This window comes from Dermacentor andersoni, chromosome 3 (assembly GCF_023375885.2).
Source record: "Dermacentor andersoni chromosome 3, qqDerAnde1_hic_scaffold, whole genome shotgun sequence".
Taxonomy (NCBI): Eukaryota; Metazoa; Arthropoda; class Arachnida; order Ixodida; family Ixodidae; genus Dermacentor; species Dermacentor andersoni.
Genome location: NC_092816.1, coordinates 220,333,889 through 220,828,608, shown reverse-complemented (window position 1 = coordinate 220,828,608; position 494,720 = coordinate 220,333,889). Strand labels below are relative to the sequence as shown.

General features: G+C 47.3%; 4 protein-coding genes and 1 long non-coding RNA gene across 5 annotated transcripts; 1 reads left to right on the top strand and 4 right to left on the bottom strand.

The window, feature by feature from the left end:
* Positions 1 to 47,079: 47,079 nt before the first annotated feature.
* LOC140216626 (uncharacterized) lies at positions 47,080 to 76,014 on the bottom strand. The gene is made up of 4 exons (XM_072287007.1): positions 75,189 to 76,014; positions 72,820 to 74,711; positions 62,960 to 63,175; positions 47,080 to 47,136 (listed from the first exon to the last, which is right to left on the bottom strand). Exons 1-4 carry the CDS (start codon positions 76,012 to 76,014, stop codon positions 47,080 to 47,082), a joined length of 2,991 nt encoding a protein of 996 aa, XP_072143108.1.
* Positions 76,015 to 98,951: 22,937 nt separating this feature from the next.
* Positions 98,952 to 113,976, bottom strand: LOC140216832 (uncharacterized). Its single transcript, XR_011893529.1, has 5 exons — positions 113,883 to 113,976; positions 112,072 to 112,177; positions 109,495 to 109,564; positions 100,131 to 102,137; positions 98,952 to 99,114 (listed from the first exon to the last, which is right to left on the bottom strand). It is a non-coding gene; the product is annotated as an uncharacterized lncRNA (long non-coding RNA).
* Positions 113,977 to 150,647: 36,671 nt separating this feature from the next.
* On the bottom strand, positions 150,648 to 433,438 carry LOC126524304 (TWiK family of potassium channels protein 7-like). The gene is made up of 3 exons (XM_050172645.3): positions 432,793 to 433,438; positions 189,279 to 189,583; positions 150,648 to 158,795 (listed from the first exon to the last, which is right to left on the bottom strand). The coding sequence occupies exons 1-3, from the start codon at positions 433,250 to 433,252 to the stop codon at positions 158,382 to 158,384; spliced, it is 1,179 nt and encodes a 392-aa protein (XP_050028602.2). The 5' UTR covers positions 433,253 to 433,438; the 3' UTR covers positions 150,648 to 158,381.
* LOC140216625 (piggyBac transposable element-derived protein 3-like) lies at positions 155,722 to 156,249 on the top strand. Its single transcript, XM_072287006.1, has one exon. It carries the CDS (start codon positions 155,722 to 155,724, stop codon positions 156,247 to 156,249), a length of 528 nt encoding a protein of 175 aa, XP_072143107.1.
* A 51,406-nt stretch (positions 433,439 to 484,844) lies between the features above and the next one.
* Positions 484,845 to 486,104, bottom strand: LOC140216624 (uncharacterized). The gene has a single exon (XM_072287004.1). It carries the CDS (start codon positions 486,102 to 486,104, stop codon positions 484,845 to 484,847), a length of 1,260 nt encoding a protein of 419 aa, XP_072143105.1.
* Positions 486,105 to 494,720: the final 8,616 nt, after the last annotated feature.

Below are 494,720 nucleotides of genomic sequence, written 5' to 3'. Positions count from 1 at the left end.
TCCATTATTGAGGCTAGTCAGTGCTGAAGGTATTGTTAGTTTGTAGGAGTCCTCAGACTGACAGCTCTGAAATATTTATCGCTATACTTGGTGGAACATGCTTTGCTGTGGCATATATTACTTTGCCACAAAACATTTTGTAAGCCTTGTGGGACAATTCTGTGCGGAAGATAAACCTATTTGATCATGTCTTTGTGGGTTGTGTATCTCAGAACTGGTGGTAGTCTGAGTTTATACAAACTAGACGTTATTGAGTACTCTAATTATACTGCCTGCTACTGCTATAAATTTCTGTTAGCGAAAATTGTCGCATTGTCATGAAGCAGTTATGTTCAATTTTTAGCGGCAGTCACTGCTGAAACACTCAGTACAAAACACAAAACAAGAATATGGAGCCAAAATGTAAATGTCAAGCAAAGTTATAGTCGATTCTGCATTTCACAGAACTGTTCTTTTTTTCTGTTGGTGTGCCAATACCAATTGCACATTCACAATCGTTTTAGTATTGCACTTCCGGCGAATGCGGGAAAATTCAGTGTTGAACAGCAGCCCCTGGGAAGACAGCCCAAAGTCGCTTCGACAAAAGGACTTGCCTTCAACTTTGCGTCGCTATGTTGTAGGTCACTATAGCAAGGGGCATGTTTTGCTGATTGAATATTACTCGAACCAGTTTTATTAGTTGTACTAGAGGTTTGAAAAGAGAGCCAATTGTAGAGTTCTTCATGCAGATTTCATATATGTCATTAGTATTTTTTTAGCTGCTTCTTAAGTTATGCCCTACACAATGGAAAAATACAGTAATCTTTGCAGGCACTTTCTTGTGTACTAAATTTTCACTAAAAGCAGTGTGCTGCAGCTAACTCAGCTCTTGGTAGACTGCAAAGTGCCGATATCTATTGAAACATGTGAATTTACTAGAAGTATGCAAGATTAGTAGGCAGGCAGACAGGCCTGCCTACTGATCTTGCATACATCTCATGCTATTGTGAAAAAAAAATTATTGAATATACTTCAAAAACTTTTTCTCACAATAGCATGAGAATAACCTTATCCACTTATAATCGTCCAATACTAACGAAATTTGGCATACATACTCTTCAAGACATGCAGAATGCTGATATATATGATATATATTTAAAGTGGCCTAATATTTTTTTTGCATAGTTCCAGTAATTGTGCAGGCCGCTTGGATAGGTATCACCACTTTGCAGTATACCACTAGCTAAATAAGATACAGCATGAAGCTATTTCTGAAAATTTTATACACAAGTGCCCACAAAAATATTTTGCCACTGTGTAGGACAGCAGCTACACAAAAATCAATCACAATTCAAATCCAATAAAACACTTTATGAATGACAGTATATTCAAATTTCTAGTACAAATATATATAAAGTTGTTTCGAGGAGTATTTCCCCCTAATAAGTGGGTGTCAGTGTATTCTACCAAAGGGTTAGAAAATGCCTTAAGGCATACCATGGGGAGCTTTATAAATAGCACACGCACGCATCTGCCTAAAAAGCCACACGCCCTGCTGGCATTCTTTAGTCATTTTTGCATTCTGTTGTATGTCACCATTTGCATCCCTTAACATTAAGTGCGCAAAACCAAAAATAGCCTAATACCGCATTTACTCGCATAATGATCGCACCATTAAATTTTGTCGTCAGAATTCGTTTTTTTTTACTTCCCGTGTAATGATTGCACCCCGAACTTGCCGCAGCGATATGTCATGTGCCAAGTCTAGCTAATAATGATCGCGCTTACCATCTGTTGACTGCTATGCGAACGACTTCAAGACTTCAAGCGGTCTTCACGCACCAAACATTCTTAAGCAGATGCCCCATTTCATTCCTTTGATCGCTTTCCGCACTTCTATGACAAAAAAATGTTACAACGAAACTTGCCTTTATTATGGGTAGGCTTCATAATGGTTGTGGTCAACAAAAACAACGAAAAAGGCGTCTTTCGATTCTTCTCGTCTGCACTCGTGGGCACGCAACAAATCGCGAGCGGCAATGATAGAAGCCACGTTTACACTGATACGTTAGAAGTGTACCCTATTCATTCGCCGCCGTTTGTAACGCAGCTAAGATATTCACCTACCCTTAGCGGAAACGTGCCATATTAGGATAGTGGTGAAGACAATACCGCAGTTTCCGCAGCATGCCCGCCATGTGTTCCTAGGTTACTGGCAGCTAAACGCGCCCATCTGTTTCTGTCCCCTCACATGGCTATGTTATTGCCGCAGACTTGCCGATATTATTCATTACTGATACGGAAGAAACTGTTTGAATGCACGTAATGTACTCACGAGAAGAAAAAAATCGCGTTTGGCGCGTTATGCTTGCTGTGCCGGCCACCGTTACTTTTTTTTTTGTGTCCCGCACTATACACAGCGGCAGTCGCCTATTTGTTGACCTGTTGTCCTTCCGTAGCAAATGCCCGATGAAATTCTTTTTCCTTTATGCGGGAAATTTAACCCGCGTAATGATCGCACCCCTGAATTTGAGTCAATTTTTTTAACAAAAAGTGCGATCATTATGTGAGTGGATACGGTAACACTACGAATTTTTAGCCTGTAAAAGGGTTGTATACAAATGGGGGCAGCCGACCCTAGTGTGACAATAAACAAATATTTGTTCTCACAATAATGAAACCAGTCATAAAATATCGCCATCTTCGGGGCCAGCCTCCACCAGGTGAAGCAGGAGCTTACGCAACGTTTTATTCTTTATTGCCTCAAGAATTGAACGCAGAAGGACAAAGTGAAAAAAAAAAAAACATTTCACTCTCTCCTTGCTAAAGGAGTGAAGAATACATTTCACTCTACTGGACATGTTGCGAGAATAAAACAATGCTTTGAAGAGTACATCGGCCGCTTCAGTCTTGCGATCCTCTCCCTAATTTTTAAAGTGCTGTCGCCGCGGCAGCTTGCGCAACAGTAATATTTACCGGGAAACGTATGCGAGGAAGCGCTGCGTGCTTCGCATTGAAGGTGGGCGCAGGAGCGCCTTATCATCAATTAACTGGTTCTGATGCTTGCTTTGAATTTGTTCTTTATTGAAATTAACGTATGCTGTTCTGTATGTTCTATGCGTGATTTCAAGGAATATATGCATAGTCCGCTTCGCTTTGCTGAGTGTTTGTAGCCTCTGCCTTATGGGCTAAGATCCATTGCTTTTGGGGGTGTGAGCCTTAGATGATAATAGTTTTCTGTCAACGTTACGCCACGAAGAAATCCCGGGATCCTAGCCATTGACAGCTTCGCTGCAAAAATTGCGTACGTAAATGTTGAGTGCTGAAAGTATCTACTTTGTAAGAAAAACCCGTAATGGCGACAACTGAAGAGGTTGTCTTGTTTAAGATGACTCGTCGGTGCCAGTTTCAAAACACGCACACACACACAAACAGGCGTCCGCATGCACGCACGCACGCGCGCACGCACGAACGCTGTGGCATTGCAATGCCCTCGATCTTCTAATTCGCGTTCGTTTTCTTCTTAAATAATGTAACAGTCGCAGGCAGCCCCACTGCTGGTTCACTCCGTATTTCTGGAAATTCTGATGTTAATGTTCCTTGTAGCGTATCATTTGGACAGTAAGGAGTCGACCAGCCGGCTATGCTCTGAAGAAATTAAGCTTAAGCCAGCTAGTCGGTTTCTGGGCGGCCGGTTTCTGTGACAGCCTTTTAGAGCTTTCCCTCAGGTATCTTGAGACTGTTTCCGTCACGCGTGGCAACGTTCAGCTGATTGCGCCAGAGAAGTACCACCCTTCTTCAACGGTTTCCTTAGCTATGGCAGCACAGAAACACAGCCAACTCCAAGCTGCGGAGCTTTAGCTTTTGCCTTCGCGTTTGCTTAGGCTTTTACGATTATCTCGCTAACACTGAATGGTTGTTAGCAGATGGTGCAGCTAATGTTTGAATCGAATTGGAGTATGCAGTTTCACATGCCAAAAGTACGGCTTGGTTATGAGGCACGCCATTGGGGGATTAATTTTGGCCGCCAGAGGATCTTGAACGTGCGTCTATTGCACGGGCCGCGGCCGTTTCTGCATTTCTCACCCATACAAATGTGGCAGCCGCAGCCGGGATTTGATACCGCGGCCTCGTGCTTAGCAGCGCAGCACCACAGCCGCTAAGCCGCAGCAGCGGGCGCAGGAAATGTTGATGAAGCGGTTATTTGTCTACAAAACCGTGGAACGTGATATGCATATATTCATACCTGCAAAAACAGTCAGAAAAGTCAAAATTCTCTTATTTATTTTCTGAAGAACTAAAGACGGCTATCAGATTGCAACACCGTGCACACAGAAAAGCTACGGAAGAAGGCTTTTGAAAACAAGAAAACAGCGTGAGCTCGAATTGAGGCGCTGTCGTTTTGTTTACAAATTTTATTATAACAATAATCACTACAAGCAAATCGAACGTGACGCAGCCAGCATGACGCCTAATTCAAGTTAGTCTTGGAGCTACACGCATTTTTAGTTTAGAAAAGAACACCGACGATGTATCTCTTGTTGATGGAAAGAACTTAGTTACTTCGAACACTGCTTATGCATTTGCAGAACATTTCTGATACGTGTTTGGCGTAAAAAGGGCTTCTACCTGAAGTAACCTTGCCTCTCAGTATGGTACGGTGTGCAAGCTATCACTCAACAAAGACTTCATTTGAAGTGTGTGAAGCGACTCAAACCTGCTCTTTCTCGTGGTGCTGATGGTATCCCTCCGGTACGGCTTAAGACGTATGGAAGCATATTTGTCCCTATTCTTACATGTATTTTCAATACTTACCATAGCGTAATACGTTTGCTATCGATTGAAAAGTATAGCACGGGTAGCACGCATGCATAATTCTGGTGCTAAATGTGGCGTCGCTAACTACCGGTCCACATTTATGCACTACGATGCATCTAAAAGGTTTGAAGCTAACTAAACATTGAAGCTAAATAAACATCGTTGTCATTGTCAAACTGTATTGTATTTCCTGCATGTTAATTGATGGATAGCATCGCTTTGTACCATGGCGCTCAATAACAAAGGGGTTCATTTATCACTAAGGTACTGCATTTTAGGATAAATCCGGAAAACTCCATACAACACTCGCTGGTAAAATTTTTCCCAATTCCGATTTATTAAAAGACACTAATTTTGTGGGAACGCAGCCTTTAAATATGTGACGAATGCTTTTTCCTCGTACTTGCATATGCACTTGGCCACTGACAGCCCAATGCATGACACCTAATGAAAACGCAACACGCCAAATGACAACAAGCTGGACTGTATATATAAAAAAGAGAATCAAAACAAGTTTTTTGGTAAGAAAATGTTTACTTAGCGCAAGTGAATGGGAAACAAGAGAGAGTGAAGGGATGAAGGAAAGGCAGGGAAGTTAACCAAACTTCGTGCAGTTTTCTACCCTACACGTGGGGAGGAGAATGGGGAAGCGAAAGGAAGAGATAGCGAAGACACGAGTGTTCATCGCTCTTTCACGTGCACTAAGTCAGGTGCAGCACGTATAAAGTCGGGCACTCAAGTCTGTCACTGTCAGGTACTCTAGAATAGCTGTAGCTCGGATAGTATTGCAGAATCGCCGTCAGGTACTGTAGCTCGAACAGCTTTCTGGGCTGATCAAGTGTGAGGCCAGGCCCCCAAATCCTTTGCTTCTGTAGATGGTCTATCGTACAGTCTATTCAAGGCACACTGGTTAGTCTGGCATTGTTTATCGAAGCGAGAACAGTGACACAGCGCATGCTCGACGGCCTCTTCCCACTTGCACTTCGCGCACATGTGTGAGTGCACCATTCCAACCGGATAGTTGTAGGAATTAGTGAAGCCCACTCCTACCCACAGCCGACACAGAGGTGTTGCGTCACGTCGTGAAGGGTTTGTCGGTAATTGCACTTTCAGAGATGGATCGAGGCTTTATAATCGACGGTTAGAGTTCTGAACAGTATGCCAATAACCCAACGTGATGGTACGCGCGAAATTGAGAAGCGCTCTTGCAGCGTCTACTCAGATGCAAGAAAAAAACATCAGTATACAAAAAAAGATCTCCAGCAGCCGCGCTACACTTTCTGCCATTCAGCGACGCTACACGCGCGTTTCCCTTTGTGAAAGCAGAACACGCGCAGACCTCTCGTGGATGACTGCCTGGAGTGCCCCGTTTGTAGCTGGGGCGATGACTTGTAACGCGGTGAGCTATGAGCCACATTACCTATACAAGACCTTCGACGTGGTTTTCGTTTCATGAAGCGCTGGCGGGTGCGCTTCGATAGTGGCGCTATTGTTGCCTTTTACAGCGACGCTGTTAATGCCCAGCCACTGGTATCCGTCGGTACGATACGGCACATGCCGACAGGCGAACACGTCGCGAGGAGGAAAAGGGCACGCAACCACTGGACACACGACCTGACGTGCGCCGACGCTCGCTCCTGGGAGGTGGTTTTCGATGGACACTTGAGGTTCAGAGAAGGAGAAGGGAGTAGAAAAGAAGAAGTCTAATAACCAACCGGAAGTCACGTGATTCAACGTCCACATTACGTTTGAAAGTGCGGGTGTTTTAACATAAGTATTTAAAATAAAGGAATGCGCAGTACGGATTGCCCTTAGCGTGCAGAGGCAACACGGGTGGCGAATGCAGTCATTACTGTAGATGCAATGGCTTTATCAGTTGTGTTTACATCGTGCTATAATTCTACCTCAAAAGTTTCGTGAGTGCGATTGCAAAATAAAGAGTAGGAAAGCTCGGCCTGGAGCGAGTTCATTGCAGTGCGGCCATCTCTGTAGTTTCGACAAAAAAAAGGGATTTTTATTTCAGCTTATGAGGGGAAAATGAATATACAACGGCACATATATTGCTGTTCCGCCTTTATTTCATCAATTGCACTATGAACTGTTCTGACGTCTTACTCATTCCGTTAGCAAAAGCTCAATTGTACTTCGTGGAATTAGCGCACAGTCTATGCCGATGTTGTTGCGAGCTTTCCAATTAACAGTGTGCAGAGGTCTCTCAGGCACCTTGAGAGACATCAGCACTTAACTTTATGTAATATACACGGGGCAAGTATTACAAAGTCAACACAAAATGGCATTTGACTGGAGGAGCAAGGACTCCTCATATGAGAATTCAGCGTATAATCGTCATGACAAGGGTCGAGTCAAGGGCTACACCAATACGAGACTGATCGACAGTTAGCTGCGAAGAGATTTACCTGCCGGCAAAGCGATCGCGTCGCACGCTCGGAAGGAAGCGTTCGGGAGCGATTAACCGAATAAGAGACAGGCCCGACTTTAGCGCTCTCGGCAAAGGTCAAGTCCCCTTTTGCAGTCCAGTTCTGGCGCGTTCATCCTTTTAGTGCACTCGACCCCGCATTAGGTAGGCAAATGCTACCGATAGATTCGGTCAGCTCGAACCTGCGTCACTGACATGGCTAGTTGTGCGCACGCACGCAGCATCGTTCGCCTCAGCGGGCGAACATTGCGAGGAACATGAGATTGCACGGAAATATTTATTTATATACATGCACATCAAGGAAAGAAAACGGGCTTTGGATAGGATACCTCGAGAATGTGTGCACTCTGCATGGATTTGAGGGAGAATTTGCGGTGATCAACGTATCTAATGTGTCGACACACATTGGGGCTGAAACAATAAGCACAATTAAAGGGAGGAGTCTAATACAGGTGTCACGCAGCGCACTTTCGATCGCGATCGAGCCAGGTTAGCTAAGCTAATCATGCCGTGCCGGCAGCCATATACGTCAGTCAATGTCATCTTGTATGTCACATGGAGACCACTGAACTCAGAGTATTCCCTGACAAAATCGCTTGCGGCTATATGAATTATCAGCCATAAGGTCAATTCGCCTCGAGATGCCGCTTTGTATCAAAGTCCAGACTCTCGTGTTCCAGATTTAAAGTCGCACATCGTTGGCTAGAACGACAAGCGCGTTGAGTGTGAGCTGTTCTGGTTACTATTGTGATAGCTGGAGCAAGTGGTTTGGCTGGTTTGGTTGAGTCTACAGTTCAGTCTGTCGCATATTTTATTTTATAATTGAACCGCTTCACTTTTATTATGCTTCACCGCACAACCAACTGTACTGTGGCGAAGCTAACTTTACGCAGTCATGCTTCTGAGTCTAGTGATCATCGTTAGGACTTTGTTATTCGCGCGGTCAATCATGATAATAAAGCGATAAAGTTCAACTGTTGTTTAAAACCGAATGATGCAATCTGCTTGTGTAATGGCTGCAACGGGTAAATAATGATTAAATATGTCAAACAAAATATTTAGGATCTGACAGAAACCGGCTTCTCTCGTGTCTTTCCAATGTGCAGACAAGCACTGGGGGTGACTGGGAGGCAGCTATACCTTTGCCAACAATAAAGTTGAACTATTTTGTCTGCATCCGCTAAAGCCCCGCCTAAGACAGCCTGCTCTAAACTGAGCTTGGAACAATATTCCAGTGCTGTGTATGCTCTTTTATATATAAAAAGCACGTTTGATTATTGAATGTACGCCTGCAGTAGCGATTTATTTTTACCTTTCAAGTAATAGCAGTGCACAAAATATCGATATCAGCGCTTGTGCTCGCGTCGTCGTTATGGTGGTTAGAGAGGGAGGTGTCGGCATCCGAGCGCCGGAGAGGCAGCATTTGTTCAGGACGACGGTGCAGCGATGGTGTCGGCTCCAAGATGCCGCCCGTACGCTGGCTAAGGTGCGCCTGGAGTGTTTGGTTCCGCTGTGAGGTGCTTTCGTGCTCCTCGACTTTTTGGACGTAATACGCGTATCAGAAAATAGCTTTAAAGAATAGGCGACTTTATCAATGCAGCTGGCCTAACGTACTACTAAATTTTGGTCATTTTATTGCCGTACTTTAGCTTCGCGCTCATTGCAACACCTACGAAACTCATAATTGCACCGAGCAGAGAAATCTTGCGCAAGAGGTGGTCGTTTGCGATTTGTCAGTACCGTATTTACATTTCAAGGGTCTGTTATGGGGTGCCGTATCCAGTTCTGCCTGTCGTGACATTATTAGTGCCATGAGCTACAGGCGGTTGTACTAATGATAGACGGATGGTACACGGATCAGCACATGAAACAGGCCTTTCAAGTGAACTAGGATTATTTAATTTCAAGTTTATTTAATTTTGCAATGAAAGGTAGAACTGTAGGCACCAATGGTCAAAATTGAGCATAATGAGAGCGGAAAGGCCAATGTGGCTTATAATATGAGAAACCTGCAAAGAACTAAGTTCGCCTATGTAGCACCACTCATAGATGTCATAGAAAAAAAAGAATATTTATTGTCAAGAAAATAATGCACAGAAATGTATATACATGGTTGTTAGCTCTCAAACAAACACTATGAAACGAAATGGAATGCAAATTCAATATAGAATGAAAGAATACACCCAGAAATAGTGAACAAGGTAGAATGCAAACAATAATAATTTGTCAGGTGAGAAATTTTGATCAGATATGCAGAATTTCTGGGAATACAATTTGATGTCATCAATTCCTGCTCTATATACGTATACAAAAGCTTTCTGTTCGCCTTGATGATATAAAGGCAGTAATGTTGTGCACCTCAGAGTGAGGTACTTCATTTTTTCTCGCTTACCTGGCTTGGATGCATTCTCTCCTGCTACAAGGATGTGCAACCTCGTGATGACGAAAAACCCTATCACTTGGTTGGTGATTTCAAAGCTATGTTGCACACAGCCAACCATATTGAGGCAGGCAATGACGTCCATGATGCTGTCAGCATTCAACTTGTTAAAACTGAAACAGTGCGTGAAGGCATCTTCCATCGCGGCAGCCAAGTCTTTTAGTGCCTGAAATGGTCAATTGGGCCACCTCTATCAATGTGGTTGGCAAGGCACGACTCTTCTGGAAGCAAGCGTGAGTCTTTTACCTGAAGCTACAACTGAGAGCACTCTTCGCACTGTGTTCTCATTACCATTTTCCTGGCCACCTACCCCCTAACGTAGTAGGTTATGCGAGAGTCGCTATATGATCCGAGCAGTGCGGACGTATCCACGTCGGCTCCCGCGTTCTTAACTGTTTTTGGGCGTCTTTCCAAGAAGAACCCTGAATATATATACCTCACCGGAACCGCCAAGTTTCAAGGAATCTGCCGATGCCAGAGTTTTATCGGTGGGTGGACTTTTCGACATATTCTGACGCTTTTGCTCTACGATTCCGCCGACGAGGGAGCTAGCCCTTACGGACAAAGCCTGCTCTCGGCACGGCGGTGCAGGCAGGCCTGCCTGTAGAGGCAGTCCCACGCTTGCGTTTTGCTGTCTCTGTGCGCGACTGAAGCGACGACACGTGCGTTCATCGATAGCGACGCCATGCCCGAAATCGCAACTGTGGAAGGCATGGACGTAACCCAGGAAGATCTCAACGGTGCTGGGTGGATCACCGCCATCAACAACCGTAAAAAGCAGGAGACGAACAGGCCGCCATTACGAGATGGCCAACGTGGTACCGTGAACAAGCCGGCTGGCTGCCGCACTGCCAAGGGACCGGCTAAAAGTCTGTTGTCGCAAGTAATGGCAGCTTCGCGACTTCCGAAGCTCCCGAAGGAACAGATCAAGGTTATCGTGCGCCCCAAGGGAGGCCTCGACGTATCAAAAGCCGACGTAGTACTGCTCGCTCAAGCCCTGGCCATGGCGGCGGCCCTGCCTGAGCATCAAACGAAGGAAGACACCGTGTGCCCAAACAAGGTACAAAATATTTTAATCATCTCTACTCCGCACGCCGCTAATGCAAGGGCCTATGTGAGACTAAATAAAATCCATACTAAGTACGGCGCCTACGCAGTCTCGGCGTACGTTGCCGCCCTCGAAGATACGTGCAAAGGTGTAATAAGGCACATCGACCCTTGTCACGATGAAGGCACGCTTAGAAACATGATTGTGAACGAAAGAAATCCCACGGCACTAGAAGCCAGAAGAATCAAGAACTCGCATGTAGTCGTGATTCTATTCAGAGGCATGCGTGTGCCCAACCACGTGATCTGCGGCACGGCCTTGTTGCCATGTTCTTTATACCGACGCCAAGTCGACGTTTGTCATGCTTGCGGCCGCGTAGGCCACCGTGCCGACGTTTGCATCAGCAGCGAGGAAGAGAGAAGCAAAGGCCGCGGTTGCGGAAAAGCAAAAGCGGACGACGAAGAAGGACATCAATGCACTCGCAAGTGCGAAGCGTGCGGCGGGCCCCACGTCACCGGAGAGCGAACGTGCAAAAAGCGCTATCAAAGTCCATACATCGTACGACGCCGACGCCGAAGACGCCGACAAAGAGCAAGGAAGGCACAACTGGACGAAGAATCTGACGTCACCGACGCAATTGGCGACATCTCGTTGGCTGCACCAGCCGCGCGGAGCGGTTCCATCACAGGTACCTGATCTCTATCTGGAGGGCGCTCACGCTCGAGAAGGAGAGAATCCAAACCGAGGCAAGGAGAACGCTCCTCCAGATCGAGATCCCGGTCTCGCTCCCAGTCCGCCAAGCGGGCCACGTGGGCCGACAAGGTCAAGGGAGCGACACAGCCGTCCGGGAAAAAGAACGCATCAAGCAAAAGAACGACAGGTGAGGCACAGCCAGAGCATAGGATCGATCCCCGTATCCAAGCGCTCGAAGCGGAAAATAGGGAACTTAGACGCGAGCTCGCAGAGCTTAAAGAATCCTTTAACAACATGAAAGGAAAACTCATAAACTGGCATGAGGTTAGCAACAGTAAACCAGGCCCGTTAGCCGGGCAGTCGAAGGGCAAGGCGCTCAACCCGGAACCTTTTAGCGAAACTGAGGAGGAAGAAGAGGGCGACATAACCGAGGTCAACGACACCCCGTCCGCCGCCTCGGCTTCCCTCGTCAAAAACTAGGGTAAACTGGAAAAGACCCTGAGTAGGATTATGGAAATGCTCTCCGCCATAGAGTTGAGAGTAACGCTATTAAATAGACCTGGGGCTCAGTCCAAAAGTAGACAAAAAACACATACTGAACCGCTCCCGACAGGATCAAATCGCGACGGGGGCGCCGCAGGTTTCTAAAATTTCACAGTAAACAAGATGGCTAACACAAATAACAATAGCGTTAAAATTTGGCAGTGGAACTGCGCTAGCTTCCAGAGGCTCAAGGGTCCGTTAGGTCAGCTCGCCAGATCGGTGCCAGACAAGCCACAAGTCATTTTACTGCAGGAGACGCTCGCGGAGAAGGAGATTACTCTGTCGGGGTATCGCGCAATAGCGTACAAAGGCGAACCGGGGAGTGGCATCGCCGCCTTAGTTAAAAAGAGTGTTTCCTTTGTGGAGCACACCATTCCAAAATATCGTCGCGGATAGAAGCACAACTGATCGAGCTCGTGCCCAGTAGATCGAGCAACGCGAATGTCTTTATTCTTAACGTCTACAGTTCGCCTGCAGATAAGAACAGAGACCTTAATGCACTATTCTATTCCGCAATCAGTGCAGCCAGAAACGCGCCCCTCTTAATTGCGGGGGACTTCAACGCTCCGAACACGGAATGGGGATACGGCTTTAACAGCAAGAAGGGCACAAACTTAGCCGGATGTGCAGCTGATTTTAACCTCGCGCTTGTTACAGATCCTAGGTTTCCCATTAGAAGGGGTAATTCGGTCAGTCGAGACACAACGCCAGACCTCACATTCTTCCGAAATATCGAGGGCAGGTGGGATAATCTCCAGGAGGACTTGGGTAGTGACCACTACGTTCTCGAAATCGCGGTGCAGGTCAAACCCAAACCTCCGGTCAAATACGAATACGTCGATTGGGATCTTCTCCGGAAAATTCGAGCCGAAACCGCCCCTTCAAGCGAATCCTTCAAAGAACTAATTACCAATCTTAAACAGGCCGTGAAAAACGCGACCAAAGAAATCAGCACAAAACTTGAAGTCCCCAAAATGGACTCTCGGTTACCAATCTTAAACAGGCCGTCAAAAACGCGACCAAAGAAATCAGCACAAAACTTGAAGTCCCCAAAATGGACTCTCGGTTAGCGCATCTCCTGGAAGCCAAACACGCTCTTGGAAGAGGTGGAAAATACAGAAATTAAATCGCCGTCTACGAGCAATACTAACGTCACTAAACAAGGAAATATACTGCTATTCCAAGCAACTGGCCCTGCAACAGTGGGACGAAACGTGCAACGAAACGGACGGTCGCATGAGAAGAGGTAGTAAGTGGAATCTGCTTAAAAGCCTCCTAAACTATAAACAGTCCCGGAATGCGCTAAATCTCGCCGTCGATAGGCTCATACATAAGCAGGTCACCTCGGGCCTCACAAACGATGTAACTGTTGACGACCTGGCGCAAACTTACCTACCCGTCAAGGAAGGAGATTCGCAAGGCATAAGCACGAGAGCGGCTTACACGGGGCTAGACAGGTCAGAATTAGACGAACCTTTTACGATTTCAAAAATCAGAGACGTACTCTTCAAGCTAAATGGAAGATCGGCCCCGGGGCCAGACGGGGTCACCAACAAGCTCCTCCGGAACCTGGACGACAAGGCCATCGAAATCCTAACGGCAGAGATAAACGAGGTGTGGAGCTCAGGGCAGGTCCCGTGGGAATGGCGCACGGCCAAGGTGGTGCTCATCCCCAAACCGGGGAAACCTCCGCACATAAATAACCTGCGTCCCATCTCTCTAACATCGTGCATTTTCAAAGTGGCAGAACATGCAGTACACAATCGAATCGTCGAACACGTAGAAAACCACGAACTATTTAGGCATAATCTAATAGGTTTTAGAAAGGGACTCTCCACACAGGACGCAATGCTCCTCCTGAAAAGATCTATATTCGATAACGAGACGCGGAACGTACTAGGTATCATTGCACTCGACCTCGCTAAGGCCTTTGACAAGGTGGCTCACGAACACATATTGAACGAAATTTCCCATTTCAACCTAGGGCGGAAATTCTTTAATTTCACTCTCTCGTTCCTATCGGAAAGGGAAGCGTTCCTTCGACTGGGCACGATCTCGGGCGGTCCGTACGAACTGGGCAACTGCGGAACCCCTCAGGGCTCGATCCTGTCCCCGCTACTATTTAATATCGCCATGCATAAACTCTCTGAACGGCTGGCCGCACTCCCAAAAATAGGCCACGCAATCTATGCAGACGATATCACAATCTGGTCCCCGGGGGTATCTTTGGCCGATCTAGAGCAATCTCTCCAGGCGGCCATAGATGTAACGGAAGAATTTCTTACATGCACGGGTCTCAAGCTGTCACCGACCAAATCCGAACTCCTCCTCTACAGACAGTCGAGGCAGGGCGTTAGCAACCTCGAGCCTCTGGAAACGCTGCCAGTCGAAATTACAACACGAGAAGGGCACCCCATTCCGAGAGTGAACTCCTTCAAAATTTTAGGACTTTTAATCAACGCCAAAGGCTGTAATGCAGAAGCTCTAAACAAGCTGGGCGCGCAGGCGAAAAATATACTAAGACTCATAACTAGAATCGCAAGCAAAAGGGGGGGGACTCAAGGAGGACAACCTACTCAGGGTATTCCAAGCTTTCTTCATCAGTCACATTACTTACACGGCACCGTACCTCAAATGGAGCAAAATTGAAAAGAACAAACTCGACACGCTCATCAGGTCCGGCGTCAAAAGAATACTCGGTATTCCACAATCCGCTAGCACATTAAAACTACTTGAACTCGGAATTCACAATACCATAGACGAATTAATTCAAGCACAGTTTATTGCACAGATCTCCAGGCTTTCGTCAACTAAGCCGGGAATCAAGATTCTTGATGAAGCTGGTCAACTCCCTATACAGGCACCGCTCAACCGACACCCCCTGTCTAAATTAGCCCGTGAAGGTATAAAGGTTGAGCCCGTGCCGAGGAACATCCACCCAATATATAACGAAGGTCGCAGAAGAGCGCGGGCTAGAGCCATCCTTCGACGAATCGATCCTTACGGGGCAGATGCATTCTTCGTTGACGCCGCCAAATATGGCAGCGAAGACAGGTTTGCAATCACGGTCGTTGACGCGCGCAGAACACTTATCAGCGCCGCATCAATCTACGCTAAACACGCGAACGAGGCGGAGGAAACCGCGATAGCCTTGGCTCTTCAAGCCGCAAAAGGCCCGGCGTCCATTTTCTCCGACTCGCGCACGGCGGTCAAGGCTTTCTCGTCCGCTCTAGTTTGTAAACACGCAGCCGACATCGTTAACAGATGCTTTCGTACTATTACGCGAGAAGAAACTGCAGGTCATACCATAGCATGGTTCCCGGCCCACATGGACGATGCAACTAACCGAGCGGGTTGCAACCCTAACGAACGGGCCAACTGCCTGGCGCGTGAATTCACGAACCGCGCCCGAGCTAGCGGTGCGGCTCTCCCGCAGGATTGCCCCTTCAAAGATAAACTTACAACCTTTCACGAAATTACGTCACATTACAGACACAGTAGGAGAAAATTCCCTCCCCCAGCCCGAAACTGAACAGGGCTCAGTCTGTTACTTTCAGGCTTTTGCAGACGAGATCGTACCTCACCCCAAGAACGCTTAGTTGGATAGACCCGAACTTTCCGCAATCGTGCTCCAAATGCGGTCACGCATTCTTCTCCTTCGACCACATGCTCTGGCTGTGCCAGTACAACGCGGGCTCCGACTTTCATAACAAGTCCAAGTGGGACGCCTTGCTGAAGAGCTCGGATTTCCCAAATCAACTACAGGCCGTCCAGAGGGCCCGCGACGTCGCGGAGAGTCACCATCTCCCTGTACCGTCGTGGGCGGAGCCACCAACTTGATCGGGGAGCCTTCGGTTCCCCCCAATCAAGTTCCTCAGGACACTCTAATAAAGTTCTTGTCACTGTCACTGTCACGATAACCTGGCATCGCATCACGTGCCTTTACCATCTGGTGAACTTCAATCAGGTCGCCCACATCCATGGAAGTGATCATCCAGCTTGCACTCTATATCGAGCACATTTTGCAGTAGTGTGTATCAAGAAGGCTGCTCAGAACTCCTTGTGACGAATTACCGCTGGTAGATGACCGGGCCGAGCTATAAAACCTGAAGCAGTTTACAGAAATTGAGAATTACGCTCAGGTGGGGTGGTGGGCATTGCAGCCTCACATTTCCCTTAACATACCAAATAGGTTTTTAAGTGTGTCCTGGCACAAACGTGAGGTGATCAAGTAATTGAAGCGTAATGTATCTGTGACGTAGGTCAACAGGGAGAGTGTGCTGGAGATGGTTACGCGAGGCCTTCAGCTGTTCGTTAGCTCAGAGACCCACCCTGCTTTCCAATTACTTGCTCCCACACATCAAGAAAGGCTAAAACCTTTTGATGTGTTTGGCTTTTGCACTGCCTGGTCTCAAGCCCTTCCAGCTGTAACTAGACGTCATTGCATTAACTAGGTCCCTCATCATAGAGACAAACAATGAGGTTGCCACTGTACTGCTACGACCATAGCGGGTTTCGCGCTTCATCCTTTTATATCTAAAGGCCCCTCAATACCTCGTCGCTGAAGAACCTAAACCCCAGGTTCCCTCGCGTTTTTTCAAATGCATATGGTTGGCCTTTTTTCCATTTTTCTGGCTGACCCGTATATTTACTGCATCCAGGAGCGAAGCAATGTCTCTGTTGTTTTACCACCACGTAGCGTCAGCAGAAGCAAACAAAAAACTCGCAAGTGAACCGTGAGGATCCGTCATGCACAAGCAAACAAAAGTGGGCAGACGAAGCTAACCTCACGAAGCACGCTAAAGCTAGAGCCGGCGAGAATGCTCATGCACAACCTGGCGATAGGCATGTCGGAGACGACGAGCGCGCCACCTGTCGTCATAAAAAAATACCGCACCGCCGTACGCGGCGCAGCCCAGCCGGGCTGACACCTCCCCTTCTAGCCACCATATCGTCGTATCTCTACAAGATTGATTTACAAACACATGCACGACCATGCCATATCATATCAGAACCTGTCGTGCGATTTCATTTTTGGTGGCTCAATGTTGCAGAGCCAACTATGTAAGAATTAGACGTGCAAAGTGTGATTGAAAAATTTGTACTACAAATATTGTCACGTTGTAGTGAAGGCGAAGAATGATGCATAGTCAAAAGTGGGAGTTACAAATTGAACTCTTTATTGGGCGAACTTGCGCCCAGCAAAACAAGTAAGGCTCAATCGCAGCGAAAGCGGCGAGCGACGTCGGCGATCGTCGAAAATCTTATCTGCGGGCCAAGTGCGTCGGCTTTCACAATTAGTCTTCGAAAGTTCCAGCGTATTCGCCGGTGGCCATGCGCCTTTGCGTATACAATCATTGTATACATACATTCATTGTATACAATACAATCTGATTGTATACGCCATCGCGTATACGCTCAGATTATTCAAGCTTCGTCAACAACGGATAGAAATGTCGACATCATTCGCGAAACTTCCTATACGTGCAGGCGCCCAGCATCCTGCGCCCTAGTGATAACGTTTAACATTTGGTTGCCGGTGAAATGCAGTCACCGGATGCAGATAAAGAAGTACGCGTGTAAATATAATTATACTTGTTGGTGCATGAAATAAACGTGACAAAACGGGTTCAGAGAAAATCGGCGAAAACAATTGAAACACCATGCGTGTTTGTGTAATCTTGCCCATGGAGCACCTAATTTATTTCGCTAGGTTGTTTTGAAGCATCAACACCGCATCGGGAGGCCTTCACATTGAGCGGCATTGAGTGTATTGCTACAAACTTTTCACCGCGTAAAGGCCATTTTCTATAGTAAGTGGTTGCAACATGGCAAGTCTGTCTTTCTCGACATTACTCAAATGACAGACCGTCACACCATACAAACTTGAAAATAGGAGTGTTTTAATAGATGTGTTTTGTTGCCCTTAGCCTAGTCCCACTATTGAAGCTACTATACATATATATATATATATATCTATATACATATATATATATATATATATATATATATATATATATATATATATATATATATATATATATTGTTACGGGGATGTTTAGAGTATAGAAGGTTATATTTACAATATATACAGAAAATGAGTCTGCGTAGTTAAAATTGCTGACCACCAACAACCCGCAGCAGCCAGCCGTCTCGATATCTTCTTCTCTTCGTTCATCCTTCCGTAACAGGACCCCCGGGTGGTGAAGCGTCGTCTCGGCGCCTGGTAGGCGAAGAACTGCGAGCAAAGTATGGCTTCAGCCACGAAACGTGCACGACGAAAACAGCGGCGGACTTGAGGATGGATCAAACTGCAACGGCGCGATCTCGTATTTGACGTCGTTCACTTGACGTAGGACTTCATAAGGCCCTGTGTAGCGAGAGAGAGGGTTCTGGAAGGGGCCGACCCGACGACATGGTGACAAAAGCAGCATCCAAGCACCTGGGGCGAATTGAACATCACGATGGCACCGGTCGTAACGCTCTTTCTGCAGATGCTGCGAGGCTAATAAGCGAGATGGGGTGATTTGACGTGCCGTGTGAGCGCCATCGATGATTTCGCGAGCGTACTCTGTGGCAACGCGGGGCGCAGAAAGTAGGATGACGTCAAAGGGCAATGTGGGGTCACGACTATACAACAGATAAAAGGGTGAATATCCTGCAGTGTCATGTCGGCACGAGTTATACGCGAATGTCACGTAGTCCAGCGTGGCGTCCGAGTCGCGGCGATCGTTAGAAACGTACATTGACAGCCTCTCTGTGAGTGTTCGGTAGAGACGTTCCGTAAGACCGTTGGTTTGTGGGTGGTAGGTGGCGGACAGCTTGTGCTCAGTGGCACAAGAGCGGAGGAGGTCGTCGATAACGCGAGACAAGGACGAGCTGCCGCGGTCTGTAACTGTCGAGGTGCACCTTACTCGAGCATGACGTCGTGAAGGAGAAAATCGGCGATGCCTGTTGCTCAACTAGTCGGCAACGCCTTTGTTATAGCGTAGCGTGTCGCATAATCAGTAACGACGGCGATCCGCTTATTCCCTCTAGTCGTCGTCGGAAAAGGGCCAGGCAGGTGAAGGCCTAAAGGAAAGGGCGGTTCGGAGGGTACTTCAATTCGATGGAGTCGTCCGAGAGGTGGCAGCGGAGGTTTCTTCCGGCGCTCTCACAATTAGCAAGATGCAACATAGCGATGCACAGAGCGGTAGAGACCCGGCCAGAAGAACCGGCGTCGTACGCGGTCGTATGTACGCTAAACTCCAAGTTGTTCGAGAGCGATGGATCGCAGATGACGAGGAAGGACAAGGAGCAACTCAGGGCCGTGAGGGGTCATATTGCGGCCGTAGAGGATGCCGTCGTGCAGAACGAACCGTGCTGCACGTGCCGTCGGTGTTGCCAACTCGCACTGCGGCGATGAGGGACTGTAAGGATGCGTCGCATTGTTGTTCAGCCCGCATGTCAGTGATGTCAGTCAAAGTCATCACGCAGATCACCGCATCATGCGCAACAGGATAAGGGGGGTCCACGAAGTGATGCGAGAGGCAGTCAGCGTCATTGTGCAGACGTCCAGACTTATAGTTGACAACAAATGAACATTCCTGGAGCCGCAAAGCCCAGCGACCAAGCCGCCCCGTGGGGTGCCGCAGGGAAGACAGCCAGCATAGGGCGTGATGGTCTGTAACGACGGAAAACGTGCGGCCGTACAAATATGGCCGGAACATGGCGGCAGCCTAAACTAAAGCCAAGCACTCCCGCTCGGTGATGGAGTAATTTCTCTCGGCAGGTGACTGCAGGTGGCTGGCGTAAGCTATCACGCACTCGGTACCATTCTGCTGTTGGGCGACAACAGCGCCGATGCCGTGGCCTCTTGCGTCAGTGTGGACTTCGGTCGGTGCAGATGGATCAAAGTGGTCAAGTATGGGAGGGGTGGTCAGAAACCAGATGGGGCGCACCCGTTCGTACATGGCCACCCACTCTTCAACGTTGGCGCCATTGGTCCCGCAGAAAGTTCCAGGATCCTTGACTTGCGCGAGGACAACCAAAGGTGACAGCGATGTAGCGTGCGACGGTGACGTAGGAGGCGGCAACGACGTTGATCCCGAGTGCTCACCGTCACTCATGGTGCGGACGGTTGTGCGACGTCCACTGCGAAGCTCTGTTTCCAGCTGTGGTACCCCGCACCTCTCATCAATATGTTACGGGGATGTTGGGAGTATAGAAGATTATATTTACGATATATATACAAAATGAGTCTGAGTAGTTAAGATGGCTGACCACCATCAACCCGCAGCAGCCAGCGTCTCGCGATCTTCTTCTTCCTCTCTTCGTTGATCCGTCCGTAACAATATATGTATATAAACAGGTTATTTTCATAATTTATTCTCTTGATCATAAGCGAGGAAGCATCATTGCAATAATAATCGATGAAAAGGCAGATGAGTCGTTCTTATGCAACTTCACCAGAAAAGCGGCAGTTCGGCTCACAGGCGCACATTACGAACACGATTAATTCCGAACGTCGTGTTTGAAAATCATGAGAAGCGTTTTGGTCCGGTGACGATTTCCCATTTAGGCAATAAATTTGCGTGACTAAATTCTGACAACCAGCGCTCAGCAGGAGCTCGTATCACTGTTTACGTGGGGGCTCTATTTCCCGCGTTCGCAAGGCACTCATGCACACACCAAAAGCACGCACAACACGCGTGTGGTTGGCAAGCACGATTACTGACCTTTTCAATGTTATGCTGCGTTCCAATAGTGGCCTTCAAGTTGCCCGTGCTGCGATGTTACTCCAAGGCATACATTCGGTTGCGTAGTGGAAAAGCTGAGGCACGCTGATAAGAGGCATTTCTTTGCGACGACCACCTAGCATTCCACGACAACCAGAGAGAAAGGTGCACTACAAGAAAATTGTTGGTAAACATTTTCCTGGCGAGCCACGCATGCAGCGAGTTTCCAGAGAGACACAAGACATCTTCTGGCACATTTGTGTGCGCGAAATAAGTCACATTTCATTATAACAAGCACAAAGCAACGCGATTGCACAAACTCGTCGCAGCAGCACGCACAACCAACCGGCACGTTGAAATTAGTGAACAGGATAGACGAATGAATGCCACGAGCACCTCATTTGAAAAGGGGCAGTGGGTGGCGCCGCCAATAAGTCGCATGGGGCGTGCGTAGACGTGGCGGTTGCTGCGGCCTCCGAGATGCGTGAGATGAAACATAAAATAATGTAGAGTCGCAAATGGCATAATTATGTACTTATTCGTGAGCATTGTCTGCTTGCTAAAGTGTACTCTTTCTGTATTTTCATATTATGTAAGTCTCTGTTTTATTTGTTATGAACGCATTACTACTTTTTTCCATATTGCTTTTGTTCCTTGGAAATTCCTTGAACTAATCCTGTATTTTTACTCTTAGAATGTATCCTCGCCCCTCCCCTCAGCAATGTACAATTATGTACCTTGAGGGTATCACAAATAAATAAATAAATAGATGTTAACCAGTATATTATCGTTTTTGTCGTGTTCCGCACAACACATGTGTTGTCATACAAAATTGAACATCGAACGCTCTATATTGTCCGCTATAGCTTGGCGCAGAAAGAACATGGATTAGGTATTTCTGATTTTCAATAACTTCTCCTAAATGCAGTTAGCAAAAGCATGGTCTTCGAGATTCGACTATGCTGTTCTTAGGAAGCCGTTGTCGGGCCACGATTTCAACGATTTGAGTTCACTTCCGTTGAGAGGGAATGTTTGTTTAGAAGCCCTCCGTCACGTCTTGCTCTCTTGCCTTTGATACCTGCGCCATACCTTCGTTTCAAATGATTTGGTCCAGCTGTCATGTGCAGTGTGCGATGTTTCTGTGCGCATTTTAACCGTTTCAGACGGAAAGCATCAAATCTACGAAAGTTTATCACTCTTGTTCTGCAGGTTACGCCCGTGTCGTCCGTATTTGCTTTCGTGTGAGTTTGTTGAATGTGCACGGGTTGCGGTCCTGTCGTCCGTGTCTTGTGTGTTTATCGTGCGGCCCACGAATCTCTGCAGTGTGCATGCGCCTCATGTAATGTATACCACAAATGTGCAGTGGTGCTATGATGTGTTTGCAGCCAACTGCTGCAACGAATTCCAGCGAGTAGACGCAACCGGTTACACGCAGTTTTTTTTTCTTCATTATCTTTCTGTTCTAATTGTACCTGTGATAGAAAGCACAGTGCGTTTCCACGATGTTGCATTGTGAATGTATAATTTTGTATCTTGTTTGCCTCCTTCAATGGGGCTCTTTATTCCTTGAGTATTGCACTGAGTGCTTATTTTACAAGATATTTGCAATCCAGCACTGCACATCGAGCTATAAAGCAAAATATGTTAAGCTTGTTCCAGCACGTGAATCGTACTATGATGGATCAGTACTTCAGCATGTTCTGAGTTCTGAGGGCCTTGCAGTATGTTAAAGGAAAATGTAGTTGTCTGCTTATCTGAAGTAGTGTATGTCATTTCTTCATATCATTTCTTCAAAGTACAATATTTGTATTGGTGCACTGCTGGCTTTCTGCGGTAGAAAGCACTTTCGGATAATATTGAAGAGTAGGCTTTGCAATGCTTGAACATGAAATCAGGAGTATTATATATTGTATCATGTATAGTTACTCCATACATGTAGTTATATGAACACACACAATATGATTCTTCCATTGCATGTAGTTTGTAAGCCTTGAAGCAAAAAATTATTTAAGCCTGTGATAAAAGAATATGATTCCATACACTCTCTTTACTTTGGCAGTTCGCTTTGCCACTAAATTATTGCGTATGTGGGATGTGTATACGTAATTGTCTGGACAATGGTACAGAACGCGGCATGAGCAGCTATCTGCTCACTAGAAAATAAGCTCCTATGTCACACTACAGTTAAACTGACCGATTTATTGAGCGAACATGTGTGGTTATTTCAGTTACACGTTGCCAAAGCCATGTGTAAGCACAGCGTTTGTGTTTAGTAAATATCAGTACTTTCTCCCGTTCACTTTGAAGAATTCTTATCTGGCGCTCATATAATGTTTAAAGGAGTACTGACACATAATTTTGAAGTGGATATAACACGTGAGATTGATTTATCAATTTATCGATCACACATCATCTGCGAAACATCAACGGCGAATATAGCTTAGAAAACATTTAAAAATAATGTTAAAGTACGTGCGCGCAGCCAAACACAAAACGCAGCACCTCGCGGCATCGACATCAAGGAAGGATGGTAAACAATCAAGAAAGCGCTACGTCACAAATTTTTGTTGGCTGCCATGCTTCTTGTATTTGTTCTTCTTTTCACTTCTTTCTTGTAGTGGGAAGCTCTGCGTTTCGCTGCAATTGTAAAATGAAGTAGCACTTTTTGTCTTGTCCGCCGCTCTGCCAGATTGACTGCCATTGAGTGTGCCCGATGCGAGGGTACGTGGTTATTGAGGTTCGTCTTCGCTGTCGCTGGCCGCAGTATCCGAGTCGCTGCTTTTCTTGTGACTAGAATCGAAAGTGATTCGCCATGTATAATACGGCGGCGACTCCCACCTGCACGAAATCGAGGACGACAACGATGGAGATGAGGACATCGTAAAGCACGTGCAGGCGTAGCAGATCAACGGGCAACACGAATCTCGCGCGCCAGCGTACACGTCGGAGTATACGTCAGAAGTTTTTGCGATCACGTGCCAAGCTGTGTTTACATTCCTTCTTTGGCCCACTTTGACTGGTCACTGACACTTTGACTGGTCACTGCAAACAAGAAACCAAATAATTACCCGTCGCACTCTGACGAAAATGTGGTTTCGTGCCAGGGTTATTGGGTCAGTAGCTGCTTATTCAAGCAGAAAAAAACACATTGATATTTTTTGTGTCAGTACAATTTAATGTAATATAACGTAAGCAAAAGCAAACAGTATGAAGCATGCATGTTAGGTATGAGTACCGGCTTTCAGCAAATCACTAGAAAGTGATTTTGTGAAAGCTGTAAACAGAAACTTGTACTCGGCATAACCGCTTAGTTTTTTTCGTACGTACGAAGTGTAGGATTGGTGCGCATTCATTATTCAATACACGAACTTGCCGTAAATGTGGAATTGTAGGGAAACTACGCAATGAAATTTATATGTAACTGGACACACCCTACATATATATATATATATATATATAAAGTTCAGTGTTTGACGGAAGCCCGTCTGGTCGGGATGAAACATGGTTAAAAGGTAAACAAAAACCCGGGGCACTTCGCCGACCAAATAAGGACTTAAAAGAAAAGAAGACGTTTCGGCTCCCACACGGGAGCCTTGTCACGTGTTCTAGACTATTTAAGCGAGCTGCTCGAGCACTTTTGTTTATTTTACCTGTGAACAAGGCTCCCGTGTGGGAGCCGAAACGTCTTCTTTTCTTTTAAGTCCTTATTTGGTCGGCGAAGTGCCCCGGGTTTTTGTTTACCTTTTAACTATATATATATATATATATATATATATATATATATATATATATATATATATATATATATATATATATATATATAGTGACGAGAGGAAAAGCCAGTCAGTAAGTTCTAAGCGAACGGCCGTTTACAGTTCGCTTTTGCAGCAGCTACCACGCACATTTCTTCTTCCTCGACTTCTAGCGTAACTAGTGCGTGCCATTACCCCTCCCTCCAAAAAAAAAAATAAAGTTGGGGAGATGTTAAATGCCACAAGGAGAAAATAAAAGAACTGAGAAAGACAACGGACGTGACGACAGGGGCCGCATCACAAAGTTTGTGGATGAGAGTCAGCGCGAATGATAGGGCTTCATCCTGGTAACGTGAACAATCTCAGAGGAACGTGGTCTACGGGAGTGGTGCGAAGTGTCGCCTGGAATAACTTCGTAGTTGACAGGACTTAGACGACGCAAAACTATGTAGGGGCAAAAGTATCGGCGCAATAATTTTTCTGACCAGCCTCGTTGACGTATAGGGGTCCAAACCCATACAACATCTCCCGCGTTGTATGTGACGTCTCGATGGCATATGTTGTATGGAGGAGCATCTTGACTTTGTCAGGATAGAATTCGTTGCCGCGCAAGGTGCCGCGCTGCTTCGGCACGCTTAACAAAGGCGTCTGTATCTGGTGCGGTAGGTTGAGACGAAGTTGGTAGGAGCATCACATCGAGCATAGTGCTGACGTCGCGTCCGTAGACCAGACGAAAAGGAGGAAGCCCGGTGGTTTCTTGTAGGGCAGTGTTGTACGCGAATGTCACATACGGGAGCAGTTCGTCCAAACTTTTATGATCCGTGGCAACATACATGGAAAGCATATCCGCAATCGTTTTGTAGAGACGCTCAGTTAAACCGTTAGTCTGCGGGTGATACGCAGTTGCCGTACGGTGCGTTGTTCCGCTCAGCTGCAGAATATCTCCGACCAACTGGGCAATGAAGGCCGTACGACGGTCTGTGATGACGACAGCGGGAGCACCATGTCGAAGGACGATATTTTTGATAAAGAAGTTAGCAACATCTGAAGCAGTAGCTCGCTGAACGGCTTGTGTTTCGCAGTATCGAGTGAGGTAATCGGTAGAGGCAACGATCCAGCGGTTATCAGCCGAAGACTTGGGAAATGGGCCGAGTAAACCCATCCCGACTTGTTCAAAAGGTGAACAAGGAGGTCGGACAGGCTGAAGCAGACCGGCTGGTTTCAGTGGTGGAACTTTGCGACGCTGGCAATCTCGACAACTTCTGACGTATTGCTTCACGGTGTTTGTGAGTTTTCGCCAATAGTACTTCTGCTTGATCCTCGCGAGAGTACGCGTGAAACCAAGATGCCCGGACGTTGGTTCGTCGTGGCATGCACGTAGAACGTCGTCGCGGAGAGTAGCGGGAACAACGAGCAGGAAAATGGTTGCCGTAGGGTGAAAGTTCCGCTTGTATAGGATGTCGCTACGTAGGCAGAAAGAGGACAAGTGATGCGCGAACTGTCGTGGGGGTTGTGGGCGGCTTCCTTCAAGGTATTCAATCAAGGGCTGGAGCTCGGAATCTTTGCGTTGCTGTTGAGTGAGGTTTAAAGACGGAAAAGTACAAAGAAAACCAGAATCGTCGCCAGTATCTAGTGGTGCGGGTTCGACGGGGGCGCGGGAAAGACAGTCGGCGTCAGTGTGTTTCTGGCCAGACTTATAGACGATGGTCACATCAAATTCCTGCAACCGAAGGCTCCATCTTGCGAGACGGCCTGAAGGATCGTTGAGATTCGCCAGCCAGCAGAGAGAGTGGTGGTCACTGACGACACGGTAGGGGCGTCCGTACAGGTATGGGCGGAATTTTTGGATAGCTGATAGTTGCTGAGTAGGTTTTTCACCAGCAGACAAGGTTCGGCTGGCATACGCAATAACGCGCTCAACACCAGCTTGAAACTGTGCGAGTGTCGCTCCGAGACCAACGTTACTAGCATCAGTATGCACTTCTGTGTCAGCCTCGGTGTCAAAGTGACCAAGGATCGGTGGTGTCTGTAGACGTCGCTGAAGGTCGTAAAAAGCGTCGGATTGGTGCCGGGCCCCCCACAAATGTGACGTTGTTCTTGATGAGTTGTTGCAAAGGTTCGGCAATTTCACAAAAATTGGGTACAAAACGGCGGTAATACGCACAAAGCCCTAAAAATCGGCGGACATCGTGTTTTGTCTTCGGTATCGGGAACAGAGCAACTGCCATGGCTTTGTCGGGGTCAGGGCGCACACCGGTGCTGCTGACAATATGACCTAGAAATTTGAGCTCCTCCTAACCAAAGTGACATTTTTCGGGCTTCAGGGAGAGGCCGGCGGCGCGGATAGCTTGAAGAACCGCCTCAAGCCGCTGGATGTGTTGTTCAAACGTGGTGGAAAAAACAACTACATCGTCTAAGTAGACTAAACACGAGTTCCACTTGAGGTCAGATAAAACTGTGTCCATCATGCGTTGAAATGTGGCCGGAGCGGAACACAATCCAAAAGGGAGGACCTTAAATTGATAGAGACTGTCGGGTGTTATAAACGCCGTTTTTTCCTGGTCCCGTTCGTCAACTTCAATTTGCCAGTACCCACTACGCAGATCCATTGAAGAAAAGTAAAGGGCATGTCGCAGACGATCCAAGGAGTTGTCAATTCGAGGGAGTGGGTAAACGTCTTTTTTTCGTGATCTTGTTCAGTTTGCGATAATCGACACAGAATCGTAGTGAACCGTCTTTCTTTTTAACTAATACAACAGGTGAAGCCCAGGACTTGTCGATGGTTGAATGACATCATCATCGAGCATTTGTTTAAGTTGATGACGAATAGCATCCTGTTCTCTCTGCGACACGCGATAAGCGTGTTGGCGAACAGGTTGGACGGTCGGTTCAGTGGTGATTCTGTGTGTGATTAAAGGAGTCTGTTTGACCTTCGACGTGGTGGCGAAACAGTCGCTAAATGACGATAGCAGAGTGACGAGCCTCTCCTTCTCGTTTTGGTCTAGCTGTCGGTTGACGTTGATGTGACTGGTCAAGTCCACATCGCTGGGTTCCGGAATCGAGATTGTCGTTACCGAAGCACAGGCGTTGGACTCGGCCACCGTTTCAAAGTAGGCCATGGTGGTATGCCTCGCAAAGTGCTTGTATTCGCCACTGAAGTTGGTAACTAGAATCGTGGTTTGCCTATGTTGGAGCTCTACGAGACCTCGTGCGACGCCGACTTCGCCATCCAGAAATATGGTGAGGTTACCTTCGGCGATGCCTATTCCTAGTTGGTCTTGGGGGAATTCAACGAGGACGAAGATGCTACTACGAGGCGGTAACGTCACGCAATCATCGACAACGCGTAAAGCCGCGCGGTGATGTTCATCCTCCACACTCGAATCCGATGAAACATAGTTAGAAAAAGTGACGAACAAGTCACGAAGGTTAATGATCGCCCGATATTCCTGGAGAAAATCCATGCCCAGTATAACTAGCCAAAAACACTTGGGCAGCACAAGGAAAGACGCTACGAAATTCGAAGTAGAAATTGCAATACTGGCGGTGCATCGTCCAATGGGTGACACGAGGTGTCCTCCGGCCGTAATCAGATGTGGGCCGTCCCACGCTGTCAGCACCTTGCGTAGCTGAGTGGCCAGTGAGGCACTCATAACCGAGTAGTCAGCTCCCGTATCGACAAGTGCAGTTACCGGATAACCGTGGATGGAAGCAGTAAAAGCAGCAGAAGTTCTTTTTGCAGTTTCGACTGAAGGCGTTAGCGGTACGTCGCGAGGGGATGGCGTCGGGGGAGGATATTTGACGGTTCGCATGACAGCGGCCTCACCCCCGGAGGTCGCCGTTTTCAGTTTCCCCGGCGCGGGCTTCCACCGTTGACTCCAGCGGAATCAAAGGCAGGTCGAGCACGGTTTGGTGACGCGTACCGACGAGGTGAAGGCGACCGTGACTGTCTTCGCTGTGGGGCAGGAGGAAGCCGGTTACTTTCTAAGTATTGCTCGATTTCGTGCGGGCGTTCGCCATAGCGCGGGCAACGGGCGTCCGGATGGTATCCCCGCAGACCAATCCGTCGGTACTGGCAGTCGCGATACATGTGACCGGCCTCCCCGCAGTGATAGCACAACGGATTGTTGTCGGGGGCGCGCCATACTGTAGATTTGCGCAGACCAGGATGAAAGGGTGCTTGCGGATTCGTGCGGTGGATCGGACTTGGGGAGCGTCGACAATTCCCAGCAGGCGGCTGCGAAAAACGTCCCGTCAACGGCGCGCAAGCCCGAAGAGCATCCGCGTACGAGAACGTGGGAGGTTCGGGTCGTGTTGATGGCGAGGGATGAACCACTTTGCCGATTTCTTCCCGAATGACATCCCTAGGAACCGCGGCACTGGGAGGTGCCGGCGCCGATGCATAGGACTTCTGCAGTTCTTCTCGAACAATTTGTCGCATTAGCTCGGTAAGGGACTCCCTGTCATCATTTGCAGGTATGAGCGAGCATGCAGCAGTCATGGTGGCCTGGCATTCATACTGCGAGAGCCGCTGCCGAAGCATACGTTCCATGAACGTTGCCTCACGAACGAACTGAGAGACTGTTGTAGGAGGATTGCGCACGAGGCCCGCGAAAAGCTGTTCCTTTACGCCTCGCATTAACAGACGCACCTTCTTGTCTTCTGGCATAGTGGATCGGCCCGACGGAACGATCGCGTCATGTCTTCGACGAACATGGCGACGGTTTCGTTTGGCATTTGGAACCTCGAAGACAGTGCCTGTTCGGCTCTTTCTTTCTTTTCGGGAGTGCTGAAGGCTTCGCAAAGCAGTCCGTAAAACTCCCGCCAGCTGGTAAATGAGGCTTCGTGGTTCTCGTACCGCACTCTCGCCACGTCTAAAAGGGAAAAGTAGACGTTTTTAAACTTACGGCGATCGTCGCAGTCGTTAAAGGCGGCGACCCGGTCGAAATGGTCCAACCAGTCTTCAACGTCCTCAAAGGCGTCGCTATGGAACGGGTTAGGCGTGCGAGGCGCGTTGAGAATGCATGGTACGGCAGCATTTTGGATCCCCTCGGTTTGGCTTGCGGTAGTTGTTGACATCTTCCTCACGGAGCTTGCCAGGGGACTGTATTGCGGTGTAAGACCTTGGAGGCGACGGCTGCTTCAATAGATTTCTGCCGTCCCCGAGGTACTGGCGTCGGTAGCTTCTGGTTCAGGACCCGTAGGCATACGATGGATGCGTACCCAGAACCTCCACCAGTTTGTCACGAGAGGAAAAGCCAGTCAGTCAGTTCTAAGCGAACGGCCGTTTACAGTTCGTTTTTACAGCAGCTACCACGCACACTTCTTCTTCCTCGACTTCTAGCGTAACTAGTGTGTGCCAATATATATATATATATATATATATATATTGTGACGAAGAAGATCGGCAGGCTGAAAAGTCCCGTTGCCATCGCGTCGTTCGTACCAGTTCGTTCGCTGGCTGCGACCTACCTGCTGCTGGTGTTGACTTTGTCGCTGCTGCGCTACGAGCCGAATAAACCCCCCTTACAATTGGTGGAGGTGCGGAGTACAACAGGAATTCTGGAACTTCATAATCGGACACTGCAGCCCATCTTCATTATGTCGTATGAAGGAGCACTGCCACCAGCACCCGCTGCCCCGGTGACCACCGTGGTCTACCCCGGCCCGCTGCGTCAACGCGACCCACCCTTCTTCAGCGGTACTGAAGACCATGACGTAGAAGACTGGCTCGCTGACTACGACCGGGTGAGCATCCACAACCACTGGAACGACACCAAAAACTGAATTACGTGTCGTTTTATCTGAATGGTGTCGCCAGCGTGTGGCACCACAACCACGAACGTAATCTGACGACGTGGACGGCCTTCAAGACTAACGTGACAGAGGTATTAGGGCGCCCCGCGGTTCGCAAGCTTCGCGCCGAGCAACGTTTGCGTGGCCGTGCGCAACAGTGCGGGGAGACATTTACCAGCTATAGGAAAGATATGGTCGACCTCTGTAACCGCGTCGACGTCACAATGGGTGATGCCGACAAGATCCGCCACATCTTAAAAGGCATTGAAGACGACGCCTTCCAGATGCAGTTGGCGAAAAATCCGTCGACAGTCTCTTAACTCGTCAGTCTCTGTCAAAGCTTCGACGAACTACGCAAACAACGCGAAGCCACCCGCCAGCCTGCACCTCAGGCCACTTCAATGTCGATGGTGAAAGATGTTTTTGAAGATGTTGATAGATGTTTATTCTTTTTCCAGGTTATTATGCACAAGTAACAATCACTTGTCGGACCTGTAGCCGAAGGCTAGTTGAAGGTCCGATAAGAAAATATAAATTAAATCGTAGCATAGCCGGAATAAAAGAAGAGCAAGAGTAACTGTACATACAAAGGTGTTGATTGCTGATGCACAAGTCAACTAAAAGGAAGTGAATACATCAGAGTACCAAATAACAGTGTAAGGGGCACAGTTCAAATACACGAGAATACATATCGCAATGTAAAGATGTGTACTGTGGTGTCAATTTCTTTTACGTATCCCACAAAAAAATTGCAGACGATAACGATTAGTACTGAACTGGTTGATAAAGCATACAAATGATGATATTCAATACGTACATAGCTAGAAAAACGAGAGCAATAAGACATTTCAATGCATACCAAAACAACTCAATCGCGTCATACTAATTACATAGCATAAGCAGAAAATAGTCTAAAAGTATAACTCTTGTTGCTTTGTACAGACATATAAAGAAATTGAGTATTTATTCTGTCTTTAAAAAGAAAGAAAATATTGTTTCGGGGCACTAGGGAAGTTCGAGGAATTAACGACTCCCGCTGAGAGTCCGTCCAGGTTTTGAACTGCAGCATTTGCTCTCTGTATATATTGCTGCACGGTGCGAGATTGAAATTACCTGGAGTTACATTTCTTGCATATCGCGAAGACGAGTAAAATATGGATGAGCGGAATGGGGTGGTTGAATCTAACCCTATAAACACACAGTGAAACGCTCTGCTGACCTAAATAGTCAAATGTGATATGCGATATTGGTGGAATAATGGTGTAATTCGTAATTCTTAGAATGAGACATAATTCTAATTGCGCGTTTACACGTGTACTTATTTATCTTTATCGGGCGGCCACTTCTCACCACCTAACAAATGTTTTCGCTTAGCGCAGGACGCGCCTGCACGTAAAAGAAGTTTCTGGAATGTTATCCATGGTTCCGCCTACTGTCTTTCGCCGCAACTTGTGTAATCTGACTGCATGTATGCGCGACGCGAATAGTGTAGAACTTTGTGGAAGACACGCGGGTCCAAGCGGTTACTCTGGAACATTCGACGGCTGATCTATAAAAGCCGACGCGCTTGACCCGCTGATCAGATTTTCGACGATCGCCGAGTGTGTTCGCCGCTTCCGTTGTTCTTTGAGTATAGCCTGCTTTTGAAGGCGCAAGTTCGCCTAATAAAACGCCAGTTTATATAATCACAGTTTGGCTGCCTTCACCTTCACTACTACGTGACATCTGGTGGACGTGCTTTACGTTCATGTACCGGACGCCCCCGACAAGCCGTAATTCAAGCCCGGACCGCAAAGACAACACCAACGTTGTCCCGGAACATGGAGCAAGCCGCCGGCTACAGCAGCTGCCACCGGAACACGGAATTCTACCAGAGACGACCGAGAAGATCGTCCGAGAAGATCGTCCAGAAACAACCAAGAAGACAGCCCCAATGACAGCCTCAGCGGCCCCAGTATTTCTGCAGCAGCCCAGGGAGCCACCGACGTTCCGCGGTTCCAGATTTGAGGACCCGGAAAGCTAGCTGGAGACGTATGAGGGGGTCTCTGCGTTTAACAGTTGGGACAGCGACGACAAGCTACGGCATGTGTATTTCGCATTGGAAGACACCGCCAGGACCTGGTTCGAGAATCGAGAAGCCACCTTAACGACGTGGGACCTGTTTCGAAGCGGCTTCTTGCAAACATTTACAAGCGTCGTGCGAAAAGAGCGAGCCCAAGCTCTACTGAAACCAGAGCGCAGCTGCCAAATGAAACGATCGGAATCTTCAAGGAGGGGATGGCCCGTCTTTTCCGGCACCCCGACCCGGAAATGTCGGAGGAGAAAAAAGTCCGCTTACTGATGCGCGGCGTCACGCAAGATCTTTACGCCGGACTTATTCGTAACCCACCGAAGACTGTAGCTGAGCATTCTGCAGAGGTATCGACGATCGAGAAAACTCTGGAGATGCGCACCCGGCAATATAACCGCCAGGGGCTCACGCCGCAGCACGCCATCCAAAGACTGGGTTCTGAAGACCTTCAAGAGACCATCAGGGCCATTGTGCGTGAAGAACTGCGCAAGGTCCTGCCTTCGTCGCAGCCTCAAGTGGACTCGATCGCCGACATCGTGAAAGATGAGGTTCAGCGATCACTTGGGGTTCCTGGGGTGCAACCTCAATTACCCCAGCCCCAGCCACAAGCGCTGACCTACGCCGCCGTCGCACGCCGTCAAGGCCCCCCTACGCGACCGCGCCAGGGCCCTGTAACGCCGCAATTCCGTCGTCCGCCGCCGCCAGCACGCCCACCCATCGACCAGCGCACCTACGCGAGGAAGACGGACATTTGGCGAGCTCCCTACCACCGCCCGCTCTGCTTTCACTGCGGAGAAGCCGGCCATGTGTACCGCCAATGCCCAAACCGCGACATGGGTCTGAGAGGGTTCGCCGTCAACGCGCCGCGTCCACAGCTTGGAGAGCGCCCACGTGACATCGCCGATTACCTAGCTGCCACTCAGTGAAACTCTTGACGACCGTCCGGTTCGCCGTCACCAGGCCGCTACCTGTCGCCGCAGCGCCGTCTATACACGGGCCCAGCCCGGGGCCGGTCAGTGTACCCATATCCGGAAAACTAAAAGCAGCAACCGATGGAGGTGCGGTTGCTGTTCGTCGAACTGACGAAGATCCTCCGCCGCCGGCGAAGACGCCGAAGAAACTACCTCGACGACATAATGACACGCCGCCGTCCCGACGAAGTGTGGAAGCAAATAATACGAAGACGAAAGACGACCTGACGACGTCCCAAAGCAGCCACAGGTTAACGCGACACAGCCGTCAACCGACGCAAGACCTAACTGTAACGCAAGACAAAGAACAACCGACCTCGACGTGCTTCTCGATGGCCACGCAGTCACCGCCTTAGTCGACGAAGGGGCAGATTACTCCGTCATGAGTGGAAACTTCACCGCCCAGTTGAAGAAGGTTAAGACAGCATGGGAAGACCCTCAATTTCGGACCGCTGGAGGACACCTAATTAGGCCGACTGGAATCTGCACGGCAATAATTATCGTTCATAACCGGACTTACCCTGCCACCTTCGTTATCCTCCAACAATCTTCAAGCGACGTCATTCTCGGCATGGACTTCCTAAACCAACACGGCGCAATCATCGACCTGAAGTCGAAATCGATAACGCTGTCTGAAGACCAAGCGATACTGCTGGAGAGGTCTCGTAGTCACCACACCTCGAGTGAGCTCGAAAGTCAAGTCAGCATCCCGCCTCGCTCCAGCATTGTCATTTCCGTCGGCACCAAACCACTTGCATATGTAGAAGGCGTCGTCGATTGTGACCAGCGTCTATTGCTAGACCGTGAAATTTGCGTCGCAAGAGGGATCGCTCGACTCCACGGAGGGAAAACGGAAGTGATGCTAACCAACTTCAGCCAAGAGTTCAAGCACATCAGCAAGAGCACGACAATCGCGTACATCGAGGAAATTGTGGAAACGAGCAATGCCTTTGTCCTGTCAGATTCTGCCGCATCTACCCCGCCGGCCATAGTCCCCGAAAAAGACTTCGACGTAAATCAAAGTCTCCCCATGAACAAGCAGCAAAAGCTTAGAAATCTTCTCCGACGATACCAGGATTGCTTTTCGACTTCATCGAAGATTCGACAAGCACCAGTTGCAAAGCATCGCATAATAACCGGAGAGCGCGCTCAACTTCTCCGCCAGAGCCATTACCGAGTTTGGACGCGAGAACTTGGATCTATTCGGCAACAAGTTGACGAAATGCTCCGCGACAACATCATCCAGCCGTCGTAAAGCCCGTGGGCATCTCCTGTTGTCCTGGTGAAGAAAAAGGACGGAACCCTACGTTTCTGCTTCGAATATCGTCGACTGAACAAGATCGCGAAGAAAGACGTATACACCTTTCCACGGATAGACGACGCAATGGATCGGCTCTGCAACGCTAAATACTTCTCGTCGATGGTCCTCAAGTCTGGCTACTGGTAAATAGACTTAAGTCGACGAGAGAGATCGCAAAACGACTGCTTTTATCACGCCAGACGGCCTCTACGGGTTCAAGGTCATGCCATTCGGACTGTGTTCGGCGCCTGCAACGTTCCAGCGCGTCATGGACACGGTGTTAGCAGGATTGAGGTGGCAGACCTGTCTTGTTTATTTGGATGACGTCGTTGTCTTCGCCGGAAATTTTGACGATCACTTTAGGCGGCTTGCTACAGCACTAGAGGCCATCAAATCATCAGGGCTCACCCAGAAGCCAGAAAAGTGCCGCTTTGCTTACGATGAGCTTCTGTTCCTAGGCCACGTCATCAGCAAGTCCGAAGTACGCCCCGACCCGCAGAAAACCACTGCCATCGCAAAGTTCCCGCAGCCCATCGACAAGAAGGCAGTGCGCAGTGCCTACTACATGCGCTTTGTCAAGGACTTTTCACGAATCGCTGAGCCGCCAGCGCATCTAACCAAATCTGATGTCGAGTTCAAGTGTCAAACGCCGCAGGCCAACGCATTTCAAGAACTAAAACGACGCATGCACACGTACTTGCACACTTCGACGAGGATGCCGATACCGAAATCCACACTGACGCCAGTAGCCTAAGCCTCGGTGCCGTCCTGGTTCAGCAGAAAGACGGACATGAACGGGTGATATCTTATGCTAGCCGGTCGCTGTCAAAAGCGGAAGGCAATTATTCTACGACTAAAAGGAATGCCTCGCCATCATTTGGGCTACAGCAAAATTCCGCCCTTACCTCTATGACAGGCCATTCAAAGTCGTCAGCGACCATCACGCGTTCTGTTGGCTAGCTAACTTAAAGGACCCTTCAGGGCGGCTGGCCCGGTGGAGCCTCAGACTACAAGAATATGACGTCACGGTAATATACAACTCCGGAAGACTTGTATATCACGTGCCCCCATCGATCCCCCACCGCAAGACGACGAGGACGACGACGCCTTCCTTGGAATAATAAGCGCGGAAGACTTCACTAAACAGCAGCGAGCAGACCCGGAGTTAAAAGGCCTCGTCGAGTACTTGGAAGGGAACACCAACGTTGTTCCTAGGGTATTTAAGCGCGAGTTGTCTTCGTTCACGCTACAAAACAACCTGCTCGTGAAGAAGAACTTCTCACCAGTCCGCGCCAGCTACCTTCTTGTTGTACCGTCAGCGCTGCGTCCAGAACTACTGCACGCCCTACACGACGACCCAACCGCTGGGCACCTCGGATTCTCCCGGACGCTGTCGAGGATACAGGAAAGGTATTACCGGCCGCACCTAGCCGCCGATGCCGCCCGTTACGTTAAGACATGCCGAGACAGTCAGCGACGCAAGGCACCACCGACAAGGCCAGCGGGATTACTACAGGCGATCGAACCTCCTTGCCGACCATTTCAGCAGATCAGGATGGATTTGTTGGGACTGTTTCCCACATCAACATACGGAAATAAGTAGATCGTCGTGGCGACGGACTATCTCACCCGCTTCGCTGAAACTGAAGCTCTACTGAAAGGCAGCGCAGCCGAAGTGGCGAAATTTTTCGTCGAGAACATTCTGCTGCGACATGCTGCCCCAGTAGTCCTCATCACCGACAGAGGAACAGCGTTTACAGCAGAGCTCAGGCACGCCATTCTGCAGTACAGCCATACAAGCCACAGGAGGACAACTGCCTACCATCCGCAGACGAATGGTCTCACGGATCGCCTGAACAAGATCCTTGCCGACATGCTAGCAATGCACGTCGACGTCAAGCACAAGACGTGGGACGCGGTCCTGCCGTACGTAACCTTTGCTTACAATACGGCGGTGCAAGAAACAACACAGATCACGCCGTTTAAGCTGCTTTACGGCAGGAACCCGATGACGACGCTCGACGCCATGCTGCCGCGCGGCACGCACCAAGAGAATCGTGACGTCGCGACCTATCTCCAGTGTGCCGAAGAAGTCAGACAGCTCGCCCACCTACGGATCAAGAACCAGCAGCGTACCGACAGCCGACACTACATCCTCCGACGATGCTTCGTCGGGTACCCGCCCGGCGACCGTGTTTGGGTGTGGAGCCCGATACGCCGACGAGGACTCAGCGAGAAACTATTGTGACGCTATTTCGGACCGTACAAGATCATCCGACGTATTGGCGCACTTGTCTATGAGGTCGTGCCAGACAGCATTTCGCTATCACAGCGGCGCCCCTCACCACGTGAAATAGTCCACGTAGTGCGACTCAAGCCGTACTACCGCCGTTAATGAACTTTGGGACTTCGTGTGACTCACCTTTGGACTCTGTTTCTTTTCGTTGTTTTGTTACTTTTGTTTATTAAATGTCCTTTTGTGTTTCGCTCTCTTATATTTGTAGCATCGGGACGATGCTTTTTGAAGAGGGGGGTAACGACACGTGTACTTCTTTATCTTTATCGGGTGACCGCTTCTCACCGCCTAACAAATGTTATCGCACAGCGCAGGACACGCCTGCATGTAAAAGAAGTTTCTGGAATGTTATCTATGGCTCCATGCGCTGTCTTTCCCCGCAACTTGTGTAATCTGATTGTTCGCCCAATAAAACGCCAGTTTCTATAATTTCAGTTTGGCTGCCTTCTTCACCGTCACTACTACGTGACAATATGGGTTTCTACGCGCATCCCCGCGATTCAACGCAATACCTTAAGTGACTTTCAATATAAGCAAAATACATAAGTCGTAAAGCTGAGGTGTCAAAGTGCTCGCGGGCTAGAATTAAGCCGTAGCAACCAGATGACAATCTAGAGCAGACACTGTTTATGCGATCTTCCCATTGCAGGTGCTTATCAAATTACCCCAAGGTATGTGTAAGAACTTGCCTTATCCAATGGGATACTATTTATATGTGTGTTTAAAGGTGCAGTATCTACAATATTGAAGCGTGACTGAAAAACCATATATGTTGTTTTCTTTGTGTTAATTGTTAATTTGTTAGCCAAGAACCAGTGAGAAATTCTATTCAACTCTGCATTTGCCTTATGACTATGCTCTGCAATATGATCGGCAGTTGCTATAATACATGTGTCATCTGCGTACATGAATATTTCTGCAGAGTCTACAATTTGTTGCACGTTATTTATATACCAAGAAATAAGAAGCGGACCTAATACGGAGCCTTGAGGGACTCCACTAACAATATTTTGTTTTGGAGAAGTTACGTTATTGATTTTCACGACCTGAGATCGATCGTGCATATAACTTGATAAAAAGTCATATACCTTGCCTCAAAAGCAAAAATGTTTTTAGTTTTTCCAATAAGATGGAATGGTCCACTGTGTCGAGTGCTTTCTTTAAGTCTAAAGAGATGACAGCTACTAGTTTATTTAGTTGTAAAGCCATATTTATCTTTTTCGTTAACGTGAAGACTGCAGTAGCTGTTGAGAAACGAGGTCTGAAGCTATGTTGATGATGGTAGAGCACATTGTACTTATCAAGGAATATTTTCATCCGATTTGATAAATTTTTTAAAGAACAGTATTGATTATGGTTAAAACAGAGATTGGCCTATAAGTTGAAGGGTCAGACGGATCACATTCTTTATGGATTGGAATGACTTTGGCAATTTTTAGAGAATTTTGATACATTGCTTGAGTAATAGAGAGATTGAACAACAATGTTGAGCTTGGGTGTTGCCCCGTTTGCTGCTGCTGCAGATCAAGGCGTTCGTCCGTGAAGAGGTCGCTCGTCAGCTTTCCTTGATTCCACTTAAACACGGCCAGTAAAGTACTCCGTTGCCGCCCGCTCTCCAATCTGTCATCACATCACAGCCGGCCACATTTCGCCTTCTCTCCAGCAGGCTCCGACGGGCGCTACCCTGACGTACGCCGATGTCGCGACGAGGCCTGCACCACAGACCTACGGCCTCCTTCGCCCACCTCTGCGCCCATCCGTATCCCCTCCAGTCCGGCCACTGGTGCACTATGCACGACCTCAAGACCATTGGCGCACGGAAGACAATCGTTCGATTTGTTTTTATTGTGGCCGTGCTGGACATGTGGCACGTCACTGTCGTCACTGTCGCTTGCTTACACTGAACGTCCCCAACAATGTGCGTCCATATGCGCCACGTTTCCAACAACCAACGCCGCAACTATTCGGACACCTTTTAATCTCCTGCTGCCGTAGAGACCACATTCTCCGCCGCTCGCCGTTCATCTTCTCCTCGCCGCCCCTCCCTTTCCCCTGTGCACGGACGGCAGAGCCCTCTGCGCCAGGAAACCTAAACATCGCAGTTCAGGAGGCGAGAACTGCGGTGTCAGCGAAATGTATAAGGCCTCACACTTTCCCGAAGAACGTTATTCAAGTCGCAATAGAAGGAACATTGACGCTAGCACTTGACACTGGCGCTGCACTGTCAGCGATAGATCTCCGTATTTGCCGCAAGATAGGAAAAGTGACGACGCCGCTTTCTGGACTGTCCCTTCGGACTGCCAACACGCAGCACGTCGAGCCATCCGGCGCCTGCACCGCTCGTGTAGTCATTCAGGAGGTCATTTTTGGCAGCACTGCTTCTTAAAATGAGCCCTTAGCAATTCCAATCGCAGCGAAGTATGCGTGCTCAGCTTCCTAATACTTTTCTCATGCGGGGGGGGGGGGGGGGCGCTTGCATGGAGTTTAGGGTCTCTGATTACTCTTTCGTTAACTGCATGACGGAATGTATTTATTTGTTAGTTCTATAAAGGAGGTTTATTGGGGTTCGTAGCGACCGCCGGTTCTACGACGCACCGAGCACAGACCTCGAGCTCGAGCCTCTGCTGCGCGCTTCATGCTGCCGATGCTGCTGACTGCGCGCACGTTCGTCATCTTCCTTACAATGGCCCCGCGGAAATAAAGGAGCCATCCTGGCGACTTAGTTTTCTGGAAGGACGGTAGAATTGTGATGCGGCTTGAGACGCTGAACGTGAACGACTTCGCGGTTACGACGTCGCATGTCGGACGGCGGCGTTAGCGGCTCAACCAGGTAATTAGCGGGTGATGTTCTCTCGAGAACGCGGTATGGACCGTCGTACTTCGGAAGGAGTCTTGAAGCGAGCCCAGGCGTGCGGTGCGGCACTAACAACCAGACGAGAGCGCCCGGGAGAAAAGTGGGAGTCGAGTTTTGGGCATCGTGAACGGCTTTTTGGCGGTTCTGGTCGTCCGAGGTGAATCGGTGGGCAAGCTGGCGACATTCCTTTGCTTGTCTGGCGGCTTCCGAGATCGGCAGGCATTCGGATGGGTCCGGCCGGTAGGGCAGAATGGTGTCGATAGTGTGCGAAGGATGACGGCAGTAAAGAAGGTAAAAGGATGAGAATCCGGTAGTGGCCTGAGTCGCGGTGTTGTAGGCGTAGGTGACAAACGGAAGGACTAGGTCCCAATTAGAGTGATCAGGTGAGACATACATGGCGAGCATATCACCAAGAGTTCGATTAAAGCGTTCCGTGGTACCGTTAGTCTGGGTGATAAGCAGTGCATTTACGATGAACAATAGCGCATTCAGCAAGCAGTTGTTCGATGACTTCAGATAAGAAGACGCGGCCTCTATCGCTTAAAAGTTCACGTGGACCTCCATGACGAAGGAGAAAACGGCGAAGTAGGAAATTGGCGACCTCCTGCGCTGTAGCATTTGGTAGTGCAGCAGTCTCCGAATAACGGGTTCAGTGGTCTACCGCAACGATTATCCACCTGTTGCCGGCAGGAGTCAACGGAAGTGGCCCGTAGAGATCTATGCCCACGCGATCAAAGTGTCGGGATGGGCATTGTAAAGGCTGGAGTTCACCGGTGGAGTTGTGCGGTGGCGCTTTCCGGCGTTGGCACTCATGACAAGAGCGGACGAACTTTCGAACGAAATTATACATTCCCCGCACATAATAGCGGTGTGGAAGTCTTTCGTAGGTCTTGAAGACTCCCGCATGTCCACACTGAGGATCGACGTGGAACGAGGAGCAGAGCTCTGATCGCAAGATTCTCGGAATGACGAGTAACCAGGTGTGTCCCTCTGGGGTATAGTTGCGTCGATATAGTCGCTGGTCGCGAATCGCAAAATGAGGCACTTGGCACCGAAGCGTACGTGACGCTGGAACTTTCGACGTATCCGAGAGAAGGTCGAGCAGAGATGCAGTCCAGGGATCATTACGCTGTGCAGCAGCGATAGTGTCAATGTCCAGAGAGGATAATGTGCACTCGCAGGGGGAGTCGTGACTGGCCTTGGGGGGAAACGGTGATCGGGATAGCGCGTCAGCGTCGGAATGCTTTCGCCTGGAACGGTCATCATCATCATCAGCCTGGTTATGCCCACTGCAGGGCAAAGGCCTCTCCCATACTTCTCCAACCACCCCGGTCATGTACTAATTGTGGCCATGCTGTCCCTGCAAACTTCTTAATATCATCCGCCCACCTAACTTTCTGCCGCCCTCTGCTACGCTTTCCTTGCCTTGGAATCCATTCCGTAACTCTTAATGACCATCGGTTATCTTCCCTCTTCATTACGTGTCCTGCCCATGCCCATTTCTTTTTCTTGATTTCAACTAAGATATCATTAACTCGCGTTTGTTCCCTCGCCCAATCGGCTCTTTTCTTATCCCTTAACGTTGCACCTATCATTCTTCTTTCCATAGCTCGTTGCGTCGTCCTCACTTTAAGTAGAACTCTTTTCGTAATCCTCCAGGTTTCTGCCCCGTACATGAGTACTGGTAAGACACAGCTGTTATAAACTTTTCTCTTGAGGGATAATGGCAACCTGCTGTTCATGATCTGAGAATGCCTTCCAAAAGCACCACGCCTGCCGGAATGCCTGCCGGAACGGTACACCACACGGATGTCGTATTCTTGGATTCGCAATGCCCAGCGGGCAAGGCGGTCTGATGGATCTTTGAGCGTCCACAGCCAACATAGTGCGTGGTGGTCGGTCACTACGTCAAAAGATCTGCCTTATAATTATGAAACTTGCCAAGCGCCCACACAATGGCCAAACACTCCTTTTCTGTAACGCTGTAATTGGTCTCCGCATTGGTTAATGTGCGACTCGCGTATGCGGTTACGTATTCTGGGTGGCCAGGTTGACGCTGTGCCAACACAGCGCCAAGGCCTACACCGCTTGCATCGGTATGGATTTCGGTTGGCGCTTGTGGGTCAAAATGGCGAAGAATGGGTGGCGTCGTGAGAAGACGGCGCAAGGTTGTGAAGGCGTCGTCACACTCTGGAGACCATGATGAGAGATCTCAAGCGCCACCAAGGAGCTGCGTGAGAGGCGATATAATTGACGCAAAGTTTCGAACGAGTCGCCGGAAGTAAGAGCAGAGGCCGATAAAACTGCGTAGCTCTTTCATAGTAGTTGGATTTGGGAACGCAGTAACAGCACGTAGCTTCTCGGGATCCTGGCGAATGCCCTCCTTTGACACGACATGGCCTAAAATTGTTAGCTGACGAACAGCAAATCGACACTTCTTCAAGTTAAGTTGCAACCCGGCGTTGGTCAAGCAAGTGAGTACGTGCTGGAGGCGGAGCAGGTGTGTTGGGGAAATCAGGGGCCAAAACCACAATGTCGTCAAGATAGCAAATACATATTTTCCATTTGAGGCCACGCAGAACAACATCCATCATTCTTTCCAACGCAGCAGGTGCGTTGCAAAGTCCGAAAGGCAGGACGGTGAATTCATACAAGCCGTCGAGTGTAACAAACGCAGTTTTCGGGCGATCGGCCTCCGCCATCGGAACCTGCCAGTAGCCTGACAGCAAATCCAGCGAAGGAAAGAACTCGGCTCCCTGCAAAAAGTCCAGAGCATCATCGATGCGTGATAATGGGTAGACGTCCTTCAGCATGATGTTGTTCAACCGTCGAAAGTCAACACAGAAGCGGATGGAACCGTCTTTCTTTGTGACGAGGACCACGGGAGAGGCCCATGGGCTTTGGGAAGGTTGAATGACGCCTCGACGGAGCATGTCATCGACCTGGTCTGCAATGACGCGACGTTCCGTAGCGGACACGCGATATGGTCTTTGTCGCAGGGGTGAGTGAGTGCCAGTGTCGATGTAATGCTTGACTGTCGATGCACGGTCAAGAGAGGTTTGCGCGACGTCGAAAGAAAGGCGGAAGTGCGGAAGGATTGCGACAAGTTGAGATCGCTGCGAAGGCGTCAGATCTTCGGCGATGAATGGGCTGAACACACCAGTCCATGCTGAGTCTGGTACGGAGAGGGCACTCAGTTCATGGGCGCCAGTAGAAGACACTTCGTCGAGGACGGAGACAATTCGTGTTGAATCGAACGACTCGACGTAACCAAGGCATTCGCGGCGGAGCAGTGATAACTGCGATGAAAGATTATTGTAAATGGGCATCGTGCTCACACCGGCGGCAAGGTCAAGAGCTACAAAGGGCAAAGGAAGCGCTTTTCGGGTAACAAAGTGATGAGAGGGCATGAAGAAGACCGTCCCATCGGATATGGTACTAGAGAAGACTGGTACGAATGCTGAAGAGCACGGGGGAATACAGGTGTCTTCTTTCACGACAATTTTAGCGGCAGGATGAGCATCGACTGAGGCCAGGTCACCAAAGTGGAAAAGTTCAATCTCAGCCCGAGTGCAGTTGATGATGGCATTGTGGCGTGAGAGAAAATCCCATCCTAGAATAACGGCGTGGGAGCACGATGAAATAACTATGAATTCAATCACGTACAAAACGTCCTGTATGATCACACGGGCAGTACAAGCAGCGGTAGTGCGAATGGGTTGAGCACTCGCCGTTCGGAGCGACAATCCAGACACAGACGTCGTCACTTTACGAAGCGAACGGCAAAACCTGGCATCCATAACTGAAATAGCGGCACCAGTATCGACTAAGGCGACTGTAGCGACATCTTCGATAAACACATCAATGACATTGGCAGGTAAAGAAGGAGGACTTCTGCATGTCGACACTTTGCGCAGTTCTTGCCTCAGGAACTGCGTCTTCTAGTTTCCCTCTTCGTTAGAGACGGGTCGTCGGGGCACAGGGGAAAGCGATCGATGACGTGGGGAGGGTGACCGGAGGCGTTCGAAGCGAGGACGGCGATGAGTCTGGGAGCGAGCTGGTGATGGGTCGAAGGGTTCGTAAGGCGCATTTGCATCAGGCGGCACATAGGGCGCTCGGCGATCGTCATCGAACGCCTGCGATCGGCGGCGGCAGAACGTTGCGACATGACCAGGATACCTACATGCGAAGCATATAGGGCGATTGTCCGGCGTAGGCCACGGGTTAGCGACGGCAGTGGTGGTCCGGGGGACGGGAGGGGGAGGGTGGTGCACAGGCTGCTGGAAACGACGCACGGGCACACTGCGAGGGGCCGTTGCAGCAACCGTAGCATAAGTGACTGGTGTAGTCACGACATCCTGCTGGTGAACAGCCGGCAGCGCTTCCGCGACCTCTTCATGGATCACGTTACGGATATGAGACGGCAAAGTGCTGGCAGACTCCTGAGTGACTGACACCAGAGATAGCTGTCGTGCGACTTCTTCGCGGACGAAATCCTTGATTTGCGTTATCAGGGAGGCTTGTTCTGGGCCGGTGGTAAGGCTGCAGAGTGATGCTGCATTTAGTGTGGGATGTCGCCTTGTCAGAGCTCACTGCTTACGCAATTCATCATAGCTCTGGCACAAGCTCATGACGTCGCCAACAGTGCGCGGGTCCTTGGCCAGAAGTATTTGGAACGCGTCATCGTCGATTCCCTTCATGACGTGCTTGGTCTTTTCCGCTTCCGTCATGGCAGCGTTCACGCGCCTGTACAAATCGAGAACGTCTTTTATATAGCTGGTGAATGTCTCACCCGTGTCCTGTGCGCGTGTACGCAAACGCCGCTCGGCTCGGAGTTTTCTGACGGCGGGTCGGTCAAATACTTCTGTAATCGACGTCTTGAGCGCTGACCACGTTCGGATATCCCTTTCATGATTTCTGAACCAGAGACTGGCCACGCCCACGAGGTAGAATGATACGTAAGCCAGTTTGTCCGAGTCATTCCATTTGTTATGAACGCTCACCCGTTCGTAGGACGACAGCCACTTTTGAACGTCGTTGTCGTCGGTTCCGCTGAAGATGAGAGGCTCACGCTGGCGAACGGTGCCAGCGCAAGGGACGGATGGCGATGGAAGAGTCTGCTGGTCGGCGTCCGGCATGGCAGAGGGTAGCGTCCGAGAACGGAGTTCCAGGATGGTAGAGTGGAACGCTACCCCGCACGGCTCTACCACTTATAAAGGAGGTTTGTTTGGGTTCGTAGCGAGCGCGGGTTCTACGATGCACCGAGCAGAGTCCCAGAGCTGGAGCCTCTGCTGCGCGCTTGATGCTGCCGATGCTGCTGGCTGCGCGCACGTTCGTCATCTTCCTTACAGTTCGAAAATTTTCTGCTTGAAAAGGGTCCAGTTCTCATTTACACTTCTGGAAAGATAGGTCTTTTCAAAGACCGACAGAAAGTACGTTATTTCAGTGTTGATTGCTTCGTAGTTTCCCTTACCGTAGAGCCTAATAGCTTTCTGGGAAGCTTGTTCTAATTCAGGAGAGAAGTTAAAATTGGCATGAATTATTATATGGTCGGTGATTTCCCGGAGGCCTGTAATGAAATTAAGGCTGTCTGGATGAGTGGTCAGTATGAGATCCAGAGTGTTAGCTACTTTCTCTGCGACGCGTGTCGGTTCGGATACAACTTGGGTCAAGTTAAAATTAGGGCAAACGTCAATGAAGTCATTCGGCTCTTCTTGACCAACTATGGGCTGAGGTTCATTACTCCAGTCGATATTGGGGCAATTGATGTCCCCGAATAGTAGGATGTGTGCTTTAGGGTGCTTTGAAACTAGTTTATTTAGAGCATTGTGAAGCGTGCCGTTAAAGTCGGGACTTTTGCGAGGTGGCCTATAACACACACCAATTAATAACGTCAGTGGTGAAGCGCGGCACATAATGCACAACATTTCTAAGTCTGACGCGACATTACTGGCAGAACAAGACAATTTTTCGCTGACTACAATTGTAATTCCTCCCCAGCGAGAATACTTTCAGCGCGAGAAAGATTAAAATTGGGCAGGTCGAAGAGAATTTCTCAGTCAGTGATATCGTTGTTCAACTACGTTTCGGTTAATATAAGTAGATTGCTGCCTGACGAAGTTACAAGGTTCGATACGATATCGCGTTTCGGCAGGAAGCTGCGAATGTTATTGAAGATTACTGATAGTGAAACGTTGGCACATGGCGTAAGTGGGGGATTGTGCGATGACCGGCAAGCATGAGTTGATTGTTAAGATATTTCTTTTACAGATTCTGAAAGGTCATCAAAAATGTAACATTTTGGGCCAATATGCAAAGTTTTAAATTTCACGGAAAAAGACACGGACTTCGCCCTGGCAAAAGCGAGAAGATGTTTCCGGCAGTTTCGAACGCGGCGCGAGAAGTCTTCACATACGCTGTAGTCGGTACCTTTGAATTTTGAACCTTTAGAAAGAATTTATTCTTTAGATTTAAAGGATGTAAACTTAGCGATAATTGGGCGTTTCCTGTCCTTAGAGTGTCGTCCGAGGCGATGGGCGCGTTTCATGTCGTTAGGGCTTAACTGGGTGTCCAGATGGTCAGAGCAGTGGCGAATGATTAAGTCTTCTGTAAGCGAATACGTTTCAGTGGGGTTAGTATCGGGTAAACCATAGAAAAGTAGGTTGTTTCGCCGGGAGCAATTTTCTGCGTCATCTAGAGGAGCTTCTAGCACATTAACTAAACGAGTCGTTGCAGGTGAAGTGGCTTGAATCGTCTCTAAATAACTGCGGAGTGTAGATAGACTTTCGCAGTGAGTTTCTAAGGCGCTGAGACGTGTAGTCAGATTAGTCATTTCCTGGTCTATTGATAGCAGTTGGCACTGAAGCTCTTTCACTTCATTAACCTATTCAGTCTGGCCAGCAGAGATCTTTTTTAGTTCATCAAGGAGTACGGCTAGCTTGTCGGGGCCAGGGTTGCTCTCACTGTCACCGCAAATCAGTAATAGGGACCGAACAACATGAAAGCACTCGATACAGGTAGCAAGGCAACACTGGGAGCTCGGAAGCTGCACCAAAAAGTAGTTGCTGTTTTTTTTTTTTGTGTGTGAATAGAGTCCGATGGTTACGAACCTGCATGGCGAAGACGAGTGGATTAGACAACTGTGTTGTGGCGCAGCCACCGAGCCCACAGGGTGCGGCAGACGGTCGCTGCTCATTTATCGTTGGCACGTTGAGTGTGGTTGCTGACGATGGGGCCTTCCAGTCTGCGCTGAGGGTCAAGTTGACTTGATTCGGCAGAGCGGAGAAAGGGGCATTGGGGGTTGCTGCTCAGAATGCCGCTCCGTCAGCCGCGCCGCGCAAGGGCGCACGCACTATCGCGGTCGCTCAGGGATCCCAAAAGACAGCAGGGAGCATGACGCAGATGATCAAGGACGAGTGCACCTGCATGGCGAAGACAAGTGGATTAGACAACTGTGTTGTGGCACAGCCACCGAGCCCACCAATATATACGGGCCTCTTCCATCTACTGGCGCTGGCAACAGATGTATTGTTGTTGCCGTAGATCATTTGACACGGTATGCTGAACCCGCCGCCTTGACTGCCGCATCAGCAAACGACGTCGCCTCGTTCATTCTAAACAACTTCGTTCTCCGCCACGCCCGCCTCGGGAACTGTTGAGCGATCGGGACCGCCTATTCCTCTCGGACGTCCTGCAGTCACTCCTATCTGAATGCCCAATTATTCACCGCACTACTACTGCTTATCATGCACAGATCAATGGCTTAACAGAACGATTCAACAGAACTCTTGGTGACATGCTATCAATGTATGTTGCGTATGACCATTCCAACTGGGATCTTCTACTTGCATTCGTCACTTACGCATAGAACACTGCCTCTCAAGCCGCTACTGGATTCTCACCAATCTTTCTGCTTCACGGCCACCATCCCTCCAGCACCACTGATACGGTTTTCCCGTACCGGCCGGACCCTGCTGAATACTGACCTGTTTCTGCGATCGCTCAGCATGCCGAAGAATGCTGACAACTGGCCCGTTCTTTGACGTCTGCTCAACAGTGCCGCCAAAAAGAGCGCCATGACCTCAGTCCTTCCCCTCACCCTTTCACCATCGACTCGTGTGGCTGCTGGTCCCGCCTGTTGCTGTTCCTCGCCTTTCGTCCAAGTTCCTCCCGAAGTAACACGAGCCCTATCACGTGGTTGCGCCAATATCACCAGTTGATTACGTGGTCAAACCCGTATTGCCATCTCCCCATCTGCGTCGTCGGGGGCGGCAGACTGTGCACATTGACCGGCTGAAGCAGTATTACGATCCGCTCACCTCTTCCTAGGTTGCCACGATGGCTACTCGGCAATTCCGGGGGTTATTGTGATGAAAAAGGCCGGCAGGCTGAAAAGCCCCGTTGCCATCGCGTGGCTCGTACCCAGTTCGTTCGCTGGCATGGCCCTACCTGCTGGTGCTCACTTTGTCGCTGCTGCTCTACGGCCGAATAAACCCCCTTACAATATATGTATATATATATATATATATATATATATATATATATATATATATATATATATATATATATATATATATTTAGCCAACAAACACTGACACCAAGGACAACATAGGGGAAATTACTTGTGCGTAATGAATGAAAATAAAGAGACGATAAATTAATGGAAATTAAAGTAGGTGAAAAACAATTTGCCGCAGCTGGGAACCGAACCCACAACCTTCGCATTTCGCGTGCGATTATCTACCAATTCAGCTACCGCGGCGCCGTTTCCCCATCCACTTTCTTGGGCATTTATGCGCCCTAGTAGAGCCCTGGGAGTGTTGTTGGCTTCTTATGATGTTACTAAGAAAAATCGGGCCCCTCGGTTAACCCCCTTTGTTCTCGTTTATATATAAATAACTAAATAAATAAATAAATATATATATATATATATATATATATATTGTAGTGAAGAGGAATGCCCGGTTCTGCTGCCACATCGCGAGTCGTTTGGGAGGCGCGAGCTCGAGATTGCCTGAGCTGCTCTGATTGAGACATGCTGCCTGCTGCTCTCTAATATTCATATTAGATTCATATTCATATTCGTATGATTCATATTAGATTCTGGTGGATGTGCGGCGTTTTTCCCCATCCTGGAATTCCGCACCCGAACTCTGCCATTCGTCATGCCTGTCGACCCCAGCCCGACATACCCACTGGTTAATCCAGCCATCGTATGTGCCGGTGCCCAGCGTCAGCGGGATCCTGGTATCTTCAGCGGCACCGATGAGAAAGACGTTGAAGATTGGCTGGTATCGTAAGAACACGCCAGCAACACCAACAAATGGGACGATCCCCTCAAGCTTGGCAACGCGATTTTCTATTGATCGGGCATCGCCAAGGTGTGGTTAAAAAACCACGAAGCCGATCTCCGCACGTGGGCTAGCTTCAAAACCAGCATCGCAGAAGTTTCGGCCGCCCTCGCGTGGGCACACTTCGCGCTGAACAACGCCTCCGAAGCCGATCGCAGCAAACTGGTGAAACGTTCACCAGCTACATAGAGGACATCGTCGACCTCTGCCGGCGTGTCAACCCGACGATGGCGGTGGCGGGCAAGGTACGTCACATCATAACGGGTATTTCCGGCGATGCCTTGCATATGCTGCTGTCTAAAAACCCAGGCACTGTTTCTCAGGTCACTGAGTTTTGTCAGAGTTTTGACGAGCTCTGCAGATAGCGTCTTCTCACGCGGCGCCCCCCTGCGCCCGACGAAACCCTCGCGAGCATGACCGCGGCTCCTGAGATGGACTCCCTGCATTGCCAGATAAAGGAGTTCGTCGGTGCTCAGGTCATTCGTCAGCTTTCACTGCTCTCCTCAGCCACGCCGCCACTTTCGCCTTTGTCGGCCAACCATTGCCAGGTCATCCACGAGCAAGCTTGCGCAGCTCTCCCTTCTGTCCGCGAGACTTTGCCGGTGCCGACTCGTGTTGCTTTTTCCGAGATGACTGCACCTCTCAGCTACGTCGAGGCTCTCGCGCGGCCACCACATTCCGACCTTTGCGCCATTCCCATCCGTCATACCACTGCGTCCAGCTCGTCACTTCGTTCAGCCGGGGTACCACACAGCAGTGGACAATGGTGCACTCCTGACAACCGGCCAATATGTTTTGCGTCTGGTCTACCCGATTTTGTCGTCGTCGCGCAGCATCCTACCGCCATAGCTTCGACACCGAACCATACGTTTCTCCACACCCGCAATCCTCTGGGTCTCAGAACCCTGGCCAGATGTCTTCGTACTCCGACCACCACCCTCTTGTTGAACGCCGTTCATCATCGCCTCGACGCCACTCGCTTTCGCCGATGCGTCGTCACCCTTCTACGCCGGAACGGGAAAACTAATCGTCGCAGTTTCAGAGGCAAGAATTGCGTCAGCCACGAACAGACCAAGACCTCTCCCTTCTCCGACTAATGTTATTGATGTATATGTGGACGGCGTCGCTGCACTCGCCCTCGTTGACACTACTGCCGCAGTTTCAGTTATTAGTGCCAAACTTTGCCGTTCGCTCAGAAAAGTTACGACGCCACTGTAAAACGGGGCACTTCGTGTTGCCAGCGCAGACCACATCACGCCTGCCGCTGCGTGTACTGCTCGCGTTGCGATCAACGGCCTTCTCTACATAGTCGAATATTTGGTGCTGTGTTCTTGTTTTCACGGTCTTATTTTGGGCTGCGACTTCCTTTCCGCTAATAAGGTCTTCATCGACAGTTCTCGTGCTGAAGTGGAATTTGAAACGCTGTGTTATGCCCCACTTCATGACGCTCGTGAACCGGAAGATAAAGTATATGTTGCCGAAGACATTACAATTTCACTGCACTCATCTGTCTTTGCCTCAGTGTCATGCAACATTGTTGATCATGCCAGCGCACTTCTTACACCATCTGCAATTTTCGCTCGTCGCAAATGTTCCCCGCTGCCTTTCGCTCTTTTGGACGTTCATGCCGGCGTCAGCAGACTGCTAGTCACCAACCGATTGTCCTGTCCTTTCACTTTGCTTCGTGGGAGTGCGTTGGCCATCCCCAGTGTGTGGACCCTGCTGCCATTATTGACATGCCAACCGGTTCCATCGTGACTCATAAAGTCGCCGGAGTGGCCTGTCACCCCACGCAGGAGCCGACTTCGCCCGACGTTTTACATAGCTCCATCGCCAACACGTTGACTGTTTCTCAACGCGCCCAGCTTCTACGTCCTCTTGACAAGTTCCATTCGTCTTTCGACTGCCAGCATGTTCCCTTGGGTGGCACGTCAACTGTCTGTCATCGTATCAATACGGGTACCAGTGTGCCATTGCGACAAAGACAATATCGTGTATCCGCGACAGGACAGAGCGCCGTGTTATCGACGACCAAATAGCCGACATGCTCAAGGGCGGCGTCATTCAACCTTCGGATAGCCCCTGGGCATCTCCCGTTGTTCTTGTTAAGAAGAAGGATGGATCGATTCGATTCTGTGTTGACTACCGTCATCTTAACAAAATAACTCGTAAATATGTTTACTCTCTTTCGAAAAGTGACGACACCCTTGACTATCTCCAAGGCGCAGAGTTCTTCTCTTCTATCGACTTAGGCATCGGCTATTGGCAAGTCCCCATGGCACCCTTTGACCAACCTAAAACGGCATTTGTAACACCAGATAGCCTATATGAATTTTGTTTCATGCCTTTCGGGCTTTACAACGCCCCCGCAACATTTGAGCGTATGATGGACAACCTTTTGAGTTGGTCTCAATTGGAAAACGTGCCTGTGCTACTTAGATGATGTCGTTATTTTTTCGTCCGATTTTCCCACCTTTCTTTGTAGGCTGGAAGAATTGTTACAGTGCCTAACTGACGCCCGCCTTCAGCTCAACGTGACGAAACGCCACTTTGGCGCAAGTCAGCTCACCATCCTTGGCCATGTAGTATCTAAACACGGTATTCTTCCTGACGCCGCCAAGCTCCGTGCAGTTGCTGATTTTTCTAAAGTTTCCTCCGTAAGAAAACTTCGCAGCTTCCTTGGCCTGTGTTGTTACTTGCGCCGCTTCATTGGGAATTTTGCGTCCATCTCCACTCCCTTGAATCAGCTTCTACGGAGCGATTTGAACAATTACGCCTGGTCGTCCGCTTGTGACGACGCCTTCCAAGAGTTGCGTCGTCTACTGACCTCGCCGCCTATACTGCGTCACTTCGACCAGACAGTTCCGACTGAAGTACACACCGACGCCAGCGGTGTTCGACTCGGCGATGTGCTCGCGCTGCGCAAATGTGGATTCGATGAGTACGTCATTGCATACGCAAGCCGCACCCTCACCAAAGCCGAGAAGAATTATTCCGTTACGTAGAAGGAATATTTGGCCATAATCTGGGCACTTGGTAAATTTCGACCCTACCTTTATGGCCGCCCCTTCAACGTGATTACACACCACCATGCACTTTGTTGGCTGCCCACGTTGAAGGACCCCTCAGGTCGATTAACTCGCTGGTCTTTGCGGTTGCAAGATTTCAACGTGCGCGATGTCTACAGGTCTGGCCGCAGCCACACCGATGCCGACGCGATTTCTCGTTCGCCCATGTCAACTGAAAGCGATGCCTGCCTCTCTGCCGTTGGCCTAGTACTTTCGTCCCCATAAGGCTGCGACATGGCTTTGGATCAACGCAAGGACGCCTGGATTAGTGCTCTTATACGCTTCCTTTCAAACCCGTCGACTGTTCCTTCACCTTCTCGAGCTTTGCGCCGTCAAGCATCTCACTTGGATATTCGGGATTGACTTCTCTATCGCCGGAATTACGTCTCTGACGTCTGAAAGTGGCAGCTAGTCATACCTCGACATCGTCGTGATGAAATATGTTCTGCCTTCCATTCTGCCCTGAAGTGTGCTCATGCGGGTGTCTTCGAGACGTAAACCCGGCATCGCTCCAGGTTTTATTGGCGTGGCATGTACACCTTGGTGTGCAAGTACATTCGGTCGTACCCTCAGTGCCAACGGCGCAAGGTTCCTGCTCAGCATGTCTCTGGTCCACTCCAGCCAATACCGTGTCCTGCCAGGCCCTTCGATATCACCTTCGAGGCCCTTCGATCGCACCTGTATGGACTCCTTCCGAGCACGGCTTCCGTAAACCACTGGATAGTTGTCGCCATCGACCATTTGACGCGATACGCACAAACAGCCGCTCTGCCTGCTGCCACCGCTCGTGATATAGCATCCTTCCTCCTGGAAAACTTTATTCTCTGTCACAGTGTACCTTGGGAACCTTTGAGTGAAAGAGGACGTGTCTTCCTCTGCGAAGTCGTAAGCGCACCCCTTGCTGAATGTCGCATCGTTCATCGCACCACCACTGCTTAATATCCTCAAACTAATGGTCTGACGGAAAGATTTAACCACACCCTTGGCGACATGCTCTCCAAATACGTCGCCTCTGATCGTACTGATTGGGACCTCCTTTTGCCATTCATCACGTTCGCCGACAACACTGCACCACAGGTGACCGCTAACTTCTCCCCATTCTTCCTCTTGTATGGCCGCAAACCTTCGACTACCCTCGACACCATTCTTCCGTACAGACTCGACTCATCCGAATGCACGGCCATCTCTGAAGCAGCCCGCCGCGCAGAGGAATGCCGTCAGTTCGCCCATTCCTTTACAGCCGTCGACCAATGGCCACAAAAGCCTCGACGTGACGATGATCACCCGGATTGGCAATTTCTTCCGGACTCCCTTGTGTGGGTTTGGGTTCCTGCCATCTGGGCTCTCATCCAAGCTTGTCTTCAAACATCAATGATCCTACCGTGCTGTAGCGCAGACATACACTGTGAACTATATTGTCGAGCCTGTCATGCCACCTACGGACCAACGCTGTCATGGTCGTGAAACCGTCCACGTACTACGCCTGAAGCCGTATTACGACCCCATGATTCTATGTTCACCATGAGTCGGCAGGATGGCCCCTTTTGCTATGGGGGGCGATTGTACTGAAGAGGAATGCCCGGCGCTGCAGCCACGTCGCCTCGAGATTGCCTGAACTTCTCTGGTTGAGACCCGCTGCCCTCTTGTACTGTATTCATTATATATATATATATATATATATATATATATATATATATTTAAATTATGGGGTTTTACGTGCCAAAACCACTTTCTGATTATGAGGCACGCCGTAGTGGGGGGCTCCGGAAATTTTGACCACCTGGGGTTCTTTAACGTGCAAATCTAAGTCCACGGGTATTTTCGTATTTCGCCTCCATCGCAATGCGGCCGCCGTGGCCGGAATTCGATCCCGCGACCTCGTGCTCAGCAGCCTAACACCATAGCCACTGAGCAACCATGGCGGGTATATATATATATATATATATATATATATCATTGTATTGTCACGTGGTAATGACGTTAAAGAACACAGTAGCAGTACTGTGAAAGACAAAACTAGCTTTTATTGGGCGAACCTGTGCCCACAAAACAGGCTACACTTAAAGCACAACGATAGCGGCGAACACAGTCGGCGATCGTCGAAAATCTGATCAGCGGGTCAAGCGCGTCGGCTTTTATACAGAATCGTCGAATGTTCCAGACTAATCGTTGGGACCCGCGTGCCTTTCACAAAGTTCTACACCATTCGCGTCAGGCGAATAAATCAGATAACACAAGGTTCGGCGACAACAGACTGCGGATAGAAGCATCGATAACTTTCCAGAAACTTCGGATACATGCGAGCGCGTCCCGCGCTGTGCGATAAGATTTGTTAGGCGGCGAAACGTGGTCGCCCGATAAATATAAGTACACGTGTCAGTATATAGCATTGGCCTCCAGCTACACGTACCATTTATTTGGAGGAGGTGGGCGATCCCCGTACACGTCATGGAGCTTCGCAGCGGTCGCAACGGCGACAGTGCAACTTCGGCATTTGCTGGCGGCACTTCATCTACGCAACCGTCTCCACCTGCAGCGCCGACCTACGTCGCCGTTTCCCCCCCTCAGGATCCTGGTGTTTTCAACGGAGTCGGCAGTCCTGATGTTGACGACTGGCTCCGCTTATACGAATGTGTCAGCACCAGTCACAGGTGGCATCCGGCTATTATGCTTGCGAGCGTTCTTTTCTACCTCGACGCAGCTCCACTTGCATTGTTCCAGACTCACGAAGAGGAGATCTCGAGCTGGGATCTCTTCAAAGAGAAGCTCCGCGACCTTTTTGGCAATCCCTTCGGTCGCCAAGTCAGTGCCAAGAAAGCCCTTGCCACACGTGTGCAGACGTCGACCGAGTCCTACGTGTCGTACATTCTCCACGTCTTGACCCTTTGTGCCAAGGCTGACCCGACCATGTCAGGACGATAAGGTTAATCACGTCGTCAAAGGTATTGCTGACGACGCCTTCAATTTACTGGTGTTTACGAACGTCAGCATCACGGATACGATCCTCAAGGAGTGCCGCCGTCTTGAGCATGCTAAAAGTCGCCGGGTATCCCAGCACATCACGCGGCTTCCTAACACAGCTGCTACGTCATCCTGTGACGACCTCTTCCACCAGCCGTCACGATGTGAGAACTTCACCCGCATCATTCGTCGTGAGGTCGAAGCGGCACAACAAGTGGCCCCTTCATTCCCATCACCTGATCATTCTACGCTGACAATCTCCTTAATCCAGGCCGTCGTCCGTCAAGAGTTGTCCAACGTCGGCCTGCAATCCATTCGTTCCATGGGCTCGGAACCTCTTTCTCCACGCACGTCCCCACCGCGCTCTTCTTACTCCTATTATTCGCCTACCGCCTCAATCTGTGACACACGTCGACTTGTTGTCCTCACCAGCTCTACCTGAGGGTAATTACGTGGTCGCACCGATTCCGGCAGTTATACTTACACACGGTGTTACCGTGCCGCACACTGTGCTGACAATTACTGGTAACCGCACCTGCCTTCCCCTTGTGAATTTCGCCCTAACCGCGCAAGTTCTGCCTCAGGGGATTTCATTGGCTATAATTAGCGCTTTCCAGGAGTATGAGATCGAGCCATTTACAGTGGAAGATCGTCACAGCTCCGCCCATACCGTGACCTCATCGCACGGTACTGACGTCGACATTGAGAAGATGGTTTCCGCCGACCTTACACCTGTTCAAACTGAAGCTCTTTGCCACGTTCTTGAAGGCTATCGCGACATTTTGCACTTTGACATTCGACCCTTAGGTCAAACATCCGTCGTGACCCATCGCATAAACACTGGCGATGCGAACCCTATTCACCGACGTCCATATCGTGTTTCCGCATCCGAACGAGCTGTTATCCAACAGGAAGTCGAAAAGATGCTTGTAAAGGACATTATCGAGCCTTCCTGTAGTTCCTGGGCTTCTCCAGTCGTACTTGTCAAAAAGAAGGATGGAACGTGGCGTTTTTGTGCAGATTATCGCCACCTGAACAAAATCACAAAACAGAACGTGCACCTTTGCCACGTATTGATGACGCTCTAGACTGCCTGTACGGTGACACTTATTTTTCTTCTATCGACTTACGGTCCCGCTACTGGCAGATATCCCTCGACGACATGGACCGAAAGAAGACTGCATTTGTTACCCCTGACGGCCTTTATCAGTTCAAGGTCATGCCTTTCGGTCTCTGTAACGCACCCGCCACCTTCTAACGAATGATGGACTCTTTGCTTCAGGGGTTCAAGTGGTCCACCTGTTTGTGCTATCTGGACGACGTCATCGTTTATTCGCCCACATTTGACACGCATCTAGACCGTCCTTCAGCGATTCTTGACGTGTTCCGCCGCGCCGGTCTCCAGTTGAACTCGTCAAAATGTCATTTCGCTCGCCGCCATATCACCGTCCTTGGACACCTCGTGGACGCCAGAGGCGTGCGACTTGATCCGGACAAAATTCGCGCCGTTACGAACTTTCCTGTTCCGAAGTCTACCAAGGACGTTCGTAGTGTCGTAGGGCTGTGCTCTTATTTCCGACGCTTTGTGAAGGATTTTGCGACCATCGCACGTCCCCTTACCGACCTCTTGAAGAAAGACGCCCTATTTTCTTGGGGACCTGACCATACCGCATCTTTTTCGCAGCTCACTACTCTCCTTACCACGCCTCCAATTCTGGCCCACTTTGACGCGTCTGCCTCAACGGAAGTTCGAACTGATGCCAGTGGTCACGGCATAGCAGCAGTGTTAGCACAACGCCAGCGTGGACATGATCGCGTTATAGCCTATGCCAGCCGACTTCAATCACCCGCCGAGCGCAATTCTTCAATCACAGAACGCTAGTGCCTCGCCCTTGTGTGGGCTGTTGCGAAGTTTCGTCGTACGGATGCCCCTTCTGTGCCATCACTGATCACCACGCGCTCTGCTGGCTATCCTCCCTCAAGGTCCCCACGGGACCACTCGTTCGCTGGGCGCAACGCCTGCAAGAATATACCTTCTCCGTGATATATAAGACGGGACGCTTGCACCAGGATGCCGATTATTTGTCCCGCTACACCGTCGACGAACCGGCTGATGCGGATGCCATCGCTTGCGTTTTCTCTGTGTCCCAGTTGCTTGAAATCGGCAACGAGCAACGCCGCGATCCTTCATTACGAGCCCTCATCGGCCGTCTCAAGTCAACGCCTGGCGACGCCTCTCTCCGGATGTTTCTCTTTAAGGAGGGGACAATATACCGCTGCAATCTCGATCCACACGGCCTTGACCTTCTGCTCGCAATTCCATCACACCTGCGTTCGACTGTCCTCCAACAACTTCACGACGCTCCCTTGGCTGGACACTTGGGCGTCTCGCGCACATATGACCGTGTACGCCGTCGATTCTTTTGGCCGAGTCTCGCCCGATCCGTGCGGCGCTACGTTGCCGCTTGTGAGCCCTGTAAGCGCCGGAAGAAGCCCTCCATAACTCCAACTGGATGTCTCCAGCCGATTGACATCCAACCGGAACCCTTTTTCCGTATTGGTCTAGACCTTCTTGGACCGTTTCCTCTCTCGGGTTCCGGAAATAAATGGGTCACCGTCACTACTGATTATGCTACGCGGTACGCAATCACCAGAGCCCTCCCGACAAGTTGTGCTACTGACGTTGCTGACTTTCTGCTCTATGACATCATTCTAGTGCACGGTGCTCCGCGCCAATTACTCACTGACTGTGGCCGCAGCTTTCTCTCGGCAGTCGTCGAGGACATCCTCCGCTCCTGCTCGAGAAAGCACAAGTTCAGCACGCCCTACCACCCACAGACCAACAGCCTCACGGAGCGCTTCAACCGGACCATCAGCGACATGCTAAGTACGTTGCGACCGACCACCACGACTGGGATGTTCACTTACGATATGTGACGTTCGCGTATAATTCATCGCATCACGACACCGCCTGTTATTCACCATTCTATCTCCTATATGGCCGAGAACCCGCGTTGCCCTTAGACACTTTGTTGCCCTCGGCCACACGTTCAGCCACTGAATACGCCCGCGACGCGATCGCACACGCCGATCACGCGCGCCAGCTCGTCCGCACCCATCTCGAGGCCTCGCAGGAGCATCAGAGACGCCTCTATGATTGCCACCATCGCGACGTGCACTTTACTCCGGGTTCTCTGGTGCTTCTTTGGCCACCAATTCGACGTGTGGGCTTTTCCGAAAAGCTGCTGTCGCGCTACACTGGCCCATATCGTGTGCTGCGACAAGTGACCGATGTCATGTATGAAGTCATCCCCGCCAACCTCTCAGCGTCATCGTTGGCTGCAAGTGACATCGTTCACGTGGCGAGACTAAAGCCATACCACACACCTTTCACCGCGGATGTGTATATTAAGCACCGGGACGGCGCTTCTGCTGACGGGGGTGATGCTACGGAACATTCGCCACAGTGGTGGCTGCCCCGAGGAGGAAGAAGACGACGTGAGTCCGCTTGATAACGTGTCGCCATTTTGGCCTTCCGTGACATTCCCTGTAAATAAATTGTATATATAGCATTGGGCTCCAGCTACGCGGAACAATATACACACACACATATATATAAGGGGCGTAGGTAGGGGGTGCTTATTGTGCTTCAGCTAGATATATATATATATATATATAAGGGGCGTAGGTAAGGGGTGCTTATTGTGCTGCAGCTCCCCCCCCCCCCGAAATATTTCGTGCTGTCATGCGCCGCCGACCAAAACAACCCTTGGCGACTGAAATCATGCGGGATTTTGTCTAGGATGTCCTTTTCATCTCGCAAAGACATTTAAGCACAAACATTGCGAAATCGAGCTGGATTTCACGACAAGGCCCTTGCACCGGGAGCCATAAATTGTAACGTAAGGAGCACAAACCGAGCGAAAAGTTTCAAGGGTGTTTCGATGGCGAGCGGGCTCATCCCGGCATCTCGTGGAGGCCGCGAAACCTAGGGAGCGCATGGATAATAATCCTGAAACTTTATAGGAACAAAGTTCTCATAAACATTTGTTGTGACAGTGTATTGACATTTCCAAAGTCGTATTTTTGATTTTCGATTCCGTAACTTTGTGGGTTTAATGCTGTTATAAACATTTCACGCCAAATGTGCATTGACTTTCTAAAGTTGTACACCGGACCATACTACGATACAAGCCCAATCAACAGCTGTCAGAGAAGTTCGCAAAGCACTCAGCGAATTCTGATGAGACGAAGCTTTGTGGTGGTTAACTTGTGCCGTCATGTCACAAAAAAGAATATCGACATATATATAATATACAATATAACATTTGTTACGCGAAGGACGAGTCAGTAAGACGAGCAACTATTTACAGGTTATTTACAACAGCGGTTTAAGTGCTGACCGGTTAGATTCACAGCGCCAGCCCAGTTCGTTCTTCCTCCTCTTTTCTCGAGTGATGGCGCCCCCGCGCCATGTTCAAACAATCAAATACCACACGCGTGTAGCATAATCGCCCGGCGGTAGAAGCGATGGCCCGGAGCGTATAAATGGCATCACTGGGAGGATGATACTGCTTCAGCCGTGTAACGTGCACGATATCACTGGACTGGGAAGCAGATGGGGCGACAGGGGCGATCTCGTAGGTGACGGGAGTCACGGCACGAAGCACTCGGTATGGGCCTGTGTAACGAGACAGTAGTTTTTCTGACCGGCCCACCTGACTCAACCGAGACTATTGAGCACCAAAGAACCAGGCAGGAAGTGTACATCTCGGTGTCACCGGTTTTACAAACGCCTTTGACTCTCTTGGGAATTCAGAAGGCGGTCACGGGCTATTTCTCTTGCGTGGGCACAGCGGGCGAGGCGTAAAATGCATAGTCACTGGTGGGTGCCGTGTGAACAGGGGAGTTGTGTAGAGGGGCAGTGCTGGTTCTCGGCAGAACAGAAGTAAAAATGGGGAACAACCGGCTGTGTCGTGGCGCGAGGAATTATAAGCAAATGTGACAAATGGTAGAGCGAGGTCCCACTCAGTGTGGTCTGAAGAGATATTTCGCGAGCATGTCTGTGAGAGTGCGATTGAGACGCTCCGTGACGCCATTGGTTAGCGGATTGTATTGTATCGAGCGGATCAGTCAACCACACATGATGTGTCACTTGCTGGCCAAAGTGGGCCCAGCGTTTATTCAGCACTGGTTTTATAGAAGATATGCAGAGGAGGGGGACGCCGTTTCCATATGGGGGCGTATCTTGCCAGGAACACAGCGCGCGCCACACGCAGAGCTGATAGTGATACAGATTACGATACATCCCCTTTTTAAACAAAAATATTACGTGACAACGACAGCTTTTTAGCTTTGGAAAACAGAAAGACAGAGCACTGAATAAAGTCACGGCGCTTGTTCAAAGTTCTCGTCATACATTAAGCGTCGAGGTGGTCGACGTTGTCTTGTAGCCCTTCTTGGAGCTACCGCCTGCTGCGGACGTATCAGCATAGTGCTCGCTGTGCAGTCTTGATTTTGCGCCGCATCTGGGTCGTGTTGCGTGCACCTAGGGCAGCACATTCCTGGAAATAGTCTTCGCCATCCTGGTGGGAACCGCGTAGGCGGAAAGACTCTCTAGTTGGCAATAGATGCTCGCGATTGCGTCGCAAGAGTTGGCCGTCTTCAGTCATGACTACATATGACCTTGGTTGACCAGACGACCGGAGAACCTGAGCCTTTTTTGAACCTGCGCCATATTTTATTCCGAGTGTGTCGCCATGGCTGAATGGTGCGAGTGACCTACTTGAGTAGTCTTTTTGCTGGTGTTTGTCAACCCGCTGGCTTTGTCCGACCGGAACGGCTGGGGTGTTGTTCGCAGCGGACGTCCTTCTAATATTTCGGCTGGTGCCCGGCCACATTCCAGTGGAGTTGACCTGTAGGCGACAAGACCAAGCCAAAAGTCTTGTTTAGCTTCACTCGTTTTCTTCAAGCTTCTGTTGACGACTTGCACCCCGTTTTTCGGCAAGCCCTTTGTAGCTGGGAAAATACGGGCAGGAAGTTAATCATGCAAATCCTAGACTTCTGAAAAGATTGCAAATTCTCTACTAAAAAACTGAGGTCCGTTGTCAGTACATACCTCTACAGATATGTCATATCTGGAAAGTATGGCACTTGCTGCATCCACAATAGTTTTTCTGAAGTGTCTGCGAGCTCTTGGACTTCGGGAAAATTTGATAGGGCATCGTAAATTCATAAATATGACCGACCTGCGTGGCTGAAAATGTCCATCGCCAACGCGGTACCATGGTTGGTCCGGAACCGGGCGCATAATGAAAGGCTCCTGTGGCAACTTGTATGCATACTTTTTGCATACAGGACATGCCTGTACAAACGTCTCGATATCTGTGTTCACACCTGGCCAGAAGACCAGGCGCCGTGCCTTTTCTTTGCATTTGTAAATTCCCATGTGTCCTTGATGAATTCTTGCCAGCGTATGGTGCCTCATTTTGGCCGGGATGACAATCTTACACCCTTTCAAGAGGACCCCTTTTACTTAGCTCAGTAGCAGATTTCAGCGGCCCTTCAATTGGTTCCCCGTTCCGTAGGGGCTCTAGAACAGCGCCTAGCTGTGCTTCGTTCCGTGTCTCAGAAGCCAGTTTTTTCCACGTGGTTTAACTGACGAGAGAATCGATCATACTCACTGCGTGCACTTTGACGTCGTCATCAGTGTGACCAGCTGCGCCCGTGACGGAAGCCCTTGACAGCATGTCCAGCAGCAAAAGTTGTTTTCCTGGAACATAGCGTATGGAAATGTCATAGCGTAACAGACGCAAAAAACGCTGTAATCTGGGTGGCATGTCACCGATCGCCTTTTGGGACATAGAGATCAACGGACGATAGTCTGTCTCGACGACTACCTGCCACCCATACACGAAATCGTTAAATCTTTCGCAGCCTAAAACAATGGCCACTGCTTCCTTTTCAATTTGTCAATAGCGTTGCTGCGTCTCTGTAAGCATTCGGGAGGCGTAAGCAACCGGCTTCGATGTACCGTTGTGATGCTGCAGCAGGGCAGTACCAATTTCGTTTTTTGATGCATTGCAAGATACCTTGGTTTCTTTATCAGGGTCAAACACTGATAGCAAAGGCTGCCTGCTAAGGTTGTCGCAGAGCGCTCCCCATTCTTTTTCGTGATTTGCTGACCATTAGAAAACGGTGTCTTTCTTTAGCAAGCTTCTAAGAAGCGTTGTCCTTCCCGCGAGCGCTGGCAGAAACTTTCCGAAATAGTTCACGACACCCAGCATGCGTTGAACAGCTAGCTTGTCACTCGGTGGGGGCAAGTTCAGCATGCACTCGACAAGGGACGAGCTCGGACGGATTCCCTTTTCGTTTATCACGTCACCGAGGAATTCAATTCGTTGAACGCCAAATGCACACTTTACTGGATTGAACGTTGGCCCGGCATATTCTGCCGCTTCTAGCACTGTTCTGACACGTTGGTCGCGCTCTTGCCGGGATTTGCCCCACACGAGTATGTCATGGACATACACCCTAAGGCCAGGAAGCGCGTCCAAAACTTCACATAGGCTTTGCTGGAATACTTCGGACGCTGACGATATTCGAAAGGGCAGTCGCAAAAACCGATAACGGTCGAAGGGCGTTGCGAAAGTGCATATCCTAGAAGCTGCCTCATCTAAGGGAATTTGATGAGATCCTGCGTTTTCGTCTAGCCGAGGGAATAGCTTTACGTCGGCCAGCTCGGCCTCTATGTTCTCTCGCCTCGGCATTGCGTAGTGCTCGCGCTTGAGGCACTCATTTATCTTCGTGGGGTCCATGCATACTCGCAGTTTCCCGTCCTTTCGCACGATAACAAGGGGACTCACCCAGATTGTTGGCTCGGTGACATTCACGATTATTCCGGCTTGCTCCATGCTTGCCAACTCGTGTCGAAGTGGCTCCTCTAAGGCCAGGGGTACTCGGCCTTGTCTCTGAACCATTGGCACGGCGTCCTGGCGAAACACCGTGTGGTAGACGCGTTTTACGCAGCCGGTGCCAGTGAACAGGTGACGAAAGTTGGCGACCACTTCTTCAGAGCTGTTCTGCGACACGGTGTTCACGCGTGAAATCAGTCTTAGGTTTTCACTCGCCTCAAGACCTAGGATGGCTTGGCTCCCTTTTCGTGCCACGAAAAAGCTCAGCATGGCAACGCGATCGTTTAGAACGACTTTGGCACGCATGATGGCAATGTGCTTGATTACATCTCGGCCATAGGGGCGTAAAATCGCACTTCTAGGGTACAGAGGCAATTTTGGGTTGATTTTGCTGTATATTTCATAAGGCAGCAAATTTGCTTGCGATCCGGTGTCAACATTTAAATGAACTGCCAAGTTCTTGATTAGGACTTCCACCATCCAATCATGTTTGCTTGACACGTTTCTTGCGGGTAAATCAAGTATGTCGAAATCGTTTTCGCCGCTTTGTAGCTCGCCAACTAGTGCCGTCGCTTTACACCTGGCGAAATGGTTTTGTCGCTGACATCTCCGGCATGTTCGGCCACATGCCGGGCAGCTGGGGCGTGTGTTTCACCGCAATTTCGGCTCACATAACGCGTCTGTTGTTCTCGTACTTTGCTGCTTTCGCTAGCCTTGCCGATTGGATGCACGTGGTGTTATTGGCTCCATATTTGCTGTTGAGTTGCTGCTGCTTCAGCTGCTTTAAAGGCTTGTTCTGCTTACTGCAAAGTCAAGTTGTTGTCTGCGAGGAGACTTTCACAAACCCTGTCGTCGTGCATCCCGAATACAATTTGGTCCCTCACCATGAATTCTGTGAGAGCGCCAAAGTTGCAAGCACATGCGTGATTTTCCAGGTCTTGCAGGAAATGCTCCACTGGTTCGCCAGCAGCTTGGGTTCTCCTGAATATGTACCACTCGTGCACTTCACTGGTCTGTGCAATGCAATACTCATCAAATTTTTTCATCGCCGTGGGATATAGTCGTCGTTCTTCTCGCCTTCTGCAAACGTGAAGGTGTTAAATACTTCAATAGCCTCTGCGCCGGCGAGACTTAAAAGCAGCGCTGTTTTCTTAGACTCAGGTCGAGGCTTTTGGGCAACTTCTGAAGCACTCAAGAAGATTTCAAACCTTTGTTTGAAGAGCTGCTAGTTCTTCCGCAGGTCGCTTGTTGTAGAAAGCGGATCCGGTGGCCTGAAGAAATCCATTTCGCTCTACAGCATCCTTCGTCTTCATGCGTCGTGCAGGCAGTGCATTACCGTGCTTACCACTCCTGACACCATGTATCGAGCGGATCAGTCTACGACACATCATGTGTCACTTGCTGACAAAAGTGGGCCCAACGTTTATTCAGCACTTGTTTTATGCAAGACAAGCAGAGGAGGGGGACGCCCTTCCCACATGGGAGCGTATCGTGTCACGAACACAGCGCGCGCCACACGCAGCGCTGACAGTGATGCAGAATACACTACAGCTATGATGTGGATAGCTTGTGCCTCGTGGCACAGGACTGCAGGATAGCCGCGATAACATATGATAGGAATGTCAGGTCACGGTCTGTGAGAAGTTGTTGCGGAGCTCCATGTAATAAAATCACGTCACGTAGAAGAAAATCAGCGACATCTGTGGCGCAGCTTGTAGGAACGCTCGGGTGATTGCATAGCGCGTGGCGTAATCCATGGCCACAGCGATCCACCTATTCCCAGAGGTAGAAAGATGAAATGGGCCAAGTAAGTCCAAACCAACCAAAAAGAATGGTGCCGCGGGAATGTCGAGTGGTTGAAGGCACCCAGCAGGGAGCGTCGATGGTGTCTTTCGTTGCTAGCATTTCTCATACATAGCTACGTATCTTCGAGCGGAGCGAGCAAGTCCTGGCCAAAAGAAGAGTCGGCGGATCCGGTCGTAGGTAGGTCACAAACCCAGGTGAATTGCAGTGGGGAGGTCGTGAAGTTCGTGGAGAACAGCCGAGCGAAGGTGTTTAGGGATCACAATGAGTAAAGCAGGGCCGCCTGATTGAACGTTGTGGCGGTAGAGCACGCCATCTTGAAGTCTGAATAAGTGAAGCGAACTGTCGGCAAGTGACAATTCAATGAGGTCAGTGATGATACGCAAGGACGGGTCACGGCGCCGCTCATCGGCGGCATGGAGCCGTGGAAAACCGAGAAAACACAGGCGTCGGTGTCCGCATCAGACGTAGAGGTTGCGTCTTCGACTGGATAGCCAGAGAGACAATCTGCGTCCTGGTGTTGGCGTCCCGGCTTGTAAAACAATCTGTAGCAATATTCTTGCAGTCGGAGGGCCCAACGACCAAGCCGGCCAGTAGGATCCTTGAGCGACCAAAGCCAACATAGCGCATGATGGTCTGTGAATGCTGAAAAGGGCTTGCCATATAAATATGGGCGGAACTTTGAAACAGCCCAGACGAGAGCAAGACATTCGCGCTCGGTAATTGAATAGTTGCGCTCTGCAGTTGTCAGGAGCTGGCTAGCGTAGGCTATAAAGCGGTTGTGTCCGTGTTCGCGTCGCGATAAGACGGCGCCGATCCCATAACCAATGGCATCGGTTCGGACCTCTCCAGCTGCGGACGGGTCAAAGTGGGCCAAGACCGGTGGATTGGTGAGAATCGTTATAAGGCGTAAAAATGCAGCAGCCTGAGGGGAGCCCCACGTAAAAGGCACGTATTTCTTCAGAAGTTCAGTGAGTGGTCGAGCGATTGCTGCGAAATCTTTCACGAATCGCTGGAAATAAGAACAGAGGCCCACACAACTCCGGACGTCTTTGACAGACTGAGGTACAGGAAAAGCCGTTACTGCTCGAATCGTCTCCGGGTCGGGCTGTACTCCGGAAGCATCGACGAGATGGCCAAGCACTCTAATCTTTCGATGAGATTCTATGAGCACTGTAAATTTCGATGAGTTTAATTGGAGTCCACGCTTGCGGAAGACGTCAAGAATAGCTGCGACGCGCTAAAGGCGCGTCTCAAATGTAGAAGAGAACACAAGGCCGTCATCCAAGAAACAAAGGCAAGTTGACCATTTGAAACCTTGAAGCACATAATCGAGCATCCGTTCGAACGTGGTGGAGGCATTGCATAAACCGAACGGCATAACCTTGAATTGGTAGAGGCAATCTGGAGTGACGAAAGCGGTCTTTTCTTGGTCTTGCTCATCGACGGAAATCTGCTAATAACCAGATCGAAGGTCGATGGACGAAAAGTATTTGGCACCGTGAAGATAATCAAGAGCATCCTCAATTTGTGGTAAAGGGTAAACGTCGTTATTAGTAATTTAGTTTAGGTGGCGGTAATTAACGTAGAAGCGCCACGTGCCATGTTTCTTTTTGACGAGCACGGACTCGACGAGGGCTCGACGAGGGCTCGACGAGGGCTCGACTCTGGCGAGCATCTTGTTTACTTCCTGCTGAATAACTTGCCGCTCTGCCGTGGACACGCGATACGGTCGGCGGTGAATGGGAACAGCATCACCAGTGTTTATCCGATGCTTAACAAGGGACGTCTGACCAAGCGGTCAATTGTCAGTGTCAAATATGTCGCAGTAGGAACGCAAAAGGCGATATAGGGAGGCTGCTTAGTCAGGTGCGAGGTCCGGAGCGACCATGGGAGGTAATAGGTCGACGAGGTTCAAGGCATCCTGCGGGAAATCAAGAGGATATGGAGATGCGTCAGCTGCAAAAGCAGTGACGTGGTCGTCTGTCACTGACCGGAGCGTTGCCACCGCTATGCCCTCAGGTAAAACTTGCTTCGTGAAGCCAAAATTGATAACGGCGAGAAACATCCGATTAGCGGCAAGGAATACGATGGAGCGCGGCACAGGGATGTCACGCGCCAGGAGGACATCACGAATAGCTGCGACGACATAGTCGCCATCAGGCACGGTTGCCGTTGAGGCCAATTGGACGAAGGTTAGGGTTTTTGAAGGTAAGCGAACAAACGCTGTAGTGCAGAGGGTGTTCGGTTGTTCGGGGCGAACGTCTGAAAGAAGAGGAAGCTCGAGGCACAGCGTACCGGTGGCACAGTCGATGAGGGCAGAATGCGTCGTCAGAGAGTCGAGCCCGAAGATTAGGTCATGGGGGCAACTGGTCAGCACGGTGAACACGACTGGAATTTGGTGGCCAGCAATTCCTGTGCGAGCAATGCACATACCCCTGACGGCAACAGTGGTGCCATTGGCGACGCATACGGGTCAATTGATGGCAGGCGTAAGAAATTTTTTTGAGGCAACGACATAGGTTAGCGCTCATTATGGACAGTTCGGCTGCAGTATTAATTAATGCCGTCAACGGAACACCATCTACGTCTACTTCAATTAGGTTCGTGTTAGTGAGGAGCGTCAACGCAGGATTTGGACAGGATGAACGTGACGCAGCACTACCTCCAACAGCGGCATGGCCTAGTTTTCCGTCCGGGAGGGTCTATAATTGGTCGACGACGAATAGCGGCGTAGCTGAAGGGGCGGGGAGTGAGCAGGACGACTGACATCGACGGATACGTGAGAGGAAGGAGGCATACGGCGAGGCGAGTTAGGACGCGGGTCGGTATATGGGCGAGGAGATGGGGAAAAGGAGCTTCAATACGGCGACGTCCAGGAAGCGCGGCAGTGGCGAGCGACGTGGCCAATGCGGAGGCAACTGAAGAAAATGGGTTTGTCGTCCGGAGTTCTCCACTCAGTAGGGTTGCGGTATATCTGGGAGTGGAATACAGGTTTCCGTAAGGTGTAGCAGTCGGCACCGGTCGGGCGTCAGGTCTCGAGACGGAGCAGGCAGCAGAAAAACCTAGGTTTACGAATTCTTGCCGCACAACTACCAGAATGAGAAAGATAGTTGGGGCTGGTTTGTCAATGGTGGGGTCAGGTGGGCGTGGATTGAACTGCGCAGGACTTGCAGCCTCGAGCTTCCGGCGAACAATACGTGTGACGTGCTCATTTAAGGGCGGTGAAGCGGTAAGGTCGACGCAAGACGACGTCGCAGCCGTGTTAGGGAGCCGGCAGAACTGTGGAATGACGCGGCAACATTCCGTGACAGTGACGTCGATGGTCGACACATTGCTGAAAACCAACAAGTTGAACGCGTCGTCCGCGACGCCTTTAAGTACGTGGCTGACTTTGTCATCCTCGGCCATATTTTCGTCGACTTTCCGGCAAAGAGCGAGCACGTCTTGTATGTACGAGACATACGATTCAGTTGAAGAGTGAACACGGGTAGCAAGCTCTTTTCCAGCAGCCAACTGCCGACCGGCGGGATTTCCAAAGAGGTCGCTGAGCTTCTCCTTAAAAGCATCCCAGCTAGAGATCTCGTCCATGTGCGTCCGGAACCTGAAACGAGGAGTGCTGCCCAAGAACAGGATATTCGCTAGCACAATGGTAGGGCCCCAGCGGTTGTTTCGGCTAACGCGCTCATGCAGGCTGAGCCAGTCCTCAACGTCGACATTATCTCGGCCAGAGAATATGTCAGGATCGCGGGGATTCCTAACCGTAACGTACGTTGTTGTCGGGGTCGCAGGAGTAGAAGGAGAGGAGGTGTCGTCACCGGGAGCCATGGCGGAAAGCAGAACGGTGCGGCCGCTTCGGAGCTCTGTGGCGACGACGGGGAACGTTACACCTCCACCACAATGTTACGCGATGGACGAGTCGGGAAGACGAGCAACTATTTACAGCTTCCATTTACAACAGCAGTTGCAGCACTGGCCGGTTAGATTCACAGCGCGAGCCCAGTTCGTTCTTCCTCTGTTCTCTAGTGATGACGCCCACGCGCCTCGTTCAACCAATCAAATAGTACACGCGTATAGCAATATATATATATATATATATATATATATATATTTATATATATATATATATATATATATATATATATATATATATATATATATATATATATATAAATATATATAAAGTTGGCTGTTCTGTTCTCTTTAGAAAACAGCAGCACGCTCTCTCGAAGAGATGCCAAAGGAAAGCGACTGGTCCTGACAACATCTCTTATTGTACCTTGAAAAACCTTGGCCCAACAGGCACGTTCACTCTCCTACAGGTCATCAACAAGATATGGGAGGAAGCAGATGCTTCTGTGAGTTGGAGGATCGCTAATGTAGTCCCATTGCTAAAACCTGGCAAAACGCCACTTTCTCTTGAGTCCTTCCGTCCTGTTAGTTTAACGAGCTGCGTTTCAAAGGTGATGAAAAAAATTATCGATATTAGAATGCAATGGTGGATAGAATCCAACAGTTTTCTATCAAATCAAGTGGCTGACATCAGAAAAAGTAGATGTATAATGGACTGAATCTTTGACTTGGTAACGTTTGTTGACCACGAGATTAGCTGTGCGAACATTGCTGTGGCTGTGTTTATTGATATTAAAAAGGGCTTTGACTCGGTCAGTCACTTTCATGTTCTGCTTGGACTCTCAACTCTTGGAGTGCATGGCCGAGTTCTCAAATGAATCGCTAACTTCTTGAAAGACAGAAATATATATACAAATACAAATGACGGAGAAAGCGATGCACACACCATAAACAAAGGAGTTCCGCAAAGAAGTGTATTAACTCAACGTCACTTCAATGCAGCAATAGCAGGTTTACCAGGAGTACTTCCAGCGGACAGAAACATATCTATGTATGCTGATGACATTTGCATATGGACATCGAACAAGTTTGTAGAAGGTGTCAAGCACCGGCTGCAGGAAGCTTCGAACGCAATAGGTTATTAATTAAGAGAACGGGGCATGAAGATATAATAATAATAATAATTATTATTATTATTATTATTATTATTATTATTATTACCGCATGCGCGAGCACTCTGACACATTTAAAGAACGAGCAAAAGATAGTCAGTTGTCACTGCATTGCAATGAATGCGGCTGCAAGCCATTTTTCGAAGGTGTGACCTACCTGTCAAAATACCGCGATGACCGCGCACGCCTTGTTTCCGAAGCTTTCCACATTCACGTTGGTGGCCAAGCATGTGTAAGCCTCCCTTCTATTTGTCTCCTTCCGAAGGAGATTGCCTTCCTATCGCCATAATTCCAATCCCCCTGTGCATGCCCAATTCTGTTGATTCTGTGGTTTCAGATAGCGGCGGAGCATATGTAGAATAATTAAAGGCTACGACCAACGCTCTGTGGAGGTCACTTCGCGAGTGCGACTACAAAAAACTGCTGCTGCGTGAGACTCTTTCGGGCGGCGGCGTATACAGCGGCCGCGCACGCAGGAGCCTCGAAGGAACGATTCTCACTCGTCGGGGTTCGCTTCAAGACTGGACGTTTATTTTACAAAAGACATCGCAGTGACTAGAAAGGGAAGAGAAAAGAAAATACAAAATACGAGTTGTCCGTTGGCCACACCGACGCCTTCGTCCTTCTCGGAAGCGCCGGCCATTCGCGCCCAGCAGGCGGTCCGCCGAAAACACGGGGCACGGATCAGGTTACGGGTCGAGGCGCCGGTCGGGACACCAGCCCAGCGGGGCGCCCCCTCGTCCGTTCGCCGGCTCCCTCTTGGTGCGTCGCCGGGCCCCCAACCACGGTTGCAGGAAACGCGCGACGGTCGCTACCAATTCTCAACATCCTCCCCCGCAATGAGCGCCGGCTCATTCCCGGCCGCCATTGTTAGCACAGGCAGGCACGTCACTGAGCTCGAGTGGGTACAAGGCTTGTACGGGTCGTCGCAGTTCGCTTTGGTTCGGGAGAAGGATCTTGCAAGCACGTACTCGGCCATCTCTTCCTGGAAAAGTCTCCAAAACACGACACATTTTCCACATCTGGCGTGGAGCCCGATCATCCCCGAGGAGAACTATGTCTCCCTCACCGATGCCTCTTCCTCTGCCTGGCTTTGTAACATGCGCTGAGCGAAGCTGCAGTAGGTATTCGCGTCTCCACCGTTTCCAGAATGAGTCAACAAGCCCGGCGCGTCTCCTCCATAGGCGTGTTAGTGTCTGTGCTGACGATTTGACTTCGGTGGTCTCTCGGAAGGGAGGCAAGCTCGTTAGCCTGCGACCGACTAGGAAATGTGCTGGAGTCAAGGGCATAAGCTCCCCCGCGTCCGAAGAGACGAAAGTCAACGGACGAGAATTTACGGCCGCCTCGACTTGGGTTAGAACCGTGGAGAGGCTGTCATGGTCAAGGCAGCTCCTTCCGAGCACTCTGCGAAGGGTGGCCTTCACGGTTCTCACCATTCTCTCCCAAAAGCCACCCCACCACGCCGCTCTCTCAACAATAAATTTCCAACTGATATTTTGTGCACTAAAAAAAGACTGGACCTCGCTTCCCTTTATGGCGTGGAACATCTGGTTCAGATCTTTAGATGCCCGTTTAAATGTCAATGCGTTGTCGGACAGAACCGTCTTGCAGATTCCCCTCCTTGACACAAATCTCTTAAACGCCATCAGAAATGACTTCGCCGAGAGGTCTCTAACAAGCTCGAGGTGAACGGCTCGTGTTGTCGCACAAGTAAACAAAGCAATATAAGCTTTGTGTTCGGACCCGCTATCATTGTAGAATATGGGCCCCGCAAAGTCGATACCCGTCGTCTCAAATGGCTCAGCCTGGGTCACTCTGTAGGGGGGAAGCGGGGCAGTGGGCTCTTGTGCAGCTCGGCAACTCTGCCTCTGGCACGGAAGACAGCGTCGAATGACCGATTTGATGGCCTGTCTTCCTCGAATAATCCAGTAGCGTTCTCGAAGTTGGGATAACGTGTCCCGTACTCCGGCGTGCAGTAGGCGTCTATGCTCCGAAGAAATGAGCAAGCGTGTGAACGGATGAGACGGTGATAATATTACGGGATGCCTAGCGCTTTCTTCTTCTGTGCTGTACTGAAGCCGCCCGCCAACTCTCATTATACCGTCAGCGTCCAAGAATGGTTTCAACGCTATCACTGACGATGCCCGGTCGAGCGGTCTGGCGGCACGCAGCGCGCCAACATCGTTCCCGAACATGTCTAATTGACAGGTTCTTTGCCAAAGCTTTTCCACGTCGGCTACCTCTTCAGCCGTCACCTCGCCCGTAAGTTTCGACCGGCCTCGGCAGTTTAGAATGAAACGCCTGGCCCACGCTGTTATACGGAGCACTCTCGTTAGTGAGCTATGGTCTTCCAGGTTCATTAGTGGTTCCGGTGCGCTCTCTGTGATAGTGTGAAGAATATGGACCGCTCGCTCTTCTGCCATGCAAAGCTCGCCCTCCCGGATATCTGACACCGCAATGACTCGTTCTTCCCTTTTAAGCCACTCTGGGCCTGTCCACCAGTCCTTGCGTCCGACCAGCTCCGCAGGAAAGATCCCACGGGTAAGCAAGTCCGCCGGGTTCTCCTTGCCGGGACAATGTTGCCACACAGTTGGGTCTGTTAGCGTTTGAATTTCCTGCACTCGATTGCAAACGAAGGGTTTCCACCTTTGCGCAGAACTCCTTATCCAACCGAGTGCGACAGTTGAGTCTGTCCAACAGTGCACGGAAATGCCGTCTACGTTCAGTTGCTCTGTCAGGTAGCTTGCGAGCCGTGCACCAATCAGCGCTCCCATCAGCTCTAGCCGCGGCAGTGACAGTCGCTTCAGTGGAGCGACTCTGGCCTTTGCCATTAATAGTGCTATGGTGATTTCACCCTCTTCATTTTGCGCCTTGATGTAGGCCACTGCACCGTATGCTTTCGGGCTAGCGTCACAAAATAAGTGCAGCAACAGATTTCGTTCGGGCATGTCTTAGGTTACGAGCCAATATTCTTGGGACTGATACCTGCCGAAGTTGAGGAAGCTGTTGGCACCATTTATCCCATGTCTCCTGTAAATCTGAGGGAACCCTTTCGTCCCACGCCGTACCTCGCTCCCAGAGGCTCTGGAACATGATCTTCGCCGTGATGGTAATGGCCGAGAGAAAGCCAAATGGGTCAAAAATGCGCGCCGAGGCCTGCAATACGAATCGCTTCGTGTCCTGCCGACTTGCCAAAAATCCAATCAGGGCGGTCATCTCAAAAACGAATTCGTCTGTGTCAGGCCTCCACTCTACACCGAGAATCTTTGTGGGGCCTAGCTCCGGTAGAGTTTTTTGGGCGCTTTCAGTCTCGGCAAACGATGCAATCAGTTCTGGGTAGTTTGATCGCCATTTCCTGAGGTTCATACCTGCAGCCTTGAGTATGGACTGCGATTCCCTGATTATGCGCTCTGCCTCTTCTACACTGTCGGCACCAGTAACCAAGTCGTCTACATACAGGTTGTCACTCAGGATCTTGGCGGTGCGAGGAAATTTCTCCTGTACCGTTTTGAGATGATGACTTAAGGTAGCTGCGAGGAGAAACGGGCTACAGGTAACGCCGAATGGCACCCTTGTCATGCGGTACTCTTTGATTGGAGGGAGCGCGTCGCCCTGCCCTGGTGTACTTTGATACCACAGAAAGCGGACAGCGTCGCGCGCACTCTCTTCAAGCTCGATTTGAAGGAAAGCCTTTTCTATATCGGACATTATGGCCACATTATGCACTCGGAATCGAATCAGGATGTCCGCTAGGTTTGGATTTAGATTAGGTCCTGCGAAGAGGACGTCGTTCAGTGACAGCTTTCCCGCCGCTTTGGAGGAGGCATCGAATACGACTCTCAACTTAGTTGTTTCGCTACCAGGCCGGACAACACCTCGGTGCGGCATGTAGTAAATGGGCCCCAGCGGGGACTCACCCAGTTCGTTCGCTTCCTCGGCGTGTCCAGCTTGCAGGTAGTTCCTGATTGCCTGATCGTAGTCTAGAACGGTTTCTTCATGTCGGAGCAGCTTCGCCGTTAATGAGTGAAGTCTGTGCGATGCTATGCTCTTGTTGTCTGTTAAGTCTGACGCGTTTTCTTTCCATGGGAGAGCTACTTGGTATCTACCGTTCTTCTGAGTGATGGTTTCTTCAAAGGCCCGAAGAACGCTGTCTTCTTTGGCGGTCAGCTGTGTATCGTTGACGATCCCAAGGTGCTCCAGCTCCCAGAATGACCTCAGTTGACGAGAGATTTCGTCGGGTGCTGTGGTCACACCTACCCGCATCACTCCGGTGCTCGATAGAAAGGTTGCGACGGACGATGTAGACTCAGTGCCCTGCAATGTCCATCCAAACGCAGTCTCCATGGCCACGAGCTTCTCACCAAGGCGCTTGACATTTCCTGTTGCTATATCCCAGTAGTGATCGGCCCCGATAAGCAGCTCAACTCCAACACCAGGATGGTAGCCGTCAGGCAAGGAGTCAGCAAGCTGGAGGTCTTGTTCACGAGCGATGCTAGCCGTGCAGTCGTCAGGTGGTGGGAGGAGGTCTCCGCAGATCTCGGGCACCTCTAATGCTTCGATCCGAACTCTGGTGTTGTTGCGCCAGTTTCGCAGCCAGCATTCCACGCGATGACACCTTCTTTCTTCAGACGGTCTCTCGCTTCCGAAGGCGTAGATAGCTAGCTTCTCCCCTCCTATGACGCGAAGATTGAGGCGCCGGGAAACATCCTGTCGTACAAACGTTCTCTGGCTGCCACCGTCAAGCAGCATTCTCACCAGAGCACTGTTGTGCTGGCCCTCCGCATACGCTCGTGCAGTCTGCAGAAGCACACGGGTCTTTCCCAGTGCTGGTCCCACCTGAAGCGATGATTGCACTGCTGTCTCTGCTGATGCAGCATCTCCGATTGAAGGAGGGCGTGTCGGTCTTTGATTGAGCTCGCAGACGCCAGTTGCATGTCGTCCAGAGCATTTGGCACACCTCAGCCACCTTGCAGTTCTACACTCAGCGGCACGGTGCTTCTTTTTCGCACACTTGTAACAGCGCCTCTCTCTTGACATCACCTCGTTTTTCTTGGCCATGGGCACGGGGGCGACACAGTTCGCTGGTTGATGTCCCTCTGCACCACAAAATGCGCATTGCGCTTCGCCGTCGGTTACGGTGAGAACAGATGCCGATGGGTTTTGCGGGCGAACATCCCCTTTGATTGGCGCTTTCTGTCTGATAGCGGCGTCCGGGTACCCACGGCGTAGTGCACTCTGTGCTCTCTCTCTGCTCTCAACTTCCTCTCTCATAAAATCGAGGAAACCGAGAAGCTCGTGTTGTGGCGTTTCAGGTGAGGCAGCCTTCCGTCGGAAGTACGCCAAGCAAAGCTCACTTGGGATACTTTTACGAAGGATGGTGAGAAGCAACGTGCCGTAGGTGCTCGACGACACTCCCAGCGCCTCTAGACTTCGGACTCCCGAGCGGATTTCGTCGTGGAGGCTCCTCAGCCTTTCGATGTCCCGCAGATCGTGCACTGGGCGGACGTCAAGCAAGCGCGACATGTGGTCCTCAATTATGACGTCCTCCTTCCCAAATCTCTCAATGAGGGTCTTCACTGCGATGTCGTAATTTCTATCGCTGATCGGCAACCCCTCAATGGCAGCGGCGGCTTTTCCGGTTAGATAACTGGTTAAGTATTGGAACTTCGCTATTGCAGGCAGGGTGCTGTTCTTGTGAATAGTCGATTCAAATTGGTTCCAAAATTTCTGCCACGAGCGCAGGTCCCCGCTGAATTTTCCGATTTCTAACTTCGGTAACTTGGTTGTTGCTGATAGTGGCTGGAATGTCGCAGGTGGGACGGAACCGATGTGGTATGCTTCCTGCTCTGATGCGTTGCCTGTGACTGACGGAGTTGTCGACCGGCTCTCGTTGGCTGTCTGACTCCTGAGAGCTCTCTTGATCTTTGTTTTGATAGAGCAGATCTTCTCCGTGTATGCAGCGCAAGCTTCTAATTCTGCATCTAATTCTTGAAGATCTATCTTCTTTTCGATGCTCTCGTTAACAGATTTCAACTCATCCGCTTGTTCGAGGATAAGGTCGAGGTGTTCCTCAAGCTCACCGACTTGGATGGTTGGCGATTGCAGTAGGTCGCTAGCCGCTGCGATGATTTTTTCGATTGCTTGTCGCAGGGCAGCTTGCTTCTTCTGTAGTCGTTCCATGGCGCTTTCGATGTCAGCAGGCGAAGTATTCCCGGGTTTCGGCACCAGAAAATGTAGAATAATTAAAGGCTACGACCAACGCTCTGTGGAGGTCACTTCGCGAGTGCGACTACAAAAAACTGCTGCTGCGTGAGACTCTTTCGGGCGGCGGCGTATACAGCGGCCGCGCACGCAGGAGCCTCGAAGGAACGATTCTCACTCGTCGGGGTTCGCTTCAAGACTGGACGTTTATTTTACAAAAGACATCGCAGTGACTAGAAAGGGAAGAGAAAAGAAAATACAAAATACGAGTTGTCCGTTGGCCACACCGACGCCTTCGTCCTTCTCGGAAGCGCCGGCCATTCGCGCCCAGCAGGCGGTCCGCCGAAAACACGGGGCACGGATCAGGTTGCGGGTCGAGGCGCCGGTCGGGACACCAGCCCAGCGGGGCGCCCCCTCGTCCGTTCGCCGGCTCCCTCTTGGTGCGTCGCCGGGCCCCCAACCACGGTTGCAGGAAACGCGCGACGGTCGCTACCAATTCTCAACAGCATATATATGCTGACTGAAAGCATAAAGACACTTTGGTTGTTAGTCAGCGCTGTTGTCTTTGTCCCTTCACTCGTCCTGTCGTTTAGCCCTGCTTTTATTGATCACTAAGGGTTACGGACTAGATTCCAAGGGAAGGGAAGCGTAGTAGGGGCGGCAGAAAGTTAAGTGGGCGGATAATATTAAGACGTTTCTAGGGACAACATGGCCATAATTAGTACAGGAGCGGGTAGTTGGAGAAGTATGAGAGAGGCCTTTGGCCTGCTGTGGGCGTAACCAGGCTGATGATGATGAATTCCTCATTTGATTATATACTTATCGAAGTCTACATCACGGCCATTTCTCTGTGTTTGTGACTTTGTTTACGAACTCATTGTGGTGCAACTTGCATTTGGCTTTTATACTGTTATGTTCATGGGCGTATAGGACTGTGCTGTGGATTTCTGACCGTATGAAGTGATTTGTTTTCATTTTGCTACATATTTTATATAGTTGTTTCCGCTATGAGAAAAGGAGTAGCCGTCACCATTATAAGGTGACTACGCCTCTGTCTTTTATTTTATTTTCAATAAAAAAAATATCGACATTTTTTTTTCACCTTCGCCAAAGGAACCATATCAAGACACTAAAGCTAGCATGTTATTTATTTTTCTACTTTGACCATTATTCGCGATCGCACATTCAGTCTCTTCAATTCTCTTATATTTTTTTATACTTTTTTTTTTGCTGTTCGCGCCACGCGCGGGCTGCCGGAGCCAGCCAGAACGCATGCGTTTTACTCGTTTTGCCACAACCACCGCGCGGCACACTTCGATGCGCCTTCGTTTTTCTCTGGCCGAGTGGATTTTCGCCTCGCAGAGTTTGGACGCTTTCTGGCTAGCAGAGGAGAAAAAATGAAACAATGTGTTGTCGCACGCCGCCATCAATGCGGAGACTCGACGGATTGCAACGCGTTCACTTGAGCGCAACCTCTCCGTAAAGACTTGTTTCGCCGGTCTGGGATACCCTGCAGTATGCGCATGGTTTCTGTGGGCCAAGCGTCTCCCGTTTTCTTCCACATCCCTTCGGTAGCCACATAAGGTGTACAATGTAGACATTCGATTGTAGCCAACATGCTTTCCTTCACGTTTTTTTTTATTATTTTATTACGGTGCCCCCGACCAGAAAGGGAAAAAACACACATTGTCGCGGCGCAGCGAATTGTCGCATGGTGAAAGTTCGATTGCGTTACTTCATCTTTGCGAAAAGTAATGAGCCACGGCACGGTTCATTTGCCCGATACTCTTATTATAGTATTGCGGTAGCAATTATACGGACAACACTACCGGCGCTTTCCTGACGTCGCCGTCGCCCTCATGTTCCGTATAAAGTACAAGGGCGATAACAGCGGGACCGTGCGCCGCATGCTGTATGTGGGAGTGATAGCGTAGGTGCGGCGGGGGGGGGGGGGGGGGGGGTAATGGTATGGGTGAGCCGACGATGGTGACTCAGTCTTGTGGGCGCAAGGGAGAAAAGCGAGGAGAAAGCGCGCCGCCTCCTGTCGCGCGCGATACATCGGGGGCAGTAGACGGAGGGGGTGCTGTGATCTGCGAATGTGTGTTTGCGCAGCATGTACGAGGGCGAGTCAAATGAAAGTGAGAGAACCCACCCGGCGCAATAATGCTTCGGATCATTATCTGCGAGGCATGCGCGTTGCACATAGGCATCTAATTTACAAAAGTGACATGCAAGTGTGAAGATAAATATCTTTAATGCTGTCGTACACTGGGTTGAACATGGTCGCATGACATAATGGACGCTCCAAAAGTTGAACAACGTGGAGTCGTGAGGTTTTTAACTGCTGAACATATTTCCCCAGAAGAAATTAGTCGCCGTATGGATGCCGTGTACGTTGACCATTGCGTTTCATTGGCCAATGTGAGGCGTTGGAGGAAACGGTTCAACAGACGGTAAAGTTGCAAAGACGATCCAAGACCGGACCAAAGCCACCGTGCAATCACTCCAATACATTTGCAAAGGCTGATTAGACAAGAACGGAGGATGAACATCGCTGAATTGGCAGGGTGTGTGAACATCAGTCACGGTTCGGGTCACAAAATAATTCACGAACATCTCGGTTATCGGCTCTTCTGTGCGCAATAAATGGCCAACATTTTCAGCTACCGCATGAAGACGGAGAGGTTCGGTGCTGCCTTGACTCATCTAATCCGGCATCACAATGAGGGTGATGATTTTTTGTCTACAATTGTGACCGGGGACGAATCACGGTGCCGCTACTACGAGTCTGAAGCACGTCGGCAAAGCTTACAGTGGAACCATTTTAATTCACCACCCCAAGGAAACCAAAGGCCGTCATTTCTGCCAAAAAGGTGTTTTTGCCTTCTTTTTCGATCGTCAGGGGCCATTATTGATCGAATTTGCTGAACCTGGAGAAACTATCAATCGTTTCCGATATTGCGAAACGTCGAATCAGCTGCGTATCACAATCAAGAAGAAAATACGTCGAAAATTGAGGAATGAGGTCAACTTAATCCACGACAATGTTCATCCCCACGCCGCTGATGTGGTTAATACAAAAATGCCAACGGTCTTGTGGGAACGCTGCAACATCCGCCATACAGCCCAGACCTGTCGCCTTGTGACTTCCACATTTTGGAGCAATTGAGAAAACAGCTCAAAGGAACCAGATTCGTGTCAAACGATGACGTGCTCTCACGTCATCAGTCAGATTTTTTTAAAGCAGCAACCTAAGATGTTTTATCAGACGGGAATCACGCGACTTGTTTCACGGTGGGACAAATGTCTAAATGCTTATGGAGAATACTTTTCAATAAATTACCCTGTATGTCATATGTTCCCATTGGCCCACTGTCATTTGACTCGCCCTCGTATATTTCTCAGAACTCCTGCTTTTTATATGTGCTCTATGCTGCGACTATAATTTCGGTACAATTACAATACACGACCTGTGACAGCTGCTCCTGCGCAATACATTGTAACAAAACACCGCCTCATTGAGACTTTTGCCTGGACGTTGCCTATGTACAAAATGTAAACAAGCTTCTTGAAAGACAGAGAGATGCAAATGAGAGAAAGGCCGGTAGGTTAACAAAGTTTCAATAAAATATTTGTCCTCAACTTGTTCATTTCATGGCCTTTACTTTTTTCATATCAGCGGCATGCACTGCTTTTCTGGTTTCAAACTGTTATAGTGCTAAAGTTCGTGTGATACTTTCTTATTAAATCGACAAAAAACATGTTTCATTTCATTTCATTTTTATTCCTTTAGGACCCCCTAAGGGGGTGTTACATAACGGGTGGGTTACACAGAAATAAGCAGAAACCATGTGTTAAACTATGGTGAAAGGTGATTGGTGACGCTTTCTATGAAGGTGGATGGGCAAGGGAGAGCAGCGGTGTCGCCCGGAAGCCCATTCCAGTCAGCAGCTGTAGGAGGAAAAAATGACGTAGAAAAGGTAACGGTGCGTGCACGTGGGCGCGCGAGTTGAAGAGGATGACCAGCGCGATTAGATTTGCGTGTTGGTGGAAAAATGTGTGGCGGGATACCCATCGAGCTACGAAAAAGTTTATAGAATAAAGAAAGACTGGCGATACGGCGGCGACATGAGAGAAGGGGTAAATTAGATTCCGTAAATTAGATGCATTGGCGGACAGGCCGCCAATGGAAACTGACCCTTGCAACGTTTAACACCCGAACCCTATCGAGTGAGGCAAGATTAGCAGGACTCTTCGAAGAACTATCAGATATTGTTTGGGATATTATCCGCCTTAGAGAGATTAGAAGACCTGGTGAGGCTTACACATTGCTGAATAACGGCCATGTCCTCTGCTATAGAGGTCTCCCGGATAAGAAGCAGTACGGGGTGGGATTCGTAATACATAAAGACATAGCGGGCAACATTGACGAATTTTACAGCATCAACGAGAGGGTAGCAGTAGTCGTAATCAAACTCAATAAAATGTATAGATTAAAGGTAGTACAAACGTACGCTCCAACGTCCAGTCACGACGATGAGGAAGTAGATCAGTTTTATGAAGATGTTGAATTAGCGATGAGAAAAGTACAAACGCGGTATACAGAAGTAATGGGGGACTTCAATGCAAAAGTGGGGAAAAAGCAGGCGGGTGGACAGGCAATTGGCAACTATGGTGTCGATTCTAGAAACGCTGGAGGCGAGATGCTGGTAGAATTCGCAGAAAGGAATAAGCTGAGAATAATGAACACTTTTTTCAGGAAACGTAGCAACAGAAAATGGGCCTGGAAACGCCCTACGGTGAAACAAGAAATGAAATTGATTTCATACTTTCTGCCAACCTCAGCATATTTCAGGATGTTCAAGTAATCGGTAGGGTAAAATGCAGTGATCATAGGTTAGTGAGGGCCAAGATTCACCTGAATTTAAACAGAGAAAGAGTAAAATTGGTCAAGAAATAACAGGTCAACTTAGAGGCAGTAAGGGTAAAAGCAGACAAATTTAGGCTGGTACTTGCACACAAATATGCAGCCTTGGACCAGAGATGATCATGATGACATAGAGGTAATGAATGAAACCGTAACGAGGCTGGCAGCCTGGCACCAAGGCAACTAATGGACAAGCTCTCCCAAGTAACAAAAGACGTAATAAAGAAACTACAAAGAATGAAAGTGTACAGCTCAAGAGATAAGATAGAATTCACGGAATTGTCAAGACTGATTAACAAAGCGAAAATAAGTGATATTCGACACTATAACGTGAGAAAGACTGAAGAACCTGTAAAAAATGAACTCATCCTGAAATTAGTGAGAAGGAAACTTGGCATAGGACGAAGCGAGATGTATGCGCTAAAATATAAGCAGGGTAGTATCATCAGCAACCTGGAAGAGTAAAAGCAACGGAAATTCTATGCTGACCTTTACAATATCCAGACGAATCAGGAGCGCTTTATTCAAAACAATAATGAACAGTATACAGAAACTCCTCTTATAACTAGAGATGAGGTCAGCAAGGCCTTGCAAGGCATGAAACGGGGAAAAGCAGCAGGAGAGGATGGAATAACAGTCGATTTAATCAAAGATGGAGGAGACATAATGCTAGGAAAACTGGCGGCTCTCTATACGAAGTGTCTATCGACTGCAAGGGTCCCAGAAAACTGGAAGAATGCAAACATTATACTAATCCACAAAAAGGGCGACGTTAAAGACCTAAAAAATTATAGGCCCATTAGCTTACTCCCAGTATTATATAAAATATTTACCAAAGTAATCTCCAGCAGAATAAGGACAATACTGGAATTTAGTCAACCAAGGGAGCAGGCTGGCTTCAGGAAAGGTTACTCTACAATGGATCACGTCCATGTCATTAAGAAGGTTATCGAGAAATCCGCAGAGTACAATAAACAACTGTATATGGCTTTCATAGATTAGGAAAAAGCATTTGATTCGGTAGAGATACCAGCAGTCATAAAGGCATAGCGTATTCAAGGAGTACAGAGCGCTTACGTAAATACCCTAGAAAATATCTACAGAGATTCCACAGCCACCTTAATTCTACACAAGTAGGAACATACCTATAAAGAAGGGAGTCAGACAAGGAGACACAATCTCTCCAATGCTATTCACTGCGTGCTTAGAAGAAGTATTCAAGCTATTAAACTGGGAAGGCTTAGGAGTAATGATCGACGGCGAATACCTCAACAACCTTCGGTTTGCCGATGACATTGTCCTATTCAGCAACAATGCAGACGAGTTACAACAAATGATTGAGGACCTTAACAGGGAAAGTGTAAGAGTGGGACTGAAGATTAACATGCAGAATACAAAGATGATGATAAATAACCTGGCAAGGGAACAAGATTTCAAGATCGCAGGTCAGTCTCTAGAGTCTGTGGAAGGGTACGTTTACCTAGGTCAACTAATCACAGGGAACCCTGACAATGAGAAGGAAATTAACAGAAGAATAAAAATGGGTTGGGTCGCATGGAGCAGACATCGGCAGCACCTTAATGGGAGCTTACCATTATCATTAAAAAGGAAAGTATACAATCAGTGCATTTTACCGGTGCTGACATACGGCGCAGAGACTTGGAGTCTGACAAAGAAGCTTGAGAACAAGTTAAGGACCACGCGAAGAGCGATGGAACGAAGAATGCTAGGCATAACTTTAAGAGACAGAAAGAGAGCAGTTTGGATGAGAAAGGACACGGGCATAGACGATATTGATACGTGTACTTATCTTTATCGGGCGACCACGTTTCGCCGCTTAACAAATGCAATCGCACAGCGCGGGACGCGCCTGCATGTATCCGACGTTTCTGGAAAGTTATCGATGCTTCTACCCGGCTGTCTGTTGTCGCCGAACCTTGTGTTATCTGATTTCATCGCGTAGCGCGAATGGTGTAGAACTTTGTGGAAAGCACACGGGTCCAAACGATTAGTCTGGAACATTCGACGACTGCTCTATAAAAGCCGACGCGCTTGACCCGCTGAGCAGATTTTCGACGATCGCCGAGCGTGTTCGCTGCTATCGTTGCGCTATAAGTGTAGCCTGTTTTGTGGGCACAGGTTCGCCCAATAAAAGTTAGTTTTCTTGTTCACAGTATTGCTACTGTGTTCTTTCTTCAACGTCACCACCACGTGACATCTGGTGGAGATGCTTGTGCGTTCATGTACCGAACGTAGATTCCTTGGCATGTGTGCCTACTACAGGCGCTTTGTCAAGGACTTTTCACGCATCGCCGAGCCGTTGACACGTCTAACTAAATGTAATGCTGAGTTCAAGTGGGAAACGCCGCAGGCCGACGCATTTGAAGAACTCAAACGACGCATGCAGTCGCCGCCGGTACTTGCGCACTTCGACGAGTACGCCGATACAGAAATCCATACTGACGCCAGTAGCCTAGGCCTCGGTGCCGTTCTAGTCCAGAGGAGAAACGGAGTCGAACAGGTGATAGCTTACGCTAGCCGGTCGCTGTCAAAAGCGGAAGGCAACTATTCTACAACCGAAAAGGAATGCCTCGCCATCGTTTGGGCTACAGCTAAATTTCGCCCTTATCTTTATGGCAGGCCATTCAAAGTCGTCAGTGACCATCACGCGTTGTGTTGGCTAGCGAGTATAAAGGATCCTTCAGGACGACTGGCACGGTGGAGCCTCAGACTACAAGAATACGACATCACTGTAACCTACAAGTCAGGACGAAAACACTCCGATGCCGATTGCCTATCACGCGCCCCCATTGACCCGCCGCCGCAAGATGACGAAGATGACGCCTTCCTTGGCATGATAAGCGCGGAAGACTTCGCTGAACAGCAACGGGCAGACCCGGAGCTAAAAGGCCTGGTGGAATATTTGGAAGGGCACACCGACGTTGTCCCCAGGGCATTTAAGCGCGGATTATCTTCCTTCACGCTTCAAAACAATCTCCTCGTGAAGAAGAACTTTTCACCAGTCCGCGCCAACTACCTTCTTGTTGTCCCGTCAGGACTTCGTCCAGAAGTATTGCACGCCCTACATGACGATCCGACTGCTGGACACCTCGGTTTTTCCCGGACACTATCGAGGATACAAGAAAAGTATTATTGGCCGCGCCTGACCGGCGACGTCGCCCGTTATGTCAGAACATGCCGAGACTGTCAGCGACGCAAGACACCGCCGACAAGGCCAGCCGGATTACTACAGCCAATCGAGCCTCCTTGCCGACCATTCCAGCAGATCGGGATGGACTTGCTGGGACCCTTTCCGACGTCAACAACCGGAAATAAGTGGATCGTCGTGGCGACAGACTACCTCACCCGCTTCGCTGAAACTAAAGCACTGCCGAAAGGTAGCGCAGCCGAAGTGGCGAAATTCTTTGTCGAAAACATCCTGCTTCGACATGGCGCCCCAGAAGTCCTCATCACCGACAGAGGAACGGCCTTTACAGCGGAGCTCACCCAAGCCATTCTGAAATACAGTCAGACAAGGCACAGGAGAACCACGGCCTACCACCCGCAGACGAATGGTCTTACGGAGCGGCTGAATAAGACCCTCGCCGACATGCTAGCGATGTACGTCGACGTCGAACACAAGACCTGGGATGCCGTCCTGCCGTACGTAACATTCGCTTACAACACGGCGGTGCAAGAAACAACACAGATCACGCCGTTTAAGCTGGTCTACGGCAGGAACCCGACGACGACGCTCGACGCCATGCTGCCCCACGTCACTGACGAAGAGAATGTTGACGTCGCTAGCTATCTCCAGCGAGCCGAAGAAGCCCGACAGCTCGCCCGCCTACGGATCAAGAACCAACAGAGGACCGACAGCCGACACTACAACCTCCGACGACGCTTTGTTGAGTACCAGCCCGGCGACCGTGTTTGGGTTTGGACCCCGATACGCCGACGAGGACTCAGTGAGAAACTACTCCGACGCTATTTCGGACCCTACAAGGTCATCCGACGTATTGGCGCTCTGGACTATGAGGTCGTGTCAGACGGCATTTCGCATTCACAGCGGCGCCGCGCACGATCTGAAGTGGTCCACGTGGTGCGCCTTAAACCCTTTTACGGACGCTGACGAACTTCGTCATTTTGTTCTTTTCTTTGCTACGAGTGCTTTTGTTTATTACCTTCGTTTGTTTGCAGCATCGGGTCGATGCTTTTTAAGAGGGGGGTATTGATACGTGTACTTATCTTTATCGGGCGACCACGTTTCGCCGCTTAACAAATGCAATCGCACAGCGCGGGACGCGCCTGCATGTATCCGACGTTTCTGGAAAGTTATCGATGCTTCTACCCGGCTGTCTGTTGTCGCCGAACCTTGTGTTATCTGATTTCATCGCGTAGCGCGAATGGTGTAGAACTTTGTGGAAAGCACACGGGTCCAAACGATTAGTCTGGAACATTCGACGACTGCTCTATAAAAGCCGACGCGCTTGACCCGCTGAGCAGATTTTCGACGATCGCCGAGCGTGTTCGCCGCTATCGTTGCGCTATAAGTGTAGCCTGTTTTGTGGGCACAGGTTCGCCCAATAAAAGTTAGTTTTCTTGTTCACAGTATTGCTACTGTGTTCTTTCTTCAACGTCACCACCACGTGACAATATTTCTAATAGAGATTAAGAGAAAGAAATGGGGCTGGGCAGGTCATGTAATGCGCAGACTGGATAACCGTTGGACCATTAGGGTAACAGAACGGGTACCAAGAGAAGGGAAGCGCAGTAGAGGACGGCAGAAGACTAGATGGAGTGACGAAATTAGGAAATTTGCGGGTGCTATTTGGAGTCGATTGGCGCAGGACAGGGGTAATTGGAGATCGCAGGGAGAGGCCTTCGTCCTGCAGTCGACATAAATAGGCTGATGATGATGATGATGATTCTAATTTTAGTGATGACACACTCACATCATAAGAATACGAACGATGAATAGCACGGTTTTGAAGTGACTCAAGGGCGTCTTAAATATGAGCTTGTCGCGTTTTCCAAATTGGTGAAGCATATTCCTATTTGGTTCGCACGAGAGTTTTATAAGCTAACAATTTTACGTTCTTAGGTGCGTTATGTAGACGACGTCACAAAAATCATGCGAAGTGTTTTATTTGCAGATGATATGACGTTAGTAACGTATAAAGCCCAAGAAAGGTCATGGCAGAAAGTGGCTCCCAGATACTTGAACGATTGAACTGCTCCGACAAGTGGAAAGACAAGTAGAAAGCGCCGGCGGTTGAAAGACAAGGTTTTGCATTTGTGAGGGTTAAGTTCCATTAGCCAATCGTCGCACCATTGCTTTACATAGTTAAGATCACTTTGAAAGGTTTATTGTTCAGAAGTGTTATCAACAGTGCGATAAATAACACAGTCATCGGCAAACATTCGGATATTACAGGATACATGAGTTGGTAGGTCGTTAATGTATATAAGGAATAAAACCGGGCAAAAGACGGACCCTTGCGGAACGCCCGATGTTACTGGAAGGGAAGCGGAGGCAGCATTGTTAACAAAAACAGCCAGAGAGCGGTTATTTAGAAATTCACGGATCCAATTTATGAAGTCGTGGTGAAGATTTAACTGTGAAAGTTCGAGTAGAAGGCGCTTATGGGGTACTTTACCAAAAGCTTTCGCGAAGACCAGAAAAATTGGGTCAGTCTGAAAATTGCAATCTAGGTTTTCATGTAAGTCGTGCGCAAACATGTCCAGTTGAGTATCGACCGAAAAAACACTGCGAAATCCATGCTGCGCAGGATTGGAGAAGTTATTGGAATAAAGAAAGTCCATGATATGTGTGTAAATGACATGCTTCATGATATTGCACGGGATACTGGTTAATGAAATGGGTCAGTAGGTTAGCGGTGATTCTCTGATACCTGATTTGAAGACTGGAATGACCTTTCCGTATTTCCAATCGGCAGGAAGCTGGCCCGTGGAAAGTGACTGTGAGTATCGTAAACAAAACAATGATGCACAAATGTTTCGAGTGTTCCTTAGAAATTTTCAGTTAATGTTATCGGTCCCGGCTGATGAAGATAGTCTAAGTTTGTCAATTATGACAGGAATTCCAGATGCGACAAAGAAAATTGGCGGCATAACAGTTCCGAAGACACTGGATTGTACAGGGGTTGGCATGTCGGTTTCCTTACTAAATACGGACGGAAAGGGGCTGTTAAACATTAGCACATTCAAACACGGTGGCCACTTAACCTGATTCTTTCGTAAGAGCGACAGTTTATGCGTGGTTTGGGTTTATAACCTGTCAGAAGTTTCTTGGGTTGGTAGTCAGCATTTTCGGCAAGTCAGCGTGAAAAAAAGAATACTTAGCATTGCGAATTGCCGTTAGGTATGTTTTTTCAGCTATATTTCAGCCACGCGTTTCCATTATCCCGCAGCTTGGCAGACATGTCAGCATTGATTTGAGTTCTTTCGGGCAAAATGTTTGAGCCATACCAGTACATTCTTTTAGGAGAAAATACATATTTTATTGTCTTGACACTGCGTAGCTTTCAAGAATTCGTTTGCAGACGGCAATGCAGTTATTAATAATGTATTTGAGTCGTCGACCAAGTCGATAAGGAGGCAGAGCTGCAACGTGAGCGCCCCCCCCCCCCCCCCCCGGTGAAAGAAATTGCTGGCCACACCATATATATATATATATATATATATATGTTATCATCAGCCCGGGTATGCCCACTGCAGGGCAAAGGCCTCTCCCATACTTCTCCAACTACCCCTGTCATGTACTAATTGTGGCCATGTTGTCCCTGAAAACTTCTTAATCTCATCCACCCCCCCAACATTCAGCCGCCCTCTGCTACGCTTTCCTTCCCTTGGAATCCATGCCGTAACTCTTAATGACCAGCGGTTATCTTCCCTCCTCATTACGTGTCCTGCCCATTCCCATTTCTTTTTCTTGATTTCAACTAAGATATCATTACCTCGCGTTTGTTCCCTCACCCAATCTGCTCTTTTCTTATCCCTTAACGTTACACCTATCATTCTTCTTTCCATAGCTCGTTGCGTCGTCCTCAATTTAAGTAGAACCCTTTTCGTAAGCCTCCAGGTTTCTGCCCCGTACGTGAGTACTGGTAAGACACAGCTGTTTTAAACTTTTCTCTTGAGGGATAATGGCAACCTGCTGTTCATGATCTGAAAATGCCTGCCAAACGCACCCCAGCCCATTCTTATTCTTCTGATTATTTCAGTCTCATGATCCGGATCCGCAGTCACTACCTGTCCTAAGTAGATGTATTCCCTTACCACTTCCAGTGCCTCACTACCTATTGTAAACTGCTGATCCCTTCCGAGACTGTTAAATATTACTTTAGTTTTCTGCAGATTCATTTTTAGACCCACCCTTCGGCTTTGCCTCTCTAGGTCAGTTAGCATGCATTGCAGTTGGTCCCCTGAGTTACTAAGCAAGGCAATATCATCAGTGAATCGCAAGTGACTAAGGTATTCTCCATTAACTCTTATCCCCAATTCTTCCCAATCCAGGTCTCTGAATACGTCCTGTAAACACGCTGTGAATAGCATCGGAGAGATTGTATGTCCCTGCCTGACGCCTTTCTTTATTGGGATTGTGTTGCTTTCTTTATGGAGGGCTACGGTGGCTGTGGAGCCGCTATATATATCTTTCAGTATTTTTACATACGGCTCGTCTACACCCTGATTTCGCAATGCCTCCATGACTACTGAGCTTTCGACTGAATCAAACGCTTTCTCGTAATCAGTGAAAGCTATATATAAAGGTTGGTTATATTCCGCACATTTTTCTATCACCAGATTGATAGTGTGAATATGGTTTATTGTTGAGTAGCCTTTACGGAATCCTGCCTGCTCCTTCGGATGACGGAGGTCTAAGGTGTTCCAGATTCTATTTGCAATTACCTTAGTAAATACTTTGTAGGCAACGGACAGTAAACTGATCGGTCTATAATTTTTCAAGTCTTTGGCGTCCCCTTTCTTATGGATTAGGATTACGTTAGCGTTTTTCCAAGATTCCGGTACGCTCGAAGTCATGAGGCATTGCGTATACAGGGTGGCCAGTTGCTCTAGAGCAATCTGCCCACCATCCTTCAACAACTCCCAGCTTCCTTCCCCCTTTGCATAGCTCCCAAGGCTTTCTTTACTTCTTCCGGTGTTACCTGTGGGATTTCGAATTCCTCTTGACTATTCCCTCTTCCATTATCGTCGTGGGTGCCACTGGTACTGTATAAATCTCTAAAAATCTCCTCAGCCACTTGAACTATCTCATCCATATTAGTAATGATATTGCCGGCTTTGTCTCTTAACGCATACATCTTATTCTTGCCAATTCCTAGTTTCTTGTTCACTGCTTTTAGGCTTCCTCCGTTCCTGAGAGCATGTTCAATTCTATCCATATTATACTTCCTTATGTCAGCTGTCTTACGCTTGTTGATTAACTTCGAAAGTTCTGTAAGTTCTATTTTAGCTGTAGGGTTAGAGGCTTTCATACATTGGCGTTTCTTGATCAGATCTTTCGTCTCCTGCGATAGTTTACTGGTATCCTGCCTAACGGAGTTACCACCGACTTCCATTGCACACTCCCTAATGATCCCCACAAGATTGTCGTTCATTGCTTCAACACTAAGGTCCTCTTCCTGAGTTAAAGCCAAATACCTGTTCTGTATCTTGATCTGGAATTCCTCTATTTTCCCTCTTACCGCTAACTCATTGATCGACTTCTTATGTACCCGTTGCTTCCGTTCCCTCCTCAGCTCTAGGCTAATTCGAGTTCATACCATCCTATGGTCACTGCAGCGCACCTTGCGGAGCACGTCCACATGTTGTATGATGCCAGGGTTAGCCCAGAGTATGATGTCTATTTCATTTCTAGTTTCGCCGTTCGGGCTCCTCCACGTCCACTTTCGGCTATCTCGCTTGCGGAAGAAGGTATTCATTATCCGCATATTATTCTGTTCCGCAAACTCTACTAATAACTCTCCCCTGATATTCCTAGTGCCTATGCCATATTCCCCCACTGCCTTGTCTCCAGCCTGCTTCTTGCCTACCTTGGCATTGAAGTCGCCCATCAGTATAGTGTATTTTGTTTTGACTTTACCCATCGCCGATTCCACGTCTTCATAGAAGCTTTCGACTTCCTGGTCATCATGACTGGATGTAGGGGCGTAGACCTGTACAACCTTCATTTTGTACCTCTTATTAGGTTTCACAACCAGACCTGCCACCCTCTCGTTAATGCTATAGAATTCCTGTGTGTTACCAGCTATGTTCTTATTAATCAGGAATCCGACTCCTATTTCTCGTCTCTCCGCTAAGCCGCGGTAGCACAGGACGTGCCCGCTTTCTAGCACTGTATATGCTTCTTTTGGCCTCCTAACTTCACTAAGCCCTATTATATACCATTTGCTGCCCTCTAATTCCTCCAATAGCACTGCTAGACTCGCCTCACTAGATAACGTTCTAGCGTTAAACGTTGCCAGGTTCATATTCCAATGGCGGCCTGTCCGGAGCCAGGGATTCTTAGCACCCTCTGCAGCGTCGCAGGTCTTACCGCCGCCGTGGTCAGTTGCTTCGCAGCTGCTATATATATATATATATATATATATATATATATATAGTTGCGTCCAAGCGCGTAAAAGGGGCGCGTGGATCAAGAAGAGAAGGGAAGAGGAGAGAACGAAGACTGTGGAGCGGCCATTCCTGCTGTTCGTAGCCTGCTGTTCCTGCTTTCGCACGCCTAAATAAACCCCTTTTCCCCGTGCCTGTAACAAATTCGTGGATGGTGCGTAGTACACCTCGTAACCACGGAGCCTACGCTGCTACAACTTCGCCGAAGCCGTCGACTTGCCGGAATTCCGCCGCCCTGACCTGACATGCCTGAATACGCCTGCCAGATTCCCGACGGATCTGACGCGGCTTCAAGACCAGCACCTGGTGTTCCGTGGCAATACTACTGGGTGCCACTCACTTTCGGAGGAAAAGCCCAAGATGTCGACGAGTGGCCCACGAACTACCGAAGGGTGAGCCGGTCTAACGGTTGGAAATCGACCGGACAGTTGTCAAATGTTGTGTTTTCCCTTACCGACACAGCGCTCGTCTGGTATGGGAATCACGAAAACACGCTCACTTCATGAGAACTTTTCGTCGAGGAGCTCAGAGCGTGTATTGGAGACTCTAGTGCAAAAAAGAAATGCGCTGAACAGACGCTTTCGCAAAGAGCTCAGATTCCCGGCTAGACCTGTACGACTTATATTGAAGAAGTGTTGAAACTGTGTAAAATAGTCAACTCTCAAATGTGTGAACATGACAAAGTTGGATCTTTGTTGAAAGAAGTAGCCGAAGACGTCTACAATTTTTTGATCGGCAAGGAAAGCTTGGATTCCGTGTCTGACGTCATTCGCCACTGCAGGACCTTTGAGACGCTGAAGATGCGACGGATAATACCGAAGTTTGGTCGCCTCGCTAATGTCACAACGGTGGCAAGTGTAGACCCGAGCTCGTGTGTTCACCTTCCATCAACAATACGGCAGATTGTTCGCGAAGAGTTGCTCCATCGGGAAGAGATGTACCGTTGCCCACCCGGCATCACTGGTGCGTACTTACCACACGAGATGAGAAACACGGCTGTTTCGACCGCATGGCAGCCGACGGTTAACTCAACGACCGTTGAGTATAGCTCTACCCCACAAACGAAAGGGACCATGAGCTGTCAAGGTCATGACTACGACCAACGACCCCGCTGCACGCACGCCTAGCCATGATGAATATCACCCATGAGCTGGCTATGCAGTCGACAGCAACATGCATGACTACATGGAGGAACACCGAAATTGGCGGTATCTGCCGGTGTGTTTCCAATGCAGTGTCGCGGGCCACATAGCGAGGTTTTCCAATCGTCGCCCAACAACGTGGAATGATCGATCCGGGTCTTCAGCAAGGACCACACCTCCTATGAGGACAACTCAACAGCCGTACACCACCTCTTGGTCATCCGGCGTCCCTCCCTGCAACGATTACTGGCAGAGAAGTTTTCTGGGCCGCTCGCCGGCATCTGAAAGGAGTTTGACGCCACCGACATCTTCTCGTGCACCGCGTTTACGTCAATCTCCACTGCCAGTGCACCGGTCCGCCTCGCCTTCGCGACCGGTAAATTAGATAACGCGGGCCGATGGGGGTGAGGTTGCTCGACAGGTGCTGTCGACAGAAATGTCGTCTGCAGCTGCTATGATTAAGAACAAAGTGCTTATACTTGTTGATGGTGCTTTTACAATGGCTTTAGTGGATACCGGAGCAACTGTATCCGTAATGAGTCTCGGTTTTAAACTTCGGTTGGGGCGCAAAGTTGTATTTCGGTGGGACCAGGCTGCACCGTTTCGCGGAGTGAGTGGCGCGTCGTTGCGCCCTGTTTGTCCGTGCACTGCTGAAGTATCCTTGGCTGGTGGAGTTTTCGCGACGGAATTTGTAGTTATTCCCCCATCGACGCACGAAGTGATTTTGGGCATCGACTTTGTGCGACAGTGTGGTGCGACCGTCGATTGCCGCACTGGGGAAGGTTGCGTCAATGGCCATGTTTTGTCCAGGCTCTTAGAGGAGACTTGCACTCAAGGTGAACTTTGCGTATCTGCAGATACTGTTGTGCCTCTGCCCACCTCTGTGTGCGCGCCGGTTAAGCGGTGAAGTTCCAGACAGTTTCAATGCCTCCGTAGATCCAATGCATCTAAATTGTGTGAAGAACGTTTTGTCCATCACTCTGTGGTATCCATCGGCAACGGGCGTGCTGACTAGTGGACGGACAACTGCTGGGAAGAACCCGTCCTGCTTCCAGACGGCTTGAAACTCGCCTACTTTACAGAATACGCGTCTTCGTCCGTAGCCGTACTAACAGACTCGCCGCGTGAACCGGCTGACCTTCGCCACGTCTCCGACAAAGCGCGTCTGTCTATGATAAACAAGTCGCTCAGCAAAAGGGAGCGCCATACCTTGGTGGATACACTTTCTAAGCGTCTGCCAGTGTTTGACTTTGCGCAGCCAGACAAAGCGTTCTCGATTCCCGAGTCACGAACACGCCATACTATGAATACGGGATCTGTGCGCCCGATCAGGCAAAAGCCTTATCGCGCGTCGCCTAACGAGCGCAAGATAATCGGGGAACAAGTGAGTGACATGATGAAAAATGAGATAATACAATAGTCCTCGAGTCCTCGGGCAGCTCCAGTCATGCTGGTCAGAAAGAAAGACGGTAACTGCAGATATTGCGTCGATTATCGAAGATTAAACGCCGTGACTGAAAAGGGTGTCTATCCACTGCCCCGGATTGATGATGCCATTGATTGTCTTCATTCGGCCTCTTATTTTTCTTCAGTGGACTTACGCTCAGGATATTGGCAAATCCCATTACACTCGGCAGACAAGGAGAAAACAGCCTTCATAACCCCGGATGGATTATTCGAATTCAATGTGATGTCATTTGGTTTGTGCAACGCTCTAGCAACCTTTCAAAGGTTCATGCGCGCCAATCTGCATGGGTTAAAGTGGAACATCTCTATGTGCTATCTTGACGACGTTGTTATATTCGGGCGCACATTAAATGAGCACAATACACGGCTGGATATTGTCCTCGACTGCGTCAAAAACGCTGGCCTGGTTCTGAACTCCAAGAAACGTAACTTTGGTGACCGTCAAACCATTGTGCTGGGTCATCTTGTTGACGAAGACGGTATCCTCAAGACTGATCCCCTCAAGACGGCAGCTGTTGAGGCATTCAGTGCACCGCAATCAGTGAATCAACTTCGTAGTATTCTGGGTCTTTGCTGTTACTTTCGCCGATTTATTCCTGGTTTTGCTGATATCGCTTATCCTCTGAGAAATCTGCTACATAAAGACGCACGGCCGAGTGCGATTGTGCATTTCATCAGTTGAAGTTCCTGCTAACCTCCCGACCTATCCTTCGCCACTTGAATCCTACTGCACCGACAGAAATCCACGCAGATGCTAGTGGCGTTGGTCTGGGTGCCATCTTGGTCCAACGCTGACAACCGTCAGCATGAGACTGCTTATGCAAGCCGCTCGTTAAGCAAATCTGAAAGCAATCACACGGTGATAGAGCAAGAATGCCTCGCTGTAATCTTTGCGGTTCAGCGATTTCGCTCGTACTTGTACGGACGCCCATTCCTAGTCGTCAAGGGCCACCATTCCCTGTGCTGGCTCGTGAACCTTCGCGACCCTTGTGGTCGCCTTGCGCGCTGGGTTTTGAAGTTACAGGAATATAACTTCACTATTTCCGACAAGAGTGGCCGAAAACATGCTGACGCAGACTGCCTTTCCCTTATGCCGCTTACCACAACGGACTGCGACGCAGACGATTTTAATCATCTCGTCGCTTCTGTGACATCTGGTTTTCGAGATATCGATGCGTTCAAAGCAGAACAACGGACAGACATCAAATTGGAGCCACTCTTCTCTTCTGCCCATTCAAGTGCAACAAGCAGCTACTCTGTGTACGTGACGGGCACCGGTACAAGAGGAACTACTCAAGCACAAGCTAGCATTATGGAACATCGTTCCAGCGCACAATTGAACACGGACGAGAACAGAAAGACAACACGAACGCCGGTGTTGTCTTGTGACGGGTGCATGCTTCCTCCTAGCGGTGCCGTAGCGTCTCCGGCCAGCAATCCTTCAGGCTATGCACGATGACCCTACCTCCTGTAACTTAGGCACTATGCGCGCCCTTTATCGCATTCAAGAACGCTTTTACTGGCGCCGGATGCGACATTCGGTTGAGTTGTATGTCGCCAGCTACATAGAGTGCCAACGTCGAAAACGCCCAGCCACTGCCCCATCTGGTCTCCTTCAACCAGTTCCGCCTTCCAGCTCACCCTTTCGGCAAGTTGAAATTGATCTGTTAGGCCCTTTTCCTCAGTCATCTAAAGGGAACCGCTGGATAATTGTCTGCGCCGACTATTTCACACGCTATTGCGAGACGGCGGCTATACCTTCAGCCACTGCCACCGAAGTGTCCCTCTTCTTACTTCACGTTAATGTTCTGCGACATGGATCGCCTGGTGTTATTATAAGCGGCCGGGACGTCAATTCACGGCGGATATCGTGGAAGAGCTTGTGCGTTTATGTAACTCGCAACTCAGGCACTCGACGCCGTATCATCCGCAAACGAACGGCCTCACTGAGCGCACTACTCGAACAATCACCAATATGCTTTCCATGTATGTTGCGTATGATCATAAGAATTGGGATGAAGTTCTACTGTTTATTACTTAAGACTACAACAACGCCAAACACGAGACAACCGGCTACAGCCCCTTATTTCTACCGTACTTTCGCGATTCTAAGCACCCCCCAATTCTATTCACCCCCCTCTACTTTCGCGAAAATATTGGGAAAGAAAGTTTGCATGCGAATCTAAACACCCCCCTATGTGTTATGAAGAGCGCGCAGCCAAGGCCGCCAAGCGCGCTTGCTCGCTCTGTCATAGAGCAGGAGCCGTCGGAGTGCCGAGGTGGAACGGTGTCGGCGGCGCGAGTACGCCGCACAGCCGGACTGCAGAGCCGCGCGGACTCGTGAGCGGCAGTGATAGGGACTGAGCATCCGACACAAGCGGTGGGTTTACTGTCTTCGCAGATTTTTCTTTTGGATGTTTGCAAAATAAAATGTTATTTCTCGCACCCAGTTCGTCGTGATGTCTCAGCGGAAGGAGGGAGGGGGAGTCATTCTAGATTTTTCGAATCTAAGCAACCCCCCCCCCCCCCCCCCACTTTGGGCGTCGCGATTATGTAAAAAAGGGGGTGCTTAGAATCGAGTAAATACGGTATATGCTCGGCCGCTCCGGTATACGCTCGACACTGTCCTCCCTTTCTACTACCATGACAACCCTGCGGTCGCTGATACGCTATGCCTCGCTGACGAGGCTCGGAGACTTGCGCGTCTGCGGACTTTGGCATCGCAAGAGAACTCCAAAGCCCACTACGACGCACGACTTCGGCCAGTTACATATCACCCTGGTGATCTCATTTGGCTTTGGACTCCCACAAGGAAGCGAGGTTTGTGCGAAAAGCTGCTGGCAAACTACAATGAACCATATGTTGTCATCGACAAAGTCAGCGAAGTGAACTATACTCTCGCGCGCCTCCCGAACACTGGTAGACGTTCTGCAAGGACACAAGTCGCGCGTGTCGCAAGGTTGCAATCATGCACGCCACGACAAGCTAGTTGACTTGCCCAGTGGTCTTTGTCTGCGAGGAGAGCTATGTTTCGTCCAAGCGCGTAAAAGGGACGCGTGGATGAAGAAGAGAAGGGAAGAGAAGAACGAAGACTGTGCAGCGGCCATTCCTGCTGTTCGTAGCCTGCTGTTCCTGCCCTCGCACGCCTAAATACACCCCTTTTGCCCGTGCTTGTAACAATATATATATATATACAGTATATATATATATATATATATATATATATATATATATATATATATATATATATATATATATATATATATATATATAGAGAGAGAGAGAGAGAGAGAGAGAGAGAGAGAACCTGGCGCCTGGCGGTCTTGGCTGTAGCAGCATACATCCTTTGGCAACATTTCACTTACCTGTCCGTGGGGCGCTATTTCAACGTTGCTCCAGTGCATTTAGAATTAGGGCTGCCGTATTCTACCTACCGCTCTTGGCCTCTTCGGCAGATGCAGCCACAAATTCACGAGCGCCATCGTGAATCCTGAAGAAAACTGAATGCCTGCTCACTACGACGGCCACTCTGTGCACCTTCGCGACAAGAACGGATGGAAGTGCACGCCGTAGAGACTCCTCTGCTCCAAGTCAGCAGTATTACTGCGCTGATAGACACTCGATTCAGATACCTCTCCGGTTGGCGGTGTTTGCTGCATGGAAGAGGACAGTGATGCTCCGATATTTTAAGATAGCATTAAAAAAGCAGCATTTACGGTCTTTAAGGACACGAAGAATCGCCTGACGACTGCAGGGACATGATAAATCATGGGCAGGTCACTATAAATTACCAGTTGTACAGATAAAAGTTCACCAACGATTACCATATTCTACAATGCGAAATTTCAGCGCAGCTCTATACTTGTTTTCATTTCGCCATATATTGGTTGGCGCGGACAATCTGTCGCGTGCGGCACGTTGCAATCGGAGCGAAGTGCGACGCGACTGCCTCGCTAATTGGAAATCACGACGGGCCACCTGTGGGTGACGCGTGGCGCGATTCAATGCAGCAGCCGCAGACCGACCTCCGCTCACACAGCGTGCTGTGTCCATATATGCATACAGAAAGGAATGTAACAAGAGCGGACACTCGGCGAGAAGTGGCAACAGGAAATACGTCACGCTATAGAATTAACGCCGACCGTTTGCTGCCGCGAGCATCGTAAAAAAACAATGTGAAATGAAATTAACAGAAATTGTTTTATTTTTTTTTTATTCTTTCCCGGCAAAAGTACAAATCAAATTAAATTTTGCGGCTTACTTTCGTTGTCTACCGAGAGGTGATTCGGCGATTAAGGAGCCAGATGCTTGCGTCATTCGTCAGGCACACCGCCAAAGCGAGAGAGACCGGCCGCGCTTCTGAGCGTTGGCCTGTTCGGACACCCGTCTGCCTCTTTTTCCATTTTTGGATTGAGCCTGGTTTGGTGGGTGCCAGGCGAATTCTTACATTCCTTCTGAACTTCGACATAGCGCCGCTGCACTATTGGAAAAGCAAGGTGAGAAATTGTGTTCCAAATTCTGCGACTCATTTCAAGCAATTAGGCTTATGGCACGGCACCTAGGCTAGACTTGTGACGCAGTTAACGAAAAGCAACGCGGCCGTCGTGGCGCAGTTAATTTGAATTATTGAATCGTATTGGGAGATCTTTGCGGCACTTTCTATGAGCCCCAATACTACTTTAACTTATTTCGGTGGTTTTTGGGCACGCTAGTCGCACAGGGTGCTGCGACGCTGTTTCACGTTTACTGAATCTTACTGCGACAAGTTCTGGCGCTTTCTCTGACCCCCAAAATTATTGTAACTAATTTTGTTAGTTCTTGGGGTACTTTTCAAGCGCACTGAGCGCGCCTGGCGCTGTGACGCGTTCAGCGAAAAGCAGCTGGGCCGTGGTGCGCAGTTTCGCGCTTTAATGCACTGACATGTTCCTGGCACCTTCTCTGACGCCGAACATTCTTGAAAATTATTTTCAGTATTTTTTTGTTACTTACACTGTAAACAAAAGAACACCCAGATGGGCGTTTTTTGCTTGTCCTCTAGCGCATTCCCTTTTGTACATCTTTTTGCTCCCATTGAAAGGGCGTACGATAAAACTCCCATTGACGTGGGCATTAATTGGGCACACAACGGGGGTACGTAATACGCCCACTTCACCCTCCCCCCCTATTTGACTGGGAGGTACAATGGGAGTATTGTGAAGGAATTAAAGGCATTTTAGTTTAGGTGCGGCAAGCTCGTAGCGAAATGCATGGTGGCGCGGGTCACGCGCTTACGCAGTACCAGACGGAACACCGCAGGCCGAAATGTCGAACGCCGGCGATCAAGGCTCAAGGGAACTCGGCCGTCCGTGAGCTGCCGCTCGAGCAGGCGTCGCACCTGCTCGGAGCGAACGCCGGCGTCCGACACCTTGGCCTGCGGTGTTCCGTCTGCTGCTGCATAGGCGCGGCGTACCGCCACGAAGCATTTCGCCGCGGGCTCGCCACACATGGTCCAATCGACGGCACAGGGCCACCGCTGAATCGACCAAGTCACGCGCACACGTGGTCCAATGGCGAATGAACCCGTCACCGCACGTCTTCATTTTTTTTCCCTTTCGCTGATCACAGAGCCCCTCTTTGCAAAGCTTTTATACAGTCGTCCTAGCTTATCGGCAGTGCCTCCGAGGCCAGCAAACGCCTTCGAGAGCAGTTGCTACTTGCTGAAAGGAAAAATGCACGAGACACACTGACAGTGAAGAAAATTTATTTTACACCAAATGTAAGAAATATAATACGTTCACTTCCGGGCCCAAAAGAAAGCACATTTCTGCCCCAGTAAAACAATTGTCTGGATTTTAAAAAAGAGCACTGTACATTGTAAGCATGCCAGTTGCTAGTATTCTACATGTCCTAACACAATGAAATTACTAAATGAAAGAAATGCTAAGAAATCTTATCTCCTTTCATACTGAACTGTAACTACAGAGCCATGTGTTTGAACTGTTACTTTGTACTGACACTCCACACTTTTGCACAGACTATATATTGAGCTCGCTTGACTAAAAGTAAAACTTCATTTGGCCTAGTTGGTACATAATTCTGAACTTAAAACTTACAGCGCAAACACCTAAGACGAACCGCAAAAGGCAGATACGACAGACGCTGGCGCTAACTGACAACTTCTTTATTTCTTCGTCGTCGATGCGTATATATGCCCTAGGCCACACAACTGCACAGGCGCACACATTACATTACAGAGATCTCCCAAATTATCACATATGCAAACGTAGGAACTCAAATTCAGATGGGTGCAGGGACAAAGCTATGTCACTGATGCAATTATCATTTTGCCTTTTTATGTCGTAGGCCTCTAAGGCAAGCCGCGCAAGCTCATTCATGCTTTTGCCAAGAATCGACGTCCCATCAAGTCGTGCCTCACAATTTTTGCAAGAGTTTATATGCGCAACAATGTGCACTCTTCTATCTACATTTTTGTTTACTTTTTGTGCATGTTCCCTGCGCGGTCCCTGAAACACATAAGGTCATCTATCAACTCAAGAAAATTGCTTGCAGGCATAGTGTTCCTTTGGCGTTTTCTGCACCGAACAAGCTTTTAAAGCTATGCTCCCGCACCTGCGGAGAGGGCAGAGGAGGATGCCAAATTCGGCATGATGCTTCATACGTGTTGTGCGCGGTCGGTGTGGTTTATACCATTCACTCTCATGTGGTGAGACATAGCTTGGCTAGATAGGGCATTGCGTCAATGAGCGACTCAGGGAACATGCGCAACAAGTAAACAAAAATGTAGATAGAGGAGCGCACCTTGGTGCGCATATAAACTCTTGCAACAATTGTGAGGCACAACTTGATGGGACGTCGATTCTTGGCAAGAGCAAGAATGAGCATGTGCGGTTTGCCTTAGAGGCCTACCACAAGAAAGGCAGGGCGATAATTGCATTAGTAAGATATCTTTGTCCCTGCATCCATCTGAATTTGACTTCCTACGCTTGCGTATGTGATAATTTGGCAGATCTCTGTAATGTAATCTGAGTGCCTGCACGGCAGTGTGGCCTAGGGTTTATATTGCATCGACGACGAAGAAATAAAGAAGTTGTTAGCACCAGTGTGTGTCGTATCTTCCTTTTGTGGTTCGTCTTAGGTGTTTGTACTGTAAGTTTAAGTTGCTTGACTAAGCCATTCCTAATTAACAGTGGCTGGTATAATGAGGCCGATCAGTGGTATTTTGCATGGACTAGCACACAAATATGATAAATGTCAAAGTACTAAATTAAGAAATTGGGACTCGTCACAAACGAGCTACATAATTTAGTGCTGGATTTCTGAGCAAGCTATTAATAATTATTGTATTTTACGAACCAGAACCCACCTTCTGATTATGACACATGCCATCGCGAGTACCCCCGAATTAATTTGGACAACCTAGGGTTCTTTAACATGCACCTAAGTACACGGGTGCTTTTGCATTTCGCTCCAACTGAAATGCGGTTTTGTTTAAGACTACATTTACGAAAGTTCCAAACACGATCCCCCCTATATTTTTACAGTGGGTGCTCTTTAAATGGAGCCTCAAAGTGCCAGGGAAATTGGTTCCATTTACCAGGCATTATATTTACTGAGAGACATTGCAGAGAGCCAACCAATTATCAGGATGGTGTCCTATTTAAGCGGCAGTTTCGAAGCGATTTTTGTTTATCGAGATTCCACTGTAGTCCATAATAGTGGATGAGTTGTTCTGCATGGACACATTAGCATGGCTACCATGTTTAGTTGAATATTGTGCAAGCAGCAACATTTCACTGTACCCAGTGCAATATATAAAGCCAGCAATGTAACATGTTGCAAATGCAGCCACGAACAAGTACCTTCCCTGATCATATCCAATAGCAGCATCTTTGGACGAAATTAGTCATGCTTTCTCCCGTTTAAGTGCCTTGTTTTCAGAAATCAAATCCTCCTTATCACATTGACCTCCAATTGTGTCATTCCCCGAGCTGAGGTCATTTGAGATTGCATTTAATTGCCCTTCAAATAGCATATTGGTCTTATTTAAAAAGCACATGGCATCACAGTGACCACCTAGACATAGAATTCGAGCTGCAACACAGTAGCAAACATTCTGAGGTAGAAGCCTAACTATTCTTTTGAATTTGGATGCATGCTCAAAACACTGCTATGCAATTGCAGACAGGGCTGATAGTGTAGCAACCAGGACAGATTTAACGGACATAAAGGAGCAAAATTGTGTGAGCTTCGAATTATTCTCTCTGAGGAACCATGCTGTCCAATTATAAAACGGGGATCAAAATAAAGTAATTGGATAGCAAATCTACATTTCATTAAGTAAATAAAATACTGTTCATGCTACCTTCCAGGGTGCACACTACATTCCCTTTCCTTGAATGTGAATTTGCTACCTTTCCATGGGTTACCAAATGTATAGGTGTATTGTTGGTCAAGGGTGGTGGAATGGATATAGGTCTCAGGCTAGAGGAAATATTTCGAGAAGGAGACTTGCCAGGTTGAACAACGAATGTCTCAGGCTGGAGCCATTTGGTTCTCTTGCAAAGATGTTGCCTCCAGCTTGAGACTTCCTTTGTTGGACAACTGTTGATGACTAATTTCGCCATCTTTTCATTTACCCTCGTCTTATTCAACCTATTGCTCCACGCAGGAGCTGCACTTTCTTTAAAAAATAAAGATATTAATGAGCTCAAAGGCTTTGTGCATGGCTGCATCCCCAAGTGCAAAAATTTGTTTTCAATGAATGACAGAGTTGGTACCTTTCTTGAGAATTCAATAGGAAGAACCAAAAATTAAGCTAACAGACTGGTTATGACGACAAGTAAACATGAATTGATGTGGAGTGCCATTTCTTCATTTTGCACCAGGCTTGGGGCCAGCCAGACTTCTTCCTAAAATTGAGAAAATTTTTCTAATGAAATACATATTAAGAGTATTTTCTTCATAATCTGAAAATTTAAAAACATGGTTATTTGGTTATTCATATTTAGTTGGGAACAGTGCGAAGGACACTGACGAAGTAAGGGCTTATGCAGTAATGCCACATAGTGCTGGCTGAGAACAGATTCAATTTTAGAACAGACAAACAGTTAAGTACTTTGGAATGCTTCCTAAAAGCCATAAAAAACCAAAGCAGGAAGCAGTTGTACAAAATAATGTATGTGCATGAAAAATGCATCTGATCATCTGTTCGCAGACATGTATGACATTTGCTTGTCAGTTAACAAAACATGTGTTACACTGAAACATTTCTCCTACAATTTGGCAATTCTGTGGGCTTTCATTATTGCTCGGGTCAGTTGGTTGCTGTTGTTACTGCTACTAGTGTACGGTGAAGTGTAATGTAGATGGGCAAGTGCTACTGACAACTACGAACATTGGCAAATTTTGCTGCACCAGGATAACGCATGCATTGTCCCGCTGCAGCGAAACTTTCCAGTAAACATTCACAGTTGTCTGTAGCACTTTCCCATCTGTCTCGCCTCACACTGTTCCATCTATAGCGCTTCACCATACTGTAATATGCACCACCGACACAAAATTCTGCCCTTCTGAAGTTCTTACTGCTACTTCGCACTCGTCACATTCAGGCCGCCAGGTGTACTGAGCCCAATGCATAGACTGGCAGCTCCTGTCATGGACTTATTCTGGTGTAATGGCACCACAGAAGCAAACGAAGACAAAGACATGCAGGACACAAGTGCCTAACCTCAAGTCTCGCTTTAACAAGAAAACAGACATCATATACAACACATAGTGACAGGAAGTGATGTCATTAATTCAAAAACAAATTCTTTGTGCAATGTAACTGAGAATGACTGATGCATTTGTCCTTTTCGTGCTAATCTGCCAAAGCTTAATTATCTTATGTACATCTGCTCATAATTTCTGGCTACGAGTTTTGATGAACACAGGAACGAACCAATCTATTTTGCAGTGCATCACTATGTGCGAATGAGAGTTATTCCACACAAACTTCATTAGCCGCAATCTCAAATTAATACAATGTGTGTATGCAATGCAAGCATGACTGGATGGGAATGGCTGACTGTACATAACCTCCGTTGCACAGTGCACCGCCTGCAAATTGTGCTGCACACAACAAATAATTTGTTTTCCTGGCTTGTCTTTTTTTCTCATCAGAGCAAATCTCTCATCACATGTTTCATACAGAAAAAAAATGTTTGCCCGTAGAGACCAGCTACACAATTACCCATGAAAATTACAAATGCATACGAAACAACTGCAACCACTTTTTTACTTCATCTCATTCATTATATTCCATATTCATGCCTAATTTAGTTGCGCAAATCATTGTTTTCTCAGGCCCTTATTAGGAGAGTTTTGTGCTGTAATAAAAGGCAGAAGCCAAAAAAAGGAAAAGGTTGGTTGTGGTTGAAGCACAATATGCATCTAGTGAGCTAGGCCGCAAGCGTTGTGTAGTCTGCTGCCATCATAAGGCCGTGCCTACATTGGACAGATGGGATGCTCTATTAATGCGAAATCAGGGAAATTGAGGGAGTATGAGTCATCCGTGTGAAACAATCCTCCATCACACAATGTTGAATACTGCAAAGAATGTGACTGCAGTCCTGTGTTCCACAAAACTTGCGTTGTAGCCAGGTATTATGACCTGACAACATGCAAGGTAATTGTGGCTTGCAACATTTAAAAAGAATGACGAATGTATCAGTGATCCATTAGTTGCACTGCATAAAGAATTTCTTTTAACAGATATCATCACATCATGTCTCCACCTGTGATTAAATATTGCCTGTTTCCTTATTTTAAAGCTTGAAGTGAGATCCGGTGCTTGTGTCATGTGCGTACATATCTTTGTTTACTTTTTCTGGTGTCATTACACCAGAATTTATATAACCAAATGGCCACACACTGCTTTTGTCACGTTATAGTGGTGCTTGCAAAGCCTCCCAAACAGCAGCCTATTTGGTCAAAACATGCTTTTGTAAATATGCTCTTCCAAATAGAAAAGCTATCAAGAAGGTAACAAGAATCAAGAGCATTAAGTTAAATCCACTGCAATGCTTTACTTTTTTGCCTTTATTCCTTACACCTAAGTGGATAAGAAAGAGTGTGAATGTTACAGAAATGCACTAAATAAGTTGTTGAAATTATGCAAAAATGTTAACGCAACTAAGCATAGATTTATGTGCAATAATAGACACCAGTCTCAGTTTCTTTCCTTCTGACACAAACATAGTATATCTTATTCCTTTGGCATGAAGGCAAGCATACGTAGACCAGACAAGCTTATATTTGAATGAGAGCCTTCACGATTAAGCACCACTATAATGTGACCATAAGAGTACATACACTGTAAACAGTGCAGATGACAGCCCAAATTTCATAAGTGCAACATGTTAGCGAAAGCAGCAACCATTAACCCAGAAACTAATCAAATCCCAGAAAATAACAACAGGAAAAAAAAAGAATAATGTGTCAGCGCAGCACCTGTTCTCAGAAGTTACACAAAAGTGGTATGCTTGTTAACAAACCTGAAACCACGGCACATTTGTATCTGACCACCCCCTGCCTCTTTATGTGCTTTCGTGCCTTTGACAAGGCATTACTGGATATTTATTTGCTTGTCTGTTGCAAAAACACATCAATTATTAGTCAGTGCACAGTGCACCATGCCATTTATCTATGTGGACTCACTTTGTGGCCTTAGCACTGCTCTCACCTATTCAGAACTAAGGATTGCAAAAAGACTTGTTCTACTTAAATCTACATGCCTTAATATGTGGGTTCTGCAGTTGAAATAGGGTAATTATAAGTAAAATGCATGACATGTTCTGATGAACTTTGTTTTCATAATCTAATTGTTTATTTGGGCACATAACCAGTCAGATCATTTGTACTAAAACAAGAAAACAAATTCAACACACTGGTTTATACTGGTTGGTGCTCTATTGACTTTAGTACACACATTGAACAAACGACAGGCAGTGAGGAATACCAACAACCACTAACTTCCACACGGCATTATTGGTCACATGTGCACAATATAGCTACAAAAACCCAAATGAAAGTAGACAAAGAAAAAAGTACATTTTAACAGAAAAAGAACAAGACAAAAAAACTTCTTTTGGTAGCTAAGTCACAATCAAGGTGTAAATGACAGCTATAGTTTGGCAAGCACACATGTAGTTACTTTGCTCAGTTCCTCGATATCCCTATTTCTTGTTTGACAGCAACACCAACGGGACATCTACGCATATCTATTGCACATGCCATTTTTGCTCGCTCCAAACTCCTTTCGTGGTTATTCATTTAGTGCCTGCTTCGCCTGTCCTGGCATTGCAGGGGGGGTATACATTCTGTGTAATGTAACTTACATTCAAATCAAGCACACAAAGCAGGGAGGGAATTATCTTTGAAAACTATGCAAACAATTGTAGGCTGAAAAATCTTGCAGTCCCTTTGGTCCAAGGAAAAAACAATGTGAGGCATCACCTATAAGTAAAAGGAAATTAATAAACCTTTTTAGTGTAATCTCTTTCTTGTGAGGTATGATGATAGCCTGATATGAATTTCTCTATCTCTACATGTTTGGAACAGTATATGCTTGAAATAATTTTAACTGAAGAGATTTCCCAGTCTTTTAAATCCTGCCATTGCAGCTTACCCTTACTCTCAGTAATACAAAGCCTTTTAGTATGACTTCCTATTACAAATCTAACTGCCATATTTTGAACATTTTCAAGCAGACCAGCTGACTCAATATTATGGGGATTCTAGCAAACATGTACTTATTTGATTAGTGAATGCACATAAGCAAAATACAGCTGTTCTTTGAGGTTTTCGGGAAGCCAACAAAATGTGTATGGGTGGACACACGACAGCTACTACACCGATAAGCATCGTGGCCAACCAAAATTAAGTTTATTCCTATATGGGTGGGCACGGCGGAGTGTCAGCAGACAATGGTCGGCTTTTTCTGGAGTCATATACAAAGGAACCCCAACATAGCGAATGCACTAAAATCAGCAATTTGGTTTGTTGTACTCAGATTCGACCGTTTAGTCAAATAAGTACATTTGCAAATGGATTGTTTTCCCACGGAAAGGGCCGCAGTCAGAAAACACAAATCTGAATGAGAAAAAAATTTTGAATTTGAGAGTCAGCGACCAAAGATACGGTTTCACGGTGTGTTAACGATACCTACACATAGGTAGCATGAAGCAAACCCAGCCTTGCTTTCGCATCCACCCTGTCCTCTTTGATACTGCCACACACAGTGGAACGACACTATCATGAAAAGTGCTGGCAGTGGAGGCGAATGCTTTGTCTGTCTCAAACTTCAATGCATCTCTGAAACTACAGATTATGCAACCCTGTGTACTAAACACGTGGGAAGACTGTGCACATAATACCACGCCATATCAGCACGTCTAGTCTTTCCACACGCAGCAGATCACCTCTAGAACAGGGTGTGCAGGCTGCAGATGTGCTCAGCTGCGCTCACAGCCATGGCGCTAGAAAAGAAGACGCACGGACTGCGCCCTTCTGAGGGCCCCCTTAAAAGCTCAGTTTGTCATTTTTTGTTTCTGTAATAGGCTAGTGATAAAAGTGAATTTGCTTCATGCCTATTAAGAAATGTTGTACACATGGTAGAAAAATTATGAAAGTAGAACATTTTATTACTTTTCACCCCTCTCAGTTGGAATATCGTACAAATGCATAAGCAGCCATTTTTGCCTTGTTTCATCTAAGATGTTTTTTTCATGCTGAAAGAAAGGCATGTGTTTAAAAAATAAGCTTGGTTGCAACATGTAAAGGAATTGTGTAATGTCACAAGGGTTCCTGAAATCAAAATATATGTGTGATTTCTTTGCGACTGGAACACTCAAAAGAAAAGCTACCTTTTAAACAGACTAAAACAAAGCCACAGCACTTGCACCCATACTAAGCCAGGGACTGTATCAAGCTGATATGAGAAGACTTTCAAGAAAGAATATTTCCCGGTTTGGTAAAATTCTTAAAACAATGGTTAATACCTGGCCCCACGCCTTAAATCTAGAAGGAATAAAGTTTTTAAGCTACTCTGTGTTCTTTCTTGAACCCAACAAATGTGCCTAGAAAAATGGGTCAAGTCTACATCTTGTCGCATCTGTGGCAAGGTGTGAACAAAAAACTTGCTTTAGCTGGCTGCAGTGCTCCCTGCGATGAATATTCAGGCAGAAAATTGTTACCCCAGTGTGACTGTGCACCCAAGAAAACAAAATGTGGTAGACTACATCAATGCAAACGGAAAAATCTTTAGTCCATGCTTGCTGGCAACCTGTGTCTGTATTGGCCTTTAGGAGAATTGTGGCCCCCACGTGCTGGAATATTTCCGTGGAATAGAAAACATTGTGTGATACCAGCTATCAAGTGCTACCATCAAGTAGCTACCAGCTACCAGCTATCAAAAGAGCTATAGGCAATTTTGCTGCAATAACAGTACTGTTTTTATAGCATTCGTTGTGGGGAGTGCGGGTTGCCCCTTTTGCCGGAGTTCTTGCTGAACGGCGATTTATTATCAGTTTGTTATATGTGGAACTTGAACAGCTTATATTTTTGTCTCCTCAATCCACACTTCTGCTGCACTTTTGTCAGCATCTCTACACAGGGTGTCTTGACTGAGGTCATACCAAGTAAGCACGCTACAAGCCTTGTGTGCATCGTTTTCATGACTCTTTCGATGACCAAATTTCATTTTCAGTGACTTCATCAACTAAGTATCTAGCGGCAGCTTGAACATGGGTACTCATGAGAACTCGCACCAGGCTTGGTCAAATACGTCCAGCACTGCAGCACTGAGTAGTGAACCATGCTGTAAGAGTTGGCAACTAAATTGCCACCTTGTGATTGAAACTTTTCATCCTTACAATCAAGGCTTCAATTGCCCAGCCAGCGAGCTGCAGCAAAGGTGTGAACTATAGTCATAGTCATCTGATGTCACATTCTATGTCATAGCGATGGCAGGTGATCCCTCCAGTGGTGGCCCTCAAGGCCAACAGGCATCCCTTTCTATGCACGTGCTTGTGTAGGACTGGGGAGATGGTGCCAGTTTGTTCTTCAGCATTAACACTGTTCACGCTGTATCAGGAACACATTTTCTTACTCAGTGCAATAGCCCTTGAACCTACATAATTGCCAATGAGTCCTTTGTCGACCAACCTTTCCTTTGCCATGTCATTTGCTTCTGCCTTGATGTCACAGCAACTTCAGCTATATGAAGCAATGATGGTGTTTGAGTACCCACACAGCCTTGCAGCTTTCCAACCTGAACATTCCTTCATTAAAAGCTGACATGATTTGGTCTCAGCAGACAGCTCAGAGTTAAAAAGAAGCCTTAAACTTCTTTCAAAGTCATTCTAACCTTGTCAATAATCCCGTGCCTTTTGATGTGTTATTCAGCATTGTCCAAAGCAAGTCGGCTCTTAAAAATCAAAATAACAACTTTGTGAGGCCACCTACTAGGCTACCACTGTCTCTTCAGCCAGCCTGAAGTGTCTTGCAGCCATAAAAGCTGGAGTGCACAAAAAACGACAAAGAAAAGTGTGGCAGACAAAATGCTCATGGAAATCCATATGTTTATGGACTGTTACACTGACTGAAAAAAATGGTGGCTTCCCAATACAGTCTTGATGTACGTAGCTGTTTCAGTCATGAAGAAACAGCCAGTTGCGCAGTCCTGCACAAGCACAGTGTACAGATGCCCATGGATTAAAATTTGTTGTGTGTGCATGTGGTACAGTGTACCACATTTCATGTTCCTGAGGCTGCAGTACACTGGGAAGACTGGTTGCAACTTCAATAGTAGGCCCTTAGAGTATTGCAGCCCTTTGTTCATATTTTGCTGCAGATTGTATCAAATGCGAATGCAAACTGTTTTGCAGGACACGTCAGTTCAGTTCAAGCAATTAGACAGAGTAACCCAAGAAATAGTTTAAGCCTCGAAAAGGTCTTAATACAGTTTCTAGTTTAGTACAGGTTTTCGCCTGATGTTTTGGCTTCTTCTACGGTATAATGCTGTTGCTTGCTAGGTACTGGTGGTGTGATGTGCACACTCTCTTGTGTTGCTATAACGACAACTTGTAAAAAAGATTTTCCTTCCTAACAAACATTTGGATACAGTGCCTGTGAGCTCATCTTTTAACCTGTTTTTCATTTGATCTGTGCATTTACATTGAACGTAAACTAGAAAATATCAGTACTGAGAATCACAAAAGAACACACCTATGTAACGATTCCGCCGAGATCGTTGGAGTGGTCCAGCCACAGGATGCAACGCAGGTAGAAAGGCCTCCTGAGTTAAAGCGAAATAACAATCTTGCAAGATGCGAATAAAAAAATTTATTCTGTGAGGCTTTTGGCATGTATACTAATTACCACATTTGTATGTAAAATAGTTTTGCATAATAGCTGAGCAAGGTTAACGTCTCGCCCTGTGACTGTCAGCCAATGCTACTCATGGCAATGGTGGCAAATATGGCACATCCTTTCAAATGGAACTTTTGTGGGTTACATGAATTTAAAAGAACTTAGGTTTACATAATACATAACACCTGTGGTTAGAAGGATGTCTTGCATGCAGCACCAATGCCACAAGTGGCACTGCTTAGCACTTCCAGGGCCAGACTTAGTACATTAACAATACAAATGTGCAACAAAGTGAACAGGTGGTTAGCTGCTGCTATAACTCCAAGATTGCATGCATCATGTAGATGTGAATGCAGCTCCCATCAGGAGCGAGTTGCCCTTTAGTGCACTTCACTTCTCTTCCTCTTTTGTCTTCATTGCATGTTGGTGCCATATGGTAATAATGAACAAAAATTAAGCACTTCAGTTCCCATTCTTGTTTTACTACATGCTGTAAAGTCATCTAAGTGCGCTTAATACTCTTAAGAATGTACTTTAGCCATTTTGTCAATATTTTTCGCTTGGCTTCACTACACCTTAATGTAGTGCAAATTCTAGACAATGCTTACAAAAAAACCTACTCCACACAATAACAGCTCCAATTAAGAGTACACAGTCTATGGCTTCGAGATGTGTACATACAAACTTTATACATGGTTACAATGAAAATATAAGTGGCTGTTCTAATATGCACACTTAGCATACTGCATAACAGTCACCTGGTTCCAAAATGGCTTTTTGTTATCACACATAAGACGGCCACAACCATAAATTTAATTCTGGCAGTAACTTAAGCCACGGCCAAAACCTTCATAGTGCAATCAATGAAAATTTTCGAATTTAGAGCAGTTAGACATAAACAGGGCGAGTAGTTTTAAAGTGTTAAATAATGAACTGTTATGGAATATGGCGGTAGAAGGCCATGCGCCTGAAACATAGGTACTGTTTATCATATAAGCACATTCTTATATTTTTGCTTACTTCCCTAGGGATTGCATCAAACAGTTTGCTTGTGTAAATTTTGCTACGTGGCTGTATCGTATTAGCCCTTATCTTTTCACATTTGGCTTACTGCAGCTTTATGCACATGCATAAAGCTACTACTGCTACCACTCTACTGCTACACTACTACCTACTACCTACACTACTACCTTCAGCTGAAGGCCAAGTACTATGCTGTCCAACATACATGCATTTAACAACACCAAACAGTAGACAGAGAATGAGCAACTCTTTTAAAAAGTGCAGTTATTTGGAGACACATTGATATATATCTGGAAAACAGATTTTTGCTAACATTATAACTTAATATAATTGGTACTGAGCATAATGCATCTTGCAATAAACTTGCATTTACCGGACACCACTATACACACTGCGACCTCTGCAGCTTCTCCACAATCCGGCACAATGTGCTCAAGCTGCCTGTAAACCCTGGAAGGGGTCTATGATAGTTTAAGAAGCTTAGCAAACATGAGAAGGACCTAAAATGAAGGTCAGAGAAGCAAAGCAAATTTTTAACCATTCCTCTCTATGTTGCTATGAATGTCAAGGCTTACGCAAATGATGTATTTGAACTGTATTTTTAATCGTGCAATACTAGAGAGCACATTTTTGCAATAATAATGTGACAGAGAAGAATGACAGAAACTAACTTAATGAATATTTTTCTAAACTTGCATGAGGTTTTCTTCATTATGCTGATGCACACACCTGCATACCTCTACTGTGAAGTCTTGTTTCAGTTTATTTTATTGTCACATAGTAATTTACACCATACACTTGTCCTGAAATACATCACGTTGGGCTCCTTCAGTATTTTTTTCTTACTGGAAACACACAGGCCTATACAGGGCAAGCACTCAATACATGCAAGACTGCCACGGGAATGGCCACTCGAGGTCGACTGTTAGTACAGCGCAAGAGACGAGGACTGAAGGAAGAACACAACACAGGCGCTGTCACACAGAAACATACTCAAGGCACTTTGCGAGATTCTCAGGCTTCTTTCATGCTCTAAAAACACATTATGTAGCACATATTGAGCCACAGATAGCTGTACTGGAAAATTTTCACGTTGCTCTACAATTTTATAATTGAGACTGTTTATCTAATTACATTTGAGAAGTTAATTAATTGATTAAGACTAATTAGGTAATTAGGCAAAATGCAGCAAATCCAAGTATTTCCAAGAGACAGGAAACAACATTACATAGGTTCTGTGCAGCTAGGTGGCATATTCATATTTTTAAACCTTTGCTAAAGTTACGTGGGATAACCTGCATACCTCCTATGGAACAGGTGTCACACCAATCACTCTAAGTAATGCCGCTAAACTAGCCATTGCGCTCAAAACATACAGGGTAAAAAAGCAAACTCTAGGTAAGAGCATACCAAGGCCTCTATTGCTGAAAAGGGAAACTGATGGGAGGCACCCGATCTCCGGCCATGAAGCTGCTTCATCCTCACAGTTGGCAATGAAACGACCGCAGCCGCAGTCCTGAAATAAAAATGAAAAATTTGACACTACAATGATCACACAGAACACAAAAAAGCTGGTCACAAGCTTATCTTGGAGAACATCTGCTGCTACATTAGGTTTTGTATATTCGTCAGCTTATTGTTAAACTAAGCTTGCCAATATTTTATATCTTAATGGCTTTGCTCTTTACAAACCAATACCTTTGCCCAACTCATGCACATATGCACTACTTAAGCTATGAGATGTTTACTGATCCCTTACAATGAATGGCTTCTAAGACAAATTATTTCACACGAAAGGATGCATAACTTATGAGTGTTACTGACATTGAATACCAAGGTAGTACCTTTTTTTATAGACAATGGCGGACTTGAAGCACATTTTTCTCACAGATACAGGTTACAGGTTGATCGGTCTGCCTTTTTTTTTTCACCAGCAACAGAAATTTTGTTATTAATACTCGTGCAATATAGGATGACGCTGTGATGTGTGATATGATCCTGAGTTGAAAAGCGCAACTTCTTTGTGTGAATTTGGCACCTAGAATTCAATACTAAATATCTGTACCCAATACGCAGTGGCACAGCAGCAAAGTAATTGAACATTAAACAAGTTCAGGTATCCAGAGCACAGCGCCAGCTGTTGAATAACAACATTGCACAAGCATCGACTATATAGATATAGCGTAGTAAGTGCACCGCAGGCGTAATGGCGGCCTCAGCACAGAACACAGGCATGGAGCGACGCGCCCGTATGACCTATCACCGGCAATGCTGTCGCGTAAATTGATATATCTCGTCACGGCACGGGCACAGTTTTCTGCCCGCCGAGGTGCCGCCGCCACTGGTACTCACCTGCTCCGGCCGCCGAGGTTCAAGTGACAGCGTATCCAGTAATCTGAACCCAAGCAGGACACCTGTTACCGCCAAGCAGTACGCTAACAATAAAGAGGTTCTGATACTCTGACCGGCAGCTCATGCGGCGTTCACCCGTAGTGCCGTTGGAAGCTCACCACACGCTTTTAATACCACAAACGCGCCGCCGACATTTCACGCCCGTAGATCAAAGTCGACGGGCGCAGGCTCTACATGCTACGTGCCGCAGTCGCGCACTGCCTGCACAATCAACGACGTGGGTGCGAAGAGACACAGACGATAGAAAGGAGCGTACTGGCAAATCTGCACAATGCGCGCTAAGTGGGCGACCTACTGCACACAATCGCACGAGCTAGGGGATTGGCGCCACGTACGCGCCAGCTAGCAGATACCGCGCACAAAGAAGCGCCGCCGGTTCTCGCTCAAATGATCGCTGTACAAACACTCACACACGCGTACCGCAGTAAACCCTTAACGAGCCGCCACATTTTCAGGCCGCGGTTAGGCGGCGAAGCTTAGCTCACCTCGCACTGCACGTAACTATTATGGTAGTGGCTTGCGCTTCGGGGATTATGTCGAATGCTCACATCCGCCCAATTAAAGACGCGGCAAAGTCCCTCATTATATAAAATCCTATTTTTTAAGTACACTCGCTTGACTCTGAGCACTCAAGTCGATTCGATTACGACAAAGCTCGAAGAAACACAGTGATCGTGCAAAATGGTTCTGGACGGCCAACTGTCGCGCCATGTTGTACCGAGACCTTCAATAAGTCATATCAGCGCGTCTCCTCACTTAGAACGCATGTACACTCATAGAACATGTAATAATCGTTCAAAGTCACTTACCGTGGAGTCTTGGGGGTTCAAAGCAGTGAGAAACATCAACCACGGTAGAAGAATGTGCCGTCGCTGGCAAATGGCTGCTCGATCACAGCTTTCAACGCACGCGCGCGCGCGCCGAAGGCTGGTGTTCCTCCGCGCGTAGTTCCGACTTCGGCGTCCTCTGCAGCACCAAGGCGCGGCTACTCCGAACAGAAAAACAGCGCCGACACACATTGCGCGGGATATTTCGAATCTGACTGCAGAGATAATCCTACTGAAATTGTCGCTGCGGCTGACTGCCTTGTTGGTCATGGCTGAGTTATTCTTTTCTCTGTTTGGCTCGTCTCAATTTCCCCTACGCCACCGTTATTCCTTGAAAACCCCCATTTTACAACCGCTATGCCCCATCAAATGGGGTCGGGGGTACAATAATGGTTCTAGCTTATTTTACTTCTTCTCGTGGGAGTACTCATTTTAAGCTAGGGGGGAAAAATGGCATATCAACTGTTAAAACGCCCATATGGGCTCATTTGTGTTTACAGTGTATGAGGCACCCTCGCCGCGCCTGTCGTGACGCAGCGAAAAGTAGCTCGGTCGTGGTGGCAAAGTTAGTTTGGCGCGTACTGAATCTTACTGCGACAAGTTTGTGGCAGTTATGGCCCCGCAACAATTTAAGCCTTCTTTCGGTACCCACGCTTGTCGAAAAAGCGACGAGGAACTGTCAAGAGTGATTGCTCTGGAGTGTTTTGCTTGCGCCGGCAGAACGCGCAAAAGATAACGCCAAGAAGCTCAAACGTCAGGAACTAGTAACTAGAAAATTCCGTGTTGTCAACGGCACCCACGCATTTGTCTTGAGTGCGAGTAGAAGGAATTCTGTGAGCGTCCAGCATGATCTGGTTGAGAGCCTGTGTTGTGGCCGCCTCTGTGTGTTCGTAGCGTACTGTCGCGTAGGTTCTAGCCAAGTTCTGGAAATGCGCAGTAGCCTGTGTATTCGTGCCATTATAGTGCCGGAAATAAGGCCCGGGAAGAGGGGAATGCTTGGAAACAGAATGTTGTTGTTGTATGTGCGGTATTGTTTGGGGAGGGGCGAGGATTAGTGGGGTATTTTCTGCGCCGTGTGTGTAAAGGCAAACTGTTTTTGTTTGTAATGCCCCCAATTCGCCACTTTCGCCACTTTCGCACGCTTCGCCTGTATACGCATTATTCTTGCATGTTAATACCAAATTGACACCTGCTTGACATTTAATTTTTTCAGCTGACGTCGTCTGGTGGAGCTTCCTACGAGGACTGCTGCTGCTTACTTGGTGCCACAACGTTGCGTGAATGCACAATAAGTCCGCAACGAGCACTTATATAGAATAATATAAACATTTCCTCATTTCCCAAGGCGTCCTGCATCTTTATGAAATTGCACGTGGCACATATTCGATGGAGGCTTGTAACATAGTGCGCATTCAAAAAACCCAGATGAAGCAGTGCTGGGAGACATCTCCGATGTGCTGGAAGCTCGGCGCAATACCCACTTTCAAACAGAACTGAAGAATGAGAACGAGAGTGCATGGACATAAATGCCACTTAAGCATTTGTATGCAAAGCACAAGAGTTTATTACGCTTACGTTGCTGGAACGCGACAGAGAAAAATGCGCTGAACTTAAGTTCAGAGATGAAGAAACCATGTAGTGGGTAGGCGCAATAACGAAGTTAGCTATGAAGCTAGATCAAACGGCTTACTTGGCAAGAACATGTTGTAATGCCCCCAATTCGCCACTTTCGCCACTTTCGCACGCTTCGCCTCTATACGCATTATTCTTGCATGTTAATACCTTTTGTTCGCAATCAATTTTTGTTAATAGTAAAACGATTTAGCACGAAGACCGCGCGCAGATGAGCTGTAGAAGCAAAAAAAGAAAAGCATAGCCGGCGTGGTGCGTGCCAGCTAGTATTCAAAACGTGCGCGCACAAAAGCAAAATCGGAAGTGTGGTTCAGGTAATAACGCCAACGGATTGGGCCGCTGGGCTCTATGGAAGTGTCCGCTCTTGTATTGCTTTCTCCATAATATATGGTATCTTGCGACAGCGCTCGCCGCATTCCATCGGTAGACCGACGTCGGCGCGCTCATCTGGCGCCATCTCGTAGAGGTTGTCGCAAGTCTTGCGTGGCACTACGCTCTTATCACGCTGCTGCTCCACATTCGCTTTCACCTTTCCGTGCCCATTCAGTCGGTTACGCGAGGGGACAACGCTGGCCGCAGGAACAGAGGTCTAAGAGCTGCGCTCTGAAAGAGAGAAGGAGAAATGTGCGTAAGCATAGAGATAATGAACAAGAAATTGAATGTAAACACGGGCATCCTGAAACGGAGTGCAATGGCGGCACAACAAATATCATTAGCGTGCGCTATACGGAAAGCTTTTTTTGTTCTTAACTCGGCATTATTTCCGAAACTGAATTGCGTTCAGGAAGTGAAAGCATTGAAACGGCCGTGGAAATATCTCTTAGTGCGCATTCAAAAAACCGAGATGAAGAAGTACTGGGAGACATCTCCGATATGATGGAAGCTCGGTGCAATACCCGCTTTCAAACAGAACTGAAGAATGAGAACGAGAGTGCATGGACATAAATGCCACTTAAGCATTTGTATGCAAGACACAAGAGTTTATTACGCTTACGTTGGTGGAACGCGACATAGAAAAATGCGCTGAACTTAAATTCAGAGATGAAGAAACCATGTAGTGGGTAGGCGCAATAACGAAGTTAGCTATGAAGCTAGATCAAACGGCTTACTTGGCAAGAACATGTTGGTCGGCTTATAGGTGCATTTCTGATAGTATGTTTGTGCTCAAAAAAAAAAAAAAAACGCACACGCAAGTAGATGTCCATACAGAAATCATCATAATCGTTCGGGAAGAGCGTGCGCTAAAGGCGACCTTTTTGACATGTTTCTGTTCCGGTCACAGATGAGATATCGATTAGACCCCAGTAGCACTGGTCAGAGACTGTCGCCATATTGAAATTGCTTGTGTAAGAATATCTTTTGGTTGGGGAAGTCTTCGCATACTTTAACGCATCCGACTTGCGTATGAACTTCTAGGCTTTGTGCAAGCTTCCAATTATCTCCTAGTAATTTTGGCGTAAAGGATAAAAAAAAGGAATAATGTCCTTGTTTTTTCTCTAGAGCACAAAAGTCAAAGAAAATGTGTTTTTATTTTTAATTTTAATTCATATGTTAAGGATAACGCATCCTGCCACGCCGCAAACAATACATTGAATCCCGATGACAAGAACAAAAGCTTCATTGTTAGCATTTAGAGACGTGTGCGTTTAAGGCTAGTGCACGATGCTCTTGTATCTTGAAGTTACGCGACATGTACGCTGGCGAAGGGCTGGCCAAATCACAAATATGAAATTACATTAAAGAACAGAAACTATGACGCGGTAAAAACGTTTTTCCTTATTTTTTATATCCCCAAAATACTGCAATCACCTGCGTTGGTAAATATTCAAATACACACATTAGTGATCCTTACTACAGAACGAAGTAGTGGTGCGCGAAGAAGAGAATACTTATTGCAGCATTTGAGCTTATTACTGCATACTTAAGGGTGGGCCCTTCAGATTCATGTGCCTCTCGGCGGCCAGCAGGGCACAGGTGTTGAGGTATCGGAGTAAACTACAAGGAGAGAGGATAGCAGAAAGCATAGTATACATGGTGAGAAAAATTCTGGAGTCTTGCGTGGCAGAACCGCGAAGAGGTCTGGATTTGTTTCGGCTCCCTTAAGTAGTTTACCCATCGTCTACATCTGAGTACACGAGCATTTTTGCCTTTAATAAAGGGAAAATCAGACATCCACCCATTCGTAGCGATTGCTACAAAGGAAACCCATACGGGTTCCTCGAAAGAAAAGCCTCACAATTGAAGAAAATATTATCTGTAGCAATTGCTACGAACGGGTGGTTGTCTGATTTTCCCTATATTAATTACTTCGCTCCACCTTGCGGATTTGGGCTGTCCAGAGGGCCCGTGTGACGGCAGAGGGGCTCGGCCTCTCTGTTCCGACGTAGGAGCGGCCCGCATCAGTCCCAGATTGATCCCCCAGGACCTAAATAAAGTTCTTCAGTGGATGTCTGATTTTCCCGTTATTAATTACTTCTATCCACGGGTTTCCACAGAACTACTGCGTCAAAAGCTTGCCTTCGCTTCGCTTTGTCGACAAATTCGACTTCGCCCTGCCATCTGCTAGCCACCTGGTTAGCTCAGATGGCACAGCGGCTCCCCGGAAAGGCGGTGGTCCCGGGTTCGAGCCCCGGACCAGGACGAATTCTTCTTCAACTGTGGGGCTTTTCTTTCGAGGAACGCGTATGGGGTCCCTTTGGGGTCCCTTTGTAGCAATTGCTAGGAACGGGTGGATGTCTGATTTTTCCTTAATTAATTAGTTATCTCCACCTTGCGGGTTTCCGCAGAACCACTACGTCAAATTTTTGCCTTTGGTAGTTGGTGAGAAGCAATTCATTACTAAATTGCTTGCAGAATACGGAATACATTTTTAAGTCACATAGATCCCCGTAGTTCACGCGTATTGCACTGCGGTCTGGCACGATGTCGACCTGGTAACGTGGGTCTTCACCGCAAGAATCAGGAAACTACGACAAAGCCGGGCGTAGTGATGATGACAAAAAGTAGAAAGGAAAGTATTAACTTCGTCTCGAGCGGTTCTGATTAACACGGGGGCCAATACGGCCTTACAATAGCCCGTTGCAATATTGTGGTCATCGACTTTTACCGCTTGCACGTATCTCACACATGGCAGGTCAGTCAGACGGGTGCCAAGACCACCTTAATTGCCCCTTGCGGTGTTGTGGTCACTGACGACCCCCTGAATTTTGGTTTGTCTTCTCTTCGTACGTCCCTTTGTGTCATCTCGGGGAATAAAAGGGGTGACACTGCTTAGAAGAGGGCAATTATGTCGACAGGGGACGACCGCTTGAACGCTTCTCACACTTGACAGGTAGATGTCCAAGCTTATCGTAACAGCCTTTCCTAGGACGAGGCAATACATATTTTCACGGGAACGTACCCCTGAATGTCTCTCACACGTGACAAGTCCATCATAACAGCCCGTCCACCGCCACAGGAGGTCTCGAAGGGGTTGCAGTATCCAAGCACCTCGAAGAGACCGGCAGACCTCGTGCCTCTGCTTCGTTTCGCCGATAATTCCAAGGCCTCCCTAGTGACACCTTCTGGAAATAAACCACGCCACGCCCAAGGAACAACAAACAGGAAGCACTCAAGCACAAGTATTGCCAAGCTCATATGTTCTTCACATAAAACCCGATCAGAATCATACCTGCATCCCCCGTTCGACATTTCTGAAAACTAAGAACGGCGAAAACCAGACTTCAGTGCGTATTTTAAACAGCCTAATGCCTAACTTTGTTGTGCTTCCTTTTCCAGAAAAAACAACGGCTGTCGAGAGTCTGAACCTATTGAAGCTCATTAGTAATGGCGTTAATCATAAATTCCACACGTGCAAACAAAACGCTTTCGAACAAAAGCAAAGAACGAAAAGGGGCCCTTTACAGCAAACAAGGAAGTTACGGATGCGCCTAATTCGGCATTTACTACCTTTTAATGGTCGCTCGATTGCATCGCTGTCTAAAGGCCATCAGGCCTCAGTCAAGGCAACAAAGAGCGCCAGGCATACGTTGCCCTCTGTCGTCGTCTGCCTCTTCGTGTGCCTGCGGCTTGCTTTTTCGTCCCTGAAACAGAATCCGTAAACGCGGGAAGAATTGCCAGCCTCCTTTTCTCCTCACTCTCGCAGTGCATTCTGCTGCAGTGACAGTGTGACTGGTCGGGTTTCTACACGCATATCTCTGCCCGGTTGAACCCTTCAGCTGCACCCCCATTCGCAGAGACGCGTTCTGATTTGTTGTTGGGTGACACTTTCGTTTTCTCACCCGCCACAACGAGCCCTTTGATGTGTCTGCGTGATGGCCTGTTCTCTTGTCTTACGTGCTGTGGCGTGGCGGCCTTCTCTATACTTCGCTGCGCGAAATACTTGGCTCGCTTGATTCTGCGCTGTTTAATCAATTTTGGCCATGCCAGGCGGTCGCCTAATGCGCATTTGGAGTTCCCATTTGGAGTTCCTGCCCTGCTGGACTGCCCTGGCAGTCTCCTCCCCTTTTGACGATTAAGGAAAGTCGCTCAAGTTAGGAGGTATGAGGGAGTTATTCAGCGCTTCTTTGAACCACTTGGGACTCTTTAAACTGGTCTCGCCTCCGCAAGGAACATCTTCCGGGATAGTTCTTGTTTCTATTTTCGGGACGTAATTGCTCTCTTCTTCCGTCGCGACTCCTTCTTTAACAACCTTCAGAGGTCTAAAGAGCCTTCCGAATGTGCCAAATCAGTCTCTAGTGCTTCTGCTAGCCCTTGTTGCGGTATTGTCACGGATCCGGATGCCTCCTCGCTAGCACTTCTTTCACTAATTTCACTAGCTATGTGCTGTGCTCCGTAATTGTCATCGTCACGAGGCATATTTTTGGCTTCGTTGCCGTGACTTATCTCCTCCGCCATCTCTCTGGCCTCGCAACGCGTGAGAGCTTGGACCGTATGGTCGCCAAAATTCATATTTTTTTCTTCAACATAATTTCCGAGTGATTTGAAAATAAGTAGGAGTGCGCGTTAATATCCCCACAGATTACTCTAGGCCAGGGGCAACGAATTCAAAGCTCCTTTAAAAATGCCTCCATGGAGACCTTCCTTTGTGGACTTACATACACCGACACCACACTGAGTTTTCGGTTTTCTAGGCACACTTGCACAGCTGTGACTTCCAAGGAGGTAGAACAAAGGTCTTGCACAGGTAAGGTAACGTGAGATATTTCACGCCTGATGTCTATCATTGCACTGCCATTTGCAAATGAAGGTACACTAGGATTGCCATGTCTGACGTAACCTGGGATCGCCCTTCGATTTGGAAGACCAGCCTCCGACAGTGATAGTATTGGTATAGGCATGTCTCGAAGGAAAAGACGAAATTCGCCCAGACACTGTAAAATACCGACGCAATTCCATTGCATATTTAAGGGCACTTTTGAACGGCGGAATGGATCAGGTGGGCGAGAAAGTGCCACTATGCTACTGAGGGTATGCGGAAGTAGAGCAGAGTATTACTGACTCAAGAGCCAGCACTGCTGCAAGCATATCCTTCGCTGAACTCGCAGGCATCTTCTCGACGTGTGACCGTAGTCTCGTGAAAAAAGCGCGTATCACATGTTTGCAGTTTTTCTGCTGAGTGCTTCCAAGTGGTACTTGAGGTCGTTTCACTGCGGATGCATAGGCATGCTTTTCGGACACTTTTTGGAACATGTTCTCCTGCGACGTTCACCAGCTGTGCTGGCTCAATAACTTCTTTTGACAATGGAGACGCGGAGAATTAGATGCGTAATCTGTTTCCAAACCACTTAGTTGTGGCGCATTGGGCCTCTTGTTCGATGGTGCGCTTGCATGCTTTGGACACAGTACAAGCATATTATGCCTTCGCTGCAAGGTTTTCCTTGCAGGACATCGGCCCTAGCTAGCTGGATGATCGCCGCCGAAGTTTGCACCCCTAAAATTGTCTTTACTTGCACACGTCTTAAAGTCATGAGGTCCCCCACAGAGCTTGCATCCCTGGTACCCCCGACAGTACTTAGCTACATGTCCGAAGCGTTGGCACTTAAAACAGCATGGTGGTGTCTCCACGTAGTCAACAAGCTCGTGTCTCGTAAAACCGAGGATAATCTTCTCCGGACGCTCAGAATTTAGAGCAAATGTGAGAACGAACGAGTCAGTGCGCCTTGACTTGCACTCAGATGACGAGCTTTGGATTCGGCGGATGATTCTTCTCGCACTCCCTGAGGTCTCAGGTAGGTGAGCATCTCTTCATCCGAGTACCATTTTGGGACTGCCCTAACAATGCACATGTTTTTCATTTAACTCTGTGGAACACGGGCAGATATGGCTATGCCACCGATATTCTTGGTCTCTAGAAGGACATTAGCTTGTCCTTTTGTTTCTACACCCATGAGCAATGCACCCTGCGCTGTGAAATGGCTCTTGACTGGGCTCCACCGACAATCATTCCAATCTCAGAATATAGGACAATAGGGTTCGCTTGCCTTAAATCACCGCTTTCTGATGCTGTAGTGATTAGCACAGGAATGCCCACCGTCCTGTCTTTACGATGGCGCACAATTCGGAAGCCAGCCACGTCCGTATGAAGGTCTGAAAGGTTCACCTCGTCGTGGTCACCGATGATTGTTGATTCGTACTCAGATTCCCCAGTGTCTTGTCGCTTGCAGTCGGCAGGCATGTGCAAACCAGCTGGCGTTTCTGACCCGGTGTCACCCCTTGAAAGGTCATGGTGGAGTGCTCGTCGGTGCCAACTTGGGCCCTTGCAGCACCTTGTAAGGCGACGGGTGGCGCAGCGCCTCTCGTTCTCCGGTATGGAAGGTATTTTTCCAGTCGTCCGACGTCTGGAACAGCTCGGACCAGTAAGATAACCAGAAAATAACAAGAAATGCAGGCAGAGCTACTTAGACAGACATCAGCAGCTTTGTCGTCTTCTTTCTCTTCCTCGTCTTCCTTGCTCAACCTGAGCTGAGACACGGTGCGCAGGACAGGATGGCGGACATCACGGAAAAACAAAAACCTGTTCCCCATTTTTTTAACAAACGATGCCCCAAGCCCACAACGCCGTTCTTCACTCTTCTGAACACATATGTTCGGCTGCACCTTTCCCATGTTGAGCTCCAGATAAAGACCGCAAACAGTATGTGCTGCGTAATACTTGTTGGGGGGCTAGTTGGTGTATGTTTCCAGAAGAGGCTTGTAGCGACGAAAAAAGACAACACATAGCAAGTGAGACTGGAACGGCGCGGCCTTTGCACATTTGCCCTACAACAATACAACACTTTCAAGACGTAACATAATGTAGTGATAAAACACATGTTACAAACTGTCGCTCTTGGAAAAATAGGTAGGTTTCGACCTTTCTATCTGTATACTTTTTCTTTCACTTCATTGGTTTGGCTCCTCTAATATTCGCCGCTGCTCTTGTAGCTCTCGAGGGGAACACCCAGCTACCTAGTTGGAGTTTCACCCACTTGACGTTCGCGAAGTAGTCCAGTGCAGAAACCCAGCCCTCGAACCACAGCCCCAGGGATTTGTCCCAATTTACTCTGGTAACCGTGACATCAGAGAAATGCTTTACTACAGATATTGTTTCAGTTACCCTTGGTTTGTCTGTGCGACACACTGCAATGTCATCTGCATACGCCAGAAGCTTCACTTCTGTCGCTGTCAATATATAACCACGTATTTTGCCATCTTCATTTTTTGCCACATAAATTGCTTCTATGTAGATAGCAAATAGAAGCGGACTGACGGGACAGCGTTGGCGCACTGAACGCATTATGTTAATGGGGGCCCCAGGGACTTATTAACAATTTATCTTGTTGTGCAATGCTGGTACGCTAAGGCCCCGCCCTCATTGATGATGGAACCGGCATTAACATGATTCAAGATGGCAATCAAGATAACGTGAGGGACCCAATCGAATGCTTTCTCGAGATCAAGATGAAGAACTGCAACGCCCTTCAAGGTGACGTCGCCGCGCTCGAGCACACATCGCATCGTGAGAAGGTTCGAAAAAATAAATAGGCCCTTGATTCCGCAAGTTTAATGGTGCGCCAATATTGCCTTACCCGCAATGGTTGCTCAGTGGCTGTGGTGTTGGGCGGCTGAGCACGAGATGGCGTGGTCGAATCCCGGCCACGGCCGGCGCGTTTCGATGGCGATGAAATGTGAAAACACCCGTGTACTTAGATTTACGTGCACGTTAAAAAACGCCAGGAGGTCGGAATTTCCGGAGTCCTCTACTACGGCGTGCGTCATAATCAGAAAGTGGTTTTGGCAAGTAAAACACCATAATTTAATTTTTAACCATTACTCTGATCACGCCTTGAAGTGTGGTAGTTAAAATCTTCATAAATATATTATAACCAACGTTTGTTAGTGATATTGGCCTATAGAATGAAAGGAATCTCAGTTTGTCTATTTATTCACTCTTACGCATTAGAATGGTGTGCGCTTTTCCAAAGGAAGGTGGCAAAGATTTCTCTTCGTCCGTGACAATAAATAGGTTTGCTAACAAAAGGCCCATTTCTCTTTTAAAAGCCTTATATAACCCAGCGCTGAGTCCATCACGTCCGAGCGACTTGCCGAAGTTCAAATCATCGATAGCCTTTCCGACTTCTCTCTCGGTTATGTTGCCTTCTAGTCGCGTTTTGGCATCATCACCCAATCGTTGTATGCGATGAAGAAAATCCGCCCTATAGCACAAAGAGCGACTGATAGTGCTCGAAGAAGGCGCGCCCTATGCTCTTGTCGTCCACAACAGCCACGTTCATTAAAAACTGATCGACATGGTTTCGTCGTCCATGCGCCTTCTCTAGTCCAAGCACCCTGTTAGTGGGAGTCTCCTCTGCCGCTAATGCATCTGCTCTTGCTCGCGCGATGGCACCTTGATAACGCTCCTTATCAAACAATTGAACTTTTACTTTGACGCCTCCCACATCGTCTTTGTAAGCATCGGGCTCTCTACACTCAAGCATTATGAGCTGCTAAAGCAGTCATCGCAAACCCTTCTCTTTCATTTCACTCTCAAATTTACCGCAACTCATTCTTTCCATGGCTTTAATTTTAACCTATTGTTTAAAACACCCCCACGTCACTGCTGTTGTTTACGCTGCATCGTCGCGTATTTTCATTAACCGCATCCCATACTGCCTTTACAAACGACTGATCGTTTAGTAACAATGCATTCATGTTGCATAGATCGCAATTAAATGCATGTTACCTTTTCACTACACCTACCGTACTTACTACTCCCTACTATACCTACTATACATACCAGGCACTGATCCGAAAACGACACAAGAACCGTGACATCTTGGAATCGTGTCAAAGTATATGTACATTCGATCTAATCGCGCATGGCTACTGCCCTGAAGACGTGTAAAAGTCACTTCACGCCCACCTTCCCCAGACACTCAAAAACATCAAGTTCATTTTCACTTATTGCTTTTGATAATACGACACTGCTGCTGTCACGCACACCGGCATTGTTCACTCTGTCTCCGGCATTAACACACAATTAAAGACACCTAACAAGACAACGCTCTTATCACAACGGACATACTGAGAAAGGTTCGAAGAAAAACGACACGCTCATCCACTGAATTCGGAGCATTTTTTTATAATTGGGTGCCCCGCTAAGGTGATGAGTGATCTTGTTTACTGCATTCTGCGCATGTTGTATTCGTCTATACGTGCCCACGGGCTGCCATGAATAAACCAGTTGAAAGTTACCGCCCGTGTTGTTTATGTCTTCTCTTCCGCTGTCCCCGTCTTCATTTGCGGTCAATATGATAGGCGGTAAACACCAACTAGGCCAAACTGAAGTTCTTCTGAAGCATATATCTCCCACAGATGGCCCTTCTTTCTGTGTTCCATCGTCTTTCGTGTCCTCAAACGAAGAATCACTCATCAGTTACATCGCGGCGACTACCTGCCGGGCAAGATTCATCGGCTTCTGTATCAAGCGCGGCTTGATCCCTTTGGAAGTGAGTGCACTGTTTGGGTGCGTCGTTCAGTCATGGGGTCACATCAAGCGCCTATGCAAAATTCTCCGGACAGAGTTGTGGCGGCAAGTTAGACTGCTCAACGATTGGCTTCGCATCATATGCTTTACTAAATCTACAGAATGGCATGCGGAAAAGGATCTGAAGTCTGTCAGACGTGCCTCTCATCAGTTGACCGAGTACTACTGGAATCACATGGTTGGTCATTTGCTTAGGGCATGGAACGGTGCGAGGACTAGTCAGGGACAAGGAAATAAGCCGCTCGTGCTTGGCGACGCAAGCATCCCCAGAAGACGTGACCGCCCTGCTTGCTAAAGGGCCGAAGTACAGCGTCGAGCATCAAGTTCCTGCTTATGAACTGGCTGGTCTGAACAGGCGGGTGGCGAAGAAGGCTCCACAGGATCACCATTACAGGTGCCTGTTGGAAGGTGTTGCCTATCTTAGCAGGAGTGTCTCGAAACCGGCTTCCAATCGAATAGTATCCGCCATACAAAGGATTTCAACGTTTTGTAAAGACAACGAGCTTGTACTTTTAGAGGCAGACAAAGAAGGGGGATTTGTTGTGCTCCGGAAGGGCATGTTTGGTGCTACACCCTCTGAGGCATTGAAGAATTTTCAACCTAATAGGAACTCTAAAACCAGAGTAAAAAGCAGGGTTATAAGAAAGTGCAAGTCTCTTAATCTCGATAAACTAGCTAGAGACATCAGTAGGGTATCGGTCGCCGCGGTATGTGTTTTCTTTATTTCGAAGACACATAAACCGAGCATTCCATTCAGGACAATAGTTAGCGAGCGTGGAACGTAGCAGGTTTAAGTTAGCCGCTTCATTTTAAAGAGTTTGAAAATACTTGTTATATCCGACCCCTTTGTACAAAAAGCTCTGACTAGGTTGTTGCTTTTCTAAGGGCTAACCAGGACATAGGTCCGGCTTTTTCGGGTGATGTAGAAAATCTTTTCTACTCCGTTCCTCACAAAGATGTGTTTGTTGCTGTGAGTAAATGTATTGAAGGAAATGGCACTATTCCCTTCCAGAACGCAGTTCGTATTTCGGTGGAAGATTTTTTAACGCTTTTAGAAATCTGTCTTTATAGCACTTTTATCAGTTTCGACGAACACTCCTGCTGGAGAAACGTGGAATCTGCAACGGCTCGTGCATTGCGCGGCTTTCGTGCAACATCTTTTAGCTACCCTACACAAAGCGCTTGATCAGGCGTATGGGGGGGGGGTTTCTAAACACTCGGAAAGCTTTTAGAGCAATGGATGATTTTTTAATTGTTTTTAGCGGGCACGGAAGTTTAACTTCTTGTGACAGCATTCTAGCCGTTTTTAAACAACTGGGTAAAAAGTTTTCTTTTACTCACGAACTTCCACTAGACAATTCCTTGCGTTTTTTAGACCTAAGCATTTAAGTTGCTAAAGGCCACGCGTGCTGGCAGTACTTCCCTCGAGCACAGAAGGGTTTGGTGCCATATGACTTCCCCCAGTCAAAGGTTGTTAAGCGAGGAGTAGCGATGCTCTGCTTAGAATCGGCTCTCCACAAGTTGTGTGTGCACAAGATGCAGCTTGCCTTTGACAATCAGATTTCCCGTCTTAAGACAGCAGGGTTCCCTGACTCGGTGGTAACGCCAGTGGTGGAGGCCCTCCTGCCGTAGTTAAAAGGATCTAGGAGCAAAGCAAGGGTGAGGGCGATTTCTATGGCCGTAAGACCTGAAGTGGTATCGTATATGCACAGGGTCACCCACAACCTAAGGAAGGTGGCAGGCAGGTTTGGAGTCCGCCATTTCCTTTCAGCCCCTTTTAAGCTGGCGCGGCTCTGCTCCCGCAACTCCCGTAATCCTAAAGGAAGGCAAGGCTGTTGCAGGAACCATACCAAGCCATATGAAAAATGCGATGTAGGAATTGTGTACGAAATCCCCCTGGTGTGTGGCAAGTCCTACATAGGGGAGCAGGCCGGTGCCTGAATGATCCAGCCAGGGAACACGAACAAAAGTTAACTAAAGATGAATTGGCGCACTTGCCTGCGCACTGCAATGCCTGTCACTGTGCACCTCTTTTCAAGGAGATAAGGATCCTGGGGAGCAGCCAGGGCCAGACTGCACGCGAGCTGATAGAGGCTTATCACATAAAAAAGGAAGGCCAAGACTGTGCTAGTGACACTTCCATTAGGTTGCTTCAATTGGAAATCGATTTTTTATAGTTGGTTGCCCCGCTAGGCTGATTAATGATCTTGTTTGCAGGGTTTTGCGCATGTTCTATTTGGTTATAGGTGCCCACGGGCTGCCGTGAATAAACCAGTTGAAAGTTACCACCCGTATTTTTTATTTGTTCTCTTCCACTGTCCCCGTCTTTATTTGCGGTCAATATATGATATGCACCTAACCTACCTATTGCATGGCTAACCAACGTAAATATCTAGTCGTTGAACGTGGCACCCTACTGCCGCTCTCCTCCCCGTTAACATTCGTCTCCTGGACGGCTAATACGTCTATGTCGTGGGCACTGGCCACCCATAGGACCTTACTTTGCCTACGACGAACCGCCAACCCTCTCAGGTTCAATGTGGCAATACTAAACGACGGAATTGGATCCATCTTGAAACAAGGAAAAAATGTAAGCCCGGAGCATAATGCTTACCGTTCACGACTAGCCTTCGGCTAGCCGCCTCCAGGACCGCCCGGCTTATTGTCGTCGTTGGACGTCGCCGCTTTGTCCACAGCGTTCTTTTCAGGCGGAACATTAGGCTTTGCATTGTAATCCATCCGCCTCCCATGAGGTGCCTTCGTCGGTGAACCCTCGGTGGTGCTGGTCACACCCTCGTCGCGGTGCTTTGCCTGCTTGTGAGGGCTCTTGACTCGGGCACCAAGAGTAGCGGTCCGGTTGCCGTTGTTGACGCCCCCGTCCTGCTGCATTGCCGTCGTGTCGTCGGGTGCATCTTCGCTTATGCTCTCCGTCGCCTGCAGTCGTGAGCTGTGCCGTCCCACTCATCTTCTGAGTAGCCTCAGCCACCCTGCCGCCTAGGCCCACAGTCAACATCCCACTGGTAGTCGCTGTCGACACCAGGTTTCTGGTTCCTTGGGCACCGCCCTCCGCCTCAGCCACGTCCGTCACGGGTGCTGCCGCTACGTCTCTCGCTGCTGGGCCTGTCACAGCGGCGGATAATTTTACGCAGTCCGCGTCGATGTGACCAAAACGCATGCACCGGGAACAGTGGGAAACTCTGCACTTATGGCGGAGGTGTCCTGTTCCTTGCCAGCGCAGGCACTGAACCGGTCGACCGAAAACGAAGACCAAAGCCAACTCTCCGCCGACGCGGGCCTCATGAGGAATGTCTGCCACGTTCATGCCGCCTTTCAGTTTGAGAATGACGGTCTTGGTGGTTGAGGTCTTGATTTTCATGCCTTGGACACGCCACCTCTCCTGGCTTACCTCCACCACCTTGGCGAAGGCCGCGAACGCTGTCCTGACGTCTTCGTCGGCAACGCCGTACTGAAATCGGTGAAGCCTAAGCTTCAACTGTTGATCCTGCGGGTCAACGATGACGCACCGTCATTCTTTCATTTGGTGATTCTTAACGGTCATCAGCTTTTTATTCGAAGTCGCATGGCTGAGTGTCACATTGAAAACGTTGTAGATTTGGTATACCCCGATGCACGCCACATAAGGCAGCAGGCCCGCTGGTAGAAGGGCATCTCTGAAATCTTCCACTTTGTGGGGACTCGCAAGTACATCATCAAAATGGTCTGGGCATCCTCTCACATGTCTTAGACAAACTTCTGGGATGGGTGTCTGTTGTACTGCGGGCACTGATCTATCCATGCCGCTGACGTCATCAGCGCGATCTACGTTGAGCTGCAATGGACGGGCGGGCCCAGGGCCCTGAGTCCATTTTTTTCATTGCCCTGTTTTGACATTCAAACACAACGTTTCACAAGAGCGGTGAAACATGGAACATCCACACTTCGGCGGTCACGACAGGTTCAAAATTTCTTCAGTCACCAGCCCATCCAATAACGGAATCCAGTTGGGCAGTTCTCGAAGAGCCATATAAGCACCTCTGAGGAGCACCACACTCTGAACAAAGTTTTCGCATAAAGGACGTGTATTGGCATCAGCGTGCTAGACTTGAATCCTCGTTTTCCAGAAGCTGTGCAGACCCAGGAGCATGATTACATCTAAAGGAATGCCTTCACTCACAACTTGTAGGAATCTTATGCTGTACGGGTCTAAAGGAAGTTCTTTTTAAGGGTTCTCTGAAGGACGTGCGAATGAAAGAATGGGTGCCAACAATCCAAAAAAACACGCTCTGTTTTCGGGCTTCATGCACAGGAGGCAGTCCGTTGCCTAGGCAACGAATACACCTTTTTCGTGTAGCCAAGTTTTGAGAGGTAAGGTGTTGGAATGTAAGTTAAAGAAGAAGGTTTCAACTGATGGTCTAACGGCCATCTTTTTCACATACTTTAAGGCATCCTGTCCAGGGCCTTCTCGGTATGGCAAACGGTACACTGGCAATGATATAAAGTCAGCAAGGTCCTTATAAAGCTTCCTTTTACTCACTTTGCGCGGGTAACATTCTGAACGACAACTTCCCGCATGTATCCATCACTGCACCACTCGTATTCTCACTGGAAGACACCACAAACTCTGGAAGCATTTTACACAGGTGTGCTTGCATGACAGTTCGAGGAAATGCCTCTCTCTTTTCGCGTAGAAAAAGAAATCGTGCAACAACCTCTTGCAAAAATAAATGCACAAGCCCTAACACACCAGCCTTAACAGGCAGAAACAAATTTCTCCTGCTATATCCTTCCCACCTTGATGCCCACATAAAAACGGCAAGTACGCGAGTGGTTTTCTAGATGCCGACACGGTCAGCAGAAAGCACATTCATTACATACCATATCTTGGCAACCAGGAGCACAATGCATACATAAGCACGCGAGAACATTGACAACGGCTTTCCCTGCAATGCATTGGTTTTTTCTCTCGCTTTCTCCACCTGAACGGTCCAGTGAGGAGCCGAATCACGGTATGAATCAAGGGGTACACCTAGATACTGAATTGGCAAGATCGACCTTTGCAAGTACGAAAAGTGCTGCGGTATGGCGTCCCACTCACCATGCCAAAACCGAGCACTTCTTTTCCTCTTGACTTTACACCCTGTGTGTTGACCAGAATTTTCCAACAAGGTCAGTAACTTTTTGAATACTTTCCTTGTTCGAACAAAATGAAACAGTATCATCTGAATATGCTAGTACTTTAACATGCTCTGACTGTAGCTTAAAACCCTTTATACACTCATTGTTTACGATTCGCTGGCAGAGAGATTCAAGGTAGGCCGCGAACCGTAGGGCTGACAGCAGACACCCTTGTCTTACAGAAGATTACACAGATGTTGTCAGTGAGCTCACCGTTAACCATTAAGGATTCGCATTGTGCAATTCGCATACGCCCTTCAGACGCCGTTCAAAATGACGTCGCCGACGTATGAGTGTTAAAATAATAGAAACAGGACGTAATGCGATATCCGATCAAATGTTTTGGCGAGGTGCAGTAGCGTAATTGCTAGTCGGGCGCAAGCCACGTCACAACATTCCAAAACTGTTCATACAACGTGTGAATTTGTTGCTACGCTACGGCCTTTAATGCCACATGTCTGCTAGGGTCTCACCAGACTTATTATCACACTTTGCAGCCTTCTGGCAAGTACTTTCACGTATATTTTGTAATCCACGTTGGTGGGGCTTATCGGACGATAAGACCCCACCAACAAGCGTTTATCTGGATCGTCCGACTTGAGGATCAAAACAGTATGTGAACAGGTAAATGACAGCGGTACCTGTCCACTTGAGGCATTGCGTAGTGGACAGGTACGCAATGCCTAAAGACCTCGAGCGTACCGGAATCTTGGAAGAACGCTAACATAATCCTAATCCATAAGAAAGGCGACGCCAAAGACTTGAAAAATTATAGACCGATCAGCTTACTGTCCGTTGCCTACAAAGTATTTACTAAGGTAATTGCAAATAGAATCCGGAACACCTTAGACTTCCGTCAACCAAAGGACCAGGCAGGATTCCGTAAAGGCTACTCAACAATAGATCATATTGACACTATCAATCAGGTGATAGAGAAATGTGCGGAATACAACCAACCATTATATATAGCTTTCATTGATTACGAGAAAGCGTTTGATTCAGTCGAAACCTCAGCAGTCATGGAGGCATTGCGGAATCAGGGTGTAGACGAGCCGTATGTAAAAATACTGAAAGATATCTATAGCGGCTCCACAGCCACTGTACTCCTCCATAAAGAAAGCAACAAAATCCCAATAAAGAAAGGCGTCAGGCAGGGAGATACGATCTCTCCAATGCTATTCACAGCGTGTTTACAGGAGGTATTCAGAGACCTGGATTGGGAAGAATTGGGGATAAGAGTAAATGGAGAATACCTTAGTAACTTGCGCTTCGCTGATGATATTGCCTTGCTTAGTAACTCAGGGGACCAACTGCAATGCATGCTCACTGATCTGGAGAGGCAGAGCAGAAGGGTGGGACTAAAAATGAATCTGCAGAAAACTAAAGTAATGTTTAACAGTCTCGGAAGGGAACAGCAGTTTACGATAGGTAGCGAGGCACTGGAAGTGGTAAGAGAATACATCTACTTAGGACAGGTAGTGACTGCTGATCCAGATCATGAGAGTGAAATAATCAGAAGAATAAGAATGGGCTGGGGTGCGTTTGGCAGGCATTCGCAGATCATGAACAGCAGGTTGCCATTATCCCTCAAGAGAAAAGTGTATAACAGCTGTGTCTTACCAGTACTCACGTACGGGGCAGAAACCTGGAGGCTTACGAAAAGGGTTCTACTTAAATTGAGGACGACGCAACGAGCTATGGAAAGAAAAATGATAGGTGTAACGTTAAGGGATAAGAAAAGAGCAGATTGGGTGAGGGAACAAACGCGCGTTAATGACATCTTAGTTGAAATCAAGAAAAAGAAATGGGCATGGGCAGGACATGTAATGAGGAGGGAATATAACCGATGGTCATTAAGGGTTACGGACTGGATTCCGAGGGAAGGGAAGCGTAGCAGGGGGCGACAGAAAGTTAGGTGGGCAGATGAGATTAGGAAGTTTGGAGGGTCAACATGGCCACAATTAGTACATGACCGGGGTAGTTGGAGAAGTATGGGAGAGGCCTTTGCCCTGCAGTGGGCGTAATCAGGCTGATGATGATGATGATGACCTGTCCACTCACGTATAAATCAACTAGCACTTTGAGCAGAATATTGGCGACATGGAATTTAAAAGCTTTGTAAAATGCAGCGCTCAGCCGATCAGGTCCTGGAGACTTTCCTGTCGAGAGTTCGTCTATCGCGCATTCGATTTCAGCCAAAGAAATGGGTCATTCAAGATTGATTTTACTTCATGATGAAGCTTTGGCATCAGGTGCAAAAATTATCTGTGAAAGCCTTCATTCACATCAAGTCTGTGCCCAAGCAATTCATTGCAGTGTTCCACAATCGCGTTTCTGATCGCAGTAGACACTGTAGTGACGACACCTCTATAATTAATTTGCCGTAATTACTTTTGATTCCCGTATCGCTTCTCGCCTGATAATGCTCGCTTTGTTGGCGTCTCACCCACCCAGAATTTTTCAAACCTCGCTGTTATCACTGCTGCTTTGTGCTTTTAAGTAGCAAGGCTTTCATGCTCTTGTTTTACTTCTTTTATTTCTTTCGTGTATTTTCCTAGTCGAACACTATCAATGCTAACTAAAAAATCAAGTTCTTCGCGCATTTCTTAATCTTCTTTTCCATGTCGAATTTTACTGGCCCTTTCAATCGCCATAAGCTTTACTCTCTGTTTCGTCTTCTCCCACTCGACGATATAGCTGGAGCGCTGCGCTGAAAGTAATTTTTCCAGTTCTTTCGTTGTCTCTGCTACGAAGTTTTTGTCCTGTAAAGGTTTCGCACTGAAATTTCCACAAATTCCAGTTAAAACGTGATCACCCGCCACAGCCGGCGTGCAAACGGTATCGGCGGAAACCGGTCTAGCCCATCCATCAGAGCTCGCGACGCGAGAAAATCGGTCAATCGGATGTTCCTCCCAGAGATCGGCAGGATCCCTGGAGTAGACCCATAGAGTAGAGCAAACAAAAAAGAAGCAAAAAGGAAAGAAGAACGAAAAAAAAGAAACAATAATAAATAGATATCCGTCTGTGCGGATCAAACTCACGACGCGGGTGTCGGCCCTGGACTAACGTCTTCGGGACAGTGCACGTCGGGGCGTCGTGGCACATGTCGTCGACGAACTCCAAGGATGGGTGCCTGTTTTGCGGTGGACACTGTGTTCATCCATCCATGCCGCTGACGTCGTCCCCGCTGTCCACGTCGAACTGCAACAGACACGCGAGCACAGGGCCCAGAGGCCACCCGCCACTGCCTGCTCGCACATGGTGTCGGCGCAAGCCGGTCTCGCTCATCCCTCGCAGCTCGCGCCGGGAGAAAATCGGTCAATCGGGTGTTCCTCCCAGCGATCGGCAGGATCTCTGGAGCAGAGCCAAAGAGTAAACAAAAAGAAACAAATAAATAAATAGCTGAGGAGAACAGCAAAAAAGGAACGGAAAAGAGAAAGAAAACGAATAATTAAATGGTCCGGGCGTGCTGTCACATTTCGTCGCCGAACTTCTGGGATGAGTGCCTGTTGTAAAACGGACACTGCGATCTTCCATGCATGCCGCTGAAGTCGGCACCGATGCCCGCGTCCAGCTGCAATGCATGGGCGCACATGGGGCTCCGGGTCCACGCGCCACTGCCTGCGCGCACATGGCATCGGCGCAAACCGGTCTTGCCCAACCCTCGCAGCTCGCGACGGGAGAAAATCGGTCAATCGGGTGTTCCTCCCAGCGATCGGCAGGATCTCTGGAGCTGAGCCCTTCAGTACAGCAAAAAAAAAAAAAAAAACCAACAACAAATAAATAGGACAGGAGAACAGAAGAAAAGGAAAGGTAAAGAGGAAGAAAACGAATAAAAAATGGTCTGCCTGAGGGGATCGAACTCGCGACGCTGGTAGCAGCCCTGGTCTGACGTCTTCGGGTCAGTGCATGTCGGGCGTCGTTCCACATGTCGTAAACGAACTTCTGCGATGCGTCTCTCTTATACGGCGAACCCTGTGATCATCTATCCATGCCTCTGACGCCGTCACTGCGGTCAGCGCCGAGCTGCAACGGACGGCTGGGCACAGGGCCCCTATCCACCCGCTACAACCGGCGTGGAAAAGCTATCCACGAGAACCGGTCCAGCTCAACCTTTGCCGCTCGCGACTCGAGAAAATCGGGTAATCAAGTGGTCCTCCCAGAAATGACAGGATCCCTGGAGTAGAGCCACAGAGTAGAACAAAAAAATATAACTAGGAAAGGAGAACAGAAAAATGCGAAAGGAAAAGCGAAAGAAAACGAATAAAAATATGTGGGCAGTTTGCACTAGCAGTGCAAGACTGGGTCACGGCGGAGCTAGTTCCGGCTTTTCCTAAGTATTGTTAGGTTTTGCTAAGTTTTCCGAGGTTATGCATGATTTGGCTAGGTTTACACTAAGTGCAGCTAGAATTTGCTAAGTTTTGCGGTGTTATGCAAGGCTTGGCTAGGCTCACAGCAAGCATTGCTAGGTTTTGCTGTCTTACGAGGTTATGCTTGGCTTAACTATGCTCATACTAAGTGTCGCCAAGTATTGCTAAATTTCGCCAAGTTGTTTGCGAGGTCATACACGGCCAGGCCGGCAAGCCACACTAGTCCCAGCAAATCACACGTATACAAGCCACAGTACGTGCATCACAATTTATTATGTATAGTGCTTCAGTAGCAGTCGTCATCATGGTCGATCCGGTCCTCGTCCTCGACGTCAGACCGTCGTCGTGGTTGTCATCGGTAGCGTCTGGGAAGGCTTCGCGAAGCACTTGGAAGGCAGAGCTCTTCTGTTCAGAGTTCCGCACCGTGCTCACCGTGCAGACATTAACGTCGAACTAGAGCTAGCCACAGGCGCGGCAGCTGGGCCCGAACTCTACGCCGAGAAATTCGAGCTGGAAGCGGCCATTCGAACCTCCCATAGATTTGCGGGCTTGGCGTTGGGAGTTCTCGGTGACGCGCAGGCCCGAAACCAATTCTTGGCGGCGCCGAGATACGATACACCTTTCTTTGTTCGAAAACCAAAACGAGAAATGGGAAAAGAACATTAATGAAAATTCTCAGGCACTTTAGTTCAAGGCACTTGCGCGAACTTGGTCGTAGGCCAGACGTTGAGGCGGCGACGTTGTCTGAGCGACCTCCGTGGGGCTGGTGTGGACGAGACACTTATTGGGGCACCGGGCGCAGAGGGAATAGTCGGGGCTGTACGTTCTGTGTAGCTAGGTGTCGATCCATTTCTCTGGCCCGAGTTTCCCTCGAAGTCATCGTCGTCGTCTTCCTGTACGATGCGTCGAAAGGTCTCCCGGGTCATTAGCAGGTGCTGCCGGTTGCGCCTCAACACCGTTCCGTCTTCTGTGACGACTGTATACGACCTGGGGTAACCAGCAGGCTTGAGAACCTTCGCTTTCGTGTCCCATGCACCTTTCTTGATCCGGACCGTATCTCCAGGGCGCAGGCGTGCCATTGATTCCCTAGAGTGGTCTGTATGAAGGCGTGCGATCACCTCGTGACTGGGGTTCCCTTGAACGTCGGGAATTATTGTGCGGAGCCTTCGTCGCATCAGCAGCTCAGCGGGCGATGCGCCGCACTCGAGTGGAGTGGCCCTGAAAGCGAGCCGTCCCAACCAGAAATCCGATCCGGCATTCGTGTTGTCTTTCTCTTCTCGTCCGTGTTCAATTGTGCGCTGGAACGATGTTTCATAATGCTAATCACAACGAACTAGCCCAGCTGTCCATACATAACAGAAATTTTGTTTCGCTTCAGTCGTTTTCTTGAGGATACGCTTAGTTATCTGAAAGCCTTTTTCTACCAACCCATTAGAACGTGGGTATCCTGGGCTATACGTGACATGCCTAAAATCGTACAATTGTGAAAACAACGTGAATTCACGACATGGAAATTGAGCGCCATTGTCAGAACAAACTTCTATGGAAATGCCGTGTCTAGCAAAGATCGAACTTCTTGCGTCAACCACTGTTTTGGCTGTGGTGTCATTGAGCAGTTCCACTGCGGGGAAGTTTGACAGGGCGTCGTATACGCACAGGTATGACCTCCTGCCGTATTAAAAAATGTCAGTGCTGACACGGTACCATGGTTGGTCCGGCACAGGGCGCATCAGTAGAGGCTCTCGAGGTTGGCTATATGCATACTTTTTGCAGAAAGAACCTGTCTGGACGAACGATTCTATGTCCGAGTTCATTTACGGCCAAAAAACTAACTGTCTTGCCCTGGCTTCGCTCTTGTTGATTCTCAAGTGCCCTTGGTGAATTCTTTCCAGTGTCTCTCTTTTCATGCTAGCCGGAATAACTACATTGCAATCTTCGAGCAAGACTCCTTTTACGTGTGATAACTCGCCTTCGAATAATTTCCACAGCCCCAATCGTTTCCAAGCATTTTCCAGCTTCTAAATATCGCAGCACGTTTTTAGCTGTTCGTCACGCGCTGTTTCCGCAGCCAGCCGCCTCCATGTGTTCTCACAAACAAGTGAGGAAACCGTACTCACGGCATGCACCTCTACATCGTTCCTGTCGAGGTCGCAGGCCGTTGTCTTGATTGTGGCACGGGACATGTCAGCCAGAAGGAGCTGCTCACCTGGAACAAATTTTAATTGAAGGTCATAACACAGCAATCTCAGAAAAAATCTGCAACCTCTGAGGCATGTCACCAATCGCCTTCTGGGAGATAGCGATCAAAGGGCGGTGGTCTGTTTAAGCAGTAAATTGGCGACCCTAGGCGAAATGATTAAATCTTTCTCTGCCGAAGACCACGGCCATAGCTTCTTTCTCAATTTGAGAACAACGCTGTTGTGTTTCGGTAAGCGGTCGCGATTTATAAGCCACGGACTTCCATGTGTCGTTGCGACACTGCAACAAAGCGGCTCCGATTCCCTCTCGGGATGCATCGCATGACACTTTTGTTGCTTTGGCCTGATCGAATACCGACAACATCGGCTGTGTGGTGAGATACTCACACAGTCTCTTCATTCCTTTTCGTGGTTATTGGTCCATTAAAAGACAACATCTTGTCTGATCAAGCTCCTCAGAAGAGCTGTTCTTTGAGCTAAACATGTAAGAAACTTGCCGAAATAATTGACACCTAGCATCCTTTGCACCGCGAGCTTGTCTTCTGGGGTCGGCATGTGCAGCATACAATTAATCAGCGTCTGGCTCCGCCTGATGCCTGCTTTATGGATTACATCTCCAAGAAACTCGATTTCATGGACGCCGATACTGCACTTATCAGGATTAAAGGGTATAAAGGTTAAGCCGGCGCATGTTGCTGCTAGCAGCACAGATTTGAGACGTTCATTGTGCTCTTCTACCAACGAGCCCCATACCAGAATGCCGTCTACGTATATTTTCCCGGCGAGAAGGCCTTCGAAAATTTCATTCAGCGTTTTTTGGAACACCTCAGGCGCGGCCGATATGCCGAAGGTAATAGTAAAAAGCGGTAACGACCAAATGGGGTAGAGAACGTGCCAGTCCGCGATGTCAAGTCATCGAATGGGATTTGGTGCAATCCAGAGTTAGTGTCTAAGCGGGAGAATACAGTTGCACCAGCTAACTCAGCTTCTATATCTTCTCGTCGCGGCATCATGCAGTGCTCCCTCTTTATGCATTCATTGATTTTCCTAGGGTCAATGCAGAGAAAAATTTTCCGGTTCTTTTTTATAGCAATGACCAGGGGACTCACCCAGACAGTAGACTCGGTGACCTTTGTGACGATTCCGGCATGCTCCATCCTCTCGAGTTCACCCCGTAATGGTTCTGTCAGGGTCAACGGTACGCGTAGAACTAGTTGAATGACTGGCTGGGCGTTGTCTCGAAGAACCATGTGATACACATTGTTCACGCAGCCTGTCCCAGTGAAAATGTGACGAAAGTCTTTCACGATTACTTCACAGTCGTCCTGCGATACGCTGTGGACGCGCGAGAGCAATCCAAGTCGTTCGGTTGCTTGTAGGCCTAGGATTGCGCGACCTTTGCGCACCACAAAAAATTCGAGGGGAACAGTTCGGTCACCCAGCGTCACTTCCGTTCGTACGACTCCACGATGTTTGATCGTGTCTCCACCGTACGAATGTAGCACCACGCTACTTTTCTTCATTTCAGGGCTTGGGCGCATCCTATTGTATGTTCCAACGGGCATCCATTTGACCTGAGACCCTGTATCAACTTTTAGTTCGACTGAAACGTTATTGACGTTCATTCGAACCATCCAGTCGCGTTCGCTTATGACGCCTCTTGCAAACACCTATAAGACGCTGAAGACATCTTTGTGTTCGTGAATTTCGCCGACCAGCGCGGGGGCTCTGCAGCAAATCACAAAGTGGTTTCTCCTTTGGCATTTCCTGCACGTTCGTCCGAACGCGGGACAGTCTCTAGGCTGATGCGCGCGTCCGCACTTGAAGCATTGGTACATCTTGGCTTGCGCCAGTTTTGGATTCGAGCATGCATTGCGAATAGTGTCTACTTGCTTTTGACCTCGTTCCCAAGTTTCTTGGCGGAGAGCCGATGTTTCGGCTGCCTTGCAGACATGCTCAGCCTTCTGCAATGTCCATGGTAAAGGTTGTAACAGCGCACCCAAGACAAGGACAATAGAAGGAATAAAACGACAACACAGCGCTGAATTTATTCGTTTTATCGTTTTATTCCTTCTATTGTCCTTGTTTTGGGTGCGCTGTTACAACTCTTACCACGAATCCCAGCCAACTGGCCCAACTTGCCGTTCTGCTGCAATGTCAACACACAGTCCCTGAGGAGCTTTTCTCTCACTTTGTCGTCGTTGGTTCCGCACACAATCTGGTCTCGGACCATAGAATCTTGAAGCGCGCCGAAATTACACGCCCGTGCCTGTTGCTTCACGTCCCGCAGGAAGTGTTCAAATGGCTCACCTTGGCTCTGAACTCTCTTCCGAAATATGCAGCGTTCATGTACTTCTTGGTCTGCAGCTTGAAGTAATCGTCAAATTTCTTGATGACCGTCGCTTAGTCGGCCTTGTCTTCGCCTTCTGCGAAGCTCAGCGTATTAAATATCTCGATGGCGTCCTCACCTGCGACACTGACAAACAGCAGCGCTGTCTTCGACGGCACTGATCGCTTCTTGTCATCCGGTTCTGATGCCGCAAGGAAGAGTTCGAATCTCTGCTGGAATGTCTGCCATTTCTTGCTCGCTTCCCCCGTCATGTTTAACGGACCAGGCGCTCTCAATGAATCCATTACGTAGTCACTGCAGTGCTGCCCGTCGAAGTTCAAAGCCGTGCTTGACTGCACAACCCACTTCTGACACCATGTATCCTAGCGTCTAGGAAGCCAAACATGCTGGGCCTGGGCAGGGCGGGGGGGGGGGGGGGGAGGAGAACACTGATTTATCGCACATGTGTACATATATAGGATTTAGAAAGAGGTGTGTCTTTTTATCAATAACAGGTAAGTTGTTTGCACAGCATGCACATGGTGCTTGCGTTTTGACATACGATGCGCTTGCGCGGAACACGCGTGGCGCTCGGCGCCCAAGATACAATTCCCATATGAAGTCGTGACTCCGCCCTATGCATGTGGGACGCGAAGAGATTACGTGGCTCGGTGCTCTCGCAGATGGTTGCTAGGCAACACGATGAGGCGCACAGCTGGGCTGTGTTTTCCGGTAACGCTCCACGGCGGAACGAAAGAATAAAGAGATCGGCTGTTAAAATGGTCCGTCTGTGGGGATCAAACTCGCGGCGCGGGTGTCAGTACACCTCAGGGGTCATTGTCACATGCTGTCGACGGGCTCCTGGGAAAGTGGTTTGGTGTACGACAGACACTGCGATCCGCTATCAATGCCGCTGACGTCACTGCGGTCCACGTCAAGCTGCAACGGACGGGCGGGCAGAGGGCCCCGCGTCTACCCGGCACAGCCGGCTTTATTTTTTCTTTATTGCCGATTCTTTCATAGAAAAAATACGAATGATCAAATCATCAGCCTACTTCAGCTGACCTTGAAGGGATTAATATCTTCTCAAAACAACGAACTTTATTAGAAGTGTTGTCAGCCAAAGGGAACTGTATCGTGCGCGATATGAACAACCTGAATAAATTTCTGTTCTCGAGGATTTGGTTGTTCTGAGAATACGCGACACAGCTGGCACGCAAACGTCATGGTTCAGTTTGGTTGCCGCACATTGCCAGAATAATAGCAGAACTCGGTTTTAAAGGTACACATATCTCACACACCTCCCGCTAGTGTAGGCAATTCTGACCGCGTGGTGATACAAAAGAACATTGGGATTATATAATATGTCTAAACAATAAACTCTCCTTATTTGTCCTTGTCCGGTTCTGGTGCTGTCCACCTGAGCAGCCCCAATGGAATGGCTTTGAAGTCGAAAATATTAGAAGCGTAACTATGAATGCACAAGAGTTCGAATATGACAGAAACACAGGAGAAAATAAAATTTTTCGCAATTTGTAATGAGTTGCTGCGAAGTCCTTCATTGTCGCGGCTCTTGTGTGAGCAGCGCAATTTTTCGTCCTGTATGATGTAAGTATACAGGCGCGTCACACTCAAATATTATTAAAAATTACTCGGTGCCTCTACCAAAAAGAGGACTAGTGGCGTACAAAACACGTACGCCACTAGTCCTTTCTGTTGTTAAAGACACGAAGCAATTTTCAACGTATCAACCAGGTTCACGTAAACATAGACTATAGAGCACAAGCCGAAGCGAGCTCATCTGCCTATAAAAAGACGCATCGAGCTCTTGTCATGCACTGCACACTACATGCTATTGAAGCACAGCTGACAGCTACGGCTGCTGCGTCCTTCCAGTGTGTTCTACGCATGGTTTCATTGGAGGCCTTACGACCACTCGCATGTCCACCAATGACATGCATCGAGTCATACAATCTCAATGCACTCGCACCTCTATGTGCACTGCTTCCGAAAAAATTTAAACTGCGCGAGGAAGACACGACGTAATCAGAAACATAGATGCGCACACACAGCGCAGACCGGGGCTTTCGTAGAGGAGAGAAGACTTCCGTAGAAGGCAGTCCTCAACCACGGCGCCTGCCTTATCGGACGCGTGCGAGCCGACACGTCGTGCCGTGGGACGTGGTTCCGGACGGCCAGTCTGAGGTTCGAAGCAGAACTTCGGCCCCTTTTGCAGAGTCTCTTTGATGGCGCACGGGAGCCTGACGTCCCCCGGGACCGTGACTGCACTATCCGTCATGGGTGCTCGTCGAGTGGTTGAAAAAGTAAGGTGTGCTCTTTGTCAAAGACACTCTGCTGTTTGCGCACCGTCCTAGGTAATCCTGAAGCCGTCTCGCCGCAATCCTTTCGTCACATCCCTCATGTGCAACCTTATTATAACCTCACTCTTCTTGAAGCTTCTGATTTCGTAATTTCACGCTCGGAAAAAAAAAAAAACTTTTACGCAGCACGTATTGAGCAACAGAAATCTCTAACGGGAGTTCAATTTGCTCTGCAATTTCCTCCTTGACACTTTTCATGCAAATATATAAGCTGGTAAATTGATTAATTAATTAAGACAAATTATATAAGCAGACGAATGCCAAACATAATCCCAGTTATCCTGCAGCTTTTTTCCTCTTTAGTCCCCTCCTCCCTATCTTCCATTTCAGTGTTTGTCACTTCCTTTCTGAAGAGTAGGCAGGCGTTGTGCCCCTTCCGGTGGCAGTTGAAAGCCTGACCTTCGCTTTCCCTTTCCTGTCAAATGTATACATATTTTCAAAACAATTATTATTATTATTATTATTATTATTATTATTATTCTCAGTATCTCCAAGCGACGGCAAACATTACCTTGGTTCTTTCAAGCTACGCAGCATTTATATGTTTTTCAAGTTTGGTCCAAGTGAAACATCCTCTATATGCGTTATACACATCTTTGTGCGCCATTTTTTTTCTTTTTTTTCAATACCTTAAGCAAGTTCTCATATACAAGGATGGTTATTTCATGCAGGCCAGCTCCACTGGCTCAGTTTTTATCCAATCACGATCAATGAGGATTACCTGCAAGACTGGAAAACATTGGCGAGTTCGGGGCTCACCGCCCTTTTTGCGCACTCGATTATAATAATCAAGAACTGGTTAATTGGTAGGCAATTTTCTGCGATTAAACAGCAGCCCTACCGTGTATTGTGTGAGCTATTCGTCACGGCTCCTGTGAGGAAATCGCGCACGATAGACAATAAACGCGCCACCAAGTGATCGCGCGAGAACAGAATATTGTGTATTAGTGATAGCTGCATCATGCAGTATTTCAGGCAACGACACCGCTCACAAGGCTTCTAGAGAAGCACAGAAAGGAACAAACCGTGTTAGTATACATTTATCGGAGACTGACGCGAGCCAGCACCCAAGCCAGCGAGTGCGTGATGTGAGGCTGTAGAATTTGCACACACCTGTCTTCACTCACAATCGGTTGCATACTCTCGACCCTTCTGCACGACGAAGTGTCTTCTTGACAGAACACTTGTTTCTGTGCTCTGTGAATATTTAGTGAAATCTTCGCCTTTCTAGGTGCCTCGCCTCCCCGTCTGGCGGCCATGGACGCGGAGCATGCCAGAGGCCCGCCTGCAGCCAGAAGTCATCACGGCCGTCAACCGCAAGGAAGCGAGTTGGCTCCCCCAGTGATACCGAAGACGCCAATCTGTACTCTATGTCGGAAGACGACTCATCCATGACGGCTTCATACCCGTCCGGAGTAAGAGGGCGACGAGAAAGGTCGTCAACACAGCGTCGTCAACTACTGCGAGTACGACTATGAAGTCAAGGCCTGCGCGCTGGCCACACGTCATCATCTTTATGCCGGAAGAACCGTCAAGCAACCTACGATTGCTTAACAGGTAAGCCCTATCCATTTTTCTGGAATGTGCAGTGCCGGATCAAGCTAAAGACATCAGAATAAATCTACGCAGGAATATACTCGCCATAGACGTGCACAACGCGAGTGCGCTTGGAAAAGTTCAAGAAATCAGGGAGCTAGGTGGAATCAAAGTGCGCCCCTTTATTTCGATCGACGACATATCCATAGCCGGTGTAATATACGACATTGACATTCCCAATGATGACTTACCTAGCCTCATCAAGCCGGCAAACGAGGGCACGATCATTACGCAAGTGCGCCACCTTGGGAATACGCGCTGCGTAAAAGTAAGTTTCAAGGGGGATGGTCCATCATCCCACATTAAAGTCAGACATTTCCGACATCCGGTTCGACCATGCATCCAGAAGCCGTTTCAATGCAATCAGTGCTTCAGGCTAGGAGACGTCAAGGGCGTGTGCCTCAACTCGCTGTGTCCCCGTTGCGCTGAACCTCATGCAGAAGAGACCTTCGGTGCCTCGGTTCTGAAGTGCGCCAACTGTAGCGGCCATTATGCGGCCTCGTCGAATGACTGTCCCCGCATCAAGAGGGAGCGCGCGGTTCTCAAGCAAATGGCCAGAGACATATCGGCCCACAGGGAGGCAGCCGAAGTAGTACGGCGTCGGCGTCGGCACCATCGTACGTCTTCAAAGAAGGCGCATGCGCGAAGTGATAGTACCCGCTCCACTACGGTACCACTTAGTCGCGCCGCGAAAGGGCCCACCACTTCTACGAAGGAATCAGATAAGATTCTTTCTTTAGAGGAGTGGCCTACGCTACCGAGCTGCTCCTTTGCTAAGGAACCTAAGAAAGTCGCGGCCCCACCGGAGCCTTCTCCGTCCATGGATGATGCTCTTAAAACAGATCGTCAAGTCATCTCGATGCTCCGTTCACTCATGGAGACCATCCGAGCGATTTTAGTGGACATGGGGACACCGTTGGCTCGAACCGCACTTAAAGTGCTGGACGCCTTAAGCCCAGTGCCTGAATCCCTCAACTAGACAGATGGTTACCGAAACCCCATCCTTCCGAAAAGAAGTCAAGGCAGCGTCCGTCATCCAGTGTAACGCCAGATGGCTAAAATCACGAATTTCAGATTTTCGTCAGTTTGTGTGCACCAATGGGTTTCCACTCATTGTCGTTTGTGAGCCCAACTTGTCGAAACCAATCAGACTGTCAGGGTACGAACTTATCATGTCATCAACAAATGGTGCATACAGCAAAATGATCGTTTTTGTTCGTCGTGAACTCACCTATGTTTAGCGACCAATTGCGTCCCACGACGAGATTCAATATATATGTATTACAGTTAAAAAGAGCAAACTATTGTTTACTCTCATAGGCGTGTATATATCGCCTTCCAGCAATTTCGATACTAAATTTAACGGATATCTTGAGTGTTTGTCCCGCCCCATGGGTCATCATAGGAGATTGAAATGCACACCATCCAGCATGGAGAAGTACAAGGACAAATGCAAGAGGACCAAGATTAGCAAGCTTCGCCTACAACTATGGCCTTTATCTGCTGAACGATGGTAGCCTTACCTTTCTTCGAGGCGTGACATACGGCAGCTGCCTCGACCTTGCTTTCGTCTCCAACTCTCTCGCCAGATGTGTGAAGTGGTTTCCATATATTGAGGCACATGGGAGTGATCACATTCCCACCTATCTGAACATCAAGAGCTGGTCGTCTAGATCTGGCCCAAGGAATACCATTCGGACGATTCAATGGGCCAACTTCAAATCTGATATGGAAGATGCCTGCGGCGAGGGTCTACCCTCTGGGTTCGTGCAAACAATTAAAAATACTATGCAAAACGCAACTCGCATGATGACGATCTCTTCCACGCGAAATGACTTCGACATAGAATTAGAGCGACTTCGAGCACTTCGTCACCGGGCGCAATGTCGATTTCGGCGTACAAATCAATCAATGACCTCAGGGCAGCCAGGAGGATGCAAAAGAAGATTCTGCGTCGTTTGGATAGATTAGCGTCGGAACGTTGGGCAACGTTTTGCCAGACACTCGACCCCGCAAGCCACTGCCTCACATTTGGAAAAAGTGCAAGGTCTGCGTTGCCTTCCGGAACAGCATTTTCCATTCAAGGCGCTCGCGTTTTTCCAAGGGCGCCAAGACATCGATGTCGCAGAAGACGTTTGTGCGCGGATCGAAGTGCAAGCGACTCGTCCAGACCCTCCAGCCCGAAATGACGTCCCCCATTCCCGTGATTGCCGCATGGACCTTCCTTTTCCAATGGAGGAGCTGGAGGCGGCACTAGCTCTCCGCAGGCGCTCATCATCTCCGGGTACAGATATATCATACCGAGCATTGATTGTGCTACCTCGGAGAATCCGCACGGATAGAATTGTTGAGTCTTTGCAACTCCTCATGGCAGGAGGGAAGTGTTCCTGACGAATGAAAAGTAATCCGCCTGGTGCCACTCTTGAAGCAGGGCAAATCTCCACTACAGCTGACCTCTTACCGCCCAATAGCGCTGGCCAGCTGTGTAGGAACAATAATGGAACGATTGATCCTTGGCCGCCTGGAATGGTACCTTGAACACAAAAGATTTATCCAAATTCCATGGCTGTTTTCCGACGTGACCGCTCATTGGTCGACGATGTAGTTTATCTCGTTTAATATGTCCAGCACGAAAGGTCCAGTAAGCGTTTATCTGCAGCTTTATTCTTAGTTGTGAAAGGGGCATACAATAACGTATTACGTGAGGCTATTCTCGACTCTCTTGCGACGGTTGGCCTAAGTGGTCGAGTCTTTTTGTGGATTGCAAGTTACCTATCTGCAAGGTCATTCTATGTCTTAACTGACGATGGCCCAACTACGCGACGCTATACCAGCAGGGGCGTTCCTCAAGGCGGTGCTGTCAGCCCGACGCTATTCAACCTTGCTCTTGTTGGACTTGCTGAATACTTGCCTACTACCATCAAAATTTCAATATAAGCAGACATCTGCGTCTGGACTTCGGCAGTCAGACGTCCTCAGATACGTGCGCGGCTTCAAAGAGCGGCAATTTTGACAGCGAGTTACTTGTGTGAACAAGGTCTCGAGACCTACGTTGGAGACCGCACGTGGCCTACATGAAACGGCGCCTGACAGCAACTTCCATGTTGTGTATATACTTGACAAGAAAGACGTGGCGGATGTCAGTAGACGCAATGCTTAAACTCTACAGAGGGCTCTTTCTCGGTTTCTTAAGATATGGTGTACCTGTACTGAACAATTAACACCTGCAAGACAAACATTCCTGTTCTGCAGGCAGCACAAGCTCAAGCACTCAAGAGTGCCTTGGTTTGCCCATATGCACGCCAACAGAGGCAACTATTGCGATCGCTCGGGACCATCCAATGAAAACTCACATTACAGTGGAAGCCCTGAGAACGCACATAAGATATCTTGCACGTGCCTCCCATCACCACCTTGCAACACTACCTTCAGACAGGGACCAAGCATCATACTCTAAGCCTATCGTCAAGTACAACGACAAACTTCCCTCGGGCTTCACCGGTGCATCTAAACCATCGATACCCCCTTGGTGTCTTATCAGCCCCAAAGTCCATCTCAGCGTACCAGGACTCGGGAAAAAGTGAGCTGTCGTCGCCTGTGCTGAAACAACTGTCTCTGCTTCTTCTGCACGAGAAGTATGCGGACAGTGTATATATTTATACTGATGGTTATACGGATGTTATACATCTGGTGCAGTGGTTGTCCTAGCAAGAGCTATTACCATCAGCTTTAGCACTAACCACCCAACGAAATCGACATCTGCTGAACTAGCTGCTCTTCGCGCTGCACTTCGTTTCGTCAATCGGGAGCCACCTCGACAATGGTCATTCTTCAGTGACTCAAAGGTAGCCCTACAATCGGTGCTATCACCTCTGCGTCGTGGGCTATTCGAGGAGCTCGTATTCGATATTAGATGCCTACTCCATACATCACATGAGGAAGGACACCACGTGACGTTTCAGTGGCTGCCAAGTCACTGCGGCGTCATAGAAAAGGAAGACGCCGATAATGCCGCTCGGGCACACCCTTGAAGACACACAGGACGATGCCATACCACTTTCACGGTCCGACGCAGCCAGCAGACTTCGAGTACTTGCACAGGAGATCACATTCTCTCTATAGTGGTATGGTAGCTGCCAGACCAACCGGAACAATCGTCAATACGACTTGCCCTCTTTGATGCATCTCTGTATGCCAAAGAGAGGCCACTCTGCTTTATCGCTTATGGCTAGGGGTGGCCTTCACGAGATCTTACTCATTTCGCGTTGGAATGGCCGACAACGCTCTCTGCAATGCCTGTCTTTGCGAGGAGACGCCAGAACATATTCTGTGCGACTGTCCTGTATATAATGTTCAGAGACAGTCCCTGGAGTCCGTTATAGCCCACCGTGACAATAAACCATTGTCAGTTGCAACTATGTTCACATGTCACCGAAAGAAGGTATCGCAAGTGAAGGCGACGAAGGGACTACTTCGGTTTTTGAAAGAGACGGACTTGGACAAGCGGTTGTGACAGTGATATCACATACCGCGCAAGAATGACGGACTGTGACGATGTGTGTGCTGTGTTATGTGCTATCTCTCCTCCCCATCTTTCATCGCCCCCATCCCGCTCCCACGTGTAGGGTAGCAAACTGGTTAAGCTAAATTTGTTAACCTCCCTGCCTTTCCTTCTCCACTCTTCCTTCCTTCCTTCAACCCTTCTATATACGTAAATGAACCTGTTTCCTTATCTGGTCGCGGGGTCAATGGGGGACTGCGGATTAATTTTGACCACCAGGGGACCCCCGACGCACAGGACACGGGCGTTTTTGCACTTCGCCCCTATCGAAATGCGGCCGCCTCGATTGCCTTCAGCGACCTCGTGCTTAGCAGCGCAACACCATAGCTGGTAAACCACCGCAGATTTTCCCAAAGGCAGCTGACGCATGCATGGCTGGAACGAATAACAACATTACCAAACTCGTTCTTGAGTTGAAGCTAGCGCTTTGAGATGATAGGCGCATCGTCGCATATCGCCATTTTTTTTTCTCTTGTGCGAGAGCCCACACGCTTCCTCCATCTGTCCCAGTGGAACACTAGTGAAGGGCAGCTTTGAAGGGCCGCCTGCACAATCGGCGTCATTTTCTCATTGCACTGCTTTCGGCCCAAATCGTAACGGAATAGGTAGTAACGTTTCATCACGGAAGCGTAATAAATCAGTCGTGGTGTCACAGTCGTTCTCGTACCGCCTCCACGCCGCCGTCGTCAGACTGACACTTCTAACATCCCCACAGAATTCCTCGTCCTACAAGCCCTTTTCTCACCATACAATAAAAAAAAATTGCAACCGGAAACGTATGTAAAGCTACGCGCATAATGCTTCGCATAACATTGATTCCCACAGGATGTGGCAACAGCATAATATAAGCCTGGTTTATTATACTGTGAGAAGTAGCAACTGTCAATATTGTAACTTTCGTCATAAAAAAAATCGCAGTTGCGCCCAAAGGGTGACTTTTGACTACAATAGAAAATAATACACTGCTACACAAAGCGTTGTTCAAGTTTTACAGGCCGTATACATTGCAGTAAACGCTCGATTACTAATTAGATCAACAAGCATGGTGTCAAGCGCCCACTACCGAAAATGAAAAGATATCACTGGATTACCGCGAGCACTCGCCGTCACAACGCTGGCATGATGGAGAGCACCGGTATTGGGGGGGGGGGGGAGGGGGAGCGAACAATTCTTCGTGCTGCCTCTGGCCTCGAAGCTTGATACTACTGGACCTCTAACACAAGGCGCGCTTGAAGACAGTGCGTATGAAGCTATTGCACTCGCCGCAGTTATCCTCGTGACCTCCGCGTTTGCACTGCGTGGACAGCCATGCGCAGCCACGTCCGGGCTAGGGGAGCAGACGTGTGCTCACCTAACGCGAAGAATTAAGAACACGACTGGGACTGGAAAACACGACTGGGACGCCGTGTCTGTATGTGAAACAGGTGGCAAACAGACACTGCGTCCCAGTCGTGTTTTCGGCTCCTCGAAAACAAGCTCAGCTCTGCGCCCGCATCGCGAGCCAGGGTACGAAGAGCAAATGCACCAAAAAACATGCAAATCAGTTTGTAAAGTGCTGCACCGGTGTGATATATGAAATACACTTGACCTGCGGGAAAACCTATGTGGGCCAAACGGGCAGATGCGTGAATGACCGTGCAGCTGAACATGTGAGGTCGCTGAAAGAAGGAGGTGCGCATGTTTCGCAACATTGCGCAACTTGCACTGCGTGTGACCAAGCGGCAGAACATTCGCCTCGAAAACAATGCCAGTACTGCAAGAAGTGTGAACCACGGTTCGGAGAGATAAAGATTCTTGGCAGACGCAGGGAAACAAAGGCACGTGAGGTTTTGGAAGCATTCCATATAAAGAATAGAGGAAAAACTGTGTTAGTGATACTTCCGTGACCCTCTTCAAAAGCGATATGTCCTATCTAGAACGGTTTGGCAGATGATGCATGATGGTCATTGTGCTGATGTCTGTGTTTTTCCTTATATTTGCTGATTTTTCGGTAAATAAAGATAGATGAAGTTGGCGCTGGTCCAGTGTCGTTCTCCCCACTTGTGATCGTCTTAGTTGGCGCTGTTCCTTCCTAATTCAAGCTGTAAGTTAACGCTGCGCTAAAAGTGATGATGCGAACTACTGTCATTAACTACTTCAAAAGTGCTTAAATGAGCCATTTTTGGGGAATTCATTAAGCTGTCCCTAACATAATACGGCAATGAAAATTTGCACATCTCTACTTAAGTCAATTGTGTCTGGCTATGCAAAATCCATATACCGTTTTAGCTTGGTGATGAGAGTGATTGAATACCTGTATATTAAGCATTGCACTACAGTTGATCAAAGTGTTACAGAGCAGCTGTACACAACAGAACCCAACTAAATATCGGTTAAATTTCGGTGCACTACCGCGTGCAATATAATTTTGGACACCACGCCGTGTTTGAAAAACTCGAGTTTCAGTTAGGAGGAGCATTAGATTTCAAACACGTCAAGTAGTTCAACTAAACACTTTATTTTCAAGTTTTATCGTTATGTTTGTGGCACTTGGAACTTATACAACTTTACCTCTAATACGGCATACAAACACGTCGCTAACTGACATTGAAAAGGAATGGAGAAATCTAAACGCTCCAGTGGCGCGATATAAGAACAATAAAGACAAAAGTAGGCATTAAATCAATAAAGTTACGAGCACTCATGAGTGGGATCCGTCTGTTTTATTTTACAAGATATGCTGAATGCTGTAATCTTCAGGTGGGGCTTCGACAGGATTCAACAGATGCACCATCAGTAGCCAAGAGAGTGGCTTGTACCTTTGAGGGTTTTTATTGAGTATTTTTTCTAATAGGTTTCAATAAAATGCATTATACTTCTTTAAGAATTTAACTTTATTTAGCAGCAGCTAAAATAGGTTAGCTGTAGGGATGCCAGCTTAAAACAGTGCCTTTGGATCATTGCTGCTCCCGAAAAAGATTACAAGCTGCATTGTTTCATATTCAACTTCAGCTTTTCCCGCAAGAAAAAGAAATCACGAACAGGAACTATACAAATTCGCGCGCTGCAGACGATTTTTGAGATGTCGCTCACCTATCTAAGACTTGTGGAATCATACAGACACCACGACGCCAACCTAAATAAAACAGGCACGCAAACTGGCATGCGACCTAATATGCACTGATCACACGTGTAAAAGAAAAAAAAAATACAGCACATGGTATTTTTGGCATGGCCACTATATTCGAGGAACCTAAAAATGCAACGAACTTGACGCTACTAGGACGAATAGTACAACGGAATTTGGCATTCACATCACTTTCGGCTTAAAAAAGGCCCTGTACATGCACGCGTTGCTTCTGCGGTATACAAGGAAGGTAAATGCCTATATCTGTGCCACGAGAACCGCTCTTGGAAACAGAAAGGCGGTAACAGGAAATCATATACGACGATAAAGTTGGCCAAGACGCATATATATATATATATATATATATATATATATATATATATATATATATATATATATATATATATCCCAGTTACATACGTATACCAACAAGTTTCTTTTTACAGTCACTTCAACAGCACTGAACAACAGAGTCCACCCGACAACACTGCATGCACAGTCTTTGTAGACCGAGTGGAGTGGCCGTCGCTGCAGTATCACAAGAGCGATGTCCGATGTGCGTATTCTGCTTCGTCGAACAGCACAGTGAAAAACGTACATGACCGATACGCACAAGCACTCGCGCATTAACACTTCTAAAGTCTGGCGAAGCATAGTTGAGGACGGCACGCTAGAGACACAGGAGACGTGATCTTGCGGACAGCGGTCTGGAGTCCTTCGCAGGCGGCACTTCCGCAGCTTTGCCGTGGGCGAGCTTGCATCATTACGCGATGAAGAAGGCGCGATCATCAAGAATGAGGCTGACTTCTCGCTGGACAGGCTCAGTGACACTGCAGAGCACTTCGGGGTCGCTGGAAAAGCGGCCTATGAAGCGCGCGTGTGGTGAAATACCGGTTCTGTCTTTTAGCATCTACGAAGCCTGAATTCTAATGGCGGTTGATCTTCGTGGATGGGCTTTGCTCCACAAATTAAAACCCACGCATACACGTGTCGATGAGTAGCGTTAGGTCACAAAACAATTTGCTTTCTAAAAAGAAAGGTTTTGTTTGACGCAGACAGCGCGAGTAAAGACCCAATTTAGCAAGTTCGGTCAGGTGGCGCGAACTATACTGAGTACAGGAAGCACAAGTTGCGACAATTATGTTGCGAAGGGGGTCCGGGCGATTGATAAACCCACTACCAAGTTTATTCGAAAGATAGTATATTGATCTTGAAACGGTAAAAGCATACAAAGACGAGAACGAAGAAAATGGACAGGACGAGGCGCTTACTCGCAACTGCAAGATTTTCTTGAAAGAACCGAAATATGTACACATAAACTGAGTAGGACGGCTGCGCATGCGTCAAGTATCACATACGGCCAGTATCACGTCAAGTATCAGCCAAATATCACGGGTTGTGTACATATTTGTTTCCTTTCAATAATTTTTTTCAGTTTTGAATAAGCGCCTCATTCTGTCCACTCTCTTCGTTCTCGTCATAATGTGTTTTTACAGTTGCAGGGTGCAAGTAAACAATCTCGCCCCGTTATCCTATTCTGTGATAGTATATGGATACGCGAGGGGTTGTCATTCATGCGCAGAGGACCCGCGTGCGTGTGTAGCAACAAAGGAATGTGCACACATCCAGGCGTATATCATTCGAACAAAATATGTGGTATGGGGCTGTTAACTGCCGCATGCGCATTGTGTTCGTATGATTTTGCGCAGTACTGTTGTAGAATCTGACAGAACATTATTTGGTAGTACAACAAGCTGGGCCTCTAAGGCGCTATAACGTAAAGTTATTCCATTCCAGCTTTATTCCAATATCATGAACCAATAGCCTGAATTAAAATTTACTAAAATTAAAAAAAAAAAGATTACGGGGTTCACGTGCCAAAACCACTTTCTCATTATGAGGCGCGCCGTAGCGGAGGACTCCGGAAATTTCGACCACCTGGGGTTCTTTAATGTGCACCTAAATCTAAGTACACGGGTGTTTTCGCATTTCGCCCCCATCGAAATGCGGCCGCCGTGGCCGGGATTAAAATTTGCTAGCCAACGACGCTAGGAAAGGCGCCGACCCGCAAGGTTGTGTCGAGTCTAATCGAACTTTTGTTTTTGTGCACATGAGGTAACCTTTGCTTGGTGTTAAATGGCCTACCGCGACAGGTTTTTCTTGTACAATTGGCTGTCGAGAGGCAAGGAGCGCAGAGGATAGGAGAAGGTTTGAGTGGGGTGAAGTTAGCGCAGTGAAAATATATAGCCGGATGTGGAGACAGGCGCCAGTCTCCGATTGGTCCGCTTCCCCCTGCTTAGATTGCGGTGGATCGTCGACGATTTCGAGGGCCTACAACGAGGCGTAAAAATGACGACGAAACGGATGCTCCGAAAACATTTTGGAAAGCCATTTTGTACACGTGCGTAAAAAGATTTAGAACGTTATAGTGCCAGGGAAAAACATGTGCGCAAAAGGAAACCACTTCTTGCAGCATGTCCGAGTGCACAACACGGAACGATCACTGAACAGCGACCTTCTATTCCTTTCGGTTCGAGGCAGTCTCCCGCTATTCCATTACATGCTCAGTTTTGTTCAGCATATCAATGCATCGTTGTTGCGCACACGCCCTGGTTGTTCAGTGGCTGTGGTGTTGGGCTGCTGAGCACGAGGTCGCGGGATCGAATCCCGGCCACGGCGGCCGCATTTCGATGGGGGCGAAATGCGAAAACACCCGTGTACTTAGATTTAGGTGCACGTTAAAGAACCCGAGGTGGTCGAAATTTCCCGAGCCCTCCGCTACGGCGTGCCTAATAATCAGAAAGTGGTTTTGGCATGTTAAACCCCATAATTTTTGTTATCGTTGTTGCGTAGAGGTCAGTTTGAAGTGGTTACTTTCCGCGGTTGTTCGGCGTCGCGTGGCTGGCAGGCGAACTAGACATGGCCTGAAAACATTTTTACCATTTGCGGAAGGCTGACAGTCAAAAAGGCGCAGAATCGGAAAGAAACATTTTTCTTTTGTTCCGTATTATCATACATAATCGTAGTGTCTGCGTAATCTTGAGATGGGGCGTTTTTGTGTCCTTGTGGTGAAGTATCGTGACTGACTGGCGAAGTGGGTGTTGCGCCCAAAATGTCTCACTAATCGCGGAGGGTTAACGAAGGAAATTGTACACAAGCAGATTGGAAGAGCTTTATGTAATAGCTCCTCCTAATTGACGAAAACTGGCCGTCTTTCATTTGATTTTGTGCCGTGAACGTTTTCTAAAGCCTTTAGTGCCCACTGTTGCCCAGGAGCAACAGCCTCAAAACTATTTTTCTGTCTTTAACGCGCTCTGCTGAACGATACCGCTAGCGCCATCTGTGGAATGTACCAAGACTAGCGAGCATCTTGAGCTTAAATTAAAGTAAGTACGTAGAGATGGCAGCACCACCCCTTTGTTGTTCTTTTCGTGACTGTTCTGAGAGGTGCCAGCGCAAGGACCGCACACGCGAGTAAATTTGTTCAGCTACGGCGGTATAGGACACTACTATGACAACTGTCCGACTTAGAATAGCTCATAAGACCTTGTACGACATTTATGAGGAGGCTAAACGGTGTGGCCGCAATTTGTACAACAAAGGTTTACGCGCCAAAAGTGGTGTTGCCCAGGAGCAACAACGGGCATATGCGGAGGCATGATCACATGTAGGGAGATATCGTTTCTGGCAGTTTTTGCTGTGCTGAAGGTAAAGCAAAGCAATAGCAGAGTGTTCATTCTGTCGAATAGAATAAGCGTTCCTCATAAGGTCATATTTTAAGTCTTTCATATATAGATGGCGATGTCAACAGAAAAATAGTGGCTTACTGATGAAGAAATTCAGGAGCTCATCTTTCTTCCGGACGGTGAATTGTCCGACGCCGACTTCGGCAGCGACCCGGATGACCCCGACTATGATCTGAGAAATGCTCGAAAATTGATTGATACCTGTCCACTAGAAATAGCGACCAATCATCGCGACAAAGAGCCGTGCGTAGAAAATGACGAAGGAATGTTAGGCGACAATGTTGAAGCTTTGCCGGGTGCTTCACGTGTCCACTCGGTGACTCCGCGCAAGCAAAAGAAAGAAAACGTTCGTAGACCATGGAGGAGAGAAGACCTTTCGCTTGATGACACTGACTGGAAGGGGGAGCTGCTCTCACCGCCTGACGAGGTGCTAAACCCTTATGAATACTTTTGTTCGTTTTTTGATGAAGATATGGTAGCCACACTGTGCTATCAATTAAATCTGTATTCTACCCAGGAGAAAGGCATCTGTGCGAACATCACCGAGGAGGAAATGACGAAGTATCTTTCCATATTGGTGATTTTAGGGACAGTCAGGGTACCTCATTTCCGGATGTTTTGGCAGTGCGGCACAAGATTTGCGCCTGTGGCGCATCTCATGTCGAGGAATCGCTTCGAGGCCATACATCAGTGCCTACACATGAATGACAATTTGCAGGCAGTACCACGGGACTCCGAGGGCCACGACCGCCTTTTCAAGGTGCGCCCACGTCTAGACCGACTGAAGAAGAACATGAAGGCTGTGGCCCCAGAGGAGCGGCAAAGTATTGACGAACATATTATTCCATTCAAGAGGAGGTCACCCCTAAAGCAGTACATGAAATCGAAGCCTCACAAGTTGGGTTGCAAAGTTTTCACGAGGGCAGATTCTTCTGGCATCATGCACGACTTCATCATCTATGAAGGTAAAGGCACTGCGCACGAGCATGGGTTCGGCATCTCCGGCGATATAGTCATCGATCTGGTGAAAGATCTTCCGGAGCACAAAAAGCATAAGTTATTTTTGGATACCTGGTTTACCAGCCTGCGCCTTGTGGAGGAGCTGAGGCGCAAAGGATTCCTGTGTGCTGGCACCGTCAGGGTCGACAGGACAGAGAAGTGCCCGCTGGCTGTTGATGCAGTTCTCAAGGCGCATGGAAGAGGCTCCGTGGATTTTCGCTTGGGTTAGGAGTCTAATATTGGAATCGTCAAACGGTTTGATAACAGCTCCGTCTACCTCGTGTCTAGCGACGCTGGTGTCCAACCAACCGACATATGTAACCGTTGGAACAGTAAGGAAAAGCACATCGTCGATGTTCCACGCCCTTTTGCCGTAAGGGTGTGGTGCCTTCATGGGAGGTGTTGATCTCGCTGATATGCTAATTGAGCTTTATCGCACGGACCACAAGTTCAAAACATGGTATATGCTGATATTTTTTTTTATGATTGATGCTTCAGTTGGCAATGGGTGGCTGCTGTACAAACGTCACTGTGTTCAGCTGTACATCAAAAGAAAGTTGTCCCTCCTGACCTTTCGAGCTCAAATTGCCCAGACCCTCGCAATCGTGAAGTCGAAGCCATTGAAAAGATCAGGTGCCGCCACCGAGCTTGGAATTCGCCTGCAAAACAGATGACCAATTGTCGGGTGACACCAAGGCCCACAGTGGACGTGACGTATGATGGCATGAATCACTGGCCTCAGTACGGTGAAAATAAGAACTGGTGTAAGTACTGCAAATCGGGCTACATTTTTCTACACTGTGCAGAGTGTAACATGCACCTATGTTCCCTTCCAAGCCGCAACTGCTTCAAGGCATTCCATGTGAGGTAGGACTACAGATGCCCAATGTTAACACCTCATTATGCACCCATGAATAAAGATAATTTTTAAAGGCTTTACTGGCCGCGAACTTGCGATTTCGCTGTGGCCGTGCTCCGAGGAGGCACATGACGCAACATCGCGTTCCTCGTCGTTGCTTTCGCCTCCGCTCGTTTCGCCAGCTGCGTCGCATGCCTGATAACATGTCGGAGGATTGAAAAGGAGCGCGCGTGCGCCGCAGTCACAGTTGAGGAGGCAGTATGGATGGCGACAATTCTGATAAGCAGGAGGAGGCCTGGAATCGACATGGGAACGAGATGAAGAGGAAACGGATCACCCAGGAAACAGACGAACAGCTCGCCGAACGACTGGCTAAACGCCGCAACATAGCTAGACAACCAGACTAACCTGGACTTGCAATCAAGGTTTACCAAGGCTAACCATACTATGCCTTAGCTTTCGCTACGTATAACCAGGCATAGCCGAGCTAAGCCACTGCCAATTTTTTCTGACAGCATAACTCGCATATTCTGTCCGTCCTTTATGCATGCTAAAGTTTCTCTGATACTCCATATTGAAATAATGTTTTGGGCATCAAAGGGTTAAAGACTTCCCTTTGCAAGAGGTAACATGGCCTGTCAATGTTCTTTGAAATATATACCTGCTGGCTTCATCTCATTGACTGACCAGGCAGATTACGCCTCGGTAAACTGGTTATGAGCTTCGTTTCTCTACGCTTATCAGTGCCGGTACGGCCACCAATAGCAAGAGAAAGACGACGAAGGGCACTAATTATAAAAAGCGCAGGAGGAGGAGGAATAAACTTTATTTTAAAACAGCAGATTTGAGACCAAGGCCTCTCTACCTATATGATGGCCTCGAGCCCTTGGGCCCTGGCGGCATCATCGGCCTGCTGTATTGCTTTAAGTCGGTCTTCTGGTGCACAGCTGAGCAACGCGGTCTCTCACTGCTCTCTGGTCTGGTTTCCGCTCTTACTTTATGGTGATCTGCTCCATACAGCAATGCCTTCTAGAATGAAAGCAGCAAATTATGCCGTAGATCTCAAACACCAATGCGGCGGTTTCGGTTAACGGCTCTGCTATGAATCGGGGCCGCAGTACAGGTTACGAGTTGGGGAAGAAGACGGGCGCCGCCATGCTCTTTGGTCAGTCGGCGCACGGCACCTAGAGCGACAACACTGAGGAACAACGGGAAATCGTAACAGCACGGTCGCCTGTCCCCCTTTAGTTCGTCTCAAGGAGCAGCGCTAGGACAGCCCAACCAATCGTACTTCTAATTCAAGTTCTAAACAAATCGCTTTCAGACTGACTCGAGCACGGAGTACTTTCGCAATCACGTCATTTCGCAGCGAACAGAACCAGCACAGAAACCATAGCTTGCAATCGCGCTCAAAGGGACTTATTTTTTCCAGCTAACCGATGAAGAAGGACAATGGGGCGCAACGCCCCTTTTGGCAGAAGTAGTGGACGCAGCAGCCCATCTCAGGAGAAGTCCTCGTCGTCGTCGGCGTCCTTGATGATCCCGATGCGTTTGCCACAGTTTCTCACTTTGTAAATAACTTCCTCCTGCATTAGGTTGAAGCACATAGCTATCAACGCCATGCCAACCAGGAGGTAGAGCGAGCAGATCACGAGCTTCTCCTGCGAGCCGCTGTCTGAGACGACCGTGTCACCCGGCACCAAGTCACCGAAGCCGATAGTGCTCAGCGTGACGAAGCAGAAGTAGGAGCCATCGAGAAACTCCCAGCCCTCCCAGAGCGAGAAGATGACGGCGCCTCCGGAGATGTAGCCGATCATGATCACAAAGCATAGCGTGATCGGCACCGACACTCTGGGTTTGCTGGCGCCGTCCTCGTACACCTCGTCGTCACCCGTGGCCAGGTTCTCGATACGGACCTACGGGAGAGAACAAAAATCAACACTCAATCAGCATATTTGACCACTGAGTCATTTGTTCCAGAACAAAATTACCGTCTTCATTATCACAGAGGCAATTCCATGAATTAGCTGACGGTGATAAACAAAGTATGCCGTACCGCAAGTAGGAAGCCAACCAAAACGTCCTGTAGTGTGCACTCACGTTAGCGGGAAATGCTGATTTTAACACATTCGAGCGCACACTGGAGCATCTGTGTGCGCCACATTAAGCTTTGTTGCTTAAGGGGAAACTTAAGCTCAGGGAGAAATTCATACCGCTTATTCATACTTATGCAATAAGCAGAAATCCTTAGTCGAGAACAGTTCTGGACTTATTTGAATGTAATTGGTTGCATTTGAGAGAGAAACAATTCTAGTGACTAGTGTGAGCGGAATGTTGATTTACGGTTTGGATGTTTTAACGAAAATTTCTGAACATAGGCTACATAAGAAAACTTCGGCAGCATGCTACACTCCTGTAACACGTGAAGGCCAAAGCCTGCTGCACACTTAGTGATACGCCGTCTCGCATCGTCGCAGTTAGGGTTCTTCGGCTCGTTTTCCACGCTTACTGCGGTTTCGCGCGCCTGTATAACGGGGTCAGACTCACGCTAGCGACGTTTCCCTTCCATATTACGTTGCATTTCAATGAATGTATGCGCAGTTCACATCACGTTGTGATCGCTTGTAGCCTCAGCGTTACGGGGGTATGAGCAATTGAGATTGTCACGTGGTTTTACAGAGAAGCTGTTTATGGCTAGGATTCCGTGAAATTTTCATGTGTGCAAGCAAAAACTATCATTCTCAACAATGGCTCAAGCCACTGCTCGCGCGTTCGTCGTCGTATTCTTCCACAGCTGGCTCCTTGGCGCTCCTCCGCATAACCGCGCGAAGGCGCTCATGCTGCTGCTCCTGCGTTCGTACTCTTCTTCCACAGCTGGCTCCGATGGCGCTCATCATGCCATCGTTCCCATAGTACCCCTCCCTCTACAAAGGCGCTGACGGCACAGGCCCTCTGCAAGCCGGTGCAGTGAGTTCAATCTCAAATTCTTTGCCCCAATATATCGCGAAATCAAAACACGAATGCATATAAGGAATATGCATTATAAGGAATATGCAGAACACAAATGAACTCGAATGCATAAAATTCATACCTTTCGTCACTATGACCACTAATTAAGACAATAAATGTATTCGTACCTTTGTTCTAAATTCTCTGTCACCTTCTTGTCGTGTGCTACACAGCTTCGCTGGTCTTCGAGCTTTACAGATTGGACTGGCTCACAATTTTTTTTTTTTTTTTGGTGCCACTCAACTAGACGCCGCGTTTATGTACGTTGTATGCGTGATTCCAACGAATCTGTGCACTGTACGTTTCACTTTGCTGAGTGCTTATAGCCTCTGCATTACGCGAGAGGTGAACCATTTCATTTTTTGCTTGCTTAGGAGGTATAAGTCAGTGCTGACGCGTGTCTTTTTTTTTCAGGGCAATCGGGGGTATCGGCCGCTTAAGTCTTTCAGCCTTAAGACCCGCAGTTTCCCCCGAAAGCGAAGCATTGATTGTGATAGCAAATCAGTGGGCAGCTAAACGAAGAGTAGCACTTTTATTGGCCGTATAAACTTGTAGACATACGCACACTAACTAAATTAACAAGCGTGCTGCCACGCGCGCACATGCAAATATGAACACATCTCACTCGATGGCCGCGGAAACTCGCTGTCAAAACGCTGGAGCCAGTAGAACGCCAGCAGCAGCGAGCGAATTGGCCATCATGCTACGTCTCAGATCAACGCGAACTAAGCCGCGGAAACAGACCACGAGGCGGACTTGTGACCCCGTCGCAAATGGATTTCAGCATACAGCTTCCAGGGTGGGCGGCATCCCGGGCCGCCAGGCGTAGAACGCGCTCGTTTCTCCCTCCGCCCAGAGCCTCGCGCGACGGAAGACGGCGCGTTTCCTCCCCGCTTCCCTCGCTTGCGTGCGCGAGATTGAGTCGCGATTGCCAGCTCACCCTCGCACGCATTCACCTGCACATACGGCGCGCGGCCACGATTTTATCGCCGTTGACTTCATACGAAAGCTCACGGCGACGACGACGGGAGAAATGCACCTGGAGGGTCCACATAATTGCTATCACAACAAAAAACAGAAGCCTGGTGTCTACAAGAGCACTACCATGCGCTTACGTGGTGTCTTTCTGCAGATCGCGGCCGCTGGGGTATTCATGTCGACATTATCGAATATATTTAATAACTATTTTGTGCAGTGTGGCGATTATTTTCCATTGCCTGAGTTTTCAAGATTCATGCCCCCTAGTAACCAATCTACTTTCTTTCTTGAGGCCGTTAGCGAAGAACAAGTTCGGTCTGTTTCTATGTCTTTTCAAAATAGCTGTAGTTGTGACGTTGAAGCTATGCAACTTGCACCTCTTAAACATATTACGGATCTCATCACACCGATTCTTACCCATAAATTTAACCTTTGTTTCCCAAGTGCTGTTCTTCCACAAAGAACGCAGGCGGCTAAGGTTACAGTATTGTTCAAGAAATGTGGTCCAAATGACATCAAGCATTATTGCCCCATCTCAGTGTTGCCACATTTTGAAAGGGTTTAAAAAAGTATATTCGTGATCGCCTCTCAATTTTTTTCCAGAAAATTTTCTTTCACGCCTGAGCGTGCGCAGGTATATAAATATGAAGTATGTGTTCGGAAATAAAATAGTTGTGAGTGCAGCGAGTACCGTCTTGTGTGTCTTCACTGTATCCGTGTCAGTGCGCTGCTTCACCAGCAAGGTATGATGATGAACTTCGAACCACAGCTCAATTTGGGTTTAGAAAGCATAGGTCTACAGAACTAGCCTTGATAGAACAAAAAGAGTTTATTTTATCACAGTTTTGAAGTAACATGGTTGTACTGGGCCTGTACATTGACTTCACGAAAACATTTGACTGCATTAGTCATTCCATTTTACTCAAAAAACTTGAATTGTATGGACTGCGTGGCCATTGCTGGAATCTCATAAAATGTTACCTTGGCTATCGGCGGCAGTATGTTCAAATAGGTGAGCACTGCTCCGACCTCAAACCGATTGCAAGAAACGCGCCTCAAGGCAGCACTCTAGGACCTTTTCTTTTTAATATCTATATAAATGGTCTTGTAGATACATGCGCTGAAGCCAAATGTATATTTTACGCAGTCAACGCCAGCATATTTTTTCTGCTACAGACTTTGAGCAAATCAGCTACATAGCAAACTCCGCTCTTGTAAAACTTCGGGAATGGTCTGCAGCAAATCAATTGAGGGTTAGCAACAACAAAACTGAGGCTCTGCTATTTCGACCGAAATCAAACCAGCTGAATATGAGCATAGATCTTATTTACGGTACCAGAAAAATCGAAACAGTAAGTACTATTAAAATTCTTGGGATCAGGATTTCGCAAAATATGCTATGGGATATTCATGTAGATACTGTTTGCACTAAACTATCAAGTGTCGTTGGTATTTTATCCAGATGCAGGTCGATAATACCATTCAGCGTAAAAAAGCTGACATATAATTCTCTTTTTTACTCTCACCTCTCTTACTGCTTTTTAGTATGGGGATCTACCATAGTAACTAACTTAACAAAGGTGTACATCCTACAAAAGAGATAGACTTTTTTTTATGTCCCCTACAATGCTCATAGACATATTCTGTTCATTAAATCAGATATAACGCCTGTCTGGAAATTATACAGCTATAGACTAATTGTTGCGTTTAAACGCGAATTAAAAGAAAATCGCATTGTTTTTCGCAACCTATTCAAGCTGAAAATAAAGCCCACATCCTATTTTATACATCAGTCTGAATACTGAAAGGTGGCCACTCCCCATGCTAACTATTCTATGGGTACACTATGGTATATTTTACTTAAACTTCTTAATATCTGAATAAATGTGCAATTGATTCAGGTCGTACTACAGCCCGCGAACTGCGCCACGTGATATGTTATGTCTTTGAACAATTTTATTATTGATTTCCTTGTAATGCATTAAATCGAATAAATTTTGCGTTGTCTTTTGTTAGATTCCTGTATGTTTCATGTATGCTCCTGTACTGCCTTGGAGAGGGGACCGTGCGCTCTAGTCAAGTTGTTCAGCAGCTTTTACCGACGGCCCCTCCATCGCTTTGATGGAAATAAAGCTTCTTCTTTTTCTTCTTCTTCTTCTTCTTATTATTATTATTATTATTATTATTACCGCAACCTTGTCACGCCTACCGATGCCCGGTGGAAATGGCGGGAGCCTCGCTGGATCTTTCTATCATGTCGGCTGTCACAGAAAACGTCAGCGGATAGTGGGCGTCGCTAACAGACCATCAAGTACTAAAGTGGTAGCCTCACGCCATCACAACGGGGCCCGGTGTGGACGAACTACCATGCGCTTACGTGCCGTCTTGGTGCAGGTTGGTGTTGCATATCATGCTACTCCTAAACCTAAGAAGCGCCGTTTCCTGTCGACACCGTGGCCCGTGTTTCTGGCTATTTGCTTTATTGGAAGTGTGCCTTTCACATGGTTTTGCATTATGAGCTTTGTAGTGCATCTGCTTATAATTTTGTCCGGACACGTCGAGCTAAATCATGGACCTCTGACGGAGCCTCAGGTTGCAAAGCTTATGAAAGCTGTTGATGTCATTCCTGTGATTCAAGCAAACCAGCAAGAACTTTTGAAGGAGGTTGCAGTTGTCCAGTCAAATCAAGGCCAATTCACGGAGAAACTACATTGTTTTACGACAACGCTATCCAAAGTAGAAGAGATGAAGTCCTTCAGAGGCACACAGACTGCTGTCACGACTCTTCAGTCGACTGTTGAATCTCTGACGAAACAAGTTTAATCTTTGTCAGAAAAAAACGATGAATTAGAAAACCGATCTAGGCGACGCAGCCTTGTTGTTATGGTATTAAGGATACTAAAAAAGGAAACCTGGGATGAGGCAGAAAAAAATGTTATCAAGTTCTGTAAGGATCTGCTTGGTGTGAGTTTCAGTCACAGTGATATTGAACGCGCTCACGAGATAGAGCCATACAGCGGGCAAAAGCCACGACCAACTTTAGTTGCTTTTTCGTCCTACAAAACTAAACAAGTCTTGCTTCAAGGTCGGAAGCTTAAAGAAACAAGCTACGCTATGAGTGAGGACTATTCCGCGCAGGTTCTCTTAGAAAGGAGGCTTCATTTGCCAAAAAGCAAACGCACCCCTTCAAGCTTCAGTTTAACCGTTTGAATATTGGAAACAGCACCTACATCTCTGATAACGAGGAAAAGAGGTGGTACAGTGCAATTCAAAGCAAACCCACGAAGTTGACCCTTCTGCGCATGTCAAACATAGTTTGCAGCTTCTAATTATCAAATCTAACTCTTGCTTAGGCTAGTTGGCTCATGCTTGGATGAGCAAAGGCAAGGCGCAAAAGACCATGACTGATGAAGGACACAAACGACAGTACCGGCGCCGGCAGGGCGCCGGACCTGTCGTTTGTGTCCTTCTTCAGACCTGGTCTTTTGCGCCTTGCCTTTACTCATTCTAGTTATCAAATGTAGCAGCATAAAAAATAAAACAGATGAGTTCGCGCTCGTAATTTCCCTACATTGTCCGGACATTATCATTGGCACTGAATCATGGCTGGATGACAGTTTTAAATGCTGAAGTGTTCCCAATAGGCTACATGGTTTATTGCTCGGAGAGGAACAGACACGAAGCGGGTGTATTCATACTTGTTTCGGATAACTTGCCAGGCTGGCCAATCGATCTTTCCAACATAGACTGCGAGCTCGTCATGTGTAAAGTTGCTTCACAAACTGGTAGGACACTTACATTAGCCTCGCTCTATAGGCCCCAGGAAATGACAGTGCAGCTATATCTAGCCTGTCTGAAGCACTGCCGTTAGTTTCTTTTGAAGTAGTTCTACTGGGTGGTGACTTCAACCAACCATACGTGTCCTGGGGCCGCGGTCTGCCGATCAATTTATCAAACTCATCGTTACATTCAGCATTGTTGGACCTCACAAGTACCTTCAGCCTTACTCAGTGCGACGAGTCCTCAACCAGAGTTACTGCTCTGTCATGGAAAACCCTCGATCTCCTCTTCAAAAATGAATGAATGAATGAATGAATGTGTGGTTTTTATTGGCGCAAGGGCCAGGAATGGCGAAAGAGCGCCGTGCAAGTGTTAGTGATTTCACAGTGGAGTTATGGATTCTATGAAGTTGATGTGAAGTGGCTGTAAAGGGGCCTAAAATATAGTAACTGTAAAGTGCGTAAAATGTACGTGTAATAATATTATGGCGATGACAAATGACGTGTACTATGAGCATTAAGGTGCATTTCAAAAATAATCATACAATATAAAAAATCCATGTTTCTAAAATTCACTAGAGCACCATGGCCTCGCTAGAGCCCTTGACACACAAGGGCTTGGAGGCATGTGCTATTTAAAACAACTATCACAGCGGAATCCTCTAGAAAGAGCATGCGCTACGAATTTATTGGGCTCATAACATGTAGGAGAACCTCATTTAAAAAAATTAAGGACTACTTTGGTGTTGAAAAATGGTTCTTTACCAAGAAACATAGCTGGGTGAAGAGGTATGCAATAACGATATGCAAGAGGAAAATGTTTCTTTCTTTCAGATTCGGCTTTGCCACACTCCAAGAGGACGTGCAGGACGGTTAGCTTCTCACCAAATCGACCACAGGTTGGCGGTCCATTTCCAGTAAGCAGAAAATTGTGAGTACCAAACGTGTGCCCTATTCTGAGGCGGCATAATAGGACATGTGTTCGCTGTGATTTGGTTGGGGAGGGCCAAAAACCTAACTGTGGCTTTATAACGTGCAGTTTATTGTTTATTTCTGCGTTCCACATGCATTGCCAGTGTTCTCGCAGTTTCTTGCGCAAGACAGGCTTCAGATCTGTGACAGGGACAGCAGCTGTAGGAAAAGTGCTTAGTGATGTGGCCATTTTATCAGCCAGTACATTACCCTCGATACCTCTATGGCCAGGTACCCAGCATATTACTACATGTATATGTGATAGATAAATACTGCATAAAAGGGAGTAAAGTTCAATGAAAACAGGATTTTTAAGCTTTTGTAATGAAATTAACGCTTTTACGAGACTTAGCGAGTCTGTGTATACAATTGCTCTGTCGAGTTTTAATTTCTGTATGTGTTTTACTGCAGGCAGTACTGCATAGGCTTCTGCAGTGAAGATACTTGTTTGCGGGTTCAATAAGTCAGATTTAGAAAGAGAGGGACCAACAGCAGCATAAGATACACCAGCATGTGATTCTGACGCGTCTGTGTAGAATTCGGAGCAGCTGTACTTCGATTGAAGTTCACGGAAATGCATAGCGATTTCGAGTTCAGGTGCGTGCTTTGTGACCTCTACAAAGGACACGTCACAGTCTATCGCCTGCCACTCCCAGGACGGTAATAGCTTAGCTGGAGGCATGCGGCGATGTTCGAGAACAGGGACATTCATTTCCGTGCTAAGTTCTCTTGCACGCAGTGAGAAAGGAAGTCTCATAGAGGGTTTATTATGAAAAAGTGTTTCACACGTCGTCGTTAACAGTTTTGAAACACGGATGTTCTTTATTGGAGCGCAGATTGAGAACATAGGTAAAGCTGATGTACGTTCTCAGATATTGTAGTGACCACTCGTCTGACTCTGCATATAGACTTTCCACCGGGCTTGTTCTAAATGCGCCAGTGGCCAGGCGGATACCCAGATGATGAACAGGGTCTAACGTCTTTAGCGCACTCGGTGCAGCAGAGTGATATACTACGGCACCATAATCTAATCGTGATCTAACTAGACTCCTGTAAAGATTCAACATGCACCTCCTGTCGCTAACCCATGTAGTGTGCGATAGAACTTTAAGTAAGTTCATGGTTTTTAGATATTTTTCTTTAAGACATTTTATGTGTGAAATGAAAATGAGCCTGGAGTCGAGAATAGCACCTAGAAATTTGTGCTCTTTGTTAAAGGGAACTTGTTGTCCACCCAGTTCTACACAGGGATCAGGTACCAGGCCTCTCTTTCTTGTGAACAAAACAGAAGAATTTTGGTGCGGGTTGATTTTAAATTCATTTTGGTCTGCCCACTTGGACACCTTCTTTAAGCCCTGCTGTACCTGTCTTTCCCACACCGTAAGGTTGCAGGATTTGAAACCTATCTGTATATGGTCTACGTAGACGGAATAAAAAAAGGCTGGTGGCAGTGAAGAATGAAGTGTGTTCATCTTAACGATAAAGGTAGTGCACCTGAGCACGCCTCCGTGGGGTACACTAGTTTCCTGCGTAAAAGGACGTGACAGTGCATCACCGACTTTTACACGGAAGGTACGATTGGACAAATAGCTTTCGATTATTTTCAACATATTTCCACGGATGCCCATTCCCGACAAGTCTCGCAAGATCCCGTAACGCCATGTTGTGTCATATGCCTTCTCCATATGGTGGAATATCAGGGGGAAATACTGTTTGTGTACAAATGCATCGCGGATATATCCTTCAATGCGCAGAAGATGATCGGTTGTCGACCGCCCTTGTCTGAAGCCACACTGATAGGGATCGAGCATATTGTTGAGTTCAAGGAATTGTACGAGTCTGCGATTAATCCTTTTTTCAAAAAGCTTACACAGACAATTTGTAAGAGCTATCGGACGATAACTTGCTGCCAAGGAAGGGTCTTTTCCCTGCTTCAGAACAGGAACCACAATCGCTTCTTTCCATGTAGATGGGAGGTAACCTGCAGCCCAAATAGTGTTGAAAAGTGCGAGTAGTGTAACTTCTTTGTCAGTATGTAAATTTCTGATCATGTCATACACGACTTTGTCAGGTCCCGGTGCAGTGCCTTTGCATGTGTTCAAGGCAGCGCTCAACTCGGCAATACTGAAAGGCCGGTTATAGGGTTCATTCTGTCTGGATTCTGTCTGGGTTCATTCTGTCTGGCTTACATTCTTCTATTTGTTTATATTTGAGAGAGAATTGGGAATAATGAATTGAGCTCGACACACGCTCAAAGTGCTCCCCAAGTGAATCTGCCTGGTCTTGCAGGGTATCGGCTTGTGTGTTAACCAAAGGGAGTGAACATGTTTGCCGCCCTCTTACCATATCAACCCTGTTCCAGACTTTCACCTCATCTATGTACGAGTTGATGCCCGATAAAAACTTTTGCCAACTCTCTCTTCTGGCCTGTCGGCGCGTTCTCCTGCCTTGGGACTTTACTTTCTTAAAGTTAACAAGATTCTTCGCAGTGGCCGAGGCGCGTAGCAACCCACACGCTTTGTTTTGTTTTTTACGAGCAATCCTACATTCGTCGTTGCACCACGGGACACGCCGTTTGCACGCCAAGCCATATTTATCTGATACGCATTTAGATGCGGCATCTCTTATGAAAGCTGTAAAAAACTACACTGCAGCATCAATTCCTAACGAAGACATGTCCGCCCATAAGATACTAGTAAGAATTCGAAATTGCTCCCAATCAGCTGTCTCAATCTTCCACCTAGGAGCTTGTGGTGGATATTCGTTTTCTTTAGGTGGTCTTAGCAGTATGGGGAAGTGGTCGCTCCCGTAAGGATTGTTGGTAAATTCCCATTCGGGTTCAAGTAGTATACACGGGGAAACTCGGCTGAGGTCAATTCAAGAAAATGTTCTGTTTGCGAGATAATAATAGGTGGGTGCCTTCTTATTCAGCAGACACGCATCGGAAGAAAAAAGGAACTGTTCAACGAGACGACCTCGCGCATCGATACGAGAGTCTCCCCACAAGCTGCTGTGTGCATTGAAATCGCCAAGAACAACATAAGGTTCTCGCAATTGATCTATAAAGGACTGCAATTCATGTTTGTTTAATTGGTAATTTGGGGGTATGTAAAGCGAGCAGATGGTGATGAGTTTGTTTAGGAGAACAACTCGAACCGCCACTGCTTCGAGAGACGTTTGTAGCTGCAAACGTTGACACGCTATGCTTTTATGAATAATAATGGCAACGCCGCCCGATGATGCGACAGCATCATCGCGATCTTTGCGAAACGTAACATACTGTAGGAGAAAGTTTGTGTGTTTCGATTTTAAGTGTGTTTCCTGTACACAAAGCACTTTTGGATTGTGTTTGTGGATAAGTTCTTGTACATCATCAAGGTTGCTAAGACCTCTGACATTCCATTGAATAATTTGTGTATCCATATTTAAAGCAAATTGGTGCTGTGTGTACGGAAACTGAAGTGATGCCTTAGATTACAGAGCTCTTTCGAGGCCCTGTAATAGGAGTTTTGCCCTTTCTGAAGCGTTCGAGGGAGCCTCGCCGCTCGTTAGGCGCTTGGTGCGCCTTGAGGATAGGTGTAGTGTCCATTGCCTCTTGTGAGGCGCCGGACACGTGCTCTTGCGAGCGAGAAGTTACCAGAGAGAGTCCCGCCTTGGAGGGCAAGACCCCTGCGCCCAACAGCCCGGATGTCGATGGGGCTCCCTGAAGGATTTGGCTGCGCCGGCTGTTGCCAGTGCTGGAAGGGGCCGGGGAGGTTGGGGCAGTCTCGGCTGCGCCCACCTTCGGGGTCGATGTTTCCTTCTGCTGGTTTGGCGGAGTAGCGCTAGCTGGAACCGCCGCGGGGGCAGATGGCGTAACTGCCGACTCACTGCTTGTGGGTCGGACAGCCGCCGCAGGCCGTTGTGACGCTGCCCCCTGACGCGCCACATCGGCAAAGCTGCTCTTAGGCAGGTATGACACCCGCTACGTGCCTCCTTGAAAGATGTTTTCTTTCACTTTGATTGTCACAATTTCTTTTTCTCTTTTCCAAGACGGGCAGGACCGGGAGTATGCGGCATGCTCGCCATCACAGTTTACACAATGCGGAGTGTTCTGGCAGGTTTCAGAGGAATGTTCATTGGTACTGCACTTGGCACATGTCAACCGGCCTCGACAGTTCTGTGAACTGTGGCCGAACCTTTGGGACTTAAAGCATCTAAGAGGATTGGGCACGTATGGCCTAACACAAAGTTTGATATAACCGGCCTCGATAGACTCGGGAAGGACAGTTGAGCCGAAAGTGAGTATCATGTGCTTCGTCTTGACCTCTTTACCATCTCGCCTCATCTTAATTCGTTTAACATTTATGACATTTTGTTCACTGAAGCCCTCCAAGAGTTCAGCTTCAGTGAGCTCCAGTAAGTCATCATCCGAGACAACACCGCGGGTGGTGCTCATAGTACGGTGCAGGGTTACTGTTACTTGGGTCTCCCCAAATGACACAAGTTTCGGCAGTTTCTCATATTGCTTCTGATGTTAAAGCTCCAAAAGGAGATCACCGCTTGACATTCTCGACACCTTATATCCTGTACCAAAAACTTCAGTCAACGACTTGTAAACAAGAAACGGTGAAATGGATCTCACTAGTTTGTCTGGTTTTTCTGAGTGAATTACATGAAATCGAGGAAAGTTGGGGACTTCTGGTCCGAAAAATTGAAAAACATCTTCGGTGCGCCCTCGTTTCTGAGGGCGATCAGGTAGTTTAGGGAAAGCATTTTCCATAAGTATAGTTGGGTTTTCTGCCGCGATGCCAACCACCCACCATGGAGCCCCACAGGGGGACGTGACAGAAGTTCCTGCTAGAGAAACCCTGCGGACGTCAGCCGTACATCAGTGCTATAACCAAATACAGCATAACGAAGGTCGGCCAGCCATGCAAGGTTAACCGTTGCCGCCGGGAAACTAGCAGGTAAGGAGAAGTCAAGAGAATACAGGAAAGATGAAAAAGCCGAGAGAGAAAGACGAAAAATGGAGAGGAGGACAGGGAAAGGCGACTGCCGATTTCCTCCAGGTGGGTCAACCTGGAGGTGCCGTCTACGTGAAGCAGAGGCCAAAGAGGTGTGTTGCCTCCACCGGGGTGCCTTAACGGTCGGAACACCTGGTATGGGCTCAACCCCCAGGATCCCCCTTTCCCCGGACACGGCTAAGCCGCGCACGGCTACACGCGGGAGGGTCCAACCCTCGTGTGCTCGGGTACGTGGTGTCGCAACACACCAAACGCCTGCTGACGCAGACGCCCCTGCGGGGTAAAAAATGAAGCTGATCTGATGTCTCCACCTATCTGTCTTCCTGGTATTAGCGACCACGCTGTCTTTTTAACCAGCGTTTCTAATCCACACCAAAATAGAGCTCGGCTTACTCCAAAACTGATATACTATTACGATCACGGAAACTACCAGGCAATGAACAGTGAATTAACTGATTTTATTCCAGCTTTCTCAGAGGTTTTCTCGGAAAAGATGTTAACATTGCTTAGAGCGTACTAAAGGATAAAATACTTGCACTAATTTAGGAGTACATACCATCAAAATTTCTAACTGCCAAACGTCGGAAAGATAAACAATGGATCACCCCCGAAATCCTCCAACTCCTTAGAAGAACAGGCAGTCTATTTAAGAACCTCAGAAAAGGCGAAATGCCAGTTCCTTCTCAAAAAATATTTTCTGTCCAGCAAATTTGTAAATCGAAAATCAGTGAAGCGAAGCGTCATATTTTTCAGTAGATTAGATGCAAAGATTCGAAACAATGACCAAATTATATGGAAGCTTGCCAAAAAAATCAGGAGAGAGAAAATTGGCATACAATGCATCAAGGCTGACAATGGAACGATAACAAATGCTGAATTGAAAGCCACTGCTTTGTACGACCATTTCAAGTCCGCCTATTCTGTTAATTCAAGGATTAACAATATTATTTTACCGGCATGCGCCGCAGTTCTTCAGGAAATGCCCGATATCACTTTATCAATTCATGGTATTTTTCAAATCTTTACCAGCCTAGACACAAACAAAGCGACAGGTCCTCACGGCATGTCCGATCGCGTGCAGAAAGAATATGCTAATTCTCTTAGCAACCCTCTTCTCACAATGTATATGACGTCCTTATCTGAAGGAATTGTGCCGCACGAATGGAAATTTGCTGATGTGGTTCCTGTCCATAAGAAAGAAAAAAAATAACTTGGAACAATATCGGCAAGTCTCTCTCCTAGGTGGCGCTCCGAAAATTATAGAACACATCGTATACAGGAACGTAATAAGGCACCTGAATTCGCAAAACTTTTTTTTTTACGCAGTACAGCATGGCTTTCGCGCCGGATTTTATTGTGACACATAGCTAACGGAATTTTCTTTTGACCTAACATCTGCATTGATCAAGGTACTAGCGTTGACTATTTGTTTTTAGATTTCAAAAAAGCATTTGATCAGGTACTACACGATTGTATAAGACACAAACTTCAGCATTTAAAAATTCCCGCTGACCTAATGAACTGATCTACTTCGTATACGCACTAACTTCGCAACTACTTCGTAAATCGCAGACAGATAACAGTGGTAAATAGATCTTGCTCATCAGCTGTTAATGTAACGTCCGGAGTACCGCAGGAGCCTGTTCTGGGCACGTTATTTCTGATTTTTATTAATGATATTGCTAAAAACATTCAGTCGAACCTACGATTGTACCCAGATGAAAGCTTTGTTTACCGCTCGATAAACAATCCAAGCGACTGCAAAATCCTTCGAGAGGACATTAATAAAATTTCGAACTGGTGTGCCACTTGGTGCATGACACTAAATGAATCAAAATGTAACTACGTGCGCTTTTCTAGGAAAAGAACTGACGTTTCCCATTCTTACAGGCTCAATAATTCGACAATTTCGAGCGCAACAGGGGTCAAGCACCTCGGCCTTCACTTCTCAAGCGACCTTACTTGGCAGGATCACATTGCTGAGATTGCCGCGAAACGGATTAACACACTAATGTTCTTGGCTCGAAATTTTCACCCCTGTCTTCGGGCAACCTAGGCCTATTCATGAGTACGCATGCACGATATGGGACCCTTATCAGGACAACCTTAAACACATCTTAGAGCGCGTACAAAACCGAGCGGCACGCTTTATCACTGGGATCTATCGCAGATCTGGTAGCATCACAGAAAGGAAAATACACCTAGCACTTTCTACGTTGCCGAACGCCGGCGTTGCTTGCGTCTCAAATTTTTTCATAACATCTTTTACAACAATACTAGCATTAATAAATCAAAATACATGCTTAACCCGCATTACATATCCCATCGCCGTGAACACACATTAAAAGTAAGGCCAATGAAGTCAAGAACGAACTTGTTAAAGTATTCTTTATCTGCAAAAACTATCAATGAATGGAATGCTCTGCCTGAGGACACCGTTCCTAAAACATCAAATTCAGCCTTTTTCAATTAACTGCTTGACATGCGATCAGTTTGTGTGTTTTGATGTGGTTATTCGCGTTTGCTCGCCTACTATATTTATTTATGAGAGTGAATATGTGCGTATATGCGTTTATATATTTATGCATGCCCGTGCATGTGTATGGACGTATATATGTACATATACTCCTTTTTCATTCGTTTTCCTTTTTGCTTTGAAAATAGTTATGCTGCCTGCACTGCAATATTGTCACCGTGTTTTTTGTTATATAACCATAATTACCACTGTTATACATTTGTATTATTCCCCCCTCCCCCCACTGTGATGCCCTCTGAGCGAACGTAGGACTGTATAATAACGCCTAAATTAACATTGCATCTCTTTTCACAATAAAATAGCTTCCCTTATATAACGCGGACTGCATTCTTCAATTGTGACCTTTTTTTGCAGTAATTTATTTATTAGCGCAGGAACAGTGAGCCGTAGCATTTGCCGCTCGAAGTGGACTTTACCGAAAGGTATGATCCGATGTTGTTTGGAGGAGTAGGGTATGGCATACCATATGTTTGCAGACCAAAGATATTCAACAACGCACGATTGTTATTCAATAGCGATTGCTTATACATATTGCTAGGTAATACTCGTAAAGCTTGTGAATTGGGACAACGTTAAACCGTTCATACAACTCACTGGTGTGTGAATAATAATTGACATTAGCGATATACCTGATCACTTTCTTTTGAAGTCTCTATATCTTATTAATATTGGTTGTCGTTTTGCTTCCCCATACCAAGTAACAAAAATTGACATGTGACAGAAAAAGGATGTAACAAACTGGAAGAAAGGAACACATTCTTGCAAGTATACCTACACATATTGAAACATTAGTAATTAAATTATTAACTTGAGGTTCCAATGGTACCACACAATTAAAAATACTCCTAGAGATTTAAGGGTCTCTACAATTTCAATTGCCGCGCTACCTAAATGTAATCTGTTTCCCGGAGAAACAATCTGCTTCCGCGAGTGAAGAATTACAGCTTTTGCTCTTGTTGTATTGATGACTAACGAATTTCATTCATTCCATGCATTAACCCGTTCCAACGTAGTATATATAGGTGAAGTTAAGGCATCCACATCGTTAGCGGTAAGGAAAATGCTAGTGTCGCCTGCGTACATTACGTATTTAGGTTTATCACTGATTTTGACAATGTCATTTATATATAAGTTAAAAAGCAACGGTGCTAAAATGCTACCTTGTGGAACGCCAGTTGTTATTGCCTTGATAGTAGAAAGGGAATCGTTAATTTTTTACACACTGGAAGCGGTACTTAAGGTACGACTTCAGGAGCCAAAGTGGGATGCGGCGAATGCCGTACAATTCTAGTTTTTCAATTAATGTGTAATGAGAGAGAAGATCGAAGGCCTTGGAAAATGTATGAAGACTCCACTGCACAATTCTTTGTCTTTCGAAAAATTTTAGGATTAGTTGTTTCTGAGCCAGTAAAGCAGTCTCAGTCGACCTGCCCTTCATAAAATCACATTATGATGTAGATATTGCAGCAAATTTATCACAAAAATTCATGAGTCTCTTAAAGATAATTTTTCCCAGGGCCTTTGAAAATATGGGCAACATAGAAATAGATTGATAGTCTGCGATTTCATATTTGTCCCCTTTTTTAAACAGCACTGTGACAACGGACAAGACTATTTGTTTTGGGAAACAGCCTGCCGATAAAGAAAAGTTATAAATCTGAGAGAGCACAATGTGTATTGCATGTTCGATCACAGACATCTGAATGCCGTCTCTGTCACGCGTGCTGCTGCTCTTTAGCGCAGAAAAAGCTAAAACTACTTCTTGATCGTCAAATGATTCGGAAAAGGCATTCTTCGTTTGTTTAGTCACTGCATCAGTTACAGTTGACTGCACTTTTTGCGTTGGCTGTACAACATTTATGAGAAAATGATTGGATTTTTCTGCAAGGTCTCAATTTTAAGCACGCGAGCATCTATGTTCATTTCAGTAATTCCTAGAGAATTAGGTGTGCCGTGAAGCAAAGCGCTAAGTTTCCTCCAGAGCTTTGCACTCCCATTGCAGCAGTCCGCACGAAATTGTTCACTCAAGTAATTTCATTTTTATTTCCTGATAAATGCATTAAATTTATTGCGGTAGTGTCTAAATGTTTTTAGGTCTCAAATGTTTTTTGTTTTTCAGAACTTACTAAACAGTTTTTTATCATATTTAACCATCCGTGATTTATCCATGGCTCTCGACTTTTATAGTTTTCTGAACAACTTTTTTTCAAGATGTTCAAAATAGATTTGTTTAAAGACAGCAATGAATGTTTCATAGGCTGAATCTGCGGTTTCTCAAAGATAGACTACACTCCAATCTGTTTGAGAAAGGCTTGTGTTAAATGCAGTTAAGGCAAGAGGAGTAATGTTATAGTGTTCTAGTCGGTATTTCCGGGGGTCTTTTGATAGCACCGACCGTAAAAAAATAAAGTGTCAAGTGGTCGCTAATGTCCCAGCTTGCTACAAGCTCCTCCACATTATCCTTGTTTATGTGAGCAATAAATTACCGTTGCCGAATCAGGTGTGACACGTGTGGGAGTTTCTGTTACTATCTCATAACCACTTGACTCAACTGCAGCTAGAAACGCCACTGCGACAGTAGACGACTCCAATATGTTGACGTTAAAGTCACCGCCAAGAATTAGTTTGAAGTTGCCATTTACACAATTTAATAGTTTTTTAAGACTGCCAAAGAAACTATTTACAGGTTAATCAGGTGGTCTATACACGAAAGAATAAACGGCGTTTCTTCCAACGTTGGAAGGAACCATTTCGCAAGGAATAAGAGCGCCGACAACCCTTCGATCTGACATGGCACTTGATGACGACAGCGGGATGACATCGGCTGACGATCCGGATTTCGGCGCATGTGCGATTCTCGCCAACAACCAATTGAGTGATTACCGGCTGGACGGCATCTGTCTGCTTCATAAAGCAGCTCTCTTCAGTGCATCGACGGGACGTGAAACCGGCATGGCGGCAACAGTGCACTTCAGATGTTTCTACTGCTTATGCAGGTTGGTAATAATGAATCCTCTTATTTTTTTCCGTTGTTTAGCTTGCCCGTTTCACCCCAGAAATTGTTTCACAGTGTTCTGTCGCACTCATGTACGCAACACCGTTCAAGCAAACAGTTTCGCCTGTTTCGCCGCTTCTCGTTTTATTTGCTTATTTTGATATTATGTGGCGACGTTGAACTGTACCCCGGACATTCAACAAAGGGACCTTGCAGCAGCTCTTGGCAGGCCAGAATACGATTAAGGAGAAATTAAACAGTATTTAATCTGTACAGGCTGCAAACAAGCTCGCTATAGACGAACTAGGTGGTCGTATCAAATCTTTTGAAGCAATGTTAACCAAACATGATGAAATAAAATCGTCCTTGACGGAGTGCGCCCAACAATACGAGACTCAGGGTCGAGCTTTGAGGTCTTTAACGTCAAAGGTTGACGATCTTGAGAGCCGTAGTAGAAGGGGCAATATAATTTTTCATGGCATACCCGAGGAGCAGGCCAACGAGACAAATGTCGACTCTGAGAAACAGGTCTTGGATATATGTTCTTCGAAGTTCGGAATTTCCACTGTTGAAATAGAAAGGGCTCACCGGTTAGGACGCTTTCACGCTGGGAAGAGTCGACCTATTATTGCTAAATTTGCGTCGTTTAAAGAAAAACCACGCGTGCTAAGTAACGCAAGAAAGTTCAAGGGTACTTTAATTGCTATTTCTGAAGACTTTTCGGAAGCAATGCGAAAGAAAAGAAAGATTTTATGGAACTATGCAAAGGTAGATAAACGGGACGGCGTTAAAGCTACTCTTAGGTATGATTACCTGCTTTTGAATGGGCAGAGGTTTGTTTGCGATGATGTAAGAATGCAGGTAACCTCACAGAGGTGACGATGCCAGTCTAGCCCTGTTAACCTTACTTTTCTTTTACTGAATTGTAGGAGTATAAAAAATATAAAAAGATGAATTTTGTGCACTCATAGACGCAGTAAAGCCTTCAGTCATTCTTGGCACAGAATCCTGGTTAGAACCAAACATTAGTGATCACGAGGTATTTCCAACAGGATACACCTGCTATAGAAAGGACAGAAATTGTCATGGAGGAGGTGTATTTATACTCATAGATAACAGCATTAGGTCTTCTCAGCTTCAAGTGGATGTTGGCATACGTGAAGCCATATTGTGCAAACTAGAACTTCCGAATCGTGTGATCATTACAGTATGTAGCTTTTATCGTCCTCCAAATGTATCACCAGACATTCTCCCCTGTTTTAAAGGCATTATTGATGGAGTGCATACGGATACCATGGTAATTGGGGGAGACTTCAATTTGCCGGATATTAAATGGGATACATCGAATACTATCACAGCTACTGCAATAAGCAATAGAGAAATGATGAATATGGTGAATATCTATGCACTGCACCAGCTGGTCCTCTCGCCAACGCGGGGAAACAATATTCTGGACTTGATGCTAAGGAATCGACCTGATCTTGTGCATTCAACACTCGTGATTCCTGGTAAAAGTAACCACCAGGCTGTCGTGTCGACGATGTCACTGGCCTATGTTAAAACCACAACCCATGTTAACAGAAGAGTGTACAATTATAAAAAAGCAGATCTAGATTGCATTAATCAAGCGTTAGACGCCTATTTTATTGTGTTTGAAACAGAAGCCGACTGTAGCAATGTGGAACAGTTGTGGCGCTTACTGAAGCAAGAGATACTGGAAGTACGTGAGCGGTTTGTCCTATCTTGGGTACTGACGACGCGAAGAAGCAAAAACAAACCGTGGTTTACGACAAGGTTGCGCCAACTAGCACAAAAAAGGCAGCGAATTTATCGCGCCTTTTGCAGAACATCATCAAGAGAAACAGAGGAAAAACTGAAAGAAATAAGTCCAGAAGTTAAAGAAGCAACACGCACTGCGAAAGACAGTTATTCGAAAACTATTCAGTCACAATTAAAAGATAAACCAAAACAGTTTAGGAGACACGTGAAAAAGAACGGAAAGGATGTAGTAAATATTCCCCTTCTCGTGTCCGGTTCACGATGACACTAGGCAGTTTTAGCAGAGCGTTTGCTTACGCTTCGCTCCGCACACATTTCACCCGCACCGGTGGCTGCATAGACTGCATTGATTTCGCTTATCTAACAAGCACGTCTCCCAGAGACGTCACTGGCGTCCTCTCGGCATGGCTGTAAAATGATTACGGAAGCAACTACACGCTCCCTGACGCACCGCTATATCGGATTCCTAGCGGAACGTGGTCAGCGTCCCACGTTCCACTGCCGCTATGTGTGCTGTGCGCACGCGCGTCAGTGTTCCCGGTAACGTTCTGCTGGGCGGCTGTGTGCAAATTGTTGCGTTAGGCCGGTCTAAGCGGAACGGATCGTAAACGCTCTGCTAAAACTCTCTACTGACAAAGCAGAATGCTTCAACGGCTACTTCTGTTCCGTTCGAACTAACGCTGCTCGAAACGACAAGTGGCATGAATGATGTTGTAATCAGCATGCGCGGCATCGAACCGTTGCTTCGAGGGCTCGACACTTCTAAAGCCTGTGGTGCCGATGATTTACCAAACTTCCTTTTCAAATCGTGCGCTGAACCGCTTTCTAAGTACTTGAAATTAATTTTTGACAAGTCGCTGCTCGAAGCCGAACTTCCGAATCGCGTGATCATTACATTATGTAGCTTTTATCGTCCTCCAAATGTATCACCATACATACAGGCTGCAAACAAGCTGTATAATTGGGTGAGGGAACAAACGCGAGTTAATGACATGTTAGTTGAAATCAAGAAAAAGAAATGGGCATGGGCAGGACATGTAATGTGGAGGGAAGATAACCGATGGCCATTAAGGGTTACGGACTGGATTCCAAGGGAAGGGAAGCGTAGCAGGGGGCGGCAGAAAGTTAGGTGGGCGGATGAGATTAAGAAGTTTGCAGGGACGACATGGCCACTATTAGTACATGACCGGGGTTGTTGAAGAAGTATGGGAGAGGCCTTTGCCCTGCAGTGGGCGTAACCAGGCTGATGATGATGATGATGATGCTCGAAGCCTCCCTGCCTGATGGATGGAAAACAGGTATTGTGGTCCCTGTTCATAAGTCTGGCCCTAGAAGCGACGTTTCAAACTATCGTCCAATATTATTGACATCTATCGCATGTAAAATAGTAGAGCATATTCTATTCACGAGCATTGTAGCTCATTTGAATACTAATTCTGTGATTACGTTCTTCCAACACGGATTTGATAAGGGGTTTTCTTGTATTACACAGTTGTTAGAATTCATAAATGATATTGCTCCTGCTTTGGATAAACGGCTTTCAGTATCTTCCTCGACTTCAGAAAGGCTTTCGACACGGTACCCCATTCATTGCTCATAGAAAAAATGCAAAAATATAAAATTCACCCGCAGGTTGTCCCATGGGTTAAAGAATATAATACCCTGCGCCGCACGTCGTGGTTGTAAACGGTGTTCAGTCGCGCCCGCAAGAAGTTACATCCGGTGTACCCCAGGGCACCGTCCTGGGGCCTTTACTTTTTTTATTGTATATAAATGATATTGGCGAAGGTCTTACATCGCAGCTAAGGCTGTTTGCAGATGACTGCTTGTTATATTGGGTGAGTAACAGCATGGATGATGCCAGTCTGATTCAGGAAGCCCTCAATCTAATTAGTGAATGGTGCACTAAGTGGCGCATGCAGATAAACCTAACTAAAACAGTCAACATGACATTCACTCGAAAGAAGAACTGTATAAATTTCTCTTACACCTTGAATAACAATTTAATAGCTAAAGTAACACAGTTTAAATACCTAGGTGTTTGGTACACCCCAAAATTATCATGGCAGAATCAGGTTAACTATGTAACCACTAAGGCAGGGAAAATGTTAGGTTTTCTTCGTAGGAACTTCAGAGCATTCAGCAAGTCTACACGAGAGCTGCTATACAAGACGTACGTAAGGTCCGTCCTTGAGTACGCCTGTGCAGTGTGGGACCCTCCGACGGCACGTGACATTGATAAACTTGAGAGGGTACAGAATCTAGGTGTGCGGTACGTGTCAGGTCGATACAAAGTTAATTTCAGCGTTACGAGGGCTAAGGAAGACTTTAAATGGGATACCTTGGGGGTACGACGCAGAAGGCTGCGACTGAAGCTTTTCCATTCCATATTCTACGGTACAATTGGTATAGAAAGCGACAAATATATAATAACGCCTCATTACCAATCACTACGCTTGGATCATGCGCTAAAGGTACGAGAAGTTTCATGCAAGACAGAACTGTATCAGAAAACATTTTTTTCCTAGAACTATACAAGAATGGAATAGGTTACCTGCCAGTGTCGTCAACGTCGTGTAAAATGATGTATTTTTTGCCCTGTTGAAGTGACTCAACTAGCCCGATTCTATTATCTTTAGATTGAATTGCCCATGTATAACTTACCGTGTTTTGAAAATTCTGTAACTTCTGTTGAACTTTTGTTGTTGTTTTTTCTCACGTCGGGTAAAAAAAATCTTTTGTGAAAGTTTATAACTGTTTTGTAAAGCCTCCCCCCCCCCACTGTAATGCTTTTTGGCGCCTGTGGGTACTGAATAAATAAATAAATAAATAAATAAATAAATAAATAAATAAATAAATAAATAAATAACAAATAAAAAATCACGTGATACATGAGTTAGGCATTCAATATCAGCACTGACATTCTGCCAGAAAATTCTGGTAGTATATGAGAGTCTATGCTGTTTTTTATTAGCACTGCGAGACCTTTATTCCGTTAAGAAAGAAAGTATTATAACCCACTCGCTTGTCAATCTAGTCATTTAGAGTAAACCAAGTCCCCGTAATCATGAGTAGGTCAAAAAGAAAAGCAAACGTAAAAAAAAAAACAGTTCATCTTGCTTGTGTCGTGCTGAAGGAATGGTTAGATGAAGGCAGCACAATTTGTCGCGATACCGACTTCCTACAAGATTACCAACGTCCCAAGGTGATATTGCCGTGGCGAAATAAAAACCGTACCGTAACGCGCACAGCGCCTCTAGGCGCTCTTTTCAACGTCGCATGTACCACGAATGTCCAGTACATGCGCGTTTATACCTTTCTGCGCAAGAATTCATCCATGATTCACCCACTCGAACTTCGAGTTCACCATTTTCTTTTAGGTATTGCCATACCAAAAAGTTGCTTCACAGCTGGGGTTAAATGTTCATGGATGAACACAGGCGTATTCGATGAGTGACCAAAATCCTGTGTCGAGATGCGCGTCTTCTTTGCGTTCTGAAGCACCGAATCACGCTTAGAACGGCTCCTGAATTGCACTACAATGTTTGGTATTGAACTGGCATTCTTTGCGGGTACACGGCGACAATTTTCAACATCATCTTTGGTGATAGCCAATTTAGCAGTTCGCCAATCCCGTGAAGGGTATTACCAGAGTCCTTCAATGCTTTTCTGGTCCCGAAACTCCACCCGCAGTCAGGACAGAAGCTGCCGCTAGGGTCGCTGCTGTTAGCGTGGGGGCATTCCGTGTCCGCACACACCGCATTCGGCTGAGACTCCTGTGCCGCTTCGAAGCAACTGTTTATCTTTCATCAAACAGCCAACATTCTACTACCACTCAGAAAACGCCTCGGAATTCTTATCAGCCACTAGATTTGTATTGCAGCACGAAATTATACCTCCGAAAGCGCACCCTATTTACGAAAAAAAAAAAATGATTTCATTTGCGTTCGCAAAATAAATTTAAAAAGCACGAAGCTTACTAGTGTCCGAATTTGCTAATTTGTTGTCTTTTAAACGCTCATTTCAGTCACAGATATTCTAAATCGCGTTAGGTCCCATTATGTTGCATGATATATTTCGCTAGTATACGGCGGTCACTTTTTCCTGTAACGTCTACTTTTCAAAACACATGTTCGCTTTTCTTGTAACGAGAGGCCCCCCTGTGCCCCGAAGGGGTGCACATAGGTTTTATGATATATACTTTCTCAACATTCATGTTCAAAAAAAGAACCTTCACATTGTTTACATGCATGATAACCAGATGCGAAGTCAACCCATTTACAGGAAGGAAAGAGCAGGGTCTTACGTAGTATTACAATGATAGCTCTGGAACAGGGCACGTGTACGGTGTTTGTCTGACCTATGGGGTTGGGCCTCATCAGATTGAAAACAGGGCTTTGCCGGCACATGGAGTCGGAAGCAGCGGTAACTTTGAGTTACTTTGCAAGACTTTTATTAGGGAGCCATGAGCAATAAATGAATGGGATAACTCTACGAAGCATAGAACTTCTCTAAGGTGCCAGGACTACTTTTGCCCCATCAAACCCTGATGAGAATAGTCAAGAGGGGAGGAGAATTTGTGATTACAAAAACATTTGGGCAACTACATATACGTCTTCAATTATGGAACAAAATAAACCCTGTACTATTATTTCAAAGAATTATGAAATCAATTATCAATTATAAGTAATCAAATAATCAATATCAATTATCAAAGTATTTCAAAGAATGTCTAAAGATGGCCTGTTTGTCTGGTTCCAATGGTCCATTAAACGCGAAGGCTTTTCGGGACTGGCGCAGACAGGCAAATATTGACTTAGGCTATGTGGAACGATGTGCATCGGAGATTGCCGAAGAAGAAGAAAAGGGAACTGCCAGAGGGACGCCTTCTAATACTAAGTGAAAGAACGGCACCAAGATGTAGTCAAGCCAAAATTCTGCGTGGAGCCAAGCATCGGCGTTGTCGACAGGTTAGCACTTACAATGGACATTGCCAGGAGTGTGTGCCAGGAGTGCCATTGTGTGGACGTGGTGGCCAAGCGATAGATCCAGACCTAATGTTGATAGGGCTGCTAAGTATTTGGCTGAGAACAATCTAAATGCTGTTCAAGCTGACAAGGAAGGCTTTCTGGTTGTACCAAATGATTATTTGCTTTCCTAGCGGTGAATCAGTGCTTTAGGAAATGTGATGTGAGTGTAGAAAACGTAAAAAAGGAGGCGATGAAGTTCTTGAAAAATTGTAACCAGGAAAAGCTCGCGTCACATGTATTGAACTCAAAAGTAATGATATTGTATATATTTTTTACAGCAAAAACACACAAGCAAGGAATTCCGTTTAAGCCAATCGTGTCCGAGCGACGGTATTGGCAGGCTCTGGTCGTGGGGTTCCTGCAGAAAATGTTTAATTCCTTAGAAGTACAGGATCCGTGCTTATTGAAAAACTGTGAAGGCCTTGTAAATTTTCTGGCATCAGATAGTACAATTGCAGCTGGGGATTCAGCATAGATATTTAAGATCTCTACTATTCCTTGCCGCATGGGCCCCTAATGTGCAGGGTTAAGGATTGCATAAAAAATTAGAATGACGAAGTGTCATTCCGCAACACGTGCGGGATGGCTGTTGAATCATTTCTTGAAATTCTGCACATTTTATTTAGCGAATACACACGTAGGATACTGTGACGAAAGGTATATACAGGCCAGGGGAGTGCACATCGGGTCAAAGGTAGCTCCCATCCTTAGTAGCATTTTTCTGGGAAGCATAGACTGAGGGCTGGCAAAAGATTTAAAAGGTGTAGTACTAAGATACACAGATATGTAGATGACTACTTGATTTTGGCTGTCATGTAGACAAGGATGCTTTATGGAAAAGGGTAGTAGAAGCCTTCAAAAGGAAGCTGAAGAGTCTGTCGAATTCAATAAGACGATCATATACGGATGCGGGAACCTTATAAACCATGCAGGTAAAATTTCGGGCGGGATTTTTTACTTAGGAGCGACGTAATAGCCGGTTAAAATTGCGCTGTCGCTCCGCCCCCCGTCGAGCGCCGCGCGCTGCTGCTGACGCTGACGACGCGAGCGGAGATCGGAAACCGCGGCGTAGTGACGTCAGCACTGGTGTTCCGCTCCCTCACAGTCTCCGCGACCGTGCCTGACCGCGCTTGTTTCTGCGTGCGTGCCGTCATAATCTGCCTCGCTCGAGCCTGCATTCCTTTGTTTGTGTGTATATAGAGTGGTAGTCGACGTGCGCAGCATCAATTGAAGTGGTGGGCCGATCATGCTGGCGTTCTGTGCAGCCTACGGTTTCACGAACACCAGCGGCCGCGACGATGTTCCATTAGTCCCCGCAAGACAAGAAGCTTGCAGCTAAGTGGGAGGCTGCTGTGAATCGATAGAATTTCAAGCGCTCAAGAACAACAATGCTGCGCTCTAACCACTTCCGTGACGATTACTACTGGAGTTGATCAATAATGCGTGCTTTGGGTTCTCCTAAAAAAAATAGTTAGCACGCTGAACCGAAGATGCATGTTTATCGCCCACCCTTGACGCAGATTTCATCGCCAAGCGCCGCGAATTTTCTATTCGCACGTGTGTTGTGAAACAGCATGCATGCAGCTACCATAACGCAGTGCAAGCGTAAAGTTTGCATGTGTTGGAAAGCCTGCTCACGCCAAGACGCTGCACTCCCCCTTCTCTCGCACACATAAGAAACCGACCATCTCACGTAGCCGACGGAATTCGCCGGTTACGAGTAGCGTGCGGATGGCGCGCTGATGAAGGTTCTATACTACACGTGCTACAACAGCCGTTAAACTTACCGCGTTTAAACCGTCTGTGTAGATTGCCGACAGCTTTGGGGCAGCGCACAAATGCCGACGATCTCATCCCTCCTTACGTTCCACGAAGAGGCATGCAGGAACATAACAGTACAGTTGTTTGCCCGGAAACAGACTCACTAGATCACTGAATACAGCTTTGCAAAAAATATACTCACCAAAGAACATTTCTAACACGAGGAAATGCTAGCACCCCGCTTTCGTTGGCGTCGAAAGTACTGCTTGCTACCAGCATCTTTTGCTTCTTGGAGAGGCCGGCTACGTATACATGTAGGGAGCAACGCCGAACTTCACAGAGAAACGCAAGCTCTCGAAATTTACCATTACCGTCTCACCAAACCACAGCGCCAAACCACCTTGCACCGTGCTTCATGTGTGGCGACAGCGGCCAGTCCGGACGAACACCAATGCTGACGTCACGAGGCGCCCGACCAATCACAGGCGGAAACAAGGCGCGCGAGCTGCCGGAGTCTGCTGCTGCACTTTTCGTCGAAATCAAATGTGTTTGCGGTTTCTTTCGCTCCATTTCGATGCGATATTCGAACTCGGAGGGTTGAAAACCATTACGTACAGCTCTTCACTCACTTTTTCTGGAAAACTCTTAAGCTTCCCTTTTATTCTCTGGGCAAGAACTTGACATTTACTTCGGAAGTACTGGTAGATAATAAGCTACAACTTCTTGATGCCAAGTTAGAATTTCTACGAGAACATGTGTGTTGATCATACTCGCCCCGAGCTGGAAAAGTGCTAATGAACTATGCGTCAAACTATTCCAGGCTTGTGAAGAATGGTATAGTCATTTCATGTTTCCGGTCAGCGTTGTTGAAGTCATGTTACCACACTGTAAACATTGCATTTCTTGAACGAGTTGATCGGTTGAGAAAAGCTGAGTACCCGCTTGCCGTTATGCGGGCGTCATGTGCTAGACTAATGAAAAACTTTAAACAGGGAAAATAACTATGCACAATGAATCAAAGGCAGAAAGATTTAGCTTCCAAGGTTTCAGTGATTCCGCATGTGCACGGCCTTTCACAGAGACTCAAAAGGGTGGCTGGGAGTCACCAAGTAAAAGTGGTGATTTCGGCTAAAAACAAAACAGGTAGTGTCTGTTCTAGGGTAAAAAGTAAGTTCGAAAGTAAGGATGATGCAAAGAAACAATTTAGTAATAAACATCCGAGTAAAAACCAATTTCTCGATTGCGCGAAGAACGTTGTGTATCAGATTCCTATGACGTGTGGTCATGTGTACATAAGACAGACTGCGAGATGCCTTAACACGAGACTAAGGGAACAGTTGTCTAGTCTGAAAAGGACGCCCTAGTACGGATTTGCCAGTGCATTGTCAAGAACATGCTTGCTCACCTTGTCTTATAAACACCCACATATTATTTAGGCATAGAAATCAAACCGCGAGTGAAATTATTGTGGAAGCTCACTGGATAGCAAAACTAAAGGGAAAATACATCAGTCATCCTTCTGTTTCATTGTTAGATAAAGAGAATTCGCTCCTGTCACCATATGGTCACGGCTCACTGGAGACAAGAGCGGCATTTATTCGAGAGAGTTCGGGCAAGCGCTCAGTCCGGGCTTCTTCTTCTCTAGCGCCTCGCTTGCACAGACGAGGTCGTCGTCTTTATTGTCAGCGTGGTTGGGCACAGACGGTGTCGCGTCAATATCCTTAACGCATTTTCATCTTAAGTGCTCGTTTTATGCGCTTTGCTGTTATTATTTTGAACGCGTAGCGCTTATCCGAGGCATGTTATCACAAGTGTTGTTATAAAACTCATCGATAGATCATATATGGTTGCAATTCAAAGCGCACGTCATGCATTGTATTGAAAAGTTTGTCCCACTAGAACGCAAACTTACAAGAAAGTAAAATCCATGGATTACCCGCGAGATAATTTAGGTTAAACGTAAAATTATTAGGCTGAGGGAAGCTAAGAAGTCTGGTTTAGCCAGTAATTTTACCGCTCAGATTTCCGTATTATCTAAAACATTGAAAAGCAAGATACGCGTTTCCAAAACGCACTACTATGATAAACATAGCGATAGAAAGGCTTCTCTTTCAATAGAGACAAAAGATAAGGCGGATCAATTCAATCGCTACTTCCAGTCAATTTTTACAATCGATAATGGACTAGTGCAACATTCCCCGATTATACCATCTACAAAAAAATTACTATAAACCCCAGAAATAACCGACAGTGGTATACTGTGTCTGCTATTAAATTTTGATGCCAAAAAGAGCTGTGGCCCAGACCGGATACCGGACGCTTTTCTCAAACGGTAAGCAGAAACAGTAAGTATCTACGCTTAATATTCACAAGATCTCTCCAGGATTCAAAGATTCCTTCTGAATGAAAAATCGCAAAAATAATCCCAGTGCATAAATCCGGTGACAAGACGATCCCATCAAACTACCGGCCCATTTCCTTGACGTGTACGAGCTGTAAAATAATCGAGCATATTGTCCTCAAATTCATCACAAAGTTTGTAGAAGACAATGATCTGCTACACCCCATCCAGCACGGATTTCGGAGAGGCCTATCGACCGTAACGCCACTGGTTGAGATAATGCACGACTTGGCCCAAGGCATTAACGAACACTTCCAAATTGACATAATTTTTATGTATTTTTCAAAGGCGTTTGATCGCGTTTCCCATGAAAAGCTAGTTTTCCAGCTGGTCCGCAAACTTGGGGATGGGCCAATGAATCGATGGATATCAAGCTATTTGTCCGGCCGTCAACAATTTATGCAATGAAATAAGCACGTTTCTGACGCAATAAATGTCACATCCGGTGTGCCCCAGGGATCTGTCTTGGCCCCGTCATTATTTTTGTTGTATATAAATGACCTGGCAGCCAACATTAACACAAATATTAGGCTATTCGCAGACGACTGCGTACTGTATAAAGAGGTTAAAAGCTACAGTGACGAAATTGAGCTGAACATTGCACTGAATGAAGTAGTAAGTTAGTGCGCTAACTGGCAAATGGTGATTAATTCAGACAAAACAGTTGCAATCTCAATAACAAAAAAGAAAACAAGCTTGGCATTTTCTTATGGTTTTCATAACGTCACGCTCCGAAATGTAAGCCAGTACAAATATCTTGGTGTAATAATAACTTCTGATCTCAGTTGGGCAGTTCAGGTGGAAGCTATAAGCGCGAAAGCAATGAAAAAAATGTTTTTTCTTAAGCGGACGCTGCTGCACGCTGACCGTGACACTAAGCTTTCAGCGTACACGAAACTTGTCCGACCGATTCTAGAATACGCCAATACGATTTGGTTCCCCTTCACAAGTAGCGGTATCAGCATGCTTGAAAACGTGCAGCGCAAAACGATTACATTTATTTTCAACCGCTATCGACGCCTTCATTCCCCGACAGAATTGCCGTGCAGGTTTGCCCTCACTCCAAAGTCGAGCTAAAATTCACTGCCTGAAGTTCTTATATATGCTACGGCACAACTATTTTGACATAGACCACACAACATACATCGAAACTAAACAAACAAGGCACGTACATCATACACATGATCTTCCATTCCAAGAATATTCGTGCAACAACAATACATTCTATTATTCGTTTCTCCTATATGCATTCGGGAATAGGATACTCTTGACCGACCTGTAGTCAAACAGCAAAGAATTGATGATTTCCTTGAGATGTTACATAACTCACTTAATAGGTACTCATCAGCTTGATGTCATTTATTTGTATTATCCATATGATTATTTGTTTTTTCTATTGGCATGCTTGTCAATACTCGTATTCATAGTTATTGTTGTACGTGTATTTTGTCTTCTTATTTGTACTTGTTTAGCATAACTGCCCCTGACAATTACTATCATTGCTGCTTATTTCTGTAACCCACTCCAGTAATTACCCTGTCAAAGGGTTGACAGTATGTTGAAATAAATAATACATAAACAAATATGCGCTATTTGCGTGTCCTGCTTACTAGATCGCGCAGATCTATGGGTATTTAAAGAGGTGGTTCTTCGAAAATAAAAGCAGTTGTTAGAAAGCGCTCGTCCTTGTCCTGCTCCTTCTCCTTGTCCATTTATTTTGCGCACAAGAAGTTTTTCTTGAAATGAATCTGTTACAACTAGGCCGACTCGCAGTTATGCTTCTGTACTATAAAGCATTATCCCATCCTGTGGATTTCTGAAGGAACAGCAAAGAACCAAATTCGTGTAGGTGCAGTAAGCCTGTTGCGAGGACGCGCACAGGAATAAAAGAAAGAAAAGTTGGGCGATCATGAAAGTTGCACACGAACGCTGTAGTTTTGAAACAAGTACCAAAGCTAGAAAGAAGAATCGAGAGAAAACAGAACTCGTTTTATAAACCCACTGCACCTACATATTCATATTTCTGGTGTCTACTTATTCAACGAGAATAAATAAACGTAGGGATCACCTCAGACTGAACGTGGTACAGCGTACTCGACGGTTCTGGGAAACAGTGCTTGCACAGGGAAGAAGATTCCCTGAAGAATGGGTACCTGGTCATCGCAGGCACGCAGCTTCTCCTGTCCGTCGAGCGCATTGTGCGAGACAATGTGGTGCACTCGGTAGTTCTCGGCCACCGAGTTGCGCTGCAGGTGGTTCGCTTGCAGGGGCACACGGCGCCTGCGCTGCGTGCCGCTCGGCCTGCACGTGCACAGCTTGCCGTACACGTATCGGAACGCCTTGGCTAGAATGTCGCCGATGTTGGTCAGGTAGAGCAGCATCAGAGGGATGCCGACGATGGCGTACAGGATGGTCACAATTTTTCCCCAGTTGGTGCGAGGCGCTATGTTGCCGTACCCTGCGTCGGCACAAAGTAAACACAACCGAGATGTAAGAGTGCATCCAAAGAATACAAACCAAGAAAGAAAAGGTAAGAATAACTCTTTGCTTTAGGGTGTTTTCGAAAGGCAACCTCCAAAGAGAAATCCGCGCGAATTTCATGTATGCATTCTGAGCAATTCTTAAACAAGATGTACTTCAAGACATGTCAAAACAAACTTTATCTATGCACGATTGCGACACAATACCACCAGGATGAGCCATACCATCAACTCAACACTATGTAAGTACACGGCTAAAGTAAGTCCACCGAAACATCGATTTCATATACTCTATATACGCAGGTGCTTCGAAAAGCCAAAAAGCAGAGAAATAGGTCTCGCAGAGATGATATGTGGTGGTTTGTGGTGCAAGGGCCAAGTATGGCCAAAGGGCGCTAGGCTAGTGTTAAATGAGTTCGAAATATAGTGATGAACTTCGAAAGTTAGATGTGACGTGGCTATAAAGAGGCCTTAAAAACCGTCGCTGTAAAGTGCGTAAAGTGTATTTATAATAAGATGTCGGCAATTACTAATGAAGTGCATGAGCACAAAAGGGATAATTTGGAAGGATATGATGTACTAAAGTATCTTAGCGAAGCACTACTGCTTTAACACAACCCTTCAAACACAACGGTTTGGAGGCATGTGCTATACAAAACGCTGTCACAGAAGTATGCTGTGACGAGAGGATGTGCTGTGAATTTCTTCGCGTATAAGATGCAATACAACATCACTCAAGAATCCTACAACTCCACTGGTGTCTTAAAAGGGTTGAGCACCAAGAACCGGGTGGAGAGGCATATCCCAACGCTATACCAGAGAAAAGTGTTTCCTTGCCTCAGATTCCCTTGCCTCACTTTATGTATTTGAATTCAATCAGATTTTCTTCAGTTGAGCACCAACGCAGTATTCAACACGCTTTATTCTTTTTTTTTATCTCGCGCACCTCCGCCCTCATCATTCCACCAGGGAACTCGTCTTCTAAATGAACGTCCACTTGTTCGCGGAATGCACTTTTCTGTTGCGTCAATGATAAAAGCGGTAAAATTGGCTACTGTCGCACCTATAATAATATCATCGATAAAATCTCGCGTTAAGTATGTTGATTCTTTAAAAAACTTCCAGTCAGTCGATGTCATCTTCCACCGGAGTATGTGGTGCATACGCGTCTTGCTCCACTCGATTAAGCACTATGGGGAAATGGTCATCCTAGAATAATTTTTATTACTTCTGATTCCAATTTAGGAATTAGCGAGGCAGAGCCAATTGCAAGATTAATGGATAAGTACGAATTGCGCGTGAAATTAAAATGATTCTTTAGCTGACATAGCTGATTGGTGCTCCAAATGGCAGATGCAAATAAACACACAAAAATCCGCGATCACGACTGTAACCAGAAAAACGGTATCATCAATTTTTGTTTACACCATTAACGGCACTCCACTTAACAAAGTTGAAGAACACAAATATCTAGGCGTTACATTAACCTCGGAGCTCAAATGGGACAAACATATCAGTAATATAATCTCAAAGGCGCTGCGCAAACTATTTTTCTTAAAGAGAAGCCTGGCACTCGCAACCAAGTCAACGAAGCTGCTAGCCTACACATCATTTGTAAGGCCTGTTCTCGAATACGCTAACACAGTCTGGTTTCCGCATACACAGACTAACATAAGTAAGCTAGAATCAATACAAAGGAAAGCTGTGAGGTTCATCCATAACAAATATAGACGTACAGACTCGCCAACACATCTTTTAACCCAGTCCGGTTTGCGAACGCTATCCACAAGAGCGAAACAAGCTCGCTTAAAATTCTTGTTTCAACTACTAAAAAATAACTACAGAATAGATACCTCCCGATACATTTCATTCTCCGAGGCTCGACCTACACGTAACAAGCATGCGCACACATTGACAGAATACACATGCAAAAATGACACATTTAAGTATTCTTTTTTCCCGCTCGCGATAGCAGAATGGAACCAACTTGATCCTACTATCACCAACATTGAATCATTATCCGAATTTATCTTACAAATAGAAAAAACTGTGTGAATAACAGTACCTATTATGCATGCAGGGACACCGGCACAGATTGCTTTATTCATTAGGAAATTTTAATAAACACTCTAATTTTCGACAGCTTAATCGTTTGCCATAATGATTCCCTAACACTCGTAGCTTATTTTAGTTATTTCTGTTTTATTACTTGCCCTTAGTAATATCTGTGCTATTGTTATAAAGCATCTTGCTCTTTTACATTTCTTTTTTTATTATTTACTATTCCGTTTAATCTTAACATGGTTTACTTGTATAGTACTATGTATAACTTGCACTGCTTATGTCGTTTTTTTACTTTTTGTGTAATCTATACTTTTTCCTTGCATTGTACAGCTGAATTATTGTACTGCCCAACTGCCACACTCTCGAAGGAGAGCAGCAGTATTGCAAATAAATAAATAAATAAATAAAAAATATAGGTTCGTTTTATTAACAAGGCATGCATCAGAGCTTAAAAAGAAATTTTCGACGAGTCGCCCTCTATTGGCACATTGGGAATCGCCTCAGAGAATGCTGTGGGCATTAAAATCACCTACGATTATGTAGGGTTGATAAAGCTGATCTACCAGGCTATAGAAATAGTCTTTTTTAAATTCTTGACAAGGCGGCTGATATACCTAGCAGATGGTAACTAACTTGCAGTACAATATTGCTTGTACTGCCACTGGCTCAAGAGGCACCCGTAGTTCAAAAGGGTGACATGCTGCACACTTATCAACTATGATTGATACACCACCGTGTATCAGCATCGTCACGACCTTTTTGAGATTTGGCATGTCACCGAGGAAAGCTTGAATGTGTAGACCAAGTGTGCCTCTTGAAGGCACAATTGAGCCATTGTATCTATGTAGGAGATCTCTGATATCGTCCAGCTTAAGGAGAAGTCCTCTGCGAGTTCATTTTAGTATTCGTGTTTGCATAATAAGACCACTATTTGTCCTGCGTGTTGAAGAAATGAAAATTAGCTCGCGGGGCCCTTTCCGCGTGCCATGACGTGAGGTTTGCCTTTTTTGGAGCGGTCTATAGACCGTTTCATCGGGCGAGGAGGAAAGGGCGCGCGGAGAGCCTTTCCTCCTCTCTGGCTTGGGCGATCCGGCGCGGCGCTGCTTGAAAGTATTGCTGTCGCGTGCTGCGGAACGATTTCGAGGTGTTTTAGATCTTACTTTGTGAAATTTACGCCATGTTCGTTGATATAAGGTCGTCAGGGAAGCCTTTCGGTGCATCGGTAACTACTGTAGGCAGAAATATGTCTTTGGGGCGCAAAAATGTGACACGCATAATCAGCCGCGGTGCGTGTATGTGTTGTTTACTATTTTGCTTATATCGATTTTAATTCAACAAAGAAAACCGGCGTCTCTGTATTACCAACATTAAATGGTAAATCAGCTCACTGCCTGATCGATTGGCGTAGGCAGTAAAACATAAAACATAAGAGCGCATGCTCGTGCACGGCCAACCTAAGGCAACCACGAAACATCTGAGCGGCAGGCGCTATCAAATATTTGTTATACACTGGCATCGTTCTCACGCATTTCAAGTCTAGTATGCTTGAAATTACCATATGTCTACGCTAGCCTTGCTGCATGAGGCCCATGGCGCTTCTCAACACAGCGACCACTGCGGTTGGTGAGCCAGCACGATACACATAGAAGCTGTGTGCTTTGGCATTGCCTTTTTGGCCTGTATACAGCCATAATATATGAGACGGTTCGCATAAAAAGAATGCGATGGCTATTTTTGAGCGCAAAATTTCCGTAATACGTGTGAGGGCGTCGTAGAGAACTGAACGAACACAACCGAAAAAAAAAATTCGGTTATCATCCTCTTTCTCTAAAAAGCACGAGAAAACGGGCTAACGCCGCACAATGTTTGTAAATATATACCCGCTGATGCCGTACGCTTGGACCATGCGCTATATAGAACAGAGATATCTGTAATCCAGCACCTACTACTGCTTAGGACGCTCGCGCAGTTCGTTAACGGTCGCTTTGTTGGACAAGCTTAATTCAGACTGTAAGGTATGCTGCTATTACTAGCCAAAACTATATTATTCATGGGTGGAAACCTCACCCATCCAACCAAGTAGTCACGCAATGTAACCTGCAGTGAATAGTTTGAACGCTTGTCAAACAGCACAGCTCCTTTCGTAGCAGAACAGTACCTATGCTGTTACGATCGTCGCGTATGTTTTAAGGCTCCTAAACCGCAGCTTAGAAATAGAGGATAATACTGCAATAAGGTCACATTAGTGATTGGAACATTTAGAAATGCACAATTGGTCTCCGAGGCTGATTGTACGCTCAAATATGCGAGCACACATATCGCGCTGCGTGTTCTGTACACCTCAACGCCAGCAGAAATTCCGGCCATGACGCCTTAAACCACTCCAGCACGTCTCACAGAACCGTTTACCACGTAGAAGACGCACGTCATACTAAACAGACCGCACGACCGCGAAAACAAACGCCAGAACCTACCGCCAAGCGTATACCTGCCATGCAAAAGACCGCTTTCACCCAAGCCAGTATGGCGCTGCTCATAGGCGGCGCCACTGCGTTCACAATATGGCGGCGCCTACGAAAAAACGGTCTATAGAATCGCGCCGCTCCTTAGGCGCTGGCTGAGCCGTCATGCTGGGTGTTGGGTCTGTCGCCTCTTTCAAGAGATGTGTTTGATGTTAATGCCTCGTCTCGAGGGACGAGACTCTTGAAGACACCAGCTCTGCGGGCCATGGCCCCTTTTTCCGGGACGGCACAGCAGGGCTGGCATCAGCCGACAAGGAGGCGGATGGCCTCACCGAGGGCTCACTGCGAGTGGGCCTTTAAACCACCGGAGGCTGTTTTGGTACCGCCATCTAACGCGCCTATTTGGCAAAGTCGTTCTTTGGCAGGTATAATACCCACCTGCGTGCCTTCATGAATGATATGTTCTCTTTGCCCTTGAGTGTAACGATTTCTTTCTCTTTTTTTCCATGATGAGGAAGACCGCGAGTATTCGGCTTGCTCCCTATCACAGTTCACACAGTGGAAAAAAATTTGAAAGGATTCAGAGTAGTGCTCATGAGCACTGCATTCTGCACACATCTGACGGCCTCGGCAGTTCTGTGAACTGTGGTCATATCGCTGGCATTTAAAGCATCCTAGAGCGTTTATGACATATGGTCTGACCGGAATCTTTACATACCCTGCCTCAATACTCTCGGGAAGCACACTTGAACCAAATGTAAGTATAGGATGCTTGGTCTTGATCTCCTTGCCGTCACCCCTTAGCATAATTCGTTTAACATTGATCACAATTTGCTTGCTCCAGCCTTATCATAGTTCAGCTTCTATCAGCTGCATCAGGCCGTCATCGGAAAGAACGCTGCGGGTGGTGCTCATCGTGCGCTGCAGCAATACTGTCACTGGGATGTACTCGAATGACACTAAGTTAGGCAGCTTGTCATGTTTCGGATGGCGGAGTTCTAAAAGGAGATCGCCACGAGCGATCTTCAACGCTTTAAAGTTTGCTCCACGATCTTTAGCAAGACATTTTGAAACAAGGAAAGGTGAAATCAGCCTCACCGTCTTTTCTGGTTTATCGGAATGGATAACAGGAAAACGCGGAAGGTGTTGGGCTCGGTTTCTAAATGTTTAAAGACATCCTAGGTGCGCCCGCGTTTCTGAGGGCCGTCAGAGAAGTTGGGGAAAGAAATATCCATATGTTTTTCTAGACATTTCGGCAGAAACGCCAGCCTCCTTCGATTAATCCAAACAAGGGGACGCCGCAGCACTTATAAATAACTTGTCCTGCGAATACCAACTATACGTTTCCGCTATAACTAAGTAAGTACAGCCAAGGTTGTATGTTCCACACAAGGTTAATCCTTGTTGCCGGGAAGATCGGATGTAACAAGTGAAGACAGGAAAGATTGAACCTGAGAAAGACAAGTGTTTGAGGGAGAGACAGAAAACGGCAACTGCCGATTTCCCTGCGATGGGTAAGTCCGGGGGCAAGTCCGATGGGTAAGTCTACATGAAGCCGAGGCTAAAGAGGTGTTTAGCCTTCACCGAGGGGCCTCAAGGTACAAACACTCAGCATCGACTCAAACCACAGAATCTCCTTTCCCCCGTAAACAGCTAAGCCTCGCATGGTTAGACGCGGGAAGGTCCAGCCCTAGTCTGCTGAGGTTCGTGGTGTCACAGCACGCCAAAAGCCTGCTGACACAGGGGCGTCAATGGGGAACAAGGGGGTGGGGGAAAACTACATTGCATAGATATAGATGAAATTTTCAGCAGCAGCAGCAGCCACCCACCATGGAGCCCAACAAGGGAACGATGCAAAAACTGGGAAGGACAGGTCCCGCAAGCGCCAGCTGTATGCCACTGCTAAACCAAATATGAATAACCACGGCTGGTTTTGTTACACAATGTTAACCTTTGCTGCCAGGAAAATCGGAAGTAGAATTAAATAAAGAAAAGACAGGACAGATGGTAAGTGGGAGATAAAGGTGAAGATAGGATAGGAGTGCTGGAACAGGCACTACCGATTTCCCCCGGGTGGGTCAGTCCGCGTGTACTGTCTACGTGATGCCGAGGCCAGAGGGGTGTGTTGCTCCGCCGAGGGGCCTTAAAGCCCATGTGCTCCACATCAGCTCGACCTCCAGGATCCCCTTTTCCCCGGACAGAGCTAGGCCGCGTACAGTTAGACGCTGGAGAGTCCAACCCGCGCGTGCTCGGAAACGTGGTGTCGCAACACACCAAATGCCTGCTGACAAAGACGCCCCTGCGGGGGTCACACAGAAGCTGCCAAATAAACGCGACGGTAAGCAGCACCGGAAACAGAGAAACAAAATTAACACACACAACCCTTCGTAGCGGCGTTCTTCTTGCCTCTCCTCATTTTCTCCACAGCTTACCATCACAACTCGTGAATAAACTTGACCAACGGTGCACGCTTTAGCAATGTAATAGCCACCCTGATATATGGGATGTTTAATACACCGAAACAGTTAAATATGCATCAATAATCCCAGATTGAGAGGGAAGAGTTTATATGTTAACGCAGTGATGGCTCGGGAAGGTGTGTGTATAGACAATGCAGTACATTAATACTGCAGACCGGATGTACGGAATTCACGAGTGCACACATAGTATACACTTTCAGTAAAGTTGTATGAGGCGCGGCGTTCAACGTAAGTGCTAATATTCAAGGCCTGGCTAGACATAAAGAGGCTATATGGCTACGGAACCAGCCGATCGTATCGATCTTCCGGTAGTCCGATGAGATTTCTGAGAGAAACAACTCCTGGCTATAGGCCTCAGCCGAACGTGCTTCGCGAACGATGCAACGAACGAGCAATGACAAAGAGTCCCTTGCATCGTCACTCATCTGACATCTCGTGCAGAGACTATGAGAACATTTTTGTCGAAAGAGGACGCAAGAACAGATTGCGTGAAACGCGAGAGGAGCTGGATTCACAGGAGTTGAAGACACACCGGAAATATTTCGGGGTCACCGTCCGCAGAATGGCTATGCAAAGGAAAGGGTAGGTGTGGAGGAGACCACGACTTCGCTAGGGGGGATGGCGCCTTGCGTAGGCACGAGAAATGCGCCTCCCTCCGTACCCATGTCATTGATTAATGAGCACGCTGCCGAGGCGCGCCTACGATTTATTGACGCCCCGGCGACGTGTCAAGCCTCTCCCGGACGGCGGGAGGGCTCCGGTGAAACCGGCGCCGAGCGAGCTTCCCTTGGGCATGTTGGGTGTGTGCATGCATCCCGCGTAAGTATACATGGCGTGTGCAGCACGGTAGCCGCCGCGCGCCCCGGGCGTCTTTGAACATCGCTCGGTGTGCACGGTGAGAACCTCGCTTCTCGGCCGTTCTCAGCTGGAGCTCGCCGCGCGTCGTCCATTTATGATGTGATCTTTTTCTAGCAGCGTACTTCGCCGTTCGCTTCGATTCGCTACCCCCCTTCCGCTTCGCTTCCATTCGCTCTCGTGCCGCATCGGCTCGGGAGCAGACGAAAGGAAAAGCAACCGGGAAAGAAAGCGGCCCAATTTCTCGTGCCGTTCCACCCGCAAGATTCACGCCTCCTGCTTTCTTTACGGTGCCTCCCCGGCGGTGCTTCCGTTCACCCAGCTCGCGCCTTTCCGTTGCGCGTTCTTCCGCTGTCTACGGACACTTTGCATTTGCACGCCCTCGCTGGCGTGTGCCTGCCGAGCGCGCGCTCCAAGGAGGAAAAAAAAAGAAAAAAGAAGAAACCCGCGCTGCGGTGAAGGACAGGAGCGGGTGCGTCGCGCGTTACTGCGGAGGGCTCGGACGCCGGGTTCACCCACGAAATACGAGTAGAGAAAATTGGTTTCCGCATGGTTTACAACGATTCTAAAGAGCCCTCCTCGTTTCCCTCCGGACAAGACATTTCTGTTGTCGGCAGCGAGAAGAAATCCGTAAAACACGACAAATGTGCTTCCGCGTAATGTGTTTTTTGTCCTCGCAAATATCGCGTGGAATTTGAATGTTGCGAATCTGGAGAAATAGGATTAGCGTTACAGTGCGAGTAGTGATCATCCGACTGGGTACACGCCTCGCGCTCTTTCGTCGCCACTTGCGTAACGACAAATTGTACTACACAGGAAATCCCAGCGACCACGCAGATATTTGGTGAAATTTAATTTCCTCATTTCAAAAAGCGAGCGCAACTTGTTTTTATTGCCTGCGCCCAGCGCATATAGAACGGCTGTCTCGCTCGCTCGAGGGAAGATGTAAACAAATGTGTACAAGACCTTCGCGGAGCCAACGTGAGCTTTTGACAAAACAGGATCGACATCCGCGGAAAGAACGGGGGCAAGGAAATGTCAAGACACATACCATTAGCAGTAATTGGTTGTTTAATAAATGAATACACAAATAGTAAATAGCTAATAAAAAGGAAGACCAGGAAAGGAAACCGAAAGCCGATTCCCGTAATATTTAAGGTCGTAATGTTGCCTGCAGCGAAATGCTTATCTTCAAGCCCTACGGCGACTGAAACGCATTGTGCAAAATTAATCTGACTTGGGCATTTTAGCTTGCTCATTCGGAACGCCTAGTTATGATTTCGTGTAAAAACGCCGGACATTACTTAGCTAAAAGCGCTAGGGTGCCTGTAGATGCTTGGCCGATCGGTGTGGCGAAAAAAAAAACTTATAAGAGGTAGGCAAAAAGGTAACGCATGTCATGCACCTGCAAGATTCGTCAGGATTGTGACAGCCTTTCGTTGTGATACAGCGCGGGTTTATAGATGCTGGAACACGGTCTTGCCCCTTCAGTTATTTAAGCGAGAAAGTTCGTGAAAGTTGCTGAATTACTAATTTATATATTCGAGCTTTCCTCGCAAGTCACGTCGTCAGCTTCGGACAATACCTGTACCTGCCAGAAACGATTTTTAGATATTTTTTTCAGACCGTAATAAACACCCCTATATGAGCAGAGCACCTAAGCTACAACGAAATTTGTTAGTTCTTCCTGGATGTATACTCGTGGTGCACCGTCTTTCGTCCCTTTCTAACAATTTGGGTTTCGGTGCCGCTTTGTGGGCGTGTGGCCCAACAACTGGGGCGTCTCAAAGGGTGTGACGTGAAAGAGCTGACATAACGACGGAGAAAAAAATGTCAGAACAACGTTCGGAAAAGCGCCATAGCTGGAAAAAGCAGATGCAGCAACTGCTGCGCGTAATGAAACACGCAGCGAACATACGCGGCCGTCGCATCCCCGTGGGACGCAATGGAAAACAAGGCGGCTGCGAGAATCCTCGAATCACACCAGTACCAAAACTCCGCTTCGAAGTCAGGCGTGTCCCCGTAGACCAATTTGCGGTGGTTTTACAAGCGGCCGAAAGAAGCAGCAGTAAGCCGGCCACGTCGAAATGCGGAAAAGCACGAGAAATACCGCACAAAGAGGAATTGCGGAAGGAACGACGAATAAGAAATGAACAAGCGAACGAGAGAGGAAACTCTTGCGACACGGCGCGGCAATACCAGTGTAATGACGACAAAAGAACAAAGCGCACGATAGAAAACAAACAGAATAGTATTATAGGACTGATGCCGTCTCGAAAGTGCTCGAACTCGGAAATAGGATCCCCTCGTCCTTTCAGCCCCTCACCGCCCACAGCGCCAGGAGGCAGATAGGCGAAACGTAAACCGCATAAAAAGAGGATACAAAATCAAAATTAGAAAAGGAAACTTGTCTGCTGACACCGTCGTCGTCAAGGCAAGGAATACACGTGAAGCGGCGATTTCACACCCAAAAAAAAGAAATACTTTAACAATTGTGGCTTAATTAAATTCTAAGAGGGTCACTTCAGATGTCTTTCCTCGTGCAGGACATTAACAACTGACATTTGATCCTCATTGAAAAATCAATACGTTTGTACGCCAGCAGATACAGATAAAAGTAATCTTTTTTTCAGCGGCATCAATTCTTGACTCCTGTCCCTCGCTTTGCAAGTGCTCACGAAGAAGATAGCCGGCAACGAGCACCACCAAGAGTAATGTTTACACAATAATAGCCGCGTCTATAATGCTTCTTCAACGCAGGCGGTGACTTCCGAAATTTTACTGAATGTTGCGCGGGGTTTTGCATAAACAGCAGTGGCCAACTGCACGTGACATTTCTGGCTAAACCACTCGCGCATTCAGGAAACATGTGGCACATTGGGGTGGCTGCAATTAACTCATTTTGGATACATTACTCGCCGCCGCCGATGCCAAAGAACCAACGCAGAACTGGCGGGCATGAAAAGGAGATGTCGCCTGATATCATTAGGCGGAAACACTAGACACGCACCAGGTCTTTCTCTGTGACAGTGATAGAAGGCGCCATCATTCTGTTTCTGCAGATAATATTTTGTTTATTTGGAGTCGCCGTGAAGGCGTACTTATGATTAGACGTCGCAGACGACGAACGTGATACACCTCAAACCCTGTAGCACTGACGCGAAGGTGGTTTATCCTGAACAGTCGTGGGAACACGGTGGTTTGGTTTGTTCAACAGTTCGTGCACGCGCGTATTAGGCGAATGTGTGCCAAAAGCCACAGTCACACAGACGCAGAATGAAGTAAGATACATTATGCAAAAAAGAGGTGAGGCGTGCATACAGGACACAAGAGTAGAGAAGTGGACAACACGAACGCCGTGCGTGTTCGCCTTCTCTATTGTGCGAATAGTGTGTATTGTGTGAACGCCTTCTCTACTGTCTGTGTCTTGTCTGCACGCCTTACCTCTTTTTTGCATAATGACTCCTTACCATCTAGCTCAGCTTTCTGTCGTTCTAAGGAGTAAGATACTTTTGTCTGTTAAGCGTTTGATTCTTGCAACGATTCAATGCTTCATTTCATGGGCGGTTGGTCGGCCTCTGACCGCGAAAGCTGAGAGATGGGATGCGGCACACATATATCTGTACTAACCTTGCAAATGTGGCGGTCACTGCCTTTGTTCTCTAGTAAGCTTTACATGAGAACAACAAACTCTAAGCCAACTAGGTATCCTGACTAGAACACGTACACACTTTCAAGAGCGTAATCCCTTGCGTTCTTGCATGCAAAAGGCCACAAAAGCCCTTCTGCCTTTCTTGCAGGACACTGGGTTGTATGAACGCTTGTGACAGTGGAGATTCCTCCGCGGCTGACTGTGAATGACGGACTATTATTTTTCTTTTCTCTCCTTATCTGTTCTTCCCATTTCTCCCTCCCCAAGTGTAGGGTAGCCAACTGGGCACGTCCTTGGTTAAACAGCCTACATTTCTCTCTTAGTTTCTCTCGCCCTTTGCCTTCATGCACTGCGTTTGGTGCGTCTGCCCGATCACTTCGTCACCGAGTAAAGTGGGCTAATCTCGGAGGCTGGTCGGATACTGGCGAGTGTATAATGAAAACTGCACTGATTGCGGAGACACTGTAATCAATGGTTGGCGTGGCCAACGCGGTTAAATGGCGTGGTGGAGTCAGTGCGTTATCACGCCGCTCTCTTACCACGTGTGTCCTATCTTTATCCTTGCTTTGTCCTTTAGGTGGCTCATATAAAAAGTTTTTCAACGCAACTCCAGCGGAGTTGGAAGACGTTAACGCTGCGTTTCCTAATTGGTATCGATTGCCTAAATATCTGACCGCAACGCTTCGTTGCACCAACCTGTCTGGGTTGAAACGTGGATCGAAACGCAGTGCAGAGATTATGCGGTCCGCGTGGTTCACTTGTAGTCCGAATCCCTCCAACCTTCGCCTGCAGTGCACAGAGGCCTGCGTTCGCTCAGCATGCCTGACCCCTGTTTCGAGGCTGGACGCGCCGGGATGCGTCCTGGGCGACGTTGCGGCACAACGCAGGTGGCGACGCCTGGCTGAAGCCGTCGGGGCATTTCGATATCTCAGCACAAAAAGAACAGCGTCTGCCCTTATTTCAACCCCTCCAGGAAATTGACGCCAACACAAAGAATAGTGCTGAACATTTTCCTGCTAATGTCTATCGGCAGTTCTTACTTAATGAAAATGGAATGGGAGAAAGGTTTACCCGAGGCACGTCCGGCTTGCTACCCTACGCAGAGGAAAGGTTAGGGTAAGAGAAGGGGAGACAAAGTGCACCAGTTGCACGCACACGTGAAGATGTGCACCACTATCGCAGAGACCAGTCGCTACTGCGGTTCTGACTGCGACCTCTGGGGACCACGGAGACAGGAGAACACTCCACGGCGAGCCCCCGGATAGGGGCTGAGCACCTAGCCAAAGTACATAAAGGTCAAGCACAATCTTCGCTGCCCGGAACTAATGAGATTGCCGGGGTTGAAAAATAAACGCAGAACAGGCTAATTTTAGCAGCATCGAACCCAACGACAGGCGTCCGCACAAGAGCTGCGTCAAAGGAGAGAGTGGAAAATTCACATAAAGTGTGCTAAGACGGACATTAGCCTCATGAAGAAGGAGATTAACGGCCGTAGAACATTGCGGGCGTTTAGAAAGTGTGAATGCACAACGCAGCCACCACATCTTGGACGAACAGTTTCAAAGAAACAGGATTTGCGCACCAGCGTGAACAGTAAGAAAGACCGGCGACAGCGTCGTTGTCTGGAAAAGCGGGCGCTTGCGCTTTCGATACACAAAGCCGAACAGTGCTCGTGTGAAGAACAGGGTTACGGGGTGTGAGGAACGGAAACGGTGGAAAGAAAAAAGAAGGGGTGACACTGTGTCACAATATAGGCAAAAATATGTTAAAGGAAAAGAAAGCTATTGGACAATATACCAGTTATTATTGAGCGCCACAATTACATACAACCTAACTGGTGGTGGTGTAGGACCGCCTATATTTCATATTGAAGTGTTAGCTGTCAGCCCTGCCTTCCTCTCCATTTTCTACATCACAGAATCTAGACCAGAGTGCGTGATATATAAGAGGAGCGAATTAAAACGAGGAACGGAATCCTCTAGAAAGGTGCATTCTTCAAACGACTATTGTACTTTTAAGGAACTGTAAAAACTATTTTTACATTTCTAATAATGCTAATTTGTATTTCCCGTCTTCAGAGCAATATTCACATAACACCAGCTCAAACGTAGTGTTATCGCTACCACTACAGGACACCCGTATCAAAACGACGTTACGTATTTTCTAGCACCGTATATTCTTCCGTTTTTTTCCTGATTTTCAGTGCTAGGTAACAATTAGGACTGTGATGGTCACTTTCGCAGACATTTTCAGTTATCATCACCCCTGCCAGGCGTACTCCAATCCCCGCTATTCTCTCAATAAGGGCGGACCTGGTGAACGGTAGCAGCTTCAGGCCAACACCTCTCCGCATACAAGTTTTTATCATGCTATTCGCCCTCTGTTCTTGCAAATATTCCCATCACGACGAGTATGCGTACCAGCACATGGGCATGCCCTTTCACAGGCAACATCCCATGGATCCCATCCTTAAACTTTGGAAGGGCGCACAGCCCAGTATGCACCAGCCTGACCAGCAACACCTGGCGTGGCGGGCCCGACAGGAATACAAGTCCGCACAGATCCTCTACCAGGTCTAACAAGCATGTGACGCCCCCTCGGGCATAATCTTCATTGGCCCGCCAGGATCGGTGGCCTGCCATGCTCGATAGGCAACATTGGCCACCGCACACAATAAACACCGACCAGCTCAGCTCCTCGGCGGTCAGTCATCGTTCGTTACCACCACGCTGCGGAGCCTCCGTCTAAACGAGGGTGCCTCGAGCCCTCCCTCCGTCACGAACCCGGGCGGATCGTGACACTGGCGACGACTACTCACGGTCCCACGCCACCGCGAGTGGCGAAACACCGCCCCCCGTTGCTGCCGCCATGCCGCTGTACGGAAGACTCAAGCCATTCGAGGGAGATGGGTCCGCTTGGCCAATTTACGAGGAACAAGTCCACGTGTTCTTCAGGGCAAACAACACATCCGAGGCCCAACAGCGGGACATTTTCCTGGCCAGCTGCAGGACCCGCGTCTTTAGCCTCCTGCTCGACCTTCTCAGCCAGCACGCAGCATGTCAAGACGCTGGGTGAGCTGCTAGCCATACTGCGCTCGCATTTCAACCCGGCACCGTCCACACTAATCGAGCGTTTCCGCTTCAAGCGGAGCCGCTGCAAAAGAGAGACTCTCGGGCAGTTCGTCGCTGCGCTACGAGGGTTAGCGAGTGCCTGTGCCTTCGGCGCCCAACTAGACTCGCTGCTCCGGGACCATTTCGTGTGCGGCATCAACAACCCCGTCATGGAGACCCGACTCCTGGAGGATACCAGCCCCTCGCTGGAGGACGCCGTGACGGCAGCGCTGGCAATGGAAGCTGCCGCCAAGGACGCCAGGAACATTTCCCTTGCGACTGGCTCACAGTTAGCGGAAGCGGCGGTCAACAAGATGGCGACAAAGACCAGTACCTGCGGTCACTGTGGTGGTGCCCAAGCCCCCTCAGGGTGCCATTTCTCTCAAGCACATAGCTTCACGTGAGGGAAACTAGGCACCTGCCACGAGTATGCCGAAGGAGGAGGACGAACAGCAAACAGCAGCAGCAGACTGGTTCAAGCCCATGTATCACACAAGCCCGCGGCCAGGGTAGCCGTCGCAAGGGTATGCGGCGGCGGCGTGCGGCAGTAGGTTCAAGTTCTTCCGCGGCCAGACTACACGTCGTGGCCGAGGTCTCACCAATTTTTGACATGTGGCACACAGGCCTTGTACCGCCGTACATTCTGACCGTCGAAATCTGCCGGCAACCCCTTTCTATGGAGCTGGACACAGGCGCCAGCGTGTCAGTAATGGCAGGATAACTCTTCAAGCGTGCTTTCCCCGGCGTGTCCGACGAGGCTTCGGGCGTGATGCTGCGCAGCTACTCCGGCAGCTCTCCCAGTTCCAGGGTCAAGCACAGGTCTGCGTTCGCTTTGGCGACAGGGAGGCAACCCTTCCCCTTTGGTTAATCAAGGCGTCGTCGCCGACGCTGCTGGGTCGAAACTGGATTCATGCACTGGGCATTCGTATGCCAAAGTACCAGGAAGCCAGCCTGCATGTGGTGCAAGATGTCCCCAGGCTCCTGACCGAGTTGAAGTATCTTTTCAGGCCAGGGGTGGGCACATTCGCCAGCACGACGGCTGGCATCAATGTACCTGAGGAAGCCCGGCCACGTGTTTTTAAGCCTCGCCCACTGCCGTTCGCCCTGAAGGACGGGGTCATCCATGAGCTGCAACGGTTACAGCGAGAGGACATACTGGTGCCCGTCAAGAAGTCTGAATGGGCCGCTCCCGTTGTACGAGTCCTCAAGCGAGACAGAAGTATCAGGATCTGCCGCGATTTCAAGGTTCCCATCAACCTCATCACTACCATCGAGAAGTACCCGTTGGCCCAGACTGAAGATTTCTGGTGAGTATTGTGCGGGGGACAGCAGTTCACCAAGGTCGAACTCAGAGATGCTTACCAGCAGCTGGTGCTCCAGGATGCCTCCCAGAAGTATGTCACAATATCGACAACTTTGGGGCTCTTTCAGTACATGCGCCTACCGTTTGGCGTGGCCTCAGCCCCAGCCATATTTCAGAGGGAGACGGAGAACTTCTTCAGGGGCATGTGGCACGTCGGGGTGTACTTGGATGACATTTTGGTTACTGGCAGCAAAGACGGGGACCACCTGCAGAACCTGCATAACGTCTTGGCACAACTGCAGGACGCCGGCCTCAAGCTGATGCTGGAAAAGTGCGTTTTCCTGGCCCCCACTGTGGAGTACTTGGGACATGCCATTTCCCAGGATGGCCTAGCCCCGGCTCGCCGCAATGTTGATGCTATTATCAAGGCGTGTAAGCCCCAGAACAAGAAGGAGCTCCAGAGCTACCTCGGCCTCAACTTCTACAGGAGCTTTCTGCCGAACCTGTCAGAACATCTACAGCCGAATAATCTTCTGCTTCGAGATGGTCACCAATGGGTCTGGAAGAAGAAGGACCGGGCCTTCCAGCGCACCAAGTAGCTAATCATCAAGGCTCCCCAGTGCTGGTAAACTTCGTTCCTGCCAAGCCTGTCATCCTGACCGTAGAGGCGTAGCCGCACAGCGTGGGAGCCCTCCTGGCGCAGAGGGACGAAGTTGGCCAGGAACGCCCTGTGTCGTTTGCTTCTCGTCGGCTTCATGCTGCAGAGCAACGTTACCGCCAGCTGGACAAGGAAGGCCTGGACCTCACGTTCAGAGTCGTACGCTTCAACCAGTATCTGTGGGGCCGGAAGTTCGAGGCGGTCACGGACCACAAGCCGCTATTGGGGCTGCTGAGGTCTGATAAGCCAGTTCTTGTGCAGGCATCCCCTCGAGTGGTACGCTGGGCCTTGAGGCTGGCAGCTTACAGTTAGAAGCTGGTTTACCGTCCGGGAAAGGGACTTGAGACCGGCTGATGTCCTGAGCCGCCTGCCCCGGCCAGAAGTGCCTGAAGTTGTTCCAGAAGCTGCTGAAGTGTTCATGCTGGAGCACGCATACCCGGAGTTGTTCTCCAGATCTGCGGTATCGCAAGTGACCTGCCGGGACCCATTCCTGTCTCAGGTGGTAAACTCGGTGCTCCGTGGGGAGGAATTGGGTCAGCAGGCCTATAGCCACAAGGCCGCTAAACTGAGCTTGCAGCAGGTCCGCCTACTGTGGGATTCCAGGGTGGTGATCCCACAATATCTCCGGTCCTGGGTCCTGCAGTTGCTGCGCGCGGGTCATCCTGGTGTGGAAAAGACAAAGATGGTAGCCCGGTCCCATGTTTGGTGGCCTGGCCTGGACCAGGACATCGCTCACGTGGTGCAGAGGTGCCGAATCTGCCAGGAGCTTCAGCGGGCTTCACGTCATGTTTATATCACTCCCTGGCCGTTCCGAGAGACCCTGGTCCCGCCAGCATGTGGATTTTGAGGGGCCCTGCAAGGGCCATTACTTCCTGGTGGTGTTGGATGCCTTCCTTTTCGAAGTGGGTGGAGGTTCTACGTGTCACCACTCCATCAGCAGGCGCGGCCATTGCAGCGATACGACAGGTCTGCGCCGCCCAGGGGTTGCCGGACGTCATCGTGTCCGACAATGGTCCTGCTTTCGCCAGCACAAAGTACCTGATCTGGCTGACGAAGCACGGAATCCGCTGGATGATGGTTCCGCCGTACCACCCTGCTCCAAATGGTGCAGCCGAGCGGGTGGTGCAAACCATCAAGGACAAGCTCAAGAAGAGCCAGACTGGGGATTTCCGTACGCAGATTGCCCGGATACTGTTTCGGTACTGGACCACGCCCCACGATGCCACTGGCCGTGATATCATGGGGCGCCCTTGGACGTCTTGCATCCGGACCTCCGATCCAGCACTCCTGAAGCAGCTGAAGCATAAGCTGGTTGCTGACCGAGGTTGACGTCCCGGGCCTTTGCCGGAGCTGGGAGTTCCAGTTTTCGCCAGGAACTTCCGTCCTGTCCCACCCTGGTCCGCCGGACAGGTGGTGTCTCCTGCTAGCGTCTCATCGCTGCTCGCCCACTTGCCAGACGGGGCCACCTGGCACAGACATCCCGACCATCTCAGGCCTCGCCTCGTGACCTGGCCAGAGGTCCAGCCCGCAGAACTCCTTCAGAGCTCCAGCGGCAACGCCAGTCGCTTCCAGCGGAGCACCGCCCACGTCAGAGGCGGCAAGCATTGCCAGTGGTGCGGCGCCCGGGGGGCCGGTGTCAAGACCGGCACCACTCACAAGGCCGACCACTGCGGACCCTGCGGATGGAGCGAGGCTGTCTGAGGCAGCACTCGGCGTTGCCACACCCGGCCCGTCAACACCGGTGCCCAGGCGGAGTACTCGACGGCGCAGGCCAACGGACCGTTACTCGCCTGGGTTGCAGGCACCGTCCACCCGGCTAACATGGAGGCAGAGCCTCGTACATTGAAATCGGACGTTATTTTTTTGTTTTCGACAAACAAACTGGGGGTAAGGGGGTGTAACAAGCATGCCACGCCCCCTCGGGCATAATCTTCATTGGCCCGCCAGGCTCGGTGGCCTGCCATGCTCGGTAGGCAGCATTGGGCACCGCACCCAATAAACACGGACGAGCACAGCCGCTCGGCGGTCAGTCATCTTTCGTCACCACCACGCTGCGGATCGTCCGTCTCAAGGAGGGTGCCTCGAGCCCTCCCTCATTCACGAACCCGGGCGGATTGTGACACTAGGGACCCTCCATCCCGGTGGCGTTCCTTCCTTTTTTGTTCAGTAACGTTTATTGCTCCACCTGCTCCCTTTATTGACTATGCAGGTGTCTGTGGAGATTTAGTGAGGAGAACGCTGAATATGCGTGTATGCGCAGCTCCTGAAATCCTGCATGCACGGAGTGTTAGGCAGGCGAGCGCGAGTCGGGTTGCTCGTAACTGAAATGAAGTGCAATCTGAGCTGACAGAGAGCGTTCTTTTTCGAGAAAATTGCAGTCGTGAGTTCGCAAGAATTTCACAAGCATAGAGAAAGTAAACGACTTCAGTAACGTAAAAAAAGCACCTACAAGTAAGTATTACGAGTTCCTTCGTAATGCAAAACACAAACGCGAAGCGGCAGGAGTTGCGTCAGGAAGTAACAGTCGCTGGTCATAGCGCGCCCCACGCACGAGGTTTAATCGAAATGAAATGGCGGCGACCCTTCTAAGCAGAGTTCCACGTGTTCAGGCAATGTCCATTTTGTACGAGTATCTTCGGCGATACTGCTTTCAGTTGCTCCACAACAAGTTGTACCAATACATAGAAGTTTACGTTAGCCAGCATGAGTGTTGCATCCCATCAGATATAGTCGCTGATGCGTTTGTACAAGGTGAGCCAGTCTTCCACGTCCATGTCATTTGTGCCGGTGAAAATCCTTGGGTCAAGAGGGTGCGATAGCACTAGATGTTATCAAGCCTGGGTGGATGCGGACGGCGCGGCGTCGTTTAAAGACAACGTGACGGAACGGATGTGGACATCCGGTTGTGAAGATCAGAACTACGGAGATCCAGCACAGCGTCGTAGCGAGCGTACCCAGAACCCCCACCAAATGTGACGGTGTAGGAGATCTGCACCGGTGCTTAAATAAACGTAGCACCGAGGGCTCCGAACCACACCATCGGAAAACAGTCAACCTCGTCTTCTTCTGTTCTTGCGCTGCTGTGGCACATACCATTCCGTAACAATATGCTAGCCTTTCTCAGGGAGTGCAGCGTTGGAACACCGCAATGCTCAAACTTTCTGCTCACAGCATACACGCTGTTCCATTGTAAACACGACCGCAAAAAAAGCTTTGGCTCTCGTTGCTAGACTCATTCAAAACAGTGAGAGGCAGAGCGATCAATTAGTTGACAGAGAAGAGGAAAGCATGCTGAGTGACTGTAACAGTCTACCACGCACCTGACACCTGAACACCGGTTAGCAATACGGGGAAGGAGGACAAGTGACGGAACGATGACAGAGACTGGAAGGAAGACAGAGCTCAAAGAACGCATGCGCGAACTTGCTGGTCCAAGGCTCCTATAACGGTCTATGATTGAAAGCAAACACGTGTGAAATTAATGCACGACTTAAGCAAAAAAAAATACCACTTAATCAGTAAACGATCCTTATGAATTGCTGTTCTAAACTGCCTAAACGCACCTGTGAAAAGTGGAATCAAAACAAATTCTGCTAAAGAATGATAACTCCGCTCGTCTACCAGGACCTATATATAGGAACGCGTAGGCTCACTTGAGGTTTCGGATGTGGGGTGAGTGTTGACTTGTACAGCTGGTAGATTATCGTCAGAGACAAATGACAAATGATATAGCAGGGCAAATGGAACGGTCAAACGAAGTCTTCAATGCTGCGGCCACCGAACTGCTACTAACATCGTTAAGCACGACTAAGTAACGTCCAACAAATACGCCTTTGGCTCCACAGTGTGACGCATAGTCCCCCAAGTTACACGAGGTTTTGGATTAATGGGCAATGAGACTGCCAGCAGCGTAGAGGGAGGGGATATTAGATTATCAGCGCTGTATGGCGAATCAGAATTACGTTTTTTTTTTTAATAAGGATGTATTACTTTCGTTCCTTGCTTCCATACTTTCGTTCCTTGATGTGGCATAGTTAAAACATTCTGCTAGCATGCATGATATCCGCGGTCGATCCCAAGCTGCCGCGGTTGAATCCCCGTTCTAGCGGGTGAGACTGCATGGCATATCCACTTGAAAAGAAATGTGTGGATGACACCATTTAAGAGATATCCGCCGTCAAACTTGCGGCAAAAATGCACTCTCGCTCTATTTACGTTCTTAACAAAACGTCCTTTTATCCTTTGAGGCATAAAAGTAACTGGAACGCCAATGCATTTCCCCGTAAAGTTCGGGAATTAATATCTCGGAAGTGGTGTTATCCTGAGAATTCATTCTAAGAGGATATGTCTGGCGAACTTCCTGGCTAGAATTTGTAAATTGCAATATGTGTCATAAGGTAATTTGTAAAAAAAAAAACTTATATAGTGCATTTCTGTTAATTATTCGATTAAGCATTTAATTTTTTTTTTCTGCAAGTAGTGTCCGCCTCTTCGAGTAGACCAGCTCATGGACTAGAATTGTGTTTTCTACCACAGGCAATTTCCTTTAAAAATTGAAAGTTTCGCTTAAACAGACGATATTTTATCGCTGATAGACAGCTGTTACCTGACAGGACGACGCTGGATTTTCACTGACGTTACATAGTTCTTTGATCTTGTGCTACGCATGCATCAGCTGTGAGCTCGTATGTTCCACCATTTTCGCTAATTTGTGTGTTTCTTATCGATACAGGCATAAATAGCTTTAAATATTTATCCATTAATGTGTTAAACTACCACGACATGCAATGGCTTCCAGCACACACTGACAATCTGCCATTCATAACTTAATACTCCAGCCACGCAGCTCTCAACAGCTACGCCAGTCGTACCTGTCTACAGAAGGACGCGTGGTAGATGCCTTCCCAAGTCGCAGCGTTTCCTGCTAGGCGAAGGAATCCTTTGTTTGCCTACTAAAACCACAAGTGCATAGTTTTGCAGTCCACGCCAAACGGCCAAGTATAAATTATAGGGCTCGCTTCACTTTGAGGTAACAAAAAACAAAGAAACAAACAAACGGGGTATGTTGGAATACCACACTTAAAAAGCAAAAACTTTCATTGGCATTCTCAATGCGCAGGTATGTTTAATGAACTTCGCACATAGCGCAACACCTGCGCATCTACTGCAGCTACCACGTGAAGACATTCACATCTAAAACGATTACGAAAGGAGTACACAGATGTTTGGTGACCTGTGAAGGCGAGGAAAAGGGAAACTTCCCTATGCTTAAACGCGAACGCGTCTATAACGTTTTATGCGAGGGTAGTTTGTAAACGACTGACACTGCTCGTCATTAGAATTTCGATCGCCATGTTTCCCGCTACAGCACCCTTCAAAGTTATTACGCAGTTGGATATCTTTAAAGCGTAGGCCGCGGCGTGCTCGATATGCACACAAAAGCGTAGCTCCAACCGTAAAAGCGCGTTTACACGCACGGTGCAGTTGCGAAGTGCCTCGAGCGAGCGCTGCTGCAAAATACAGCTCACAGCAACGGCAAGCTCCGGTGAGCGATATTAAAATAAATGTAGGCATCGAAAGTTCACGGACAGCGGAGGTTGTCGCACGTTTGCGCAACGAGCGGAAAAGTGCCACAAACTGTGTGACGAAACGGCGGCGCGGAACGCTGCCACGTTTCGGCCACAGCGTTGGGAGCGCAGTACTGCGCGTGTGGCTGCACGCTGAAGCAGCGGCTCGCTAAATGCATGCAGTGTGCGTAAAGAAGTGCAGCTGGCCCACGGCGACGCAGTTGACCGATGTATGTCTGCTTCGCGGTCATAACGTTTACCGAGAACTTGTCGTTCAAGACGCCAGGCATGTCAAGATTTATCCTTAAGCTGTACTCGGACGATGGGCCGTGAACATGACGCTACTTTACCCTGCGGCTACGAATAAAATTGCTCTTTCAAGGCAATGACTGAACAAAAGGAAAAAAAAACTAGGGTTTGCCTGTCTGACTGATCATTTCAAAAGCGAACAAGGCCGGAAGAACGTTACATGAGAAGTTAAGCGCGGTGACGTGCTTACTATCAGGCGGATAATTTATCGCCTGCGATGCTAACAAGATAGACGGAGTAGTAGGCGAGCTGAAACATCCCACGACGTAAAACCACCAGATACAATAGGACGGAATCGTTGCTTCCCCTATCTCAAGGATAAGCCACGTCATGGCCATTGAAGACCACCGAAAGCGAAATAACGCGCAGCTTCATGAAATGAGACACGTCTAAACAATGTCCTTCATGCATTCGTATCGATGGCAAGCCGGGTTGGCTTCCTGCGCGTGCCACTTGGTTGATTGGTAGACGCACACATTCGTGCGTAGCATTTCCTCTCTTTCTTTTCTTTTTTCTAAGCGCTCGCTCGTCTTGTCGAGGGATGTCGGCCTGCGTCGAACCGCCTACACGGTTGGCTCAGCCCGACCAGCTCGACACGATGCGTGGCAGGTGCGCTCCGCCAGGAGTCGGAAGCTGGCAGCGAGAAACGAACGATGGGAATCTGGCGGGGCTTGCGACCACCATGCACGGAAACAAGCTTACGTAATTTTTGTCGGGTACTGGCGCCTCAACCCGACTTCTTACTCCATTCGACGATTTAGAGTCCACGTAAACAAGCATGTCCGCTAGATATAGCGATCACGGAGCTGTCACGTAACGAAGGACTGGCGACTGAGTTGCCGACTCCATATGCGTGGATGCACTTCTACGTTAAAGGTATACTAAAGAGGAACAATAAACTAATATCTACTGATAAAATAGTATTGAAAAATATACTTCAGTTTTTTTCACAATAGGTCGATTATTAAAAGAGAAAATGAGCGACACAGTTCAATTCTTTGAACTTCGAGCCAGAACCGCAGGGCCAGTACGTTAATGTGACGTCAAGCATTTTAAATCATATATTTTTTTATATTTGTGAGACTTTCGTTGCGCAAAGGTTCAAGAAAATTGCCATGTTCAGAACCCCCGTGCCCGATAAACGAAACACCGGTTCAGTTCGGATTCGGCTTCAACGCACTTTGATTTCGTTCTGATTCTGTTCCAATTCGTGAGCACGTTCGCAAGACTCAACCGGTTTGCAAACCAGTTCCGTGCCGTCTATATTATCTGACCCCATGCCTAAATACTGCATAGTACTATCGACTTGTGCCCATGGCGCGTGCGAAAGTGTCATCAAAAGGAAGCGTAAGTAGACGAATGAATTATACAGATACGGAGGAATTTTTATGTACATAATAAAGACAGAGACAACGAGAAACCCCGCGTCTGCGTAAGTCTGCGTGGCTTCCACACAGGTTAGTTTGACAGCAGCGAGTCGGTTTCGTTTTGCTTCAGGTTTTTACTACAGGACTGGTGGTGAGCGAACTATGGCATGTCCCCTAACGTGTCGAAGAGAGTGTAAATGCACACTGTATCACAATACATTACAACTTGTAACTTTCAGGCTGGGGTAAAGAAAATATAGCAGCCAGCATTTGGCACCTAGCTCAATTAGGTATTGCGTTAGAAGCAGGTGAGGACATTGATGCTTCTGAACGACGAGAAGGACGGTTTTCGCTGAATCACGGGTGGATCTTTCTTACGTATCTCCGCCTGCGCATGCTCTAGCGCTGGTTTCTTCAACTTAAAGGGCGTTGTAGTCTGCCTAGCTAAGGTACCAAACATGCGTTGAACCATATGGCACATAAGAAAAGCAGATTTCGCATGCTGTTGATAGGCGCCGTTACCACTCACTGGGAAGGCGCCGGCAGTGTTATAGTAACAGTATGTCACGCAGCTAGCTGAACTACTCGAGGACATGGCCTTTCCCGCTCTCCGTCTTTTACCCAGTTTATCTAGCTTTATGAACAAGTTGACCTCACGGCCGAAATTGCAGCCTCACCAGAAATATTGATTCCACGTGGCCCCTGCAACTTTTTAACTGCATGCGTCTCTGCCAGTGCAAGCGTCTCTGCCGAGGTGGCCGTAGTTACCTAGCACATACTCAACATCATGCTGTGTGCTGTGCTCAACATCATGTGCATGCTGTGCGTCTAAAGGATGGGGTTCACATCCATGCGCCAGCAACGGTTGCTTCCGAGTAAAAGAAACAGATATAATAGGCCATGCATTTGGTAATCACGTGCGCCGGCAGCAATTGCGGAACCGGAAACACGTCATTGGCATTTTTTGGACACCGCCTCCACTGAACAAGGACTTTGGCAAAGCGCGACAAACGAACGCTAGCTTCGTGCTGGACTGACTTGACAACAGTGCGCGGTGCTTGCGCGAAAAATGAAGCTGCGTTGTAGCGACAGTTTTGCCGACGACGTGGAACCTACACTCATCGCCGTGGCGTTGTTGCCTCGGAGGGGGCTTGTTCCTGGGCAGTGTTGCCACGTTCCTTCGGAAAACCGTCAACTGAAGATGTATCGAGGGGCTGTATAACGTAAATCTATTCCAATTTGTTTTTATTCCAATCTCCTGAAGTCAAATTTGCGTAACCGCCGACGCAAGCATCGGGCGGTCACCCGCAGGGTTGTCTCAACAAACCAATCAAATGCTCCGCTTGTTCATAGGAGATCACTTTTGTTTGCTTGAAAAACGAATAATATTGCCTGCACGGAGCGGCTTGTTATATCTAATTGGCTCACAAGAGGCGAGGAGCACCCTCAAGTGGAGAGGGATTCGATGGTGCCGAGCCACTGCAGTGAACATTGATAACCGGATGAAGAGGGTGGTGACAGCGTCTGCGATTGGTCCGCTTTCTCTTACGTAGCCTGCGGTGGCTCGTCGACAATCGCGGCGGCATGCAACAGAAGCTGAAGAATGACGCTAAAACAGATCCTCAGCAAAGAAGAGTTCGCAGAACGAGGTCGTAAACGTGCCGAAAGTTCTCGAAAACGTTACAGGGCCCCGCAAAATGTTTTATTACACGCAAATAAGGCCATGCTCTCCGGAAGGGGCGAGTAGCCAGTACCGGAGCGATCGGCGGCAGTCATCTTTTATTCCTTTCGGAATGGGGCAGCCTGCGGCTATTGAGAAGAAATTCACTTTTGTTCGGCATATTAATGCATCTTTAATGCGTATACGTCACTTTGACGCGGTAAGTTTTTGCGGTTTTGTGACGTCGCGTGAGAGGCAGGTGAAGTGGATGCAGCCCGAAAACTTTTGACTGATAGCAGAGGGCTAACGGCGAAAAGGCGTCGAATACGAAATAACTATTTTTGTTATGTTCGGTCAAATTATGCATAATAAGTGTGCACGCGTCATATCAGATGGGGCGCTATCGCGGTTTTAGTGACGTCGCTTGACAGACAGGTGAAGTGGGGGTTGTCCAAAAAAGTTTTTGACCAATCGCGGTGGGCTCATTGCAGAATTGGAATAGAAAGGTTTGGAATAGTTTTACGTTATAGCGCCCCAGGCACCCACGCACGTGCCATCGGTCTCTTTTCGCTCAAAGACGGGTGCAATGTCCGCAGGATGTTGCGTAAAAGAGCGAATAACGACGAGAGACTGCACGCGGTTGTTCCTCGAGTCAGGGTACCGCGAAGCCCGGCACGGAACTGGTCGTGATTTCGGGAGCGTTGGCTGCTCTGCGACCACCCCTGCTTCTTGCGAGGCTAACGTACGAGTCTTACAGCCGTGTCAGTGGAAGACCAAGAATTATGCCTTAAGGGCAATAAAAAACAAAAATAACTACCCTTGCTACTATTACAACTAAGTAAGAGAACGCCTCCAGCTAAGACATATTAACAGTAAGCCGAGAAATATTGACGATAACAAAAGTGACGTTGTGAATTTGGATGGCGATATTTTCGGCACCTGAATGCTTTCTTACCCTGCCCCTCCATATTGGTATTGTGTACGACCTTATGTGTGACCTAATCAGCCACCGAAGCTTAGTGGCGTTGTTGCCCTCGTTTAAACCTGCAGCCGCCCGCAGTCGCGCGCGAACCACTAACGGAAATTAGCATTCTTGGAAACTGGCCTGCGCGAACGCCAAGCGCGAGTTGCTATGAAGGAGCTGCTGCGTTGTTGGAAATACCGGACTGTGTGACAAGTCCCGACAATGCACTGCGTAGAATGTATTAGTGGGACGTTGACTCTGTGTATGGGTATGTGGCTCCTTGACGGACTGTCTGACAGCACAGCCCAGCATTTTCGTTTCTTCTTTGTCTCTCATCTATGGCGCCCTCTTCCCCCTTCCCCGGTACAGGATGTAGCGAACCCATGTTATTCATACAAATTGGGATACATAGCGCAAGAATGACAAAAGGACAAGCAGAAACAAGGGACGAGCGCTAACTTTCAACAATTGATTTTTTGCAGCTGGTGAGGAGATATATACTCACTGGGACGCCACTGCAACAGACACACTAAAGGGAACGAGGAAAAGCAGTCATGTGACTACTATGCCCGAAAATTCAAGCTCTGTCTTTGATCAAAGAATAGACGGCGTGCTAGCTCCCTGGTACTCTTCTGGTTAACCTCGCTGGCTTTCCCATTATCTCTCCCTGCTGAGCACGCGGGTGCGATCCCGATCACGGCCGCCGGATTACGATGAGTGCTGAATGCGAAAACGCTCGTGTACCGTGCGTGGGATGCCCGCTAAGGAACCGCAGGTGGTGAAAACTAATCAGGAATCGCCCTACTTGGCGTGCCTCATAATCCTATTGTGGTTCCGGACGTAAAATTGCGCCAATTATATTTTCTGCATGGCGTACACGCCTAGGCTCTAACGCAGCCACGTGCAGTTGCGTCTTGCTCGAAGCCCACTCGTCGTGTTCCAGTGGAAGCGCCGAGGCATATTTCATCACCTTATCTCACAGCGCACAACGCACCGATACTGTAAATTAATAGGTGTTAAAAAGAAAGGGAAAAAATTTGAAATGTCTCTTTAACTTGTACAATATTTCTTCTATGAGGGAAGGCTATGGTTCTTAAATCGCTTGTTTCTGCTAGCGGTCAAAGACGTATCTATTTTTTTTTATTTTACCAGAACTGACACCCATACGGTAAGTGACAAATCATTCACCGTGAGCGAAGTGAGATTTGTTCGTCTCTTTAGGATCCTCAATTAACATTCGTGCGCAACTTTACCAGCCACGAAAGTATAGGCAGACGGATCTCGTATGCGCGAGCCAACTGGTCTTAGTTTCTGAATAAGATACAGGTGCAGTCATGGAGAGTCATGCCACTGGATCATTACACGCGAAACGTCCAAAAACCGAGAGGCCCAAAAGTGACCATCACCGATTCTCTTGAAAAAAAATTGGGCTAGTTGGTGATTGTGTAGATGAGGTTTCACAAATGTACCTTTCTCGAAAAAAAAGATATTGGGTGACGTAAGGCTCTTTTAATTTTCTGCGGAATAACAAAAATGTCTAGAGTTAATTTTTTTTATCAAGTGTGAAAGAGGTACACTAAAAAAATATTATTTTACAGTGTTATACAGGTGTGCGTTTTCACGTGACATCACAGGTGAACGAATGTATAAATTTTCCGCGTTTAATTGGCTCAATAAAGAAGCAAAACTTTTGCGTTTTCAGAAATGTTTTGCATAACTATCGTTAACGTTTCAGACACAATATTTTTAACGATATCTTTCCGTTGCGATAGTTTGTGCTAAAATAATTCTGGGCTATGAAATTAAGTACTTTGCCAGAAATTTATTTCCGGATTTGGAAGAAAAGTAACTTTTTTGACGACGTTCAGTCGTGAATTGGCAATAAATAAGGCCCTCTATATAAACATACACGAGATAGCTCATTACGCGCACAAGCTGTCGCACTTGTGATATGGAAATTTTAATTCGACTAAACTTTGAGGCGAGAACAAAAAAGAAACAGAAATTGAAATTGAAATGCTCGACCAATCTCACCGGTTAGCACTCCTCAGATATCTTCACTGCATAACACGTGTGCGCCGCGGGCAATTTCTCTGACACGCAAAGTCACTGCGGCTATTTCCCGAGCGAACGTGTGCTGTTTCACTTGATATGAGCATAAGTAGATCGCAAACAGCGTGCTTTCGTCAGTTCAGGAGGCAGTCTGGCAGGCGAACACGCCCCGACGCGAGAGCTTTCTCAACTGCCACATAGTGGTTAACTTAATCTTCTGTTCTACACGAAAGTAAAATAATCACACGGTCATTTTTCTTTTCTCTGCCGTTTTACACCAAAATGAAAACGGCCCGTGACCAGGCCCACGGTCACTCATACGAGTCTATAGCCTGGAAATTGAAAATGCCTTTTCCTATGCCACGGTTGGCGAGTAAGTGACGATGATTCAAGTTCTTGCATAACTCGTAATCTGCTAATACGTAACAGCTGCAAAATAATATATTAACGCCGTGCACAGCATATCCTGTCTGTTAACTATCTGGTCCTGACGACGACCTCGAAGCAGTCATGGTTTAATTGCTATACAAAAATTATTTACCGTGAAACGTAGCTGCGGTGGCATCAAACCTTCAAACAGCGTAAGCGGTACTTAACTCAGGGTGTCTACCAAGTTGACATTTCCAAATTTCCTTAACTTTCCAGGTTTTCCCTGAGTGGCATTGCGAAATTCTTTGAGTCACACAGAACATTGTTTTATGTCAAGGCGGGCTGACACCATGTCACTCGATGTTGTCACTCTCTAGTAAGCATGTTAAAAACTTTTAAAAATGACTTAATTCAGTTTTTCTGATAAGGAGTAGGGCTTATGTTATTCATTAAAAGAACAGAAAAGGGGGGGGGGGGGCTACAGTGAAATACTCAGCAAACAATATACCTTCGAAAAAAAATGGTAAAACCTAATCGCTAATCGAGTCGAGCGTTCTCAAATACGAATAAAAATGAGGTGCATACAGAAGGAAATATTTTCGAATGTGAGCTATTTCTATCAATTGATTACGAACTCTTTGGTATGACGTCCGATCTTTGTCACAAGTGAGATTCTCTCTCAACAGCAAATTAAATCACCCTCAACTTCCAGACATTCCCTCAGCCCGCGTGTTGCGTTTCACTGCTCGAAAGTTTATTTTGGTTTGAATGAGGGACACCTGCATCTCGACGTCAGCCAATACTTTTTTTATTAGGTCAAGCTCCTTTAAAGAAGTGGCAGCACGCTTCCTTTCCCGTTCATTCCTCAGTGCGTACGCCCTTTCTGTTCTCGTCCTCCTTTCGACGCACGTTCGCTTCACGAACAATTTTAACCATCCTCTTGGTCAGTTGTACAGTCACCGTACGATTTTTAGTACTCCCTAGGGGCCACGAAAGCGCCCGAAAAATCGGGCAGTTCAACAATATGAATGCATGTCTTTTACTGCCCTTAAAGGCTCAAATCGCCACAAGCACATCGGAAAAAGCTCTGAATGCCTGCCCGTACACTTATTAGGCATATCTGTGCTCGTAGTGTGACAGGAGATGGCGAGTGTACGCGTGTATAATTAAGGAATACATACGGCATGCCGTGACAATTGCCCCTTCCCGCTCTTGTTATGCTTCGCCGCAGTACTTTTGCGCATGCTTCACTACGCAACATTACAGTACTAAGGCGAAGACAACTTTCAGGAACCTGCTTATACAATGCACCGTGCTTTCCGAGCTTCGAAGCTAATAGCGAGGATCACAAAGGCGGAGTCACATTGGTGACAGTAGCGAATTCTCTCAATGAAAAACCCGGCACCAAACGGCAAGAAGCTTAACAGCGAATGTCGAAGCAACTAGGCCTAGCGCTGCTGCGCTTGTGGGTACGGCTGCAAGCGGATATGCGTAAGAGAGCGCCGTTCGAGGCGGCGGGGTAATCAAAATGGCGGCGGTGGTGGCTTTGGTTGATTAATTCCATTTCGGAGATGTGGTCACGGCAACAAATTCGGAAAATCGGACGGCGAAGGGTTCTTGCGTCCAAAATTTTAGACGTGTTTTATAAATTGAATCTATGGGGCAGGCACGTACCCAGGATTTCCTTTCGGGGTGGGGGGGGGGGGGGGGATACAAGGTAACTTATATGCAAATGAGGGGGCGGGGGTATTTTACTTGTACAAATGTGAACAACGTCCACCATTCGCCATAAAAACGCGTAAACCCACAAAACAGAATTGAAATAAGGTGGCTCGGTGGCTGTGCCACAACACGGTTGCATAATCCACTTGTCTTCGCCATGCAGGTGCACTCGCCCTCGATCATCTGCGTCATGCTCCCTGCTGTCCTTTGCGCTACCTGGGCGACCGCGATTGAGCGTGCGTCGTTGCGCGGCGCGGCTGACGGAAGGACATTGTGCGCAGCAACTTCCAACCCGCCGACTCAAGTCAACCTGACACTCAGCGCAGGCTGGGAGGCCCCATCGTCAGCAACAACACTCACCGTGCCAACTATAAAGGAGCAGCGACCATCCACCGCACCCTGTGGGCTCGGTGGCTGTGCCACAACACGGTTGCATAATCCACTTGTCTTCGCCATGCAGGTTGGTAACCATCGAACTCTATTCACAAAAAAAAACCAGCAACTACTTTTTGGTACAGCTTCCGAGCCCCCAGTGTTGCCTTGCTACCTGTATCGAGTGCTTTCATGTTGTTCGGTCCCTATTACTGATGTGCGGTGACATTGAGAGCAACCCCGGCCCCGACAAGCTAGACGTAATCCTTGGCGAACTAAAAAAGATGTCTACTGGCCAGACAGAATTGGTTAAGGAAGTGCAAGAGCTTAAGGGCCAACTGCTCTCAATGGACCAGAAAATGACTAATCTAACTACGCGTCTCCGCGCATTAGAAACTCACTGCGAAAGTCTATCTACACTCCGCAATGATCTGGAGGGGATTCAGGCCACTTCGGCTGCAACGTCTCGTTTAGTTGGTGTGCTGGAAGCTCGTCTAGATGACGCAGAGAATCACTCTCGGCGCAATAACCTACTTTTCTATAGTTTACAAGATACCAACCCCACTGAAACGTATTCGCTTACAGAAGACTTGATCATTCGCCACTGCTCGAACCACCTGGACACCCAGTTGAGCCCTAACGACATTGAACGCGCCCATCACCTCGGACGACACTCTAAGGACAGGAAACGCCCAATTATCGTTAAGTTTACATCCTTTAAAACTAAAGAATCAATTCTTTCTAAAGGTTCAAAATTCAAAGGTACCGACTACAGCGTAGGTGAATACTTTTCGCGCCGCGTTCAAAACTGCCGGACACATCTTGTCGCTTTTGCCAGGGCGAAGTCCGTGCCTTTTTCCCTGAGATTTAAAACTTTGCATGTTGGCCCCAAACGTTACGTTTTTGATGAACTTTCAGAATCTGTAAAAGAAATATCTTAACAATCAACTCATCCTTGCCGGTCATCGCGCTATCCCCCACCTACGCCATGTGCCAACGTTTCACTATCAGTAATCTTTACTAACATTCGCAGCTTCCTGCCGAAACGCGATATCGTATCGAACCTTGTGACTTCGTCAGGCAGCAATCTACTTATATTAACCGAAACGTGGCTGAACAACGATATCACTGACTCAGAAATTCTGTTTGACCTGCCCAACTTTAATCTTTTTCGCGCTGATCGCAAGTATTCTCGTGGGGGAGGAATCCTAATTGCAGTCAGCGAACAATTGTCTTGTTATGCCATTAATTTCGCGTCAGACTTAGAAATGCTGTGGATTATGTGCCGCGCCTCACCTCTGACGTTATTAATTGGTGTGTGTTATAGGCCACCTCACAAAAGTCCCGATTTCCCCGCAAGCTTCACAATGTCCTAAATAACCTAGTATCAAAGCACCCTAAAGCACACATCCTACTATTTGGGGACTTCAATTACCCCAATATCGACTGGAGTAACCAACCTCAGCCCATAGTTCGTCAAGAAGAGCCGAATGACTTCATTGACGTTTGCCTTAATTTTAACTTGACCCACGTTGTATCCGAACCGAGACGCGTCGCAGGGGCAGCAGCGAACACTCTGGATCTCATACTGACCACTCTTCCAGACAGTCTTAATTTCATTACAGGCCTCCGAGAAATCAGCGACCATAAAGTAATCCATGCCAACTTTGACTTCTCACCTGAATTAAAACAAACTTCCCAGAAAACTATTAGGCTCTACGATAAGGGAAACTACGAAGCAATCAACTCTGAAATAACGAACTTTCTGTCGGTCTTTGAAACGTCCTATCTTTCCAGAAGTGTAAACGAGAACTGGACTCTTTTCAAACATAAAGTTATCGAACTAAAAAATAAATACATTCCGTCATGCAGTTTACGAAAGAGTAATCAGAAACCCTGGTTCACAAAGACACTGAAAAGGCTCGAAAACAAGAAAAAACGCGCATTTCGTACAGCGAAACGCCACGCAAACCCCCACGCATGGGAAAAAATATTATGAAGCTGAGGACGCATACTTGGCCGAGATTGGAAGTGCTAAGCGTTCATTTTACGAAGTAGTACTACCAAAAATGATAGTTGATAACCCCAAGAAATTCTGGAAGGTGATAAACCCGAAGGAAGCGCGCGCTATCACCCTCACTAACAATGCTGGTGAAATCGTGGCTGATTCCGAGTGTGCAGACATCTTTAACACTGCATTTTCATCTGTTTTTACCGACGAATCCGAAGCACCATGTTTTACATTACCACTTATTATTACTACAGCCATGGACGCCATAACTTTGAGCAGTAGTGGACTTTCGTGCATAATAGATAAAATAAAGAATTCATCTGCTGCCGGCATAGATGACATCAATCCAAAAATTTTGAAAAATGCTAACCCAGCCTGTTCCAGTATCTTCTGTTTACTGTTTTCACAATCACTCTCCGAAGGAACCATTCTAGACGACTGGAAAGTGGGGAAGGTCGTTCCCGTGCACAAAACAGGTAATACTGATTCTCCTCTTAATTATCGGCCCATTTCATTAACAAGTATTCCCTGCAAAATCATGGAACACGTCATTTACTCCCAAATCATGCAATTCTTAGATTCCAATAACTTCTTTCATCCGTCACAGCATGGTTTTCGTAAGGGTTTTTCGTGCGAGACTCAACTAGCCATTTTTCTTCATGACATTCACGCCAACCTTGATATTAATCTACAAAGTGACGCCATCTTTTTAGACTTCGCAAAGGCGTTCGATAAAGTACCTCATCAACGCTTGCTTCTTAAACTTTCCCAGTTAAACCTACATCCAAACATCATCGCGTGGATTAACGAATTCCTCACGCATCGCTCTCAGTCTGTCTTCATTAATAACCAATCCTCTCACCCGCTCCCAGTCACCTCTGGCGTCCCGCAGGGTTCCGTCCTCGGCCCCTTGTTATTCCTCATTTACATTAACGACTTATCCCAGCGCGTATCTTGCCATATCCGCTTGTTCGCTGATGATTGCGTTATTTATCGTTCGGTAACTAACCCTTCTGACCAAGAATCCCTTCAGGCCAACCTAAACCTCGTGTTAAACTGGTGTTCGCAGTGGATGATGACACTCAACCCTAACAAATGTAAGTACATGTCTTTTCACCGCCGTCGCAACCCTTTTGTTTTTGAATATTCCGTTTCTAACTCCCCTGTTGACCTCGTCCAGTCTTACAAATACTTAGGTATCACCATTTCTGATGACTTATCTTGGCGACTGCACGTAACTAACCTAATATCATCAGCTAATAAAACATTAGGTTTCTTGAAACGTCACCTGAGGGAAGCCCCTCCACACGTGAGACTACAAGCATACATCTCACTTATCAGAACTAAACTGGAATACGCATCGCCCATCTGGAACCCTCATCAAGCATATTTAACAAATGCCATCGAAGCTGTACAAAACCGAGCTACCAGATTTATTCACTCTTCATACTCATACGACGTTAGCATATCATCTCTAAAATTACAATCAGGCTTGTGTGATCTTTCTGCTCGCCGTCGCATTGCCAGTCTTCTTCTGTATCACAAGTTCTTTTATTCGCCCCTAAGACATGAACCATACATCTGCGCACCCCCACCACGCAGATCCCATCGCATCGGTCACCCTCTTTGAGTTTTGCGTCCACGAGCCCGTACTACTACCTTCATGAACTCATTTTTTTCACGAACAGCAACTGACTGGAACGGCCTTCCCCACCATGTCGCTGCCATAACCTGTCCATCCACATTTTCGACTTCTGTGAACGCCTGCATTTTGTAAACCCCACCCCTTATGTAACACCCCGAAAGGGGTCTTTAAGGAAAATAAAGTGATGTGATGTGATGTGATGTAGTTTACAGGTACGCCAGTGCGATACACCTTTCCTTTACTTGGCATACAAGAAACTACGTCAAATGGACTAGTGCAGGAAAGAAGCGCAGGAAGAACACTTCCAAGAACAAGTAAAGAAGCCAAAGTGTAAAATAATGATTACTGTAGTAGAATACCACTTTAAAAAAAACAGCAGTTGGCAACAAAGGCACACAAACTGCGCGGAGTTGTGTTACTTCGCCCGCCAATCACAGAAGGAAACGAAATTGTCGTCATGCGGCCTTTTCAAAATGGCGTCGTACTTGATACCTCCGGAGCGTCTGCTGTTCTTGAAGAGTCTTTTCATCAGCGGAAGCAATGAGGTGTGCAACAGACATGGGCAAAATGTAAGGAGTCTGAGCATTTCGCTCTGCAAAAGTCTGCGGTGCCTTTCATTTCACTGCTCAACCCGTTTTACTCATGAAACTTCCCTGCCAACTGAAGTGAAACTTGACAATAAATAGTTGCAGCATAATATTTCGGTTAATAAAGAACTAGAAATTGGCCATTCCACTATAACAGGGGAGGCAAAAGGTATAAAAATACGCGCTAATAATATTATTTGTGTGGTTACCGCCTTATTTGGGTAACAGGAAAACTTTGAAGTACGAATTATTTGCAGCCTCGCGGAGGAACAGTGGCTGGCGGTTATGAGGGCGTGAGCGGGGCTTCATTGCAGACTTAATTTGTATCCGACTATAGCAGCGTTTATTGAATTAGCTCTGGAAGAATTATAGAGAAATATATATTTGGGGAACAATCACAGTTCTTTTGGATCCCTCGCTTACGCTCTACGAAGTGAAGTGGCACAACCGACTCGTATTGTTATTTGGGAAGTTACGTAACGATGCGTGGCCACCAGTCACATACAACCGCGCGTAGTGCAGGAAGCTGGGATTCTACACGTACTGCCCCCACTGCGGAAGGTTAGAAAGACACCGACACAAGCACAGCAGAGAAGTGGCTATGTTAGACGGCTGGAATGATAACTGTAGAAGCGTCATTCAGAACACAGGGAATTGTCCTTCACTTCCGGTGGAGTTTTCTCTACTTCCTTTTAAAATAAAACGATGTTGACCCATCAATATGTTCATAAACAACTGTTAAATTTGTTAATTTTCGCTTTTCCTTTCTGTTTGGCTGTTGCCTTGACTTTCTCCCTTAGTAGATCGCTTAACTTCTCAAATCCTTGCGACTCTTGTTTCCAGTTGCGAATTTTGCACGAAAAGAGCTGTGCAATTAGGGAAAAACCAGACGATTTAACAGGTGACAGTCATATTGCCCATGAGTTCAAGGGTTATTGCAGGGTTTGATGGTGGATGCGGTCTCGTATTATTTTATTTACCACTTTATCTAAACGGTATCACGCGTACATGGTTCCGAGGATCTGTCAGCGCCGCGGCGAGCCGTCACTCGAGCAAATAATGAAACAAAAGAAAAAGTTAAACGCAATTGGCATTTTCTCTGGTCGCAAGTCGTTCCACGTGCATACAGACTAGCTGACCACGAACGGAATCCCTTTCCTGGTCCCTGGATAAGTCTAAACAAAGAAGGTTGAACCAAAGAAGCAACAGCGATGCGCGTGACCGTCGTAAAGACGGCGACAATTGAATGCATCTCGAATTAATCGCGTGGGCACCGAATCGATGAAGAAACTGGCCTTCACATCCCAGGAGATTCCGATAACTGCCTCGATCGAAAAGGAGTGAAAAATGCACCAAAATGTTGACCGCCGAATAGCTGTCATGTTTCAACATTGATTTAGCGGCACTTTAGGAATATGTGGGAGAAATGGTGGCGTGGAAGCGGGGGGGTGGGTGGGGGTGGAGGGGGGGTTGCGTCTTAATTGAGAGGGGGGGGGGCGGGCGCCCTCGGGCCCCCTTTTGGGTACGTCCCTGCTATGGGGTACGTGGTGGTGCCGCGAAGCTGTGCGAATTATCGGGCGTCCGGAAAGCCGGTCTTTCACTGTACACTAGTACCTCCTCCAGCTGATGACACGACGCCAAAATAGATTCGTTACGACTCCTCTCTGTTACTCGAGCCAGCATTACCGCAACTTTCGTTCCCTTTCAATACAATCACAGCTAATTTTCCCTGATAGACGCACCAATTCCCTGAGATTTCCCTGGGTATTTCCAGACTATTCAAAATCCCTGAGAATTGCCGATTTTCCCGGTTGGTAGACGCCCTGCTATTTAACGGGCATAAAAAAGCATGAGCCCATATTTCATGCATCAAGAGCTAATAAGAACGGCAAAATTCATCTGTGGCCCGCACGTGTTCTGCAATGAAGACACAGCTCAGCAGTGCCTACTGGTGAGTTTGGTTGTGGACTTCACAATTGTTTTTCTGGCCTCAAACAAAGTTAGCTGAAATGAAAATTTTCTGATGCCTAGCTGATAGGTTGGTTCATAACATTACCTATTTTATGCGTTTATCTCGAGGGCCTTAATGCCTAATTTAGGTCTGAACATCATAAAAAAGTGACTTTTGGGGAAATTCACAAGTGATCTTCTAGAAAAGTACCAAATTTGATTTTCTAACATTATTTTTCGCATAAACGGAAAAATTTTGAAAACCACACAATTCCTTGCTTTTTAATTAGTCATATAAACACGGAAAATTCATAAACCTGTTGACCTATGAATTAACATGAATGATCCACGCCGGTAGAATATTCTAATAAAATTGTTTATTGTACTTGAGTTTAAAATCTTAGCTCCAACCGATATTTCCTTATTCGCGGAAGCATATAAGAGCACTACGTCACCAACAAATTTTTTTTTTCGTAGAAAGTACTTTGCTGGAACCTGATTCACACAATAGCCAACTAGCCCAATTTTTCCAAAGGAATCGGCGATCGTAACTTATAGGGTACGGGACGTTTCGTGTGGAATGATGCCGCTCAGAGCATGGTTGTACGTATAAAGTGGTAGAGCAGATACTTGGATGGGTTTCGCGTAGTGCCGTATGCTTTGGCGTCAAATCTCTCGTCAGGTGGTGACACTCTAATGTGTTCTACGTAGCGTGCTTGACTATACATGTATGATCTAACAACCGCATCGCATAATTTGACTCTTTCGTAATGCAGGAAAGCTGCACTCATTATGGGAGTAAAAATTAATGCTGTAATGATATAAACTATCCAACAATGTACTTTATTTTGTAGAATGACAGAAAAACAGGCTAGCAGAAGTCTACCGAAAGAAAGCATGAGCCATTGCACTCTGTGAAGGTGGATGACCAGCAAAGCTGTTTAGCACACGACACAAAGGTGACACAGAATTTTGAACAAAGGTACGAATTCACAAATTGTCTTGATGGGTGGTCATGGTGACGAAGAGTGCGCACGAAGATTTATTGTCTTGATCGGTGGTCATTATTTTACTCGCAACTGGAACCACATTCTTTGATAATTTCAAACCGATACACGTCCGCTGCTAGATGCTCGGTTGGGCCGGATCGGTGTGGCATCGCAAGCGATATGTCTGCAGCAAGAAACGCGTAAACCGCTATCTTTTTGGTTCCGACTGACCCGCATTAATATCACCGACAACGATCACAGAGGTAGTGTCATCGCAGCTAACCCTTGCAAAGTGAGTAGCCATGAACCCTACGGGACTATGAGCCATTTCATTTTTTGCTTCCTTAGGGGGGTATGAGCCATCGATCATGACAGTTTTCGACATGTTGTTCTGTATGCTGTATACATGATTAGAAATAAGCATTGTTCACTTCTGTTTTCTGAGTGCTTGTAGTTTCTGCATTACGGGGCTATGAGCCATTGCATTTTTGCTTGCTTATGGGAGCATGACTGCTTACCGGGGTCATTGATGATGATAGTTTTTGTTCACAGAGAACAAGAATGCAAGTAATCCTAGCCTATAGAGCTTCGCTCTAAAATACATTACAAAAATTGCCATACTTCTGTCTGTTCCTTTCTTTCCCCGAACATTTTGTCGGTTTAAACAGTTGAGCGTCAGCTGGATCATGGACGCATGAGTCGCCGTTCTGAAGCAGTCGGGCATCGAGACCGCCATGGTCTGCGTGAAGCAACAGTGCCGGTGTGCGGGGTCGGGTTATAAGTTTTCTTGAAGTCACCGTCGAAATGAGGATAACTATTACCTAGTCACCCTGTTGCGTATATGTAAATAGTTGCCTGTATGCTAATCGGATCAGGCTGCTTCTCTGCCTTGCAAGTATAAAAGGATTCCCTCGGTGTTTCTCTGTGCGTGCGCGTGACGAGAAAGCCTGCTGTACTCCGCGTTATTGACTCCTTGCGACATCAGCCTCTACGACATCAAGTTCGGGTCCAGATAGACTACAATATATGACAGGGAAGATATCGAATGAACACGCTCAACAGTCTTCACGGAAATGCTGCGGTAATTTTAAGATTTCTATCGGTAAGTTTAAGCAAAATAACTAAAAATAAATTATGAGCAATGCATTTCTCTCTTAAATTTGACATATTGATGTCTTGTTGAGGGAAACACTACGGGAGCAAAATCTCTTCTGTTAAAACTGCTAAAGAAACGGTGCGTGTAATTGGTAAAGTGACATTTTAGCGGGACACGAAGTGGCTTCTCGGAGGACGTATTTTGATTGGACTAAAACATTTTTCTATCAGCAGTGCATCAATCATGCATTACGGCCGGGTCAGTATTTAACAGCAATTTACGTGCACAAAGAATACAAATATTAATGAAAGGTAAAAAAAAAATATCGTGTCATTTTCTAAGAGCAAATGTTTCGAAATGCTCATTGGCAATAGTTCAATCAATATTGTCTCAAGAAAGAAGTACACACATATTAGGCCCTTCATATTTTACAGTCACTGTAGCTTTTCTGAATTACGCGTAGGATATATAATTTTTTCAGCGTACATGCAGAAAACTCCAAGATTCTGAATGTTGAGCTTCGTGCATTGACAATATGATCGAAAAACGGTGCGAGTGTAATGTTTGTGCAATTTACGCTGTTTACTTCCCGTTCTGAATGCATTGAGCGAATGTGCGCTAGGTAGTAATTTAAGTTAGTAGATCCTTTCTACCTTTTACAGCGGCAGTTGAGCATTCCTCCCGCGCTCAACGAACTGCTTTTTCACTGTCTCCTTAATCACTGAACATGGTCACTCAATGAAGAGAGAAAAAGATTATCAGACCAAGAAAAAATAATTCATACATCGAAATTCTCGTCATTCTGGCATCCTACTTCTACAACGCGCCTAACTAGCTCTGGGAGCGTTGTGAATGTGCATTGATTTCAGCGAATAAAAATTTTGACACCGGAACAATGAAAACAAAGCGATAATGAGGCATACGTACAGCCTGGTGCACCGCTTGGCTTGGCTTTTGCAGCTGGCGGCCAGAATGTGAGAGGCGTCGTGAAGCGAGAAGCGGCGTCGCCACCATGGTTCCTCCCAGTTTTTGTTCTAGGGCTGCCCAAGTTCCGTTAACCAAAGCCGACGTACGAGTTATGATGCTAATCTACTGGCCGGTTGTAGAGCGAGGTCACTTGTATGCTGATCTGCACGGCTTCAGGGAACAGCTCTTTCGACTTTATTCTATTTGATTTAAGAAATTAGGAAGAGAGGGAACGTTTAACTAGCGCTCACGTTAGTTAAACGCGTAGCGTATACTGAGACCAGAAAAACGTGTTGCTACACCTCTACTCATCAGCTTCAAGGCGTAATGCTCGCAGGATATTAAAATAACTAGTTCCGTAGGGAAAGACACCAAGGACAACATAGGGGAACTCACTGGTACATATTATTTGAATTAAACAAGCGATAAATTAATGGCAATAAAAGTGGATGAAAGAACAACTTACCGCAAGTGGGGAACGATCCCGCGTCTTCGCATTACGCGCGCGATGCCCTTGCCAATGAATCCTCTGGCCAATGTGAAGACGTGGGATCATTCCCCACCTGCGGTAAGTTGTTCTTTTTTCTCAACCACTTTCATTCCCATTAAATTTGTCATTCCTTTAATTCAAATAATAAGTACAAGTAATTTCCCCTACGTTCGCCTTGGTGTCTTTGTTGTTGGCTTATCATGAGATGCTTAATAAAAAATCGCGCCCCTCAGTTAACCCCCCCCTTTCTCACGCGTCTCAGATTCAGCAGCGCTCTAGGTATGACATTCGTGACGGATGCTGTTCAAGCCCGATCCTGCAAACACACACACAAAAAATTCTATTCGCATCTCTTCCCCAAGAACGCAGTTACTTATGCTCAAGTAAGAACGTAGCTAATTATACTTGTGTAATGCGTCACTTAGAGATTTCTTTTTTTTCCTGGCGTCCTTCTCAAGCGCTACCCACGAATGGTTGGTCCGCCACACCTGTGCGTGGCGGCTCAGTTCTTTTCTTTGTACGGCTACCATGCACGCCTATTTATCACACACAGTGACAAGCGCAAGGAACCCCAATCCACGCTCCACCTTTCTCATTTTTTTGTCACGAGTCCGCGAACTTTCTTTGTACACATCTACCTTTTTGGAATAGCCCACAACGATGAAGCAGAGTCACCCTTCCCTCGCCGCTTCTTTCTTCACAATCTAATGTTCTGCTGCCGAAACGCTGCCCTGCCTCGCGCGGCGACTCCCGCCCTGGCGCGGACCCACGAACGACCGCCGCTCTCGGCGTGATGGCGGCCGGCGAGCGAGCTGCACCGCCACGGACGGCGCTACAAGAGGCGCGCGCCGAGCGGCGATCTCGCTCAAGCGCGCGGGCTCCCGCGTAGATGCTCGCGCGCAGAGCGACCATTCCTGCACATTCTCTTCACATTCAGGTGGCGTGCTAACACTGCGTGTGTGAAGCTGAGCCGTGCGAGGGGAAAGGCTAGAACACACGAGCAGCGCTTTGTGATCCTCACCTTTGGACTTCTCTGTTTACTATGGAAAGACAACTGCGTCGTTTCTGGTTGCAAACGTTCCAAGTGAGCCTTTCGCTTCATATGTTATGGTGAAGCACAGAAGACCAGGAAAATCGAATCTTAATTTTCGGGAGACCTATGTTTTCGGCAGGAAGCCTGAATGACTTCGGGACAGTCTTGCACTGAACGGCTAAGAAAAGCGTGGAGCGAGGCTCTGTCCAACTGAGCGAGTGAAGAATCAGAGCGAGCGGTCACTGACATCCAATGAGGCAATGGAGCTGTTTGCCTAAAGCTTAAATCAATAATTCAATTACCGAATCAATCCTTGCTGCAATAAATATTGCCTACAAATACCGGCGCAGCAACAATGTCGCAACTCAGCAGCTAAAGCATGCCAGCACCAAGAAAAAAACACAATAAAAGAAGCACGAAGCTAGCTAATTCCTCGAGTTACGCTAAGCTACAGTTTCGTCAAGGGACTCTGTCTTCCCCAGAGCACATGACGTATCTTCCACGTCATCTCTCTGGCGATCTTGTTTTATTGAAGCTTGACGCTGTTTGAAGCCCTGGGGCCCTATAACGTAAAACTATTCCAATATATTTCTATTCCAATCTCGTGACGTCAAATTTGCGTAACCGCCAACGCAAACACCGGGCGGTCCCCCGCTGGGTTGTCAGAACAGACCAATCAAACGCTTTCCTCGTTCATAGGAGGTCACTTTAGTTTGCTTGAAAAACGAATAAGATTGCCTACACTGAGCGGCTTGTCGTATCTAATTGGCTGACAAGAGGCGACGAGAACGCTTAAGTGGAGAGGGATTCGATGGGGCCGAGCCACTGCACTGAAAGTCGATAACCGGACGAAGAGGGTGGTGCCGGCGTCTACGATTGGTCGGCTTTCCCTTACTTAGCTTGCGGTGGCTGGTCGAAAATCGCGGCGGCATGCAACGGAAGCTCAAGAATGACGTTAAACGGACCCTCAGCAAAGAAGAGTTAGCAGAATGAGGGGGTAAACGTGCCGAAAGTGCTCGAAAACGTTACACGGCCACGCAAAAAGCTTTATTATACGCAAATACACCCATGCTCTCCGGCAGGTACGAGTAGCCAGCGTCTGAGCCATCGGCGGCAGCCATCTTCTATTCCTTTCGGAACGGGGCAGCCTGCGGCTATTCCGAAGAAAATTCAGTTTTGTTCGGCATATTAATGCATCTTTATCGCGTACACGTCACTTTGACGCGGTGAGTTCTTGCGGTTTTGTGACGTCGCGTACACAGGCAGGTGAAGTGGGTGCAGCCCGAAAACTTTTTACCAATAGCCGAGGGCTAATCGCGAAAAGGTGTCGAATCAGAAATAACTGTTTTTCTTTTTTCTGTCAAATCATGCATAATCAGTGTGTACACATCATATCAGATGGGGAGGTATCGCGGTTTTCGTAACGTCGCGTGACAGACAGGTGAAGTGGGGGTGGTCGAAAAAAGTTTTTGACCAATCGTGGAGGGCTGATAGCAGAATTGGAATAGAAAAATTTGGAATAGTTTTACGTTATAGCGCCCCTGCTTTCTCCCACTTCTAACAAGTTTTGTTTCTCAATTTGTTTTCGTGACTTCACGAAACGCAGAAGCGCGGGATGAAAACACGGCGGTGGCATGCATAAGAGAGTGCTCATTCTGAAAGCTTGACCAAGACCGCATACAGGCTTCCATCGCAACACGCCGTCTCAGCGTTAGGCAACAACCGTCGCCTACCGCCACCAACGTGTGTGGAAGAAATTCCGCATTTTCTTAGTAAATCTTCCTAAGCTCCCTATCACGGCAAAGAAGCTGTCTGAGACTCCTGCGTGCACACAGCTTTAACTCTTTCGCGGCTTTTCCTTTTCTACTCCATATTCTCTTACCTCCCCTGTAGGTTATCAAACCGCATGTTTGTCTTCCTGATAATTGCTTCCTCTCTGTCTAAATAACACATTTCCTCGCGCGTGTATCAGCCTTTGCAGCACAAAGACCAGCAGTTAGCTTGCCTTGCCCACATGTTGGGATTTAGCGACGTCGTAGTCCAGCTGTTTAAGGCGGTACTGACATGAAATTGACAAGGTGTCCTGTTATATTCAATCATAGGGACATTCAAAGCGCGTTTTCGCCAGCGCCATTTGCATGGCCGTGCTGTTGCGGTATCTACGCGCAGGGGCGGCTGGAGAGTTAGGTCTCTAGACAGGCGCAACAACTTTGGCTACAAAAGCGACAAAGCGCGTAACGCAGCGCTCAACAAAGCCCTATCGGAGCAGCGCTGTGGCTGGAGCGCAGTGCTCACGCACAATGTCGTTCCTGCTGACGGAGCCGTGTGGGAGCCACAACGCGGTGCATGCACTGGTCCAAGCAAAACGGACAGTAGACGTAAATCTACATCTTCGTACACCACACAACCATTAGAAACTTTGGCCGTATTCAAGCTTCCGAGCACTCTCTTGATAATTTTTCTGCAAAGGCTGTAATTTATCTGCGCATTTACTCAATGATCGGTTGGTGTACCAATAAATACTAATTTATTCATAGTTCTCCCATGGCCGCGGGCTAAATTATGCGTCGTTCATAAAACATATTTATAACGCTCAGGCACTTGCTTAGAGAATTTACTGCTCAAGCCGAAATTATTCTACGCACTTTGCACTTCACTTACACCTCACGCATATCGTACCTCTTGTACCAACGAGAAACAAGCTCCCACGTTTAGTCGACTGAGGAGACCGGTAAAACCAACTACGAACCTGGCATGAACCATTAAACTAGCAAAAGAGAAGGGGCGTAATTATTCGCGACGCTCTTAATGAGGCCAGAAACATAAGCTTTAGGATGGATAGATGGGATAGCTAGTATTGCACTACTGCGCCCCTTCCTCGCCTGTCGTATATTGCTGTACTCCGAGTTTCGATACAGTAAAAACTTTGCCGCCAATTACGCTTAACGTATGTCAATTTTTGCTAAACTTAAACTTGCTGTGATGTTGAATATTCTAGGAACATAGGGAAACATCTGATAACAAGCGTAGGATGCTCGTGAGCACTTCCTTAATATAGTTCTTGCAAAGGCTATAATGAACTGACACTTTAAACCTATTGCCCATGCATCACGCATAAAATGCTTGCTTATACGGAGAAAATTTCAACTTCGCGGCATGTTTATTTCTTTCAGGACAGTGAGAAAGCTTGCTGAGCCATTAGAACCTTGCACGCTTGTAACGACTGCTTCAATATATTTATGCGAAGTGCACAACAGACCCGCACAGGTCAAACCTTCGGTGCACAACACTAATAAGATCTCCGCCATTCTCTGCAAATATTCACTTTCTGCGACGTTAGGTCCTCCCAGAAAAGTCGGGAAACTTTCTAAGCGTTTCATATAGCGCCTTCCACAGACAGAAAACGGCAGTTTGGCAACTTTTATTTTAGCCCCCGATTGACTTGCACATTTCCAAATTTGCCTGCATATCATCCCAATCATTCTCCACATTCCCTATAAACTCGGTGAATAATCCAGTTCTTTATAGCCACATCGATAACAGCCAGATATTTCCGAGCTGTCTTGTTCTAATGTAAAAGCTTCGTTGTAATCCTCAGAGCATCCTAAATAATTTACTATCAAAGTTTTCCTACGGCCCGCTTCGTCTTCGTTTCTGAGGAAGTGTGTATCCGGACGTCATTACAAAGAAAGTGGTCACGTGGGAACGGAGCATCTCGACGATTTGGCACTCGCTCCAGCTACTTCGGCCACACGCAATACCGATACTCATTGCGCTGCCCCCCAATGTAGCCGCGCAACAGCAGGCGACCGAGCGAACCAGAACGAGTGCCGAACCATGGCGATTTTCGGTTCCTTCGTGGCCCCCTTGTGCGTGACGACGTCACTGCACAAGTGCGCACTTGAAGACAAAACCAAAAGTGGCCGTAGGAAAGTTTCTTGTTTAGGGCGCTCTGCGGTTATCCCGTACATTTTCCGGAGTTTCGATATCCAGGACCTTCATTTAAGGCAAACACACACAGTCGAAAATGTCCCGTGAGTGTTCGCCTGAAGTGATGAAGGGCGCCAACTGTGTACACCTTCCATAGAAAAGTTCTACGCACTGGGCCAGCTTGAGCCGCCTGCAAAATCAACGCCAGTGCATAGAGGAAAAGGGCAACTGGCACTGTCGACAGGGTAGGCAATGGTGCACGGCACAGTCGAGTAATTCATTGTGTGTATCAATATAAATTTGAAACATGGGTTATTCAAATGTACTCGGAATTATACTCGTTTTCAGGATTAACAGTTACACAGAAACTTCCATGCAGCAGTTTCCGACAATAGGGACTGCTACAGAAAATAATTTCTAACGCATGCAGGAAGAGCTCATGGTCTTGCCCTTTCTGCTACGCAGGCACCATTCCCTACACATCTTGGTTGCAATCTCGAGTTTATAACGTGCCACCTAGACTGAATATTTAGAAAGTTAATTCAGTGAATGTTTTTTAGAAGGTACACAGAAAGTGCGCATTTTCGCTCGGGAAACTTGAAGCTAAACCATAAATTTCCCTGAAAATCGTAACAGCGCTTCCAGCGGCGTTTCTTTAAAAGTTGTGCTAGAACTCAAAAACAACAGACGGCGTAAATTTGAGAACAAGGACAACAAAAACGAAACAACAAAATCCACCAAGATAGAGTATAAAATGCAAAGTCTATGTAAAGGTGCTCTAATCGACAAAAGATGCGTGAAATGTGACATCAATTCGAAGCTGAAGCAAAACATAATGCCAAGGATTGCTTGAGCAACATGCTTTTCCTATATGTGCGAATGACACGGGCGAGTTGTTCGAGTCCACAGTACCTATGGGAAGAAAAAAATTAGAGGACGCTTAAACTTCGCCTTTGAGAGCGGAACGAGATAGCATCCAACGATCCCTGACTGCTTGTCACGCTTCCCGGCAAGTGCAGCGTACGTCACCGTAATGTTTACCGGGAAACCCTGGCCGCGAGAGCTATGCACGAAGGCGGGCTTTCTGGTAGAAAAGCGGCCTCTTGCGTGGGGCGCGATGGGGCTAGCGATGCGGCGGAGGCCAGCGGCATATAGAGGTATAACAAAAAATCGGGCGCGCCGCTCAGTGGCCCCCCAGGTACTCCGGTGCCGGCGCGCGCAAATGGCAGACGTCGTGCCCGGCGTATGTATGGCAGAAACGCTGGAAAAGGGGTTTTCTTGAGTTTTCGCCTACCAGAATTATCTTTTTTTGTATAGTAAAATTAAAATTCGACGCTACAATGTGTGCAGGTTGTGTGCAGGTCGTCGTTGACGATTTTTCTACGTATTTTAGATTGATAAATTCAATTCAGTAATTTTCTTGCGCCACACGCAGGGCGGCATGGGTGGTTGTCGAAAATCGTGGGTGGTTCGAAAATCTTTTTGCCAAAACGACGTCCCACGCCCGTCACCGACGCGGAACGCTGACGCTGGATTTTCAGCGATACGGGGCCCTTAACGCTGTCGCGCTAATACATGCAGATGCACGATTGTTATTATCAAAGGGGATAACATATCTCAGATCGGTGCAATATCCATCGGCAAGACAACATGCGTTACAAGTGCGCACTGGAATGTGCTTAGGCGGTGAGATGATAAATGCAAACCAACTAGCCCAACAGCTTCCTATTGTAAAGAAAGAGAGATGACAAAAGTTATGAGACAATTGCTACACCTCAGACATTCATGACTTCGAGTGAGGGCCAATGACAAGTCGCTGCATCTTAAATACAGCGCGCTCTATGAGGCAGGCACCAGGTGCCTCGCTACATCCTCTTGTGTCGGCTCGGACAGTTTCAGCGTACCGGTATTCTGGCGGTGCGTGCATTCATGCGAGGCACGTTCTGCGTTTCGAAACTCGTGGAAACGAGAAGGGGCCGAGACGATTATCTCGCACCGCGCGCTGCTCGTCATGGCACTTTGTGCATTGCGACCGAGTTTGCGACACTGCCACTCTGAGATGTCGTCAGAGCAGCCGCGTTGCTAAGTGCGTGGCTCGAAAATAAGGGGGTACAACGCCCGCGGCGCGCTCGGCTGCATGCGTGCGTGCACTCGTACAGAGTCGAGTGCGCGTTCTTCATATTAGCGAGAAGCGTCACCGACGTAAGCTTGAGACGAAGTGGACTTATGCTATGTGATAGGCGAGAAAGTCACAACAGATTTAACAGTGCGGTAGCGAGAATTAGAAAAGAAATTGTAAATACCACCGGGACACAAATCACCATTTTTCACGGAGGAAGAAGAAAGAAAGTGACAAACTCGCATCTTTCCAGCGCCGTAAGAAGTATATTCTCAGCGACAGCTACGGCTTTAAATGGGTTCGCCAGCTGGGATTTGTTTACAGAAATCTATTTATCCTAAAGCTGTTTCGTAAGAGCAGGGCAAGTCACTCATGACGTCGGACATACCATTAGCGAAGGCAGCCGGCCGATGACGAGAAACACTTACGAACAAAATACTTTGCCAATTGGACCCCGTAATTATTTGTTAAATAGAACATTTTGATATTTGTAATGTCGTTTACATGAATGCGATAACAGACATATTGCATCACGTGCAAAGGCTGGGCTACGAAGGAGAATCGAATTATTGCCCCAGAGAACGCTAGCTTGCGACGGAGTAAGCCGTCTCACTGGGTGAGGTAAACGCTCCTCTCTCTTCCCCGAGGCGTATCGCGTCGGGGAAGAGAGGCTCCCGCCGTGTGCTCTGCTCCATCCGCTGGCAACACGTCACTCGCCGTGGATGTTTTCAGACGAAGGGGGAGGCACCACTTGGAAGCGCTGTCGCGTTGTACTATACCCTGACGCGCCTAAGAATTCGATACCCTCGGACTCACGTAAAGAAACACTGCAGCTGGCTAGCCCGAGCAGGCACGACGCTGATCGTGGCTGTCCTTCAGTCACTTCTCTCTTTCTTTTTTTTTTTTTGCTATTTGGGCATTGTTGCCGCAGAGATGGCAGCATTAGAAAAAATACAAATGTGTACGTTGCGGGAAACAGAAAAGAAAGTAACGTAGATGCGGTTTCGTAATACCACCTAATTTGTCCACAGTGTCGACGGATGCAGGGCACGATAATGCCTGTGCAAAAGGCGCGAAACCACGGAAAATTGCGTCCAGATCTGTCAGTCCCTGCGTTTTATCCAACAACGCGAACAGGAGTAAAGACATCGAAAATATAGACGGCAAGCTATGCTCTGCACAATGCTAGCAATTTTCTTCGGGCATTCGATTTCGCGTGACAAGTTGCGCCATCATAGTTAGGATGTACTACATACGACGCAATGGCAGCGTTCTTTCTTTCTTCTTTTTGTTTTGATCACATTTAAGAGCACGTACCCTCGCTCACTTAATAACGTCCCAACATAGACCTGTTCAAGAGGGGGAACTTAGGGCCAGTTGGTCCGACATGTTTAAAGAGGAAAAGGACCGCCACTTCAGACGGGACGTGACGAAGGAGTGGGCAGGACGAGCGGTAACTAGCAACTAATGTTTATTACCATGAAACACATAGCAGCAACATGTCGCATCTGCGCGCAGCGTGCCTTGATTTACTGATGAACAAAATGAAACACTTAGCAGAAAGCATCCTACATGACTATGGAAAGTGGCAAGGGGCAAAAAATCAACTGTCATCGGTTAATTATTTCTCTTACTGATTATCTTAAAAAAGCGATTGACGATGGTAATTTTTCAGCGTCGATATTCGTTGATCTATCCAAGGTCTTCGAAACACTTAATCATACAATTCTTCGTGCTAAGCTTGAGGCCATCGGAATAACTTGTCCGCCTCTACTTCTAATCCGCAGTTACTTACAAGATAGAAAACAAGTCGTTAACATTTCTGGGTACTACTCTAAAGAAGCTACTACTAACACTGGTGTACCACAGGGGTCCATATTAGGTCCCCTACTTTTCCTAATTTATATTGATGATCTGCCTAGTTGCTTCTCCTCATCGAAGTGTATTCTTCACGCTGATGATACTACTATATTTAATTCTAACAATTGTATATCAACGCCAACACGTCAGCTAAACGAAGATCTCATGAAAATTTCCACATGCTGTCAACTTAACAAGCTGCAGATTAAACATAATAAGACCAATTTTGTCGTCTTTGCCTCACATCAGCGATCGCCTGAGCTCCTACAATCTATTTGCATCACCAATCACCTAATCACTGCAGTCGATCAATGCACCTATTTGGGTGTGGAATTTGATCATCTTAAATTTCACCTTCACATAGCTAATGTGAAGCAAAAAATGGCATACGGAATACGCGTTTTAATCAAAGCACGACCATATTTCTCATTTTCAACTCTCAAGTCGCTTTACTATGCTTTTGTTCATTCTCGTATTCACTATAACATTGAATCATGTGCAAACACTTATAACAGTCACCTAACTTCGTTGCAAGTAATTCAGAATCGAGCTATTCGACTAATAACATTTTTACCTCGTAGCATTAGCGCAAATCAGCTGTTACATGCACATAATATTTTGAATCTGACTGATCTTGTTAAATATAGTCTGGCCATATTTATCTTTAGGGCATTAAACAATGATATTCCATTAACCGTCATACCAAGGACATCCCTTACTAATGTAAATAATACTAGATTTGCAGAAAACATGAACTTCATTTTACCCATCGTAACTGTACTCGTGAAGAACTTCTCACCAGTCCGCGCCAACTACCTTGTTCCGTCGGCGCTGCGTCCAGAAGTACTGCATGCCCTACATGACGATCCAACCGCTGGGCACCTCGGTTTCTCCCGGACGCTATCGAGGATACCAGAAAGGTATTACTGGCCGCACCTAACCGCCGATGCCGCCCGTTACGTCAAGACATGCCGAGACTGTCAGCGACGCAAGACACCACCGACAAGGCCAGCCGGATTACTAGAGCCGATCAAGCCTCTTTACCGACCTTTTCAGCAGATCGGGATGGACTTGCTGGGACAGTTTCCGACATCAACTTCCGGAAATAAGTGGATCGTCGTGGCGACGGACTATCTCACCTGCTTCGCTAAAACTAAAGCTCTACCGAAAGGCAGCGCAGCCGAAGTGGCGAAATTTTTCGTCGAGAACATCCTGCTGCGACATGGTGCCCCAGAAGTCCTCATCACCGACAGAGGAAGGGACTTTACAGCAGAGCTCACCCAAGCCATTCAGCAATACAGCCAGACAAGTCACAGGAGGACAACTGCCTACCATCCGCAGACGAATGGTCTCACGGAGCGCCTGAACAAGACCCTCGCCGACATGCTAGAAATGTACGTCAACATCGAGCACAAGACGTGGGATGCGGTCCTGCCTTACGTAACATTCGCTTACAACACAGCGGTGCAAGAAACAACACAGATCACGCCATTTAAGCTGGTTTACGGCAGGAACCCGACGAAGACGGTCGACGCCATGCTGCCGCACGTCACTGACGACGAGAATCTTGACGTCGCTACCTATCCCCAGCACGCCGAAGAAGCTTGACAGTTGGCCCGCCTGCGGATCAAGAACAAGCAGCGTACCGACAGCCGACACTACAACCTCCGATGATGCTTCGTCAAGTACCAGCCCGGCGACCGTGTTTGGGTTCGGACCCCAATACGTCGACGACGACTCAGTGAGAAACTATTGCGACGCTATTTCGTACCCTACAAGGTCACCGAACGTGTTGGCGAACTGGACTATGAGGTCGTGCCAGACGGCATTTCGCAGTCACAGCGGGGCCGCGCACAATCTGAAGTGGTCCCCATAGTGCGCCTTAAACCCTTTTACGTAAGCTGACGAACTTCCTTATTTCGTTATGTCTTTGCTACGGGTGTGTTTGTTTATCAATTTCGTTTGTTTGCAGCATCGGGTCAAAGCTTTTTCTTTTAAGAGGGGGGTATTGACACGTGTACATGTTGACCTTTCTCGGGTGACCAGGTTTCCCCGCGTAACAAATGTTATCGCACAGCGCAGGACGCGTCTGCATGAATAGGAAGTTTCTGGAATGTTATCGACGCTTCTATCCGCTGTCTGTTGTCGTCGAATCTTGTGGTATCTGATTTCATCGCGTGACGCGAATTGTGTAGAACTTTGTGGAGGACACGCGGGTCCCAGCGATTAGTCTGGAACATTCGACGACTACTGTATAAAAGCCGACGCGCTTGACCCACTGATCAGATTTTTCCCGATCGCCAATCGTGTTCGCCGCTATCAGTTGTGCTATAAGTGTCGCCTGTTTTATGGGCACAGGTTCGCCCAATGAAAGTTAGTTTCGTCGTTCACAGTATTGCTACTGTGTTCTTCAACGTCACCACCACGTGACAATATCTAAAGATTATTTCAGCACCAAGGTTGGTAGCGTAAATCTGAGCTTGAAGCTGGCAGTCAAACCTAGCCAGGTAGAGTTCGCACAGGATACGTGCTGCACAGGAACCTATGCAGATTCCCCGTTTCTCGGTCTACAGGTTCCCTTCAAATTTTAGAAGAGTTGCGCATAGGTAGAACCTTAGGAAGTTCCAAAAGATCTTCTCTGGAAACGCCACAACTGTTTTGAATAGAGGCTACGCCAGACAAGTCAAGTAGTTCGTTGACCGCGAGAAAAAGTTCATCATGCGGAACAGAGTAGAGAGGTACTCAATGTCAATCTAGATGCTGAAATTCGCGCCTAAGTCACTTTGTTGAAACACCGCTGTCACATCTGCCGAACACGACCGTTAACGGGTCTTCGGGCGCGAGGCTGTTGAGATGCTTTATGAGGCATTTGCTGAGGATGGCCTGCCAGCTGCCTTTTTCTGTGACTATTGGTCGTAGAGGGCACAAGCCCTTATGCGTCTTAGCGGAAAAGAACATCAAGCCATCAGCCTTATTACCTTCCACTTGTCTGTGAAGGGTTTGAGATCCATCTCTTCGAGAAGGTTCAAATAGCCCGTTTCACCTTAGCTGGTTTAAAGCTGGTCTTGTTGAAGTTCTTCTTAACTGCCTGTAGAGCCTTTTCACGAAACACTTCATTTGGGAGAACGGCAAACCCGCCTTCTTTGTCGGAAAGGAGCAGCGTAAGTTCGCTCTCGCACAAGTCATCGGCAACATACCTAAGAACCATCTGCCTGTGCGATTTGCAAGGGAAATACCTCATTGCCACATCCACACCGTCTAAGTGGCAGCGCTGTCGCTCTCTTTGCCTTCTTGGTATGGTTTCATAGAGAAAAACAGCAAGATACCAAAGGGACAATGCAGACAAGACAGACTGAGTGCTAACTAGGAACAGGTGCATTTATTTTCCATTCGCAAATATATACGCCCTAGAGGAGAGAGGGTATTACATACTTCCAGTCGCGCGCGTCCTAAAACTAAAATTATAACCAGAACATGTTACCGCTCGGTGGCTAAGATAGGTGATCACTTTGTCAGTCACGGTAATCGACGGCGAGCGAGCTAACACATGAGGGCCCGTTTCAATGCATGAAGGATGGCCATAGAAATTTCGCGCGCGTGTGGGTCGGGATACATGTACAGGATGAGCGCCTGGTGAAAGGAAGGCCCGCACTTGCGAAGGCCAGGTTGCCGCACGTCTTCGACTTCAGGTCATGGGCGTGCCCTCGCGGAGGGTCATTATGGCAACCACCCGTCTTTCTTGGAATACGAGCTACAGCGTGACGTGGGGATCTCGCAGATGATTTTGGCCTTGCAGCAAACGAAGCACGTGACATGTTGCTTTTCGCAGGCCTTGTTCTCGGCGCGCATGGCGTTCGCTTGCTCCCACAGGGTACCCAGTTTGTTGGGCGCCAGGTAGAACTCTCGCTCATATTTTGTGCACATAAGATAATTTGTCCACCTGCTATGCCGAGTTTGCGTCTACGCGCATATTTCAGAATTTGTTGTGCGGTAATTACGAGGATTCGTTATTGTCCTTGTTTTTCCTTTATTTTTCACAATTGCTGTTAAGCGCAAACATATTCCACGTGGCATATTTTTTCAGACAATGCATTTTTATCATAGTTATCATATTTTGTCCGCTGAGCACGCGATCTCGTGCTCAGCCACCCAACACCATAGTCCCAAAATTTCAATTTCTGAAAAATATTTTCCTTGGTTGTTTTTTTTTTCTGTTAGTTTTCGCTCGGTTTCATTTGAATTTCGCGTATTTGCATGTTGCAATGTTGCATGTGTTATGAACGTAATACGTTTGGCTCATGCAGACGACATTTTCGTAGGAAGGTGATGTTTTTATCCATAACTGAAAATTTGTTTGCACAACCTTGCCCATGCATGCGGAGACCTGAAGTCCTGTCAGTATGCAAAGGGCAACTTTTTCTTCGTACTAGATACAATAAATCAGGGTAAAATACTAGATGCAATAAAGTAGGGTAACTAAAGGCCCACCGATACCAAAACTTGCCGCTTAACAATCACAAAAGTGCGAATGAAGGAAATGTTCGCGGAATGTTACTAAGTTCTGCAACTTTTATTCGCATGCAGGAGAGCCTGAAGCACTGAAATCTCCAGTGGTTCTCAACTATGCATGACATTCGCCAGCAGCGCCTCAACTTTAAGTTTAAACCGAGAGCGTAGCCTAAAAGTTTCCCAGAGCTCACGAAAGTTGACCCCGAGCTGATTATGAGGAACGCCGTAGTGGAGCCTGCCGAATTATTTCGACTACCTAGTGTCTAAAGTACACCTTAATCTGAGTACACGAACGTCTTCGCATATCGCCTCCCATCGAAGTGCGGCTGTCGCGACCGAAGATTGAACCCGCGGCCTCATGGTTGCCAATGAAGCGCAATGACCCCTAAGCGACCGCGGCGGGTTTCCTTCACCAGTCGCAGCTGATTTGGGCTACGCTCAATGTAATACATTAGTTTCAGTCGAGACTCAGCCTGATAAAACGCGCACGTAGTGCTATGAAGTTTCGAGCCTTTAATGAATCTATTTTCTTTAATGAATCTTTAATAATTCTATTTCGAGCCTTTAATGAATCTAAAGTTTTCGGTCATTGCCAGCATTCTTTCTCTATATTTTTTCTTATTTCCTGTAATTGACTCAAATTATCTGAAGAGAGAGCTACAGAAGAAGGAGGAAAGGCAGTGTTAACGAAAGCGCAATTTCCGGTTAGCTCCCCCCCGCTGGGGGAGCTAACCGGAGGGGAGGGGGGGGGAGGTAAACTGGCAAGTAAGAAGAGACACAGAAAGAAAGCGAGCAGAGATATACAGTCACAATAGATTACTGTCACTGCATACATTTTTACCGTACAGCACAGTAGCACTTGTAGGAGTGTGAAAATCAGTTTAGGCTACAGCCTTCTGTTCATTTCAGTTGTCTTTAAAAACTGCAACAGAGCCCTCGTCACCCCCAGTTGCGATGGCCTCTGATGGCCTCTGACAGAAATATGCAAAGTCTCATGAATCATAACCTATTTACTGTCTCACCCCCAGTGTGCAATTTAGTGGAAGATATCGGGCACGCCGTGGCAGTCAGAGCTATGCAAGAATTTATAGTTGCGCCATTCGACATCGCCTACGTTCCATATAGTTTGCTTCATTGTAAGTAAACTGCACACATATTTTCGGCCGGTTCGTTACAACCTAAAAAAATTGCTAGAGATAATTACTCTAGGGATGCATATGACAATGTGCCTTAATTAGATAAGGTACATAGTCCCTGATGAAATTGAGCGATTATGAATCTAATTTTTAAATATGGAATACATTTATTCCAAGAGCGCTAAGAATGTTTCTATGAAACATCAAGCGTACAATTGAAATCCCAGAAATAAGGTCGGTGTAGGAAAAAGTGATTTAACGCCCCCGCTTCCGAACAGTTTCTCGGTTGCTACTTTCTCTCACTATGGTGGCTTTCAGCGGATCATCTTGTTTCCGAGCAAGGTCTGCAGCCATGCAGAGAGCAAGAAGAGTGCTCTCCGTTGTGAGGAATAACAGCGATACCCACAGCACCAATCTTATCTACGACAAGGCCTCCAATCTGACTTGCGCCAGCAAGCGATCATTCTGCAAATGGACAAATAAACGTCGAATCCGCGGACAAAGTATGAACTTCCGGACGCCTATCGAGCGGCTTATCACAACGCAAAGTTAGAGTACAAACAAGCATATGCAATTGCTAAACATATTTTCTTTGGCAATACACTACCTTCTCTTTTACAGTCTAACCCTCGTAAGTTCTGGAGTATTGTTAATGTTCCGAAAAATAATAACATTGAACTTTGTAATGAACTTGGTTCAGCGATTGCAAGTGACAGCTGCTGTGAAGTCTTGGAGGACGTTTTTATAAACGCATTTTTTACTGACAACTCATGATTTAGCAATTCTAGCTGATCATGGACATCCTTGTACAGAACCTATCATTATTGATGAATTAGGGCTTTTAATTCTTATACTTCAATAAAAACATCATCACCTGGCATAGATGTAATCGCTCCTCAATTCCTGAAGCAGACTACCATTTATTGCTCATTGGTTTTTTCTCAGCTTTTTTCCCAGTCATTACCACATGCTTCAATGCAAAGCGATCGGATGGGGCGAAGGTGAGTCCTGTGCATAAACCAGGTGACTCATCTAGTCCTTCTAATTAGAGACATATCACTTTGACTAGCATCCCGTGTAAGCTTCTCGAACACGTTATCTATTCGAATCTAGTCGCATTTCTCGAACAAAATAACTTCTTTCAGAACAGTCATAATGGTTTTATGAAACACTACTCATGCGAAACTCAACTTCTCTTTAATAACTACCCATTTCCGGCATGTGACAATGGTTTCATTATCGACTGTATTTTCCTTGATTTCCAAAAGGCCTTGGACACCGCTTCTGACCGTTTGCTTTCGTGAAAACTAGGTACGCTAAATATTGACTCGAATTTATTGCAATTGATTAAATGCTTCTTATCTAACAAGAGCCAGCATATCACAAGAAGCCAACAAACACTGACGCCAGGTACAACATAGGGCAAATTACTTGTGCTTAATAAATAAAATAAAGAAACGATAAATTAATAGAAATTAAAGTGGAAACAGCTTGCCGCAGGTGGGGAACGATCCCACAAGCTTCGCATTTCGCGTGCGATGCTCTCCCAGTTGAGCCAGCATGTAACTGCTAACGGCCATACCTCGCGCAATTGTTTTGTCACATTCGGTGTACCGCAAGGCTCCGTCCTCGGACCCCTATTGTTTCTAATTTACATTAACGACCGTCGCACCTGCATTACATAAATGATCAGGCTATTTGCCGATGATTGTGCCCGCGTAATATCTAACCCGTATGATTCTTCTCAACTTCAATCTGATCTTGACAGCATTACTTCTTGGTGTTCACTCTACTCCATGATTCCGAATGTCAACAAATGCAGAATAATGAGGTTTGCCGAAGAACTGCTGACTGTGCTATCCGTGCTTATTCCATTACTAATTTTCAGTTATTTCTCAATGCTTAAAAATACCTAGGTGTCCACATAGATAACAATTTACCATAGAATACTCATATAACAACGTCATTAACAAAGCCAACGGCACCATTTGTTTATTGCGACGTAAACTTGATTTGGCTCCTCTATCCTTAAAACTGCTTTTTAAAACTTTTGTCAGGTCGAAACTCGAGTGCGCTTCTTCAACCTGGGATCCTCACTCCTTTACACTTATAAACGCACTACAAACTATGCAAAATAGTTCAGCTCGGTCCGTCGTTGCCAATTATTCTCGCACCACCAGTATTAGTTCGACAAAGATTTCTCTAGACCTTCCTAACCTTTCTATCAGAAGGAAGCAGACCCACCTGTCTTTTTCATAAAATCTTTACAAATCCTGAAACACACGTTGTTCTCGCCACTTTGATACCTTTCATCCCGCGTCGACCATAACTTCAAAGTTCAAGTGCCGTTCTGCCAGACGAACATGTAATTCTATTCCTACATGCCGAAGACATCATCTGAATGGAATTACCTCCCTGCCTCCATCGCCAGCAACCCTGAGCATGCATCATTCAAGACTGCCATTTTGAACATGTAACACCACTCTTCTCTGTAACGCCTCAATAGTTGGAGTTGGAGAAGCCTCCCAGGTTTCATCAGGTTCACGATGCAATTTTTCCCTATTCACATTGCGCTCTTGCTTAGCATGATAAAATTACGGCAATTTTACGTCGGCTTCGAAAAGGTCAAAATACAATTCAAGGAGAAACTTAGCTCTCCTGTTCAGTGGTAGGAGGCGGCTACAAATCCAAATAATTCGTTTCATGGGGCCGTTTCCTGGTACATTAGGATGTAGCGACCACATCTGATTAACATTATCGCTTTTGTACATACTTTATGTCACGACAGTTTGTTGTACTAGTGATCCCATCTGTGCTGTCATGAAAATTGCTGATTGTGAGGTACAAGCAACCCTTACAGTTTGTTGGTAGCAATGTCAACGAGACAGTCTAATCGTTAGCAAGGCACGATTAGCAATAATTTGAATATGTAAGGACATTTTCCTTTAAGAATTGCAAAGTATGAGCAAGAATGTCACTAAGATATGAGGAAACCATGCGGTGCTTCTCGTCCTCTCAGTTTTACAACTCACAAAGGGTAGGTTGCGTCAGAAGCTAGGATTTATAAAACATGGACATTCTTCATCATTCATGAATTACGGTTTCATTAAGCGCAAACCCAGTAGCCAAGAAACATTACGACGCCCTAAACCGAACCAGGATTACGTGAAACTTGAGCAAGAAAGTTCAGCTTACGGAATACATGCGTTTTCGTAGCAAGTACCACTGAGTGAAAGCTTTGACTGCATGTGCCCGCATTCAAATACGTAAAAAAGCAGGCCTTTGTTACTCTGCGAGACAGAGTAACAACAATGTGCCCTTAATTCATGCATCTCCATTTTTTTAAATATAGAAATTCTGAGAATTATCTACAAATGCATAAGCATTCTTGGCTCCGCTGCTACTTAGCTCATGCTATTGCTTCCCAAATTTCAGTTAGCCGGACCCCAGATTTCAAGTTGGCCCACCCCAACAATAGGCTTCACCATGCATTTGTTATGAAGCCTTATGCATCTCTATGCACAAGGTGCCACGCTTTCCACGTTGCGGACACGATTTCGCTAATTCTCTCTGATCAATTTTAGATTTTTTTTATATCGAATTATTCCGTATTCAGCATTATAACCATTAAATGCCTTAACTTAGTAGATACGCATTTTTGGGCAGTTACAAGGCATCACACTTGTTGCGTGACATACAGATTTTGCTTAGGTACTTGCCAACGAATGCTTACACATTCATATGAGGATTTTCAAAGCCGACGTTCCTAAGTGGCTCCCCTTTTATGTAAAGCTATACCACGTGAAGTCGTATTAGGTATTAATTAACGAGATCTCTCATTCATTAGCTAACAGTTTAGCCTGCTTCATTTCCTTAGAAACGTGTAGGCCACAAGTCGTTTTCATAGAGCCTAAGAGTGATACAAAAGGACTGTGTCACTTAACCCCAACTTCCTAATTTTTTACATTAAAGCCACTTCAGAAAAAAAAAATACGTTACAGACGTCCTCCGTCTTCCAAGGATCGAACTTTACATTGAAGTTCAAGGGGATGGCAACATAAAGATTGAGTACTTAGCACTAAATGTAAACGTAACGCTCTGTTAACAAAAAGAATGGTATAAGTAACTTCATTAGCAGAGTCATGCATAACAATGGCATTCTAAGAGGTGCACTAGCAGGATTGACGACAAGTTCTACGTGTTGCTCTGTATCACAGCTGTTCTTTAGTTTTTTTTTCTTCTTGCATGACAAGGCCCATAACTCATTAATGCACACGCATCTACTTCTAACCAATACGTCAGTTCCTTTGATAATTCAATGGATCATCTAGTATAAGAGGTCAATATCCGTCAGCGATACCACTTTGTACATATGACGACTGGCCTGACGTCACTTAAGTATTTGTGCTAAAGATGGAGAATTTTTTCAGAAGATGGAGTTTTCAGAAAAATTATGACATATATTCAATGTCTTTAAGAAGACCAAGCCATATCTCCTAACCGAAGGAGATCGAAAGCTGGCTGGTTGTTCGCGCTTCCCTTGGCTGTAAATCGAGGGTTTCTGCATCACCTTCTCTTGTCACTCTTTGTTGATTCTACATTTCCTTTAAAATTTTTCACTCACATTTCATTCCCAAACTTTCCGATCCACATTTATGCATACGCCATTTAAAACTACCCTAAAGAGCGAACATAAGTTGAGGTGTATTCTTCAATTACCTTCATAGAATACAAAAGACCACAGCCATTCTTACTACGCGAAGAGGCGTGGTTAGCCAGAAATGACGCAGAAGTGAAAGACAGGCGGCCAAAGCCGCCGTTAAGTTCCTTCATCAGGTGGCCGTGACGTCACACATTTCGACGTCGTTCGCACGGGCCAAGTTAACTTGTTATCATTGAAGATGTACTGCATGCTATTCTAAAATACCTGGAAGTTGAATTTAGCAACCTTCAAAACTTTTACTGAGCGACACAGAGTGGAAATACGAAACAAATACCTGGAAATTTATGACGGAGCAATGACCAACCGGCGATAAGGTTTAGGCGCTAAATTCAAAAAAATAAAACTTTTACATTCATTTTTCTTTTCGGATAATAAACGTGTTACTGCGAATTTGAGGGAAATGGGGCTTTCAAAGAATGCTTTATGAGTGTAAACTGGTTTCGTGCAGTTACATCCTTTCACTTCTGCAGATTACCTTTCTAAATTGCTTTCCTTCATTTTGCCGTCATACAAATGTGGGACGTGTAGATGGCTCCTTTCCCCACGCCAATACATGTTATGTCCTTCGTTTCGCTATACTTCAAAGTGTGTTTCATTGGCACGACCTGACTTTCTCGCGAGATCATTTCTATCCCCGCGTGCGCCCAGACGTGGCACGTCTCTTCCAACAGATCGGGTAGGTTTGAAGCTTTGCAAGGCACAGCTCCGATTTCAGGTAATGTGGGCGGCAAGTCCCGCTGCGGCGGCATCACGTTCCTGCCGGTGGCTCACGAGGAAATCCTGTTAAGTCAGCGTCGTTCCCTTCAGTGCAATGAAAAAGGTGCCAGGAACAGTGCCAATAAACGCAGCATCGGGAGGCCGCCGAACATCGCTGCCAGGAGGAGGAATTCGCGCGCCAAGAGAGACACAGGGACGAGATGCGCAGAACACGGGGACGCGGAGAGCAGCGCCTGTGGTGCCTACGCAGCAGCGCGGCAAGCATTACCGGCGCGACGAAGCGAGGTAATTATTACTTCGTCGGAAGCCGAGAGAGAAAACTGAAGAGGGGTGGGCAGGCAGGCGCTATCTCGTAGTCGGGCCGAGAGTAGCGGGTCCGCGCCGTAGACGAGGCAATTGTTTCCCGGAGTTTGTGTCCGGGAGCGCCGTCGGCAGGGGGTCGCCGCTAGCAGCGGCGGTCCAGGTCCCCATCGATCGGCCCCGGTCGATGGGCTCGCGAGGCGATAAGACGCGTCCGGCCGCCGTTGATCACACGTCGCCGGGCGTCCGGGAGAGAGATACGAGCCACGACTGCGCGCTCCCAGCGCGGCCGCGCACGTCGAGCCCCCGAGGGGGCACAGACGGGCTCGCACGCGCGCTTGGACTGGCGGCCGAAAAGACGCCAGCCTGCCGGGATTAGCCGAGCGCATTCTTCTTCCGGGGGTGCAGCATTATTAAGAACGACTGTCCTGCAACGATGCAGTATCGCTCCGCTAATGTTAGCTGCACTCAAGCAATACATATGTTTGAAACGGCGAACCGAGCGATTCAAGTCGTGAATGAGCATGCCTAATGGTTACCTAGAAAAAATAACTGAATCAATGCTTTTTTTTTGGGTGAGTTGGTTTATCTTCAAACATATGGGTAACAGCGCAAACAGCTGACCAAAAGAAGGGAGAACGTACACACAGTGCTTGTGTGTACGTGTCTCCCTTCTTGTGCTCGTCTGTTCGCACTGTTACCCATATGTTTCTTGAAAAAATTACCCGGAGCAATTTGGCACAAAGGCCTGTGTCTTTTAAGTAACGCCACAGCGCCTTCATAGCGGATCGCGCTGATGCTCCGTAGGCCAGTTTCCAAGGATATTGTTTTCTGTCATTGGGCGCTTGTCCAATTTCTCTGGGGTGGCTGAGATAACTGCTCTTTGCGGGTTGAAACGAGAGCACTGACAAAGAAGGTGCTCGATTGTTTCATTGCACCTGCAGAAGTCACAAAGTGGGCTGTTGGCCATTCCGATAAAAAAAAGAGTGCGCATTTGAATATGCTATTCCAAGCCACAGACGGACTAGAAGGGTGCAGTCACGTCGTGCAAGCTCGGGCAGAATACGGAGCTGTAAATTAGGGTCCAGTGTATGAAGGCGTGCACTCGGATAAATTCCATTGAAATTCGCTGCGTCATCGCTCGAAAGAAGAATGGCAACGCAGTTGACGCCGTCATGGGTAGATTGAGCAGCTGCGTGCACTCGATCGTTGTTATTTATGCCACAGTGACCAGGTAACCACTGATATATCGTGACCATCGTCAACTATGCGATGGTGGACATGAGCGACGAGTTGCTCATGTGATTCATAGCGCAGTGCTGAGAGTATACACTGTAGGGCTGCCTCGGAATCACAGAAGACTGAACATGCATGGGGTGGTTCCTCCTGAATGAAATATGTCCCGCACACAGGGCTTCCAGTTCAGCAGCTGTCGTTGATGATACATCTGACGTGTTTAGGTATTTTGACGGATCTTGTTGGTATCACAACTGCAGCAGCTGAACTTGTAGATGTGACTGAGCCATCGCTGTAAACGTGTGCGCGGCCACTGTGCACCTCATGTAAAAGTTCTAATGTGGCCTGCTTCAGGGCAAACGACGGCATCTTAGTTTTCTTCATGATTCCTGGGACGGTGAGGCGTATTTCAGGTCTGTGCAGGCACCATAAAGGTGAGGAGGTCTCGCTGCATGCGTGTAGTTCGATGGCAATGAGGTACGATTGGCAACAATTATACGACTGAAAGTTGTGTATGGCCTTTCTGCGGGTAGAGCGGCAAGATGGTGAGAAGGTAGTCGGACAACGTGCCGAATATGCGTCTTGAGAGCGTCGGTTGCCAAGTATGTCGATATTGGGCGATCTAGAGCTATGACAATCGTTGCTGCTGTAGAGGCACACCTCGGAAGACAGAGACACGTCCTGAGGGCTTGAGCTTGTAGTCCCTGGAGTACACGCAGGTTTGTTTTACAGGTGTTACCAAGCACAGGGAGGCTGTATCTTGCGAAACAGAGGAAGAAGGCGTTTTAATGTTCCAGCATTAACCGCACCGATGTGCCCAATGACTTTCCGCCGATAAACTTGAGATGTACTATTGCCATTAACCTCTTCTTGAGGTATGAGACGTGCGGCTCCGTGATAAGTCGCGGTCGATGATTACCCCTAAGAAGCGGTGTTTCCGTGCATTTGCAACTGCTTGCCCATTGACACTTACAGAGTAACGCTTCATTGCCTTCCGACTGAATGTAACAAGGCAGAATTTCCCTGAAGACAGCTCTAGGTTCTGTTTTCGCAAGTACAGCGATGTTAACGTAGCTGCCTTTTGTAGCTGTGCTCGTACTTGCAGTCGTGTTACAGCAGACGCCCAAATGCAGATGTCGTCTGCATAGATTGATACTTGAACTGCGTTGGGCAAGCATCTGACTAGGGTGAATAGCGTCGGGCTCAACACTCCGCCTTGCGGTAGTCCACGGAACGTTCGTGGCGCCATCCTCGGTTATCACGAAAAAATATCTGTCGGTCAAATAACTGCAGAGCCACTGAAAAGCGCGGCCACCGATTCCGGCTTCGATGAGAGCCTCTATAATGGCATAATGTGCTCTATTACCATCGGCGCCTTTTATGTCAAGGAATAATGCTGCAGCGAGTCGTTTCAGATGTAATGGCTAACACCACACGCAGCGCGCCCGAACACCTCGTGATCTGGCAGTGGAATTGTCGCTCTTTCAACAAGAAGGCAAGTTCACTCCAACTTTTCATCCAAAATCACCTATACCCCCCCGACGTCATCTGCCTTCAGGAGGTCGGGAACCAGCCGATCAGGCTGCGGGGTTACTACGTAATTAAACACGCGGGATCACCGAAGGTCGCGGTTTTAGTTCACAAAACGGTGACGGCCGTGGGACAACATTATCAACATCATGACATTAATCATATGCTAGTGGAAGTCCTTTCGCAGAAGAGGGGTAGACGTAGCACTTTCATCCTGAATTTGTACAGTCCACCGAGGGCTCAGAAAGACGACTTCCGCAACATCATTTACGAGAGCGTGAGAGCCGCTGGCGGCAACCAGCTGGTAGTGGTGGCAGACATGAACGCTAGACACGCGACTTGGGGCTACCAACAAGACACGCAAAAGGGGAGGTCGCTCCTCGATGCGGTTGACCAAATGGGCCTCGAATTGACAACCAACCTCCTCCAACCAACCCGAGTAGGCAATAGTGTAAGTCGAGACACGTTTCCGGACCTGTCATTTGTCAAAAACGTAAGGGAATACTCATGGGCGCACCTGGGCGAAACATTGGGCAGCGATCACTACATTCTCAGCATCTCGGTATCCACGCCGAAACTCAAGAGAACAATTGGTGAAATTAGGCTTACGGACTGGGAGGCATTCAGGCAGTACCCCCCGCCCGAAAACGGTATAACGGACATAGGGGAATGGATGCAGCACCTCCGGGACGCCCACATCCAAACCACTAAAACCATCCAGCGCACGGTCGAGACGCCCGAAGTCGACCGCAGGCTCTTACACCTGTGGGAAGCCCGTGAGGGCCTCCTCAAATGGTGGAAGCGACAGCGGTTAAACCGGAAGCTACGTCTACGAATCGAGAAAATAACAGACGAAGCCAGAAATTACGCAAACGAGCTGACGCAGCAAAATTGGGTACAGTTTTGCACCTCGCTCAAGGGTACCCTGAGTACGGCGCAGACGTGGGCCATCCTACGTTGCCTGATCGAGCCCGACAAGGCGAAATCGACAACCAGTCGGACGCTCCTAGAAATCGCTCACAAGTTCCCCGGAAACGACCAGGATCTGATTGACACCCTAAAAACCAGATACCTTCGTAGCGACCCCATACAACCCTGCCTCCTAAAATATGAAGGAGAACCAAGACCAGAACTGGACGCTCCCATCACGGAGGAAGAGGTGTATGCCGCGGCACGAGCCTCACAGCGCAACACTGCTCCCGGAGTTGACAAAATCACCAATGCCATGATTAGAAACCTGAGCCCGATGCACATCCAGGACTTCACCGAATACCTAAACGAGGAACTCTGGAGCAAGGGCCACGTACCGAACGAGTGGAAACACGCGGAAATCGTGACCATTCCCAAACCCGGCAAGAAGCCCGCGATCGACGCCCTGCGTCCCATCTCGCTGACTTCGTGCCTCGGCAAGCTGTACGAGAGGGTCATCAAAACCCGCCTCCAACATTACATAGAGGACGGTGACCTCTTTCCGCACACCATGCTTGGCTTCAGGCCGGGACTTTCTGCGCAAGATGCGTTCCTAATCCTACGGGAAGAAGTTCTTAAGAGCATCCCGAAGGGAGGAGAACATCTCCTGCTCGCACTCGACCTAAAAGGGGCCTTCGATAACATCTCTCACGAGGCCATTCTCAAGGGACTGAACGACATCAGCTGCGGGGAGCGCATCTTTAATTACGTTAAATCGTTCTTGACGGGCCGGACGGCAACCATCGGAATAGGCCAGACTCGATCGGATACGATCGACGTGCCGAACAAAGGAACACCGCAAGGGGCGATAATATCCCCGATTCTATTCAACGTCGCGATGCTAGCGCTGACCAAAGAGCTGCGGAAGATCCCCGACCTAGGTTACGCCCTGTACGCAGACGACATCACGCTCTGGGCCACCAAGGGCTCCCTAGCGCGAAAAGAGGCGACCCTTCAAGAGGCCGCGACGGCCGTGGAGAGATTTGCGGCAGCGAGCGGGATGCGTTGTGCGCCAGAAAAGTCCGAGGTGATCCGGGTGCACGGAGGAGGAATCTACAAGTCCCCCGGCCCTATCGACCTCTATCTTGAGGGCCAGAAGATCACGGAAGGCAATAAGACTAGGATTCTGGGTTTTTGGGTCCAGAGCAACCTGAAAGCCTCCCACACCATCCAAACCCTAAGGTCTGCCACCAACCAGATCTCGCGGATTATAAAACGAATTACAAGAAGCCGCAAGGGCATGCGAGAAGAGGACACGCTTCGCCTCGTCCAGGCTCTGGTGATCAGCAGAATCACGTATAGCATGCCGTATCACTATCACTCGCTAAACAAACGCGACCAAGAACAAGTCGATGTCATCAGAGGCGCGTACAAAACGGCCCTGGGTCTCCCTGTCACCACCTCAAACGAGAAGTTAGCTGCCCTCGGGATCCACAACACCTTCGCTGAGCTGTCGGACGCGGTTATGGCTTCGCAAAAGGCCAGACTACAGAACACGGCGGCGGGCAGAGCCATCCTCCACCGGACCGGAACGGCAACGGAGCTCCGTGCCCTCGATGGGCAACGATCACTCCCGCCTGAGGTCAGAGGCAAGATCAAGGCGAACCCGATACCGAAACACATGAGCCATGAACTCCATGAAGGACGACGCAAGGCTCGCGTCGACAGACAGCGCCGACAATTCAAGGGTGACCCGTACGTTACGTACGTGGACGTGGCGGCGCACCCTGTAGGGGGCCTCTTCGCGGTAGCCGCCGTCAACGGGACAGACAACTCCTTGACTCTCGCGGCCTCCGTAAGGGCAGAGACCCCAGCTGCGGCTGAAACCATAGCTGCGGCGCTGGTAATAAAGCAAGAAGACAGGATAGGCAGGGAAGTCCATGTCGTTACCGACTCGCAACAGGCCTGCCGTAACTTTACCAACGGACGAACACCGCTGCTGGCGGCTCAGATTCTAGGCCCGAGGCTGCAAGAATACCACCAAATCACGTGGACGCCGGGCCACGCGGGTCTGGAGGGGAACGAGAGGGCGAACGCCCTAGCTCGAGCGCTAATCAACCGAGCGGGGCAAGACGAATCGTCTCATCAATCCCCACCATTTACCTTCATGCCCCTGCCGTCCAATTACTGCGACCGACTCGAGATCCAGCGACTCAACCGCAGGATTTATCCTCCGCCTCACAGAAAGCTCAGCACTGAAGATGCCGTAGCTCTCCGACTTATTCAGACAAACACATTTCCTAACCTACACAAATACAGTAAAATGTTCCCACATACATATCGCGGCATCTGCCCCTGGTGCGGCGACACACGCCCTACACTCTTCCACATCTCGTGGGGGTGCGGGGGCAAACCTCAACACTTAAAGACGCCTAGCACGTCATTTGAGCGGTGGGAGGTACAGCTGACCGGCGATACCCTGGCGGGACAAGAAGCTCTCGTCCAGCAAGTACGTCGAGCAGCCATGGCCAGTGGAGTCCTGGAATGAGGACACCACCCACTCGACCTCATAGCAACCACCTCGATGGTTCGAATAAATGTTTTTTCTCTCTCTCTCTCTCAGATGTTCTTGATGTTGAACAAATGTGACCAAATCGATGACATTATGGATGAGCGCCCACGCCGGATGCCGGCCATAGAATCAGGATACACGTTGTGATTTTCCAGGTACAATTCCAGGCGCGTCAAAATCATTCTTTCCATTATTTTCCATATGTAACTGGCGAGAGAGATGGGGCGGTACAATGACAAATGTAACGGTGATTTACTAGGCTTGACAAGAGGAACCAAGCGGCTGCATTTCCATTCACGTGAAGCGAAACCGTTGAGCCAAGACTCCTTGTAATGGTTTCGCAGAATGAGTCGTGCTTTCTGCCTATGATTGGCGAGCGCCGCATAGGTAAAGCCATTCGGCCCAGGTGACGAAGAGCGACTGCAAGTCGCCTGTGCCGCTTCAAGCTCCTCCACAGAAAACATTACATCCATGCAGGAATCCCGTAGCACAGGAGTGGCACATGGTGTATGCGCGCGTTGGAGCTGCAATCTGGCAAGTCTTGAGCAAAATTCTTCAGCAATGTCAATTTCGCTGTGACCTTGGTGCAAAGCAAGCGATTTGAAATGAACACACTGTTGCTGTGATACGCGAGATCCTCGCACGGTTCTCCATATCTGAGATAATCGCTGACGTGGATCCAACGACTAACAGAAACGTTTCCATCTTTGAGATTGTAGTGCATCAATGCGGCGTTGAATCTTCTTTTACATCCGCCTTGCCTCGCTGAGATCATGGATGAATTTAGTTCTCCTGTATCTTCTGTCAGCCCGCCGGCGAATTGCTCGTAGTCGCTGCAGTTCGGCTTCAAATCCTTCACATTTCGGGAAAGGCTGACAACTACGTGTAGCCTCTTACATGGCTTTTTGAATTTCGTGTTCCAGACTTGAATGGTTCCCTTGCTGACATACTTCCTCCATGTGCGACCGAAACGCCGATCAGTCAATTCGCCGGAGGGTCGTGGAGGAGCATTTAGACTGTCCCTTGATCTTCAGCTAGGCCGGAATATGGTCGCTTCCATGTGATTCGACGTCTGGAAACCATTGCACGTTTCTTTCAAGAGGCCGAGAAACCAGGGTCAAATCTAGGCAGCTGCTGTATGCAAGCTCGCGTAAATATGTGGGACTACCATCGTCGAGGCAGTAAAGGTCGCGCTGTGTGACAAAGGATACCAGACTCCTTCCCCTCGAGTCCATCTTCAAACTGCCCCAAAGCGGATAGTGAGCATTGAAATGTCCGGTGAGAATCGTAGGGCCGGGCGTCACTGATAGCACGTCGTGTAGTAGTTTAGGGTCGAAGCCACTTGAAGGAGCAATGTAAACAGCGACGAGTGTGAACGTAAGCTTATTCGTTTTCACAATTAAACAAACTTCATTTCATTTCATTTTATTACCTTAAAGACCCCTTGCGGGGTGTTACATAAGAGGTGGGTGGTACAAAAAATACAGGAGGTTGCCCACAATGTTATTTTATAGACAGAACACTCGTTACTTCTTCCACGAAGGCAGATGAGGTGGAAATGGTAGCGATATGGTGGAGAAGGCCGTTCCAGTCTTTAGCTGTACGATGAAAGAATGATGACGAGCAGGTGACAGTGCACGCGCTAGGGCGAGCAAAATTTAGTGGGTGGCCTGTGCGCAGCAATATGCGTGAAGGAGGTAAAATGTAAGGTGCGTGGCGAAGCGAGCTGGCGTAGAATTTATGGAATAATGATAAGCTCGCGATACGGTGACGGTGCGCTAGTGTGTCCAAACCAGTCTCTACTTTTAATGATGATGCGCTGATATCGTATGAGTATGTCGAGTGAATGTATCTTACGGCGCGGTTTTGTATGGATTCTAATGCGTTGCTCAGGTAAATCTGGTGAGGATGTCATATGAATGATGCGTATTCGAGTTTTGGCCTAACCAGTGTTTTATATGCTAGTAGTTTTACCTGTTGAGGAGCATTGCGGAGGTCGCGTTTCAGAAATCCCAAGGTATTGTTAGCAGATGATATGATGTTAGTTATATGCGAGCAGCAGTTTAAATCATGCGTGATCGTAATACCTATCTATTTAATAAAGTTTACAGTGTCGACTGGGATGTCATTAATTGTGTAGAGAAAGTCATGCCGATTACGGCTGCGGGAACTTCACAGATTTACTTTTATTATTGTTTAAGGTCATTAACCAGTGATCCCACCAGGCTGTAATGTTGTTCAGGTCATTTTGGAGATAAACGCAGTCATTGCTATTAGTGATAGTTCGATAGACAACGCAATCATCAGCAAACATACGAATCTGAGAGGAAACATGAAATGGAAAATCGTTAATGTATATTAAGAGTAGGAGGGGACCTAAGACTGAACCTTGGGGTACGCCTGATGTTACGAGAAGAAATTCTCAGGTAGTATTGTTAACACTGACGGACTGTGATCGGTTACTAAGAAATTCTTTTATCCATGTTAGGACATCGGGGTGTAAGTTCAAGCAAGAAAGTTTTAATAATAAGCGTTGATGAGCTACTTTATCAAACGCCTTTGCAAAGTCAAGAAATATGATATCGGTCACAGTGTTAGTATCGAGATCTGAGTGTAGGTCATGAAGAAATGTAGCTAATTGAGCGACGGATGGAAAAAGTTATTACTGTCTAGGAAATTCATTACGTGTGAGTCAGGGGCGTAGCCAGGGGGGGGGCTTATGGGGCTTCAGCCCCCCCCCCCCGAAATTTTTTCTTGCTGTCCATGCATCGCCGACAAAAGCAACCCCCGGCGCCGGAAATCATTCTGGATTTTGTCTAGAGCGTCTTTTTCGCGCTCGAAAAGCCATTTCACCGCGAAAATTGCGAACTCGGGCTGAATTTCGTGGCAACACCCATGCACCGGGAGTCACATAACGCAAGCAGCCCCATCCGAGCACAAAGTTTCAAGGATGTTTTCATGGCGAACGGGCTCGCCGCGGCATTTCGCGGAGGCCGCGGAATCTACACTCTATCATGGAATTTACGGAGCGCGTGGATATCAATTCCGAAACTTTATGTGTATAAAGTTCTCATAAACTTTTGATGTGAAAGGTGCATTGACATTTCCAAACGTGTGCTTTAGATTTTCAATTGCGGAACTTCGTAAGTTTAATGCTCCCATAAATATTTGACGCCAAAGGTGCATTGACTTTTCCAAAGTCGCACATCGGGCCATACAACGAGACAAGCCAAATCAACACGCTATCAGACAAGGTGACAGAGTCCGCAGCGAGGCCCGATGAGACGAAGCGTTGTGGTGGTTCATTCGTGCCGTCATGTCACATAAAAAAAATATAAACATTTTTTTTTCACCTGCGCCAAAGCATCCAGTGATGACACTAAAGCCAGCCAAGGCAACCACGTTCTTATTTATTTTTTCTACTTTGACTTTTAATCGCGAGGACACATTCAGCCTCTTAAATTTTTTTTGTTCTCGCTCCCCTACCCGCGCGCTGCCAGAGCCAGCCAGAGCGCATGCGTTTTTCTCGCGTTGCCCCGACCACCGCGCGGCGCACTTCGGTGCGCGTTCGGTTTTCTCTGGCCGAGTGCATTTTCGCCTGGCAGAACTTTGGACGCTATCTAGCTAGCCGACGAGAAAAAGAAACAATGGCCACTAGCCGCCATCACTGTGGGGACTCGACGGATTGCAGCGCGTTCGCTTGAGCGCAACCTCTCCAGAAAGTCTTGTCACGCCGGTGTAGGATACCGAGCAGTATGCGCATGGTTCTTGGTGGACCAAGCGTCTCGTGTTTTCTTCGATATTCCTTTAATATCCATATTAGTTGCCCAATGTAGGCATTCGATTGTGACCAACATACCTTGCGTTTTTTTTTTTGTTCATTACGGTGCCCCCGCTCCACAAAAGGAAAAAAGAAGCGTTGTGGTAGTGCAGCGAATTGTCGCATGGTGAAAGTGGTATTTTGTTACTTCTTTTGTGAAAAGTAATGGGCCATGGGGCGCTTCAGCTGCCGGATACTCTTATTATATTATTGCGACCGCAATTATGTGGACACTCTATGCGCATTCCTGCCGTCGCCGTCGCCCTCATATTCCGCATAAAGTCCAAGTGCGATAACATCGTGACCCCGCGCCACATGCTGTATGTGCGAGTGAAAGCGTGTGGGGGGTGGGGGGGCCGACGATAGTGGCTCAATCTTGTGTGCGCAAGGGAGAAAAGTGAGGAGCAAGCGCGTCGCTTTCCGTCGCGCGCGATACATCGGGGGGAGTGGATGGAATGGGGGCAGGATCTAGGATTCTGTGAATCTGTGATTGCGCAACATGTTTATTTGCCTTGTTTGACGCATTATATACCATGACTTTTTCTTAGATACGTAGATTTATTGTAGACTTACTTATCGGTATGTTTAAATGTCTTGTTGCGAGATCTTGTGTATACGTGCAGTGAACTTCGTTTCCAGTGGCACTTTTTTGCCCTTTATCAAGCTGCATCTTCGCATTTGTATAGTCCATTGTATATTCGCAATTCTAACGTACGAAGGCGAGTCAAATTAAAGTGAGCCTACCCACCCCGCGCAATTATGGTTCTGTTCATTATCTGCAAGGCCTGCGCGTAGCACACGGGCATCTCTCATTTACAACAGTGACACGCAGGTGTGAGAATAAATGTTCTTTAATGCTCTCATACACTAGGTTGAACATGGTTGCGTGCCGTAATGGACTCTCCAAAGGTTAAGCAGCGTGGTGCCGTCAGGTTTTTGACAGCTGAAGGTGTTTCCCAAAAAGAAATTAGTCGCCGTATGGCTGCCGTGTACATGGAACATTGCATTTCATTGGCCACTGTGAAGCATTAGAGAAAACGGTTCAAAGAAGGAGATGAAAATTGCAAAGACGAGCCAAGGCCGGGCCAAAGCCATCGTGCAATCACCCCTAACAAAATTGCAAAGGTTGATGGGCTGATGAGACAAGAACGGACGATAAGCATCGATGAACTGGCAGAGTGTGTGAACATCAGTCACGGTTTGGTTCACGCCATAATTCATGACGCCATTCACGCCATTCATCGGCTCTTGTGTGCGCAATGGATGCGCAAGATTTTGAACCACCGCCAGAATAAGGAGAAGATCGGCGCTGCCTTTACTCATCTGATCCGGTATCACAATAAAGGTGACGATTTCTTGTCTGCAATTGTGATCGGAGACGAACCATGTCACTACTACGAGCCTGAAACACGACGGCAAAGCTTACAATGGAAACATTCCAATTTACCTCCCCCCAAAAAAGCAAAGGCAGTCATTTCCGCCAGAAAGGTGCTGTTGACTTTTATTTTTCGATCGTCAGGGGCCATTACTGATAGAATTTGCTAAATCTTGAGAGACTATGAATTGATTCCGAGATTGTGAAACGCCGGATCGGCTGCGTGTCGCAATCAAGAACAAACTACGTGGAAAATTGACGAATGGGGTCATCCTGTTCCACGACAATGCCCGTTCCCACGTCGCTGATGTGGTTAATACAAAACTGGTAAAGTTCAAGCGGGAAACGCTGCAGCATCCGCCACACAGCTCAGACCTGTCGCCTTTACATTTTTCACATCAGCGGCATGCACTGCTTTGCTGGCTTCGAACTGATGTAGTTCTAAAGCTCGTGTTATATATTCTGTACTTATTAAATAGACAAAATACATGGAAGCATTGACATCAGTTATGTTGGGCACAATGTTAGGCACATACGAGCTTATTCTTTTATGAAAAAATACATAGTTTACTTGTATTGACAGTGCTTAGCGTTCAACAATTCGTTTGCAGCATCTTTGGCAATGGCAATGCAGTTATTATTCGTGTATTTGATCCCTAGGCTAATTGTTTAAGAGGAAGCTTTAGGTCGGGCCCAACTCCGACGCGGCCTATACAGATACATGTAAAACGCAGAAACAATTTTCTGAGATAACTCCTGAATCGCTTTTAATGAAATTTGTTGCATTTGGGAGAGTAAGTTAAATTCTAGTGTCTGTTGGAAGCGGAATTTCCATTTAGGGCCTGAACTCTGTTTAAAATATTTTTATAAATTCCAAAGTTCGCAAAAAAAAATACGAGCACGAAGTTTACAAATTAATAGCTCTGCATCAAGAACAGATATCGCGGTTCTGTAAACGGCATCCATTACACCATTCAAAGCGGACAAATTTTAGATGTCAAATTTGTATCTTACGTGAATTGGTTATGTTATGTACAAGGATTCTGCAAAAGCCGTATTTCCATAACACTTAATTTTTTGAGTCTCATGTGTAACATATAAATTTTGCCCGCTGTAGATGTACTATTATGTGCAATTCACAGCATTGTGATATCAATTTTCATTGCTGATTTACAGAGTTGTAAACTTAATTGTTTCGTTTTCTGAAAATTTTCGATTTTTGCCGCTTTTCAATAGAATATTGACGACCAAAATAGAAAATTCGCAACAAACATCACTAGAATTTAGGTTTTTCTTCTAAATGCAACAAACCTCGTCAAATTTGGTGCAGTGGTTGCCGAGAAAAACGAATTCTCCTTCTACATGTATTTGGATAGGAGCATCCGACCTAATGTTTCCTCTTAAGGAGGAGGCCCACCTGCAACGTGAGCCCCCCCCCCCCCCCCCCCCCCCCCGAACGAAATTTCTGGCTACGCCACTGGTGTGAGTATATGACGTGTTCCATTATTTTGCAACAAATACTAGTTACGGATATTGAACGATAATTTAAGGGTGAATTACGGTTACCGTATTTGTAGACTGGAACGACTTTGCTGTTTTTTCCACATGTTAGGGAGCGTGCCTGATGATAGTTATTGGGAATACAGCAGGGTTAAATACATGGCAGAGATGCGCTTCGCGTTTTTTAAAAGCTTTGACGTGATATCGTCAACACAAACTGATGATAATTTATGATTATCAATGAGTGCGGACATTCCATCTGGTGAAAAAATAATATCCGGCATTGGAGCGATAACAGCAACAGAGAAAACAGGAAGAGGCACGTGTGGTTCGATAGTGAAAATAGATGAAAATGCATTGTTAAACAGTTTGGCACAGTCAATATCAGGTAAAATTTCACCATCTTTCGAAATTCTGACACCAGGGGATGACTGGGGATTGATAACCTGCCAAAATTTTTTGCAGTTACTGCTGAGCATGCGGGGTAGGTCTGAATGAAAAAATGAGTGCTTCTGTTGCCGGATAGCTATCAGGTAGGCGCGTTCTGATACGTAGTATTTTTCGCAAGAGCTGGGGCTTGGCCTCAGTTTAGCGGAGCGAAATAGACGTTTCTTTTTGTTCCCCAGTTTTTTTAGTGCGTTCGTGAACCATGGTTTATTGCGATTAGAGCGAAGATAGTTGGTATAAACTGCGCAACGAGGTTAGTCATCTTATTTTGAAACAGTAACCAGTTTTCTTGTATTGAGCGATTTTCAAAACCTAATTCAAATGATTGATAGAATGCAACTAGATCGTTGTTTATGGTGGTATAATTCCCTTTTTCGTACAGGTGAATTGTTTTCTGATCCGAATGACGTACTATAGGCGAAAATGGAAAACAGCGTGGATTACTTTGTGATCACTTATTTCGCGTAGGTAGCTGATGGAGGACATGCTTTCAGGATGAGTGGTTAGTATGAGGTCTAGGATGGTCTAGAGCCATGAGTTGCACGCGTTGGCTCTGCTATCATCTGGGAGAGGTTAAAATTAAGCCAAATATGTAAGAATTCTCTAGCTCTTCTCATGCTAGTAACTGTGCTAAAATAATTTGACCAATTCATGTGTGGGTAATTGAAATCCCCAAACAGCAAGACAGAAGCGTTCGGGATTTTTTTTTTAATGGTTCAAGGTGTTATTGAGATAGTGGGAGAAGTCAGGATTAGTGTTGGGAGGACGATAACAGACGCCAAGAAGTAGTAGCTGCGGATTAGCGAGAATGATAAGCCATACAACTTCTAGGTCAGTGGCCACATTGACTATGGAGCACATTGGATGTTTTTTTACTGCGATAAGAACGCCACCGCCCCGAGTACCCTGCCTATCTTTACGAAAAACATCGAAATTCGGTAGTTCACTCAGAACTTCACCGTCAGTGGCATCATTGGTAAGCCATGTTTCAGTTAGTATAAGTACGTCACTGCAAGACGAAGCTACTAGATCTGATACTTGTTCTCTCTTCGGAAGAAAGCTTCTTGTGTTAGTAAAAATAACAGAGATTGAAACAGATTCTCGGGGGGCAGACAGAGCATGCCGGGACGAATGCTGGTGACAACGCGGTAGCTATAGTTCTTTCAGTGATCGGGATGATGGATCGAAAATGTAGCGTTTTGAACCTATTAATAATGTTTTAAAGCGAAGAGAAAAAGGAACTGATTGGCTTCGTGCAAAAGCGAGCAGATGTTTTCGCGCGTTCTGTACCGGCGCAGAAAAATCCTCAACCATGCTGTACGAAGTGTTTTTAAGCTTGCGGTCATTCGACAAGATGGTTTCTTTTGTTTTAAAGAAGGAAAGTTTGGCAATGATGGGCCGGTTACGACCAGGGGTGTATCGACCAAGGCGATGCGCTCGCTCGATTTCCCTTGGCTCTAGGGAAACATTTAACTGTTCAGAACACAGCCGAATGACCAGTTCTTCTGACTGAGCAAATGATTAAGATTTGTTAGTATCAGTAATGCCATAAAAGATCATGGTATTGCGCCGAGAGCGATTATCGGCATCATCAAGGCGAGCTTCAAGGTTACAAACCAGATTAATCTTCTCAGCGGTGTCGGTTTGCACGGTTCCGAGCTGCTGCCTCAAGGGTTCATTTTGCTGGCAGTTCGCTTCAACGCTTGTTAAACGTCTATTGAGTTCGTTCAGGGCGTGATTAGTTGCCAGGAGCTGATGTTTAAGATCCTGGACTTCCGAGAGAAGTTTAGACTGCACACAAGATAATTTCTTTAGCTCCTCTAAGACTGCCGCTGTATGGGGTCCAAGATTCAGCTCAATATCGCCTGATGGCAGCAACAGGAAACGCGCAACAGCAAAGCATTCACATGCAATAGAAAAATTGGAGGACGCTTAAGCTTCGCCTTCAAGAGTGGAACGCGACAGCGTTCCCGTCGACCCACCAAGGGGTGTAAGACAATGGGCTACGGCGCAGCGACTACGCGCCCCGCATCGGACGCGGTGAGCGTCGAGCAACGCAGCGTTCGGCGCGACAACGAAATGTGCGCCTGAGCAAGCGACGCACGCCTGAGCCTTGGAAACAGCTCGTTTCTAAGGCAACACCGCGTTCACTAGAGGCGCTTTTGTACCGCTTTGAAGCATCGAACTCGTGGCTCAATGGACTTCCTCTTCAGCCACTGAGGTGAGCGGACGCGGAATGTCGGGCTCTTCGCGAGCGGCTTCAGCGACCCTTTTGGGCCGCGGTATCAGGTCAACTGAAAAACCAGGTCAGGACTACCAAATGATTTTACCGACGCTGCCAACAGGTGCGTCTGTTCTGCATACGGTGTTTTTACATGGTGACGTTAAGGCGAGGCCTTACAGAGTGGAACATTTTCGAGACGCTCTTACACGGCTGTCTCTCATGCCGGAAGTGGTTGCGCTGGGTGCATATCAAATGAACCATCTGTGGGCGGTGACTTTCAAGGACGAAGAAGGGAAAAAGAGGATTATCGCTTCAGACGCGTTTGATGTCAAGGACCACCGCTGTGTGGTCGTCGACCCGTGTGACAGAGGCGTCCGTATCAAGCTCTACTGGCTCCTTCACGGTGTACCTGACGACGACGTTCGCACTGCCTTGTCGCCTTTTGGAAAGGTGACTGAGATCACCAGGGACAGGTGGCGGGTACAAGGATGCGTTGACAAAGGGTCAACCACCCGTACTGTCACTATTAAGCTGAAAGCAGGCGTCACCGCTGAAGACTTGCCCCACCAGCTGCGAGTGGCGGAAGATGTTGCGCTCGTGCACGTCCCTGGCAGAGCTCCCCTCTGCCTCTGATGCCGTGGCATCGGGCACATACGACGCGAGAGCCGTGTACCACGCTGTGGGCTTTGTCGTCGTTTCGGCCACGACGAGACCCAGTGCGTCCGAACCTATGCCACAGTGACAGGCCCGGCATTGAAGGAAGATGTCACAGATCACTTGATGGACGTGGTCGACGCAGTGGAAGCCGCAGGCAAAGGGAAAGAGACCCAGCCCTTGGCTTTAACGCCCCTGAAGAAGGCAACGACTGCTAATGAAGACGAGTCATCGGACGGCTGGAAGGACCCATGGTATGACACGGTGGAACCAACTAACTCAACAGAGGTCGAGGTAAAAGAGGCCAAAGAAACGTGCACATCAACAGAAGTGACGACCGGCGAACAGCATGACACTGACGAAACCGTGATGGCAACGTCAAGTAGTGCACCTGCTCAGAGGCTTCACGAAGAGGCGGATGAGCAAGAGGAAAAGGATCAAGAGACTGGGAATGACGAGCCTCCTCCGAAAGCTACCCCGGGACGCCGACCGGCGTTCAAGCCCGAGCCCGGCGTTCCAGCCAAACGCCGACAAGCGTGGCGCGCCGGTGCCTGGAAAGGATTGTTTGCTTGCTTGCCGAACATCCAATGGAACAGAGTTGGTGATCCAAGCTGGCGAGAGGCTCATTAAGGTACACCCTTGCAATTGTTTAACAATAACGCGCGAGCGTCGACCACACGACGGGTCAGTGGTCTTGCAGCGGTGAGGGGCACTCCTGAAGCGAACAATGCAGCAGTACACATTCGAACTAGAGTTCGCCTTGCACGACCACACGTAAAGTTGCCAATCCCGTCGTCCCTGGGCACTACAAGGCCGCGGACACGCCTTACCGTCACGCTCGCGTGCTATTGTAAAAAAATTGCAAGGGTGTACGTACCCAGTGCATTCATTCATTCTACAGCTCGCTAAAGCGCTGGCGTGATGGGCGTTCACTGAAAAGCGCCACATGCTCAGTGCATTTGCGGTGCAGCCTGCTATGTCGGGTGGCTGTCCGTGAACGATTCCTGTGACATGGGCTCGATACCGTCCATTTATTGAACGGTAAGGTTCAGAAGAACAAATTTGAACACTACGGCAGTGGATATACGATAGACGCTCCCAAACGCAATAGCGGAACAGGAACAGCCGGCAATTTCTCTGTCGAGCTTATTTGTTTCATCCGTCGGCTGGCCGTGGTTGCTTAGTAGCTTTGGTGTTGCGCTTCTAAGCACGACGTTGCGAGATCAAATCCCGGCCACGGCGGCCGCATTGTGATGCGAGCGAAGTGCGAAAACACCCATGTACAGTCGCGATCAATATGAAGGTGATCGCTCGAGCGGCGACCGAAACTAGGAGCAGCGCCACGTTACGTCATCACCGTCAGTCAAGAGGGAAACATCAGATAGCTTCCCTCTCTCTCTTTTGCTGTTCCCTGAGCAGGTGTCCCTCCCGTCTGGCAACTCACAGCTTTTCGTCACCCTTCACGAGATAACCTGCGAATTCATTTTGATTGCCTTATAAGTTATTGCACAGAGGCGTCATTGTTAGCCAATGTATGCAGGAGGCAGGGACGCGCACACATCATTGCCATGAAACGGTAACAAACACAAAAATGTGTCGAGTTAGTCTTGGGGGTGACGGTTGCAGCCTGTACGAGCGTAAAAGGAGAAGAAGGCAGCGCAATTTTTATCTTCGCAGTTCCGAAATCGGCCGCTATGCTGCTTGGAAGGCTCGCCGGTCGCAGCTCGAGCGATCACCTTCAAATTGATCGCGACTGTACCTAGATTTAGCTGCATGGTAATGAACCCCAGGTGGTCAAAATTAATACGGTGTCCCTCACTACAGCCTGCCTCATAATGACATCGTGGATTTGCCACGTAAAATCCCTAATTTATATTTTTCATTGACGCGTTTCGGCACTGATGCCATGCCATTAAAAAAAGAAGGAATTCAAGAGCAAGCAGCGATAAAAAAAATGCTAATAGAGCAAGTCGAATGCGAGCGAGGTATTGCATTGACGCGAGGCCCAAACTGCCCAGCTGATTCTGCGCAATTCGAAGCTACGTAAGCGCACACCAGGCGGGAACTGAATTACGTTACACGGCACGAAGCCACGCGCGGAAGCAAAAGAAAAAAGAGAATACCGAAGGCGGGCACCGCACTGACAGAACGCGCCAGACGAGCGCGCGCAGGCTATTCGCGTCGCCGAGTACGAGCGACGGAAGCCAGATGGGACGAATGGCGTCAGAGCTAAAAAAGGGGAGCCGATTGCAGAACGCCAGCAGGATCGGCATCTTCAGAGGTACGGCCGTAGCGCGACAGCGAGAACTGCCTGTACCGTGCGCCACAGCTGTATCAACAAATTGTTGACCGCGTTGGAGCGACCAATGGATTCGCTGCGCCCCTCACGAATTGCGAGGGAACAGAGAATAGCTGTACTGTATGACGACGGCATCAAATGGCCTAGTCAAGAAAGTGGCGGGACACGGGTCATGCTTCCTGAACGACGCTCACGACTCGACACACTTGACTAGGAACAAGTCACCGACTGCATTTAGACGAGCTACAGCAGCTTGCAAAGAGCACGGTTTGAATGACATCATCATCAAAATGGTGACGGATTAGTCTCCACCAGAACAGAGCGATAGCTAACGATTCTGCTATTAAGACGGCTAGCGCAGTAAGTTTTCCGCTATACAAAATGAATGAAAACGAAATATATGAGGGAATGAACGCGGTTACATATCGCGTCGCAATAAGGTTATGTATATTAAGGTAACGACGGCGATTACGGTTACCGTCAGCATCCGTGGTTAATGTATGAAGTATGTGATGCTTACACGGAAACCCCGTCTCAATTGTGAGAGCTAGCCGGCAGGGTAATCTTAATATTTTTTTTTAAAGCAGCATGTAATGCCGCTGTATTTCGAATTTATAAGACGCTTTAGAAAAACGTCTTCTGAGATGAAGCGCCTTATTATGCCTCCGTGTCGTGTCCTGCAACATAACTGCAGTCGCCCGGAGTTACATTTCAGCAAGTCAACAGGTCAGCGAGAACCATGAAAAAGTTAAGCGTGTACCGAGTATGCACTATTCTGCGAGCACTATGGCCCAAATTAACAAGTTTTATCTCTGAATCTACTATATAAATACATGGAAACGGACAAATCGCGTTGTTCGAAAAATACTGCACCAATATTTATTTAGCTTGACGCTTTTCAAAGAACAAAGAAAAACACCGTTCGTAGTAAGCCCGTATTTAATGTCGGCCGTCAATGTTCTCACCACAATTATTGAAAATTGCGAACCAAAAAAAAAAAAAAACAATAACTTCAGTAGGAAGTTTGCAAATGTGTAGCTCAGCAATAAATATAAAGAATCAACATCGCAATTGTGTAGACTGCGCCTATATGGACATCTAAAGTGGACACAAAATTGACGATTACACGTCATTCCACAATATGCGAGTGCTTTGAGTAGAATTTTTCCAAAACCTTTTTGAACATTGTAAAACCGTAAATTTTAAAATTGGGCATTACTTTTGTCCGCTTCAGGGGCTCTAACAGAGATGGCATACATATCTGTATTATCTATTAAAAGAATTATAGGGTTTCGCGTGCCAACACAGTGATCTGATTATGAGGCACGCCATAGTGGAGGGGGAGGGGGGGGGGGGGGGCTCCGGATCAAATATGACCACCTGGGGTTCCTTAACACGCCCCTAAATCAAAGTACACGGGTGTTGTTGGATTTCGCCCCATCGTAATGCGACCGCTGTCACCGACATTTCATCCCGCTACGTCGTACTTAGCACCAAAACACGAAAGCCAGTAAGAAACCACGACGGGTAATATCTATTTCTATTAGGGAGCTATGAATTCGTAAGGTCGCCCAATAGTTTCTTCGAAAGTTACCGATTCTCGGCAGTCGTATATCTGAGACGCCAAATGTCAATTCTCCTTCTACATTAGGCAAATATATGCAACAAATTCTATTCAAGCAAGTTAACGGGTTGTGCAGTGGGAAATTACAGTGCGTTTCACGCTTACTTGAAGAACGCAAATGAAGTTCTCTCCACTGTAAAGCTCCCTTTCAAAAGCAGCGCTCGAACACGTTGGGGTTAAGGAACGAACAGAGGAGAAGCGTTGTCTATCAGCTGCAGGTTTATTTTTCTTTAAATCTGTGCTAAAGCGCGATAGCCTTGATACGAATCAAGAAAATTGCTTAAGGTTACAAGAACAATAAAACCATGAGCCAGGAAAAATAGATATTCTCTCTCTTAATGCACTATTATTAGAGTTCAGCTCTTACGCGCCTGTTCCTGAGTGAGCATCGGCGTGCTTCGGCGTCCGTCGGCGTCGCTTGTAACTGAGCGAACGAGCCCAGCGAAAGGTGAAAGAGCAAACGCGAAGCTCAGGGGGGGGATGAAAGCCAGCGATGGCGAAGAGAGCGCGAGGAGGAAAGCAGAGGATGGGGCTACAGTGAAAGCATGAGGCGAAAGCGTCAGAAGCGTAGTGCCGCGCAAGACGGCTTCTGCGGCGACGACCGCCAGGAGATGGCGCCACCAGAGTAGGGCGCCGTCGTCGGTTCACCTATGGGAAACCAGCGCTGGATAGGCGCGTAGAAAAGAGTGTGTTGCACGCCGCCCTGGCGACGAAACACGGCATATTCCAGCCGCTCGACCAGACGACACGTCCGCGGCCGTTTCATAGCTCGCATGTTTCCGTTTCCGCGCCGATTGAAGTGGACAGATTTCGTAAAGAAGCTAGCGCCGTCAAGTGAAGAAATGACGAAAGAAGCTTTTTAAGCTTTATATTTTTCAGAGTGTGTCGCGGCGAGCACGTGCGTTTATTTAACGGTTGCGCCGTGTGCCGTTCCCATGCTTGTAAGGCAGCCTGCCTCGCAAATCTAGTAGCTACGGCGCCAGTCTTGCTGCGCTATGGTTTCGGATGTGTTAGTTGGCCTGAAGACATTCCATACTCCTCTGGCTAGACATAGGAAATTCTGATGTTACTTCACCACAGCAGTCAATGGAGAAGAAAGCTTTATCGCATCAGCTGACTCGGGCAAGCAAAGGTTTGAGTGCTCCGCTGCTTGATCCGCGAGAACCCTGGCTATATTTAGCACTAATTACATAAATTGAGCGCATGCATCTCAGCGTCGGGTCCTCATCCGCATGCGCATTTTTAAAAACACATAGGCGTCTTAGTCGCGCGTGCGCCGGCACTATGCGCACACAACTCGTATTACAAGGCAGCTTCCCTGCCACATAATTCTTGGCAATGAATGGAGACTAGTTACCTTTCGTATCGTTCGCTTGGTGTGGTGGCATTGTAAGGAGCTTGGCGGTGGTATTGTGAAGGAAAAATGGTTGCTACATATGCCGGATGGTGCATGCTATCGCTCATTTTGTTTTCGACGAAATGCCGACTGCAGATTCTGCTCTTTGGTACTGGCTGCCACGTATGACCGTCTTCACTATCGAATAAACCAAGCACGCACGCGAAATTCGATTTAGAAACCAGCCCGACACCGCTTGACCGGGCGACAAGACGGGAACTTACTCCGCTCGCCTGACTGCTTGGATCCAACGCCGCTTCCGTTCTTGTTCGTAAGGTTTAGATGGAAAGACGCAGAAGGATACATCCTCCCTCATTCCGACGTAGTTATGACACTTGTATACGCAACAGTACCGTCGGCGTCCTAAGTTTTCCTTCGACTTTCAGCGCACGCAACGCCGCTACCAGTGGCAATTTTCGTCCGCGGGAGCGGCTGCATTGTGCACGTTCTGACCGCCAGCGTGGCGCTGAAGGCGTCGTGAAAACTCCAGCGCTGGTTCCCCGTGGCATGCGGGGAGCGCGTCGACCGATACCATATAAGGAAACAAAGCACTGCATAAGCCGAGGCCTCTCTGCGGCGGCTGCAATGAATCGCACCCACGCGTCCGCACCGCGCAGCCTCCCGCGATCTCGCGATTAGCGAGGCAGTCGCGCCACTCTTCGCTCAGTTCGCAATGAGGCGCACGAGACTGATTGTCGACGCCAGCCAATATTTTGCGAAATAAAAGCTGAAATTTCGCGTTAGGGAGTATCGTAATCGTCGATGAATTTTTTGTCTTGTTCAACTAACAGGAACACCTTTAGAAATATGTGGCGACAGATTGAAATGTAAAAGTTGTAGCAAGGCTGAATAAGGTCAACGTCGCGCTTATATGTATGAACTGCGCATGACCCACTGCGGCACTACTTTGTATATATATATATCCCGTTCATTCTTCCAATAAAGTTGTTCATTGCCTGACCCCGACTCGCCCACATGGTAGAAGCGGTTCACTATCGCTATGTCGGCCCCGTCAACACTTCTTCCTCCGCCGAAACCACTGGACCCGTCAGCAGACGCATGGCTTGGATGGAAAACATGTAAATGTGAGTTCACATTGTTTTCCACGGCTACCCAACTGAGTAATGAGCCCAAAGAAATCCAAGCAGCGAAGTTACTTGTAACAGTTGGAGAGGAGGGCAGAAAAGCTTTCAGCGCCTTCCAATTCGAAAATGAAGCGGATAGGAACAACGTCGACATTTTGCTTCAGAAATTTGAAGAATTCTAAAGACCAGTGACATATTTGACGTTTAATGAATTTCGTTTCGGATCAAGAGACCAAAAGCAAGGGGAGTGTTTCAGTGATTGGCTAACCGACCTCAGCATGTTAGCAAAGAACTCCGAGTTCGGGGACCTAGAAGACCGTTTGCTCCCTAGCCGAATCATTCTGCGACTGCAAAACAAAAGCTTGCAGGAAAGGCTTATTTCCGAGAACCCGGCATAGAGTAAGACCGCTGAAATTTGCGGGGCCCAGGAACTAGGAAAAGAGAAATTAAAAAAAAATCAGTGAAGGCGCAGAAGCAGCACGTGCTACAGTAATACAAGCAGTCACCACAGAAAGGAAACCGTGTGGTCATTGTGGCTATACCACTCACCATGGCGAAATATGCCCGTCTGAGGGAAAAACATGCAAAAAGTGCGGTGGGCGTAATCACTTTGCTCAAGCATGTAGATCGTCGGTGCGAAGACAAACCAGAGGCGTTAAAAACGCGCTGCGCGAGGTACAAGCGGAAGAAGACGATTTCTTTTTACAAGCCCCGACTGTCAGTGCAGGCAGAAGCGGCAGATCATTGGAGTGCAGTAGTTGATACTAAAGGCCGGAAGTTTACGTGCAAGCTAGACACAGGTGCTAACTGCTGCGTCATTTCAAACAAGGATGCTAAACTGCTGCCAAACAAGCCACAGCAAACCTGCCACGCCACACTGACCGCTTTTGTCGGTCATAAGACTACTGCGAGAGGAAAAATTTGGCTGCGACTGTCAGCTAACAGCAAAGTGCAAGAAGAGTCGTTTTTCGTGGTCGAAAAAAATGTGCCCGTGACTCTGAGCGGATCAGTGGCGGAAAGCCTCGGGTTTCTTTGTCGCGTGCAAAACGTTCACGTCGAAGAGTTATACCCGGCAGCACAACCTTTCGCAGAAGTTTTCAGTGGAATGGGGCAGCTGAAAGGCGTGGAGTATACAATGCAGCTAAAGCCAGGGGCCGTAGGAGTCATCGTGCCAGCCAGGAGAGTTCCAGTGGCCCTTCAAGACAAAGTCAAGAGCTTCTGCGCATGGAAGAACAAGGCGTGATAGCAAAGGTAAAGGGCCTGACGGAATGGTCCAGTTACATGATCACAGAAGAAGTAGAAGAAGAAGTTTGTTTCACCACATAAGTGCACTGATATATACAAAGCGGTAGGGATGGCAGGATAAAAGCTGCATAACGGCAGCTTGACTAGTCCCACCTCCGCATGAACAGCAGGCAGCAACATGGCAAGATATTCGTAGTATATAGTTGTGGCAGGGTCAATATATACATATTCACAGACGCATACATACACACACATTTATATATATATATATATATATATACATACACACATGCATATACGCATACATGTATGCATGAAAACCAGAAATGACAACTTAGAAATAGCAAAGAAATACTTTTCAACTGACAAACCAGAAAGTTAATTATTCACCGAAATTTTTGCAGTAATGTGCTCTTGGATATATGGCGTATGTTTACATCATTTAGACTATATTTGTTAAGTGTAGAGGGAAGACAGTAGGAGAGTGCTTGAAGGCCATAGTTAGTCCGAGTGCGCGGGACTTCCCAGTGTTCCGTATATCGATTTAGGCGAAAAGAAGGATTCCGCTGCAAGTTCGCGATGTTTATGATATGATTAGTACCCTTAATCATGTCACGTTTAAAAGAACACATAAGTTGATACTCGTAAAGGTGGTCTACACGTAAAATCTTGAAGTTCCGCAATATGTCACGCGTATGTCCATTGTAAGGTAAGTCTGAAATAGCACGTAAGGCATTCTTTTGAACTGAAACTAAAATACCTAATGATTTCTTAGTACTATTTGACCAGACCAGGTTACAATAGCGCAGGTGAGAAGCAAATAGTGCGTTATAAACCATAAGTTTCTGTGGTTTTGGTAGTAGCCTCTGGCATCTGCGCAACATACCTAACGCTTTACTAAGTTTATTTCGTAAGTAATCGGTGTGGTGGTCCCATAGCATCAATTCATGAAAGATAACACCCGATGTTTTTGCTGTAGCGGAAAGTTCTATATTTGTGTCATTGAGTGTGAGGCATTGGGTGAGATCAAAGGCGTGGACTTCGCTCTAAAGAGGACCGCTTTTGTCTTGGAGCAGCTTAACTGGAGAGAATTTTTTACAGACCAGTTATATATATTCTGAAGTATTTCATTTGCAAAATTGATGAGTTGATCCTCCTTAGTTCCTGAGAAGAATAAACTAGTATCATCTGCGTAAATAATATAGTTAATCGAAACATTAATATTAACAATGGCATTTATATAAATGATAAATAGAAGTGGTCCCAATATGCTACCTTGAGGCACACCTTGCTTAATAAGTTTAAACGAAGATAATTTTCTATTTATTGATACACATTGCTTTCTGTTGGTTATGTAACTTCTAATTAAATCTAAAACTATTCCGCGTGTACTATAACAACTCAATTTTTCTAATAGTGTTCCTGGGTAATTCTGTCAAAAGCTTTTGAGAAATCAAGGAATACTCCCAATGTTAGTTTCCTCGCCTCTATATTTTTTCAAAATTACTTCCTTTTGTTTAAGAAGAGCAGTTTCAGTCGAGCAGCCTGACCTGAAGCCATATTGACATGGTGTTAAAACAGAATACTTGTTAAAAAGGCAATCATCCTAAGGAGAATAATTTTTTCTAAACCTTTTGAAAACAGTGGAATAATTGAAATTGGTCTATAGTTACTTAAGTTTTCGCTTTCTGCGCCTTTGTACACCACTACTACCCTTGCAATTTACAGTCATCAGTCATTTACAGTCATTAAGAAAGACAAAGTGCGGATCTGCCTAGACCCCATAGCGTTGAACAAGGCGTTGTTACGGGAAAACTATCCTATGCCTACTCTCGAAGACGTTGTGCCAAAGCTTGCGGGCGCCAACGTTTTTTAACCTTAGACGCAGCATCGGGGTATTGGCAGATAAAGCTAGACGACTCAAGTTCCAAACTTTGTACAATGAGTACACCGTACGGACGCTACAGGTTCTTCCGCATGCCTTTTGGCATTGCCTCTGCTCCGGAGATATTTCAGGCAGCGATGCACCGCGTCCTAGAAGGTCTGCCAAATGTCGCAGTAGTAATGGATCATATTCTTCTCTGGGGCAAGACTAAGCAAGAGCACGACCACAATCTACACTTTCTCCTAACGCGCTGCCGTGAACAGAATCTTCGACTAAACTTGAAGAAATGCTACTTTTTGCAGCGAGAGGTGCGCTACCTGGGACCCGTGCTCAGCGCCGAAGGCCTGCGTGTGGACGCCCAACGTGTTCAAGACATTCTGGAAATGCCGACACCAAGGAACTGTAAGGAACTGCAAGTGTTTTTGGGCACTGTGAATTTTGTACAGCGCTTTATCCCAAACATGCCTGTAGTAACAGCACCACTACGAACTTTATTGCGAAAAGACACTGCATGGGTTTGGACGGAAAACAGCCAGAAAGCTTTCTTAGATTGCGTGAGGCTCTGATTCAAGCACCTGTGCTCCGCTACTTTGATCCAAGCAAACTCGTGACACTATCAATTGATGCAAGCCCGCTGGGGGTAGGCGCTGCGCTTAAACAGGAGGCGCAGCCCGTTGCCTTTTCCTCACGGACGCTCTGAGGCACAGACCAGATACGCTCAAATCGAAAAAGAAACTTTAGCTTTTGTTCATGGATGCACCAAATTTCATGACTACATATTTGGACAGCATGCAGTAACAGTTGAAACTAACCACCGCCCCTTAGTGGCGATATTCAGTACATCTTGGGTACTAGGCGCGAAAACACACACGACACAAGGAAGGTGACGGGACAGAGCGCCTCTGTCCCGTTTCCTTCCTTGTGTCGTGTGTGTTTTCGCGCCTAGTACCCAAGATGAATTGTGACCAACTCGCCCAACAAGACATCTTTTTAAGATATTCAGTAAGCCGCTATACCAGTGCCCGCTACGTCTGCAACGCATGCACCTAACTCTTCAGCGTTATCCTATCAATGTGACGTACAAGCCTGGCAAAGTGCTGTTCCTCGCCGACGCCTTATCAAGGTTTCGTAGTAAAAGATTCTTGGAAGAAAACGAGCAGTTTCAAGTCAATGTTTTTGAATGTGTTTCCGCCTCCCATCGCTCCCTGCAAGATTTACTACCAGCACCCAATGATGACGATACCCTCGTAAAGCTACGGGAGTACGCGAATACAAAGTGGCCACTTCCCAAGCAAGAAGTCCCGGAGCCACTTAGGTCGTACTGGGCGTACTGGGAGTACTGGGAGTAGATACATGCACAGGACGGCCTCGTGTTTCGAAGCAACAAGGTAATTGTACCGCAATCAAAGATACGGAAAATGATGAGTCTTCACGCGGCGCACGTGGGAGTGCATAAGATGAAGGCGAGGGCAAGGAACGTGATGTTCTGGCCCAATATTTCGAGCAACATAGAGCAGTTCTGTAAAGCTTGTAAAGTGTGCCAAAAGCATCAGCCTCGACACCCTAAAATGCCACTCCTGAATCATGATGTACCCTCACTACCATGGGAAGTTGTCGGCATGGACTTGTTCTCCTTTGAAGGCTACGAGTTCGCCCTTGTTGACGACTTCTACTCCTTCTTTGAAATTCGAGAGTTTCGTACAACTGCAAGCTCTCTTAACACGTGGTGTTCTCAAATTTTCTCGTTTAATGGCTTGCCCAGGAAGTGGTGCACTGACAATGGACCGCCTTTTAACAGCCGTGAGTTTAAGGACTTTCTCAGCACCTTGGATGTTGATCACATCACGTCAAGCCCCTATCATCCGCGTTCCAATGGCATGACGGAGAGAGCGGTTCAGGAAGCAAAAAAGCTGTTAAAGAAGTGTTCCTTTGAAATGCCTTTGTTTCTAATGACATTACTTGAATGGCGCAATACCCCACGTGATGATCTGCTCCAGTCCCCCGTGCAGAGGCTAATGGGACGACAGACTAGGACTCTTCTACTAGTACCTGCCAGCCACTTGGAACCGCGGACAATTCTACCTGCCGTGCTCCAGGGCCGCCTTAAAGAAATACGCCAACGACAGAGTACCTACTATAATCGTGGCAGCAGGAACTTCCCGCCTGTGATGCCAGGTCAGCAGGTCACAGTGTATAATACAAACCAGCGGACCTGGTCTCCCGCCGTCTTACTCCGACCAGCTGATGAACACCGCCCGACGATCGTTAAGATTGAAGACCGCCGGGAACTTGGGTGCACACGAGAGAACCTCCGCCTGGTAGACCCACGACCGGAAGCGATCCTCGTGCCCGAAGACGTATCTTCCACAGAGCCCCCTCAAGAACTACGGAGAAGCACGAGCCCTGTCGGTACCCTCAACAAGAGACACGGTAACCATATCCCAAGTTCCACTGTAAAAGGGAAGATGTAGCAAGGCTGAATAAGTGCAACGCCACACTTATATGAACTGCGCATGACCCACTGCGGCATTACTTTGTATATACATCCAGTTCATTCTTCCAATAAAATTGTTCATTGTCTGACCCCGACTCGCCCACAAAAGTTACGTTGACCAATATTACGAGTGATGCGCGGGTATAGCCCTGTTGCGACATCACTGTAACTGCAGCAGTAACAGTGCCAAGAAGCTCGACCGAAGCAGGGCCGACGTTCAAGCAGATTGATTCCACATAGGTTACTTAGAAAGTGTACATGGATGGATGGATGGATGGATGGATGGATGGATAGATAGAACTTTCTTGTACGCCATGCTTCGAAATATGTTTCCACTCACTTCACCGCACCTATGTAAAACGGGATTAAGAGTGCGGCAGTACTCACACCTGCCAGATGCGCACGCCATCATGCTTAACAATTCCAAACATTTCAGCTATTGCACGCGTGCGGTGATAACGATCCCTCACGAGTACGCGGACGCGCTGTCAAGCACCGGCACACAACCCCACTAGCGACACTGGCTCAACAAGTGGGAACGCGGCATCTTTTTGACATGTAACGTCTTTCTTTCATTTCGGTCTGCATAGGGAGTCGCTTGCTTGCAGTGCATGTAACGAAAACATGTTAAATAACTATCGCTTAAATGATGTGCAACCATCCTTCCCACGCAAGTTATTTTGGTACCGTTGTTTAATAGAAACAAACGATTACTGGATCATGTGACTGTCGCGTGCGCTGATGACCTTATTGTGGCGCCACGCATGACGCAATCGGAGCTTGTGTTTGCCTCGCGCGTCGCGTTGAGAGAGATGCGGCTCGGCAGGGCGTTTGTAGGTCTTGGGAAAGAGTCGTCGCGTTTCAGAGAGTTAACTTTGACATAGTAGGTATAATTCATCGCACTCAATACGGTGCTGACAAGAAGGCCTGCAAGTGTGCTACTTGTTGCAGAAGTTTCCAGCTTGCTCGGCTATGCCTCTGCTTGCGACACGTGGGGTTCCGAAATGGCGTGAGCAGACTCGGGCAGCAAGACCAAGATTACGCAAGCCTCTTGCCCAGCTCACAATGTGTCCACGGAGGGTGCAGGAGATTGAGGAGAGCGCAGGAGCCCCATCCATCCGCGAGTGCGGCGCGCTGGAGCGGCGCAGGGCATGTATCGGGCGCCACAAGTAGGCCGGCAATTTCTGTACCATAATGCCCAAGCACCCTCTATAAAACAAACCGGCCCACTACGCACAAGGAGCAAGGATGACTCCGAAATTACACCGTAAGACCCCACTAGCTCGAGCATACGTTAAGCATGTAAGCTTTGTAATGCATGTAAGTTATGTATTTGATTCGGTCAAATACACATGACTGCTATGACTACTACTACTACTACTACTACTATACACATGAATACTATGAGCCCTACAGCTCATAGCTACCTTCTGCTGCACGGGCAAGACATCTCACGTATCCCATTGCGGCTGCGTTCCCTCCCGGTACAGCCTACGCGATTTTCCAAAGAAACACGATATTAACTATAACGAACATAAGTGCGGCAACCCGTCTGCAAAATAGATACTTTGCCACAGGTTGAACGCAAATTGTCACCTTTCCTTAGCCCTCGTGCCTATGCGCAGTGCTTTCGATGAATCAGTTCCAATCTGCCCCACTCTCATGTTACGAGATCGTATTAGCACAGGGTCCTCGCGCTTTACCTGCGCTTTTCTATACGTTACATTCCACTGTTTGTCCATTCCTCACTTTCCCTACTCAAATGAATCTGATAACTCTTTTCTTTTTTATTGAAATGAATAATAGGAAAGGTTGGCGCCTTTTGGCAGCACCGGCTACTCCTTTTCACTTAGCACAGGAAATAAATATGCGCAAAAAGTGGAAAATAATTGCCATTTGTTGGGCGTGTTGGTAAACTGACTTAGAAAGCATATTTAACGCCAGCACATTCAGCGAACAAGGACAGAAGGGAGCGCATTGTGGTGGGGTCACAACAACACAGACGGCACCACAATGCGCATAGCGCATGCATTGTTGCGTCGTCTCCCTTCTGTCTTTGTTCGCTGGCGCTAAGTATGCTTTCCAAGGAAGAGTAATGTCACGAAATATAGCACGCAGTAGAAAACCAGATGAATAGAAACTCCTTTGTCTTCGGCGACTCCTTTCAAAGATCTGCAGCGTACGTGCCGTCAGAGCTGTCACAGAATTAAACACGCGCGGTCGTAACTCGGCGAAGTCGAAATACCCCGCTAGTTCGCAAAACGAGAGAGAGAAACCGTTCATAATGCTTTCACTTTAGCGCTCTTGCATTAATCAAGAAACAAATCGGGAAAATTACCTGCTCTTTGTTTACTTTGTAGGTCTTATTATGTTTGTGTTCAAAAAGATAATATGCCTACAGGCGTCTCTAAGTGCACCGAAGCGCACTACGGCATCAGGGCAGACAAGCTTTTGCCAAGTTGATGTGGTTCTTTGTGGAATCGGCGATTCGGGTAAAATATGGTGGCCGCGAAGAAATTGAATCTCGTGAAAAGAACGCGGGAAGAAATAAAGAACGGGTGGCAGACCACGCACACGACAGGAATGCGTCCTAATAAGCATGGAAAGGCAATTAAAGAGAATTTTCGAATATTCTACTCTTTTTTAAGGAAACCTCAGGCACGGCACCTACCTCAACACTAATTACCCTAAGCACAGCAGCCTCGTGCACCGCCCGAGCGATTTCCATGACGACGAAGAAAAGGCCATGGCGCAGAAAGTACTCGGAAATTTCTGTCGGACTTTCACGATACACGTTTTAACGCAGTATGAGAACGAATGTGCGCATATGACCAAGGCGCGAACGCCATGTGTTCCTAATCTTTGCAGATCCCCTTTAAAAGCAACGCACTGTATATCTTTGATGGCGTGGAGAGCCCTACGGGGCCCCGTGCCAGTCCCGCAGTCCATTAAGGGTTTTAAAGAGTGTAGCGCCAGCAGGGCCACATACGTATAGCAATGTTCCGTAAGGAGACTAGTGACCTGCGTGAAGGTTGAGAAAAACGTTTCAGCATTATTAGTTGAGCTCTGCATTTAGCTGCGCACTCTTATACAACAGCGTCCAGCGGCGGTGGCTATTCTGCTAAGACCAGTCTACACTGGCCCCAAAGCAACAGCGGTCCCAGAAGTGATCCGAAGGAGCGAACTCCGCTCACTGCATGACTCGCCTGGAAGTGACAAGCTGCCGGTGTTGGCTTCCGCAGATCTAGAGCTGCGTGTTCCGAGTCACGACGACAGCCTGTGTGGTGACGAAGCGCTTGCCTATTATGACAATAAGCGGCGTTAGCTCGACCAAATAGCTCTTGGAAACACTGTTGAAATCACGGGAAACTTTCCTTATTCCGCGTGCCAAGCGTAAAAAAACGCCGAAAACATCATACTCCTTGACATAGCGCTGCAAGTGTATCGGGTGTGGCTATCCCGCAAACGGCCAGATAACAAGCCAGCGTCCCTTATCCCTTCCCTTCGCTGCAGCCGCAGCTATAAAACGAAGCGCAATAAACGGCCGGGGGTTCTTTTTCCTGGCCTAGCCTACTGATGCGTCGTCACTCTGCTTGAAGCGAACGATACATGGAGTCAGAAGCGGCCCCCTCTGCCCATCAGGATCGTTCACGTGGCCAAAGCAATGGACATCGTCAAACCGCCGGGACCGCTTCTGCTGACTGGAAATGTCAGAAGAAACTGGCTTGTCTTCAAGCAGAAACTGCAACTGTTCCTGACAGCGACATCGACTGACAGCCGAAAGACGCAGCGGTAAAAGCGGCGATCCTTCTCAGCGCTGCGGCGACGAAGCACTCCACATCAACTTCAGCTTCACGGAAGGTGAGCGCAAAGATGATTACGACACGCTGCTCAAGAAGTTTGACAGTTACTTCCATGAAAAGGAAAACGAAGGCTACAAAAGGCACGTGTTTCGTATGCGTGTGCAAGGTGAGGCCGAACCATTTGAGCCTTTGCACGAACCCTGAGAACTGAAGCTAAGCTCTGTAATTTTGGCGGCCTCGAAGAATCCATGGTACGTGACGACATTGTTTTTGGAACTAATAGTACGGCACTCAGAGAAAAGATGCTCCGAAATAAGCCTCTCACATTGCAGAGAGCCGAAGTAATGTGCAGGGCGGCGGAGGTTGCCGCGCAGCAAAACGCTACATGGCGCACAGAAAGTCTGCAAGTAGACTACGCCGTAAGAAATGAGCCTGGCAAAGGAAAGCATATTCGTTGTAAGCAATGCTGTCAGCCGCACGCGCCACGACAATGCTCAGCTTGCAGGAATCAGTGCTACGCGTGCAACAGAATGAACCACTTCTCGGTATGCTGCAGAAATCGCTAAGTCAACCAAGTACAGGAAGAGCTGGAAGGTGATGAAAATTCCAAAGTTTTGGACGTCAGCACATGCGGTGTAAACAAGCAAACAGGGCTAGATTGGATGGTGCGAGGCCAGATTTCCGTACGCCAGGTCAGCTTTAAAGTTGATACAGGCTCCCAGGCAAACTCCTCCCCCTCAGCGTTTTCCAACGCATCCGTGGTACAACGTCCCTGCGTAAGAGTACAGCGGTCCTGACTGCCTACAACGGCACCGTCATCAAGCACGTCGGCATCGCCACGGCACCCCTGGTCATGGACGGAGCGAAGCACGAGACAAGCTTTTTTTTTATCGTGAAAAAAGGACAAGCAATCCTTGGCTCTAACACGTGCTTGCAATTTGGCCTCATCTGAATAGCTGTGGACGCCGTTAAACAGGACGGGCACAAATCAGCAGAGCAAACTGTCCCGCACCTTTTTCGTGGAATCGGCAGCGTGAAACGAAACTACAAGACGGCGTTGCGGCCGGATGCAGTTCCAGTGGTACAACCAGCCCGGAGTGTACCCTTTGCGCTAAGGGAACCACTACGTGAAGAGCTCAACCACATGGAGAAGGCGTCCATCATCAAAAGGGTAGACGAACCCACGGAATGGTCATTGGTCATAGTACGTAAAAATAATGGAAACTTCCGGGTGTGCATGGACCCAAGAGAAGGGAACAAACACATCATGCGTGAACGTTACCCAATGCCCGCACGTGAAGATATTGAATGTTAAGTGTCAGGGGCGCGATTTTTTTGTCGCTTTGACACGAACTCCGGCTTCCATCAAATTTCACTAGATGAAGCGACATCGCGGATATGCACGTTTGCGACTCCGTTCGCGCGAATGGCTTGGCCGAGAAAAGTGTAAAAATAGTGAAGCGCATTTTAAAAAAAATACAGAGTCTCGTGATGATTTCTGGATGGGTCTTTTATCTTATCGCGCGTCTCCATTAGAGGATGGCCAATCACCGGGAGAATCATTGCAGGGTCGCCGACTGCGCCCCACTCTGCCTGAATGCAGCAACCAAACGGAGCGCCCGGTGGTAAAACACCGCCAGACGTCCAATGGCACGCCATTGCCTCCACTGCAACAAGGAGACAGGGTACGGGTTCGCGACGGCTGCTAGTGGTCACGCAAAGCTATGGTTTCCGATAAGGTGAATCCGCTGTCGCACATAGTGAAATCAGACAACGGCCGCCTTCGAAGGCGAAATGGGCAACACCTGCTGCGAACATAACACTACCAGGTAGTCAACGACAGCGACGACGACTATGTGGACATGAGCCCCAAGGCTCACAGACCCTCAAGTCCTAGAATCACCGGCGGTCATAATCAGCCATGTGCTGCACATGCAACAAGCACTCAGCTCGCAGGATCAGGTATGGCTGCTGTAACAAACATTGCAGCAGTTTCACGCAGTTCAACCCCACCACGCACAGAGCCTACGCGGCTGTTATACGTTGCCAATTTGCGGCAAGTTTCTTAGTGCATTGTCAGATCCGATTTCTTCGCAGGTGAAAAGATGTATCGGGTGTGGCTATCACGCAAGCGGCCGGATAACAAGCCAGCGTCCCTTTTCCCTTTCCCTCGCTGCAGCCGTAGCAATAAAACGAAGCGCAATAAACGGCCGGGGGTTCTTTTTCCTGGCCTAGCCTACTGATATGTCGTGGCTCTGCTTGAAGCGAACGATACGGTAAGTAGTACTGAATTGAATGGCATGATACGCGCTAAGAGTTTTACTATCGGAAATCACGCCATTATTCCAACAGTCAAAAACTGTCTAATTAATATTACATAATGAGCCAGGGAGCTAGCACAAGAAATTAGCCCCGTGAAGGAAGGATAATAGTGACTTAACACTGCAGGTGTCGTATTATCGTGAAATGCAAATTTTTCTTTTCCTTTCTTTATGCTTTTTTTAATCTTAGCTAACATCAGCGGGGACATACTGTATAATATTGCCTCGTGGGTACTTTAATGAACGCAGAGCCCTTAGCATAATATTGTGCATGTTTCAACAGCTTCCTCTTTTTTTTTATTTTACATTACCTACCCAGCATACAGCATACATGCTGATGCCAATCGGTATGTACCGCTGGGATACAAAGAGGGCATAGAAACCTTAAATATACTTACGTATCTGTACTATAGCACTAAGGGCATATTAATATATGCGTCTCATATGCACATAGGTCGCTTCAGCATTCTTTACCCGACATGCAATAAACATCGCCTTAGTAGGTTCTGGTGGAATCGCTGGGTCGACGTCACAGTGCGGAACAACCTGATTTAGCGTTTACACCTCGGCATAATTTGAAGACGGTGCAGCACATGAACCTGAACATTTACGGTAAAGTTGTGACCTGTGTGATGCATAGAAAATTAAAGAGGCAACAGCCGGCAGAAAATGAAAACAAAGACAATTCGGCGCATCGCATGCACCGTGAACGATAACATCGTCGTGGCTGCGAGCCCTTGAGATGCACACACTGTCGCTGATGCAGATACAGCGGCTGCCAGTGACGACGCCGAGGAGCCAGCAACTGAAGATGGAAGAACCGACCTGGCCGACACCTCTGAACGCACTCCTGCAGCGGTGGACGTGGTGCTGCAGTAGTTCGCAGACATTGAAACGCATGACATCAACGCTGGCCTTCAACGCATAGCGCACGATCAGATAATACTACTACCCGCCCCAGTGGCTTGGTGGCTATGGTGTTGCGCTGCTGAGCACGAGGTAGCGGGACCAAATCCCGGCCGCGGCAGCGGCGTTTCGAATGCAAAAACGTCCGTGCATTTGGTGGTCACATTAAGGATCCCCTCGCGGACAAAACTAACCCGGAGTCCCTCACTACCACGTGCCTCGTAATCAAATCGGGGCTTTGTCACGTCAAACTCCACGATTCAATTCAGAGTACACTATTTTTTGTTGCCGACGAGGGTGTGTATGCCGACGAGGGTGGGTACCAGAGGAACTGTTCTCCAGGATAAGCCACAGGCCTGAGTTAGAAGCTACAATGGGCAGCTTCGTGTCCAAGAAACGAACAAATTGCTTAAGTGGCGCATTTGGCACGTGCGTTTTTCTAATTTTATATAGCAGCCCGTGTACAACGCACTGGCCATAAAGACATGTCCGCGCGTGATGAAAAACGCAGGCGGGGCGCGCCACCTGCGGTAAAACTTTTCTGCGGCAGTCACGTTAAAGAATGAAAATCTCGCCTTTTTTACTCGCCATGTAGGAGCGAGACATATCGCGGGCTTTTTTTCTTTGTTTTCCGACAGATCGGCACTTTGTTTACGTTCTTCGGCATTCTTTCTTAACGCGAGTCATCCCAGACGAAGTCGCTGCCCCTGTGATCATAATCATGTTCGTGTGCTCCCTTTTGTTACGGCGTCGCCATGTTCCATAGACAAGGAGAATAATACCGGTTTCACAAGACCACTTTTCATCGCTACCACGCCCGATCTGGATGGGAACGAGAGCTGACGCGAGCAGAAGACAGTGCGAAACGAGATGACCGGCTGAAACCAGACACTACTGTGAATGGACAGGCCGGGCAGGCGCACATGACACCAGTTTTCCGCGCGCACGACAAGGAACGGGTCGCGCTCTCACTGGCCTCCTTGGTTCGCTGAGCCCTGAGCCGCGAAAGATCGCTACAGTAGCGATGATCCCTCAACGAAAAAGCTTCCGCGGCGCAAGCTTTGCCGGCGCGCCGAGCGGATGTTTCCTTTGCTGTGGCCAGTCTCATATCACGGGGTTCGGATGTATGCTTCACATATTGATTTCTTTTAGCCTGCAAAGGGAATTCTTTGAAACTGATCTTGACTGTCCATAAGTCCTGCACTGGGGTGCGATTTTGTAGAAATGGCTCTTTTTATGCCAATGCCTTTTCGCGTGACGTCAGCGATTTGGGAAATGGTAGTTGCGTATGCACAACGTTTTTTGGATACTCCATTCAGAAACTTCCTTCATTGGCCGGATGTTTCTTTCGTGTTCTCTTATTCCGGGGCTGTATAGCATATTTGTTTTGTAAAACAACGCTTCAAAAAAGCGGACTTCCATGCTGAGTAAAGCAAATTCATTTTGTTACCTTACAACACAAAAGCTGCAGCAGCTTAAAGAAACGCAAACGCAACCAGGGCTATTTTCGAAGCCGTAGCCACATATCAGTCGGATGTGCATCCAATCCGTGCAGATGGGCGCACGCAAAAGGTTGGCCTGTGTTTAACCGACAGCTGACAGCCCATAGCGTGTCTGTAACGCAGCGCAACTAATTGCGGCCCACAGCGGTATACTTGCGCTTGAGAAAAATCTGCGCTGCTTGCAGGAGCCGTGAGATACAGGGGTGAGGTGAGTAAATATTGATCGTGTAGTGCTTGCATTGCCGTGTGGTTTTCGGTGCATGTACTGAAGTGTGATAATTTCTTCTTTAGGAAAGGCCAACAAGAATTATCCGTAACACCCGAGGACAAACTTTGCAACACAGTGGATCGAAAACTGTCAAAACACTCAGCACCTTTCAATAGGGCACCACCACGACAGAACAATAGCTTCGTCAAAGTGGTCGCAGCAACGGTAATACTTCCTGGGCCAGGCGCCCCTGCACTGACGGTTACGCTCCGAGAAAGAATCTGCTACAACGGTGAATGTGAGTAGAGACTTCACCTTTTTTACATTAGTTGTATAAAAAGGCAAAAATAAACCGTAGTGAGCACTTTATGCAGGCGCTTAGCTTAGGCAGAATGTTTGCCTCTAAATTTTTTACTGTGTTGCCGGCCGGCTGAAATTCCAAAGTTTAAAAAGACAAAATGGCGGCAAAAGGGCCACGGGTCTCGAAAGAGCAGGCAACTATTCTCGTGCAGTTCATCGAGCAGCACCCATACCTGGCGAGAAATTTTATAGAGTTCTAGCCACGTATGACCGCTGCTCGGAATAACGAGCTCTGGGAGGAGGTGGCGGGGGTCCTGAACGCACAGGGTCCAGCCGTAAAGACCACCAGCCGTTGGCGGAACCATTGGGCCAAGGTGGCCCATAAATCTTAAACAGAAGCGGTCAGGGCCACGAGCGAGAAGAGGCGAGCTTTGAAATGATGTTGACAGTAACGTCGTTTCACGTTGCTATTGTTGTTGTTGTTGTTGTTGTGGTGGTGGTGGTGGTGGTGGTGGTGTTTGCATGGCAACGGGAGGCGGGAAAGTCGGGGGGGGGGGGGGGGTTGGCAGGCGCGTCCTAGATGTGCTGAGGGCCGGGGGGTCCTTGTTCCCCCCCCCCTCCAGTTCTTCGCCGATAGCGAGGTGCGTACATTGTACTTAAAAAGTGTTGTCTGTGTGACCTGTGGCCTCACAAATTTTCAGCATTACATTCTAACACAACATTGCAAAATGTATTCAGCCATTTTTTTTTCGTTTTTTGTGCAAGTAACAATATAGATTATGTACTCTGAGCAGCAACTTGTGTAAATAATGCGCACTACATGCACTGCTCGCGATGTCTGAACACTACTGCGACTGCAGGACACCAGTTCGGGGGAAGCGGCAGGGCCCAGTGCTTCCCGCAGAGATGCACCAGCCACAAGCGTGTTCTTGGTGTCGGGGCCTGCTGCTGTTGCTGGGCCGAGTGGCCTTACACGTAAGGCAGTGACCTAGCTTTTGTAGTAGAATTGTTTGCAGCTGCTGTATGATCTTGCTCTGTATGATCTTGCTTGTGTTTTCTGCTGCTGCTGTCACGAGAAGGATTAAGGACTAGTCAAGTTGCTCTTTTGTAACTTTTTTCCTTATATCCTCCATAAACTTGTATATTTATGGAAATAAATTCATTCATTCATTCAAGTACTCCACTGTGCTGTTATTACCTTTCTGTCCAGAATCAGCTCTTATTTATGGAGCAGAAATGCAAGCCTACAAATGACATGATGTCGTAATAGAGATTCCTTGTGCTTCTTATAGGTTACTGTTACCAGCAACTTTCTGTGGCATCTTTTGCTCTAACTACGCGACTGCTTTGTGTATCATTACTGTAGCTATGCAGCTACAATGACATTTGAAAGTGACTGGTTAGGACAATGAAGCTGTGTGGGTCGGATAACATTGAATGAGCAGCCTTTCCTTTTGTCTTGCATGAAGAGCCACCGGCTGCCCTCCAGGGACCGCAGCCCACCCCCCAGGCGCCGCAGCCTGCCCCTCGGGAGCCGCAGGCACCCCGTAGACAGCCGAGGCAGCAGGAGCTCGAGGGTGCTGTAGTGATGGCTACTGTCGAATACGTTCGGTAGGGCCAGTCGGCGGAAGCCAGGGCTCAAGAGGAGGCCCGCTTCCGCCAACAAATGCTGGAGCAAAACTGGCAGGTATGTGTAAGGCCACAGACGTATATTTTTCTGCGTATGAAATCGATGAGTATATGACCTCTCTAAAGATTATATTAATCAGTAAACAAGCATAACGTATACATGTAGTGCTGTAGTGGCCATATCTTGTACACGTTTGCGTGATATAATATGTGTCAATATCTACGCAATTATGTGGCAAAAAGAAAGAAGTGGCGTTAAGTTCGAGGAAGCAGGTATAGCAATGTAAGACATCTTAATGGAATGGGACGGCATAAGTTTGATGAGCCCGAAAGATATTTTCAGTGTTTCAATATACAATGACAATAGTTTGCAAATGCGGATGAATTCAACACACCAATGCGTTCTTACTGAGCTTCTGTAATTAATCTAATTGCACATCTTTCCTAGCAGCACCACGAGACCCAGATGCAGTGCCTGCGGCAGCTTCGGGAGGAGGTGGTGGGGCATCTTCAAGGTATGCGCGAAGTCCAGCAGCAGCGCTTCAAATTGGAGCGGCGACCAATCAGCGCCTGCTTCAGCTGCAGCTGGCTGCACTGGTGCATGGTGGCGGCCAAGCCTCTCACCCCTCTCAGACCCCACATAACTAAAGGAAGTGAAGCAATCATAGGCAATGAATTCGTCACCATTTTTTTTAGTAACCTAACATTTGCTGTCGTAGTAATGATGATATGAAGGCCGGATATCGCTAGCTTGCAAAAAATAGCTGCTGAAGTCACCCTTTCATGCAACCGCAAGTAGCACTGCCGTTGCAGCGTGATCTTTTGCTTGACGTTGTACTTCAGCATTAGGAGCGTCCACACTATCACGCTCACCTGCACAAATGCCAGCAAGACTGGTGGTGCGGGCATTCTGACTGTGGCACTGCAAATTGAGGTTCCTAGTTGTTGTCATGTCAATTTAAGCACGAAGCCGCACTGCAAATGCTCTACAATTTAATCCTGTCTCATCAAATGGTGAATTTCGGGCCTTAATATAACGTCGAAAGGAACCTGTGCATATACACAGTGAAAAAAGAAAAAGTTATGAAAATTCCTTGCTTATGCTCTTTCATTTCATGTGTAATGTCATTTTTTTGTTTGTTTGTTGCGTATTTACCAACACACACACACACAGACACACATATATATATAATATGTTGTGACATACAGGGCTGGAATGGCTTATTGTTTTTCATTAGCAAACGTTGTGTAGTCATTTAGTGATCTTTCAGGTTGTGATACATTGCTTGTGCTGTGCAGCTTGTGTGCAATATTTATGCAGTTTCTTTTACTGAATATCAAAGTTAGATGTTATGCCTCTTTCTTTTGCAGTATCGAACTCCACGACAGCATGCTCCTTTCACATGCAGTGAAAGGAACATGTGAAAGTGAACCTATACAATTTGCTGTGATAAATATTGTTCTGTTGGTACGGGATGATTTACGCACCTACACAATGCTTCTCTGGTGCAGCTTTAAGCCGGTTGCTATTTCTGTACTTGTGCAGTGCACAACAGCTTTTTTTAAGCAATGCGTGTGGTATTCTATGACGCAGTTACCTGTGAAACTTTTAGATGCAATGACAACGTGAATCAATATTTATTGCGACGTGTCTGTGATATCTTGCATATGTCTCTACTACTGCAATACTTATGATTCCCGCACTTCTTCAATGTAGAGACTGTCGCACGTGATGTCTACATAAACAAGTGTTACTGTAAAAAAGGTCTGTATGCTGAAGGCTGAAATAAGACAGAAAGGTGCAGTTCTCCTCTAGTACTTTTATTTGAATGTCGCTACTATACTTGCAGTGCTAGCTTGCACTGTAGAAATATTACTCTGGAACATTCCAGTTACTGAGTTCTGCTATTTACAATTGAGGGCACTTTGCTGAAATCTATCAACTGTTCATGCGTGCACACACTTCACGGGAGCCATAGCGTTTGATATGTCAGATGACCAATTGGACGGCATTTTCGTCACTACAAAGGAACTTAGCGGTTGTTGTGGGACAAAATGGTTGAGGATCTAGAAGATGCGCGTGTAACAACACGCTCAATGGAGCGGAAGGTGTGACGTGCACTGTACATTTTCGCTATTGTGAGCTCCTCTGCGCGAGTAGAAAGCGAGGCAGGCGCTTATGTCCATCATGCCTAAGGGGAGACGAGAACTCTCAGCGATACGAGTAAGAATAAAAATTTCAGAACTGCAGGCTACATGTATCGCATGCAGGGCATCTAGGCGACGACAGCAGCAACAAGCAAATCATGGCAGACACTTTGAAAATGCACTTATTTTTAGCCTGCTTTCAATGTTATATGTCACCACTAAAGATACTATTTCACTTACTATAAATGCAGGTTTTACCTAACCCTTCACTACACAACTATTACATTTCTAAACATATCATGAATATTTGCATTAGGTAGACATCAACTACAACTGAGCATGGGAATTCTATCTGCGATTTCACAACATAAAATGTACAACGCAATTATTTAGCACCTGTTACGCAACTGTGTGCATGTACCTAGCGATGCTGGCGCTGCTTTTGCCGTCGCACACTCCTCAGGTAACGCATGTGCTGGGCACCGGTTGTGCCAAATATGCCAATAACAGTGTCTCGAACAGCCCGCCCTCTCAAATGATGCATTCTAGACCCCGTGTTTCGGGGCAGACCATGTGGAATGTGGTCACCGTTACCGTCGAGCTCACTGCTACTGCTGCTGCTACTGTTGTCATCGCTGTCATCGCCCTTTTCTATGTCGCCCTCAGAAAGGCGAAGGTTGTGCAACACAGCACATGCCGCGACAATTTTGGCAGCACGTTCCGGCTAGTAGAGGAGGGTGCGATGTCGCTGAAGACAGCAGAAACGGCTCTTTAAGAGCTTAATGCACCTCTCCACTACGGAACGCATGGCGGCATGCGCTGTGTTGTACTGCCCCGCGGCTGTCTGCACTGGAGGATGGCCGCGAACTGGGGTCAGGAGCCACGGCTCCAAGGGGTAGCCACTGTCACCTGCACAAAGATGGAAATAGTGCATTCAGTACTCCGCTGACGAGAGGCAAGTTGGCAACTGAGGAAAGCTACAGCATCATTCAACAAAGGTAGACTTCAGAGGTTGTGAGTCCCAAGTAAAAAGCATGAGTTGAGCATGTCCGTATTCAACACAACTGTTAACGAATTTACAAGTGCACTACTCAGTGCCTGCCACAAGCAGAAGAAATCAACACTTGTTGGTGCTATCAATGACAGTAGTAGTAGTAGTAGCACTAATGTGTGTTCATTTCTTCTGCTTCTGGCAGTCACTGGGTGCAGAAAGTACTAACACGTGTTGCTTTTGTCAGCTCCTCGCAGGCGCACAATTTGCTTGTATCTTAAAACTTCGAACATTGCCAACTCTCGACTTACTGATGTGCTTGTAATTTGGCTAAAAGTTTGGGTTCAAGCGGACACGGCGTTATCCGCTACTGAAGCGTGACTGCGCCAAAAAAATTCTCTGTCTCACCGAGGAGGTATTCCCCGGGATTCGCGATGCGCCCCGCTTGGAACCACCAGCCATGTCATCCGCCAGATGAAGGCGTCGTGGTCCGACCCCGGTCGCAGAGGGCCCACGGCCAGGTTCACGGCCAGATCTGAGGTAAAACGTAAGCAGAGAAAGTGCCCGTTCACAAGAGCAACACAACTGTCAAAAAGGATCGGCACCAGAAAACGTGAAGTTTACTTACGAACATGCAGTTGAGGGCGTAGTATCCCTTGAGGCACATGAATGCAGCCTTGCGCTCACCCTTGGGTGCGACAATAGCTATGAGGCTGCCGTCGACGCATCCGATGACGCCGGGATAGCACCGCGCCGAAGGAAATCCTCTTTCACGGCTGCCTTCTCTTCGGCAGTCTTCGGAAAATGGACCCACTTGTTGCGGGCCGCTGCGTTCACGACAGCCTCTGCCACACGTCGCGCGCGCTCGCTCACCGTCGACTGCGACACACGGATCGTCTCCTCGCTCCCAACGGACGCTTGGAAGCTCCCGGTGGCAAAGAAGCGCAGCGCACACAACACCCTCCGCTCCATCGACCGTTCCGTCGCTCGCTCCGCTGCCAGTTACCCCGCCAGTTCCTATCACAACAACCGCACCGTTTTCTTCGAGAGGCGAAAATTCCGTCGAAAATGGTCATCCGGCATGTCAAACGTGTCGTCTGGCTCTCCGTGTTCACGTGGGCGACGGCCTAGAGCCACGGCCCTAGCGATGAGCGGGGCAGGCATTTTTTTTTATTTTTGGAAACGACCCTGCCTCTGGCCGAGCCAAAAATGTGTGCCTTATGCTCCGCATAAAGCGTGCGTCAACGTCACTTTAACGTTTCTGGTTTTTGCAGGTTCCTCACGTCACGTGATTGACAGACAAAATGGGCGCGGCCCGGTCATTTTCGACCAATGGCTGCGCAGTGATGGCGGCAAAAGGCCTAAAGAAAGTAATAGAATTCTACAAAATCGCACCCCTGGTTTTGCCCGGCATGATGAAGCCACGCACAAACTCCGAGCGCTAAATTTACGTAAGTAGTCTTTCTGTTCATACTACTAAATTATTGCTAATTGATTTATTTATCGCATACTGTGAGGTAGGCAGGATCCACCAAGCTAGCTACAGAAAAAAAAACATAAAAAATATTGTATCCAGGTTACCCATTATAAAGATATGGGATACATCTTTGAGGCCATTGCACTGTGTTATCATCGTATAAAATGTATTTAAATAGGTCGGTGCTTCGGAAGTATGTTGATAGGGAATGCAGTTTTGTTAGGTTAGGTTAGGTTAGGTTAGGTTAGGTTAGGTGGGTGGATGTCTCATTTATGTAATTGGGTGATGTGAAATTCATGAATGGGGGGGACTAAGTTCTTATGTTCATATTACGTATTTCTGCAGTGGTAGTTGTTTGTTCGGGCCGCTCTTCATACACTGTGATTCAGGAACATACCGAGTGGTGCATAGCCAGTGACCCAGGTTATCTAGAAAGTCAGACAGTAGACGGCAGCAAGTTGTTTGATCGACACCCAGCTAATAAACTGCGGGGTTTAACGTTCCGAAACTGGCACAGTGGCTTATGAGTAGCGATTGAGGTTACGCCCAACCATCGACTGAAGGGAGTAATAGGTGTAGAACACTGTATTGATCAACTGCGCTTAGAAGAACAAATAATTGAACGTATTTACAATACAGCTGTCCTGCGCCCTATACTGTATGTTCTTTGCATCCTGTGACAATGCAAATGATGTTTTCGTAATTTCACCGCCTAAATATAGAATCTTGTTATGCTATTTTCAGGAAAGAATGCATACACTTGTAGTCTGCTCCACATGGGACGCCTGGTCGGGGTGCACCAGTATGCTATGACATGGCTTCACGTTATCATGCTTTAGGCGAAGAACGCAGAGGTGACGCTTAAGTAGTAAAGTGAAGTTGCCTCTCCTGGCAGCTGCTGGCTGCTGCAGCCTTGCCTACTGCATACAACTACCTGTGTACGCATCCGGATCTTGGGCCACGGGGTTTGTGCCATGTTGGCACCAATTCATTACAGAAGCTTAGTTTTTCAATCTAGCTCAAATAATTATTTCCCCCTGCCGCATCTTCAACATTCTTCAACATGCTTGTGTAAACAATCAATGCGCGTTATTTATCCCCCTCCCCCCGCATGTACAACTTATTTTATGCTCATTGCAGCGCGAAGGCTATTCGTTCTTGGAAAATGCCGTAGAATCACAATGATTTCCGACATATTGAAATCAGCGACTGTACAGCTATTGCAATAGTGAAATTGCGATCACATCTGCATCGGAGGGACACAGCCAACATCCTCTAGAGAACTTAAGACCTTCTGGCTGACCATCTCCCCTTGAGCTACGTCACGCAAAAGAGGCCAACATAGAAGTTCCGTGCAGCGTGCTGCGAAGCTACGAGCTGCGCACCTGTGTTGAAGATGAAGCGCGGAAGCTTTGCAATGCTTAACCCCGGCTATTCGGAGAAGACCGAGGGGACGACGGCGGCGACAACAATTCAATTAGTTCCAGCAGCCCTGCCACTCCTTGAATAGCTTCGGGGTTAAACAAGTCCCGGCATGAGGATAGCAATAAGGGCTTGTTCTGAACGCACATTTTTTCTAGATGTGACCAGTGCATGTAGTCTCAACACTTGTGCTGTGCTTGCGATTGTGCGCACCGCGAGTCTTCATTGCCCCGGAATGTGGAGTGCCATGCCAAGGTATGCCTAATAAGTGCTGCGTGCCCGATCGCCGGAGCAATTACATGTACAAATCGGGGCAGAAATATCATGTCTTCAAGTTTCCGCAAGCTGAACAAGCCCAGAGTGCCTGGATTAGTGGGCTACCACGTGCAGACTTCATTGTATTACCGCACTCCAGGGTAAGATGTTCAGAACTTCTTTAAATAGTTACTTTTGAAAAATACGGAAAGGTTAATTGCTCAATTACAGCAAGTGCCTTTACAGGAAGTGATGATTCCTCAGAGTTCGACGCCTGCGAGGATAGACATAAATGTTAATTTGTGTTAAGGCACCTTTTATAGTGTAGCACGAATATTTTATTGAAGAACTACTGCTGCAAGACCAATGACCAAATACTGGATGCCAATGCTAAGGCAAGGAAGAGAAAAGCTGAAACTCTGCGCAATAAGGCAGCTGTTTCCTTGTAAATAGCTGCACAATGCTTTGTATCCCATTTCTAAACTTGTTTGAGTAGTTGTAAATTAGTGGACTGCGATAATTAGTGCGTCGAAAGCGAAATTATTCGTTTAAGCATAATCAAGATTGGAATAAGTACATGTGTCCCCAATAATATGGTTCATACGCGATTGTGAAGCTAATCGAGTGCGTTACATTCATCATTGCCGTGCCATAAAACCGTAAGTACAAAAATACAGAAGGAAACATTTTTATGGATTCAATTGATTTGAAGTAATAGGTATGAAGTATGGGGTATAATAATAATAACAATAATAATAATAATTAATAATAATAATAATAATTCACAAAAAACGTACATTACAAAGCCTAAAAAGCGCGATGCTATAAAAAGCTGCTGGTATCAATACCTGCATAAGCTTTACAAAGCTGTTTTGTATCTGTGCCTGTAAATAAATCCATTGTAAGGTGTCTGCTGCTCATTCCGCACTTTCGACTGAAGAAAAAGTGTGGAGTAGTCAATGGAAGCATACTGCTGCTAGGTGAACCAAGCCACGATTCCTTCATTCAACCCGTATTCCCAAGCGCGCCGCCGGCCTCTTCTCCGTGACGTCACTCGCCGAGCACTCAGGCCTTCTTGCCTGCGGGTGTTGACACAGCCCACTCGGCATAGCAAATAATTTACCAACGGAAAGGGCAAGAGGACGCGAGACGCCGAACATCACGTCGAGCGGATGAATCTGGGATTCTTTCAGGTCCAACAGGCAGCGCAGAGACGGGTCACAGGCTCAGCGACGACCGCTAGATCTATGGAGGAAAGACGCACCCGACGTCAAGCCCCTTCACTCGCAAATTAACATAACAGCAGATTAAGCAATCAACTCAACTAGTTCAAACGAAGACCAGGTTTCCTGTGCAGTGCGCGCACCATGCATGGCAGCCGATTATTTGTTGGCTTGTCGATTACTGGCAGCTAGCACCAGGTACAGCTGGCTGACGACGGGGTGTTCGCTGTCGGTGAAATTAAGGGCCGCAAGCCGATTTTAGCATTGTGCATTGGAACGTGCAAAGGAGCGCCAAGAGCCTTGCCCCTGTATGTCCCCGCAAGGTTATGGAATTCTTCAGCCTCTGAGATTCCCGCTGTGGTCGTCAGCTATGCTCTTCCCATGCTACCAGGCGCAAACGGCTTAGGCAACTTTGCATTCGTGCACTGATTGAGAGAATAGCGCGCCCTTTTAATGGATGTAGAGGACTTATTTTCTCTGTGCAGCGTGATGGTTTGATGTATGCTGTCCGTGAAGCAAAAGAAGATTTGGGGGAAAACTGAACTTTCACAATTTGTGTATCTTGCCAGAGACAATTTTTAACGCTTTTAGATCTTTATTTCATACAGCCGCCGTGATTATGATGCAGGCATCTGTACAGGGTCAGTCATTGCCTCCATTTTTCGCGATATATTTTTATCCTCTGTTGACAATGCAATTTCAGCTAAGTTGGTGGACACGCCTGTAACATAAACGTTTAAGTATGTTGACGACAACTTAATTGTTATGAACAAAGATGTGCATTTGCATTGTACATGCCGCGGGCAGGCAAATTTTCGGCATGTTCGCCAACTCATCGGGAGAGCTCAAGTTCATGTACAAATTGCCGATTTATAACCCCACTCCGTTTCTTGATAATGATCTCCATTTTTCTGTGCATAATTTTTCTGTGATCTCCATTTTGTGTGTTTCCTGGGAATATCATCCCAGATGGAAGAAAACCATGGGACCATTGCGACCCCATGCATTAAGGAAGCAGTAAGTAAGTCGTGTAAGCACGAGTGTAAGCGAAATTTACTAAACCAGACAGCCCGATTACACAGCGCAGGTATTCTGCGTTCTGTCATCACTTCAGTATGCGAAGCCATCTTGCAGAGAGAAAAGAAATAATAAGTATGGAACCTGCCCCAACAGAAAATAATAAAGACGATACCACTGACCGTGGCGCCGTGCTTGCACAAGAGCCGCACAAGCAAAGGAAAGTTTCCAACAGGCATAATATTAATTTACTTTTGAGTGACCAGTGCAAGCGTTCCTCGGTATGTAAGCCATCAAAACGCTCAAAAGGTTGCCTCACTTAGCCAAGCATAAAACTTGTTTCACTAATTGCACGGTCAACGTTATCTATCAGATACCACTGAGGAGGAGGAAACAGAAAAGCAGAAGACTGGTAGGTTAACCAGAATAACGTCCGCTTGGCTACCCTACACCGGGCGAATGGGAAAGGGGAAAACAACGATGACAGGGACAGAAAGGAGGGAAGGAAAGAAGGAAATTAGCCGTGAATTCGGTGACGCGTGTGGTCTAATAAAAAATGCATTATTAGTCACAGACGCTCACACAAGCCCGTCGCCCTTAAAAAGCAGAAAAGCGCCTTCACCGTTTTATGGGCCGACGAGCGATGGACGCGGTGTTCCAGCACCACCTGCACGGAAAGTGGCCGATTGTCCAGTTTTTGGAAAGCGTTTGCAGGTTCTTGTCTTTTTGAGGCATATCATGGACAGTGGCAGAGCATAGAAGTGGTAAAACATGTATTGGACAAACGGTACAGTGTTTGTATGATAGAGCACGTCAGCAGTGCAGTAATTTAAAGAATGGGTATGAAATCTAACACGCTTCCTTTCTTGCTTTGTAGGAAAAAATAAATTGCATTTTGGCCTGAAAGATTATGATCTGGTTGGTTTTGCTGATGTATGTGACTGGCGTATGCATGCATACGCTGAAAAAGGTACCAAAATGGCTGGTGCACTTCACGTAAACTTGTTCATCGCTTGTACGCGTGGTACGCGTTTCTTCGTGTCATTGTTTTATTCGCGCTGTTAAGCCTAATTTCTAAATATGTGCCGATTCGCCCTCATTAAGGTGTTACCAGTGAATACTGCGCGTTAATTCTACTACTTGCAGTAAACTGTCATGCGAAGGACTCTAATGACAGCTGATACAGCCTTGATCTGCCAAACTAACAGCAGTAGCGGGTCGGCGGCACCTGGTGTCCGCAGCCATTTTTCAGTTGCAATTGGAAGTAGCCTTCATAAATTAATAATCATTACTCAGTAGAATGACTGACTGGCACATGCTTTACAATGGCTCGCGTAACATTGCGCACCTTATCTCTCTCTCCTATCTTCAATATCGACTACCTGAAACCACGTGCTGCTTCCAACCATTCGGTAAGCGCCTCTAAATAAAGGAGGTTACTAGTCGGTTTGTGAACACTGAGGCTTCGAGCGATTGTTATGCACACGTTTCGATTTACCTCGTTCACCTGAGTTGCATCTACCTCGGTGCTTAGTTTGCTCCATATATGAGCACGTGGAATCAAGGTAGCGATTCGAACGCACATCTACGAATTTTGAATTTCAACTGAATTTTTTATGAACGATGAATGTGTGGAACAACGTAGGCAAGAAGCCACATAGGGACTTTACAGGACCGGGCATACATTTATATGCCCCTGAGGCTACAGAGGCACCACTTGTCACCAACAATTTCTGTAAAGTACATTAAATACGCCAAATTCAAAGGAAGCGTAACATTAAGTAGTGGCTACCCGCCGTGGTTGCTCAGTGGCTATGGTGTTAGGCTGCTGAGCACGAGGTCGCGGGATCGAATCCCGGCCACGGCTGCCGCATTTCGATGGGGGCGAAATGCGAAAACACCCGTGTACTTAGATTCAGGTGCACGTTAAAGAACCCCAGGTGGTCGAAATTTCCGGAGTCCTCCACTACGGCGTGCCTCATAATCAGAAAGTGGTTTTGGCACGTAAAACCCCATAATTTAATTTTTTATTAAGTAGTGGCTGTACTGTAGCACAGATATTCCTATCTGCATTACTCTTTAGTGGACTAACCTATGGTACTGTTACAAAATTCATGACGGATAACTAATAAACGCGCTAATACTCGTGTGAGTTGAACAGTATGCGCAGCAGCCACGGTGCTGCACGACATCGTGAATCGCTTACCTTGGGGCTCCTTCAAACGTCCGCGATGTGATGACTGTGCACGCGTCAGATACCTATTTTGTGTCTCGCTAGATTCTATTGTCAAGAAAGCGTACTTTCCCTCGCGTTCGTCTAGCCATTTTTGGCGGCGAAACGCTTTTGGGTGTCGCCTGAGCTTTCTCTTTCACAAACGACGCACGGCGTTGAACTGTATTGCACCACCTCCAAGGAAGCATGGGCATGTCCCCGGGGCAGCATCTGCTATACGACCCCCGCACGACGACGTCGCATACCTTGCGCTTATACGGAACGCGAAATCGCCGGTCTCGACTTGCTGCTTATTCCTGTTCTCACCGACACCATTTATCCTCATATCACAATAGTTTAATGCACCACTCTTTCCTTTGCTGTATTTTGTGTTATTCATGCAGTCATTAGTGTGTTGTTTCCTTAAATTGTTCCCGCGTTCTTCTCCCCTGTTTCAATTCTTTGTCTTTCCAAGTGGCGGTACATTACTTGAGAGCCTTGCATTATCCGTGGCATATATGCGCCACAACCTGCGTTGAAAACATACTCGGTGATCTCAAATCGAGTGTTCGGTGCAAGAAAGTGTTTCTCGCTTGAAAGTTCGCACCGCACTGAATTAAAATACTAAACACAAATAAACACAGTATCGTCCTTTCTGCCAGAGACGTTTTCACGTCGCGCGGAAGTTTATTGTACGCTTATTCTAATCGATGGTCGGGCTGCACCGTTCGTCACCTTTATGGGTGATCCGACTCACTGAGCTCAGAGCGAGCTCAAGTACACAGTGAGCAGCACTTCTGGTATAGCCGACACTCAGCTACGGGTTTTGTTATGATGCTCATTTGGGTAAGGGACATTTATTGTAATTTATGGCCGTGAGAACTGATTGCTCAGTTTCAAGTTGATCAAACTTACACAAGTCCGACTTCACCTACAGTGAAACTTCTTGCATAGCAGACACTTGGCTGTTACCGCACCGCGTACTCTGTGCGAGCGATCTAGCACCGTCCTCGGCCGGTGTTCCCCAATGGCTCGTTGCGCCCTCTGCAGCGAGGAATCCCGGCGCCCTCGATGCCAGCACCACTCGGCCCGCGGAAATGTGCGGAAGCGCGCGCACTAGGGAAGAGAGATTTGCGGCTCCCACGGGCTGGCCCGCCCGGAGCCGCCTATATTGTGGCGCAAACCTCGTCAGCTGGCTTCGACCCCTCTTATTCAAGCTCGACGTTTTTGTTTCTTTGATATTCCATTCAATACTTGTGCGTTCTTGTTTAAACCGGTCTAGCTATCATGTTTGACCGATGCTGAAACTTTTTTTTTCTTCTAAGGCATAGTCCGAAGAAAAAACACTGGCAGTTCTTGCGCGCGCACCGTTATTTGCTCACCCTTCCATCTGTCTAGTATACACCCGGCTCCCATGCGCCACCGGTATTGGTTGACGGGCTCTTTTACATTAAGAAAACGATTTGTCTTCGTATACGTGAGTATTTACTGCAGATAACCGGGATAAGGGGCACTACATAAGGCGACATTGTTGAACTTCACGGAAGATGCAGGCAGAATAAAAAAAAAAACCGGCCTGTAGTGTATCATACACTACTTATAGATGCAATTACTCCTAAAAGCAATATTGACATATTGCTCCTGCGTACGTTGAGAGATTGTCACGTAATCTCGATAAGAGGCTTCCGTTATTCCTGCACGATGTTGACACAACTCTAATGCCGCGTGAAAAGCTGCGGAAACAGTGATTAACGACTTCCCCGTAGACAAAATAAACGTTCCATGCAAACAACAAACTATCGCCAGTGGTAACTGTTTGCGTAGGGCGTTTCCTTGTCACACTGTATTTTGTCATTGGTTTCCCATCCATATTCCCCCATTCTCAAGCACACGTAGCACAACAGCGTTGAAAAAGAGCGAGAAACGTTTACGATGCATTCGACAACGCTCGCGCTAGTGCGGCGCTTGTAGCCCCCCACATCCCCGCGCCAGGAAACCGCCAAGAAAACGAGCGGCGAACTATTCAGGCAGCGCCAACGATGTTGCCGGCCAGTGCAGAACGCCTGTTTTCTTGAAGAGCTTGACAAGCGAAAGACGAGCTCGACAAGAACGCGCTCGCGCGAGGCGGCCTGCGCTCGCGCGCAACAAAGAGCTGCCTTCTGTGAGCCGTGCCGCACCTGTGCCCCACTTTATGGCCGCTGCCGCCAGCTGGGGTCGGCTCGAGATTAATTTCCAGGACACGGGGCTCTTATTCATGACGCCATGGGGGGGAGCGGGCCAGACGTTCCACGCAGATCGTCCGTACTATTCGCAGCTCCTCGCGCAAGTTAATAAATGACTGCGGAGAGTGTTGTGCGAGTAACAAGCGAAAAGGCGTTGACGACACGCCGCGAAATCCGACGCCCCATTTGTCTGCTTCGCAGGGATAATATGCCGAAACGCGGCGGCCGCCGCAGGGGAGCGCGAGCAATAAAACCACGCTTATTACGTACGTGCGCAGGAAACGCGAGTGCCCTGCAGAGGAGGATTCTGTGCGAAACTGTCTTTTCTTTGTTGGCATAAAGGAGCGCGTTTCGAATGACGTTGACACGCACACTACTCGTATCGAAGGAAACAAAAACGAGCGCGTCGAGGCGCATGCGACTCTCCCGATACCGATTATATTCCTGACGTGAACACGAAGCAAACCACCAAGATTGCCGAAGAGCCTTCCGAAGAAAGAGAGACAGGAAGTGACGAAGAAGGAACTGTACTGGGGTTAACCAAGTGCCATGTCCGGTTGGCAAACCTACACCTGAGGAAAGAGAAAGGAGCAAATATCAGTAAGAAAGGAGAGATAAAGATAATCGAGGCAGCCAATGTGAACATACCCGAGAACCAACGTTCGCTCACCGTCACATGCGTTCGTATAGTTCAGTCACTTTCAAAAAGCGCCAAAGGGCCTTTGTTGCCTTTACGGAAGAAGCAGTGCAACATAACCCATTATGAAGTCGCCAAACACGGGCTTTGATGAGCGAATAGCACAAGGTGCTATTCGCTCATCACAGGCGCAAAATTTGCGCAGGGTGTTGTTGGACGCTGGGATTGCGGATGAATGAGCATTCATAAACACCGTGCACGACAACATGCGACAAAACAGGGTTGTTTCACGACGGGAGAGTCCAACTAATATAACAACTAACTAACTAACTAGCTAACTGAGTCACTGACTAACGAACTAAATAAATAAATAATACCTGGCCCACCTGTGAGGCCGAAACATAAACGTTAACAAATGAACTTGAAAAGAAATTAATGACACTGCGACGAGCATGGAAGCGAGAAATGCAGCTGCAATGTCAATGACAGACAGGCGGCAGGTATGGACAAGAAAACGAACAGGAGGGATTGATTTTTATGTTTATGTTAAGAAGTTGAGATCGGCAGGTCATATAGTATACGACCACTCGTCTAACAGGGTAGCAGTATGCGTGCCAAGACAAGGGAAAGAGTGTCGACGACGGAAGAATACTATGGGTGACTTAGTCCCATTGGGATGTATGCTAGCTTTCTTCCGAATTTGAGTGACTGATTGCCTAAAAAGGCCATCTATTCACTGTGTATTGATAAGCGTTTCCATGTTGCATGGTTTCTAGTTTGGCAAGGTCATGCCAAGACTGACCCGTTTTATAATCATCATGAGGAATTTAAGAGTAAATTGTAGCTCTGTTTGCATCGCAGTGCCTGTTCGATTGAAGACAGGTCGATTTATGCACCGGTGGAAGGAGTTCTCCCGCGGCTCGGTTCCAATCACTGCGCAGGTTTTGCAAATTGAGTAAAGCTACCAGCGTTTCTGTGACTGCACGACGCCCACACGAGGCGGTGCGCACGTGTTTCTGTCTGGTTATACTGCGTGCGTCGATTGACGGCAGGTAGCTGCCGATATATCGAGTACAGATACGCTGTCCTGTCACCTTCTTTCCTACCCTTTGAATTGTGCTCAAAGGTTTTAATTATCAGAACGCCTCATGACGTTAGCATTTCTCGTCAGGGAATGCTTTGAATGCAGAAAGCCGCTTTAAAACTGAATTTTTTGTGATCTAAGGAAGGGGCCTTCCAACAGCGGAGAATAATAATTTTAGGCTCAATAAATACGTTTTGAAAGGGTTCTCGCCTGTTCTAGGTGCGACCCCGAAACGCTACGAACCTTTCGCCCACCGACACGCTTCCTGACTGATAACGAAAGTTGCAGTATTCTATTTTATATGACTTCCGTTGCGAGCACCTTAACTCTAGAGTCATTCACTCCTTCTTTAAGAATATCCAGCGTTTCTTGATTTTTTCCGCAACCTTCGTGCTGCGAAAAATCTTACATCCACCTACACACAAGGACTCCTGCAAAGCCAAGCTAGCCCTCGAATCGCGCGTCTCTGTCTCATTCTTTCTTCTCTTGATTTCTCTGACGCTTTCAAGCTGATTTTCAAGAAAGCGGAGCAGCAAGAATCATGAGGCAGTCTTGAAACAGAAAGAAAACAGAAAGACACTTGAAAAGAGCCTGCTTTTCGACGGCCTCGCGAGAGTGAATATCAGATATCCCTTCAAAACGCGTCGATACATTCCCCGAGGGCGAAGCTAACGAGATCACTTCAGAATACGCAAGCAGCTTTCGCTGTTCACACACATTTCGCGATCCACGGATGAGCTGTACAAGGGTGCGATGCCGGTGGGTGCCGAGAAAAAAAGTGAACGGGCGGAGAAGCGCTGAGCAGCGCAGACGCACTTGGGCTTCGCCGACACTGCGGCGGCGGCTCTCTCTGTTTGGCGCCGTCAGCAAAGCTTCGTGGCAGGAAGTGCCGACAGCAGCAGACCAGCGCCATTGTAGGTCGTCCTCGGCTCAATTCACCCGACGATGTGGCGAGCCGGAGCTCATCTGGGGGCGAAAAGCGCGGAGCAGGCTTCCCTATAGACAAGGTATAAGCGCCGCCACCGTTGCGCCGGTGGGCCTATGCAGGCGCATTTTTTTTTTCAGGAAGGCTCACGGTGACGGTGCAATTACAGAAACGGCCGCTTGCTTTTACCTAATCTTCAAGGGGTTACCGCCATTCGCGACGACCGCGTGTCTAGCATTGCTTCGACACTTCGCCAATTGCTCTTTCTCAGAAGTGCCCCGTACTATACTGCAACGGGGGCGACTTAAAATCATCCTTCAAAATGAATCTCTTGGAAGCCTACGCTTCTTCAAACCTGTCTTCGCTGTTCACTTAATTGGGCTAAAACATTAAATTATGGGGTTTTACGTGCCAAAACCACTTTCCGATTATGAGGCACGCCGTAGTCGAGGACTCCGGAAATTTTGACAACCTGGGGTTCGTTAACGTGCACCTAAATCTAAGTACACGGGTGTTTTCGCATTTCACCCCACCGACCGAATTGTGCTGTCTTGTTTTCAGAAGCCAAGATGCGTGGATCATGGCCTTGCTCGTCGCTGGCACAGAAACCAACGAGGTGGTTGCTCCAGTACTTCAAGTCGGCAGTTTCTGCGAGCATTCATAGACTTGGCGCGCGCATTCAAGTTTGCGCGTAACTAATGCCTTCTCTTTCCCGTTCTCTTTTCACTCCTTTATGCAGAATAGCAAATCGGAAGTGCTTCTGGGTAGCCGCCCTTCATTTCGTTACTTCTCGATCACTGCAGCTGCGGCCACATTAATAAAGACGGGGGGGAGGGGGGGGGCGACAAAAGACAAAGTACTTGCGCGGATGTTAAGCAGGAGTGAGAGCCACTCTTTGAGCATGCGTTCAAGCTTGGCGTGAGAGAGAAATTGGCAGCGACAAATGGGTAGCAGCCCGCAAGCTTGTAGCGCAGCTCAGCAACACACGCGCTTAGGCCAGCTGCCCCACATGCCGGCGCGGAAATGACAGCGACACGATCGGGAGCGCACCCGCAGGCGTACCAGCGGGGGTGCGTCAAAAACACTCTACAACCTCAATAAATGTGCATTGAAAACCTAAAGCAGAAAGAGCCGCGGACCAGAATTCTGTTCTTACAGCGAAGCTGTATGCCTCAACCCACCAATGCATTTATCGCGTCCGTGGGCAAAAACTCAACCAATCACAGCCGCAGGTGAGCGCCGCGTGCGCCGCTGGGTTCCTTGCAGCACCACCGGATGGCGCTAACCTACGCGCGTACGTGGCGCCGGCCGTGCAGGCAAGAATAAAAAAAAAGAACCAGGAAACTCGCCTTCGCACATAGCGTTCGCAGCAAGCGCGTACCGGTAAATATTACTATTGAACAAGCTGCAGTTGCCGGGAAGCGAGAATTGAAGCATACAAACCAAGGAGTGACGTAACTACGCTTTCAAAAGTAAAAGAACGCACTTGGGAACTGATTTCATTTGTGTTCTCATAGCGCAGTGGAAGGGACACGTAAAGTTAGGTCTCTAGAAGAGCCTTCACAGCGGCTTCAGACCTTCACGCCTTCAACCGCCCTCACAGCGTAGATTGGAGTCATTTTCAAGCGAAGCTTCTATTGCCTCACTCGTGTCGACGTCGTTGTTTGCTTTACGAAAAAAAAAAGAAAAACCAGGCCGCGCGAAAATAAAAAGTGCTTGTCGGGCTGCGGATTCGCGTTACGAGAACACCACGTTGATCGATTCAGCCACTGTTCTTTTTTTTTTTTTCATTGCCCCCCCCCCCCCCTTGTTTTGGCATTCAAACACAACCTTTTATAAGAGCGATAAAACACGCAACAGCCACACTTCGGTTCCTCAGTGATACTTATAGGGCTGCTCCAGACCTGCGAGACTGGATTGCCTTATTGGATGAGCGGGTGACTCAAAAATTTTTTATTCAGCCACTTTCGGTTCATCATACGCGCCCTATAAAGCGGCGTTTTATATGCATGAAGAAGTAGACGCAGCGCAAGGCGCGAGCCAATCACAGGCGACCCCTTCCTCCGGAGGAGGAAAAGGGTTTGGTCACGTGTTCGCTCGCCTCGGGGTTCGGGGGGGGTGCCGTTTTCCACCAGTTAAGGCCCGACATTCAGATGGGGAGGTCGCGTTTTCCTTCGTTCTGCCGAAGAGCAGGCTGCGTCGAAGGAGCTGGAGCGGGCTGCGCGTCGTGCGTTCCACCGAAGAACAGGCGGCGTTTCATGAATGGCGCCGGGAACTCGCTCGAGAAAGGGCTCGTCGCCGACCTCTCCGCGAGGGAGCGCGAAGCCGAGGCGTTACGACAAGACGAGCCAAGCATCGCTTGCAGCCCTCTTGAGAGTAGTGGAAAGACGGTGATTTTTTTTTTCTTTTTACTGATAACACAACTTGATTAAACTTCTTACAGTATATAGAGATCGATCGTGATGCCCTTAAAGTAGGCGTACTGCCGTTCGCAGCATCTGCAGATAATATAGAGAAAATTTATTCCCTTGAGATTTTCGACGATTTGTTCAAGCAAATTCTTTGCTCTTATTTTGTTATAGCGCAAGCTTGACATGGACAACAGAAGACACATCTGACACACACAGCGCTACTTTAAACAACAGATTTATTTCTCGTTCTCGTCGCTATATATACACCCTCGACCCGTCATCAGCACGTGTAAAATTTTTGGAAATATAAACAAAAAATATAAACTGGGAACCACACGTAGGCAGTTTCTTGACTCACATATTCACAGACATGTACACGTTCAACGCGAACAAAGATAATTCAGCTCTTTAAAAGATAATGAAATGGATGAGCGGGTGACTTGATAATGGAAGGTTTACTGACGCATGCGTCGCCGAATGTTGATGTGTCTGGCTTCTATTATCAAGCGCGTCATTTCCCACCTGCTTCTACTCATGATGACTTTCTTTAAATCTTGGTTTGCACTTGCATCTCTGGCAATGGATGGCAAGAAAGCCGTCAGCGGCCACGTTGTTAACTTTGTTACTGTGTTCTCGTAGCCGGTCATTTATGCATCTACCTGTTTGACCGATGTAGGATCGTCTGCACCCGAGAGGAATACGGTATACCACACGGGCGATGCAATCAATGAATTTGTTTTTATGTTATTTTTCGCATGCGCTACATCGGTCAAACAGGTAGATGCATAAATGACCGGCTACGAGAACACAGTAACAAAGTTAACAACGTGGCCGCTGACGGCTTTCTTGCCATCCATTGCCAGAGATGCAAGTGCAAACCAAGATTTAAAGAAACAGTCATCATGAGTAGAAGCAGGTGCGAAATGACGCGCTTGATAATAGAAGCCAGACACATATCAACATTCGGCGACGCATGCGTCAGTAAACCTTCCATTTCATTATCTTCTAAAGAGCTGAATTATCTTTGTTCGCGGTGAATGTGTACATCTCTCTGAATATGTGAGTCAAGAAACTGCCTGCGTGTGGTTCCCAGTTTATATTTTTTGTTTATTTTTCCAAAACATTTACACGTGCTGATAACGGGTCGAGGGTGTATATATAGCGACGAGAACGAGAAATAAATCTGTTGTTGAAAGTAGCACTGTGTGTGTCAGATGTGTCTTCTCTTGTCCATGTCAAGCTTGCACTATAATAAAATAAGATATGCCGTACCAACAAGCCCCTATTGCTATCCTCATCGTCTTTGTTCTTCTCTGTAACACACTCATTCCAGCTTGATTTTCCCTAAACTGGCCAACAAGCCATAGTTCTTACGTTGTGAATTATACGTTTTACTTCAAATATGTTAGTACTCAATGTGATGTTAATGCGAGACACAAACGTAAAGAAAAAGGCCAGGGAAAACATAACTTGTCCACTAATCCTAATTTTATACTTTAATTGAGTCGGAACAAAAACGCAAGTTGCACGAGTTGGTATAAATTCACCAAATTGCTTCAATGCGAACTCCCAATTAACATTGTTACGTTAAATTACTTATAATTACGGTAATCTAGATTAACATAATTACACATAAGGTTTTCACCTGTAATACGAACTTTGGGAGTAATTTTTCAGGAAAACATTCTGTGGAATACACAGGCTGAGCTTGCTCCCTCTGAATTTCTAGTAACGTAGGGGTGTTATCGAGTTTGAGCTTTCCCTTGCTGCAAAGAATTAAACTCTCACTATATGATTCTCTCTTTTAATCTACACTAAGCTAATGTTATCTGGTATGAGGCACCAGAGATGAAAATAACTTAGAATATATAGACTAAATAAATAAGTTGTGCGTGTAATTACAGGTGCTCCAGGCGATTCACACCGTAAACCCTTTTTTGATGCCGTTAAATTAAAACTAATGCTTGAAATTTATATTTCCATTTTATTGAAGCGATATCGTATTTCTCGAAATAAATAAATATTCTATTCTGATTGAGCTGGCACATCTAACACCATACAACTGCCCATATAGCACGCAAGCCGCTGAAGCTTGGAGAATCCCTTGTTCACGTGCCAACTATGGTCGCCAAATGATCTGCTATTTTCTGCCGCTAAAACTTAACACTGTTGCACAATAAATCCATAACATGGTTATTTTCTATTAACAGGTTTTTCCCCTTCTTTTGCGTGTACAATGTACGTGTGTTTAAAATGCGCTCAATTTGAGACCCGCCAACATGTATCACATTGTATAAGACTCATGATTTCACGAGCTGCACTGTTACTGTTGCTGTGTGTTAAACGGGGTGAGAGCATTCCTCCAGCCTTAATGGCTTTTTGTGTTCACCCAATAGCATCACGGTCGAAACTGTTGTATTGCCTCCTCTGATGCTGAAATAAACTGAATTGAATTGAATAATCGGAATCAAAGGTCGCGAAAGCGTCAAAGGGCCGCTTAGGGTCGCTCAGATTTCAACTTATTTCAAGTTGTCAGAGAGCCCACTGGGGGAACTAATGTTCTAGACCTGATTTTCACTAACGCTCCTGAAACAGTCGGTACAATTTCTTGTCTAAATGGTTTTAGTGACCATAAACTGCTTCAGTTACAAATTACCGTGCCTTTAAAATTGACGGGAGTCACGGTTAAACAGATTCGCGATTATAATAAGGCTAACTATGCTAAAATGAATATACTGACCTGGATGCATTCTTTAATGAAACCTTCTTGCCGTCCTTCCAAAATCGTAACATTTATGATAACTGCGTACTTTTTAAAAACGCCATCTCCGCTTTAATTGCTAAGTACGTTCCTCTAGTCACAATAACGAATGATAAATCTAAGCGTTGGTTTAATAAATATATTCGTATTCTACGTAACAGAAAAAAACACTTATGCAAACGTGTTAAGAAATCATGCGATTCTACTTTATGGGCTGAATATAAAACGTGTTTAAGGAAGTACTGCGCTGAAGTAACCTCGGCTAACGACAAGTACTACTTCCGCGACCTAACTTCATTAATAGCTTCTGACCCTAGAAAGTTTTGGCGAACCATTGCTCCAGACAGCACTATCCATCAAATATCGCTACAAAAAGATGACTAAATCGAGCTGTTAGATCAAGAGAGCGCATATGAATTCAATAGGTTCTTTTCATCTGTGATTACTGTTGAAGATCATTCCAAAATGCCCATTATTCCTGATTATGAATTTAGATACATGAAGCCCATTGCCATCACAATTCAAGGAATCGCATGCCTCATTACTAACCTTAAGGTATCTTCCTCTGCTGGTCCCGATAACATATGTTCTAAAATCTTGAAGAATACATTGTCTATCTCTAGCAAAATATTATATCACATTTTTTCGCAATCTTTATCAACACGCCATCTTTCACTTGATTGGAATGTTGGAAAAGTAATTCCATTGTTTAAAAGTGGTAACAGAAATATGGCGGAGAACTACCGCCCTATCTCGCTCACTTGCATATGTTGCAAAATGTTTGAGTATATTATTGCGCCGATTATTTATAACCACCTCGAGCTTAATAACTTCTTTTTTAATAACCAGCATGGGTTCCGAAAATCTTTTTCGTGTGATACGCAGTTACTAGAATTCACCACTGACTTGCACTTTAACATGGATAATAACCTTCAAACTGATTGCATGTTTCTTGACTACTCAAAAGCATTTGATCGCGTTGGTCACTGCCGCCTCATCGCTAAGCTATCTGCTCTAAGACTAGACTCCCTAAAGCTATCTTGGCTTCGTAACTTTCTATCTTTTCGCAAGCCAGTTCACAGTCGTCAATAATTTTGCTTGTTCGTTTTCTGTAACACATCCGGTGTTCCGCAGGGCAGCGTGCTGGGCCCTTTGCTTTCTTTAATTTATATTAATGACCTACCTTCTAACATTTCCTCTTGCATGCGACTATTTGCTGACGACTGCATTGTATACCGCGCTATTGAAAGTCATGATGACCATTTGATCCTCCAAAAGGACCTTACCCTCGTTTATGCTTGGTGTGATAACTGGCTTATGACGTTGAACTCGAATAAGTGCAAAACAATTTTCTTTACTCGTAAACAGTCCCTTTCTAACTTCACGTATTCTATAGACAATGTTTCAATGCCCCGTGCGGTGTCACATAAGTACTTAGGCTTGCATCTTACATCCGACCTTTCATGGAAATTGCATATCACCAACATATGTGCTAAAGCGTCACAAACGCTGGGTTACTTACGTCGAAATTTGCGTCATTGCTCAGCTCATACACGCAAATTGGCATATTTAACATTTATCTGCCCACAGCTTGAATTTCGCCTCATCAAAAGTATTTAATCTCAATGCTGGAAGCCGCACAAAATAGAGCCGCTCGATTCATTTCATTTAACTATGACCGCCATTCCAGTATAAGAAAAATTAAACTAGGCATTTCACTCCAGACGTTAAGTATTCATCGTTCTGTTGCTCTTTTATGCTTAACACACAAATATATTCACAGCGTAACGCCATCCCCACTGCCACTTGAAAAACCATTACGTACATCCAGGCGCCTTCATAATCACCTCAGCATCAAACGCATATTTGGTAAAACTAAAGCTTTCGATTCCTCGGCTTTGCCACAAGTCATCGCACTTTGGAACGATCTTCCAAACGCCATTGTTTCAATCACTAACCGCGAACATTTCCGTGAGCGCTTATATACACATTTTACAAACTAAGACTGTATAATGATGCATTTTTTTGTTTTGCTTACTGTTACTTTTCTTTGTTCTTGTTCATGCTCCATCACGTATTTTATTGTATAATCCACCATCACCCAATGCTCCGACCGGAGCCTGTGATGTACCATTACATAATAGACTTGGACAACACGTCTGTACCTGTGACCTGCCATACAAATTCACTGTCGAAAAAGAACCATGGGATGCCAAGGGAATCTCTCCAGATCAGCGTACGCATTTAGGAAACATACACAAAATACTGCGTGAGCGGTCACTATAATCTTGGCTGGCGGCCCCGAAGACGTCCCAAAGCCGCTCCACGCATGCTGGCAGTTGTTCGAGCCAACAACGACATCAAGCACAGGTCGTCGATGAGCTGGGCTGTCACTCACACAACAGGGCGGTATTTTCTTACTCTTCGCCGATAATGTCGTACGCGCCGACTGCTGCCAACATCACGTGCTCCAATGTTACACATATCCAAACAACATAATGTTATGGCTCTAACATTTCAAATTTCCACAGTGATCGACGGACTGATACAGATGCACTTCTGTGTAATCAATTTGTTCATTTACTTATCATAGTGCCGCAAGAATAACAGACCTGTCCTGAAATTGTATACTGTAGAACATTCATTCTCAAGTTTTTAACGGAAGCGTATCTCCGACATCAAAAGCACTGAGAACCAGGGGCAGGCAGCCGTTTCTGAGCGCGCAGAAGTTTATATGTAAATTGACGCAGGATTTTCATGGCTACAGCTTTGAAAAGTGAGTCGCTAACAAAGATTTTGCGCAGTCTCAGTGTCAACAGGAGCTCGTTGTAAGAATGATATACGAGTTTCTAAAATACATTTAATGGCGCCTAATTTCATTTCACCGTCTAGTTTGACAAGAAACATTTTTTTTCTGTTATTTACTCGAATTAAAAAAATTTCCAATACGGTGGTAAGACGGAATGTCTTTTGGGTCTGTCAAGAACAATTAGTCAATCCCCATTGACACTACGGCGCGTATTAGTTCCCCGGCAGCCTTCACCAAAGCAACGTCAAGCACTCTAGTTCTTGTTTGATTGAATTCGATCAATTGCCTTCCTCTCAAATCTCCACCTGTTATTCAGACTATGATATTGTATGGAAATTCATCAGTAAAGTCAAGATGACACATATATTTCAGAAACTTTCAAGAACCGATGTTTTCATTTTGCACATGAAATGCCATATTTCTTTTGCATTTTCTTCTTTGCTTCAGTAGCTTATATGAACAGAGAACAGAGGCGCTGCATTATTAATGTGCGATATGTCGTCTACAGGGCTTGATATTACTGCGCTGCGAAGAAAGCAGCCGGAGGGCAACTGATTTTAGCCTTCTAATGCCCAACGTACATTGTAAGCTACGCTGAGATTGATGAAAATCCTGATTTAGGCACGTGATTCTCCACACAACAAGGTTTGTGATTTTTATCCGTTAGTAATATCCAAGAAACCAGTGAACACCTATTGGGGGACTGTGCCAATTAAGTTATATCTCAAATAAGATTTCAGTTTCCTTGTAGAAATGTACTTTTTATCACCAGAAATAACGGTGAAATTACAGTTTTGCTTGATGTGGAAGTGTACTTGGGCATTGCAGGGTTAGCTTTCTTGCGTATATGGATACAGATGGCATCAGTGTCCTGAAGCCAAGGTTTTCCCAGGGTTTTAGTGACCGTAGGGGTTGCGCGCCAGTATTTTTGCCGAATAAGCCAACCAATCAAAGCCAAGGACGCGCGCGACGTCACCGCCACTGCGTTCTTTGCACCACAACATGGCGCTCTTTTCCGAAAAGAAAGAAACCGGAAAGCTGGTTGGGAACAGGGAGACGCGAGAGGCGATCGCCGAACGAAAGAAGGCACCCGGAGAGGCAGGCAAAGAAGGCGCAGTTGCCGCAAGATGAAGTAGCAATTGAATGGGAAATTTACCGGGAGAAAAAGTCTATGGTACAAACACTGTGCAAGCAACGATAAAAGGTGAAAGTGAACGTTGGTTGTCAGAAATACGTGAGAAAGAGAAGGCCGCACCTAGAATATTTTGGCCCCACATAAAATTATTAGGCAGGAAGTCAACAACAATACAACAACATATCCTAGACGAAGATGAAAACAGACTGGAAGGAGAAGCAGCAATAAATTACATTCGAAAAGTAACAGCCGAATCTTTCCAAGGCAATGAGAGGTTGTATTTGAAGAAAAAAAGAGCATGAAAGAGACCCAAGTGAAAAAGGAGCTGATGCTGACAAATTTCAGCTGCAAGAAAGCGGAAGAGAAAATTCCTAAGCGCACTGCCACAGGGCTAGACGAGGTTCCCGTTAGGCTGATTAATGAACTAGGAACAAAAAGTAAGGAAGTTCTGGTGAAAACAGTGGAAAAAACTTTAAAAGATGGACGAATACCAGACAGTTGGCGACAAAGTAGAATAAATTTAATTTATAAAGGTAAGGGGGAGCAAGGCTGATGATGATGATGAAGGGGGAGCAAGATACAATTCACTCGTATAGACCGTTGACCATTACATCGGTAATATACAAGCTAACAATGCAGGCAATCAAATTATACTGCAAGCATGGGCAGAGAATAATGGCATTTTGGGAGAACTTCAGGATGGCTTCAGAATAGGTAGGCTTTTAGATGATAACTCATTTGTTCTTACTCAGTGTATTGAAATATCAAAAGTGGAAAGCAGAGCGCTATATGCAGCCTTTTTAGACATTACAGGAGCCTATGACAACGTAGACCACAACATTTTGTGGGATATTCTGGAAGGGGAAGGCTTAGGTAACGATTGGCTACAGCTTTTGAGAGAGATTTACCTAGAAAATACCGTTTGCGTTGAATGGGAACGGATGAGGAGCGAGGAGAAAGTTGATATCAACAAGGGACTGAGGCAAGGGTGCCCTTTATCCCCGCTGCTGTTTATGATGTACATGGTGAGGATGGAGAGGGCGCTGGAAGGAAGTAATATCGGGTTTAATCTCATACAAACAGGCAGGTACAGTAATAGAGCAGAAGCTTCCAGGTTCATTTTATGCGGAGGACATTATGTTGTTAGCTAACAAGCAAACTGAATTGCAACGTCCGGCTAATATCTGTGGACAGGAAGGCAAGAATTTAGGTTTGAAATTTAGTGTTAGAAATTCAGGTGTTATGCTATTAAATGAAAACAGTGAACAGAGAGGGGCGATACAAGGCCAGGAAATACCTTGGGTAATAGAATATAAATAATGTGGAAAGTTGGGCTAGTTGGTGATTAATCATCATACCTTGCTCGTGAAGCAGCGAACTTACACGGACACAGTGAAGACACACACGAAAAGACGAAGCAGCGAGTGTTGTCTTTTCCTGTGTGTCTTCACTGCGTCCGTGTCAGTGCGCTGCTTCACGAGCAAGGTATGAAGAATACGAACACCTTGGTATATGGATAAACGAAGGCAACAGATATTTGGAAACACAGGAAAAAAACATAACAGTGAAGGGGAAGGAAAATGCAGCCATAATGAAGCACAGAGCGTTATGGGGATACAATAGGTACGAGGTGCTCCGAGGTATGTGAAAGGTGTAACGGTTCCAGGATCTACTTTTGGAAATGAGGTTGTTTGCTTTAAATCAGGGGTACAATCATGACTCGATGTGAACCAAAGGACAGTGGGTCGCCTCGCATTCGGCGCTCACGGGAAGACTACAAATGAAGCTGTGCAGGGTTATATGGGCTAGACTAGTTTTGAAGTGAGGGAAGCTCGCAGTAAAATTGATTATGAAGAAGGACTGGGCAATATGGAAAAAATAAATGGGCTGGGAGAGTGTTGAAGTATCTGTACAGGAAAAACATTGATTCACAGTGGAGGGAAAGAACTAAGAAACTTACCGAGGAAAAGAACTAGGAAACTTACCAGCAAGTATGCGGCCTGTGGGGTGGGCAACACACCAACAAAGAAGGTCAAGCGGAAAGTCAGAGAGGCTGAATTAATCTCATTGGTGGCGGCAATGAAAAAGAAACCTGCCATGGGTAACTACTTAAGAGGAAAAAACGAAATCAGGAAAGAAACCATTTATGATAACTCAAAGGGAAGCGAGATCGGGATGCCTTAGAACACGCACCTATAAAGCGAGATATAAGAAGGAACAAGAAGCATGTGCTTGCTGCGGTAAAGCTAGGGAAACGGTGGAGCATGTTTTATTAGAATGTGAAGATGTCTGCCCAGCGGTCGATTTAGGCACCACTGGCCTCCTTGAAGACTTTGGGTGCAGCGAGAGCAGGGGAAAAGTAAACATGCCCGCAATAGGGATTAGTAAGATGTGATTGGGGGATTGGTGGAAGTAGGAAAACGACAAAAAACTGAGAAGTACAAAAGCAAAATTTGCAATAGGGGATCAGAAAATTTGGTTGTGGGAGTTCATAGTGTTTGTCTTTTTCGTCTTCTTTTCTTGCTTATCCTAGGCTGAACATTAGGCGATACAACCGCAAAAGCTTGGTGACGCAACCCACCGCACCGTTCCAAAAGGGACGCTAATATCATTCATCCATCCATCCATCCATCCATCCATCCATCCATCCATCCATCCATCCATCCATCCATCCATCCATCCATCCATCCATCCATCGATTCATCCGCGGAAGCGGCGGCGGCCGTGCAGGGGAAAGGAAGCAACCAGAAAAACGCCAGCACGTCCCACGATCCATTGCAGCTGTGTGTTTCGTTTACAAGACAATGGTATTAGCCACTCTACAATGCCTGAATAAAGCCTTCCTCTGCGGACATTCAATAAACACTAACTCACGTTTCGATTCTTTATGCATTCACACAAAGCTTTCTTGTATGAAGATTCCAAGTCATCTGATCTGCTGCTTTTTATTGTCTTGTTTATTTTTCATGGTAGGCATTTCTTTGTCGAGAAGATTGTTTGTCCCAATAAACTCTGGTACGCTTTTTTTTTCTTCTTTTTTTTCACGCTATCTGTGCAGTTCACATGATTGATGCGTAACCCCCCCCCCCCTCCCCTACGCGCCAACATCTAAAAGCCATACAATGATTCAATTATGGGGAGCTTATGTGTCCTTCTTATGAGTTCAGACTGCATACGAAGGACGGATTCGGATACCCGAAAACTCGAACGACTGGCTCACTCACTAAAAGACGTCGGAGTATGGCAGGGGCTCTTGTTGATGCTTGTGCGCGACTGCTGCGTGCCGTGTCGCATTGGAGGCAGTAGAGGACGCACCCCTGCTTACTGGAAGTGTCTCCTGGTTGGCCAGGTTGGTAGCATCACAGATTTTAACGTATCGTTCAGCATTGACAAACAGAGCATAAAATGAAAGCTTTCGCAAGAGCCACGAATCTCGGGAGACCATTAGCCTCAGAGGAGCCCGCTTAATGCCTCGGATTTGGGACGTAAGCCTCGGATAATCTTGGCATGATGCGAGTTTGATCGCCTTATCCTAACTACCGGAAAACTCCCGGAGAAAAAAAGCTCGCCAAAATAAGCGCGCACCGTACCACGGAACCTAACAGCTAGTCACGGTCGCCAGAGCGGTAGAAGGATTGAATGGAAGGGCTGTTTCATGTCATTTATTCAGTGAACATGGCAAACACCCATTACCAGTCTTCAAGGGGTACACGAAGGTTACCTCTTAAGACTCGCCTCCTGGTTTCAGCCATACGCTAAAGCCAGAAGCAGTGCTTGCTGAAAATTATGTATAGGGACACGGTGGTAAATCACGATGTGGTTCTGGATAATTTCTTTACAGACGCACGGCAGTATCTGCGCAACGATTGATGTTTCACGCTCCTGCCCTAACAACCACTTCATGTGAAGAGAGGCAACGCAGGAGTCAGCGAAACTTGTGCACAAGAAAGGAAGCGAAGTGCACTGACTGAGAGGCAGCGCTTTTATTCTAAAAGAGACGACCGTCGTCGTCGCCCACTTCTCTCGCCGCCATGCAAATGAGCACTTCACCACTCACTTCAGCCGCCATGTGCATGCATCAAGTACCTATGTATATCAAGCGGCGGCTGCATAAAACGCAAAAATCAGGGCATCCCCTACTGATGCTATCCCTGCATTTTAACTACGCATTTTGACTAAGCAGTTAACGCAGTTGGCTGTGCGTTAACTGCGATAATGTTAACTGTGCGATAATGTATCGTATGCAGTTAACGCAGTCAGCTGTGCGTTAGCTGCATACGATACATTATCTCACTCTCTTTGCATGTGTGCCGAATGTGGGAAGAAAAAACTTGGAGGACACTCAAGCTTCGCCTTTAACAATGGAACGCGATAGCTTTCAAAGATCCATGACTGCTTCTCCCGCTTCCCGGCAACTGCAGCTTATGTGATCGTATTGGTTAGCGGGCAACGCTCATAGCAAACGCTATGCACGAAAGCGAGCTTTCTGGTAGAAACGCGGTCTCTTGCGTGGGCCGATCCCGGAGGTAGTGCACAGCCGCGGCACTAAATTAAATCATTTTCAGATTTCCGTTATTGTTTCGCACTTTTCATATTTAAGACTGAGAACACTTAACATAAAAGTCATGCGCTGTCGGTGTTTTGTTATATGACATTTGCGTGTGGGCTGTCAGCCTCAGAATTCCGAGGAATTACTTTGTCAAGAATGTGAGACCAGGGATGAGCACTTTACTAATAGAATGGTGTGGCAATATTACCCGCACATAACGAATGTCGAATAGCAAAGCGTGGCCTATACATATACCTGAATAATGCGGCAATTTTCGCTCACGCACATCTTAGGTGCAAGCATTAGGCAAGTAAATACTGTATATAAACGGCAAAAATTCATTCATTAGATCGGAAACAGTGTAAATAACTGCGTGACTGAAACAAGGCAAAGAAAAAAGGCACAAGGACTAGGAATATTCATGCCATTCACTGGCCACCCTGAACTCTAGTCAGGATGACTACCATGGTTTCCTAGCTCGATGCCCTTGTACCGAATTGTCACAAAGCACCGCCCCACAGTGAACTCCGCCGGCGGCGAAAATGGATATTTTGCGACACGGCGCCCTTAATGCTCTTGCAATAAAAAGTTGCGTTCACGGCTTTATTGGCGCGATGGCTGGAGCAATATAACCCCAAGCAAGTCAAGCTCTGTTTCGTGGGATATCAGTTGGAGCAAACATTCGCAGATGCGAGCGAACAATAGAAAAATTTAGAAGAAAGCTTTATTGACGACTACAGTTCTGGAGCTACACAGCCACTCCAGCCCGAGTCGGTTGTGAAGGTGGCGCTTCCCAGTGACTGACAAGCATAGACACCCGACGCTTCGAAATGCGTCAGCGTTTCTATGCGGCTCACTGAGCAAAACCGCCGCTCACGCGTGATGCTCAGAACCCGAGTTACTTATCAACCGAGCTAAACACCCCGGATTGCAGAAGACGAATATATCTGAACCATGAGTGCGTTGTACTGCGTTGCCTGTGTTTTCGCGGAACGCAGAAACATAAGTAGTCAATGAGCTGAGAAGGATGATAAGGAATGATGAGTACTTATATAAATCTCATCGCAGCTGATAACAGTTCGACGCGGATGGATGAGGTGCTAAAGAGCGATGACATCTTATAAAGTCGGATGAACTTTTATAAGGTTGATGCGACCGGTGAGGGTTGATAAGGGTCGTAACAAGTTCGATAAAGTTTACAAGAACAAATAAGAGCTGATAATGGTCGCGTCGATTCCGATACGGTTGATAACGACTGATAAGGGCTGATAGGGGTTGCATGGAGTCCGATAAAGTTCAACGACCTATAATGGTTGATAAGGTCGGATCGAGTCGGATAACGTTAATAACGACCGAAAATGTCAAGTGTCTAGAAGGGATGGATCGTGTTCGATCACGTTGACAACCACCCATACGGGTTTATACTGGCCCGATCAAGAGCCAAAACAGATTACAAGGACAATAAAGCATCTATTTATTGAACCGTCTGCCACTTCCTCTATCGCGGTAAACAGCACACGCCGCGTCCTGTGCGTGGAGATGAACTGGCCCAATGCTTACGCATACTCAAACAAGTACAATGGAGTTTTTTCATAACATTTATTTGTCCCATTTTCAAGTCTGTCCTTCACATCTTACTGCTGCCTTGCTCAAAATTTTTTCGCCGCAGGACTAGTTTACGGACAACCAACAGACCGTGGCGTCAGCCAATCATAAGTTTTCAGTCAGTCACAGCAGCTGGCGACGCGACAGCGCTGTCAAGTCTTGGTATTCTTTGCTGCAGCGTCGGTGGGATGGATGAAGATCAAGCATAGATAAACCCTTTAATACGAACGAAGTTCGAACGCTCGCGGCGGACTAGATTACCTTACTTGCAACTTTAGGATTCCTGCTACTGTCCCAAGAGGACATCAAAGTGACCACTGTAGTATGCTCGAAGCACTAACGACATGAAATGCTAAACGACAAAAACATCAAAACTTCATTGTACTGCCCTTAGTTCGTGCGCTGCGAAGAATCGAAAAAAGCGCCCTTCAATTTATTCCTACCCTAACGGCTCATGAAGGAAGTTGCAGAGGGCGCACGCGCTTCCCAAAACACAGTGCAAGGAGTCAGTTGCCTAAACAGTTTGAAGAATCCTGCTGGAGATATCTGTTGCGTGAGTTTCTAAGCGACTCAATCTCGTTTTACATTCCTCGGGTGTTGGGGATCGCTTTAATTAACAGAGGCAATATGATTGCTTCTCGCACAAGACTCAAGTGCGCTCTTAGAACCCTCCGGATCACAGGTTCTCGCGCTGCGGCTGTAGACACATCAGCGCGTATAAGCGTTAATCTTCTTTAAGTGCAAAATAGACAAAAAATACACCAGCACGTTCCTGTAGTAAGCACAAACGAAATAACAAAAACTCAGTGCCCTTTCACTCTGTGAAGAAGGATGACCAGCGAAGCTGCGTATGTAGGCACCTTAATGGCGAACTGCACCTCCGTGGCGGGTTCGCCCGGCATTGCGCCCTCTTTGGCATCTGCTCACATATAGGGAGTGCTTAACGTCTGCTTCACCTCCGCCGGGGGTCGGCCCGGCATTGCACTATCTTTGGAGTCGGTTCACGTATGGGGAGTGCTTAACGCCTGCTTCACTTCCGCCGTGGGCTGAACCAGTACTGTACTATCTTCGAAATCGGCCCACCATGGGGGAGTGCTTAACGTCTGCATCACCTTCCCCGCGGGTCGGCCCGGCATTGCATTATCTTTGGGGCCGGCTCACGTATCGGAAGTGCTTAACGCCTGCTTCAGTTCTGCCGCGCGCCGGCCTAGTTTTGTGCTATCTTCGGTATCGACCCACGTTTGGGGAGTGCTTAACGCCTGCTTCACTTCCGGCGAGGGTGCGCCCGGTATTCTACTCTCTTCGGGATTGACCCTATTACGATCAGTCTGCGGGGATAGTAACCTTGGAACCTCTCCAGACCGCTGCGGCGAATCGCTTCATGAAGCCACAGTGTGACTCCTTCGGTCAGCTCCATGGCGCCAGAAAGGCTAGGCACGTTTGGCGGACCGAGTATTGTTGGTTCGTTCGCTGTCGCTTTCACGGTCTAATTGGAGCAACAGAACTCCTCGAAAAGGGTGTTTTGCCGCGCATTCTCACTGGCTCCTGTAATCTTCACATTCGTTTGACAGACGCGGGGGCTAACTGCGGCGTCAGCTCTGGAATCAAAAGGCGCCAGCTTGAATCAAGCGTGACAACGCCTGTCTACGAGCACCCTCTCCGCTCGGTGTGTCCAGTGAAACAAAAGTGCGGAAGTGAGTGCGTGAATCTTCTCCCTCAAAGGCGACTTTAGAAGCTCCGATTGGACGAAGTTTGGACGGCATTTTTTTCTCGCCTGGTTATCTACGGAGGACAGAGTTTAAGCAGCCGTTTCTTCGGCTGCTCGGTATGCTTCGTTTTCAGTCATGCTAGACTGATGAAGTGTAACGTTCCCCTGTCTTCATGTAAATATTGTAAAGAAATTCCGCACTGCTAGTTCTCGATGAGAGCAAGTTCATCCCTTCAACCACGTCCGTAGCATGGATGAGTCGGACGACGGCATAGGCCAGCTACCTCTTATTACATACCCGACTCCAACTCGTACAACTCGTCGAAGCGGTAGGATTGTCCTGAATCTCGTAGACAGCAATGACATTGATCTCACAGACTGTGGGACGCGGTGACCGACCGGCATCCCGAACAAGTTCGAGGCGACTTGGGATTAACCACCTTTTACAACTGACTGGATACGGCGAAGAAAGACTGGTGATATGGAGCTGCTTGAGTGGGTAAGCATTTGGTTTCGCCTGAAGATTTAGCAGGCTTCAATCTCTCTGGGTTTGTAGATTTGAATCCCTGGGGACATATTACTTCTATTCTGATTTACGTGGGTGTTGCAGCAAGTATTGCGCGACAGCAGAGCCAAAGCTTAAAGTAGGGACAATAGTCCTACATTGTCTGACAAGAGCTAATCTGTTGTGGTTGTGAGGAGCTCAAGGTAGGCGTAGAGGAGCACTTGACGGAAGCAGAAATTTGTAAGACCATTTTCCAAAGTGACAGTGATTTGAAAATCATCGAACTGTAACGAAGAAGAGTAGCCGCCTGCGCCACAGCACCATCGCCACCGGCATGAGCTCGTGGTTGCTGTCTTTCGCCGAACGCTTGTGACAGCTACCCGTTCGCGCCCGTTGCTAATAAATCTCTTAGCAAGTGGTGGAGGTGCTGGGTTTCGACCACCCTGGAACTTCGGAGTCGCACTCTACCCCCCATCATGCCCGACGACGCACGCACTCCTCCAGCTCCTCCAACGGCGCCGGCCACCTTGGTTTGTGCCGGTGCCTTGCGTCAGCGAGATCCCCCTATCTTCTCCGGCACAGATGACAAAGACGTTGAAGATTGGATCTCGTCTTATGAGCGAGTGAGTGCCCATAACCAGTGGGACGACGTTACGAAGTTGAGAAACGTCGCATTTTATCTTACGGACGTTGCGAAACTATGGTTTCTAAACCATGAAGCCGACCTCACTTCGTGGTTGGTCTTCAAGACCAACTTTACCCAAGTTTTCGGTCGGCCTGCAGTAAGAAAGCTTCGTGCAGAACGTTTGCGCACACGATCCCAAGAGGCCGGAGAAAACTTCACAAGCTACATTGAGGACATTGTCGACCTTTGCAAACGGGTGAATGCGTCGATGTCAGGGGAGGAGAAGATCGAACATATAATGTAGGGTATTCAGGACGACGCATTTCAAATGTTATTATCGAAGAGTCCTCACACTGTCGCTGAAGTGATAGAATTGTGCCAGAGTTACGACGAGTTGCGCAGGCAACGGCTTCACACCCGACGTCCCACCCCACCCGCCGACTCTCTATCAAGCCTTGGAGTCGACGACAACCATGCTGCTCTCTTCGTAAAAATCCAGGAATTCGTTCGCGCAGAGGTCGCCCGCCAGCTATCTTTGATATCTTCTGTCCAGGAACCACCCCCTGCTTTGCATCCTACGATCCGCGACTTCATTCAAGAACAAGTCTCTCAAGCCGTTCCTCCAGCCGTTGAGCAGACACCAGTCACGGCTCCTCTCACTTACGCTGAAGCAGTTTCCCGCTCTCGTCCACAAACGCCCCTGCCGCCCTCTATGCATCGACCACCGACATTTTTGCCGCCATCTATGCCGCTTCACGACCGCCGGCATTTTCCTCCTATGCCGCTGCCCGACCGACAGCATTTTCCGAATCCTCAACCGCGACTCGGACCTTACCCCCACCAGTGGCGCACCTTCGATGACCGCCCAATATGTTTTGCTTGCGGTGGTGCTGGTCACGTGGCGCGCCATTGTCGTCGTGGCATGCTTCCTCTTCAGAATCTCTTAGCAGAACATCTAAATAACCGAATTCTAAGCAACAGACAGGAACAGGAAGCAATTAGGCAAAAACAGGAAGAAGCTAGGCAGATATTGAAAAGAATTTCACAGGAAAAAGTAGTAACAGAAATAACGAGGCAGTACGTTGCAGCTTTGGACAAAGTGATTCAAGGTTTGGAGCAGGCAATCGAACAAACACAGTAGCGGCTTGACAAATCTGTAGGCTGGACGCAGCGAACGTGAACGTCCATAGCAGATTTTGGTCGAAAACCGGAACAATGAGTAGTACCTGTGGGATTAGCAGCAGCTTCATAGGTGAACACAAAGTGCTAGCAGCTAAGGATGCCTTAGTGGCAACAGAGGCCCTTGAAGGCCGCAGTGAGACCAACGAAGTGCCTGGGCACTGTAAATGCCGAGCGCTGTAGATAGAGCTAGGCCAGCTGTGAATCAATTGGCAGAGTCACCGCGCATGTGCGTCGCAGATTATTTTAAGGAGGTTGTTAATGACATTCATAGTACTGCTGACCAGACATACCCGGCACCCATGTCGAGATAAGGGCCGAGTGAAATCTTCGGGCCGAAGCACATCGCCAGCTGGACGATGCGGTTGAGGGCGATTCGCAGGATTGCAAGCTGCGTAGCTCAAGGGAAGACAACTGCATTGTTCAGGGATCGGTGCAGCTGTCCGCCAGTCTAGCTGGCCAAGAGAGGGATGATTTAGTTATGAATCACTCGGACTGTGCGGGTGAGACCGCAATCGAGACCGACTAGCTGTGCGCCGATGCACAGCGTGAGCTGAGCAATGCAGTAGAGGGCAGTTCGCAAGAGTGCGAGTTGCGTAGCTCGAGTAAAGAGTTCTGCATTGCTCAAGAGCCAGTTGAGCTCTCCGCCAGTCCAGGCAAAGAGAGAGTTGATTTAAATAAAAATAACTCAGACTGTGCGGGTAAGAGATCGATCCGGACCGACGACATACATGACCGTCAGCATGAGGAGCGAGCAGATGGCTCAAAAGTGAGCGCTAGAGAAAGACGCCGGAGAAAAAAAAACGTAAAGATTGGCATGCGTTGAATAATGTAGCGCAGCCAAAGACGGCGATAGACGCGAATGGCCGGGCGCAAAGAAAGCAAAGGTGATGGTCGTCGTTGACGACGTTTGCGTACCAAGCACGTTCGAGTTGTCGGTCGAAAAGAGATCGAGAAGCATCTTCTGCGCGAACGCGGACAAAGGGCACGAAGCAGTTATCTTCCTCGTTGTTCCGTCGTTCTTTTCGGGTTGCAGCATGCAGGGCTAAAGAGCGCAAGGTGGCAGGACGAGACGAGGTGGTAAGGAGTCACGACGTGGTCAGTCGAGGTCATGATGAAAACCACGATGCAAATTTGCAAGAGACTGTAACGTTTTGATGGAGCTCATAGAGTCTCCAGCCTTTTGTTCCTCGATAGCCAGAATAGCTTTTGATGCGCGACCACCTCGAGTACTTGCTCAAAAGTATGAGTCCATCGTAAACTATTGGAACGGGAGACCAAGACAGCTTCCGTAGAAATTAAACGTGTTGTTTTATTTTATTGTACATTTGAAAATTTTTGCAATTTGAGACTAGAGTGTCTTTGAATAGGTAAGGTACGCGTTTTCTTTACGTTTTCGTTTGAGAAGCTCCGAGGTTTGAAAGATGTCTTTTATCTAAACCGTTACTTTCAGTTCTTAATTAATATGTATGTAGGCTTTCTTCTTTTTTTGGAGTCACCTAAAGCGTAAAGGTTATCGGTTAGTGGCTTAGGGGAACACGCGTTTGTAGTAGTTAACATTCTTTCTTTAGAATTCTTTTCGAAGTTTCTAAGGTTAAGCACGTCAATTTTCAGTAAGTGCATAATTTTAACTGAGAAGCGTTGTTAGTGCCATTAGCGCATGTCCCGTGCATGGAAGGAAGCAGAATGTTTGACTGGGTTGCCCGTGTGTGTGGAAAACGGCCGCGTTCTGACTTTTAACGCGATTGCGTTAAGGAGCTCGTATCGTAGAAAAGCCGGTGTCGTCGGCGTCGGCGGCGTTGGCCGTGAGCGATAAATCCCAGCGGGCACTCCATAAATAAAAACAACTTGCAAGATCGGCTGGGTGGGAATCGAACCAGGGTCTCCGGAGTGTAAGAGACGCTACCACTGAGCCACGAGTTTTTTAGTTATTGCCTGTTTTGTACTTCTATATCAAACAACAAATGACATTTGAGAAAACACGATAAATTAGCAAGTTTTCAGCACCAAGTGTCAGCCTTACAGGGCTGACAGTGTAGTGTTCTTTGAGCGCGGTGAAGGGTTCCACCCTTGACAGCCACGCAGGTACACAATCTTGTGCTTTCTGAATTTCCACAAATGTCGACATGCATTCTCGGAAAAGCATTCGTGCAGGTCGAGCATCCGAATCGCAGTGATACCCCGCCATACGGGCGCGCCATAGACAGTGAAGGCCAACTAGCATAAGGTCAAACGGCAGTCCATCATCGTTTTCTATAGTTAAATATCTAATACCCTGTGGATCTTAAGGAAAGTCCTTTTTGATAGTCCTCTGAAGTACACCACAAAAGAAGACACCCGCCCAACAATCTAGAAATACATGATCTATAGTTTCTGCTTTCTCACAGATCAATCAATGCGAGCGCCAGGGTAAGAAAAACCCACGATCTTCTAAAAAGGTTGTGACATTCAACGTACCCGTGTGAAGTTTAAAAAAGAAAGACTTGGTCTCTGGCGTTACTTGCATTCTTTTCACCCGCTAAAGCACGTCTTGCCCCTGGCCTCCACTGTATATGGCCCTGTACATTGGCAAAGGTAGAACTACATCGCATACACCTTTACAATGTTTTACGTTTCACGGAAAAAGGTACTCATTTGATCATCTAACGGACAAAAAACGTACATGATCTCAGTACAGTCAGTCCGGATCGTACAGTCTCATGATCCGGATCCGCGGTCACTACCTGCCCTAAGTAGACGTATTCACTTGCCACTTCCAGTGCCTCGCTACCTATCGTAAACTGCTGTTCTCTTCCGAGACTGTTAAGCATTACTTTAGTTTTAATTAATTTTTAGACCCACACTTCTGCTTTGCCTCTCCCGGTCAGTGACCATGCATTGCAATTGGTCTCCGGAGTTACTAAGCAAGGCAATGTCATCATCGAATCGCAAGTTACTAAGGTATTCTACATTAACTCTTATCCCAAATTCTTCCCAATCTAGGTATCTGAATACCTCCGGTAATCTCGCTGTGAATACTATTGGAGAGATCGTATCTCTCTGCTCGACGCCCAACTTTATTGGAAATTTGTTACTTTCTTTATGGAGGACTACGCTGGCTGTGGAGCTACTATAGATATCTTTCAGTATTTTTACATACGGGCCGTATGTATACGAGCGATACCATTGCTGCGCTTACACCCTAATTCCGTAATGCCTGCATGACTGCTGAGGTTTCGACTAAATCAAACGCTTTCTCGTAATCAATGAAAGCTATATATAAGGGTTGGTTATATTCCGCACATTTCTCTATCACCTGATTGATAGTGTGAATATGGTCTATTGGTAAGTAACCTTTACAAAATCCTGCTTGCTCCTTTGATTGACAGAAGTCTAACGTGTTCCTTATTCTATTTGCGATTACCTTAGTAAATACTTTGTAGGCAACGGACAGTAAGCTGATCGGTCTATAATTTTTCAAGTTTTTGGCGTCCCTCTTTCTTATGGATCAAGATTATGTTGGCGTTCTTCCAACATTCCTGTAGGTTGAGGTCCTGAGGCATTGGGCAAACCGGGTAGCCAGTTTTTCTAGAACAATCTGCCCATTATCCTTCAACAAATCTGCTGTTACCTGATCCTGCTCCGCTGCCTCCCCCGTTTGCATAGCACACAAGGCTTTCTTTACTTCTTCCGGTGTTACTTGTGGCATGTCAAATTCCTCTATACTATTCCCCCTTACATTATCGTCATGGCTGCAACTGGTACTGTATACATCTCTATAGAATTCCTTAGCCTCTTCAACTGTCTTATCCATATGAGTAATGACATTGCCGGCTTTGTCTCTTAACGCATAGATCTGATTCTTGCCTATTCCTAGTTCTTTCTTCACTGCTTTAGGCTTCCTCCGTTCCTCAGAGCATGTTCAATTCAATCCACATTATACTTCCTTATGTCAGCTGTCTTACGGTTGTTGATTAACTTGGAAATTTCTGCCAGTTCTATTCTAGCTGTAGGGTTGGAGGCTTTCATAAAATGGCGTTTCTTGATCAGATCTTTCGTCTCCTGCGATAGGTTACTGGCATCTGTCTAACGGAGTTACCACCGACTTCTACTGCACACTTCTTAATGATGTTCATAAGATTATCGTTCATATCTTCAACACTAAGGTCCTCTTCCTGTGTTAAGGCCGAATACCTGTTCTCTAGCTTGATCCGGAATTCCTCTATTTTCCCTCTTACCGCTAACTCATTGTTCGGCTTCTTATGTACCAGTTTCTTCCGCTCCCTCCTTAAGTCTAGGCTAATTCGAGTTCTTACCATCCTATGATCACTGCAGCGCACCTTGCCGAGTACGTCCACATCTTGTGTGATACCAGGGCTAGCGCAGAGTATGAGGTCTATTTCATTTCTATTCTCGCCATTCGGGCTCCTTCACGTGCACTTTCAGTTATCCCGCTTGCAGAAGGTATTCATTATCCGCATATTATTCCGTTCTGCAAACTCTACTAATAACTCTCCCCTGCAACACCTAGCACCCATGCCATATCCCCCCACCGACTTTTCTCCAGCCTGCTTCTTGCCTACCCTGGCATTGAAGTTGCCCATCAGTATAGTGTATTTTGTGCTGACTTTACCCATCGCCGATTCCCCGTTTTCATAGAAGATTTGCACTTTCTGGTCATAATGAGTGGAGGTAGGCGCGTAGACTTGAGCGACCTTCAATTTGTACCTCTTATTAAGTTTCACAAGACGACCTGCCACCCTCTCATTAATGCTATGAAGGTCCTGTATGTTGCCAGCAACATCCTTATTAATAGGGAATCCTACTCCTAGTTCTTGTCTCTCCCATAAGACCCGGTAGCACAGGACGTGCCCATTTTTTAGCACTGTATATGCTTCATTTGTCCTCCTAACCGCACGGAGCCCTATTATATCCCATCTAATGCCCGCTAATTCCTCCAATAGCACTGCTAGACTCGCCTCACTAGATAACGTTCTAGCGTTAAACGTTGCCAGGTTCAGATTCCAGTGGTGGCCTGCCCAGATTCATAGATTCTTAACACCCTCTGCTGTGTCACAAGTCTGACCACGGCCGTGGTCAGTTGCTTCGCAGCCACTGGGGACTGTTGGCAGGGGCGCTTGATTGTTGTATTCATATAGGAGGTTGTGGCCAAGTACTGCACCAGGGTGGCCAATCCTGCTCTGGTGAGGGAGTGCGTTACCCGTTCTGGTCACCGGGATTAGGCCGCACTGCAGGCCTGTTTATGCAAATTTATCAACATCCGTTTTTTTTTAATCCGGTGGAAATTTGTGCGGATCCGGGATTCGTACCACGGTCCTCTTGCACGCGAGGCAGATGCTCTATCTCTACGCCATCGCTGCTCTCGTGTATATATGTATCTCTATATTTACAGCATCGTAGCTAAGGGCTTCGCATTATTAGCGACCACCGGAGGTTCTTTTACCACCTATCGAAGTATGTGTACACATTCGTTTTTGCGATAAGCCTAATTGAAAATGCGGCCGGTGTGGAAGAATGACGAATTATTAACGATATAATGAATAGTGCTGAAGGACATAGCCACTCACTTATGAATGTGAATATCAGCGCCACTTTGTTTGAGGAACTTTACGCGGTGAAGAGAAGCTAAAACAGAGATCAATTGAAGGCAAAAATGCCACCAAGAAAGCTGACATTGCACATTCGAGCAAGAATGAACCAGGCGTTGACGAGAAACCCCCCCCCCCGTGGGGCTCGATACAAGCGGGAAACTACAGTTAACGCAATGAACAGGCGTACAAAATACGAAGTTTCTGTTCCCCGAGACCGCGAATAGACTATCTGGCGGTCCAGGATCATCGTTGTTTTTCGGTATGATGGTCTCCAGAAGTCACCGTTATTGATGTGAGTTGTCTGCTCATGCAGGAAGAGCACGCGTTGCATACTGTCGTGGCGGATTTGCGCACATTCGCTATGTCAAAGAGGAGGCAGCACTTGGCTTCAGCGAAGTATTTATTGTATCCTACTTACAAGTTCGAAGGATATGACTATCCAATCAACAGGCAAACGATGTTACCTTGGAACACTAAAACAGACGTTACAGGGAGCACAAGTGTGATACAAATTTGGCTACGTTCGTCACTGAACACTACGTAAGAGCAGCTGAACGCAATGGAGGTTGAACTCGAAGGTTGAACTCAGTGGAGCGTGGCTATCGTATTCGTACTACTTTTGTGCAAACGCCCTGTTCCGCAAAGCTAAAAGAAGTCACAGGGCTGCGCGGCACACGCAGCGCAGTCACAGCGTCAGCTGGAGCAATGCATTCGTAGGAGCTCCACTTCAGGCAGGACGCACTAGAGCGTTCGTACATTGCGAGGAGGCGCAAAGCAAAGAGCAAACACAGATTTTCAGAGTACGCCTGCACATGACCCACCCACTGACCCGTGGCGTGATATGATGTTATTGATGACGATCATCATTTATTTGCATCCACTCTCAAACGAGAGAATGACAAATAGCGAGCTAGCCTGTTTGAGTTGACCAGATTTAGGTACATGCAGCAAGCAACAGCTACATGAAACTGCTGTGTGCAAATTGCTACATGTGGACGCCACGCGGCGCGTATTCACATCGCGTGACAAGTGGCATGATGAGATGCAAGTGATGATGATGGTCATAATGATAATGATGATTCATTGGCATTCCCTTTGAAACGGGGCGTTGACATACAGTTAACTAGACTGCTTGATTTGATACGTGATGGCGCATGTGTTTTGCATTCTGGGATTTTTCACTCATCTCCTTAATCTGCGTTTTTTTTTTTTCTTTAAGATGTACTCGTGCGTCACGTCAAGCCTGAGTGCAGCCAGAGAACGCACGGAGAGAGCAGGCGGGAAATCGGTGGGGCTGGTCGAGCAGTGCAAATTAACGCTGCATGAATGTTTCAATTCCATGTTGTTTGACTCTATGGAATTCATCACGCAGTACTCGATCGGGGTTTGCGGCAATATGGTAAAACGTTAAGCCTTCAGCCTTGTTGATGCATAGGCCGTCAAGTGAAGTGGCTCGACTCGCGAGGATCTTCGCGGCAATGCTGCCGGGCCGCATTTTGGTTTGACGGCACTTGAGGCTGCCCACGTAGAAAGCGGTCGTGCCTGATTTTCGGCAGCACCCACTAGAGGGTGTTCACTGGGAAGTCTTTTACATTGGAGCTGTTAGAACCTCGCTGGGTTTCTCTTGACGTTCGCACATTCGCCGAGCTGAGGGAGAGAGTGCTGAGAGAGAGAGAGAGAGTGAAAGCACAGTATAAAATTAACATCGCGCAGCATCGCGACGCGGCGAGGTTGGGCGGAGCCTAGCGGAGGAGAAGGAGCGACGCGCCGGGGACACAGGTGGTGTTACGTCATTGCTCTCCGATGAAAACCCGCGCGCTCACTTCGGCGAATTTCAAGAAGCTCCCAGGTACACGGCGTCGGTTCTAGCATGCATCAGAGCTAAGGAGCGGCGGTTGCCGCCGCGTAGCGTCGGTGCAGCGCCTGGCACCTGACACTGACGCAATGGCGTCTCAACAAATTGTTTTTGTTGCGGCGCGCGCCTGAAATGGCGTGCCTTTCCTACCGAAACCCCCCACAGAGGACGACGGCATGAATTTTTCTGAAGCCTTAACTTCCCCTTAACTAGAGCGCATTAACCACATGCGCATTGCTTCCTTAACCAGACGCGCATTGCTGCGCTTAGACCCTCAATCATTCGCAGATGCGGCACTGTATAGGGTAAACAGAGATAAAACACTAGGATCCTTCGCAGTATGCATTGCAGCAACAAGGTATTGATATTTTGTGACGGCAGATATAGTGGGCGACACTGCGCTGACCTATCACTTGCATATCATTCCGCATCTGCTCCAGCCCCACGAAACGTAGGCAAGAGCTACAGGTTGTGAAAAGGTTACCCTCGACAATGGTTACACTCGACAACTGCTCAGAACGCAGGAGCGCAAAGCAGCAAAGCCCCGCCGTGAAACGGCGAAAGAAACAGTGAAGAGCGCGGCGGTACCCTACACAGTGGGTACAAGGGAAGCCCTTGCACGAATATTTAAGGGTTGCCGTGTTACAATCACCCATGTGCCTCCCCGAGCAGCTGGTTCGCGCAACAGACCCTTTGCAACACACGGACGACCCGGGTGATATACAAGATACCATGCAAGGACTGTGACGTGTCGTACGTCGGTGAGAACGGAAATCAAATTTAGCGCGCCTTCAATCGATCTTTCAAGAAAATAATTCGATTTCTTAAACATGACACAGGGGGTGGCCTGATGGAGATTATATTTTAATCTTGCAATTACAAAAAAACATGTTTGGCTATGCATGGTCGTTCTTTCATCTTTGATATCTTAACTTTCCATTACACATGTCTCGTTGCTGTCTCATTTGATTAGAAATCAGTACATATGCGCATGCGTACGGTAGTGTCTGTTACCTATATATATGTGTACCGCTTCGTGGAATAAAACAATTGTTGGAAGTTAGCGCTATGTCCGCGTCTTGCCACTGTCTTTCGTCCCTTTTCGTGCGCTAGAACACCTCAGTTTTGAACGGCGCTTGAAACAACACCTGAATGACGTCGCCAAGGGCCACACAGCCGCGAACGCCCTGGCGGAACATCACGAACTTACCGGACACATCATTGACTGGGACTCGGTAGTCATCATCGCAAAAGAAAAACGCTTATCTGCCCGTTGGCTTTTATAGTCATTTTACATCCAATGAACTTGACACATGATAAACAGGATGCGCGGTAGTCTTCCCGAGATATACACCCGAACGCTGCGCCACCTCACCCATAAATCGCCGCAAGCCCATGCTTACATTTTCATTGTGATCAAGGGACCCGTACGGGGCCCGAAACGTCGGTTCTTTACATTTATTTTATTCTTGGAGAATGCATTTTTTTTGGCACCAGTGGTAATGGATTCATCGCAAAGAGTTTGCAATACCACACTGGAAATTGATTTCGTTCCATTTAGGAGTTTGACAGGTGTGTTATCGAGGCCAGGCGTACTTGAAATCTTCAGGTGACCCATAAGTTTGGATATACCTTATACTGTAATTGGTATGGGTGGCATCTGCGTGAGGTTGAGGAGCGGTAAGGGAGGCATTATTTGATTGGATTGCCGAGTGAAAATTGAACAAAAATGAGAATTCATATCATTGCAGCGTTGGAGATTCGGAACTTGAGATGCATTTGGTCTGAGTAGGGCGATGTGTTGTGAAGGAGCAAAGTTGTTTGTTAGTGTGATTCAGAACTTTCGTGGGATGTCAAGAAGGATGTTCAACAGATCCTGACGGTTAAGTTTCTGCTTCCTTTGTTTTAAAAGAGGGATGTCGCTGCGCAAAGCCTTGAAGTAATTTTCCCGTTTTTGTACAGAGTTTTCTTTTGTTGGTCTCTCGGAAAACACTGCGATTTCGTTGAAAGTTGACGAAACGTGTTTGAAAACTAGGGCTTATCAGTATTTCCGCGAATGCGCACGACAAACACCCAGTTCTCCATCAGTGATAGAACCTGTTGTTTCTAGGATAGCTAGTCCTGTCCGATGGTTTTTGATTTGGCTACCATGGTGAAGTACTGAGGTAACACGGCGACTTCAAGGTTAATTTCAGCGAAGTTAGCTTTTCTGCAGTCCCGAATATATATCGCTAAATACAGACAATTAGGCATGTTAATTGAAAGTGAAAATACAAAACAGTATTTAATGGTCATTTAATCAATTGATTATTTGCATTAAAGTAATAAACTAAGAATCAGCAGCTAGTACTAGCCGAAGAACGTTGTTTCCGCTTGTTGGAATGGTGACAGCTTGAGCGAGATTGAACTGTAGAGTTAGGTCAGGCAATTAACTGGACAGACGTGAGTTACCAGCAAGAATGTTCCAGTCAACATAAGTAAAGTTAAAATCACCGCATAATACAATATTTGCGCGGGGAAAACAGCACTGGAAGTTTGATAGAATGTGTGATAGACTGCCTCCTTCACCAACTTTCGTTGGTGAAACAGACGAAATAAGAAGGTATGTAGCAGCAAACTAGAATAATCGTGAATGATTCGAGGGATAACTTTAGGGAAGGAAGTTCATGGTTAGAAGTTATAGCAATGGGAAAGAGGATCAGACCATTTTTCATGAATACGAAAATGCCGCCTCCTCGCCTTCCCACCCTGAGCAGCCGGTGAACGCAGTAAGGGATATTGATGCATAAGAGCTTCTGGTCTTTAATGCCCGGGATTAGCCATGACTCCGTAATTATGAGGATGTCAGTGTTATTATCAGTAATGATGGCTTCCAGCGCTTCTATTTCGGGCATTAGCTACGGGCGTTGGTTAGCATGATGGATAGAATATGAAAACTAGGGGTATTAATGTGCCTACACTGCCACTTCGCACAGTGATTCGTTTGAGGACAGCGAAATTTACTGCTCAAGGTGTTACTCAAGTACCAGCTACTCAAGTATATGATTGTGACTAAGAAAATCGGGCCTCTTCGTTCTCGTTCTTCTCGTTCGCTACTCAAGCTGACGTATTCCGGCGAACTCCGCACATGAATAGACCCCAAACAACAGAGCGACTGAAATAAACAGTAATCGTTTTAAATATTACTTTAGCATTGCTGTAAGCAACAGTAACGAGGTAAAAATAAAAACCAACCGAGGCAAAGGTATCGCTAAGCTAGGGCTGCGGCGCAACGTTAGAACGGTTCATGCAGCGAGAAAGAGGCGAGACACACCTCCGTCTGAAATGGCCCGGCTAAGAGTGATTGCGATTGTTCTGAGTTAGTTAAAAACCACTCATCCCCGACATCTTAAAAGGGCTCCTTTTTTTGTTTGACGGCAGCCAGGAATAAGGCTGGCGTGCGCTTCCGCCAGCTGCCGCACAGGCAATAGTGCGTCGATGAGCAGGGGCAGAGGCAGGTCAGAAAGCTGGCGCGCTCCCTGGAGGCGGCTCCTTTTTTAATCCTGCTTCGTGATTTCAGTTCAGTCGCCTGCAGCCAATGGTTGCACCGAAGGAACGAATAACGAAAATGCGTCTGAACGAACGGAGAGGCTAAAAGAAAATAAAGCGGCGAAGCAACATGGGGCGGTCGAAGGCGTGGCGCTTCGGCTCAATCACAGCTCAGTTGGCGCGCGGCACACAAAGAACACGGCTGGCGAGAGTGCGCTCGTGGCTCTGTGGACGCCATTCCTTTCGCAGGTCTGCATCGCGCTCCGCGACAACACGCATAAATAAAGATGAGGCATTAATAGGAGCACAGCTCCAGGGGCGCGACGGCGACGACACGGCGGTCAACACGTGCCAGTCGTGTCAAGAGCAGCGCCCCGACGAGCGCCTCTCGGCGGGACGTCGCGCGCCGTTCCCGACTGACGCCGCCTTGTCACGCGACAGGACGAGGCGCCGCCGGGACGTGCAAACTAATCGGCTCGAAGAGAATAGAAAAAAAGTGGGCCGAGGAATACGTTATGTGCTGGCATCGTCAGCGTTGAGGCCGCTTAGCCAAGGCAGCGGTTTTCTTTTCTGCCACAGCAGGATGCAGTTTCCTTTATAGAGTTCAGCTGGCTGATTTGCAATGCATAAAAAAAAATCATGGCAAGTGCATAAAATCTGTTCTCTTTTGGAAGACAGGCCACAAGACCCCATAGCTCATGCTTTTGCGCGATGCCTATTGCGATGGCATCCTTTTTTCGCGCTTTTTGTGCTTCGTCTGTGATCAGAGCGACCCTCCGCCCGCGTTAACAGTAGAATCAGCGGGCCGTGAACGTTCGGTGGATGATATCATCATCATCACCCTGGTTACGGCCACTGCAGTGCAAAGGCCTCTCCCATACTTCTCCAACTGCGCCGGTCACGTACTAATTGTGGCCATGTTGTGCGGTTGTGGCCATGTGGCCATGTTGTGTGGTCAGCGGTGGCGTAGAGGCAGAACACCCGCCTCGCGTGAAAGAGGTCCGTGGTTCGAATCCCGGTGCCGCGCAATTTTCCACCGGAATAAAAAAATCCGCGTGTTGATAAAATTGCATTACAGGCCTGGAGTGTGGCCTGATCCCGGTGACCAGAACCGGTAACGCACTCCATCACCAGAGCAGGATTGGCCACCCTGGTGCAGTACTTGGCCACAACCTCCTATATGAACACAACAATCAAACCCCGGCCCTCAGTCCCCAGCACCTGCGAAGCAACTGACCACGGCGGCGGTCCGACCTGCGACGCTCCAGAGGGTGCTAAGAATCCCTGGCTCCGGACAGGCCGCCATTGGAATATGAACCTGGCAACGTTTAACGCTAGAACGTTATCTAGTGAGGCGAGTCTAGCAGTGCTATTGGAGGAATTAGAGGGCAGTAAATGGGATATAATAGGGCTCAGTAAAGTTAGGAGGCCAAAAGAAGCATATACAGTGATAAAAAGCGGGCACGTCCTGTCCTACCGGGGCTTAGCGGAGAGACGAGAACTAGGAGTAGGATTCCTGATTAATAAGAATATGGCTGGTAACATACAGAAATGTTATAGCATTAACTAGAGGGTGGCAGGACTTATTGTGAAACTTAATAAGAGGCACAAAATGAAGGTTGTACAGCTCTACGCCCCTACATCCAGTCATGATAACCAGGAAGTCGAAAGCTTCTATGAAGACGTGGAATCGGCGATGGGTAGAGTGAAAACAAAATACACTATACTGATGGGCGATCTCAATGCCAAGGCAGGCAAGAAGCAGGCTGGAGACAAGGCAGTGGGGAAATATGGCATAGGCACTAGGAACAGCAGGGGAGAGTTATTAGTAGAGCTTGCGGAACAGAATAATATGCGGATAATGAATACCTCCTCCACGTCCGCAAGTGGACGTGGAGGAGCCCGAACGGCGAGACTAGAAATGAAATAGACTTCAATACTCTGCGCTAACCCTGGCATCATACAAGATGTGGACGTGCTCTGCAAGGTGCGCTGCAGTGACCATAGGATGGTAAGAACTCGAATCAGCCTAGACCTGAGGAGGGAACGGAAGCAACTGGTACATACGAAGTCAATCAATGAGTTAGCGGTAAGAGTGAAAATAGAGGAATTCCAGATCAAGATACAGAACAGGTATTCGGCTTTGTCTCAGGAAGAGGAACTTAGTGTGGAAGCAATGCACGACAATGAACGACAGCACTACGGTGGCTCCACAGCCACCGTAGTGCTCCGTAAAGAAAGCAACAAAATCCCAGTAAAGAAGGGCGTCAGGGAGATACGATCTCTCGAAATGCTATTCACAGCGTGTTTACACGAGGTATTCAGAGACCTGGATTGGGAAGAATTGGGGATAAGAGTTAATGGAGAATACCTTAGTAACTTGCGATTCGCTTATGACATTGCCTTGCTTAGTAACTCAGGGGACCAATTGCAATGCATGCTCACTGACCTGGAGAGGCAAAGCCGAAGGGTGGGTCTAAAAATTAATCTGCAAAAAACTAAAGTAATATTTAACAGTCTCGGAAGGGAACAGCAGTTTACAATAGGTAGTGAGGCACTGGAAGTGGTAAGGGAATACATCTACTTAGGACAGGTAGTAACTGCGGATCCGGATCATGAGACTGAAATAATCCGAAGAATAAGAATGGGCTGGGGTGCGTTTGGCAGGCATTCTCAGATCATTAACAGCAGGTTGCCATTATCCCCCAAGAGAAAAGTTTATAACAACTGTGTCTTACCGGTACTCACGTACGGGGCAGAAACCTGGACGCTTACGAAAAGAGTTCTACTTAAATTGAGGACGACGCAACGAGCTATGGAAAGAAGAATTATAGGTGTAACGTTAAGGGATAAGAATAGATCAGATTGGGTGAGGGAACAAACGCGCGTTAATGATATCTTAGTTGAAATCAAGAAAAGGAAATGGGCATGGGCAGGACACGTAATGAGGGAAGATAACCGATGGTCATTAAGAGTTACGGAATGGATTCCAAGGGAAGGAAAGCGTAGCAGAGGGCGGCAGAAAGTTAGGTGGGAGGATGAGATTAAGTTTGCAGGGACAACATGGCCACAATTAGTACATGACCGGGGTAGTTGGAGAAGTATAGGAGAGGCCTTTGCCCCGCAGTGGGCATAACAAGGCTGATGATGATGATGATGATGATGATGATGATGATGATGATGATGATGATGATGATGATGTGCCTACAAACTTCTTAACCTCATCCGCCCACCGAACTTTCTGCCGCCCCCTTCTACGCTTCCTTTCCCTTGGAATTCAGCCCGTAACCCTCAATGACCATCGGTTATCTCCCCTCCTGATTACATGTCCTGCCCATGCCCATTTTTTTTTCTTGATTTCAACTAAGATGTCGTTAACTCGTGTTTGTTCCTTCTACCCAATCTGCTCTCGATGGATGATAAGAGTTGCCTAAAATAGAGCGAAAGGAATCGCTATAGAATCGCAGCCCTTCTCCTGGACATTTCCTTGATGAGCTTCACTAGTGCTCAATTTCTATAATGCCGCGCAGGAGTGCGCAGTGCACCGCGCACACGTCCGTATTGACGAACGTATCCAGGTGCGTAGGGGCCGAATTCCGGCATACCACCTCGAACTAACCTTTACACTGCCCGCGGGACTTCCAGTACATTTGTCAGATACATTAAATTGGGCAAAAACACCATTTGTGCGCACCCCTCAGCTTTCCAAGTATTGGATATTCGTCGTGAATGCCCATACTGAGGACAATCTGCGACAGTGTGCCGATAAGAAACATAACATGTTTTCCGCATAGCCCCTTGGCAACTCCTTAACAAGCTCCTTAACTGGCAACCAACCAGCGGAGTCTCCAGCAATTCCTCTCTTTTCTTATGTCCGGTATATCTAACCAGGCACAGCGAGAACGAATGATACGACAGTACCGATTCCTTGTGACTCCGTAAAATAGAGCTCTGGCACACTAGGGAAGAACGAAAGAATCCATTTTCTTTAAGGAAACGTGTTTTGTGTGAAATCACTTTGTAAACGTCTTGCCATTAAGTAACTGCACTTTACAGAACAGCTTGCAGAGTGTAACTATCGGTTGTACTTATCCAAGCAAATCCCCCTTCCAGGTTTATATAGTACTGAAAGGCCAGCGTGCGTGTGTGGACCATAGTTACGGAATGGCCACTCCGGATTTGAATTGATTCTGAAATCGTTCCACATCCTTATATACCCGGAATAGAATGAAAATTAAATGATGGTACCTGTCAAATAAACGGAATGGGAGCCTGAGGTTCCGGAATGGAGTTGCAATGTTATGGCTGCACAGTCTTGGAACGCTAAATGTTGATTTTCAACGAAGCAACCAAACTGGCAAATTTGCCGAGTACACTACGGTAGACTTGGCCAACATGTTGTATTTGTATTGGCTGTTCTTTCAGTATCTAGCTATCGGTGGATACATCAGCCGCGGTAATCAGACACAACACAATATTCCGCGCATTCTACACTTCTGAAGACACGGAAACGTTTCTGGGTTAATAGAACCACACTCTAAAACCTAGAGAGGGCATCGCAGGCGTGAAGCGGCCGATTTACTCTTCCAAGCGTTGTTTTACTCTCTCAAAATGTCGAGTAGAGTGAAATGCATTGTTCACTCCGTCACCAAGGAGAAAGTGAAATGTGGTTTTCACTCTCCCCTTCAGAGAGAGAATAGAATGCCCGTTCTACTTTTGCGGCAATAGAGAACAAAAGGTAGCGTAATCTTCTGCTTCAACTGTAGGAGGCTGGCCCCGAACATGGCGATGTATCAATCTCGCGCGCTGAGCACAGAACACACCGTTTTGCTTCTAAGAGAAAAGGCAGCCAGAGTTCAAAGGAACGCGTAGCGAGCGCTCTACTTTTTCACTCGGAGTTGCTCTTACCGCGCGCGCGTGCGCTCAAGATCGTGGAACAACACAGCACCGGAGAAAGGTGATCCGTCCAGCGAGCAAAGGCCAGCCGAGGGAGATCGTGTGTCAGCCATCTCGCGTCGCCACCAATACACGACAGTCGTTCGTCATGCCTTGGATATAACAACAAATCATCCACGGTAAGTGAATTCTAACTTAGGTGCACATTCTCCGTATATGTCATGCTATCGCCAGGAAGTCGTCGCTGCGCTTAGCCGACGTGATTGACAAAGGACTACGCGTACGCGCTGTCTCTCGATGTCAATCGAAAAAGCCAGTCATCGCGATAACTGCATGTGATTTTATCACTTTGCCGTTGTCCGTAAGAGCTTTAAAAATCGCAAACGCTGCCAGAACTATGGTATGTTCAATAAGACGCCAGGCGAGAGGACGCTTAAAATGGTTAGTTCACCAGCCCGTGATTCCGAGCCTATGCGGAGCGTGATTAGCGTGCGTTTTGTGTGTTTGAATTTATTCAGTTTGGCAGTCTACTGTGTACGGAACGCTGTTGAACTAAGGAATCACATAACAGAAGGCGTCATTTTGCTGGCAGCATGCTTTTTTTTTATAAATAAACCGCGCGCTTGACGGTGTCTCGCGCAGGGGGCATCTGCGACCACTGAAGTTACGTGCAGCACCAGTGCTAGTTAGAAACTTTGCCGCAGGCATTCAGCTGCATGCTGCAAGAGGTCAGTTGGGCGCGTTATCTTGAACTTACTGAAAACGCATAAGGAATCCATGTTTTATGCTGAAAAAAGTATAAACCCCATATAAGCGATCTTGCGCGCGGCAGCTACAAGCGACGCGACGGAGATGGCTGTCGCGTTCGCTCGTCGTCTACAAGTCGTACTCCGTGCGAGCGACGATTTTGAGCGACGCCTCCCCGGTGTTGCCGGCATGAGGGCTGCAAACACGCGTCGGAACTATAGCGTGACGCGTGCTTCAGTAATTTAAATTTATGTATTTTAGTGTAGAAATTAGCATAAAATATTTCCGAAGGTCTTGCAGTAGGTTCTTATCCTTGCACGTGTAAAAATTCAATCGTTTGCTCGTTTCGCGCGACAATCGGTAGTATAATCGGTAGTATTTGGGCGATGTACATCCAGTTCCGGATTCGCGCTATTGGCTAGTCGCTCATAGCACTTCCGGGAGACGAGCAATGATTTCTAGATTTCCAGAACCGAGCGATCTGTTCAAGCGGCGGCCCGTTTTGTCGCTCGAAGCCGTCGCTCGTCGCCGTCGCGCACTATATCGCTCTCATGGTGTTTAGCCCTAAGGCTTAACTGTTTTTGCTCATGTATTGGAATGGTGTGATTATGTCTGATTTTATGTCTCCTGTTGCGGTTTTCGAGCATTGAGCGAATCTGAAAGGGTGCTTATGTCTGGGAACTCGGTGAATTTTCAAGCAGCGAGTTATGCATCTGCATCGAATATAACAGCTGCTGTGCGTAATTACAATTGCAGGGGCGCTTTGCATAGGCTCATTGTTTTGAACCTGGTTGTGCATTTGCTAATATGAGTTGGCGTTTCAGAGTTCTGTCATATGAACAGCTAAATCAGCCTTCCTCTGGGGGTTACAAGCGTAATGTGTGCATTTTGCTACTGCATGGCAGATCAAAATGTGTTTATCGCTTGAATATTTTTAGTAGAGAAATAAAATATCAAAATAAAATGTTGCTTTATTTCCGTGTTACCAGTCGTCTGTCGTACACAGAACAATAAGTTGGTCTAATAAACTCATAACTACGGTTTAACTGCAAATTTACATGCCTTCAAGAATCTAAAATGCTAAATTTCAAACTGCAGCAGTAGTCGAGTCTGCCAAAAATGAACTCCATTGCGCACCTCATAAATCAAAATAAGTTCATGCCTTTTAGTAAGCTTAGATGCAGGCCGCAGTGAACATTCTTGTTATTATTGAAATGTGGGTAAGCTTGCCATAACAAGCCTTCTTGCCCTTTATTATAGGCACGTCCAGTCATATCCATTGAACTGAAGCACCATATTTTCATCCCTATTGAGCATCATGTTTGCAGATATGGTCATCAAATTATGGATTGAGCAGAGATGGTGCGGGGGGCACACTGGGCACGTGCTTAGGATGTGTCACAAGTGGTGTTTCCGACCCACACTAATGACAGACCTATGACATCTGACAATGACCAGTATTCTATTGATTAGCAGGAGTATTTTAACATTGGTGATGAACGAGCATGAACTGTCCGTTATTTCTTTTTTGTTTAAATCTAAAAATTGAAGCTAGCTTAGCATTTGACTATTGCAGTCATTTAGATGTTTCGCATGCATTTCAGTAGGAAGACTAAGAGCTAAGACTTTCTTTTAGTGCCTTGACCTTGACTGTCTTGATGCTGTTTACTCCATGCGCTCGTGTTGACTTTTGCACACGATATTTTTCAGGAACCCGCTTTATATACCGCAAGAAGGCAGCTGCAAGGACACAATGATGCCAAAGCGCCAGCCCAGCGCGACTTCACGAAGTGCAGAGGAGCGCACGCCAAAGAATCAAAATACATTGCCATGCAATTTGGACAAGAAAACTAGAATGTGGGTAGATTGGGCGTACCATTTGACTAAATGTCAACAAAATCAAAATACAGTATGTCACACCAAGATGAAAATGCTCACGTGCTCTAGGCAGTCACCTTAACATGGTATATTTATTTATTGTCTCTGATGGGAAAGTCAAAATCATGTATGCTCCCTGGAGACAAACACATACTAGTAAGTACTATGGAAAAGTTGGAAACGTGTTTAAAAAAAAGCTGATTAGTTGTGAGAAGTGACTGCCTTTTGTCTTGCCTCTCAATAGATATATCCGCGTGATAAAAGATAGTGGTACAATGAAATTGCATATTTGCTTAGTGACATGATACATACTCGCAATGAGCACGGTACCTGTGTTCACTGTAAAAAGCAACAGCTCATGCTTCGTTAGGTGCTTAGATATATTTAACAGCTTTAATAGCTTACATTTAACAGCATGTGAATGCAAGTGTGCAAATAGAAACCACTGTGATTCTGTAGTGTAAATGCTGACATGAAGTAGGCAGGTTTCCATGTCTTCCTTTTAATCTATTTTTTACACCTAATTTTAGAATTATGGCTTTTAGGCTCCACAAAAGGGAAGCATTGGGGGAAGAGAATGCAATGTTTAAGAAGTCATTATCGTTTACGTGCATGCTCACGAAACCAGTTCATTAGAACTGCTTGTGCCTCCCAAAGCGAAAGCAAGCAGCAATTAAGGCCTTTAACTATGTACACTGGTGCACACCTTACATCTTAGAAGCCAGAGAGTCAATCGGAATTGAAAATTATCATAAAAATGTAAAATTGTGGTTTCTTCAATCTACTTTCCAGCGAAGTATGCTAGCTTCTTGCTAGTATGCTAGCGAAGTATGCCAGTATGCTTGCTTGTTCATCAATTGGCGGATCTCAACATATAGTATTAAGCAAAAGCTCCTTAGTTTCATGGCTTCTGTAGACATAATTCTTCTGGACTTGAGAACACAGAGTGAGGTGATGTATTCATCTTCCTAGAGACATATGTACTTGTTTTGAGACGAAGATTCCGTAAGTGCGATAATTTTTCTTACTTTAGTGCATCTTAACCACTTTATACGAAAAAAACTTTGGTTTCAGGTAGTTGGTTCATTGTGCATATGCATAGCCGCATGCAAAATCCACGTGCATGGAAGGGACATATGAAACAGGATGGTGCCATTCTCAGTTTGTTTTGCTTCTTTGTCTTTTTCGTGCACTTCCCTGCCTGACTTATGCTTTGTCACCTTTGATGCATCATATTCATCCCATCTGATTTTTGGTTCACATCTGAAGCCATGCTATACTTCAGTTAGATTGCTTATTCAGCGACTCACAATAATTGATCATGTAATTATGCAAGCTGCTGCTCAGAAGTATAGCATTCTTACCGTAATGGGAATGAAAAGCTACCATATATGACAAGAAATTTCATGCACAAGATTTTAATGCCAATGCTCCTTGCAGTTTTATACTCATTTGCTACACACTAGATAATATTGTAAATTTAATTTTATTTATTTGTGAGAAAGTGTAACGGATTGATTCTAACAGCACCAGGAAACAAGTTTCGTGAGGAGGCCAACCAAATAGGTAATATAATACGCATCTGTACTGGTTTGAGACCGGGCAAGATATTGCTGCAGAACGACAAGACACACACTTAGAAACAATGAGGTGCAGCCTATACATGAATAACTTTATATAAAATATAAGGAAAGCGAGCTAGACCTGCTGCCTTACATGAGAATATACAACACATTTCTAAATGCACTGTACTCTCAGTCGGGAACATCCATATGCTGTACAGGATGTTATCAAATGAGCTGCGGTCTTAGAATATGGCACACAAAAAGTTTCTTGCACAATTTATCTACATTACCAGCCCCATGCATAGCAGCTCATCTGGTAACCTCTGCCATGTAAGTGCACGCGTTTTGTGCCAGAAATGCGTTTGCTGAACAGTAATGTGGCGTATATTTCTCTTCAATCACAATGTCAATACTTTGTGAGTTTGCACGTTTGTTCTGTGTTTGACTTTCAATTGTATACTTTATTTTTGAAAAGAAGGAACCAATTGAAATTACAAGATATTTAGACACTGTCATACTGATAAAACTACACAATATAATTATGGCTTCTTATGATATCACTAATAAAAATCGGGCCCCTCGGTTAACCCCTTTTCTTCTCGTTTATTACATAACGAGGGTCTCGAATCGGGCAACATTGATGACTTCAGGTACCATATGTGGGTTTATTGACCAGTTGCATTCACCCAAAAAGATCACGTTCTCGTGACGCCTGCGGCAAAAAAGGCGTTCCACGTCCGCCGCCAAGGTCTGTGAGTGGTGGCGCTGGCTAACCCTCCCAGGGTTCTACTAGGGCACATAAATACCCAAGAAAGTGGATGGGAAAACGGCGCCGCGGCAGCTCAATTGGTAGAGCACCGCACGCGAAATGCGAAGGTTGTGGTTCGGTTCCCACTTGCGGCAAGTTGTATTTTCATCCACTTTTATTTCCATTAATTTATCGTTTCTTTATGTCATTTATTAAGCACAAGTAATTTCCCCTATAGTTGTCCTTGGTGTCAGTGTTTGTTGGCTTCTTATGATATACAGAATATACTTATGTCTTATTACAAGATGTGTTCTAAATTTCATGGGCATCATTGTAATCTCATTATGTATGTTTCTCAAATTATTCAGTTTGTCTTGCGACTGATCAATAAATATTTTGACATTTTAAGAGAAAATGTTTCATGTGAATAACTCAGCGACTAGAGATTACATCCCATTCACCAAGCATAAGTGTAGAAGTGGCTTATGAAAGGATTAAATATTCCCCACATGTAAGTATTGCGAATCCCTTCAAACGTGACCATGGATCTACAACGTGCTTTCACACTATTGGGAAGAGTACTTGCACTCTGTTTTGAAGGAGTACAAGCACTCTTTTGGGGGGAGTAGAAACACTCGCCTTGGAGGAGTAGAAGTACTTGGTTTGTAGGAGTAGAAGCACTCGATCCACGGTAGTACTATTATCCCTGTGGGGAGAGTATTGGCACTCTGTGGAAGAGTACTAGCACTCCCTGTGGAGAGAGTATTAGCATTCTGCGGAAGAGTACTAGCACTACCTTGCGGTGGAGTAACAAAACTCTGTCAGGAGGAGTTGCCCTACTCTCTCTCAAAGAGGGTCGATCTACTCTCGAAAAGAGAGTGAAATATGGGACAAGCAGTTACTCCCTCAAAGAGAGTGCCCGGAACTCTCTTTGATTTTGGAGTTCAGTGCCTGTAAAGACAGTAACTTTTAGTTGTCGCGAAATATAATTCGCTCTACGAAAAGCACAATTCAACTACGATAGAAGGATGGAGGCCTAAACGATGTCGCTAACGATTGTAATCTGCAAGAATCCACGTTGAGTTATAACGCACGCTAGATTTTTAGAACACTTTCAAGTATTGAGAAGGAGCGATAACAGGAAGTCAGATAGATGTGCTAGAAAAATTGGTGCCCGTTAATAGGCAAGTAGATGTGAAACAAGAAATATCGCCCTGCCAAATACATCAATGCGTGTCGCTTTTACTTTGGTCATCAAAGCTAAAAGATAATCTTACTAAATGCATGTCATACGCAACGCTGTAAGATTAGTTTCACTTTTTATTTACGCGATTGCGTTCCGAACGAACTTAAGAGGTTTTGGAAATGGTTCATCTTATTTATAAAGCAAGCCTTGCTTGCTAGGTGTCGCAGCGTGCGATGTGTCTGTGAAACGATTACGGCATATGCAGCTAAAGTGAAGCTAACTTAAGCGGACATAAAATATCAGCTTAGACTCTAGTATTCGAAAAATCGGTGCACATATTGTCATAAATTAATGTCAGGTTCGGCTTAATCCTAAATTGAATAATAAAAAAGACACGCGCAAACATGACGAGACGTAATTTTTCTATGAAGGCCTCAACTATCGTAGATATCTTTCTTTTATATTACGGCTTCGAAGAAGCCAAGAGAATGAGACTGCTTTATGTCTTCGCTTTTTCTTTGACGTAAGGAGTCCGGCACTACTGTAAAGGAACCGCAATTCGGGCTGTTGCAACTGAAGTTCCCATGGTTGCTAGATATTTTGACAGCAAGAAATAAATGTATTTTTGGAATCACATCACCTATTCCTCACTTCCAACCCGCGCAGCTAACATATTTATTGACGTTATTTTGTAAGCAAGAAAATAAAGTTTACGTAATAAAGGTTTATGCCTTTTTTTGGCTAGTCCTAGACAAGTGTGTTCGGCTTGAGTATGCATCACGGGTATGTGTTTGCGGAATATGGTTCCCTGTGTATGGGTACTGTATTGACCAGGCATGTCGCTCTACCATCCAAGTGTTTGTGCTTCGTTCGAGGGCTGATGATCTTTTTTCGAAGCAAATAGGCAGATTTCTTTTCTTTTTTTTTTTGCAGAAACCAACTTAACGAAAGATTTTTGTTAACTATATGGGTCCAGCGCACATAGTAGAATCTAAGCGGAGCGACGCCTTTGTGAAGCGGTTATTCAAACGTAGAGAATTTTCGCAATTCATTCTTACGTCCACGCGCACCTGTGCCGCGCAAAGCGACGCATGCGGGCATCGGTCGGCACTAAGCGTGCGCGCGAACGCTGGTTAGAGCATCGGGCTGCTGTGGATCGAGCCTCGGTCTATCCAGACCGCGCTGTGATCCCACCACCGGGCCAGCAGTTCAGGTTTTCTTATTTTAAAGCATAGGCTATTCAGCACGACAGCAGCACGCAGTCACGGTCAGGAAGGTCTGGGAGCGCTCGCAAAGAAAACTTCGCTTTAAAACACTACGTACTACAGGGAAAACAGGGGGAATGGCGGGAGATGGAAATTTAAGACGATGAGCAAAACGACATTTCACCTTGTTCTCGTTTTACTCATCATCTTGAATTTCCATCTCCCGCCTTCCCCGTGTTTTCCCTGGATTTCTGCCGACGGATTATGAAGGTACAACAGACACAATAGCCTACGACCACCAGTGAAACAGGTAATAGAGGGCTGCTGTGCACGCCGTTGACTCGCCGGCTGACACGCCGGCTGACACGCGGGCGTTGACATGTGATTGACAGACGGCCGGGTCCCTGGCCTTGTGCACAGCGCTCCTTTATTCTAAATTCGACACGCTAACACACCTTCACTGGTTGCCGCACCCTCCCGCCTTACGCCCTCTGCCCTTTAGAAGAAGCCCACCTATATATACTGTGACGAGGAAACCATATGTCGCCTTGAAGAAGACAAGTCCACTTGTCGAAACGTTTCCTACATATTAAAGGGATTACAGGCACCAACGCGCTGAAGAGATAACAGGTCACGAACATGTTTCTTTTGCGAAACAGTTGTACGTTTCATTATTTGTAACGATGTTCCGAATTCAAAAAATAAATTTTTAATTACAGAGAACGCGAGTGCACACAAGTACAAATCAGTCGCAGAGAAAGCGTTTCATTTACTGGAATTTAAGAAATGGAATGTTTCAGCTCAGACACTCAGGAGCAGGAACGCTCCAATTCTCACCATTAAGGTAAAAGGAGTGGAATTAATGGATATCTCCACTCGCCAGAATCGAGTGAGAATCGAATTGGGAGCCCCCACTGCGCAACTATGGTGTGTACTCATTTAGATGCCCTTTTCAGTCGATGCCAAACATCGAGACAAATTAACAAGTACCTTGCCACGTTGCATAGCGTCCACCGAACTTTTCTGAATTGTGTCACTTGGTCAAACAAATGTCAGCTCTGGCAATAGAGTGCCTGAGTTAGAAGCCACGACACAATGCTAGCAGCCAGACAGAGAGAGAGTAGCACAAATATCTAGACGACACGATAACTAGATTCAGACGTCAGTTAACCGCCCTTGAATCTGCGTCGTTTGCTGACGAAGTGCTTTCTATTGTAAAAGCACTTCTTGTTGGGCTAGCTGGTAGCTCTTCATTATAAATTATAAGACGCCAAATAAACGGACACACACAAGAGAAGAGAACGGGACAGGGCGCCCTGTCCCATTCTCTTCTCTTGCGTGTGTCCATTTATTTGGCGTCTCTATATTTTATAATGCTTTCTATTGGCCGGAAAAGTTCTTCCACGTAGTGACCCTCTGCGGGATATTGGAACTTTCGACAGTACATTGTTGCAACAGGCAACTAAAGCATACTACTCGGCACCCCAAAAGCTTCGCAAGTGAAGTCAATAGCATTAGCAACTTTAGCCTATAGGAGTTAAAGTTCGTTTGAACTGAATCCAGTTGGAAAACATATTTAATAGTGCATCTATAATGTTTCGATTACCTTGGCAACCTGCAATGCAGAACTGGAAATGCGAAACAGTGTGCCATCACAGAAATGAGCAATGAAAAGTAAAGATCTCCTCTTAAAAGTTGTAACAAAATTGTCCGTTTCTTAATGTGCATCTGTGGTATAACGCCATAGTCAGTTGTACTGTATCTTTTTTTTTTTCAATTTCTAGGAAGTCTTCTCGGACTATCTTAATTTCTGTCTCTCGACGTGAACAACCAGCGCATCTTGCAGCCCCGGCTGGAAATGGAGCTATACACACTCTTTCACAAACACGCAGCCAAGCGGAGGAGCCGCATATGAGAAATATTCTGAGCGCCTCGGCAGAAACCACTCACGGTGCTACTGCTTCCTATTTGTGGCACAAGAGAGGTTCAGGCTTCTCAGATGTTCCCACTATACACGCACGTGTGTGGCGTTTTAAAAAGAAGGTATGCCACACAAGTCAATGAAGCATCGACGATGAGTATCTCAACTGAATTCTTCGCCAAAGCTCCAAAATGGGCATGCGCAACCATGTACAAGTCCTACATATAATATGAACATATAAAACCGGCTAATGGATGTCTCTGGAGCAGATACACTTGGTAATAGAATGGCTAATTATAATTCCTAAATTCTTTGATTTATTTTGCTTTCTTTGATTTAGCCATTCGCTATGTGCCAGTAGAGGCTGTGCCCGTTCTTCGCCAACCCTCCAGAATGAGTATGTCTCACTCTGACACAAGAGGCACAGAATGCCTAAATGTTGCTTGATTGGTGTCGTATTTTTCTGCGCATTCTCCTGTCATCGCTAAATTGTTCACATCGCCGTTAGCAGCAAATAATTTAATATGCGCTTTAATTAGGCTTCGCTTTGCACAGATTTCAACGTGTGCATTGTATCTGAATATAATGACTATTATTATTCTAGTATTATTACTATAATGTATTCGCATGCCATGCGGTTAATACGAAGCCTACACAGCCCACCAGAGAACTTCGCCTACTTGCACGCAAAAAGTTACAAGATCTCTGGAGTTCAAGTACCTTCCATTGCCGATTGCATCACCATGGGCCCCGCGCTACGGCTACAACTGCCATCTAGCCATTTCCGAAACGAAATAACCTTGCTGTGCCGCTTGTGGTTGGAAGTGGCGTTCACGAGCGCCTACTCCTATCGTATGGGAATGGCTGACAGCCCGGTGTGCGACCCCTGTGGGTGCGAGGGAACCATCGAACACCTATTGTGTGCCTGCCCTCACTACGATGTACAACGCCTCTCTCTCCTCGCAACTTTCAACCCACTGGACTCAAGACCATTCTCCGAGTCAAAGGTACTCGGGCCGTGGCCACACCCGTCACTGGCACGAAAAGCGATTCGTGCGCTAGTACGAAGTGCACCGGCTTCAGAGACCGTTTGTAGTGTCCCTGTGTATCCTCCCACACGCACTCAGAGCATATTCTTTCTCTTTTTTTCTCTTTCTATTCCCCTTTCCCCCGTCCCCAGTGTAGTGTAGCAAACCGGGTGCTCGTCTGGCTTTCTTGTGCTTGCTCTCTATGTCTCTCTCTCTATACAGGTTTGCCTGCCATGTTATTATTAGTCATTACTGGTCATTACTAAGCATTTTAGTCATTTCTAATGAATTCCAGTCGTTACAAGTTGTCGTTAGACATATTGGTCCTTTCGTAGTCATTACTAGTCATTATAAGTCACGTAAGTCATTATTAGTCATTACTGCTCACTATTAAGCATCACTATTAAGCATCATATGACTCGTGCACTAGTACAAGGCTTAAAGTTGACTGGCTTCTTCATCATCATCATCAGCCTGGTTACACCCACTGCGGGGCAAAGGCCTCTCCCACACTTCTCCAACTACCCAGGTCAGGTAATAATTGTGACCATGTTGTCCCTGCAAACTTTTTAATCTCATCCGCCCACCGAACATTCTAGCGCCCCCTGATACGCTTCCCTTCCCTTGCAATCCAGTCCGTCACCCTTAATGACCATCGGTTATCTCCACTCCTCATTACATGTCCTGCCCATGCCCATTTCTCTTTCTTGAGTTCCACTAAGATGTCATTAGCTCGCGTTTGTTGCCTCACCCAATCTGCTCTTTTCTTATGCCTTAACGCTACACCCATCATTCTTCTTTCCATAGCGCGTTGCGTCGTCCTCAATTTAAGTACAACCCTTTTCGTAAGCCTCCAGGTTTCTGCTCCCTACGCGAGTACTGGTAAGACACAGCTGTCATACACTTTTCTCGTGAGTGATAATGGCAACCTGCTGTTCATAATCTGAGAATGCCTGCCAAGCGCACCCCAGCCGATTCTTACTTTTCTGATTATTTCAGTCTCATGATCCGGATCCGCGGTCACTACGTGCCCTAAGTAGATATATTCCCTCACCACATCCAGTGCCTCGCTACCTATCGTAAACTGCTGTTCTCTTCCGAGACTGTTAAACACTGCTTTAGTTTTTCGCAGGGTAATTTTTAGACCAACCCTTCTGCTTTGCCTCTCCAGGTCAGTGAGCATGCATTGCAATTGGTCAGCTGAGTTAGTAAGCAAGCTAATATTATCAGCGAATCACAAGTTACTGAGGTATTCTCCGTTAACTCTTATCCCCAATTCTTCCCAATCCAGGTCTCTGAATAGTTCCTGTGAACGCGCTGTGAATAGCATTGGAGAGATCGTATCTCCCTGCCTGAAGCTTTTCTTTATTGGGATTTTGTTGTTTCCGTTATGGAGGACTACGGTGGCTGTGGAGGCGCTATAGATATCTTTCAGTATGTTTACATACTGCTCGCCTACACCCTGATTCCGTAATGCATTCATGACGTCTGAGCTTTCGACTGAATGAAACGCTTTCGCGTAATCAAGGAAAGCTATATATAAGCGTTGGTTATATTCCGCACATTTCTCTATCACCTAATTGATAGTGACCGTGAATATGGTCTATTGTTGAGTAGCCTTTACGGAATCCTGCCTGCTCCTTTCGTTGACAAAATTCTAAGGTGTTCCTTATTCTATTTTCGATTACCTTAGTAAATACTTTGTAGGCAACGGACAGTAAGCTGATCAGCCTATAATTTTTCAAATCTTTGGCGTCGCCTTTCTTATGGATTAGGATTATGCTAGCGTTCTTCCAAGATTCCGGTACGCTCGAGGTCATGAGGCATTGCGTATAAAGGGTGGCCAGTTTTTCTAGAAAAACTATAAAAGTAAGGTGCAGCGGTGGCGTAGAGATGAGTATCCGCCTCGCGTGCAAGAGGACCGTGGTTCGAATCCCTGTGCCGAGCAATTTTCCATCGGAATAAAAAAAAGTCCGCGTGTTGGTAAAATTGCATAAACTGGCCTGGAGTGCGGCCTGATCCCGTTGACCAGAACCGGTAACGCACTCCCTCACCAGAGCAGGATTGGCCACCCTGGTGCAGTACTTGGCCTCAGCCTCCTATATGAATACAACAATCACCGGCTTAAGAGACCGTTTATAGTGTCGCTTTGTAACCTCCCACAACCACTCGGTGCTTACTCTTTCCCTTTCCCCCGTCCCCAGTGTAGGGCAGCAAACCGTTGACCTCTCTGCCTTTTTTGTGCTTGCTCTCTCTCTACACAGGCTTGCAAGCGCGCGAATGAGTCTCATTAGTCGCGCGCGTGTGAGGAGTCCCACATAGGGCGGACGCTCGCGCGGTGTCGTTGGACATCCGGGAGGATATCAATCCACGTGGCAGTCTGCGTCATCGCTGAAGCTTGGAACTCTGGGAGTTTATTCGGTTTAATATTTGTAACTGCACTACGCCGCGCGGTCGCAAAGAAGGCAGAGTCAGTAAACACACCTAGAAATTATGCGTACACGACAATCATCTGCGTCATGATGTTGGGCTTGCAAAATCTGGCTCTGCACGCTAACGCCTTTGGTTTGACACCACGTACCAATCTGGATTTCCTTGTGTTCAGTGCGGTATTTTCGGTACAAGTTCTTACGCGGTGAAAACCTGCAATGTCATCAGGAGCTCACACATTGTTGTTGCAGCTTCCAGCTTGGCCTGCAACATTCAGGCAGCTTCCCTGGACTCTCAGAACGCTGCAAGGCTGCAGTGCTCCGCAGTGAAAGTCCCGCCAAAGCTACACGAGAACTTCTTCTTTGCGTTGCTGCTTAGAGCTACTGGAGAAATCCGACGGTCGTCGGCATATCCCAATTCGGTGACGCTCGATTTACACGACAACTGAGGCTTGCCTCCGATATATTTGCCGCAACACATTTGCTTACTTGAACGAAGACTGAAAGTTTTATGCGTTAGTACATTAGAGAAACTGTAACTCTGCTAATACTTTCGTCATTTAACGAGATCAGAACCTGATTTCATTCTTCGACGATATGAGACGAACTCAAGGCAAAAAGCTACAATCAGTACCTTGACTGGATCAGGGATCTGTGGTTACATGGCACAGGACATGTCAGGCAGGAAATAACAAAAATACATAGCGGCAATGTGAAATTTACACCCAAATCGAATATTGTATTGCATAATATTTCCATGTGCACAAGTACTAAAAAATGAAAATATCTATACACAAACATCTGCAATATTCAGGAAAAAAATAATAAAAGCACAAAGTATAAGCATCGCCCAAGAACAGATAATCTGCCCATTATTTAAAAACCGGTAATGCTGACGAAGAGGCAATCTTTTCAATGGGTGTAAAGTTCAGGTCACAATAAAAGGGGAAAAAGCATATGAATGCCCATTCACACGTAACTATCTGAGAAGCGAAACTTTCGTAAAGCGGTTAAAAATACCACGCAAGTTATTCCACACAGCGTTTTGCAGCATCGCGATTACCTGCCTGCATGCCACTGAAGACGGCAAGGCGCAGATATACGCACCCCGTGACCTCGTATTTTACGGTCTGAGGGATTGGTTCCCTTTGCCATGACGCTCTATCCACAGCAGGCTAGAGCAGACCCGTCTAGAAGATAGCGCAACAATAAACCGCTCCTTACGCGCTGAAAGACGGAGCAAGATGGTGTTCCAAACCATACAAACTAGTCGCAAAACCAGATTTGCTTTCTTAAAGAAGTTTCGCCCCTCATGACGCATACTCATTGCAATGTGGATATTTAGGTATGACTTGTTTATCACTGCGTAATTTCGCAGAAAACAAGGTCAGCAGCCAGGAGACCTGTAAGTGCAGTAAAGATGGCGGCGTTGTCTTGCATAAGAGCTATTAGGCAAGAAAGCAGCAGCACTTACGTTACCAAGGGCCCTATAACGTAAAACTATTCCAATATGTTTCTATTCCAATCTCCTGACGTCAAATTTACGTAACCACCGACGCAAGCACCGGGCGGTCACCCGCAGGGTTGTCTGAACACACCAATAAAACGCTCTCCTCGTTCACAGGAGGCCACTTTTGCTTGCTTGAAAAAGGAATAACATTGCCTAGACTGAGCGGCTTGTCGTATCTAATTGGCTGACAAGAGGCGAGGAGAACGCTCAAGTGGAGAGGGATTCGATGGGGCAGAGCCAGTGCACTGAAAATCGATAACCGGATGAAGAGGGTGGCGCCGGCGTCTGCTATTGGTCGGCTTTCCCTTACTTAGCTTGCGGTGACTGGTCGAAAATCGCGGCGGCATGCAACGGAAGCTTAAGAATGACGCTAAAAGGGACACTCAGCAAAGAAGAGTTGGCAGAATGAGGTGGTAAACGTGCCGAAAGTGCTCGAAAACGTTACACGGCCACGCAAGAATTTTATTACGCGCAAATACACCCATGCTCTCCGGCTGGTGCGAGTAGCCAGCGCCTGAGCGATCGGCGGCAGCCATCTTTAATTCCTTTCGGAACGGGGCAGCCTGCGGCTATTCAGAAGAAAATTTAGTTTTGTTCGGCATATTAATGCATCTTTAATGCGTACACGTCACTTTGACGCGGTGAGTTTTCGCGGTTTTGTGACGTCGCGTGACAGGCAGGTGCAGTGGGTGCAGCCCGAAAACTTTTGACCAATAGCCGGAGGCTAATGGCGAAAAGGCGTCGAATCAGAAATAACTGTTTTTCTTTTTTCTGTCAAATCATGCATAATCAGTGTGTACACATCATATCAGATGGGGAGGTATCGCGGTTTTCGTGACGTCGCGTGACAGACAGGTGAAGTGGGGGTGGTCAAAAAAAAATTTTGACCAATCGTGGAGGGCTGATAGCAGAATTGGAATAGAAAAGTTTGGAATAGTTTTACGTTATAGCGCCCCAAGACAATTCATGATACAGACAATAAAATTTATAACCGCAGCGCGCTGTTTACTAAACGCCGTTTAAAAAAGAAGCATTTTAAATCATCGACCTTTAGGGATATAAAGCTTACGCCTTTTCGTATCCAATTGATTCAAAAGCCGTGGTAAGCGATTTGGAATGCTTGTGGAACCATTACACGTTCTTGAATGACAGGACCATGTATGATAGCGTGTTACTAAAATTGTCAGGGGAATTTGATATGTGTTAGCATATACTGATTAAGCCGATCACTACGCAAATTCTTGCAATATTTTGCAAGAATTTCGCAACTCAGACAGTGGGCAGTGATGTCGTGCCTGTTTAAGTAGTGCCTCTAGAAAGAGCGCAGACTGCTTGCAGAGACGTGATACATCGTTAGCAAAACGAGGTTAAAAATAACGAAAGTTCAGCTGTGGAGACCCGTCGGCAGTTAAGACATGAAGCGTGTAGCAACACAAAATAATTGCAGCGAAAGAAGCCACGCCTCAATGACCTCTTAACAGGGTTGAGCACCCAAACCGCAAAAAAAAATAATAATAAAGAACCCTCTTTATGAGAGCTACATTCGAACCGCTGTCGATAAAATTATTTTGTTCATTGAAGCGCTCCTGCGGGCACACATAGCCATGCACAAAGAATCAAAAGCGGCCTGACGTGTTCGGCAGCTGCGTCCCGAATTGCATTCTGACGTTGATTAACTGTATTTATTTACTTTTGCCTCCTCCCAGAAGTGTTTGTCGACAGCGGATGGCTAGATGTTGTCTCTAGCCGGCAAAATGTGAAGAAGGTAATCAGTGGAACAAACACGGTCCGCTAATTACTTCCCGGGGCGTCTTTTATAAACGCTTCTTTCCCTCCTGTTGCTGCTTGTGGCAGCGACGCCCACTGGAAAACTACGGAAGCGAGAGGAGGAAAATGTGGTCGAGGTGCAGTGCGCAAAAAGTAGCCTCGGAAGTAAGCAAATAAACTACAGGCGAATATGGCACTGGCAGACGTTGAACAGAAACTGACGTTCATAACGAACAAAATTTACAGGGCCTCTTGAGATCTCTTTTAAGAGGTAAATGGCGAAAGCCTACTCTTCCTCCTCTCATCATTCGCCTCTTTCTCTTTGCCTCTTCTCTTTCTCTGCTCTTTTTTTTAGTCATTACAGCTCTCTACTAAGCATTTTTAGTCATTTGTAAGCAATTGTGGCCTTTACAAACCGTCGTTAGACATCTTGATTATATCCTGGTCATTATTAGTCATTAGAAGTCATTTCAGTGATTCTTAGTCATTACTGATCATTACTAAGCGTTTTAGTCATGTCTAATGAATTTTAGTCGTTACACGTTTTCGTTAGACATATTGCTCATTTCGTAGTCATTACTAGTCCAATGCCTCCTCTACTAAATGCCTGCCGTGTTGTCAGGTAAACTCGGTTCCATGCCGTCTCCCTTTTCTGGTCTCCGCGAAAGGGCAACGAGCGCCTCTCATGGCAGACGTCTACAACTTAGATCACGTGCTGCAGCCTCTGAGGTTACCGCGGCATCTGTCACCGCTTCGGAGGCCTGCGATAACTCTCGCTAACAGACGCCCGCGCATATCGTCTCTACGAACGCGCCGGGAGAAACATTCGGCCGCCGCTGCCGCTTCCACTGGGACTAAGGGAACCGCCGCTACAATGGGAAAGCGAGCAACGCGGCGGCCGTCAAGTACAGGAAACATTGACTAGTCATTACAAGTCGCTTCAGTCATTATTAGTCATTACTGCTCACTACAGACACTTCCGGACAGGCCGCCATTGGAATATGAACCTGGCAACGTTTAACGCTAGAACGTTATCTAGTGAGGCGAGTCTAGCAGTGCTATTGGAGGAATTAGAGGGCAGTAAATGGGATATGAGTAACTATCCTTAGTAACTTGCGATTCGCTGATGATATTGATTTGCTTAGTAACTCAGGGGACCAATTGCAATGCATTCTCACTGACCTGGAGAGGCAAAGCAGAAGAGTGGGTCTAAAAATTAATCTGCAGAAAACTAATGCTTAACAGTCTCCGAAGAGAACAGCAGTTTACGATAGCTAGCGAGGCACTGGAAGTGGTAAGGGAATACACCTACTTAGGGCAGGTAGTGATCGCGGATCCGCATCATGAGACTGAAATAATCAGAAGAATAAGAATGGGCTGGGGTGCGTTTGGCAGGCATTCTCGGATCATGAACAGCAGGTTGCCATTATCCCTCAAGAGAAAAGTGTATAACAGCTGTGTCTTACCAGTACTCACGTACGGGGCAGAAACCTGGAGGCTAACGAAAAGGGTTCTACTTAAGTTGACGACGACGCAGCGAGCTATGGAAAGAAGAATGATAGGTGTAACGTTAAGGGATAAGGAAAGAGCAGATTGGGTGAGGGAGCAAACTCAAGTTAATGACATCTTAGTTGAAATCGAGAAAAAGAAATGGGCATGGGCAGGACACCTAATGAGGAGGGAAGATAACCGGTGGTCATTAAGGGTTACGGACTGGATTCCAAAGGACGGGAAGCGTAGCAGGGGGAGGCAGAAGGTTAGGTGGGCGGATAAGATTAAGAAGTTTGCAGGGGCGACATGGCCACAATTAGTACATGACCGGGGTAGTTGGCGAAGTATGGGAGAGGCCTTTGCACTGCAATGGGCGTAACCAGGCTAATGATGATGATGAAATGGGATTTAATAGGGCTCAGTGAAGTTAGGAGGGCAAAAGAAGCATATACAGTGCTAAAAAGCGGGCACGTCCTGTGCTACCGGGGCTTAGCGGAGAGCGTATCGAACAGCATTGCAAAGCTGGTTTCAACCGCAAACTCTGTTCTTGAAAAAATACAGAGAGGGGCACAGCATAATGGCTTAAAAATTAACACTGACCAAACAAAGGCTATTTCATTTCAACCAAAAAATAATGGTGTGAACTTAGAGACGGACATTATAATAGATTCTTGAAGAATTGAGCTTCTTCAGTCTGCGAAGACGCTAGGTGTCTTCTTTAACAGCCATATGTTACGGACTGATCACATCGACAAATAAACTTTGAAACTTTGAAAGTTCCTTGGAGGCAAACTTGCGCAAGTCGCTGGGCGCTCTTCAGTTTAAGACCGCTGCCACGCAAGGTCAAACTTCTTTTGTACAACGCTCTCTTCCTGAGTCACGTACACTACTGCTGTCTCGTGTAGAGTACGACGTCTGCCACAAACATAAACCGGTTAATCTTGCTTCAAAAAAAGGTAATACGTAGCATCTGTAATGCTCCAGTAGACGCTCACACTGGACCACTATTCAAACAGTTGAAATTACACTGCATTCTCTGTTAGAGTTCAGGCTGTTACTAGCCTATCGTAAAGAAGTAATAAAAGCCAGTCACACATCACGTCGTTACCGCAATTAATTAGGAACATAACAGAATACAGTACACGGTCACCTGAACATTGATATATGGCGCATCCTCGCACTAACTATGCTCTTCAAATGTTGCACCATCGCTTACCACGCCTGTTAAACACGCTTAAATGTAATAACATAGATGTCACTGCTTTTCCTATAACGCATTTATATGAGCATTTCAGTTATTTTTGAACACCAATTAATTTGTTGTTTGTGACTGTTTCTCATATAGACTGTCGTTACACATCTACGTTTGATATTAGCCTCTGTCAACGGCTCTGATGCCTTATTCTTTCGTTACCATGATTACTTGGTTAATGATTCTATCACTGCTTTTGTTGCTCTAGTGTACACTGTGGATAGCGTAGTTTTTTTATCGTTTGTAATGTTTTTTTACATTGTATTTCTGTTTGCTGGCATAATGTCTAAGCCAACTGGTCATTTTTTTCGCTTATGTATTGTTTTTGCCGGTCCTGAATCAGTGCCTGTGCCTTCTGCTGCTGCCCTGAGACCGGGTTAAAGGCCCGTAAAGTTCCTGCAAGCAACTTTTTCCTTAAATCACCCATAAATTGAATGTTTATGGAAATAAAGGCATATAGACGAGAACTAGGAGTCGGATTCCTGATTAATAAGGATATAGCTGGTAACATACAGGACTTCTACAGCATTAACGAGAGGGTGGCAGGTCCTGTTGTGAAACTTAATAAGAGGTATAAATTGAAGGTAGTACAGATCTACGCCCCTACCTCCAGTAATGATCACCAGGAAGTCGAAAGCTTCTATGAAGACGTGGAATCGGGGATGGGTAAAGTAAAACAAAATACACTATACTGATGGGCGCCTTCAAAGCCAGGGTAGGAAAGAACCAGGCTGGATACAAGTCAGTGGGGGAATATGGCATAAGCTCTAGGAATAGCAGGGAAGAGTTATTAGTAGTGTTTGCAGAACATAATAATATGCGGATAATGAATACCTTCTTCCGCAAGCAGGATAGCCGAATATGGACGTGGAGGAGCCCGAATGGCGAGACTAGAAATGAAATAGACTTTATACTCAGCGCTAACCCTGGTATCATACAAGATGTGCACGTGCTCGGCAAAGTGCGCTGCAGTGACCATAGGATGGTAAGAACTCGAATTATCCTAGACTTGTGGAGGGAACGGAAGAAATTGATACATAAGAAGCCGATCAATGAGTTAGCGGTAAGACATAAAATAGGGGAATTCCCGATCAAGCTACAGGATAGGTATTCGGCTTTAACTCAGGAAGAGGACCTTAGTGTTAAAGATATGAACGACAATCTTATGGGCATCATTAAGGAGTGTGCAATAGAAGTCGGTGGTAACCCCGTTAGACAGCATGCCAGTAAGCTATTGCAGGAGACGAAAGATCTGGTCAAGAAACGCCAATGTATAAAAGCCCCTAACCTTACAGCTAGAATAGAACCGGCAGAACTTTCCAAGTTATTAAACAAGTGTAAGACAGCTGACATATGGAGGTATAATATGGATAGAATTGAACATGCTCTAAGGAACGGAGGAAGCCTAAAACAGTGAAGAAACTAGGAATAAGCAAGAATCAGATGTATGCGTTAAGAGACAAAGCCGGCAATATCATTACTGATATGTATGAGATAGTTCAAGTGGCTGAGGAGTTCTATAGAGATTTGTACAGTACCAGTGGCACCCACGACGATAATGGAAGAGTGAATAGTCTAGAGGAATTTGAAATCCAACAAGTAACGCCCGAAGAAGTAAAGAAAGCCTTGGGAACTATGCAAAGGGGGAAGGCAGCTGGGGAGGATCAGGTAACAGCACATTTGTTGAAGGAAGGTGGGCAGATTGTTCTAGAAAAACTGGCCAACCTCTATACGCAATGCCTCATAGTTCGAGCGTACTAGAATCTTGGAAGAACGCTCACGTAGTCCTAATCCATAAGAAAAGGGACGCCAACGACTTGAAAAATTATAGACCGGTCAGCTTACTGTCTGTTGCCTACAAAGTATTTACTAAGGTAATAGCAAATAGAATCAGGAACACCTTGGACTTCTGTCAACCAAAGGAGCAGGCAAGAATCCGTAGGGGCTACTCAACAATAGACCATATTCATACTATCAATCAGGTGCGGAATATAACCAACCCTTATATATAGCTTTGATTCATTACGAGAAAGCGTTTCATTCAGTTGAAACTTCAGCAGTCATGGAGGCATTAAGGAATCAGGGTGTAGACGAGCCGTATGTAAAAATACTGAAAGATATCTATAGCGGCTGCACAGCCACCGTAGTCCTCCATAAAGAAAGCAACAAAATCCCAATAAAGAAGGGCGTCAGGCAGGGAGATACGATCTCTCGAATGCTATTCACAGCGTGTTTACAGGAGGTATTCAGAGACCTGGATTGGGAAGAATTGGGGATAAGAGTTAATGGAGAATACCTTAGTAACTTGCGGTTCGTTTATGACATTGCCTTGCTTAGTAACTCGGGGAACCAATTGCAATGCATGCTCACTGACCAGGAGAGGCACAACAGAAGGGTGGGTCTAAAAATTATTCTGCTGAAAACTAGAGTAATGTTTAACAGTCTCGGAAGGGAACAGCAGTTTACGATAGTAAGCGAGGCACTCGAAGTGGTAAGGGAATACATGTATTTAGGACAAGTAGTGACCTCCTATCGGAATCATGAGACTGAAATAATCAGAAGAGTAAGAATGGGCTGGGGTGCGTTTGGCGGGCATTCGCAGATCATGAACAGCAGGTTGCCATTATCCCTCAAGAGAAAAGTGTATAACAGCTGTGTCTTACCAGTACTCACGTACGGGGCATAAACCTGGAGGCTTACGAAAAGGGTTCTACTTAAATTGAGGACGACGCAAAGAGCTATGGAAAGAAGAATGATAGGTGTAACGTTAATGGATAAGAAAAGACCAGATTGGGTGAGGGAACAAACGCGAGTTAATGAGATGTTAGTTGAAATCAAGAAAAAGAAATGGGCATGGGCAGGACGTGTATTAAGGAGGGAAGATAACCGATGGTCAGTAATGGTTACGGACTGGATTCTAAGGGACGGGAAGCGTAGCAGGGGTCGGCAGAAGGTTAGGTGGGCGGATGAGATTAAGAAGTTTGCAGGGGCGACATGGCCACAATTAGTACATGACCAGGGTAGTTGGAGGAGTATGGGAGAGGCCTTTACCCTGCTGTGGGCGTAACCAGGCTGATGATGATGACTGCTCACTACTAAGCATCTTTAGTCATTTGTAATCAATTGTGGTTATTGCAAGCCGTCTTTATATATACTGGTCATTTCGGAGTAATTAGCAGTAATTACAAGTCATTAGTAGTCATTATTAGTCATTACATATCATTATCAACCTCTACCGCTCACTATTATAACGTTATCATTTACAACCTGTCACTATAAATCATTTTTCATTATTTATTTGGTCTTGATCTGTCCTCATATGGCGTGATGACGCTTCGGAGGACACTGACCTGACCACCACCGGAGTGGTGGTCAGGTGTGCTGACATACACTTCACCATGAGCCTAGAAAGGCTTTCGCCATAATAACATCGCACGATGCAAGGCAGAAACAAAGAACGTATGCACAAAAACCTCTTACGCTAGCGTTGTTAGCAACAGAAAATTCCAGCCGATCCCGATGCTGCACACATTATTGATTGATTCGATGCATGGTGTTTTTTGGCGCAAGGGCCAGGCGTGGCCAAAGAGTGCTAGGAAATGGTATGGGGAAGTTGATGACACGGTGAATGCAAGTGCTAGGTGTAAGGAGGCTGTATAGAGGCCTAAAATATTCGCTTTAAGGTACGTAAAATAGGGAAGTATTAAAATAATGTTGGGTACGAGTGATGTGGGAGATCACTATAGATTATATTTCAGAAAGTGACAGCACAATAGAGAGAGAGAGAGGAGACCAGAGAGAGAGAGAGGAGACGAGAGGCAGGGTGGTCAACCCGAGGCGAGTTTCTGGTGTGCTACCCTGCAGTGGTGTGGGAGAGATAGGGGTTGTAAAGAAGACAAAGAGTGAGAGGAGAAAAAACGGAGCAAGAAATAAAAAAAATTAAGAGATCAAGAGGTAACAGAAAAGGCGTTCCAATCACAAGGCTTCACACAGGCCGTGCAAGCGCTCGCGCTTGCACGTCCTTCTGATGCGGTGTCAAGTCGCGTCGATGTTTCAAAATTCTTTCTTCCGACAGAGGCTAGTCGTTCAACTGTTTCAGCACTGCGAAAAGCGATTGTCTCTGCCCACTGTACTGCGGGCACTGGCACAGAACATGACGAATCGCTTCCGGGTCGCCGCAATCGCCACACGCTGCGGTTTCGGCCATCCACATGCGGAACGCGTAGGCAGTTGTAAACGCGACGCCCAACTATAGCCTACAAAAAAAGGTCGCGTCTATTCTGGGAAGGCTTGAGGTTGGATACAGGGTGTATAAACGGGCGTGCATAAAATTTGCTTCATTCCTCTTTGATGTAGTGCACTGGGGTGCAAGTAGGTGGAGCATCCTTACAGCATCTGTCCTAGACAGCGGGATCCATAGGTGGTTGTCTTCTGCGTGAGCTGAACGAGCAACTTGATTGGCACGTTCATTGCCAATGATACCACAGTGACTTGTTAGTCACTGAAAAATTATTTCATGTCCTTTTTCAGTCAGGTGGCGTATGGCTTCTATGCTTTCAAATACCAACTGTTCTTGCGGACCGCACCCTAAGACGGACAATAAACACTGTAGTGCCGTCTTCGAGTCGCCGAAAGTCGACCATTTGCGCGTTGGTTCGTCATTATTAGAGTGTAGTGCGACTCGGAGGGCTGTGAGTTCTGCTGCCGTCAACGTTGTGAAGTGAGATGTTTTCAACTTGATAGTGGTGGCTTTTGATGGAATGATGACAGCTGCGGTAGAGATCTTCGGCAGGACGGAGCTGTCATTGTATATGTGGGTGTAATATCGGGACTTGTCATTTAATAGGGATAAGGTATGCTGTTTAAGAGACGGCGATGACATATCTGCCTTTTTCCAGACTCCAGGTATTGTGAGGTTGATTTTTGATTGAATGACGCACCAAAGAGGAGTCGAAGGTCTCGCTGCAAGTGTGAAGTAAGTGTGAAGCCTTACGATGTGCGCATACCGTTCGGCCGAACGATGCGCGTGGTCTCTCCGCTGGTAGAGAGGATAGATTTATTTATTTATTTATTTATTTATTTATTTATTTATTTATTTATTTATTCACTGAAAGATACCTTGTTTTTGTTTTACCGTATATGCTCATGAAACTGAACTGATTATGTAATCTGCGTGAAAAAGAGTGGGGCATTTGCAGTTGTAACCGGGTTCATTTATTAGTGTAAATATATTTGTGGAATAAGCACAGAAGAGCGATGCTGCGGCGGATCTCTAATGGTGGCAACAGAAGGTCTAGTTTAATTTGTGTAATGCTTGAGTTTATACCGTAGTTACCTGATATGAACTGGGCTGCTCAATTTTGTATCATTTCCGTCATATTTATTTGGGAATTTTGATTAGGGAAACAAATTGAGGAGGCGAATTCTAACTCTGGCAAAATGAATGTTTGGAAGGCTAGTTCTCGAATGTTTGGCGGGGCATTTCGCAAGTTGCGTCGTCGATAGCCAAGAGAACGTGATGCTTTGGCGCATGTAGAAGGAATGTCTGGGAACCATGAAAGATTCTCTGTAAGAACACCAAGGTACTTATATGATGAAGTGTGGGAGAGCATAGTGTTATTAAGATGATACGAAAATTTAGAATTTACATGTTTTCGGCTGAAGCACATCATCTCGCACTTTGTAAAGTTTAGTGTCATGAGCCATTTGTTACACCAGCTATCGATAAGGTCAAGATCTGCTTGAAGTGCCAAGTGATCATCAGTTGTGTGAATAGGACGGTAGATTATGCAGTCATCGGCAAAAAGGCGCATGCAGGAAGTAATCTGGGTGGGTAAGTCGTTAATGTTGATTAAGAAGAGTAAGGGGCCGCGGACGCTGCCTTATGGCACACGACAGCTAACAGAAGAAGGCGGGGAAAAGAAATTGTTAACAGTAAATTGTTCTCGAAAAGAAAGAAAATTACGAACCCAGGATAATGTTAAAGAGTCAAGTCGTAGGGCAGATAATTTATAAATTAGGCGACAGTGGGACATGCGGTCAAAAGCTTTAGAAAAGTCAACAAATAAACAGTCAGTTTGAAGGTTGCAGTCTATGTTAAAGTGCAAGTCGGTCGTTAGTTCGAATAATTGTGTGTCACAGGAAAATGCCTTCCTAAAACTATGCTGATTATAAAAAAGGAAATTGTGAGGTTCTAGGTGGTTGTACACGAGCAAAGTGATTATGTGCTCGAGCATTTTGCAACATATGCAGGTTAAAGATGCAGGCCGATAGTTGTCAGGTGTATGAACATCTCCAGATCTGAATTGGTATTATTTTTCCTATTGACCAATCGGTGGGTAACTTTCCAGATGCTAGGCATTGTTGAAAAATATGGCATAAGATCTTGCTTGAGGCAGCGACGGTGTTCTTTAAAATCTTGGAATTAATGTTGTCAATACTGGCTGAAGTAGATATTTTGAGGTTACTAATGCGTAATATAACGCCTTCAATAGTGATAACAATTGGTTCCATGTATGCAGCGTCAAGTTCGGGAAAGAGAGAGAGAGAGAAAACATTTATTTTTGAGGAGTTTGGGCGACTTCCTCGCAGGGTGGAGCCCTTAGTTCAGGGCCCCATTGGCTCGCGCCACTCCGCGTGCCCGCCGGATCAGCCATCGCTGCTCTTGCGGGTCTGAGCTGGCCAGCGCAGTCTCCCAGGAGGAAGGGGAAGGTGAAGGAATAGGGGAGTAGCCCGGAGGGTGTGGGCACTCCCAGGTGCAATGATATACTGTGGGCTTTGCTCCACAATAGGGACAGTATGAGGTATATTGTGTGGGGTGGAAGAGGTGAAGATAAAAGAGGCAGGGAAATGAATTAGTTTGAAGCTGTCGCCACGCGACGGCATCTTCTCGATTAAGGGAATTATGTGGGGAAGGGAAGTGTCTCCTGTTATCTCTGTAATATTGTAGAGTTTCAGTGTAGTTCAGTGGTTCTGTCGGTGCGTCGTCTGGGTTGGACAGCTCTTCCAATGGCGCCCGGTTAGCGAGCTCTCGGGCTACCGCATTAGCGCGTTCATTACCATGGAGAGAGGCGTGTCCAGGTGTCCAGACGATACGCACCCTGTGTAACGCTGTGGGGTGTAATGATGTAAGGATGCGGTGTGTGTAGGGTGTCACCCTCCCTTGTGCCAAAGTCCTGCAGGCGGTCTGAGAATCAGTGACCACTGTGATAGGTCCGTCCGGCGCCGGCATGGTTGAAGCGTGTACGATGGCTAGGGCAATAGCAGCCTCTTCCGCCGTGCCACTCTCCACAGTGTTGAGCGTTGCCGAAGCTCTCAGAATGTCTGCACTATCTAGTACGACTAGGCATAGGGCACGTTTCTGTGGGTAGCGGGCCACGTCGGTGTATAGGACTGGAGTGTTTGATTTGTCATCGCCAAATAGGCGAGCGAGGGCTTGTGCTCTTGCCTTTCGTCGACCTTTATGACGGTCAGGGTGCATATTCCGGGGAATTGGGGCCACGTGAATTTTGTTGCGAATGCTAAGCGGAAGAAGTTTGCGGTTTTCCTGTTGTGGTTGTCTTGGTATTTGGTATCCTAGCCGGGATAGAATGTGGCACCCTTGCATTGTTCGTTGCAGACGTTGCAGTTGGCTGTTAAAATGACCTTCAACTAGTTCGCGGATGGTGTTGTGCACCCCCAGTCGTAGTAAGAGCTGCGTAGACGCATGTTGGGGTAGTCCCAGCGCTGCCTTTAGTGCCGTACGGAGGAGGGTGTCCATCTGGTGCATCTCAGTCTGAGTCAGATTATGATAGGGCAGGTGGTAGGTTAATCGGCTAATTATGAGGGCTTGCACGATTCGGAGTACGTCTTTTTCTTTCAGTCCTTGTCGGCGGTTTGTAATGCGCTTTATCATGTGCGTTATTTGGGTAAGTTGTTGGCGGAGCATGTGTAGGGTATGTGTGGCCTTCCCGTTGTGTTGTATGTGAAGTCCTAGTACACGTAGTCTGTCTACCCTTGGAATAACGTTGCCATCGAGATGCAATGTGATGGCTGGTGGAAAATCGGCCTTGTTCCGTTTTTTGAATACAAGCAGGAGCTCCGACTTCTCAGCTGCGCATGTGAGTCCTCCGGCTGTTGCGTACTCTTGAACTATATTTACGGCTTCCTGTAGTGCGTCTTGCATGGCGCCGTCTGATCCTGTGGTCACCCAGATTGTAATATCATCGGCGTACAGGGCGTGCTGCACGTTCGGAAGTTTGTCGAGGAGCGGTGGTAGCTTTGCCATCGCCACGTTGAACAGGGTGGGTGAGAGAACCGAACCCTGGGGAGTCCCTCTGCCGGAAAGTTTTATGATATCCGATCGAATATCACCTAGGCCGATGGTGGCTGTTCGGTCGGATAAAAAGGCTCGGACATAATCATAGATCCGCTTTCCGCATCGGGAGAATGCAAGGTTGTTTAGAATGAGGTCATGTGAGACGTTATCGAACGCTCCTTTGAGGTCCAACGCCAGAATGGCTCTTGTTTGAGCTTTACTTGGACCATCCACAACATCCTCCTTAAGTTGTAGGAGTATGTCCTGTGCAGACAGGCCTGGTCGATAGCCGAATAAGGTATTGGGAAAGAATCCGTTCACTTCGAGGTGAGGCTGGAGGCGATTTAGAACTACGTGCTCGAAGAGTTTGCCAATACACGAAGTCAAGGAAATGGGTCTGAGATTTTGGAGGGACAGCGGTTTCCCGGGTTTCGGAATTAAGGTGATATCGGCGTGTCGCCATTCCTGTGGAAGCGTTCCGTTTTGCCAATTGTCGTTGTAGTATGCAGTGAGTTGCCGTATGGCCTGGTCGTCGAGGTTGCGTAGCAGTGCATAGTGAATGCCGTCTGCTCCGGGCGCCGTGTTTCGTCTTATGCCGTGTAGGGCTGCCCTCACTTCTGCCTCTGTAATATCGCCGTCCAATTGGGTGTCTTCCTCGTGTGGATAGTCTTTGTACTCCGGTCGGTGGCCTGTAGCAATGTATCTTTGTTGCAGTGTTTGGAGGAGCGCGTCATCATTCATTTGTGCTTTGTGGATGATAGTGCGGACTGTGTTCGATGTATGCGTTTTTGTGTGCGTTGGGTCGAGTAGTGCTCTGAGGAGGGACCACGTTTTGGAACTACTTAGTGTGCCATTAAGGCGGTCGCAGAGGTTGTGCCAATTGCTATTAGTGAGGCTGGTGGCGTATTCTTCAGCTTCTGCTGTGATCCGGGCGATTCTTTGTTTCAGCCTACGGTTGTGCCTCTGCCTCTTCCATCGTTTGGTCAGGCCTCTTCGAGCATCCCAGAGATGGAGCAGATGTCTGTCCACATCCGGCGTCTCCGTTGTTGCAGTAATTTGCTTAGTGGCTGCTTTAAAATCTGCTTGTAGCTGTTGTGTCCACTCGCGTAGAGATGGCGGGTCGTGTTGTTCAGATTTGGTTCTGTTGCGCCGGAAAGTGTCCCAGTTTGTTATTTTAATTAAACGTTCTGGGGTGCGTATAGCCACCAGTTGGACGTCTGTGGCTAGAATGCTGTGGTCACTGCCCAGATTCTCCATTAGGTTGTTCCAGGAGCATTGAGTCAACCCCTTCACCATTGTTAGGTCAGGGCAGGTATCCCTGCTTACACTGTTACCCGTTCTTGTTGGTTTATCAGGTTCTGTCAGCAGAGTGAATTGATGAAGGTTCATGGCGTGGGCTAGACGGCGACCTTTTGGAGTTTCTGTTTGGTACCCCCAGGCTGGGTGGGACGCATTGAAATCTCCCAGAATAATCAATTTCTTGGCTTGTTTACTGGCGGCCTAAAAAAGTTGTCCGAAGTCGTCTCGTCGCGATTTGGGTGCACTGTAGATATTAAGTAAAAACAAGCTGGTTTCATATCGATTCCTAGGTACAATTTCTAAGAGCACATGCGGAATGTGGGAGCTGTCGAGCGTGTGCTCGATCACTGTGATTTGTTTGGACACAAGGGTGGCAGCTAGTGGTTGTTTGGTGGTGTCATGCTTGTCGGTGTATGCATTGTATCCACTGAGTGTGGGAGTGCAATGTACTTCTTGAAGTGCTATAACGTCTGGTAGGTGAGGACGTGTGGCTAGGAACTGTGTGAGGGAACCCTTCTTCCTTCGGTACCCTCTACAATTCCATTGCCACACCCGGAAGGTGGTGGTAGTGTGCCTCTTAGGTTTGCTGGCCATGATTGGTTGATACCGCCTCGCCGGTGAGGGCAGGTGTTGTTGTACGAGCCGGACGGGTATAAGGGTGTGACCTTCTTGGTTCTCTAGTGGCGTTAGTGTCATGTGGAAGTGAGTCGTTTTGATGGCTGAAAGTTGAGCTAAAAGTTGCACTGATGAATTGTTTCATGTCAGTCATGGCTTGTTGTATGACCTGTTGTAGCATGTGCTTGACATCAGCCATGATCTCTTCCTTCATTTTTTGCATCTCCGCTCTTAAAATAGTCGCCATTTCCTCTATCATTTCGCACACTTCTTGTTTGGTGCAGGAATTGTGAGGGAGTTTCTCAGGTGCGAGTGTGTGTGTCTGGGTGAGTGAAAGCGTCGCTGTGGGAGACATTTTGTTTTGTTTGTTTGTTTGCTGTGCGGACGGAGGTGAAGGAAGGGATGAGGAAAGAGGGGGAAACTGCGCTGACCAACTCACCGCTGTCGTCTTCCTGGTGTGATGGTCGGGCGTTTTCGTCCACGCGGCCTGAGGTTCCTTCGATGGCTGTTTCTGCTGCGTCAGGCTGCGGCTCCCAGATCGGCTTCGACCACGTGGTTGCTTCTGGTCCTTGGACGGCCTACGGACCCTGGACCTACTGCGACTTTGGGATTGACTGTGACCCCCGGATCGGTAGCGAGGACAACCACGTGTTGCATCAGTAGTCGCAGGTGCCGAACCGTTGAATGTCGTTACCTTGCTGGACTTGTCGTGCTGAAGTTGTTGCTCCGCCATTTTCTGGTGCTCTCGGAACACGTGGCTCTTGTTAAAGGGCTTGCGTTGCCTTACAGGACATCGAGAGTCAGTGGCGGGGTGCTCACCACCACAATGAAAACATTTCAGCGTGCAATCATGTCCTTCGGAGGGGTTGGAAGTTCCGCACGCAGCACACCGGGGTTTATCCGGGGTTGGGCAAACATCTGCTCGATGACCCGTGGAGAGGCACACGCTGCACAGCTGCTGTCGGGGTTTATGAATGTAGCACCGGTATTCTGCTCCGTAATAGTAGATATACCGGGGAACCCGAATGCCAGAGAACGTGATGATGGCCGTGGCTGAATTTCCCATCATTCTTGCATGCAGGACCTGAGCCATCGGTGATCGGATATTTGTCATCAGCGTTGTCGGGGTTGTGTGCTTTTCTATACCGGAGATGACTCCTTTGCAGGAAGCATCCGGAGCAGCCACATAGGCCTGAACCTCGTACTGCTTGTTTTCCAGGCATATAGACTTGATCAGCTGCAGTTTTGCCGCTAGTTCTTCGTCCGGTGTGCTGACCACTGCGACGTTCTGCTCTCGACGTATGCGGATGGTTAGCTGGTGGAGCGTGCTCTCGTTTAATTGAGCCGCTGTGCCTATAGCTCTGGCTATAGAGTGCTGCGGCCACTCACAGAGATTCAGTCCATCTCTCGGTCGGAAGACCACTTTCAAGTCGTCGATCGGTAGCGGGGGCAGCTGCGAGCTCTTATTGCGCAATGTCAGATGTAGGTGGTCCTGCTGTGCGGGTTCGGTGTTGGGTGGCACGCTCGACGTGGCTTGGACCTGTTTCTTGCGCTTTCGGGCCACGAGAAACCAAGTCCCGTCTTCGTTGTCTTCAGTAGGTTCTTGATCCATAGCGGCGGCTGGTGTGATTTTATCCAATGCTGCAGCAGGCAGGGGGTCTCGGGCAGCCATCGTCACGGTAGCAGTGCAGTGGGCATGTGCGGCACGCGATGCTGTCGTGCCGTAATCGCGGCGCCTACGTTAGGCCTAGCGCGGCGGCCTGCTCGCCTCGAAATGTCCAAGGGCCGAGGTCTCACCGGATCTGGCAGGTCTTGGTCTCAAAAGATTTCACCCGTTAAGATCCGTCGACTGGTGGTGGTAAGCACGTTGTAGAAACGAAAGATCAGCTGTGAGGTGTTCCAAGAGCCGGAGCTCATACGGAGTTCGTCCTTCACACGCGGTCTTCTTCTTCTTCCTTCTCGGTCGTTAGTTCGGGAAAAGTTGGAATATTACAAAAGTCCTCCTGAGTGAAAACAGATTTAAAAAAAACGTGTTGAATACGGTGGGGCAATCGGCGCTAGAAATAGGTATGTTTTCTGTTCCGTGTAAAGTTATACTGTTAGTATCTTTTGTCGGAGATATGGTTTGCCGAAATTTTTTAGGATTGGAAGTTAGCAGCGATGGTAGGACTTGCGAGTAGTATTTATCTTTGGCGGAAGATATCGCTGAGCAGTAATTGTTTAAACATTCTTTGTATATCTGCCAAGCCTCAGCAGTGCGCACGCGTTTAGCCCTGTTATAAGAACGCTTCTTTCTATTCCTTAGTTTGCGAAGAGACTTGTTGAACCAAGGGCTGGGTTTGTCATTAGTTATGGAGAATATCGGGACGTACCGGTCTACTAATGCAGTTAATTTTTCCCTGTACAGTACACAGTTATCGTTTACGGATCGACAATTAAATGAATGTAGTAACACTTGGAAAAAAAATTGTTCTAGTTGGGAGTTAATCTCATCGTAATTTGCTCTGTTATAATCGCGAATTTGTTTTGTTGTTGTGTCAGACACGGGTTTCGGGATGCTAACAGCTAGTTGGATGAGGTTATGATCACTAAAGCCGCTGATATTTGAAATGGAAGTAATTGTGTCAGGAGCGTTTGTGAAAACCAAGTCCAAGATATTGGAAGCTCGTGTAGGCGCCTTCACTATTTGGAACAGGTTAAAATGTAACGTTTTATTGATTGGTTCCAGAGACGCGTGACATGATGATGATGTTCCCAGTCGATAAGCGGAAAATTCAAATCACCAAGAAGATAAACGTGGTTGGATGGACACAGCTGGAGCGCTTTAATAACACTGCAGTCCCGCAAGTCATTCAAAAAGGAATGGTTACAATCTGATGCGCGGTACCAGGCCCCAATGAGTACAGCGCTGGAGGACACATAAAAAGCAGCCCACACAATATCGAGAGATGACCCGCAATCGATAAAATATGAATGAAGGGTTTTTTTAATGGCGATAAGTACACCCCCACCGCGCCTATCGATGCGGTCGTTTCCATAAATATTGTAAAGATTATTTGCTGGCGGAATCTCATTGTTGTCTACACCTGGACTCAACCAAGTCCTTGTTAGTATTATTATGTCACTATAGTCTAGAAAAGCACAAAGTATATCGCGTTTAGGTAGCAAACATCGGATGTTTGTGTAGGCCTCTAAGGCGAGAGAGCGGCTTGCGGCAAGAAAGGCAGCTGATTATTTTGCGAGCTTGGGCTTTTATCTAGCTATCTGGTAATCGACTAGATCTGAGTCGCTAGCGGCGTCGTATAGGTATACTTGTTGGTCTATATAGAGCTTGTCGAGCACCAACTTAAAAGGCTTTTCAAGTGGCCTGGCAAAAGTTACCAGCTTTCTTCTAGCTACACGTGTTGGCGCGAAGTCTGCGCCAATTGAAATTGTTGTGCCCTTAAGTTTACATGCTGCGGACAGGATACCTTGCCTGCCTTTGAATGAACACAATTTTTCGATTATAGGCCGTTTTTTTTTTTTTCAGTAGAATATTTTCCCCGGCAAGGAACCCGTTCGTACTGCATACTGGTTGTGGGAAGTTCGAGTTTTTCTTCGCAACACTTGATAAACTTTTCCTTAGACGTGGCCCAATCTTCTTTTTCATCGTCCTCTATCCAGAAAAATAATAAGTTTGATCGTCTTAATCTGTTTTCTGCATCGTCACATCTGTATGTTATCGCTGTAGCTGGCTTGAAATATCTTGCAGGGTATTCTGAGGGGGAACCGCTTCAGTGGCAGCAGTTAAGGTTGCACTAGCTTCAAGTGCAGTGACTCTCGTTAAAAGATTTGGATTTCATCGTTAGTAGCGGCTTGTTCGTCCTTGATACCCTTAGAATTAATTACAATACATATGTGAATACATATACAAAATATACAGCGTAAGAAATGCGCTAACATGCAGTAATGTGGTGTTAAAATTGTACAAAATACAAACCAAATGCTTTTGAACGTTAGAAATCAGCGTAACAAGAAATTTTCACAAAGTAAAATATTTCCAATACAATTACAAAGCGAGCGGCACAATATTTGGCTATAACAAAACAGCATTTAAGGGGTAGTAGCACAATAATAAGGGGATAAACTAAATAAAAAGTAACACGTTAGTTTTTGTAGCGTTTGAAAAATGCGTTGTTAGAAGACGCCGGAATTTACCCTGGTCACTCTCCTAAGCGATGGCGTTGGGAAGATTGTTCCAAAAGCGAATGGCTCTCAGAAGAGCGGACTTGTTAAATGAATTAGTCTTTCCGTAGATGCGCATGAAATTGAACTGATTGTACAGTCGGTACGACCTGTAATGAGGTGTTTCAAGAGGCAGAACTGATGGTGCTGTGTTATGGACACATTTATTTAATAATAATAGCAGGGCTATATCACGACGATCATGCAAGGACTATAATGAGAGGCCGAGTTTAATTTGTGCTATCCTTTTGTTAGAGTCATAAAAACGGGAAATAAAACAGGCAGCCCAATTCAGAATAGATTCGAGTTTTCGATAAACTATTTCTGATGGGAAGACCAGACGGATGCGGCGTATTCTAGCTGAGGTCGAAGTTAGAAAAGCTAGTTTAATAATGTCTTCAGTAGAATTACGCAACTTGCGTCTTACGTGCCCTCGTGATCTGGAAGCATTGGCGCATATGTAGGCAAGTGCGTTGAGCACGAAAGAGTCGAAGTTAGGTTAGCGCCAAGATATTTATATTGAGTATCATGCAAAATAGTGGTGTTATTTATGTGATAAAGAAACATAGATTTAGTATGTTTGCGGCTAAAAGAGATAATTTTACATTTTTACAGTGTGTCTACCAAGTTGACATTACCAAATTCCCTGAGTTTTCCAGGTTTTCCCTGAGTACCTTTGCAAGATTCCCTGAGTGACGCAGAACTATGTTTTAGGTCAAGACGGGCTGAAACCATATCGCTCGATGATGTCACTTTTTAGCAAGCACCTGAATAAAAAATTTAAGAAACGACTTAATCCAGCTTGAATACTAAGGAGTAGTGTTTATGTTATTCAAAAAGAGAATAAAAGGGAGGGGTTAGTAAAATTCACAGCAAATAAAATGTCTTCGAAAAAAAGTGCAAATCGAGTCGCACCTTCTCAAATACGAATAAAAAGGAGATGCATATAGAAGCAAATACCTTCGAATATCCGCTATTTCTATCAACTGATAGCAAGCTCATTGGTATGAGGCCCAAACTGTCACAATTGAGATTCTCTCTCAACAGCTCGTAACTCAACCTCAACTGCCCTGACATACTCTCAGCCCGCACACGAAGCCTAAGTGTTGTGTTTAACTGCTTTAAAAAGTTTATTTTGGTTTGGATGAGGGACACCTGCATCTCGGCATTAGCCAACGCTGTTTTTTGAGCTTAAGCTCCAAGCTCCTTCAAATCGGCGGCAGCACGCTTCCTTTTCCGTTCATTCCTGAATGCGTAGATCCTTTCTGTTCTCGTCCTCCTTCCGTCACTCGTTCGCACCACAGATCATTTGAAGCGTCTTGGTCAGTTGCACAATTAACGTGTGCTTTTTCGAACTCCCTGGGGCCGCGAGGACGTAGGAAAAATCGGCTAGTTGGCATATATGAATGCATGTTTTTTACTGCCCTTGAGGGCTCAAACCGCCACAGGCACATTCGAGAACGCTCTGAAGCCCTGTCGGTACACGTATTAGGCATATCGGCGCTCGTACTGTGACAGGAGATACTGGGTGCGCGCGTGTATAATTAAGATATACATACTGTGCCCCGTAGCAATATCCCCTTCCCACGTTTATGCTTTACCGCAATGCTATTTTCGTATGCTTCACTGAGTAAGATTTCTGTACAGAGGAGAAGCTGACTTACGAGAACCGGCATTATGCAACGCATTATGCTTTCCGAGCTTCTAAGCCAATCGCGAGGATCACAAAGGCGGAGTCAGTGACATTGCTGTCAGCGGTGAATTATTTCAATGGAAAACACAGCACCCAACGGTAAGAAGCCTAGTAACGAACATCGAAGCTGCTAGGCCTAGCGTTGCCGCAGTGGTGGCTACGGCTGCGAGCGGATCTGCGGGCAAGGGCGCCGGTTCGAGGCGGTGAGGTAATCAAACGGCAGCAATGGTGGCTTTGATTAATGCCTTTTCGGACCTGCGGTCGCGGTAAAAAGTCCGGCAAATCGGACGGCGACGGGTTCTTGCGTCCAAAATTTCACACGTTCTGATACATTGACTCTATGGAGTACGTGGTGGTGCCGGGAAGCCGTCCGAATCATTGGACATTCGGAAAGTCGGTCGTTGACTGTACACTGGCACCTTCTCAGCAGCCGAAAGGGCCTCAAAGCGATTCGGTACGATTCCTGTCTGTTACTGGAGCCAGCATTACCGCGAATTTCGCCCCTTTCAATAAAATTACAGCTATTTTTCCCTGATGCACAAATTCTGTGAGTTTTTCCCGAGTTTTTGCAGACTACTTAAAATCCCTGAGAATTCCCGGTTTTCCCGGTTGGTAGACACCCCGATTTAGAAACGCATATAATGGCAAGGACTGCGGTCAAGGTGCCTTACGTGCACTCTTAGTGCTTTAACTGTGATGTAGGTCTTGACGAGGTGCTCTCTGGCGATTGCAATAGTTGCCACCGTTGATGCACTTCGAGGAAGACCTAGACAAATCCGGAGCGCCTCAGCCTGAACGATTTGAATAGTACGTAGGCGTGTTTGGCTTGCGTTAGTTAATGCTGGCAGGCTGAACCGCAAAAAGTCGAAAAAAAGTACCCTAGTTGCAGCATAGCGCTTGTGGACATTCCTTAGGTCTTTCCAGCGAAGTACTTGAGAAGGTGACAGATGCCCGCCAACCGTTTCTTCGTGTACAATACATGGCGGCTCCATGAGGTACTTCTTTCAATTATGACACCCAAGAATTTGCAAGACCTTGCAAATAGTATCACCTGCCCATTTATTAAAACGCTGCAGTGCGTCAAGGGCTTACGCTTAAAACCACAACTGCACATTTATCCGATGAAATCTCCAGGCCTTGATTGCGGAGGTAGAGTGTAGCGTGAGTGGCAGCTTTTTCGAGCCTTGCGCTCCGCTGTAAGCGTGTCCTCCCAGATGCCCAAACGCATATCTCGTCCGCGTAGATTGATAATTTAACTGTGTTTGGAAGGTTATCAAACAGGCCAAACAGCGTGACGTTAAACAACGTAGGACTCAGTACGCCGCCCTGGGGGACGTCACAGTATGTGTAATGTATAGGGCTGTGGCCGTCCTCGGCGCTCACAAAGAGATATCGCATAGAGAAATAGCTATATGACCATCTAAACATCCGACCACCGAGGCCAGCTCTTCGGGAACAGCGAGGATGACTACATGTGTAACATTGTCGTACGCCCCTTTGACGTTGACGTACAGAGAAGCGTAGAGTTTACCTCCTTTTTGGTGTTGAATGTAGGTAAGCAGGTCGAAGACGCTATCAATCGATGAGCGGCCACCTCTGTAACGTGTGCAACGTGTGCCTGGTAAAGATCGAGGAAACTACACGATGGCAGGAACAAGAAAGAGCGAAGGGTTTATTGGCACGCTCTTAAATAGTGAGACGCACGCGTGATATCAGTGCTGTCCTGATAAGGTAGCGCAGACAGCGCATGCCCGATACCTCCTCTGATGGGTAACGAAGAAGCACAATAGTTCAGGTTACTTGATTAGAGGCCGCGTCGTACCGAAGCCGCTGCGGTGCCTTACTTGTGCGACCCGACCTTCTTGGGACTAGCGTCGGCCTAGGAGGAGATAGCACGTGGTGCGCTGTAGTTGGTGCCGGGCCATCGGTGGACGACGCTTGAGGATGCGGGTGTGTAGGCTGGCACTGTGTAACATCAACGGAGCTACTTGCACTAGAGTCAGTGCACAAGCTGTAACACAAACCGCAGTCATCATCATCACTCTCGCCTGCTGTCCACTGTTCGTGAGTCTGAAGGAGATGCCGTCTGTTACGTCTAAACACCCGACCACCTTCTGTTTCCACGTTGTAGAACCTCGGAGACGTTCTACCCATCACAATTCCTTTCGGGGACCATGTTGTGTCCCTGAGCCTTACGATCGACCCTTTGTCCAAGGGTGACAAATGTTTTCCGCGGTTGTTCTGACGATGTTTTTGACTGGCGTAGGCTGCACGTCGCCAAAATCGGGTACATTCCACCTGAGACGCCTGCCTTGAAGAAGTTCTCCAGGTGATCGGCCGTCCACAAGCGGTGTAGAGCGGTAGGCCAACAAGCCTAGCCAAAACTCTTCGCGTGAGTCTTCACTTTTCTTCAAGAGGCGTTTCACGATCTGTACCCCTTTCTCTGCCAGACCGTTGGACTGTGGGAAGCACGGACTGGATGTGACATTAGCGAAGTCATATTTTCTTGCGAATTCTGCAAATTCATAACTTGAAAACTGCGGCCCGTTGTCGGTGCACACCTCCAGAGGGACGCCATACCTGGCAAACATTGCGCTAAGTGCGGAAACTGTTGCTCTTGCAGTGGTGTCCTGGAGCTTCTGGACTTCCGGGAAGATTGAATGCGCGTCAAACGCTACGACGTACGAACTTCCCCCAAAAGAAAAAATGTCTACACCAACTCGAACCCATGCGCATAATGGGATTTGGCGCATGAGTAACGGTTCTTTCGGTTGCTTGTATGAAAACGTCCGACAAGTAGAGCAACTCTGAATCAGCAGGGATAAGTCACTGCTGAGCCCAGGCCAAAAAACCAAACGTCGTGCTCTTTCTTTGCATTTCTGCAATCCTAGGTGCCCAGTATGGATTCGCCCTAGGTTTTCACGTCGCACGCTTTTAGGTATGACCACTTTTGTTCCTTTCAGCAGTATACCGTCCACGACGGACAGCTCTGACGAAAACGGCTTGAGTTCACCCTGCAGGCTCTCGCCGCTTGACAAATTGGAGATGACAGAGCTGAAGTAACCATCACGCGCAGTTTCTTGCACCAGCTTCTGTCGCGTAGCGCCCGTGACCAAATAGCCCAGGACTTGCACTGCGTGCACTTCCACGTCGTCAGCGGCGCCAGCGATGTCCTCGTGACTAGCCGGAGCCGATCTTGACAGCATGTCGGCCAAGACGAGGTGTTTTCCTGGTACGTACTGCAAAACGAAATCATATTTCAGAAGTCTTAAAAAAAAACCTCTGAAGGCGGGGAGGCATGTCGCAGATCCCTTTCGCAGCAATAGGTAGCAACGGTTTATGGTCAGTTTCAATAAAAACTTTGTGCACGTACACGAAGTGGTGAAACTTCTCACAGCCGAACGGAATGCTGAAAGTCTCCTTTTCAATCTGCGCGTAACGCTGCTCAGCTTGTGTTAGCGCACGGGATGCATATGCCACTGGGTGCCACTTATCGCCATCGTGACACTGCAAGAGCGCTGCACCCATGCCATCTTTTGATGCATCACATGTTATTTTGGACTACCTTTGGGGATCAAAGCTGGCGAGTACGGGTTTCATGGTTAGGATTTGAGTGATACCTTTCCACTCATTTCTGTGGTTTTTAGTCCACTCAAATACTGCGCGTGTTTTGATAAGCGCTCGGAGAAGCGCAGTCCGCTCAGAAAGCCGTGGCACGTACTTTGCAAAGTAGTTCATTACACCGAGCATGCGGTGAACACCACATATGGTTTTGGGTTCTGGCGTTTCAAGCAAGCTTTTGATAAATTTTGGGTCTGGCGAGATGCCGTCACGTCCAATGATATCGCCCAGGAATTGTATTTCCGTAACACCAAACCGGCATTTTTTTGCGTTGAACGTTAAGCCGGCTTTTTCGGCCGCTTTCAAGACCGCAACCAGTCTCTGGTCATGCTGCTGTTTGTTTGCTCCCCATACCAAAATATCGTCAATGTACACATGTACACCGGGAAGGCCCTCAAATACTTGAGTCATCGTCCTTTGAAAGATTTCAGGCGCTGAGGCGATGCCGAAGGGCAATCGGAGGTAACGGTACCTGCCAAAAAGAGTAGCAAAAGTGCATATTTTCGACGTCTGTTCGTCAAGTGCGATCTGGTGGAAGCCGGAGTTTGCGTCCAAGCAACTAAACACAGTTGCGCCGGCCAATTCCCCTTCCATATCCTCGCGCCTTGGGAGCTGGAAGTGATCTCTTTTTATGTTCTCATTAATTTTCTGGGGGTCCATGCAAATTCTAATTCTGCCGTCCTTTTTCTTGACGGTAAACAAAGGGCTCACCCAGTCCATGGGGTCGTTCTTTTTTACGATGATGGCCTCACGCTCCAGACTTCGCAGCTCTTCCTGAAGAGGGCCCCGCAGGGACAGGGGCATACGCCGCGCTGGTTGAACGACAGGAACCGCTGTTGGTTGCAGGGCCATGCTGTATGGTTGCTTCAAGCAGCCTAATCCTTGGATGAGGTGCTGGAAATTCGTCACTGCTTCGTAGTCTGTTGAGGCGCTTACAGTGGCCACTCTGCGTTGAAAAAGGTCCAAGGCTTCACTCGCTTCCAGCCCTAGTATGGCTTGACTGCAGTGTTTTATGACAAAGAACTGGACTGTGACGGAAGTATTTCCTACGGTCACGTCCTGCCACGTTGCTCCGAAGTGCGTTATCATGCCTCCGTTGTAGGCCCGTAGTACCGAGGTAGCAGCAGTCAACAGTCCCGCCGCACGCATTTTCCGGTATGCCGAAAACGGCAGTAAGCTGGCCTGTGACCCGGTGTCTACTTTGAAGGAGACCTTCTTGCCCTTGACCTCAGCTTCCACTATCCAGTCTTTGGCATTTCTGTTCCCAACACCAACTTCTTGGATGTCGAAGTTACCGTCAAAGTCGTCTTTGCAGACTTCGGCAATTTTGTACGTTTCTCGGCAGCACACCGCAAAATGATTGGGCAAGTGGCATACGTTGCATTTCTTTCCGTATGCAGGACACTGCCTTGGTCTTTGCCGCCGGTCGCACTTTGTGCAACGGTACTGCTTGTTGCCATCTTGGGCGTTTCTGCTTTTTGGTGCAGTTGCGGGCCCCGCAATAGCGTCAATGTGGCTGTCCGTGGCCCTCCAGACCTCGTTTCGTTGCGCCACAGATTCGGCGACCTTGCAAAATTCTTCCGCCTTCACTAGAGTCAACTGATGTTCGCTAAGGATCTTCTCGCGCAACTTTGAGTTATTCGTGCCGAACACTATTTGATCCCGGATCATTGAATCACGCGGTTCTCCGAAATTGCACTGCCCAGCTTGCTTTCTTAGGTTACGAAGAAATTTTTCGAACGGTTCCCCGTCTGCCTGCTTCCTCGAGCGAAACAGATATCGCTCATGCACTTCGTTGCTTACCTCAGAGCAGTAAGACTCGAACTTTTCAACGATTGTTGCGCAGTCTTCCTTGGATTCTTGTGCTTCAAACTTGAACGTGTTGAACACGTGAAGTGCTTCGTCACCAGCCACACTCAGAAGGAGTGCGGCTTTTGCAGCTTCCGTGCGGGGTTGCTCCTTCGTCGTGGTTGCCACTATGAACAAGTCAAACTTCTGTTTGAAGCGCTTCCATTGCTCAGAGATTGCCGGTAAGTTGCAAGGGTGGCGGGGCCTTCAGTAGTTCCATCGTTGGGGCTCCGCCGCATCCACGCTTCGACCCGAAGTGCCCACTTCTGACACCATGTAACGTGCGCGACGTGTGTCTGGTAAAGATCGAGGCAACTACACGATGGCAGGAACAAGAAGCAGCGAAGGGTTTCTTGGCACGCTCTTAAATAGTCAGGCGCACGCGTGATATCAGTGCTGTCCAGATAAGGCAGCGCAGACAGCGCATGCCCGATACATCCTCGGAAGCATGCCACGGCATCTGGGTACACGTTCTGGTATTCCAAGTACCATTCCAGACCAGGGCTTATGGGGCTTCAGACCCCTCCCCCCCCCCCCCCCCCCCGAAACCTTTGCGTGCTGTCCATGCACCGCCGACCAAAGCACCCCCGGCGCCGGAAATCATTCTGCATTTTGTCTAGAATATCGTTTTCAAACTCGAAGAGACATTTCACTGCGAACATTGGGAACTCGGGCTGGATTACGTGGCCACGTTCATGCACCTAGAGTCACATAACACAAAAAACCCCATCCGAGTACGAAGTTTCAAGGGCGTTTTGATGGCAAACGGGCTCGTCGCGGCATCTCGCCGAGGCCGCGGAATGTACGGAGCGCATGGATTTAAATCCCAAAACTTTATGGGTGTAAAGTTCTCATAAACTTTTGATGCGAAAGGAGCATCGACAGTTACAAAATCGTGCTTCAGATTTTCAATTCCGGAAATTTGTAGGTTTAATGCTCTTAATAAACATTGCACGCCAAAGGTTAATTGAATTTTCTCAAGTCATACATTGCACCATACAACGAGAGAAGCCAAATCAACACACTATCAGACAAGCTGACCAAGCACGCAGCGAGGCCCGATGAGACGAAGCGCTGAGATATAGTCCATTTGTGCTGTCATGTCACAGAAAAGAATATCAATAAACTTTTCACCTACGCCAAAGCATCAATGTGAAAAAACTAAAACCAGCAACCATAACTACGTTCTCATTGATTTTTTTTTATTTTGAGCTTTATTCGCGAGGACACATTAAGCCTGTTCAACGTTCTTGTTCTCGCTGCCCGCGGGCCGCCAGAGCGAACCAGAGCTTGAGCGCAACCCTTCCGGAAAGTCACTTCTCGCCGGTGCGCGACACCGAGTAGTAAGCGTGTGGTTCTGTAGACCAATCGTCTCACGTTTTCTTCGATATTCCTTCGATAGCCCCATTGCGTGCCCAAAGTAGGCATTCAATTGTGGCCAACATGCTTCCATTTCCGTTTCCTTTTTCATTTCGGTGCCCCCGCCCCACAAAAGAAAAAATAATACATTACTGCGGCGCAGCGGCTTGTCGCATGGTGAAAGTTCGATTTTCTAACTTTTGGGCAACGTAATGGGCAACAGGACGCTCCAGTTGGCGAATACTCTTGTTTTATTATTGCGATAGCGATTATATGGACAGTTTAGGCGCATTCTTGCCGTCGCCGTCCTATTCCGTATAAAGTCCAAGGGCGATAACATCATGTTCCTCGCGGCATGCTGTATCTGCGAGTAAAAGCGTAGGGGGTGGGAGGGGGTGGCACTGGTGAGCCAACGATGGTGGCCAACAATGCCTCACGATGGTGGGTCAGTCTTGTGTGCAAGGATAAAAAGCGGGGAGGAACCGCGCCGCCGTCCGTCGTGCGCGATACATCCGCGGGAGTGGAGGGGGGGAGGCGCTGCCTTAGGATTATGTGATATGTGAGTTTGTGATTGCGCAACATGTTTATTTGCCTTGTTTGATGCATTATATACAGTTACCTTTTCTTAGATACGTAGATTTATTGGAGATTTATACGTATATTTAAATACCTTGTCGCGAGGTTTCGTATATAGGTGCAGTAAACTTTTCGCCCTTTAACGCGCTTTAGCCCTTATCAAGCTGCGCTTCGTATTTCTATATTCCATTGTATCTTCGAATTTCTAATGTACGAGGGCGAGTGAAATGAAAGTGAGCCATCCAACCCCGTGCAATAATGCGTTCAGTATCTGCAAGGCATGCGTGTAGCACACAGGCATCACTCATTTACAAAAGTCACACGTAAGTGTGAGGATAAATCTTCTTTAAAGGGACACTAAAGGAACATATTAAGTCAAGCTAAATTGATAAATTAGTGTTCGACAATCTCTAAGGCGTCAATACTATCGCGAACAGAGCCTTATTAATCGAAAAATTGAGGTAAATGCCGGACATGATTATAGACTCACACGGGACATTCAAGTACTTGCCCGATGACGAAACCACTCCTCAGTTAAACTCTGTCACTAGTACTCAACCACTCGTTCCACAAAACATCATTGTATTGTATTATAAGATGAAATAAAATGCTACTTGTCCAGTTCTGTTTCACTTTTAGAAAAAAGAACTCATTGAAATTTCCCTCGACAACGACGCGGGCGGTCGAAAAGCTTCGTTTTCGCTCCGCGCCGCCCACGCTTTCGCGTTTCAGTAGCTATCGGGTAGTGTTGCTCAGATTTTGCTGGCTCGAGACACTTCGACAAAATGCAAGCAGCAGAGAATTAAACTTTCATGCGGTGTCGCGGGATGCCCGAACGGTCTGCGCAACTTGACCGAAAAGAAGCTGCAGCCGCGAATCCACCGCTCTGTCGTGGCTCGGTGCTGCCGTCTGTCGGGCGCCGTTTCACTCACCGACGGCAGCAAAGGGCGGTGATGGCTTATTCAACGTCAGCAGTCCCCCGATTGGGTGGCGGGAGATTTCAATTTCGAAAAAGGTATTCGGACCCTTCAGATCCAATTTTCTCGTAAACTAAATCTCTTCTTGGCGAGAAACAAGCATTGCGAGGTTTCTGCAATGGTATTCAAACAGTCCACGTCGACTTAGTATTCGCCTTTAGTGTCCGTTTAATGGTCTCATACACTAAATTGAACATGAATGCGTGACATAATGGACGCTCGAAAAATTTAACAGCGTGGTGTCGTGAGGTTTCTGACATCTGCAGATGTTTCCCAAAAAAGAAACTAGTCACCGTGTGGCTGCCGTGTACGTTGAGCATTGCATTTCATTGGCCACTGTGAAGCACTGCCGCAAAACGGTTCAAAGAAGGACGTGAAAGTTGCAGACTATCCAAGATCGGTCCAAAAAAAGCCACCGTGCAATCACCCCCACAGCAACTGCAAAGGTTGATGAGCTGATAAAACAAGTTCACGGATGATACGCATCCATGAACTGGCAGAGCGTGTGAACGTCATTCACGGTTCGCTTCCCACCATAATTCAGGAACATCTCGGTTATCGGTTCTTGTGTGCGCAATAGATGCCTAAGATTTTGAACCACCACCAGAAGACGGAGAGCTTCGCCGCTGCCTTGACTCATCTGATCCGGTATCACAATGAGGGTGACGCCTTCTTGGCTGCACTACTACGAGCCTGAAACACGACGGCAAAGTTTACAGTGGAAACATTCGAATTCACCACCCCCAAGAAAGCAAAGGCCATCATTTCCGCCGGAAAGGTGTTGTTGACTGCTTTTCGATCGTCAGGGGCCATTACCGATCGAATTCGCTTAACCAGGAGAGACTATTAATGGTTTCCGATATTGTGAAAGGCCGGATCATCTGCATGTCGCAATCAAGAACAAACGACACGGAAAATTGACGAATGGGGTCATCTTGATCCACGACGATGCCCGTGCCCACACCGCTCATGTGGTTAATACAAAACTGGCCAAGTTCAAGTGGGAAACGCTGCATTATCCGCCATACAGATTAGGCCTGTAGCCTGGCGACTTCACTTTGGGGCAATTGAAAAAAAAAACAGCTGAAGGGAACCAGATTAGTGTCGGACGATGACGAGAAAGAGTCAGTTACAGACTTTTTGAAGCAGCAACCCAAGGAGTTTTATGAGACGGCAAACACGCGACTCGTTAGTCAATGGGACAAATGTCTAAATGCTCATGGAGACTACATTTAAATGAAGTACCCCCTTTGTCATATATTCTGGCTCACTTTCATTTGACTCACCCTCGTATATTTAGCAGAACACCTGCTTTTTATATGTGCTCTCTGTTGCGACTATAATTTCGGTGCAATTACTCACAATACACGACCGGTGACAGCTGCTCCTGCGCAATACATTGGAACAAATGACAGCGACATTGACATTTTCCCCTGTCCGTTGCATATGTACAAAAATGTAAACAAGGTTCTTGAATGACACAGTTTCATTACTATATTTTTACTCAGCTTGTTCATTTCATGGCCTTTACATTTTTCATATCAACGGCATGCACTGCTTTGATGGTTTGTAACTGATATAGTTCTGAAGTTCGTGTGATATTTTCTTTACTTATTAAATAGACAAAAAACATGGAAAGATTGATATCAGTTATTTCGGCCACAATTTTTGGGACTACGAGTATGTTCTTTTATGAGAAAATAGATATCTTACTTTTTATTTGTCTTCACAGTGCGTAGCATTCAAGAATTCGTTTGCAGCACCTTCGACAATGGCGATGCAGTTATTATTCGTGTATTTGATCCCTCGACAAATTCTATAAGGAGGAGGCCGAGCTGCAACGTTAGCCACCGCTTCCCGCACCACCCCCCCACCCCTGCTCCAGACGTCCGAGGATCATTCATCATTTTGGCCACATAGTTCGCCAATGCAATCGGGTGATACGATGAAAACTCCGACGGAGACTTGCCAGGCTTCAGTAGCGGAACTACGCGCCTAGTCTTCATGCTTGAGGGAAGTGTGCCAGTTAGCCAGGATTTTTCAAGCAGGATAGTCAGGCTATTTCAAGCAGAACACTCCTCGCCCGCTCACTCAGATGACATAGAGCTCTGTAAGAAATTCCGTCAGGTCCTGGTGACGGCGTCCGTCTGCCGAAAGCTAGCGGGGCCTTGAATTCATGGATATAAAATTATAGATCCATGCGGGGGTCAAGTGGTGGCGCGAAGCTGATGGAATGTGATAAGTTGTTCGAAGCTGTGAGTTGCCCGGATAATGTCGTCGCTGCTGAATGTGGGCCAGGGACTTGAATGGAGACCGCTGTATGGGTGGCGTCCTAAGCCCTCGCATTGTTCTCCATAAGTACGGTAGGCGATTACGAAGGTCTAAGGTTTCACAGAAAGCAATTCAGCGTTGTGATTTCAGTTTATCTAACCGGCGCTGGATCTTGTTTTGAAGGCGTCTAGCGGAGTGTAGATCGTCTACCGACTTCGTGCGTCGGTATATACGTTGAGCACGTCGCCGGACTGCTCGAAGTCGCTTTAATTCTATATCAAATTCAGTGAATTTCGAAGAGCACATTAGAGTACGCGTACTGTCTTTCACTGTGCTCTTGATTGTGCCTTCCAAATTATGTATTAAATTACCCTGACAGAGGTATTCCATAACATACGACGGAAATTTAGGCCAGTCCAATCTTTGGGTTATATCATTCGAGTTGGAAGAGGAAAGTCCCCTAATCTTGGCCTACGAGGGATTATGGTCACTCCCGTGCAGCAGGCTTCTATAAAGAAAACAAAACACCTTTAAAAAGGGTGTGAAACTATTAAGACATAAACAAAACCTTCAAGAAACTCAATGCCATCGTCATCCAAAAATATGGATGGCGTATTGACGCAGTTGTCCGCCAATCTTTTGATAAAAAAAGCTTGCACGATTTCTCGCTCACTCCTGTCTTTTGCTTTCGTCAGAAATTTAGTGTCGTCAAATTTTGGCTTGCAGCCACACAGCTTGCAATGTTCAGCCAGAGAGACACCTGTCTTATTACGTACATTAAAATTATGATCCCTGGTCCGCTCGCTGAAACATCTCCCCGTTTGGCCTACATATCGGCGACGGCAACCCACAGGAATTTCATACACAACATTTGCCATACAGTATGTGAATTTATTTCTGTGCTGAATAGTGCATTGTGGCAACTTCTCTTTGTCATTGTACAAATTTTTGACAACTTACAACGCGCAGAAAACACAATCGGAACGTCACGCTTCGAAGCAATCATCTTGATGCTGTGTGATAACTTATGAATATACGGAATCCCCTGCAGCGGCGTTTTTTGCTTACCAGGCTTACTTTTTGGATTAGGGTTCTTAATCTTTCGAAGCAAGGCTTCCGAAACCACACTAAGTAAACCCGATGGGTATCCGGTGGATCGGTAAATGCGCCGGTTTCGGTGCAAATAAAACCAGTTGTTAGTCAGCGCTTGTGTTGTGGTCTGTGTTTCTTTGTCTCAATCCCAGTCACGCTGTGCCTTTTGAATGCACTGTGAAGTACGTAACTAAGAAAAGTAACTGAAACTCGGCGTAATGTTTAAGTCGTCTTAGTGGCTAATTGGCCCATCATTTATTTTGGGATAGTTTTGATAAACGAAGAGTTACAGCCATTTTCTGTAACCATACTCCCTCCGTAGATGCCCTTCTATTGACAGCAAATAGGAATTCTGAAACGTTTGAAATTTCACTGAGCTAACTAACTATGACAAGTAAATGAAACTCGGTGTAGTGATAGATTCGTCTTAGCGTCCAATTTCAGCGCGATTTTTTTCCAAGAGCTACACAGCATTCGTGAGAATGCTGGCTTCGCCGCAAGGCGCTTTCTATTCGCCGCCACGATTTTTCCGGGGAGTAGCCACAGACAACTTTTCAGTAAAACTGCCGCCATCTAGGGTTTGCGCGGTCCATTGATACCATTTATTGGTTACTGCGGTCGGCATGACACTGCGCAACTAGCATTGTCTGTAGTTGTGGCTGCAAACTGTCGGAAACGCCGCCACAATTACATCTCCACGTATCTCATGCGGTGATGTCTGTGATGCCTCACCGGTGTTTGAACCTTTTTTATGAGGTTTTCCCTGGTGTTTTCCCTGGCATAGGTAGAACGTCGCGGGAGTCAAAATCTGGCGTGATCAGTGTTTTTCCAAGTGCCCACTGACATTTGTCGTGTGCCTCCTTAAGGTAATATCACGCTTGTCATCCATGTATAACATTTGCGTACGTGATTAATTGGTGATGCATTGCCTGTATTATAGTATTCACAATTTATTTTGTGCGCAGCGTTTGCACAACGCTGCTGTGTTTGTCACGGAGTCTCATGGTACTGCCTCAAAGATTCCCTGTTGTGCGTCGACCCAGGAAAAAGAATGTAATGTGCGCTGACATGTTTGTGCACAGTCAGCGCTTCGTCATCTTATAGAAGCCGTGACGGTGTTCCAATGCCTAGCAGAATCATCGAAATGAGTCACGAGGCGAAAGTGTAGGGCACTCCTCTTCTAATCATAACAAGATCAACATAAGAAGTTCGCGAGTTTATTCGCTGCCGGTGCTTAAGATTCCCCTCAACTGCAATGATTCCTGTAACGCGAACGCAATGCTTCAGAAGCCAGGAAATGTGCGCAAAATTTTCTCTTCCTCCTCTAAGACGACCTTCCATGTCGCTTCAAGGGTGAAGCCAGCGCCGATCGCCGGTTGCTGCAGTCGGCGGCCTCCACGCGATGACACCGCCCCGGGCGGCATTACGCGAAGAGACGAAGACCCACTGCTGAAGTCAAGGCACGTCACCTATCACACGCAGTCGCGTCGGCAAATCCCCCTAGTGCAGTGACGCCTGTCCATAATGCGAACCGGAGCCTCTTTTCTTAGCCGTAAAAGACTTGAGGCACATTGCTCTGCTTATTAAGCTTTAGCTTAGAAAGGAAACAGCCTAGACATAGGGGCCAATAAGGAGATGACGCCGTGGACGATCGTCAACAGAGGCTTTAAAGGATTTCCAGAAGAAAAGTAAGCAGAGAAGGGCAAGAAGATTTTCAACCGCCTAGCGTGCTGGTGGTGAATATATTGTGAACGATAGTCGACGCGAACAGCATACTCAGGGTCGTTGCAAGCTAGTTGCACGTTAAGGCCCTTGCCCCAAAATCAAAATTTAGAAGGACAGCGTAAAACAGAACTCCAAATTTTCGTTCCATGAGATCGATCTGCTAATGAAAGTCGGTGAAAGTAGAGAGAGAGAAGAGAGAGCGCTTAGAAGCAGGGCAGTGGCCCTGCTTCTACGCGCGCCCTCCGTGCTTCTACGCGCCCACCCGCCCGTGTAGCTGTCGTGAGTGGGCTCACTTTGAGCGATCCCTTCGTGGTTCTATAGGACTACAGTTTGTGTGAGACTCAATGCGAATCCGAAACTCTCGTGCCTCTCCGGCTTTTGGGGGAAACCTAATTTGTAACACGAAACAGCGGATCATTCGTGGCGAGGAAGGAACGAGTTCGCAGGCGGAAAGTACGGCCAGGTGAAAGCTCATAGTGTCAACCGTTGGAATACTGAAATGGCGCCTAAAGCATGTTCACGTTGTTTAAAGGCAGCGCTACAAATGATGAAATTCAAATTCATGATCATCGCTCAATGACGTGTCTCTAGTAAACTGTACTCATCAGGAGTGACCACAATAATGGCGTGAGAACGCTTCTTTTTAATTATATTGTAAAGGGGGTTTATTCGGGTCGTAGAGAAGCAGCGACCAACGCGCCAACAGCAGCTAGGGCGCAGCCAGTGAACGAACTGGGTATGAGCCACGCAATGGCAACGGGGCTTTCTAGCCGGCCGATCTCCTTCGTCACAATCACCCCGGAATTGAAGAGTAGCCATCCTGGCGATCTAGGAAGAGGTGAGCGGATCGTAACACGGCTTCAGCCGGTCAATGCGCACAGTCTCTCGTCCCCGACGACGCAGATCAAGAGATGGTGACACGGGCTCGACCACGTAATTAACAGGTGATGTTTGCGCAACCATGCGGTAGGGCCCGTGGTACTTCGGGAGGAGCTTGGACGAAACGCCAGGGGCAGCAACAGGCGGTACCCAAAGCCACACGAGTGAGTCGATAGGGAAGGGGTGAGGCGGTGGGCTGAATTCATGGCGCTCTTTTTGGCGGCACTGTTGAGCAGACGTCAAAGAACCGGCCAGTTGGCATTTCTCGGCGTACTGAGCGACCGTAGAAACAGGTGAGCGCTCAGCAGGTTCCGGCCAGTATGGGAGAACCGTATCAATGGTGCTGGAGGGATGGCGGCAGTAAAGCAGAAAGAATGGTGAGAATCCGGTAGTGGCTTGAGAGGCAGTGTTATAGGCGTATGTGACGAATGGAAGTACAAGATCCCAGTTGGAGTGATCAGACGCAACATACATTGATAGCATGTCACCAAGAGTTCTGTTGAATCGTGCTGTTAGGCCATTGGTTTGTGGATGATAAGCAGTAGTAGTGCAATGAATAATTTGGCATTCAGATAGGAGTGACTGCAGGACGTCCGAGAGGAATACGCGACCCCGATTGCTCAGCAGATCACGGGGCGCGCCATGGCGGAGAACAAAGTTGTTCAAAATGAATGAGACGACGTCTTTCGCTGATGCGGCAGGCAAGGAGGCGGTTTCGGCATATCTTGTCAAATGATCTACGGCGACAACAATCCATCGGTTGCCAGCGCCAGTAGATGGAAGAGGCCCGTATATATCAATGCCCACACGGTCAAATGGCTGAGCTGGGCAGGGAAGTGGTTGGAGAGGTGCGGTGGAGAGATGCGGGACACATTTGCGTCGCTGGCAGGCAATGCAGGAGCGTACGCATTTGTGGACGAAGGTGCGCATCCCTCGCCAATAATATTGTAGGCGAAGCCGTGTGTAAGTTTTTGACACTCCGCCGTGACCACACTGCTGGTCAGAATGAAAAGCGGAGCAGAACTCTTGTCGTAGGTGGCGAGGCACTACCAAGAGCCATTTGCGGCCGTCATTGTGGTAGTTGCGGCGGTATAAAAGTCCGTCCCGGATTGTGAAATGCTGCGCCTGTCGGCGTAACGCTCGAGGTGCCGAAGCTGCCGGAGGATTTGACAAAAAGTCGGATATCATGACGATCCATGGGTCCTTACGTTGCTCCGAGGCCATGTCCAGGATGTCAAGTGGTGAGATATCATGTCTGTAGGTAGAAGTACTGCTGTCGGAAGTTACTGGAAAGCGCGAGAGGGCATTGGCGTGAGTGTCTGCGTCCAGAGCGATAGACGACACGCATATCATAGTCCTGGATTCGGAGGGCCTACCGAGCGAGGCGGCCCGACGTGGTCGCTTATGCCATTCCTACCCTCACAAAACCTGAGGCCAATTCATCATCATCATCATCAGCCTGGTTACGCCCACAGCAGGGCAAATGCCTCTCCCATACGTCTACAACAACCCCGGTCATGTGCTAATTGTGGCCATGTCGTCCCTGCAAACTTAATCTCATCCGCCCACCTAACTTTCTGCCACCCCCTGCTACGCTTCCCTTCCCTTGGAATCCAGTCCGTAACCCTTAAGGACCATCGGTTATCTTCCCTCCTAATTAGATGTCCGGGCCATGCCCATTTCTTTTTCTTGATTTCAACTAAGATGTCATTAACTCGCGTTTGTTCCCTCACCCAATCTGCTCTTTTCTAATCCCTTAACGTTACGCCAATCATTCTTCTTTCCATAGCTCGTTGCGTAGTCCTCAATTTGAGAACCCTTTGCGCAAGCCTCCAGGTTTCTGCCCCGTAGGTGATTACTGGTAAGACACAGCTATTATACACTTTTCTCTTGAGGGATAATGGCAAGCTGCTGTTCATGATCTGAGAATGCCTGCCAAACGCACCCCAGCCCATTGTTATTCTTCTGATTATTTCCGTCTCATGATCCGGATTCGCCGTCACTACCTGCCCTAAGTAGATGTATTCCCTTACCACTTCCAGTGCCACGCTACCTATTGTAAATTGCTGTTCTCTTCCGAGACTGTTAAACACTACTTTAGTTTTCTGCAGATTAATTTTTAGACCCACTCTTCTGCTTTGCCTCTCTAGGTCAGTGAGCATGCATTGCAATTGGTCCCCTGAGTTACTAAGCAAGGCAATATCATCAGCGAATCGCAATTTACTAAGGTATTCTCCATTAACATTTATCCCCAATTCTTCCCAATCCAGGTCTCTGGATATCTCCTGTAAACACGCTGTGAATAGCATTGGAGAGATCGTATCTCCCTGCCTGACGCCTTTCTATATTGGGATTTTGTTGCTTTCTTTATGGAGGACTACGGTGGCTGTGGAGACGCTATAGATATCTTTCAGTATTTTTACATACGGCTCGCCTACACCCAGATTCCGTAATGCCTCCATGACTGCTGAGGTTTCGACAGAATGAAACGCCTTCTCGTAATCGATGAAAGCTATATATACGGGTTGGTTATATTCCGCACATTTCTCTGTCACCTGATTTATAGTGTGAATATGGTCTATTGTTGAGTAGCCCTTACGGGATCCTGCCTGGTCCTTTGCTTGACGGAAGTCTAAGGTGTTCCTGATTCTATTTGCGATTACCTTAGTAAATAGTTTGTAGGCAACTGACAGTAAGCTGATCGGTCTATAATTTTTCAAGTCTTTGGCGTCCCCTTTCTTATGGATTAGGATTATGTTAGCGTTCTTCCAAGATTCCGGTACGCTCGAGGTCATGAGGCGTTGCGTATACAGGGTGGCCAGTTTCTCTAAAACAATCTGCCAACCATCCTTCAACAAATCTGCTGTTACCTGATCCGCCCAAGATGCCGAACTCTTAGTGCAACGCGCGGAAGAAGCCCGTCAGCTAGCCCGAGTGCACATAAAGAAACAACAGAGCATCGATGCGCAACCATACAATCTCCGCCATCGACAAGTCGAGTTCCAACCTGGCGATCAAGTTTTGGTCTGGACTCCCGTGCGCCGAAAAAGGACTATCCGTGATGCTTTTGAGTCGCTACTTCGGACCCTTTAAAGTGTTGGAGCGAATTAGTGACGTGAATTACGAAGTCCTTCCTGACGGAAGCCAGCCTCCCCGACGTCGACAACCTCAATCTGAGATTGTGCACTTTGTACGGTTGAAACCGTACTATAGCCCCTAAAATTCGACGTTTTGAGCCGCTTAGGTTAGTTTTTGTTGTTGCTCGTTCCTCAGTGCCTTGTGACTATATCGCACACCACAGTGATTGCGACTATAGCCTATGTGTCCGTCCTAGGCCACCTCGGCGCTCTCACGTCAAGCCTATGTATGTTTTCATTCTTTATTTTTTTTTTTTTGATGAGGGGGTAGTGCCACATGGTGTGGCACAGCAAGGGGACTGGAGAGGAGGAGAACGAGGTTCGTCTCGGCATCGCGCGTCAACGGTTAGGTTTCGTGAAGTACAAACGCCTGCATCCCCATTCAGCTTGTATACTTCAGCAGTGTATATGCGACAATACAAAGTGTCTTACTTTCTTTCACCCTTTAGAGTGTGTATTACAGTGAAGTTAGAACAAAAGAAATGGGATAGAGAAACGCGTGACTTCCGTAAACTACGTGACTTGCCACGAGAGACTGCGAAACGAGAGTAGTCAATGCACATAGTTGTAGAGATAACAGTGCTTCTCCGCAACGATGATTCGGTTGTTGAAATTACTCAACGCAGTACTATGCACGTGAATGTGGGATTCCAGCTCAGAGGTATACATAGACCAACGTATGCCTACGCATTTTATATCGACACGTCAAACTAGTATAGGAAAGACAAGAAAAAGGTGCCACGGTTAAGCCATGCTATTTGATTTCAAAGTACAGAAAAGTGATCACCTATATAATCGGACTGAACTGTTCAAAGCACGCTTTTGGGTAAACGCCTGATGCTTGCGTGGATAGCGTCACCAGTGTTAAAGACACATTTGCAATGGCTTGCATGTGCACTCCCTGTTTGTGGAGAGTTCACAAGATATAGACGCCACAGAGAGCCCAGTCGCCATGCGCGAACGATATCATTATTGCAGGTCAAGTGCTTAGACGTGCCAGTTTAACGTGTAAGCATTCTTTGGCGAAGACCCCCGCAAAATTTCTCTGTCGCGCAAAAAGTGCAGTGTCTTGTATCTGCACAAATATGCGCTTATGCGAAGACATTCAATCGTCATAATACTGTAAATGTAGGTGATTGGTGGCTTTATATACGATAAAAAACAATTGAAGAAAGGAAACCAGTTGATGAAAAAGAAAACCGTTCCCATTCAGGTCACCTTCAAAGCTTACGTTTCCCAGGCACGGGTATGTGTGCAGACAAACCTGCTGTGGGGCTGCAGAGCAGAAAACGAAGAATAACTGACTGGTACATGTGATAATAGTTTAATAATAATAATAATAATAATAATAATAATAATAATAATAATAATAATAATAATAATAATAATAATAATAATAATAATAAATTATTGATGACATTAAAAAAAGCTGGTCACGTCGCTGTCGCCAGGTCAATGTCGTAACAAAAAAGCGAGAAATTGAAATTATAAAGGGAATAAATTAGAATACTGCCTAATGCGAAATTTGAGCGCAGCTCTATAGGTCCTTTCATTTCACGATATATTTGCTGGCGCAGACAGTCTGTCTCGTGCGGCCCGTTGCAAACGGTGCGAAGTGTGGCTCTGCCAATGTGGAGCTCGCGAGAGCCGACGCGAGCGTGACCGCCGCCAGGGACGACGCGCGCTACTCTTTCTTAGCCATGCTTTTCTGGTCACCCTTCCTCCTCCGCTTACCTCCTCGCGTCTTTCAACCCCCCCGCGGCACTCCGCTTTCGCTGCGCTCGTTCGCTCGGCTGCGTCGACCATCGTCGCAGGGACGGGCGGGCTCAGCCACACCGGCAACTTGAGGTCGCGCGACCATTTGCGACTGAGAACCAAAAAAGCGACTGAAAGCGACCGATGCTCACACCGGAAAACCCGGCTGAGCACAAGTCCCCGAGATTATCCTTCTCAGCGAAAACTGTACGGATGTACGAAGTTCGCGCACACATGCCATGGAAATGCCATGGTTCTTGATTCGAGCGAAGAGGAAGACGTCATCACAATGTCTACGCGCTTTGCCGTGGTGTCAGCTGTGGCAGCGCGGAAGGCTTCGCAAAAAAAGCTACGCCCTTGCCTCCGTTCCTGACGAGTGGCTGGCCACGCTAGCCGCCTCCTGCCCGAACTCCGCGCGCATGACGAGGAGTATTATGGAGAGTAAATTGTAGTCCGCGTAGCGTGGAAATGGGTGCATAATTTTTTTTGCTTTCTTTTTCTGCTGTTTAGCTTCCCGCGAATGCTACCGCGTACATTCGACACGTTGTTGCAAATGCCCAGAATTACAAGGCTAGACACCAATTACCGGCCTGCAGTCTGCCATGGTGCCATACCTTGAATTTCGCGCGACGCATGAGGACGAGGGATAAAAACACATGATAACATAACTTGAGCGTACTAGAATAGAAATAACATAACTTTCGTTGCACCGCTGATTGGTTTAGCAGTTTTGCGGCCACAGTCGTGAGACTCAAAAATCGAGCAGCAAGCGACTGGCCCAAATAGTAGCTTTTCGAGAAAAGCGACCATTTGTGACCATATGCGACCAATTTGGTCGCACTACCGCTGTCAGTCACCGGTGTGAATGAGCCTGAAGAGCTGCTCTCTAAAACAGCTGTAGTGAAACCGGTTGTGACGGCGTTTCGGCTCAGTAGATACGATCGCTTTGAAGGGGCCCTGCAGCTTCCTCGCAACTCATCTCCACACCGTTCCGCTGATTTCATTTGTATGGTACCGGAAAGCGATGAGTAAACATGCACAAGCTCGGACAAGCAAGTAAGCAAAAGCGATGTAACAGACGAGCGAAAGAATGCTTACGCATTAGTAGACAATTCTTAGAATTTCTGTAGCATTTTCCCGGTGGTCATTGTGTGACGTCGCACAACGGATTTAAATTTATGAACCAATGCTAGTCTTTTGCTTTCATAATTTTGCAGGACACCCCCTTTTCATTACTTTGTGCTAACTTTCACTTTATTGCTGATGTTGACAAAAAACGTAGTGACAAATTTGAGTGGCAACCATTGTGACGCAAAATACGGCGTTCAGCCTATCAAAACACCGCCGCTCTATTGCGTTCAGTAGCTGATGGCGGAGTCATGACATGTTGTTCCAAACTCCTTCCAGCATTTTCAACATTCCGAAGTCTCAGCTTCGAAAGAACGTAAAGGATCAGACGCTTGTGCGGCGAAGGAATCTTCCAAGCGGCCTCTGCTTCGCAATGCGTGGCACACACGCGCTTACTTTCCTGCTCGTAATACGAAAGAGGAAAATATGTGCGTCCATTTTCTGCAGCACGGGTGGCAGAAATGAACACTACAAAGGCACGAGCATAGCCTCCACGATGGGTACGCGCGCGCACAATCCATCGGTGGCCATTGCATTATACGGTGTAGTGTCCTTGGCTTCTTCTGCAGTGGAAGTACAAGGCTTAAGTGGGGCTTCGTATACAACGCTTTTATTGCTCCGTGCTAAGGAGTGTTCTGCAAAGAGTGCAGCGGCACGTGTCATCTGGCTAGCCCCGCATTAGGGCGTCGCTCGCGCTAGGGATAGCGGACTCGGGGCCACGAAGCAGCGCATGCTCGAGCCGAACGCAACAGCGTGTGAGGACACTGGTGCTGACCTCTCGTCCTGGAATGCGGATTGGGAGGGTTGTGACAGTTTTCGGTGCCGGCAACTGGCGCTCTTGTCGGGCTGCCTACTCCTATGGCACAGAAAAGGCACACCTGATGAAGCTTGCGCACGTGAAAACGCATGCGCAGCGTTATGCACGTGTTTGATGGTGGGTGTTTGTGCGAGTGCAAAAGCGCCGTCCGAGTTGCAGAGCAGTTCACTTGTTTTAGCCCCGCGGGGGCAATGTCGTTCACGCTTCTCGCTTTCCCACCTTGGCCCTGCTTGTTTTGGCGCCGACAAACGTTTTTGATAACCTGAGAAAATGGACAATAACGAGCCCCTCGCAATCAGACCTCTACTTAATCCAACTAAGAATTGCCTTCACTCTCGCATACGTCCAAAGAACTGCAGCAGTTGCTTAATGAAGATAGTAAAGACCCAGCTCAGCTATAGTTCATATCTACGTAAAGTGAAGCATTCTAGGCGCGAATGGCTCATGAACCATGTTCGTGCTCGTTTCTTTTTCTCTCTATCTCTCCCTTCCACTCTCTTTCTCTTTTTATCCTCCTTAACCCTTCCCATGTGCAGGGTAGCCAAACGGAACTACCTATGGTTAACCTCTCTCCCTTTCTCTGTATTTTCTCTCTCTCTCTCTCTCTCTCTCTCTCTGTGCATACATGGCGTGGTTTTCACGGCATTAGTATTAATATCAAATAACAGCAAGCATGTTATACGAAGAAGTGGTTTTGTTTGCAGCGAACTATATAGACAGACTGGATAACCTATACACAAATGTACATGCATTGTACCATATGCATATTGACCCGTGTACTTATCTTTATCAGGGGACCACGTTTCGCCACCTGACAAATGTTAGCGCACAGCGAGGGACGCTCCTGCATGCATACGAAGTTTCTGGAAAGTTATCGATGCTTCTATCCGCTGTCTGTTGTCGCCGAACCTTGTGTTTCTCATTTCATCGCCTGACACGAATGGTGTAGAACTTTGTGGAAGGCACGCGGGTCCCAACGATTAGTCTGGAACATTCGACGACTGCTGTATAAAAGCCGACGCGCTCGACCCGCTGATCAAATTTTCGACGATCGCCGAGTGTGTTCCCCGCTACCGTTGTTGTTCTTTGAGTGTAGCCTGTTTTTGAGGGCACAAGTTCGTCCAATAAAACGCTCGTTACGTTAATCACAGTTTTGCTGCCTTCTTAACCGTCACTACCACGTGACAGTGTTATTTCTTTAAACTTTCAGTGGTGATCCATAGGGTCGCGTTTCATTCGTGGTGTTTCTGATGCGTCGGTTTCGTCTAGTGCAACTGTGGATCGAAACGCGCCAAGCATTTCAACACGCTTGCTTGCCCGCGAGGAAGGTTGTTCTACGCCGCTTGTCGAAGCATGCGTCCGCGACGTTCAGTGTCAGAGGCCAGATACGTACGAAAACATGCGTGGAACTCGGCAAGTTAGCTTGACATTAAAAGAAAATGGCCTCACTGCCAGCTCGGAGTGGAAGCACGACAAGTGCGTCCGACTACAAGGTTGTACGGACAGCCTACACAGGAACCACTTAATTATTCTAATAAATCAGGAACAGCGGACTGTGTGAGGACAAGCATCAAACCAAGGACTCACTTCAGCGACCACTAACGACGGGTGTTAGGTGTGCACTCATCAACCGCAGTACCTTTGCCCACTTGCGCGTCCTGACGCGCCTTACCGCATTCCTGGCAACTGTCTGCGCTAAATGGAAGCTGGCGAGGGCGTGCGTACCGAATGGCAGCGCACCGCCTCCTCCGTTTCGATGTCCCCGAGACGAACGTGCGGCATCGCACCGCAGATCGAAGGGCGGGGAGACGCCCTAGCACCGCGAGACCCGATGTCGGACGTAGCAGCGCCCCTGGCAGTCGCTTGAAGCGATGGGGAGGAGAACCGTCTAGCAATCACCTCGGCGTTTGTAAATAGAAGCCGAGGAGCTTCGGCCGTGCATAGTCGGATTCCCGCTTGCCTGCACGCCCTGCGCAGCGGCAGCCGGCCCGACGAACATCATTAGGTCGGCGGCAAACCTAATAACGCTGAGCGCTGCTTGATGCCACTGCTAACCGCTTGCCGCAATCGATCTGCACTTTCCCTGCTTCCACGCACCACCACCACCAGAAGGGAAGGGATAGCGCGAAAAGCTGCGCCTCGGTCCTCGCCGTATCGCTCAACAATTCACTCCTTCTACTTCAAGGCTTCATTTTGCTGTTGTGTTTGTCACCGTACTTTAGCGTGCTTCAACTTTCGTGGCGTGCGTGTTTTCGTATTTAGCACAACCGCAGTAGCAGGTCACGAATGCCTGAATTCTATGCGGACTCATAAGCGAGGCCGTGCCCAATGATACTTGACGACCGCGCTCGATGGCAAACTCATTAAACATTTTTGCGAACGGGTTCGCTGCGCGCGAGAGAGAAATAAAATGGAAGTCGCCTTAAAGAACCACCACTTTGGGATGACTTCAGAACTACGTGCACTCCAATCTTCATTTTCAGCACCGGATGAACACTGCCGTCATTTCAACAACTCACTCGGGCTTTGGCAGCCTTAGCTAATTCGTCAAGAAGGAGGAAATAAATGCGCGGAACTGGCAACAACGAGAACCCTGTATTATTATGATTTGCCTCGTGAAAGAAATAGCGTTTCCTTCTTGTCCGAAATTCTCGTTATGCGTGTAGCGCGCTCCTCTTTATGAAGGGTGGCGTGTTGAAAATCAAGATAGCCTGATCAACAGCTATTGAAGTTGTAAAGTTGCTACTGAAGTTACTCAGTTGGTCGTATACGTACGTCAGCCTGTGCTACCACTACAGATACTCCGGTCAGCGGCTCGGTTCTCTAAGAAATTACGATAACAAAGAAATTAACACTAACTGGACCTCCGCACTGGAAGAAATATCCGCCGTCAAACACATCATTCCTATAATAAAGATAATCGATTTCGTTGATTTTTTTCCACTTCTCAAGCGAAATAGTATTCATCGGCTCTTTCGAACGTTTTGGTACTGGAAAAAAAGCTATTGGCTGTAAAGTGTGCTCCGAGCCGCGTTTGTTGCCGAAATGTGCTATGCGCCTTGTGTCGCCATGCGGGCCGAAATGTGCTCTTCTCCCATAGCTAATACGCACTTCGACACCCCATTTTTGCACACCCATTGGTGAGTTCTCTTATATTTGTACTATGGCACTCAGCGATCGCAGGTACTACAGTAACCTATGTTGGTCCAGAAATATCTTTTTGATGCGAAAGCGTAAAATGGCTCATTGAGCTAGAAAGGTGGCGCCCGGCGTCTGTAGCAGCCAAACGTCACCTAAATCCCCATTAGCTGTGACACCACAGCACGAGCCCTCCGCAAGAGAGCAGAGCAGGCGAAAGGGAAAGACCTGTTGCAACACTAGCGCGCCAGGTGTTGCTTGAGAGGGCATCGCCGTAACACCAACCCCCCTCACTCTCGCTCTCGAAGGCCTGTGTTATCCCAGCATTATTTGTCCGCGCAAGTTCTCGCCTGCGTTCTAACAGCACTGCGGTAAGGACGAATCAAAAGTTACAGTGACGTTGCACTGCGTGAATTCGGGTTACGCCAAAGCGTATGGGTGTTGTAGCGCACACGACGCGATCGGTCCTCTGTGCGCCTAGACGCCTGCACTGCCCGCACCACCGATCGTATTCGAGACACGGTTCGCGCGGCCGCGCTATACGCAGCAGCTGCCGGAGCAGAACGCCCGGATGTAAACATTCGTTTACCATGTAAATACCGAGCCTGGTGTCAGTGCGCACGGTCAAACATGAACACTTACCACTCGATGAGCGTGGACACTCGCTGTCAAAATGCTGGCGTGAGGAATCACGGCAGCAGCAGCAAGCGAAGTGACCTTCGTGCTGCCTATCGCTTCAACGCAAACTGAGCGCTTAGAACATAGCGCACGCAAAGCTACGAACTGTTAGCCCAACTAGACTGTCCCCTAAAGCAGATAGCTCTCAAGACAAAGCCCGCGCGACCACACGCGGCCAAGTACAAAGCCCGCGTTGCCATGGTGACATGCGCGCGAAGGAAGCCCTTCCGACCCTTGGGCACGCGAGAATGAGCCGCCGCCATCGGCTCACCGTCGCACGCGTTCACTCGCACACACAGCGTACGTAGCGCGAGGAGGATATTACCACGTGATGAACCCAGTACGTATGCATCACAAAAATAACCTGTAATAACTGCCAGAGCTGGTCAACTCGGTGCACCTCCGCCTACCCTCCGCGCCGCCTCAGTTCTGCATTCCCACTTCGCTAAACGTTGCCTACACATTCATGAAGGTGGCGTTAATCTGTCGCGCGTCGAGCAAGCTCTTTTTGTACTTTCTCCTGCGCGCGATTCTCTTCACCGCCTTTCTCGTTCGCTTGCTTCGCCGCCTCAGAGAGACAGCGCCGATTTGAAAAACTAGCCAGTTACGCTTGCGCGTAAGAACTTGTGAGGACGCTTAAGCTTTGCCTTTAAGAGTGGAACGTGACAGCATTCTAAGATCCCTGAGCGCATCCCATGCTTCCCTGCAAGGGCTGCTTATGTAACCATAATACTTACCGAGAAACGCTGGCGGCCAATGCGCGAAGGCGAGCTTTCTGGTAGAAACGTGACCTCTTGCGTGCGTCGATCCCGAAGGTGGGACACAGCCGCGCCGAAGAAAGTTGCGTCAGGCTTCTTTTACTCGTTCACTCTTTTAATATTTAAGTCTGAAAATATTTGACATAAAAGACACACGCTGTTGGTGTTTTCTTTCGTGACATTTTTTCTGGGCTGTGATTCTCAATACGTCAAGCAATAAATTTTTCAACAATGTAAGACAAGGTATGATCAACTTTTTTTTATATAACGGTGCGCCAATATAACCCGGATATACTGCACGTCACATAGCAATGCGTGGCATTTGCATATACCTAAATATATACGGCGATTTTCACTCAAGAACAACTCCACATGCGCTGCCCTCGACACCGGATTTCTTGTGACACGAAGCCATTAAAATTGTCGACCTATAACGCGCCACGCGCCTCAACGCGCTCGGTTGCACGAGACGAGTTGAAAGGGACATTCATGATGTCGCATTCACAACTCAGAAGTGCTTTGGCGTCCTAAGATTTTTTTATTGTGTCCATGAGAAGCCTATAAATTGTTCGCACACTGTTCCTCATGTCCGAAAATTCATCTTAACCGGGCCCGTCTTAGCGTGAGGCCACGGCATTAGAAATTGATCGCATAATTCCACTGATAACAGAAGAAAATCCATGCAGACCGCAAGGTCACTGCCTAGCAGTACGGCTGTCTTGTGAAAAGCGGCCAGCAGAGCTGGATGACGGAATAGAAGTAAAGGAAAAGATGTGAGGACAGGAGAGCGGTTAATAGAATATAAGCAGACAACATTACTGATATACCAATCACAACTAAACAAATCGTCCCACCATCGTCAGTGTGTCGTACGGCTCAAATCCCAGTGACTGCTGCACGCGCCGCACGACATCGCTATATAGGGTGTTTATACTTTAGGTTGTGAACACACATGTAAACACATTACCCGATGCTATAACAGCAAGCACTACGCTATCATGACAAGGGCGTCATTTGGCTGGCTGTTCGTTTGTCCTCGCTGCGATATTGAAGCACAAGGAGTACTATTAGTGCACACTGCATAAGCCAAACCGACCATGCCAACGAAAAAATATATAAATGCAAGACTACACATCGTCTTCCATTAAACGACGTCGGGAGCGGCTTAGCGTGTTCAGAAGCCAGGATATTGCTCGCGGTGTTTCGATATGGCAACGCTCGTTTGTAGTGCGCTCGGCGGTCTTTCTTCTACCGTGGCGCTTTTCCAACGACGCCTTTCACAGAGCATCATCGGCGATAACGAGCCACGTTGGCACAAGAAAGCCGCCTCTAGCCTTAGCCTCTCACGACAAAAGAAAAGATGAAATGGCTCTTTAATGACGACAAGTCATTTAACGACCACTGCGCGTCCATCGCCGTTCAGTGGGGAGCGTATGCACAACAGCAGACAAGCTTTGAGCGCCAATACAGTTCGCAAAGGAAGAAGCTGCGGGAGACGTTGCGCGCATATAGAAAAATAAAAAAAAGACAGAAAAGTCGGTTTCGTCCGAGAGGCGCAGCATCCATTGTGATAGCAAATAATTTTTTTTATTATTATGGGGTTTTACGTGCCAAAACCAATTTCAGATTACGAGGCACGCCGTAGTGGAGGACTCCGGAAATTTCGACCACCTGGAGTTCTTTAACGTGCACCTAAATCTAAGTGCACGGGTTTTGTCGCATTTCGCCCCCATCGAAATGCGGCCGCCGTGGCCGGGATTCGATCGCGCGACCTCGTGCTCAGCAGCCTAACACCATAGCCACTGAGCAACCACGGCGGGTGTGTGACAGCAAATAAGTAGACAGCTATGCAAAGTAAGGATAGTAGTTTTATTACGTTATACGCTTGGAAACATTCGCTTATTATGTAAATTGCTTAGTAAGGCACGTACAGGCAAACATGAAAACATTGCGCTCGATGACCGCGGCCAGTCAAAGCACTGGCGAGAGGAAGCGCGGCGGCAGCAGCAGCGAGCACCACCGTCCGTCCCTTCGACGCAAACTGAGAGAACATGCACAGCTAGTGGGCCCCCGAAGCAGATCGCTTCCACGTGACCGCGCGTGGCTTCCAAAATACAGCGCCAGATCAGATCGTGGTTTTGGCACGTTATACCCCATAATTTCTTCATGGGTAAACAGTTGCCGAGTAATATTCAAGCCTGCGCTTAATCTTGGCTGCTGCACATTTTGAAACGACACAAAACTTGCACAGTGGTGGTTGCATGCCAGGCATTTAGAATAATACGAGGCAGAATAAAGTAACCTTCTATAGTGCACAACGATAGACGATTTCCTGGTTAGTGCTTACTTTCTTCAAGCACTGAATGTGCACATTTATGCAGGCCAAATAATCACGTAAGAACAAGGTAATCATAAACTAACACAAACAAAAATCGGCTGTAGCGTTCATTATGTGGCACTGCCAGGCATGAACGGAAGTTTCCCCATATCGTTGAAAAGAACACTATGCTTTCAATGCATGGGATATTGACCTTTTCGCGGTGATGCCTTGACCGTTGCTATGTTTGATCACGTGGTGACGCATGTATAGCTTGCCTCAACTGCCTCCGTGTTTGCAACGGGTGTGTATGATGCCGTTGGGCTTAGAAAACCACTGTTTCGGGAGATATCGTAGATGGTGATAGGGTGGACGACACGAAGCTTTGGCCACAGCTTCAGAGAGCATGCAAAAGCGCTTTCTGAGTTGATTAAGCTATGCCCAAACGGGGCGAGCAGCGCACATGGTGGTTGTTCTAAAAGCGAGGCTAAATATGTATTTCAAGCTATCCAAACTTTCCGCTCATGAATTGAATCGGGATTAGTGTATCTTACTCTTCGTTGTTTAGTCGGCAAGGATATTGGTCAACTTAATGAAAAGACTGATAGACTGACTGATTCCTTGGCAGTGATACAAGAATTGAACAAAAGAATTGAATATCTTGAGGTAACAGTTCAGCAACAGGCCAGGAAATTGACTGAATATGAAAACTATAGTCGTCGTAACAATCTGCTGGTTTTTGGTGTTTCTGAAAAAATCGGCGATTCAGAGACGGAGTTAAAGGCAGCTGTCATAGATAAAATTTTTCACGACACGCTGGGAGTTGAAGTAAAAACCGTCGAAAAAATTCATCGTATAGGGAAAAAGAACAAAGAACGACCTAGGCCAATTATTATGAAATTTTATGACAGCAGAGAAAAGCAACAAGTGCTAAAGAACTGCAATAAACTGAAAGGACAATCGGTTAGTGTAAGCAATGATTATGCAAAGGAAACGGTAGCGGTGCGAAGGAAGTTGTGGGAAAGTGCCTCTGCTGAAAGGGCGCAGGGCAAGAAAGTCTTTTTGATCGACGACAAGCTCAAAATAAATGACAAGCTATACACATGGGACAACGAGAAGAACGCACGCTCGCTCCTGAACTCCCGAGATAAGTTCAAGCAACGCACTAGAAAAGCAGGCAACTCGCATGATGGCCCTGACATCTCGGATAATTCCAGCGAATCAATGGCTGAACTTACCCCGTCATAGCTACGAATCTTATCTTTGAATGCTCGTAGCCTTTTTAACAAAGTAACCGAATTAGAATATGTATTACTGACAGAAAGTCCACACGTACTCGTCGTAAGCGAAACATGGCTAAACAACGGTGTGCCTAGTCACTGTATGGTACCCCCAAATTACCAGATGTTCAGATGGGACAGGGATACTCGTGGTGGGGGTGTTGCAATCATTGTCAAAAGATCTATAGATGCAGTAACGGTCGAGTGCACTTTGCCTGAAACAGTTTGGTGCAAAATTACTTATGCGAGTGTTACTTACCTTGTTGGTGCAGTGTATAGGCCGCCTGCCACTTCACCAGAGTTTTTGGATGACCTTAATATGTTCTTATGCACTCACTTGAACCGTACCACCAGACTAATAATGACCGGAGATTTTAATTTGCCGGGCATCAACTGGGACAGACTGATGCCTGGGAACGTTGAAATTTCTAGTTCCGAAGCACTGCTGCAAATAATGTTTTCGCACAATCTTAAACAAATCGTGGAAGAAGACACGAGGGTAACACTCGAATCCCGGTCACTTTTGGACTTGGTGTTTCTCTCGGGCAGAGTGGGTGACTATACTGTGTCTGTTAAAGACGGAATATCTGACCATAAAATGGTTTCTGTGCACATTCCGATCAGAACAAACACTCGTGGCCAACCCTTTGTACCTGTGCAATTTAAGGCTTATAGGCAGGCAGACGACACATCCATTCAAGATTTCCTAGAAATGTCATATAGTGAATTCGAACTTGCCTGCGATTGTGAACCAGTTGAAGATCTATGGCTACGTTTCAAGAATATCATAAAACATTGCGTTGACAGATTCATTCCAACTCGACAAAAGAAAATAAAACCACGTAACCCTTGGATTAATCGACCTATTATACACATCAAGCGCAAGATAAAGAGGCTGCGCAGGAGAAAAGACAGCTCAGCTGAGGTATCGAAATTACGAAAGAGTTTAAAAACGGCTCTGATGGAATCAAAAAAGCAATTTTTTAATAAAAAACTATGTAGCTTCGTTAAAACGGCACCTCGGAAGTTTTGGCTTTACCTTAGTGGCAACAAAGAGGAAATAAATAGAATTCAAATTAGTGACAACATAGTAACAGAAAAAACAAAAATAGCAGATCATTTCAATAACTTTTTCCAGTCTGTTTTTTCTAAACCAAGCAATGACGACTTTGACGCGTACCCGCCTTCCTCCCTCTCATGTTCGATGGAAGACCTGGTCGTGACTCAGGCCGGCGTGTTTAATCAATTGTTACTTTTGGATTCTAAAAAGGCTAGCGGGCCGGATGGGATTCCAACCCAGTTTTTAAAACGATACGCTGAGTGGATATCATTTTTCTTGACAATAATCTTTACAAAGTCCCTACACACTAACTCGTTGCCACAAGATTGGCGGTGCGCAGTCGTAACACCTGTTTTTAAAAACGGCGACCGACTACTCGCAAACAATTATCGCCCAATTTCCCTGACAAGTATCAGCTGTAAACTATTAGAACATATCATAAGTAAACATATACTAACTTTCCTCGAGGATAACGCGTTCTTTTATCAGTATCAGCACGGATTCCGAAGAGGGCTATCTACCATAACACAGCTCATAGAAACGATACATGATTTTAGTTCAGCCATAGATGCCCAAGAACAAATAGATGTCATTTGCATAGATTTTGCAAAAGCATTTGACAAGGTTCCACACAGTAAATTACTTTTCAAATTATACAGAGCAGGAATTAGCGAAACCATTCTTAAGTGGATTAAAGCCTATTTGAACAATCGCAGGCAGGTTGTGCATGTGGATGATTGTTTTTCTTCTACACTAGAAGTACTTTCTGGCGTTCCTCAAGGATCGGTTTTAGCTCCATTACTGTTCCTAATTTATATTAATGATATTAACGAGGTTACCGAATCTCCCGTAGAATTGAAGCTTTTTGCAGACGACTGTTTAATTTATTCTCGAATAACACAAGCTACCGACCAAATTAGAATAAACCGTGTCCTTCATTCCTTGCATCTTTGGTGCGAAAAATGGGACATGGAAATTAATTACACAAAATCAACTTTTACGCATATAACTAATAAGAAGACTGTGCAGCTATTTTCTTATAATATTGGAAAAAATAATCTAAAAAAAGTTGATACCTTCAAGTATTTAGGTGTTACAATTGCACATAATCTGCAGTGGCATAAACATATTAATAATGTGTGCTCGACAGCTTCCCAAAAACTTTACTTTCTGCGGAAGAAATTGGAACATGCAACAAAAGAAGTCAAGCTGATAGCTTACAAAACATTCATCCGCCCATCCTTGGAGTACGCTTGTGTTGTCTGGAGCCCGCACCAAAAAGTCCTAAAAGATAAACTGGAACGAATTCAAAGAATGGCCGCTCGTTTTATTTCGTCAAGATACAGAAGAAGGGATTCAGTGACGGAAATGCTGAACTCATGTGGGCTCGAGTCACTTGAAAATCGAAGGAAAAAATCAAGACTAAAGCTTTTATTTCAAATAATTCAAGGGCACTTTAAGATTAAATCAAATAGATATATTCAGCCTCCGGGAAAACGGAGCGCGAGAACAAACCACACACGATCCATCAAGCCTTACGAGTCACGTGTTGATGCTTTTCGTTTTTCTTTTTTTCCTGAGGTGATCGAAATTTGGAATGGTTTGCCTGCTGAAGTTGTCGAGCAATCGGACGTGCACAAGTTCGAACGTTCTATCGACATCTTTTGTCAGGAGCACCCAACTTGATGATTATGATATATGAATTTTGTATGTTGTACAAAATTGTACATTGTTGTACATTGTATTCCCTCCCTGTAACGACCCTCAAGCGAGGGTCAACAGTATCAAAAAAAAAAAAAAATATTTTGAAGCAGCGGCTTGCCACACTTCTGACTCAGTAAATTTTCTCGGTAGGGTCGCTATCTGATCATCTTCTGCCTAATCGCTCAGAGGTGTGCTACGTTCCGATAGATTTTTTGTTGCAGCGCGCAAGACTTGAAACGTAGCTGTTTTCTGCCTTGCAATACCTTGGAGCAAAGATGTATTTTCGCTAGTAACTCGCTTACTATTGTGGACCGCCACGAAACATTAAGCTTCAACCATTTCTTCGCTACCGGTGTAGTCCGTCATTTATTGTGCGTATATGGTGCGCATATATTGAAGTGTCCGCCCATTCATTCATTGACACGTTGGCGATAGAGTCGCCGTAAGTTTTCGTGCCAGTTGGGTTATATGTGTGTTAATACTGTGCGCGAAATGTATGATAAGAGTTCACGGCTCTACTCCCTTTGTCATTGTTTAGGGAGTGGTACTCACTCTTGCAGACGACCCAGGGCTGAAGCCCTTTCTTTGAATCTTAGCGATACAACGCTGGCGGACTGGGAAATTTCTGTACCCTCGAGGAAAGCCGTACATCTCGAAGTGCCGGTAACACGATCGGAGAGTTTGCCGGTAACACGCATGGACAGTTGCAGCAACTGTCCGCGAACTAAGCTACACAGATTCATTTCACTCCTTAATATGACAGTCACTACGTTGTAGCCAACTACATCACACGTCTTCAATCCACATGTTTCAATCCGGCATGATTGGAGCACAGTGCGATAGCGAAAACGCAGTTTTATTTCCGATAGCTGATCGCAGAAGCGGTACTGGTTTCGTATTCATGCGATACCAGTGAGGCGAAAAAAATAATGAAATTACGGGGTTTTACGTGCCAAAACCACTTTCTGATTATGAGGCACGCCGTGGTGGAGGAGTCCGGAAATTTCAACAACCTGGGTTTCTTTAACGTGCACCTAAATCTAAGTACACGGGTGTTTCCGCATTTCGCCCCCATCGAAATGTGGCCGCCGTGGCCGGGACTCGATCCCGCGACCTCGTGCTTAGCAGCCCAACACCATGGCCACTGAGCAACCACGGCGAGTCTCAGTGAGGCGACGTGCGGCGCGCCGCCGAAAGCGCCGTCTTGTTTCTCCAGAACAAACTACCCCGCGAAAAAGGTCAATAGTCTTGGAGGAGCATGAAAATTTCAAAGGAAGGTATGTTCCCTCAGCGAACGATGGAACAAAGACTGGTAGACGGGATATTGAGATATAGAAGGACAGCGCTATAATTCAGACAGCGAACGCACCCAGATAGTACTCTAATAAAATTTAGGGGAAATAATATTTGCGCCGGTCAACAATACAAGTATCACCTAAAAAGTGGTCCATAGAGAGAGAGAGAGGGGGGGGAGGAAGGAAAGGCAGGGAGATAAACCAGACTGAGTCCAGTTTGCTGCCCTACACGCGAGCGTGAAGGGGAGTCTATTAGAGTAACCTGATGGGGACAGGGGTGCGTCTCAAGATTAGATTTAGCGTTCACACCAACTCCTCCATGAACACATATTGCTTACATGAAGTGACGTGGTTACTAAATTTGCTGGTATGTGATGACTATGGGTGAGCGCTTCACCTTGCAGAATGCATCTCCTCTAATTAATTATGTATACGCTCCTCCCTTTTGCGTGGTATGAAAGCCTTAGTGACGAGCTCCTACTCCGAAAGGTCGCCCCGCGCAACTTCCCAAGGAAGACAAACGTTTGGCCCGATTATCTTCCGTTTCGTTATCGCTGCAGACAAGCCGGCCACATGCACCACCAGAGTTTGTACCACCAGATGAGACAGCGAGAATTCATCGCCAATGCGCCATGGCTGTAGCAAAATGAACAACCACGAGGCATGGCCAACTACTCAGTGGCAACACAGCGGAGATCTGGACGACCAGCCTGTTCGCCGTCGCCTGGCCCTCACTTCCTACTCCAGCGTTGGCTATATACACTCTAAGAAAAGTTTACACCCTTTGGAGTGTATAGTTGCCGCACAAAAATAATTGTCATCTGCCTTGCCCGCATTTCCTTTCTTGAAAACGCTGCGCCCGCTACTTTCCTATTGGGAATGCTATGTCATGCGAATAACGCGCATGCCGTTCGTTAAAGGAAAGTACCGGGCTCGCCGCGTTAGGGAAAGCAAATGCCGACAAGACAGATGACGACTATTGTTGTGTGGCAAATATACACCCCAAAGGGTGCAACTGTTTTTAGAGTGTACAGGCCCAACCCGTGGAGCGTCCGTTAGCCCTTACTCGGAGAAGGAATGGCGGTAAACTAGGGAGGCGCGGTTCCTTTCTGTCGAAATTTCAAAGATTCTCCGCCGCTGCGAGGACGTATAAGGGACACAGTGCTGTACTGGCAGAGACGCGACCGTGGAGCTACGCAGCTCGACAACCACACGCTAGCGCGGAGTATCAGAAATATCAGCGACGCAGGCGCACGAGCCAGTCGTGACGCGATACCGAGAGACGATTGCAACGTGAGACGACGAACCACCGGCGTCGATACATTCAACGACAGCAAACAGGCTACAGCTCTAGCCAACACAGAAGCCGATTTTGTGATGGCGTTGTGACATGTGTGGTTGCCTCACATTTTTGCCAATGATCGCTTTGACCAAATGAATTGTCATAGCGTTATCGCTCTCGCTCAAGATACTCGTACTGTATCAGAAAATCCGCTTCGTTTCTATCATTCTCTCTCAAACGTCTGTGGTTTAGTGGCGGAAGCAGCATGTGTAATCATACTGCACAAACGGCGGTATACTTTTGCACCATGTGCAATATCTGCGAGCTCCACCGATTACTCTGGCATGCACGGTGACGCATGTGTAAGTAGCTCATCGACTTCAGAAGTGTTGTTAGTTTCGGTGGCTGCTAACGGCACTCATCGCTTTTATTGACGCCTAATTAGGTGCTGCGTTGCTTTGCTGCCACAGTTCGCAAAAAAAAAAGCAAACACCTCTGATGCCTTCTTGCTGCAAGCCTTCCTGCTTCCGCCATCAATACGTCGGGACAATATCATGATCTTCTCTCGATGCTGTTACTGTAAACAGATGATACGGGAAGCTGATAGAATACGTACAGCAAAGCACCGGCTGTCTATTGGAACAAGTAAGAGAATCAGCGCTAAGGGAATAAAAACGCAAGCGAGAATGATCGAGGCTAAGGTGTTCTGATGCGATTCGGGCACTTTAAGGAATATAATAAAGTGACCTGGTTTAAGACAGCGGCGATTGCACATCTCTGGGAGAGGCGTTCGTCCTCCAGTACCCAAACATGGGCTGATGTTGACGGGAAAGATTTCATGCTGACAGATAACTGTTGCTTTGCACACTTAAGTTAACGTATATGAAGAATGTGATTTTTTTTTCCTCAACACAGCTTGTCTAAAATGGAAAATGAGCAGTTGTACCGAATGGGAGAGGTCGCGGTTTCGGCTGCAGGCCGCAGAAGCCACATTTTGTTCCGAGCAAAATGAAAAAAATTAAAAAGAAAACCCGTGTTATTCCATAGTCCTTCACTGTGGCGTCTCAAGCCCAGTTCTGCTTTGGGGCGTTAAACGCCGTGGATCACATCAATTAATTGAAACACATACTTCACAAAAGCGACGAAAAGACAGCTTCCGGTTATTCTTCTCAATTTTCGTTTCAGATAGCACTGGGCGTCTCGTGTAAAGAGGAAGCTTTAGCTCGGGCCCAACTTCGATGAAGCCCATTAATATACACGTAAAACGCCGAAACGCTTCTATGAGATGACCTCTGAGCCCATTTAATGAAATTGGTTGCGTTTTAAAGAGAAAGGCAAATTTAGTGACTGTTGGAAGCGAAATTTGTTTTAGGGCCTGAATGTAGGAATTTATTGAATGATTTTTTATTGTCAGTTTAAAAATAAAGGATAGCCGCAGTTCACAAAAGTTGTACCTCTGTATCAAAAATAGATACCGCCAATGATTAAAGTGCATCCCTTATAACATCTAAAGCGGACAAAGTTGATACATAAGTTTACAGCTTACGTGAATTCGTTACAGCGTTTACAAGGGCTTCGTAAAAGTCATGCTCCCGTAAGAGAGCTATATTGCAGAGGGGTGTACGATACATCAATCTCGTCCTATTTAAATGTACTATTAGAGCAATTTATAGAATTGTAATATTTTTTATTGTTCGGTTGCAGAGTTGTGAACTTCATCGTTTTGTTTTCTGGAAACATGTGAATTCTCACCTTTTGTAAGTAAAGATCGACGGTCTAAATCGAAAATCCACTTCAAACTGTCACTAGATTTGAACTTTTCCTTTTAAATACAACAAACCTCCTCAACTTTGATGCAGTGGTTGCCGGGGAAAACAATTTCTGCTTTCCTAGGTATCTGTATAGAAGCCGCCGAGCTGAAGCTTCATCTGAAAGAACCCCTCACCAGGCCCCATAGCAAATTTTGGTTATACGGTGGAAGTTGTTACGTGTCCTCTAGGGAGCGCGTTGCCGCAAAAAGTTTTCAGATTGGCCCCTTAATACCCGAGATAGAAATATTTCAGTGCCGCGAACCCATGATTTCAGGAGGAGAGCTCCACTGCATAGCGAGACATGCGGAGGCTAGACGCATATCCGGAAGCGAAATTCTTTCCATGCGTTTTCCTCTACCGAACCTCGACAATCGCGCGACGCAAACGTCACGGGCCCCGCCTTCATTTTTTTTATCTCCTCGCGTTTTTTCTCTCTCTTTTTTTTTTTTTTTTTTGACGCGCTGCGCAAGAGCAGTGATTGTCTGGTTTCGCGCGCTGTGCACATGGACACATGCCTAGCGGTATCATTCAGTACTACACGAGTACTGAGGCAGAACAAGCGGATCGCAAAGCACGATCACGCGATGGATCCGACACGGCACAAATGGCACAGTTTCGGTCCTGCGCACGTGACTGGACGACCGTGGGAACAAGCAGACGAGGGAAAAGTACATCTCTCTTGCTTCGGTGCAAAGTAAAACAAAAAACACGCCGACATTCCTTCTGTGTGTTTCATTATTTCTCTAAACTTAAAAAAATTATGGGGTTTTACGTGCCAAAACCACTTTCTGATTATGAGGCACGCCGTAGTGGAGGACTACGGAAATTTCGACCACCTGGGGTTCTTTAACGTGTACCTAAATCTAAGTACACGGGCGTTTTCGCATTTCGCCCCCATCGAAATGCGGCCGCCGTGGCCGGGATTCGATCCCGTGACCTCGGCCTCAGCAGCCCAACACCATAGCCACTGAGCAACCACGGCGGGTGTCTCTAAACTTCAATTCGTCAATTCAAGCAACAAATCACGCATATAACAGATGTTTCCTTGAATAATTCTCGAAGTCATATGTCGCTACGAGCGACGTCAGACTGCCGACACGACTACGTAGGCGCAGGGACACGACTACGTCACCGTCCGGCTTGGAACGAGGTTGCCGCGCGGGAAAGGGAAAACGGCATTGGGATTGAAATTTTAGACCTTTCCGCGGAGCGTAGCGACGTTATTCTTTGCAAACACGATCGTTGGGGCACATTGTATGCTGTGCCCTTGTCAGTTCAGAATGGCCAGACCTGGTGAGGGGCCCTTTAAGGGCGTGCTGTTGATTACAGCACAGTAGTGGGCCAACTTTAGATTAACGACATCACTCTGGTCGTTTCTGCGGTGTAGTTTACGCGCGTCTTCAGTGTCGCCGAAACTCCTCCTGTTTTGTAGTGATCGACATTACACGTAGTGTTGGGGCAGTGGCTTTCGCATTGCGCTGCTATGCACGAGGGCGCGGGTTCAAATCCCGGCCTAGGAGGCCGCATTTCAATGCAAAGACAGCCGTGTACCGTGCATTGGGTGCACGTTAAGGAAACCCCAGGTGGCCAAAGTTATTGCGGAGTTCCAAACTACGGCGCACCTCAAGTCTTGTCGTGGTTTCGGCGCGTAAAACCACAAAGTTTCATTTTAGTGATCGACATTAGCTCAAAGCTGCTGTAAAAATTTCTTTTAGGCACCACTTAAACATTTTGTAAGTCGTGAAAACGACTACCTCAATACACAGAACCGATCTCAATTAACTACTTACTGCGAAGCATGGAGCTACATTCGTGTGATTGTAGAAAACCCTACTCGATAACTTTTTACGCCCTTTCGTCAACTTGTAAAGGCAATGTCGTATCAAGTATCTTGCTTTCGAAACGTGGGATAGCGTCCTGGAGCCTGCTATTGAGCACTTTAATCCCCGCAAATCATATAAGATGCGCGATTACATCAGAGTTCACAGCTCAAAACCACTGAGCGCAAAACTTGCATATTGTAGCAACGCGCTTCGCAAGTTATACGTGAATAACGAAGTCAGCGGAAGTTCGCAGTAAATCGTGCGATGTTCAACAGGGAGCAGCAACAGCCGTCGGCGCAAACCCCGCATGTTGCCTACCCGGACTAGGCCTATACACAGGTCTTTTTCCTCCTAATGGAAGCGTGCATTTTTTCATACCTCCAATCACATCAGCCCGGAACGTTTTCGTACGAGAAGCGAAAACTAATGCATGTTCTCTCATGTGAGCAAATATTGAGTTGCAGCGCATTACGCGTGCAAAATGTTAGCAATAAAAACAATATCGGCATATTTCAATGGGCCAAGGCTAGCCGACGTTGGTAAATGAGAACACGATATCATAGCCGAAGAGGTTGGCCCGTCTATGAGCTCATGTAGTCCTGTGGACCAGCTGCGGCGCCGTTAATGTGCGCACGTGGTTTATACGCGATCCTCAACTCACCTGTGCGCTTTTCAGTTAGGCCGGAACGGTGGATGTCACAGTTCCGGCGACGTCAACCGCCGAAGGGTATTCGCTCGCTTGATGAGCTTTTGTCATTCCGCACGTGCGCGTCTGCATTCTCGTGCTGTCGGCAATGAGTGCGCGAAAGAAGATGGAGCATTTTTTATTCAAACGTGAAAGTTGATAACTGCCGCGCTAATACAGGCTATCCCAGCTAAGAGAGAGCCAAAAAAATTACGCGAGAAATGCGTTTCCCCTCTTACTGAAACGTTTCATGAAGGTACCCACAATATAGCAAAATCGGTCATTAATACAACCTGAATCCAAACGTAACTCAACGAGACTTAACGTGAGCGATGCGTTCAATCCACGGGGAAAAAAGAGAAAAAAAAAGGCAGCTTCGACATGGCTACTCTCAATGGAACCTAGGCACACCTGAACCTAAGCACGTGATAGCCGGACACTTCGAATAGTAAGTTATCGGGACTTCTTTTTCGGTACTTACTCCTTTAATTTCTCAGATCCTTTATTCTTTTCTTTTTATTTATATTACTACACAATGAAAAGAAAATGCAGCGACAGAAGAAAAAACCGGTGGTCTGGTAACAACTTGACAACGCTCTTATCCCATTTCCTCGGCACAGAAAAGAGCAGAGGTAAATATGCAGTGCTTTGTACGAGCAGATTATATTAAATAATTTACACAAACTTAAATTCATCAAGGCGTTCTGAAAATGAACAAATGCGCAACAAAATCAAAAGAAAGAAAGCAGTAGACTAGCAGAAATAAAAGACAATCGGACAAATAACCTTATATAAACCCACGATTCGCTGAATCAGTGGCGATAATGCACTACAGAAAATATGTTTAATACAAAAACAGCTAGGTATAATCTGCTTCGGTTTAAATTCGAACCCATACGCACATGAATCTTGTATGACAAAGTACGTGGACGCATTCTTATTACTAATATTTGTCCACGTGCCGTGCCATTAAGCAAAGCAGGACCACCTTGGGCAGTAGTCCCATTTCAAGAGTACAATAACACTCTTTGTACCATGGTGAGAGTTGCAGTTCCTCCAAAATTATTACGGGCTGGCTTTGAATCAACGCCGCAGTTGTGTACAACCACTCTGGATTCCAATCTAAGCTGCGCACTTGGCCGTTGGTGGAAGACCAAAAGTCTCAGCGATGAAGCTGCGCAATCTAGTTTCACGTGAGCATGTCTTTCGTGGGTACACAGAATAGAGATGCGAACTGTTGCGAAAAAAAAAAAAAAACATGAACTATTGCGGGAAAGCAAACGCTATGGGCTGGGTAAGTGCGCGTGAGTGATGCTGCGCCTCAATGCTCTCTGCAAGTAATAGCAAAATTTCGAGCAAGAGAAAACATCGGTGAATATTGGGACGTGGGACTAGAAACCGAGGTATGCCGGAAAAATCATGAATTATGACATCGCTGATTTCAAAGGTTGCTGCAGCGGCCCCCCGCTTAAACGCTTTGCCTGTGCGGCATTTTATAAACACATCAGCATTAGTGCCATGAAAATTTACTTGCTACACGTGCAGACTGTCCCCGCAAGTTTTATCTGCACAAGCGCGCAGAGCCCATAGAAAGGCGAATCGGTGAAGTAGACACGGAAATAAAAGAAAGAAAGCACGGCATGACTGGGCACAGCCACGAGAAGCGGCAATTAAACTTGTGGCACGGACTGACGCTGCCCAACTGCGCGGACGAGAGGAGATGCAGAAAGAGCACTTGCGCTGGTGAGAAGTTCTGAAAAACAGCTTTTCCTATCCGGCGAACAGGACGAGCTTGCCAAACAGGACCGAAATTCATTTTAGCGGTGCTGTTCTGAAGTGTGAACTGCATGCTGAATTACCTCACCGCATCGTCATTATAACCATCGTTATCACCATCACTATTCGGTATTCTTTAAAAGCCCGTTGCGCTGTACCCAATAGGGCAGAACAAAGATGCCCGTAAGACAAGCGGCTGTGACAGTGATGTCACGTACCGCACAAGAGTGACAGACTGTAACCAACGATGTGTGTGCCGTGTTATGTGCCCTCTATCTCTTCTCCCCATCTTTCATCCCCCCCATCCCGCTCCCATGTGTAGGGTAGCAAACCGGTTAGGCTAAACTGGTTAACCTCCCTGCCTTCCTTCTCCACTTTTTCCTTCCTTCCTTCCCGTAAGACACAATTGTGACCTTTGTGAGCAAGTAGGAAACGCACTGAAATTCAACGATACAAAGGTAGAGAAGACAGTTGAACTTATATTAGACGATAGAAATACAACAAAGCAACCGAGATTGTTCAGTGGCTATGGTGTTGGGCTGCTGTGCACGAAGTCGCGGGATCGAATTCCGGCCATGGCGGCCGCATTTACATGGGGGCGAAATGCGAAAACATCCGTGTACTTAGATTTAGGTGCACGTTAAAGAACCCCAGGTGGTCGAAATTGCCGGCGTCCTCCACTACGGCGTGCCTCATAATTTGGCTCTGGCACGTAAAACCCCATAATTTCACTAATTGTAAACACAACAAAAACATGCAAGAACTCGCAAATCGCGTATCCGAGATGGCCTATAGAAGTATAAGGAAGTCAGGTGACAGCAAAGTGCGTGGGGGAGGCTACGGGTTTAAATAACTTTAGGCTAAAAGCTTAAATTTTATGAGATTCACCGGCTCGAAGTAAAATGAATTCAAGAACAGCAGCGAACTAGGCCAGTAGGTAACGGTTCATTTTGTAATATGCGCGCAGAGCCAGGGTGCGTGCCAAGACGCGCGCCCCGGCGACAACAGAGCGCTTACGCGGAAGGAACGACAGTGATGCACGAAACCTGTGCGCCGCCCAGAGATCACCCCTCACTGCCTATACCGTACAATATGGTCAAAAATTGTTAAAACTTGGCTAAACTCCGTTTCTTGACGTCGACAATAACTTGACACGGAAGTGGTTTAACTGAAACGTCACGCGTCATATACTGTATCTCCAGCGGTCCCACTATTAAACAGCTTTGTCGCCCCTGAACTTGGGAGGAGAATTCGGTAACACCACTAGGGTGGCGTAAAGAGAATTGTCTGGTGGTCTCGAATAGAAATGAATGTCCAACGCAGGTAGAGCACCTAGATATCGTATACCAGCCATTTCAAGAGACGTGGGGTTTTTTTTTATTCCACTTATGCTGAGAAAACGTGCATTGTTTTGTTTTACCTTCGTATTATATAATTCACTTCAGGAACGCGTTTCCTTGGCCTGCTCACCGTGAAAAAAAAAACACTTTTATGTTACAAGTTCAGTCACTCCCCATTTGTTTAGCTTGTAAATATCTGTGTCATCCACAACGTCAGCGTGTACTAAGTCTTGTTGATATTCCGCGAACCACAACTTCGTAGCCCAGGCGGAGAGGTTAAAAATGCGGGTTGTCCAGACTCAGTTATGTTGACCTCCCGTGAAAAAGAATATTCGCAAAGCGAAGGGCAAAAAAGAAGGCATCAACGCACGTGACCGACACGGTGAGAAGAAAACTTTCAGGAATCGCCTAACCTTGCACTGCCCATATCACACCTGTAGCATAATGGCCACTATGTTTACGGCGTCGATGTCCCATTTTCGATCGCCAGCAAGCTCGGAAAAGAATGCCTGATGTGACTGAAGCAAAAGGGGGGGCAGAGAAACCAATTATAGAAAATATACTGTGGCGTTTAGCGCTTCGAAAGTGTGGAGTGGGTTATGGGGGGCACCGTAGTGGAGGACTCAGGCGTGACCACCTCGGTTTGTCTGATGTGCCCCCAATGGATGTTACACGAGCACCTCCGTCTGAATATGGGCTCCTCTGCTGGTGTCGAACCTGTGACATCGTGATCAGTAGCGCAATGCCACGGTGACTGAGCGTGAGGTGGAAAGAATCGACAAACGTGACATTCACAAGACACGATAAAGTTTGTGCGCCTGAAGTAGAGTGTGTTGTGCGTTGCGTTACGCCGCGTGCGGCAAGTACTGCACAGGCGAAGCAAGTCGCTACCGTAACACTAGTGGCTAGAGAGCACAGCAAGAGTTAGAAGTCTTTTACCGGCGGCAATCTTGCCTTGCATTTGTAAAGAGTGCCAGTGAACGTACAGGTCGTCGCAGATGCAAGTAATTTCGCGTGGTGAGGATCTTCATGTCCAACGAGCAGGTAACGTCTGCGTCGGCCATGTCTCCGTACTTTTGCTTGAAACTAAAGTGAGCCGCATAGACATTCGCGTGATGTTAATAATGTTTTATTAATTATAATCACACACAGGAAGTAATGGCTAGAGTTGCGTGCAGCAATCTGTTTGTTTTAGTTACAAGTACATTCTGTGTTTCAGTAAACACTCGGTTGTGGTCGGCGACTGTGTCTAGCCTTCTCTTTTATAATCTTTTCTAAACTATAAGGAATTCCGTAAAATTTAAGCGTACGTCATGGGAAAGAACGTAGGCGGTCTTATGGCGGCATGAATGCGTAACAATTTGAGGGACCCCTTTAAGCGGTTTATGTTCATCTGCTCATCATATGCAGATGTTACAACATTGGCCACGCGATTATGAATTTTCCCCATGGAGTTAATTAGTTAAATCTGGAGAGGGTTCCAATGGGTTGGCGCATGTGCAATGAGTGGGGGAAGGGGGGGGGGGAAAGAACGCATAAGAAACAAGTTATCGAACAAAAATTCCTCCCTCATTTGTATAAAACTGGGATTGAGAATGATGCCAGTGACAAAGGTGAAGCCCCTTGATTAAACGACCTAGCGGCTGCAGTTAGAATGGCCAAGAACATCCCTCGTGAATCTACGCGCAGCCTCCGTGCTGCCACCATGTGTCGTGACGCGTCATAACGCGTGGTGTCCATCGGAGGCCAGCGGCACACTCCATGGCGTGGTCGGCACTCATCAGATGTCCGGGTCACGCCTTCCGAGCACCGCCGTGGGGACAGTCCAAGCCAAGTGAGGCCCAGTAGCGAGGCCAGGAGGGCGACTAGGCACGCAATGGGGACAGCAGCCCTCACTCGTCACGGCAGGCATAAATTAGCCCCGTCGAGGCTGGAAACGTCGGATGAAATGTTCCGGCCATATCACGAGCATATTCACGAAACCTACTAGATGTTACCGCGAAGAAACAAAATTCACCGACGATTACGCTATTCCCTCATGGGAAACTTGAGGGCAGGTCTATGTGTCTTTTAATTTCGCGATATCTTGAAGCAAAGACTATACGAGAGATAAGTAACAGAGTCGCCAATCGTCGAAAACCGGATCTATGGGTCAAGGACGTATGCTTTTATACATGACTCATCGAGGGTTCCAGTGTAATCGCTAGTGCTGCTTGGCTTCCAGAAAGTACTACATAATTCACGTCGCGCATACAATCAGATTACAAAACAATAGCAAACCATACGACAATCTAAACAAAAGCGAACCAGACCAAATCAAGCAAACCAGACAAGCGCTAGCGAGAGCTGACACGAGAAGACAGTAGCATGAAACGAGCGGTCCGGCTGAGGTCAGATACGAGAACGCATCGAGCAAGTGGGGGAGGGGAAGCCCGCATGAAACCAGTTTCTCGCGCGCACGTCACTGAAGGGGCCACTCTCATTGGTCGCCGCCGCTCGTCGCGCGCGTTTCTCTTTCACCTTTCGCTGCTGTGCTTATTCGCTCGGCGACGCCACCACCGCCTCCGCTCGCTGCAGGAACGGGCGAGTTGCGCTCAAAAAGTGCGGCGTTATCACGTTTACAAAAGCCATCGGGGAGCAACGTCAGTGAATACATGGGTCAGAGAATAAAACCCAGTTTCGACTGACGCGGGACACAGCCCTTCCAAGGTCGTCGTCCCGATTTCTCGACATTTGTCGTGTTTGTTTCGCCTTCGTGCTCCCGCGTTGCCTTAAGTTAGTGTGAGCCTACACAAGCCCATAACCGCAACCTCTCAAAGCACACTTGCTGAACAGAATGCAGCGGAACGAGATATCCTCACCGGGAAGCACGAAGCTTCGCTGTTACTCTATTGGATTCCACAAAGCATCGGTACCAGCTCGTCTGCTCTCTGATAATGACGTTATAGCAAAGGATCCCGCGATAGGGGCATAGGAGAAACAGAAGCTTTTCCCGGCGCATGGTAAACAAATACTTGTCTATAGAACAAAGTTCAAACAAACAGGATACGCAGAAAAAGCGAAACGCAGAAACACTTGTGCACTTCTCAACTTCTCTTGTCTGTTGGGGTTCTAATATGAAGATTACACCAACTTGTCCAGATTTCAGTTCCTTTACAATGTTCTTAGGGATGCATGCGCGACTACAAACAGTCAACCACCGGCAAGTTCCCTAAACATAGAACTATGTTCTTTAAAACCTAAACTGTGTTTTGGCAGCAACACGTAAAGCCATAATGTAAAATAGGCTCCCCAACACACACACAGACACACGCACGCACGCATGCATGCAAACCGACTACAGTTGATTTAAATGTAGCCTCGCCTGCATCACTTCTCTTCAAAGAGCCAAAGGTTGAACCATCCTCTTAACTCCGTTCTGTGCCCCTCTCCGCGTCGTGTTCCGAGATTTATAGGCACTTCAGTAGGCGTAACCATGTTAACGCCTAAGAACCTGTGGCTTCACGACAAAGCTGACGTGGTTTACATAGACTATACGGAATATTTTTCTCTGAGCTTCGCCTTTAAGTGTGGAACGCGATAGCATTCAAAGATCCCTGACTGCTTCTCACGCTTCCCGACAACTGCAACTTATGTATACGGTAACGTTGACCGGCAAACGCTGGCGCAAAACGCTATGCACGAAGGCGAGCGTTTTGGTAGAAGCGCGGCCTCTTGCGTGGGCCGATCCCGGAGATTGTGCACAGCCGCGCAAAAGGAATTACATTATTCTCAGGTTTTATTATTGCATCGGACTTTTAATATGGCAGCCTGAGAAGATTTAACATAGAAGGCATGGGCTGTCGGTGTTTTGCTTCATGACATTTCTTACTCGGCTGTGATTCTAAATATTCCGAGGAATAACTTTGTCAAGAATGTAAGACAAGGTATGAGCAACTTTAGTGATAGAATGGTGGGGCAGTATAACCCCCATATATCGCATTTCATGTAGCACGGCGTGGCATATACACATACCTAAATATATAGGGTAATTGTCGCTCACGGGACGCCGACGCCGGACGCCGACACAGTATATTTTGCGACACGGGGCCCTTAACGCTATCACGTCAAAATGAACAGGGACATTTCTCAGCCGGCTGCGACCACTCGTTCATGTGAATCGCAGTTTCAGGACAGTAAGATTCTAGGAAAAAGCAATAACACAACTGCACGCGAATTCATAAAAGCATATTAAGAAGAAAGACTAACTGCATCAGTGAAACCTTTGGTATAGCAATATAGTGTAATACAATGTATTATAAGGAGGCACCTTCTTCACCAACACTTTCACGATAGAAGTCAGTCTATATTTCGCATAGTGCAGCCTCGTTATTGATATGTTCCTACGCCTCTGTATGCATTCATCTATAGACGGAATTTACCGACGTCGTTGGTCCTTAAAGGGACACTAAATGAACACTACAAAGGACACTACTAAGCCGAACGAAAGATTGAGCTTCCGTAACAACAAATTCTTCACGCGTAGCGAGAACGCAACTTCTGTAAATGACAAATATGGAGAAAATAGAAAATCGCAGTAGCGCCGCTTGTTTTGAACTATGGTATCTGATTCAATGTCAGCCTTGGGGAGGTATTCTGTAAGAGTCCACCTAGTGGACTATCCATTTCAACCGCTGCTGTTTGTCTAGGGCCACTCGTCTCCTCCTCTCTCGTACAGCAGTATCCAATCAGCAGCGGCCAAAGTTGAGAGTCCACTCGGTGGACTCTTACAGAATACCCCCCTGGCTTATTCACAGAGAACAGCAGAGAGGACGGTCACGTGGGGAATACGTCAACTCATCAGTTTCGGCATGAGCGACTGTGAATCATACTGCAGATGCAGGATCTTCGGTGGCAATTTTCTAATCAGCAACAGGGTGTCACACTGGCGCATAGAAAACAAGGGTACACTTCAACACGAATAATATGAACTTGAAAAGGGGGGGTACCAGCGAAACACAAAGGACGCGCACACAAGGAAAAGGTGTTAGACACGGACGGACGCTGGGCATATTATTCGCGGCGCTAATGCACGACTAATATGTCGATGTAACTCAGCGTAATATTTTCTTTTATGCACCGCTGTGGCTTAGCGCCTATGGTGTTGCGCTGTTAATAAGCCCCAGGTAGCGAGGTCAGATCCCGGCCGCGGCGGCCGCATTTCGATGGGGACAAAATGCAAAAAGGCCCGCCTCATGCATTGGGAGCACGCTGAGGAGCCCACGATGGCTAAAATTAATCCGGAGTCAGCCACTACGGCGTGCCTCATAATCAAATCGTGGTTTTGGCACGTAAGAGCAACAGAATTCATTCAATATTTTCCTTTCCCCTTTAAGAATGGCATATGCAGACAACAATACTGCGCAGAATACTGCCACGCCACATCGTTCGTCTCCTCCGACCGCCACAGACAAATTATCGCTTACACCAAAGACCGTTCGGCACAACGCGCGCCTGCTACATCGGAAACAACGTGGACGCTGTAGGAACTTCAGTGGAGAGGCGGGTCCATTATTATCAGATTGTAGACACGTAAAATTTGACTGATGTCTTGTAACCAGAATTCAGTAGCGTTATCTTCGATTCTAGGACCGCAGATTGTATTCGCGGCTATTCTTATTGTTTAAGTAATAAATCTTTCTCGGCACATGACGACTCAATTAAGAATCGGGCTTTTAATTCTCACTTTTTTATAGTATTTGCGCCACATCACCGTCGACGCTTCGTGACGACATTTAACGAGTGTAAATACTTTGGCATAAAAAGACACGGTCGGGTAGTATAGCATTAACTGAGTTTGAGGAAATTCGTCACGCGATGACCACTCTTAAATATACAGCACACGCTCAGGACACAAGCTACAACGACAGCCTGCCCGTCTTGCTGTCTCTAGTGCACGAAGAGCGCAATAACTGCTCCTATACACATGTGGTTCGCAAGAAAACCTCAATGCAGCAGGTTTTCTACGCTTCTCACTTGATATCCGTGGGAATCTCTGCGACGGCGCACTCCTCTAGAGCCCCGGAATGTGGCGTGCCCGCCCCGAGGGTGCGGCATGTGGCGCGACTCCACGACGCTTGGCGCTGCCAAAGATTGCGCGATAGGATCAGTTGATGCCACAAAAGCGGGCCGGAAAGGGTGGCCAGCTTTGACGCGGAGGCACCTGGCCGTGGCCCAAAGTCGTGTGGTGTGCGCCCAGGTGTACTGCCGGTTAGATCTGACCGTCAAGCTGTTGGAATGCGGCCGCATTGTAGTCGACGTAACAATGTTGAAGCAATCGACTAGTAAGCGCGGCTTCGCTGTGTCGACGACCATTTGTGTCAAGGTAGCAGTGCGCGAAATTTAATTTGGTAATCACCTGCCGACGTGTCCGGCGTACGCAGACATTAGTGCACGTTAAGTAATAAAATATAACCAAGAGCACGAATCTAAGCCCCGTATTCTAGAACACTGCTCATCTCAAAACTACCCCTGGACACAAGAAAGGGAATGGCCGCACCACCCGTTGATTGAAATGGTCACTGCGTTTGAATGACACCTCCACGGCAACATATAAGGGAGAACATTGCAACCAGGTGTTCTAAGGACCTATTTAATGCTCTGGCGTGGGCTGTTTATTAAGGGGCGTTTCTTAAGTAACACGGCGGCATAGGAGTTAAAAGCATTATCGGAGTGTGCTTACACCTTTAGTGGAGTGTCGGGATAATCCACAGTCGGCCGAACTCGAGAAGAGCCGTTCTTGAAAGAGGGGATTAAGCATCCTCTTGTCTAACTATGTAGCTTTGTGACTACCAGTCAAATATTGTCTTCCAAATTTGTAACTGAAGCCGGAAATCTGCAGGTGCGCCTGGGTGAATACGGAACACGAGAGTGACTTCGCTTTTCACGAAAAGAAGAACAATGACAGTCTAAGCCACCCCGAAAACAACGCCAGAGAACAAACGACTAGCAAATTATGACAAATGCTAATGTCAACTCAATAACCAAAGCTCAGTCAACGCAAGCACAGGCGGGTGAGCAAAGATGCACTCGGAAAACAGCACATTTTATATCCTTTTGCTGAGCGGATTTACGCAGGCGCTTCACAAACTGTACGCAATCGAACTGCTACGCGAGAAATGACGTCTGCCGTCGCTCTCACTCGAATATCACCTTCACCAAATATGGACAATTCTTCGAAAAGGTTTACCGCGACGCCCGCTAAAATGGCTAGAATCAGCGATACGTGTTTAGAGAAAAATGGTCGCCAACTTCCCCACTCAGTGCCAGAGAACTAATGGATCGAACGATGTACCACTTCAAAGGGTAACGGTAGGCACTGCGTGACATGCCGCCGAAATTATAAGAACACGGGCCAATACTGCGAGGGGGGAGGAGGAAAGAAAGAAGGCAGAGACGCTAACAAACATGCGACCAGTTGGCCGCCCTACTCTGGCGGAGATGAAAGAGGGAAAGACAGAGAGAGGGAGGGGGAAGAAAGCCGCGGTGAGCTCGCGCACGCACGCCTGAGCGAGTCAGAGGCGTCCACATAGGCCAGTCAAATTGCCAACAGCAGCAACGAGGAAGCTCAGAAAGCTTCTGCAAGGAAAGATGGATGGTGGTGAAGCTTTTATACAACGTATAAAGTAGAATACTCTCGACAATGTAATGTAATGTAAGACGTAATGTTTAACAGTCTCGGAAGAGAACAGCAGTTTACGATAGGTAGCGAGGCACTGGAAGTGGTAAGGGAATACATCTACTTAGGACAGGAAGTGACGGCGGATCCGGATCATGAGACGGAAATAATCAGAAGAATAAGAATGGGCTGGGGTGAGTTTGGCAGGCATTCTCAGATCATGAACAGCAGGTTTCCATTATCCCTCAAGAGAAAAGTGTATAACAGCTGTGTCTTACCAGTACTCACGTACGGAGCAGAAACCTGAAGGCTTACGAAAATGGTTCTACTTAAATTGAGGACGACGCAACGAGCTCTGGAAAGAAGAATGATAGGTGTAACGTTAAGGGATAAGAAAAGAACAGACTGGGTGAGGGAACAAACGCGAGTTAATGACATCTTAGTTGAAATCAAGAAAAAGGAATGGGCATGGGCATGGGCAAGACATGTAATGTGGAGGGAAGGTAACCGATGGTCATTAAGGGTTACGGACTGGATTCAAAGGGAAGGGAAGGGTAGCAGGGCGCGGCAGAAAGTTAGGTGGGCGGATGAGATTAAGAAGTTTTGCAGGGACAACATGGCCACAATTAGTACATGACCGGGGTAGTTGGAGGTGGGAGAGGCCTTTGCTCTGCAGTGGGCGTAACCAGGCTGATGATGATGATGATGATGATGATGACTCTCCACAAGTTACAATATTTTGGGGAAATTTTTGGGGATGACGCGTTCAACGCAGAAGGTTGCAGAAATTGTGGTGCGACTATAACAATAGTGCCACTGCGGCTTCGCGCCGGATTTATATGGTGCATCAGTTTTGTTCCCGCACGACAACCAACTGAGCAGAGAAATCAGTGAAGCATACCACACAAAGAACAGGACGTCTGTGAGCTAGCCTTCATTAACATTGCATGGAAAAGATGTATCCTCCCTAGGTGACAAGGGTAACTGCAATCAGTCCACGCTTTTCTTTTTTAGCAAATACTGTTTATCGTGCTTTTTATGTCTTTTGCACCGAAGGCTATGCCATCCATCCGAAAGAAATGGTGCGCATTCAGAGGCGTTGTGGTTTTTTGTTCAACCTTTCCTCCAAGGTAAACCTTCCGTCGACACTCCACGCTCGTGTCGTGTGGTCTTCCGTCCGAGTGTAACCCTTGCACTGAAAACATTACACGTCAACACGTACTAACTCGCTCAGTTCACCCTAGATCTAAAAACAGTAATCATGGAATACCCATAGCTCTAATCGCCATGGAGCTTTGCTTGGATACTGTGGCCGTGCCAAGATGTATATTAGAACAATTTTATTACGCAGGGTAATAAGAGGAGGCATGCAAATTAACCTGTTTTGGTAGCCACTAATGATGTCCAAAGGCGGTACAAGCGCGCTCAGTTGTTCCTAAACCCCACACACTCCACATCGCCAAAATCCGTCAGTGTTTCTGTTCCACTGCGGTTTAACATAATCCGTATGCACCGTATGACCAGCAGTACACTTCGGTTGTCGTAGCAGTGCATTATAGGGAAGGATTGCTTTGCGCTTACAAAAGCTGTTTCTTGCACTCTCGCTATTCATTTTAATGTAGCTAACCTTGTGGATGACCTAGCCAGCTTCTTTTTGTGGAGCGCGCTGAGAACACACACAAAAGGCATTCTACAGATGGTCACATATCCGAAGGCCAAGGACTGCCATAAACATTGGAGCTACGAGTGGCGCAGTTGTTCCTCACGCTGGCAACAGCACAGCGAGGCACATCCCCTTCGGCGGCACACGTGACGCGTCGGCGTCACTGTGAGCCGCAGCCATGTATTCACGCTGACAGGTGCGTGTGTCTTGTGGTCAAGACCATAAGGTCGTGTAAGTAGTCATATAACGGTATATGAAAACCCGGTGACAAGAGGGGCAGGCGATTCACTGATATCGATGACGACATGCGAACAGAGACACGAGCGAAAGCATGAACGCAGTCATTCCGTATGGCGTAGCATATACAAAAAAAAGATTCCGTAGTTTTACGTGCCAAAACCAGAAACCGACTGATCGTGAACACGGCGTATAGTGGGGGACTCGACATTGATTCTGACCACCTGGCGTTCTTTAATGTGCCCCAAAATCTAACTACGTGAGCGTTCTCGTATTTACACCCATCGAATGCGGATGCCGCGGCCCGCGTCCAACTGCAACGGCACATATATCCGCTGAGCTATCACGGAGGCTGATCGTGCAGCCTACAAATATAGGTGATACAAGTTTGTAGGCGTTACTACTAGCGCGTTACTACTAGCGAACATCGTTACTAAATGAATGCATGCAGCATCTCCGCGTGACGTTTCTTGTTCCAAACTTAAAATTTCAACCATTTGTGACTGTGAATATCTGTTTATTCTGAAACAAAAACAACTAAATATTGTCGCTTTGAAGTTCCGCACAATCGGTCAGTAATTTATTGCAAGTCTTACAGATGACGGACACATCATGCTATGCTGTTGCAGCGCGAACTGTGAAATACAGAAGCGGACACCCCACAAGAAACGGTCACGGACAGAAGTTTGCGAAAGAAAATCTGTTTTACTTGTTTTCATCAATCGAATTTGCGCTACTGTTCGTTAGTCGGCTCTCACGAGTAGTAGAAAGGTAAATTAACTTCTTACTTCTTTATCCTTCAAAGGATGGCAAGAAGTGATGGTGCCAACATACCGTATTCTGAGGCATGGTCACATATTTCAGTTCCCTATGTATAAGGAACATAAAACCACTAATGGCCTATCGTTATGCAACAAAATCATCTAACGCAGCTAATACTACAGTAAATATTATCTTAAAGCTAAAATAACATCGGGAAACTAATTATAACTTTGGCGTGTCTCTCGAACGCCACGTAGAACAACGTATCATGGAGCAGAAACGCTCAAATTTCAACTTACACATTTTCTTAACATTAACAAAATCATTGGAAAATGCTGTAAAGCAGTGATTTGGGCTTGTTGGTAAGACATCGTGAGGCTTATAGCGCGTGAAAAAGACAAGGAGGAAAGTGAGACGTGACACACAGAGGCGCTAACTTGCAACAATCTTTCATTTCGAGTACATCGGGCTCATTTCTACTTGCTCCTCGGGACCCAGCAGCAACTGTGGACAAGTGGTATTTGGAGGCTTTCTACCTTCAGCTAACCATGGCATTCGGATCTGCAAGATTCAGAGCTCAGAATGGCTTCGCCTGGCTCGTCTGCACAGAAGACTACAGATTGCACAAGTAAGCGCCTCCGGGAATCCACCCATGGTAACCAGGCGCCTCCGGGAGTGTAAACGGGAGTGCTTTGTAAACGCCTGCGTTTAGATGGTGTTATAAAAGGGATAGGTGTGAGCAAGCTTGATTGTCTTGATGTGTTCTTCAGTGTAAAGACACACAATATGGACGCACATTTTCGAGCCATTGTGTCTGAAGACGGCACCTGGCAAAAATGTATAGCATTGTATCTTCAAAAAATGCTGAACATGTTGCCAATTCAGGACCCGTTTCTTGTAAAGAACTCTGATGTGGTACTCGATTACTTCAGGTCGTCAACCCATAAGAATATTAAGGCCTTCTTTGTAGACATAACAGACCTGTTTTATTCTTTACCTCATTCAGGTCTGCTCTCCAGTGTCCAGAGTTCTATTGACGCCTTTGGAAACGTTGCCTTCGCGAACGCCACCGGGATGTCGAATGACGATTTCTTAGGACTTCTTAGCTTTTATCTTCAGCCTGCTTTCGTTCTGTGGGAAGGACAGCCTTGTATACAAAAGGAGGGAATTCGCATCGGATCGTGTATAGCTCCCATTCTTAGCCATATATTCTTAGCAGAACTACACAAGAACATGAGTGGTCGGCTTCCAGATTTTAAGACTCTCAAAGTTTTTAGATACGTCGATGACTTTTTAGTTCTACTTGACTGCAGCTCTAACTGTTTTGATTTTTTTATCACTAATACACTTTCCTTTATACGCGAGGGTTTATCTCCTCTAAAAGTAACACATGAACTGCCCATTGACGGAAGTATCCGATTTCTCGACATTAAGTTTTTACTTTCCAACGACCACGTACGCTGGAAGTACGAGTCTCGCGCGAACAAGCCACTGCTCCCATATCAGTCGGCGCACTCTACATTGGTTAAGAGGGGAATCGCAAAGACATGCTTGTCAAACGCATTATGTAAGCTGATGACCGAAAGCATCAAGGATCAGATCCTCCATCTTCGATTGGCAGGTTACCCTACACATGTACTTATTAGCGTGGCAGATGGTCTGCTCAAGTCGAAGCTATCAAAGAATTCCGCCAGCGTGCCTTGTGTAGATAAGAGGAGCATTGCTGTCACCCCATATATCCACGGCCTATCGCACCGTTTAAAGAAAATAGGTCAACGTGCGAATGTTAGAGTTGTGTTTTCAGCTTCTACAAAATTGCAATGTCTGTGCAGACTAACTAGACCAGGCCTCTCTGATAAGCGCACGTGCAAAAAGAAACACCATGAACCGTTTGTTGAATGTGTGGAAGCAGTTGTTTACAAATTTCCTTTAAAGTGTGGGAAGAACTACGTGGGGCAAAGCGGAAGGTGCCTCAACGAGCGTTTAAAGGAACACCGGTATAATGTAGCAGAAAAGCGGGGTGGGTTCCTTGACGCCCACTGCAGGCATTGCAGGTGCAGTTGCCGGTGTGGATGATGGTGACCACTCGACGCGTGCTCCACCATACAGGGACTGCTCCATTGTGGGAAGAGCCCGAGGTAGGATAACTCGCGAAATTATAGAAGCAGAAATGATTTATTAGGCTTGGGGATAGCTGTGTGTCAAAACCATCGATTGCCTTTTCCCGCAAAGAGTTATCGTACCTGCGCAATGGTGTGTAAGGTTTTTTTTTTTTTTTTTTTTTTTTTTTGCAAACAGCGCATGTAGGATGTACGCGGAAAACTGGTATATATGTATGGATCCCTTGCTCGAAATAAAGATTGTTGCAAGTTAGCGCCTGTGCGTGTCACGTCTCACTTTTGTCCTTGTCTTTTTCACGCGCTATAAGCCTCACATTGGAAAATATCACCTACGAAAGTAATTCTTAGGGTTTACAAAGAGAGTGTTACGCTCTGGCTGCTGCATAACAGAAAGTAGTATACAAGGTGTTCTTTTCTTAGCTGCACGAATTTTTTTTTTATATCGCCTGTGGCAAATAGCACAAATCTGGCCCTTAGCTTAAATTACTCGATGAGGCGGACATCACCTCTAGGAAAAATTAAAATGCTTAATTAACTAGTTGACGTAATTACGCTGATAACCATTCGAATTAATTAATCTACAGCACATATCTTAAAGGGACACTAAAGCGAAACAATAAATCAGTTTCGACTAATGAAGCGTTGTTTCAGAACCCTGCAGGCAGTAATTTAAAAAAAAATGTTTGGTTATTAGATGAGAAAATGAAGGTCCAAATATCAGTATTTGAATTTCGCGCCGGAACCCCAGCGCAGGTACGTCAGAGTGACGTCGGGCATTCCAAAGTATCTTTTCGCATTTGGGCCGCGTTGGCTGAATAAAGGTTCCCGAAACTTGCCATGTTTAATATTTGGTTCCTTTAGAACACAATGAAGTCAATCTGTACCGCTATACATAATTAGTAGGCCCTAGAAGATGCCATCAAAATCCAAGACGTCACAGCCCCCAGTTGCGGAAACTTAAGTAGGCGTCGCCACCCGTATTTCGTTCTTGCCCTTTTTCTGGCTTAACAAACTTCTTATCCTTGCAAGAGTGGTGTTTTTGGTGTTGTAGAATGGTAATTTACTGATGCAGAAGAAATCATTTGTGTCCCTTTAATCTACGACTGTAGCTAGTGTCTTCGAAGGCGTATCCCCTTGGAGCGATTTCGCACGACGGCACCAGTTTCGAGAAGGAAATCACACCCTCACGCCTCATTTTTCCTGCATCATTACCAAAGAGCCGTAAAAAGTGACTTCTGCATTCCTGCAAAAGGTTTGCAGTAGAGTAGCAAAAACAAGTATACTCGAACGATTCCTGATAGGATTTTTCAAATTAAGTAATTTACAAAACTTTCATAATCAACTGAGACCGATCCGCAGGCCTCTCCTGCTTTCAACTAGCACTGACGGAATGCGCATACCATGCCTTAGTTTCTGAGAAGGCTTGCTACAATGTGCCGATCCTTAACGAGAGATGTTGGTGCCAGTTAAGCAGATTCACCGTGTATATCCTAGCTACGTCGTTTACTGCCGAAATATTGTGGAATGATGATACATATATTTTTTCTTCGTTTTATTACATGACAATTACTAAAGAAAGTCGTCTTATCTGATAGGGCTATATGCATAGAGTGGCCGAAAAGGCCATAGCACCCTTTTTCCCACTGTCGCTTCTGTCTGTGAGACGAAACCATAGGCCCCACCATCACTTGTGAGACTTCCCCAAAGCTACATTTGAAACAGCGGTCAAGAACAGCAAATAACACAGAAGGTCGCGCTTCCCCTTCTCTGTAAAAGTATGCCAGCCTTCGCAGTGAGTTCCTGAAAATGTTTTACGTAAGTAGGGTAAAACAATTAGGTGAGTAGCCTAAACGTGGATATGCAGCATAATGGGCCCCAAGACAATAGCGCGGGGCGCTTGGTGGAGAAAATACGGGCAAAAGAATAGTCATCGAAATGGATAGCCTCGACTGAAAGTTCTGGAAGGTGTATCGTTACGTTGATGCGGAATGGATTGAATATTGACGTTTCTGTGTCGGCCTTAGGGACGTTTTCCTAAGTTCCAGACATTCAAATTACGGTGCAGCAAGTGCATCGTTGTTGTTTAATACCTGCACAGAGACGATGGGAGCAGGTATTTCAGGTCGCTTCGATGTACACATTTGGACAGGACGTGCAGTCTAACGTACAGGCTAATTGCCAAGTGCATAGTGATTCAACGCGTACCACATGAACCATTGGTACTGGAGAAAGATACTTGAACACGACGACTGCAAATACTCTCCTGGGGTTATCCATAATCATTCAGTAAGAAGACATTACTACTTGTATTGGCCAGAACAGCTCAAGCTACGTTTTTTTCCTTTATCAGTCGCCAGCTGCTCCAGGAAGCCTGTACATTGCTGAAAACGCTATTAGCGCCATCCATCGCAAGTGGACACCTGTTGTTGAGGCAGACATTGTGAAGATTTCTTTTATCCTGTTTTTTTTTTCAGCTATAGGAAGAAATTCTGTTATACGGCGCGGACTTCCTAACGTGCTGCGATAGACTGCTACACTTTATGTACGTCGTTGCGAATACGCTTGAGAAGCGTCTTTCTGAGACACGTATGGCCGCAAGTGTCCACATGTAACGATAATGGCCAGGAACCATTAGTTTGATGAATACGCAACTGTTCAACCGGCTCGTCCGGCTGCCTGACGGGTTGGTCAAAGAAATCAACGACTAAACGGTCCGGAAATCGATCCACAACAGGAGATTATTATTTGCGAGTGGACACGTAACAAGCGTGCATGCTTTCTTAATGCGACATCAACCACTTATTCCAAGGATTCACCTGTGACCACACTAAACAACATGGGTCTCTCATATCATCTCAGTGCGGCGGCAAAAAGACTGGCTCTCATTTCACTGCGCTAACATATAAAAACAATCCCTTTGATGGGAATGAAGAACAATGAGGTAAACAGACGAAGCAATCTTCAGTGATGCACCCGTCAAACCTGTGCACTGCGTACTCACCGATTGTTGTGATGACAGTGAGGGAGTAGAGAAAAGCTCCCGAGAAGGACCACTGCTGTCCGCCCGTGCCAATCTCCTTGCCGTCGTAGCCGTCCTTAACGGCGGCTATGAGCCGCGCCTGGAAGTCCAGTATCTCGTGGGACACCGCGGCTGTCCAGTTCTCCTTGTAGAGCACGTTTAGCCGGTCCGTGATCTCCCACAGGCGCGTCACGGTATCGCGGCGCATGGCTATCACCTGACTGGCCTTCTCAACCTCGTAGGGCGCTTCGAGCGCGCGGAAGGCGAATGCGCCCAAGATGCTGTAGCCGACGACGAGCGCGCACAGACCCACGTGTGAAAAGAGGAACGCGGTGAACTTGCGGCAACACGACTTGCAGCGGTTCTCGGGCGGCGCCACGGCCGACGCGGCCGCCCCGCCGGCTCCGTGGTGATGCCGGCGGGAGGACCGCTTGCGCTCCATGGGCTGCTCAGCGAGGCCGCGCCGCCAGTCGCCCCGTCCATGAGCCGGCCAGCATGGCTGCGCACTGCTGCGGCCGGAGGGGGCAGCGCGTCGCCGCAGAGCGCCTACGCGCCTGCGCGACGCGAACCGGGCTCTTCCCGCCGCCGGGGAAACACAGGAAGGCGAGCTCGCGCGTCGAACACCGTGGCCGCGGCGGCCTGCCGAAATTAACAAACGCTCGCAATAAAAGCGCCGGCGGACGGAATTCCTATCGCAGCGCCACGTCGTGGAGCAGAATCAACGGCGCCGGGAACGGAAAGACGCGCGTGACCCAAGTGCAGGCGTCGTTTGGAAAAGCACCGCGACGTGGCGCAGCATGTGCAGGTGGGGAAATTTATTTCGAGCGAGCATCGTTCTCGGAATTTTTCAATTCGGTTGTCTCACTCTGCTTTGTCATCTAAAACCCACAGCGGCGCGCTCGTGCGGGCGCCAGCGAAAAGTGAAAGAGTGCGCGAACGAGAAGCGCGAAGGGGGCAGCAAGCTTTTTCTTCGGGGTTGTGACGTCAGCGGCCGTCGACGCCGCCACATCGTCCCCGGGCGCCAGGCCGAGAGACCCGGCCCGGAGGAACGGTGCGGGAGCGATCGGCGCTCCTCGAACTCTCCATTCCAAAACCACCTCCTCTCGGTCCCTATCTCTGGGTCGTGCGGCCGTCCAAACAAACGGAACGCAAGCTTGCGCTCCTATATATCGGCATGAAAGGCGCACCCTTGAGCGGACTCAATGCCGGTCGGTCGAGAAAGCGCAAAGAAGAAGCGGCCAGCCGCGGTCCTTTAAACGCGCCGGAAGAACATCGGGTCGAAGCAAGAACCGAACGGGGCGCAGCTCGGGCGCGTTGAACAACCAGACGCCGTGCTCGGGAAATGAGCGCGACTGTCTCCGACGTAGGAGCGCTGCGCGAAGGCATGCGTTGCACTGACGGCTCGGGGTAGACGCGTTCACAACATCGCGAAAAACGCTCAACTCGTTCGCTATACAGCGGAGAGAGCAAGTGCAGTGATTACGGGACAGATCTACTGACTTTGCATGCGTCTCCATGTTTGCTATAGTCCGTGAAAAATTAAGAAAGAGTGGCTGAAACAGAAAAGGACACATGCGTTAAACGCACCTGTGAATTACTTTGAACTGCGCAGCGATCTTCTTGTAAAAGAAATTAGGAACAACTTACATGAGCAGTTGTGAGCAGTTATAGGGCACCTAGCAACTGACATTTCTACCATTGCTACCTGCCAATTTCCATCCAATAACGTTGTCATTCCTCGTCATCAGTCATACATCTGGGTCACCGCAATGCAACCCATATTTCGGCAATTTAGGCTCTGTCACGAGAAATTTGGCGCACCTACACAACTGGCTGCGGAGCAGCTAGCTTACTCTCCCGTTTTGCAACTACCAGCTCACGGTCGCCATTTTTTATTCAAAAGGCCACACCGCCTCCCCCGGAACTTGATAATTTACAGACATTAGGTTATATTTATTGTCATCTAGTCTGGGCAGCAGTGCTGTGCTGTAATCTTTGCCCAGCCACTGCAGCATATACAACACCGTGACAGCTCGCCATGCTGTTGAGGAAAGGGGAAGGCTTAGGTGACGATTGTCTACAGCTTTTGAGAGAGATTTACCTAGAAAATAGAGTTTGCGTTGAATGGGAAGGGATGAGGAGCAAGGAGAAAGTCGATGTCAACAAGGGACTGAGGCAGGGGTGCCCTTTATCCCCACTCCTGTTTATGATGTACATAGTGAAGATGGACAGGGCGCTAGAAGGAAGTAATATCGGGTTTAATCTCTCATACAAACAGGCGGGTACGGTAGTAGAGCAGCACCTTCCAGGTTTATATTATGCGGACGACATTGTGTTTCTAGCTAACAAGCAAAGTTGTTTGCAACATCTGGCTAATATCTGTGGACAGGAAGCCAGCCATTTCAGTTTGAAGTTTAGTGTTAGAAAATCAGGTGTTATGGTATTCAATGAAAACATGAACAAACAGTGGCGATACAGGGCCAGGAAATACCTCGGGTCATCATCACTATCACCATCATAATCATCATCAGCAGCCTGGTTACGCCCACTGCAGGGCAAAGGCCTCTCCCATACTTTTCCACCTACGCCGTTCATGTGCTAATTGTGGCCATGTTGTCCCTACAAACTTCTTAATCCCATCAGCCCACCTAAATTTCTGCCTCGCCCTGCCGTAGTCCGTAACCCTTAACGACCATCGGTTATCTTCCCGCCTCATTACATGTCCTGCCCATGCCCATTTCATTTTCTTGATTTCAACTAAGATGTCATTAACTCGCGTTTGTTCCCTCACCCAATCTGCTCTTTTCTTATCCCTTAACGCTACACCTATCATTCTTCTTTCCATAGCTCGTTGCGTCGTCCTCAATTTAAGCAGAACCCTTTTCGTAAGCCTCCAGGTTTCTGCCCCGTAGGTGAGTACTGGTAAGACACAGCTATTATATACTTTCCTTTTGAGGGATAATGGCAACCTGCTGTTCATGATCTGAGAATGCATGCCAAACGCACCCCAGCGCATTCTTATTCATCTGATTATTTCAGGCTCATGATCCGGATCTGCGGTCACTACCTGTCCTAAGTAGATGTATTCCCTTACCACTTCCAGTGCCTCGCTACCTATCGTAAACTGCTGTTCTCTTCCGAGGCTGTTAAACATTACTTTTGGTTTCTGCAGATTAATTTTTAGACCCACCCTTCTGCTTTGCCTCTCTAGGTCAGTGTGCATGCATTGCAATCGATTCCCTGATTTACTAAGCAAGGCAATATCATCAGCGAATCGCAAGTTAGTAAGGTATTCTCCATTAACTCTTATCCCCCATTCTTCTCAATCCAGGTCTCTGAATACCTCCTGCAAACACGCTGTGAATAGCATTGGAGAGCTCGTATATCCCTGCCTGACGCCTTTCTTTATTGAGATTTTGTTGCTTTCTTTATGGAGGACTAAGGTGGCTGTTGAGCCGCTTAAGTATCTTTCAGTATTTTTGCATACGGCTCGTCTACCCCCTGATTCCCTGATACCTCGGGTAAAAGAATAGAAATACCTTGGCATACCGATAACCGAAGGCAGTAAGTTTATGGAAACGCAGGAAAAAAAACCATAAAAGTAAAGGGGAAGAGAAATTCAGCCATAATGAAGCACAGAGCGCTATGGAGATACAATAGGTACGAGGTCCTCCGAGGTATGCGGAAAGGTGTAATGGTTCCAGGACTTACTTTTGGAAATGCGGTTGTTCGCTTTAAATCAGAGGTACAATCAGGACTCGATGGGAACCAATGGTCAATTGCCTCGAATTGGGCACTCACGGGAAGACTACAAATGAAGCTGTGCAGGGTGATATGAGCTGGACTAGCTTTAAAGTGAGGGAAGCTCGCAGTAAAATTGAGTATGAAGAACGACTGATGAATATGGAAGAAAGTAAACGGGCTGGGAGAGTGTTCAGGTATCCGTACAGGAAAATCGATGATTCACAGCGGAGGAAAAGAACTAGGAAGCTTACCAGCAAGGATGCGGCCTGTAGGGTGGGAAACACTGCAACAAAGAACGTCTAGCGGAAAGTCAGAGAGGCTGAAATAATATCATGGGTGGCGGCAATGGAAAAGAAACCTGCCATGAGTAACTACTTAAGACGAAAAAACGAAATCAGCAAAGAAACGATTGATGAGAACTCAAAGGGAAGCTCATTACCTTTCGAAGCGAGATTGGGATGCCTTAGAACACGCACCTACAAAGCGAGATATAAGACGGAAGAAGAAGCACGTGCTTGCTGCGTTAAAGCTAGGGAAACGATGGAGCATGCTTTATGAGAATGTGAAGACATCTGCCCAGCGGTCGATTTAGGCACCACTGGACTCCTTGATGCCCTTGGGTTCAGCGAGAGCAGGAGAAAAGTAAACATATCCGCAATAGAGTTTAGTAAGAGGCGATTGGAAGATTGGTGATAGAAAAGTAGGGGAACGACAGAAAACGGAGGCGTACAAAGGCTAAGTTCGCAATACGTGGTCAAAAAATTTGGTTGTTAGAGTTCATAGCGTTTTTTTTTTTTTTATTCTTTCACCTAGGTAGGACATTAGGCAGTATAATAACAAGAGCTCCACTGCCCCGTTCCAAAGGGGACGCTCATAACATCCATCCATCCATCTATCCTCGCTAACTCCTACACAAAGCAGTGCCGCTACCAATAAAATAAACACAAGTTTACGGCGCAGTACATCCCATGTACGGTACCTTGATGTTGTAGAGGCATTTATGATGCGCTTACTCCGAACAGCGTGTTTTGTTCAAACAGAAGCAAGCATTAGACTATGTGAACGTTTAAGCAAGGCAGGGAGTGAAAGTGCTTTTAGCTATTATAAATGATGTCAAAGTAGTTGGCATTGCTAACATCCTATTATACATGAAACCGAGAGTTTGACTGTCAAAACTGTGTTCGTTTTGACGCGCTAATTGCATTCCACGCGAAGGAACGCTTTTTGTATTCCAAGGACGCCTTATGCGCGCAAAAATTCATTAGCAGCCTGTCAAAAGAAACAAGACGAGACCTAGTGCTAGGACAGAAATACAAAGGTGCCCCCATTTCGATTAGTGCGTGGGAACATCTGCCCTCGGCTGCCTCTGTTTGCACGTGTGCGCTTGAGAGCCGGAACAACGGCAGCCGCATTTGTACAAACCTGGGCTTGCGACAAACGATAGCGTCAGATCGTGCAAGCGAGGGCAATTTCCGCAAGCAGACGAACAATTGAGAACAACTAGAACTCGTAGCTGGGCTAGTTGGTAACATCTTGGTAACTTGCTTCAGAGTGGACTCACATGCACGCATACCCACTCAGACACACAAACACCCCAAAAGAGGACGCCCCTCCCCCGCGCCATTTTATCACACAATCGCTCAGCGAATAAGTGTATGTGTGTGAGTGTGTGTGGGGGGGGGGGGGTGTTCGTTCGTTTGGTCTGCGTGCGTGCTTGTGAGTGTGTTCTCTGGCGCTCTGAAGCAAGTTACGAAGGAAAGAATTCAGACAAGCTTATGTAGGCTTGAAGAAGGACAGGACTTCTCCTGAAGGTGTACTTGAGCCGAGAATGTACTTCTCTGGTACTAAGGCATTCGATAATATCATATTTAAAATTCCGAACACACACGGGAACACGGCAAGCCCAACCGAAAATTGTAATGGAAGGTAGGCTTCACATTGACTTGAGAAACCGATGCAAAGAAAAAAAAACACTGTGCACATCATTCTTGCCGCGAGTGCGCGCAATGTTATTCATTGCATGGACATGTACAAGTGCAAAACAAAAGAGTAAATAAGTCGTACCGATTGCGTAACCACACCAGCGCATTCGGGAAGGTATCGCGGAAGTCTATCGAGGAACACACGGAAGTACGGATTGCACGTATTAATCGCGAGAACTGCCAAAGTAATTGGCACAGAAGCTTTATATCAGGCCAAGATTCAATTTTCCTAGTTCAAGTACTATAGGTAGTTAAGGATATAGGAACCTTTTCCTTAAGCAACAGTGGATCCTATGAGAATGAAGGGTATTTAGTTAGTTTTAAATTTTTCTTTTAACATGGCGGTGATACAGGGCATAATAAATGCAATTAGGGCCCTCAACCTTTCTGACAAACTATTTAAGAGCAATGCGGATTCAAATTTTTGGATTGAGTACGTTCAGACTTTTGAAAGTATTTGTCTGTCTAGTGATTTCTCCAAAACATTACCGGCCTAGTAATATTCCAATACTACCTCAATAAGTGACGATACGTTTTCTATTAAAACGGATTTTGATCTAGCCACTCGAGATACAGCAAATCATGACAATTCTTCGCCTAAAATGTAATCATTAGCCAAAGCTGGATGGTGATCTTGTGCTGTAGTTTGCGGCAATATTGTTACGGGGATGTTGGGAGTATAGAAAGACTATATTTACAATATATATACAGGCCGAGTCACAGTAATTAAGATGACTGACCACCAAAACACGCAGCAGCCAGTGTCTCCGATCCTCTTCGTCCTCTCTCTTCGTTCATCTTTCCGTAACAATATATCGCTTGATAGCCTTACAGAAGCTCTCAAGAAATTGCCAACCCTCATATTGGAGTGCCTACTGCTCACTCAAGAGAAACTCCGATACCAGACCAGAAAGGTGTGGAGCACGATAACTTCTTGACTGATCTTTGTGGATAGCGTTTGCGGACTCCTTTGCTGGTCTCCCTGGCGTTGTCACAGTGTTGGGCCACTCGTCCAGTGTTTCAGTAGGTGGCCAGAAGAGCGCTACTTCAGGCACGGCTCTGTGCCTTCTTTCGGATAAACTTTCTCTCGCTTGCAAAGAGACAACTTTTTTCACAGTAGCTGCTCAACTGGGAGAACGCTTTAGTTCTATTGAGGGAAAACGAACTTCCACTGTCAGTGATGGTGGAAGTTCGGAGGTCCTGCTTTGCTCGCATTAGCGTCGCTTTTCTTGTATTACAAAAAAAGGTCAGCTGCTTCCATGTTCTATGGGATATAAAAAAAATGTGCGCATGTGTGAATTCGTGCGTGTGTATGTGTGTGTAAATTACATACAGGTCTAAAAGGCGGGTGTCATTAAATTTTCATCACATTGTACATATAAGCAGCTATTGGCCCAGTCAGGCGCCAATTGGTAAAACACTGTTAATCGAGTGGTACAAGAATTTTCTACACATTTAATCGTTCTTGTAGTAAACGTGTGCTGCACCATCCTGTATATGGTGGTACCATGCTTATATTGCCGGCTCTAACTGCAAAGCAAAATTTGCGGAAATCCTTGTGTCAACGAATTACTATCGTTCTAATTTGCACGATGGTAATTGCTTCAACAACCAGCACTTTTCAGGAGATATCCGGAGTACAACAGGAGCTATTCTTCGCTAAAGCATCATGTGGCAGTAGCGTGGAACGAGCTGGAGGAACTGGTCTCCCGCTGCATATTAATGTTTAGCTTTGTCACCCGCCGTGGTTGCTCAGTGGCTATGGTGTTGGGCTGCTGAGCACGAGGTCGCGGGATCGAATCCCGGCCACGGCGGCCGCATTTCGATGGGGGCGAAATGCGAAAACACCCGTGTACTTAGATTTAGGTGCACGTTACAGATCCCCAGGTGGTCCAAATTTCCGGAGTCCCCCACTACGGCATGCCTCATAATCAGAAAGTGGTTTTGGCACGTAAAACCCCATAATTTAATTTTTTTTGTTTAGCTTTGTCAGTCTTTTCTTTTTCAGCGTCGTCTGTTCTAGTGCAGTTGCTACCAAGTGGCGCTCGATTTTCCCTGTGCGGCAACTCGTCGAAAGAAATAGAAAGGCTAAAAGAGGAAATGAAAAATGAGCTCTATCAGTCACTCAAGACAGAGGGCTATCTTCTGTAGAGAGCGTTGAATGAGAAATATCAGGTGAAACTCGTTATTTTCGAGCTGTGCAGAAAGCACAAAAAAAGAGCATTGGATACACCAATGAATCCACTGGTTATCTGAAAAACAGACGATTCATAAATTACAGAAAAGGCAATGAGACGTTTTTGAGAGAGTGTTGAAAATTTCAGCACTATAAATACTGAACTTGATAAGGATATATTTCCACGTAACAATGATAAAAAATATAACATCGAAATCCAAGGTGTGGGCAAGAAAGGTGGGGAAAACATTATCATTATCATATGCATGATTTTTTGATGCAGTCAATGAGCAAATCCGTGCAAGCAGCGTCGGGCCTTGTGAAAGATTGCCAAAATACAATCCTACAAAGAGCAAATTCTAGTTTAAGTTTCCTTCAGAACAATATATCACGCTTAAAAAATGAAGGAAAGCATGATCGAACAATGGTACTTCTATATTGTCAGCTCGCCAGAAGGCTCATTAACGCAATTGTGTTGAGTACGCTGGTCATCAGATTTCAGAAGCTGCACTCACTACAGATAAACGCCTTTGTCGAACTCTAAAAAAATACGACATGAGCGACTATGAAAATTAGGTTGAACGTGCAAGAGAAAAAAAGTCGCTATGGAAATTGAAGTTTAGGACACCATACCCCAATTGCTTGTGCGGAGTGTTTGGCAAAGATAAACGAAATATATTCTCGATCCGCTATCCTTTTGCGTCTTGCGTTATTTTGTTGCGCCTCTGTCGAATTATTCGATTCGACTCTACCTCAACAAATATGTCCTACTGCCTCCTCACTGCGCTCTGTTCTCCATATAAATGTTCATTCTGTCCACAGCAAACGCGAAATTACTGACTTACTGCACCATTATTTTCTTTAATTTGCATACCTTAGCGATAATTCAAACCAGGTATTCAAACAGGTCTCATGCTGTTTGCTGAGTTGGGCACAAAAAGGTTTATAATTAAGTCAGAATTCCTCAGTCAGTGAATCAGTCAGAACGCACGCACGCACGCACGCACGCACGCACGCACACACACACACACACACACACACACACACACACACACACACACACACACACACACACACACACACACACACACACACACACACACACACACACACACACACACACACACACACACACACACACACACACACACACACACACACACACACACACACACACACACACACGCACGCACGCACGCACGCATATATATATATACATATATATATATATATATATATATATATATATATATATATATATATATATATATATATATATACATTGTTACGCGCGAAGGAGACCGTTTATCGCCATTAGGGATGAAGGGGACCGTTCACTTTAGGTCACGAAGGTTACAGCAAGAGTGGCCAGCTGGTTGATCAACTCAGCGTCGTCCTCCTCCTCTTTTCCCGCTTGTGACCGCAAGCATGTTCACCGGCCTTCATTTTCCTCACGTGTAACATTCCTCTCGTCGCAGACGAAGCCCGCCTAGCTAGTCAATCCATTTGTCTTGAAGTGAACAATTTCAAGCAGGCGACATGGACCACTTGGGTCTTGGCAGCTCTTCTACCACTCGCCGTGATGCGAGCTATGTTATAGGTGACTTCTGTGAGTCTGTTGATAGGAAACGGTCCAGCGTAGGTGGCCAAAAGCTTTTGCCATAATCCGCGTTTCCGTGCTGAAGTCTGCAGCCAGACTGAATGGCCAGGGCGATAGGTTACCGGATGGTGGCGAGTGTCGTAGCGGGCTTTCCATCTGTTCTGCAATGCCAAAGTGCGCAAACGAGCCCGAGCTCCTTCGGCAAGGCAGAGAATCTCGTCGACAGTGGGATTTTCGTGACTACAGAAAGGGAAAACAGTGTCGATTGTGTACCGGGGTGGCCGTGCCTACAGCAGGAAGGAAGGGCTGTAGTTTCGCGCTTGGCGGTGTTGAACGCGTACGTGATAAAAGGCAGTACGTCATCCCATTTCTTGTGGTCGGATGAAACATACATGGATAGCATGTTTACAACTGTACGGTTGGTGCGCTCCGTAAGCCCATTAGTTTGTGGATGGTATGGCGTCGAGTGACGCAAGTTGGATTAACACAAACGAAGCAGCTCCTCTACGACATCCACTGTGAATTGTCGTCGACGCTCGCTGATGATCACGCGATGCGGACCATGTCGCAAGATGACATATTGCAGCAGCAATGTTGACACGGGAGTGTCAGTTGCGGAGGGCACGGCCGCCGTCTCGCAGTAGCGTCTGAGGTAGTCGACGCAAACAACTATCCAATGATTTCCCTTGGCTGATTTTGGAAAAGGGCCCACGAAGTCAATGCCCACTTGTGTGAAAGGCGTGCTTGTAGGCGGGATCGGCTGCAGGAGGCCAGCTGGAGCAGTAGATGGCCGTTTGTGACACTGACACTGTATGCAGCTGGTCACATACATCTCAACAGAGTGTCGCATTCCAGGCTAATAAAAGCATTCCTCAATCCGGTAGAGTGTCCTCGCTGAACCTAAATTGTCAGACGTCGGGTCGTCATGCATATTACCCAGGATTCGGGTGCGAAGTCTTTCCGGTACCACTAGGAGAAAACGTGCACCAGTGCTGGAAAAGTTCTTCGTATACAGGAGTCCATCACGTACACAGAAACGGTTTGCTATCGTCGAGTCGGTCGTAGTGGTGAAGACGTAGCGTCTTTTTGTTGTTCGGCTTTGAAGCAGTCGAAGTCTGCTAAACGCGGCGATACAGAAGTCACGAGGTGATCGAAGTCGTCGTCGTCACAGTCCGTAGTGCTAAGTGGCATATGCAAGAGGCAGTCCACATCAGCGTGTCGTCGACCGCTCTCATAAGAGACGGTGAATCTGTATTCTTGCAGACGGAGTGCCCAGCGCGCAAGGCGGCCACAAGGGTCACGAATATTCACAAGCCAACACAATGAGAGGTGGTCGGTGACAACTGTAAAGGGCGTCCATACAGGTACGAACGAAACCGTTGAACCGCAAATATTACCGCGAGGCATTCTTGTTCTGTAACAGTGTAATTCTGCTCGGGCCTACTTAATGATCGACTTGCATATGCGATCACGTGTTCGCGGTCACCGTAGCGTTGAACTAGGACGGCACCAATACCTGTGCCACTAGCATCCGTATGGAGTTCCGTCGGAGCTGAAGGACTGAAGTGTTGAAGAACCGGTCGTGACGTCAGCAGAAACTTCAACTGACGAAAAGAAGAGTCGCACTGCGGAGTCCACTCAAAGGGGGTGTCCATTAGTAGCAGGCATGTCAGCGGACACGCGACGTCGGCGAAGTTAGGAATAAAGCAGCCGAAATAGGGAAAAAAGCCCCGGAACACTACGGAGCTCCTTGACAGAGCGCGGTGCACTGAACGCTTCAACGGCTGCTGTTTTCCGGGGATCAGGACGGAGGCCATCCTTATCGACGATGTGCCCAAGCACGAGGGTTCAGTGGTCTCCGAAGTGGCATTTCTTAGAGTTTAAAACTAGACCAGCGTTTCTGATGCAGTTCAGGACAATATCCAGACGCGTGTTGTGTTCGCTGAAGGTGCGGCCAAAGATGACGACGTCGTCGAGGTAGCACATGCAGATGTTCCACTTCAAGCCGCGCAGAACAGTGTCCATAAATCTCTCTAAAGTTGCCGGAGCGTTGCACAGTCCACATGGCATCCATTAAATTCAAAGAGCCCGTCAGGGGTTAGAAAGGCAGTCTTCTCGTTGTCGTCAGGATGCATGGGAATTTGCCAATAGCCGGATCGTAAATGTACTGAGGAAAAGTAAGAGGCGGAATGAAGGCAGTCTATTGCGCCATCAATACGTGGCAGTGGGTAGACGTCCTTTTTTGTTACAGTATTCAAACGGCGATAGTCAGCGCAAAATCTCCAAGACCCATCTTTTTTTTTTAACAAGAATCACTGCAGTTGCCCACGGACTCGCTGACTTTTGTACGATTCCCTTTTTCATCATTTCGTACACTTGTTCATTGATAATCTGGCGCTCTGATGGTGAAACGCGATATGGTTTTTGTCTAATCCAATTTGCCGAACCCGTGTTGATGGTATGGCGTATTTGAGACGCGAGTATTGCAGGTATTTTGTCCTTCTGCGCAAAGTCGAATACCGAAACGTGCTCCGAAAGCACACCTACTAACGTTCGGCGTTCACTCTTGCTGAGCGATCTATTTATCAGTGACAAAAAGGCCGTTTCCGAACTGTGGCCATCAGCTTCTTCCTGCACATCTGTAAGTTGAGCCACTGATAAGGACGCGTGTTCGCTAGAGAAGGCTAATTTCAGGCCGTCTGGTAGTATAAAGGGCTCCATAGAACAGTTTACGGTCCATAAGCCAGCGCGTCCGCCTTTGATCGACACCACAATGTGGCACCAACACACTCTTCTTCCCACAGGTAATGTGCATCGGTTCTACAGTAGCATCGAAGCTGTTGAAATCGGCGCCGCAACAGACAACGGGAATACGAACGGTAGATGATGCAGGTACGACCGTATCACCACACAGACACAGTGTATACAATGTATAGCGCAGTCTATACAATACAACACAGTGTGTGTATATATATATATATATATATATATATATATATATATATATATATATATATATATATATATATATATATATATATATATATATATATATATATATATTGCTCCCCCCTTATGTAATGCCTTGGGGCCTTTAAGGGAAAAAGTAAACGGAATGAAATGAAATATATATCTGTATTTGTTTATTTAGGAGGACCTCACAGGCCTACGAGGAGGTACAGCGTGAGCAGTGTATTCGAACAAACGAGAATAAATTAGATTCAGAGATTTAACGAGAAGAGAGCACGGGCTCGTTAGGAGGCACGCCCATAGTAGGCGACTGCAGATTACCCTAGACGACCTTAGATTCTTTGACGTGCACCTAAAACTAAGTACATCAGCCTATTTGCATTTCACCCCTATCGATATGTAGCCGCCGGGACAGGTATCGAACAGTAATTAAACAATAAAAGGCCTCATAAAACATGCTTGCATATTGTGTTGCTTCATAGGAATCTGTAATGCACACACACATCTAATGGAATAGCACATTATGTTCAACATCTTCTTTGAAATGTCTTATATTTGGCCTACCTTCATTGTCTGTATAGTGTGTATGTTTCGCTAATGCCTCCTATACTGACTAATCACACAGTATGGGCATGTGCTGTGGCAGCGCATGCAGTTATATGTAGCCTAAGGGTACTTGAATATGTGTACTACAACATAGTGGCTATATTCCACATCTGTCTTTCTTCCCTCTGCATACACTTCTCCTCAATGTTCTTATCCCTGGAAGGTTGGCCGCTGTTAAGAACGGCCAGCTGCAGTGCAAGTTTGCCAGCCATTTACGCCAGCGGCGGCAACCTCATCTTGTAACGCCGCCGCCAACCTCTAGCCACGGCGTGACTAAGTCGACTTTGTGTCGGGAACAACACGCGCATCCTCCACTCTCCGCCGCTTCAGCTAGGATGCGTTGGACGAAGCAGGCTTTGTGCTGAAACCGCCACCGTTACGCTCTAGCCTCGTCGCCGTTGTGACTGAAGGAGTTCGACGAAGCAGGCTTTGTGCGCAACACGACAACGCGGACCTGATCTGCAACGGGTGGGGGAGTTATCGCGGGAAAGTCGTAGTGGGCTCCTTCCCACGCGCCGACCAAGACGCAAGACAATGTGCTGCCCGGGCGCGCTACCCGGGTCCCCTCCGAGTTCTACGAAATTCGCGTGGTGTCGGTTTCGGGCCGTGAACACGTGTGTGTGTGCATGTGTGTGTGTAAACCGTTCCGCGGAGGGGCGGCTAGTTTACGATGACTAAACGAACGTTCGCGTCACCTTGTATCGCGGGAGGACGGAGTGTTTAAAAACTGCTGTTATGCGGATGCTCGACACACTTTTCTTAAGCAGTCATGTTGGACTGAGACACTCTCTCAAGCACTCGTGTTAGACTGACGTACTTTCTCTCGCAGTCATGCTAGACTGATGAACTGCATGTAAATATTGTAAACACACCCATATTCATCGTTCTCGATGAGAAGCAGTCCTTCCCTTCATCAACGTCCTCAGCGCGGATGAGTTGGACGACGGCATGGGCCAGCTACCTTCGAATTCATGCCGGACTCCAATCTTGACAACGGATCACGAGCGATGGGATTGAGCCCCCAATCCTGACACCGCCCAGTTAGCTCAGAGTTAGCGGCTGCCCCGCAAAGACGGTGGTCGCGGGTTTGAATCCCAGACCAGGACGCATTTTTCTTCAACTGGGAGGCTTTTATTTCGAGGAACCCGTATGGGTTTCCTTTGTAGCAGTTGCTACGAATGGGTGGATGTCTGATTTTCTCTTTATTTAAAATACCGCATACGTTTCACAACGTGCACCCACCTGGCGGTTGCATTTCCCCGTACATTTTGAGCAGTGTTGTGCATAAACAATATACAACTTAAAATTGTAGCCTGTACGGTGCATATAAGATGCACAAGATAATATGTTGCGTCAAAGGAAATAAAAATCGTCGTGCACATCACATTGAGTCTCATGCAGCATTTGATTCGGTTGCTTCACGATAGCCTCGCCTAAGGCGCGTTCCCACACGAGCGTTGTATCAAACCGAGCCTTCCAATTGTCGTCGGCTGGTTTAACAAGTCATTTCTCTATGTAGGAAACCCGCTAATATTCCCCGATGGCATATCTCCACTCGAGCAACCTATGCGCCATGCAAATGCTCTCGTATTAATTTGCAGAGCACTGTTCGTGCGATGGCGTTTTACTTACCTACCGTGACTGTTCGAGGGCCTTTTGTTTAATACATATATGTTGCTTGCTGCGTTAAAGGGGCACTAAAGATAACATTGACTTGACCTGCGCTACTAAATCACTATTCTAAAATGGCAAGAAAAGCGTACTTACAGCGGCAAGGCGTTCGGTACTAAGCCATAACCCGAAGGGCAGACGCCAGCGGGGAGTGTCCGCACCAGCGCGCCGTGATGTCACAGGTTTCAGCGGGCGGCGCCTGCTAAAGCACAGGTATCGGCAAAAATGAACTACATTGCATGCTAAACGAACCCGGGACTCAGTATGGGGACTTTCAGGAACCCACCGACCGTAATTGAAATTTTAAAAAAACTATGTAATTTGTGTCGTCACACTGAAGTACCAACCCTGAGGTTTCCGTGCGAATTTCAAGAATGAGATTCTTACAGTCTTTACCGCTTCAATAACCAACCTATTACTGCGAAATCAAGGAGCAGCGTTCTTTAAGTATGCCTTTTTAATCTCAATTGATTCACTGTTCCTCTTTAGAGTCCCTTGAAATCATGTTTCTTGTACGGCTTTTTCGCTGAAATATTTGCTGTCATCTGATTGATCTTGTCCCGAAACTATAAATGCACCGTTTTTTTCTGATTGTATGGTTTGTTCATGTATTCACGAAATAACAGTATATTTTTAACTAACCTTTCATGCCTGATGCGAAATGTTCTGTAGATGCAGGGTGTTGCAAGTTTTACTCTGCGGCGAACGCCGATGTCCTATCAACCTTAGTGCAGCGTTTGCTCTTGTTCCATTTGATCCTCGTGGTGAAATTTACACTACAAGTACTACTACTGCTACTACTATTACTACTACTACTACTACTACTACTACTACTACTACTACTACTACTACTACTACTACTACTACTACTACTACTACTACTACTACTACTACTACTGCTACTACCGCATCGACCTTTCAAAGATCCTTTGCGGAACCAATCTCCTCCTGCCGTTTCACCAGTTATCAGAGAATCACTCCAAACATGTCTTGGGTGCGGCGTTTTCAAATTAAAAAGCAGCACCTAGACGATTTCATCGACTGAATCATTAGCAGCGGACGACCGCACGACTAAAGGAAAGACGCACACGTCGTAGCAGACGTCGTTTCTCTCGTTTTACGCCGTAGTCGTTAGCTGCAAATTATTGATCATGGGCGGAAAGTCTATCTTTTGCGAACTTCCGTATAACGGTTCGTCTGCGACGATGGCATTGAGCTGCAAGATCTACCAGGTCGCAGGTTGAATACTCGGCCGTGGCTGCCGCATTAAGATGACGACATAGTTAAAAACACTTGTGTACTTAGCTTTAAGCGCATGTTAAACATCCAGAGATGGCCTAAATGAATGCGGAGCCCTCTGATACAGCGTATTTCATAACCCGTCGTATAACAGCCTCGGCACGTGAAACTTCAGTTTCTTTTGTTCCATTTGTTTTTATAAACTTCAGGGACTCGACGGTGTCGTTTGCGCTGTTTCGGGCGCAATTATGTGCATAATGCAGCGCGCTTTTGACGAGTTCTAGCAAGTTAAGATACATCTTAGTGTCGCTGAACACATATATGGTGCCCTATAACGTAACGCCACAACGATCTGTTTTTATTGCTATCTCCTGACGTTATATTTACGTATGCGGCGACGTAAGCATCAGGCGTTGTTTGAACCGCTCAATCAAACGCTTACTTCGTTTATATCAGGTCTCTCTCATTTGATTCTACAGCTAATAGGCAGCCTACTCTAACCAGTTTTTCTTTTAAAATAGGCTGACAAGAGGCAAGAACTACGCAGAAATGGAGTGGGCTTCGGTGGGGCCAAGCTACCGCTGTGAAAGTAGAGGCCCGGATGAGGTGCGCAAGCGCGAGTAAGAGCGGGCGCGAGAGAGAAAATCTGGGGGCTTCATGAACACATGACTCTGGCTAGGCACTACGGAGGTGGTTTCTTAGCGCTTGTAGGAAGCGTTTGTCCCACGCGTGCCGTCATTGCGGAGTGGGGTCGAGTTTAATTACGCTCGGATGCTAGCTGCCGGCGCGGTGAAATAGGTGAAGCAGCGGCCACTGACGCCCCATTTGGCGACCGTTGTGTCGGACAGACTGTCTCGCACCTGCGGTGTTCGTGCTAGGTCAATCGTGCCGCACCATAGCTTCCTCGCGCCTTACCGCGATGTACCTTGAAAATAATATCTGAGATGTTTCCCTGTGAGCTGTAGGGACCATAGTAGAGGCCTGGGGTGCTATGCAGGATGCGCCGAGTTTCTCGTTCACCCGAGTTTTACCCGAGTTTGCTCGACGGCAGTCAGTGAATGGAGATAGCGCGCAACGCGCAAAAGCTACAGGCAAAAAAAAATATGTAGGCAAAAAGCCGCATATCACAACAGGTGCGCACCCTGCACGGCACGCTGCTTCCAAGTTTCAAGCGGAGAAGGCTGCACAACGAAACGCGCTAGCGCCGCGTATTGTTATCAACGGATTATCGCAACTTAGCAATACCGTGACTGTCCCGCTGTCTGTCTGCACACTTGCCGTGAGCCGCTTGCCACGCCTTTCCCGGGCGCGTCAAGGGCGTGCCTCTTCTTTCGGGCACTATCTTTCTATCCTCCATCGAATGCGAACAGGGTACATGCGGCGCATTCTCGCACCTACACTTTCCCTCAAACGAATACGTTAAAGTACAACAAATAAAATAACGAACATTCTTTTTTCCTTAGGTATCTGTCTTTCGTTTTCAATGCTAGAAATTTGTGATGACAAAGGGAGATCGAGCAAATTATTACATTTTGCACTTCTTGCCGCGAGTGGCGACAGTGAGGCGAAAGCTTAGAAGCGGATACATTGAAGAGGTTTGCACGCACGAGGGAGTTCATACCGTGAGAAGTCGCCTAGGGGCGCTGCAGTGCTATTCTCAATAAAGTCAGTCATCACCACTCTTTCTCTATTAGGGGAATAGAAACGCAGCGTCGCGGTACGGCTGTTCATCGCAGGTGCTTCACTAGGCTATTAAGGGCCCCGCTTTACCGACTAAAAACTACACAACGGCTATCGCTGCAAAATGGCGGGATGTTATTTCAGGGTCCGTAGTGACGCAGTCCAGTGAAAATGTACCAGTTTTATCTTTGTGCGCGAAGCCTCCGCGATACATTGCGAAAAGTGCGTGCTTCCTAGCGACACAATTAATCGCTTGTCATCGCTTGCCCAGTGAAGGTGCCTCTGAGCGCATGTACGCAGTATTTGAGTGTGTTGTGCAGTCCAAGGCGCTTGCGGATTACCTCTGCTGGAGCCAGCAGCGATCGCAGATGGATATCGTAACGACACCGCAGCAATCGCATTTTGGCAGGTGAGGCCTCTTGTGTGCAGTTATGAAATCAGACTTCGAACGGAGAGAGGTGTTGGAACTGTTGAGATCGCAGTGCTTGTGATGAATAAATGCCATTGCACTGGGTCTAGAAGGGCGAGCGACTCTCGGACGCTGATCGTGTTAGCGACGCTGTGGCTCCGATACATCACCGATGAATGAGCAGCCATCTCAAACGACTGCTGCGATATGCACTCCTCAGCATCGTCGTCACCCTCGGCGCATCGACGCCTTGCAAGCAGCTACAGTGACGTGCCGATAATTATTGACTGTGCGCTACGTCGCCACAATGCAGGCAATGAAACCGCGTTGTGGGACCATCTCAGCCCGAGAAGATGTATGCATAAGCCAGCGACAGTCAACGCTTTGTTTTTGATAGTGGTGCTCAGTACATCACCGACGACAGTGCGTTGTGCGTGTTTTATGTCGGCGGTCAAGATTGTTGATGTCTCTCAGCTCGACACCGCGTCGCTGTTGCCGAAAGACAAGTTGGGCGTGGCCCAACTGTGGTGGGTGCGCGCAGAAGATTTACATGCCTCGCGCTGGGCGTGACCTCTGGTTTTGATTGACAGACGAACTCGTGCTAAACTCGTACATCGCGAAACCCCCTCCGAGTTCAACTCGGGAACATGGCGGCGGCAGCAGCAGCCTGTGTTATTGCATCCAGCGGCAGCAAGCGTCAGTATGACCGTCTGGACCCGTTCACCTAAATGACCGACGGGGAGTTTCACCGTCATTGTCGCCTGTCCAAGACATCAGTGCGCTGGCTGTGTGGCGAGCTAGGTGAAGACTTTCGCCTGCGGAGACAGCGTGGCGGGCTTCATTCGCTCACCGTCGTAGAGCAAGTCCTCTGTACCCTCCGTTTCTACGGGACTGGGAGTTTTCAGGGAAGCGTCGGCACCCTGCGTTACATTGGACGCCACCAAACTACTATTAGGCACTGTGTCAGAGATGTGACACGTCTGACGCGCTTATCGATGCGGCAGTGCGTAAGCGGTGGCTAGCTTTCCCGATTACTGCGGCTGAGCGGGCACATATAAAAGAACGTTTCCTACTTCGCGGGAACTATATGAACGTAGTTGGGTGTGTCGACGGAACGTACGTAGGAATTAAGGCGCCTTCAATGTCGGCGTTACTGTGATTAGCATTTAAGCAATGTCTAGACACACCATCTTGCCAAATTTGTCACTTCTGTGTAGCCGACTTAAATTTTTATGTTACCGACATCTCACATGCGGCAGCCTATGATACTGACTTTTTCGCTGGTTGCTGACTTTTTGCCGATTGTTCTACTTCTCTGTCAGGGTGCCTTCCAAATGGCTCACTTTTTTGGGGAAAAGGTTAATTAAGTATAAATAGTTAAATGGATATGACAAATTGTGTGAAGTAACCTATGAATGCTAATCTCACAAAGAACTTGGGGTTATTCATTGGTGAAGCTACTTAGTATGCAAAATGCTGAATTTTGGTCATGCGTCATCTATCGGCCGCACTATGAAACAGCGAGGCGTTGCACAATTTGTTGCAGCGCGAGGTGCGAGTGTTGCGCCAAGCCGGTTGTGCCTGTGCATTTGTGGCGAAATGAAAATGCATTGAGAATCTTAGTGTGTTGGCTTGCATGAAGAAAATACTTCAGATTGTTTGCTTTGTTCACTGTTGATGCATGTGCCAGAGGTTCAGTGTATCTTCCTTTTTTTTGGGAGGGGGGGCAGCGTTATTCTGGATGGATAAATCGTATATTTTCGTCTCGTAATTCGTAAGCAGTAGAACAATGCAGATCCAATGCTCTGCAAGACTCGGTGTGCGTGAAGATGTCATGAACCACCAAGGCAGAATTACATATAGGGAGAAATGTGGTGCAGATGCCAATGAAAAGTGGGTCTTTAACCCACCATGATAAAAATAAAAATTGCAGAGCAAATAGACCTTTTGTACAGCTTTAGAGCAATGATTTCACAAAACGTGATATGCTCAAACGAGTAAAAGCTTGCCGCAATGCCAAAGTAGGATGCGACATGCAGCATAAATTGGCATTGAACATGTCTCGTAACCATTATTTTTATTGTAAGACTCGCTGTCACACCTTTCTCTCGGGCACACCCTTTACTGAAACGTGGCACTGTCTTTCTATTGGTGTCAGGATGATAATGGTAACGGCAGCAGCAAGGCTGGTTAATGCTTGCCCCTTTGATTCCTGTGAGTTCAGTGGTAAAGAATATGGCACATGCATACACCTATGCTGCGAAATTTAACACTTGTGATTTTCAGGATAGCTAATTTGTGTTGGGACATTTCAAAGATGTGCGCCGTTGTGGCCTAAACTAGAGCATTTGTGAGGTTCATGATTGGGTTTATCGATATAGAAGTTTAATTGCACAACAATTCGACGGGACACAAACAAGAGAAATGCACACAGCAGAACGCTCTGCTGTGTGTGTGTTACTCTTCTTTATGTGCCGTAGAATTGTTCCGTGATCCAACTGCAAATAGAGCATTGGGCTTCTTTGGTGCAGGACCGAGGAAGTGTGAGCTATTCGACAACATGCCAGTGCTTTGCCACACAATTATGGAAGTCAGAAGGTTTGCAAACAAAGCTTTGCTTTCAAATCCACCGGCTCATGTAATACAAGCACTGATTGAAAGAACCGTCACCCAAAAATAATGGTGAAATCAATGGCCTGTGAAAAGTATAATTTGTATATTGACACTGTTGACATAACAGGTGCCATACCGCCCTCAAAATTTTGCTGGACAGAGCAGTTTGTTTCCTATGTGAAGCACAACCTCCCATTACATGCTGTGCAGATAACCAAGTTCAGTTTGTTTTGAAGTGGTACACAACATTCACTGTAATCGGTTTTGATACTAAAGAAGTGCCAAACACCACCGCTTTTTCAACGACGTCATGGGAATATTTGGCGAGCCCTTTTTACAGCCCCTCATAATGGAAGTGTGGCCAGCCAGCTTTGCTTGGATGCCTTTATAGATTTCTGCTCCTGGTGCTTGTGTGCTATCAAGTTGCAGAAGTCTATGCAACTGGTGCAAGGCATTACGTGATTCTATAGTCGGATACAACTTTAGGAGGCTGCGGAATCTGCACTTTAAGGCAGGTGAACACAAGCCTGCACCAGTGGGCACGTACTCTAGACTGACGTCGTGCCGCCGGACGCACTAATACCTCCTTGTTGAAGAGGGACTATTTCTTTAGACGTGGAGGCAATCAGCCGCTGCGCTTTGGTCATCTGGGCGGGGCCTCTCCTGTCTTCTGAAGTTGTATCCGACTGTAAAGGATGCTGCTTTTCATACAACACAAAATGACAAAGTGCACAGTTATTTGGCCTATGAAATGGATACATCAGAGGTGTGCTATGCAAGGGCTTAAGATGTGAGAAAATTGGTACATGCAAATATATGACAATGTTAAACAATATGTGGTATCGAACATGCATGTAATGGCACACTTGAATCGGGGAGTGTTGCAGTCATATGCACAGTCTATAGGTGATAGCATTATTAAGCTCCTGCTGTTTCCTGTCTTCATTGTGAATTACACACACCGTTCATCTTGTGACTAATCAACACGCACTGTATTCTTGCACACAGAAAGAACAAACAGCAGAATGACGTGTATGCTGCATTGGTGTATTCTTTATTTACATGGCCCAAGAGTGGCACAGGTTGTTTTACGTTTTGCCTATTTTGAAGAGACACCAAGTGCATGTTACAAGTGTCCTAATATGCACAGCACAATGTTTACTGCAGTAATCTTATTCATTTTCTTGAATAATAAACAAAATATTAAACTGAAAGCTCCTTTATAAGGTGCCTTCTGGGGGCTCGACTGGAGAGCAGTGAGGGCACTGATCCTACTGTCGCAGAGCAGCCCTCTGGACCTTGCCACACTCTCCAGAGCACGTGCCTGGCGCTCGCCTACTGCCACCAGGCGGTTGAGTGCCTCCAGCAGCAGAATGTTTTGCTGCGAAACAAAGTGGATTGTTGGAATGAATGAACCGCATATAAACCATTATTTACAAAGAAAAATGCTCGTTTCACTATTGGTACTAAGTGCCCTTAGCCCTTAACTGTGGAAGCCTTCAGTGTATACATAATAAAACAATGTGTTGGGCCAACGTTGCTTTATTTTTCATAACTGGGGTTATCTGTTTCAAAGCCAATTGTCATGTTGATTAGTGTACCAGCAGCTGAGATGTCCCCGCACCTTCAGGAGTCTGCTGTCAGCACCACAAACCTATTTTTGTTCACTGCAAAACAAATGCCTCACCCTACAATCCCGTCTTACACGAACTGATTGCATCCTATGCCTACAAACATTATATTTTTGTCCCATTACGCAATTGTCTACCATCCTCGGCTGTAGTTCTCTCTCCTTGACATCTATTCTGTCACGCTTATGTAATCACCTGTTATGAATTGGCAACAAGTGATTGAATACGTGCATGGCTTGCCTGCCGATTTCATTTTTTTTCTTAATCTCAACTAGCATATCAGTTGCCACGGTTTACTACGCCACTGTCTTCCTGCCTTAATGCTATCTCCAACAATTTTTTTTTACTTCGCTTTCTGCGCAGTCCTTGACATCTCAAGTTTCTTTGTTGACCTCCAGGTTTATGTCCCATATTCCATAACCGGTAGAGTGCAATGATTCTAAACTTTTTTCAAGGATATCGGTTACGTGGTGATCACGATTCGGTAATGCCTTCCATGTGCTGTTCAACGCATGAAATTTTTGTATAAGTTTCCTGCTTTATATCCGTACCTGCTATTGATATTTCACCTGGATAAAGATACTCTTCCATAAATTCTGCGGGCTTAATGTCACTCATCAACTGCTGTTATCTCACCAAGTTAGTGAAGGTTACCTTCATCTTTTCCATATTTTCGCGGCACTTGCATGTAAAAGCACGAACACTCATGGGTTCTCAATGCCTTCTTTAAACTGCTCGACACTCAGTTCGTTACTACGGAAATGACTTAATCCGTGCACTCTTATTATGGCAAATATGAAACAGTAGAAATATACTTATCTGCAGTTTGTCGAAGTCTCCTTCACTGTGTTGGTAGCGAGAGCCATCGTCGGTACCACCTCCTTGTCGCATCGTAGCTATATAGGCTCTCTTCCTTTTCCACACACTATGTTTATGACGCTCGCAGTCACGCAGAGTGGATGAACTCAGCCCACTCGCAGAAGCAGCACCGGACAAGTTGTTTCTTCAGCATTGTGCCATGAAAAGTAGGTGCGCGTTGCGATCTGTAAAATCGCCGAAGCTATTGGCAGTCTTACGGGGTGCACGGAAAGATTGCTCACGGAGGAACAGAACTATCCAAGATATAGTGGTCATCGTCGAGCCTGATCACTACGTCGCGCACTGCAAGCTCGTTGTACGAGTTCGTTTACACTGGGCTTCTTCGATGTTTAGCCGCCATGCTCGCCCGATGAATGGATGTGATGACGCCACCACAGCGTTCCCTCGTGGTATAATTCGAAGCGTACTAAATTACAAATTAGTCTAATGCACATTCAGTGTACATCTTGTAAGCTTTAAAATGCTTCTAGACCACGTTAAAGTAACTAAGAATATTGTACTAAATGCATTTGTTTTATAACTTGCTTGAGAACGTATTGCACTCGGTGGAATGACAAACAAGTAAAAGAAAGCACGACCATGCACCGACGGTATGATCACGTGAGCCCCAGTTTGTCCACCGCCCTGAAGCCAACGCCCAAGGAATGATAGCCAGCCTGAGTGAATCTAGATAAACCAGTGAAACTGGAGGCTTGTCGAAAGATAAACTGTGTCTCGGTTCCATTCGTGCTTTCATCTTGGGGCGTCGCCAGAGCTCGTGAAGATCCCGAGTTTCGCCAAACTCGGCGCATCCTGCATAGCACCCCTGGCCGCTGAAAGGCCGCTGGTAACGCTCGACTCCATTGCAACCGCTTTGAGAATACGTCGGGCCAAACTAACTCCTTTTTACGCTAACATAACCTAACGTGGCCGAGACGCAAAGACGGAAATTCGTACGGCACAACCACTGTGGGAATACGCCCCGCCGCCGTAACTCCTTTTTCGCTAACGTAGCCTAACCTAAGGTAACGTAAACCTAACCTAAACCTAAGCTAACGTAACCTTACGTGGGCGAGACGCAAAGACAATAAAACCCACGGCGTGATATCAGGCTGTGGCGTTAAACCGCGGTTGCGAAGGCGCTGTCCGTTTATTTCACTCAAAGGGGACCACTCAAAAATGCTCCTGAAAATTCGCGGACAGCAGCATAGGAGAAACCTGCCAAAACCGAAGATACGCCCCCAGGAGATGCAGGCCGGCCCTCTACTACGGCCTCTACTGCTCCCCAGGAAAAATCAGTGATTTTTTTTAGGTAGAGCACTGCCAGGGGCAAGAAAGGTTTAATCCGGCATGACTGACTCAGCACCAGCGCTGTAAGCGCAAGAAAGTCTGTCTGACGTAGCTTCCGACACAGTGATCACCAAATGGGGCGTCCGTGCTCACTCCTTCACCGCGTGGGCAGCCAGCATCGGAGCGTAAACAAACTCGACCCCCCCTCCACAATACCGGCCTGCCTAGGGGCCAAACGCACACAACACGCGTTGAGAAACCTCCTCCCGAGTCGCATATTCAAGGAGCAAAAGCCCCCACATTTTCTCTCCCGTGCCCGCTCTTACTCGCACCTGCGCACAAACGTCAGATGATCCCTTAAATGAACTTCTCGTTTGCTTATCTTGCGGGTGCCGTTCAAAAGTCGCAGCGGTACGCAACGAAGAGTTAAAAATGCCACTAAAACGGAGCCTCACTGAACCAGAGCTGCACAGCGGTTTCATATACGTTCCAAAAGAGCTCGACAACGTTATACTGCACGTAATTTTACTTTATATGTGCAAGTAGTCCATTCTCCCGGGCAGCTTGGTGTAGCCAGTGACAAATCGTTCAGGTGGCTGACGTCTTCTGCATCTGTAATGCGCACACGTGACTTTCACAAGGTGAGGTTTCACAGTTTTTGGGACGTCGCGCGACAGAAACACGAAGTGGGTGAAGCCCGAAAGCTTTCAACACACAGCGTAATGGCGGGAAAGTGGTGCAATCAGAAATTGTTTTTCATTTTTCGGTAGGTCTAATCATGCATAATAAATGCACACACGTCATATCAGATTGGGAGTTCTTGCGTTTTCTATGACGTTGCATGACGGACAGGTGAAGCGGGGTTAGACCGAAAAAGTTTGACCACTCGTGGAGGGCAGATTAGAGAAATGGAATAGAAACCATTTAGAATAGATTCACGTTATAGCGCCCAAAGACAGAAATGAAACCTGAACGCGGTAAGCAAGCAACTGACACGGGCCCTACTTCCTGATGATAGGGGGCAGAATGCTTTGGGCTTTAAAGGGACCGACAACGAATTTTTATAGTACGCTTTTTTTTAGCTAAGAAAAGCTCACCGGTCAGGTTATCCAATCACACAATGGTAACGCGGAAAACACCATAGAGCGTTTTCTAGCAGAATTTTTAGATTCGTAGCGAAGGTATTTTTTTATGCCAGAAACATGTTGGAGACAGCGATAGGTGACAGCGATACCGATTATACGCTGGCATTGATGGGAAGCAGGCGACAAGTGCGGTCCTACCTGTAGGAAGGCAATAATTTTTAATCAAATCGACGTTCCTCCGGTTCATGTTTCCTGAAGTGGTGCATTATTTCTACGACAAAAGCTATGTGCTTTCATGCTTTGCTATTCAACTCATTTGGTGATATAGAATGCTCTATCGCCAACGATAAACACAGTAGCCTCGAACCAGCGCACCATGCCGCTCTCCTCCTCGCACTGGTATGTGCGGATCGCCGTTTCATCCGACGGCAACATGGGACGGTAGCGGAGTCATTTCTAATTAGCATGATTCTAACTTGTTACTTCTGTGGTTGCTACAATGTAAAATGGCTTACGGCTAACGAGCAACCACTGGGCTGCATTCGGCTGCAAAACTAACTTTCGGGAAGAAGAGTTGAGTGAAACTTCAGCATCGGCGCGTCCGTGGATACCGCCGCTAAAGCTGCAGACAAGCGTCCGCTTTGGATTGCCAGTATGAAGAGAAAGAACTTGGCGCCATCAGCTCCATCCCACGTATGTTCAGAGCCTTTTGTTTCCAGTGAGCGCATGCCGATGAACTCGGAACCCATGATCAAACTGGGATTTGAATGAAAGGTGCGTATTCGAGCCGGTCAACTATCGCGAATGGCCGAAGTCTACTATTTCTTCCTGCCCTCATATTGAAGTTATTCTGTTGAAATGTGTTCTAAGATTGGCATGGTTGGCAACCAACGTTCTCGTGGAATTTGACCGTGGACGTATTATGAAAACTGTACGTGCCGATAAAGAAAACGAAGGCGCGTTTTTATTTGTTTTGAAACCAAAGCCATGCCTACCGTGTACCGTACATGGGCTCTCCCGCATTTCTGAATCTCGCGGGCAAGCAGATTGGTCGACGCCACGTATCACGCGCTGTATTACTTAAAAAAAATAATGTTGCTGTTGCAAAGAGTAGTAGTTCGTTTTTCACTGCTATCGAGTCGGCGAGGTGCCTTGCACAGGCACCACTCGAGATCTTAGAGTGCGCATATTCTTCCAAACGTGGTGAGTGTCTGGTTCATCGTGGCATATTCACGGCCAGTGACATCAGGTCGTTTTAACCATGTGAAAGTTACTAGTATTTCACAATTATTATTTCACAAGTTATTATTTCACAATTATTTACTTTGCAAAACTTGATTCTCGGGTGTCAATTATACATTGCATTGAAAATCGTACTGCAGAAATTTTCCTAGCACGAAAACTACGAAAACGTGTCTCCTCGGAGCTTCAGAGTTACCCGTATTGGGATCTAAGCTGGTGCGGCACACCGCGTGACACACAGAGACACCTCTGATTGTTTTCACCTGAGTGATACCTAAATATAGTTCAAAGGTAGACGTACACTAATATATTGCACGTGTGTTACGTATCGACTACCTTCAGATTTGTTTGGAATCCTTCTTTGACTGTGGGCAGGGCTGTGGCGATGCCTCTAGGCCCGCCAAGGCTCGATATTATGGCCATATCGAAGCTCAAAGCTCAGCAACGAGAAACTATGAAGTTCTCCTATCCCAAAAGCCAATCGAGACCTCTCAACAAAACCTGAAGCCTTGCCACTCGTCAACAGCACGTTCACTTAGCATCCTCCACCGCCATCTTACACACCAGCATGACACCGTATGGTAGACGGCGCTATGGTCGCAAAGTGGCGGCGCCCGCAACAAATCTGGTGTAGTAGAATGGGGGAGCGGCGTTGAGTGCGATACAAAAAAATGCTGAAATTGCGGCGCGTCGCCGTCGCCCCTCCTTAACCGTGGCTGTTTCGGGTGCACCCATCGGACGAGGCAATCTCACAGCCTGGGTCGCTGTCGTCTGCTGGACGCGTCCTTTTTTATTAATAATATATAAGGAGATGCACAATTTAAGGCGCCGGCTACTCCTTACCTCTTGAATCGGTCTAGTTTACAACATACGGGGTTGAAGATTACATATCAAATAACCTTTTCATACAAGCACGAGCACTTGTCAAGGAACGCTTTCACAGAAGCACTATGACGTAAGAAACACATGGCTGAATCACTCAGCACGTGGTGCACGGTAAGGTGCCGCTGTTGTGCAGTACAGCCTTGAGCATTGCAGGGAGTGATTGCTTTACTGTGGACCACAACCACCACCACCTGCAACATTTTCGTTTGGGGTACCAAACACTTTTTCTCAATCGAGCAAGCCTATTGTAATGCTGACACCAATTTACACACAATCAGTCAGCACGTGGTGCACGGTAAGGTGACGCTGTTGTGCAGTACAGCCTTGAGCATTGCAAGGAGTGCATGCGTCACGGTGGACCCCAACCGGCACTACCTGAAACATTTTCATTTGATTTGCTATGCACTTTTCCCTTAATCGAGCAAGGCTATTGTAATGCTGGCACCAATTTAGACATAATCAGTCAGCACGTGGTGCAAGGTAAGGTGCCGCTGTTGTGCAGTACAGCCTTGAGCATTGCAAGGAGCGCATGCGTCACGGTGGACCCCAACCGGCACCACCTGCAACATTTTCATTTGAGTTGCTAAGCACTTTTCGCTTAATCAAGCGAGCCTATTGTAATGCTGGCACCAATTTAGGCGCAATCAGTCAGCACGTGGTGCACGGTGAGGTGCCGCTGTTGTGCAGTACATCCTTGAGCATTGCAAGGAGTGCATGTGTCACGGTGGACCCCAACCGGCACCACCTGCAACATTTTCGTTAGGAGTGCCAAGCACTCTTTCTTAATCGAGCAAGCCTACTGCAATGCTGGCACCAATTTAGGCGCAATCCGTCAATGGCGTTTTGCATGTGGCAGGGAGACCACATAAATTGGTGTAACTCAGTCGCTGTTACTCGCGCACGTACAAAAGCGCTCATGGGCGCCGCAATGCAGTGAGAGACGTCGCGGTTCTTCCGCAGCATTGTTCGCCACCATAGCAGCGCCACCACTTAGCCTGAATGTTTTTTTTTATTTCTAGTCACGCATAGATTAAAGCGCAGACATATATTATTATTAGAACTGGAAATTTAAGTAATTAAGGTGTGGTATTTATTAACAGCAGCTTTTGGTGCAGTAATATCATATGCTACATCCTAAGTACAATAGTTTCCCCACCAGTTCGCGCCACTTACCGATTTTCTTGGCCTTCTCTGCAAACTTAAAATTTTCCCTCTGCGAGATCGTTGGCCCCGTGCACTTACATGTCGGTCGGTTTGCAATTTAGCTGGGATTTTGCGGCGTGTTTTGGTTCTGCAGCGTTCGCTACGCAAGCTTCATCGATAGCGCAGGCCGAGCGTGTGGGTGGTGTTAAGAACGGCCCGCTGAAGTTCGCCAGCCGTTTGCGACAGCGGCGTCAACTTTTCTTGGAAAGCCACCGTTACGCTCTAGCCTCGGCGCCATTGTGACTAAACGCGATCGGCGGACCAACTATTGTTACTGAACCCGCCACCGCCGATCTGTTCTGCTAGGATCGGGGGAATAGCCGAGGGAACGTCTCCGGAGGCCCCTTTCCACGCGCCGTTCAAGACGCAAGACAATGGCCAACTGGCGGCCGCGCTGCGGGGGTCCGCTCGGGGAGTCGGATGTGCCGTTCCTGACGTCAGCTCCAAGTTCTGCGAAGGCCGCCTGACGTCGGTTGGGGACCGTGAACCTCGCGCAAAGCGGTGTGTGTGTAAGCCCTCGTCTACGGTGCCCGGTCGAACGTTTCCCTCACCTTGGGATGGAGGGAGGACCGAGTGTTTATAAAGTGCTGTTGGGCGGCTGCTCAGTGTACTTTCTCTCGCAGCCAGGCTAGACTGATGAATTGCAACGTCCTTATGTACAGTCTTCGTCAAAAAACTTGAACCCAGTGTGAACGGTAGGGGAGCGGCTGCGCTCCGCTATCGCGGCGCTGCCGCCGCCGGCGCGCGCCGCTGCTCGCTTGCGCCGAGGATAAAGAGAGCGAGGGAAGCATGCCTCTTACTCTCAAGCATGCTTTGATAACAGGGCTCGTGAAAAACTAGTGCAGCGTTCACTTTACCAGCTGTGAGGTCGTCTTGCGGCCGCCGTGGTACGGCGCTTCGTGCGAGCAAATTCGCTCGTCTGCCCGGCTTCCATGCAGCGCATTAGAGTACAAAATCTTCCTAGTTATCGAAATTTATTACAATTTTATCCTACACATTCAAAGGCGAGAGCCCTCGCATTATGCTTTTAGATAAACATTTTGAATGTGTTTCTAAGTGCGATGAAAACAAAGGATAAAAAATAGACCAACACCTGTCAGTGCTGTCTAGCGTTGTTCCAGGTTTTATTATAATATGCGGGCAATTCAATCATCGATCGTTTAGAAAAGACCCGAAGCAGCAATTTCGACTACAAAGGCTCTCTTGGGGAAGGGCCTGTAACCACCGTTGTAATATTTGAAATACGTTGACCGCATTTCTCCATTAAGGAACGACCAAACGAGTGCGTTTGGCGTTCAAGCTTTTTAATTAAACCCACAGCGAAGTTATGAAAACTTTTCGGGACTAGAAGATGTTTGCCCTGCATCGGTAGCCGATTGAGTTAGACCCATTCCCTGGGCATTTTGGAAAGTGCCCACTACCTCGCCTTTTTTCATATCTTCGTACATACTGCCTCATTGTCGTTAGGGCACACTTTCATGCACACATGAGGCCAGTGTAGCTTCATCCCCTTGGCATTACACATCACGCGTTTGAATCGCCTAAAGTAGACCAGCGCCACAAGATTATAGGATTCTCTCATAGTGAAGGCGTCACACCGGCGGTGCTGCCGCTGTCACGGGTTCACTGGAAGGAGTGTTTTAGATATAGTTTACTGAGGTATTGTTCGTCCCTACTGCAGAGGGTTTCACAGGCAGTTTAAAAGAAAGGGCTATACGTGGCGTCCTTTCAACCAGAGACCTTGGCTAGTTTACAGTCAAGCACATGGGTAAGCTGCAATTGTTCGGGGCAACCACAGACCAAGCCACAAACAATGCCTTGAAGGCATGCTACCCCCTGTGATTTCGTCGAGAGACGCTGGTGCCACCCTGAAGCTTATGTTTTCTTGATTAATTTGCTACTTGTGACATTCATGATTACAAATTCGAGATGCCATTGTGGCACGTTATTTAATAGACAGTTTTAGTTACACGTACGTAGAGGCTTTGCGTACGTAGAGCTTCTACGTGTCAGCAGTGCGCATGCGTACAACGTAGCGGGTGCGCGCGCGTCTCACGGACGTACGTGAGATTCAATTCTTTGCGTGCGTTTCTCGCGCACGTAGACAGCTTCGCGCGGGAGTTCCGCGAGATCACGAACAAGCGATAGCGGGCCGCGCGCGTGCAGTCGGCTTGCATCGAAACGCGGCGACAGGATTGAATTGGCTATCGCCGTGTTCACATTTCCCGATAGATGTAGCTACGGGGTCCCTCTCGGCGTGCGTAGCGTACGTGTAGCTAAAAGCGTTTCAGATGGCGTGCACGTAAGGCACGTAGGCTTTTCACGTTTGCGTACGTGAAGCCTCTACGTACGTGTAACTAAAACTGTCTATTATATCATTAAGCTGCTGAAGTCAGATCGCAGCTACGATCCTCGCAAGGTGCCCTTGTTCGAGCATGCGCAGGGCTATTCACAGCGCTGTTCCTTTAATTTGGTCCCTGAAAACAATAACTAATGATTACGATACTTGGAATTGTGAAATTTCAGCCTATCACATTTGACAGCGGTCGCCAGAGACCCCAGCCTGCTCATCCAGCATACACTGCAAACAGCATGCTAGCCGGTCGTGTCGCTTCCGCTTCGCCACCGTCGCGTTTGCGCCGAGCTCGCTGTACTAGTTTTTCACGAGCGCTGTTATCAAACGACGCTTGAGAGTGAGAGACATGCTTCCCTCGCCCTCTTTATCCTCGGCGCAAGCGAACAGCGGCGTGCGCCGACGGTGGCAGCGCCGCGATAGCGGAGCGCAGCTGCTTCCCGGCCGTTCACAGCGGGTTCAAGTTTTTTGACCAAGACTGTACATACTGTAAATAAACCAATATTCCTCGTTCTCGATGAGAAGCAGCCCTTCCCTTCAACAACGTCCTCAGCATGGATAAGTTGGACGACGGCATGGGCCAGCTACCACCTAATTCATGCCCGCCTCCAATCTTGACAACTGGTAACGAACGGTAGGATTGACCTCCCAGTCCTCACAACTGGCTGACAGCGGTGAGATGGACTTTGCGACGTGGTGCTGGGTCTGCGGTGATTGCTTGGTTCTTGCTTTGACTCTCTAAGCTTCATTTTCAGTTTGTGCTGTTTAGAAAAGTAGGGAAGCTAGATTGTTGATTGTTAGCTAGGTTCTGGTTTCCTAGGTAGATTTAGCGAGCAGGACCAAGGCAGTAAAGCAGCAATCATGGAGTTAAAGAAACTGCTGAGAGACGAATTGTTGATTGTTGGTGAGGAACTGGGCCGAGATGTACGTAAGGAAATGCTAAAATCGGAATTATTGGAGCTAATTTCCGAAGAGGCCAGTGAGGAAGAAATTGAAATGGGGGTTGGAACTTTTGAAAAAACGAGAGAAACGGGATAGAGAGAAAGAAGAACGGGACAGAGAAGAATGGGCCAGAGAGAGAGAGGAACGCGATAAAGATCGCGAGTTAAGAAAAATGCAGCTTGAACTTGATTGCAAACGTTTGGAGTTGTCTCAAGGAAGTGAAAGGGCTCTGGGGACGACCAAGTGAGGCAGAATCATACCGCATGGACAGGCTATTAAAGCCATTTGAGGTCGGGAGCGACATAGGTTTGTTCCTAAGCAATTTTGAAATGACTTGCGAGAAAATGAACTTCGGTCCGAGTACATGGCCACAGCGGTTGCTGTCTATGTTGCCGTGTGAGGCGGCGGAAGTAATCGCCAGACTCAGTGCGGAAGATGCACATGATTCTGCGAAAGTTAAAGCTAGTCTTCTGAAGAAATAACGCATTTCAGCCGAAGCTTTTCGGCAAAGGTTTAGGAGCAGAGGCAAGAAAGATACCGAGTGGTATCCGGCGTTTGCATATAGCTTATAGACAAACCTAGTCGAGTGGCGGAAAAGCGTGGGAGCGTACGAGAGCAGAGACAGGATCATTGAATGCATGTGTCTAGAGCCGTTTTACAAAAGCATCCCACCATCTGTGAAGCTGTGGGTGCAAGACAGAGGAAATGTAAACACTGTGGAAAGGGCGGCGGAATTAGCCAAAGAGTACGCTACGCGTAGAAAGCTGAACGCCGAGGACGGCAATCGGGACGGTCGAAATGGACCGCGGAAACCATTTCCGTTCAAAAGGGGTTGGCAGACTAGACGATCGGAACCTGTAGACATGGAGGAAAAGCCCGCAGAAAAGAGCGAGGAGAAACCTAACGGGAAAACCGTACAATAAGAGCAGAAAAGAAAATTTGAATCTTTTAGACCGATCCGCTGCTATAAGTGCCACAAACTAGGACATATAGCTGTGAACTGCGGAAAGCCTAGCGTAGGTTTTTCCTACGTAGATGAAAAAGACGAGAATATGAAACTTTTAAGCCTATATCTTCACGACCTGCAAGTTAATGGCAAACCATGCCGAGTGCTAAGAGACAGTGCCGCCACGATGGACATTGCCCATCCGTCTTACGTGACGGTAGAAGACTTCACTGGAGAAGTAGCATGGATCAAACAGGTTGTAGAAGAACACAACGTGTGTCTGCCCATGGCCAAATTCAAAATAAGTGGACCGTTCGGGGAGCTAGTGACCGAGGCTGCAGTTTCCAAATTTTTGTCACTGCAGTACCCTTACATTTTTTCGAATCGTTCGAATCGGTTACTGCGTGAAAAAGGCCTTCAATTGGTAGAGGGCGTAGTACAGGCATTGACGCGAGGCTTCGCGTCAATCGCGTCGCTTTCGTAAAATCGCGTCGCGTTCGGCTGAAAATGTACAAGCTGCTCCAGCGGAAGCAGCAAAAGAGATAACTTCAATAACCGAATTCGAGCTAGGCTCGAGGGATGAAAAAACAGTTGAGGAAAGCCTGCCAGCTGACCAGCTCAATGAGAGCATGCCAGGGTGTCAAAGTTCACCCCTGTAAGAAGAGCCCGCTGATGCATTCGCAAGCGAGACAGGGTCATTGTTATCACCGGCCTCAAAGAACTTTGATCAGCTCTTACGTGTGGACAGAGAGTCACTGGCAGCCGAGCAAAAGAATGATGACAGCTTAGCTAAATTACACCACACAGCTAAAGAAGGCATTGCTAGGCGTAACGTGACGATACATGAGACAGGAGGATTGTTGTATTGGCACCACAGAGATCGAAAGGGTAGGATCTTAGATCAGTTAGTCTTACCTACTAAGTACAGGGAGGACCTTTTGAGTCTCTGTCATAAAAATGGGTGGTCCGGCCACCTAGGCATAAACAAATCAAAGGAAAGATTGCTTATCGAATACCACTGGCCTGGCTGTTTCAAGGACGTAGGCAATTTTGCAAGATCATGCGATGCCTGCCAGCGCTCGGGTAAACCAGGATAGACATGGAAAGCTCCACTAAAGGTAGTGACCTTAATAACAGAACCTTTCAGACGACTTGTGATAGACACGGTAGGGCCTCTACCAAAAACAACATCGGGTTACAGGTACTTGTTTACCATGATGGGTCCGGCTACAAAGTTTCCAGAAGCAATCCCTCTGAAAGAGCTCAGCTCCACCGAAGTAGTAGACGCGCTTTTGACAGTATTTGCACGAGTTGCGTTTCCAGCCGAAATTCAGGCAGATCAAGGGTCAGTATTCACCAGCGCACTGACTTCCACATTCTTGCAAAAGTGCGGGGTAAAGTTGATACATAGTTCCGTCTAGCACCCTCAGTCAAACAGTGTAGAGAGGTGGCATTCAGTGCTTAAGCGAGTTTTGCGTGCGCGCTGTTACGAGCACAAGGAGGACTGGGAGAACTGCCTGCAGGCAACTTTGTTTGCTTTGCGAACGGTTCCACATGAGGCTACAGGGTTCTCGCCAGCAGAACTAGTGTATGGGAGGACACTCCGTTCTCCACTGAGAATGTTTAGAGAGATGTGGGAGGAAAGAGGAGAGAGTCCAACAGGGGTTGAATACGTGCTAAATCTGCTGGAACGGATAAGCGCAACCCAAGAACTAGTCGAAAAAACATGGTCTAGCTCCCGAGTCGAGTCCCCTGCAAGAAACCTCGAGGAATCGTTTACCTCCTAAACTATCATGGCCACCGCAGCTCCATCACAAGTAGCACTGCAGAATCGTATGGTTCCAGAGACGGGGGGCGGAGCGACAGCGCAATTTTAACCGGCGATTTCATGGTGATGCCTTTGAAGACGTCCAAGATTGGCGAGACCAGTTCGAGCGCGTCGCCAAGTAGAACCATAAGACCAGCTTGGAGGACAAACTCTCGAGTGTCTATTTCTATCTGAAGTACAATGCTTGTACGTAGTACGTCAACCGGGAGAGGAGCTTTGTCACATGGGACGACTTCCAAGCACAGCTGCTGGATGCCTTTACAAGCATCGACAGCAGGGAAAATGCGTAGCGTCTCCTTCAAATCCGCATTCAAAAATCCAATGAGAGCGTTGGTATGTTTCCAGAAGACATGGTCCGTCCTTTCCGTAGGGCAGACCCCGACATGCTAGAGGAAAAAAACCTGCAGTAAGATTTCGTCACGATGGCACCGTCACCATCGGCACGGCTCCCTGAGCTGTTCACCTTCGTTATCTTATTTCCCACGGCGGCAGCTCATTGTCTTCAAGCAAGCGACGCGCTAAACCTGCACCATCATTGCGTCATGCGTCAATTCTACGACAAAACAAGGTTTCGGCGGCACACACTCGGTGCTATATTGATATTAAAACTGTGAACTTCGTGTCTTCGAATAAACAGCGTTAAAGGGAAGCTGAAGAGTCGGTCGAATTCAATAAGACGCTCATATACGGATGCGGGAACCGTATAAACAATGCACGTAAAATATTGGGCAGGATTTTTCACTTAGGAACGACGTAATTGCAGGTTAAAATTGCGCTGTCGCTCCGCCCCCCGTCGAGCGCCGCGCGCTGCTGCTGACGCTGACGCTGACGATGCGAGCGGAGACCGGAAACCGCGGCGTAGTGACGTCAGGACTGGTGTTCCGCTCCTTCGCAGTCTCCGCGACCTTGCCTGACCGCGCTTGTTTCTGCGTGCGCGCCGTCATAATCTGCCTCGCTCGAGCCTGCATTCCTTTGTTTGTGTGTATGTAGAGTGGTAGTTGACGTGCGCAGCATCAATTGAAGTGGTGGGCCGATCATGCCGGCGTTCTGTGCAGCCTAAGGTTGCACGAACACCAGCGGCCGCGACGATGTTTCATTACTCCCTGCAAGACAAGGAGCTTGCAGATAAGTGGGAGGCTGCTGTGAATCGGAAGAATTCCAAGCGCTCAAGAACAACCTTGCTATGCTCTAACCACTTCCGTGACGACGATTACTGCCAGAGTTTATCAATAATGCGTGAATGAGTGAGAGTACGACTTTCTGCTAACATGCTTTCCAAACGCAGTGCGAAAAGGTCGGGGCAACGAACGCACAAAGGCGGGACGGGTGCGAGCGGACGGATGGTAACTAGTCTATGAAGACCTTATAAATACACGAACTCGTGCAAACCTGGATTTTGATTTATTGCTAGCTCCTTCGTGTTAGCTCGCTCAACGGAAGGTACATGTTCATCTCTCACCCTTGACGCAGGTTTCTTCGCAAACCGCCGTTAATTTTCTATTCACACATGTGTTGTGAAACAGCGAACATGCAGCTACCATAATGCAGTGCAAGTGTAAAGTTTTCATGTGTTTGAAAGCCGGCGCACGCCAGGACGCTGCGCTCCCCCTCGCGCACAGAGAGGAACCGGCTGTCTCACGTAGCGGACGGAATTCGCTGCCTTTACGGCTTCGGTTACGAGTAGTGTGCGGTGGCGCGCTGATGAAGGCCACTACACGTGCTACAAGAGCCGGAAAACTTTTCCCGCATGTAAACCGTCTCTGTAGATTGCCGACAGCTTTGGGGCAGCGCACAAAGGCCGACGATCGCATCGCTCCTTACGTTCCACTAGGAGGCATGCAGGGGCGTAACACTACAGTTGTTTGCCCGGAAACGAACTCACTGGATCGCTGAATACAGCTTTGCAAAAAACATACTCACCAAAGAACATTTCTAACACGAGGAGATGCTAACACTTTGTTTTCGTTCGCGTCGAAAGTACTGCTTGCTACCAGCATCTTTTGCTTCTTGGAGAGGCCGGCTACGTATACATGCAGGGAGCAACGCCGAACTCCTCAGAGAAACGTAAGCTCTCGAAATTTACCATTACCGTCTCACCAAACCACAGCGCAACCACTTCGCACCGTGCTTCATGTGCGGCGGCAGCGGCCGGTCCGGACGAACAGCAATGTTGACGTCATTAGGCTCCCGACCAATCACAGGCGGAAACGAGGCACGCGAGCTGCCCGAGTCTGCTACTGCACTTTTCGTCGAAATGAAATGTGTTTGCGTTTTCTTTCGCTCAGTTTCGATGCGATATTCGAATTCGGAGAGCTGAAAACCATTACGTATAGCTCTTCACTCATTTTTCCTGGAACACTCTTCAGCTTCCCCTTAAGAGGAAGCTTTAGCTTGGGCGGAACTTCGACGCGGCCCATTCAAACACATGTAAAACGAAAAAAATGCTTTTCTGAGACGACCCCTGGACCGATTTTAGTGAAATTTGTTGCATTTGAGTGAGAAAGGTAAATTCTAGCGACTGTTCCAAGTGGAATTTCGATGTATAGCCTGAATTTTGTTACAAGGGTATAAAAGGTTTCACAAGCTCAAAAAATATAGACGTACAAAGTTTATAAAGTAATAGCTCCGCATAAAGAACAGGTATCCCTGTTCAGTAAATGGCAACCATTAGATCATTCAAAGCGGACAAATTCGATATGTCAATGTATATCTTACGGGAATTGGTTACGTTGTGTACAAGGGTTCTGCAAAAGCTGTATTTCCATATTACTGATTTTTTTCAGATTCATCTGTAACCAGGGGCGTAGCCAGGGGGGGGTGGCTTATGGGGCTTCAGCCCCCCTCCCCCCGAAATTTTTTCATGCTGGCATGCACCGCCGACCCAAAGAACCCCCATCGCTGGAAATCATTCTGGATTTTGTCTATACTGTCCTTTTCACGTTCGAAAAGACATTTCAGCGCGAACACTGCGAAATCGGGCTGTATTTCACGGCAAAGCCCATGTACCGGGAGTCGCATAACGCCAAGGAGCCCCATCCGAGCGCAACGTTTCCAGGGGCGTTTTGATGGCTACCGGGCTCGTCGCGGCCTCTCGTGGAGGCCGCGGAATCTACGGAACGCATGGATCTTAGTTGTGACACTTTATGGGTATAACATTCTCGTAAACTTTTGGTGCGAAAGGTGCATTGTAATATCCAAAGTCAAGTTTTAGATTTTCGATTCCGGAACTTTGTGGGTTTAACGTTGTTATAAATGTTTGACGCCAAAGGTGCATTGACTTTTCTAACGTAGCACATCGAACCATACGACGAGACAAGCCAAATCAACACACTATCAGACAAGTTGACAAAGCACGCAGCAAGGTCCAATGAGAAAGGTTTCTGGTGGTTCGTTCTTGCCGTCATGTCACAGAAAATATCAACTTTACCAATGTCACCTGTGCCATTAGCTTTACCAAATATCACCTGTGCCAATGAAACCAATGTCAAGACACTAAAGTCAGCAAAAGTAACTACATTCATATTTATTTTCTACTTTGACTTCGCCTCCTCGCTAGGTTACTTGAGCCTCCAATTTTTTTTTTTCATCGCTTTTCTGCCTATCACCGAAGATCAACATTTTTTTTTGTTCTCCTCGCCCACGGGCTGCCGGAGCCCGCCAGAGCGCATGCCTTTTTCTCGTGTTGCTCCGACCATCGCGCGGCGCACTTCGATGGGCGTTCATCTTTCGCTGGCTGAGTGGATTTTTGCCTGGCAATGTTTTGGACGCTTTCTGGCTAGCAGACGAGAAAAACAAACAATGCATGGTCGCTCGCCGTCATCACTGTGGGTAGGGTTAACAGAATTGGCGATTTCTCGCCAAATTCACTACTTTTAGAAGGTCCTGGCAACCGAAAATCGTGTTTAGGGACTTCGCTACTTGATGGCTCCTTTTGGAGGTGGAAATCGGTATAGGTAGTGGCCGAATCACACTCCCGCCGACGGGCCCCACGAAGCAACAACCCCAAACGTGAGATCTTCAAGGTCACGTTTTTTGTCTTGCAAGCTCCAGAAGCAAATTCAGGAACTGAAAATCATCATAGCCACCACATGTTCGGTAGGCCTTGTATCGTTTCGACGGAATCCAAGAATGAAAGAACGTTTATTCAGGAAAACCCCCCGGGTATATATAGTGGTCGGCATTCACAGGCACGTGTTGCCGTTATCTTTCTGCTGTCAGTCAGTTGAGGCCGATACGCGCGACGCATGCGTAGTCTGCACGATACATTTTTCTCTCTTTAATAGTTGAATAAAGCAGAGATACACAATGCACTTGATTGAAATTGTGGTCGTACTGCAGCCGCCTTGGCTGACGAGTTATCCGCCTAGACCGTCTTGGAATCGGTGTTGTAAGTAGAGTCGGGTTTGCTTGCCCTCCAGTTGGGGATGTTACCGGCTGGTCATCCTCGCTTTCCGGCTCATCGTTGTCGAGGTCATCGTGCCGAAATGGCTCACGCGTTGGAATCAGGTGTCTCCGATTCCGACGAAGTACTTGGTCATCTTCCGTAATAATGCGATAGGTCTTCGGCGCTGCCGGTCCCACGACCTGCGCTTTGCGGGTCCATGCTTTATCTCGGATCCTCACCACCTCCCCTTTTCGCAGTACTGGTAGGTCCTTTTTTGTGGGCGCCAAGTTGTCTATGCTAAGACACAAAATTTTTTAGGTTGAGAGCTGAAGTCTGGAAGCCTGGTTCGTAGTCTCCTGCCTTGCAACAGCTCACCCGGGGAACGACCGTGCTCCAGTGGTGTAGATCGGTAGCTGAGCAGGCCCAGCCAGAAGTCGTCGTGATTTTCTTGTGTTTTTTTCATGATCCGTTTCACTATCTGGACGCCTTTCTCCGCTAGTCCATTGGACTGTGGAAAGCCAGGACTAGATGTCACGTGCTTGAAATCGTACCTGGACGCAAAGGTGGCAAACTCGTGAGACGCGAACTGGGGGCCGTTGTCATTGCATACTTCGAATGCGACTCCATATCGCGCAAAAAATGCAGCTCAGTTTGGCAATGATCGTGCTCGACGTGGTGTCACCGAGTTTTTCCACTTCCGGGAAGTTTGACTGCGCATCGAACACGCACAAGTACGAGCTTCCCCCATGCTGAAAGATATCAACGCCGACTCTGTACCAAGCGTAACCCGGCGTTGGTCTGAGCATAAAACGCTCGCTTGGTTGCCTGTATGCGTACTTTCGGCAGACGGCGCAATTTTTCAACATAGTTTCAATATCTGCATTAATTCCGGGCCAAAATACCAGTCGTCGGGCTCGTGCTTTGCATTTGTTTATGCCCAAGTGCCCTTCGTGTATACGCTGAAGTATTTCGTCCCTCATCGACTTTGGAACAACTACTTTGGTTCCTTTTAGTACCACTCCCTCTATTAGTGACAGCTCAGTAGGAAAAGGTTTCATGCAGCCATGAAGATTGCCGCTGCCGCTGATGTAACGCATCACATTTTGTAACTCCGGGTCCCTTGCAGTTGCGGCAATTAAGCGGTCGAGTTTTTCTGCTTACCAGGTCCGAGACTGCACCAATTGCGTGAACCTCTATTTCTTCTGTCGAGCCACTCGTGTCCCCTGGGTGGTTGATGCGCGTCGACCTTGCGAGCATGTCGGCCAGCAGCAGTTGCTTCCCTGGTACAAATTCCAGCACACAGTCGTAGTTCAGTAAGCGCATGAAGAAACGCTGAAGACGCGGCGGCATGTCACCGATTCCTTTGGATGCAATGGCTAGTAGTGGTCGGTGGTCGGTCTCTATGATTATCTTACACCCGTATGCGAAGTGGTGAAATTTTTCACACCCGAACGTTATGCCCATTGCCTCTTTTTCGATTTGCGAATATCGTTGCTCAGTCTCATTCATCACGCGTGATGCATACGCAACAGGCCGCCAGCTGTCACCGTGAAGCTGTGTAAGTGCAGCGCCTAGTCCACTTTTAGAAGCGTCAGAAGAAATTTTAGTTTCCCTGGCAGCATCGAAAACAGCCAACACAGGTGCGCTGCTGAGCCATGTGCAGATGGCTGTCCATTCATTTGCGTGGTTGGCCGACCATTCAAACTTGGTGTCCTTTTTGATGAGACTGCGCAACAGTTGGGTCTTATCTGCCAGATTCGGAATGTATTTCCCAAAGTAATTGGCAACACCTAACATTCTGTGCACTGCAGCTTTCTCCGTTGGTTGCAACATTTCTTTAAGGGACATGCTCAGTGTGGAATTTGGCCTTATTCCGTGTCGGCTGATGACATCATCCAAAAAGTGAACTTCAGTAAGCCCGAACTTGCACTTTCTTGCGTTAAAAGTTAAGCCAGCATTTTTTGCCAGTTGCAATACATTTCGAAGGCGTGTGTCATGTTCTTTAGGGACGCCCCAGACAAAAACGTTATCTACGTATACACGCACCACCGGAGCGCTGTCAAAAATTTCGCTCAAAGTTTCTTGAAAGACTTCAGAAGCAGAGGCGATACCGAAGGGCAGCCTCAGAAAGCGGTAGCGACCGAAGGGCGTGCCGAATGTGCATATTTTTGATGTGGCGTCATCCAAAGGAATTTGGTGGAAACCTGAATTCGCATCGAGGCGGGAAAAATATTGAGCGCCGGCGAGCTCAGCCTCAATGTCTTCACGTTTAGGCATCTGATAGTGCTCACGTTTCAGGCATTAATTTATATGCCTAGGATCAATGCATACACGTAGCGTGCCGTCCTTTTTACGTACAATAACAAGCGGGCTCACCCAGTCCGTTGGTTCTGTCACTTTCATGATGATGGCGCCCCGTTCCATGCGGTCCAGCTCCGCCTGCAGTGGTTCTTGTAATGACAAGGGTACGCGCTGCGCTGGCTGGACTACAGGTATCGAACCAGTGCGTAATACCATCCGATACTGGCGGGCAACACAGCCTGTTCCTTGAAAGAGTTGAGGAAATTCCTGCAGTATTTCGTCGGCAGCGCTAGCGTTGACTGCATCCACCGACCTCGCGACCAGTCCAAGCGCCTCACTTGCAGATAGTCCGAGTACTGCCTGGTTGCCTTTTTTGACTATGAAGAAGTCTAAACTCCCAGCCTTTCCTTTTATGGTGACTGGTAATGACGCAACACCGACGTGTCTGATGGCGTCCCCGCTATATGACCGCAGAATGGAACTGCTCGGCTTCAAACTTTGCATCCCTTTGCACTTCCGTTAGACCGAGTAAGGCAGCAAGTTAGCTTGGGAGCCTGTGTCTACTTTCAAGAAGGCATCCTGGCCGCCCACTTTAGCATTTACGATCCAGTCCTTCGAGTTTCTCGCACTGCATGTTTTTACATCAAGGATGTCTAAAGTGTCCTGCACGTTGGCCACTTCGCCTACTGTAGACCCTTTCTTGCAACACGCTGCAAAATGATTGGCGCCACCACATACAAAACAAGTCTTCCCGAACGCCGGACACCTACGTTGGTGCGAGCGATTGCATTTCATGCATTTAAACGGACGCTTCTTTATCGACGCGACCTGCTTTTCCGCCTGAGTCCATGCCTCGTTCTGCTGGCTGGACAGTTCCGTAGCCTTGCAGATTTGTTCTGTCTTGGCAAGCGTCAGGTCCTTTACTTTGATGAGCTTCTCCCGCAACTTGGGGTTATGCACACCGAATACAACCTCGACGCGGATCATTGACTCGGTTAATTCAGCGAAGTTGCAGCTTCGGGGCAGCTTCCGCAAGTCGAGCAGGAAGTGTTCAAAGGGCTCCGCTTCGCCCTGGGATCTTGGCCGGAAAATGTACCTCTCAGAGACTTCGTTTTGCTGTTCTTCACAGCACTCTTTAAACTTCCGCATGACCGTCGTGTAATCATCCTTGCGTTCCACCTCCTGAAAGGTGAAGTTGTTAAAAACCTCAAGTGCATCGTCGCCAGCAACACTCAGCAGCAGCGCAGCCTTGACAGCTTCTGACCTTGGTTCTTTCGTAGATGCTGTCGCTTGTAGGAACAGTTCGAACTTCTGGATGAACAGGTTCCAATTCTTCGCGATGTTGTAGGATGATCCGGAAAGTTGCAGATGCTCCGGTGGCCTAACTAGCTCCATTGTTCTGAATGGTTACGTTCATCCAGCGATCCCACTTCTGACACCATGTATCGTTTGGACGGAATCCAAGAATGAAAGAACGTTTATACAGGAAAACACCCAGGGTATATATAGCCGTCGGCATTCACAGGCACGTGTTGCCGTAATCTTTGTGCTGTCAGTCAGTTCAGGCCGATACGTGCCACGCATGCGTAGTCTGCACGATACAGGCCTCTTCGACTTGTCACCCTAGGCTCCCCAGGACTGCCCCGAGATGCATCATATGGAACGCTCATTGGCTGAAATCAACGTCGCGGGCAGTTCGGGACTGTCACTGACGGATAATTGAAGAGACCCAAGCAGCTCCCTCCGAGTAAAAAGAATTCACCAATCTTATAGGCAATGCTTTTGTGTCCTCCGAAGAACGGAAGCAATAGGTGGTGTCCTAATATCACCCCAGCGACGATTATCTGTATAGAGAATTTCGAAGACCATGGTTCTTCGCGTCAGAAATGACTGCAACAAACAAAAACACGTCAGGCCAGCCATGACATTACAGGCGCCAATGTGTGACTATGCGACTGCGTACCAGGGAGCGGAGGACGTGTGTGACGTCATACAGTTCGCACAGGAACGTTTAAAATGAAGTCATAGTGGCATATAGTTAATATAAACATCTGTGCTAGGACCGCGTTCCGCAGGTTTATTCTACTGAAACTGGCGATACCACTTCGGCTATGAGAAAGCATGCAAGTGTGCGGCAGAACTTATCGAAGAACATCGGTTGGTCAGACATTATGTTAAGTTGCAGATACAATATTATGTCATAACTACTGTTTTGTTCTGTTATTTTTGTTTGTCATCAGCAAAGCAGGAAACTACAGGTCTTGCTCGCCGTTTCTATATTTTCGCGCTAAAAATGGGCAAATGTTCGTTTCTCGCACCGTGGCTCTATTTTAGGTTAGCAATTAAAGATTTTGCCGCAGTTGGCGCCATTTTTGGCTACTTTCCGGAATTTTTCGCCTACTTTTTCTTCCGATGACCTGGCAACCTTGCTGCGGGGACTCGACGGATTGCAACGTGTTCGGTTATGCGCAACCTCTGGAAACTTCTGTCTCGCCGGTGTAGGATACCGAGCAGTATGCGTATGGTTCTTTATGGACCAAGCGTCCCACGTTTTTTTCGATATTGTTTCGGTAGCCACATTAGGTGCCCAAAGTAGACATTCGATTGTGGCCAACATACCTTCCTTTGCGTTTTTTCATTTCCGTGACCCCGCCCTACAAAAGAAAAAAATGACATTTTAGCGGGGCAGCAAATTTTCGCATAGTGAAAGTTCCATTTCTTTACTACTTCTCTCTTTTGCGGAAAGTAATGGGCCATGGGATGCTTCAGTTGCCGGATACTCTTATTATATTATTACGGCAGCAATTATATGGACACTCCAGGCGCATTACTGTCATCGCCGTCGCCCTGATGTTCCGCATAAAGTCCAAGGGCGATAGCATTGTGACCACGCGCCGCGTGTTGTATGTGCAAATGAAAGCGTAGACTGGTGGGGGTGGCATGGGTGAGCCGAAGATAGTGGCTCAGTATTGTGTGCGCAAGGGAGAAAAGCGGCCAGGAAGCGCGCCGCCTTTTGTCTCGCGCGACACATCGGGGCGGGGGGTGAAAGGACGGGGGGCTGTTATTTCTGAATCTGTGGTTGCGCAATAGGTTTATTTGCCTTGTTTGGCGCGTTATGTACAGTGACTTTTTCTTAGATACGTAGATTTATTGGATACGTATACATATATTTACATACCTTGTTGCGAGGTTTTGTGTATACGTGCAGTGAACGTTGCTTCCAGTGACACTTTTTTGCCCTTTAGCAAGCTGTATCTTCGCATTTGCATATTACATTGTATCATCGCATTTGTAATGTACGAGGGCGAGTCAAGTGAAAGTCAGCCAACCAACCCGGAGCAAAAATGGTTCTTTTCGTTATCTGCGAGGCATGCGCGTAGCACAGAGGCATCTCTCATTTACAAGTGACATGCAGGTGTCAGGATATATGTTCTTTAATGCTCTCATACACTGGGTTGAACACGGTTGCGTGACAGAATGGACACGCTGAAAGTTGAACAGCGTGGTGTCGTGAAGTCTTCCACAGCTAAAGGTGTTTCCTCAAAAGAAATTAGTTGCCGTATGGCTGTCGTGTACGTTGAACATTGCATTTTATTGGACACTGTGAAGCGTTGGAGCAAATGGTTAAAAGAAGGACGTGAAAGTTGCAAAGACGATACAAGTCCGGGCCAAAGCCACCGTGCAATCACCCCCAACATAATTGTAAAGGCTGATGAGCTGATTAGAGAAGAACGGAGGTTAAGCATCGATGAATTGCAGGGCGTGTGAACATCAGTGGCGGTTCGGGTCACACCGTAATTCATGAAGATCTCGGGTATCGGCTCTTGTATACGCAAAGGTTGCCCAAGATGTTGAACCGCCGCCAGAAGACGGAGGTTCGGCGCTGCCTTGACTCATCTAATCCGGTAGCACGATGAGGGTGACGACATTTTGTCTGCAGTTGTGACCAGGGACGAATCATGGTGTCACTACTACGAGCCTGAAGCACGACGGCAGAGCTTACAGTGGAAAGATTTGAATTCACCAGCCCCAAAGAAAGCAAAGGCGGTCATTTCTGCCGGTGTTTCCGTTAATGTGGAACTCCAGATTGTCGGCGTGTTGCAATCAAAAACAAAGGAAGTGGAAAATTGACGAATGGCGTCATCTTGCTCCGGGACAATGGCCATCCCCACGTCGCTAATGTGGTTAATACAAAACTGGAAATGCTCCAGTGGAAAACGCTGCAACATTCGCCATACAGTCCAGACCTGTCGCCTTGCGACTTCTATATTTTGGGGCAATCGAAAAAACAGCTCAGGAGAACCAGATTCATCTCGGACGATGACGTGAAAGAGTCAGTTACAGATTTTTTTGAAGTAGCAACCCAATAAGTTTTATGAGACGGGAATCACGTGACTCGTTAGTCAGTGGGACAAATGTCTAAATGCTCATAGAGACTACTTTTAAATAAGGTATCCCGTTTGCCATATATTCGCATTCGCACACTTTCATTTGACTCGCCCTGGTATATTTTGCATAACGGCTTTTTATATGTGATCTCTGTTGCGACTATAACATCGGTGCAATTATAATACACTATCATTGACACCGTTGGTGCGATTACGTTTGAACAAAGGACCTGGCCGTTGCATATGTACAAAAATGTAAACAAGGTTCTTGGATGACAAAGTTTCGTTAAAATATTTGTCCTCAACTTGTTAATTTCATGGCCTTTACATTTTTCATATCAGCGGCATGCACTGCTTGCTGGTTTCAATCTGATATAGTTTTAAAGTTCCTGTGACGTTTTCTTTACTTATTAAATAGAGGGCAAACATGGCAGCTTTATGTCAGTTATTCCGGGCACAATCTTTGAGACATACGAGTACATTCTTTTATGAAAAAAAAACGTCTTTTACTTGTTTTGACATTGCGTGGCGTTCAACAATTCGTTTGCAGCATCTTTGGCAATGACATTGCAGTTATTGTTCATGTATTTGATGTTTCGACAAATTCTATAAGAATGAGGCCGAGCTAAAACGTGAGCCACCCCCCCCCCCCCCCCACGAAATTTCTGGCTACGCCACTGTGTGTAACATATCAATTTTGTCCGCTTTTGATGTACCATGAGATTCAATTCACAGAATTGTGCTATGATTCTTGTTTGCTGAGTTAGAGGGTTGTAAACTTGTTAGTTTCGTTTCGTGAAAATTTTCAATTTTTGCCCATTTTTAATAAAAAATTGACGACCAAAGTGGAAAATTCGAAACCAACAATGACTAGATTTGAAGTTTTTCTTTTAAATGCAACAAACCTCGTCAAATTTGGTCAGTGGCTGTCGAGAAAAATGAATTCTCCTTTTACATGTATTTACAGAGGAGCAACTGACCTAAGGCAATAAAAATCGAAAGCGGAGTGGCCAATAGGAACACGCTCACGAAGCCCCACTTTTGACATCACAAAAGGCTACGTGTGGTCAGGTTGACTTTACAGGCGTTCTTTTTTTGCGTCAGTTGCGCTTTCCGAGATCGTTTAATTGGAAAATATTTGTTCGCATAGCTCTTACAGAAGCATGTTTAATCAGAATGTCTTCGCACAGCTAGATAATCTCGAGGACGGGCTCAAAACTACTCGTTTTCTTTAGAAATTTAAGATAAATACTTGAAAATATAATTATTGTAGTTTCGATAATTACGCACACAACATCTCAACTTACTCTGTATACAGAGGTTAACAAAATGAACTCTAACCAGCCGACATATTGACAGTGCAGTAGGCTTGCTATGAAGCAAGTGTGAAAGCATGGACAGCTTTTCTTGGCGCAAATCACGTTCATGAGCTTAAACGCACGTGCCCAGCCGTGCACTTCTGCGTTTACAATGGATTCTCCTATATTACACAAGAAACACCTTAGCGCTATGGTACATTACACAAGGTGTGCGATAACATTGTGTGCGCTCCCGATTACATTTCTGAGCGTTGCTGGCATCAGGCTGGATTTCCTGGCGTCATTAGGAATAAAAAGTCGCGAGACGCTTAAGTTTGCGTTTAAGAGTCGAGCGCCCCCGACAGCATTCATAGATCCCTGACTACAACTTGACAACTACAACTTGACAGTATAGACATGCTACATTTTCATTGAGTGAATACTGGGAAATCAAAATTTTCTTTGCGTGTCCGTTTACCCACATATAGAAATAATTTAATATTCAGAACCGACTTTTTAATCTAAGAAGTTGTAAATGACAGCAACCCGGACACTCACAGAAGGTCTCAAGAATAAAGAAAATTTAAAATGCTTATTAGTCTGCTTTCGCGTGATGGCAAGGAAGGAAATTCAGTTCACCGTTGTGCGTCGCTGTTGTAGAAAAAATAATCGTCATGGTGGCGGGTGCCTCGTGCTCGTATTTTCTGTTTTCATCATTTAGTAACCTGCCGCGTGCATGGGAAGTGTGAAGCCCTTACGTTGATACGTGGTGCCGGCCTGTATTGGCAGCGACATGACGTCGAAATATAGTACCCTTATGCCATTTCTTAAAAAATCACTATTTCTGTAAATGAGCGTTTTTGGTTTAAACCTAGAAAACAAGAAAAAATACAAAGGTAGGTCTAATTTTTGTCCAGCGTCTAAGTTTTAGCCGAAAAAAGTCGGTTAAAGCAAACTCACAATAAAGCTAAGGCGACCCAGGATCTGCACGCAGCCGGAAGCCTAGATGCGCTCCAATGAGAGTAACCTGCTAAAGTTAAGGTCATGTGTCATCTGACGGCTCAAGCACTCATTACTTTTTTTTTCGTTTCTGCGTCCGTTCTGCCAGCGTCTGTGACCAAAATGAGAAGTGGGAAGGCAGATAAACAGAAACTGGTGGAGGGAAATGGTAACGTAATGGTTAGCGTGCCCATGTCCCAAATGCAGGATGCTGCGAGTACATGGGCTCGAGTCCTAAAGCTTTGTTTGTGAAGACAGCTTTCTGTGCTCTCTGGTGACGGCGAAGCTCAAAATGAGGCGGCAGCCTGAAAACAACGGTCGCCGTCAACTTAACAGAATAAGGGGGTGTGCAAGTTCACAACTAAATCCGAAAGTACATTCAGAGGAAATACAGTATGCTCCTGTTGACACAAAAAAAAGTGATGAGTAGGATTGGTGTTGTTGAGCGAGGCTGTTTGTGTTGTGTCTAGCAGGAGCGAGTAGTTTAAGAGATGACACTGGAGAGAAGGCGGCGAGCGAAGTCCGCGAAAATACTTGAAGATAGCTATATTGCCATATTGAACGTCGACACCATGTTGAAGAAAGCCTTCGACTTCAGTTGCGCAGATCGCCAGAAAGGCTTGAGTGGTAGCACACCGTTTGGCGGATTTGGCAACCATTGTAATAGACACACACTTTGCGGAATGAAACAGAGGAAAGGGACATAGCCAGTTGGCCGGTATAGCTTGAAGAATGAATGTGGCGAAGTATGAAGCACAAAACAGTATATGCCAACCCAAATGAATCAGCGTGGTCACACTTGCGCGACACGCCATGGTGACCTGCCACCAGGACATCATGAAGTTGCAGCGATGACAGCTTTAATTGGGTGCTTGAGAATAAAAACAAGCACGTCATAGACGTCCGAGGGACATTTCTACAGTACAAAAGTACTTGCCCCCCCCCCCCCCCTCCCGAAGAAAAAATCAACAACACTAAAATAAGGTTGCGAATAGGGGCATCATAAGATACGGCGCTTGTTGATCTTGTTCAGGACGACGTCAGCGTTTCGTTCAGCGTTTGTTTCTGAGAAAAATGAGTTGAAGTTACGTTTATTTGCATCCCAATGGTGGGCGTAATCAGACAAACATTGACAGCATTTCATTACAGGGTGCCTGAGTACTCTGTGGAGATTACGTACGACAATCACAATAAACAACAGAGAAAGCTTCGCTTACAGCGATTCGCACCCGCCGTGGTTGCTCACTGGCTATGGTGTTGGGCTGCTGAGCACGAGGTCGCGGGATCGAATCCCGGCCACGGCGGCCGCATTTCGATGAGGGCGAAATGCGAAAACACCCGTGTACTTAGATTTAGGTGCACGTTAAAGAACCCCAGGTGGTCGAAATTTCCGGAGTTCTCCACTATGGCGTGCCTCATAATCAGAAAGTGGTTTTGGCACGTAAAACCCCATAATCAATTTTTTTTACAGCGATTCGCACATACGTGGGATCCATATAATTTTTAGACTATCAATTTATATGCTGAAGAATGGCGCTCACTAATGCAATATTTGCATAGCATGCTAACGGACAACGACACAGAGACAGTTTGTTTAATTCTTGTGTCGTGACTTTTGCGTCAAGGTGCCAAACCAACATATCTATGTACCTTAAGCAGATCCCGATTTGTAGCTCCGGCGGTAGCCCATGTGCTGATAACAAAGTCGCTAGCGAAATAATTGGGGGCACCTTAACGAAATAGATAGGGCCAAATCAAAAGCCGTACACGACGGCGTCTCTCGCAGACGCTGTGCGATGTTCGGACGCTAACAATTTGTGCCGACTTAAGCAATGCTGCCACGGAGTGCTTCAGACGTTTATCCTAGCTTGACGTTTATCCTAGCTTGTTTACTCCGTAGCATCAAAAAGACAACGATAAAAAAGGAAAACAGAAAAAGAAAGAAAAAGAACCGTCCAAAAGCCCACAATCAATCATCGCTCGTCGCGACTAAACGCTCTTACGATGATAAGCCATTTCCAGGCGACGAGCGGCTACGCTTCATTAAGAACACTGATAACGCCGGCGGGACAATCATTGTGGCGGAGTTCAACGCGCAGAGATAGCTTTTAATTATTTTATTTTTGTTTTGTTGACGTCATCACACGTCACCGCCGGGCGTTTGAAAAGTTTAAGGTCAGTACGCCACGTGGTGGCACTCACGCGAACTAAACCCTCGTGTCCAGAAAAGCTGGATACGATGGGCGGAAGCGCCGAATTCTTGCTGACGAATTTTAGTAAGGAGCGTGGACACTTCGTTAGAGGCACTGCTGTCACTTATTTCGACGAAGTAACACAAAAACAAGACTCCCTCCTAGCGCAGGAGGCGGCCTCTACAATCCAGGCAGCTGCGCCTATTGTAGACATTAATCCGGCGTTAATGGCCGTTGAGCAAAACCGTCTTCTCGAACTGATAAATCAGTACCAGGGCTGTTTATCATCTGCGTCATCATCAAAATCCTCATCATCAGCTTGGTTACACCCAATTTAGGGCAAAGGCCTCTCCCATACTTCTCCAACTACCCCGGTCATGTACTACTTGTGGCCATGTTGTCCCTGCAAACTTCTTAATCTCATCCGCCCACCTAACTTTCTGCCACCCCCTGCTACGCTTTCCTTCCCTTGCAATCCATTCCGTAACCCTTAATGACCATCGGTTTTCTTCATTCCACATTAGATGTTCTGCCCATGCCCATTTCTTTTTCTTGACTTCAACTAGGATGTCCTTAACTCGCGTTTGTTCCCTCACCCAATCTGCTCTTTTCTTACCCCTAAACTTTACACCCATCATTATTCTTTCCATAGCTCATTGCGTCGTCTTCAATTTAAGTAAAACCCTTTTCGTAAGCCTCCACGTTTCTGACCCGTACGTGAGTACTGGTAAGACACAACTGTTATACACTTTACCCTTGAGGGATAATGGCAAGCTGCTGTTCATGATCGGAGAATGCCTGCCAAACACACCCCAGCCCATTCTTATTCTTCTGATTATTTCCGTCTCATGATCCGGATCCGCGGTCACTACCTTTCCTAAGTACATGTATTCCCTCATCACTTTGAGTGCCTCGCTACCTATCGTAAACTGCTGTTCTCTTCCGAGAGTGTTAAACAAAAGTTTTCTGCAGATGAATTTTTAGACCCACTTTTCTGCTTTGCCTCTCCTTGTCTGTAAGCATGCATTGCAACTGGTCCCCAGAGTTACCAAGCAAGGCAATATCATCAGCGAATCGCAAGTTACTAAGGTATCCTCCATTAACTCCGATCCCCAATTCTTCCCAATGCAGGTTTCTGAATACCTCCTGTAAACACGCTGTGAATAGAATTGGAGGGATCATATCTACCTGCCTGAAGCTTTCTTTATTGGGATTTTGTTGCTTTCGGACTACGGTGGCTGTGGAGCCGCTATAGACATCTTTCAGTATTTTTGCATTCGGCTCGTCTACACCCTGATTTCGTAAGGCCTCTGTGAACGGTCAGGAGGCAGGGAACAAAGTGTGCTTATTATCAGACAAGGTGCTGCATATATAGGGACAGATACAAATATGAGCACGCGCACTTCGTACCGTAAGGGCACGTGTTAACATGACAGTACGCATACTTACATCTTCTTTCTTTTCGAAGAGAAAACAAGAAGGAGAACCCAAAAAAATTACAAATTCGCATGTCAGGGACCTAATGCTGCGGTCTCTCTGGCAGGGGGTAACGTTGTGGTGGTCTACGCAGACGGTTACTTCTATGAAGGGTGTCCTCAGGTTGTAGCTCCGCCATCTGGTCAGGCTGGGATACCGACTCCGCAGAAACGCTAGCTTCAGGGTCCAACGTAGGTTGCATTTCTTTGGAACTGAGATGTTCCCTGGTGCGCCGCAGCTCTTGTCCGCTGTCTGTAAGTAGGTTGTACGACCGAGGTGTGCCTGCAGGGCCTACAACCACAGCTGGCGACCAGGTTCTGCGTATGGTGTCGTACACTGATACTGGAGACCCGCTGCGAAGATGGGGTAGACGCTTGGCCGTCCGGTTGTAGAAGATCCGCTGCTTTGCTATTATGTCCTGGAGGCGATTGCGAATGGCTTGTGGTGGGACAGTCTGCGGTTCGAGGTGCTGGGGAAGAACCGGCAACTGCGTCCTTGTTTGGCGACCCGTCAACCTTTCAACGGCCGACTTCAGTTGCTCGTCCCTTGTCATGTTTCGCCACTCCAGCAGGGCGCTGTGAAATTCCATGTTTGCGAAAGGACACTTCGTTAGCAGTTTTTTCGCCTCCTGCACTGCATGCTCCGCCATGCCATTACCACGAGGATAGTACGGGCTTGAAGTTATGTGCGCAATTACGAGCTGCGCAGCAAAAGAGCGGAAGCACGCGCTGTTGAAACGTTGGCCGTTATCACTGCACAGCTTTGCAGGGATTCCATGAGTCTCGAAGACGAGCATGCACGCATTGTTTACCGCTGTCGCTATTGTATGACGTATCTTTTGAACCTCGAAAAAGAACAAGTAGAAATACACGAGGATTAGGTAGGACTGGTCATCGTGGTGAAAAATATCCACCACGATGACCAGTCCTGCCATGGCGCCTACGTGCCAAGGCAGGCGTGGTATCTCGTGGCTCAGCATAGGCAGTCTATTGTTCCTGCGCTTGTACTTTTCGCACGCTTCGCATGACTTAGCTAGAGCCGAGATGTCCGCGTCCATGCCGGGCCCGAACATTACTTCTCTGGCTCTCATCTTCATTTTTTCTTCGCCTCCATGTGCGGTGTGTAGCAAGCGCAGAATTTCCGGTCGCTTTGCCGGAGGAATGACTATTTTGTTGGTACTGAGTAGCAGGCCTTCCTCAACATGCAGCTCGTTGCGGCAACACCAGTATGGATGCAGGGCATGCGGCACATGGTCCTTCGTTTCCGGCCATTCTGTGCTCGAGTAACGGCGCAGTTCAGCCATACTGGCGTCTTTGTTAGTTTCGTGCCGAATACTCTCGAGCTACTGGTCTGACACAGGAAGCGAAGAAATAACACTGACTTGAAATTGTTCTGTCTCGTGGTTATTTTCGTAGCACTCGGGAAGCGAGAAAGCGCATCAGCTAGAAATAACTCCTTGCCTGGTTTGAACGTGACCTTGATTGGGAATCTTTGCAAAACAAGCCTCATTTGCTGCAATCGTAGCGGGCATTCACAAAGTGGCTTTTTGAACATAGATTCCAGAGGCCTGTGACCCAACTCGACGGTAACCTCTGACTTCCCGAAGATATAAGCTTGAAATTTTGTGCAACCATGAACAATTGCTAATGTTTCCTTCTCGATCTGAGCGTAGCGCTGCTGTGCTTCCGTTAGCGAACGGGATGAGTAGGCAACCTGCTGCCCATCCTGTAGAAGAACGGCTCCTACGCCATGCTGACTGACGTCTACTGACAAGGTTAATGGTTTTTCTTGGTTAAAATAGGCAAAGACTGGCGCCTTTGTGAGGGTCGCTCGAAGCTGACGAAAGCTGTTTTCTTGCTAGTTTGTCCAGACCCACGCGACGTCCTTCTGTAACAGCTCGCGAAGCGGCGCTGACAACGTGAATATGATAGGGACAAACCAAGCCACGAAATTTATCATGCCGAGGAAAACTTGCAGTTGCTTATGGTTTTGTGGCGGTGGGACTTGCATGATGTCTTCGACTCTGCTCGGGTCCAGGCACAGCCCCTCTGGAGTCAGAATGTGGCCCATGTAGCGGACTCTGGGCTGGAGGAAATTGCACTTGTTCTTATTGAGCTTCAGTTTGTGGTGTCTACACCGGGACAGCAAAGCTACTAAATTTATGTCGTGTTGCTCGTTGCTCTGGTGACTGTCCCCAAACCAATATGTCGTCCATAACGACGTCAATGCCCCTCAAGCCCTCTAGTACCTGCTGCATCACCCGCTGAAAAATTTCCGGCGCGGAAGCGATGCCGAACGGCATGCGCAGGAATCTGTATCGTCCGTAGGGCGTGCTCATAGTGCATACGCGAGAGCTCGGCTCGTACAACTTAATCTGCCAGAATCCTGACGATGCATCCAGAGTAAAGAATTTCGCTCCATGCAGCCGTGGTAGGATATCTTCTAACGTCGACATGTGGTAGTGCTCTCTTAGAAGTGCCTTATTCAAGCCAGATGGGTCCAAGCATATGCGTACTTTTTCTTTCTTTACTACCACAACCATGTGACTAGACCAGGAAGTTGGTTCCGTTACCTTAGCGACGACGCCGTCGCGCTCCATCCCGTCCAGCTCAGCTCGGACGCGCTCCTGAAGGGCGATGGTGATTCGTCGCGCCGGCTTGACGACGCCTCGAGCTTCAGGTTTTAGCTCCATATGGTAGGCTACGTCTTTGATTTCTCCCAGCCCCTGGAAAACATCTCGAAATCTTTGCACTATTTCGTTGGTTTCCAAGGCACCCACGGTTATTATGCGGCCAATCAGCCCTAAGTGTTCAGCCACCTTGCCACTCAATGTAACAGGAACCGCTTGTTTCACGATAAAGAATAGCGCCGTGGTAGACTGCGTTGTACTGGCGACCTGAAGCTCGATCTTCTTCGTCGCCTTTTCTATGTGCCCGAAAAACGACCGTAGCGTGGAGCAGCAGTCTTGTGCTGGCTTCGTAGTTATGTTTCTGAGTGTCACTTCGGGCATGACAGTTGCCAACAGTTGGCTCCGGTATCAGTCTTGCAGCGTATGGCGGAACCTGCGACGTCAACATTCGCTGACCAGCGGTCGTGGCCATCAATTGCATTGACTTCGGGGGTTTGAAGAAAATAGCCCTCGTCCTCTGCCATTTAGACCAGTTTTATCTTACATGCTTGGCCCCTCGGTCTCGCTTCTGGTTTTAGACACCCCCGCGCGAAGTGGTTTCGGCCGCCACATCTGTTACAGCGCTTGCCTTGCGCAGGGCACTTTGCTTTTCCGTGTGTATAAGAGCAGTTTGAGCAAATTCCGAGGCTTGCTTTCAATTTCACAGCATGTACGGTGGCCTCATCGGTTGCGCTTACTTCTGCCTCCCTGATCTCGTTAAAGTGCTCCTTCGCTTGTTCCCTGGCTCGGCATATTTCTACTGTTTTGGCATACGACGGATTTTCAGACAGAAGTTTCTGTTGCAGGTCCTTGTCTCTAACTCCTAGAATTATTCGACTGCGCAGTAATCTGTCCTCTAGTTCTCCGAATTCACACAAGCGAGCAAGAGTTCGGATATTGATCAGCCACTCGTTAAAAGATTCGCCCTCACGTTGATCTCGGGAGCCGAAACGAAATCCATTGAATGTTAAATTATTCTCTGGTTTGTAGTGGGTCTCGAATTTTTCATTGAGCTTATCGAGGTCTTGCTTTTCGTCCTCATTTGCGAACTTGAAGGTATAGAACACCCGCCTTGCTTCTTCACCAATTGTCACAAGAAGTGTTGCTGCCCGAACTTCTTTAGGCTGCTTCCTTAGTCCGGTCGCCGTAGAAAATAGAGTAAACTCACTTTTCCAGATGATCCAGTTCTGCAAAGCGTCACCCGTACTTTCCAGTGGCTTTGGCGGCGGTAGAAACGTCGACGCCATACTTCTTTCTCTGGAGTGTACTAGGGGAGCAGCTGGACGAGGGGGCGGGGAAGAACAGCGGTGAACGCGGCTTGCAAAACGCGTCGCCATCCCACTTCTCACACCATGTGAACGGTCGGGAGGCAGGGAACAAAGTGTGTTTATTGTCATACAAGGTGCTGCATATATAGGGACAGATACAAATATGAGCATGCGCACTTCGTACCGTAAGGGCACGTGTTAACATGACAGTGCGCATACTTACAGCCTCCATGACTGCTGAGGTTTCGACTGAATGAAACGCTTTCTCATAATCAATGAAAGCTATATATAAGGGTTGGTTATATTCCGCACATTTTTCTATCACCTGATTGATAGTGTGAATAGGGTCTATTGTTGAGTAGCCTTTACGGAATCCTGCCTGGTCCTTTGGGTGACAGAAGTCTAAGGTGTTCTTGATTCTATTTGCGATTTCCTGAGTAAGTACATTGTGGGCAACGGGCAGTAAGCTGATCGGTCTATAATTTTTAAAGTCTTTGGCGTCCCCTTTCTTATGCATTAGGATTATGTTAGCTTTCTTCTAAGATTCCGGTACGCTAGAAGTCTTGAGCCATTGCGTATACAGGGTGGCCAGTTTTTCTAGAACAATCTGCCCACCATCCTTCAACAAATCTGCTGTTACGTGGTGCTCACCCGCTGCCTTCCCCCTTTGCATAGCTCCCAGGCTTTCTTTACTTCTTCCGGAATTACTTGTGGGATTTCAAATTCATCTAGACTATTCTTTCTTCCATTATCGTCGTGGGTGCCACTTGTACTGTACAAATCTCTATAGAGCTCTTCAGCCACTTGAACTATCTCATCCATATTAGTAATGATAATGCCAGCTTTGTCTCTTAACGCATACATGTGATTCTTGCCTATTCCTAGTTTCTTCTCCAATGCATTTAGGCTTCCTCCGTTCTTGAGAGCATGTTCAATTCTATCTATATTATACTTCCTTATGTCAGCTGTCTTACACTTGTTGATTAACTTGGAAAGTTCGGCCAGTTCTATTTTAGCTATAGGGTTAGAGGCTTTCATACATTGGCGTTTCATGATCAGATCTTTCGTCTCCTGCGATAGCTTAGTGGCATCCTGTCTAACGTAGTTACCACCGCCTTCTACTGCGCACTCCTTCATCATCATCATCAGCCTGGTTACGCCCACTGCAGGGCAAATGCCTCTCCCATATTTTTCCAACAACCCCGGTCACGAACCAATTGTGCCATATTGTCGCTGCAAACTTCTTAATCTCATCCGCCCACCTAACTTTCTGCCGCCCCCTGCTACCCTTCCCTTCCCTTGGAATCCAGTCCGTAACCCTTGAGTGAGTGAGAAAACTTGTATTGTCCGTAATGTGTGACACCGGAGCTCCGGTACCGCTCGTAGGCGTCCAGGGAGCCCGATGTCACCCTAAGGGGCAGGTGTTAGTAAACGAAGAGGTTTGCCGCTTCGGCTGCCAGACGGACAATGTTGGCCTGTGCCGCCAGGTCTTCGCTATAAAGCGCGGTCTCCCATGCTTCTTCGCCCTTAAATAAATTATATCCTGGGGAGTAGCTGCACTCCCATAGGATATATCTTAGAGTTCCTATTTTATTGCAGAATCTGCAGAATTAGTCCTCCGGATTTCCCGTTTGCGTGAGGTATCTCCATCTGGGAGACATGTGGTTCTTGGCTTGTAAGTGGCGCCAGGTGACTGCCTCTGCGGACGTGAGGGACCTATCCGGGAGTGAATAATTCCGACGTCTTAATCTGTAGTGCTCTGTGACCTCGTGGTAGGTTGCGAGCGTCTCGACCTTAAAGTTAGGTTGAGGCTGCCGTCCCCCCCGGATAATGAGCGCTCGTGCGAGGGCATTGGCGGCTTCGTTTCCTGGTATGTTGGAGTGAGCGGGGGCCCAGGTTATGGTGATCCCTCTGTCTATGTTACCTTTCGATAATATGCTGTACGCGTAGTCTGATATTTTACCTTTGTAGAAAGTGCTTACTGCCGATTTGCTGTCGCTAACGATCACCCTCGCGTCCGTACTAACGCACGCTAGGGCGATGGCTGCTTCCTCCGCTGCCGTGGCGTCTACTCCGCTTGTATATATCGCGCCCTGTTCTGCTCCGGTCCCGTCGACTACCACTGAGACGGAGCTACCGTCTCCGCCAAGGGCGGCGTCTGTGAAGGCAACCGTCTCGGGTGGCATTCTGCTTAGCTTTGTTGCCAAGTGTTTGGCTCTGTGCTGGCGTCTTTCCTGATCGTGTTTTGGGTGCATGTTCTTAGGTATCGGTGCGACCATGAGGGCTTCCCTAATTTTCGACTCAATGTGGATCGTCTGGTATTTGGTTCCCCTGTTGGCTTGTAGTCCTACCCAGTTTAGAATCTGCTGTCCTGTCTCGGTTAGACTCAGGCGTTCGAGTTGTGCCATTCTCGTAGCTTCCACTAACTCCTGCCATGTGTTATGCACCCCCATTGCCTCTAGTGCTTCAGTTGAGGTCGAGATTGGTAGTCCCAGTGCCCGTTTTGTGCATTTTCTTATTATGACGTCTAACCTGTTTCTTTCTACTATTTTGATGTTAAGGAATGGGGTTGAGTAGCAGATTCGACTCAAGATGAAGGCCTAGACCAGCCTTAACTTGTTCTTCTCCTTTAGCCCTCTGCCTCTGGCCGAGATTCTTCTAATGATGCTTACCACTTGGTTTGCGTGCGTGTCTAGCTTAGCTATAGTCGTGTGGTTGTTTCCTGTTTTGTTTATGAGCATGCCGAAAATTCGGATCTCATCTACTTGCGGAATTTCTTTCCCGTCTAAGTCTATCGAGATTTTGGGAGGAGATGCGTTGTCTGTCCTCGTCCTGGGCCTGATGATCAGTAGTTCCGACTTCGTCGGGGAGCAGCTCAGCCCTTTACTTTTGGCATGTAAGTCTATGATGTCGGCTGCCCGCTAGAGCCTTTCTTCGATAGACGCATCGCTGCCTTCATGGAGCCAAACGGTGACGTCGTCTGCGTAGACGCTCGTCTTTAGTCCTTCGATCCTTCCTAACTTGCCCGGGAGGTCTTTCATAACTAAATTAAATAGGAAGGGGGATAGGATGGCTCCTTGCGGGGTGCCCCTCTTTCCTAATTTAATCTCTTCTGATTTGAGGCTCTGCATGTGCAGGGTCGCTGTTCTGTCCTTGAGAAAAGATTTTACGTAGGCGAAGGTCCTCTTCCCTACGTTAAGATCTGACAGGCCGTCGAGGATGGCCGAGTGGCTGACATTATCAAACGCTTTGGTAAACTTTATGCCCAATATTGCTCTCGTATCTTTGGTCTTTCGTTTGTCTATAATATCGTGTTGTAGTCTTAGCATGGTATCTTGAGCCCTAAGGTGCGGTCTGAAACCTACCATCTCGTGAGGCCAGATGCTGCTTTCTTCCGCGAATCGAGTTAGTCGCGTCTGAATTACCTTCTCCATTAATGACCATCGCTTATCTTCCCTCCTCATTACATGTCCTGCCCATGCCCATTTCGTTTTCTTGATTTCAACTAAGATGTCATTAACTCACGTTTGTTCCCTCACCCAATTCATCTCTTTTCTTATGCCTTAACGTAACACCCATCATTCTTCTTTCCATAGCTCCTTGCGTCGTCCTCAGTTTAAGCCGAACCCTTTTCGTAAGCCTCCAGGTTTCTGCGCCGTACGTGAGTTCTGGTAGGACACAGCTGTTATACACTTTTCGCTTGAGGGATAATGGCAACCTGCTGTTCATGATCTGAGAATGCCTGCCAAACGCACCCCAGCCCATTCTTATTCTTCTGATTATTTCGGTCTCATGATCCGGATCCGCCGTCACTAACTGCCCTAAGTATATGTATTCTCTTACCACTTCCAGTGCCTCGCTACCTATTGTAAATTGCTGTTCTCTTCCGAGACTGTTAAACATTACTTTAGTTTTCTGCAGATTAATTTTTAGACCCACTCTTCTGCTTTGCCTCTCCAGGACAGTGAGCATGCATTGCAATTGGTCCCCTGAGTTACTAAGCAAGGCAATATCATCAGCGAATCGCCAGTTACTAAGGTATTCTCCATTAACTTTTATGCCCTATTCTTCCCAATCCAGGTCTCTGAATACCTCCTGTAAACACGCTTTGAATAGCATTGGAGAGATAGTATCTCCCTGCCTGACGCCTTTATTGGGATTTTGTTGCTTTCTTTATGGAGGACTACGGTGGCTGTGGATCCGCTATAGATATCTTTCAGTATTTTTACATACGGCTCGTCTACACCCTGATTCCGTAATGCCTCCATGACTGCAGAGGTTTCGACAGAATCAAACGCTTTCTCGTAATCATGAAGCCCATAAGATTGTCGTCCCTATCTTCAACACTAAGGTCATCTTCCTGAGCTAAAGCCGAATGCCTGTTCTGCAGCTTGATCCGGAATAACTCATTGATCGGCTTCTTACTGTCAAGTTTCTTCGGTTCCCTCCTCAAGTCTACGCTAATTCGAGTTCTTACCATCGTATGGTCACTGCAGCGCAGCTTGCCGAGCATGTCCACATCTTGTATGATGCCTCCCCCCCACCCCCAGGGTTAGCTCAGACTATAAAATCTATTTCATTTCTAGTCTCACCATTCGGGCTCCTCCACGTCCACTTTCGGCTATCCCGCTTGCGAAAGAAGGTATTCATTATCCGCATATTATTCTGTTCTGCAAACTCTACTAATAACTCTCCCCTGCTATTCCTAGAGTCTATGCAATATTTACCCACTGACTTGTCTCCAGCCTGCTTCTTCTCTACTGTGGCATTGAAGTCGCCCATCAGTATAGTGTATTTTTTTTCACTTTACCCATTGCCGATTCCACGTCTTCATAGAAGCTTTCGACTTGCTGGTCATCATGACTAGATGTAGGGGCGTAGACCTGTACTACCTTCGATTTGTACCTCTTATTGAGTTTCAAAAGACCTGCCACCCTCTCGGTAATGCTATAGAATTCCTGTATGTTACCAGCTATATCCACATTAATCAGGAATCCAACTCCTAGTTTTCGTCTCTCCGCTAAGCCCCGTTAGCACAGGACGTGTCCGCTTTTTAGCACTGTGTATGCTTCTTTTGTCCTCCTAATTTCTCTGAGCCCTATTATATCCCATTTACTGCCCTCTAATTCCTCCAATAGCGCTGCTAGACTCGCCTCACTAGATAACGTTCTAGCGTTAAACGTTGCCACGTTCAGATTCCAATGGCGGCCTGTGTGGCGTCTGCGCTATCTGCGTCAAGAGTTGATCAAACGCCATTTACCAAACACCGCATCATTACTAATGTCGAAGCCAGACCCATTTGACAAAAACCTTATCGTGTGGCCCCAAAGGAACGCGATGCAATACAAAAACAAGTGAAGACGATGCTGGAAGTTGGCGTTATTCGACCATCTAATAGTACTTGAGCATAACCTGTAACGTTAATGAAAAAGAGTGACGGTAGGTTGCGCTTTGCGTAGGCTATCGGAAGCTCAATCAAGCCACAAAGAAGGACGTTTATCCACTGCCACATATTGATGATTCTTTGGATAGGTTGCGAAACGCCTGCTACTTTTCGTCAATGGACAATGAAAAGCGGTTATTGGCAGATCGAAGAGGATGAGAGACAGTGAGAAACCGGCCTTTGCGATGCCTGACGGACTTTATGAATTTCACTTGCTTCCCTTCGGTTTGTTTTCTGCGCCAGCAACATTTCAGCATCTAATGGACACTGTGGTCTCTGGACTCAAATGAGAAACATGCCGGGTGACCTGGATGATATGCTTGTGTTTTCCGCAACGTTCGACAAACGCTTGCGAAGGCTGAAAACTGTTTTGGAAGCAATACACTCGGCCGGTCTCACTTTGAAGCCTAAGAATTGGCATTTTCGTCTGCACGAGCTCCAGTTCCTCGGTCACGTCGTGAGTAGCCAAGGAGCACGACCTTATCCGCATAAAATTGCTGCCGTCGCTAATTTTGCGACCCCGTGCGACGTTTTCTTGGA

Excerpts from the sequence above, each read along its gene's own strand:
- LOC140216626 (XM_072287007.1), bottom strand. The coding sequence starts at position 76,014 with ATGGAACGACTACAGAAGAAGCAAGCTGCCCTGCGACAAGCAATCGAA. Across the intron at positions 63,176-72,819 it reads AGCTTCCTCAACTTCGGCAG|AACAGCTCTGAAGAAGTGGT; the intron begins GTATCAGTCCCA and ends ACCGTGTCGCAG. Across the intron at positions 47,137-62,959 it reads TCACCGAGCCAACAATCTGG|GTGCACTCGTCCTTGATCAT; the intron begins GTGAGTCCCCTT and ends TTCGCCATGCAG.
- LOC140216625 (XM_072287006.1), top strand. The coding sequence starts at position 155,722 with ATGAATGACAATTTGCAGGCAGTACCACGGGACTCCGAGGGCCACGAC.
- LOC126524304 (XM_050172645.3), bottom strand. The coding sequence starts at position 433,252 with ATGGAGCGCAAGCGGTCCTCCCGCCGGCATCACCACGGAGCCGGCGGG. Across the intron at positions 189,584-432,792 it reads CACTGTCATCACAACAATCG|GGTACGGCAACATAGCGCCT; the intron begins GTGAGTACGCAG and ends GTGCCGACGCAG. Across the intron at positions 158,796-189,278 it reads TGCGTGCCTGCGATGACCAG|GTCCGTATCGAGAACCTGGC; the intron begins GTACCCATTCTT and ends TCTCTCCCGTAG.
- LOC140216624 (XM_072287004.1), bottom strand. The coding sequence starts at position 486,104 with ATGGCTGAACTGCGCCGTTACTCGAGCACAGAATGGCCGGAAACGAAG.